The 426,640-nt window shown below is 39.6% G+C and overlaps 2 protein-coding genes and 3 long non-coding RNA genes across 12 annotated transcripts; 2 read left to right on the top strand and 3 right to left on the bottom strand.

The window, feature by feature from the left end:
- The first annotated feature begins 69,608 nt into the window (after positions 1–69,608).
- On the top strand, positions 69,609–325,601 carry CREB5 (cAMP responsive element binding protein 5). 7 transcript variants are annotated; one of them, XM_064674143.1, is made up of 13 exons: positions 69,614–69,698; positions 70,683–70,769; positions 73,770–73,828; positions 112,287–112,358; positions 114,606–114,699; positions 123,153–123,274; positions 151,144–151,316; positions 251,146–251,272; positions 253,400–253,510; positions 310,912–311,235; positions 316,424–316,651; positions 317,616–317,724; positions 318,875–325,601. In XM_064674143.1, exons 2-13 carry the CDS (start codon positions 70,757–70,759, stop codon positions 319,036–319,038), a joined length of 1,596 nt encoding a protein of 531 aa, XP_064530213.1. In that variant the 5' UTR covers positions 69,614–69,698; positions 70,683–70,756; the 3' UTR covers positions 319,039–325,601. The 7 variants fall into 7 exon arrangements, with proteins under 7 accessions (XP_064530237.1, XP_064530213.1, XP_064530254.1 ...); XM_064674149.1 differs by having other exon boundaries at positions 69,649–69,698; positions 70,665–70,769; XM_064674158.1 differs by lacking the exon at positions 70,683–70,769 and having other exon boundaries at positions 69,628–69,698.
- LOC135423695 (uncharacterized) lies at positions 156,294–162,691 on the bottom strand. Of its 2 annotated transcripts, none has more exons than XR_010434886.1 (3): positions 162,340–162,691; positions 159,198–159,363; positions 156,294–156,541 (listed from the first exon to the last, which is right to left on the bottom strand). It is a non-coding gene; the product is annotated as an uncharacterized LOC135423695 (long non-coding RNA). The 2 variants fall into 2 exon arrangements; XR_010434897.1 differs by having other exon boundaries at positions 156,294–156,538; positions 162,340–162,690.
- On the bottom strand, positions 295,752–299,918 carry LOC135423700 (uncharacterized). The gene is made up of 3 exons (XR_010434905.1): positions 299,855–299,918; positions 298,370–298,517; positions 295,752–295,966 (listed from the first exon to the last, which is right to left on the bottom strand). It is a non-coding gene; the product is annotated as an uncharacterized LOC135423700 (long non-coding RNA).
- A 49,165-nt stretch (positions 325,602–374,766) lies between the features above and the next one.
- On the bottom strand, positions 374,767–379,494 carry TRIL (TLR4 interactor with leucine rich repeats). Its single transcript, XM_064674133.1, has one exon. It carries the CDS (start codon positions 379,132–379,134, stop codon positions 376,945–376,947), a length of 2,190 nt encoding a protein of 729 aa, XP_064530203.1. The 5' UTR covers positions 379,135–379,494; the 3' UTR covers positions 374,767–376,944.
- Positions 379,495–393,965: 14,471 nt separating this feature from the next.
- Positions 393,966–403,527, top strand: LOC135423650 (uncharacterized). Its single transcript, XR_010434869.1, has 3 exons — positions 393,966–400,362; positions 400,870–400,973; positions 403,328–403,527. It is a non-coding gene; the product is annotated as an uncharacterized LOC135423650 (long non-coding RNA).
- Positions 403,528–426,640: the final 23,113 nt, after the last annotated feature.

Below are 426,640 nucleotides of genomic sequence, written 5' to 3'. Positions count from 1 at the left end.
TCAAACATAGCTGCTTTGCAGGTTACTATTCCTCCAATTTCTCCACGGCGTTTCTGATGTTATCAAAGGAACTTGCTCACTGTGGGTTGACTCAGCAAAGAAGGAGTTGTTCCTACTTAAGACCGTAATTCTGGAAACTCATGCCACACAAGCTGCTGTCGTGAATAGTACCACAAAATCAGGTATGTGCAAGTGCCCATGTTATCAAGACATAAAGCAACAAATAGTAAGTGTGGAAGAGGAGTAAAATGGTAAGACAGGCATCTTCCCTAATAAATTGTAATTTTAAGACTAATTTGTGGAGTCAAATATGTAGGCCGCCTTAAACCTATAGAGGTTTTAGTAAGCATGAATCTTCAACATCGTTAACAAAATAGGGATTGTAGATTTTACTTTTTTGTTTGATTACGAGTAGGAATCATCATAATTCAAGTAGAAAAGTTCTAAGGCAGGAAATCAAGCTTAATCAGAATGAATAATAAAGATAAGAATTTCATGTGGCTAATTTATGAAGGTCAATAGATTTGTCAAGATCTTTGTCAAGATGTCTGTTAGGAAACAAAACTGTGATGGACATTGGGTTGTTATCAATAACTTTTAATAGCTGTTAACAAAGAGCACTGCTCACTTACAAAGAAATGAAAGTAGGTTTGTAGCTGGCAAGTAATAAACAGTCATTGTTAACCACCTGCTAGTAATAGACAATGTAATGATTGCTTTTTGATGTGTGAACTTGTCCAGTTAGCTGCAGGTCTCTTTTCATTAGCTGTTTGCTAAATTCTCAGGATTTTTGAGAGCCTTTGAGCTAGGGAGAGCACTTAACTCTTGCAGCAGTCAAGAAGAGCTGAAAAGCCAGGACTTATTGGTATTACATAGAGTAAGGATTCAGGTCAGTATCTTTTGATGCAGTTACACCTCCTACTCTGTAGGGCCTGTTTTTGTATGTATTCAACTTTGATGGCTTTAGTTAGGATAGTTTTAGCACTTCTACTTTTTTTCCTATGATTTAAGCACTTGGAACACTCTCACTGTTCTTCCATAGAGTCAGGAGGGTTTTCTTCCCAACATAGTTAAGAGATTTCTGCCCCTGGTTTTGGTGTCCAGGCTCATGACAGATGGGCAGGTCCAGTAAAGAATGCCCCAAAATTAACTCTTCTCATGCCTGGCTCACTGTTGTTGTCGTGTTACTCTCTGTGTTACAGACAAAATACATTATGTTCTGATAATAAGTGGTGTTTGTAGAAAGATCACACACTCTTCCTCATGTACTTGTTCTTTTCTCTAGCATCTGGGAAATGGAGTAATTTTATCAAACTTCTTGTCAGTATTTTAACCAATCCGATATATTTTGAAGTTCTTTATTATGAATGATCACAATGTGACAAGTGTTGTTCCTCGGGGGTCAGTGTTTAACCAGCACTGTTTAACATCTTTGTTGGCAACATGGACAGTGGGATTGGAGCCCCTTCAGCAAGTTTGTCAATGACACGCTGGGGAAAAGGGACACCATCCAGAGGGACCCTGACAGGCTTGAGAGGTGGCCCTGTGCAAACCCCATGAAGCTCAACAAGGCTAAGTGCAAAGTTCTTCATGTGGGTCAGTGAAATCCCAAGCACAAGCACAGGCCGGGGAGAGATTGGATTGTGAACAGCCCTGCAGAGGAGGACTTGAGCGTTTTGATGGATGAGAAACCTGACATGATTTGGCAACGTGTGCTTGTGGCCCAGAAGGCCACCTGTATCTTGCGCTGCATCCTGGGTGGGCAGCAGGTCAAGGGAGGTGATTCTGCCCCTCTACTATGCTCTTCTGAGACCTCACCAGAATACTGCATCCACCTCTGGAGTCCCCAACATAAGAAGAATGTTGACCTGTTGGACCGAGTGCAGAAAAGGTCCACAAAGTTGATCAGAGGACTGGAACTCCTTTCCTATAAAGATGGGCTAAGAGAGTGGGGCTGTTCAGCCTGGACAAGAGAAGGCTCTGGGAACACCCTATAGCACCTTCCAGTGGCTAAAGTGGGGCCTATAAAAAGGCTGGAGAAGGAATTTTGGCCAGGGCATGTAGTGATAGGAGAAGGAGTGATGGCTTTAAACTGAAGAGGGTAGGTTTAGATTAGACATTGGAAGAAATTCTTTACTGTAAGGGTGGTGAGACACTGGCACAGGTCTCACAGAAAAGCTGTGGATGCCCCATCCCTGGAAGTGTTGAAGGCCAGGTTAGATGGGGCTTTGAGCAACCTGGTCTCAGGGAAGGTGTCCCTGCCTGTGACAGGAGGGTTGGAATTAGGTGATCTTTAAGGTTCCTTCCAACCCAAACCATTCTATTATTCTATGAGCATTTTGTTATTCAAGCTTTACTAGGACAGAGAACTAGAGTATCCATGTGACAAACTACCAAAGTGCTCAGAAGTTGCCCTGTCATTTTGTTCTGTGGGAGAAATAAATGGAAGTTAGGCCCAAGTGATTTGTCAAGCCACAGCTAATTGCTGAGTAGATCTATTTCAGAGGTGATAATAGCTACTGTAAAGGATACTTCATATAAATAGAACTGAGAAAAGGCTCAAATGACTGGTGGGCCCTGTTTTATTTGTTTTTGAAGAAGTTATTTTGAAGGCCCCTAATACTCTTAGCTCAACAATCATTTCATCTTAGGCAGACTGTCAGGCACAACTGAGGGCAGGACTGTAGGTGAGAAGGATGTGCTGCTGATGGCTGGTTACCTGTGTAGATTTCTAATTCATCTGATTACCTGCTTAAAAATGCATATGTTAGGACTACATCTTTTCTTCACTAACTTAATGTATTTCTGCCTCATTTTGAGTCCATTTTGATAAAGTAAGAAACATGTTTAGAGTACTTTTAATTCAGTTCTTCCTTAAACTGATGTTTTGTGGTCTAGGATCCCTTATATTCTTGGATAGTCTGGTTCTTAGACCCTTTTCAATGCCTTTTGACTGCTGGTCTTCCTAATAACTAATTTTTACTAATAACTCAGTAGTTGGACTGTGATAATTAACTGCTATAACTGCAGGGCCTTATCTGTGGATAGGTTGCTACCAGCCACTCATACTGTTCTGGATTCCCAAAAGCCAATTTTCCTGTCTGGAAGGCTAGAGGTCTAATTTGAAAAATTTGGTAGTCGCTACCGTTGACAGCTTTGAGGGTGATAAGACTTTTATTGAAGACAACACCCCTCTGTCAAATACTGAGGAAAAGCCAGTGCTTTCTTCAGTCTTATTTAAAACCCAGTTTAAGTACTTGTTTTCAGCTGCATTTATAATAGTGGAGCATTACTGGGAAGACTGTTATGACTCTTGCACAAGGACAACACAAATCTGTGAAACTTGTAAAAATGATAGTCTTTTAATATTACATGTTCTGGTTTTTACACTAATGAAGTCATACTTGAAAATATCTACTTAAAGAAAAATAAGTCAAGGGTAATCAGATATTACAAAGCAATGTTTGGCCTCATGTTCCCCTAAAAATCTTACTGATTCATTCTTCAATAACAATTTTAATAATTTAATTTCTGCTTGCCTCTGCATACTGGCCATATCAGAAATGTCCCACAATTTGGGAGGATTTTATAACAGAGACATATCACTGCCACAGAGTAATTGTACAAGTAAAACATATTTATGCAATTTGTGTCACGAGAATCCTATTTTTAATTTATACTACTGAATTAGTTTTCTCTTGGCAGTGCATTGTATAGCTTCAGGGTGCAATGGAAAAACAAAATGTTAAGCTGGGAAAATACTGTATTCCCCACTAGTTCCAGATGCCCCAAAACAATAGAGAAAAATTCTGTTTAGCTGAACTTTCTGAAAGACTTCAAATTTTCAGAGGACAAAGCTTCAGACAAACAGGAGCTCAAAGCTACCTCTGTATTTCCAGTTACCTGTAGTCCAGAAAAAAGAAAATTTTCTTGTTTTGTTTTGACTACTTTAGGAAATTTGGAGCTAATGTGATGTAGCATAAACCATTATTACGGTGTTAGTCTGCCTTGGAATTATAAAATGCAAACTATTTCAGTGGTCTCTTGTAAGAACCCACAATTACATAGGTGTTGAATAACCTACTCTATTCTTACTATGGATTTCAGTGGAAGACTTTGCTAAAAGCTTTTATGTTGTTTCACTCAGACAATCGGGGATAATTATCATGTACATTTTAAAATAACTGACTGGAAAAGTAACATGATTTTTTAAAGTTTGTCTCATTGAAAGGCAAACTTGTTCTTTAATGAAGGTTAATGGTATAGAGTGCAATTTTCATTTTAACAGGTTTTACAGCACCTCAAAAATACAGAAATCTGTAATTCTGAAATTTTTGCCTTTTCCACTTTTATTTCCTAAATTGACTTCCCAGCTTGTAACCAGATTTCATGGCATCTGCTGACATAGCAATTTGTGAAGTCAATTAAAAAAGGCAAATTCATTCCAAAGTATATTGAAATTATAGTATCATTTTCACAAAAAAAAAAAAAAAGAAAAAGGTCCTAAATTAGAATGAACACTTCCTAGCATTCTTTGTTTGGAGTAGAAGTGCATGACAAAATATAGATGTCAAACTGTCTTATCCTCTCACCCTGAAGATCATTTGGGATTCTGTAGTTACAGGGTGACTTAAAGCGAATATAAGGCAACTCTAACTTACATCAGTGATCAGGATTGCATAGACATGGGACCCAAATCCCACATGGTTTTGTGTCGTCTCATGTCTTCCTTCCTATTCACCTATTCCTCTGCCCTAAATCAAAATTTACTTAGGAAAATCCGGGTCCTTCATTTCTGGATGTCCCAGTCATAGGGAGCTGTGTATCTTAGAGCCTGCAAATTCAGAACAGACTCTCTTCTGTTTAGCCTGAGAATTCCCCATTTAAAAAGTTCTTCGCTGAGCCAAGAATACCGGTGACAGGGAGAATTCTGCATTGAGGCATAGATGCCAGCAAAAATCCACTTGCTAGATCATATGTAGGGTCGGAGAACCCCCAATTTCAAACAGGCAGTTACTTGGGGAATGTTCCCTGTTCTTACAAGAAGTGCTTTTTTTCTCATTCTTAAGTTAGGTGAGGGAAAAGAAGGCTTTGACATAAAGTTAACTTGCAGCTCTGGGGATGCATTGCAGTCTCAAAGAAAAGAAAATCAGGTAACTTTAACGGGAGGCTTAGCAATCATTAACTGTGGAGCATCATATAATTGGAAAGGAGATTCAGACTTCAGAATAATCCTCATTTGCAAACGAAAGAAACCTCCACCCTAGTAAACTTCTCAAATGATCTTCTTTGGGGAATTGTCAGAAGCTGAGATGCAAGAATATTGCAAATCAGTTGCTATCACCACTGAGGGTGGTATGTCTCATAAACATATGCTTATTGTGACAGCTTAAATCAGAGAGACAAATAATGTGCCTGTCATCATCACATGGATCATGAGGAGTGAATATGGCCACTGCAGTTCTGAAAAAAACCCAGGAGGACATCAGCTACTGAAAATTTAGGTAGTTCTCTAGTAAGAGCTGAGGACCTATGAGTATTCTCTGCCCTTCGCTGAGCAGATTGCTACATGTAGTTTACATGGAATCACCTGTTCAAATCCACAAATACATTCTACCATTGGAAGTAGCTATTAAATAGGAATAAAAGAAGCAAAATCTATGGAATATTAACATGGAATATTAAAATTGTGCTGTGCAAAAAATCTGAAACTTGCTGGTGAATAGTATGGTAATTAGAAAAATAAAAAGGAAGTGGGAGAAAATATGTGAACAGTCCTCTAAAAAAACATGGGAAAGATGGTCAAGGATGAGGGTTTAACACTTTCACAAAGACAGTATTTGCTGTCTGCTGTCCTATGCAAGGGATGCAATTCCATATCATATAAAATATGAATATTCACTGGAGAAAAGTGCCAAGCAGACCCAAAGCCTCCATTGTTTCCTGCAGAAGAATGCATAATTGGGAAGGCTTCAAGGACTCTTCTGATACCTTTCAATGTATATTACATCATAAATCTTACATTAAAAAAAAAAATCAAAAGAAAAAAAAGTCAGTCTGTTTTTACAACATTTATCCTTTCCCTCATCTGGATAACAGTGTATAAGTGTTGGAATCTGTGAGATACATAACTACTTGAAACACACACTCATTTGTGTATACTCTGACTTGCGTACACACACTGACTTCAGTGCGATTGTAGGTATTTAGCACTTTGGAGAATTTTGTCTGTAAACAGCTGCAGAAGCTCCTGCTTTACATAAACAAAAAACTAGTCATCATAGTGCAGCAAGTCACGGGTCTCTTTCTAAATAAACAAACAAAAGCGCCTGTGCATAATGCAGTATTTGGAAACAAACTTGGATGTTACTGACTCTTCAGAACATTTTCTGATTTAGATATTTCATATGAAACAAAAGAAGCTAACATGCTTCTACGTTAGATGCCAGGAACATCTTGTGAGGAAAGATGTGAAATAAAAGAGGATAGATTTGAGGTATTTTGATAAAGTATTATAAAGCACTGGTAGAATGTTGAAGTGTCTTACTTCTTATTTCAAGCTTTTATATCTGCATCCTGAAAATTCACCATATTTCAACCTAAACAAATTACTGACTGTCCAGAACCAATTTTTTCAAACTACACTCTATAAAAGTAAAAAAAACATGTTCCATGCAGATAGAGGTACTTAATCTTGCAGAAGAAGGAAGAAAATAAGCAAAACCATATCCTAAACCCTACTCATTTTTGGGTTCTTTACTACAAACTTTTAATGGAAATGTATCTTTGTAATAGTGTCCATGTACCTACAGATAACAATCCTGATGTTTTCAGTTATTTTCCTACTTCTGTGTTTATACTGTAACTAGACCATGGCCAGCCCTCCCAAAAGTATCAAAGGACATAGTGAAACAAGAATCCTTATCCCTGCTTTTCTCCTGTCCGTGAACAAAACAGAACAGATTATTTCTAACAGCTCACTCACTTCTTTGTGCTCTTGTTTGGAGTTCAGATTACTTATGCTTAATTCATTGTGTCTGTGAATCCATCGTCCACTATATAATTTGAACGCCCAAAATTGTACCAGAAAAAAAAGATTTGGGGAGTTTAATAAGCGGAAAACTTGCTTAGCTTTTTTTCTGAAAGAAGATCAGAAATGCATGCATGTGATGATTTTTTCTGTTCTACATCTATTTTTAATACTTCATTTTATATAGTTTTGGGGTATACACATGTGTGACTAAAGAGTAGAATTAGAGGCTTCTTATGTGTTTAACAGACATGCCTCCTTGTGATGACAGTAAAAATATATTCAAGCACTGGCAGATTCACACTTTGTCTTCAGTTGGTTTGAGTAGCACATTTCCAGCTTAGCTGTATCTTGAGAAGTTACATTTTCACCTTGTGTTGTCTTGGAAGTACACAGAAATATAATCTCTTGAATTGTAAACCTGAAATGATTCTTTGATATACAAACATAGAAAAAATATGATTTAATTTAGAACTCTTAGTAGGTAACAATAGTTTCTTTCCATCTCCTCATTGGATTAGTAGTCAGATGTTCCTGGTTAGTCTTTGTTTTGGTAATTCCTTTGTCCTTTGAGCTTCATCACAATAATTTTTATATGCATAAAGTTAGATTTTTAAACTTGGTGTATTAGGCAGATTAGAAGGTCTCTTTCTGCTGAAGTAAACTCTTACAGAGGCACAAAAGTTTTTGGAGCTTTCATTTGGGTTAGGATTTCAGAGAAAAGACTATATCAGACTATGCATTGTGGAACTCTGGCCATACCCTAACTTCCACACCACAGGTGTTCCACTATGATTTAGGCCCTGATCATAGAAAGGCGATGAATTCCTTCCCTTTGTCCCTTAACAAACCGCAGCTGAAGTCAGAGGGGTTCCACACCTATGTGCATTTACATGAAGTTCACAGCTAGTTTGCAGTGCCAACATTTTCTGAGTACAGTTCTGCTGTCAGATCTGCAGTGTCAAACTTAACAAGATTGGCAGTGGGGAATTTATGATTCACTTTGTTTTGGTTTTGTTCTGATTTTCTTTTGTTTCTGCTGTCTGGGAAAGCAGGAGCCAAATCCTTTTTCCTCCCTCCTCTTGGATGTTGGTTTGTTTGATAAACAGATTCAAAGGACTATTAGTACTCAGGCAATACCCTCGATTCTTCAGTGTGTGTCTTGTGCACCTTTGATGCTAAACAACAGCAATGATGATGGCTTGACTTGACTCTTGAGAGCCTGATTTCCTTGGTGAAGAGCCCTGAGAAGGGTCTGCATGCTATATTCCCCCACCTCCCAGCAACATACCTGGGAGAGAAAAGAATGATCTCTGGAGGACCTCAGGAGGCTAGTGTAGGTGATAGTGTTTCTCTAGCTGCTGTAAATGAGTTGTCTTAATAGGCCAAGTCAAACCCAGAAAATAGCACAGGTCTACAAGAAATGAAGACAGTTTGGTCAAGTGGAAGAAATTGGCTTTTATTCAACATTGTTAAACTTCCAGGGGGGAGGATTTGACATGATACTGAGTTTCAAGGACCTTGGTGAATCTACAAACTATTTATCACTGAAAATGACTGCTATTATTGATTTAAGCATGTTTCCAGATCCCCTCTTTGTTTTGAAAAGTAGACTTGTGCTTGTGCAGGCTATTTTCAGGTGAGAGGTCTATTTCATAGAAAGTTCCAGGCTAAATCTATTTCTGGAGTCATCAGGCCAGACTTGTCATGCTTAACTTTATGCTTTCATCACAGTATCTGCATAATCATAATCAGCAGATTTAACTTCGCTGGACAGGTTAAGTAAGTCCAGACCATCATTGCTCATCCAAATTGTTTGAATATCCTTCACTGCAAGGAAGCTGCCTCTTACATCTGTGGGTGATGCTGCTCAGTTCTGTCACAACTGTTCCCTTTTTGAGGAGGAGTAAACTTGCAAAGAGGTCACATCCTCATTGCCAGCATTATTCACTGGAATATTAGAAGTTTGGAAAAATTCCCTCTTATGTTTGAATCTTGTCTCCTTTTTACTTCTGGCAGTGTTTGGGAAGTGTTGGGTCCCACAGTGATGGTAGTTGTCAGTGCTTCTTTAAGGACCATAAACTGTCAGCTTGATTTGAAGAAACACGCAATTTTCTTATCGCTTAGTGATAATCTATTGTTAATTAATACTCAATACTCTTCTTATTACCAGATGTTACCTAGTGTTTTTTCATTTCAGTTTTGAGTCTGTATGGGAAAAGTTAACATATTGTCTTTTGGCCACAGCACTGCCTGAATCATCCAATTTTGTTTGTTGAGTCGTGGACAGAAGAGAAACACTCTGGCATCTCCTCCTGGAGGTGGATTAAGATCTCTGCTAATGGTATTAAGCCTTTCACTGCCTTTGATCACAAAATGATTTTGTCTCATTTGCTACTAAAAATGGAGAAGGTACCCTCTGGACGATAGCATTCTCACCTGGCTGAGCACTTCCAATGGCTAAAGATTGTCACTTCATTGAGTTCCAAACATACCATTGTTTTACCTCATTTAATACATATAAGTGTTCATTTGAGAGTTCATTAGCAGTGTCATTTTTACCCCTTTTCCACACTCAGTGACCAAGCTGGCTCTATTAGTAGCAGGAGAAAGTGGTTGTGATGGATGAGGACCAGCAGTTGTGACTTAGTCAAGGCAAGAGCAAGCTGGTACAACAACCAGAAGAGATAATGATGGTTTCTGTCTTACTGATTTCAGGAGATCTTGGACACCTCTTAGACACCTAGCTGCTCATTCTTTCCTCTCTTGTCAGCAGGGATAGAAGTTGCCTGTTCAAGGATGGTAAGGCTGTACTTTTCTTTGGGTGATCAATCTCATTCCAAGACATAAGCCCACATGACAGAGAGTACAGTACAAAGGGGAGAAGACAACTAGTACAGAGAAGATTGTGAAGGTGCCGTAAATCAGAAGGACAGTGCAATTCTACAATCTGTTATACAAGCCGGTCATTTTATGTAGACTACTCTGCTGGAAAACTTAATCTCTAACAAATTGGAACCACTGCAGAAAAAATCAGTTGTTTTCCTTATTAAGCAGCATCTCTTTCCCAGATACACTGTTACTCTTCTTTATGGTCGGCATTGTCTGCCTCCTGGTTTCTGATGTAATTTTAACTGTTGGTTGTGATCTGTATAACCACCAATGACCAGAGTTCTACTTAGCTGAGATATTTACTCCAGCTCCATGATATACTAGTGCACCTGAGTCCACCTGAAGTGCCTGGCTTGAAAGCCATCATTTTTTTAGTATTTGCAAATCTGTTAAAGCTTTTTTAACACAGGCACAGACAAAGGCCTTGTTTTTCCTTTGAACTCATTGGAAGTAGCACAAGGATTCACTGGCATGCCTAAATTTAAAGTAGGTTGAGAGTGAATGGTCTAAGGAATGTGTTGTGACAAGCCAGTCTTCTGAGGGCCCTGGGCCATTGGATCTTCTTTCTTTGGCATGTAGAAGATATTATAGTCGCTTATTGTATTTCAGGACTACCTTTTTTCCCTTGCTTGTAGAAACTGAGTGTTGCTTGAGCGAGGATTTGAGGTTTGGAATTCTGGAAATTGTTCATTTAGTCAGGTTTCTTGTATTGCTTTTATATACGCACATTCATATATATGCAAATACATATATGAGTATTCATATAGATGTATAAAACATGCACAGATACACATGCACACACATCCATGTTTACATTATTTATGATAGAGTTCTGATAGTTCTGCTTATTTGTTAAGTGGAGTGCCTGGGTTTTCTGGCAGCATAGTGTTCTATGTAACCTGCCATTTAACCTAACAGGGAGAGGGGATCATAGTTCATCATTCTGGACTGCAGAACAGTGCCTTTTTCCATTTCATACTGCTAACTGGAGAGTCAAGAAATAATCCTACTAGAAGGCTTCAATAATGCCAGAGACTAGGAGAACTTTAAAAAAAAAAGAAGCAATATTTCTGTACAGCAAAAATTTGAGGGGTAGAGTAGAACTTAAAAAATGCCCAATTATTAACGAATGTGTACAAAATATTACAAGTGTATTTCGTTGTGTTATGTTTATCTGTTGCCTAATAGAGATGAAACAGTTTAGTCACTGTCTCTCTGAGAACCTATTTTTTTCTTTTTTAATTAAAAAATTCCTTCAGCAAGACCTCAAACCCTTAAACAAGGAGCAAAAATAACTAAATCTCTGTAAATAGGAATTTAGTTCACCTACAGCTGAGGCTGTTCCTTTTCAATGCCATCTCAAACAAAAGAAAAACAATCAGGTTGCATGCTCATGAAGCAATTTGTTACAGCTCCACGATTTTAGTAGTGGGAAGAAGTGCTTCCTTGCAGATATTATTCTTCCTTCTCTGAAAATAAAATGGAGGATAAGGGGGAATTTACCAGGCCTGATTTACTCAGAAATGCAACTGAGTTTCTTAAAATCAACTTTCTTGGGTTTGGCACCAGTTTTTTTGTTGATACTGCTTTTTTTTCAGTAAACTACTTAAAGTTTATATAGTTAAAGATTTAAGATTATCTAAAAGTTTCCAACCAGGAATTTGTACTGACCTAAATACATTGTGGGTTGTTTTTTTTTTTTTTTTTAAATCCATTTAACTCAAGCCAGTGCAACTTCTTTGTACAAACAATCTTTGTATAATCACTGAACAAGAACAGGCATTAATAAGTACCCAGGCAAGGTGGAATATCCTTTAGAAGTCTCTTTCTTCTAAAATGAATGGAGGCTAGATTACTAGTGCAATCAGAGAGAGAAAAAGGCATTAGAGAAGTAAAATAATGAACACATGTAAAAGCCAGAATTCTACCTGTATAAAATATTTATAGTACTATCTAAATCACCTCTGCAAATACCTGCAATATTATTCTGGCACCATTTAAATTGCTGGGAGTGATGCATAGATGATAATCAAAAGAACAAAGAGGTCTCTTCAAATAAAATCTTGAAGCTACATCAGGGGAGGTTTAGGTTGGATATTAGAAAAATGTTCTTCACCCAGAGAGTGATTGGGCACTGGAACAGGCTCCCTGGGGAAGTGATCACTCCGCCAAGCCTGTCTGAGTTCAAGAAGCATGTGGACAATGCTCAGGCATCGGGTGTGATTCTTGGGGCTGTCCTGTGCAAGGCCAGGAGTTGGACTCAATGATCCTTGTGGGTCTCTTCCATCTCATTATATTCTGTGATTCTATGATTCTATGAAAATCTCCTGAATCTTCTAGACTTTTTCAAAAAGGCAGTATTAAGAGGGTCCCGATACATTGCCAAGCTGAAGGATAATAAATAAGTAAATAAAAAAAAAATAAAATAGTGACTTCTCCTCAAAATGCAACACCACTACCACCAACAAAAATAATTTCTGGTTTTATTCTACTATGTAAAGTTTTGCAAAAGTGTAGCCTACTGTATTATATCCACCACAAGTTTTCTGCAGTTGCAAAACTCTACAAGGACACTTCATTAGGTTTAGAAATTATTTGGTCTTTCTTCGATTAAAGCAGTTGATGTAACACAAACTGAAATAAGCCCAACCTGGAACAGAATAAGACTGTCCTCACCACCTTTTGCACAAGGTAATTTATATCACTTAAGGAAAGTGTTCCACCTCACAGTTTGGATAATAATTCTTGGAATTATGTTAGCCACAAAGTTGAAAGCAAGCTCTTTGGACAGACCTTGTCTGTAGGGACAAGGAGCCATCCTATCTTAGAAGGAAGCAAACTTCAGAAAGGGCCTCCTCTCTGCAGGAGCATGCTCTGCTTTGTCACTGCCAGCCCACATTACTGAACATTGGTGGTTTTCTTGGTTTCGTTTGTTATGTGTGGTGACTGTATGAACATTCACTCTGTGTGTTCTGGAGTAATGGTGTGGTTAATGCTAATTTCTCAAACACTTTATGGTTTTTTAAATAATTTGAGTGTTTTCAAAGTTTGGCACCTAGTTTCTGCCTTTGACAGGGAAAAGCCACTACAGTGTGTATGATTTTTCCCCCAGAATTAAATGTGCCAGTTTAAGAGCCACAAATATATACTTCTCTTTTTTCCCCCCCCTTATATACAACCAATTATTTAAATGAATATTAAATGTAATTAAATGCAATTTTGCAGTGAAAATAATTGAAGTAATGAGAGTCTAAAAATGAAAGTCTAATCAAGACAATACTACTTTAGAATGCAAAGTATTTTTGTCTTTCCTCTCTCTCTCTTTGCTTATATACGTATGCATATGTAGTACGTGTATGGTATAGAATATGTAATAGCTTTAACTTTTTACTTCTGAGTTTTGGTCTCTCTGCTATAAGGATGCTGACATGCTGTAGTGGGTCCAGTGGAGGGCAACAAAGATGATCAGTGACTGCTGCACATGATGTATAGGGAGAGACTTGCTTTAATCTGAAGAAGAAAAAGTTATGGGAGTATCTTACTCTCCCAACCCACTTAATGTGAAGGTGCAGAGAAGACAGAGCCAGACCCTTCTCAGTGGTATGCAGTGACAGGAAAAGTGAAACAGACACAAATCAGGTCACAGGAAATGTCGATTAGATATTAGGAAAATCTTTTTCACCACAAGGGTGTTCAAAATTTGGAATGGGTGCCCAGAGAGGGTGAACAATCTCCTTTTGTCTGAGAGAGCCCGAACTTGGCTGGACAAGGCTTCAAGAAACCTGCTCTTGGGTGCGTAGTGGGCTACGCAGAGACCCCTTCCAATGTCAATTATTCTGTGATTTTGTGGTTTTAATTACATGACATATTGCGTGACATATGCATGACATATTGCTGTAAGCAAATTCTCAACCTGAATAATTAGACAGTTCTAACCACCTCTCTTCCTGAAAAGTTTTTTATAATCCCCAAAACTGAAAAAAAGATTGTGATTCTTCACTATACATTAAAGTTGACACAGCAAAAATTGTGAGCAATATTTGACAACATACAGCATGGGGTTATTATTTTGAGAAGTCGGTTATTATTTTTAAAACTCCTGTTATGAGTCATATCTATTAAAGTAACTTTTATCAGTCTGTTACTGAGACAAGTGATGGCATCATTTAAGTTATCTAGGCAAGTGTACTTTCATGAAGGACCATGTTCCTTCAGAAAAATCTTTTTTTTCTTTCCAATGGAAAGGCTGGCCTATGGAATTTTGAGATGTCTGTTGAAATAGTACGTTTAGTATACTTCACATTCCTTAAGTGTTGTTCATGCTTGTAGTCCCTGGAAACCATGGAAGTTTGGGTTGCACTATGGCCTAAGAATATCAGTCTGGACATTTTGTAACCATAGATTCTTGCTTTTTATATTTTCATTGCAAGTACCAGTTTAAACTAGAATCCTGTTAGGTTTTCTATAGAAGATAAGACTATTTCTTGTGGCATATGTATGTTTGAATGGTCTTCTGTAGTATGGAAACTGAACTACGAATGTATTGAGTAAGACCTTATTGATCTTCAATATTTGCCAAATGGGTGGGTTTCATAGACCAGTACCTTTTACCTCCCTCATGTCTTCATCTAAGAATGGCAATATAATTGAAGCAAAACCTGTAAATTACTATATGTAAGTTATATAATTTTTTTCAGAGCGTTCAAGGCCCATGGGAGCTTTCAGCCTCTATTCTAGAATACATTCTAAATTCTTAGGGTCTTAAGTTTTTTACTTCACTTTGTTTTTTGCTGAGGCTTAAATGTGGTTCCGTGTCTGTGCCTGAGGTTTTGCAAATAACTGGTAATCCAGAAATTTTTCTGTGAACTGTTTTGTTGTTTTGTAGATTTACAAGTAAACTGTATGCAGCAAATTTAACCTTCACTTTAAAAGATTGCATCTTTACTCTTGAAGAATATATTCCATTTTTGCTGCAAGATAGGTAAAAAGAATAGATCAGAAAAATGGACTGGTGATATCTGTGCATGTGAGGCAACTTCAATATATTCAGTGTTGGAGGAGCAACAGCAGATAATACAGGAACAGCCTTATTCGGTGGATTTTTCAAGGACAGCAGGGGGTACTGCAAACTCAGGTTTGTCTGGGTGAAAAAAAGTATGTGACTCAGAGTAAAAAAAACCCTCCTCTGTTACAGAGGACTGCTTTTCTGTGAGTTTAAGTACATCTTGACAAGTGTAGGTGAAGCTATCAAATCCCTGGAAAATATTGGCCTCTATTTATTTACAGGACAGCGGTTGCACTAAACTCCCTATATTGGCTGCCTTGACAGCATGCCTGAACCTTCTATGGGAATAGTTTAATCTCTGCAGACCTTTGGCCTCTCTGCTGAATATGTCAGAGTTCAAAACTTTGTGTGTTACATCTCTTTTTTGGCTCCTTCAACTTTCATATCTCCTAGATGGAACAGAAAGCACCAAGTGAACAAAGTAGGCTTATTGTTCTGACTTGACTCAGATTAGTAAATTATACCTCACTTGCTGTACTTAACACATAACACTCACATGTATATGCTAACTTTATTCTTTATGCATTGCTTTCTTGAAATATGGGTTTATTAGCTTGAGCTTTTTATTTATGTTTACAAATCTACCTCCTGGATACATAACCAAGCACTTGTAAAATGCATTTGTTTTCTGTAAATGATTTGTACAATCAGATGTCCCATCTTATTCTGAAAGGGATAGATTGCAAATAAGTGTCATGAAATTACTTATAAAATAATAAAATTATATGTTCAACTAGATACTATATTCACTATTCACTATATATACTGCTTTTTTTCAGTATATGCCTCACTGTAACTTCAAAACAGAATGTTACATAAAAATAGAAGTCTAAACAGAAAATCTCCTTGGAAAACTTGCTAACCTAAGTACATTCAAACAGTATAATTACAGAATTAAATTTAATTTGTTTCTGTCTCTAGCTCTGCTGGAATCTCCTTTATAATCATAGGGAAGCATAGCATCATCTTATTTTTCCCTTTATTCATACCTCAAGAATATAAGCTGTCTGACATGAGAGATCATGCACTTCAATTCTAATTTTCACTGTAATTCAAAACTCAATGTAAGTAATAATTCACGAACTTTTAAAAAAAATGCTGTGTTTCGTAGTTTGTCTTTTTTTAAATTCCTGAAGATGTTCTTTTGTAAATTATGTGATAGAAAAAGATAATTTTTAACATTCAGTAAGGTTGTTATAAATTGTTAGAAGTTATACTTTCAGCCTGAGATAAATTAGTCTTCTGATAATCACACAGTAATTTGCCATAGCTTTGTATATTAAATATAAGATTGGATTCCTACAGGCAAAATACTTGACTTAACTCACAAGGGAATGAGAATTAAAATTCATGGATGATGAGGCAGAAGGTGGTGTGATCCATGACCATTACCTGAGGGCTTCTGTGTGTACATAGTAAATTGTGTGGAGCTCAAGAGATGTAGGTGGATAAGTGGTTGTACTGTAAATTGCCTGACAATGATTTTCTCAGCAGAGTCTTGCATGGAGGCTTCCTCCATACTAAGAAAACTTTCTGAGGTGGAAGGATTTTCTGTGATCAGTGGGTTGAGGGATGTAATCAACACCCTAGAGCAAGATTTCTTCACCTCATGAATGAGTGACATCAAGAAGTCTTGAAGTCAGAGATAATGCAGAATCACAGTGATTCGTTCTTATCTCACCTCTCCTTGGGAAAAAAGAAATCTCTAGATGTATCAGATATGAAAAAAGAAAGCAAATTATAGGAATTATAGAAATGATCAGAAATCAGCAATACTTCTTTTTTTTTCTTTGAAGATACTCTACAAATAGCTACCAGACTGCACAAAGTTAGACTAATTCTGTCTATACCTGGAAGTATATTTTATATATATTATTATGTAAGTATATATAATTCTATTACCATCCCTAAAAGTGTTCAAGAAACAACTTGATGTGGCACTTAGTGCTGTGGTTTAGTTGTTATGGTGGTGTTCTGTCAAAGGTTGGACTCAATGATCTTGGAACTTTTCCAACCGTAATGGTTCTATACACAAGAATTCGGAGGAAATAGCTGCCCTGATTGCTTCAGAAGTGAGACAGTATCATGGAGTTAAGCCCAGCCATCTACTTTGTAGGCAAACCCCCTGACAACATTACAAAGAAACTTATAAGTGTTAAGCTTTCAAAATGAAGCTTGACTCATTCAGTGAATGTCAAAATTAAGGCTACAAGCATAAGTCAACCCTTTGAAGTACCACCATTTTTAACCTGTGGTCTGTAAAACTACTGATGGACTACAATGCTTATTCCTATACATACTGCAAAGCAACCAAAATAATCAAAACCAAACTTTGTGTTTAGTTATTTACTTAGATAAAGCAATCATGGAAGCAAAAGTTGGTCCCAGGATTTTTTCAAGAAGCTTAGGTGGATCTTTGACTAAAACATAGAAAAGCACCTTTATGATAATATTTCGTGTAATATCTTTGTGGCACAAATAGGGAAAGAAATAGATCTCCTGAAACCAATCCAATGCCTTAGAAAGAGTAGCTTACCGTTTATCCGATGCAATAAATGCATTACAGAAAAAATATTATGCGATATCCTGTTTTCTGCTATACATTGAGGGTCAAAGTTAATTCTGACATTTTTAGTATTTATTACATCGGCAACTAAACTTAATTAACGTTGTTTTGACTGCAGGAAAATTACGAACAACTTAGAGCAGAAATTTGAAACAGAGTATTAGAGTTGTGTATAAACTTGTTTGTCACAGCTCTGTAGGAAAGAAAAGAAAACAAAAGGTACCTGATGTAGCTGTTTAGTTAGTAAACTACATTTATGACCCAACTGATAACTGGGAACGAACCTAAATTTTAATTCATTTCTTGAACTAGATCATATACGATTGTGGTGGTTTGACCTTGGCTAGATGCCAGGTGCTCACTAAAGCCACTCAATCACTTCCCTCCTCAACTGGACAGGGGAGAGAAAATAAAAAGAAAGGTTCACGGGTTGAGACAAGGTCAGGGGGAAATCACCACCGATTAACATCACGGGCAAAACAAACTTGACTTGGGGAAATTAATTGCATTTATTACCAATCAGAGTCAGAGTAGGATAATACAAGGAAAACAGATCTTAAAAACACCTTTCCTTCACCTCTTCCTGCTTCCCAGGCTTAACTTAACTTCTTATTTTCTACCTCTTTGCCAGCAGCACAGGGAGACAGGGAATGGTGGTTACAGTCAGTTCATCGCGGTTTTTCTGCTGCTGCTTCCTCATCCTAAGAGCAACGAGTCCTTCCCCCTGCTCCAGTGTGGGGTCCCTCTCATGGGAGACAGTTCTTCATGAACTTCTCCGACACGAGTCCTTCCCACAGGCTACCTGCCTCTGTGTGGGCCCCTTCCACGGCATGCTGTCCTTCAGGAACAGACTGCTCCAGCACGGGGTCCTCCCAGGGGATGCAGTCCTTCAGGAACAGACTGCTGCAGTGTTGGCCCTGGTGAGGTTACAAGTTCAGCCCAGAAAATCTGCTGCAATGTGGGGTCCTCTCTCCACAGGGCCACAGGTCCTGTCAAGAGCTTGCTCCAGCACAGAATTCCCATGGGGCCTTCTTTCGGACATCCATTCGCTCCAGCATGGGTGTCCTACATGGGCTGCAGGTGGATCTTTGCTCCACCATGGGCTTCTGTGGGTGGCAGAGGGACAGCCTGACTCACCATGGTCTTCACTACGGGCTGAGGGGAATTTCCACTGTGCACTGAGCACCTCTTTCCCCTCCTTCTTCATTGACCTTGGTGTCTGCGGAGTGTTTCTCTCACATATTCTCGTTCCTCTCTTCTTTGGCTGCAACTACTTCTGCATAACATCTTTTTCCCCCTTCTTAAATATGTATCAGCAAGGTATAAGGAAAAGCATCCCCAGGAACTTTTGGTTTTGTTCTGCTAGCATTTAGACAAGCTCAACTATCTCAGATTTCTTAGCACCTCCATTACCATAGAATATATATATTTATTTATCCTACCTTTTTTCATCAGTTCCATCATGGATTGTATTAATGTGGAAATCAGCAGTCTTTGCTTTTCTATGTTGCCCCACGCACGTATCTCATATCTTATCTGAGGAAGCTATCTCTGACATTATCCATTTAGTACTCTTGTCAGATACGTACTCGCAGCTAGGCTAACAAGCAGCTCTTTTTACAGAGATCGTAAGATAGTTGTGGGCTAGTGAGTGGTGTGATCATACTTACCTGGGCCAGATTGGAACAAGCAGCTGAGAGCTGAAGTGTCTTCAGTCCCATCACCCATAACGTACAGACTTCATTCCATCAGTTGCTGTGTTTTTCCATGTGACACTAGGAATACATTTTATAAGCGTCTTTTTATAAAGGACTAAGCTGCATTACATTCTGAAATTTTATGTGTCAAACTCAACTCTTGATTAAGTAAGTAAATACCTAACGAACTGAAAGCTCCTGATTTAAAACCTTACAAACCAGGCAAGAATCCAGCCTTCTTCTACAGTGTTTGCAATCTCATTGCCAGATCTGTACCTGTAACAGACGCTGCACATTTCTGAGAGGATACTTCCCAGTTTTATACTTGTTACAACCCTCCCAAATAATTCATCTGCAGATCTTGATATTAACACAGTTGCTTCTATAAACAGTACCATGATGAGGATATTTGTATATTTCAGAGCACACCGTATTCACATTACCTCTGTGATATTGTGAACTGATGTCAAAGAAATGTGGGCTTTAATCTGACTAAACAAGTTTTTTTCTTAAATTGTTTTGTCTTTTGAAATCAGATCACTCTTAAGTCAGCAGAAAACTCTTGTGAATTAAAGCAGAACTTGAACTGAAGCTTTAGAATAGACATGCGTTTCTTTTTTATTGTATGCCTTTTAGATTAAAAAGGGAATAAGTATAAAAATAAAAAACACAGTAGAGTGAATATTAAAAATAGGAACCTTTGATGTCAGGTGTTCTACAGATTACTCAAATGCATTTACAATTACCTACATAGCAGATAGGAAATGGGGTTGGGACGTTTTTGTAATGTGCAGAGAACATAGCCATGTTTAATGACAGATGAACAGTCTGCATTTGCTAGAAGTGGCAGCTGATGGTTTTAGGCTTTTCTATTCAAGGAACCTGGAAATAGCTAAACAGGCATCTAACCTGCATCTCAGGTTATAACCTGAGCCTACACTTCATTCTCCATATCATAGTACCACCCAATTTGGCAACGTTGTTTGTATCCTTTTTAAGAAAGCTTCAGAATTGCCAGATTGCCTTAGCAGGAAAGCTGCAGGTACAGACCATTTCCACAAGCAATGCACTGGTGGGAACTGGTGAGATCTCAGCTGCTGCACCCTAAAACTGAGTGTCCCCTAGAAAATTCAAAATCTGAAAAGGACGGATTCAGAGCTCAAGCGCATTAAAGAAAGAGAAAAGATGCTACCGATCTCCTGTGCAGCAGTTGACTAGCTCTCCAGGTAGTAAAGTAAATACAGGTGAATACCTCCCCACAGAAGAAAGGGAGCACTTTAACATGGACTTCAAGAAGACCACGGTGCTGTCTGTAAGTGAACAAAGTCTCTGTAAGCACATGGTCCCAGCCATGTATATCTTATTCCTGCATGTAATCCCTTTCCTAACTAGTCTCCTTCCAAATGGTTAAGTTCTTGTGATTTTCTCTGTGAATGAAGACTTGACCTCTGATTTTGTTGCTAGTGAGTATTTAAAAGTCTCTGTCATAATACCAAAAATTTGTCACTTTGCTTGCCAGTCCCTTCAGAGAGGCTAAAGCATGTGGGAGCAAAGGCGTATATGTCAGTCGTTCCCATGGATAACTGGAGAAACTCCAAATCTTCATATCCATTGATATAACACTGCTCAGCTACTAAAAATGACCCAGTCTTTAAGTGGAAAAAGTAGATTCCCTTCATGCTCCTAACTTGTCATCTTCTGCATAAAAACTTGCTTCCCCAGATGAGGTTTCTCTTAAGAGATAGGACATCTTTCCTTTTTTTCCTTCTATATTTAATCATCTCATCATCCATTATGTAGTCCATCTGCCCTCTTGTGGTTTCCTTTTTGATCTTTCCACTTTTACTTTGCATTTTTCAGAGACTTCTCGATGATTTTGTATTTCCTGTTCTCTAAATGTGGGATGAGCTCACGAGTCAAGTTTCACCTCTCATTGTATTTTTCTAGTCTGAGTAATGCTGAAATCCATTTTTAGTCTTAGATAAGGCTGGGAATTAGTTGCAGCCCTGGGAAGACATCCAGTGTCATGAACAATATGGTCAGTTCTTTTAGGACTTTTCTCAGTTGCTCTGACACTCTGAGGGGAAAGTTCTTTCACATAATTCTCTGTTTTAAGTGTATTTTTAAGGTGTTTCTCAGCTGACTCATCTCTTTTGGGGGGTGGCAAATGAATTTTGAGAGTGCAGTTCTGACAGCGGTGAAAATGTGAAATTAGAGAAAGATGCACAACAGATGCACAGCTGTGCTAACACTTTTTCTTGGAAATAGATCCTTTAACTAAGAAGTAGCGTGCACTACCCTTGGCTTGATGAGCGCTCTGCCCTATGGATTAACGTTAATGATGTCTGTAGGACTATTTGTTAAAAAAGGTTTTTTCAGAGTGGCTTTGCATTCACCTTGGCAAATCAAGCTCTATAGGGCAATAGGAGGAAGACTTTTTGTGGTGTGGTTGTATCACAATGAGCAATGAGCAAGGATGCTCATTGGTGATGAGAGGGAAGAAAACACCTCCTTCCTCATTATCCTTTATTCTTCAAATGGAGTAATTACTAAATCTCAAATCCTGCCATCATTACAAAAGAATGTATTTAAGGAGAAAAGTGTATCTTCCCAGTGTATCACCACCTGGTGCTGAACAGCCCAGGTAGAAGAAAAAGAAATCAAGGATTTGATTCTTGGTTGTTTGCAGTTTTAAAATGCTTTTCAGATCTGTCCCCCCATATAGGCAGCTGAGATGTGAGTGGGAGGTGGCTGGCAGGAGAGAGCCAGGGGCTATTCTGCAGCTTTTCAGAAGTGACAAGGTCTCTCACTGGCTCTCTTCCAAATACTGCATAGTACAAGCTTTTTGACAGAACTTCAACAGCTGGCTGATGTGTGTGCTAGAATTTGCTGAATGGCGTACTAAGACTCACCTAATTTGACATTTATTTTCCTCTTATTTTGGTTTCCAGGAATTTTTTACTGTTATCTACCTCTGAACCCCCTGTTTGCCAAAAAAACCATGCACAATGCTATGAACCCCTCCCATTCTTTATGGCTCCTTTGAGACTCACGAAATGACCTTGTACCTCGCTTAATGAGACCTGAGAAGTGTATGTGTGTGGGAAGTTCAGTACTGAAAACGCTAAGTGTTTGTCAAAAATTCCCAGGACAGAGTGTGGAAAGAGAGAAATAAGAATGGACCATTGCTATATTTTTATATTCCTTAGCTTGGAAAGAACAACTTAATATTATTGCTAAAAGTACCCTGTAGGCATTTCTAAGCCTATATTAGCCTTGAAAATTAAGGAAGCTGGAAGCTGCTTCCAGGAAGCCTAAGGGTATATCTTTATAGAGAGTTGCAAGCAGATGAAGGGTGCTCATCCCACACTAAGTTTACTGGCTGCAAGCCAGCTGTGAACAAGGGCCAGGTACAGCTATTTTAGCACAGTCCTCAGCTTCAGCTAAAGTGTCATCTGCCTCTGGGACAACAGCCTCTTGCTCTTGTGTGGAGAAAGAATTTTTTCCTTTCAGAAGTTCCTCTTTTTGAGTTGCTTAAACTTAGTTTAACTTTAGTAAATCATAGGTGTCTGGTATCTGTGATTGCTTATTGTTCAGGATGAGGACTTGTACACTGAGACTCAGAAGGAGAGGACAGTTATTACACTTGTTTTTCCACAAAGTGAAAATAAACTTACGGCATCAGGGTGATGCACCCTTCTAAATTGAGCTCCTCTAGTGTGAGCTATAAAGTGCAGCCAGTTGTATCTACAGACAGATGCTCGAATTGTGCAGGTGCAGGGAAAGAAATGTGCTGTCTGTGGAACAAGCTGTCTGTGGAATAAGCAAACCAAACCAAAGTAAAACCCTATCCTGCAGGCTCTCGGAAGTTAATTGTAAAGCTTGGTTGTTTCTATCAGAAGTTAGGGGCTGGAGGGGACTGAAATAAAGTAAGTTGTTTTTTTCAATTTGTTCTGAAAGCCTGTGTAACTTCACTTTTTGAAGAAGTAGAAGATTTTTCTGTTCATTTTAGGACAAAACTCCAATTTCATATCCAAGATCTTGCCTCCAAAATATGACTTCTGTTGATACTCTAATCTTTTTCTGATCTATACTTGACTAGAATATTAGAAGCCTGCAGAGGTTTCAGTATTCATGAGAATAAATTTGGTCAGCAAGAGTTACTTAATGCTACCCAAAAGTTACTGTAATAATTAGAAATCTGGGCTAAACTCTGTGACAAAGTAACTGGCACAGTTCAGTAACTTCAGTAACTTCTGTGAAAACTCACCAGGGGTTACTGCCATGAAAACCTATCTTGACTTTTTTGTTTAAAAAAACAACAGTCTTCATGTGGCTTCTGTGAAATGTAACACTTTTTTTCCTAAATAAAAGTGGATTGTAGTAAAATTTAATTTGTCCTATGATTTAACACTTAAATTTAGTGACTAAAATGTTAGCTTTCCTAAGTCATTGCAAAAGAGTAACCTGTGATTCCAGGTGTTGGCTGCCTTTTTTCAAGAAATGCCTGAGGAAAAAAAAAGAAGTAGGATAAGGCAGAGTAATTTATTGTTCTATGTTGTTCTTGGGACTCTGTATGAAAAATTAAAGGCTTTTGAACTGCTTATACTCCGGTTTTGTTTTTCAACTGAAATATTTCTGAGTTGAAGTAGAAGTAATATTTACTCAGAAAATGCAAGCAGCAAATGGTTCTGTTGTGTTGCTTATTATATTCATATGATGCCACAAATATTATGGCATCATAATATCATAGTTCAAGACAGATTGAGTTATACTTCTGCTGCTTCTCTGAGTGCTGATAAAAAGAGTTGATGATGGTGATGTTCAGAAATAGCCATGTTCAGTTAATGAACACCAGTATCATTACTCTAGTGTCTAGTAATGAACTCTGTAAAAACTGACAGACAGAGCACAGTCATAATATTATTACGGAATTAATATGATCTGTTAATAGCAAAAGTCTTGCTCTCATAAGGCATATGTATAGTATCAAGAAGTCCACTTCCTGAAGTCAGGCTGCACCATTATACCTGGAATTCAGTTGATCTTGAGCTAAGAAAACCACTAACAGCCTAATAGCAGCTGTATCAATTAATTGGCACCACAACAAATGACAGAGTGTGATACTGTCAGAACCCATCTCATTTTTATTATGCATATCAAAGTGAAGTTAGAGTGATTTTAGATTTGCAGTATTAAAACCACGTAACTATAGGCCAGTTTTCACGGGCTTGCACAATTAAGAGTATTAAAGGCTCTATCATCTGATAGTCTAAACTGGTATCGCTGACTTTGGCAGGACTGCAACAGTATACATCAGAAGACCTTTAAATTTAGCTGGAATCTAATCTATGTCAAGTACTCTTCTTTAAACCTGATCATGTGAAGTTGTAAGCTAACCAAATATTGAAAACTCCTGTTGTTTTTAGGAGGAACTGGACTGTATCTGTGCTCATGTTCAGTAATGAGTACATATTTTTGTCATAAGAGACGGAGATTAAAAAATGGCTGATAGTAACAGGAGAGAGTATGAGCTATGTTCTGTGGGCTTTTTTTCTTATTGAGATTCAAAAGCACCTTGAAGAAAATTATCAAAAGACTTTTTGAGAGTTTTTTGTCATTTCTAATAGTATAAAAAATAGCTCTGATAGCTTAGAGGAGCCAAGTTGTATACCTAGTGTAACAACTGGTTGAGCCTTCTGCTTTGAATTCTCATTTGAATTCATCTTGTGCTGAGACGGATACAAATGTTACCAAATATACCTGTCGTAAAAACAAAAGCATTCCCATATATCAACCTGTTCTCTTTCATTTCTTTGAGACATTTCCTAACTCCCAGCACTTCATGGAAGTTCATTCTTTCATCCCACCTCCTTGTAACCTTTCGGTTCTCCTAAATGACTCATTCCTTTCTCACTCCAAGAGTGAGGACAAAGCAAGACCTCCTAAACCCATACTGGATGGGCCAATCAAGTTATTAGGATGTTTAATATTTTCAGCTCAGCTCTGTGTACGTATTCAGAGGATCCTGGAACAATTCCAAAAGATCGGCAATGGAATGGTTAAATTATACTTAATCTGCTTTCAATAAGCTTTAGAACAAGTGATGTATTGAAACCAATTGTTTTCATCAAGGTAATTTTTAAATTTCACTATTTGAAGATGCCCAGGTATGTAACAGCAAACTTAGTGGAACTGCATTTCTGCAGCTGCTTTCTTCACTACTGCTGTAACGTTCTGGTTTCCCCCTTCTGTTCAGAGTTTTAAAAGGTTGGCAATATTGTTGTGAATACATTAAAAGTGTAGGTAACCATTAAAATGTTATTATCAAATGTTCTAGTCCAGTAAGAGAGATAAAACATCATCAGTGCTCAGTAAGTCATAGCTTACTGATGGTGTTGTTTGTTTGTTCTTTTCAAGTGGTCAAAATATGAAAGTATAAAAAAACATCCCCTTACACACTAACTCATAGGTTAGGCTGGGTGCAGCCCCTTTGGCTGTAACACTTATCATCCTAGTGACTTAACCCAGCAAAGCAGATCTTGTTTCTATAACGTTATCGAAATACATGGCCAGTGCTGTTGAAAGATCTGTGTCTCATCTACATAGGCAATATAACCTCTCCCACATTCCTTTTGCTTTTGAGGTCACCTATGTTACAGGTTAATACAGCATTTGGTATATCAGGTTAACCTGACTAAGTTGATAGGACACTGAGATAATTCTAAAACCACCAAAGGCGGTGTAAGAGCAAACTAAAGGACAGCAGAGAACACTAGCCTTGTAAATCCTAGAGTGTAGAGGTGTCCTTGAAAAAGCCATCCTTGAGGGGAGCAGCAGCTAGCTAGCAGCTTCAACAGAGAAATTATACATGCAATGAGACTCATAAAACCACAGTTCTTTCATCAGTTTGAGGTCACATTGTGGCTAAAATAGATTGAAAAAGAAGGGAGAGTTTCCCCTGTGTCATCCCAAGAGGAACAACTGGAAAGAAAGCCTTGCCTGCAGAGGGGAGAGGAGGAGCACACATCTGTCTCATGCAAAGGAGCAAGAATGGCATTTTTTTTTCTCTAAATAGTTTTAAGTCCTGTAGTAAAACATAGTTGTATTGGCAGTGCAGCAAAACAAACCTCTTTATGTGACTTACGCTTTTCTCTTCTGGCAACTGTAGTCTCAAGAACACCAGTCAAGGATTTTCTCCAGCTGCTACATTCACACAAAGAAGCAGTATAAATGAAAGTGTTATTGCTGCCAATCATCAGACCCTCTGAAGGAGCTTCTGTCCTCTCTGACTACTATGGTGCACAAACATTGGTCACTATTGAGTATTGTATTTTTAATGTTCACCCTTTAAATGACACAACTTTGAGTAGAAAAAGACAAGTAGCATAATAACAACTGGACTAGCTACATCAAAAATTACCTTATTTTTATAAACATGCACATCTTCTGTATTTCACATTGTGCCACCATCTCCAGTGGGGAAGGCTGATGCAACTCTTTCACTTAGGTTGACTCCAAATTATTTTTCAGATTCCCTAAGAAGATCTGACAGAGTTCCCACTCCTATGGATCTCCCTTGGCTAGTCTTTGCCCAGTAGTAAAGTCAGTCAGCAAAAGGCCATCTCAGGACCAAAATCAGTGCTAAATAAGAAGAAAGAGCAACCTGAATGAAGGAGCCCAAGCTAACACAGCCGTTCACACTACGTATGTCTGTCGTACAGCCATTAGCTTCCTCCCTTGTATTCTCCCAGGAATCCTGTGATCTCTGAGGAGCCTAATCACTTCAGATAGGTTGCGCTGGGGGTGGATATGATTGTGTAGACAAACCTCAGTTTCCATAAGGAACATGTCAGAAATTCAGTGCTAGTTAACTAAATCTGCACACTGATTTCTGAAACTTGCTGACATACTCTTTGGTGTGGCCAAACAGTAAACATGTCAGAATGGTGTTGCATACCTCTTTGAACAGCTTTTTCTCCATTGCAAGAGGTATGGCTGAACTTCCAAGATCACTCACAGATGCTGCATCAACAGACAGAATTGTTTCATTATAGAAAGGGTCAGATTTTGAGGAATCCGCAAAACATCTGAATGAAGATCTTGCTTCAGTGTGAGTCATTCAAACAGTAGGAGAGGAGACACTGTACTGACTCTCAGGTGAAGCAGCATAAGCTTCAAATCACTGCAACTGCATATCTAAACATTGAAGTGCAGGTTGATATTCCAGACACAAGAGCATCATTGACCACCATTTGGAAAGCACTGAAGGAAACTCTACCTGAAAAATCTTTGGGTTTATTGTATTTATCTTTTGTCCTACATCAGAGGTAGTTGAATATCTACTCTCCCCTTTGACATGGGAATTTACAAGAAGTTAAAAAGGTGTGTGTGGCTCCTGGATGAATGCAAGTGTGATCTAAGACACTCAGCAGCACAATTATTTAAAGTTACTGCTTATTAAATCACTTTACCTTAACAATGTATTTCTAGAAAAAGCAGACTGTAATGCTTTTTCACAGCTTTGCAAAATCAATACAGAGGTTTTGATTGTATGTATTTACCACCACTCATTTGAGTCAGATTGTGCAATATGCCCAAAAGATAATAACCTTCAAAACTAATCATGCAAATCTTCAGTGGCCTGGTCACAGTTTGTCATACATCCAGCTGGAATTGGTGCTGCTTCAATAAAGTCAATCCATGGACTGGTCTTGAATTTCAAATATAGCTGTAATTTTAAATGACCTAAGTCCTCAACCTGAATTAATCTCAGTCCAGCTATACCCTGAAAAATGTCTGAAAGAAGATTTCTGCAACAATTGGCAAAATCCTCTACAGTACAAACCATTGCTCTGATTCATGTGCCTGTGGATGAAGAGAAGGCACAATACAGCCCCTCTGCCTCCAGGTCCACTTGCTGCTCTCCCTGCTGTCCATGTGTAGTTCCATCCAGAGACATGGACAACATTTTTCCTGGCCTTCACAGGTGGGCCCTAAATTGAATATGCCCCAGTGTCCCTGAAAGGACAAGTAAATACTCATCCTTGGTGAATTTTGCCATTCCTGATGAACAGGAGAGCCTATGTGAGGTGTATGGCCAAATCTGCTGGATCTACTTGCTCTCTATGGTGGAAAAGCATCCCATCACTTTGGCATTGTGATAAGCAATGAGAGCAAAGAGATGGAAGGTGTGAGGCATGCTTAGAGAATAATATTCACGAGGCACCATTTGCAGGCAAACTGAGCAGATTGTATGCAGCTCATTTAGATGGCAGATCAGAAGTAGCTCTAGAGAGAAGTTCAGATGCAGGGGCTTAATGCCCATCCTTGGAAAGTGATTTTGTAAAGGTGGTTGTAGACCTCTCTGCCAGAGTTCCCCAGACAAGAAGAGAAAGAATGAGATGGCTCTTGCCTCTGAGAGAATTTTTTGTATATGTGACTGAAGATATCCATGTTGAATTCATTGAACTATGTGTTGAGTAGATGGTGTGACTCCTGGTGAGTTAATGTAGAACTTTGACTAAAGTGTGACTGAAAAAGTAAAGCTTTGTTAGCAACTTACCTCAGTGGGATGGATATTATACAGAAATGTTGATATCATAAAGAAATTAACTGAAATTAAAGAACAGTAGATATCTTTAAAGAACTCATCTTAAATGTTTTAAGAAATATAATGATTTAAGAAGAAATCTTATAGAAGTGATTTAAAAATGAATTTTTTACTTTAGTAAAAGTAAAGAAAGGAAAACAAAGAAAGAATTTGAATGTGCTAAAACCCAAAGATGGAAAGAATTGAAAGAAGTATTTTCATTCTTTATCAAAATTTAATCTATCTTTTAATCCTTTGACCACCAGTGTGAAGCGCTGTGCGGTCTACTTATTGTAAAATGTAAAATTTCTCCCCTTCATGTAGTTCTGCAGAATTGTAATGTGTTGTCCAACTATATTCATGTCTTACAAGCTGTCAGAATACTGATGGGATATACTGGCCCCCCACCCTGGCTAGGAATAAAAGTGTTGCAACTAAATGGCTGTGCTTTAAATAGTTAAAGCTGGTAATATTTCTTCAAGACACCTCTTGCTGGCTATTGCTGAACTACCGTAGAACGACACTTCAGACAATGTATGTTTCCTGATCCAGCCCTGGTAAGGAATAGGCTGAGGGTCCACGAAAAGAGGATTGTCACTGAGTGGTGCAGAAAAATGCCTTCTTGCCATCCTGGAGAGACATGACTTATCAGCTGATGTGGTTCAGCAGCTCTTCTGAAGAAAGTTGGCTATATTGGTGTCAGAAACTTGCAGCTGTTGTTTACTCAGGTGTTTCACAAAGCTAAAGGGTTAATCAGCAAGCTGACATGAGATTTAGTTTCTTTTAAAGGAATCTTATTTCTAAAAGCCATGCCTTTTTACGGAGTGTATTAGCTTAACAAAGTATATCTAGAAGCAACAATAAAGACAACAAGTGCCCAAGCCCAGAACAATCACTGACAACTTGAGTTAATTTGTATTGTCCTTCTCCTCCTCCCATTTCAATGCCATATAAATCCAGAGCGGAGTCTAACGTAGGACAAGGCACAAAAACTATATAGGCATTCAGATCTGTATTATATGCCTTTCTTGGCAGTAAAGCTGTTTATGTCTTGAGCGTTGAGGTGTTGAGGGAAGGGAAAGGGTTTGTCCTGCTGCTGAGTTCACGCACTTCCTACATCCTGTAAACCACAGTCAGAGATAGTAGTGCAGTCTGAATATTACAGATATATGAATATTACGGATATATGAATGAACTTTTGCACCTGCAAAGATTCTAGATAGTAAGAGTAGACCTGCGAGACACTGAATTGGGACTCAAACATCTTTTGCTTGATGACCTTAGATTTACTGCAATCTTTTTATTTCCTATACTGGGCAAGCCACTGAGAATAGGTACACTTCTGTCTGGAGAGGTAACTTCAGCTTGGGTTTACTTATATGGGCTAACTTTAAACTAGCTCTGTCAGTCCTAACTGTTTGAGAATGGCATGTCAAGCTTCAGTGCATGGCCATAATCCCTTTGGGTCTGTGAGTAGAAATTCAGTAGGTAACATTTGTGATTTAAATGTAATGAACCACAATACTTAAACCTAAGCATAAAACTCAAGCAAGTGACTTTAAAGGTTTGACCTGGTGTACGTTGCAATGTGAATAGTAATTTAGGGCTACAATGGATTTGATCAGTTTTTGCTGCAGTACCCAACTGTGTTAGGGAAACACAAATATTACTCTTGCCCAGGCTTTTGTCTGTCTTGTCTACTTCAGTGGTGACTTCTTTGGGTAGAAAATGTTTTTTATGCTTATACAGCAAATAAGGCTTGGATCTTCATTGTGATTTGGAACAGCTATTGATGTTATGGAGCCACCTTTTGTCTACATCTGATAGTATGTTGTTTCATGAGTCTCTTGCATGAAGCTTTCTATGGGATTTGTTGTTGAACTCCCTCCTGCACCGAGGGAATCCAGACAAACAAAAGCCATCTTCAGGTTTCTCAGGTTGTATGCTTTTCTTCATTCTCTTCTCTTTTGTATAGTTCTGAAGCAATGCTTTGGACTGTAGGGAGAAGCACTCAAATATCTATTTAATATGGCAAAGAATATTGCTCTATTTATATTTGTTTTTCCAGGAAAAATTAATAATTTGCATTGCCTTGAAACCACATTCTGTGAGTAATGACCACTGCCTCCTCTTCTTTATCTTTTGTAACAAAGCCCTTGTTTAATTATTAAGAGATATTTGTATATAATCAAACAGGACCTACTGTTAACTGTCTGCTTTCTGTTTTGATCAGAAGTCTGAACCAAAAATGCATGCTGTTCCAATAAGTCCTACTTATTTACCAGTTCAAATATTCTTCATGTATATTAGTGTTGTCAACGGTGGTAGAAAAGAAAAACAATGTAGAAAATTTCCATTTCCAGTATTTATGAGAAGAGGGATTCAAAAGTATTAGTGTAATAAATCACCTGAGACAAGTGAAATGTGTTATTCAGTATATTATAATGTTGTAACTTTGCCACTGGAAACAGTAGCCTAGCTAGGAACAGAAATCTGGGTGGGACACAGGTTATGGTAGATGGGCAATGACAAAAGGTCTGACTTTGTGGCAGATCATTTGTGTTGCAAATGATTTAGAACAGACCCGAAGTTGGACAGGCTTGGGTCAAACTGAATGAGCTGCTGTCCACCCATGGCTGCACCTTTTGTTGGAAGGATGGGTGAGCACAGACATTTAATAAAATGTTTCAAATGGAACTACTGTCCAAAGCAGTGGCAGTGGCAAATTCTCCAGGTATTCTACATTTTCAGCTTCATGAAAAAGCTCACGTCTAAGAATAGAATTAGGATGTGTGCAAGGATGTGGATATCTGAAGTCAGCACAGCTCTTTGTATCAGTGTCAGCCTACACTTGCTCATGGTAGTTTCTCCACGCATGTAATATGCTGGACATTCATTTTGCACAGAGATAGTGTTTGGTACTTACAGGATTTCCTTTTCCCAAGGATTTGTAAGGGATCTGTGAACCAGTGCTTGGGCTGCAGAATAGTCCAGGATAATGTATTGCAGGAAAGACAAAACAACATATTTTTTTTTGTTTCTGAGGATTTAGAAGAGCAAAATTAAGTTCAAGACTGGCCATCTCTAGAGTTGTATAATTTTTTTTTTTGTTTGCTTTGTGCTATTACTTTCAGCTATTATTAGCTCTGTAACATGATGTGCACTGACAAATTCAGTAACACCATCCTTGTAGCAATCCTTGGGCATAATGAAATAACGAATGTTTGTTACTAATCTCTATCCTGTTATGCACATACCTTGCTATTTATTCTCCATTTGAGAAATTCTCCAATTTATGAAATGTATGATCAAGGTAACCTGTTGCCAAGCCCCAGTTGAGTTCGTTTGACTGTCCTCATATGCACTACAAGACTACAGCAGATGCAAGGTAATGCCTATTGAGAACTAAGCTAAATTGCATTATGCTACACTGGCTGTCGACTAGGAGTGAGCATGAATTATTTCTTTTCTCATGCATTCAGGAAGATAAATGCTGCACTTCTCAACTACGTATGCCTAACTATATAACATATCAATATTAATCTATGTTTGAAGAATAAATGTATAGTCCACATACAGAAAGGTGGCATCAGGGTCACCTACTGATTCTGTAATATTTTTTCTGTGACGCATTGTGCAAGCTTAATGTTATTTTTTTAATACAGAATATGCGTTTCTAATATCTAAACAGCACTGGTCAGCCATCTGCTGGAAAGAGGATGCAGCAAAAATCCAAACCTCCTTCTTCTCTTAACCCATCCTGAGCCTTTCACAGAAAGCAATGCGGGTACAGCCTTTGAAAGGCGCTCATGTCCTGTGGAGAGACAATATTGCTTCTCTGCGTAGTTGGTCTGCTAAGGCATCTAACTACGCAGCCCACCAAAAAATGCTCTGTACTTTTAGGATGAGTTTAGCCAAAGTCTGCATCCTTTTTAGTCATTAACTCAGTCACCTTTCAATATATGTATGAAGTATTTAGTTTTTGCATAACCAAACATTTTCAGGCTAAGCAAAACCCATACTCCTCTGTAATATCTATGGATTGTCCAGGTATAACATTTCAAAGGTTTGCAAGATCCTCTGCTTATGTCTGAGAGGATATAAATAGTATTCAGTTTGATTAACACCACCAAAGGCATGTTGCAAACAGATTTGCTCTGTTACTGGCTTTCTCCATTTCTTAATTTCAAGATGTTAGGCTTTCCAAAATAAATGTATCTATTTTTTTTAAGGAGGAGAAACTTCTTCCTGCTTCTTGATAGAGAGAAATTGTTTTAATTCAAATATTCATTTTAGTGGTGAGAAAGTATTGAGTAAGTGAAGCTGTAGCTATGTTGGACTAAGGATATAAGGCAGGTGAGACCATGTAGAGCAGCTCATATAATACAAATAACACATTTCCCTGCTTTTTTTCCTTCTGTAGCATAATTAAAACCATTTTGGAAGCTGTTTCCAATTATGGCAGCTGCCATTGGACCATATTCTTCTCCCTACCCACACCCCTTCCTGATTGCAGAGGAGATGGGTTGTCACTGAAGCAGGTCCACAACCCCCCCCCCCAAAACACTTCTGCTGCATCCACCTTCATGCAGCATGGGAGGAAACTTTCTCCAGTGGGTGAAGAACGGAACCTGTAGTTGTTACTGGGACTTGGAATCAAAAGGTTACTTAGGAGACAAGTGCTCTGGTTTCCCAAATGCAGGCTTAAAAGGCTGTAGGGTATATTTTCAAAGCAAGGTTTTAGCCATGTGAATCATTAATGTCAGTGGGAATCATGTTGTTAAAACTTTGTGCAGTGCTTTGAAAATATATCCCTATATGTTATTTTTCTTTTCTAGGCAAAATTATCAAAAACAGACCTTGTGGGCCTTTATTTTAAAGCTTTTTGGTATTATATGCTAATAAATCAATGGTTTAGCAGGCTTGATCTGCTCTCATTCTGTCCTCCTCCATCTCTACTTTCCATTTTATCATTGACTTTGATTTTATGCAGAGTTTTGGTAACATATAGTTTTTACAGACATCACCTGGAGGAAGACAACTGCAACATTTCAGGCACTGGATTGCAAATTGTGTGGAAAGCAATAATTGTGGTAGAGAGGTATAAAATATTTGTTGCATCATTTCAAATATAAAGCAGAATCAGTAAGGAAAAAACCATGTATTTAGATTTTTTTAAATTACTGTTTCAATTAGCAAATTGCAACACATTAACTCTTACTTATTAAAAAAAAATAATTTGTAGGATTCAGAATTACCTTTTCAGAATAACTCTGGGATCTGCTAATGACAAAATATCAGATGACAGGACTGTGTGCTTAGCAAAAAACCAAACTAATATAATCAGATCTCTGGTTTCCCAGAAAGAATTACACTTCCTTTGACTCCACTGAATACAGATAGAATTACCCTGAAATGCTTGTAAATTCTGAACTACAACAGAGGGATGATTTGTGTAGTACTATTAACTGCTATGCTTTTGGTCCTTCCTCCAGAAATCAGAGCCATCTCCAATGTACAGTTTATTACTTGTGCAGCAAAAAGGTGCATCATTTCTATAAGCTCCAAAACTTTTCACCTGTAGATCAGCAGTCCATGTCTGTCTTGGGAACCACTTCTAAATTTGAATTAATCTCTGGAATAAGATGATTGCTGTCTGTACGGTGTATCATATGCTTCTGTAGTTTTGCGTCTCAGTCGACAGCTGTTCCATTCAGTAATTGCTCTTTTACAAGTCTCAGCAAAGACAGAAGACTAGAATCACACTCTTTTTCTCTTGGAAGTCACTGCTATGGAACAGGTTTGGGTTAGTGTTAAGAAACCTTGCATGCTGCTGCTTTGTGACGGTGACTGGCAGTCAGTCAGCAGGAATGTCTCTTAGATAATGTGAGTTGAAAATAACAGAGATCTGGCTTCATGATTGCAAAATAAGAGAATAAGAAACTGCCAGAATTCTCTAACTACCTAGACAAAGGTAGATGAAGGAATTCCTAGAGAGCATAAAGAAAGTTCACCCATCCTCTTACCTGCTTAGTTTTATCTTCATTTTTCCTTTCTGTAAAGAAATCACATTTTTGTCCAATCTGCTATGTTCTTTAGCTTTCTGACAATATTGATTGTTAGCTTATGTTATATCTTAACTTAAAAGAGTAGGATTATTTTATTCAATGATAATCCTCTGTAATGATGGTCTCCTATGTTCCAAGAGCTTAAACATGTTCCTTCTTATGACTTCACGGAATGTGGCATAGTGCCACTGAAAAGTGCATATTTGGGATATAACACCAAATGTAAGGCTGCCACAAGGGTTAGTTTGAGAGAGACAAGTTCCAGCACATTTTCCAGTAGTCATATTTCCTCCTTTTTTATTTATAACACTTTTTTTCTCCCCTGGCCTGCAAAAGCTTTTTAATATGCTTCCTTCAAAGTGTTTGGGAGAGTCTACCTTCTGGACTCTCTTGCATTGTCATATTGATTTGGGGGAAGACAGAACTCTGTTCTACACCCAATAGTCTGTAGTCATCTGAAGTATAATGCTTAGGAAAAAACCCGAGACAGAAAAGGTGGTTTGATTTGTTGTTTTGTCTGATGGCCAGCAGCAGTTATTTCAATGTAAACAGTAAAAATGAGAAATTGAGATCAGATACCTTGAGATTCATTGTAGACAGCAATAGGAAAACTTGAAACTCAACTTCAGTTCAACAAAGAAGGGCTCTTATGCCTTTCTCCCATCACTGTCTTATTATTGGTAGGGAAATAGTTTCTCCGTTTCCACAATAATTCTTCTCTAAAGCTCAAAGCACTCTAGTAACATCTTTGTGCTCTATAAATTCTTTATGCAGGTGGAAAAACTGGCACACGGAGAGGTATATGTTCTCTAATGCTTCCCTGAAATCCCACCTTTCCCTGGTGCCATCGTTAGCATGGTGGTTATTGCCCTTTCTCTACTTGCAAGCTGTCCATTTTTTTCTCTGTAGAACACTGAAAGCTCCTACCGAGAGATTTTAAGAGTATTTTGGTTTGGATACCATGGTGATAAATGTAATCCAAAACTTCAGTGAGAGAAGGAGGGCTAAATTTCTAAAAGTTAGGATCTGGGGGTTTTTTTTGTACGGTACCAACAAAAGAAATTTTAATAGATTTCTTTACACAAGGGTATAAAGTCTTTTCTAGACTAAGTTGATGTACTGTGAATCTCATTACAATCATTACTGTTATAATTAAGCAATACTAATAAAACTCTTCCCACATTGAGAATGGGATAATACTATTTCTATGATGATAAGGCTAGATAGTTTCAATATATGTTTTTTGTAGAAACATGAAGAGGAAGCTCTATAAATGATAACAAGGTGTTTATTTTGTGACCACAGATGTAATTTTAAATCCTGAACCTTGTTTTCCAGTAGATTTTCATTCTTTCACCAGGTGGACATGCTGACTCATTGCCTCGTTTTCCAAAGATGCATCAGTTTAGCCTCTAACACTCGAGGTAAAGCAAAATCTGTGAATCTGTAGTGAAATCCTAGACAAGCCATGTTTTGTCTAATTAAACCTAATTAATAAAATCAACGAAATCCGTAGTTTCCCTCATCTTTCCATGGGTAATGGCCTGCTGCTTCTCATATACTCTTCCTGTGACATAACAGAGAAGTACGTAACTTTCGATGTATTTATTACTTATGTAACTTCAGATTATATTTAAGTTTGTCCTCCACTTTTCTGTCTGTTAAGGGTAGGAAAACATCTTTTTTGTTTATCCTCTGAGTTTAAAGACTTCTTTCTTACTAATGTCTGAAAGCATGCTGACAACTCATTCTCTGATAATCGTATTGTTTTCCCTTAAATCTCAGTATGTTATAAAAAAGTGACTCCAATTAACGTATGACTGGGCTGATACAGAAATAGAATAAAAGCATTGAGGACCACCACAGCTTGGTAAACCAAGTACTTACTGTATCATACCTGCACAGGTACTTAACCTGCCCCAGGCTCCTCTTTTCAGCAAGTAGTTGGAGAGTGAACACTGGGCCTGTGATCACTGTGTTGAACAGGAGGTCTGTGCACTGGATCCATTACGTGGATTGCTTTGGAGGTTTCAGGATTACCTTAGAAGACTTGAATTGCTTATGTGGCTGCAGCAGTTTGAACTGGAGATGCCTGCTAGATTACAAGTTTGATCAAAAGCATGATTGAACCAGAGCAGCAGGTGGAAAGACTGACACAAAACTTTTCAGTGATAATCCATTAATTCTGTATTCTAACCTGTTACGGAAAGAATTGTAATAGGTGCTGAGTTAAGTCAACTTGTTTATAGAGAAAATAACCAAAAGGGAAAAGCAGCTCAAGATCAGTCACTCCCTTGGCAAATTCAGTTTAACCTCAATTAGTGGAAAACGTGGAAAAGCATGATGTGCTCCCACACCTTGAGGCTTTGCACCCCACAGACCCATGGGTCTGCCAAGGTCTGGCACTTTGCCTGGACTAATAAACTCTCTGACAAACGTGAGCACTGGGGATCTGTGTGCCGAGATACCCTTGTGGCTCATGTCTGGCAGAGTTTAATGAGTCAGGTTCAGCATCGTGTGAGAGCAGCTGCACTGCTGCTGGACGTGGTCCCAGAGCTGGCTCAAAGTTTCTCAGCAGCATAATGACTCAGTCTTGCAGTGGTGGGTGAGAAATTTTGGAGCAGGTAAAGGAGAATGGGGAAGGGAAGAGGCATTGGGAACAGTTATTAGGGCTTTCATAGTTCTGTTCATGGAGGTGCTACAAAATTTTGCATTATGATTTTGCTGAGGGAATGGACTGGGTGGAGTTAGCCATCTTTTGAGTGGATGAGTCCATTAGAAATGGATTTGGGGGTTTACAAGAAGGTCTTTCTTTCCACCTCTACTTCTGGAACCCCCCTGTAGTTTTGTCTTATGAGCGTGGAGCCTCCTCCTCTTAGATCCATCTTCTGCGAAGATTGTGGACCTTTTCTTCTCCCTTCAGTGCAGTCACCTGCTCTGAACCCTACAAAGGCAACCACTTCTCCTCTGATGTGGGAGGAAGTCCAGGAAAGACACTAAGATGAAGTAAATTTTGATTCTGAAGCCATTGCTAGGGTCTTGGAGAAGCCCTGGGAGGCCTGCTGGGCCATGGACTCTGCTGATCCTGGGTGGACATCCTGATCCAGACTCAGCCCATCACTATGTCCTGCGGGGTGTCCCATGCTGGGGCTGGGGCTGCCCTCACTGTCTCACAGCTGCCCTGCTCCTGGCTGGGTTGGTGAGATAGGAGTCAACAAGCTGCAGTAACTTACCACTTTTGCTGCTTATTCTTATCCCTCTGTATCCACAAGGTAAATCAAGATTGTGTGTCTTGCATTGGTTGAAAATATTTTTTAAATGACAACAAATCCATTTTAAAACGTTCTTAAATGAAGGTAGAAAATTTATGGAGCCAAATTCAGGATTATCTCAGATTTTGGTAGCTACAAAATTTACAATATTTATAGACACTCATGAAATCAGCCATGATTGTCTTATATTTTTTATTGAGTTATATTTTGTTTTTCTTTTTCATTGCATAGAACTTTGTGTCTTTCCCCCCATATTTTGGTTCCTATGCAAGACTTCTTTCCTTCCCATAATCTTAAATTATTTCTGTTCACCTAGATTTCATTGGCCGTTTGTATGTGTATTCGTTCTTCTGCAAATATTTTTGATTTGTATTTTTTAACAGTTTAGTCTGGTTATATCTTATTTTTTCCTCTAAATAGTAAGTTAGGAAAATAAGTAAAGGTGGGGAACAACCATGGTAGCAAAAATGGTTTCAGTACTTGCTGAAAAAAGTTGCAAAGTAATCAGCGTTGTTGCAACAATTTGTTGAGCAGGCTTCAGAGTCCTTGTAGCTGTAGAGAGCATGGTAAATGAAACCGAGCCCTTTGGGAAAGGTGAGCACAAGGTCAATGGGCCATGGAAATCCCAGTGTGACTTCACAAAGAATGGAGTTTAAGATGAAATGTCACTTCACCTGTAGATATTATATTAGTTTATGTTTTAAATTTTTTTTTTTTTTTTACTTTTGTTGCTGTCTCCTTTGTTTCTTCTCCCTTTCTTCTATTTCCTATTTCTTGTACTGTTTGCTCCTTTGCTCTACCCACTGTCTTTCTCCACCTTGGTCTCCTGGCTGATCAGTGCTAGAGATAATGGCCCAAATGATGCTTGCTACAAATACAAAGGAGCATTGATTTTGTTATTAGTCACTAAGGTACAAATAGATTCCAGTTCTCATGAAGACAGTTTTCACACATCTGACTCACTGGGGCACAATGCTGGAAGTATTCGAAATAATGAAGGTTTTGGTCCACTTACTGTGTGAATTGAGCTCTATAATTGCATTTATTTTATTTTCAACTCCAGTTTTGATTTGTGTGCATGTGTGTGTGTGTTAATTTTACCAATCTGTTTTTGTTTCAGGTGCCTCTGAGTACTGTTTTCACTAATGGCGTTATTGCATTTAAGTTCTTTCCCCATATTTCATGAAAACTACCAGCCAAAAGATCAAAAGCTTTTCTGTGCAAAACAGATTGTTTAAACAGCTGAAATACTTCTTACATGTGTCTGCTTCTACTGTAGATTTCTGTGAAGTACTAATATCACACATTTAGGCATCTGCCATCTTCGAAGTGATTTCTGAGTAATGAATGTGAACAAGTCAGCTCTTCAGATGGCAACTTTCCATAACTGTATTCAATTTTGGGAGTGCTGTTATTAGATACTGCTTCTTTTTCTGGTAAATTTTATTTCCAAATTTCATTTTCACTATGTTTCTTTTTATGCCATCTTCCTTATTTATCCCAGGGGAGAAACCAAGACAAGTACTTTTGAAATAAGAATAACACAGAAACTACATTTGTATTCTTTTAAAGCTGGAATTTATATCCTCTCTCACAAATCATGGAAATTCATAACAATAGGCTCATCTGAGTTCAAGATGAATGGAAAAACATTCCATCGACTTCAGAAAGTTTTGAATTGGGACTTGTACTGTGTTCTTTGGAGTATCAGTGAAGCATTTGTGCTTTAAAATATTTCTGTACATTTTCTCTTCTCACACTTTTTTTTCTATTTCCTTTCTGAATTTTTGGCTTCAAAAGGTTTCTGCAGGTGAATTGTATATGGAGAAAGTCCATTTATGCAGTTTTACATTTACTACCCTCTGTTTTTTTCACTGATTCTTAGAATATGTATAATGTGAATTAACGTCTATATTATTTTTTTTCCCTAGATGTCTGGTATTTTCTTATGACAACTTTTAGTTAGTTTTTGCTTTGAAACAGAGAACTCCAATGTTTTCAATTTCTCTTTCTATAAGATTTTTCCATGTCCTTTTTCGCTTCCTATTCTGAATTCCATCTAATTTTGCAATACCTTTATTGAGATAGCATTCATAGTACTGACTCATTTGCAAAAGAGCATGAACTCCATGAACTCTTGATATAAATAATGGCATCATTCATACAGCAACATTTCTCTCACCCTTTTTTTATGCCCTCTCACCTTTTGTTTCCTTTCTTGACCTTATCTGGGCATTGAAATGACTTAGCTGTCCAGGGCAATGTCTGGGTCCCTCTCTTTAAATAAAGCTGTCAATTTAGGACTCAGTAGTCTTTAGGGAATTATTTTTAAATCTATCTACCCACGGGTGGTGGGCTGTCTTCCAAAATTCCTTGATTGTTCTTTTATTTACTGCTTAAGAGGCTTCATAAGAGTTTTAAAGTTTCTCACAATAATTAGTCAATAAACCTCCCGAGCTGGTGGGAAGAACTGACTCCTGAGCGAGGAAGAATGTTTTATTCTCTGTAGGCTAAGAAGTTTTCTAATGGTGTTATGTACGAGGCTGGTAGTGCTGTACTTAGCTCTAATTCAGTGTACTCTTATCTCGGATGTTAAAATAAAGGTTGTGTTAGGTCAGCAATAGCTCATTTTTTAAAGTTTGGTTGCAGTGGGGGAGAGGAAAAAGAAAAGACACCTGGATTTGCAGGTCTTCATATGTGTGCACATATCTCTAATTAAAATAGAACAGAAAGAAGTATTTTTAAATTTTTCTTTTCCAAGAGTATTAGGGAAATAAGTGCTGTCCAACTGAAATCACATTCCTGGAAGGAATTCCCTCTCATAAGGCAGGAATTTTGTTGTTAACACTTTTCTGAGGGGAAAAGAACAAGCTTCTTTGTCATATATGTATTTGCTTACTCACGTCCTCTGAGGATTAACAACCTTCTTCAGTACTAATGGCAAGACTTTGCTTGATACCACTAGCATTTGGTGATTCCCTTCAAATTTTTCAACATTATTGTACATTTCTTGAAGGCAAAGCAATAGCAAATTGCCCAACATTTTCAACAGCATAGGATCAAGCTGGGCTGATAAAAAGTTCTGCTTATTTTAGGGACCAAATTCTCAGTGAAATCAGTTTAAATTTTCCCTGAAAGCAGGTCAGTTATTTCAGAGTTACACCAATATAACAGAGCAGGTTTTTGCTGCAGGTCTTAATTGTTGAACTGCAAGCTGATGTGTTATAATGTAATTATTTAAATTCCAAAAAATAATAACAAATGATTTACCACTTCTTTAACCAATAGATTTTGAGACATAGGTTTTTTTTAAGAACAAAATAATTTCAAACTTCTTAGAAACTCACTTGTCTTATCTGGCAGAACAAAAATCTGTAGCATTTTAGCTTGGATCTGCTGTTAGTGACTGATGTGTCAGCTTCATTTAAAGAGCAGGCTTGCCTGGCTTCTTATAACTTGGCCATAGGTTTTGGAGGACATCTGCAAATCATTGAATGAATCAGAAAACACAAATCCACAACAGTTCTACTCTCTTGAGTTGTGTTTGATACTTCCTGTTTTTATGGTTTCCTTGGTATCTAACACATAGACTACTAAACACCAGCTGCTCCCAGTGACTCAGATCTGCAGACTTAGATCAATTTATCTTGTCATGATTAACCAATTTCTATACTGGAAGGAGAATGTTACCATTTTTTGTAAGTAAAAACATTGAGCAAAAATCCTCTGTGTTTCTGTACAGTACAAACCCCAGTCTTTGGTGTGTCCCGTATTGCAACTGCAGGTCCCTTTCTCCCCATTAACTCAAATCCTCTGAAGGACATGAGTTTTATTTGGAACCCTAGGTATTGTCAATAATGGATTGCAGTTGGAACACTGTGACTAAACTGGGCTACTTTTTTCTTCTTTTTTGGAGTACTCATTTTGTTTCAATTAATTTTATATAAGTATTTTATTTTATCGTCTGAAAAGAACAACAAAGGGGTAAAGATAAAAATGAAACAGTTTCACCATGGTGAAACCTCTTTCTGTTTACAAAGTAAGACAATTTACTTCTTCCTTAGTCTCTAAGTGGAGGGATTTCAACTTTGTAGACCTGCAAATGTTGATAATGAACATGGAGGCCCTTGTACAATTCCATTACTGATTTCCTTCAGAAACTTTTGAAACTTCAGGGCTCTGTAGGTCATAAACAAGGAACACTTCTATGAAGCATCATATGTATAGGAGAAAGGCTGATTGTTACATATGGATATATTAAATATAATTCCATATGTATATATGCACATTTAGTTTATGTTAATAATTTTCTGCTGTAGCAGGTAAATTCCAAGTGCATCTTGAAATTTGAAAAAATTGGAAGTAGCAGCATGCATGTTAAACCTGATCCTCCTTGATGCTTACACACACATTCATTTCAGTTGTCGAAATCCTTGATTCAGTTGGAATCATTCCATTTCTGTGGCATAGTTCTAGTTAGCCGCATTCACACTTATCTGAGAGAAAGGTGGCCAATTTACCCTGTTATGTTTTAAAGTCCCCTAATAGCAATACAGACCAGTGCATGCTTTCCTATCTGTGTGTATTTGTCCAATGTCTCTTTCTTTCTAAGTGTTCCTATGGACTCTTTTATTTTATTATTTTTGTCGAGTATGCTTGGTATGTAATAATTCAATAATCAGATTAGATGAAAAAAAATCTAATCTTTCCTCAAACCAGCAATGTATTAGTGCCCACATCACTTCAAATACCAAATTTAAAACATGACTTTTCTATACAGCCCTATGTTGAAACTTTTTTTCTCATGTTGAAAGTTTTCACAGCCATTCTGCCTTTTTTTAATAATTATTATTATTTTAACATTACTACTACCCAGGATGGGCATTTGCCCAAAAAGCAAAGGATTCAAAAAGTTGCAAAAACACTAGATTATTCTGGAAATCCAGTCTATAGAAGATCCTACTGAATGACTGTAATGTGTTAGCAGCACCAAAGCTTTCAAAGCCCACAGGTCATATCTGGGACACTTGCTTAATCCAAAATGCATGCCACAATTATAGACTAGGCCTTTATTCCACTGGGTGTTCAGCTCCCAGGTAACAGGCTTGGCTCCCAGTGTGATGGAGGAACCTAGGTTCCTTCCTCTTCTCTATCCAAGGATAGAGATAGATAGAGACTGGGTCACTGAGCAGCGATTTCCCTGCTTCCCAGTCATTATGACCATCCCACATGGGTATGACACAAGAAATCCTCTTTGCTTAGCAGCCTGTGATCTAGGCTGTTAAGGCGTTATCTGATCAAAACAAACTATGATTTAACCATCTATAGATCTTCAGAAAAAGTAGCCAAAATCAGCTGATTCTTAATACATCTTATTTTTTATTGTAAAGGCTGAGGAAGTTTTCTTAGCTCATATGAGGTCCCTCCTGTCTAGCAAACATTATCTCAGTAGTTGTTAGCTTTTGCTCCACATCCTTCTTTTTCTTCTTTAGCCTTTTTTATTTATTTAATTTTTTATTTTGTTGTAGGACTGCATTAGGACTGAAACATACAGGTGGTATAAGGAGAGTGTGTTTTCCAAAAATATTTTTTCTTGCTGTTCTTAGGTATCATTGCATTTCTTCCTGAACAGATGATCTCTCAGCCATCCATGGCTTTGTATCCTGTTTTATTCTCAGAGTGACACTTTCTAATACCCCTCTCTGTAGGCAAGTAGGTGAGTAATAAGTGAGAGTTAAAATATTCATAATAAAGTAGTTAAAAGATTTCCTTTATTCCTCAGTTCTCCCCTTTTTCTTCTTTCCTTTATCTCGTGTAGAGGAAAGAAGAAAGCAGGGTTGGTTTTTAGGGAATTCCTGGTTCTTCATCCCTAGTTATGGTATCTGGTGCTGTCTTCAAGTGACTTTTTAATGGGAAAATGTTTCCGCAGGTTTAACAGGAGCTTTTTCAGGGTTTCTGTCAGGTCTTACAAAAGCTTTACCACTTAGTGAGGTCCCCTTACTACATTTAAGTTTATTTTTCTTGCATGTTTTGTGACAGGGCACATGCAGTCAGAGAGACAACATATTAGCACAATTTTTTTGATAATACCTGGACACATTGAAAGGACTTCTAAAAATTTTTATTTCTAGTATACTGTTCCATTATTGGAATAATATACTTCTGTTGTTTTATTGTTCTTTATCCATTAAATCAGCACTGCATTTGGACACTTTTAGGGTTTTTGTTTTCCTGTGATTGGTTAAAATGATCAATTGTATGAACATATGCCAAGCCGAATCTCCCCACACCTTTCAAAAGGCTGACAGTACAGATGTCGAAAAGTATCTGAAGCAACCTTGTGTTCAAAGTATAAAATCAGGAAACTGGGAAGACATGTTCTGAATGCTGATAGCAGACTGGCTAGAGTGCCCAACAACCTTTTGGACTGTCCTTTCTAGTCTCTGCCCAACAGCAGCATGTGTTGCACATCAGCACTCCGTTCATGCTAATCCACTCAGAGGCTGATAATCCCAGCCACATGGGCATCCGCAGTTTTGGTGATGTGCAGTGACTCTTTTATTGTGAATTGATCTGCAAATCCACCATCGCTCTAATTCTCGTCTAATTAGCAGTAATCTGTCAATTCTTATTTGGCACATGGGATCCTGTTTCCAGCCCATGAGAACTGACTCAGCAGGGCTGCTGTGCAGCTCTGGTGTTTTTGCCTGCTTTTCCCTCCTCTTTTTTTAAAAAAGAAAAAAAATTTTTAGTCGCTTGCATCCCTATATTCTGAGAAAGGATATGCTGGGTCAACTACATGAGTCTGAAGAGATGTCAAACAGCTTTACCTGACCCCTTCTGCTTGAAAAAATATTTTTTCAAAAGATGCCCATGTTTTGTGAAGTCCTCTTCCCCCTTCAGGAAATTTCCCTGACTTCTCATAGTGAAAGATCTGTTAGTTGTTTCTTCCGTCTTATGAGGAAAGGACCAGAGCCAGCTCTTTCAGTTATTACAAAATATATATGTCCTTCCACAATAAAACAATTTCCAATGAAACACCATCTGCTTACTTTGGAAGCAATATAGAGGTGGTATTGGACTTCATTATGTTATTTGTTTTGTAATATCTGTACCACAATTAGGAACTTGAAAAGAAAGGAAGGGGAATATCTGAAAATTGCTTATGATTGTCTTGCTTTTTTTCTGTCAATTGTCTTCTGATACTGTCAAATCATCATCCTTCTGTATTTATAATCATGTTGTTAGATCTGAATCAGATAACTTCCAGTAAAAATTCCCAATGAAACAATACTTTTTGATGTTTCACTCTTGTGAGTGCTACACTAAATTGCATCCTTCATAGAGGAAAAAAAAGCAGCACAACACAAATGTCTTATGGTTGGTAGTTATTAAACATATTACTTTGTATGATATCAAACATACTACTTGGTTTACATCTGTGGTTTCTTAAGGGTCTTGCCACTAAAAATATTAATCAGACTTGCCCTGGTACTAAGATTTTTCAATAGCCAGAGACCAAAAGGCCATAAAACAGACTCTCATGAGAGCAGCACTTTCACAGAAACATAAGGCAGCCGTGTATGAGTACTTCATCCATATGTATTAGGCATCTATTTACTTTTTTCACACATTATCTTATTGAAAAAAACAAGCCATCAACTTCTACTTTGTGATTATTTTTCTTACTCTCATTTTTAAAGCATTGCAAAAGCTCATGGGGAAGCAAGACCTCTAAGAACTGAATATCAAGGTTTTTGAATATCAATACAGGCTTTTTGTACTTCACTTTGCTGGATCATATTAATTCACTTCAGATTTTGTTACATTATAATAGTCTTCAGGAATTTTTCTAAAATTAGTCCTGCAAGAAATATTTGATGTGAAATTGCTTAGATTTGAATAAGAAAAGTGGCTGCAAATCAGCACATTTTGGACAATATTCTGCAAAGTCTGTGAAAAAAAACTGTCAAAGCTGGGTATGAGTATCATTTTGCATTGTCTGGAAGTCTGGAAGCATTTATAAGTAGATTATATGGATGCATTTGACTTTGAGTGTTTGGGCAGGGAGTGGACACGTGAAAAAAATTGCCTCAAACTATATGTTATCCATTTCATATCTAGCCTGCTCTCAGAAATGGTGGCTGAAGATTATTTGGTTTCTTTTCTCCATGGAAATACTGTCTTGGATTTTTGTGATCTAACTGACAAACATAAGCAAAGAAGTGCTTTTTTTCTAGGTGGGGTGTAAGGACTTCAATATTTCTAAGAGTCAGTCAAATAAGTGTGTAGGATCTATCTATCATGTAGCTGTAAGTCATTCTGCACTGGAAAATTCAAGACAGTATTTTTTTGCTTTCTACTGTAATGTAGAAGCTCAAAAACAGGGAGGGAGGGAGGGAAGGAAGCAGAGATGAGTTAGAACGGATAAACTTCCCTCATTCGTGGACCTTCAGCATGAGGCATCTCTGTTGGGGATGCATGAGAGCAAGGAAACTTTCAGATAAGGCACAGTATTGCAGTCTGAGACTTTGGAGATACATATAAATTTTAGATTTTTTTTCCTAAAATAATCTTTCAGCCCTTTGGACTTGTATCTTATTCATACACATAGATGAGCATAAGCGAAGCTATTCTGCAAAAAACTCATTGTGTCTTTAAGGCCAAATACTTCTTGCACTGTGAAGAAGTGGGACACGGAAGCAACACATCTTGGGATTCAGGGCAGAGGAGACTGTAGACAGCATTTAAAAAAACTGACTTACGTAAAATCTGCCTTCCCTCCTGCTTCTGCTCCCTGGGTCTTCTCAAAGGAGCATATGACTTCTGTGAATGGACAGGTCACGCTCTGAGTAATGTTTTGGCTCAGTATTTACAATAGAGGTAATGGATGCTGGTGGGGGAGCACACTGGGCGATCTGTGCCATCTGTTAAGATCTGCTATGGACTCCGTTGGAGATAGCTTGGTGTATTATCTTTCTATGAATCATCATTGCTCCTCTAACAGTGTGCAGAATTCAGCTCAGCATAGCTGATAATGCTTTGGGTACACGTTAGGTAAGAAACCTATTTTCTACAGCTCCTGCTCTGTGCTTCTGCCTTATGAGTCTTATTTTTTAAATTCACTTCTACGTTATTCTTCGCATCTGAGAGCTGCTGCTGTGTTAACCTTCTAGAAGAGGCTCAGGGCAGCACAGCACATTTGTAGCAGTTGAAGGAAAGGACCTGCAATGTAATGTTTTCTTGCTTTTTGTTCTAGTTTTACTTGTTTCTGAGCAAATAGAATAATTTTGACTGACTTTTTCCCAAGTTTGAACATACCAGGGGGGAATTTGGCCTGAAGACAGAATGTAATATAACAGACAGAATGTGAATTATTAACTTGGAGGTTAATGAAATCTGAATGACCAGTGGAGTTTCTCCAAACACACTTTTTAAATATAAAAAGTGAGTTCTTGCTCTCTTTAATCAGATTATTGGCTAAGATTCAGGAATCATTTGGCAAAATTATGTAGCTTATTCAAGCTAGGTTTACATAATAGTTCATAATGGAGGAAAACCTTGTATCATGCTCAACTTCAAAATCACCACCAGCCTTCAGAATTCCAAACTAAAGATCCACAGAAACAGATATTGCAATGCCCAGAGAAATACCTTTATTCCCAAATAGCTCAGCTGTAATAAGCAGAGTTCACTGCTTTAAATAACACATTTTACCTCAGAAATACAATACCCTCAGAAGACTAGGATTTTCATAAACAACATTCATCCGGTTTTATCTTTGTATGATTTAATTATTTTTTAAAGAAAGTTAGGGTTTAGATAGGTAAATAGTAATATATATTGATTTACAATTAAAGATTATTTTTATACAGCATATATTTTTTTTTACTAACCAGCAAAGTGCTTCTTTTCATATATCAGTGAAAAGAGGATTTACCTTGTAAAATATATGGAAAATTCCTAAATGTTATTATATTGTAAAATAGTAAATATCTCTTATTTATTGGAATACTTCTTATTATTCACTTTTGGGTAGAAATACCTTCAGATAGAAAGAGAAAATCAAATAACAGAGCATAAAACCAGTTTTCTTGAAAAAAAATTCCCATCTGCCAAAGAAAGAACAAGTACATAGGATGTGCTGGATAAATAGAAAAAAAAAATGATACATTTAAAACCAATTTCTTTTAAAGACATTTTACCAATGAAAAATTGACTTAATATTTCTGGTCATTCAGGCTTTCAGAATTTTAGAACTAACATTTCCAAGCCCCTCAGAGGTTTTATTCATAGCTTGGAAAAGAAAAACAAATTTCCCTACTATTAAAATCCAAATAAATTTCTTGATTTGAATGAACTCATTACTGACTTGGCAAAACTGAATAAATAGAAATGAGGAAGATGTTCTCTCTGGAACTGTAAGAGAGCCTATACTGGTCATGAGTTTATCCTTTAACATATTGTGTGTCCATATTGTGTGGGTAAGAAAAAGACTCCTCCAACTCAGTACTGTCCAATAAACTCCTTCAGCAGTGAAAATGTATTTCTTTATTATGATTATTTTAAAAATTATTTTAAGAGTCTGAATTTAAAAGAGATAAGTACATGACATTTACATATTGAGCAGTTACATTTTTAAAATAGGAGTACTAAATAAAAATATGGTTTATATGACAGAAGTGCCTTTGCTTTTTTCTTCCAAAAATTTTGTTGACTTTGATAGTAAGCAGATGTTCAGAAATTGTGACGGTGGACACAATTCCTACTAAAATTTTTAAACTGTGCATGAGGGTACACCCTGATTCTAGCAATGGGCAGGCAGGGCAGCCTTCAGTACCTTTGTATTAAAAGGAATTACCAGCTTGTGCATTAGGTGTCACTGCTGCCTAATCGCTTGGGATGAAACCTTCTGCATAATGAGCTAAGGCAACACGTGGTGAGATATTCAGAGAGATGCTGTGGGTGAGCTGTGAATAGATCTAGTCTCTTTCCTCCTTTTCTCAAAGCTCCTCTGTGCAGGTCTCCCTCAACTGGGATTTATTTATGTTAAACTAGTAATTTCCTTCAATTAACAGATCTGGACTAAGAGTAGCTAAAGTGTGATGTTTGATAAAGCTTTTAGAGAGACAGAGAGCCTCATCACCATGGCCTGTGAGATCTGGGCAGAGCTGCACGACTCATCTGCAGTTTTATGCAAGAGGAAAAACCTCCTGACAAGTCACTGTAGAGGAGGCTTACACTTTGCAAGCAAATGAACCACAAATAACTGATTAGAAGAACATTTGGTTTCAAAGGAAAAAGGACGTTTAAGGCCATTGGGTCAGACTGCAGAAAGAAACAGTTACATATAGGATAATATAGTACTAGAGGGGAAATATTTGTGTGTGGAACAGAGCAAGAAGGTTTTCTAGGTTTATCCATGATGTACTAAAGTGCTCTTAGGTGTTTTCTTTGCCTGTCGTAGTCTCATAACCCATGGTTTTGAAGCTGTTTGAGGTCATACTCTCTTACTTGTTTGAGAGTAAAAGTCAGAATCCAGGTTGAAGTTGGGGCTATAACTCCGTTGCCTGATAATACAAATAAAAGCTACCTTAGTGCCAAAAGCGTGTAACTACCTCCCCACAGTTCCTCCACAAATGTAATTTCTCGACCTTGTTCTGTTTCTTTTATTACATGTATATCCATCAGGTGATCAAGTCTGCAATATTTTGCATTTCCATGCAGCTCTTTAGCAGAGAAGACTTTGGGAAATCTTCTTCCCAGCATGTGCTGATTAAGCAGTGGCTCTCACCTGGGTTCAGGTTGACAAATATAGAACACCAGCCTAAAATATCTGCTTGGATATCTTTATGAAGTTAGTGGTGGAAGTGGCTTCTATAGGTATCAGTTCAGTGCAGGGAAAATAAAAAACAACCTGTGGCATGTGTATGTGTGCGTTTGTGTGTGTGCGTGTGTGTGTGTGTTTAAAAACAAAAGAGTTTTAAAAATTTATTTCTTCATTCTGGCTAAGTCAAAAGATATGAAACTTTTTTTTTTTTGCATGAAAGTATGGTTAAACCACACAAAATGACAAGAATAATACTCTTGTCATTACTCTTTCAGTGCTAAAAATACAAAATACTAAAGGAAAAAGAGATTTGTCCACGTTTTAGATAAGATCTGAACACCTATCCACAAAATGAGTTGGGCAAATATCTCTCAGAAAGGTTAAAGTCGCCAATTAGCTGTGAAAGTTTTATCCCATGGCTGAAGCATGTTTTAAATCTGTATAAACATGGCCCATGGATGTGGGGTCCTAGAGTAATGGTGCAGCTTGATTTCAGTTGGACAAGTCGATGTGACAGCAATAGCAGCAATGTGCTATTTTGACATTTTGGAAGAGTTGTTGTCTGGCTGTGCTTGGGTTATGGATCCAGATGTCTGCATCTGAAAACAATTAACCTGAGGGCAGCCAAGAAAAATCTGATAGGAACACGCTGAGGAGGGCAACAAAGCTGGTGACAGGGCTGGAAGGTATGTCCTGTGAAGGGTGACCTCATTGCTCTCTACGGCTTCCTGAGGAGGGCAAGTGGGGAGCAAGATGCTGATCCCTTTTCACTGGGATCCAGTGATAGAACGCATGGGAATGGCTTAAAGCTGCACCAGGCGAAGTTCAGACTGGACATTAGGAAACATTTCTTCATCAAGAGGGTGGTCAAACACTGGAACAGGATTCCTAGAGAGGTGGTCTATGCCCCAAGCCTGTCAGTGTTTAACAGGCGTTTGGACAATGCCCTTAATAACCTGCTTTATATTTTGGTCAGCCCTGAAGTGGTCAGGCAGGCGGATGATCATTGTAGGTCCCTTCTAACTGAACTGCTCTATTCTGTATCTAATTCTTAATGTTTCATGTAATTTAAGATGTCGACTTTCAGATGAGAGGAATTGTGCCCTAAAAGTACCTCTTTATTCCCGGTGAAAGTTAAGGCCCTTCAAACGCAGATGTAGATACATATCAGAGTTGATGAGAGGAATCCCATACTTGGTAATTTAAATCACTAGTTTTACCAATTATATAAACAGTAAGTTTTTATTTTTAAAATAATGATACTTAAACTTGTCCTGCTTTTTATTTTTTGTTTCTGTTTTTCCTATAAGGACTATTTTCACTGGTTAAAAAAGCAGTTTAAATGAGTAAACACTTCAAGCTCAGTTTGATACTTGGTTGTAGGTTTGGGGGGTTTTTTTCCAAAAAGAACATAATACATCAAGATATACTTATTTAAAGAATTAAATGGTTTCATCTTTATCCAGATTCTCAATATTTATTTATATTTCCTCATATTAAGAAATGGCAAATTAAGCATTTCTTATTTACTGAATTTTAATTTTTACTAGGTATTTTATCAAGCTGCATTTAGATGAAAACTGTTAATGGTCAAAAGCCAACACTGTTAATTTTAGTAATTTACTTGTCAGAAAGTATGGAGTAAAGAAGAAAGCTTATGAAATTATTGTTTCGAATGTAAAATTAATAAAGCTAATGACTCTATGAAAGAAATCATAATGATAACACAGACTAAGTCTGTGCACCACAGGCATGGTATCTAAGAGTTCTATAAAGTAAACTTTGTCCTCAGAAGGTTTTCTGAAAGTGCTCAGCCAGCTCAATACTCAGCTGCTTCTGTAGTAATCAATGAGGGATGAAGTCAATGTGAATTGCACCTTCTGAAACCTTCCTGTGTTCTCATGCCTTTGAAAAGTGGGTGCCTTTTCTCCAAGGTCCTGATTCTCTGATCCTGGTGAAGGACAAACTCTGTTTAATGATTTAAATGGGGAAATAAATTTTCTTGGTTTTTTTTTTCCAACTGTCTAACACATTTCTAATGAAGAAAAGATTCTTCCTGCTCCTGTGAGCTAACTTAAACACTCAGGCAAATCCAGGCAAACTTTTTTTTTAATGTACAACAGTGTCTGAAAGTGCTTTCAGTCAGGAGAAATGTAAATATCAAAACTTGCTTAATTGCAAAGACTGAAAATAATGTAAATATTTAATGTAGTGCATGACTTTGCAACATATTTATAAGGTGAGCTGACCTCAAGAGTTTCCTTAACTACATATAAGAATAGCACCTTTTATCTCATTGGAGTTAAAGGAGAGCTCATTGATTCAGAATATTTCTAAAGTGTACATAAACAGTTTTCAGGTATTAAATCTTGGCCTTAATGTAGGGTGTTATAAAATCAAATGTAACTTTAAGCAGGCCTATTTTTTATAATAAAATTATGTTTAAATAAGAAAAAATATTAGCTGCTATAAAATAGCAAATTTTATCCATCCTGTTAGAATTGTTTAAAAATGCATCAGTTTTTGGCTTAAGTAAATTAAAATTTATCAGACTGGATGAGGCAGGTGCTGCCAATGGCCTGTGTCTTTCCATCTGAGGGACTAAAGGTGTTAGGCAGTGAGTTTGGAGTGGGCTTTTCAAGCTTGGATTCTGACAGGCCTTAGACAGAGAGACCATTTATTGCCTTGGCCAGGAAAACAAGTAAGCATTGTGGAAGCTGACAGACTGTCCATGAAAAGCAGAGACTATTTTCTTGACTCCAGGGTGGGCTCAGAAACCCATCTTCTCAGGAGGGAGGGGTTGACCAGGTTGGAAACAAAGCCACATCTTCATCTGAAGAGTGAAGAAATGCCCTGTGAGAGTCCTGGTGGCTTGTGGAAGCAGATGGGTGCAGAGCCTACATTGTGTGTGTTATTACTGTGACTGTGGCTCATCTCTTCTGCCTGTTCCCTCTGCCATCCAAACTCATCCTCATCACCTTCTCCTTCATCTGCAAGGAGCATTTGGGGCAGTGGGTGATGCAGCAGCAGCAGCAACAGCCAGGGGCTTGCCAAGGTCCATGTGAAGTAGGGAGAAGAGGCATGTAGAGTGGAGAAGAGGATGTGTGGGTCATGGAGAAATCCACCACCAGCTCGTATGTCCCTTACATAGCAAAACTAGCATTGGTAACACCTACCACAGCTCAGTCATACTTGTCCTTGTGAAGCTTTATTCACCTTTTACGCTGCTAATGCAACAGCAGGTGAGTAAATGACCAAAAGGAAGTGACTCAAAATGAATAGCTCAACAACCTCCCTGATCTCGTCTGAGCTGTAGTATCAGTCGGGCCTTTTCCCTGGGGGACATATTCCCTTGGGAAAAGCCAAGAAGATTGCTATGTCTGGAGAAAATACCATTTTTCTTTGCTGACATTCCTCTTTAAGAAAAAGGTGTTTTGAAGAAAAGTTAAACTCAGCATATTAAGCCTTCCTCAAATGGATGTGTCACTTTTATTGGAATTCTAATTAAACATGGACTCATAAAAGAGTATACCTTCCCAATTTAAATATAGCTAACTCTCATGTCTGTATGATTCCAAAACTTATGACGACAGATTAATGACTAGACTGAAAGTCTGTCATAACCTGGTAGGATAAAGCTAATCCAAATTGACTATATGCCATGATTTTGTGACACACACTTATTGAAAAGTACAAGAATAATTAAGTGGAAATATAACGGAGGGAGCGTTTTTCTGAGGTCTAGCACTGTGGGCAGAGCCTGCCACCTGATATGGTTGGTTAGAATAGCAGGTCTAGAGTAGTAACACATTTTTATGCTACTTTTTAAAGAAACCATGGCTCAAGTAGTCCATCACTAAAATTCCTTCTGAAAAAAATCATGACAGCTTTGGCAGTTTTAAAACAGAGGTGCTTTGTTTAACTGGGTGACACTAATTGTAGGTAAGAGCTCTATAAACACACTTCTTTGTTCTCTGGAAGCTGGACAACATACAATAAAACTCTGGCATGACAAAAATGTCACCTAGAAATAAACAGAAAATAACTGCACTTTAATTGAACATGGGTAAGAAAATAAGTTAGGAGCACTTAAGCTTAACTTTGAGGCTTTGTTTTTTCTTTCAGCAATGCTATTGAAAAGGTCTTTGGAGTACCTCCATCTGGGTCTTTCAGTGGTGTTACTTATATACAGGCTGAGCTGCATACTGAGCCAAGCTAGTCAACTTCCTAAACTCAAGGTCACTGTTTTGGTGCAAATCTCTGTGTCTGCTTAAGACTGGCTACAGGTACAGTGCAGGTGTTTGGTCTAATGATGACTGATATCAGAGACAGCGGAGTAATGTCAGCATTATGTTCAGCCTGAGACAATCCATCCTAGTAAGAGACTGAACTTAGCTTACAATTGGTTTCAAGACAGAACTAGGATCCTCACACAGGTCCTGTACCCCTTCATGCAGGCATACCAGCTTAGTTAATTATACCTGGATTTGCCTGCCTTATGCCTTTCCATTGCACAGAGGTGATGTATGCTAAGAGGTGTTGCTTTCTTAGGTTGAAGAGAGAGGGGTATCTATATTTGGTATCTCTATTCCAATAGGTATCTATTGGTATAGAGCGATCAGACTAATAGGAACAGATTAGTTAATTGCAAGTATTATATAAACTACAGGTGAGGTGCAGCTCCACCATCTCAGCTCATCATGTATGTCTGAAGCCTACATGAAGCTCATCTATGGTGTGTATACAGACTTCTCAGTAGTTGGTGGAGAGAGTGGTGCTATTCCAGAGGATGAATTACCACAAGTAGTAGATGCCTATGCTGTGTTATGTTGCTATTACAGAATAGTTTTTTAGTTACTTGAAAATGCCTCAAGTATTGTACGTACAACATGCTTTGTCTTTACTTTACACACTGTTTATGATATCTGGCCTTGATATGTTTCAGATGCTTTAGTACAAACAATATTTTAAGTATTGCCATACTGAGTATGAATGTAGAACCAAAGAAACAATCTAAAATGTAGAAGTGTTCTGGTTTGTGATTAGAAATACATGTTCTGTACAGGTGAACTATGTTTGGAGTGGGTGAAAGAAATGCATGCAGTAGCGGTCAGCATGGTAGATGCAGCTATCTCAGCAGGTGCTGAGGCACTACAGCACAAGCACCTGTAGAGCAGGCTGCACTTTGCCTTCAAGGCCAATGTTTCTCACCCAAATATAGAGTGAGGGAACAGGTACGCTGTTCCTGTTCATCCTTGAAAGACTGAACTTAAACCATTTCTTACCGCTTCCACATAAGGGCTAACTCCAAGTCACCGTGAAACAACTCCCTCCCTCAGTCCACCTTTCATTTCACTGTGTTTTGGAAATCCACCTGCTGATAACCGTGGTGGTGGTGAAGAAGCAGGCAGTGGTCTCCTTGGATGTGATGGGTTTTAGGAGTGTGAAGAAAGGTGGCTGTGTTTACGACTATGTTTATGGGATATTTGCAGTCTACCTCAGAGGCCAGTTTATCGAGGTTGGTTTTCGTGTGCCCTTTTATTCTAAAACCCATCCTATAGGCCAAACTGTATTTTAATAACTTGGGACAACTTATTATAGCTGTTCTTTTGTAAACAGCATGAACTCCAATGATCTGGATGTTTTCACAGGTTGTATTGGCCATCAGTCACAAATTCAGTAACAGCATCGTCGTGTGGCTGACACCTCTGTGAACAACTGTAGGAATTTGCTTTCCTTCAGCTTCTCTTTTCTACCTGCACAACAAACCTGCTACCCCTTCTTGCCCTCCGCGTTGCCCCGAGCCCGGCAGAAGAGGATCGGGGCAGCTGTCGGGCTCCAGATCTGCGGGGAGCGGCAGTGCGGGAGCGGCTGACTGCCGGCAGCAGAGGGAGCTCTCCGATGGGGAATGGCCCGGGAGACATGGCAGAGCCGAATGTGCTTCAGCTCAGCTTTTCTCCCGGCCTTTTAGAAACTAAATGAGCCCGAGCTCTGTGGCCAGCGCACCCCTACTGAGCTGACATATACAGCGCTAGGATCCTTTCTTTACCGAGAAGTAATATGGCCAATGATCCCAACCATCCCCAAACTGGGATTATCAACGTGACTTTAGCTCTTTGTCGGAGGTTGACACTGAAGCATGTGCCACAAAAAGGCTGCCCGGAGATGGCATTTGTGTGGAAATATTAACTGTGGGATTTCAGTGTAAGAGCAGATGGGCCATAGGTAGTGTTAGCAACGGGGTGTGCACTGCAGCTTGTACATCTCGCACATTCTGAGCATGAGACGTAAGGTGAAAGGCCAAGTGGCTGTAATTACAGTTGCAGGAACACAATTGGAAGCCTGAGTGCTTTCCCGGGATCAGAAATTATGCTTGTATTATTGGGGGTGAGGGAAGAATATAAAAAAAGGTATTAAATAAATTAATTAAAAAACCCAAGTGTATTCTGAGCGGATTTTCATGCTTTTGTAATTGCAGTACTTACATCTCTCTTTTCAGCAGACAATTTACTAAGTTTTCAAATAATATTGAACTGATATTTAGTTTCTTCTAAACTACATACTGCAGAGCAATAACAAAATTTTAGGATAACTTCTTTATAAAACAGAATCAAACAAGGTAGCTTACTCTTAGAAAAGCTGAAGTAACTGAAATACTGGGAGCTAAGTAGCTTGCAAAAAGTGTGGTAGTAAGAGTTTTGCAACATGGACATAAACATGAAGTTTATTTGCCTTTCTTATATTACTGAGTAGTATATTTTAAAACTCTAGTTTTCCCTGGACTTGTGAAGAACATTGAATATGTTGCCAACTGGAAATATGACTGTTTACTTTAAGTGTCACCTGTAAATTACAAATTAAATAAAAAAATCAAACTTAAAAGAGAAATTCACTAAATTGATATAAGCCCAAGTGCATAAGTGTAATATCTCACTCAAATGAAAAAGCATAGGGCAAGAGCTTTTTTGCTGGAGACTTTTTGGCCTCCCTATATAGTTTTTGTTCAGCATTTCTAAATGGTATAATATAAATACTTACAAGTTCTGGGCATTTTCAATTACTATTGTTAGACAGAAAACCAGCTCCAGTTTCTTCAAACCTTATTTCATTGAATGTGTCTGAGTCATAGGAAAAGTCATTCCATCATGTCTAGAAACTGTTTTTACTCAGAGCACTTGTCAGGAAAGAAAATAAACAAGTATTAGTTCCTGCCACCATTCATTTCAGAACAGTTACAACCAATATAATTAGGGCTCAGACTTTTTTTTTTTTTAAAAAAAATAGGTCTGAATGAAAAGATATAAGATTATATATGTCAGTTGCTGAGCATTTGGCATGAACAGCTTTTCCAACACTTGCTCTGGTTATTATAAGGTTTGAGTTCTAAATGACTGCATTCAGCAGCAAACCTGTCAGGTTTGAGAGCTTTTCATTAAATGTTTGATCTAGAAATTTTTAATCAGTTCACAAATAAAACAAATTATTAAAGCACTACATCAGCTGCAGTATATGTAATTGGGATGAACAGGTGATGTAACTGCTGGAGAACAGCACAAGCATTCTTGACAGAAGGCCTGGAGCTACAGAACTTGTTACCACTGGAGATGAAACAGAGCCTGAGCCTTAACCTATATCTTGAAAATGGTAAGATGCACCTATTAAAGGCATTGCCAGATAACCTGGTGATAAATCATATACCTTGCAGAGAAGCATACACCTTGGAGAAGCTGGGGAGAGATCACCTTTTAAAATACCCTGTGTTTGTGAAACAACACTGGGATGAAGTGTGTGCTGAAAGCACAGCAGATTTTATTTATAAAAGGAAAAAATAAGAATTTTATATTCTTAAGATTTTGCCACAGTTCTCTGTCTTAGGTGAAGGCAAGTCTGTAAGATCTGCTTTAGGAAGTTATCTACTGAAAACTATTTTGTGATTTCAATACATTAATCAGGAGTAGTAATTGTAACTGTGCTGAGATCAATGGACCTATTATTACTTCTATAGGAGGCTCTGATACAAGTAAAATTAACATTTCAGTTTGAAAGCAGCAGTTCTTTTAGCTACTCTGGTTAGTGAAATTTCTGAAAATGGGAGCAATAAGGTGTTGCAACTAGGTTAAAAATTAAAAGGAGTGCTAATTTATACATAGAGATTAAAACCCAAGACCACGTAACAAAGCAGAATGTTCAGAGTGGTTTTCTTTAACATTTATATCTAGACTAGAGATACAAAATTTGTAATTTTTAAGTTTTGTTTCCTTTCTTTGAAGAGTTTAATTCAGGAAAGATAATACAAAAGTGGAGAGTTACATTTTCTTTAGAACCCTGCAATAAAACTAATGTTTCATGGCTGACAACTCTGTCACTCTGTCAGCAGAGTGTTGCTGCAGGTTTGTGTGCTTGAAGTCAGTGGCTGAGGTGGGTCAGTGAGTATTCCCATCATCAAACTCAGGGGTGAAATCTTACCCCCATTCAAATCCCCAGAAATTTTGCTACACTTTTCAGGGGAGACAGAACTTTGCTTTAAAACATTGGATTTGGCAGCAGCAAGGGATCCCAGCAATCTGTGTATCATAGGGGTTACAAGCCAACCAAACACCTGTTGGCTTTATGTTGGGATGTCCATACAAACTTTTGGGTGTTTTCATCTTCAATCACACATAGAGAAACTCGAGGTAGAGAAACTCGAGGTAAAGAAACTCAAGCCCTGTTTCTGATTCAGAGCCTCACAAGTCTGAAACAGCAGGAAGAGAACTATGTCTTAAAATTGCAGGATCTGTCAAGGTTAAACACAACCCTTGTGACAAAAACTCAATGCAACAACCAGCCCTGGCTCTTGATCTCTAGACACACATGCTAATGCTCGTCACATGGAAAGGCACCAAAGAGAAATGAATGTAATTTTTGGTAAAAAATCTTTCAACTCCCAAATTTGAATTCTGTTACAGGTACCAGGCTTTGGTGGTGCCTCCCTGCAGGGTGTGGGACCTGGAGGTGTTGGAGCACCAGCCTCCAAGGAGGAATGGTGCTGAGGGGCTATTTTTAGGTGTCTTTGGCAAATATGTCTTTAGCACTCTGTAGGATAAGGGGATTAAGAGGTTTTATTAATTGATTTAAGATGAAAGCTGTTTTGGCCATGGTTCCCTAGGCCACAGGCAGTTCCACATGTAGCTGTGCAGCCTCAGCTGGCTCTGTGGCTCCCAGCCCTGACAGAGATGCTGTGTCTCCCTCCCACTGTGTCCTTCTGGACCACTGTGGGGACAGATAATGGGACTAATATAATTTACCCTCATCTTCAGTCTTTATTGCTGCTGTACCTTTAAAACAAAATGTATCTTTCTTTTTTTTATTGTAATTTTATTTTTTTTTTTAATTTTATCCCTTATATTTTGAACAGCAATTTATATCCTGTGTGCCTTATCTCAGGTAAGATAAAAATAGTGGCTTCACTCCATCAGTGTAATCAGTTGTATTCATATCTCTGATTGTAGACTTGGCTCAGAGTTTGCATTACTCCATATGGGCTGTGTCTGTGCAGGCACACTCTACAGATACTTTTAAAAACTACCAAATCTTTGAAAAAAAACAAAGAACTACATGATGAGTAGAGTAGTTTTTAAGAGATGTTTTAGAACAAAAAATTTAAATATATTTTCCTTAAGGTTACAAGTCTTTAAAACTTATCTCAAATTGAATGACTTAGAGTACTTCATCTCATTGCCACATTACTTTCTAAACACAGTCTGGCAAAGTACAAACCGGTGCTTATATACACCGAAAAAAGCTCCCATTAACAGAGTGAAAAATTGTCATGTGTCTCTATATACGATAAAAAAAATATAGGTGCTAGAATTTGCTGCCTTTGAAGGTGGATGAATTCTGTACGGCCAAGTATCTAATAATATCCCCATTAGCTCTGACTGGTTTGTTTCTTCCCTGATACCCTGAAGACCTCCCCACATACTACATCTCACGGTTTGCCCGGCTATTTTCTGCTCCACTTGCAATGCCAATGCGTCCAAAAGAAATTAAACTCCTCAGGAAATACTCAGCTCCCTGTTCCAAAATTACTCTTTCTCTTCTAGAGACACTTAACAGCAGCAGCCTTCTAGACAAACTTTCTCTCTGTGGTTTCATTCCTGAGGCATCGAGAGCCTCGGCATTTATCTGTGCATATATTTTAATAACTCACAACACTTCTTCATTATCTGTGATCATCTTACCTTGTGTGTCCTATATGTCCTCCCCAGCTGGCCAAAACTGGGATGCAAACACTGACTCAGCAATTCATAATAAAACTTGTATGAGAATCACTGAGTCTAGGATTTCAGAATGTCACTTTTTTTCCCCCTTGCATTTCCAGCAGGCTTTTTACCATCTCTTAGGCTTTCCACAAACAAATTGACGCCTCAATCAGTCACAATTACATTCTTTTGTTCTACATTCCTACGTACAAATAAGCTGTTACTTTTCTGTATTTTCCTAGGTATTTTTGCTAAGGAAAACCAGCTCCGTTTCTGTCTGGCCATTTAATTTCCATTCTAACCCTGAGATCTTTATAGTGCTGTTTATTTCATGCTACCTTGTGCTGAGTGTCATCGGATCTTCTGGTGAGAGTTGTGTCGTTTTTCTTTCCTGACACTAGCTATTTATCTTCGCTATTAAAACGATACTTGAAACCATTTAGAAGTACACCTTCAGAAAAACAAGTTCTCCCTTCTTCCACGATGCACCTTTATTTCCTAAAGGCGTTTCTAGTCAACCTTGCTATAGTCGAATGATTTTTAGTGGTGCCATTTGCTTAAAGGAGCTAGGTAATCCATCCTGTATATTTAATAACATTCATCTTTTCTAGCAGCAGAGACTATGAAAAGTTGTTTTATTCTCCATTCTGATTATTCTTTAAGTTCGGATATGTCCACTCCAGCTATACAAGTGGGGACAATGGGTACTCTGTGCCTGGTTCATATGGCGGTTATTAAGGAAAAATTCCCTTGAATTTAAGGTGGGATTTTATTGAGCCAGAAGGATGAGATTTAATTTCTATACTTCTCTGTTATTTGCTTATATAGACCCCTCCATATACCTATGCTTCCTCATAATTTATTGATAGGGCTTTGTGAGACTTTTATGCTGAAAAATATTCTGGAAATTTACTTTTATTGTCGCTCTTACAAATGAAACACATAATTTTCAAAAGAAGTAGTAAATTTATTGTTCCATTCTGCATCAGGAAAGTGTGAATTGCAACTTGTTTGTTTACATAATATGGTATTTTGGTAGCTAGTGCTGCTATTAGTAAAGTTCAGCTATGTCTGAATAAGTGTCTTAGTTGTGACTTTGTGCACACGTAAGAAAAGCCTCTCCTTGGAGATTTCACTGCATTTTACGTACCTTGTATTTTAGAAACTTTTTTTAATTTGCTTGTCTTGAATATTACATTGCAAATCTAACTGTTGCATAGAGTGTGTTGCTTGATCCGTGAGGGGAGGGGAAGGAGAAGAGGAAATCAGGTTCATAATATGTGCTGTGTCTTTGGTCTTACTTCTCAATTTTCTGTCACTTTCATATGTCGTTTCTTCTTTTTCATACTACTATGGTGAAGTTTGGAGACAAACTTAATGCACTGTAAAATAAATTACCTGCAAATATTTATCTTGCATTATCATCCAAGATTAATGAATGTCTCCATTTTTAAAGTGAAGATATTTGAATGTTTCTCCTTTTCAACCACAGAACAAAATGTGCAAAAGAAACTTGCATAATTAACAAGCAAATAATTGAGAAAGAGATGAAGTTAAAACTGACGTATTTTTTAATACCAAGTACTGAATATGCTTCAAAAATCCAATCTGGAATTCACCTACATACAAGTTTTGTAAATGTTTTTCTAGGAGTAACTAGGAGAGGCATTAATGCCCGAGTCTCCAAAATATTTGCAAGCTACTCCAAGTATTTTGATGTAATTTTTTTCCAATGTAGTCACTTGTTGGACCCTGCTACATTTTAATAATTGATTACAGACACGGGATGAAATGTTGGCCCCACTGAATCCATGGGAGTTTTCCTGTTGACTTCAGTGAAGCCAGGATTTTACCCATGGGTTTACAGCAGCAAAACACAACCAACCTGGTTTTGTACTTCAGCTAAAATAAACCCCTGGACATATTCTCTGTTACAAGAGTGACAGCAAAGCTGTAGCCTTTCTAGAAATGGTTTTGTGCGTCTATATGCTTTTGATTAAACAAATGTTTTTGCACCTGTTGGGGTAAAAGCAATAAAAAGTCAAACCGCTGTTGTTGTTTTGGTATGTGTATCTAATTTTATAGTACATACTGCAGTAGTTCATCCTAAATTAAAAAATTGGAAGTTTACTTTTTTTTCCATACACTAGTAATATAATCTCTAAGTCACATGTGAAAGTACCATGTAATTTATATAGTCATGATGTCAGCAGTATATTATGTAAGTTTGTAGTGGCACATGAAGTTTAGTAGTGCCGACTGATTTTTGTTTTACTGAATGTGATTTTTAGTAATTTTCTTCTTGAAAAAAATATTTTTTAGCCCTTGAGTCGCTATGGGTTTATTTTTTCCTGATAGGGCTGCTCTTTACGTGTGTCTAAACCAAATCACACTAACAAGGCATTAGTAACTTTCTTTACTGATGTCTGTGTGAAATGCTGGCAGTGCTGCATGGCAGCAAACACTTTACTTCTCCCGCTGTAATATCACAATTACAAACTTTGCAATTACGTGGGAACGGCTGAAGTTATTCCTCGTCATCTCCTTCTCAGCTTTTCGGCTGGAAAATAAGGCAGAAATTTGACTCTCCCTGCACAAAGCCTATCTAAGCAGACTCTGCAGAGAACTCTAAGAGGGGTTATGAATCCACAAACTATGGGGAGGCTCCATTACAACCCCTCTGCAGCCCTCACCTGTGGGATAAAAAATGAGACCCTGGCAGTTCACACTATAGAGTACCCGCAGATTCTCATGCAAAATACTTTCTTGCCTCTGTTTTGAGCAGCAAAACCCATGAAGTGAGTCAAAAGAAAGTGTGAATGAGCTATCTTTATAGCACAGAAGAACAACCTTTGTATCTCTGACACTCATGACATCCTCAAGAAGAGAAACAGTAAGAGAGTATGTTAAAAAAAATAAAATTAATTACATTTAAAATATCTGTAAGATCTTTTTGCCACATGACCCCATGAATTTTATCCGTAAATATAGCTGTAATGTTATTCCAGTCAATTCATAATCAGACATGTGACCAAATGAGATGAATGAGAATTTATAGAAGAATTTGTATTTTTTCTTTCTGCTTAAATATGGTTTCTAAATTAGATTCTCAGAAACATAAAAAGATGTCATATCTTTCACCTCTTTTTTCTTACTTCATTCTGTTCCTAAGAGTAAAAAAACAACCCATCAACTAAAAACAGAGCACAAAGGATAGTCAGAGACCAAAAATATCTATAAACCTCCATATGTGTCTAACTGGAGTTATACTACTCAATTATTGTTTATTAAGTCAGTTTTCCATCTTATGCACTAAACAATGATATTATAACTAGGAGAATTCCAAAAAACATAACAGTGAAAATGGTAAAATGAATACAAAAGAAGACTTACAGAATCTCTATGGAGGAAAAATAATATGAATAATTTTGTTACGTCATCCCAAAAACTCATGAAATAATGGTGTCTGCGTATGGTGGACTCAAACCATTCTTTGAAGTGTTGTGAATGTAGAAGGAAATATAAAATCTCTCTTTGTGGTCTCCTGGAACAGAACACATGGCACTCAGATATGAGGAAGAGATCATTCAGGTATCAGGAATCAGAACCTGCTTGGAAAACCATTGGGTAACTGCTTGTTCACAAGAGTGAAGAGTTAAATGGTGTTGTGTGGCAGAGCTGAGAGAACATGTGTGCTTCACACAGGCATCAAGAACAAACTTACACTGAGATTGGAGGGAGAGGAAGTTGGTCAAGCACAGTGTGCTTCCTAAGCAGGGATCACTCATGAATAGAGCAAGAGAAATGATGAAAAAAGAGGAGAGACAACCCTCTTCTTGTAGTTCTGGGCCTTGAGTGCATTCTGGCTGTTCTCACCAGGTTAAGGAGGCCAGCACACATGTTTCTGCATGAATTAGCTTCCATCTGGGTCTTATCTGTGGGAAGGGCTGTGCTTCTCCATTTTCCTGACTATTTTTTTCATATGGCTCAAGCACAACCCATGGCCTCTCTTAAGTTTACTAAGAGTAAGGGGAAATATGGAATAAAACTGATTTTGGGTAACTTAAGAGTGAAAAGTCATCATTTTAAGAATTACTTAAAGCTCAGATGCACCAAATCAACACATGTCAAATATTGGTTAAAAGCCTGCAGCTCTAGAGTGAGCCTCCTTCCACCAGCTAGCTCTGTTGCTTCTCAGTAGTACACTTTGGTTTTGTCCTACAGACATTCAGCAATTTAGTTCAGACAGGGGAGTTTGGTGTTAAGTGATTTGATACTTCACAGGCGGCCTTCCAGGAAATGGAAAAAATGGCAACGTTTCTGGGCTGTGGCTTCTGCAGCACAGATGAGGCGAAACACAGAGAGCTCCTGCTCATCCAACTTCAAGTCACTTTGCCTTTGCAGATAAACTCAGTCAAAGAGAACATGAATCCCCTATTAGATCCATTTTCAGTGCACAAATAATCTGTAGGAGTGCCACAGTTTAGGACATCATTCAGAAATTGGAGAGAACTAAGATTTCAGTTTGCTGTTGTAAAAACTAGGAGGTAAAGCTAGACATCTCTATTTCCAGAAAGTATAGAACTGTGGCAATTAGTACTGTTGTTGGACTAAATATGCTCCCATGTAAATCCATGATAGATGGATACTACAGATGGATGTAAAAGCCTTCTCTTGTAAAACATTTTTTTACTTTGCAAAAAAGCTCTTACTGAGACCTGTATCCCTTTATTTTATGTCCTGCTTAAGACGCGAATGTCATTAAGAAAAGGTGAGACTGTCAGATGACTGGGTGAGGAGATGTACATAGAGCAAAGAAATGCAGATATGACTTGCTTGGTATCCCACAGGACTGTTTCATATCCCTATGATGACTTCCTTTCCTCTCCAGCCCATTTGAGAAATGATACAGTTGAACAGGAACATGGCTTACCACTTATATTTCAGCTTATAGATGTGGTTTTTTAATGTTTAATACTATTTAACTTCTGGTTAACTCTGCTTACTCTCCAGTTTCTGTCTCAGCTTTAAGACTAATCTGGTACTTCCTAGTGAGCTCCTGAAACCATGGAGAATACTTGGTTCCCTTTGCTCATATCTCGTTCAGTGTGTTACTAAAATAAGGAGAGATCTGAACAAAGATGTAATAATTAAGAAATGGAGCGTTTCGTAAAAACACTAAAATTACATTGGTTCAGGATATCACTGGGATTATTTTACATTAAATAGCAAAATTTTTATCCCCTTTTAAAATGCATTTTACTATCACCATGGATTAAAGTGTATGTTAAGATCTAGAAATCAATTTTCCCCCTTACCATTTTATTTCTAAGTCTTCACTTCTGTGTGACTAGTATAGATCTTTGCTGAAGAGAAAAGAGCGCTGAATTACTTTTTTTAAAACTTTTTTTGTGGGTAGTTTCACATGATAAATGGGGAGATCTGAAGTTTTAGTAGCATGTAAGAAGGTGAATAAATTACCGTTCGATTAGACTAAAAGATATTGCTGAAAAGTACTTGTAACGAGATAATTGCAAGTGCCAAAGCTGAGAGTAACACTCAACATTGGCAGCAGCTTAGTTAAACATGTGGTAATGATGTTACAGGAAGAATGGGTATGTAAAATATTCAACTGTACCAGCAGTAATTATTAATTTTATGTGACAGCAATAGTGGCTTGCTGAGACTGATATTTGACATACAAAACTCCTGTAATTATTTTAATATCTTTACTTCCCAATGATTTTAATGATATGACAAAGATTTTCGGTGTTTGCTGAAACAGCACTACTGTCGTTTACTATCAGTCAAACAAAATGTCATTCTAACTCATTTCACTTCAAATGTCGGAGTAGTTTTCATACTGATTAAACTACTGCTGTCAGGAGTATGATCTTCTTTTGAGGTTTTATACTTACAGAATAAAAACTGACAAAGAAATACCTGGAAAACATTTTTTAGAATATATAATACAGAAAAGTATTTAAGTAGGGATTTTGCCATCAGAAGAAAGCAGCTGTATAAAAGTTTAAGTATAAAAATAGAAAAGCAGCATATGACTTTCTACCTTTCAATTAGTTTATGAAAAAACAGGTAGTGCCTTGTAGTTGATTGCTCAGTACTTTTCATTATAACTTTCTTCAATCGCCTAAAAACATTGCCAAGTTTTGAACCATTCAGGATGGAGTTTTCCATGCCAGGTGCCTGCCCTAGGCAGGATTATTTTGAAAAGCTGCTTCCAAAATTCAATCATTCCAGAAGCAATATTCCAGAAAAAGGAAGTTTCTTTGCCTGACATTAACCCATAACTCACAAGTTAGTATTTGTTTGGTTTTTCTGTTGGAAACATATAGAGCTTTTGCAGCAGGAACCTGAAGTTCTGCAGAATGATCATTTTGCTGTTCGAGGAGGTGCCTTTGATTAGCCTCTAAGATTTGTTCAAATTTGTCCCCCAGATAGAGCATGTTCTCAAGTTACGACTTGTCAGCTGAGCTGTGGTAACTGACTCTGCATACATTCCACATTTGCCAAGTAGAATATGCTAATTCAAACCACCTTTATAGGAGTTCATATTAAAGAGTTGTTCTTCACAGTGACAACACACAAGCAGACATCAGCTTAACCTGAAAGCAGCAACTTTGCAGACAGAGGAGCTTCTCTTGTCCTATCATCATCCCACAGTTTAAATCAAGAAAAAACTTGGAAATTATGTTTTCTCAATGTCTCTTCTCTGCTCAGTGTCCTCAGGCCAGAGGCATGGACATATTTTCTTCTCTGTGAACTGCTCAACCATCAGGCACTGAAATGAGTGTAGAACAAAACAAAGCTGCATCTCATCGCTCCTTCTCACATCCCCATTCAGAGATCAGAGTGGTTGCCTTAGGACAGAAAGAAGGTTGGTAAAAGGCAAGAGAAAAATGGAAATAGAGAAGTAAAGAGCTGGAAGAGGGAGGAAAGCAACAGACTCTGAGGGTGGCAAGAGAAGCAGAAGCTGGGCATAGGGGAAAGCAATGATATGTTACACGTGTTGCAGCAGATTTCAACCTCAGAGGAACCACTGACACTATTCGATACTCATTCTACCCCCAGGACTACAGCTCATTTCAAGAGTCAATAGTCTCTCCTTGGGACCTGAGACTCATTTCAGAAATCCAGAATCTCTTTGGTCTTCTGTCAATGAAAACCAAGGTAACCACCTATCAAGCATTTGTCACCACCCTCCCAGGGGCAGACACACACAAACTGCTGCCTCAAGCAGCCTCTTTAAGTGGTAGAGACTTGTCCAGACATGTACGTGGCAAGTAAAGTTACTGATCTGAATAAAGTGGCAGTTTTTTTTTTTTTTTTTTTTTTTTTTTTTTGCACAACACCCTGGACAGGGCAGAAGGATGTGCAGAATGTTCAATTCAGGAGCTGTAAACAAAATTTATTAACCTACAATGAACACCCAAAGTGAGGCCACTTGTTTTCTCACTATAGTCTGTGTACAAGTCACGCAGGGTCTACAATATCATTCATACGAAAGCATCACCACTAAGCAGAAAAACTGTAGCAAATACTTCACTTAGCATTTTATTTCCTTCTGTCAAATTTGACATAACTGAGTCTTACTACACAGGTAGCTGGGGCATTTGGGCGCTGTTATCCTCGACTAGCATCTGAATTCTCCATTGCCTCTTATATTTTGGTCTCATTGAGAAACCTGGAGAAAAAACCCTGCTGTGATCCTAGAAAACCCATCAATCAGCCACAGTCCCAGCTGCATCTCTGTGAGAAGTGTGAGAATATAAATTGTATGAGAAAATCTCAATGAGAGATGCAGAGCTGCTTCCCACATTTAAATCTTTTTTCATGGCCTTAAAAACTGCTGTGTTTGTGTACGCTAAAACCTTTCCTATGAGACAGAAGTAACTGCAATTATTAATTTAGTCATCTGTGTAGTTTATAATTTCAGGACATTTAGAGGTAAGGCAGTTTGCACTCAGTATGCAGTTTCCAAGGAAAATACCTGACAAAATGAAGGTTTATGGTGACAGCAGCATTGAGCTTTATCCTAAGTAGTTAAATGAGTTCAAAACCTATCATCAGTCACTGATAGGATCCGCTTCTCTATGCTTAAATCCTGCATAAAGTGCCAGTGAATTGTTAAAAGCTGAGGATGATTATTAGACAACCTAATATAAGCCTGCAAAAGAATGGTATTATTGAGAGTAAAGTGCTGTATTATTGCCATTTGTAAAGTAGTTCCTGATTTTGGCAGTACATGTTCAATTACTCTCTCCTCTGTTAATGGAGGATATCAGACAAAAACCAAACCAAGCAACATGTTGCGGATTCTAAGACCCTTGGAACACTGAGGTTTCCTCGTGAGATATCCCAGGCTTAGGTGCTAAAACACCGCATCAGAATTAAGTCATACCTCCTGGCATGAATCGACTGCTAAATACAGTCAGTTATCACGTGTATCTTTGATATGAACACCTCCTGCATAATTGCAGTGTGGACAGCCAGGTGCCAAAGGAGCCTCCAGACCCAGGTGCTAGAGGCACTGCTGAGGAGCATTAGGCTGAGAGTAAGGGAGTATTCTTAAAACAAGAAAATCCAGAAAAGGAGGCACTGAAGAAGTTACAGAGTGGAATAATAACTTTGTCACCGGCAATCGTCCCAGACAACGGCACAGGCACACTGCCAACTCGATGCAGAATGTTTAAGAGCTGAAGCAGTGAGACCCTTAATTCTATACTTTAAGATTCTTTATGACTGCGCAGCCCCAGAGCCCCTGCGTCCGCCCCGGCACCGAGACCCGCCAGGCGGACACGCGTGGACCGGGCACACCTGAGCAGGTGGACAGCGGCGCACATCCGCAGGGCTGAAGCTTTGGAAAGAGCTTTCCCTCCTTCTCGGACACTGCGCTACTTATTAGACATTTCCTAGATAAAAAACCCAACCAAGCAAAAAAGCCGAAAGAGTTCGGGGCTGCACGAGTCGAGTCCCGGCTAAGCGCGGGCCTCTCCCGCCGCTGCCGCTCGGCGGAGGCTCCGCGCCTGTGGGAGCTCGGCATGGCCGGGGATCGGGATCCGGCTCCCCCTGGCTGCCCGCTGCCCGGCCCGGCTGCGCCCCTTCCTTCCCGGGCGTCGGTGCCAGACCCCGCGACCGCGGCTGCCCGGGGGGCGGGACGCGGTTTCCAGGCTGACTCACGCCCGCCCCGCCCCGCGCCCGGCGGGGCGGGACCGCCCGAGGCCGCGCCCCCGCCCCGCGCTCCTGGTCGCCCCTCTCCCCCCCCGCCCGGCACGGACCGCAATGATTTAGAAGTTCAGGAATCCCACGTGACGTCACGGAGGGTGATGTAATGCTTCTCTAAATAGAACGTATTGTAACCGTCCCTCAGTCCAACGTGGTTCCTCCGGCCGCGCTGCCGGTCCCGTCCCCGCCGCGCCGGGCGGTAAGTTCCTAAAAATACAGGGCTACCCCGGGAAGGCGCCCGGCGCGGCGCGCGGCGCACCCCGCAGTGCACTCCGCATGGAGCGGAGCGGAGCAGCAGTGCCGGGGTGCGCGGCTGGGGAAGGGGCAGCCTGCGGCTGCAGGGGCTCTTCCCTCCGCCACCGCATCTGCTTCGGAGGCAGCAGCGCCAGTCCCCGCCGCGCCGCTGCCGGCAGCGGGGATCCCGCCGCCCCCCCGTCCCCGCCGTGCTCGGGGAGAGGGGACGTGAGCGACTCTCGAGTCCCGCGGAGGGTCGGGCAGAGCAAGGCAGGGCGGCGGGGGACGGGAGCGCAGGGTCGCCGAGCCGCGGGTTAGCCGGACTCCCCTCCCACACTTCGGGGAGTTTGGGAAGTCTGCGTGTTGCTTCCCGGGATGGGCTGGGGTGGGATGCGGCGGCTGCCGCGGGGCGCAGGCAACACCCCGCTGCGTGCTGCCCCGAGCGGAGCGGGCGGGTGGCAGCTCCCGTTGGAGGGGCCGCGGAGCCCCCGCGCCCGCTCCGGACGGACGGCTCCGGACGGCTCCAGCCCCCGCGTGTCCCGGTGGCACCCGGCGGTGACAGCTCGGCGCGCGCTGCCCCGCCGTCCCCTTTCCCCGCAGTCCCCAAACTTCTGGACAAGTTTCGCGGTGGCGCCCGGGATCCCCAGAGGGCCGGGACCCGCCGTCGGTGGCCGCGGAGCGGTGCGCGGGGCGGTGCGCGGCCGCCTTCCCCGTGAGACATCCCGGGTGCCGGGCTGCTGCCGGCCCTTACGTCATGCTGCGGGCCGGTGCGGGGCTGATGCTCCTTTTCTGATGCCGTCGGGTGCGGGGCAAGGAGGAGTGCTGACAAGGTCCCCTCTCTGCAGTCTCGGTCACCCTTCTCAGCCCCTCTGCTCCACTCATCATCCCCCTCCCCAGCTCCGCGTCCCTGCGCCACTGTCCTCTCTTACAGGGGTCTCTCTTCCCCCAGCGAAGTTTTCAGGACGATAAGAGCTGCAGGAGTGTAAAGGGAATACTTGCTAAACTCTGCCTCCTCTATTATTTATGTCCAAGCATGGTGAGTGATCCTTCATCTCCAGGGCTCAATATTAGCTCTGCAATAGAGAGAGGTTGTTTCAGAGATGGGGGTAGGAATAAAGGAAAATGAAATGTCCATATGTTGTTTGGTTTTTGTTCTTTTTTTTTTTTTTAAATCCAGAATGATGTGGGAAGTGACTTAAGCAGCAAGATTAGAAGATTTCCATATATTATCAGTAAGAAACAGTGCTTAGCTAGAAGAAATTGAAGCTAGAATAGAAGCATAATAGTTACTGCGAAGCATCTTTTTTGGGCTTTCCTTGAGAATGTGCAGTTTTCGGAGGGATACTCACCCACTGGCGTGCACTAGACTTCCCCTGTCTGGCCGTTTGGACAAGCAGCAATGTGTCAAGTAACAGTGGTGTCGGAAAACTTTCTTGTAAGACACTGTCATGCAGACATAATCTAGAAACTGGACTAAAAGAAAATTGAGAGGTGGAAGGTGAGAGCTGAATGAAAAACATAGCATAATTTGTGGGGATTTTGCTGAAGGAGTTATGCTTCCATAAATGTATGGTTTATTTTCAGTATAAAAGTGTACAGTGGTGAAAATCCTTGCTTGGTAGTTTGTAACTTTCATGTAGTGAATGAGATTGTTGCTATCAAAAGCTCAAAATTCTTTATAAAAAATGGCTAAAATCCTTATTTGTGACTCCTTAATCCTAAAGGGAGCTGTACAGGTCGCAAAGCACTAGGGAAAAGCGTGATTAATGATCAGTGATTAGTGATAAGTGATTAGTGGTTTTATTCAAACTGTTACCTCTGACCAGAAGCACACATCAGAGGATTAACAGGCTCTTTAGATAAATGCTCATTAGTGGAAGGGGGAAAGCAAAGATAATAGGCATGCACACAGGGACAACTTTCTAGGAAAATCATTCCTGTCTCTGGCATAATAAGCTCTATTAGCAGAAAGGCTCTTTAATTTAAAAGTTGCTTTTATCTTGTAAATCAAAGATGGATGTAGAAGTTTGCTGCGCTATTATAGCCTAAATTTTCCCATATCCACTAGATGTGGATTATCTCGGTAGCGATATTTTATTAAAAAAAACCCGCCACAATTGAATCTGTAAGAAACTGAACATTCCCAAGTGCTAAAGCCCTGCATCCCTGAGGCATCTGCTCCTAACAGGCAGAGCAGCTAACTAGATGGCGCAGTCCTGATCTCTGTGAATATATACTCCTGGGTTATGAACTTAGCAAGTAGCAGCTTGCTAGGTGTCCTTCAACACTTACAACAAAGTTGATTCTGGGTTGGAGGCTAGAAAGTGCTATGAGTTTGTAGTCACATTTTCCATGTCAGTTAATCTAGGGAGTTAAAGGCTATTGGAAAAATTAGTCTCATTTACTGAAAGAAATGGTGAGAGAAAGAAGAGAATGAGAGAAGGGCAAATAGCTACATCTTGGGACATAACTCTTGACTGAACTGTTTTTTACTGCTTAGATGAAGTACAGCTCTGATAGCCTTAATTAATGAAGCCTAAAAGCTCTCGGGAGTTTTTCCCCCATCTATCTCTGGCAAAATGAGAGGTTTTTTTTTTTAAAAAAGTCACTAGAAAGAAAAAAACAGTTGGTGTGGTGGTTGAACGAAACAACTTGGACTTGACTGTACCCTACAGATTTTGGTAAGGAGCCTGTTTTTATGATAACTAAGCAGGGATTTCTCATTACGCTTTATCATGCATGTATTGTGAAGAACTGGTATCTACTGCTGTCGATAGACTTGGGGATGTTTCCTCTGTCACGTTAGTTTACATGGCATTTGTTTTTGGTTTCATCTGTGGAGATCATCAAAGTTTCAAAACTTTAAATGAAACACTTGAGTGTAACAGGAAATAGAAATAATGAACTTACGGCATAAAAAGAAACTACTGTAATCTTCTATTGTTACATCTTTAATTGGAGACTCTTAGGAATAGTCAGGCTAGTACTTAAAATCAAAAAGTTTTGTAATAGCATATAAAAAAGGCAATAAGCGCTGTTGCCAGTCTGGAATATTGGATGGCACTTTTCCAGGATTTAAAATTGCAATATTTTTAAACGTTTACACATTTAGAACAAGCAGAAACCTTTTCCCCTCACCAAAACACCCATTTATAGTTCAGCTTCAATTTATCAAACTCTAACTCTGCTAATTTAACCCGGTGAATGTCTTATTTAAAGAAAAGGTAGAAGTGAGATTGTATATGTCATTTCATTTATATCACCATTTAGCAAAATGACTTACACAGATAAAGAGTAATAGGTACTTTTTTAATTTGATGTTCACATCTTCACTTTGAGAATCTAAAATGTGCTGCAATCATTTACACGTATCCTGTGCACTGCCGAGGAATCTTCTGTAAAAGATTGTTACAGTGAGAGCTAGAGTTCACTCTGGAGCTGATAAGAGAGAGGCAATCTCCCACTGCCTTCAGAAGGTAGCTTTTACATACTAAATCTTTCAGCTCTGTGTGGGCAGAATCTCTGAGCTCAGTAAGTCTTGCAGGATGATTTGAAACTGGGTTATTAAGTTGTCTGCTCGTGGCTCCCTTTAAAAACCTGTCTCTGTACCCTTAATCAAGGCACGAAGATCTTAAATACTGGAAGAGCTCTTGCAAGGTTGTTGTTGCTTTTAAAACAATTTATTTAATCAAGGACTTTACTCTTTTGTTATCCTGTGTCTCTAATTTCTGCTCTTAATTAACTTTCTGGATTTCCTATAAACCTGTTGCTTTGAGGACTTATACCTATGTTAATGTATGATTAGCCGTCTTTCGAGCTTAATTATAATTTCAGTGACTGTCTTTCTTATAAACTCTTTATTATGAGAAAATGATTTCTGAACAAGGTTTTGCAATAAAAAGAATAACAGCAAAACTGCTTCTGCTTAAAACATTTTTAAAAATTATTCTTAAGGACCATATGATTTATTATTGGAACAAACCGGTATTTTTTCTCAAGGCCCATAAACACTGATTTTTCTTGTAACTCATTACAGGAATACTCTACTCATCAGACGCAGTTGCTGGAAACACAGATAGATGTATAAACCAACAGGTATTTCAATTCTTCTTCATAGGTCCAGGTGATTCTTTTGCTTTGATGTGGTTTTGGTGATCCCATACCAACCAAGTTAACGGTAGGCACATATAATTAAGCTAGCCTATTTGACTTGATCTTAATTCATGTATTAATTCTCACTGATGTGAATACATAGGAGTCCTGGTGGAAATATTTAAAATGCTTTGAGATTCTGTCAGTCATAAATACTGACTCCAGGGCTGATCAGACAGCTTGGCAGGTCACTCTGCAATATTTCAAAATGATTTCTGTTGATTTGCCTTCTCTCTCTGCTGCATGCTATTTAACCTCTGAAAAAAACCCCCTTATTTCTAGGTATATGATATATTCTGCTCTGCAATATATAATGCTCCAGATCTTTTAGGCCTCTAGCCCTAAAAAGGATTTTTAAGGCTTCTGCATTTCTCTGCCTTGAGAAATGATCAAAGTTGATCATAAATTTAAGGCAACAGTTTAGAATAAGAACTATGAAAACATTTTTTCCTCTTACCAAAACTCATATTACTATGCTAATTTAAAATTCTTAAGGTGTAGTATTCTCTGACACAGACAAAACAGTTATCTCAGACAACATCTTATCATGCTGTATTTTAACAGTAGCGACGTTATAGCAGTAAGTAGAGAAAATAGCTTGACATGTAAAACCAAAATCCTGTTATGGAAAAACGTTTTTTTTTTTGGTTACACATATAATCAAATAAATAATTTAAATTGTCTCAGGTGTACATAACAAGCACAATATGACATACATAAAATAATTATTTTGCTGATGCGATAAAAGGACTTGTTGAAGCAGATAAGCTGTTGTGTCTTTTTACGTCCGAGGAACTGTTGTGTTGGTTTGTGTACTGATTGTTTTGCTCTTATTATGGCTCGTGTTGAAGGGGCAATCCTGAAACTTTAAAATAATAGTTCCTCTACTATTTTTCACTAAGATGTTATTTTACTCTGTAATTAAAATTACCGAGAGTCAGCATTTTTTTTATTAGCCATTGCATGGGAAATGCAGCTGTTAGTTGCCCTTAGAGAGTTTGGAAAGGGTTGGTTGCACTGGTTTGTAAGTTTCTAGATTGTGATATCGAATGCTATTTTATAAACAGAAAGAGATTTTCCAAGGATTTCGCTGAAGGCTGTAGGATTTTTGAAGGAAAACGTTGAAAGCTTACAACAATTTCCTTAGCTTAAAAGATGTTTTGCTTTTGGTTCTTGTTTCCATCTTATATTTTTCTGAGAGCTTGTTCAAGAAGTCAGTCCTACATACAACTTGAAACACTGTCATCAGCAGTGTTTGTCTAGGTGTGCCATTTTAATAATCTCATCCTTTGAGCCAGCTCATGTCCCTGTCATGCCACCCTGCCACATAAGGTGATTTGAAGGTGTTGGATGCAGCCCCACTTGGCCTCAGAGCTCCACTTAACGGGTGATAAAACCGGCAATGTCTTTAGAAGAAGCCAGAAGGAATGAGATTTGAAATTAATTGGGAAAAAGTACTACAAAGCCTCTATTACCTTTGCTAGCTGATTCTGCTTTTCTTTGGCTCTGAATGTTTTCATTGCTCTTACTAGGGTACTGAGACCTCTGTTAGTTCAGGAGCTAGACATGGTTTGATCTCACCTGCAGCTTTCTACCCCACATAAACTCTACAAATAACTTCTATTGCCTTTTTAACTTCTGCGGTGTTTTCTCAAACAGCTTGCTTTGGGCTCATCTCGATTTCTTTCCTTGTCCTTGGGTGCCACCACTCAGTGAACATTTCGATGCAGTTGAAATGCCAATCTCAGTATGTTTGTGTGTTTTAAAGTTTTTTGTCTAGGGATGTACTGAGTTTAAACTAGTCATCCTTAAATACACTGCCTAATTTAATACAGAGAAATGTATTTAATTAGGCTGATTTTTCTCATTTAGAGGAAGCTGCCTTTTTGCCTATTTACTTTGTGGGCTTGTGCTTTCAGTTACTCTTTTATTGCATATAAAAAAGTGTTGTTCATCACCACCCTTTTCTGATCTGTTTGCAAGTACTCAGAAGTTAATTTGGGGGCTCTGTAGCACAGTAAATGTAATCTGAGATTGAGTTTAGGATGCATTTTATGAAGTGGCTACAACAGTAAGCACTAAATTGAGATTTTACCATATTGTACTCTCTCTCTTTTTTATTTTAATTGTCCTTTTAATCTTTCAGTTCTGGAGTGCTGAAAATACTACCTGCAGAGTAGTATTCTGCCTAAGTAAACACTCAAAGATATGGATGACAGTATTAGTAGGTCACTTGGTCATGTATTGATGCTGCAAACCAACTGCCAGTAATTCCGTCATGGGTGAACTAGTTTACCGTCGTTCACAGTCCAAATATACCTCTCACTTAACTTTTAAAAAAACTTTTATTCAACAGCAATAGTCTGTTGCTAGGTAAGGAGCTACAAATTGTGAATGGCTTCAAGTTGTGCCAGGAGGGGTTTAGATTGGATATTAGGAAAAATTTCTTCATCGAAAGGGTTGTCAAGCATTGGAACAGGCTGCCCAGGAAAATGGTTGAGTCACCATCCCTGGAGGTAATTACAAGATGTGTAGATGTGGCAGCTGGGGACATGGTCTCGTAGCGGATTTGGCAGTGCTGGGTTAACGGCTGAACTTGATGATCTTAAGGGACTTTTCTAACCTAAACGATTCTATGATTCTCTAATAGTAAATCATACCTCCATGGGTGCTACTCTGAATTAATTTTAGCCAGTTGGTTAAATCTGGGCTTGTTTTTTGTTCTGGTTAGGTCAGTGAATGAGTTTGTCACTAAATATTTTTAGGCACCCAGCAGGAACTCCAAAGGTGACCTGATGGCAAAGAGCCTGGAATTGTGCTTGTCCAGAAATGGCACTGTCCGTATTAGAAATCTGGGCTTGCCAGGACCTCACGTATAGGAAACTTCTCTTGGGATGATTGTAAAATGCAACCTGAAGAAACTAAAAGTGGAGCAATGGAGTACGAAAAAGATCACCAATTGTTCTGGTCAGAAATATCTTTTATTACCTGTTGTTTAACTTAATTATTGAATGAATGCTTTAGCTAGAAGAAATCTTTATTAAGAGTTTGTGGCAATTTCAGCCACCACATCAACTTCCTTTTTTGTAACATAAAAAAAAGGCTCCTTTTGCTGGCCATGGTTGGGGGGAGAGGTGGCATTTGCATATTTTTTTCAAATGTTGAAGAGGTCAAGATCAACATCTGTAGAGACTTTGATCATTTTCTAGAGAGTGCACAAAATGATGGAAAAGAAGGGATTCTGTAGTTAAAAACAAGTTGAGGAATTTTCCTTCTTTCCTTACTTTTACGTCTGTAAGCGTATCTGTGTAATACTTAAAGATTTTTTTATACCTGTTATTAAATACAGTCAGTGTAAGTTTCTTTTACTGGATGTGCAACAGAAGAGTATTTAAAAGAGATAATGGGAGAAAAAAATGAATGACGTAAAACTTAAATCACTTTCTGCAATTCCCATACTGTTCTTTCATTCTTCAGTGCTAATAAACCAGCTCATAGACTCAAGCTTGAAAATAGGTTAAATTCAAGTAATTGATGGTTTATCACAAAAAGTGAGAGAAAGCAGTAATTTCACTATTTTGATGAGAATCTTTTAAAGAAAAACTTCTCTAAATAATTTTCCATGAAACTAGAAGGCATCAAAAGAGCCATGGGTTTTATGACTGGGTAAGGAGAATTACATTCTTGTGGATTTAAAAAATATCGCAGTAGAGCCTAGTTCTCCACTCACCCCAATACAAATCTGGAGCAACTCTATTGAAATGTGGAGTTACCAACTGCAGTAACACTCATTGAGAAGAAAATTAGATTCACGGGCTCTATTCTGAACGTAGCCTATCAGTTGTGCGCTGTGCAAATCCCATTATTAAAGTAATAGCCTTACATGTCACGTTAAGGACGGCTGTTTCCCCAAGATGAACATGTTTGTAGCTCTCCTCATCTTGTGGCTACTTTTTAAGGGGGCAGGGGGATATTGAGAATACTTATTTTCAGCTCAATTAATATTCCTTCCGTGCACTCTCCTTCCTCTCACGCGCTTTATGTGTGGGTGCGCAGTCTGCACTCTCCATCATCTATCTGTCTGTGTCTCTTTGGCTGTGACAGTCTCCACTCTGGCCTCAGGCTTGCATAACACAGATGAAAAGCCCACCAAGATTTTCAGTTAAACATGGCAGGATATAATTCTGTTCCTAAATATGATGTGCATTTTCACTCTTAACGATGCAGCTGTGAATTGGAAGTAACACCTTAGACTTCAGTTATGATTTATTATTATGGAGTTTTTGGGGGTTTTTTTCAGTTTTGGAAAAAAAAATAGATAGAGGGGGAAAGAAGTGGGGAGGCAGCGTAGCTCAGAAGTGTTAATAAATTGGAGTATTTGTTTGCAGCACTGGAAAGCAAGACCCAGGCCATTCCAGCATCTTGCGCAGTTCCCAAGCTGACCTGACAGCGAGAACAAAGTCTTTGAGAAATGGGGAAGAATATCTTCACTGCCTGAGCTACGCTGATTTTTTTTTTAAATAGCAATCAACAGGGAATTTTGGATGAAGAAAAACACTGTAAAGAGTGATAAATAGACAGTGTCCAGTGTACAACCCCCACTTTCCTCAGCCCTAATCACGTATACTTGCTTCCAGTTTTCTTCATTTGGCCCAGGATATGTGGGGTCAGTTCTGTTACTTTTGAAAGTGGTATAAATCCATTGACTTCTCTGAAACTGTGTGGAGTGAGGGTATGGCCCACTGTTGTTTACTAGTGGCACACAATGGGCAACTTCTCTGTATAATCTTTTCTGAGAGGATAGAACAAATATTTTTAGGCCTTATAAGAACTCTGGTGTGCAAAGGTTCTCTGGACCCTTAACAATCCAGAGGTTAATTTAAAAAAAAAATGAAACAAACCCACAGCTATTATTTCATTGCCAAACATTTTTAAAAAGCACTATTTATGTAGGCCCTATATAAGCACACATTGTTTTATGTTCCTTCTGCTGGCTTTGCGTTTGACTAAACCATTATTCTCAGAGTGCTGCTGTGCTGAGATCATCAGTGATGATGGTGTGAAAACAAACAAGTTTTAGCATGAGGAGTCACTATATAATTTGACAAGGAGGTTGTCAGCACCAAAACATCCACATTAATTTCATCTCTGGTCAAAGCAAAATAAAAATCAGATGGCTAGTGGGAAACAATACATTCTTAGGAGGAAGGGAAGGGGACTGGATCTAATTCTGCAAGGTACTGTGTCAACCAAAAGGAGGACCCATCTCAATTGCCATTGAAGTCAATGGGTGTTGAGGGCACTCAGGACTACTGGCATTGTGTCCTTTTTCTCCAAATTTTAGTAAAACTGCTGACATGAAACTAAATTCCTTATTAATTCAAACTGCTAGCAAGTTCTTGGGAGAAAAGCTCTTTTTGTTAAAGGTTGAGATATGCTCCATCTCTTCAACAGAGAGCTAAAAAAGTACATATTCTAATTCTGTAGCCTTCAAGGAGTCCTTCAACATGAAGAGTTCTGCATATACCTTAATGGTACAAAAGTCCTACTTCAGAGAAAAACATTTCTGGCCTCTGTTACATTACACAAAATAGGGAGACAGCTTCCTATTTTGTTCTATTGAAAGTGATCTTTAATATTATCAAGAATGATTTTGTATTCCCTAGTGTTAAATTAAAAAGCTTTGGTACTAATGAATGCAGCTACATGTAGTCAAATAGGTGCTGTGAAAAATAATCAGATATGTGAATGCCCCCCAACTTTTTTTTTTTTGTTCCTCAGTGGAAAATTATGGTGAGCTGTTTTTAACAGAAACAGTTAAAGTCAATGAATCCCAGATGAGTCAACTAACTTAATAATACCCTAAAATTTAGGAGTTCCAGATAATTTATTTTACTGCTATACTGTGGCCTTACCTTTGAACCTCTTACTGCATTATCTAAGTTGACTGCAACTTGCAGGATACACAAGGAAACACTATGGAAAACATTGCTCCCTCTGTAGCAATCAGAATGTTACATGTTTTTTTTTCTCTCTCATGCTGTCTGATTCTATACAATTTTTCTTGCCAAAAAGTTCTTATTCCGAAATATTAAGACAGCCTATTTCTAGGCTGTCAGTCTTCCAGTTTTCATTTCAGAGTTTTGAGTCAGTGCAGTGTCAGCCAAAAACTTTTCAACTGACTGAAAATTTTTAGGGACAGAATGAGCTTAGAAGAAATATTTTCAGCATTGTAATTAATTCTAAATTAATTTATAATGAGGACAATAAGAGATAGGATGATGGCTGTTTCATTAAGCTAGTCATGAAAATATATCGGATTTTCTTTTTAAATTTGTATTTGCTATGTTGATTTCAAAGGTACTGAGGATGCCTTGCAAGGTAAGGGTCAGTTCGAGATACTGTGTATGCAGAGCTCCTTGTTATATATCTTCTTTTGAGGAAATAGCCTTCTTTGAACAGGGGAAGATGTGACATTGGGAGTGCTGCTGAGCCCTGTGGCCACGTTGCGTGGTATGGCAGCCTGTGATGCACGGCGGGTGTGACTGTGGCAGTGAGATCCACCTCACGCCTCTCCCCACTAGCAAAATTGCAGCCATCGGGGTTCAGGTGCTTTCAGAAAGCCCAAGCAAGATTTCAAACAAGTCTCTCACTTGGCTCCACTGCTAGAAAATACTGGATAGTGAATTGCCCTTGTTTACATTTATAGAGGTGTTAGTGCTGTGTAGCACCTGAAATGGGCAGGTATTGCATGGAGAACACATTTTGTAAAATATCAGTTGTTTGTAGGCTCACATCACAGAATTTTAAGAGCAAAACCAACTCTGCAATCTGGCAACTGGTCCTACATACTGTAGGACTTTTTTTAGCCTTTTGTAATTCTGTGGATAGCACTTTCCTCACATACCCAGTGCCTTCCTACTAATCATCCTCAAAATATATGCTAAAAAAGCATCATCCTTTTGGTGCCTACATTAAAATGCCAGTTATTTCTCCATTTAATGACCAACTCTGCTTGGAGCCACCTGTGCTCTCAAGTATGGTGTATGAGATGGCCTCAAAACTGGCAAGGTCCTGACAGAACCCCCTGTCTCTTTCTAAGTCCCATATTTAGCATAGAGGGGATTTCCTTACTGTTGCATAGAGAAGACAGTTGGGCCACAGAGTTCTTCTCTTCACCTTTTCAATCCTGAGTTAAATCAATTAGCAGTTGCCAGGGGTAAGGTAGGTGCCCTGTGAGCAGCAGTTTTGGAGAGGAGTACGCCTGGCCTGTGCAGCCACGCTGGTGACATTTTCTGAGGCAAAAATTATTCCCCAAAGACTTTGACACAAAGTACTTCACTGAAAACCATGGAAGCCTGAAAGTGTTCACAGTTACAGATCAAATTTTGTGAGTAGCTTCAGCCAAAATAAAAGGGGAGGAAAATATGTGAAAAAGTCAAAATACTCTCTTTCAACATTTTTTCAAAATGAGATACATCTCCTTTGAAGATTGACTTATATTAAGGAAGACATAAGGCACTACATCTTTCAGATTTTTTTTTTTTATTGAATAAAGTCTTTTAGGTTGATGCAAACACTTTTATGTTATCTGTTTTTATTTGTCTGCTCTTGGTTTAGGGGGCTTGGGTCTCTTTATCTTTCTTGTCTGAACAATATAATTCTGTTCATGTAAGACAGGGACAAGCTCCTGGAAAGCTGTATTGGTAGAAAACTTTTAAATGGCTGGGTAGAGGCCTTTTTTTGGCCATACCTCCCAAGTATTTCCTAAGACTTGGTCTCATCTGTTTTGATCTGACTGGAACAGAGAAGATTATTGCCTTCCCTGGAGGGCAGTGCAAAATTGACTCAATCATCTGATGGGATCAGAAAAAAATTGGCTGAAAGAAACCGTCTTTGTACAGGAACTTTGCTGAGAGTAAATTCAGTAGAGGCTGTCTTCTACTAAGAATCCCATCAGAAATACTTAGGACTTTTTTTCCATTAAATAATTGCATAATCGTTAAATTCATAATTTGGAGAAAATGAAGAAATAGTCTCTTTTGGTTATGCTACTGGCTTAGGTTTATAGGTTTTTTTAAAATTTATTTCTTCTTTACAGGAAATGTGGATATCTTAAATGGAAACATGTTATTGGGAATTATCTGGCGGAAGTTCTGATAAAGTCCTAGATTAATTTAAATATTCAAGGATGGATTAGAGATGAGCTGAAGGAATAATTAATGTTTTCTAGGTATAGCTTTTTTTTTTTTTTGGCTTTGAGCATATTAGTTTCTCATTTTTTATCATGAGACATAGTGGGTTTTGATGAGGAAGAAATTCTTGTTTATTCTAGTTGTGTGGAATTGCTTTTCTTAAATCATGTGTAGTATTTAATCTTCATGTGATGGCTCTTTAACTTGTCTTTTCAAGTGTGTGTTTTGGTGGCTTGATGGTATGTAGAACATTTCCTTCCTGTACTTCAGCATTTCTAACCAAAAATCTGAGTATGTTTGAAACCTTAGCTTATTCACACTTCCTAATCATAATCCCCTTGGTTTCCTTGTCAGCACCTTTGTGGTATTTCTCTGGACACCTCTATCTAATATCTCCAGAGGTTATTCTACAGAGTAACCTTTGACAAGATCTATTACTTACTACTTACCGCTTTTAACAAGGTGAAAAGAGGTCAGTCTCTGTAAAAAGCAGGCATTATTAGAAGACTGCTGTAGAGTCTCTTGGTGGCTTGTACATCTCTTCTGGCAACACTGAAAATCAGTTAAGCCACCTCCTCCACAGCGCAAAGTAAATTACATTTATGACTGGATATGACTCTATGTAGGTAACATACGTCCTTGGGAAAGTGGTTACTTCGTGCATTACAAAGCTCCAGGTTCTTTGTCAAGGTTGTAGCATACTGATGCACCCACTGGAATCTCTTTTTGCTGTCAGCTTCAAGGGTAACAGGACTTCAGGCTGTTAGTTTCTGTATGATCCATTTAACTGAATTTCATGGCCAATGCTAATGATGTTTGCTGTTGCAAGGGTTGAATTGGTAATTTGGTTACACCTCCTGTCAGAGTTCAGGATCTTCTAAATGAGAGCTGGTGTTGTCTGTTTCTTTAACCAAATTAAGATGCAAAATCTACCTCTTTCTGATTTGAAAGAACGGATTGCAAAATCTCACTTAGTCAAAAGTGTAACTACATGATCCTTTTGGCTGATGTACAAAATCTTAGAAATGAGACAAAACATATTTTCTCCCAGATTAATTAAAAAGATGAGAAATTGTTCAGGAGAGTTTAGACAGATCCCAGAAGTATTGAAAATACAATTTAAAATGAATGTCTAGTCAATTTATCTGCATGCATCCTCTAAAACATGAATGAAAAATCTTTCCAGGGAGCTTTGAAATATCTTAGTCTGGGATTTTGCCAATGAAGGATGATGATATTTTTAGTCTGGTTCTATCAGTTACTTACCACATTGTGTTCCTTCATGGTTTCTGTACATGTAACTCTTACAAAAACTACTGGTATACCTTTCATATGCAAATAGCTATAGTACAGGGAAAACCCCACACTATCCAAGTTTAACAATAAAGATTTTTTCCTCTCAACCCCAGACATTGAAAACCAGCTAACTTTTTGATAACATGGCTTTCCCTTTCTGTCCAGAATCTATCAATGAAGCACATGCAGCCAGTGCCTGAAATGCTTTGTCTTGGAGTAGAGTTTAAATTTGATTTACCTATTGGGAGCCCATTGTCACATGACTACTGTACATGTATGGCCTGGGCAGCTGGGGTGGAGCTCTTTGCAAAAATTAGGCATAATAACTGTCTTGAGAATATTAAAAGGTATATAGGAAGAGCAAGTTATAAATGTGAAATGTATATTACTTATTTTTGCTTCAAATAAGAAAATGAAAAATGAAGAGAAATAATGCTTTTTTTTTTGGTATGATCATATAGAGGTTAAAATATAAACTGCTAAGGCAAAACCACTTTCTGCAAGATGAAAAAGAGATTTCCTTGGAGTGTTGTGGTTCCTGATGTTCTGCTTGTTTCCTGTGTCAGCAACCTCTCAAAAATTAATTCACTAAGAATTTACCTTTAGGAGTGTTTGGCATATTTCTTTTTTCCAAACCCACTCTTTATTTTTCAGCACACAGACAAGTCCATTTTTTTTTTTTGGTGGGGTGGTGGTGATGATGGTGTAATTTTAATTTTATTTTTAATTGCATCTTCCCCTTTGGTTCAAACTCTTTGTAGTCGGAGGTTTAGTAATTTACCAAACAAATTGGCCTTCATCTTAAGTGTTAACTTTAACCATGGGATACAGCTTTTAATTTTAAGGTCTCTGGTCTTGCTGAGATGAGCAAGTGTTTGCAAAATTTTTCTTTGAGACTGAACTCTAGAGAATGAGACCAAGAGGTTGTGAGGCATCTGGATACATCAACATGGCAGACCAGGAGAGGAATATACAAATCCTTACTAACAGAGAGATGGAAGAGCTGCCAGACAGTTTTCTGGTCTGTTTTTGGAGTGAGAAATGTAAAGACTACCTAGTGGAGACTTTGGAGGCAGGAGGTGGTGTAGCACCAGAATCAGACCAGCCAACAGTGGGTGAAATCTGCTTCTTTCCCAAAGCCTTCTGGTTTTGTGGAGGCTCTGAAAAAAGCCATAAAGTCATCATCCACAGGTGGAATCCATCCCTGCTAGCAGCTGTTGAACTTTTACAGTAAACCTAAGTCTTAACACAAATTTAGTGCTTTGTGCATTTTAAGTTCCTGCCACCAAAGTAAGGTGCTGCCAGAATAGAAAGAAATTACTGTCCTATTTTGTCTATGATATGTTAACTCACAGTTGATGAATGACATCCGATTTATATTCTGTCTGAAAAGCTTGTATATGTGCTTCTTTGTTTGTTTATTTTACTTTTCCCCCAGACTAGCCACAAAAAACTTACTGCTCATCAGTGTAAAATCTTGCACTGACTGAAGGTGGAATTCCATGTACAATTGCCAAAAGGGAAAAAAAAAGCAGAGGCTGTAGTGAGAGAGAAAAGGAAAAAAAAGGTGATATCTCTTTATTCCCTTTTATGCTTTTATGCTTCCTTTTACTCACGATTTTCAAATATTATCAATGTTAGAAATGGTACGTGTCCCATTTTTGTTGCATTAATGCTATAAGGTGGATTTATATGGATTTTAGTTTTCTTCAGGCAAGACAAAAGCCTCTGCATGATGGACAAGCTATCACTTAGAACCAAACTCCTGCTCATCAGTTCCCTGAACCAAGTGGTAGGTGGCACACAGCTTTGCTCCAGTCCCCAAATTTGGTGGCTGGGCAGTCTCTCTGCTGAACTACCAAACTCCTTATTAAGTGTAAAAGACTGTGAAGCTGTAAATACAGAGACAGTAAGTAGTTGCAGTGGAAGGTAAAGGCCAAAGAAGTTTAAAGGAGTTCAAAGAAAAGAAGGAAAAGACTCAATAAATCCTTGTGAGTGTGATGACTGAGAAGATGAATTCCCTTGGCTGTTAGCTTTTGTTTGTGCATAACTTGGTTGGGAAGATTTAGACCAATTTAAGTGCGTCTTAGATTTTCTGTAAGGTACCTGTGTGACAGTTAACTTTAAGCAGATCAAATCACAGCTACAGATCTGTTAACAGTGGAGAAATTCACAGCTCGCTCGCTCTCCTCCACATGTACCTATGATGAGTCCAAAAAAAAAGGCTTTCTTTCCAAAATGTTCGCTTTAATTTTAAGTTTTGCAAACTTGGAAATGGGAGGTCTGCTTGGCCTAGGTGGCTGCTTGCTTGTCTCCATGGGTATGGCTTTTTAAAGCAATTTTTGATGATGTGCTTGGTTTGAATTAGCTGGAGCAGAAACCCAGAACGTGAGGCTGAGGCTCTTCATCAAGAGTTTGGGCTGTGTTAGCTTTTGTCACTCATGCATCTCCTGATGAGGAGGATGTATCTCTCCTCCCTTCACTGGTACGTGCTGGATAAGGGAAAGGCACATCCCTTGCCCTGCCTTTTCCTGTAACTTTCTTGGTAAGCAGTCTACCTGGGCTCCCTACATGAGCACAAGCTGTGGCACATGTATCAGGGAATGCCCCCAACTCTAAGGTCATCAAAATTTTGTCTAAACATGATGTGCTACAGTGTTTCTAACAGGAAAGATTAGCTTAACGGTGCAGAAGAGGTGTTTGCAGATTTCTGAAGGTATTCAGTGGTGGTAGGACTTGTGGTAGGTGGGTGAATATTCCTTCTTCATAAGCTGGAGGATAGGATTTTCCTTTCTGGTAGACCATGCTCAAGTGACGAGCAGCTCTGTGCTCCTAGAGCAGCATCTTCTGGTGGCCTTTTGTGCTCTGTTTCTCAAGGCTGCTGAAAAAAATTTGGAGGAAACAGCCCCAGGTGAATTGGAAGAAGGGTAAAAGTGTGGGAATGTGATATTTCCCAATCATGATGTTCTTAGCCCCTCCCGTGTCTCCAGGATAAAGTTAATTTGCCATATGATAAGTAGATTTTCTTATCATGAAAGAATACTCCAGAACAACTTTGGCTTTAATTTCAAAGCAAAGGGAAAATGTGAGTTCAGATCAATCAGGAAGTTGGTGAAGGTATTTTGTGTCAAAAGACAAGTTCTTTTTTGGCTGTAAATATTGTTACACTATTTACAATATAGTACTGTTGTTTATATTTCTAACTTTTTGCCCATTAGAACAAATTTACTTTCAAGATGATTAAATGCTTTTAATTTTTTAACATCCTCTTTACCTGGTTGTGTAGTGATTGTGATTTCTTATGGAATACGTCATTCAGGTTAGGTGATTCTGCTGTGCCAGCTGGATGAAAGACCTTGCAGTAAATTGGTATGGTATTAAACCAGATTGCTGCTGTTTCTACTGTTGAGCTGGGACTCTGCTCTAAGACACTTGTAATTTCTGCATTTCCAAAGGCTTGGAAAAATACTCTCATGAAAAACTAAACATAGTGAGTAATGAAGGCTAAAATTGTTTATACTAATCACATCAATTGGAAAATGATCTTCACTCAGCAACTCTTCTACCAGCAAATTAAGACAGTAAGTGACTATGTTGGTGTTAGGGACTGGCTTTACTTTCTAGCAACTTCTAGCAGGCTCTTGTCCTGTATTGTGCCTCAAAACAATGAGTGCATCTCGTCTTCCTCTGTGTGAGGGCTTTTCTTCTCAGTTATATGGTTTGTGTAAAAAAACATTACTGTGTACATGCTGTAATTTGTTGCAGTCTACCCAGCAGAAGTCCGAGCTTGTGGTCTGTGTTATCTGGGCTTTTGACTGCAGGCTATGCACACCTGCTTGTACTTCAGTGGTGCCTCTTCACATCACTAAACATAGTTTTTAGTTACCTTTTACAGGCTTCTTTAGATGAAAGTTTGAAAACCTGGAGGAACTTTTTGCATAGTTTTCTAAATAGTTGGAGGGAAGAAAATCAGAGCACTTCCAAGGAAAATACTAGAGGGTTTCGCTAAAATTGCGAGCGGGCATTTTCCAGCGCTTAATGCTGTTGTAAGCCTCCCTCTCAGACGAATTGATGCTCAGCTGCGGTTGGCGTAGCGCGGCTCGGCATTAAACGGGAGTTGGATTCGCGGTGCCGGATTCCCAGGCCCTCTCCCTGCTCTCGCTCGCCAGCAGAGGCTGCTGCCAGCCCGCGCCTGGCGGCGGGAAGGGGCGGGGATCCACCGGCCCCGCCACGGCCCCGCCCGGGCAGCGGCTCTGGCGGCGCCGTGCCCGCTCCCGGGCACCGGCAGTTCGTGGGGATGCGTGGATAGATGAGTGGATGGGTGGGCTCACCCAGGGTGCCACGGGGTACACACGCAGTAACAGGCGCAAGAACTGACCCACGCCGCTTCAGAGGCGAATGTTTCCTGCTCACTGAACAAAACCCTGGTGAAAAGGGGGCTTATAAAGAGAACTGTTGAGTTCGCGTGAAGAACTCGGGGCATTTTTCTGCTATGTACATTTTCAATCCATTCTGTCTATTCTTTCTGCAGCGATGTTTGGTCTAAAGCAAGCTCTCATCTATCAGTTTGTTTCATGTGTTCGAGCATGCAGTAACCCAGGGGACTCGACGTCAGACGGACATAAATCTCTCTGAAGAGCAGGGGAGCTACTCAGAGAACCGACTGTTTGCAAGATCAAGATTAAAAGCCAATGAATTAATGTGTTTCTGCTATGGGGCATTAAAAACAGTTTGCATTAACAGGGATCCCAGTATTTTTGTGCTAATATGCTACTCTTTTTAAAAAACTGAGCATTGTAGGTGTCAGTGATTGTTTTGTATAGAGCCGTTTTCTTTTTTTCCCCAGGAGTGCATGGAGTTTAGTCAGCAAGATTTAGATCTTGGGCTTGTTCTCTCAGCATAGTTGTAAATCATTCCTAAATCTTAAGGAGAGGTTCCACAAATTCCACTGACTTTCAATGTAAGACTTCACATCCAACAACATTGATTTATTTAAGTATAGTCTCATGCCTTTTGAGAACATATCATCTGCTTAAATTGTGTTTACTGTGTGGAAGAAGTCAGCATTTTCCTGGTGAATTATAGAAAAATGATAGCCTGACTTACACTGTAAGTGACACCTGTTTAGGAATAATTTGTTAATTGCAACTTTGAGGTTGATTCTTGTGTTCTTCAACTGAATAGGTTTAGTTAACATCACATACTAATTTACTGAGTAGCTACTCAGTCTAATGCAAACCTAATAACATATAATTACCTGCTGCAGTTACTCCGCTCTATTTGCAGGGTTCAGCTCTGGAGAAGAGGGAGGTAGAAATACATGGGATAGAGAGGAGGTCATATTCTCCACTGGTGTAAAGTTAGGTTATTCATTCATGTCAAGAGATTGCAGCTTGTAAATCTGCCACCCACTTGCTCAGTGTTGGAAGCCTTTCTCTGAAGTAGCTCTGGTGAGGTACAGTCTGGGCTTCCTGCAAAGAGGGCTTGCTGGAATTAGCCTACAACTGCAGTGCTGGCGTTTGCATAACTGCTCTTCTGAAGCATGTAACATCTTCATTTAAGTCTAATTACATTCCTAACAGCTGGCCCATGAAGTTGCTTGAAAATTTTTCCTAGTGAGACAAAGGGAATTTAATATTTTTTGTGAAGTAATTCTTCGTATCTTCTTTCTATGTCCTGTTTGAACATGGAATATGTGTCTGACATTATAGCAGGCTATGTATATGTACGAATGTACTTTTGGTAATGTTATTTACTTGGTATACATGTAAACTTGTTAACTGTGAATGTGAGACTTCAAAGTGAAGCTGGGCACATGACTGAAAATTGAAGGTACTGTGTTGTATGCACAGTGCTCTCACTGTTGTCAGCTGGAGCTGTAGGTGCTCAGTCAGTGAGAAGAAATTTGCTTAAGACCCATGTACTGCTGTTGCAGGCCAGATTTCAGTCTATGAAAAGCTTTATGCAATTGTAGTGAGCCCTTTTATTGGTAATATTTATTTTCTTTGCACAGTATTTTTTCACGGCATGTGCTGCCATACACACCAGTAACACAGGCACTGCATAGTGATACCCCCGGTTTAGTGCGACACCTTTAAGTTATATTCTAGCAATGCACAAGAAAAGGTATAATTGGTCATTTTATTGTAGGAAATAGATTTATTTACATACAAAAGTGTGTAAGTAAATGTATGCCAAGGGGTACAGTATGTACAGTACATACAGGAGAGTAATGATTCCAGCGTTTGTAATAGATTTCCCAGTTGCTAGAAGGTCTATGATGGTAATGTATTTGGCTACAACAAGGACAACTGTGAGAGAAAACCTTTTGTTATAGCTCTTCCCTATGGTACAAAACATACTACTGGGAAACTGGAGAGGGACTCCTGCTGAGAAGGGGCAGTGGCCACTACTTAGTATGTGGGTATTTCATGTATGATATTCTGTGTATTACATGAGTGGACAGCATGTTGCTAAGAGAAGCTACTTTTAGTGAGATAACTAATTAAAGGGGTACTGCAGCTTTCACTGTCACTAAGTCCAAGTACATATAAAGCATATGCATGAGCTGTAGTCCCTTGGATGATCTCAGAAGTGAGTTTGGGTTGTTTTGTTTATCTGGGGGAGGCAGGGTTGTTGCTCACTTATGACTGGGCTTGAGAGTGAAGTACTGAGATTTCTCTAGTCTGTCTTAGCCACTAGATCCTTCTCAATTTGCCATACTCTTTTATTTTTATTTTATTTTTTTTTTTTAGTCTGCCTTTGCCTGTTTTCACTATCTGGACTTCGACTTACAGGCTTCCCACCACTCCCACTCCCTGTGCAAGGCTGGATTTTGACTGAGTACAAGCATTACATTGCTGATGCATATCAAATCTGGAACGACGGTCAAATACTCTACCCACTTGTGTCTGGCTGTTTCTTGGGGGTCTTGGATTTCTTAGGATTTAGCACTGAGTCCCCGTGTCCAAAGCAGGAAGTTGTATTGCTTTTCTATTTCAGCTTACCAGTTTTCAGTCACTTACTCTGCTGCGTTTAGGAATAGCTGAAATTGATTCTTATAGTCCTGAAATGGCTCTTCTTTAATGTTTTTCTACAGTGGCGGCAACACTAATACATGAGTCTCTCCTCGTGTCTGGGCCAGTTTACAGTAGGCAAGACTGGTGCCCTTTGTGCTTATATTTGGTAGCCAATAGATGTGGTTGTGTGCCAGACCTACTTTTTCCCCATAAACTAAGATGCCTCAGCTGGTGCTGATGGGTTTTGACCTCTTTGCTGTGCTTTTTTTCTCAGCAGTTTTGAATTGGTGTACATGCCCTGATTTATTTTTTTTTCTCTTTTTTGCTAAGGTGGCTGATCTAGTCTTTGCTAGTTTCTACTGATACAGTGCTTTTTTGCAGCATTACTGGATTCAGTAGCTCTCTGCATTTTAGCATGGGTTATTTTGCTTGGCTGTACCTTGTCTTCTAGGTGTTCTTGTCTTTGCAACTTAACCTATGTGTTCAGCCAGAGCAGTACATGACCCACAGTGACTATTCATTCTCAACGTATTAGATGAAGGAGTTGTGGTGTTGTATTGCATTCAAATCAGTGTCTTGCTCTGCCCCGTTGCCCAGTGGGGGGTGGTACTCCTATGAGTCATCTACTATAAATGCCAAATGATAGCATCTTTTGCTTCATGATGTTCTTATTGGCAGGATTGTGCATCACCAGCACTCGGTCACATTTCTTGTGTCTAATATTGCTGCTCGTCACAATTGCAGTGATCATGTTGCAGCTGGCTCCACAACCCAGCTGCAATCTAGCTAGTTGTTTGATCCAAGTGGCACAGTTGCAGATACAGCTGGTAGTTTTGTATAGTGTTTGTGCACAGAAGTCTTTGCTAAAGTTACATGTCATGTATTCTCTTATAGCAAATTTTTCTGTCCTCAGTCAATGCACCTACAACTACATGAACTACTCACTCCCTTCCCCAGGATTACTGTGGCATTATTATATAAAGCAGTTCTGTTTCCCACAGTTGTCCATAGTCTGTATATTTTTTTTTCTTTCAGCCTTTCCTGATGCTTTCCAGATCCTATGCACAGGAGCAGGGTGCCAGCAATCTACGTCTTTGTTCTGCCCTTTAAATTCTTCAAACGTGTCTCTATGTACTTAATCTTCACTAGGACTTATCATTGTTTTGATCCTTTCCCTGTGTAATTCAGCTGCCTGTGTTGTTTGCAAATACTTACCCAGGGTTAAATTTGTTTTCTTCTATTGATAGTTCTACAAATGCTCTTGGCCTAAATAATGATTTTTGTCTGTCTGAATTTGAAGTGGGTGGCTGCATTGTTAGTTCTCTAATGCAAGCATCTCTTTCTTCTTAATGTCTCATAGTATCAGGCTGAATTCTTTTTCTAAGTATCATTTTATTTGAGGTCACAGAACTCACTGTACCTGATTTATTTTTTCCCCCAATGTTTCCAGCATTTTAAACATAATTTTCTTATTAGCTTTTTGTCTATTTTTTCCCTATACTCTTCACTGTTAGACTGAGGGAATGATGGAATTATGGAATAAAGCTTTTAAATATTGGTACAAATTCAGGTCCTTCTCCCAAGACTGTGCAATATGTTTTGTTTGAAAATTAACTTTTTTGATAAGTCTGAACTTCTTTGAAGGTCTGAATCCCTACATCCCTTGCAGCTATCCCACTAGGTTGGTTGCTGCCATGTTTTTGGGTACTGATTATCGATGCTAGAGGATTCTGTTCCTGAGGTGAAACTTTTAAAAACTAAAAGTTAGCCTGCTACTTTTGTCAATGCAAAATTCTACAGAATGCCTCTTTAACTTTCTGAACTTGTGGGCAATTTTAGTAAAGTCAGTGGGATTTAACTGTTCTTCATCCCCTGGCATGCAGCTGGTACCTGACCTACTGGTACACCCTGGATGGCCTGGTGCAGGGATGCGGCAGTGATTTATCACAGGACAGTCTGCGTCTGCATGACCCGTGGTGAACCATGGTGATGCAGACCTGTGTGTGACAGAGCTACTCAAGTGTCATTGGACTGTATTTCCTGGTGCTCTGAGTCCTCTGGGGGTAAATTTGATACAGCACAAACTAGCCTGCATTGGTTTCATGATAATAGCTCAAGGAGGATAGCGGCGTTTGAACTACCAGCCTGACCTCAGAGCCATGCCAGAGCCTCACAGGCTCCGTGTAACACCAGGTAATGTGTTTCTCTGTCGGGAGCATAGTTAATCCACTGAATCTGGTTAAGCCACCCATAGATAATTGAGAGCTGAGAGTGCTGGTGTATGCTGAAACTTAAGCACGCAATCAAGTGCTTTGATGAATCAGGGCTCTAATGATTACCCAAGGGGCAAAGCAGGGGGGAACTGGAACCAGGATTCCTGGCACTTCAGTGGGAACATGGAGAAAACAAAGCAAGTAACCAGCTTAAGGACTGATTTACAGAAGCAAGTGTGCTAATCCTGCAAGTGCCTTGCTCAAGTAGCTAGCTTGGGAACACCAAAAATACTAATACTACCCCTGAAAACTCCTCTTTTCTGCAAACTTGCACTTCCTTAAATTTTTAACTTTGAAGCCTGTCTCATTTTTAATCTGTTCTTAACACAAATACTTCATGGCCCATCATCTCTTGTTTTAATTTGTTCTGATACTGATGTTTTCTCTCTTCTGAAGTCCCTTTGCTTGTATACCCTGTGAATAGAACAGAGGAAATACCACATCTGTACTTTCTACTGTTAAAAGTTACTGTGGTTTAACCCCAGCTGGCAACTGGCCCCTTGCAGCCTGTCGATGGGAAGGGTAAAAGTAAGAAAACTTGTGAATTGAAATAATGACAGTTTATGCACACACAAACAAAGCAAACCAAGTAATTAATTCACCACATCCCGTGGGGAGGCAGGTGTTCAGCCATCCCCAGGAAAGAAGGGCTCCATCATGTGTAATGACTTGGGAAGACAAGCGCCATCACTCTGAATGTCCCCCCCCCCTTCCTTCCATCTCCTTCCCCCAGCTTTATATGCTGAGCAGGACGCCATATGGAATGGAATATTCCTTGGGTCAGTTGGAGTCAGCTGTCCTGGCTGTGTCCCCTCTCAACCCCTTGTGCACCCCCAGCCCACTCACTGGTGGGGTGGTGTGAGAAGCAGAAAAGGCCTTGACTCTGTGTCAGCACTGCTCAGCAGTAACAAAGATATCCCTGTATTATCAGCAGTTTTTCAGAGCAAATCCAAAGCATAGCCCTATAACAGCTACTATGAAGAAAATTAACTCTATCCCAGCCAAAGCCAGCACAAAGTTTATTTATGCTAAACTGTTTGCAACTGAAAAGTGATTATTATTATTACAGCATATTTTACTGTGGATCTCCTCATTTTTGTTTAACTTTTCCAGATTACTTAAAAACCTTCATTTCTTCTAGATTTGCCAAATCTTGAGGCTTGTTCCAGATTCAGAGACAATAACATTATCACTGTTAGTCAGAACTTGCTTGGAAAGGGGATTTCTTACATATTGGCCTACACTTCATCATGGCATTGAACTTGGAAGGTGTTTGCTGCTTTTCTGAGCATAGTTTCAAACACATTCATGCCAAAGGAGAGAAAGTAATTGGCTAAAAACAAGTGATCATAGTATCTTTTAAAAAAGTTATTATGTTGATTTTCCTTGAGGGACTTCCCTTTGGATTGTTCTGTAACTTAATTAAAAAAAAAAAAAAGTCATCTTGGTTCAAAAGCCCTCTCACTAGTTATGGAGGAGTTGGTATTGCACTTATAATGAATTTAGGTTTGGGTGTTTTTGGGTTTTTTTATGCACCAGAAGACAGTCAGTATTTTTTTTAATTAAAGACAAATGAGGAAAATGCAAATATTCCCTTGTGCTGGAGAGATATATTTCCGGGGAGAAAGCAGGCCAGGAATGGCTTTCAAACTTCTAAAACCTTTTTATGTGGTGTATAAGAGATTGCTGTCATCACCCAGATTCAGGAAATACCAGTGCTGGGCTTAAGGGGGACAAAGTAAACTCGACAATGGACTGAAAAGAAAAATAAACAATTGACCAACCGTTTTTATAGCTTGTTTTTTCTCTTGCTTTAACAGTAACATTCACCTTCATTTACCAGAGTTCTGTGAAACATCTGTATCAAGCCTTAAACTTGCTTGACCTTAGTTTAGGTTCAAGGTTCAATATATTCCATGTGCATGGATGATTGTACAAATCCACAAGAGCTCTGCCTCTATGCAAACCTTTTTCCCTGTCCCAGATTTGGCCTCTTTCTCGCTAAATAAATCCGAGGACAACTTTCTCTCCCTGTCTTTCTTTCTCCAAAGATTGCTGCAGGGGTGCCCTTGAGGCTTGCAGGGTGTTACAGGGCTTAGGAATAGAGAGGAAAAGTTGCCTTAGAGGATGAGGTCAACCTGCCGTAACAACTGCCCTGGATGGAGTATTTTATAACTCGAAGAGTTGAATTTAAAGGCTTAATTTTGCTAAATCTTCTAAAATAAATGGTTCAGCATTTGTACAGTTTTAAAATCTGTATTCTTCTCTCATTTGTAAAATCAGAACAGATTTCTAAATGGCTCCGAGCAAGTCTCCCAGCTGAACAATTTCTCTCCTCCAGTTGCCTGGCTATATTTCTTCCCAGGGCTTCTGTGGGTTACTTTAAAACAGCATAACAAGTGGCTGTCTGAATAGGATATAAAATTTGTGTCTTAACTAGGAACCCGGTGGCAGCCAAACCATGAGGCTGGAAACAAATTAAGTTTTGAATCTTTTAGATTAAAAGATTCAAAACTTAAGTTATATTCATAAAGTTATCATTTCAATCTATTTAAAAGTAACTTCTGTGAGCAATAGCATACAAGCTCAATCAATATCTAAAGGTGATATCTTTTACACCTGTTATCTGAACACAGATGTAGTTTGGGGAAAGAAGTTTGAGAAAACATGACTTGTTTTCAGTGGCTTAGGCACTCTTCGTGCTGGATTGGTCCCATAGCACAAGGTGCCACACCTTGGTTGGGGTCCTGCATCATAGTGGTTTTCCACCTAAGAAAGGTCTGCACGTACTCAGCTGGAGGTTTGTTCTGGTGTGATCAGGCAGGTCTCCATGCACAGGGTGTGCAGGGTGAAACACCCCTGGGATGGTGTGGGATATTTTCTTTTGCTTATTCCAGCCAGGCCTGTGGCCAGGCAGTGCTACTTGAATGGAATTGAGGAGAATGGAGCCAACCTTCTGCTTTGCTGGCAGCAAAACTCAATCTGGTTTCAAAAAACGTGACCTATCTTGAACAGTTTCTGAACCTATCATTTTCTCTAATCAGTGCTTTAAGAATGTGAATAGCATCCTTTAGACAGGCAACCAGCATTATCCTAGCTCAGACATCTGTGGCAACTTTTGTTGTGGAGGAATTGGTTTTTCTGACCACATGCAGGCATCTACATGGTCTCAAGCTAATCATCCAACCTTCCTTCATGGCCAAAAATTGGCAGTTCTAGCTCATCATTCCTCTCTTCCCAGTAAAGGTGTCTATATCAAGTGAACAGTGTTCATGTGCCTATTTCTCTCCATTGTTTGTGGAGGAAGTCTGGAATGATTGACTGAGATGGAGATGCTGGGGATGCTTAAAGTCAAATTGATTATGTGCGTGTCATAGAATACAGAAATCTCTCGGATGAGTGTAGATGGGCAGATTTCTATCTGGAAGAGACCTTTCCCCATCAGCAGAGTTTTGTGTGTTTTGTGTGTGGATTAGTTAGCTCCACTGAAAGACATGGCTGATTAGCTCAAGGGATGCGCTGTGCTGGTATTACCTCCGTGATTTGAACTAGTTATCTCTGCCCAGCTCTGCACTGTGCTGTGTGAACAGACACATTCCCTCAGAATGAACTTGAGTATTTTGTGTGGCACAGCATTAGCCCAGAGAGCTAATGAGACCAGAGTTAGAAGTTAGTTTGTGATTTTACATACCTGTAGGCATGTTATTAAATCGAAGGCTTTGCTCTCCAGAGGGCAGGAGTTTTGTTGAAGCAGCACATAAGGCACCAGTATTTGTTTTTATCCCCAGGTGGAAAATGCCTCATTGCAGGCTGGCAGGAGACAGTTCTACTCCTCTGATGACTTTGATGTCATGAGATGCAGACCTTATTTATCAACACACCTCTGGGAAACTATAGATCCCTCCTGCCCTTTCATCCCCACACAATCAGTTCAATTTTTGCCTTGAAGTAAACGAACTTTTAAAACAACTAGGGTTTATGGAAGAGGGTTCATGGAGCTGTGATAAAGCACTTCAGGCTGTAACTTACACTTGTTTCTGAGGCTTCAATTTTATTGCTTTAAAAAATTCTCATATGATCTCATTTTAGAATTGGGTACTTCAAAGGTTGTTCAATCCATGTTCCTTCGAGGCTGCCTATGCAGCCCTATAATTTTTTCCCATGTTCTGTTCTCTTTTTTTTTTCCTTTCTCCTTTCATCCTTATTAACTGCAAAACACCAAAGGGATTTTCACACACCAAAATGAGTAGTCTTGCAATATTCTAGCCATGCTGCTTTAAAAGTTACTGTAAAATCACAGTCCATGGTGGATATGCATTTTCACGTTCATGCTTTATCAGCGAGTGCCTGAACTAGCCTTTGCTACGCAGGCTCACTTATGGTAGATCTGCAGGCAGAACTGTTCCAGTAAAGCCTTCCAAAAGGGATTTGATTTAAATCAGAAATAATTTTTTTACCAAATACAATTTATCACATAATTAAAGCCTTCCATCAAAAAGCACAAGCTATACAGACTTTGTGAAAAGGGATGAAGGCAAGAAAGCATCTTTCTCAGCGTGTATGTAGTCTGATTTTCTTTGCTTCCTCCTCTCTGCTTCCCAAATACGGAATCATATTCAGTAGTGAAAAGGACTTGACCCCTCTTGAAATAGGAATCTTCACCACTATGAGGTTTGACTGTTTGAGTCCTGTGTATTCTACCTGGAAGTTGTGATGGCCTCACTAATGTTGCTTCATCAACTCCTGTGAAACAGATTTTGTCATCAGTTATGTCATGTGCATGAACAGAAGAGATGATCTGGAACTGTAAAATTCCCTAAAAACTGCATTGAGCACAAAACATAAAAAGTTCCATAATTCTTTTTCCCCCAATATTCCCTGAATTCTGTGACACAAACACCCTCCCCAAAATATTTTTTCACTGTGGTTTCAGTTTCTTTTCCCTTTTCTTTTTTCAGTAGGAAAATATGAAAATGGGAATGAGATTGCCAGAGAAAGCCATTAAGAAAAGAAGATAGCAAGAACTTTCTTGAAAAAATGAAGTACATTCCTTTAATTTCTTGTTAGTGTGAAGGACCAAAATGACTGATTTTTTTTTTCTTTTCTTTTGCTCTGATACTTACTTGCTAAAGTGATTAATTTGCTTCCTTGAACCTAAGATTGGACTCTATAAAGAAAAACGTAGAGTCTTCTTAAAGAGCTGAACACTGGTGCTGAAAACAAGACAGTCTGTAAATAGTTCTAACAAATTATTGAAATGGAATAAGCTTTCAATGTATTGATCTTTGCTCTTTTATGTTTGTTACAGCCTAGGTAACAGTGAATTTTTTTCAGGTTAACTTCAAGTAGAAGGTGCAGTTTGTATCTCCACATGTGTTTTTTGTTATTTGTGATGTGACACCAGAAGAGATCCTTGTATTTTAGATTGGTTAGTTAGCCCAGATGTTCTTACATGAGTAGGGATATTTGGCTGCTTCTTTTCTTACCATTGCTTACATAAAGGAGATAACATCTTAGGCCTACAGCCCAGACAAGACAACACTAAAGGTGTTGGTGTAGTATCAGAGTGCCTCAGAGAAGGACCTAATTCTTTTAAAACACCGTAACAACAAAAAGTTCATAACACATTGTGTACGACAGGCAAATGCATTCTATGAAGTAATAGAAAAATGCATAAAATAAACTGTTACGTAGGTAAATGCAAAACGAATGGTCCAAGATCAGAGGCTTCTTCATTTCAGACCAAGGCAGTACTTGAGACAGGAGAATACTAGGGAGAAGGAGGGAAGTGTAGCATAGGGGTTTGCTAGAGGAGATAAATTGTAGTCCTTGGAAGGAGATTCATGACAGTCACGTTTGTTCTTGATGCTCTCCAAACATTTTTTGTTCTTCAGAATTATGCAAAGAATCATATTATTTTGATTATCCAACCAAAACTCATGTTAAACATTTTCTTTGCCTGTTTTGACGTGAGAAGATAATAGAACCTGTTTATAATTGCCTCTGACTTTCTTGAAAGAAAATCTAGCAGTATTAATATTCAAAAAGCTATTTGTGGCATTGACAAATGCAAAAGCATTAGTCAGTATCTGTAGCTGTCCAGAAAAATAGCTCCCTCTGTGAAGAAAACCGAGCCTTACCTATAAAAATATTGGATACTATGTCACATGAAATTATGACAGCTAGAGTATACAGACCTAATGGCCTTCATACTGTTAGCATATACTTGGAAGGGAGTATCCTGCAGTAATACAGCTTTCTGAGAATAACCCCTGACCCTCCTCAGGAGCATGATCGAAGGCAGACAGTACACGGGGAGGATCCATCATGTGCTTAGGATCAAAGTGTCTTTCGAAAAGTGCACTGCCGTTCCAGACACTGAGGCCTGGATTTGTAATCCCTTTATTGGAGGCAGTCACTGATACTACTAACCTGTGAAATCTGCCTTTGCTGGAATTCTGCCACCTTAATTATGCCTTTATTTTCTGATTATGTTACCTCTACAGCATAGGCACTGTGAAGTATAGATGGATCTGGCCAGTTGATTGAAGCCATTCATAACATGTGTGCTGTACAGACACACAGATTAAGGATAGTGATTCTGAATGCTCTTTGGGTTTTTTGTGTAATGGATTATAGTATCTATATTATCAGGGAATGTGAATGCTTACATTCAGATTACTTTCATAATAAGGCTATTTTGTTCACTGTTCTGGTACAAATCTGAGTGGTCTTCTGTTCCTGCAAGGGAAGGAAAAGGAATTATGTATTCATATGCTTGCTAGACCTTCAAAGTAGCTTATATATTAAATTCTCTTTTTAGAAACTGAGGCAATTATATGTTAAGATAGTTTTAATTTTTTTTTAATTCTATTTTAAGTTCTCATACAAAGTATTCATTAGTAATAACTCTGCACCCTAGTTCAAAATGAGATAAATTATGTTAATTAAAAATGCAAAAAGGCAGATCAGTCTATGCAGTCCATTCCCAAAATAATGATCTTGTAGTTAATCAGTATATTGTAACTATAAATACATATGTATTTATTTCCTGGATTTACCACCAACTTTGCATGACTTGGAATAGATCATGTAAGCTAGAATTTTTTAGATGAAACTACAGATAGAATATACTTCAAGCTCATTGCAGTTAATTATGATTGTGAGCATTTTTCAGCTCTGTTAGAAAGAACTAAAATCAGTCTTTAAACGTGTGTTCTTTAGCCTCTTGTCTATAATTTTGGCATAGAATTACATCTTCGTGTTACAGAGACTACTGAGAGAAGAATGAACAGAATAATGTGTATGTGTTTGACTTTTCCATATTTGCTTACTTTTTAAGATAAATATTCCCTAAAGGGATATGATTGGAAGAGGGTGTGTGCAGCAGGAGTTGAAAATGAAGCCTTTTAAAGTATTTCTGATTGGACACATAAAAACTGGAGGCGCTCAGTATCACCACTTGCTCTTGAAAATCTTAGCCAAGATTTTTTCATTTTTCCCAGAAGAGCTATGGCCAGGATGGCTGAGGCTTGAAAGCTGTGTATTTACATAAGCGCAAGTTACAAATCTGTGGTTTTTAGAGACGTTTGAATTTCACCGCTTTACACTCGCAGTATGTTATAAGTTGCTGTGAGTTGTTCGCAGATTGTGAACGCACAGTCTACAGAGGATTACCCCTCACTTTGCCTCCTTCTTTTTAGGAAAAGTAGGTTTTTTTCGTATGTGTCAGTTTTTAATATTCTTGTTTGTAGTTATGGGTTGATCACTGCCAGAAATTTGTGGCTATTCACTGGCTAGGAATTGCTTCATTTTTATGTACTGCCTCCTTAACGGAGGCAATAACCCATGAGCCAGAAAGGCTGATTTTTTTTAATGTGATATAGAAGTCTTCTGATAAGAGTTCTGGTGACTTTTATTGCTGAGGGGTACTTGCATCCCTTTAGGAGGGAAAAAAATGTCCATTTGCACACTCCCACCTACCCTACATTCCTGTGCACACAGACATGTGCAGTCATTCCTGGAGTGCAGAACTCTCTGCTCCTGGAAGAGTTTCCCATAGTTTGCAGTGGCATTTGCCTAATGATAGATGCTGTTTCAATTGATTCTGGAAAGCAGACTCATTCCCCTGCCCAACCACTGGTAACTGTTTGCTTTGTGGTTGCTGTATTAGTCGAGAGCAGAGTGGCAGCCCATGTCAGATGTCCCCTGCTTGTCAAGTGGCAGTTGAGCGATGGCTGCATTTATGTCCCTTCTGCATCCCAAATCACTCATTCCTTGAGGCAGAGATTGAGGTCTGACTAGACAGAAGTATACGGGCTGGACCTGTCCAGGTTTGTTAGCGAGCCCTGAATCCAACCATGGTCTGTGTTGGTTTGGGAGTGCTCCCAAGGCAGTAGCAGCTGAGCAAGCTTGGGTGTGTGCCTTGGGCTGTGCCTCCACTCACACAGCTCCCTCCAATAGAGACCGTATGTCAGGCACCATGGAGTCTGGGGGACTCTGTGGGGGTTAGAACTAGAGGGGACTCATGGGGTGTCAGGGTAGGACTCATTCCACCTCCCCAACCAGGGAACAGGGCATTGGCACATCCCTGCCTACCCTGGAGCTCCTCTGAGATGCTGAGCTGCTCTTTTGGGTATAGAGAGGGAGGCAGACTTGTTTATCTCACATGCAGCAAATGTATTTGCAGGGGACTAAATGTATTAGTGCTGGGGACTGGAGAAGCACCTCTGACCCTCAGGAATACCTCTGAGGCACTCTTGTTTTTGCCCAAGGAGAGGATAGGGATCACTGCTTTTGTGGTCAGAGCAAGCATATATTTGCAAAAAAGCCTTTGAAGACCTGTGTTGGATTCTCATCAAAGTTAGCCCCTCTCTTGGGTCCAGTCCTTCAAAGGTTGAGAAGCTTGACCCAAGGGTTATGGACACATCCAGGGCAGACTGGGAAGCCAGAGCCAAGCTGGGGTGTAGGAGGGCAGGGAGAGCAGCACAAAATGCTTTGGATTTTTTGTTTTGTTTTGGATATCTGCCAAGCAGTTCGTGGGATGTTCTGTTCTCCTTCCAAGTCAGGTACCTGAATTGCTGAGGCAGATGGTCCTCAGCCTTTTGGTTTGGTGCTAGCTGGAAGGAAGTGCTGCAGAATACTCTGTGTTGTTGGCCTCTGTCATGGCAGGGAAGAAGGAGGCTACTTGCCCTGGGCATTGCTTGCCTCTCCTGGTGTTTTTGGTGCTAGGACTTGGTAGTGACTGATTTCAAAGCCCTGGGAATGGCTGTGCCTGCAGCAGGGCATTGTTTGTTAATAATACGTGCATGGGACATGTCCTGTGATTACTGATGTTGCTTCAGATAATCCAGGAGACTGAGTCTAAAATACCTGCCCTGCCTCCCAAAAAGACTTTCATTAACTACTGTGAATTCTTCTTCTACTCTGTAGTTTTAACTGTTTTGATAAACTGGAAGCCTCTTGTCTCACAAAAAATCTCCATAAGGAGCTGGTTGTAATATGTAAGTGGGCCACCACTTATGGGGACAACCTTTTTAGCAGGGCCTGTTGTGATAGGACAAGGCTTAATGGTTTTAATCTGAAGAAGGATTGATCTACAGTAGGTATAAGGAAGAAGTTTTTTACCATGAGGGTGATAAAACACTGGAAAAAGTCACCCAGAGAGGTGGTGGATGCCCCATCCCTGGAAACATTCGGTACAGGGCTCTGAGCAACCTGAGCTGGTTGAAGATGTCCCTGCTCACTCCAGGGGTTTGGACTAGATGACCTTTAGAGATCCCTTCTGACTCAAACTGTTCCGTGATTCTATAAAAATATAAAGTCTTGTTTTAATATCTGCAGCTTCTTTGAGCGTGTTTTTTTTTTTTTTGAGTTATTAGTTCAAGTGAATCCCGTCTTACTTAATTTGCTTACTGCCCTTTTAAAGTCTAGTTGGGCTGTGCTGTATTTATTCAATGCAATGGATGATTTGGAAACAGCTTTTAAACCAAGTTTCAGAATTCAAAATCTCTTATTTTATGAAGGTATTTTAACGGTAAGATGGTTCCATCTTTGTATTCCTAAAAACATATAGATAAACCTGAATCCAAATGAAACTTACCCAAAATAGGTTGTTACACAGCTGTTAGTAAAACTAGTTATATGATGGTGAGAAACGTGATAAGGTGTATGTATTGGAGGTTGCTGGTAGCTTCACACGCACAAAGTTTTAAGTGTTGCAAATCAGCCTGCTCTTGATTTGTCAGGGCTGAAAAGAATAGTATTTAGTTTTTAATGTCTAAGACTCTCTGGTGCTGAGTACTGCCTGAGGGGACGTGTGGATTGCCAGTGTTCTCAGCAGAGATTTGTCACTCCAGAGGATTTTTATCTTAGAAGAGTGAACATTGAAGGTTTGATTCAGGACTTTTTTTTTTTGTCATTTTGCAGAGAGAAGTTCCCAACAAAAAAAAATCTTTAAAAATGGTAACTAAAAATTAGTGAAAGTTAATAATTAATGGCTTGTAGCTGATTTATTAATGCCCTCATTTTTCTGTCTAATGAAAATTTTAAACTGTCTTGTATGTTAACTATAAAGAAAAAAAAGCAAAAAGTGAGATTGGTCTTAATTTAAAATTACTTTAAACATACAGAATTACAGAGTTTTATCCATAAGATACTAAAGTTTGTTTGCAGAGTTCTGGTTTAGGGATTATTTTATATAATAACGAGAAGGAAAATTTGGGCTGGCAAAATTTTCAAAGCTTTTGTTAAAGCCCCTAACTGCTTCTGGTATGAAAGTCAGCTAAGCAGTCTTGTGTTGTTGTTTCCCCCAGGATATCTTTTATGCTTTCTTTTTTTTTTTCTTCCTTCCCTTTGGAAATCCAAGTGTTTATTTGCATGCAAGGTAGGTGAATTCTTTTATCTATTTGTGTATCGTAAACCAAAGCAATTAGCATACTGCAGTTACAGTACACTTAAAAACCAAAACAATCCTTCAAAACCTTCAGTCAATATTATTCCTGGAGGGAACACTCTTAATTAAATTGTATGCAAACGACAACAATAGGCAAAGTTGTTTGTTGTTTAATAATAACTGTTGGGGGTGGGGGGAAGAGTGAAAAAGTAAGTGTAGCAGAGAGCTTCGCATGCCATTAACCCAAGGATAGAAATGAGGTCAGCCTTTGAAGGGACGGACAACACACTTATCTGCCAACATTGGAAAGTCCCAAAAGATTAGCTTATTTGCCAGATGTTACTGGGAGTTCATCATTGACACCCTCTGCTTCATGGGCTTCATCTCTCGCCACAGTTGCAGTTGCCTTTTCTGCCCTTTGCATGCTTCCTGGAGGTCTTCTCCAGTGCATAACGCTTGAATTTTTTCCTTGAAGTAGGTTTTTTTTTTGTTTCACAGCAATAGGCATGATGAACCATCTTAACTTGTAAAGTTGATCTGAAGATTCTTTGTTTTTCTTTCATACGCCCACAATAATGCTCTTGGCATAGGAACCACTGACATGAAGCACAGTGAGTGCTCCAGCTCTGGGAACGGGGCTGTGATTGTGAAGGGGTTTGTAGAATACAGGCGACTCACCTCACTTAATACAGTTACCCTTTTTGAGATGAGTGAATATTGGGGCAGACTTTGTGACAGGCTAAGCATTTTCTGTTCTTTTTTATCCGTTTCCCTGGAAAATAATTAGATACAATTTTAAGCAGACCATTCTTATATTATTAGCAACTTTGTAGGTAATCAAATATCATACTGAAGTGTTGTGAAGTGTGTAACCCAAAATAATTAGTAGTGAGGGAGAGTGGGTGCTATCAGGTCCATGTTAATAACGACTGTAAGAGACTGGAATGGTGTTCTCTGCATGTATCTTCTCCTTTAAATCTTTCAAGAATTTGGTAGTAAATATTGATTTCAGCTAATGGTGGTTTTAACTTTGTGCGCATGCTGTGCCCCAAGGGACTCTGTCCTATAGAGGGAGAAGCCAAGACTTGCTCATAAAGAACAGAGCAAATATGTTTTTCCTTTAAAATGATAGATGTTAGTGGTTGTCTCTTGAAGCAAGATTTCTGCCACTTGTGTTATTGCAGTTGTTTTGCAGTTCCCCCACCTCCCTTTGAGCAGAACAATTTGTGAGATGGACAGTGACCTAAATAAGGACAGATATTATCACCATGTACATGCATCTGATCAAGGAAGTCTGAGTGTTGAAGCTTTTAAAATAATGGAGGGTCCTTTTGTGGCAGACAATTTAAAGAATTTGATCCTTTGAATCTTGCTTTAACATAGTCCATTCTTTTCTTCCCTTCCTCCTTTTCTTTCCTTTCCTCCTTTTCCTCTCTTTCCTCCCTTTCCTCTCTTTCTTCCCTTTCCTCCTTTTCTTCCCATTTCCTCCCTTCCCTTTCCTCCCTTCCCTCACTTCTTCCCATTCCTTCCTTTCCTTCTTCCCCTTTTCTCCACTTCCTCCCCCTTTTTCCTTCTCTTCTCCCTCCTCTATTTCTCTCCATTCTTCCTTCCTCCCCTCCCTTCCAAGACCCTCAAGTCTAACTTAGTCTCCTAACATGAGCACTTAAATTAAACATCTGATGATAAAGGACAACGACAGTATTTGTTCATGTTGAGATAAACACAGCATTAGATGCTGTTTGACTACCCATAGACACAGGACATTCTTCCTAACATTTGTCATTGTAGGTCCATAGACCCAGATACTGGGTTTACTTCAGTAGGTCTGGATTAGCTGTTGAATTTCCAGCACTGGAAATCAGAAAAACTGCACATAGGGAAAATGGAGAAGTGCTACAGGAATGGTTTCTGTCTGCTGGTGTGCAAAATGTTGTTTTTGAATAATGCCTTTCCTTTCCCTTACATTACCACAGCTTGTGCTGCTGCATGTTCTGTTAAGCAAACCTCAGTGCTGTCAGTGAGGTTGCAGTCTGGTCTCTCATGTCATTTTAGACTTGTAACTAGGGAGAGCAGGTATTAGAGCTATTCTGCAAATGCCATCAGTGGGGGACAGTTCCAGAGCTACAAACCTGGGCCGCATCCAGGTTAGGCTGGCCCTGTTTGGCCAATCACAGAGTGCAAAATAACCATATTATTCTCAAAGTGTTTTTCCAGAGTTGAAGTAATAGCCATCTTGCCCTATAAAGATCTGAGTTCTCCTATAGAATATTTCTGTGCTGAGATAACTTACATGAACTGTTTTCAAAAGTGCTAGGTGTTGGTTTTTTGTATTTTCTGTGTGTGTTTTTGTTTTACTCTCACTCTTCACCTCTATTCTCCTATGTTAATTTTTTTCTTCTGTGGCCTGTGCTTAATAACCCCATGGCTATTTCTGTAAAACACCAAATCCTTTTGCACTATAGCAAGTAAATCCATGATGGGTTTCCTATAGTGAAATGGGGAGTCCAAGAAATGTAATCATTTAGACTCATGCATTTCTTCTAGACTTGAAATACAGCTCTATGCAGTGCAGAGGACAAATCGTGCCCTCTACCAAATACTTGCATGGGTGATATACGGTGTTGAGCTCTCACACTGCTGCTATGTGGAAAGGCAGTAGGTCATCCACTTTCTATTTTGAGTTTCTTTTGCAGAGGTATCCTTTTACTCCCTTCCTCTTCCTCAACCCGGTCCTCAGTGTTTGCAGTCTTTACTTCTACTGTCTTTCTCTTTTCTATTTCCACTGGCGGCTCCTTGCCCCTAGTCCCTTTGTGGTTCTTCCTCTCCTTACTTCCTCCACTCCTTAATTCTGGAGTTTTACAAACTTCATTCTTGTTCCATTTTGAAATTTCCTGTCTTTGCCCCTTACTTTTTTAGTTATGCCCAGGCAGCTATGCTCTTTCTTTGGAAGAAAACAGCTCTGCATAAGCAGAAGAAAGCCAGAAGGCAGCTATTTGGCTTTCTTTGATAACAGAAACAGTGAGGTTTAGCAGCCAAATACTGAGTTGGGGGATCAAAAACTCTTCTCCCTCAGCTTATTTGAAGGTAAATGGATATATTTGTAAGAGAGATGTGGAACAAAACCTTAGGACTGCTGGGGAGCCTTCTCGGCACTGGATTCTGTTTAGGCAGGCAATAAGCAAAACAAGTGGCCATTTAAAAAGGAACTGGGGTGTTTGGCAGCACAAAGCAAGAATCCTTTTCTTACTGTTCTCAAACGATCCTGAAGCATGCCAGTGGCCAGCGACTTCACAGATGCCAGCCACAGGGAAAAGACTGAAGGAAGGCTGCTTGCTGTTGAGGCAATTCACACATCAACTACTTTTTGAGAGCCCTCAGCTCTGCCTAAAAATTTATGGGGCTCTCTTCTTTTAAAACAATTGAGTAAAGGCCCAAGCTAAGTGTTTTTCCACATATAAATGTCATAAATGCAATCACAAAAACTTCACTGGAGTACCAGTGAGGGCTCAAGCCCCAGCTCAAATGTGCATCGTATTAAAGTCCTTCTTAGGGACTCCAGACATAAATTGCTTTCCAGCATCCAGAACCATTTGGAAATGCTTTAATCCTGAAACCAGGGGGTTTCTAATGGAAATGCTGACAGACCCGTCATTGTAGCAGCTGAAGCAGGCAGGGCTGTGATAATGAGCCCTGTATGTGTGCATGTGGAAAGCATGATGCAAGTTCAGAAAACAAGCGCTTCCACTGAAAAGCCCATGCTGACGAAAAACACCACGCACCGTTTCAGCACAACGGTACTTAAAATTGACTTTGCTCATGCAAGTATGTATTGCTCAACCATAGGCATTAACCCTGTGTGTATTACACTTCCAAAACCAACAAGTCGTAATAGCATTTCTAATAATACTCTAATTATCTATAAATAACACTGTACTGAATAGCCTCGACTAGCAGTTTAAAATGCTGCATAAACTGATGGGAGTCTTTACTATTCACAAGTGGAGTTTAACCACGTCTCCTCTCACTTTTTAAACATTGTGCCCATGACCCTAAAAAACAGGTGATGCTTCATTTATTGCTCATGTCTCTGCATACTGCTGCTAACGCCAGCAACTGTATATTTTGTACTTGTATTTGGAAATCTCAGTGACCTTGGTTACACCAGGCTGAAGAAACCTGTCTTGCAAGCATGTGCCCAGGTGATTAATTTCAACGAACAGGTTACTTGTAAGAGTGTAATTACTCACTTGTGCGAATGGCAGGATGGGTGCATTGACCTGTATTAGACACATTGTAGTATACACCTCCCCATCAGTTCTTTTCCCCTGTTAATCAGAGGCCTGAAAACCCTGCAACATTTAGACAGCTTGAGGTTGAAGGCTGAAATGTCACTTTTAAAAGAGGGTTAAAAAGGTCGCACAGCTGCAAATAATAATAGCCCAATGAAAATCAGATTCTTACTGCAGCCCACTTCAAGAATAACATTGAAACAGGAAACAAGCCTGCTTGATGTTTTTACCAGTATGGCAGTAAGATTACTGCTGAGTTTAAAAAGGAGGAGAGAGAGACAGAAAGGAGCATGCTTTCTTGGTATTAGACGTTAGAACTGTTTTTCTGGTTCAGAAAGGATGATCCCGGGGCTCTACAAAATCTCCTCGAGGAGCCGGAGGACATGGGGTACTTTCCTCTGAATGCTGCTGAGAGGAGATGTACTTTGTTGCTGTGTTCTGAGGGTGGTTTCGTTTCTTTTGTTTGCTTTTTATTTCTTTGTTATGTTCTTGCATTCCTTGCTGTGGGCTTCAGTTTTATTAATTATAGTAAGAACTCTTTAGAAGAATCTTATTGAAAAATCAAGGAATAGAAGAAAATCTTGGCTTTCTGCAGAACTTACTTGTTTCTCTTCCGTGTGACATGGCTTGGAGAAGTCTTTCTTTTGTGTTTTTATTTACTTCTTTTTCTAATCAGAATACCTTCACTTTTCCTGAGCAGAGTGATATTTGAGGATAATGGCAGGCTACAACAGCGTAGCAGATTTCCTCACTTACACGTTCTGCCAATAAGGCTCTTTACATGGTCACAATAGGGCAATAAATGCTGACAGATGTTGTTAACATGTCTATTAAAATTCAGCCCCCTTTTCTGCTGCATAATGCCTATTGTTAATAATATCAGAACTAATGCTGACATATCAATATTAGTGTTTGCTTGTATTTATAATCCTTTGTTTCTTCAAAGAGGTCACAAAGTTGCAATAAATTAAGCTATTGATAACAGACCGAAAAAATGCAGACCTGAGCAATTTTTTAACTTTACAGTTATGAATTTGTCTGATATTCTTCATGTGCATTAATTGCAGCAGTTATAGGTAGTACTACAAGAGTTCCATGAGTGTAACTTAAATTTTTAAGATCCCAAAGGTTAATAAGCACCCTAATTTAGATGGAAAAGCTGCTGTGATTTATTTTTATTAGGTGAAGCCAAAATGTTGCCATTGGTTGCGTTATTTCCTTCCTTCACCTGCACACAGTGTGGAAAAAGAAGATGTGGAATGTGTGGCCCAGCAACACACGTGAGACATGTGAAGAGAAGTGTGTGCCAGAGGCTGTGTGCAGCTGTCTATACCCCGGGCTGAAGGATGGGAGATGCATGCCTGCATCTTGAAAAGGATGCCGTGCAAGATGTGCTGTGCACAACCAGAACACCTCTGTTGCTGAAAGCCCCCACCCTGCTGCAAACCCGGGGTGAGACCCTGTGTTGCTTGTGCATCTGTAGCTCTTGCAGGGCTCAGCAGGATTGAGGCATGCAGAAGGTTCACACTCACAGCCCAGACTTTCAGCTGCTTGTTTCTAGTCAACATTCGAGCATAAAGCTGGAATTGCTGCCACACAATAACCAAGCACCAGACAACCTTTCAAAAATTGTAGGCAGCAGACAGCTTCTTTCATTCATGTACTGTTGTAAGACAGTCAATAGTACCGCAGTCTCAACTGCGGTGATAGCATCACATGTGAACACAAATTCTGCATGGGGCAATTTGTCTTGAGGGCACTGTTCTGCCTGGTAACATGTAATATGGGTTAAGTTTTGCTAGACAGTAGTGCAGGTGATACAGCTATTCTGGATTATTACTTTTTTTAAGTTTAGTGTCTGCAAAGAATGATTCTCATGGGAACAAGCATTTGCTTGTACTTTTGTGGAAACAGTTAGATGTTGAATCTGATACCTTTTCCTAGTACTGAGAATAAACACCAAGTTCATGTTTTCCTGGAGCTGATGCTCACGCTCAGGATTCTACTTCTAATCTAGTATATTACTTAGGTGCTTAGCCTGTGCTTATCTATCTAGATAACCTTGAGAATCATTTAATTTTTATCAGAGCATACACTGACAGATTCAGGTATTAAAGCTCAAGCTCAGGGTGAGGAGTCTTAGGCTTGCAATATTCAATAAGAAAACAAACTCCAAATAATTCCTGGTAATGTTTTGAAATCCACTTGGACGCTTGGGACCAGAATTGTTACTATCTTGTTTTCTTTAACTGCGTCTCATCTGTTGTTCTGCTATTGAAAATACCGTTGTCACTGTCCCCTGAGGAGGGGAGAAAGGGGTAACAGAAACCTTTGGCAGTGCTTCAGTTGCAGGAGTAATTGAGATATTAGATAAAGCCTTTCATTATTCACACGTAGCTTTTCATTTTTTTCTTCTTTCTGTGAAAAGGTCTTTAGGAAAGACAACATCCCGGGGTTACATCCCATAAATAAAGGTATATTTAAAAATCAAACTTAGTTGGAGGTTTTGGTTTTGTTTTGGAGGGGGTTTGTTTGTCTAGTTTGTCTGCTGCTTGTTTCTTTCAGACAGGATAGCATAATTTAGAGTATTTTTATGGCTTCATCTCTGAAGTGCTTGTCTCTGCACAGTCTGGAACTGAAATAACTGAAATTAGAAGTAATTTGACACCTTTAGTTATTTTAGTATATGAACATACTCTTTCATTTCTGATTATGAGTATCCTATTTCAGTTTAACATAGCTGTAAGTTAAATCAAAACAGGATATGAATAATCTTAAAGGAGTAAATTAGGTACAATTTTAGTTATTTCAGTTCTAGCCTTCTGTGCATACATGGTTAGTCCTGAGTTAGGGTCTTTCTTGACATCTGATTGTATGTGGTGCAATAAATCACTTGGCTCAGGCCTGATGTTGGTGGAGATGCCCACATCGTGAAGATCAGTTGACGCTTATTATCACCTTTAGGGAGTAGTGTCCTTGTGAAAGTTAAAGGGCAAATAAAAGTAGAAATTCTTCACTTCTGGATGCTTCTTCTATGAGTCTGTGGAGTCAGATAAAAAGTGGGGTTTATTTATGTTACAAGTAGGAAAATATCCTGTCAGGCTAATGTTGTCCACCGGAATGAATTTTAATGAAAAAGAAAATGTTATCATCCAAAAGCTTTGTTTGGTTTTTGTTTGTTTGTTTTTTTCTTTGAGAACTTAGGGCAGTGAAAACAATTGCTGCAAGTACAGGTCTGGCTGATGTTCAGGTTAATGATGTATTTATTGTTTGCAAGGGATGGGAGCAACTCTTCTGAAAAAAGAGCTTTCTGTCAAGTGTAAGTGTCCTGATAATAGGAAGCAATGAATTGTGTTTTTAAAAATTACAGTGGAGTTGTGTAACTTTAGCAGCTGTCCTTCTGCAGATTTTTGTAGTTTTGAAATCACAATCTGCTTCTCCATAAAGATATTTCTCTTTAGTTCATGAAAAAATTTATACAAACACCACCTGGGTATTTTTCTAAGTGGGGCTGTGGGGAGGTTGAATTTTAAGGGATTTCAGGTAATCTGAAAGCAGAAGTCACATGTAGTGCTTTAAGGTGTGTCAGCCACTACATTCTAGCTGGTAATAACAGTTGCACCAAAGGGCTCAAAACATTTCCGAAACAAATGACTTATTTATTTTACATCCTAGAATGTTACTAAAAAAAATTATTAGTGTTTTTTTTCTGGTCAGGGACACTGCTCTAATACTGACCCAAATTCAGCTGTGTGTTCTGAGGGTGAATGTTTCATCCTTTGGTTTTATTCAAGACTCAGGAACTTTCTCCCAGGGTTTAGTTGAGGGTTACAGGACTGGAACTGCTATGGGGAAGTTCAGTTTTAGACAAAATTTCACTTCTCAAGCTCCTGAGGATCTAGTTGACCTTTTAAAGGATGGGGATGCACAATTACCTTGTGTGTATAGAGAGATATATGTAATGTATTTAAGTTATTAATATCAGACAGTATGGATTCAGAACTTCAATAAGTGGGTTTTTTTCTCAGAAGTAATGTAGACGTCTGGTTTTAATGTAGTTCAGCAGGAACTGAAGGAGGAAAGGTAAAAACCTTTAATTCAAGATATTTCTGAGCAGACACGGTCTTATCTAATAACAACACTGAACATATGCTATTTTCTGAGGCAGATTTCTGCTGTGAAAGCTGAACATTTTTTTTTCTTTCCTCAAAGTAAATATGTGCTCAGGAAGGTTAATAAGAACTTAGACTACAGGGAGACTGCTGAATATTAGCAAAATTAGTACTCTGAGGATGAAAACTTTGTTCTGGTCTGTTTTTGGAGTTTGAAATAAAAGCATAAACCATGACGACTGTATGTTGCATGCCTGTGTGAAGTTTAGAACTTATATATTCATAGGTTCCCTTTCTTTCCCCCTCCCCCTTTTAACATGTAGATTTATGAGGAATCAAAGATGAACTTGGAGCAGGAGAGGCCTTTTGTCTGCAGTGCCCCAGGCTGCTCACAGGTGAGTGGAGTCAGCGGTGATATTAATTGAGTCCTCAGCACTAGCTCTGGCTTGTATAATGCCTCCTGATATTTTAACACATGTCTAATAATAATATGTGTGTCAGGGTTTTGTTTGGTGGTTTGTTTTTTTTTTTTTAAGTCCTTCTCCCCCTCAATTCCTTCCTTTCCCACAAGACATTATTACAAAATATTTCAAGCAAATACAACAGCCAGTCAAAACTGAGTCAGTACAAGTGCTTCTAAATCTGCTTCTGTGCCTTCTTTCATCCCCAAGCCTAACGTTTCAAGCCAGGTATTGCAAATTCCTTTAATGACTAGCAAGAGAGAACACACTAGGCAGGGCACATTTGTCTGTCTTCTGCTTAGAGGTATGATGGAATATATTATTCTTGTTATTGGATGTAGTAACCCTCCTGATTTTTTCTGTTTTAAATACTTAAATACACTGATATCTTATTAGCTGCTGCTTATTTATTTATTTATTTAGGATCTTTAAGACATCTTCCTACTAAATATTTTCTACAGAAAACGCAGCCAGTAGATAAATTTTGCCCCAGGATGGACATTTGGGATTCCTGTCCTGTTGACTGGTGGTCTGCCCTGTGTCTCTGGGGGTATAATCTGACCTGTAACATTAGATGTCTAATAAGCTTAAAAAACCTGAAGTGACAAGGATTTCACCTGCCGAGATTTGAATTGGGGTTTATGTGGTTTTTTGGTGATTTTGCAGTGGTGAGGGAAGTTCCCCCGAGCACATCAATGAGGGAAGTTCCATGTGTGGCACTTTTGACCCTAATTTGGTTTAGTGACAAGAGTTTGTGATTAAAATCTTCAGGCAAGGGCATCTTTTGGGCTTGTGCCACAGGGTTCCTGTATGCATCTATTTTAAGCGATTTTGTTTGGCACTGTGGGGAGGCTGAATTTTAAGGGATTTCAGGTAATCTGTAAGCAGAAGTCACATGCAGTGCTTTAAGGTGGGTCAGCCACTACATTCTTGCTGGGATTTCTTTCTTCTTCTATTTTGTTCCTCCAGAGAATTCATTGCCATTATTTATGTTGCTTTGTCTATGGGCTTAGAGAGATTCTCAGAAGGTGTAACGTAAGGCAACTGTCTAAACTATAGTCACAAGCACAGTCACTTAGCCAAGAGTATATTGTGTTGAAAACTTTAGGTCCCTTTAACTCCGTTGCCTTTTTTTTTCTTTATTTTTTGTTGTTGTTGTTGTTATGATCTCCTATGTACTTGTTGATTTAAAAACCTGCTTTAAATTTTTTCCCCCCCTCAAGCCTCAGTGATACAACTTTTGGCCTTTGCTGGTCCTGAAATAATCCTGTTAAAACTATTACAGTAGCAAAGATCTGTGTATGATCATTCTGATGAAGGAAACTTCACAGAACCAGTCTGCTCTTTGAGCCCAAGTGTACAAGTGCTTGAGCATTTATTCAAGCTTATCTCTTTTTCATCTTGTTAAAAAAAAAGCTATTTGTTGTAGATGTCTGTTATTGGACTAAAAACAAACTTAGCACACTGATTAGCTTCTTACAAAGAACATCCCTCCACCTTCTCTCCTTGACTAAGGAAAAGAATTTAATTTAGTGTCATAAAGGGTCATAATGAGTTGCTATAAAACTTAGCACCATTGCTTTGCCACTTTGAATCAAGTTAAAGTATCAGACATTTCCAAAATTAAAACCACATTCTGCCTGAATACTTTTGGGTAGGGAAAAGCTGGCTTATTTGATTATTTTTATTGCTGTTCATCAGATATAGGTTGCAGAAAGACACAAAAGCAGAAAAATCCAGTAGTGATTTAAGATTTGCCTTATTACTTAGCATTTGCCGTGGGCTAAGAGCACACACAGCAGCAGCTATCACAGATCCTCAGACACGTGGTGACTTGTGAGACTGTGGTAGCTGGAGACCCTTAGAATCCAAAACTTGATCTGCAGTTTTTTCAAGCAAATGCATGACACCTTATGGTTTTCCTTTCCAGAGAGCACGGCAGCAAATACGTTTCTAAATCAAATACCATTATTTGTTACTCATACTCACTTGCATTTTCAAATATTCTGTTTCCTGTGCCATGTGGACACATTTCTAGCTGGATAAATTTCTTTCTCTCTCATTTTTGAAATTCTGTCCAATGCCAAAAGTTTGTTAGAGAATTAAATTCTTCTTTTTTTTTTTTTCTCTTTTTTTCTCTCTCTCTTTCTCTCTCTCTCTCTCTCTGTGTTTGCCTGACAGCGTTTTCCAACAGAGGATCATCTGATGATTCACAGGCACAAACATGAAATGACTTTGAAGTTTCCTTCAATAAAAACAGATAATATGTTATCAGGTAAGAAGACATGAATTCAAGAGTCAAGATAACTATTCAGATGATGTTGAAAGCATGACTCCTACCAGAAAGCTACTGGCAAATTGCCTCCAAGATTGGTTTTAAAAAGCCCCAGCTCCAGTTAAATAATAAGTAAAGATGGAATAAGCTAGAATGCATATCTTTGAACAAAAGGACATTTACCATTCTTATGCCTCCATACACATTTGGCATGAGAGGGAAAGAAATTGTTGAACCTCAGCCATGCTGGCAGCTCTATCATTGATTCTCGTGTCAACATGCCAATGAAATATAGGCACTTAAGTGCGTGTCATCTGGGAGCCCAGCAGTCAGTGTGTAAATGAAGTGAATTTTGCTGTTCCTGTAAGACTGGCCATTTAAGCTGGACAGGTTCACTTCAGCAACTGGAACAGGCCACACTGTACAAGCCACCTTTATGGTGACTCAAAAACTGCCCACTGTAAATAGCCACAACCAGAAAGGTAAACCACTGGGTAATATCCAGTACCTTTTCCCCTGAAGTGCATCTCTCTCTGCACTACCCCCATCATACACAGGGGTTTTTTGGTATTAGGTGCAATTACACCCTTTAGTTTCTTATGTAGTATTTTTCTTACACTATCTTTTCACACTCTTGTCTGTGTAACTACACATCGATGACTTGCTGGCCTTCACTGAGTGCTGGGTAATGTCAAGCTAGCCTTGACCTCTTCTCTCCTCTCCTATTCCCTTTCCTACTGTTTATTCTATGGGCAATAGTAATGGATTATTTAGAATAATATCACTAGGATTTTTCAGGTTTCAAAGTAATTGCAGAAAAAAACCTCTATGATGCAAATGTGTGTGTGGATGTTCACCAGCATTTGATATTTATCTTTTGCAATGGGGTTCTTCAAGATAAATTGTACCATTTTAGGTGCAAATATGTAATGATTAAAGGGTCTCCAGCAGAGTAACTCTTTTATGCTAATCATAGTTAGGTAACAATGGTTTGCAAATATTTGATTTAGGATTTTTTTGTTGTTGTTGGGACTCTAGGCACCAGTGATAATGAGACAGACTTTATCCCAAATAGAGTTTATTTTGCTTTTACATTTGAAAATGCCATAGCGGACTAAGTTTAGAAAGAAACAGTACACAGCATGTTGAAGAGTAGGACTTGTAAAGTACCTGCATGCCAGCTATGCCTGCAGAATCCTATGTTTGCAAGCACAAGTGAGAAAATGCTGCTTTTCCATTTCACTGTGTCCTTTGGCAGTGAAACTATTCAAAGATGTCTGTGCTGTGGGCACATTCACCCTGTGCAAGTGCTGGCTTTTGATAAAACTTTCTGTTAGGCAAGACTTTTGTTCGAGTGCAGTTTCTAAGAAGTCTATTCTGTCATGAGGAGTCCCCTGAGTAGAGTAGCTCCTTTTGAGTTTGGTAACTTCTATGATTTAACTGTCCTGCTCCTTCCAATGGCTTGTTTTCCCAGCCATTGTATGACTGTCTTCCAGCACTACCACCAGTACTGGGCCCTCTAAACCTGCAGTTAGCCAACAGTATATACTAATGCAGAATTTTCTGGCCAGAAAGACTTCAAGATTACCTCTAAGGGATGTATTCTTTGAGCTTCGTGTATGACAGTGCTCTGTGGTAGTGAAAGAGTATACATGTTCTCAAAGACTGTGGCAAATGTGCCTGACTGTAATGGCCTGACAACTTTGTGCTGCTGCGTATTGAATTCTCTTTTTGTATTTGTTTGCTGGATTTGTTTGGCATTTTGCAATCCTTACTCTGGAAGCATCATAGATCATCTACTCTCTTCAGGGAGACATTGAAAAATAGTTGTTTCATTACCCACCGAAACCCTGGGGAAATCTAAATACCTTAAAGTTTAAGATGTTTTATTCTTAGATTTCATAATGAAAAATTAATGATATATGGGAAGAAGAAACAGACTTTTCTCTTAAACATTTGTCTTCATGTCTTCCTTGTTTTTTGCATTTTTGCTTATTTGACTTTTTTTAAAATTTTTTCTGTCGTCAGTAGCTTCAAAGAACTGCAGCGCCAATTGCCCTTTAATAAGCCAGGTGCAGTGTTATGTTAGTTGTTTTTTCTTTCCCCCCCTTTTTCCCAAGCTGCCTGGAAGTCAGACTTTTTTGGTTTTTTTTTCCAGTACATTGTATACTATCTTTTAATTTGTTGTATTTAATTTATTCATTATTAGCAACTAATCATGAGAAATAATGGCCCGTACGCTTTCAGTTAGACATTAGAATTATCTACCTTGTTTCAAGAGATAGCTTAATCCCCAGTCTGGGATTGGTATAATATCAGTAATATTTAATGCACACTGAACATGTTTTCTATAAAGTGTTACTGGAAGTAGAGACTTAAATTGAGGAGCTGTTGGTCTTGTACCAACATGACATTTTAGAAACTGAGAAAATATGGCTTGGGAAGAAGGAACTAGTTTTTTGTGCGAAATCTATGTTGAGGTCCGAAGTATGAATTTCCAAGGGAGAGATAAAATTGTGTTACATGTAAAGTTATATGTTGTTATGTAGGTGGGGTCAGTGTTTAATAAACAGTGTTTCATGACCTGATCAAAAGTATTGGTTCTATCAGGTATGTCTGTCCAAGAGCTTCCTTGTTATCAACTAGCTCCACTATATTTTCTACTATTTTTCTTCATGCTGGCTTAAGAAGAACAAGCTATATTAAATCTAGTGACTCTTGAGCCAGTTCAGAAACTCCAGATACGTGCTTACACTAAACAGCTGTTCTGTTCTGTGGCTGTGTAAATGGAAGGGATGTCTGCTAGAGGCATTTCATTAAAATGCAAGTGATCTTTGTTGGATAACTTGACATTACAATTCTTTTTAAAGAATCTTTTAAAATGAATGTTATTTGTTCCTTTTTGTGGATGCATTTTATTTTTTTTGTTAGAAAGTCTTGTTGTAAGTATGGATAGAGAATCGTTGATATTTTCCATTTCCATCTTTCCAGCCAAAAAAGGCTGTTTGAGATAACACGGAATATCTCGTGTAAGTTTTTCATGCTAGTCATCATTGCAGGCAACTTTGTAGTTAGATTGACTGAAATAGATGCCATCTCTTCATTTTTGTGCTAACTGAACATTCATTGCATTGCCTTGAAACTCTGTGGTTTCTTGTATGTCAAAACTTTTGCGTTTAAACACCTAAATATTAATGTCTATGGAATAGATTGTTCCCTCCAGGTAAGTACTAAAAGCCTTGTGGAACTGAACTTTGGGAGCTGGGGATTATCTGCATAGAAACCCTTTTTCTTCTTCATTCTATTTACTGAAGTCCAATCCTCTAGAGTTTTGGTGTTGAAGCCTACTTTGGAGACAGAAGTAGTCTTCTCTAGATGAAAAAAAGTGCATGTGCTAAAGGTAGTACAAATGTATTCCTTTTCCCAGGTAATGCCTGTGTCAGTGAGGTAGCTTCTGTCCTCCTTGGTTGGCTTAATTTTTTTCTCCTTGTAGTTTACACAGACAGGGTTATCTAGGCATGAATTTTGTGGAGTGCAAAATTATTGGGTATAAGGACCAATACGGTTGTTTGATTTCTTGTTTGATTTCTTGTTTGCTTTCTTGTTTGCTTTCTTGTTTGCTTCTGTGTCTCTTGCTTTACCAAAATGAAATGATAAGTCTTCTAACATTCTACTGGTCAGGTTCGGAGTGACCAGAAGACTGTAAAAATTTATTGTACCCAGTATGTGCACCCCCTTGGAAAGTCCAACCAGTGCTTTAAACAATACATTATAAAGCAGTAAAATTCTTCGTAGCCTTGATCTGAGTGGAGGCAGTTTCACCATTTATGCCTAGGTGCACCTCTTCTTTCTCTCTGGTTTTGATCACCTGTTTGAGGTGTTATGATCTTGAGCTTCTCAGCATACTTGGGTAGGAACCTGCTAAATCAATGAAGAAACTTTTTTTAATTTCTCAGAACATTCCCCTGTCCTTGTGGCTGCTTGAAGGGCAGCACTTCGATTTTCCATGTTAGCCCTATTACTCTGACTTTGTTATTGTTGTATGAAAGTACAACACAGGCAAGTGTATAACTTAAACAGACCCCACAGCTGAACAAGCCGAATGGCTGTTATTACTGCACATCAGACTAAACATTTTTTTTTTTTTGAAAGAAAGATGAAGAATCAAGTTACACACTTGGGAGCTGTGCTGTTAGGTATCTTTTACTGAAACAGAATTTTTTTTTTTAAAGAAATCTTTTTTCACATAACTGTTCTTTGGTTCTCCAGGGTTTTTAAAACTGGTATCATGCTTTAAAGTTTTCTTCTATGTTTTGAGGGATGACACTCAAGAATTCAAGGTAGTTTTATAAAACACATTCTGGGTGAGTCAAGTAAACTTTCTATAGAGCAAGCTAATGTTGTGTTTCCTGAGCTGTTGTTTTGAAAACAATATATTGAGACTGAGTGTCCTTTCTGAGGTTATTTCAACTCCCACACCCTCAAAGAAACAACAACAAAGAAACCCCCATGCATTGCCAAACATTATGAGTACATAATGGAACCTTTTGAATTTACTGAAGACTTCAAATTCCTCATTACCATATAGCATAAAATTTTTAATGAGTCTGGAAAATCAGGTATCACTTCAGACATTGAGGGCAGATTTTCAAAATGGTCAGCAACCAAAACACACGGTATGTCAGGTTCTGGTCAGATTCTGATTGCTGAGTGCTTCTGAAATCCTCTCCTGTAAGATACAGTAGATTAACTTGAGATCTGCACAGATGAGACCTTTTGGACTTGCTCTGGGGCTTATATATTGTCCATTTACATTTTTGAGGTTTATTTATACTTAATGTTTCTTGCAGCCTTCCTGGTCATGACTTTGTCATCAGAGAGGCTGATTATTCGCCTGAGTAATAGGCTGAACAAAATATTTATTGCCTAGTCTGAAGCTTGACAATTTCTATGTTCAAGCTGGTGGTAAAGGTGAGATAGAAATAACTTCCTAAGTAATTATCAGATGAGAGGTTCACCTACAAAGTGAGAGTTGGCTACAGGTAGATACCTCAAAGCATAGTAAACTCGTTCTGGAGGATGGAACTAATTGAGGATGGAAAGATGTTTACACGTCTACCAAAGGGACTGGGTTGAGATGGCTGATCAGGTTTATCAGGTTAACCCAGATAAACCTGTATCCCAAGCAGCCCAATTCAAAATACATCTTGGGACATTAAATTCCTGGGCTGTATGGGTACTAGTGTGCCTGCAGGACAGCTTCCTACATTATGCACATCCTCAGCAGGAATGCTGAGTGGTGCTGGCTCTGTCTGAGTTTGGGTCCAGATGGGTCTGGCTTATCCAGTTGCTGAAGTACAACAAATTAAAGCCCCATTCTCAGTGAGACTGCAATCGTTGTGCGCACTGGTGACAGCAACAAAAACTTTATTTGTATCAACAGGGAACAGTGAGGTCAGGCACAAGATGTTGGAACTATTAATACATTTTTAAGTGCTGAGAATGACAAATATTTTATTAATTCTGGGAGACCTGAATATGTAGCTTATGCTAGGGTCTTCTTTGTGATACTATTCCCAGTTAAAACACAAAAGCTTGCCTAATTTAAGTAAAAGAATTACTGTGGTGTTGAGAGTAATTTCTTCTGCTAGTTTGCCCACCTCCTAAAGGAAAACTGGTGTTTTGTAGAGGCAAAATAGTTGGTTGCTCTAGAGCAACACAAGCTCACTGGATTTGGTAGCCCTGAAGTCCTGAAACCAGTGAGTTCAATGTTAGTGCAGTTTAACTATGTAAAGTCTCAACATTTTAAAGTCTGGATCTGTATCAGTTCTGCTCCACACAAACATAGGTTTTGTGGACTCCTGGTTTCTGTGAATGTTGAAGGATGAAGTATTTTAAGGTAAAAAGGCAGCTCTTATTTTATGTCTGACTGAGCTGGCTTCCAGAAGCTCTGTGGATGGAGTTTAGGACGGGTGGTTAGTAGTGCTTCCGCCCCATTTGGGAGGAGAGAGGAGCTGTCTGTTTTAACAAAATCTTGATGTGAATTCCTATCAGTCTGATTTGTGGATCACAGAACTACAGTAACCGTATGGGGAGACTAAGGTAGTAAATTAAGATCACCATGTCAAGATGTTGGTGGTGTAAATAGTGTCATTAATCTATCAGTTTTGATACTTCGAGATAATAAAGTAATTAACTGGAAAGTTCAATGGTAGGCAAAATTTGTTAATTTTGTGCTGCAGCAGATACACTTTCAGCACATGCAAAGAAAAGCCATTGAGGCCTTTGTGCATTTGAAGTCACATTGTTGCTCTGGGTTGCTTGTTTTTACTGTTAAAATGGATCTACTTCACTGAGATAACTTTTTTTGTCAGTCTACCATTCATTGAATAGATGCTGAATAGGTTGGGAACTTCAGCTGCATATACCTCCTCACCACCTTTTTATCCATTAAGTTGCCTTTGACCTCGTGTAGCCTGTTGTACTGATGCTTGATTTTTGGAGTAGTTGCATACTTTGATGGAAAATGACAAAGACTATGTTAGCATATTCTCTTCTGCCCTGCCCCCCAAATTCTGGGCTCAAGCAACTCTAAAAAAACCCAGGATTTTTAATTCTAGCAAAAGTGGTGCCATCAACTTCTTTATGAAATGGTAGTTTCTAATCTTGGCCATGAAATTAATACCTTCCTTATTTGGTATGGACATACCACTTCTTACAATAAAAAATTTCTTTTATTTACCTCACATTCAGATACCAACATGCCTTTTGTGTCCAAGCTTGTTTTTCTTCAAAGCAGTTGGATTGTTCACTAAAGTAACATTTAATCCTTTTTGGAAATTAAATCTATTTCTCCTGCATTTTAGTGCACTTCATTTCCAATACACACTCCAATCAAGGGTCAAAGACAACCCTGGTGTAAATCTACTGAATTCAGTGTGGTTACCCTAGAGACTTATTTGGCACTGCTTATTTGGGATATGGACCTATAAAGTGCTGAGTGTCCTCAGCTCTCATCACTGTCAGCACCTTGTCCACTCATTTCCTTATGCTGAGTTCTTGCAAGATTTTTGAATAGTCTTACAGTAGTTAGCTGTGAAAACTAATAGATAAATATATGTGCATTCCTAAACACTTGAGTTTTGTTTCCTTTAAGCTCACAAGTAGGACGCTCAAGCCAAAAGAAATAAAGCAGAATTTTAACATTAAGTACTTGCTTTTTGAGTTACATCAAGATCTTCCATCAGAAATGCCACTGAGTGTCTTCACCCTTGGATTACCTGCGAGGGTCAAATCTGGATGACCACACCTCATATAGGTGTAAATTGGTTTCGAGTGTCTTTATAATGGAGGAAGGTGATCCTCCCCCTTTGTTTCCCAGTGAAAACTGCATTTCCTTTTGTATGCCTTTCTTTTGTGCTGCCTTTTGTTTAAGGGTTGTTTAAGGTATTCTATGCTGATCATGTAAGGTACATTGTGTCAGGTAACTGCTATACGGGGGTAATATTAGAACTTGACCCAGCTTATCTAGGTGCAAGAAACCATTTTTTTTTCTTTCAGAACTCACTGAAGTGGGAAGCTCTTTTCTGAGGTCAGTATTGACCTAATATGGGAACAGGGTTTAGTATGACAGAGTTTTCATTCTTTAAGAAATGAATTACAAACCATAAGGTAATTGTCAATGACTATGCAGAAGGTGTCTGAAAACCTTGTTCCTTCTTCGGTCCCTCCTGCCAGTGGCATTAAAGAGAATCCTGTCCTTCATATTAGTTCTGAGAGGGCAAAAAATTCCTATAGATGAAGGCATTAAGGATCGTTTGACTGCAAATTTCATGGTTTGTATGTATTATCAACACTTGTAGATATAAAACACAAAAGGACACTTCTTTGTGGCCAAAGGTTATGATTTCATAGCTTTTATAAGTGTCGTTTCACTCCTCCTTCAAAAACTGTGGTAGAAGCAGAACTTCTCACTGTGGTTACCTTCATGTGTTTTGCTAAGTATGTGTGTTTTTGAGGTGGTTTTCAAACACTTGAAGGCATTAACTAGTGCACATCAGCAGCAGTTACCTGCCTACTGTGGCGCAAATGCGCATTATGGCATGCACTGTGCTTTGTTTTGCATGCAGCTATTTTTGGAGGTTTGTAGACAGTTCTAATAATTATTTACACATGTTAAGGATATGCACTTGTGTTATGTGCCCTGTGAAAAGCTATCCTGTTGTCTTTCTGGTTGAATGATGCTGCGTGGTTTCGGACACTGATGGCAAGCACTGGCTGTCTGCAATGTATAGTGTTGAAATTCAGCACTATGTGGGTTTTTTAATGATGGTGTGGTAGGGGTGGGAAGGCAAGAAGTTTAGTTATAATTTCTCTTTTCTTGGAAAACTATATAGTTGTCTTCCTCTCCTTTTAATATTAAATACCAACAATAATTTCTTGTCATATCTCAGATCAGACTCCTACACCAACACGCTTTCTGAAGAATTGTGAGGAAGTGGGCCTCTTCAACGACATCGACTGCTCCCTAGAGCACGAGTTTAGGAAGGCACAAGAAGAAGAAAACAACAAAAGGGTGAGTGTGAGCACACTGAGCCCTTCCTGCCCTTCTGATTCCTTGAAATGTCCTTTAATCTGTGTGAATGCAGATTGAGCTCTACTACCTGGTAGTAACCTTTTGGTTAGAAACTAGGTGGCACTATACATTGTGACATGCTTTTTAAACTGTTGAAGCAGTTGACAGAAATGAAACCCCCAAACCAAAAAAAAAACCCCAGCATTAAATCTCCAAAAGTGTGTACCTGTGTTTGCCAGGGTTTGATTCCAAGTTTCTGCTTTTAAGTAAACTCTAACACAAACCACACACCTCTTGAGGGAGAGGCTTGGGAAAATTATATCATCTTTGAAGTGAGGATTTCAAACTTACTCAAATATATTACAGGGAATTGTGGATTATGAAGGAGCATTTAGTTAAGAGCAAAATTTTTTTCTTGTTTTTTTTTTTTTTTTTATTCTATTCCTCCACTATTTGATGGGCCTCTGGATTTATTTGTCATCGGTACCAGCTTTACTATGTTTCTGCATTTCTCATAGTCATGTTGAGTGGGGAAATTTTGACTTCAAATACCTAGTAGATAATGTCTCCCATTTCCAATTAATGTTCTTCTGGTCCCAGTATTGCTAAATTTTTGTTGAATTATATAGGCCACTTTGTATGGGATTAAGGGTACTTCTGTACCCAAAGGTTGTTCGAGTATTTTGAGGGATCCTAAAGCACTGTTAAAATTTTCAAGTAATTGTAAAAGAGCTTAATGCACTACAGAAGCCAGCAATAAGTAATGCATGAAATTGTAACTTTTCTAATAATATCTAAAGTTCTGGTTGCTTGTGAGAACGAAAACATGAGCAGTGCAGGGCTTCCTACTGGAGCATATTGCACCCTGCAACGTTCCAACAATCAGCCTAATGCCTCCCCTTCACAATGTTCCCTTTTGTGGCTCTGTTTTCCCTTCTCCCATCTCAGCAGCTCTTGGAAATTCTTGTGTAATGTGTCCCCTGTCATAGGAATTCCCCGGTTATTGGACACTGTGTTAGTTCTCACGGTAATCTGAATTTGTCCAAATTGAACCTTAACTGGGACTAAAAGCAGGAAAAGGTTGCCACGAAGCAGCTACAGTGCTTTAGCCAGAGGACACTTCTCCTTTGCTTGCCTCAGCATTAATTTACCTTTCAGATTGCCTGTGCCTCCAATGACAAAGGGTTCCTCTACAGGTACACCCTCTTACAGCTGCTGTGTTATCTCATTTGCTTTGACTGTTGGTGATTGCTCTCCAACTCAAAATTCATCCCTGCAAGGTGTGTATGTGCTGCTGGGGCTCATTAAATTTGGAAGTAGCAGCATTTAGGGATCTTGAGGTCAGCAAAGTAAAGGCCTAAGAGGGGCTTTTGCAGAAGAAAAGCAGTGTAAAGCTGCTTGCTGAGGTGCAGAACTGGAAAAGAGGCTTGTAGAAAGAAGATGTGAAGGGAGTCTAGGATTGTTTTGGTTTTGGCTTATAGGGAAAGAAGTGTAGGGATGGTTTATTTGTGGCTCATAAGGAAAGAGATTGGGACAGATAGAGGAGGAGAGAGGCTGTGTCTTGGTATGCTGAGCAAGGCAGAAGAGTGTCCAAATATGAGAGAGTTCAAGTTTTGGTCAAGTATTGGGAAAATAGCCCAGACTAACCCTTACAGCTTTGTGTGTGGGACAAATATTAGGAAACAGCCTGTATTGAGATAAATAGGTCTAATTTTAGATTTAACTTACAAACTTAGTGGTAAAAGTGCTGCAGGCAGGAGTCGTAGCTAGAATAAAGGAGAACATTTCTGTACATTCCTACTTCTTTGTGCACTAGAGGATTCCTAAGCAGCTCTTTCTGCATGGTATTTATTTTGCAGGAGTGGGAGATGAAATCTACAGAAGTGGACCTCTGTGCAGTTAGCCACAGATTGCAACGCTTGATGTTTCATTTTAGCTTACAAGGGGTAGTTGCACAATCTGATTAAAACCTAGACAAGGGCATCAAGTTACCTGATAATTCCAGCTGTTTAGTGGTCTCTGGGACTCTTATTCTGCCTTCCTTCTACCAACCCCTGCAGCTGCCATTGCTGATGGTGAGGGAGCAAAAAATTGATGGTGGGGGTGGGAAAAAAAAACAACAAAAAAAAAAGAAAAAAGGAAGGGGTGAAAAAAGAAAAAAAAAAAAGAAAGGAAAAAAAGAAAAAGGGGGCACAAGTCTCACTAGCTGGCTAACCTGTAACATTTGCTCTGTGTTTCCAATTAGTCTGCTGTATGTTCATTCTTACATTACCAACTGACTGTCAGATAGGAATCTGAAGCGGGTCCCAGTAGGGCTTTACACAAATGCAAGAGACAAAGGCCAAGACAGAAGGGAACTCCTCAGGCTGCAGCTATCCCTAAGGAAATGCTTCTCACAGCCTGTCCCTGGAATATGAGTGTGATGTAGCATTGGCCTAATGGACTTGCTAACACATGGAGACTAAGGTTAACTACATGGAAATCTTACAACTCAGAAAAGTCTTCTGAAAATATTTTGGTTATATTAATTTCTCCGGATTCTGAAAGAAACAGCCTTGTTTATTTTAGTATATCACTGTGGCTTAGCACACAGCTTGACTCTGAAATCTTGTAAGAGAAAAACACTTTCGGTTTTGCTTGGGCTTTTTTTCTCCTTGAGAGTCATAATTTGAAAACTCAGAGAATAAAGTTCATTAGCTGCATTTTTTTTTTTTTTAATCTTCTGAGTGAGAACCCATGGATAATCCATGAGAATTTGTTGTGATGAAGCTAGTTTTGAAGACTGGTGACATTCCAAATCAGCTGTGAAGCGCTGAGTGCATGGTTTTAGGAACACCATGTGTAAGAGTTTTTGTAAAGATAGTATTGAAGAGAAAGCACTTCCATTAATATCCCAGCTGCTTGTCCAGGAAGAAATCACTTGACATCTTTATGCTATAGTTGCTCATGTGTAAAATGGTAGTAGTGCCAGTTTCTGCCTCCAATACTTGATATGTCCTGTGATTGCAAGCTGATCTGTCAAGGACTATCTCTGAAAATATATCTGGATTAGTCTTTGCTTGGGGACTGAGTGGACTCAAGTAATAATAATGATGATTTCTCGGACCTGAACTGAACTAAGGAAAGTAAAGCTACAAATAGAAGTGAGATTGTCAGTTTTGTTTGGCTCCTCTGGCTCCTATACCACCCAATATTAGCTGTAAGTCTCTGCTTGAAAAAGGCCTGCTCCCTAAATGTAAGAGATGCATTATTTAGCAATAAGCATATTCATAAACATATGAGAAAGAGGCTTTTTGCATACTCTTGATGGCTCTCTTCCTGACATAAGCGTCCTACCTGCCAAATTCACCACCAAAATTAGCACAAGTAAAAGCATACCTATAGTATATTTCTACTTGCAGAAGTGTAAATATTAGAGCTCTTAGGAGCTTGAGGTGGACATCAATTGGCATATTGGCCCCAGACAAAATTTGCAACCCAACTCAACAAGACAGGTAGTGCTGGCAGATTAGATGACTGTCTTAGCCTGCTAGCTGCTAAGGTTTATACTTATTGGAACATTTAAGTATCTAAAGCATTTGTAATGGGTTATACTTGCAAGCACATGACCTTTGCTGCTACTGGACAAGCCCTGCTGTCACATCTTGTTTTGAGCACTGAATTGGAGCAGAGAGGATAATGTAAAAGATGGGAAGAGTTAGGATCTGTTTCTGAATAACTAATTGGATCTGCTTAATTAAAATGCATCTAGCCTGACCTCCCTGCATGAAATAAGAAAGAGTGGAAATATACTGAGAGTAGCAAGTAGTATTTACAAATATTGAATATTTTCAACATGAAGGCGTTTTTACAATCATTCTGCTTATGCTAGAATTTGGATGCATCACTTCCTGAGGCTTATCCTGCAACTTTGAAATCTTCTAACCAGTGTTCAGTTCTATAAGTTAATATGTAAATTTTGCAAATAAGACAGGGAAACAGCTATTCTCAAGGGAATAGCTCATGGCTAGCAAGTCCTCTCTGTGGCTTACAGTCCTCTCTGCCACTGCAGGCACCTCACTGCTAGAAAAGCATCAGCAAATTGAAGTAGTCCAGTAAAGAAAAAGAATAAAATCAAATACAGAGTTTTGGTGGTTAAATAAGTTCAGTCTACAGAAGGATTAAAGAACCTGAATATCCAGTTTAGTTGTGTTAAGCAAGGAGGACCTGTAACTGTAGTGGCCTGTTGAATACCACAGTCCAATGTGTGTTTGAAAGACATAAACTTGGGTTGTACCTTCTAGGTTCTCATTCTACCAGCATAAAAAAGTAGATAAAATACATTTGCCTAACTTATACCATCTCATGATTTCATGCTGAACTCAGTGACTCTATGACCTACAGAAAAGAATTCTTGCAAGTTTGTTTTTTTTTTAAAGGAAACCTCTACAATGCAACAAGGAGATAAAAAGTAAATACCAAATCAGTGCCTTTAAATTCAGTGGAATAGAAATGCCCAGTAAGCATTTCTTGTGTTGCCCAAACTTGGTGGGTTTCACATATGAAGATGTAAGCATCCTCAGGCCATAGCATTTTTCCTGGGTGATGCATTGAAGTACTAGAAAGATACACTATAACTCTGTATCAGAGTTTTTCTGAGGGTTATTTTGAGTTTTCATATGCATTCATTGCATTAGGTTATTGATCTGGTTTTTTGGGTTCATTTTTGTTTTGTAACACCCCCTTTTTCTTAATTAAAATAGCTTTTGCAGCATTCCTATGGAGAAGGTAAATGCTTTGTCTCTTATTTTCTAAGGAAAAACAGATTCCAGAGGATGTTGCTTTCCAAAGCTCCTTTGGAGTGTGACACCAAGCTCTTGAAGGAATCACAGGCTCAGAGTGAGAATTGCAGGGGATCTGAGTCCTCTCCACTGTTCAACCAAGAAAGCAGCTTTCTGTCTCTTTTGATTCCTAAATATCTTTAGTAGCATGGCTCCAAAAGATTGATAGACACCCTCAAATGCATTTTGGTGCCTTGCTCTCACTGAAACAAAGCAGGAGTCAATCAGAGAGCTACCATAAAGGATCTGGGCTGAAGTGACATGCTGAAAATTGCACAGGAAGTCTGTGGCAGAGCCTCGGATTGATTCCATATCTCCTTGGTCTCAGCATAGGGCATCCCACAAACCATGTGTGTTAAAGATTTATCAGCTGTTGTTCAGTGTTGCCAAAGACAGGAAGAATGCTCTCCTCCTCTCTCCAGATGAGTAGGCTTGCTGAATTTTAACTGCTTTTCTTAACATGCGGAGATTTCGTGGTAGACATGTGGTGGTACATTGTATTTTATATGGCAGCTCTGCAGTTGGCCCTTCAGTCCCCTGGCTTTATGAGTCCTGTTTTGAGCATGCATCCATCTCCAGGCACTTAGTTGCCACACTGAACTCTGTCACAAAAGAGACAGTTTCCGCATAATGGTGCAGGAAAGCCGGCAAGACAAAACAGTCTTCCAGAAATATTCATATGAATAGGCTTTAACTTAGGTTTGTTGCTGCTGGTACAGCATCTTATCTTCTGACAGGCAGGTCTATCTTATCTTCTGTAGAAATGAACTGTTTGAATGGATTTATGGAGTTAGATCCTCATACTCCAAGGGAAAAACATTCAGGTCTCTGAATGTTTTTCCAGGACTAAATGCCTATATCGTGCAGAAAGGCAGTTCTTGAGGGGGTACGTTTTTGATTGAGTTAAAGTTCCATAACCATAATCCTTCCATGTTCTTCTGAATTCCAGCTGATGACTCATCCTGCAGAGCTCAGTCAGGACAGTCCACTTTCCTTCTGCTTCTTATTGTCTCTGTCTGAAAGAAGTTGAGTCACCCTCTTGTAATGTTTGGGAGTTTGTTGTGCTTTGTACATTTTGGTTACCCCAAAACCTAATTTCATTCTGACATTTCTTTCACAACAATGTGGTGTAGTTGTGCCTTTTGCCTTGGTCCTCCTAGGAATGTTTTTAATGGCACAGCTCTCTTGTTACTAGTTCAGATTTCAGCAGGATGGACTGGATGGCACATGAAGAAGGAATAAACCTTCCCTGTAGCGACATTTTTATAAGTCTATCTTTTAGGTAAAGCCCCTAAATCTCAGCAGTTTCTTTAGAGTGTTCACTGTGCTATTAAACACAAGCTCTTTGCTCCCCAGAGTGGACTGCAGCCTATATGGTTGGGTGGGTAATAAGATACTGCAGATATATTTCAGAGCAAGGTGCACTTTTACTTTATTTATGAAGATAGACATGCTGGTCGAGGGCTTAATCACAGCTGATAAATCATTTTAAGAAAGCCTATTAGAACCATATGCTGATTCTTTGTATTAACATGGTGTGTCTGTTTCTAGTCTAATAAGGCAAGGTCTCTTCCCCCCCCTTCCCCCTGCCTCATGTGCGAATTATTTATCTGTTTAAGTGATATTGCTTGCTTGGGGGCATTTCCCTCTGTAAGAGGTATCATTAATAAGGCAAGGTGAACAGAGGAAAGAGGGTTTTTTACTCTTCAGAGTCAATGAAGCTGCGTGTTCTCAGTCACCTTCATTGAGAGGGAATTGCAGAGCAAAGGTCCAAAAGCTGAGACAAGGGAATGAATTGGCTAAAGACTGGAACATCATGGCATGGCCTTCCCGGCAGCATAAGGTTGTCATTTTGGCCCAGGTGGTTACAATCCTGGAGCCCCAAGAACTGTGAGGGACTGGGTGTGCTGACATTTCAGTTACCTCACCTTTCCCTCAGTCAGAGAGGCCTGCTGCAGGAACAGGTTCCATGGCCATCTAATGAGATCCATATTGGTGAAGTTATTCTGTGCCAAGTCGTATTTATCATTAATTGGTGGGTTCGCTTGCAGATCTTTCCTATTATTTGCTGATTATACCCCTACACATTTTATTATCTTGCTAAAGTTCAAATGCTAATAATTTCTTGATTTAATGTTTGTTTATAACTCTGTCTACTGCCTAAATGGATGTAGTTAGAAAATTTCGGAACAGCAACAGCTCTTTTGCTGACTGGGTTTCTTTCACATTTTGCACATGGCAGTCAACTATTTATAAACCTCCATAGGGACTCCTAAACCTTTACAGTTGGGTTCCTCCCACAGCCTCAGCCCCTTTTCTCCCTTGCTTCCCCAGGGCAAGTCTTGTTTTTTGGCATACAGACAATGATGGTGATTGTTAGGCAGAGAAAATGTCCACAAGCTATGAACCATGGGTAAGGATTTTTAATTTGAACCTCAACCAGGATAAACTGAAAGTCAGAGACATCCAGGAGAGTAAGGGTATTTTCACCATAAGGTAGAAGGAGATCCACATCTGAGTTGCTGGTGTTCTTTAGGCTTACAAAACGTGAAACCGAAAACCTGCAAACTCACTTTACACCAGTTGTGTGTGCACTGTAGCATGTCCCATTTTCAGTACTGTACAAAATTACTGTCTTTCTAAAAGCCCCCAAACTTAACTTTTAAATCTGACATACTTCAGAGTAACAAAAGGAGTAGTGGAGAGAAGAAAGAAGCCAGAACAACTGATCACATGTGATGGCAGTTAACAAAGCTACAGTTGGATGTATAGCCTCATACATCTCTGGGGCAGTTTCATTGACTTTAATGGCATTTCAATTTTTAACCTATTACAACTAGGCAGAGCTCTGAAGGAATAAAAACCTTTGCTCAGAGACTAGAAAAAAACAACTGTGGTCATAAAGTGATGTGAAGTATCTGGGTAGTTGATGTTCTGTTAATATGTAAAAATAGGGCATTTTAAAAGGCATACTAGGGAGGTAAAAAAACATACATCTTAACTGTTTCCTTATTCTGGTTTCTCTCTCGCATGATTCTTTATGGAAGTTGCCAAGTCCACTTTTATCAAATAAATATCAGCTTTTTTTCTTCCCTGATATGTGAGTAAACTGTGTGTGGCTCAGTCTGATCCCTGGGAAGGGAACAGACATCAGTTCGCCATGTGAATGTGCATGTCAAAGTGCAGCTCTACCAGCCAGTCTGGGACTGGGTGGGGAGAGACATGGGGAGAATGAACTCAGTGTTACAAACCGTTTCTTTTGAATTTCTACAACCTATTAGTCACAGCAAGCTGCCCTTATTGATTTTGGTAAGAGAGGTCACTTTTAATCCTCTAAAGTGGAGAGAGCTACATGCACTCTCCATAGCATGACATTAAAATTGACACAGCTCTGCATCAGTTCTATGAAAAAGCCCTGAACCTAGATGGATTATTGCCTCGCCTTTCAGTGGATACAAGCTGCTAACCAGAGCATGCTAACCTAGATTAGGTGTAAAAGCTTTAAAAGGCTTGATAAGGAAAGTAGAGCCAAAAGAAGCTAGAAAATATGTGACCATGCTAAAAGAGCTGCCCCTGCATAAATAGGCCATTAGTTTTCAAAAACTATTTTCTCCATTTTTAAAAATTTAAACACAGAGGCGTTGAGATTACCATATAAAAGAACAAACAAAAGCTGACCTTACTCCATGATTATGAAGAAAGCTTTATTCTGGCTGTTAGCCCTTGCTAGTTTTGTTTATGTTCTTTAGAGAACTAAATCTTTGAATACAGTTAGAATCGTCCGACTCAAATCTTAAGTGTGCCTCAAAATAAACAGCAGAGGTGAATTCTCAGCAGTTTTCTTTTCATCTTTGTTATCCTTGCCCTGGCCCGCTTTTCCTGCCTAATGATCCTTTGTGGCATACTTTTATTAAGAGAAATCTTCTTGATGGAAAAATAGGCTTGATGGGGATAGGAAAGTCATTGTGAGACTGGAGAAGAATTTTTTTTTCTTTCTTTGGAATTCCAGAAGATGACTAGTGCCCCTTTTAATTTTATGCTGGTTTTTATTTGGAAATTTGTTTTCTGAAGGTTTTAATGACTTTTTTTTTCTGTGAGTCTCAGTAAATATTTACAATGTAGTGTTTAGGGAAATTTGTTGGCTTGTCATGTAAGCCTGATGTTCTCCCTTTTCGTTAGTTGTAGTTTGGTCCGATATTTCTTTTTAAAGGCTAGAGTTTCCCTTTCTAAATAAAAGACACCTGCAAAAGAAACTGTTGTAAAAACCATTAAAGTACAATGTTAATCTATGTAGCCTGTAAGTGTAATGCATGTGACGAGGGAGGTGCCACAGCACCTTTCAGTAAATGCTAAAAGTCTTCCACAGCGGTTAGTTGAGTAGGTCTCTGAGCTCCTTCTCAAGAGATTATTAAAGTATGTGTGTGTGTGTGTGGGCAACATGGTTTCACTCCTATATTAAGAGATATTTACTCTTCCTCCCCATTCTCCTCACCTGAGGCATCTGTGTGCGTGGTAGTGGTATTTTCCCTGTTTGTGGATTTAGCAAGGCCTAGGGAAATTCAAGGTGGGCACAGAAAGGGAGCCGTGGCTTCATCACTGACACTGCGACATGATACCTAGAAGAAAAGGTGAAAGCTGCCTGATCTGCAGATTATCTGGGATTCTATCTGGCAGCTTATTTTTGTGCCAACCCTACCTTCTCCTATCAAGGAAGAAGAAAAAATAAGGTATGTTGCCAATCTCTCCTGCTTTGTGTTGGAAGAGTCCTCCCTGATGTCCTAGAGGGGAGAGAAAGTAGGAAGACAGGAAAGTATGGGTTGAGGAAGGGGAGCAAGAAATGAAAGGAAGAAAAGTATCTTTGTTTTTTACTTACTTAAAGGACTTATTCCTATCCCAAGTCAGACTTGGTAGGAAAAACGGAAAGGGAAATTCACACAGAAGAAGGGGAAAAGTAATATTACTTACACATGAAGAAAGCTGAGGGAGGCTACCAGGCTTTTCAAGTGAGAGAAAGAGTGAAAAAACAGCACTCACATTAGGCAGACATTAAAAGGAGAGTTTTTTTTTTTTCTGAGAAGTGGAGTATTAAAATATTTCTGTGATGTACTTGTCAGCAGAATTGGAGGAGCAGAGACAGAGGAGTGTGAAAAATATAAGTTCCTTTTCTCCCCACCACACCAACCCACCCCCAACCCAAGGAAATGGAATCAGTTTCTCTGCTTAATGTCAAATTGAGATGTCAAAGGATGTGGCTGTACAAGAGAAGAGGAGAAATGAAGATGCTTGGTTGATGTTGGGTATTAGAACAGTTTTTCCCTGAAAAAGTGAAAAGGAGAATCAGTCTGGACACTGTTTTTTCTGCTTTCTTTTTAGTCTTTTAAAATATTCTTTCTCTCATCACACTGCTGTCTTACCTCTGAGATCTCTGTGCATGTCCCTTGGGATGTATGCATCAGTGCAAGGCCAGTTTGTATAATGACAAAGTTACCATAGTTCTCCTATGTATGCTATTTTTTTTCCAATACAGTAAACTCATACAAGTGTAAATGCCAACATATATGTTTCAGGAAAAACAGGAAAAGTATTACACGCATTACACCTCTGCACATAAGTTCTTATTTTGTGGCTTATTGTTTGGCTGCAATCTTTTTCAGGTGCACCTCCTGCATCCCAATTTCTTTTCTTTGCTTCATCCATCTCAGCCAGTTAAATGTGTATATAACTGATTTTTTGAAATGGGGCCAAAATCCGTGTACTTCAATAGGTTTTAAACATATGGTTAACTTCAAGCATGTGTACAAGGGTTTGCTGAAGAGAGATAGTTTGCTGAATCAGGACTTCCCAATATCAAGATTTTAAATCAATGCAAAATGTATTTTAACTACTGCCTCCCATAGACTATAGGTGATTATTGTTACTCAAGCCCTGCAGGTGAAGAAAGTTGTAGTTGGATAAACAGAAACTTCAGGGGAAACCCAGTCTTTCTGATAACCTTCTGTGCCAACTGTTTTTTCACTTCCTCCTAATAAATAGTTATGTTACATGAAAGGGAATAAAGATTAGAATTTAATGTTATGATTAAAAACTTATTTTTCTGGGGGAATAGAAAAGGTCTGCTACTAAAAAAAAAAGGAATTTGTTATAGCTTTTTGTTTTGTTTTGTTATGAGATTTCTGTACAAAATGTGGCACTGAGATGATAGTATATGTATGCCATTATTGACCTAATGAACATGAGTCAGCTCTCTAGTCTTTTGGATACATGAATCTGTGTGATTTTTTGAGAAAATACTTTGAAGAACAATAAAAGTGTGTATATATGTAAAAAAACCCTAAAAAGATCCAAATCAAACCAACCAAACAAAACCCTAAACCAACCGTGAAACAAACAAACCAACTCACCCAAACCCAACAACAACAACAACAAAAAAGGAAAAAAACCCCTCACAACAAAAAGTCCAGTTGCCTTTCTCGTTCACTTGCATTCTTCTGTGTGCAGGGATAAATGGGATAGGGCTGCCTGCCCTGTATTGTTTTAATTTTCTCCATTCTGAATCGCAGGTAGGTTGAGGTGGAAAGTAGATTCCACAGAACAAATGCATCTGTTGGAAGGTGCAGGGAAGGGGAAAGAGTCAGTGAGGGAAATGTTCCTTTCAAAATACTTCTTAATATGCTGTTAGTGATGGAGCGCTCAAATTGCCCTCTTGATGACAGTCAGGGAAGAAAAAAACCATATTTTACTTTTGCAGTTGATCCTCTTAATACAGTGTTTTAAAACAAAGTGCTCTTTCCTTGTTTTTATGCAAGGTGGTAAGATTAAAAATATAATTGGGCTTTCTCCTTCTTTTCTTACTACTTTTCAATATTCGTTTCCTCACATTCCATCTTCAAACCAGCTAATCTGTGTCCCCTTCTTCTTGAATAGCATTATCCTGACAACGGAGCAGTGAAAAGAAATGAGACTGCAGGACTTCTAACAATGCCAGAGGGCCCCAGGAATAGGAATGCCCTGAAAAAATGTGCTTCCATCCAGCTGCCCTTCATATTGTTGTCTCTCTATCCAATTTACTAGAGAATTTCCCACTGGCTCCTGGCTCATTCCCAAATGAGAATGTAATCTTTTAAAGATTACACTGCATAATGGAGGGACAAGGAGCTCTTTATTAACTGGGATGGGGAGTCACTTGCTATTAGGCAAGGGAGAGGGATGGGATGTAGTAGTGTTTTGTGAGCTCTGCTTTCTGCCCCTTCTTGTCTCATCAGTGACAGGATGGCAGGTTGGGAGTGGGAAACCACTGCAGCTGCACTATAGAAAAAGAAATAATTGAATGTAGCTTATGATTATGGCAATTACTTTTATAACATGAGGGATTATACCATAACTATTATATTGCCAACAAGATTAAATTACTAACCTAATACCACAAGATGTTTTCCAGGAGAATAAAAGAACCTCTGCTTGTTCCAGAGTTGATGTATTCAAAGTGTGAAAGAGCCGAGAAACTAAGGAACCTGGAGTGCTGGCAGTACAGACATTGTCTGGATCAGATCCCTGTCACTTCCATGAGCTCTGATAGCTAGACAGGCTCACTCTTTTTGGGATGTAAAGCAATGTTGTACTCCGGTAATTGTAAATGCTCCTTCTCTCTCCTGTCAAGCAGATAAGCTTCTGCCAACAATAGTTAAAGAGATAATCAGAAGCTAAAATTGCAATGGAGAAATTATTAGAACTTCACCAAGGGACCAATTTTGCTCATGTAAACCCAATGAACTGATTGGAAAGCTTAAGCTTCAACATGTTTTCATATTGGGTTTTTCTTTTACTACATCTTTTGAAAATATTACTTAATAGAGTGGATATCTGTATGCATAATGAGGTAATCTTAGGTCACCTCTAGTGTGAGGTCAGTTTTGCTGAAGTTTCTGGAGTCTGCAGTGTGATTTTTGATGGATTTTTTGTATTTTTTCTCCTACATGCCAAGCAAGGTCAGAGATGAGACTTTGTCATATTGCTGCTATAGATATAGCCTTGTATAGACAGTTCATGGTAGGAGTACAAGCTAAGTTAATTATGCAGGAAGAGCAGCTTCCTTTTGTTCATCAGCTGAAAAATGAGCAGAAAATTAAATTTTGGAGACTTCAGAAATATATAATGTGTTGATCATTGTGAGCAAATTAACTGGCTTCATGGGAAAGCTAGTTCTGATTCTGAAGAGAAATGTAAATAAAAAATATAATTCTATAAATATTTTAATATTTTTTATATGCTACGTGCTGAATATGAGCAGTTGATTTAATTTTTGTTGTATGTACATTACAGTCCACTCACACCATCGTGCTTTATGAAAATACCTGTTATCACAGGTTCCTGGATGCATTTGCAAAGGCTGGACATGCATTTGTAAATCACCCTTTTCTTTTTCTAGTGAAGAACTGGAGTTATGGATATCAAATTGAAGTCAAACAGGAGCACATTATTGTTGTTTTTGTCAGGATTAGAAACCTCTGAATGGCAGTTTATACCTGATTTTATTCTCCCCCCCCTTCTGAGTCTGTGAACAGAAAAAGAAGCAAATCTGATTTCGCGGTGGATCTTTCTGTCCTGTAGGTTGCAGATCTGACCGTTGCCACATACGAACTGTTTGTCTCAATGTCACAGTCTCTTGCCTTTTGACCTTCCTATTCATTTGAGCTTGAAAGAGTCACCTTTGGCAAAAGGTACTCTCAGTTACCTTCTGGGATTGAGAGCGCTGGGCATTATTAAGAAAGTATTCTTGAAAGTTGTGATCATAATTTCTTTGTGTTGTCTAACCAGACTAACAAGGTTATATCTCTATTTGAGCATCTTTTTGTCAGGTAAGAAAATATTTCCACTCCCTCTCTTGGCTTATATCACTTCAGACACAGACCCTATGTTCCCAGTGAAACATCATGTATTAATCTCCTCTGAGGACTTTTTAGTTTTGTTCCTGGTACATCAATTCCTTTCTGGTAGAAACAGTTGCACAAGCAATCAACCTCTTTTCTTACATCTTCTGTGCCCAGGGCATCCTATTAAGCCTTTGGTTGCTGCTTGCTTTTAGAAAGAAGGTCAGTATGGGTTTATTGCACATCTGCCGGTAGTTTGCAAAATGCAAGATCCTCATAGTGACCTATGTGCCCACCAGGCAAGTGTTACCTTTCACAGACTGCATGGAGGGAATCATAACCCGTGGAAAGGGGCCCATCAGATGCCTGAGGGCCATACCTCAAGCTGTCAGAGGAGTTTCACGAGTTCTTGCTGTTCACTGGCTTCCCTGACCTCTTTGCATCATATGCTTAAGCACCTTCTTAAAAGTCAGACTGTGGCTCAGGGCATTAACTCCAAGTGCAGTGCAACGTGATCAGTTGGAAATTGTAAAGTCAGTGATACAGATTTGTGTGGACTTCTGTTTGTGCCCTCTCACTGTTAATAGGTAATAAAACACTAACATTTCAGTGTGATGGAGGATTTTTTTGGTGTGACCAAGACATAGGTGTAAAATTTTTCAAGTTAAATGAGAAATACTGGAATAATAGCTAGAGATACTAATATGTTCAGAAAGTCTTGGAGTCATGTTTGTGTGATTTTGTTGATTATGCTGATGCTAGAGCATAAATTAGTTTGAATATAGTTTTTTTCTTTCCTTTCTACAAGCATTCCAGTGGAATTATTTTTACAGCCAATGGGAAACTTCTGTAAGACCTCGTCATAAGCCGTGTTTTTGCATTTTTCTTTTTTCTGTTGATCTGTAACTTCCCTTACTGCCATTAAAACACTTAGAAAGCTTTTTGCCATTTTATGTCAGTTTCTATGTCAGTTGATGTTGAAATCAGTGTCAAAGCCACAGCCAGAACTTTATTTACCAAAATATTTAGCTTCCGGTTTAACCTGACCTTAGACTGAGCACACCTGAATTAAAGCAGCCCAACAAATCAGCTACCTTTTATCTCCTCTGACATGCAACTGGCTGTGTGAATACTCTTAGCTTGCCCTAAATATTATGAAGGGAGAGAGAGAAGCATGTGAAGGTCAGTACTGTGGTTTACTTGATAGGCAGTAGTTTATTATAAACTGCTGTAACTCAATTGTTTTTTGATACTCTGTTTATCATATCTCAACTGAAAGATGCTACGGAAGCTTCTGATCTTTCTAGCAGTTAGAAGAGCCACATCTCATGAGCTTTTATTTTCATGAAGCAATATGGACTACAAACTGCTTGGATGAAGCATGCTCTTTGCTGTATGTCCATAGAAGACCAATGTTTTGATCTCACCTTCAAATAATATTGTAGTGCACACAACTCCTAAATTATGAGCCTTATTTTTACATTAAATATTTTCAGCTGGATGATTTTTTTTTTTGCTTTAAAACAATAGGTATTTTTTGCAATACATAACATAGAAAGCTATTGCAGATCCTTTTGATGATTTTGTTGCTTGATGTAGCGACACAGCACTAGTATCTAGCAAGCGAATACATTCCTGTGGTGTTTTCAAAAGCATATGAGAAACCATATGTTTTCATAGGAAAACAGCTGTTACCAAGCATATGCTTTTTGAGACAGAGTGACAGTTATTAGAAGGGCAAAGTAGGACCACAGCCTGTCTTTTAAGTCAAATAAAGCTGGCAATAACTGTCACTTTGAATACGCAGTGGCACTGCATGCAGATATTGCCATGTAGAGTGTAACTGGAAGGAGGGAGAGAAATTAACATCCTTAGTCTGCAGCTTGGGAGAGACAATATAAATCTCTGTCCTGCTTTGAGCTGTGAATGCCTCTGTAGGAGTTATAGTAACAGACAAATTAGCATAATGTAATTGGCTGGCAAGGTCAGCTCTTCTCCAGGAGCATTAGCAATGTTTACTATAAGAAGAGACAGACCAAGTATTGTAGGGTCTGTCCTTTTTGTAGGAAGAATAATCATGTTGGACTACCCGCATCACAGACTTTACCATATCTTATTAAAATTCAGTCTATCATATTTCTGCCTTAAAGCAAATTATCTGAAAGAACAACAAAGAATATTCTCTACTATCACGCAAATCTTTATTCATTTTTTTTGCTTTGAACCTCATTGAGTTTGCTTTTTTTTTCTTTCTCTCTTGAATAGCTTTTCTCTCGGTGCTAAACGTAAACATGCATCCCTGCCAACACTTAATAAATCTTGTTGGGAGAGTTAAAATTTCTGGTCTTATTATATATCTACTATGAGTAGTAAATCCAGACAAAGTTATCAGCTCTCTTGTTTGGATCTTTTGGAAGTGAAACTCTGGGCAAAATTCTGGGCCAGCTCTAGCAATCCAGACTCACTGGATTCAGCTTTGCAAACCCTTTCACAGCTGTAGGCCAGAAATGTGAGATGATGCCCTGTATTTTGAAGAAGACCTGGCTTTGAGTCACAAAAAGCACTTTGGTCTCAAATATGAAAATTTGCACCAAGTATTTGAAATGAGTTCAAGCTCTTAGTTATGAAATATTTGGGAAATGGCTTTCAGAGTGTCATACAGGAATTGTATTACCTTTTCCTATATACTAATCATCATGAGTGCTGAAGGTTATGCTGTTTAGCAGCTATCTTCAGCTTAAATCTTTAAAATGCTCTTTGTGTCCAGGAGGTGCCACTGTAATTTTCCTAGAGAACTGGCAGAAAGGCTAACACAGGCACAGAATCACCTTCAGATCACTATTTTACTGGAAAACCTATTACCTTTTGCTCAGATACTGTGATCCAATAGATTTCCAAAGCAGTGTCCATTCCGTGGTCTTCTGATGATGAAGAAAAATCAGATGGCAGTACCTGGACTCCACAGCAGCTGTATTTTGAGTCTTGTGTAGTAAAAACTTCCAATCAAACTGTAAATTAGGTGAGTTTAAAATGGCAGTGTTGTTATTGTGTTTAAGGGTAATATACTCTTCTTTAATGCTGATACCCCAGACCTAGCTGGTCTTGATAACAGGATCATGGTGCTGCTTGTGTCAGGCTGGTATTACCGACCCTCTCCTCTGTCTTTCAACTTGCTTTAGTTGTAAATATCCCTCTGACACCCACTTTGTAGGCAAAAGCTTCTGTGTAGAGGAGGGCACACAGAATTAGCAGCTCTCCATGTGCAGCTGGCTTGTTCCTCAAGAGTGCCTGCTTGCCCTGTTTTGTTCATGGCTTAGCTGAAACTCCTACTTTCCATTGCCTGAATTATGTTTTTCCTCCTTGAATGAAGTTATCTATCTGGCTGAGTCACACCATTAGAGGAGGACCAATTGTTTATTACTTAGGAGAAGGAGCATTGTGGCTCCTCAGATGGAGTGAGATTTCACCAAGACATTTCAGAAGCGTATAGTATTCTAAAGGCACGATATGTAATTTCCCCAGGATGGCTCCACACCACATTTAATTAGTGTGACTGGAAGCGTGTACATCTGGATGATCGTCTGATAGCATTATCAAATATAGTGCAGCTTGTTTGTTTTCTCTCCATTTATTCCAGTTAGAAAAGCAGATGCCTTCTCAGTTGCCTTTACAACTGAGAATTCACCCCTTCCACCATCACCATATAACTTCTGTAAGATTTTTAGTCTGACTCTTCTGAAATGGCCCACAATTTTTAGTGCCCATATTTGGATGTACAGCCAGTAATGCATTAATTGGATCCAATTTTCTGCAGACAAGGAGCTCCCCTTCTCTGAAGAATAGATCCTACAATGTTATCTGGACCTTCTGGGTTTGAGTATGCAGGTTTTTTACTGATTTATATGTCCTTTTCTGCTCTCCTGTTTCTAGTCATTAAAGAACTGTTCTTTTGCCTTGCAATTCTACTAATTGTATTCATCATGTAACTATTTTGTGTATTGGTTAAAGTATCTTGGTTATGATTTCTTGTCGTTTCTGTGAGGTTGAAATGCATGCTACTCTAAAGTCCTGTGGAGTTCTCTTACCAAAAAAACCCCTTCGGCTCTGTCACTGTCAGCTGTGTTGTATTGCTTTCTTAGGTATACTGTGTTGTCTCTAAAAGCTATTCCCTTCATGTCACTTCCAAGCACTCTGTATTTGTTGAAGATATTTGTCCTGCTTTACATGTAAGACAGAAGAATGTGAAGTTATTTGCTCAAAGTCATGCGGTAAATCTGTAGCAGAGTGAGGAAAAGGGTGGCTGTGCAGTTCCCAGTGTACCTGATCTGCAGAACACTGTTGGAGTCTAAGGAGTTACATTTCTGATCTCTTCTGCTGTCTCAGTCCGGGGAAGTTGTATGTCTTAGCTCTACACCAGGTTGCTTACTTGTTATTTAACCCATTAACAGTAGCTCTTCTTCCATAGATCTCCAGCAAGCTGTGCTTTAAGACCAAAGGTGCATGCCTTTATCAATGGATGGTCAATTCTGTTTCTTGCAGAAGGATCACTATTGGTTTATCTTTCTTCCAAGAGTGTTTATTCTCATTATTCTCCTAGTCTTGTTAGTGTTTTTTCCTGCCTGTCTGCCAACTGATGAAAGCAAGACAGATATGGACAAGGGCAGCATGTTTCTGCTTAACTAGACTCCTTAACGAGCTTCAGTATTTCAGAGAACACTTTCTGGTAATACCTGTTTGTCTGTAGCCTTTGCTGTACTCACTCGAAGTGAACTTTCCTCAGCTAGAAGTGTATTTAACTTTTTTGCTTTCTATGTAGACAGTCTGTTTGCCTTTCTAAACCCTAACTTTTAAACTCTTATGGCTACAAAAGTTATTAATTTTTGTCTGAATGCTTCAAAATGATGTACCTTATTCTATTTAAATTCTTTCAGTTCAAGATGAAACTAAACTAGCTCTGCTCTCCCAAAACATCAACCTAAAATCCATCAAAACTATTGTGGATGCTGCAAAACTGCATGCTTGCCTTTGTGATTACTTCCCAGGATGCCTGGTGAATTAACTTGATCCCGACTTGATGTTTCAGTGTTCCTTGTATTTTCCTTCCAGCTCACTTGACAACCCACTCCACTGGTTAGACCTATGATCTCTTGTATGTAGCAAATGGTCTGTCTGGGTGCTTTTTGAGACCACCCTTGGCCTTGACTGCTGGACCTTTCCCAGCCTTTTGTTTTAGTCCCCATGTAGTACCAGCCAGCCTGGCCCAACACAGCTGCCACAGTGGGTTGGGGTTAAAAGAATATTTAGGAGATGCATTTTATTACCAGAGTAGCAGCATTTCCACTTGACTTCTTAGCAGAAAAGTTAAGCCTGCTGGTTTTCTGCTTGAAACTGCCTGAATGGAAAATCACTGGCTGTTTTGTTACTACGATCCTTGCTCTCCTTTACCAACTGCTCTGTCTAAAAAATATTCTGGTCATTGAATGCAGTCAACAGCCACTGCTGTAACTCATGCATGATGCCAATAACTTATGCCAGGCAAATCAATGATGAGAATTTCAAAGAAGCTTTAAATAAAATATAACAAATTTAAATGCCAAAGTGCTGTCTCTGTGAATTTGCTATTAACAGATTATAAATGATTTGCATAGTGTTGAAAATGCTAGTGCCTTCAGTTAGCAGTATCAAAGGCTTGTTTAAAGCAATTCCTGGAGGATTGCTGCCCTCTCTCCCCCCCAGCTTTCTGTTTCACGATGGATAAAAACAAAACTCCTTACAATAAAGAAAGGAAAAGCAGGTTTTCAGCTACCCTCTGACTGGCCTCCAGATCTGGCAGCTGCTTTTGGATGTCTAATTGCTTGTCCTGCAAAAGTTGACATGTACCTACTTTGAGAAGGTTCTTTGAGTACCCACTTTATGTTCACTCTGTCTGATTTACAGAAATGGAATGATAATGTTGGAAAAAACTCAAGTAGAGCTTCAAATTCTGTTTCTTAGAGCTTTCATTTATGCATGTATGTATTTATTTATTTATTTAAAGTTTCCCAGTTTTCTGAATTTGGTCCCCAAGATAGCATTACAGATATAAGTCAGTTTTGCCTTAGACAAAGTTCTATGGAGAATGTATTTTCTTATAAACATGCTTTTTATAAAAGAGCTTGTTGTTTTGTGTTTATTGGTGTTCCATCTGCTCTAGAGAATACACTTGAGAAAAACTAGCTCCAGCATGGCATATAATGTTTCATTAGCAGGCATAACCTCGTTTATTTGCTTTTTAAAATTGTATTTAGAAAAGGAAATCAGTTTGCACCATTGACATACTGCCAGGTTCCTGTTTATAAATGTCACAATAGGCAACTTGAAAGAAACAAAACAGTCAGTTTATGGCTTTTGCATAAAGAATGATAGAACTGAGTAGATCCATGCAGCCAGTTGTGCTCCCCCTATTTTTCAGCCTCCCAATTAGCAAGATATAGTGTGGTGTTAGCAGTGCAAAACACCCCAAGTGACCCAAACTGGGCTTTGCACACTTGGTGTTACTGATGGTTACTTGAACAGAAGAAGCTCTTTGTGCTGTGTTGCTTTAATGGCTATCTTGGGCAAGTAATTGTGTATGAAACAAGCAACCCTGAAGAAAAATGGGACATATCTTTAGGAAACTTCAAGACATAAGCATGCAATCTGATGTCATCTTTTCCCATAGAGAAGCTATTTCCTTTCAAACTCCGGTGAAACCAGTTTCTTCTGGAAAATTTCCTTCTCCTTTAAAATATATTCCTTTATATAACTTTTTTCATTTTCTCTAGTAAATGGTTTATCATGGGTACATCTGGTATACACCATATATTACTTACTGTGTATGTAAAGAAGGCTTCATATGTCAAAAACATCGTCTGGACAGACATGCTGAAAAGGGCATGAGGAGGGTAGTGGGGGAAGAAGGGAGGGAATCCTGAAAGACAAGGGTCATCTTTCAGTATTCACTTCTACTGGTAATTAGAGGGCACCACTGAATGACTGCAATTAGATCATGTCACAAAAATTAAGATAAAAGACCAAAAATTCTAAATATCCTGCATTTTGTTCATAATATCAGAGAAGTCAGAGTATTTGCTTAAACCAGTAGCCAATGTAGAGGATAGGCAGGGAGGATTAACTTGCCCATTGAAGAAATTTATGTGCATTTTCCTGCAGAGGTGCAAGGAAGGGACCAGAGGAGGAGACTGTGCTCCCCGTGTGTCCGGGGTGGATGTGTGGGGGTGGTGGGAGGGTGGGGGGCAGAGGCCAAGAGGAGGCATACCAGAGATTGGCCTGCAGCACAAGCAGTGTCATGGAAATTTTGTGTAGGGCTGTCACCCTTCAGGCAGCAGCCTTAAGAGGATTAGTAGTGCTTAAATGGGCCCTCTGGACTTTGAGTTATGGTGGTGACTGCTAGAGCCTTGAGATGGCTTACACCTGGCTTAGCACTTCATATGTCTGTCCTGTGTCTTGTGCCATGCTTCTTAGCAACATCACATAGTTCGCTGGAGATAAGCAGATGAGCTTTGCATCACTTGGTGTATCTCAGAGACTTTCTGATAACATAGTAACAGCTATTGAAAGAAAACAGGATAAAGAGATTATTTATGAGGTTCTTTTTGTTTGGTTTTTTGTGTCTCTTCAGGAGCATCCTGCATGTCTGTGTTTGAGAATAATTCATCCTAACATAAAACAACAAGGAAGTCTCCTTGTATGTTCCAGCATAGATATTTCAGATAAAATTTTGCAAAGCTCCAGCCAGCCCCAGTACGCAAGTCTGATCTATTAATTAGTGGTAATTGTTCACTAAGGCTCCAAATGACTGAAGACATTTTTAAAAAGGGACAGGGGCTACTGAAGTTCATAGATACGTTTGGAAATGTTACCTTTTTTTGTCAAGAAATTCTAGTCATGGTGCTCCAAATGAGCCTTTGAGTGGCAGTTAAACTCTGGTCTGTGAACTGCTGGTGGTCGCAAAGCTGTGGTAAAGTCATCTGCATCTGGTCTGTGGAACCATCTTGCCTTAATTACACAATTTATGATAAGAGTACAGAGTGCTCTGTGTGAAATTCAGAGGGTTGACAGAGGTCTGTGATCCAAAAAATTGAAAACCAGTGGCCGAGACTGATAAGTACAGATTCAAAGCTTTATGATTTCAGTGAGAGCAATGTTTCCCCTCTTTCCCCATCTGCCTATCATTACTTGTTGTTTTCGAATAAGGAGTTTAATTTTTCTTTACATTTTTACCCCTAAGGAGATCAGGTTGATAACATTTGACTGAGCAGTGGTGCCTGGGGTTCAAGAAGTCAGATATACCCATACTATTCCTGGCCTTTCAGTCTCCAGCATGGTGTGGATAGCTGGCTGGGTCCAGTTAAGGGGTAAACATTGGATGGTGCTTGGGGGCAGAGAAGAGTCCTTTCCCATTCTGGGATATATCATGCCTGCTGTTTTTTGTAATGTGCCACTTTTATCAGGTAGCCATTAAGTGAGCATTTGCCTTTCTTTGAAATGTTTTGAAGAATAGATCCTTTGGCATCGGTTCTGTATTTTTATGTGTCAGCCTCATTCAGTGACTTCATACCTCTTGCTAAGTAGGGGAATTAAATGGATTTTAGCAGTCTTCAATAAGATCTTCCTAGTACTTTGTCCTTATGTTTAATGTTACTACACAGCATTTTCCAGCAGTTCTTTTCTGTGTCTTTTTTTTTCTACTCTAGTGCTTTTCCTCCTTCAAGCTCTACAGATGTTACAGTTTAAAAAAAAAAGAGGCAAAGATATTGCATTTCAGTTTCCACCAAGCTTACACTCTCCCATCTCTTGCATAATGGAACTTTTTTCTTTTTTTTTAAAGCGTAAATCTTGATAATAGATTTTCTTTTTCCTGTAAACCTTCAATTGCATTAGTAATGTGATTCATTTTTTATCTCTGTTTTCTTCCCTAGTTCCTCTGCTCTGTTTGATAGCCTTGAGTGGACAGCAGGCTTACTTGAGTGCTTATGGCAGTTTAGATTTTGCATGCTAGTTACAGATGAAACAGTTGTGGTGGGCTGATGTTAGGGTGTTTTCCTTCCACATTGACCTGAATAATGAGAAAATAAATGACTTGGTGCTGTTTCTGTGGAGACTTGCTAACTTTTGTTTTGAGATTATCTTTTTCTTCTGTCAGGAGAGAATTCATAGAGACTTAATAATTTTCATGGAGATTGAATATGATTAAAATAATTTTGAAGCCTGCCATTATTTGCCACATTTAGTCTATAATTTTCCTTACAACAGTGTCTTCCAAGTTTTTAAGCCAGCAGGTTCTTTGGTTGGGTAAGCAGCATGTGCAACGGGTGAAATACACTCATGTGTATTACATGTATTGTGAAGTTATGATCTCAATAATCAGATAAGATAGTACTGTGCACTTCTTAAAAGTCCATATGTAATTGCCATTTAAATGTGTATCATCTTAGAATATTTGTCCTTGTTAAAATATATTCACTGAGAGAACAGGCTATAAGAATTCTAAAATAGTGTTGTATATTTGATTTCTCTCTATAATTTTTAAAGTTTATGCCTTTTCTCTTGAACTATGTGAAAAATATTTTAAGTTGTTGTGCAGGAAAATATAGTTAAATGACTCTTTGTAGAAAACAGAAAAAAGTGCAAAAAGTGCTTTTGTTTTTGTTAAAATTAATTACATTTTTATTTCTTTTTTTCATGACAAATGCCTTCTGACTTGAGAATTTATGTAATAGTCTGTAAAATACCTCTATGTACAACTGCTTATAGGTGACAGATCTATTGATCTGAAAGTTTACACAAACCAATCTTGAATAGTCTGCAGTTTGTATAAAATTGTTGTTTGCAATTTTTACTAAACTTCACTGTTAAAAAAGGATAGTAGGAAAATAAAAACTGACTTTGGTTCAGAAACTAGCTCTTATAGTTTAAAATCACAAACAAACTCTGTTTGAAGCTCATATTACAAGAGGTCCTAAAGGATGTATCAGTTGTTTTCATCCTTTGACTTCAGTACGTGGTGATGGGTCACACAGGTGGTGCTGTGTGACATGGATGGGTGTTTCTCTGGAAGAAACAGAGTTTAGGGCAAATGGTGACTGTCTGGAGTCATGGGATGTATTTTCCCTGTGTCTGCGAATCCGTATTTTCTCTGCTGTGCTTGCCAAGAGGGTGTGTGTTCTTGTGGAGTGATGTGTAATCCTCTCCACCAGAACATGGAAGCATGACTTCAAGAAGTTTCTAGCCTTTAGAAAAAAAAAGTGTGTTGCCTATCCAAAGTTAAATGGTTGCACGTGGGAGAAAAATGCTCAAATGTTTTCTTCAAAGTCTGAAGCTAAAATGGGAAATAAAGTGTAACTGGGGAGAAGTTAAGATGATGATGATCTGTTAGCTTTCCACTTGCAGCTGGAAAGGTTGAGAATAAGCACATTGATTTAAAAGTGGTTTGTGGATATGGCTTGTTGCTTTTTGGTTTATTTATTTGAATGTTAAATGCTGATGGAGAGTACTGCATGAGCACATGGGCGAGGGGAGCATTTCTATAAAAGCTCTTCAGTGTTATAATCCTAGTTTCTGCTTCAGTGGGAGTGACTGGGTGCTTTAGTGAGGATGAAACTTAGTCCTAAAGGACATAAATTCTCTTAATATAGAGGATCATGATTAAGATTCACTCAATTAATCTCTAGGAGCAGGGGATGACTTTTGTGTCTCTACAGCTCCTGATATAAGGGTGGCCTATTCCCTATGTGAACACTTACGTTCAGTTTAATAAAATAGATAATAATAATAAGCTCATGTGCTGTCTTCCAGTGCTGAAGCAGAGTTGTGAAGATATTAGAGAAAACTCTGAGCATGTGTGTGTCTCAGAGTATAGATGGGTCTTGGGAATGTTAAAAGTAGAGGGAGAGCTCAGTCTGTGTTATTGCTCCTGTGGATGTTGAGCTGGAATGCTGGGAGCTCCCTACCTAGTATCAAACAATCTTAACCTTTGGCTTAAGAGCTGGAGGATAACGAAAAGGGGAATCAATGAGATGTCATTTCTGGATCCCTGGTGGAAGAGCATGCAGAGCTCCTTAAAAGTAGAGCTGGAAGCAGCCTAACCAAGCAACAATTCAACTATAAAGTGGAGGTCTTTGTTTAAGCCAACGTTGCTGAATTTTTCCTGTTTCTGTAAGGGCCAAAAGCTGAGCCTTCAAGGAGCTCATTAATATCCTATCCAGACCCATTCAGAACCAGATGCAGAGCTCCACACAGCAAGGCCATTTTGGGAGTTCTGAAGACTGCCTGCATCACACACAGAACGAGCCTAGTCTTGCTGTGCTGGTGATACAGAGTCGTTCTGCATGTCATGATGCGTACAAGGAGATCAGATAGGCTTAGTGTCAGATCTATTGTGCATTACCTTACTGCCATTTTTCAAAGCATAGGTATTGTCATTAAAGTATGAACTTGCTTGAACTTCTCTTTAAATTCACAGGCATCTCACCAATGTAAATTATTCTGAGATGGCCAAATCCTTTTCTTATGAATGTCAAGTCATGCTGAGTTTGATGTTTTGTTGGGAAATCTCAGGTTTTTACTTGGAAGCATAAAGGTATAATTTCTGCCCAACAACAGTTGCATTACTGAGAAGAATAGATCTCTGCATTGACAGATTTTCGTTCTGCCTTTGCTTTCCATGCATCACTTATTTAGCCTACTTTCTGAAAACAGGCAGTTTATTGGGAATTGTTAACACTTTGAAACTGTATTTCAAGTTTATGCATGTAAGCTAACAATTACAATGTCTTATGGGCAAGCAAAATTTTCCATGCCCATCATAATTTATTGTACCTTAGAGAGCTCTGGAATTATAAGAGAAAATGGGAACAGAAGGAAAAGAAAATACCAAATCTAGGAGCACAGTCATCAGATATTAAATCTTCAAGTTCTGCCCTGCCATGGTACAAAAAAGTCCAGTAAAAATTTGGGCAAATTCCAGAGAAAGGCTTTCTGAATCCTGGGCAGTTTCATGCCGATGCTCTGGTCTCATGCAGACAGCCCTCTTTGGAAACAAGGCAGGCGTGTGTGCTGGCAATGGCAAAGGCACTGCAGAACAAACTCATTGTGGTGACTGATGCTTTTCGTCTTTGCTGCTCCCATAGATATACAGAGGTACAAGTACTGTATGCCTCTCCTCAATTTAATATTTGCTCTGTTAAACATACTACTGAAAGCAAACAGGCAATACAGAAATAATTGGGAGCATTCAGAAACTGTGGAGGCAGTGTAAAGGAGAAATTAAATGAGGATGAACTTTGAAACAAGTAAATATCACACATGGATAGGTTTTAATTGAAGCACCGGTACCTGATATAAAAGGAGAAGCTTCAGGAAGTGATAGCATTAAAATATTTACTTGCACATGGATAGATATAAGACCTGCTTTTGCAAAATCTTGTAATGATCAAAAAAGTCAGTGCAAGTTTGAATTCTGAGATTTTATATATATATATATATATATTTTAAACTGAGCAGGTTTTTCATCAGAAAACAGTAATCTGTTGAAGAAGTGACATTTAAATAGGAATGTGGTGGAAGAGGGAGAATTTCTTTTGGAAAAGTTTCCATATATCTAAGGTTACTGCCTGATGGTCATGACATACTACTGTGCTATGATAAATTAGGGTTAAGGTCCTTGGTCTGGCTTCCTCTTGCAATTCATGCTCCTTAAGTGAATACTTAAGAGAATAAGGAGCTCCTAGACCTGATTTGTAATGTGTAAATTATTTACTGGAAGAGGAATTCATAGCTTGGGTCTTCTTAATTCTGTGTGAGTGGTCTAACCATGCGACTGTAGGCAGCACCTCTGCCTCTTTATGTGTTAATGAAGAGTGGAACAACTCCTGTAAAAGAAGCAGAGATTCCTGTGTCCACGCTATCCTGGAAATCACATGAAATATATGAAAACTGGGAGATAGGGGAATGACAGATAATGCTTTTAATTTGGGTCCTCTAATTATTAGCTCTCCTTTCCCATGAGAAATATCAGAATACAATCTTTCTTTTAGGTCTAGGATTCAACATATTGTCTGCCTTTTCTGTCTTCCACGTTTGATCGGAGCTCTGAATTTCCTTTCTCACCAACTTTATCTATTGGTTTTTTTGTGGGGGGTTTTGAATGAAATATAACTTTGGGTTTTTTAATCCTGAGTATTGCAGTGGTCAGGGAGATGCTTTGTCTGAGTCTTGGTGGCAGTGTGCATATAAAGGTGTTTTTTTTCCCCTTCTCCTCAGCCATAGCATGAAGTGACAATGGAAAGTTTTTTTCCTCTTGCTGTTAACAATCCACATGTTGATGCCTGATAGGAAAAATAATGCTCTCAAGGATACCATACTTTTCATATGTATACACTGTGGGTTATCTCTGGCTCGAGACTTTTATTTGTTTTTAAATGCAGGCCAAGTCAAACCCTGCAGTTTAGCAGCAGTGTGTATTGAATGTACAGCCATAACAGGAGAGAAGTCTTATTCCATGATTCCTTCCTTAATAGTATCCTGGTCTCTTGTGGCTTGTTTGCTCAGTGGATATGAGATATCTGTGAAATTTTTTTTGTAAGAACCTTTTAAGAGCTCTGAACTACCTGAAGCAAAGGTTATATATGTGAAAATACAGTGTTATTATTCTAACCCTCTGGGATATTATTGCTCTACAAAATATACGGAGGCTAATAGAAATGGCTGTTTCATGATGTATGGGATACTGTTTGTTACTCTATAACTGTAAAACTTGATTTGCTTGTCAGTCTAAGCAGACCTAGTACACACTAAACAACTCATGCAGTAAATCAAGGTATCCTGCACTCATATGGTGTTCAGTTAGGAGAATATGTGCTGAATATCCCCATTATAAATCACAAGACAGAATCACAGAAGAGTGATTAGTCAACTTGAGGGTATTTTTCTGTTTATGTTGCCCTTGAAAGTATAAATAGTTATTTTTCGTTTCTTTATCATTGTAGGTTATAACGAGATCTATGGACTTGGGATTTACCAGGATCCATGTTGTTGATACTTTCAGATTTCTAATTGTACTCCTGTAGAACAGAAAACCAAGATAAGACATTTATTTCTTTTCATTTTCTTCTACCATCTCCCATTTCCCTTCTTTTCACAGAATATCTCCATGCATAACACAGTTGGAGGAGCAATGGCAGGACCTGGATCTCACCAGCTGACAAACACAAGAATGCCAAACCATGACACCAGCGTTGTGATTCAACAAGCCATGCCATCTCCACAGTCCAGTTCTGTCATTACACAAGCACCTTCCACAAATCGACAGATTGGGTGAGTCCATTTCCGTTTTCTCATTTCTCCCATTCTCTGGCTCCAGCAGCTGCATGTAGGTCCAGATGTTGTCCTCGTGGTTCTTAAAGTTCAGCTGCATGCAGGACCAGATGTTGTTCTTGTGGTTTTTGAGGTTACAGTGTTTGCACTTGACCCTGCCAGCATGCAGCAAGGACCCCTGCAACCTGTGTTGCAGACTGTGAGGGAATGGCCAGGTTATTCCAGACCTGACACTCTGGTTCAAAAAGGGCAGAATGCTATACTTGTTGGGAAGTCTGCATTCTCCATCCAGTTTTTTGTTTTTATCTTCTTATATTCAAAGTTCATGTTTCTCTAACTGCTCTGGAAAGAAAAAGTGTTTGTGAAGCTGATCCTTTCACTTCCTTCCATGGGAGTTCAGGGTTCTCTGTGGGATTGGGCTATTTTCTATGTACTCTGTTTAATTAAGGAATGCTAGAAGACAAAAACACCATAAAAATAAATGGAGTTTGGCACAGTGATCTCTGTGAACAGTTGCTCAATCTGTGATTATGGATCCATATTTATTACCATAAATTGACAGTATGGATGCTTATTGTATTGCTTTGAATGCCAACTGTGTGCTCATGTTTAGAGAACTGTGTGAACAAAACCATCCATGTTTTGTACACTTGGTTACTTCCAGCAAGCGTGAGGTTCTTGAAGTCACAATAACTTGTTTTTAATTCTACAGAAACTGCCCAGATGGCTTGAGGGTATAGTTTTTCATCACATGGCTCTGAGAATCTGGGAGGTTTTATGCATGAAAATGTATGGATAAAAAGATATATTAGTGGACTAAGAAAGAAGCAGCAGTCTAGATTCATTATCTATCATTTGTAATTTGGTCACATCCATTATATGGTAGGTGCCCCAGTCATCATCTAAATAATTGATGATCAACTTGCAGTCCCTTCAGAGTAAAACTGAAAACTCAAAATCCAGTTATTCTTGTGTTTCTTTCAAGATTCATGGTGGTTGGGGGAGGATGTAGGCCACAGGCTCTATGTAGTCCATGGTAGCAGGGATGGCCCAGGGCACTGACCTCTCCGGAAGGGTTACCCAGTCATGCACAGAACATGGATTCCATCTGCTGCTCCAGTTTTTTGCTCCTGGCCAAGCTCCTCTATTTTCATTTTTACTACTGTTTCAGGATTTGGTTCTTAATGCATAAGTCTGATAGGATAGGTCAGGTAAACATATTTGATAGATGTGCCTTTGTATGTGTTACATATTAACAAAACACAGTATTCACTGAGATTTCGTGTGCAATACAATTTGCCTATGAATCCAAGAAAGTGTTTGTCTTATATATATGTCTCATTCTGTTCATGGACAGGGGGTTGGGAGAGAGGGAGGGAGGAAGAAACACTTTCTTTTACAGTTTTAGAAAGAAAAACATTAACTAATGCCATTATTTGCGTTAAAGATGATTAAGCTCCTGTTCGAATTGTGACTTAATAGGTCTAGTGGTAATTATAATCCTAATTAAAAACATTAAAAAAACCCAAACAACTTTTAATACGCAGTGGTGAGGTGTTTTATGTGGGACTGTACTTGGCTTCCAAACAATTGTTTCCATATAATGAGAAAAAAACTGCGTGTGGTTTTGCAAGACCCTGTCAGTCAGGTTTTAAGTTTGTGTTGGTTTGGGGCCATGGTGATTAGAATCTCCAAAGTTAGAGGGGTTGTGGATAAAAGGGCCTTTTCCTAGTCAGTGGTGTGTGTCATTTGGGAAATTTTGTCATGACATATCTTAATTCTTCCCTGTGACTGAAACACACAAACGTTTCCTAAGTCTGAGTCTAAAGCTGCTTTATTGGGAAGCAACTGTCAAGCATTTTAGTCTCTGTGTGAGTTGGTGTGTGAATGAGACTTATGGTGTGACTCCCAACATACTCTGTTCCCCATTCTTCCCTCTTCCTAGGAGGTTTTGTTTTTTGTTCATGGTGTGTCCTAGGAGATAATTGCTACATTTTCAACTTCATTTACTTGCCAAAGTGTTGAGCATCCTTGTTTGTCCTCTTTTCCCTCAGTCTTTTCTCTGTGGTGTGTTTTATTTATTCAAAGAGAATATCTTGTCATTTCCATTTATCTTCATCTTATCCTTCCAAATGTGCTAAGAATTATATCCAAGACTCTTTCATGAGGAATACAGACTGGACAATGGTTTTGGTATAGACAACTGAAGAAAAATCCAGATAGATTCAGAAAATATTTGAGTTCTTCAAAGTTTGGTTGTTTTGATTTGGCCTTACAAAGTTGAGATGGTTCAGCTGTTTAACAAGCCCAAATTCTGAAGTGCTCAAATCAGTGAGTTTTGATTGGGTTCTCCTTTTTTAAAATCATCCGAAGCTACCCCAAAGGGCAGATGAGTCCTTACCATGAAGAATTGTTCCAGGGAATATGCTTTTTAATGAGCAATAAAACCCTCAGAGAGCAATTGGGTAAAACTCTCATTGAGTTCTGTAAGAACAGGATCAAGCCCTAAAGGTTATATAGAACCATCTTGTAGCAATATTCTGATTTTTATCACAACCACAAATATTTTAGTGTCAGACTATGGCCAAGCCACCTGCAAATGTTTATGATGGCCTTACTCCAATGAAAACAGGGAACAGCAATGAAAGTCTTCATTTAGCCCCTGTTCATAGGCTGGGCTCTAGTAATAGAGAATGGGACCCACCTGTGCCCGCACACAGCTCGTTTCATGGTGAGGAGTGGGTGAGTTTATAGCAGCTGACATTCCCAAGGGTTGTAAGTTTTCCCTACTTTCATCTCTCCTCTTTCTCCCTCCGTCCCTTTCCCTCCTTCCCTCCATGCCTCTCTTTTTTCCTATCCCCTACTCTGGGGTCTTGCATATAAAATGCGATATTGACACAATGCATGGGAAAACAGGACAGAATGAGCATTGCTGGGCAAGCCTTACTGGCACAGCATATATACACACATTGTTTCAGGTAGTAAGCCTCAGATACTACTGAACAGGCATCCAGGCAGATTAGTCAAAAAAAGAGAAGAGCATGAAGTTTATTAACTTTAAAAATAAGACTGAGTGCAGTCTCACTTCCCTCTTATCGTGTGTATTTTGTTGAGAACAAAGAGCAACATTACCATTACAGCAAAATGGCAGCTCAGATAGTATTTGTTTGCTAAGGCAGTCTCTAACCTCCTTGCCATCCCTCCTCTCTGTCTGCCAAGGCTTCAGCATGTGGGAGGAATGCTGTAACTAGTAACTACTTGTGCCGATGAAAAATCAGTTGAGGAACACTTAGCAGTGAAGGGTGTCTTTGGCTGATTAATAGCACATCATTTTGAGATAAGATACATGGAGGGAAAGCAGTAAGGCATATGGAGGAAGGGAAGAAAAAAATGATATAAGACATACATTTGTCATAGGTATAGAAAAGCAGATAAGCTGAATCAGCTTGAGATATGGGACTCTGAACTAAGCTGTACAACAGCAGTGCTTGTCTTCTTTTTTAAAATAACTCCATTTTCTGTGACTGAGTATATAGCAATGTGTGAAAATTCTGGTCAGACAAATTGGTCACAACACAGTATGCTGGTTGCTTTATCTGCACATCTTTTGCTAGGAAAGATGTGTTTTTCAGACTATCAAATACTGCAGGTAGCTGCAACCTAACAGCTCAGCATTCCTGGAGAAGGTAACCTCCTTTCAAACTAGTTTTTCAAGCTAGTATTGGACATAACTAGTAATTGTTCCATCTTGAAACTCACTGGTACAGCTCTGCAGCTCATAGAGAATATGGGAGGATTGAGGGTTGCCACAGATGCAGCAAGTTGTTAACATTGTACTAAATGGAGAGAGAGAGTTTCAGTGAACTCAGGCTCCAAAGTGAACATAAAGCACTAACAATGTGATGTAGATTATCTGTTTTTAGTGTTCTAGAGCATTTTTAATGAGATAAGGTGATCTTCTGGCACAGCATCAGAAGGGGAAAATTTCAACCACATTTGGTGAAATGCAAGCAGGTAGGAGAAGGCAACAAAAGGGGTTTGGAAGATGCCTCTGGTGCCTTGATGTACTGAAGAAGCATGGTACTAGCGGAAGAACAGCCTTTCAGTCCCCACACGCAGCATTCATTTTAATATCTATGCACTGTCTTCCTGTCCCTCTCTCTTCTCTCTCATGATGCCATATATCTCTCTGTGGTTCCAGTTTATCGTCTTTTCATGGGGTTTAATGCTTTTCAAACAGAGGGATGTGGGAAATGGAGTAGTCAGGAAAACTGCCTGTAATGGGACTAACAGAGGTTTGGTGACACAGTGAAGAGCAGACTCATTGTGACTGGTCTTGGCGATTTGGAAAATGAAAAAAAGCTTCTCAGTCCTAAACTCCTCAGTATGGGGCAAAAGGATAGATCATCTCTGTGGCAAGCACAGGATTTTTATGGTAGTGCAAGATATCTGAGACTGCAACTGCTGATTAAGTTCTCAGAGAATACTGCTATCATCCTTTATAGCTTGATGAAACAGAAAAGACTCCTATAAGAGACAATCATGGGCAGAAACCCTTCCATAATGAAGCTAGTTTTGGAAGGCACTTGAAATAGGTCGGTGACTGAGAAGGATCTTTGTATCAAATGACCACTCAGTCACTTTATCAAGTCCATTCCACAGTTTTGGTTGCGCAGGATGTAAGAACATCAGTTAGATCACTGGACGGGGAGGAAAAGGGATTGGTGGGAAGAGAGAGAGCATCTGAGAGTGTCATTCTGTCAAAATTTTATTTTTTTCTGTCTTTGTACTCAACGTTGGGCTTTAATTGCTGTTTAATCTTCCTGCTTCTTTTTCTTCTGTTTATGCTAAGATACGTTTTCTGTAGTCCTTTCTACTACCTTGGCCAACCTTAACACGGAATTCCATCAAGCCACTTGTGCACAGCCACGAGCCTCTGGGAAGCTCAGAATTACATAGGAAATGATTACAAGAGTGTCTTTCTCAGAAACAAGTTGTCTCATAGCTTACATTTAATAGAGAGGGTGATGAGGGAGAAAATGAAATGGATCCGTTCAAGCTGTTCATCCGTTTTAGCAAGCTGCTGCCCAGGTCCACACATTGATCTGCAGATCAAACTGTGCTGCTCTCTCTGTGATGTTTAGAAGCTCTGTCTGCTCCCCAGCCTCCTCTCTTGTTTGCATTGGCGTGCTCAGGACCAGCTGACTCAATCTCTCCTGACACTGCTGAGTCAGGAAGAAAAAGAGCAAACGGCACTAGTCTGTGTGTCAGGCACAGGGGTGATTGCTCACAACTTCTCTCTTCTATCCCCAGCCACACACTCCCATGCCTTCCAAAAACTCTTTCTTACTGTAAGGTCTAGTTTGGGGCTGGAAAGTACCAACCTATGTCAAGGTGACTTTTGGGGGTCTGAAAGTAGGATCATTAGCTAGGTAATAAATAACCTGTCAACCTGGAATAGAGAGAGCTTAGTGTGTTTCTTATCTGACTTAAGTCAACTGTTCCTTGAAATTTATGTGCTTGTTATACATGTTGATTAAATTTATTAATGAACACAGTATTTTGTGCTTCATATTTTCTACTTGACAAAATTCCTAAGCTTGTTAGAAATGTTGCTTTCTCATAGCAAGAACACACACACAAAAACGTATCAGGGATATTGTGTGATCTACTGGCCACTGACTCTCATTAGGATTGTTGTCTTTCATTATGGAGACCAGCCCTCTCCTGATGGTTGTTTGAGATAGGCAGCAAAACCACACTCAAGCCAATTCTCATGCAAGTTGTTCCTAAGAAATGGATCATGATCTTTCTGTCCTGAAAAGCTTGTCCCACCCAAGAACTATAGGAAAGAAATGTCAGAATAGTGTACTGCACCCATAACTGTATCTGAACAGAAATACTGAACTTTCATAGGCATTGGTTGGCTCTCACATCAGAGAAAGTCATAAATAGGACTTAAATGTGATATACAGAACTTGAAGAATCTAGCATTTATTCCTTAATTTTAGTGGTTGATATCTCTTACATACCTCCCATATATATATCTATCTATCTAATACACACTGTATAAATCTTTAAAGGTGTAATCAAAATTTATAGGCAGAGCTTCTGATTTATATGACTTTTTGAACTAAAACAGATGTAAAATCATTTTTGGATGGAAGAGGATCTCAGAGTTGCTGTGGGTTTGATATGACAGATCAAGCTTTCCTAGACCAGAAAAAGCTCATTAGAGCTCTCTCTGCTTAGCTAAATCACATAGCTCTGTTCTTCATCAAGGCTTTGCACTTAACATGCCCTGATGCATGATTCCAGTATGTGTTTTATCCAAGTGTCAGCCTGTTTGACAGGTAACTAAGCCACAGTAAAACTCTAACTCGAACAATACAGATTTAGGTTGTTGTAAGGCTTTCTTTTTTTTTTTTTAATTTCTTTTCATTTAAGAGCATAATTCACAGGTTCCAGAGAAATAGCAAGCTTTGGGATGCTCTCTTACACCATATCAGTTCAGAGATGGGCTTAAAGGTTTGCTGGGCATGGCACAATTGCTATAATGAGTGAGTAAAAAGGGAAGACAAACAACTCTAATAAAACTTTAGTTGCTCACTGAGAAGTTATGTTTGTACCTATTCCAAGAAGGGAATTGGCACTGATGTACTGAACAGATAACACATTGATTTTACATGGTTTGTCTCACTGGTGTTTTTTGGGTTTTTTTTAAATGGTTGGAAATTTTGTTTGTTGTTTTGTTTTGGTGTTTGTTTGTTGGTATTTTTGTGTTTTTGTTTGTTTGTTTGTTTTAATCGGGTGCCTGGATGAAAACCAATTACTATAGTTCAGAGAAAAATGCCTGGGGGAAATTATAGACTATGTGTAAAGTATATGGATCCTATTTTACCACCTGTAAAAGTAGGCCTCCTTATTAACTGATGAGTTGAGTTTTCAAAATCAATGGTACAGTATAGTCCCATTTAGGGACTATATAGTTCTGTTTATACTTATGGACGGGCCAAATACACATTTAAAAAAAAAGCAGTCTAAAAAAACCCCAAAATACCAACAATTTAAATCAAGGGGATAGATAAATCTAAGACGACAACATCATGAAAATTAGTTCTTTTTAAAAAATGAAATTAATCTTGATTTAGACGGAAAAAATAATTTAAATAAATTTGTCATTTTAGAGACCTTCTAACAAAGTTTCACATGGTAAATCATAAGTTTAAATTCTTTCAGCACTTTTCAGCAAAAAATTGCTGAGTTGAACAAGGCACTGATGGCTAGACAGAACCTGCAGGTAGATTGAGAGTGCAGGAAGAGTGTTCCTTGGAAGAAAGAACAAATTAGAGGGTGTATTTTAGAAACATTTGCTGCTATGACCATCTGTATTCTGCCAACAGAGACGTTTATTCTGAGCTCACATAAATGAAGTGGAATTTTGCCAGTAAAAAAAGGGGTTGTGTTACTCCAGTCATAGGATCCAGGTCCTAATTGGTTTATGAAATGAAAGGAGCAATCTTTGAGCTATTACCAGTTTCCTCTGCTGCAAGTGAAGTGAATCGCAGCTGTTCTGATAGGGTCCATAAAACTTGTTGAGGTAATAAAATGTTTGCAGTGAACACTTCTCAAAATGAGTGAAATCTAAATCCCTAGCTTATTTGACAGTATTAAGAGAATTGAATACACTTCCTGGGGAATTCTGAATATTATGTTACTTTTATCTAGTTCTCTAACTATATGAGCCAGGCTCACTATTGCTGTAAATGTGAGGGCTCAAAGCAATTTTCTTCTTTTTTAACCCTACAGATTGAAATGCAATGTGTACACATATACATATGTGATACAAGAAAAAGTTGTGTTTATTGTTCATTTTCTAACCTGTGTTGCTTGTGTCTTTATACTTTTCTGTTCCCTCATCTCTTGCTTTTTTTGGTGAGATTTAAAAAAAAAAAAAGGCATGGTTAGCATCAAATGATCCTACACAGAAATACTTCTGGTGCTCCCTTTGATCTTCGTAAGTCTTCTTCAAGCAACTGAGAATTTTCTAGAACTGGTTGGAAGTCAGATATGTTAATTCTAACTTCTTAGCAGAGCAGTTGTTCTGAACTATTTGTTCAGTTCGTGGTGGTTTTGAGAGTGATTACATACATCCAATAGTCCCTAAAGATCTCTGACGTGGGTTCAAATCCAACCTGACATCTTTGGGATCACTGTATACATTGAGGAATCCACAATTTTCCTTGAAAACCATTCAGTGTTTGTTTAGAGATATGTTGTTCTTCTCAGCATTCCCAGCATTAAGCATGTTTATTTAGGGTTGCTTTTTCCTTCTTCCCCCCTCGTCAGCCCCCCCTCCCCCCGGTATAGAAATATCTGTGATTGCCCAAACAAAGACAGGGTGATCACACCTTTGATAGTAAGATGACCTAAAAAGAATACAAATAGATATACATACTGAGAAGTTTCTTGGAGTAATGAATTGGGTTTCCTGGTTGGTTAACCTGGGCTTGCAGCTCACACTGCTGTGAGCGTTCCCTTTCACACCTGCAGCTGGACATTTAGACAACATATTAGTCCTTGTATGGTGGATGTTGCTTGTCATATCTTAGATAAGTTGTTGTCTGAGGTGTCTAGAGAGTGATCAGCCACTACAATTCAGCTGCAAGGTGCTGCCCTCTGACCCTTTAAGCACTTTGGAAGCAAGTGCTAGCTACAGTTGAATATCTGGCTTCCTTTTCTGACACGTGGTTTCTCATGCTGTCCCTGGCTTGGAACATGCAGTAGGGTTGTCCCAGGTATTGCATAGAAAAATGTGTAAGAGATATAAAAATCTGAATAGTGATGCTCTCCTGGAGCATCTGGACAGAGCTGCGTGCAGAAAGCTTTCCTGACGTACTCATGGCTGAAGCTTGTGTTCTCAGCAAGTGTTTTTGAGCTGTTATTGGAAACTGTCCCTGGTGAGATGAACTGCTGACTTAATGTGTGTGAAGGAATCTCTCTTTGGATATGCTGGACTCCATTAATTCATTATTGATGTGAGTAGTTGATGTAGCTTTTTTGTGCAGCAGATGTAAATGAACATAAAGAAAGTGGGCAAAAGGCAGCAGTAGTTTTTAAATATTCAAACAAGAAAGTCTTAAACTCAACAGGCTGGTATGGATGACTGATTCTGGTTGATATACAGCTACAACATTTGAAGACATGAACTGTCGCTGATAATCAAAGGAGATCAAATTTGAACAGATTTCATATTATTTCTCTCAATTTGTGCTTGTTTCGAGTGGTTTTGTTTGTCTGAGATTACATGGCACAGGTAGTAAACTAAGTCCAGACTGAAGATATGTAGCCAGTAGATTATCTAATCAGAGCCTATTAATACAGACATCAAGTGGAAGAGTTCTGTGAAAATGTTGCCTCTTTACAATTAATTGCCTTTTTAGTCTGCTTTAATTTCTTCTTTCTCTGCAGTCTGCTCCAGGACCACAGAGGAAAGAGACCTAGAGTGTTGTTGAATTGTTTCTGATCTATAGGGAAGTAAAAGAGGAAGCAGAATAATATTTCTACTGTGAAGTAGCAAAGGAAGTTGGGAGAAAGGAGTCAGTGAGTTCCTTTTGTGCCATACTAAATGGATGTGGAGAAAGATATGGATTCTGGGCTCCATGACAGGGAATAAAATCCATACTTGCTTCCAAATTTTCCCCTGGCCTCTATATAGTTCTATTGTTCCAATAAGAAATTTGTGGCTCAGAGGATTTATTCAAAATCTATATAAAACATAATAGGCAAAGTTCATTCCAGAATCCATCAAGTTAAACTATATTTCTCTGTGGGGAAAGCTGGGGTCCCTTCCAGTCTGGTCTTTTTCTGTACACAGTTTAGTAGCATGGAGCTTTTTGTTGCACGTTAATGCAAATCAAGGGTTGTGGGGCCCTAAGTCCTATAAAGCAAATGCTAGAAACAATATTGGACTCAAGCAGAACCCATAAATGCAGAGGGAAGCAAAACCCCATATATAAAGGAAAACAGGGATTGAGAACAAAAGCACAAAACCACATTTCAAGCCTCAAGGGGAAAAAAAATCAATTTTTGTTTTGGAAGAAGCATCCTTGGAAATGTTCAATTTTCCTTATGACCAAGTTGGGAAGCTGTAAGCTGTGTCCTTGAAGAGGGTGTAAATGACTCTAAGACAAAAAAACTGTTCTGTGTTACAATAAAACCCCGCCACTGAGGTATAAATTTTCTTCTTACTCCTCCCCCTTGCCCAGAACAGGAAAATAGAGACACCCCTGCCATGTTTACAGGCCCTGCCTTGTTATTTGCATGATGGCAACACAGCTCTTAGCTCTCTGTCCAACACTGCTTATTGGAAAAACCTGGAAATAATTAAGGGACCTCATTTGTTATTGCTCATATATTCACCGGTGGAAATTACTTGGGAGGACAGTTCTACTGGTACAGAACAATGCTCAGTAATAGAACTGTAGAAAAAATGACAAAAACAACAGCTTTGAGGAATGGGATTTAAAATATTAGCCTAAAAATTTTGCTACATTGGCTTTGAAAGGGTTTATGTGTGTGTGTGTGTGTGTGTGTGTGTGTTTTCCAGTAGGGAAAACAGAATGTAATTTGCCAGAACTAGATGACTTGCAATGTTTTGACTTATTACTGATTTACTTACTTGAATGAAACTTATGAATTACAGTGGAAGTTTCAGTTGAGTAATGTTCAATATTGGGTTGTTTTATTACTGGGTCTGCTGAGTGTTTCTTTCTATGGTATCTTCTTCCAAGACCTATGGGCACTGTGAATCTTTTTCATGTTACTTTTTCAAAATCAAGGCAGTGCATTGCAAAACCAAGAAAACCATCTAACCAGGCAAAGGGACTTTTAGTATTTCAGCACACTGCTCCTTTTCTACCTACATTTCTCCTGAGCTGTCTGCTTAATTCCAGATCTGCTCCCACAAGCTGATACAGGTCTATGTTTACAAGTTGGGTCACAGGATATGAGGTGAATGTACCTGTTGTACAGTGCCTTCCATGTTGATGCTGAGATATTGATGTGCTTTTCTGGGTGGGAAGCAGCAGTTCTGCTGTTTCACTCGAGCAAGGCATATGGCACAACATAGTGCAACAGAGAGGAGGGTTGATGAGTGAATGATGACTCATCAAGGGAACACAGCATAGGAAAAAAGGAAAAAATCAACAATCTGAAATCAGCTTAAGATCAGTATCTGAAGATTTCAGACTTTGTTGGAATTTCTGTTCACAGTTCCTTCTCTGTTACATAGTGTGTTGGATGCATTCTCTGTTGTGACATTTGCTGTGGCATTGTGAGGCAAACATCTGCATGCATGCTCATGCAGGTTTTCTAGGAGACACGATCACTTATTGTTGCACTTAGGTGCTCTTGTTCCCTCCCGTTCTCTCATCTTACAGAGTTGCAAGGGCAAAAATCTTTTAATATGAGTTGTGACTTTTCTACTCCCAGTTCAGTGGTGGCTCCAGGGTTCAAACTTGCAGCCTCAGAATGAACCAGGCTAAAGGGCCGTTACTGTCAAGAATAAAGCCATGTACTGTAACTGAGGGTAATCAGTTTGGATCACATTCGCAGATTCTTTGTATTAGCTTTATCAGGTCAGGCCATCAGAGAGCAGATAGACAGGTAAGACCAAAAGACCTCTGAACCCAATTAAAGTTGTACCACAAAGAAATCAAATTCATGTGGTTTACATTTCAGAAAGTTACATTTGGTGAGCTGTACTTACTTTTATTCTGTAATGTAATGCAGACCATGTGAACATTTGAAACGCTTTTAACAGTTAAACCAGCTCAAATAACACAGAACCAGAGCAGCAATAAAGAATGAATTAAGACTGATTGCAACTACAGCCAATTTTTTTTCCTCATAAAGAAATATAAATGACTGATACATTTAAAAACTACCATATATATAGTAATTTTTTCTTCAACTTTTAGCTTGAAAATAGCCATTCTCTTATCTTTTAAAATAAACGTTTGGTTTAAAAAGCAATCCTAAACCCACAGTCTTTTATTTGCAGTGTTTCAGGGTGAGTTTGGATGTGCTGTGGAACCACTCGTATTCCCAGTGATGCACATAGTTTGGGAATTGGTCATACAGCTCTGAGATAATCCTGAGGAGCTGACATTTGAAATACTTGCCACAATAAGAGCATGAGCATGAGAGGATAAGAAAATTTTGCAGTCCCCTTTCTTAAAACCAACAGATGTGTCTGCAGCTTTTCATTCACAAACACTCCTTGCTTGCTGACATTAGATAGGCTTTATGTGTGAAGCAAATAAAGGTTCAACTGGTGCACACTGCTATGCGTTCAGTTTTCCTATTTGCCAAACAAAAGAGTCTGAATCAAAGTCCTGAAGACTCCAGAGGACTCAGCTGGCGGTGGACAGTGCCAAATGCACCTATGTCCTCCATCTAACTTCAGGAAAGTGATGTGGTTTACATACAGAGGGAACAAAGTGACTGGATTGCTTAGCAACAGCATCATTCAGTTGGATCAGTAATTTTTGGTCTGTAACAATGATGTTTTAGGACTCTGGGAGATCTTCCCAGCACTGGAAAAAGAGCTTAGGCCCACAGCTCTTGGCTATGTGTTACGTTCTCTCCTGAGGAAAGAACTTACTAGGACCCCAACACTTTCCTGGTTTCTCCAAAACACTGAAATGCAAAGCTCTTGCAATTCTGCTTTCTGGCACAGAGCCACCTGGCTATCAGCAGCCAAGCCCATCTTCCTGGCTCTGGAGGACGACTGCTATCCTGAGTGGATATAGCTGCTTTCCCTCAACAGCTGTCCTGATGTGCCCGTGTACAACAGTTTTCCTTACTGTTCCTTGTGTAGAGCAGGCTGTTCTCCTGTCTTTGTCCCTCCTTTTCCCATAAGCTTTTTGGGCTGATATGGCAGAAAGGGCATTCAGGCATGGGGCTCTCAATTTGGCTTGATTGAAAGTTAAGGTGGTATATCACCCACACTCTTTTGTGCTGCTGTCCTTTCCATGGGCCACAGACAGAAATTCAGAAACTGTCCTCCTCTCCCCGGGGTGAGCACCTTGAACATCTGCTCTGATGCTTACTCCTCAGAAGCAGACAAATAGAGAGGAAAGACCTATATGGATTTTTTCCCCTTATTTTTTTCCTTCTTTTAAATCTTAGTTAAAAATGTAGCAGATTGCTTGCTTTCTGTGACGGATTCTTCCTTGTATCACCATTCCCAAGCAGTGGGTGATGTACTGCTCATGAAATGCAAGCTGTTTCAAAGTGTTAGTGCAGGAAACTGGGGCTACCATTGCCAGTTCACAGAAGGGGTGGGACTGGAAGAAAATCTGCACCACCACCAACGCACAGAGATTGTTCTACTATGTGTGGACCAAAACTGGTGGAGTAGAAAGGAACACACTCCCTGCTTTCTCTCACTTTTGCTATATATGGGGTTTGGCAGAGTAGTTTGAGATGCTTGCACGGAACTAGGAAAAGAGGGATATATCCTGGGAAGGTTAAATGGTTGCTACTTCTAACACTGCCCTCTCACTCAAAGATGAAGAAAACCAGAAGACTTTGACAAGTTCTTTAGAGAACAAACACTGTAAATGGGGAAAACATTTTAAGTTCTGACTATAAGAACAACAGAACGTTCATGAAAGAATAGATAAAATCAAGCGGATGTTGGACAGAGAGCAATGCCAGACATTGTTAAAGTGCTAGTCTTGTCCTAGGAGAGTTCACTTTGGTTTCTTGTTCACCACTGATTTCTTTATGAACTTTGGCAAATTTCTTGGCCCATCTGAGAATCAGTTCACCAACTGTAAAATATGAAAAGAAATACTCCCTCACCTTGCAGAAATATTAAAAAGGATGTAGCTATTGCAGGAGCAGAAGGTAAATAGGTTCCTCTCATATAACGTCTTGAACATTTGATGTAATTAAACATCAGAATTTTTCTCAATGTATAGTTCTTTGCCCCAGAAATAGAGAAGAATTATAGTGTTATGCAATCATCTAAGAGAACTTGCTATTAATTTCCTGGAAGCTAAAATAAACTGCTGAAGATTCTTTAAACAGAGTGAGAAAAATGAGAATGCTTATACTAGACTTTCTCCAGGCATCATGTTAATATAGTCCCTTCCTATGGCAGAAGGGTTGGACTAGATGGTCTTTAAAGATCCCTTCCAGCCCAAAATTATTCTATGGTTCTATGATTTGCTAAAAATAAATTGAAATAGAATTTAATTATCAGACATATTTAGTAAAAACAACAGAATACTAATTCACACAAAAAATATAAAAGAAATTTTCTTTAACTTTTCAAAATCAAGGTAAAGCAAGAACTAATAAACATTAAGATCTGCTTCAAAGGTGTTCAACATATTCAAGTGTAGGAAGGTTTTTGATTTCTTTCTCTTTTTTCTTTTTCAATTCCATGAGGTGAGTTGGACATATAACAGATAAAAGTGACAACAAAGCTTGGAGGCATATCCATGCAGACTGTTTAAATGAGACAAAGCATTTTAGAAAGTAAGAGAATTATGTTTCCCTGTACATCCAAAGGAACTCTTTTTGCTTCCTCCAAATGGGAAGAACCTGCTGAATTCCAGGAGTACCTCCATTGCCTCTAATGGACAGGACAACTGGAAAGGTGATTAGGGACTATAGAAAAGCGCTGCATGTGCTCTCATGCCAACAAATGCGAGCTTCTTGTTAGGGTATGAGAATAGCAAGCTAGAAGTCTAGGAGAGAAGTCCATTATGCCATACCCTGAAAATATCCAGCTTTTATGAGCAGGGACACACCAAACACAAACACTGGACTGTTCAGCAGCCCTTCAAAGCAAAAACCTTTCTAAAATAACTTCCACCTGGTGTAGTCCTAGGCTTTTAGAACAGATTGTTCCAAGAACACTTCATGTCTTGTTTTTTTTCTAGCAAGCTATTAACAGCAGATGAAGAATTACACCCTCCAAACAATTAATGCAGCCTGGGGCCTAACCAGAAAAATCTTTATTTCCAAAAAGTCCTATTGACAGAACTGCTACAGCAACCTTTCAAAGCTGCACCCACATCCGATGACAACAACAATAAAATGCTGTGCTATTTTTCTTACCTCATAAAGTTGTCATCTCAGCACAGCTAAATATCTGAGTTGCCACCCAGCCTGTAAACATCCTTATGTGTGGAGGGTTATCAAATAGGTCATGGAGAAGCAGCTCTCACATTATCTAGAGTATTATCTAGAGCCCTCAGATTTCCTGGAGCCCTTTCAATCTGGTTTAAGACATGGTTAACTTACAAAGACACAGCTCTTTCTTGGCCATTGCTACTCTCTGATTTACTAGCTTCTGCTAATGGATAAAGACTAAGTGCTCAATCTAATCTGACCTTTCAGATGTACTGGCTGTCAGAGTGTGTTTGCAGCCACCCCTTCTATTTTAATGGTGTCCCTCTAGGAAAGCGTAGCAATCTAAGAAGGAGAACACATTCCCTTTGGGTTACCAGCTTTAATTCTGTGCCCTTCACAACTTCTAGTGTTGAATGTGGTGTACTTGGCTGCTGCTTCTGGGAACAGGATCAAGCACTCCACTGTCCTAATCCCCTTGTAGCAAGCACCCTTTCAAATATGTCCTGAGTTGGACAGGTAACGTTCTGTGCAGCATTTACACCAGTTTGATAACCTTCTTTAGTACCTATTTGACATGCCAGGCTCTAACCTGCTGGCTGCCAAGTCCTCCCTCCCCTGCTTTTGTCAGTGCTACTAAAAAAAGGAAACTGCACTGTCCTCTTCTGCAAATTCACTTTTAGAGGTTCTGTAATCAAGTTTTGCTGACATTAAAATTGAGATTACATAAAATACGGATGCCTTGAAGTATTAACAATGAAGTGGGCAGGAACACTATCTCTAAAGATCAGCTTTAGCCATTTAAAAGCAGTGTATTCCCAGATTCTGGGTCCCCTTAAAACCTTCTCTCTCTGCACAGCCAAGTGCTTGCACATCATAGCAAACAATGGAAAAGAATCACAGTAGCAGGATCCTGCCCAGTTCACATTTATTTAACCCTTTGTCACTACTATATTCTTTTCACCTGGCATCCTCCTTATGTCTAAAATGCTGAGATTGCTGGAGCCAGAGAGTTATCTTATTAATAGTTTCTGTGTTTATTGTCAGAGTGACTTGGTTACACTCTCCTCTCTGGGCCAGTAGGTCAAGGGATTCAAGTTCCCCACTGAGGCTTGGAGTGGATCTCAGTGCTGACTGTGCACATTAGACTGGGAGAGGGGGAATATGCTGCAATGGTGCAGATCTTGAATTTCCAGTAAGACATTGAAGTGAGGTCTCTGCTGTCTTTTTCTAATACATTCCAGGTAGAAACTACTGAACCACTTCTGCAGTAAGGAATTTGGATTTGAATGTCACTCCTTTCACATGACGGGAAGATGTGAGTTTGTGTACCCCACACCACAAACCAGATGGGGCTAACTCACTACGTTGTCATCCAGCAGGGAAGTGTCCCCTTCCCTCACATCCCTTAGGAGGGATGGTGGGGAGGCAGAGAGTTAAGTGCCTGGAAGCAGGGCCTGTGCACTTGAGGTACAGGGGACTGACACACTCACTTCAGACTAGAAGTAAGTAACAGATTTATGTTGGAAGGAGGAAAAAAACATGAGTTCAAACTCCTTTGCATAATATGGCATGATGACTGAGTTCAAAAAGGTGAAAGGAAAAGGAGAGAAGAAAAGCTGAGGAAGATGTTTTCTTTGGGCTTTCCTTGGAAATGTCCCTTTTTGTTCACTAAGTGGAAACTTCAGGAGTTCATCTCAGCCTTTCACCCACCAGTTGTCTGCACTAGGAGAAAGCAGCAGAGGGGGTAAGAATGGAAAAGTGCTTGTGCTCAAGTGTTTCCAAATGTTTCACAGTCATAGGCATTTACTGGTTCTCACCCTCCACCCTATCACTACTCCCTCCATATAAAATCAGACTGAGTTCCGGCATCCAGGCAAGAAGGAAGCTTTCTTCTTTTGTAGAAACCTGCATGTCCCAGTGCAATGCTTATAATTCACTAGGACTCAGCTAGGACAACTTGCCAAAAGGCAATGTCAGGTAGCTGCTGAAAGAAATGCTGTTCAAAGATATCCCAGAGAGTCAGGTCATTTGGTGTGAAAAACAGGCAATAGCTCTTTCTGGGCTCATGGATATAGGGAACTTCAGCTAGACTGAAATGAAGGATTAGCAAAATTATTCTCCCACCATACCCCCTGCCTTCAATACAAACCCAGCAGTTACTTTCCACTCCACTCTGTGTGTAAAACAAGGCTGAAATACGATATTTAAATTATTCCCAAGGATGCATTTGCTGAAAAGGAAGGCATGAGCCAGACCCTCCCTTGTGCTTATTCTTTGTCAGAGTCTTGAATTTTGGATCATTATAAGGAGGGAGCGAACACACTAATTCCTAACACCACTAGTATTTCAACGAGTGCTGCTATCAATCATTTAGGTTCTCACTCTTCCTTATTATATTTGGATAAGTAAAATTGCCAATAGTGCAACAAAATCAGCCAAAGTCAACCCACAGAAAAAAAAAACCAACAATAGGATTGAATGAAGTCCATTGTCTATTTCTGTATAGAACAGAAATAGTAAACCAGAATGAGCATATGAGAAGAGCTCATGCCTAGATGGGATACAGAGGTTATAAATACAGGCTGCCACATGGCAGTACCATTTTGCTCTTAGCTACTTGAATGACTGGTTGGGTTGCCTGGTCATTTAAATGCTCTGGGTCTGAATCTGGCTTCACTGCTGATATTCTGTCTGCTTTATACGGACACTGCGAAGAGCTGTTTGTTGATATAGCAGTGCAAGCGTGGGACAGACTTTAGAAACTTTCACTCGTCATTATTTTCAGAAAGAAAATAACTGCTGTAAATTGCATTACAAAACATGCATTTCTTTTCTTTCAAATTAAGTCTGTTGCTGTTCCTAGTATTACCAATAATGGGAACAATATTAGAATAGCTAGTACATTTCCATATGCAAGATTTCAAACAAAAAAGAATTTTTTTTTGAGAATGCAGGGGTTCTAGAAAGACACCAGAGCTGGGTGTCCAAACTAGGGTACTTCTTGTCACGGCATTGCCCGCAAGTGATTTCCTCATACATCTTGCAATTTGGCATTAATTTAGTGAAGCACCAGCTTCCACATTTCTGCAAATGTAGATGTTTATCTCCCATTTTCAAGACATTTCAAATCCTTACAATTGGAGATAAATCTCAAAAACATGAGTCAACAAGTCTAAGAAGAGCAAAACAATGTTTATTTCTTTTTTAATCTTTCTGTCTCTAATCAAGAGTAAAGCACAGACATTAATAAAATTGATAATAAAGTAGGTGTTCCTTCCATTTGACATCTGGTTTTTCATCCTGTGGGGGCATGTTGAGACATGCTTTCAAGTGATGCTTTCAAAGTTTTCTCTGTGTCCATGAGGGCTAGTAATGTAAGTTTTCTTTTTAAATGGAGCATTAAAGTCTTCCAGAGCCCATATTTGAAGAAAAGAAGGACACAGTGATATTCACGGCAATAATGCTGACACTTGAACTGAAGTGTTAATAATGGAAGGCCAGAGAGGGTCTCTTATTTTCTTGGCAGTACTCAATTACCTCTTTTCTCAGGACCTGTCTTGATACTGTCCAGTATCAAGGCTACTTTCCAGTTCTACTTGTGTAGCTTTTCATATTTTTCTTAAGTGGTAGAACCAAGTGAACTATTATAGATGAATGATAGAGAAAAATATATTGAATGGTTTGACCTAACTCTGAGATTTCATGATGCCATTCTACAGTTTCGTTGTGGACCTTCCTGTGAAGTTTCTGGGTCACTTTCCTGGTGGTGGCAGCCATCTCCACTAAGCGAGCTGTGCCCAGCAAAGGGCTGGTCCCTGGACTTCTATTTTCACCAGAAATTACTTACACATGGAGAAAATAATGGGGATTTTTTTCGTGTTACAAATGTGTGTATGTATTTTCTTTGTATTCAGTAGTGGTAAGTTGCAGTTGCAGGGAGAGTGAAGAGTAAATGATATGAACTACTGTCAAAGTCTTTGTCATATTCCTGGAATCTTGTCCAACGCCTGTGTTGGCATAAAAGTTAGATCATATTGGAATGGTGTGCTTGCTTTTTGTTGTTGCTGTTGCCTACCTCAGCTAAGGAGCTTTTCACCCACAGGAGATGACAGAATAGAAAAGATGGTGACCTGCTTTAATATCTGCTCTTTCAAATAAAAAGGAAAAAAAAATCCAGTAAATAATCGTTGCACTGGTGCAGAGATTGCTGGAGCGCTGCAGCTGAGCACAGCCTGGCCCTTTGGGCAGGGAGGGATGAGTCTGACTGACATGCTGGCACTGGCAGACTGCTGAGGGACCTGTGTCCAACCTCTCTTGTCTGGGAGAGTCATCAGGCCTTTGGGGATGGGTGGGAGGGAGGAAGGAACAACCTGCTTCCACCTCTCAGCTTTGCAAGTCTTGAAAAGCGAAGTCCTGTATGTGTGGCATAAAGTAAAAAAAAATTAGCTGGAACAGAAATTAATACTTCTTTTTTTAATGAATGTATGTGTCAGTGTGAACGTATGTGGAGAGTTTGGAGAATAACTAATATAGATCTAATAAATATCTCACTGTTTTGAAATGATTTAGAAATCAGCTTCTTCAACTGATACTTAGTCCCAGTGAAGCTATTGGAAAAACTTCTATTGGTTTCAGTGTCACTAAAACTACAGTTACACACTACTCCACTTTTTGGGGAGCAATCCGCCATAATCAAATCTACCAAGACTCTCCATTTTTTGTGAGAACTGAGTACTGGCATCTGCATTTGAAAGACAGTGCACCTAGAAAGATCATTTTGTGCTGAATAAATTCATTTTTTTTGGTCAGGTTGGTTTAGTAGAATTGCCATAATATTATTTTTTAAACCAATCTCTTTCTGGTCTTTTCTACAGAATGCGCTCTGTGAAACACAAAATAACACAGGACATAGGATTTTCTGGGCTCTGTCACTATTTGAGAGAACTGTTTATCAGTTCTGACACAGGGGGATAGATATTTTCTTATATTTCTTCATCTTGTCCTAGACAGATTTCCCTGTACCTCCTCTGTTTTTCTTCTTCATTCATTTTTGCCCCTCCTCTCTATATGGAATCAGGATTTGGATTTCTTCCGAGCGTATTTAATGTCCTTTTTTTCCTTTGCTTTGTTTTTGTTGCTTCTTAAAAGGTTGATAAGTTTGAAAGTTAGGAGAGATGAAAATATGTGAATTAAACAATGTTACCCCAAGCAGAATGAAACTAAACTGTTGATTTAAACTTTGGAAAATGGAAGACGAATTCTAGAAAATTTATTAAGTGGTGGTTTTGATAAATGCTGACAGATTTGGGAACAAATTATAAATGCATTTTAAAGAACTAAAGTTCCTCTAAAGAATTGCTTTTTAACTGTGGCTGAGTTTGCCACAGCAGACTTCTTCCTCTCAAATCACACTTCAGACGTACTCTTTCCCTTTCCCAAAGCCTGAGTCAAGGACTGACGTGTGTGGTGCCCATTATATCATCAGGACCTATGTCTGAAGATTGAGACAAAACCAGTACAACACTTAATTTCCCACTGTTCACCATCACTGCCCATTTAACACCGTTTCACTAACCATAACCATGACTACTATTTTGCCTTGAAATCTTTAAATGGACACATTGGTTTTGTTTTGTGTCTGGCCTGTCAAAGTCTTGGTGAAGATTTCAAAAGAATTTTATCATGGGATGAAACTTGTCAGGAAAGAGAAGCAAGACTGAATATGGTGTAAGACTTCAATCAGAACTATTTTTGAGGCTGTTGCAAATTTGGGTTTCATGGGGGCTTTTTCTCTTCAGACTTTCCCATGTCCAGGTCTGATGCAGCTGAAAATGGCTTTTTTAAGTTTCAGGACATCCACCAGTACACTGTAAATACTCAGGGATGTGCAAACTTTGCATGTTCTACTGGTTTTGCAGCACTACTTACCTGCTTGCAGTGAAGCCAAGCTGAAATAACTTACTGCCTCAAAGCTGTATTGCACAGTTTTGCAAGAACTTACGCTGTACAAATGTATGTGTCAGTAGTCTCACTGTCTGAGGTCATTGAGAAAACTGAGTTGAAGGATATTCTTGAGAAGTTTGATAATGTTTTAAAGAAGTTTTTAATTTCACTGAAAAATGTTTATATTCCTAAATAATTTCTGAAAATGAATTTACTTATGTTTACTGAGCCATAACACTAATCCTGCATTCACCTAATTTGATGTTCATGTAGTCACATCTACTTCCATATGAACAAACTTAATGCAGTTGAAATCACTGTGACTATAGAACTGAATTTAAGTCAGTCAGCTGCTTAACTGCTGTCCTTAAGCAAAGTATCTGCATTAAAGATGAAGAAAGAAAAACCTTCCACCTCCTGTTGCAAGGGACCTCCCCTGACATGGGACTGGTACCTAAGTGTCCATGATGACAGCCAGCTGCTGCAGAGCACACTGCCTTGTGCTGGCAGTGCTTTTCTCCCTCTCTACTGCCCTTACTTTTGTGATAGCTCAGGCAGGCTATCACTGTGCAGCAAACCTTATCTTGCTCTATCAGTGCCAGCTCCACAGCGCTCTCTGACCTTTTCCAGTCCTGATGTTTCTGAGCTGACAGCAGCTTAAGGCTGGCTTGTGCCAAGCTTTTTTTTATTGTCCTGTGATGATGGACAAAACATGATGTAGCTCGGCCTCACTCTGTGCTCCTCTGATTTGCACAGTGAATGACACTGAGCTTGTCAGAGGTCTAAGAGTGTTGAACTGATTTGTAAATAATGGGAACAGTTATTAATAGCCATTAAATACTTACTTTCCTGCAGTTCTGTCATCATTGTTTTTTTCCTTTTTTCTCTTGAAAAAGAGAAAAAGCCAGAAACTGGTAAACAAACAGTAAAACTGCAGGTTTCTGCAACATCACGTTGGTCAAATTAAAACCCAGTACTTGAATTTAACTGTCTTTAAGGGCTTGGATACCAGATGCGAAATTTTAGGTTTATGACAACTACTGAATTTCTTTTAAACAGAACCTGCCCCTTGTCAGGAGCCCAAGTGGGGAGCATCAGCGGTGGTTTAGTCTCCTAAAGCCACCTATTTCTGTTGTGCCATGCCCCACTGTACACATCAGCCCCAAGACACAGTCACTGTGTGGCCCAGCCTTCTGCTGAGGTGTTAAAACTCATGGGGTGGAACAGGGGTGCGGGGTTGGGTGCCATTTGTTGGTGGTCATGGGCAGAGTGGGGCAGACGGTCAGGAGGATGCTGTTGCCAGTTGCAGAGGAGCTCCGTCATACAGCAGGAATCTCTGCCCTGGGTGACGGACAGTGCTGATTAGAAAAAGGCTAAATGTCAACATTGTTCTGAACTGGTAATTGGCAATTTTCCAAGAGCATTTTAGACTTTGGAGATTTTCTCCTCCCAGGCTGCTCTTTCTCCTCCTCCTCCTTCCTCCACTAACCGCTGTAACTCATTCTGTCAAGTACTGAGTGCTGTCCCTTCAGACCTTCAGATAAATCCTTTACAGCAACAATTTTAAAAGCTGCCGTAGTGTCTCTTTCTATCTGTCTGTCTTTCCTTCTTGCCTTCCTCCTTACTAATTTATACTGTGGCAAGGGTACGGTAGCCCTGTGTGGAAGGTGGGGGTGGCACGAAGTGGAGGGGTGAAAGCCATGTTTTGACACGTGTGGCTTTCCATTTTTGCAGAGGTTGTTAGCACGCTGCTTAGTGACCAAAAGTTGATTACAGATGCCATGTAGCAGTGATGCTTTGCCAAAACACTTGGAGAGGAGACCTGTGTTTATGCTCCCCTCGTCTGATTAATTTTAAAATACATTATTACCAAAAAGATTTAAAGAAAAATTTATTGCTTGCAAAGAGGGACCCAAATCTCCAGGGCAGAATAAATAAAATAAAAACATGAGAAGTGCATTTATAGTCCTACTGAAAGGAAGTCTGTCTTAAAAAGGTTTTCTTAAAATGAAAAATGAATGACTAAGTCGCCAACTGCTACTAATCTAAAAATTAGTACTTTTGATACTGATGGCTGTGCTGCTAACTCTTCATTAGCAAGGGTATTTAGTTGTAGAATTAGAGTGCTTTATAGAACACTTGCTCCCCCATGGTTTAGAAATCAGCCTGTATACGGAATAAGTGAGCAAAGATAGAGAGTATTTTCCATTGCCCTAGTTATTCCTACGCATGTGTGTGTGGTGTTGTGCTTTTGCATGTGTGTGTGCATGCACTAATAGCGTTGTGGTGATGATGGAGATGATCAAGATGATACAGAATGGAAATACTGTGTGATTTTCTGGAGTAAGCTTTTTAAGACTCCCTTTAGATGGGAAAGGCAATGATTTCTGGAAAGCGGGATTGCCAACAAGCTGCACTTAACATCCTCAGATGGTATTTACTGCAGAAATGTACATTACTGTGATGTGTTTGAATCCGGAAATAATTTTTCCCACAAGGGAGAAAACACCTTGTCATAAAATATAGTGTATTTTACTTGTTTATTCAGTGTTATGTTTTTCTAATAAATTGTGGACTTAACCTTGTTTTAATTTGTGTTAGTGGAAGATTTGCACTTGAATTCAATCTAGTAAGATCAACTGTATCTTGATTCTCAGTGTGAGATTTGCCTTACAAAGCTTATATTGACATTTCTGAGTGTCAGAAGCTGCAGCTGTTCCTCAAGCCATCAACAGCAATTTGAGTCCCAGCAGAAAACCTGTACAACCTTTTTCTCCTACGTTAGTTCGTGTTTTTTCAGCCTGTATCATACTTTGTATGAGGACTCTGTCTCCCACCCTCCAGTGGTCTCTGGGCAGGAGAAGCAGAGATGTTAAGATAGGAATATACTGGAGTTTTCCTCCAGGTCTGGCAGAGAAGCAACCTGCACTTGTGGGGGCAAGAGCCAGAGAACTACATGGGCAGAACTTTCAGTTCAGCTGTCAGATCTGTTTTTTAAGAGTGGCCAGCAATGGGGAAATGAGGCGTTCAAACTGATTGGAGTCTTGGTTGTACTCCGGAAAATGGATCTATTTTCTTCTTACTGTGGTCTACTGAAGGGAGTATTGTTTTCTGCTCTTTCCTGGAGAAAGACCTAGGAGAAATCCCATTTTTCTATATTGTTTTTTGAGCTGCCCTCTCAGCAGGTGAAGTCCTTCCCTGTACCACTGCATACTTAACCTCATCACCTTTTTTTCAGTTGGTAACAGTGTTGAACCAATAAGTGGTTTGTGCCCTGGGGCAATGTCTTAATGCTCTTGATAACAATCCTTTAAGCAAAATTTATATTTTTTAAATTGAAAATCCTGATGGGAAGTAAGAAAACCTCTCCTTAGGAACCACAGTGGCAAAAAGCCTTGGAAACAACAGAAGGAGGTCTCTTGGAGAGACTACGTACAGTATCATGTCGACACCACTTGCTGATTTCAGTTATTCCACCTCAGCGTAATGCTGGACGTCCTTGGCAGAGTGGCAGCACAAGCTTTATTCATTGAAACCCTTCCCGGCACTGTGGCCACGAGAACACCCTGAGTATTTTAAGTTAGCTACTTGGGTCCTATTCTTAACTTTTCATCTCATCAGATACTTTTCCTATTAGAACTCGAGATCCTTCCCTCTAAGGTAATGATGATGTACATTAAGCATCCGTGATCAAGTCCTAGCTTGTGTGTTTCTAATGTGTTATGACTGTTTTCTGTGCAATAGCTGTGCTCCAGCCTTGCTGGGCCATGTGACATAATGGCGTTTTTAATTTCCTCCTTCCAGTACGATTGTCTGTTCACATGTAGGAAATTAACTTGTTTTTCATGTTAATTGATGGCATGACCTGTTTCAGCAATTCACCATCTCAAAGGTATGTCTGAGATCTCCAAATGACTCACTGACATAAATGCAGATGAGCTAAAGCCGCTTGTGTTACAGAAGGGCTGAAAGCCAAAGCAGAGTAGCTTGATATCCGAGATAGCCTTTTAGCCTGTAGGACCGTGAGCCCATGGCCTGCTTTGTTAATGACCACCTTGAAGTCTAGTGGCAAATGGTAGGTTGTAAGAGGCAGCCTGCAGAAGCAATCATGTTAAATTCATGGCCTCTAGCTCACTTGATCAATTGCAAGCTGGTAGACGTTTATTTAAAATTTATACCACATGAATGTCTGAGGTAATAGGTGAATACTGTAAAGGGTTTATTTAAAAGAATATTTGACCAGTAGGGTCTTTAGAGATCAAATATTTCATTTTCAAGGGTGTTCTGTGTATTTGAAGAGGAGGAGGGTGAAGTAAAGAGGGATTTGGATAATGCAAAATACCACAGAAAGCAAGATTTTCCAAGGAAAACACCAGGAAGCTTGGTATGAGCATTTAATGTATGCTGAAGTTTTTAAAAGGAAACATTAATGGTGAAACATGCCCTCAAAGGACAAGCCAGCAATAAATTTTGTGTCACAAAATTACCTGTCAGTGAGATTATGTTTAAATAACGTAGAATTGTTCCTGCTTCTTGAGGGGTTGGAAGAAACTTCATGGGAGAGTGTTCAAAGTATTCAGAATTATGTGCACAAATCCCATTAACAATAATGGGATTTGTGTGTTCAACCCTGCTCAAATGGCATTGAAAAATGTGACTGTTGGTTGTTCTTCCCCAAAGCACAGACATAGCAAGGGAGCAATGAAATCCAAAATATTTTCTCTCAAGATTTCTTTTACTACCTACCAGACACAGAGTATCTGAGTAGCAGCCTGTGTGTACTGCATCATGATTAAAGCTTACAGGCAGTTCTCCTTTTCCTGGAGTGGGGTGGGAAATAACAGCAACAGCAAAAAGTCCCACCAAACAGATTTGATATGTCAGCGTTCCCATTATCTGTGTCAATTGGGAACGTTATTACATAAAAATTCAGCAGAACCATGAGCATTTTGAATGAGTGGACTCCAGTAAAAGGGGTTCAGTGTGTTTTGTTTTTTTCCCCTAACATCCTTACTTAAAAAATCAGGGTCTGTGTTTTGATGTATTGTAGATGAGACTGAGTTCTTATAAACTAGAGAATAGTAGAAGGCAGAGAATACTCCAAAGGCGGAAGGCAGAGGAAGAAAGGGGAAAAATACACAATTAAGTCTTAAATATGACTGAACATGTTGCCATGGGATTTGATCTTATCCTATTTACAAGAGAAAACTTATGACTCATGGGTTCTAAATGATCGAGTCATTACTCATTTATGGAGTAAAAAAAATGGATACCTTTTATGGGATTTTTATAAATACTGATTACTTCCCCATATTTGTGAATACTGAGCAAAGACATGCTGCAGTCATAAAGCTCTCTATGCATGGCTTCTGTGCAGACTTTTTGAGAAGTAGTTAGTGTTAACTGATTGTTTCTCTTTTCAAGCTCTATTCTCCATGGTGTTCTGCTCATTGCCCGTGCTGAGTTGTAACCCTTATTTCACAAAATCAACAAGGGAAAACAAGATAGGTTTTACCAAAATCCAGATAGATGATACCTAAAGATCCTGTAGTGCAGTTCAGGAAATATATGTAAAAGATATCTTTTTTAAACTATTTCCTTTCCACCTAAGCCTGGAAGGGCTCTGCAGGATTCCAGCAGTGCTGGTTGCCAGTGGTCTGTTGTGATGATTATGATGCTGCTTACCCTGTACTTTTGCCTAGTCAAGACTTTTCAGCTGTGCCTGAGGAGCAAAAAAGACACTAACCTGGCCCTGCACCCTTTTTTGGATACTCTCGACTTGTGGGTTATCACCCTGTGGCTCTCTGGTCCAGCTTTAGTGCTGTTTTCTTCTGCTGGTCATTGTTAGGTACAGTTAATGCTTTCTCTACCGCTGCTCTCACTCACAGAGTTATTAAAGGGTAAAGAGTATAATTCCTTTTTAAACTCTGTGTTTTTTCCCCAGGAGGGATCCATGCTCTTATCATGGTGCATCTGAAGTGTTAACCTTTTGTGCTGCTAACCTTCCTATACGGGTTTAAAGAAATGCATGTAACCATTAATAGGAAAGAGATATCTGCATATCAGATTAGAATCTGAATTGGTGAGAGAGAAATCTGTTTAAGAGGTTGTACAATGTAGACTCTCACAGAAAAACTAATCTTTTATGAAATTTTGATGTATGACAGCTGGGTAGACATGTTAGGAGGACGGATTTTTCAAGGGGAGAAATTGTGTTTTTTAATTTCATTGTTTGATGCACAGCCTGTGCAGTAATGTTTCTCCTTGGGTGGGCAGTAATTTTATAATGACCCACAACTGGCTTCTGACCGAGTTCAAATCAAGAGTGTTCTGGATCCTAGAGATCAAGCCCAACTGTAAACGTTGCATTTGAAGTTATGCATGTTTTCCTGAGAGAGATTATGTAAAGAGGAGAGGATGTGGGAGCAGTGAATGCTACATTCAAATCTTGGGTTACAATCTACCTATAATATCTTTCCAGTTGTGTTTGTGTATCCTTTTTCTTCATATCCATGAAAGTATCTCTCTCTAAAAATGAGACAGACATTCTACAGAGAATTCATACATGTGAATTCTTGAAGCAGCTGGCCCTAGTATTGAGATATGTTTCCAGGACTTTACTTTATTCTCTGGAGAAATGAAACAATTGGAAGATATGCATAAAATCAGTATGTTTATACAACAAAGACATCCCATATTGTAGACATCGGAAACCCCTTGTTCACATTCATTCCTGCTACCATCTTGTTGTATAGAGATGCACAGGGTTTACTTTTAGGTGGATTGACACTGGATACCAGAAGAAAGTGTAATCTCATTTTCGTTAATTCTGTTTCTGTGCCAAACTATCTAAGCACAGAGATTATGTGGGAGATTATGGCTTTTATTATATCAGGCAATAAAATCTAGTATTTGACTTGGTGTGATTCTAGCTGGCCTATGACATCCTAAGTGTTGCAATACCTTCACACATTTTAGTGATTGCTCCAAGTCCTACCACCAGTCAAGGAGAGCTACATGCTGCCCTTGACACAGTGAAACTGTCCCAGCTAAAAATGAAAATTAGATATTTATATCTTCTCTTCTTTTCTATATATATGCCTGTACTATTGAATTGCAATCTGTAGAGAATCCTTTGAAGAAAACAGAAATTACTACTTGTGGGGAATGATGTACAAAAGACAATACATTCGTAGAGAAAGAGAGGATACTTGCATCCTGTCTTGAATAGAAGACATAGAAAACATTCACATGGACTTTGCTAGGATTTTCCACTCAGGCACCTGTCAACATTACATTCTCTTCTATGGGAATATTTATTACCAGCTCTGTGGTTTCTGTTGCACTTGGTCAGAAAATGGCCACTACTCAGCTGGAGCTTGTCGTGCTTAACTCTTCTAGCACTTACATGGTGTACTGTCATTCCTGCTAATAGTTGCTTGTTGAAGGTGTAATCCTGTTCTGTTACTGTGACAGGTCTGACCCATTTATCTTATGTCACCAGAGTGGTGGCACATCACTGTCCTGAACACAGGAGTCTTGGAGAGCTGCACAATCTGAGTTAACAGTTAGGTGACAGGAGCCTGTGGGCTGGCTTTTGGAGACAATGTGGAAATCTGTTGCAATGTAGGAGCTCAAGGGGCCCACTCTGTGCATGGAGAAGGTGTGAGATGTCGATTATCTCCATTAGTGCGACTTGGAGATGACATCCAAAATCCATTTGAAATCTAGGGGTTTTATCAGGACAGAAAATATTGAGGGAGCCCCTTGTTTGCTGTTGGCAGAACATCAGTTTATCTGTGTCACCTGTAGAGAAGAGATGCTGAGAAGTTGGTCCTTAGAAAATGCTTTTTAGTTCTAGTATGCTTTTATTTGCACTACCCAGTGCTGAAAGACCATTTTTCGTAAGTTAAGCATTAAAACTTCACACATGCTTTAACTTGAGGATGTTGAGAGAATTCTGGATGTATCATTCCTGTGAGCAGAGCTGATAAACTATTATCCAAATCCTTCTTCTGCTTTGGTGTCAGACAAGGAGATCAGCCAAACTGCTGGACTTATCTGGCATGTATTGGATGTCAGATGTGAACAAAATCTTAGTGCCAGCTACCAGAATCATATATCATATTTGCTCTCAACAAGTTAGATCAGGAAAGCTGTTGGTTTTTTTTTTTTAATCATTCTGCTCTCTGCAAGAGAATTAATATCAATTGCATTCTGGATGGTTGTTGGATGCCACAGCTGTAACAACAAAAAGCAAAATTTTCTTTTTAACATCATACTTCAAAAGTTAAATTAAAAATTCTCTTGCAAAAATAGCTCTCTAATAAATAGAGTTTGCATCAATAAATGTACCAGGGAAGGGCAATCTGCACCTGATATAATAAAAATATTTCTCACAAAACTTCTGTTCAAAGAAGTGGAACATTTAGTTGTGATTGGTGACTTCTGTACAGAATTTTAGGAGTCATCTGTGGGATGGAATTTCTGTTATAATGATGTCCCATGTACAGCATTTTGGCTTCATAAAAGGTACTTAAATATATAGGAAAATCTGGTCTATAGAATATTTTGTGCTCTGAGAAGAATTATTTATTAAATTCTACAGGTTGCCACACTTTTCAGGTCTCTTTCTGTAGAAGTTAAAAGTTTTAATAATTGTTAGTGTAAATATGGTAGGCATCTGTGGCTTTAATTTTCAACAAAGCATGCAACACTTCCTGTTTTATAATTGCACTTAAACTCGGGCTAAATTTATGCTTACAACAGCACAAAAAGATGTTGAATTATCCTGAACACACTTGGCAGCATTCAAACTATATAAAACCAAAATCCTGCTGGCCTGTTGGACAGAGGTGATTCTTCTGGCAAATTTCTTTTGGATTGTAAATACCATGTAGTGAAATCACTGCCTGATTGAAAACTGCATTGCAGAGGAAGGTACCTGACCTTGCACCAAATTCATGTTTTAAGCTGGTTTTTGTTTTCTCTCTCTCTTTTGGTCCCCCATTGTGGCTTCCTAAATACATGTATGTAGCTCTTCAACTACAGACAGCAATATTATAATAATATTCCAGTTTTTTAAAAACACCCTGAACTTAAATCTGCAGGTCATATATATGAACAACTGGTGATGTTGCATGAAGTTGTCAATACTCTTATTCATTGAGAAATTAGATTTTTTTCTTATAAGTGAACACACCATTACATCATTTTTAAGATACTAACATATTAACTACTGTGACACAGTCTGCTCTGAACAACCTGCAGATGTTCATGTTGCACAATCTGAAAAATATCTGTGTGGAGCTGGATTTTGAAAGCACACATGATTCCACAAACTGAACCTGACAATCTAGCACATTTTAATCAAGAGCCATTCCAATGATCACTCTTTTCTGGTGTACCATGGTGTCTCCTGTTACAGTAATAAATACCATATCATGATAAACAAAGATACATTTTTCATTTTTGTAGAAACAAGACATGCTTTGATCACGAAAATGACTTACCAAGTGTCACAAGATTTCATTTCCATCTATTAACCTGAAAACACTGAAGAACTGTTGCCTCTTGATAATGGTGTAAGTGGTAAAATGGAAGTGCCTGATTTCTGCTCCTTATACCAGAATAATGCCACAAGAAAGGTGTAAAAAGGCGTGAGCTTCTGCAAGCATGAACCAGGTTATACATATTCTGCTAATGTTTTCATGTGCTTGAAATCCTGCTTGCACACATTACTGCCCACTTTGAACAGGAATTATTTAAGAAGAGGGAAATCTTTCACAGTCTAACAGCCAGGAAACAAAGGATGATGAGGAGCTGTAGGCTGGTTTCAGAATTGAAGAGATTACCCCCACTGTGTTTCCCATGACTCCTGCCTCATATGTGCACCTCTGTGCTTGTTATGTCACAATTCCTGCCACTGCATCACTTCTGTTTATCCCTTTATCTTTAGCTCTAACTAAATTTAAAGAACTTTCGATTTATTAGTTATTATTCTTATTTTTTGTTATTGTTTTAGTTTTCTACTCTTGCTGCATTTTCATCACAGAAGGGCAAGACTTTTCTCAGAGGTGCTGATTTTCCTACCCTCGCTGAAGGATTTCTCTGTCCTTCTTCCCTCTCCTTTAGGTCCCCAGATTATTACACTGAGAAAACTTGTCTGTTTTATCTACCAGCTATAGCCTTTAGATCAGGGTATGGTTTACTTCATAGCCTAAAATTGGCTCTTACTCCTTGATCCGACTCACTGTTTTACACTACAGTCAGTACAGTATAGATCAGTTTATTTTTAGACTCTCAAAGAAACAGATTCTATGGGGATCATTTGTTTCTGATCAAGAGATGGTTCCAAACTGAAATATGTTGCTGGAGGGAATATCCTTTCAACTTGACCCTTAATATAAGGACTCTCTGATAGTTGTTTCATGCCATTTGTGTCTGTTTCACCCTTCTGCAAACTTTTTTGTGACGAGTTTAAGGAAAAAATGGGCAAATGCAGACACTCCATGTCCTGTGAGGCATTTGAGTTACTGTTTGCTGCTTTTCTTCCTAAATACAAGGTAATTTCTTTGGGCATGAAAAGTTTTGCTCCTATCTGTTCTATGAATTTTCTTTTTCTAGGAGTGGAAGTGGGTGTGGGGGGAAAGAATTTAAATCAAACTCCGCATTGCCATACAGTTGTCACTTAGTGTTTAGAAGTTTTGAAGATGGTTTTCTTTGTTTTTTAACTCAAAAATGGATGAGTTGGGAGCACTGTGGTGCACTCTGTGCTCAGTCCTAGCTGGTAGAAGTGGTTAATTAAATTTTTTATATAAATCACCAGACATTTCTTGTTTTATTGGAAGAAGAGTAAAAACTGTAGAGAGTTTGTATTGATGTATCATCACTGCCACCTGGCATATTCCTCTTAATATTCTTTTTTTTTTCATTTTTGAAGAACTTAATACTGAAAATATATTAGCATGCATGACAAAGTAACAATATACTGTTAGTGTAAGAAAGGAGGGAGTCCCTGGACATACCTACTGCAGATCTCTAACATTCAGCCAAGCCCCATCCAGATGCTGATACGTGATTGAATGTTTTTGTCTGCTGGATCCCAGACAAGCAATGAAAATATCATGCTGTGCAGTAGATCCACTGGGGAGAAAACACATGTACACATCTAATTAAAAAAACCCATCCCTAACTGTGAGTACAACCCTGTGATGCTCTCTCTATTTTAGCTGAGGGTGTCATGCTGTTGAAGGGTGTGAGGAATGCTATAACAGTATTTAGTAGGATTGTTCTTCTGGAAGGCACCTGCTTTCTTCTAACAAAGTTGTTGTTATCCTAGGCTGTGTTACTAACAACGAGAGTTACTACAAAAGTAAAATATAAAGATAAGTTCTTGTATCCCTGCAGTGTATCTAATTATTATTCTCACAAGTTAATGTTAGATTTAAAATGTTATTCTCAATATGCTAAGAGGATAATAGCAAGACAATCTAATTTTACCTCCTCTTGTAGAAACTGTTGCTTCAGCCTTAACCCATGAACACTTTTTTAATACCAGGGAGACACTCAAGGCTAAACAGCCTGAGCTTGCTGTAACTGGTAAACAATTTGTAATTTTTTATAGGAATGACAAAAGGCAACAATTTGTTGTTTCTTTTTTTGAAGGAAGAAATAGAAAGGGAAGGGAAATAAGGAAACAAAACCAGCAATGCCTTTTTCTCATGAACAGAAGTGGAGAGACAGTCTGATAAAGATGACTTTTGAAAGTGATTGTTTTCCTTAGAAGAGAAAGGGAACAAAACACCTACAATAAGTTTGCTTACAGATTTTTCTTTAGTTATGTGAAGGAGAGCGCACATGGATTTACATTCTTGTATCCTAGCCTTTTGCAATCCCTCTGACTCTTGCAGAGACTATTCCCTTCTATTTGTCTTGGTATTAAGCACCCAAATGACCAGATTGAGGACCTGCTGGGATCTGCCACGTGATGACAAGCAGTCAGGAGGTGAGAATGAAGCACTCGGGCATCACACAACACGTGCTCCACAGATAACCCAGAAGGAATTTTGGCTAAATTAGGGTTGTCCTTAGGCTATCCCTATAGCTTACTCCCTATGCTCTTTTCAGCTAATTGTAAGAGATAATGCTCTCTGCAGGCTTTTAGTCTTTTTGTGTATCCCCACAAGAGAATCTAATTAATGCCTATTATAGCATTGCCTCTGTGAGAAGTCATTTAAATGAGGCTATCAATCTGCTGTCCAGCTGTTACTGATCCAAGTGGAATTTGAATTGACAGCAGAGCCTGAGAGGAGCTGTTTTATCTCTTTATCAGATTCTGATGCATCACTTTAGAAGCGTGCGTGGCAAGACATAGGGTTCCCAAATCTGTATTTAGGGACCTGACTTCCAAAGGAGGTGAACACCTGCATCTGTCATGGAGTTGTACTGAAATTGCAGATGATGCCTCTGCAGACCAGGCTTGCTAAAATTCTGGAAACAGAATTTCCGATGTGTGCTCTGTGGGCAACTACATCCAGGGATCCTTCTTGATCACCACTGCTTCTCATACACACCAGCAGTGCTACCACAACCACCTGCTTCCCTCCGCACAAATAAAAATGGGAACTGAGATCCTTCAACAAGCAATTCAGCTTCCCCTTCAGATGACTAAAGCTTCCTTGATGCAATGCCACTCATACAGTAGTAACCACCTTCCTTCCTGCCCACACTTCATCATGTCCTCCTGTCACATACTATACTAATTTTTGAGTTATAGGGAAAATCACAGAGGTTTAAAGGAGGTCAAGGCTATAAGCCAACAACATTAGTAAATTTAACCCTAAACAGGGGCAATTAAAGGAGATGCACTAGGATGTGAGAAGTAACCAAATAAGCTCTTTGAAGTTTGAAACAAGGTAATGCATTTACAAGGTTGCCTGTATTTTTGGCTGTAGGCAGTGGGAGATGGGAGTGGAGGAGAGGGAAGAGTAGGAAGGCCATGAATTCTTTAAAGGTTTTGTTCTTTCCTAAACTGGTACTTTTCAAAGGCCAAAATTCAGTTACCAACCATGTGCTAGCACTTCAAGCATATGACATTTATCCTTGTGCTTTACAGTGATCCATTTGATAAAATTTATGATCCTTTTCTGTCTGTGATGTACTTTTAGAGTACCGCTAATAAGCTTCGGGACTTGTTAGGAAAAAAGTCCTTTAACATCTTCAAACTGTGGACAGCTTTTGAGGTGGGGTTGGTGGTTGAGTCTTGTTACTCTGGCTGTGATCTAAAGCCTGTTGAAGTGAATGGGAGTCTTTCCACTTACTTTGACAGGCTTTATATCTGTATCCCTCCCTGTAAGCAAAGCTAAGTCTAAACCATTTAATACTTGGAAGAAGACAGCAACAGAGCTTACACTTCCTGGCTTTGGAGTTTCCTTTATGTTGTCCTCAGGTCAAAACTTGTCTTCAAATTCTGTCTCTCCAATGTTTATTCTCACAAAAGGAGTTGAAGGTCTTTGTTCCTCTAGAAGTCCCTAGATGACTAGATTTAACAAACAGAGCAGTAGTGTTCTCACTGTTTTCCATCACCTACTAAAGAGCAGGACCTTCTCCCTTCCCCAGTGTTTCCATTTCCTCTACCTCCTGTCTTTGCAGATTGGGTAACAAATGCTGAATATTTCCTGAAGTTGACTAATGACAGGACATTGGTGTCTGCAGCTGAGCAGTCTGGTTAGTGCTGAGTTGAATTCTTGACTGAAAGGAGGTGCTACAGCTGTGTTTATGGAGTCATACTGTCATATGTCAGCCCCAGTATGCTACTGCCTTTTTCATACCTTTAAGGTATTGTATCAGCCTAGTCTAAGCTGTGGCAAATATACTTCAAATTACTTTTGATTTTATTGCAGTATTATTATTGCCTCGACAAAATGAAGACTATTATAGGCCAAACTGAGGCACAGTGTTTATATGTCTTTTTTTTTTTCTTTAACATGCTTTACACAATAAAGGCCATTAATGATTGGGGAAATACATTATTTGAAATGAATGGCTATGTTGGGTTTGTGCAGGTTTGGACAGCAGGGGCAGTGAAAGGGGTGAGAAGCTACTAGAAGCTTCACTTGTGTCAGAGCCAATGCTAACTGGGTCCAAGATGGTCCCACCTCTGGCCAAGTCTGAGCCCATCAGTGATAGTGGTAGCACCTCTGGGATAACAGATTTAAGATAGAAAAAAATGTCATTGCTCAGAAACAATTGTGTCCAGAGATGATAGGAGTGAGAATACGTGAGAGAAACAACTCTGCAGGCACCAAGGTCAGTGAAGAAGGAGATGGAGAAGGTGCTCTAGCTTCCAGAGCAGAGATTCCCCTGCAGCCTGTGGTAAAGACCCTGGTGAGGCTTGCAGCCCATGGAGGTCCATGGTGGGAGCAGATATCCACCTGCAGCCCAAGGAGGACCCCATGCCAGAGCAGGTGGATGCCTGAAGAAGGCTCTGACCCTGTGGGAAGGCCATGTTGGAACAGGCTTCTGGCAGAAACTGCGGACTCATGGAGGGAGAAGCCCACACTGGAGGAGGTTTGCTGGTAGGACTTGTGACCCTGTGGAGAGTCCACAGTGGACAGTCTGTTCCTGAGGATGGCACCCCATGGAAGGGACCTACACTGGAGCAGTTTGTGAAGAACTGCAGCCTATGGGAAGGACTCACACAGAGAAGTTCATGGAGGACTGTCTCCTATGGGGGAACTGACCACAATCCTCATTCCCCATTCTCCTGTGCTGTTGGAGGAGGGGAGGTAGAGAAACTGGGACTAAAGCTGAGCCCAGGAGGAAGGGAGTTGTTTTAAGATTTGGTTTTATTTCTCATTATCCTACTCGGACTTGATTGGCAATAAATCAGATTATTTTTTCCACAAGTTGAGTCTGTTTTGCCTGTGATGGTAGCTGGTGAGTGATCTCTCCCTGTCCTTATCTTGACTCATGAGCCTGTTGTTATATCTCCTCTCCCCTGTACTCTCCTGAGGAGACGAGTGACAGAGCAGCTTTGGTGGGCACTTGGCATTCGGCCAAGGTCAACGCAGCACAATGGCCTTTAAAATTAAGAGGAAGAGAAGATCTTCCACAGGTGGAAATTAGTTTGGGTTTGGTTTACACAAAGTTAGGTTATGCATCCCCAAAACTGTGAGTTTAGAACTGGGTTTCTTAGGTCTCCCAGCTATCTTTTATACTGAGAATGTAACTGCTAAGAAGGAAAGGAATTTAATGAATTTTATTTTATAGCTTAGGCTTTTCCTCTGAAATGGCTAGACTGTTCTCTCCTCTTGTCTGGGGGATTTCTTTCTCATTATGTCATTAAAACTTCAATTGCTCCATTTCTTTATGCTGACTGAGATTCATAGATCTGTCTTTCTGTAGGTATCATATTACATGATCTTCTATGAGAAAAAAGTAAAATATCCATGTGTCCCTTTGTCTGATTAGTAATGGCATTGATGTGAGCAGAGTCCAGTGGCAAAGAAAAACGGACTTACAGATTATTTTCTTAGCTGATATGAGATGGCTGTTGATTCCAGTGTCCTAAAGTACTACCATATATGCTTGCTTTGGAACTAGAAGAGTCTCTTCAGAGCTAGACAAAGATCAGCAACCAAAAGCACTGGGCAACAGAAAAATGTAAGCACCTAAACAAGGAGGGTGGGAAGACGGGATAGAAATGGGTTGTGTAGTGATATGAAGGTTAAGAGAAATAAGAAGTCACTCCTATGTTGCAGCAAAGTTCGTGGATCTTTGATTTAGAATCAGATTGTTCCCTTGTGTGTGAATCTACACCTAAATACCTGCTAAGAAATATACCTGTGAAAAAAATCTTAAAATGAGTGGGCTCAACTCCTGGCACACTACAAAAAGCTATTTCTTTAACACATATGCTTATTTTGGCAACATTGGCTTATTCTTGATGTAAATAGAATTTTAGCCTTGTTTCATAAACAAAATTTTACATAAGTTGAGAAAGATTAAAGTTTTCTAAATTTGGGATACACATAAAAAACCCTTGTAACTACTTCTGGAGCATGTTTTTACTTGCTATAACCATTTGTTCTTTTTGAAATTGAATAATATCTTTGCTTTTATAGAAATATTTATATGTTGACTATAACAAAACTAGGAAAAATGGGCAGTTCAGCAAAAAAACCACACACCATAATGCCCAAAATCCTTTTCTTCCTTTTCTCCATCTTTTCCACTACTGTTACTAATTTTTTCCTTTGCCATGTTTTGATTGTCCAGTGTAGAGACTTTCAAATGAAAATTAACAGATGCTCTTCCACACAACCTGGCTGCTGCTGGGGGGAGCTTGTTCCCACCAGACATTTTACAACATCTGTTTGAAGCTAACTTCACGTTCCTTCTGTTCCATCTCAAATTGGAAGCCCTGATGGGAAGAGATGAGAAGGTACATGTACTGAGGCAGGGCTTTGATCCGCGATGCCACACACTGACTGACATTTCCCCTCTACACTGAAACATGCTGCTCTCAGATATGTGGTAATAAACAGGACTGTTCAGCTGGCTAACAGAAATGATGTAGAGACAGCAGGAAAAAAAAAATCACCTTTGTTAGCAGAAAATTTTTTTTAAATCTAAAACTCGGAAATATATTACCTTTTTTATACAGTCTGTTTATTTTTTGTGTGTGTTTTATTCACCTACAACATGAAATTTTGCGAATCTATTGATATGCTAGCACACTTACACGGGTTTACTGGAGTTTGTAGGCAGAGCTTCAGGATTTTTCCCTATACCCAATTTTATCACTTCTAACTTATGCTTCTATAGTGTGCAAATATATTTTCTTTTCTTCATTGGAGCAATGCAAACCTTTCTGTTCATATTAAATGTTGTCATCCCAACAATTGTGTCTTTCTGTTCTCAATTAAAACTAGCTGTCTTTGAAATGACACCGTTCAATACTGTCTCTTTAAAAAAATAGGGAAACAAACATACACATTTTTCAAAGCGGGAAGGATATTGCAAAATTGTTTTCACAATTGTTCAATACATCTAAAAATATAACACCGCAGAAACAAAGAAATTATTTCATTTCAGGACAATAATACTAGCAGATCTGAAGTTAACTGAAAACTTTTCCACTAGTACTGATGAACAGAGTGTTCTAGAGCTCTGTTTCTTTTCTTATGTTACCTTTTGAATGCTGAGCTGTGAGCATAAAGAAATTTTCTACAACATTTAAAAAACTTTGATAAGATGTAACTTATTTTCCTTTTTCGAAAACTGCATGTTTTGTTATTTAATCTATAGCCTGAATGGCACAGAAAAATAGTGAAAACCTTAGTTTGTTCTGGGCATTTTAACTAAAGGTGTTGAAGGTACAGAAAAGCTTATATACTTTGAAAATTAATAGTAATTTTACCAAAAATTCTCTATGCTCAGTAATCACGTCATCTTTCATTCTGTTCTGGCTCCTCAAGCTTTCACAAGTTGTTCAACTCCTAGTCCTCTGAGACAGGAATTTAGGAATAAATTGGGTCATCTTTCAAAGTAGTAGTGTTGTCCAAGTAATAATCTTAGTAATATTTCAGTGATCCTTCATGAGATTCTCTAGATCTGTACCAAGAATATGTCTCCCGTTTGGATTTGGCTTGTAATGCTTGAGATGTGATGGCCACACTCCGCAGGACAAGGAAAAGAAATTGGGTGGAGGAAAGGACAAGAGTGTTGTTCTGTCAGAGTTCAAGAGCAAGCTCTTGGGAGACTATTAACTGCCAAAACCAGCTCAGACCTCTTGTCTTTTTAAAATGCTTCGGAAGGGAAATGACCAGAGATTTTTCCTTTCTTGCTGAACTTTGAACTAGTTCCCTGGGGTATAATGAGGGGTTTTCAGTAAACATGGAGAAAATATTCAGATATTGCTATGGTCTGTTCTAGTCCTTCTTCTAACAAGTAATTTTACTGACTTATTATCTACTTCACTGTGTTGTGTTAGTGTCTGCTGGAAACAGGACTTGGTCAATGACATAGCATGCCTGTGAGAATACCTTCCAAACTCAGTATTTGAACTATTTTTAGTTGAAAAATCTCTTTTAAATTGTGTCTGAAAAGGTCTGAACATATCTTCAAGGGTTCCCAGTTGCTTATATACTATATTACATATACTTACCTACTATATTGCATGCATCATGTAACCGTGATTGACTGAGTATCTACTTGAAGGTCATCACATGGTCTCACTATGATGGACATTGAGAGACACAGGAAATTCTGTGAACTCTCTTACTTTGTTCTTCCACAAACTAAATAGATTGGCCCACTGATCACAAGATCAGTTGTGCAAAATAAGTAAACCAGGCAGGGGAAGTTGCTCCCAGATGTGAGAACCTGGTACGAGAGTTTCTAATATTTTAGGTTTTTCGGATTTGCTTGAAGCTGGTTTTTGAAAGTACCAAGAACCTTAGCTGAAGTATCTGACAGGATGAGGCTCAAGTGAGTTTCCTCATCTTCTTCCAGATCTTTTTTGAATTACTGTGTCATAGCAGAGAGAAAGTGTTTTATCTTGAGATTCAGACTCCAAATCCACAACTCTTTCCCTTCCTAGATGGTTGACTTCAAGAAAGGTTGGAGTTTTAGGCAGTCTGGTCATGTCACTTCAGATTCATAGTGGTAGGTCTAGCAGCAGTGACATGGATGAATGACTTCAATAAAGAAGTACAGTGGAATAGCATCTTCCACAAACCTATTTGTACCATATGTTATGCCCCCAAATGCTGCTTTAGTAGTACCCCCAACCTTGGGGCCTTCTGTTTGTTATTAGTAACATTTGCTTTCAGTTCCTCACCATTTTTTGGGAGGGGAGGGAGGGTGGTGGTGATTGTGGTGTGGTGTGGTGTGTGTGTGGGGAGAACATGGAATATCTGAAAACAATAACTCTTACTCTTGTTCATTGACATAAACCGGCTGTCAGTTCCTTGTGGGACCCAGGCTGATAAAAAACAGGGAAAAACTATTTTATTTGCAATGTAAGGAATTTTAGCCTGTGGAGATTTTTAGTTCAACAGCAGTAAAGGTAGGGACGGCAACCAGTGAGGCTGTTAAAGGTTACATTCTCTCCCGCCCTCTCTTTTTTCCCAGTCCCCTGAGTCATAATTAAAACTCCAGAAAGTGAGAAGCTGTTACTAATGCTAACATACAGTTTGGCACAGCAGAATCGTGCATTTACTGACTTGTGTTTTTTATTTAATTTCATTTTTTATAGGTCAAGCTGAAATTTTACTTTACTGTTTGGTTTACAAAGGGCTTTTTCAGAATCTGAAACAAATAATTTGATTTGACAGTTTCCCAGGTATAACAATTATGGAAACAACCACCTTGTTCAGCAACCTGACAATAATGATATCCTAATGGAACAATTAGGTACTTTAATCAGATGTCTTTAGTGCTCTTAAGCTGAAAACGCTGGAGATGGCCTCTTGTGCTTTCTACTGCTTAGGATTTCTCCCAAGAGATTAGCTGGACACAGAGGCAAACTAACTGCCCTTCGTATCTTTTTGAGAGCTGTTCAGATTTGAAGGAGCAGTTTCATAATAATGATATTTACATACCATCTTTCCCAGGACTGAAACACTATACAAGGTTACTTAGAAGACCCCTACTCAGACAAGACTTAGTGAATTTGGTGGGTAAAGTCTGAGAAAGAGTTTAGAATTTTGTAATGCTGCTTTCAGCCATTTCCTTGATACTCAGAAATGTTTTGTCACTCATTTTTAAGAAAGACTCTCTGTCAACACAGGATTCCTTTGAGTACCTGTTGGAGAGGTTTATTTACATGTCTTTATATCCAGTCATGTCTTAAGTTAGCTTAGGAAGGCTTAGGAGGCCATTCCTCAGCAGAAGGTGATTATATTTCTAAGACAAACTGAGGTGAAAGTGTGTTGCTTAGCCCTGAGACTTGTGTATGAGGTTATACTTCCTATGTACAAATATCACTGAGGCAATTTAAACTGATCAGTGAGATCCTTGGAAAATCTCAGAGTGAAGGAGAAAACATTACTGGCACCTGTTGGATCGCCATTGCCATTTCTTAAAAAATATATAGCACCTTTTAAGGTCATCTATTAAAATACTGGTCACTCCGACCTTGAAATCTGCTGTGAATTCACCCCAAGGTAATATGAACTAGTAGATTAAAAAAAAAGCATCCTTCCTTCTGCAGATAAATTTCAGTGCTTAATAGCCACTTTTGTTGTCTTTTTTGCCTTTCTTGTCTACGGCATAAGTGCCTTCAGGCATACTGTTCATAATAGGCCCCAATTTTTCTTGCATACTGAGACCACAAAGTTTAGATCAGCCATTCCCTGTTTTCTGGTTTGGCATTGCTGCACAAGACATGGATAATTGCAGGGCAAGAGTTTTCCATGGGCTTACTTACTTACAACAAGACCCCTTTGACTGTGCAAGAACCCAAGTATGTAGGTGAAAAAAACAACAGCATGTAGCTATAATCCTTGGAGAGTACTTCAGCTGCCATCCTCATCCTCACATTGATTCTTAACGCTGCCATCCCTCCAGTATGACACCAGAAATGTGAATTGAGGAGAAAGCTTGCCTTGTTTTTATTCAAAGAATACTACCAGAGGGTTAAGTCTTCTCCACAGATTGTAAGAAATCAAAGACTACTAGATCAAGCCGCTTTCAGAGAACAAGATGTTGCAAATTGTGAAATCAAAGAGTACTTCCCTTCTAGTTGTCCAGATAGCATACCAAAGTATGTCTGTTGCCATATTTAATAAGGTAAAACTGAAATTTTGCATGAAATTATAAGACAGAAGCCTAAATATGAGTGGTTTTTATTAGCTTACCTACTAAGAAGTGAAAAGAGAGTAGAATTACTTGATAAACTTACCTGTGCTGCTGCTCCTTGGAGTACTATTTTGTAGTGCTTATTTTCTACATATACCCATTCATCCAATTTTAATAAGAGTGAAACTCAGACCAGGATACCAATTTCCAGATGCATTTTTGCTATCCTGGGGAATGTTTATTTTCATTTTGAATCAAAGTGAACTTTGCTATCACAGAATATTTTAAATTAAAACAGAAAATCTCAAATGATGTATTGACACAGAACACTTGTTTCTAAAACCTCAGAAGAAGCCAAATAAATATTCATATTGAGTAAACAAATTATTTGCTTTTTAAGTATTTTTAACTTCTGGTACTGCTCCTAGATCTCTGGCTTCTTGATTATTGGATCCTGAGGGTAGGGTCAGAGAGCCAGATGTTCTCTCTCTTGTTTTAGGTCAGGAGTTGGGAATGCTTCTTTCATGTCTTCATGGTTTGTGACCTGTAGACACCACCATAGTATAAGTAATAATAAACACATTGATGTGCACCTGGTGGAACTCCTCTGAAGCCAGTGGGATTATGTTAGTATAAGGTAAAAATTAGGCTTATTATTTGCCTTAGAGGCATCCTACACTTCTGCGTATCTGTGAAAACTATGAACAATTACTCTCTGGGTATCAAATACAGCTATGGTGCGACTGTATGATGTTTTCCTTCTTTTTCTGTGTCAGCAGTATTTAAATGTGTGCTGTCATGGAGGGTTATTAGTGCATCCCTAATATTGCTGAACATCTTCTTGTTCTGTAATGCAGCAGCATTATAAATGGCAGTCTGTAGTGCCCTGCCAAGCTCCTAGGACTGTTCGACTACATGCCATGATGGGAGATGGCAGTTGGATTGACATTTCAGCACCTTTCTTGCCCATACAGCAGAGCTCCAGCATTGCCAGCTGACACTTTCTTTTCGCGCTGGAATTCAGTAGTTATAACTCAGTCTGTTTGCATGTCTCAACTTCTATATTTAAGCACTGCTAATCCTCAGTTAAGGGCCAACCTTTCATCTGGCCTTACAAGGGTGCGTGGTGGTGAGGGATGTGTAAGGAGCTTTCCTGGACCTCGTGCAGTCGTCCTTGAGAAGCCAGGCACAATTGCTACCTTAAAAGTGGGGACAAACAAGATGCTCTTGCCTTATCTCCCCCTTGAATGCAGAGATGGCAGCAACTGGAGGAGCTGTGCCCCATCATGTACCATATGTGCCAGACGAAGAATGTTCCCTCTCTTAAAGGTGCTCCACAAATGGCAATGTAAATCCAGACATCTCTTCTGTTGGAAGTGTTGTCTGAAGAGTGTAGCTGGTCTTTGAGGTGGTCAGATATGTTTTTTTTCTTAAACTGTGAAGGTCCTCACTTTGTGTGCTTTCCCTCAGGTTCACAGAATCATAGAACGGTTTGGGTTGGAAGGGACCTTAATGATCACCTAGTTCCAACCCCCCTGCCAAGAGCCAGGGACACCTTTCACTAGACCAGGTTGCTCAAAGCCCCATCCAATCTGGCCTTGAACACTTCTGGAGATGGGACACCCACAACTTCTCTGGGCAACAAGTTCCAGTGCCTTGCCACCCTTACCGTAAAGAATTTCTTCCTAATACCAAATCTACTCTCCTCCAGTCTAAAGCCATCACCTCTTGTCTTATCAGGGTTAACAGCTGTCGGTTCACTCAAGGAAATTAGTGCTGTAGTCTGTGCAGACCTATCCTTGCATTTGTTGCATGTTTTCCTAAACAACAGGAAAGTAGAGATAATTGCATGGAAGTCATGGTGCAGGCTGAGTAAGCAGCCTGTGTGCTGCTGAAAGGAGTAAGGAAACTGTCTGCTGCCTGTCAGAGTGATATTTTTTCTGCTGGAAAACTCTGTTGGGAAGGAGTCAGGGCACCAAAATGGGGACACAACAAATAATTGTTTGCTTGGGAGGACCCTACTCTCGTTTTTCTTCTGTGTAGTTTTGCAATCCATCTCCTCCAGCAGCTCAATGAGGATGTGGAAGATGACTTTCCTGCCACAGATTCCTCTGACTGCCCAGCTGCTGTTGCATCCAAACAGACAATGGAGACTGGAGAGTTTGTTTTATTGTCTTTTGAAATAGCTGGCTTACTGAAGCAAGGAAGAATCAAGCCTGCTCTCTTGTTTCTTCTGGGAATGTTGAAGACTCTATAGATAGGAAATTATGTTGTGCTTTCCAAAGAAAAGAGGATTAGTACATGCTACTTTTTCCTGGTGAAGGCTCCTGTTTGTTAAGTGGCCAGCAGAAATCTGACTGCTAATACTTGAAGAAGGCATGATTTCAGTGTGCTTTTACAATCAAAGCTGAGAATGATACGTGCTCTTGGAGTTTTTATTCACCTTCTGTTTACTTGATATCCTTTTTAGTCAGATGTTGAAATCTGTTTCCTGTGATGTCTTAAATAGCCCATCCAGGTCTGGAGCAGTGTTTTTTTTTTAGCAGGGCTAATTAGCCTTTGGCTAATAGCAGTTGGAAGAAGGATAGTGGTTTGGAGGACATGCATAAAGAAGATCTAATCAGTAGTCATATCAAAGAATGTGAGCCAAGCTGGTCTCTGCAGGAGGTATAGTGGCTATAAGACATCACACTTACCTTCCTGAAGACGCCCAGAGAACCTCCAAGCCTATAGGTTTAAAAGCATTAATCCATTAACATTAACCTTTGGGGACAAAGTAAAACACATTCAATTAACTTTTTCTTTCAAGTTAGAATTTGCAATTAAAGATTTTTTCATCCAGGCACAAGATGGACCCACTTTCCGTCTTGCGTCTGGATCCCTGATATCTTTTAAGACCAGCTGTGAAAGTCTATCACAATAAAAACTCATCTGCCATGTGTTAAATACAAAGCCTAAGAAAGAGGGGCCATACATCCTGTGCAAGTTAAATAAGTTTATTTTCCAATAGATATCTTCTACCAATGCCAAGAAAATATCTTGAGACACACCAATTTTTCCATTACTCACTTGCACTGATATTTAGCTGGACGGTAAAGGTTGTGGTACTTGTTGTGCTCTTCTATTGATATTTTTTTCTTTATTTACTAACTTCAGTTATGATATTCCCTTGAGTATAAACTGGTATGAAATTGTCCAAGTTTGGACCTGAATGAAATGTGCTCCTTAGTATCTGCCTCAAGTCTGATTCAGTACTGAGAAGCACGCAGTGTTCTGAAAGCACCGAGTATTGAAACTTCATCTTTTAATTTTTAACAGTAGAAATGAGAAAAGGAAATAATTGGCACTCTGTGTATGAAGACGCTATTAACAATTTTTTGTCATTTATTATTTTACCTTATTATTAGGGAAACAAAAGATACTAGACATTTTGTTTTTCATGAAATTATATAGGCAGTAAAAGTTTATGAATGAAGAAACACATTTTGCACTAATACCACAGCACTTCTATTTCATTTTATGATTTTTTTTTTATTTCACTTTTGAGGGTACTTCTACTAAATCCAGGAACAGTAGGAAACCCACCCAGCGGCTAATTTAACCTGTAAAAATTGTCTTTCTTCAAGTGAAAAAAAAAGTAGCCTGCTGACTATTTTATATATCTCATTTCTTTTTCCAAGATTGTTCATTCTTCTCTTGTGAAACTTCGATTTTGGTTTGGGGGTTTGTTTTTCTTCATTTGCTTTATAATGTATTTCTACTGCTAATCTAAGTTGGAAAAAAAGATAAAAATTATGTATGTGCTTAGTAAATCAGTGGACAAATATGCAAAAAAGATGAACTATATCTACAGATGCAGAATCTGTAGAAAAAGGAAGGGAAAAGGCCAGCTTTTTAGTGTTAAAATGAAGTAAGACAAAACCAGATTGGGATGGGATTTATGAAGCAAAGCATTCTAAAATGAAGGCATGCAAATATTTAACTCTATTTTTATATGGTTGGTCTCAATGTTTATATAGTGAACCTACATTGATATGCCTGCTTATCTAGGTAAGACATCTGTATATGGCTCATTTCCCCTATTACCAGTTGTCTTTTAAACTCCCACGTGACGTATTTTTGATCATCTGTTATAATCCTGTTTGATGCTTATCTGAAAGCATTTCTTCTTCTCATTTAAAAAGTCTAAGTGGAATGTGACTACAATCTTTTATTTTACTTCACAGTGATTTTACTGAAATGTTTGGGTTACTTTTTCAGAGCAGACTTTTCTTTTAGCTACTTTCTTCATTCAGTTACTGTAGATTCTGCTAATCAGATCATCACAGCTATAGAGTTACAGAGCGAAGTTTGAAGAGAATAAGGATTTGAGTTTTGCATCTAGTTGACATCTTTGCACATCCCTTTTTTATTACTGTGCTTTAGTCTGTGATTCCAACTCATTTAATTTATCATAAGAAAAAAAAACTTTCCTTGTTCTGCTCCTCTTGCAGACACATGCATTTGAAAGGCTTTGAGCCATCATGTCCCTTCCCATTATTTATGATCTGCAGAAAACATGCTTATTTAGAAAGTTATGTGACTTAGCCAGCAAATGCTGTTCGGTATCCAAAAAATAAGCTGTGGAGACAAAAGAATTTTTCTTTTAAAGAGAACTTATTTGATGGGATGTTTTACTGAATTCCTGGAAAACTCTCATTTTTGGCTTGAATTAAAATCAAAAAAAGTTTGTGACTGCATACAGAATAAACGTATGTGCAAATGCACAAGTAATTTATGTATGCAGTTACCTCAACCCTGCCTATTGGGCTCCATCTGTGTTTGCAATGAAATGAGGAATTAGTGAGCCTGTGTGTGCCAGTGCATGTGCAACAGGTGGGAGTTTGACCCAACCAACTACATGTGATGTTAATACAGGTTGGGTTGTGCATTGAACTCCTTACAGGAGGAGGAGGTTTTTGCTCCTGACAAAGATATATTTTAGGGTGAATTATGGCATGGTTCCTACCCAGGTTTTACTCTTTGTTTTTATTGTCAGTGTCAGACTTTTTCCTTTTGCATTCCAGGACAGCTTTGTGTAGTTGGCACTGCTACCTTTTCCAACCATACGGGTAAAAGCTGATGTTTTGTTGTTGGTTGAAGATCTGATCTGAGTCATGAGGCTGAAAAGAATGGTATATTTCCTTTTTCCCAGCACTCTGCCCTCATTTGCATCAAGGTAACCTTAGCTTAATATCAAAGAAGCCCTGCAGGAAAGCAGTTTGACACTCTGTTATTCAAACATCATCGAGCAGTGGGTGGTTTCATGTGTAAGTTTTGGCTGTCCACTCCATCTGATGTGTAGAATGTCTTTCGGTCCCCACTCTTCATTTTCAGTCCTTTCAATTATTTAGTATTTTATCAAGCAAGCCTTGTGTGACTACTCCATGGTGCAGCAGATGGTAGGCCAGTCAACATGAACAAGTTAAAAATCTGGGATGAAGGGGAATACTGAATTTACCTACAGAGGGATTCTTTGAAGAGAAAAAAATTATCTTAACTGGTACTTAACATTTAGAATAAAGGGCTAATCATAAGTCTTCTGAAAAATGGTGGTGGATAATTGCCACTCTAAGTGGGGTGGACTTCAAACATAATCTTGCATAGCCGTGCCAAAAAATTCCTAATGCCAATACAAGGATTTGACTTGTAGTCAATTGACATTCAGCTAGTTTTGACTCAGAGGGTAGAGTACTACTGACTGAATTGTTAACACTGAGCAGTTCCTAGGAGGCCACTAAGGCAGAAATGTGATCTTGCACAGCAATGAAACATGACGAAATCACAATTTCATATGATGTGATCTCCTTGAGGCTGATAACTGTTAGGACTTAGTTGGCCATCAGATCTGGGCTAATGAACTAGACTTTCTAGGATATTAATTGTGATGACTACAAGATTTGCTTTTCTACTATTTGCAGCTGTTGTCCAGCTGTGACTGTTAGCTGTGAGCTGGGAACATCCTTTCTGTGGTTCATGTAACTTTAAAAAGGCTAGCTGAGCTCCTGTCACCTCTATAGGCTGTGCCACATGGAGGTTGAGCGAGTTGTCCATGCTAACCTCTTTACTGTCAGGTCTGTGTTGCTTACAAAGCCTGACCTGCATAGCATCAAACTGACTCAGCATACTCTGTGAGTTACGTTCAGCACAGAACAGATTCAATCCAAGACTACGGTGAGAACTACTTAGATCAACCCCAATCCCAAAGAAATATAAGTCTGGCATCAGTGTAGCTTTTTACCTTGAAATATTTAGTTTTAAACACAAGTTGTTTGTGACATCTAAGATATTCCTTTACTGTCATTTTATGACATGGCTTTTCAGCTATCAGCGAAGGTAGTTCATGTTTGTGTTTTGTGTACTGACACTTAACTTCTTCTTTATAAGGATTCCCTGTCGTTGCCGTGAAACCTGTTTGGCAGCCTAGGCTTTTTTCCATACCCTGCAGAGTAAATGACTCGTATGATCAGTGGAACACTAATCTTCAAATACAGTTTGCCAGATTTATATGTAAATGATCTAAAATAGAGCCTTAATGCATGCCTCCTACTATTTGACCCTTTGCATTTGGAGGTGTGCTTCAGACTGTGTGTCTGTCTCATGTTATGCTGATGATGGGATAGTTTGTTGTTATTTGAGGCTCTGAGTTTTGCCTTGAATAATTAATTTTGCAAAATTTTAGCTGATCAGTCTCTTGTGTAATATAGTGGAACCAAACAACCATCTTAAACTGGCTGTTTAGATATGTGCTGGCATAGCTGTTAGTGCAGTCACAGGCTCATTCACTGAAAAATTCTGAGAGATGTTTTTATTGCTTTATTATGTTTGTAAATCTCTTTGTTTGTGCACACTGAACAGTGATTGAGCAGAATGATCAACTACTAGCTATAATTTCCGGGCCATTTACTGAACAGGTATAATAGCCCAGCTTACGACTCTCTCATGCTTTTAAATCAGCTGCTACTGACATTGTTCACCCTGCACTGATCACCTCTTTAATGAATAGGCACAAAATAACATATGTGGACAAGATCATGTCATGTGCTGCTTGAGCAGCGCTGGTAGTTACTGGTAGTGAAATAATAGAATGTGATGCCAATCTTCCGACTTGCCTCCCTCTCTGCAGGCGGTTGTCCAACTGCATTCCTCCCTGTACTGAGCTATATTGATTATCTCATGTTCTATGAGTCCAAAAGTAAGCCCCATTTCAAAAACTGCACCGGAATATTTTGCAACCATGAATATCAGCAGCTGCTAATTTCTATACTTTTGGAAATACTTCTCAGATGTGCCCCCTTGAAATGCCTGGCACTGATCACTTTTTGCTCCACACCTAGTGCGTGTGTATCTTTAATGTATCTTTTAGGTTTTGTCCTTCTATATCTTCTTTCTGAAAGATCATTCAGATCTCACAGCTGTGCTGGAGGGCTCTGGCATGCACCAAAAAGATCACGTCTGCACTGATTCACACAGAAATGTAGAAGACGGTATCAGATAGACAGCTAGATGAGGTCTAGCACACTGGCCCACAAGCAGCTCATAGTGCTCCCAGGAGGACTTAGGCTGGGTTTCTCAGGCTCCAAGCTGATTAAAACAAGAGGTAATGTAAAGGCCATATCGAGTCTCAGTTCTGGGGTTGGAAGAAGCTGACAGCTGTCTTGCAACTGGAGGTAAAAGGGGCACGGTTAGCGGCCACAAGTATGGGAAAATCAACTGTAGGGACTGATAGTCAAGCGCAAATTAAATTCTGGTATGCCCGTGTTTTTCTTCAGGGTATGCATATATTCACAAAATAGTCATTACTTTTCTGTGTAGACTTAGAATGTCAGAAATAGGCACCAAGTGCTGTGCTCACTGTCTCTTAAAGCAGGGCAGTTCTGGTTAGCAAATTTTAAATATAAATAATACTAATGTACTAAAATACCATGAGTGCATAGTGAAGTAGAAAACACATGATGTAGACAGCCCCTATCCTAAAGAGACTGTAAGGTAAGCAGCGTCTGACACAAAACTAACAGAACTCACTGGAAATAATTAACATACATTCTTAATGTGTGGTGGTGTTTACGTATATTATAGTTCTGATGAGGATTGTCACAGGAGATACTTTTGGAAGAAGGTAACCTGCATGGTTTGTCCTTGGGCATCATGTGAAAGTATTGCTTCTTTCTGAGGTGTATGGGTAAATAGAGGCAATGTGTTAAGGAGGTGAATGCAGGTACTGGTTTGGGGAACTACAGAGATGCTTGTGGGGAAAGTAGGTTTGGATATTGGTGTTGTTGGCTTATCATAAAACTGGAGATAACTGTCAATATAGAAACACAGGTACATCATTAAAATAAATTTTTTGAGGTCTTTTTGCCTTAAAAACATATAATTTTAAAAAACTCAAATCTGAAAATTTACTGAGTATGGCATGGAGGGTTTGTAATTGCATTTCTTCCCTACAGTTTTTCTCCTAAAATGTCCTTGCTACTTTGCAAAGTGCCTGAGAACAGTTACCAAAGTTCTGGGCAGAATTTTTAAAACAGGTATTGAGGCTTGTTGAAAATGTATGAATGAGATTTTATGTTCAGTCTAGCTCATGTTACGTCCTGTAAGGTGAGAATCTTTTAGAGAATTTGTAATGCTGAATCTGAGGAATGTATGAAGTTCAGAGGACTTTCAGAAAGGATTTAGATTCTATAATGCCTAGAGTGTGAAGCTACCAAATCTTATTATGAAACTTCACAATTCTGTCTCAAAGTCTCACCAGTGACTTCAGTTAGTACAATTTACACAGAAAGTTGAGCATCTCTGAATTTGATCTCTTGAATTTTTTGGTTTCTGAAAAAGCTGGTGCCTAATTTGCTTTCTTATGACTCCTCCAAAAAAGACAGTTAACTAACTGTGGTGATAAATAGCCAAAGATTCATTTTCTCAAAGTATTCTTTCCCAACAGATTTGCCACTGTCTTTCAAATTTTCTGCTGTGAAGATTGTTTTTATAGGTAAATTCAGGATCATGTGGCTTCAGTGAGATTATTGTACAGTTTGCAGTTAAGGATAGGCTGAAATCACTTGGGCAATATTCTGGGCTTAACTCATCATTCATATAGTCCAGGTTTAATTGCCAGAATATTAAGCAATGCACTGCATACTGTATCATCTCCTTAATTATTTTACCTGGTCTTTTAGCTGACTACATAATGGAAAAAAGGAAGAATACTGACTGACACCTCTTTCCACTAACCTCTTGCTCCTTGGCTACTTATTCTTTAGAAAATTAAGTGTCTTGGGCTACTGAAAGTGACCACCTCAGCTTGAATCTCTTTTGTAGCAGGCAGATAAGTAGTTGCTCTGTCAGGTTACAGGGACTTAAAAAGGTCCATAAAACACTTTTTTCTCCATTTTGTAGTTCACTAAAGTCATAGTTAACTCTAGAATCATTCTACCAGTAATGAAGCAAGCTTCATGTCAGCTTTTAAAATAAATATATCTTAGAAAATTCCCACTATAATCAAACCACCAGATCTAAAGATTACTTGCTAGTGTAATGAAGTGATGATATTAAAAGAAAAAAATTATTTTGGCTGATCTGAGTGCAAATTTCCATGTACTTCTATTATATACTTCAGGTTTCTAAACACTTTTCAAACTGCAGCTGAGCTTCGCATGCTTAATGTAAGATCCCCCTGACATTGAAATATGAGCAATTTGGTGCTGCAAACCCTGTAGTAGGATCACTATTAGCATCACAAATGCTCCAAAGTAGCATACATGACAGGTAATAGCTACTCAAGTAAGAGCTAACAAATTTTAGGAGAACTTATGCCAGAGAGTATTGTTTCCTGAGCTGGATCTGAGCTGTGGTATTAACCAGGCTGTCTCAGCAGAGTGGTGTAACCACGGGATCTATTTCTGTTTAAAAAATATATTTTGCTCAGGAAAAAAATCAAGCCAAAACTTTCAGTGGAGAATATCTGACTTCTCATTCAACATCCTACAGTCTTGCAGTGTCAATTTACTGTTGGGCTGGGGAAATAAATCAGGATGTTCTTGAGGAAGGCAAACTTTGTATTTGAAAATTAGAAAGTACAAAAATTCTAGTTTTTTGAGGTCCCTCCCTCTCCCCAGGTTTAGTAAAATGTTATTAACCATCCCTTACCCACACTGTTATTAATATTGGCATGGGTTCTGAAGAGATCAGAGCCAGACTCTATGGTGTCTAGTGGACAGTGTGGACGAAATGCTTTTTTTTCTAGCTTAATATCTTTTTCTGATGACTTAGTATATTTCCTGATACTATGCTAGGAAAGCACAACAAATGATTTTGCCTACTCTTTGCATGTATGAGTCTGATTGATTTGGCTGGGATTTCTTTCAGAAGCACATGAGAGGAATGGGAAACACTGCTGATGAGAACTGCTGCCCAAAGGGATGGGATGTACACATTATGAGAATAAAGGAGTGGCTAAGCTTCTTCCTTAAAAGGGAAATTTACCATAAAGTGATTTTTACAAGATGTCATCCTGAAAGGAATCATGCCTCATTTAGGAAGTAGAACTTTAAGAGCAAGGACCATGTAAGTCCTTGGATACACCTTGGATCTTACAGAGTATTAAAGAAGCTGAAACAGAGTTGAGAGACTGAATGTCGCTTCGAAGAGCCTGGGAGTTGTTGCTGGTGTAACTTTTGTAGAGGCTGTAATAAATCTTTCTTCTGTGAAAATGTGGTGCTACAAATGTGGTATTAGTTAGTTAGCCAATCTTTGAGAATAAGGAAGACCTTTCTCTTTTCCAAGCTGTGCATTGACATGGTGTATGTTTGGGAGTAAGTAACTGCAGTCACGTCATGCTCTGGGTGTAACTTCACTGCAGAGTGCAGTGGGAAAGGGTGGTACCTATTTCTTGAAAACCCAGCAAGCACAAGAACATTGGAGCTGAGAAAAAAAATGTTGGTTTATTTTCTTTTTCTTTAACTGAGACATTATATATTGAAGTGTGGAAAAATAGTCATTGATTTGTCACTATATAGTTGATTTTGTACATCTGTGTTAGCCATTTAATACATGTGCAAGCAATTTAGGCAAGGTTCCCCTCTCACATTTACAGAAGGAGCAGGCAGTGGCATTCCCATACGTGTGCTCCATCAGTGCTTGCACAAGTGACTGTCCTCAAAACCACAGGAGCACCAGGGGCATGCATGCTTGCCTGACTGCTTTGGTGTCTTTAAAAATATCTCTTCAGAAGATTTAGTCTGACATTCTACAAGACAGTTACAAAAGTGCATGTTCTGGTGTTCTTCTGCTTATTTTGAGGATTTTTTTCCCCCACCACTAGAAGGGTAAAGTTATTCTGCAGGACAAATTACATGTTGTGAGATAAGAAATTAGTTCAAGGGTACATAAACAACAGAATATTACTGAAGTGAGTTTGGGTTTATAAAAAAAAGCAAGAGTTTGCCTTGCACCTTTCTGATTATTTTGTTATATAAACCCCAACTAATTGATTTATATTTCTGGTCACATTTTGTGCTGAGTGGACTCTATTCTTCTCTCTGGCATGGCAACACAGGTCATATTTTTCTGTTGTAATTTTCAAATTGCTGCCCATTTTATGTTATGAGCTTTTCAAAACACATTGTAAGATAAGCCATTTATGTTAAAACCAAAGCAAGAATCCCACATATAAAATACATATTATACATACATATAAAATACACTGAAAAAAAAGAAAGTTATGAGCAAATGATAGTTGTCCCTGAAACAACAAGCAAACCAGCCAGCTGTGAAGGAAACTAACATGATGTACTAAAGCAGAAACACAATATAATGGGGAAATGCGGTTCTTTGTTCAGATCCGTTTCCTATTAACACTTATAATGTTATGCTTGTGCATGCCATCCCCTGAGGACCACTTGGTCAGCCTTAAATGAATAACAGTGGAATATGTAAAAACTGCTAGATGCATAAAACTTCTGTGCACCCCTAGTCCGTTGTGTGTATGTGTTCCTTTTAAAGGAAATCTGAGCTATTTATTGCATGGAAGTTTGAGTTAAAATGCTGTTGTGTTGCCAGGGGCCAACCACTAGCAGTGATTTTAAAGGGTGAGAGCAGAGTGATATTAGGGCAATTTGAGCATGATACTTAAGGTCTCTCTGGCTATTAGTGAAGGAGAAAACATTTTAGTATTGAAGGGGGGGAAACAGACTTTGTAAAGCCATTCTGCTGGGCTGATAGCAGTGAGAGAGGCTTCTGTGAGGGGCTGCAAATTGGATGTCCTTTTGAAGTCATCAGTTTCTTTGTAGGGTACTGAAGCAGATGCTAGTCAGGTGCATGAAGGCAGTTCATGGGGAAGGCTGCTGTGAAGCACTTTTTCCTACTGATTCGAAGCTGAAGTGGAAGATTTAAAATAACAGTCCATATGTCTGATCTTACATCTGTTGCCTAATTTGGAGATAGTTGTTGAAGCCAAAGGAGCAAACATTTCTCAACTACCAAAACATATTTGTTGGAGGGAGTGTGGGCATGCATATACAATAAGATGATGTGGATAAATGTAGGAAGACCTGGTTTATTGACTGCATTAGTCGCAGAACTTCACCCTGGTATAAAGAGATCACGATTTCAGGTATTTAAGCATCTAGCATCATAAGAAATGTAAGTATACAGTTCTACTGAAAATAATTCTGAAAGAAGCTGAATGCAACAACCTGAACTATCATCGAGACAGGAGCTGACATTTACATTCTGAAAAATGAGTTTTTTGACTGATACATGAGTTGCTGCACTGAGAGCATGTTCCTTTCCTGAGAGGATGTGGACTACCTCCTAAGCCTGTTTGGTGTTTAAGGACTGTCCTGCTCAGGGCATCACCAATGCAGCTTAATCCAAAGCTGTGGTCCTCCCTAAAGGGCTCTTTGATTAGCACAAGAGGATATTAAAAGGAGAGTATTTTTCTGTGTTAGCTGTCTGGCTTACTTAAAAGAATAATTGCTGGCCTTCCTTCTAAGGAAAAAAAAAGAATTTATAATATATTTAAATAATAAAATAACATTTTGATGTTTAGTCCTACCCTAATGAGGGAGGAAGCTGGGGGAGAAATCTAGGTGTTAAAAATAAAACAAGCCCTTTTAAGTGTAACAAAATTGGGATCTCAGAGTCTACAAGGGCAAAAGACATGCATTTGGTGTCCCAGCTTCTTAACTACCTTATTTATATCCCTCCCAAAAGCACAGCTTCAATATGGCTGTAATTAAGCAGAACTACTCCCTAAAACTCTCTTACCACAAGACATTCTCTCAGTGTCTCTCTGTGCAATATTTCTGAACACTCATCATGTCCATTTCTCCACCCTGAGGTCTGACGAGTTGAGGCTGATGAAGTCTGAACACAGACTTTGAGAGATTTCTAACGGGATAATCAGGAGGTGGCTGTTGAGTTTCAGAGCATGCCATTTTCAGACTTCAGTGTTTTAGATTCTAAAGGGCACCTTAGGATTCCTTAAAGATTAGTGAATAGGGCCTGCCTCTCAAATCTGTGCTATGCTCTTGTTGTTGGTTTTGGGGTTTTTTTTGGAGTTTTTTGTTTTGTTTTGTTTTGGTTTTTTTTAGTTGGGTTTGTTTGTTTGTTTGTTTGGAGGGGTTGGGGCTTTTTTTGTTTGTTTTTTGGTTTCTTGGTTGGTTTTGGTTTTTTGACAAAATTGACAGCATAGTAGAGAACCTGCCAGGTAAGGGAGATAAATACAATGGAAGAGCAAACAGCAGGAGAAGAAAGGACTTGTGTGATAACATATTCTTCCTAGATGTCATAGACCATGTGCAAATAATGAGCACACCAAAAGAAAGACAGAACCTGGTTAAGTATTGTGTCAGGAGAGCTTGTGATCTCAGGCTATTAAATACTACAGTGCTCTTTCAGAGCATTATAATTCAAAAGGGAGGTGACAGTGTGGTACCCATGAGCTGCTGCCTAGCATCGGGCTGGAAGGGAAGGGGGAGAAAAATCAGAGCAGGCTTTGGGATGAAAGAAGGTTACCTCATTTTCATAAGGAAGATCACTCAAATACCTGCTTTGACCTCTTATGTTAGAGCATGAATTTCAATGAAGGGATAAATGGTGACATCTCACCCGTTAGCCAGTTTTTGAGGATTGAGCTGTGTTATATTAAATCATGCTTGGAAATCTCTGGTTAATACATTTAGAGAAACAGCTCTCAGGAACATCTACCTCCCTTCCTTCCTCCTTAAAACAGTAATGAATCCAAATTGCTAATAAAATATGAGAGCTCAAAGATGTTGTACACAGACCATGTTTCTGGGCTGAGTATTTTTTTAATGTCAGTTTTCCCACAGCAGTTAAAATGTTACAGTCATTAAGGTATCAAAACTGTCTAGCCAAGAAGAGAGACTTTCCTTTCTTTAGACTTTTGAATTGTTTGAATATTTTGTTTAGAAGGGCTCCATTCTTTGTTTCAATCTGTGGAGAAAGTAAAGCTTGTAATCTGTCTAAACTGTAAATCTCAGTTAAGAGCCATTCACTGAAAAATAAACTATGCCTCCTCTTGTGAGGCTGTTTTTCTAACAGAACGGATTATGTGCCGCAAACTAACAAAGGGAATTAGCACATACATGTTGTCCTATCTGCATTATCTGTTTTCCTAAATCGTAGGAAAAACTCATTTTAAGGTTTAATAAAAAATTAATTTACTGACATTCAGTGCTTTTTTTCTGCTTTAACGTGAGTTGCCAAGCAAAACCAGAGGGGCTGTATTGTAGTTCTGAACTAGAAAAGGACTTGAAGGATCAGGAATATTTTGAAGTGTATGTATTTATTGAAGGACATTAGGTCCTTTTCTCATGAGCATGGGGAGCAATCAAAGAGCCAAGGATGTCTTCCCCTCTGCAGCCCCAGGCCACTGCACTCTGAATCCTGATCCATGTTTTTTCTCAGGGCCACATGGCCATACTGCTCAGGCCATGTTAAACCTTTCTTCTTATTATATTTATATGCTGCCTCTTTGTCTCCTTCTTACGGCCTCACATGGCCTTCCCTACAAAGTAACTTGGCAAAAACATTTTCCCCCAAATCATCCAAGTTACTAAGTAACTTTTTACTTTCTTGTCTTTGTTCAAAAGAGAACAAAAACCATCAACAGAGAAAGAAATGGTAGTTTCAAGATACTTTAAGCTGGACTTTAGCAGCTTTTTGTATCTTCAGAGTGGAGATCCAAACTGCCCTGAACTCAGCATCTTAACATGTACCCAAGTGATGAGGAAACCTCCAGGAAAAGTTGGTGTGTTTCTTGAGATCATACTTAAGTTTCAAGGAATGTCTTCCCTCTTCTCATTTTCCCTACCTTCCCCCTTTTCTTCTTTAAATAAAAAATGATCTGACACTTCCCCAAACATTAGTACATTCTTCATTGTTTATTGACTTAGATGTGAAACTCAGCTCTTCTCTGTGACTTTTTGAGGAAAGAAAATGAGAAACTCAGGTTATGTCTATGTAAAAAAATGCAAAAAACCCCAAAAGAGCAAGATCACATGACCCATTTTGCTAAAAAATCTTAAGAATGGGTAATTTTTGCTGTCATCCCCCTGAAATCATGATGTGTTTTAGGCTTTTCTTTTTGATGGTGTGGAATTATTATTTTAAAGTAATATAAATAGGAAGAAATCTGTAATGCCAAAGCTATAAATCTTTTGCTTTCATAAAAATTATGGAATCATTGAGCTATATGGCTGGAGGGGACTTCAAGTGTTCATCCAATGCTCTGCCCAAAGTAGGATTAAGTAACATCTACATCATTTCTGACAGAAATATCTCTAATGTGTTTTTGACAACCTCCAGAAATGCAGAGCACACATCCTATTGCTGTGTTTAACTGTACTCACTTTGAGACAAGGTTTTCTTTCAGGCTAACCCAAACCCTCTCTGATGCAAAAGTAAAAGTTTCTTTTATTCTTGGTTCTACTTAATACAGATACAGAGAAAGATATTGTTTCTTTTTTTCTATCATTAGCAGCCTCTTGTGTATTTGAAAATTCATTACGTCCATCCTCTGTCTTGTCTTCCATAGACTAACCAGCTTGCTCAGTCTGTCCTTAGTCCTCTTCTAGACTTCCTCTAGCTGTCCAAAGACTTCTCCTTTGCCTGACCCCCCTTTAACTAGGAACAATCCCTAAAAGTGGATGTGGTACTTCAGATGTGACATACTGAAGCAAAGGAAAGGATTCTTACTCCTATGTTTAAAAATGTGGGTAGGAAATAAAAAATTCACTTGCTATTGGTGAGGACCAAGAAGCCCAGCAGCACTTACAGATGGTTCTCATTTGAAACAATGTTTGCAACTGAAAAAGCTAGAAATAAATTCTTTCAGCTTCTCCAAACTAAAGGAACTCTGCAGAGAGGATTTCTCAGCAGCAACGATGCCTTTGTTTTTAATTGCAGAATCCATAGCATCACTAATAAATCATGACAGTGTGACAAATGACCGGTCTCAGCTGAGGGATCCAGCCTGAAATCCCATTTGGTTAATTGTGTTGCACCTACCAAGGTTTCCCTTGGAGTAGTTGGTTCAGAGCTGACTCCAGGGGAAGTGTGCCACCTACTGAATCACCAGCTCTGCTTCCTGAAGCACCCTGGGATTTCCTTGGAGGGCTCCCAAATGCATTTGGCCAGGACCAACCCTGTTTAGCTTATGAGAGCAAAGCAGATCACAGCCTGAGGCTGTTATGGCTGCTAGCCATATTACTCATTGGGGATATTTAGTCATGTATCTCTATGAAGGGAGACCATATTGCATTATATGTCTCGAGTTAGTTCTGCATATATTGTTTGTAAATTGCTTTGTGAGCCTTTTTGAGTGGAAAGAGCTGCATATGTATAAAATATTAAGACTTAATGGAGTGTATATAACATGTATGTATACTTTCAGGTAATTTTTATAATAGCCATTCATGTATAGCTGTATCATTGAAAATGTAATAAATCAGACTAGGAAGGCAGCCTTTCTTAAGAGGCTTAACTGTTTCAGTTCTGAACTGTTCTGTTTTCACTGTTGAAAGTCTGGATTTGATACTTAAATACCGGTAAATCTTCAGCAAGATGGTTGTTTAAATCTAGTAGAAGTGAGTACTAGGATAAACACTGTGCTGCTAACATTAATTGGAATACAATTCCACTTGACTGCAGTAAGTCCTTATTGATATTTTATTACTAATAAATTTACAAATGGTAGGCTGCTTTGCATTAACACACCTAATTTTCTCATTCTAGGTAAGACACTTCCCTCTTCCAGTAGGTAGCTTACAGCAGTACTGTACAAGTCTGCCAATATTAGGAGGAGTTATAATCTGAAGAGAGTGGATGCTGCTGTATTGTATGAGGTATTTACTCCCTCTCTCTGACTTTTGAAGGGGATAAGAGCTAGGCAAAATAGTCATTGGTAGCTGAGTATCCTCACTATAGACTCGACTATTACAGTTGGTCTGGTTTTAAAAGTACAGATAAACCCCAAACAACGACAAACTAGCATTCTTTGTACCTCTGTACAGATTACTAAACCTGGCCTTCATATTTTTTTTTTCTTTTAAAGATACTAGGATATGTACTAGTACTAGTATATGTCTTGTTTTCTATGAATGGTCTCTGATCCTGGCATTAATACCCCTAATGACTTCCCTGTCTGAAGTCTTTGCCTCATTGTACCCCTGCTTTGACTGTGTATAGCAGGAATTGAAAATAAAAAAGCATTAAAGAACTGCTGGCACCTTGTGGTAAATGTTTGAAAAACATTTTTAGCAACAGTTTAGACTGTAAAACGTATGAATCTTCTCAGTCATTAAAACTATTCTGGTGAAAAAAGGATGCATATTATTTTATTCAATTTACATCCATTCTATGACACTTCAGTCCATTTTCTGCCTGCTGCCTACAATGTTACCATAATGAAAATAAGAGGTTTTTTTTAAAGCAGTTTCTAAAGGTACAGTGGGCCTAACTGTTTCCAAATGAGATAATTTGGTTTGCAAGACTACTGAGTGAGAGGTAAGACTACTGAGCCAGAGTAGATTCGTGTGCAGGAAAGAAAGCTTAGCTCAATGGAAATATGTTTAGGCAGAGAAGTTAACTCAGATGCTTCCTTGTGCTGTTTTTGCTGCCTATTAGCTCAATGCAGATAGGCAATAATGAAGGACATGAGTTGGGTGGGATTTGAAAAAAGCAGAGCAGTGGCTTGGTGAACTGAGTTGGGAGATTTTGCTGAGGAAAAAGAAGAATGAGACTTCAAGGGGCCTTACTGCAAGGGAAGTGATGTGGTGGAAGGGAGTAGAAGGACTAGGGAGGTCACAAATGTAGCCCTAGAGTAGGCTAAGTGAGAACAGGAAGAATAAAATTGGTATTGTAGACCAGGAGAGCCAACAGATTAGATCAAATATATGTGTGAAGAAGACAAAACAGAAAGTTCTTATATAAAACATTTCTTGTGAAGGAGCTGAGCTGTTTTCCACACAGTATATCAGTCTGTCTCTCATCTGTAGTTGTTTCTAAATTCACTAGCACTCTGCATTTTACAGACCACTTTCTTTCTATAAATTTTTTATAGAAGTCAGGTTAGCTGAAATGAAAAATAGAGTTGTTTTTCTTAGGTACATAATTTAAAGCTTAGCAAAAAAACTTGGGGAAAACTAACTGGCCTAAACAAAACAAAACTTTCAAGGGCTTTACCAAATAAAATCTAATTTTTATCAATGCCCTCTAAAGAATTTTTTTAGTGCACTGTTTTCTTGACGAAGTTCAACTTAGTTCCCAGGGTTTCTGACTGTACAACTTTTTACACTTTTTGCTGTCCTTATAAATGACAGACAAAATACTTTAAGGAAATATTTTTAAAAATATTCACTATCTGGCAAAGACCAGGCTTGCAGTATTTCAGCCTAAAAAGGGAAAGTTTTGGAAGTTTTTAAAAGTATCTGAAAAAGGGAGCTAGAATGAAAATGATGATACAACTGTCAACATAAATTTTCATGTCATTCATCCTGCAATATTCTTTTAAGTCACCTTTATCTTTTTACACAGTCAAATTTATTATATATGCATAATACTTTCTGTATGATAATACCTGTTATCTAGGTGTGCATTTGTGATATAAATGTGTATTATGAGCACAGCAGTGAGGCAGGTGAAATCCCACCAGTCACAACCTAGAATTAATTCTGGTTTTGCTTTTTGTTTGCCTAATTGACTCCCAATTGACTAAATCCCAGAAGCTGCTTTTGGGTACCTGCAGCTTCAATTTCTTTTAACAGCATTTGCAAGTATTTAACATCATTTTGTTTGAACACTGTGGAAATGCTGACCAACTAAGGAATGAGGTGCAACTGAAAAGAGATTTTATGACTTGACCGCCAAAATCTTATGAGCTGTCCTGGGTACAAGTTAGGTGGTTATTGTGAGGGCTGCCTATCTTTATGTTCAGCCCATCTTTAGGCTGAAGACACAAAATAGCCAACATGGAAAATCAAAGTGAAATAAAAACACAGGAATGTGAAAACATATTAACTGACCAATAAAAATAATAACATTCATGATAATCAAGCAAACAGACTGTAGCTTGTGCTCTGAACCTTGCCAAATTTGGGTCTGTTGGCAAGCCACCAAGAATAGCACATCCAACAGACAAGGGCCCCTCATCTGAGAAAGCCTTGCTGCAGTCTCCAGAGAGCTTTGCCCCACGAACTTACGGCAAGAGCATCCCAGCTAGTCTGAACAAATGGCATGAGATTGCTGTGAAGAGAGAGATTCAGCTAAACTTGCTTTCTGTGTGAATTGAGATTAAGTGAAGGGACTCGGTTGTTATTTAGTAAAAACAGTTTCCTAGGTTACCTTGGAGTAATTTTTACTGTGTTGGTATGATGTAATCAGCTGGTTTAACATTTAAAGCTAGTAAAATACTTGCATATAATTTTTTTTTTTTAAAGATGTGCCTAATCACTTTCATTTTGCACTCACTTAACTCAATATTAATTGTTTGCATTGGCTGAGGATTTATAAACAGGCTTGAGAGTGTAATGGTCTAGATTTCTACATCTGATGGCCTGAAAGTTAGAGGGAGTGAAGACTCTTGTCAGGCTCCTAGATCTTTCCTCCCACACATGCTGGCCACCAGATAAATCATGTGTATGAGTTTATAGTGGAGTCAGTACTGGATGTTAAGCAACACCCAGAAGTGAAGTTCTTGAAATAATTTCCTGTGAAAGCAACAGTAGACAGATTTGTAATCACAGATCACGGCATTAATCAAGTAAACAAACCATCCATTTTTTCCTGTGACATTCTTGAAATCTCTTTTAGGAACACTGAAAATTGTACATAATGATACTGCCTAATAACAAGCGTAACTGGAGCAAAATGGCACGCAGTGACACAGGGGGCTTCTTAGGTCTGTGGAGCACAGAAGTAAAGTTCCTCTCATAAAGCTGCTGAGAGTCAGAAGAGATCTGAAACGTTGCTCAAATACTCTAGTAGTATTAATACTACTTATCTCCATTGTAGTTAAAACACTTGTCCTCTTTAAAACTTTCCAAAAAGTTGCTTATTCCACTCTGTCAGCCAAGAGAAGTTTCAGGCAGGGCTGAGAGTGAATCAGTAAATAAGGGCAAACTTTGTCATGCACTGTTATTCACTCTGACAAATTCCCACTCAGTAAAAGCTGCTGACAGCTGCAGACTGCTCAACAACTACAGCTAATGTGGAGGAGTCTGTCCTAGGGAATAGGACAGCTATGTTTCATTCAACATGCTTAAAAATGAAGTTTGCTGGAGGAGAGAGAACTGGGTGGTGTTGAAAGGGAGAGTGCCAAATTGAAGGAGGCTGCTTGTGGGGCTACACAATGTTCAGCATAGTCCTGATTTTGATTAGTGTTTTCATTAATGATGGCAATGCACGTATAACAAGTACTGCTGGTGATGCACGGTTTGGAGACACTGGCAGTTTGGAGAAGGACCTGGATATCATGCAAAAGAAAACAAAAAAAGAAAAACCAACCAAAAAGCCTCAGTGAGCTTTTAGTACCGAAGTAATGGCAATGGAATGAAATTCAGTATTAAAAAATGCAAGGCTGTGCCTGGAGGGACTAATAAAAATTTCTAGAAGCAGAAGAAGCTAGGAGCTCATCATCTGGAAATGGCTATGTAGGAGGAGGGCTCATTGAGGTAAGTAGTCATGGAGTGGCAGCAAGCGTCTGTGGTGATCTGCTAATTTCCTAGGAACCAGTACTCTTAAATAACACTGCATCAGGAAGATGGCTTTGCAGAGGCATTGGGAGGTATTAGACTGGCATGTTGAATTGATCTGGAGCTAACTTTTAATACTGATGAAAACATGCTGGGGAAGATGGGGCGAGGTTGGTTACCAAGGGTCTTGAAACAAAGTAAGTTCAGGAGGAAAACTTTGCTGATTAAGGGATACACAGAGGGAGTTGCCATGTTCAACGCAAAGCGTTGGGAAAAAGGTCCTTGCAGCAGGAGTCTGGACAGATATGAAAGAGGTACAATTGCATTGGTAAAAGCCAGAGAAAACGATGTTGCAACTATTGACGTGCAGGGTGGTGAGACATATGTTCCGGTTATGAAGCAATTAAAAGAATATATAAGCCCTGAAGTGTTTTCAAGCTAAATTCAGATTGGCATCTCCATGCAGAATAATTAACACACAAAAGCTTGAACATAAGGGACAAAGACAGTAGAAAATTTCTAAATCCTAAGAAATTAAATTCATGCTACTTGAAAGGAGGAAAGGATGGGAAAGTTTTGGGCAGATGGGAAGAACAGTAAAAGCTCAGGGTTTGGATGGTTAAAAACTCATGGGAAAGATCCCAGCTAAGAGGGGAAACTGATCAAAGCCCTGCTTCTCTTGTATCAAAACTATTAAGGTATAATCACAGAAGTGTCTACTTGTGTTATGTCTTGGGCTGTGAGTGAATTGTGCAGGTTCTCAGATGAGTTAGTCATCATTGTTTTAATTGGTTTACCCTGTTTCCATAATAAATATTTTTTTTTCAATTTAAACAACTTAAAAGTCTAGTTTGTTTGTTGTTTGTTTTTATTTAAACTGAGTTGTGAATTATTTTTCAACAGGGTGCACTTTTTCCAATACAGAATTTACAAAAGTGCCTCGTTGACATGGGCTGCAATCACTAAGGAAAAGCACAACCATTTGAGTTTGTACAGCAGCAGGAACAAGACAGTGTTAGAGGGTGTCCAAATAGAAGACTGTGTAAATCTAGTAAGAACAGTTTATGTGGAATGTGTACTTACTCTCTGTGTATTTCAGTACACATGCATGTTTTGTAGAGATATTTTTATTATTCTGGAGTTTATTTGTGGGTTTTTATGCAAGAATGGAAATGCTGTATGTTTTGATTCATAGAAACTGGCACTGAAAGTAAAGCATCATCCTGCACCACAGAATGTGAAAGTGAAGTTAGAAGCTATTTCTCTTTCATTTATCATTACAGTAAAACTAGTGGTTTGATTCTGATGCTAATGTCAATAAAATACAGATGCTTTCCTTCCAGAGTCCTGAAAGGATTTGTCTGAGTGTCTGTGAGAGATCTGTTTGATTTTAGTATGTTTAGAGTTAATAAATAGCCATACTTTTCCTGAAGAAAAGCATTGGAAGACTAAACAGTATGTAAATCCTAAAAACATAAGTGAGTACAGATGGACCTCACTTGATTTCAGAAAAGATCTATCAGATAATGAATCTGTGGCTGGAGAAGTCACTATAAAGGAAACTGAAAGGGGATTTCCTGTTTAACTCACATTACAAAAGAAAAAAAAAGAAAAATACAATAGTTATTCCCTTTTTAAAATGTTTAAAATATCTACTCATGTAATATCTTTATGTTACCAATAACAGAGTTTTAATTCTTATGGCTGACTTGTTATACTGGAAACTTTACACTACATTATGTTTCAATTGGAGTCACTGCAAATAGGGAATTGCAGACTGGCCCTTAGTTGTGGCTGCATCTCAGTCTCTGTGTTGCAGACTTCTTTGGTTTTTAAGAAACATTAAAAAATTCTAATTTGTACTGAGAGGGACTGGGGTTTAGGTGTCAAGATGCTGGATGTAAATTAAATTTAGATTTTTGGATAAAGCCAAGTTAAAAATGGTACCACTCAGATCATGAATTCTCATCATCCTGATAGTGATTGAATGGTGTAAACCCTGTGTCTGAGGATAAGCTAGGATCGAGAGAATTACTTGGCTCCTTGTATTTTATGGAACTCCAAAATTTAAGTCAGTTTGTCCAGCAAGAGTCTAGAAAACATTTCCTAATGGCCAGTTATAGCTGTTCATTTTCATAGAGGAAATATTGTACTATCAGCTGGTTTACTAACGAAAGAGGGTGTATCTTTAAAAACAAGCTATCTTGTGTATGTGTTTATCAGATAGCACTGTAAATCTGTCCTGTAATGATGGTGATCTGAGTCCCAGCACCTTCATTTCCCAGTTGGAACTGAATTCCAGATATTTGCTTATTTAAAAAAAAAAAAGTTTCATTAGAATATTAATTATTGTTATCATGCTGAAAAATAAAGAGCTAACAAATAAAGGGCTAACAAAAAGGCATGGATGTGACAGTTTAGAGGAAGGATAAAATTTGATTTAGAGCTAAAATTTATTTTAGAGCTGTACTCAGTGCTAACCATACTGTACTTCACAGCATTTATTTAATTACAGCATATGAGATTTGTATTTTAATCCAGATTTTGCAATTTTAGCCCACTTTTCTGTCTGTTAGAAGCACAATGGGGAAAGAGCATCAAAACCAGATCCTTTTTGCTGTTATAAGATTTGAGACCAGCTATACGTAATAAAGTTTTCACTGCGTCCAAGTTAAAGCCTGTAGGGTTTTGCACTAAAGATTAAGATATCTGAGATCTGGGGTCAAAATACTTAGTGTAGACGGATGGCAAAGCTTCTTCAAGCAATTCTAAAAATAGCAGTGTCTTCACATTTTAACCAGCACATTCTAATTATACATTAGAGTAATTAGAATCCCAGTGGGGGAAGGGAACCTCCTGTTCATTATGCATGAACGTTAAAGATTACATGATGGTTTTTACCTAATTGCAGCTGTTTACTTCTGTCCTTAGTCAACATCTCCCCTTTGCACTTCTGTGCTGTTTGCTGGCTGGTTGTGACCTCTCATGTCAGGGATGACTGCACCACGTGACTTTTTATGGCTGGTCTGCAAGATGCTTTGGAATCTTTCGGAGTTAAAGGTTATACCAAATTATAAAGGATTATTTATTATTTTGCATAAATTGATACATTATTTGTCTTAGGTATTTGTGGCTTATATCTGTAATAAAATAGGTGGCTAGTCTGACTGGATGATTCAGTGACATATAATTGGATTCAAAGCTCTTCACTTCCAGGTCATCTGCTCGCCACTGGCCCACAGTTATTTGGTGAGTACATAGTAAATAGGCAATTCTATTTCCTAGTAGTTGAGTGTCCCCAGCACAAAAAACCATGATCCCAAGTGGCTTTAACACACTTAGAACTGTTATTGGGGCAGTGTTTCTTATCTTGAGATCATTCTTGAAGATTTGGGTTAAGATTTATTGCCAAAATGTTTGGGGGAAGTCTACTGGCCATCATGCCCATTGCACATTTCTGTGTCCAGAAATGTTGGACTCAAATTTTGGCAGTTCTTCTTCCTTAAATATTTTCAGTAGGGTGTTTCTAATGTAACAGCATGTTTGAGCACGTACGTGAGAGCAGGAGATCTTTGTTCCAGGATTCATTTAGACTTCATCCAATCCAGTGTCTTATGTTCAAGAAATCTGGGGCAGTTCTCATAAAGGATATTTCCAGATACTTTATTTCATTACAGTTTGGAGAGCTCATAGGAAAACCAGCTATACCTCTGATACAACTCGATGCTGATCACTTTGATCTGAGTCTCCTTTAACAAAGAATGTCTTTTGCCAAAGCACTGAAGTGAGTTGGGAACATATGCCCCAGTATCTTATGAGCGACTTGAAGAATCCACTCTTAACCCTGCCTTCCTTTAGGTCAGCTGAAATTTTGGACCTTTACATTCTTATGTCCTTGCTAGTGACACCTACCCTTCTCAGACAGTCTCCCTGTGCACGAACTTGTGCAGACAGTCCCTCTGACCACTACGAAAACACAGGACACCCAAGTTGAACTGAATGCTGAATACCACCACATGGGTTTGCAGTGGTCTGTAACTGAAAAGGTTCACTGGAAGCAATTTGCAAAGAAATCCTTAGGAAACCACCTGGATGGTTATTTTAAATTAAAAAAGGAAGAGATGCCACTTAAAAAAAATAATTTTTAATACTAGGTTTAAGGTTCCATACATGTGATAGTCATTAAAGCTTATTTAATCCTGAAATTATCTGGCCTCTTTAATTCCACAGGGACTGTAACGCTCTTGGGTTAGAAATGAAAAATAATGTCAGAATGAAAATGAGACTTTCCTGAGTGCAGGACCATTATTGCAGAATAGTTTCTTAATCAAGCCTCTTTAAGAGTCAAGTAGTGGAGAAAAAAATAATCAGGCTGTACTGCTTTCATCCACAGGTCTTTGCTGATGCTTTGGCCACTGATTGAAATAGGCAAGAGTCAGTCCCAAAGGCTGTATATGACAAACTCATCTAAAATGCTTGTAGCACCGGTGATTTGTCCATCCACAATCTCAACTGTAGTGTTACAATACACATTTGAGATAATTCCAGTGCACTCTGACGTTTGGGCTCTCAAAATTCAGAGCTTTCTGATCGTTGAGACTGGAAACTTTCAGCAGACGCTGTGATTTTTGTCAAGTTTCTGTTACACCAAACATCTGTGGTGTGCCCCACCACCCTTTCCCTAAGGATGAAACATTCTGCAGGGAGGGTGTTGCAAGAATTCCTGAACTAGACAGCTAAGCTGGAGTCATAACTGTGCTGGCCAGGGCCCTAGTTTGAAGAAGGCTCCCATTAGAATTAAAACATCCCATAACTCTCATCACAACAGCTCTATTCTTGAGCGTGGCTGAACACAGAAATTTAAGGCTGGGGTTGGAGTGGGGGGAGAATGAAAAGACAGACAAGTAAACAGATAAAGAGGGAGCTCTTGCATGCAAGTGGAATTTGCTTTGAGCACAGGACATTCTTTATCATTAACTGGTCTGTCACAGGAAGGAAAATGGGAAAACTGTGTTTCCTGTTAGGGGGAAGAAAAAAATCAATCAATAGGCCTTGGAAATACCTGCCTGGAAAGAACTTTTTGTTTTCCCACCAGCAAGCACAAATAAGTTTTTAACTCCTTTGGTTCATGAGCTCTGTTTTAAAGCAGTTTCCTTCTTGAAACAGGACTTCAGTCTAAACATGTAATTTGGAAATGATCAGCAGTTCAGACTGCTTCGACCTTTCTTGTTCACTTCAGAAAATGCTCTTACTCCTGGAAATATCTTCTGTAAGATGAACACTATTGAAAGCAGCTTAATTCTTCTGAGTTTGTGTCTATGAAGATAATAATAATAAAAAGGGTCATTTACCGTACACATGCAGTCTCTCCTGTGCTATTTTGGTTAAGACACTTGCAGATGGGCAATGGATCTATTATTGCTTCTGGCGAACAAAATTTTCTTTTGGAAAGAGCACAGTTACCAGGCAAATGGTTGAAGCCTCAGGAGGACAAGGAACTACATTGCAGCTCCTGTGTCATCTCTTTGTTTGCATTTTGCTCTGAATACCTGCAGTGGTGGAAGTTAGGGTTTTCAGAAGAGTGAGAAAACTGCAGGAATGGCTGCAGGAATGGATGTATTTACATAAACGACCCCACAATAACTTGGGTTCCTCAGGGCAATCCTTTTTCCTTTTGGTGGCAGCTTCCTTCCTTCCAAAGCTGGGCCTGAGAATTTAAAGTTGTGCCTCAGTTGTAGCCACATTTCCCTGTTCTGAGCCCGGGATCTGTCCTGGGCCCATGACAACATTTACAGCAATGTCAGTGGCATAACTGGATGAGCAGAAGCAATGTAATCCAGCAGTGTAAATGTAAGAAGACAAAATAAAAAGAAGGAAGGAGGGAGGATGACTTCTTAGACATGGACAGAAAAAGGGCTAGAAGTCTCATTTTTTTAAATGGAGAGGGAGAAGTGGGCTGATCTTAAAATGAAACTATCAGCAAGGCTGGAATTAAAAGAGGGCTTTAGGAATGATCTAACTTTTATTTTATTACATGACAGAAGACAAAAAATCAATAGCTGGTAATTCAGACATAAATGAGTTATACAGGCCATTGACACAATGGACCAAACTTTATAACAACCACATCTGATGCTGTCAAGCCACAGGCTTCAGTGGCGCCAGTAATAATTATGGCTGATCACCTCTAATTCAGAGCTGCCTTGCTTGATAAAGGTGTCACTCTGAGTGGCTGCAGCATCAATATCAATTGAGGATGTCATCCAGCAGGTCAGGCTGCTGCAGAGAACTGTGGGTTTTTTTAATTGAATAGGATAAACTCTTGGTTTACTCCTCCTTTTATTCTGTCTGTAAAAATAAATATAACTTAAATAAAATATCACTTGAATTCATGACTACTTGAATACAAGACTAAACCATGACTGAAGCTAATGGTGTCAATCCATAGAAATATAAAGATAATTTATAACCATAAGAGTATGCTCAGAGGAGACTTTGATACTTTACAATAGTCTCTGTTGCATTGCTGCTGTGATCAATTAATGAACCCACCCCCAAAAACCCCAGTGTGGTAAAATGGTGCTAGGCAATAGAAATTGCTTTTCCATAAACTCACATCATCATAAAGAAGAAAACATATTGACTTTGCTGTTTTCCTACTGTTTTCTGAATTTTAGTGGCATAAGCGCATCCACTGAGTGTTGGAAAACTGAGTTTCACTCTGAGGCACGGGGTGAAGTATTCTTTGTGAAATAGTTCTTGATCTATAAAGAAAGGATTAATTTTTAAACACCTGTCTGCTGTTACAGGTGCCAAAAATACTTACATCTGCAGTTTGATGTTGAAACTATTAGTCTTGGAATTGCTCGGGGATGCTATGTGTACTTAGACATTTTCGTTTATTATTATTACTACTGCTACTACTTAGGCTTTGCATTCTTTTGTGGACCAGCTGCTTGGTACTGTGTTGACTACAATTAATTGTGAGTGATGAACAGGAAAAAAGCCCTCTGTGGGGGAGGACACGAGAGCTTTTTCAGCCATGGTCACTAGCATTTAACATCAGGAGGACTCAGAACCACGCTACGATGCAGCAGAGCGCTTCGCACCACAGTAGCTTTTGCTTGCACATGTGAAAGGTTATAGTAAGTTCCATTTAGAGACATTCTCTATCCTTAAAAAAAAAAAATCACTAATATCAGACTTGGCAGAGAAACACCAGAAAGGCAATAGCAGCAGCACAACAGTGAGTTAGTTATAACCTTGTAGTGCTGTGCAGTTTGGGGCTTTTCTGATACTTTTTAAGTTGTGGAGAAAGAAGGTGCTTTGCACCTGTGTGGTGGCAAACAGAAAAATACAAAGCAAGAAACAGCCCTGTCGTTTTCCTTCAAAAACATGGGGCTCAATTCCAGCCACGCACTGCTGAGGCAGAGAAATCCCAATCTACGGCACAACCTGCAAAGCACTTCCTTCTCCCCAGACCCACGCACACGCGCTGCGTCCGCTTCACAGCTTCTCCGTTGCCCTCCTCATCTCCTGCTCCATCTCCTCCTTTTCCAATGGCCAGACCTTCCTGAAGCACAGACCACGCGGGTGTCCGGGAGCGACTCAGTATCTTCTGATGCTCCCCAGTCAATCATGTCATCCCCGTTCCTGGTCCCTGGGTTTTCCTGCGCTCCGATAGGCAGCTGCGCAGGCCCTTCAGAGGCAGCACTGTTTCTTTCTCTGTTTACCCGTTTCCAATGGCAATTGCACCACCGAGTCTCAGTACGTCTGGAACTTGGCCTGGGGCTGTTTTGGTTACATTGAAGTTTTTGCTTCAGCGCTGCCAGATTTAAATGGTGACTTCACCAGCACTGAGCTAAAAAGGAGAAAAGGGGAGGAGGGAGGTAGTGCAGCGAGCGGGAGCGAGGGAGAGGGCCAGGGCATTACATCATCGCTTGGACGGGAATCAAATGGGAAGGATATGACTCACTCGGGCTAGTTAAGCTTTGGCTCAAGTTCTACATACACTCATTCCAGGGCTCTCATGTTCTGCACCTCAGCAGGGAATTCAGGCTCAGTGATGTCCATGAGGTTTGTTTTTAATTTTCTTTTCCTTTCTGATTTCTATATAGTTTCCCCCCCTCCTTGCCTTCCTCCTCCTCTCCTCCTCCCCTCCCAAGTCCCCCTTTCCCACTCTTTTCCACTTCTACAGAGTTTGTTTTCTGATGCGTGCTACCTCAGCTCTTAGGAGCAGAAGCTGTTTTTGTTGACCAAACCAAACCCAAACAAGGAGTACAGCAAACTTGAGAGAAGTTTTGGTAGTTTGTTGTGGTTTGGTTCCCTACCGCCTCCCCCCATCACTGTGTTGCTCCTAATCGGAGGAGACAGGGAGAGAGTTAAAATGCAGGAACCAATCGCTTGGATGGTGATGTAATGCTGGAACTGCAGGGTTGTTAAGTAATGTGAGAGGAAGGGGGTCAGGGTTGCAAAGCATTTACCTGCTGTCAAGGGGCTTTAAGTTTATTATCAATTGCAGTGACTGTAACTGGCTTCAGACTGCACTCTCTAATTATTCACAGACTCCCCTTTTTTTATCTTTTATTATTAAAAGTAAAACTATATTATGGTATTTTAAAAAAATGATATTATCACAGCTGCAAATTATTTTCCACCAGGGTTTTTTTGATATTTTTTAAATGGCTTGAAACTGGATGTTTCTTTCACAAAATGCCTGGAGAGAGCAAAAAGAAAAGAGAAAGGCAAAAAGGGGTGGTTCTTCGAGCGTGGCTGGCGAATTTGAAACTGTATGAAGAAAGCAGTTCAGCCTCTGCCTAGCAGAGCGAGTAAAAGCTCCTACTGTTGGAAATCTGCTGGAGAAAATAAAGCATTTAAGGGAGGCACTTAGCAGAGCTCATCCTAATGAGCTTCGGCTTCCTTTGGTTAACCCTGTGCTTGTGGCTGGTTTGGTGGGTGGCTGTCCTGCCGTTGCTGAGACCGTGGAGGTCCTGACTTTGCACAGCAGGTTCCTTCCTGTCATGGTTCTGCTCTCTAGAACGACCTGGGAATTGGGGGACCTACCTGCATGGGTTTCCTTTGCAGGACAGAGCACTGTCTGTAAGTCTGTCTATCTCCCTACAGACCTTTCCATCTTTCTTCCACATAACAGTCTCTAGGTCTGGCAGGATGAGAGAAAAGGTACCTCTTTCCTGAGTTCACTGTGAGTACATTACCCTTGGGATGGGCCACAGAGTTTAACACTGACTAAGCCCCTGCTTGGGCATTGCTTGTGTTTAGATGTGGGATGAATGAGAGATATCAGGTGTGTGTTGGTGTCCTGAGGATACCCATTCTGCTTGGAGGAGCCCTGCATCAGATTTCTGTGTCAAGAGCTGCCTGCTCTTAAGATATGGCTCTTGGAAGTACCCCTTTGTAAGGGAATTTCTGTCTCAGATGGAAGCACTGTATTAGTGTCCACTGGATCAGCAGCAGACCACAGATTTGCTTGGCTAACTAAAGATAGCCCTAAATATGCTCTTAAGGGTTTGGTGAATTTTTTTTTTTTTTAATAACCTGTACTGGGGACTGACTGAGCAAAATAATAAACAGCACTGTTCTGTGGTGGTGGCAAAACCTCTGCATCTCTTTCTGAACAAGACAAGAGCCCCAGCCAGCTCCTGCCTTCCCTTCGCTCCAGTAGCCCCCTGCAAAGCCGTCTTACGTCGAGCTGTTATGTCCCTCCACTTTATTCACAGCTTTTCCCTAAGTGCTCTGATTTCCAAGCTCCTCAGTCAACTGCTAAAGCACAAGTAATTGCTCACGTGCCAAACTTTTATCATATGAGAGCCTAATGTAAGGCCGCACCCGACTCTGGCCCACGTTGCGGTGCAGATACACCATATGGATTGGATTGCGCAGTGCTCTGTTGAGGATGTGTGGGTTGTGGAGGGAGCTGGGCTGCTGCAGGAGTTCCCGTAGGATTTCTGACTCATACTTTCTCCTAGAAATGTTGGGAAGTGCAGCTCCATGGACCATCAGAATAAAGCATAGTAGATTCTTCCCTGCTTTCCTGCCCGCTTCAGGTGCTGGGGTGGACTTGTCTTCACTCTTTCCCTTCCTGCCTTTTCTGGCTGGAGACTGTGCAGGAAAAGTCCATCAGTGCTGTCATTGGATAGTGTCTAGCCACACTGGCAAGGTTCTGGGCAGAGGATAACAGACTGTCACACTGCAACTTGGCCTATGCAGAAATGCATCCTTGTTATTTCTTTTATAAAAACACTTGTAAAAGATGCTTTTTGGTACGGCCTGAAAGTCTTTGGGTACTGGATTGCATTCCAGGGGGGATCAGAGTATCACTTGTCTGGTACTTGCTTTTAACATTTCACCTGTCTGGAAGGGCAGCAAGGGAAAATGTCATGGTGCTCTAGTCAGTGTGGACTGACTGATGACCCTGCCTTGTACTCATGGCTTTCACAGATTATGCACCCTGTTGGTTCACGCTCAGTGAAGTTAGGTAGAGGGTGTAAAGATGTAAATCCTTCTTGCCTTTCTGAAGTGCACTGCAACTCTAAGTTACAATTTACTGCCGCTACTTCACGGATTTCAACACAGCACCACAGGAAACACAGAAAACAGGCTTCTTTCAAAAAGTTGCAGTTGTGAATTCCATATGCATACACAAAGATGTGTGTATGTATGTATGTATGTATGTATGTATGTATGTATTTATGTATGTATGTTGGTTGTTGAAGCAATGAAACATATAATTTAGGAAGTATAACTATCCAGATGAGAGCCAAACAGCTCTAGTTATGCTTGACAGGTGTTTTTGAAATGCACATTCATCTCGGACAACAAAAAAAAAGAAAGTAGCTACCCATTTTGGATTCTTCTTCTGCTAGCTGCTCAGCTTACCTGGGAGTCAGTGTGCAGGTCTGCCAGTAGACTTGAAGCTCATGGTAGAGGTCAGCAGCTCTGACAGTCAAGTTCTACATGCTTAGAGCCGAGTCTTCTGGCAAGAGGATTTTCTTATTGAAGGATGATATCTTTAGGGACCTAATTTTTAAACAGCAGCCAAGAGAAATGTTAACAGCACTATGAAAATGAGCATCAGAAGACATATTCAGAAGCACATGTAACCTGTCAAACAAACCAGAGGCCAAACACAGCAGAGCTAGGGAGTGATATTTGCACTGGAGTGCCAACTGTGCATGATCAGCCTGTGAAGAAAGGCAATCTGCTCCGAGCAGAGCCTGACTGGACGAGTCCCAGTAAATTTTCCCCACCAAGATCCTAAGTAAGATTTCCGCCTGCATCACTGAATGTGTGCATTGGCACAATATCCGCTCTATAAGCTGTGTGATTTTAAGCCGTAATTTGGTGCTCCTTAGCTGGTCTCTGCATGCACAAAAGAACTGGCTCTGTACTTGCGGTATGAAACAAGAGGTAAAAATCAGACAGCTTGTTTTTACGTCACTGAATGTGATCCCTCTGCCTCTGTATTCCTCAGTTTTCCTAGCTCTACAGTGAGACTATTTCCCTTAAACATTTCTGGAAGACTTGGTTGATATTTGTGAAGCCCCGTGAAGTTTTCAGGCTGGTGTCATGAGTGCTGGGGTCAGAGCAGGTCAGGTGTTGGACAGAAGTGGTGGCATGTCACGTTTTGGACACATGAGGCAGGAAGACCAAGTTGTTTGCTACACTTGGGTGAGGGTACTGGGGCAAAAGCAGGCCTCCTGTGCCCTTCCCCATCTCTCTCTACTCTCACCTTCCACCCTCTTTTGTTCATCCTGCACATGCCTGGGCCATGTTCAGCCCAAACTGTTGAGATCAGCTTTGCTGAAAATTACACTTCAGATCAAAATATGAGTTAGATTACTCCAGTGTAAAGTGAATGCTGGGTCTTTCTCTGCAGCTACAGATAAACCAGATAGGAAGGTAATTACATCTCATTCCTATCTGACTCTCTTATTTGCCATAATCTCTTTTAATCCCTTTGATAATCATCATAATAATGTTAATCTTAATGAACTCATTTGGTATTAATGCGGATATGATTTGTAAGTTCAGAGCAGGCTTGCCATTCTTGTTTAGTGTTCATTAATATCCACTTAACTGTGTTTATGCTCTCTTTCTCCTGCAAATGGACTTCCGTATCTTTGTCTTCCACCTAGATGATGTCACAATTCCCATAGTGGAACCCTCTTTCCACACTCAGGTTTGTATTTCCTTTCTCTTCTTCTTCCTACTTACTAGATATCAGAGCAACGAGCAGTTGGAAACACTGCATCCATCTGCTAGTGGCTTTCTGTACTCCATCACTTAGTCATTTCTTCCTCTTTCAACATCAAAATTGAAGGAACCCTTATCCTCTTATTTCTCATTTGTGTGGCATTCCTTCTTAGATTGCTTCAGAGATATTACCTTACTGTAGTTCTCTTTTTATTCTCTCAGAGGGTGAACAAGTAAGACACACAACCCCTAATCTTGGCAAAGAGACAAGTTATTCGTTGTTTACTACCATACTCTCCCCGAGCACACTGTTTATGGGTGGGGTACCTTGCCCAAACATTTTCCAATGTGACCAGCCAATTTTCATGAGTGAGGACTACTTTTGGATGTTAAGGATGACCCAAAGCTTGTTGCAGTGAATGGGAGTGCTGCCTTGATGGGCTCTGGATAAAATCCGTGGAACTATGCTCTTTTCAATCCTTTGAGCACCCACATATTTTTCAACATCTCTAGCTTTGGAATGTGCCCTCTTGAAAAACTACTTGTTCAGCCACAGTGATCCCAGAGACTGATGAACCTTGGATCTCTATTAATGTGTGATTTCCTCCCTACGTGGGTGCTTGTGTTTGTTTTTAAACGTGGCATGGAATTTCTGTGTTGTAGTGCTTGCCATCCTCCCTCTCCACTTCCTCCAAACACATTTTTAAAGCCTTGATTGTCAAATAGCATGAATTATTTTTCAGTTCTCGTGACACACATTTTGCTTTTTAGGTCTTTTGAATCCTGACAGAGCCAGGAAAGTATCATTTACTTAACAGAACACTGTTTATTCCATCCTCACTTCCATTCTTTATTTTATGTCCTGATGTTTCCTTGTAGCATCAGCTTCCAGTGTTAAAATGAATAACTCTATTGAAAACATATAAGTTTTAATTTACTGAAAGATTTCTGCACATTATAATAAAACTAGCTATTGTCTTGGTAAAAACTACTAGCTGGGAGTGAGAATTATAGTCTCTCAGATCAGCACAAGCTGTATTTCTGTGGTACTCTTTATTTTAACATATCTTTCATTCAAGAGCACTGCAGGATATTTTGCAAATTGCAGCCATTAGTCAAACATATTAAAGCTCTTTATTAGTATGAATACAAGAGGCATTCATGTAAATAACTAGATGGAGAGTTTTACTGCAGATATCTACAACTCTTGTGCTGCTCCATGACCGTAAAAAATACAGACAATGTGCTTCAGTTGGGCACTATTTTCTGCAGATCAATAAATCTGTGCCCATTAGCAGCAACAAAACAATAATTGTAATGATAAAAGTTCATTACATTTTTTAAAAATGTCAACTAGTTGTCATAAGCCCTGTCAAAAATAATATCAGTAGAATGTTTTACCACACTGGAAAAGCCCATCAGCACCAATAATCTTATGTCAGATTTAACATGAGCTAGTTTTTCCCAAACAGAGTCTTACAAACTAGAATAGAAAAAATGTACTGGACCAAATTCTCCCTTGACCTCAGTTTAAGGCCACGCAGTATCATGAAAAGTCAGAAAAGTTCCAGTATTGTGTTCTTTGTTATCATTTGGTTTCCAGGTCAAAATGAACTTTTCTTTCACTTCAGCTAAGGATGTGAGCCGTATTTCTCTTGTACCATTAGAGGACTGCAGGAATTCTTATTGCTCTGAATACTTTTTAGTTTTCTGGTATACTTAGGATAACTGAATTTCTTTTGCAAATTCATGTAGGAATAAGATTGGCTGAAAAATTAAGGTTCAGTTTACAGATTGCCTGAACCACTAGATTCCTTGCTATTGGAATCCAGTGTTGATAAGTATCTTCTGTGGCCATTCATGTGAAAGAAGAATGTGTTGCACAAAGTGCAGATTATCACAGAAATCTCTGTATGTGTGGATCTGTATCTGCATGTGGGGGGGGGGGTGTCTGTTGCCATATTTGAGACTGCAAGCAAAATCAACTTCTCTTATTCCTAAACAATCATATTAGAAAGAATTTATCACATGAATAAGATTTCAAGTTGATGACTTAAGGCGGTGATATCAGTATATAAATTTGAATGACAATTTCTTTCTTTTTGAAATTAACACTCTATTAGCACCCCTCAGCTCTACCTCACATTTCAAGTTTTTCCTTCAGAATGAGAAAAGTGAATTTGGGGCAAAAATTCAAATAACAGCTGAAGGGGGACATTGCTGTGCATCACTAAATGTTTAGTTTGGCTTTTTACTTGCCGATCTTGTGCAGTATGGAACTTTTTCCATTCAGAGCAAAACCCGATGCAGCTATTGCAATTCAGTAGATATTCTAATATGTTGAATGAACAAACAATATATAGCAGATTCCCCTTTAGTAATGAATTTAGCCAGGTTTTTTTTTTCATTTAGTTTTAAACTATTTTGACAAGACTTTGTAGTGCTCTATGAAAGAACTGCAGTACATACTTCAGGAAAAATATAAAACCTTACCAGCAACATTTATAAAAAAATGCAAAAATAAATAAATACTATAGGAAAAAAAAGTTAGTTGGAAAAGCATGGATTTATAAAGGTCTACTTAAAAATGTGAAATGTGGCTGATTGGAAAGTTTCCAACAAGGTTGAATAATTGTTAAAATTTGGGGTTTTGATAACAATTTTTTCAAGGGAAATTAGGAATTGTTTTAAGAGAAAATGCTTCTCTTTCAAATCGGTAATTGTTTTTGCTGAGAAATACTTTTTCTGTTATTCAAAAAAGGTCTTGAAAAAGAATAAGTTTCTCACTTGCTGTACACTGAAAGATGATTAACCTTTGTACATTTTATTTTCTGTTTGATGTCCAGTGTCTCTTCTAAATTGTTCTGTTACTTCTGATTTTTTTCTCTGGGAAAATGCCCACAAAGTGTGAAGAGTAGCAAATGATAAAACAGACAACAATACTCTGGCAACTGCATATGTTACATTCCAGAGTTTTAAAATTTGGTCTCACCTGGTCTCATCTGGGGCAAGTTCTTGACTGATAGCACAGCCAGCTGCAACTTTAACACCTCCTTTCCTGTCCTCCCCTCCCCCCCAATATATAGTTCTTTATCTTGGGGGACTTATTTTAAAGATGCAATGCTCCAATAAGAGGACTTAAAGGAGCACAGATCTTATGGAGCTGGATATAGGAAGGGTATGAGTCTGTTGCTTCCCCGTGAAACGCTGAGCGCTGAATTTCGGCAACACATCTGCATTGGCATGTGTCTCTTGTGCAGAGTAATTATCAAATAGGACAAACATTAGATATAATAAGTGACTGGTTGGTTCAGGGTCAGATATTTGGGATTGCCCAAATAATCCCCAGAGGACTTAGAAAGATCTGTGTTATGAAAATACAAAATTTCTGCACCCAACCAAAATCTTGGGCAGTTTTGGGTGAAATCTATTTGGACTGTTGAATATCTCCAAGCAAACGAGCACCCCAAAACTGCACTCTGTTCCGCACTGAGCCTGTAATGACTTATGACACTGCAGCAGAGGAAGATGGGTTAGTTGTGCAGAGGACAGATGCCATTAGGGACATCTTCCCTAGGCTGAAGGGAGAGAGTATCCTGAGAAGCAGAGAGCAGGAGAACTTGGTTTATTTAGCCTGGGCAGAGACAGCTAACTGGATCTAATTGCAGCCTTTAGCTACTTACAGGGCAGTTACAGAGGAGGCAGAGTCTGCCCTGCTTTGTAGTATGAAGATGGAGGGCAACAGTTGCAAGTTTCAATGAGAGAAATTTCCATGAGACCTAAAAAAAGAAAGGCTACCGCAGGAGGACCATGGCAGGGCATAGCAACTGGCTGGAGTCAGTCTCTGCTGCTGTAGATTTTCACACTTTGCCTAAACGAGACTCCCAGCACCCTCCTTGATACTGCATTTAGTCCTGGTTGGAGCAGGAGGTTAAACAAGGTGATCTTCTGAGGTGACTTCTGACTGAAACTATGCTTTGTACTTGCACTGGGCATTGATTGCAGCACTGTCTGTCTGTACAGGGGTTGGAAGCAGGAAGAATTTTGATGAGAAAAAAACAGTAAGAAAAGCAAATGGTGAGATAAGAACATAATGTCATCTAAGGCATAACCTGTGTCTGCTCGTGTCCACCTTGTTTCGAGAAATAAAGAGTGTATGCGCCTCATGTAACAGCTGTAACTTTGGACTCTGAATTGCTCCTGCTGGGGAGAACTTGAATTATGCTTCAAGGTGCTTAACTTCCTAGGTTTCCCACCATGCTGGTCACCTAAGTTTTAGTAGATGCCTTATAAACATGCAAAGATAAAACAGGAATCATGGAAACCAGCCATTTTTGGCTGAAATGTAAGTCAAAATGAAGCCAAATATCTTTTCAGTTTATAAACAGCTGAACAGGTCTTGTTCCCTCCCGAACTAATCATCTGTAGTGTTTGTTTATAGTCAAGAATAACAGAATTCTAAAACGCTAGGAGAAAATCTGTCTCTGAGCTACTTCCAAACCAATCAGCCATTTAAAGTACTGCCCCCTCACACCCCTTTCTATTTTTTAAAAAATAAGGGAATTAAATCATAACAAACAAAACTTCTGAGCCTTCATGGTAATTTTCAGCATGTTTTACAAAAGTTGGAGACAAGCTTTGTCCATAACCATGTGAGAAACCCATTTGCTAATATCCCTGTAAACTCAAAGGTATGTTTTACAGGAACTTAGCTAGCAAAAACTGTCCCCACTATAAAAGTAATGGAACATTAATGCCTTTTTGCAGTGAACTCCCTGTATACCTTATCCTGCATTCATATTTGTCCATTAACTAATGACTATCCAATATGCTGTCGCTACTATCACACGTAAAATCATGCATGCTCAGTTATTTTATTATTGCAAAATAAATAATTTATTACGGATTGTAACATAAAGACTGAGGAACAGTGCCTGTATATGAGTTTTTACCAACAAAAGCCTGTGTAGTGATGCTGACTCAGTCTTATATTCATCTTGAGCTAAACGGCTCAGAGAACGATGTTGTTCCTATTTCTGAAGTTTCCAAAAGTGCAGTCCCAGGGTGTACGGCCTTGCTCTCACTACACCCCTGGTACATTCCTTACTGTCATGCATTCACCTTGCTTGCATACTCTTTTCTTGCAATCAAGATAAGGTCTGTCCTTTTAAAGTGCTGCATCTGACGCTTCGGTAAACGTCAAAGATGATTTTGTGCTGCTGTCAGATGCAGAGCAAATCACGGAATATGGATGTGTGGTAAAAACTTCCTGGCTGGAAGAGCTAATCCCATTGGAAAACAAAACAAAAAGTCCCATGCTTTCCTGTAGAATATTGTAGTTTCTCTTAAAAACAGCATTCCTACCCAGTTAATTTATTACTGAATCTAATCAGTCTTTAAGATAGCTTTGAAATACCAGTGTTAGTTCTGTTTTTCATTAATATGTTGATACTGATGTCCAGGTCTCTAACTAGCTGTTAGAATCAGTTAGAAAAAATCTAGGAAAGAAGACATAAAAGAAAGGAATGAGTTGTAATACTGGTTGTTTTTAATAGAACAGGAAATGAAGAAAAACTGACAGATTTAAGATTTCTTTTGTGTCATTGGTGTGCTTGAGGCAGGTGAGCTGTAACAGTTACTAGTTTTATGTGAATAACAAACTTATTGACTTAGGGACTGAAATTAAAAATAGTAATGTAGGTTAAGTCAATATGATTTAATTTCTTAATTATTCTGTGCAAATAAAGAGCAAAGACATTCTCAGGTTTTCAAGAAAATTAACTTTTTTGAATGAACTAGGTAACTTTCCAGAAAAATACAGCATTTCAAACTTGAACATTTAGACATGCTAAAAAATTCTACTTTTCCAAATATTCTATTCTTCTCCACTTCTAAGATTTATTAAATATACCTTATTAGTGAATTTAATGATTTTGGTCAACCTGAAAGTGCTGCTCTATCTTTCGAGCTTGGCTGCAATTTTCTGCATAAATCACATCAGTTACAGGGCAAGTGAATTAACCACCATAGAGTATATTTAATTTGCACATACACTATAGATAATTGAAATCTCTATCCTCATATAACTTCAGGGTTTAAGTTGATATCAGGAGCGTCTAGAAAAAGCTTTTTGTCATTTCTAACACAAGCATGGTATTGCTCCTGCTATGAAAAGTAAGGGGATTGGTGCAGAAAAGCTTTTTCAACTTAATTTTTCCAGTGTTTGTCGTTGCCCAGCGTGGGTTTCAGGGCCAGCAATGCATTGTGCTATACTTTCATCATCTCTGCCCTCACTAGAACTAGCTGCAAGTTACTGTGGCTGAAGAAATCTTGCAAGATTTGTAAAACTGAAGAATATTAAAGTAGGCTCTGTAAATTCATGTAGCTAGATGCTTTCAGGATTGGAGACTAGATGTCCATAGCGGATGATTGAGAAAACGTGTTTTTCACCAGTGACAGGTTAAAAATAACTCTTCACTTTTAACACCATTTCCAGTTTTTCAAGACCTCTGGGAAAGAGCTGCTTTTTGCGGAAACCTTGTGCACAGTGACCTGTAGAGTTAAATCTTCTCTTTGGTGCCTGCATTCCCTGGAGTTTCAGCGGCTTATCATTTTGTGCGTCTGGGATTTTAATGATTTGAAATACCAAAGAGAGCTGGAACCGTTTTCACTGTCACATAGCCCTGGGGACTGGTGGTCAGTAGGGTAGGTGTGATTGGATGCCCAAAATGATCATTGCATTTCAAAACCATGTTTTTGTTCGCATGGGATATTTCTCAATTATTTTTTCCTCTTCAGGTAAGAGCCGAAAGTTAATGAAGAAGCCCATAAAATTCCATTTTAAGTTTGCATTCTCTAAGTCAAAAATGAAGGTCCTTTGGGTGAGACAAAATGTACTAAATATTGAACACATTACTCAGGATGACTTTTTTTTCAATGGCCTTTTTCCTCAGAAAAGAATACAAATGAAACATATGTAATCCTAAATCTAAGAGGAAATCTATCAAAATCTGCCAAGTTTCAGGGGTTTTTGGTTTTGGTGTATAGCAAGGTTTTGGCTGTGATATACTTTCAGTTGCTGTACTCTTTATCCCGTAACATGGAGTTCTCATTTGGTTATTTCTCTTTGCACTGATCCTGTTGCTTAAAAAAAAAAGTCTGAGCAGTTAGACCATATGTTTATATCATAGCCCCTAATGTCAAAATTTTAATTGATTTTCCCACATTCAGGGTTAGGAGGGGGCTGTATCATGTTCCACTACGTCATAAAAACAAAAATATTTAAAATATGTTTCAAATAAAATGAAGGGGGAGAAGAAAAAAATGCTTAACTTAGAAAAGATGTGGGATTCATTAACAAAAGAAAATACTGGCCATGGACCAACGGCAAGCCAAATGTTTTGCCAGCAGTTTGCAGTTCACAGTCATCATTGCATGTCACTCTGCCTCCTGCACCAGCCCCTCCAACCATACAGGCCTTTATTTTAAAGAGAAACCTGTCTGGTTTGAGTTGAATAAATTAATTTGGGTTTACTTAGTTTAAAAACAAAATATAGAGGGCCCAATTTTATTTCATTATGCCCATGGGTAAAGCAGTCCAAGGTAATTACAACCACAGTGCTGGTTGCTCTATCTTAATTAAAGAGGGTTTTTTTGCACAGAGGTTTTTGCACAACATAATAAAATAGTTTGTGGTCTGGCTAGCCTCAGTGTCACAAGAGTGTACTCATTTCAGAAATTGTCCAGCTTTTCCAAAAACTGAGGCCCTTCCATTGAAGAGGAAGCATGGAGCTGCTCAGCAGAGCACAGGTAGTTTACAGTAAGGGCACTGTCATAAATCATGTAGCAAACAACCTTTCATACAATCTTGTACACTAAGTGGCATGCTTGTCAGCAGCAATGAATTTGGACTTCAGTAAGTCTTTAAGCAATAAGGTACTCTAAAATGTGCAACACTGTTATACATCTGTGACCAAAACTCTTGTTTTTCCAAACCTTCCTGGTAATGTTTTGGGCTGTTTGGGATTTTTTTTTTTTGGAGAGGGGTCTCCTTTGCAAATAAATATGATTTATTGCCTAGCAAATAATTTTAAAGAAAAGGCATCAAAGACATTTAAATAATGTACTTGGGATGCTAATTAAAAAACCCCAAACTCAAATCCCAACAAGCATGACTAAGATAGCCTGTTATTAGAAAAGTCAAAGGAGGCATGTTTGCTAGCTGAATAAATCAAGTAGTGTTTTAAAAACACTGTCTCAGGGATGATTAAGGGTAAGTGATTTTCATTACTACATTAAGTTCTCCTTTCTGTTGTGGTGCTTTTATATCACATCAAGCTTAGCTATTCACTTATGCTGCTTTAAAAAGCCCCAGCACCTCACTTACTTAAATCATGACCTGGTGCATCGATTCAGAAAGACAGCAACCCAGGCTTGACTTACTGCTCAGGAACCTGACACGGGTCCTTCCTTTGCGTGCTCTCTCTCATACAGTTGGTAAAACTGACTAAATTCAGTTTGGCAAATACCACTGGACCAGATCGTGGGGTAACTCCAGTCAGTAAAATTTCACTGCTTCCAACAAGTTCCCCTCCCCACATGGTGGTTTCCTTCAAGTTGCACAACTTTCCCTTTCCTTAGTTTATAATACTGTGATATTTAGGGTCACCAGTTGTCCCCGAGCCAGATTGTGGTTGCACTACTTTGCACATTTGCAAGGGCACGGTTCACAAATATTTGTGAACCTTGCAGGGAGAATCTCAAGGTTGGAATAAGGAATATAAAAAGGGCACTAGATGCTTTACTCAGTGACCAGCAGTGGATTTTGTTTCTTTTTGCTGGGGACATAGATTTTCCTATGAAGTTTAGCTATGAAGTTTACTATGGGTTTAGCTTCAGCTGCTTGAACTAACACAGTTTCACCTGAGCTTGCATTTGCGGAGAAGGAAATGCCAAGGGGATGTGCATTGTATCCCAAGCCAGGACTCCAGCCAAGGGGAGGGCAGCCCTCAGCTGCATTTGTGCTGCTCTGAAGTACTATTAGCAGTGGCTGCCTGCAGGACAAGGGGAGCTGGAACATGTGGTATTTGACAAAACTGGAGTGTCTTCCAGCTTCCCTAGGCATGACCCAGGTCCTTGGCTACATAGTCCTGGGAGTGTGATTATAGACATCTGGTCTTCCTAGAGTCTCCAAGCATAGAATTAGGCATGTGTAAATGGGGAGAATTAGCCTAGAGGTGGATCAGAGAGACTTCCACCCCCCACATTAAAGTTCAGAACATGAAAATACTGATTTACTTCCCACTTAGTGTGGCAAGACTGAAGCAACAACATCCAAATATGCTTCTAGGATGCAGCTGCCAAAGAAACCTTTCACAATGAACACAGAGGGGCATCCCTGTGGCAGCCTCAGCTGAGGTGCTAATGATTTCATAACCTGTTCTTTTATTATGCAAGCTATAATACTTGCTGAGACTATTCAGCCTGGGAGTGCCTGCCAGGGCAGGAGCCAGGGCACAATGGTGGATTGATAATGGCTTTGCATGTGGAACAGATCTGTACTGTGTTTTACATATATGGCTTTGAAACTATAAGAAAGCAGACATTTTCTATTTCCATTTGCATTAAAGACTTCTCATGAATATGGACATTTATTGTGATCATAACCCTACTACAAATTAAAATCAGATCCCAAGTCCCCTGTGAAAAAGAAGCTCATTATAATGTATGGAGATGTCAAAATGATACTAAATGACACTTAACTTTAAACCCCAAGCACTACGTTTATCCATAGCTTAGGGTTAAATCTACAGTGGAAATAAGACCAGGAGCTAAGCAAGGTTTACGGGGGTGGGGGATGTCCCAGTAGATGTGTAGTCACAAGCTGACGAATAAACAGCTGGTTGTATGTGTCTGACAAATATGAAGTGTCTTGCATATATACTGCTGCATTTTCCTCTCTCAAGTCACAGATTACCTGTGTTACATATCCTACCGGGACCAGGTCAGATTTATACGAGGCGTAATTTGTTGATTCAGATGGTTTGTTGCTATAGAGAAAGAGATAAAGGCAGATTTCCATGTTGGTCTAAAGGTACACATATGAACCAGTATTCCTAAATACTCAGTTTCTCATCAAATTTTATGTACTAGCCATTTTAAGGTCTTGTTATTTGGTAGGCTAATAAAAGGGCTAAATCCGTGCTTCACAAAATAGAGAGACCAGGGGAAAATAAAACAAAAATATGCTGACCTGCAATCTGACTTTGCCACTATTCTTTACATTAATTTGCCTTTCCTCTTAAAAAAAGTGAAATAGAACGACAACAGAAAATGTGGAGCGGAGTGAGTAAGCCATGGCTTCCGACCCCTGGAAATCGGCCATACTCACTGCTGTGCAAATTCCTGCTGCTCTCTGAGCTGAGATCATACTGTTGGAGATGGCAAGTGTATAGAGCACAGATCTCTATCTTTCTTCCATTGCTAAATATTAACAGTAAAAAATAAATGCAGGTGATGCAACGGGCTTTGACTGGGTCTATTTATGTGATTGTTGAGATATTTTAACCAGATCAGTCAAATGTCTGGCTCCATGTGGCCAAATCAAACAGATCTGATGTTATTGTAAACTGAGTGGAGCTGCCACTTTACTGTTTAGGTAAAGTTAACGTTTTTTAACATGTTCACCTGTCATGTGTCTCAGGGCACATGTGTGATATTTTATAGGAGACATCTAGAAAAGGACATGTCTTCTCCTTTCCATTCTTCACCTTCTGCCTCTTCCCCTCCCTGAGCTGACAGTCTTTTTCCTCTGCCCTCCCAACAGCTCCAAGCAGTTAAAAAAACAAAACCAAAAAAACCCCAAACCAACCAAACAAAAAAACCTCACAAAAAACCCCCACCACAAAACCAACTAATGTTTCTTGAATGTCGGCATGCACTGACTGTCAGGCCAGCAGGAGAAACAAATTGCATTGTCAGAGGCCTTCCACTGACAACTTCAGCCTACTCGTTCCCACAGTTTAAATCTGGAAACTCTTAATTCAAATGCTGCAGTTGATTCTGATGGCTATAGTGGCACTTCACTGAAAAGCAGTACTTTAGAGTTGGGTTTTGCAGCATCAGGCAGTCAGTGGGAGTTGAAATGATACTTATGCTCCTGGGAGGGCTGTTTTCAGACCTGCGTATCTACAGGAGACCTGGGCCATGTCTAGGTGAGTGGCATTACTTCAGCTGTGCAAATGCAGCAAGAGAGGCCCTTCTAGCCTGGTCAGCCAGGTCTTTTAAATTCTTTTATACAAAGATTGTTTCCTCCTTGCTGAATTGTAATATTGAAAACTGCAAGGTGCAAAATCTTAAAGTTATCCAGTACCCTCAGAGTTTCAAAATTCATCTGATTCAATTTTTGTCTCAGCTGATCATAAAGCTGCTCTTTTACTTTCCCTGGTATGGCAGCTTTCTAGTTAAAGCACTGTTTCAGTAGCAGTTCTCAAAGGAGAAAAAGTGGAGGAAAAAAGAAACAGTGCAAGCCATAACCATTCATGGAGTATGCATCAACACTTAGGGTTCACGTTAAAGACATTAAACAAATAATTAGCAGTGGGTTAGTTCATAGTGCAGACTCCTGGAAGTTGACAGGATGACCTGAGCTTTTTTACATGGCTGCCTACTGACCATTAAGCTTTTTACTCTAAACTGGTGCAGAGGATGTTATTTTAATCTTCAACACAAAGTTCTAGTTTAGGAGAATGTTTACTCTTTAGGACACATATCTTTCAAGATAAAGATAAAATTAAAAAAAACCACAAACAACAAACAAACAAACAAAATACCCCTCAGCTGTGAAACACTAAATCAGAAATATCAGTACAAATTGGAAGGAAAAGATGAAAAATAAGCTTTTTGTCCTTAGTATGATGTAGCATATCATTAACACACATAAGTCAGTATTCTGGGTATAATTTAGGAAAGTATCTTCTTAGGGGTCATACATTTTTATGGATCTAATTCTGTTCTAAATGACTGTATTAGCAGCATTCCTGTGAACTTTAATGGCAAGAGCATCATGCCCAAAAGAACATCTGCTATCTCTCCTTGTCTTTCTCAGCTCAACTGTACCTGCTGCACAAGGCAAATAGGATGATCGCAAAGAATAGTGGAAAGCTGGTTTGCAGATCAGCATATTGGGTCCAGTGACAGTATCAAGAAGAGCAGTGAGGGTAGAATTTGGACAGTGCTTTCAGGAGAAATTCTGTGAATATTATGGTGATCCCTCTGCTTCACTTCATAAGCTAATCACCACCAGAGGTCAGGAGAATTTACTTGGTAGTAGTCCACAGATATCAAGGTGTAAGATGGGGATTTTTGTTTTCTTTTGAAGCATAAGACATAGATCACTGTCAAAGCTTCTTTTACAACCAGATGTAATGCATGTAATATGCTGTCTGTTTATGGAGTGTGTGTGCATGTGTGCATATGAGTGAGATTCCCAGTTGGTTTAAATCCATTGTCTTTGGCAAAGCTGTGTGCTGTACACCATTGAGAATTGGCTCTATTGCTGTTGATGTATTCATGCTTTTCTTATTGTTTTCTCAAATTATTGTGTTAACTGGGTTACAGCTCATGAGGTCTCTTTATTTTTCAGCTTTATATTTCCACATCAATAATTTGGTCATAAATGAGCATATTTTGAAGATCACCAGGTAGACTAATGTGGAAAGCTTTTTAGGAGAAAAATTTTGAATATACTTCTGATTGTTTCATTTCAAAGAACGGTTCAAAAGAGAACATCAAAATCCTGGTAAAAAACCAACCCCTAGAGATACTTGTCTTTTCATATTTTATCCCACTTCCACTCGCTACTATTTAGAATATTTCATAATAGTAAGTAACATTTCTGCTTTAAGCTAGAGAGTCTAAAAAAAAGTGTGCTTTGGTATTCGACATTACTGACCACTTAGACTTGCTGCTTTTTATTATAAGCATTGGCTGGTTTGTATGCATATTTTTAAAACTAAGATTTGAGATTTACATGTTATCTGGAATTTGATCTCTAACTTGAAAGGCTACTGTAGCCACAATAAGAATGAAAATAACCCTGAACTGTTGAAAATTCAACTCTGAGCACCCAAAGTGGTAATGACTGCAATAGTAGTTTTGTCGATATTTATAAATCAATGCAAACCAGAAACTGGATGTTTTAATTTACTACAGTTTCAATGTAACTGATACCCTCGAGTTGAGAGCTTTAAGCTTTCTGAAGTGCAATGTTATTGCAGGGCATACATCCAATTTTTAAAACATTATATAGATTGGAGACAGATGAGCTTTTCAAAATTATTTTAGGCCTATTTTGATTGAATGCCTGAGATGCGTTTTCCAGTGGAAATTAATTGGATTGATGTGAAAACAAATGAACTCCAACCTCAAAATTAGCTGCAGGTTCATGCTTAAACCAGTACTTAAAAGGGAGGGAGTGGGCACTGATAGTGACTGGAAATCACAATGACAATATGCACTTTGTTGGAAGAATAAAATAATGTTTTTTTCAGTGCTTGCTCTTTTTTGCTGTCTCTTAACATGCATGCATGTGTAGGGAAAGAAATTTTCCCATGTATCTGTGGTTGCGCATGAATAGACAATGGCTTTTACCAGCTCTCACTGCTTCCCCTTGCATGCTGCTGGAAACCTCTGCTGGCCTGTGTCGGCAGCTGAGCAGCGGTAAAATCTCCGGCAGCCACTACCTGTTGTCACAGGGAATTTCTGGGGCACACCATTCATGCGGATTGTTCTGGGCAAATTTATTAACAAATAGCAGCTAACGTGATTTCCACTGTTCAGTGAAGTTTGCCTTAGCTTTGTAAAAACTGCTATAGGTGAGGTTGGGATTCCTGTTTCTTCAACTGATGCTCTCAATCAGTGGATATCTCCCACTGAGATGTAGTGGAGAAGGAAATGTGAATTCTTTAAATAACGAGACCAGACAGCACTGGCTCAGAGCTGATCTCTCTGGAAGTACAACTGCAGCAGTTCTCCATGACTTTGTTCTATCTGCCTTGAAATTCACCTCTTCCTCGTGCTTTTCATCGTTTGTACTAATACAGCTGTCAGCTGGGATTTTTAGCATGTTTAAGAGATGAAGCGCGTGCAAAGGTTCCTCCCAGGAAATGGCATATATTCATTTTGATCAGTTTGAAGGGAATCAGTGGAGTGAGTTGGGAGTGGGAAGAAGGTCACTGAAGATATAGAGCTATTTGGCAGCACTAAGATATTTTTACACCTGGAAATGACTTGCTGAACACATAATGGAGAGTACATCCTGATGTATGTGCTCCTTTCCCTTCTCCCCCACTGCCACCCACTGAAACAACCAGCAGCTTTGAGATGCTGAGCACATTTGGGGCTGTGACCTTAGTGGGCCATGCACAAGTGCTAACTTTCCTCTGGGCCACAGAGAGATATTGGCACCACAGGAGCAATGTGCTGATGGCAGAAGTGCTCGGGAAGCAATGAGCATTAAAAAACACAGAGTTTCTCTATGGTATTCTTGTTAAAGAATAGGATTAAGAGCTGGATTTTGGTCTGATGATGATGTCATATGTCATCTCAGAGTTTTTCGAGCTTCCAATTCTCAGTTTTACTTATCTGCTATTTTGTTTAAGAAACTATGTATTATTTTCTTATCTAATACCTTTCTTAAAGATCTCAACAGTAAATCTCAGTAAATAAATAGTCTCACACATTGTCCTGATTAGTGACTGTGCTCTGCTAACTGTAGCAAACTCTGCTTTCCACAGTGCATACAGCACACTTGTGTCTCGTCAGCATTAAACAGACTGAGTCTGCCAGTGGCAGATATTGGAGTGGGTTTTTTCTCCTTTAGGCAGTTTTCTGTAGTCAATCTTTTTCTACCAAAGTTCTGGTCAAATTGTTGCTTCCTGTCCAACCACAGCTTTATGGCTACATGTGCTATGAGTTGTATTGCCACATGGTCTTGAGACTCAGCAACAGTTGGAGCCACTGTCTATGTCTTTGTTTAAGCTCTAGACTGATGAAAATGAATGAGAAACTGATGGGTACAGTTTTATTAATTTATTAATATGGAGATGAAGAAATGCAAAGATTCAGATTAATTTCTTATTTATTAGTATTACTTTATATTTAAATTGCTGGAAGCTTCTTTAGATCTGTACTATGTCTGTTGACTACCCACAGCAGCTGTGTTTCTGTGGGGACCTAAGTTAGGTGCCTGAAGTGAATTAGCCATGATCAGAAACTAGTCTGCAATTTAAGGCCTTCACTTAAGTAGCAATCTTAATTTAATTAATTAATTCAGGACCCTTTTCCCAACCTCTTTGGGCACATCAACCTTCCTGCTCTAATTTTAGAATGTTGGATGTGGGGACTCATGGAGGGGATGTTGAGGAGGAAAAAGTCAGGAGATATTAAGCCACCCAAATTATAAGTATAGCAGTCCTGTCTGCCTGCAGGCATATGAAGAGATCAGCAAGTACATCTTGCTTAGACACCCAAGCAGGCAACATCTCTGAAACATGGGGGCATGAAACTGCTGCTGCAGCATCCATCATCCTGTGAAGAACAGTGAAAACATGTACTGTCATCTTTGACATTTTAATTGAAAAGAAAGCTTACACAGATTTCGACCTTAAGCAGTGTGTTTATACAAGTGTATACAGAGAAATAATCTGTCAGTTCAGTGCAGGCTCATTGCTATAGGAGTTGGTTTAGTAACTGAACAATCCAACATTAGCTCACACACCTTGCCTTGTTCCATGCCTCAATAATTTTTAGTAGAAATACTTTGCCTAGAGGCATGCAGTTATTAAAAAAGAGACTCAGCTTGCTTAAAGTCTGGAATTATTAGCTCATGGTAACAAGCCTGCACTGGAGAAACTGTTGGTTCTTTGTTTTCATAACTTTGCTGTAATTCACCATCTTATTTTCAGAGACAAACTTCTGCTTTGTTTGGGAAGTTTAAAAAAAGAACAAAAAAAAGAAAAATAAAACACTTCAAAAAGATTATATTTTTTTTCATTTTTATTATAAATAGAGTTTACAAAGCTCTTTTATCTTAGTATTTCTATTAAATTGCACTGGTCCAAATAATAAAGGTAAATAGAAAGACTTTTGAGAAATTTGTTTTACCTCATTTCCAGTATAGGGATCTATTGGTAATGAGTATTCAGTGAGAGCTCTCCAAAGGTGCTCTCAGCCCTTTAGGAGTAAAAGGTGCTTTTTCTGTATCCTTTTTGCAATCTACTATTCTTTTCAGATTAAAGGTTATGAAGGTCAAATAAAATCCATTTACACTACTATAACATGTTTGTGGAAAAAGTCACTTGAGCAAATGAAGGTTCAGCACCTTTCAGTAGCACAAACCTGGCAGAAGAATTACTTGCTGTTGAGTTGCCTTTATCTGAATGGTAGGGCTAGATTTCTTTCCAGCTGTTTAACCTGTTGATATTTTTCCTCAATGAGCCTCAAATTTTAAAATTTTCTTAAATTTGCATGCCAGGTTGGAGTTTTAAGGCCAGACTTTAAAAAGAATAGGCATGTTAAAAAGTGTTTGTGTAATCTTTATTGCTGTTATTATTCCTGGTTTTAAATAAGTTGCCATTTGGTGCATTTGGTATTATTGTTACCTTTTTTCTTCATTGAAAACTGATACACCTTTATTCGCAGTGCTGCAAAATCACTTGTTTTCCTGGAGAATTAAGCTTGGTCTTCTCTGAGCTAAGAGACTGTGGTGGAAGTGGAATCGGTTTGGCATTGTTGCTTGCTTTTATGATCAAATCATGTTTATGCTGCAGTTTTTTTGGTTTTATCCCACTTTTTTTTTAAAATTTTATTACAAGACCAAATTTTATATGGGCTAGTTCTTTATAATCCCTTGAACCTGACTTTTGCAGTGTTTCCCTGCTTTGCTTTAACTATGCCATTATCCTCCACATATCATTTGTGAGTTCCAGCTGTGTGCATAACACTGTGCAGAACATAAACTTCTCCAAGGAAGTTATAGTCTAAGAAACCATTCTAGCTTTTCTTATTTTTCTTGTAATGGGTCAGGCAATAAGACCCAGTGAAATAGAGGGAAGGGAATATTGAAACCAGCAGTTTCTAAGACCTGTAAGAGCCAAAAGGCAAATGTTAATGGGTTCTGTGAGGCTACCAAGGACCTGCTGGTCCTTGTACTTGTGCTGAATTTGCAGAGGTTCCTTAAACATGTGTTCAGGAAATATAGGTGGCATTAGCAAAATTGGAGTTTCTAAAGGTAAGATTTATCCTTGACTAAACCTTTAAATAGACTTTGGCCCACTAAATACATGATGGGGTCACTGATTTGTAGGGCTTTTCTCCTACAAGCTCGGGTGAAAAGTACAGAATTCTTAACAAATTTTGGAGGCATTTTTCCCCAGGTTTATAATATTTTACTCTATATATATCCATTCACTGGTTGTTTTTTTTTTTTTACTTTCCCTTCATTTAAGTGTTCTTGTCCCTGTGTTTTAGAGCAAGTGATCAAGAATGCATTTCTGATGGAGTTGCTTTGTTCCCAGTGAACAGCTTCTCCTTAAGTGACATCAAGGGATACATGAATTGAGAAGTAACTCTCTTTGGTTGCTTTTGACTTTGTCCATATAGTTTCATATCTGTACGCTGCATCTTGCTCTTTTTGTGATGCTTGTTGCTGAATTCCTTCTTCCTGTGTGCTGATGTATATCTTGTTATCTTAATTGTGCCAGCTCTTCTCAAATACTTACATTGGCTTTTCCTTCACTTCTGAATCAAACTTCTTGCCTATAAGACTTTTCGCAGCTTAGCCTTATCTAATCTCAGTCCTCCAGTTTCTCATTACAGTGTCAAGAATCACTTTCACTTTGCCAATGTCTTTACCAGCAGCTAGTTTCTTTTTCACAGACTGAAATCTCTTCTTGTGCAACACTGGGAAAATACCTAAGCGTAACATACATGAAGATATATGAACACTCCATTTAAAAATCTCTACAGAAAGCATATCTTTGTCTAGATGCTTCCCAAATCCTTTAAGTTACGAGACATAATTTTCCCTCTCCTAGAGTGTTGCCCTTCCTGTGTCTCAATCTCAGTTACTCCCTTCCTCTAGCAAACTTCCTCAGTCCTGTCATTTCTGAGCATACCAGTTAAATAAAAAACATACAAAGAGACAAAAAAGCAACCAGAGGAGTGCCTCTAAATTGTCTCCAATTCTTTAGCATATTTATTTGCTTGTGTGTTCTATCTCTGTCTTCTACTTTTCATCTGGTTTTTGTCTCTAGATTGTAAACATATTCTGTAAGAATTGTCTCTTATCTGTGTTTGTACAGTGCCAGGCTCAATGTGGTCCTGCTCCCGACTGAGACCTTTGGGCACCACCACAGTATAAATGTCTGCTACTGATAATAATAATCTACCCACATCATGCAGATGTCTGAATTATCTGAGAAGTACAAAAAAGCATCTTTACTAGGTTGGCATGGAGCCATGAATTCTAGGTGCCAGTTTTCTTTTCCCCTGAATATGGTTTGGCTCTCTGAAAAATCTGGTGACACAAACCTCCCACTTTTTGGAAAGCTTGGCTCTCTGGTGATGCTGTGATTAAAACACTGTTAAACATGGGATACAGCAGGTCAGGTGAGGTCCCTTGCAACTATGCGAGGTATTCCAAGTACTTGTCTGATGCTTTGTTGTTGCTTTCCTTTGTGTTTATTTTTTTCTTTCCTCCTCTGAATGACAAATGGATAAATTGAAATTAGACAGAATTGCCCTGCTTTAAGGCTGGGAGGGGGAGGAAATAAAGGACCACAAATGAGGAAAGCTCTAGTTGGATTGATAGGCTTAAATAATGGCGCTGTGGATCAAACACAGCAGACCAGCAGTAAGTGAGGCAACTCCACCATTCAGAACACATCTCTCAGATTAAAACGTCCCCTTCATGTCTTTGCCCTCTGACTGAATTATTTGAATAGTAAAGGCCCAGGACAGCACTTGGGCCAGGTACTCTGTCTGCAGTAGCTGCTGTAAAAGCAGCTTACAGCTAGTCTGTAGAATCACATGCTCCAGTGAACTTACTTTTTAGCAAAGGAAAGTTTAATTGTGACAATACCTGGTTGTCAATGGGACATTCAGAGGGTAGACTGTAGCCTATTCATTCTCACTATGCTAGGCTACTTGGATCCTTCAGCCTGAAAGCCACCCAAACCACATGCACATACTGACATCCCTTGAAAGGATGAAGGCTGCTGGTATGCAACGATTGTTCCTCATTGTATTGATCATAATGATATCATTGCTACCTTATTCACCTGTGTCTCCCTATTCCTTCCACTCACTCTCCCTCATTTTTAAATTATCTACAAACTTTTTTGGGGAGGACCTCACCCACAATTTTCAAACCATTGCTTCTAGGTACTGTTGTAATAAATATATATATATATATGTGCATACATACATATTTACATATGTATATATATACATAAAATGGTGAAAGTCTGATCAAGTCTGTGTTGTGTAACTGGAGAGTGGTGCAGAAAGCCTTCAGCCAGAGCTGACCCGAATTGGCAAATTGCCATAGCACAAACAGCCACTTGTGGGCTGCTCCACTGTGAGATGGCTGGGTCTGGAGGCCACAGACAGTCAAGAGATGAGCTCCTTTGCTCCAGTGCAACTCCATATACTTTGGCTTAACTTTCTTCACACCAGAGCTAACTGAAGTGGAGCAAACATGAATGTGATGTAGGTATTCTTGATGACCTTGCATGAATGCTATGTGCAGGGGAGTAAGGAGCAGGAGAGAGGTCATCGTAAGACCCGCTCACCTGGAATGCTTTACCATAATAGAAAACATATTGCAGTGATACTTTAAATAGCATGTAGCCCCAAATGTAGCATGTAGCGTTTTGCCTGTAGCCCCAAATGGTCTAGTAGGTTCATTCAGCATGAATCTACTCTCATGAACCCTCAGCAGCAAATTGTCATACGCACGAATTGTCCTTGAAGACTTCCAGTTAAGGGAAGCCTAGTCTTTTTATAGACGAATGTAGTGGTTAGTCATCAGACAGTCCAGAAAACTGGGTCAAATAGGTGTTGCATCATATCAGACAGAGGATTTGGTATTAATCAAGGAGTCGCATAGTGAAGTATATATCATAGATATTTGATTACATTAGTGGAGTTATCTTTAATCATTGGGTAGAGTCATATGATGGAACATGATCGAGTCACCACGACTTAGCGGGGTACCACCCATCTGTTTAAATGTTAGTAAGGATGACTCATGGTGTTAGCACGACCACGTAGAGGAAGAGCCAATGTGGTCAGTTACAGCAACTTGGCTAATGTGGTATTTTACTAAGCCAGCACAACACTATCTATCCAGCCCTTGTATGCCAGAAGGGACGGTGTACGAACACTGACCAAGACCCCATCATATCCAACAGCAGGCTTCTGCTGGAATACAATGAAAATTCCGAAATTTTGGGAAAACACCATGGGTGGCCATATTTGCAGTGAGGTTGAGCACCTGCCAGTTCTCTATCTTATCTGTCCTTTATTTGTGGGCTGTTTGCCCAACAACCCTATTTATTTAGCAGCACAGGTGCCAAGGAATGAAAATCCCACAGTCAGCAATATTGACTGACAGGCTGCAGGCAGCACCTCCTCAGCATTTACAAAGAGAGGAGCGGAGTTGATATGTTCAACATCAAAAATAACCATTATAAAGTTTCACTGACTTTCTTTGCTGCTGGTTAGAAAGCAACGGCAAAGGAGATTGTGTTGTCCTTGGAAGAGGAAGAAATGTCTTAGACAAACTGAGTATCTCAGCCTGTGCCATACGCATGCCCTGAGCTCTGTGAGAGTGAATATGCACAACCACGTGCTAATCAATGACCTGCATTCAATGTAGGAGCAATTCAAGTATCCATGAGTACTGGCTAAAGTCGGTTTCCCCAGTGGGGGGGGATCCCATGAGGATTATGTAGCATTTTTATTGGTGGCAGAAGTGCTGCAGGTTTTTTGAAAAGGAGGATCAGCCTTGAAGCGCAAGGTTTCTCTGACTGCTCTGCACCTCTTTGCAAAAATACACCTGGGAACAGACTAGCAGGAGTGCAGCAAGAAAAAAATACCTCAAGTACTAAGGATTTTTTTCGCTCTAGCTGAGTGTAAAGCATATGGCCTCCCCCAAAACAAAGCAGCGTTAAAGGTAAAACTGGGGACAGCAAGGAAGCTTCTTTGCCATTTTAATAAATACCAGTAATTCCCTTTTGCCCAAGCTGCATATTCCCAAACTCATTAAAGTAATTTTGGAATTTTTTTTGGCTCTGGAACATATAAGCAAAACTCAAACTGTGCAGTCTCTTGAGAATCACTTGCACAAATTGTATAGGTCAGGCCAAAATAAGTTTCTGTCAAACAACCTAACACCTAAGCTTATTATGAAACTGGTGACTTGTACAAAGGGTCTGTATGTGGGACATCTCAGAATGAATAAAGGTGTGCAGGGGGAGCTGTTGTCATGGTACTTGTTTTACTTTACCACTGAAAACTCAAGTGGTATTTTTTGTTGAATGCATTGCTCTGGTTAGCCAGTGCAGTTCCTGTAGACTGTGTCTAAACCAGTGGACCCAGAGGGCTCTAGAGCTCCAGTGGGCAGGTAGGTGCACACCTCAGTCTTGTTCCAGTACAGGTGTGAGAGCGCACTGGTGCTTTCTCCTTCCATACCTACTCCTCCTTGCCTGCTCTTTGGGAGGAAAACCTGTGTGCATCCCCAGCAGGGGCTGCAGCACACTCTGTTCATCCCCAGATGCCCCAGTATGGGGGTCCCAGCCCTTCTGTCTGGCACACGGACTTTAAAGCACAGGATAGAGAAGACCTGTTTGAACTAGCCTGCTGCTCTGCAGGACAGTAGTGTTGGTGGGGATGGGCCAGTGGGAAGTGGACACTGCCTGTGGGGGTCACCACAGCCGCTGGAAACCAAACGGAGACCGTTCACATTCAAACTGGTATCTCCTCACTTTTTTCTTTTCAAAGGAGCATGTTTTTCATGCTATTTTGACCTTATCCTAATGATTTGTCAGTTGTCTCATGTGAATGAGTGCTGGTGCATGGCTGTGTTTAAGTGGACAGTAGAATGGGTCAGGGTCTGTGTACCTTGAGTATATTTTCTGAGCTCATTTTTTCTGCACTGTATCCTTTCCACTTACACCACCTCCACAGCTCCCAAGACTTAGCCTTATGCTGAGCTGACCATAGAGCCTCCTATCCTCATTCATGCTTCCTCACAGTACTTATTGCACTTTCTCACAGGATTACACCATATATCTGGGAGACGTTGTCTTGAGGTTTTTTGGGGTGATATGAAGATGTAAGTACATTCTATTCCTCCATCAACAGATAACCAGGGAGGCATAGGAAGAACTCATTGTTCGTATCTGAGATATGTTTGTTGCTGCTTTGGGATTTCTTTTTTCCCCATCTGAATAAGTACTGTGTGTGTCTGGGAGGATTTTTAAAACACCCTTCAAAACACAGGCTTTTTCTCTCCATGGAGAACCAAGACAAAAGGATGGGTTCAGTCGTGTGCAGCTGCTAAAGAGAGGGCAGCTGAGGGCAGAGGGGTGGGAGGAGTAGGGTGTCTGAGTATGAAGGAATTGGCAGGGCAAGGATTTTTAGATGGCATTTGTTGGGACAGAAATGTTTCTGGGGCAATGGGTTGAAGAGAAGAGGGTTGAAGGACTGCAAGTCCACGGATGGGAAATATTGGGGAGTTTTAGGGACAAGTCAATTAGATTGTTTGAACTCTTGGTAAAGAGTGTGAGACGTAGGTCAGAAGAAAAGGGCTTTGCCATGAGACAGGTGCCTCCACTTTTCGAGCCTGGATGTGGTGTCCTGCATACTGGATGTCTGTGAATCCCATTGCTCACAGCCTTTGGAGTCTTTGCTTGTTGTTAGATTACTGGAAGTGACCCCTAAAGTTAGAGAAGGGGTGTACATATTCATGATTGCCAGTACAACTTAAAACTGGAGGGCCAAGATGTAAAGCCCTATCATGTGGTGTGACACAGTTCAGATCAGGTGGGATAAACAACTGTCTTCTCCTTTGCAGCTCTAGGGTTATGACTGTTTCCCTGACCATGTCAGCCCAGTTTTGAGGCTTTCATGGCTAGCCGTGGATTCATCACTGAAGCAAAGGATGCTTCTGCCAAGGCTGAAAATCAACTGTGATGGTTAGAGGCTCTAAACATCTTGGACTCTTTCCATTCTCCCCCAGTAGAGGCTCTTCAAGCTCCCAGACTATGCTCCCTTCTCTCCAGTCCTTCTTGTACCTTTCAGGGTAGCTCTCCTTCCCAATAAACAGTGTAAACCATGTTATACTGCAGAGCAGTTCTCTGTTCTCTGAGAATTTAACATAACGTACTCATACTAGCAATGTTTGTTGAGGCACTGTATGTGAAAACTTTCTTATTTTCAAGCTTTTTGAAAAGGTAACAAGTTATACTCACCCCAAACTTCAAGCAACTCATACCTTCTTCAAAACTAAAAAAAAACCCAAAACCAGAAATAACTGATTAAGTAACTCCCAAGACCACATTCTTAAAGGCTATATTTAAAGTGTAGTTTTGTTTAACCCGTTAATTTTATGTTTCTTCTTTGTGAGTGGGCCTGCTTTCTCACATGCACTCTTTTCCCTCTGCTGTACTTAAAAAAATTCTTCTAAATCTTTTGAACCCCCTTTGCCAAAATAACTCACTCTGCTTTTTTATAGTCCGTACGTTTTGCTTTTATAAGCTGCTTAATCAGAATGTAATTTTCCTAATTTTCTTTCTATTTTTTTTTTCCATTTTCTGTGTCCTGGTAATGTGCTAAGGGGTAAAATTAGTAGCCTTGCTTTAGAACAATAGCTTGGTAGAGTTTCACAGGAGAGAATATCAAGACATGAAATACTCATTTTAGAGTAGTTTATTTACAGGTGATAAAATTCAAAAATTGATTTAAGAGTGGATAATTTTCTGTCATAGCCTGCAAAACTATAATCCAGATATTTTTGTTCCTGAGGGCTGAATTTACAGCAGTGCACTGATGTGGTATGCCAGGAAATTTTCCTGCCTTGTTTGTAGAAATCTTTTGCTGGCCACTGTAAGGTGCAGAGGTGCATAGACTGAGACCAGATGATACATTTACACTCATGTTATATCAGATGAACTATACTGGTGCTTTAACTGATAAACAGCAGAAGGAAGGTGATTCATCTGCTTCTTCAAAACTTTATGTTCCACTGATTTATGCAGGAAAGGACAAATCCTGGATTGGTTTATCTGTGCCTGCTTGTCTAGAGTTGCCTGTGCCTAGCAATGGCTGGCATGGTAAGGCTTGTTTAGGTCTCCATAGCCCATGACAGCTTTTTTACTTTTCTTCTCTTCTAGGCCTGTCCCAGGTTCTCTGTCTTCACTACTGCACCTACACAACCGACAAAGACAGCCTATGCCTGCCTCTATGCCTGGCACCCTGCCCAATCCTACCATGCCAGGATCTTCTGCTGTACTCATGCCTGTAAGTTTTTTGGTTTGGATTCTTTTAGCGGGGGAGGAAGGTTGTTTTGTGCTTGATTCAATCTATGCAGAGGTGAAAGTCTGCATTTTGTAAAAAATCAAAGTGAAATCTGTTAAGGAAGCTGGGCCTTTTTCAGTGCTTCATCTTACACAAGAGTATTTCTGATGCAGTTAACAGCATGCTAATTAGTGTGAGAGTGATTAGAAGCAGTTTACATGAGACTACAATTTCTGATTCTCACACTTGGTTACATAGGCGAGGTCAGCATATTTGTTCTGGAATGAAAAGATTTTTCTGAATTCAGACAAGAATGGAAAAGCCATTTACATAAGTTATATTAGTGAAGTCTAAGTAATCTTTTTGTTTGTGAGAGATTACCACTTAACAAGAAAGAAATGTGATTTACTTTTCTGACCTGTTAACTTGCACTTATTTAGATTTAGGTCATGATCACTGCTCATCTTTCACTCATTTCTGCAGGGATGGGAATATTTCCCATCTTATTATGGGAGCTAAAAGAGTGCTTTCCAGTTGTAGGTTCAAATTCTTAAATGACTTTAACAACCTTTTCTTTATAAGAGACTTGGGCATGTTAGGAGTGGAGATGAGTAAGGATGACATGGGGAAGGAGAAGTTTTTGTTTCATTTCATGATATTAGGTTTGGAAGACAACCTGGGACCAATTGACCAAAGGAGGGAGGAAAGTACTGCTTGTTCTGGATTTGCTGGAGCAAGGGGGGCACTCCACACGAATACAAAGATTCAGATTTGGCTGCTATTTGATCAATCATTAATAAGTTATTACTTAGTAACTTGTCAATAAGGGTCTCCTGGAGTACTGACCAGGAGAACAACAACAAAAAAATAAGACTTTTTAAAAATAAGATACTGTGGGAAGCTTTTTTCCTGGCATACTTCCCAAGGAACATGAAATGGAGCAAACATCCAGCAATGGTGTAAGTTCAGTGGCTTCAGGCTGCTGCTGGGGAACCCTTTGGGCAACTTTACTTGCAGATGAGCAGGTGTGCTCTGGCTGAGAGCCACAGATACGTGAGCTCGGAAGTGAGACAGACGCAGTCAATCCTGGCTGCCCCGGCTGCAGCTCCTGCCCCTCCTGAAAGGGCTGCAGGGGAGATGGTAGTGGGAGGTGCTCCTACCCCATGGAGAGGGAGTAGGAGCTTTGGCAGTGGCAGCTACGCCCCGCCAGAGAAGCAGTGGGATATTGACATCTCCCCAAGGCCCAGCACCCATTCTTGCAGGCATCATGGAAGGTGGGAAACAACCTCACCACAGGGCACAAAAAGTACCCCCCCTGCCTGGAGACCTCAGAAGGATTCAAAAGCTTCTTTGCAAGAGCCAAAGATTTAGGGGACTGGCCCAAAGCACAGCAGGATGCTCAGCTCTGGCTGAAAGCAGCACCATAACACTGCTTATGAGCTCTGCCAACACCTAGCAGTGTATGGGGCTTGCCTCTTTTTGGGGAACAAACTCCAGGAAATTATTTTAATACAGGACTTAATGCCATTAGATTTTGTTTGAAAAGTGTATCCCTCCCTCTCCACCTAGTGAGATTAGCTTGCAGAAAGGGCTCCGAATAGCCAGGAGGAGTTCTGCTTTGTTTTTTGCTATCTCAGCAGTGCATGAAAGTTTCCCGTACAAGACATATGGAAAACTCTTCTCATCTGAGTAGTCTGAGTGAAGGAAAAAGATCCAACTTGTTTTCCATATGCTTGAGATTGTAGATTTTTATTTATGCTTTTAACAAGCTAATTTGGGCTGCGCTGGTAGGGGAAGCTACAATTTTATACAGTGATGCTTTTAAAACCACTTAACTCTGAGTGTTGTTACACTGAGAGGGAGAAAATCATTACAAAAAAGCGCAAACCTGGGTGGCTGCTACATTTGTTTATTAAAGAACCCCTTTCTTTATAATTGGCTGTGAGTTTTCAGGGCCGATTCTGATGAAACACACGCCTGCGTGCATACACACATTCAATTCATGACACAGGTTGTTATTTTTTCAGTCATGACTTGAAGAAATAAAGCTGAGTCCATTTAAAAAGAAACCGAGAGTAAATTTTTGCAAATGTCTCCAGATGTTTTCAAATATTTTTTTTCTTTTAAAAGATGGAGCGACAAATGTCAATGAACTCCAACATCATGGGGATGCAGGGGCCAAACCTCAGCAATCCGTGTGCTTCACCTCAAGTTCCCCCAATGCATTCAGAAGCCAAAATGGTAAAAAGACAATTTTTTAAAAATTACTGTATTTTCTCATATTGCTCTTGCATACCAGTTACCCAGACAGTGGGGGATGTAGCCAGACACTGCTTACTTCATTCTTAGTCATACGTTATACTCTCTTTTAATATGCTGCAGTAAATTGCCTTTGTTTGTATGAACTTTCAAGATATTCCTAGTCCTAACTGAACTCTCAGTGAGAGGCAACTGAAGGGCTGTCTGATCTATGCTGTGTTAAATAGGACTTTTGGTACAGATTAGTAGAACTTAGGCAAGTGGTCTGTCTATTTCTCTAATGGTGTCTGTGCTCCACAACTTGACTTAAAGAAAATTGTCAGTCAATAAAGAGTGCAGTAAAAAGTGTGTGCTGTGGAGGGAGTGTATATAGTCCTCATTTTTTCCAGATAGGAGCGTGGCGTGTCAGGGTAGTGGCAGTACTGGAGAAGCACACCAAACAATATGTATAAAACTGGGATCTTTTCTTCTTCTAGATTGCAACAAGGTAGTTGCCATCAAAAAGAAGTGCCAGAATTTGGACAAATGTAGTTAATTTATACAAAAATGGTTTTTAAAGTTGTTCTACATCTTACAAGTCTTCTCATGCATATGTACTGGAATAGGATTAGTGTAGGTAAACTAAACTACAGGTGGGCAGTTTTCCCAGTTTTATATGCACTTTTGTGGAGGTGTTCAGCACTGATATCCTTGAAATCAAGTTCATCAATGTAGAAACATTCAAGGGTTTTCAGTTTCAGAACTGCCATTTGCTGCCTAGTGGAAATATGAGGACAGAAGTTTTTAGTTTTAACTCTGCAGGGTTTTTATCCTCTCAGGATATCCCATAGTAGTGGAAAACAAGAGTAACAGAACTTCTTTCAGTGATATTTTGCCCAGTTAACATTGTCATTAGTGAGACAATGAAATCAAACTGACAAAGATTGGGCAACCACAGGTTTTTATATATTTCTACTTTCATGACTGGTACAGCTTTTAAACTTGTTGTCATTTATCCTGAGACAAAGAAAAATATCTTCTTGTCTATAAGTATAAATGCATGCAAGAGAGTCTGGGTTAAGAGTAACAACATATACGAGCTTATTCTGCCTCTGTTTTCTTAGATTGGATAGGTCATGCCTTCGTCTCAGTGTTGGTCTGGGTTAGGCTGTTAACCCAGCCTCTGTTAACACTCCATCTAAAACCACACTGCGTAAACATGCAGCCAGTTGGCCAGAAGAAGAACGATAGCCAAAAACACTGGCTCCCCCAGCCAAGGAAAACCTGTGGTCAAGAGTTCTCTCTGCTGTACCACACAGTGACGGTGACATGCCAAATGGCAACAGCATCTGCAGCAGAGCTTGTTAAAAACTTTTTGGAATAGGCAAGTGTTTTTTCAATGCAAGTGTAGCTGAGCCAAGCTAAATACTCCTTGGCTGAATAAATCCAAAACTGGCATCTGTTTTGGGGACTAAAGGTTCTGTAGTTTACTCTCTCCCAGCACCCCCTGCCTCTTTTTTACTGGAAGTGTGAGGCTACTTAAGAACAAGATTAAATTATTGGTGCATATGGTGAGAATTCTGTGCTTTAATAACTGAAACTGTACATTAATATAAATTACTTTTTAGTCTGGGTAGGTAGGTTTTGTCCCTAAATCTAATGTATGAAGGCATGGTTCTTTCAGATAGAAAGTGCTATCCAAAACATGGTATAGTGAACAAGCGGTGCCTTTGCTTCTCAGAGGCTTTCTGCCACTCTTCCAAGGGTGGAAAAAATCTGCACACATTAACTCTTAAGAGTAAGAGGTAAAATTCAGAGCTCTGAGACCCTTCTTATTTTCAAATGCAGGTGGTTTGTTTTTTTTTTTAATATTCCATATTTCTATATTCTAGTTTTACAGTTTGTTTCAGTCTGAGCACACATGTAATGTAAGAGGCCTCTTCGTTTAGCCACTGCTTTGAGCACTATGAAGCTATTAACAAAACCTAGTGTAAACACAAAGTTGAAAAAAATGTGGGAAAGATTTAGAGAAAAATTATTTCTTACATGTAAGTTCATGGATGTTAAATCAGAATCATCTGTATTACAGGCATGTTTGTTCTTATTATTAACTGTTTCACTTTTCTTCATGCTTAAAGCATGAAACTTCACATACTCTGGCAACTTTTATTAAAAAGTCAAAAGTGAGGGTGCTTAGTACCTTACTGGACTGTGTCCTACATTAGGAAGGAATTTTAGATTTCCCTAGATTCTGCTAATGCTATTTCTGCTGATGCATTCAGCACTTGTTATGTTCTCTTTGGCTGGCCCTGCTCTGAGAAGAATGTGTATGTCAAACACTAGATAGAGTCATCTAAGATGCTTTCAGCTAGTGACTGAAGTAAATGAAGTCTGGGGAACCTTGAGCCTGATTCATCAGCTGTCCAAATCCATGGGAAATGGATCAGCACCTTTTTAGGGCCTACATGAGAGAATGCAGGATGGGCTCCTTTAAACGTGAGACCCAGATGTGAGACTAAATCCTTCTGGCCTCATGAAAGTATGTACCTGAGTAATGCAAGCATGATTTGGTATGCAGCAGTCATAACACTATTTGGTGACTTAATTTGCTTCCATAAAATGCATATGAATAAATAATACCAGTATGGATGCTGTGTGATGCCAGTTTTTTAAAAGAAAGCAGATAGGCGGCAAAAAATTCCCACCCTTGATTGGTTCATAATTTTTTTGGAGTAGGAAATGCAAGCAAATCTGATAAATGTGTGCATTGTCTCATATACAAACACATATACACACACATATACAACATGTGCTGCATTATTCCTGTGATGTTTCTATAATAAGCAATTTATTTATCTGTATGTATTTTAATCAGCTTGTATTAGCTGGCATTTATGGAAAGCCACACTCTGCCACCCAAGACGCTCATTTTCTGGTTTATTTTTTTCTGGAGAATGTTCCATCAAGTATCGCAGATGACATCCCAGAACTGATTTAATTTATCACAACAATCTCAGTTTCCCTTGCAGTATGCCTCTCAATTAGGTTATCACCTAATGCTTTAAAACTGTCCTAGTAAATGAATGAGTGAACATCTAAATCAATACCACTTTCTTCTTAGATTCAGAGCTGAATGGATCAAACCCTTATGTTGCCTACCAAAAACATACATTGATTTTGTGTTAAAATATATTGCATTGGAAAGAGGATGAAACATATAACTCTTAAGTGTATGTGGCAAAAGTACACAGGGTAGCATGTGTAGTGTATTAACATGTGGTTCAGTAGCCTGAGAGTATTATGAAATTGGAATTGTTGGTGGTGCTTTTGCCTTAATATACTGCTTACATACAGTTCGGTTTTGCAGTTTCAGAGTATTGGAGGTTTTAGAACTCGGAAGTGCAATATTGTGTGGATTACTGGAGTGAAAGATAAATAGTGTGCACTCAACTGCTGGAAACCTGTGTGACAGCAGGTCTTTTCGATGGAGCTGATGCCTTTCTATCTGAATGCTGCAAGGCATTGATCTTTACCTGCAGAAATTTATGACCTCTGAAAGGAGGTGTAAAAAGCAGGCTGGCAATGAACATAATTGAACTTAAAAATACAGTTTTAAATTTGACCTGGTAATTTTTTCTTTTACCCTTTCTGTCTGCCACTTGCTGGATATGTAGTTTTATAAAATTTAAATAAAATATAATATGTATAGCTTGGCTGTGCTTATATTCCTGACAGAATATGTATGGTTCTTTAAAAAAAGAAAATATTTCTGCATCAGAAGTGTGTAGGACTCTGGGCTATTTTTTTGCCTTATATGCATTACTAAGTTGAACAGTAATAATAAAAAAATCAATTTGAAAGTGTCTATCAGATGAAAGAGTGAAAACATAACCAGAAAAGAAAAGTAATAAATCGGTAGTGTGCGTGTTCCCAATTATAACAGTAAAATAACTGAACCTCCTAATTCACCTAAGAATGCCGAACAGCTTTGGCAGAGGAGGAGGAGAGAAGTGAAAGAAATTGCATTGAGCCAGTTGTCATCAGCACTGGTTTTTATTCAACTTAATGAGAGCTAAGGGTCCAAATCCTACTAGTGGCTGTGAAAATCCTGGTCCAAGCATCACTCAGCTCTCCATCTCAGAGGAAAGGCAGGACTGGCTGCAGAGACCTGGGTGCATTTCGTATGGCTTTAAGACAGGCACAGCTTGCTTTCTCCAGGAACACAGTATGTCAGCCAAATGGGAAAGGCTTGGCTTTAAAGGTGGAGGACTTTCATCGGATGCGGATTGGGGTCTGAGTTTGGACGGAGCCTTCTGCTGCTTGTTTTACAAATAGCCTCTGTTTCCATGCTGGTTTACCGTGACTGTGCAACTGGTGCAAAGTGAGAAACAGCTGGAGTAAGCTCTTACCTTGGCCCCGCTTTGATATTCAGCTCAGCCATTGCAGCAGCCGTTGGATGTGGAAATGAAGAAAGAGGGCTGCCCTAACAAGCAATGGTGTGCTGGGACAGCTGGTAGCCTTGGGAAGCCCATGCCTCTGGATTCCAGCTCTGGGCCCAGGTCTGCAAGGTTTCCATACTGATTTGAGGCAAGAGGCTAACACAGGCAGTCCAGGCAGGATCAAAGCCGCTGAAACTCTAGGTTTAGCTACTTAACACTTCATGACTGAAGATGCTTGGTTAAACAAAATAAACAGTTTGAGGTCTACGTTTTCCTATCAATCTAGCTGGGAAAGGAGTCACTTTAATAGAGCAGCGTGCACAAAGAACAGAAAGAAAAATATTGCATCTCTGCAGAGTTTCAAAAGCAATTGCTTATCTCATCCTTCACAATAAAGCAATGAAAGCAGCGTAAGAGAAGAAAGAATGTGTAAAGCAAAGTCTTCCAAATAAAAAGTGTGATGAAATTTCCTGTATTAGTAACTGAGAAATGTTTTCACAGAATGGACAGTTAAATAGTTAAAAACCACGATGCTTCTGCAACTGTTGACAAAACTCCCTAATCTGAAATTGTATCTCCTGTTATATTTGTTCTTATGTTTTAAAGTCTCCAAAGCCAAACTTTTAGTGTGCTCCTGATCTGTGCTTTAAAATCTTGCCCAGGAGTAGCTTTGCCTGCAGACAGTGTGCCTTGCTGTGGATTAAGGTATTATCATGATGGGTGAAGCTAACTGTATTCTGGTTTGTTTATTGAAACAGGACCTTGTACCCGTCATGCCTAAATTCTGGATTATGAACTAGACAGGGTAGGAACTAATTCTTCTCAAGCTGTCAGTGGCTCAGTAAGTTCACTAGGGAAGCAAGGCAGCTCAGTTACTCATAGCTGCTGCAAATATGTGGCGAATATCTGGTCTTGCTTCTCCTGAGTGCATATGAATTGCGTTGCTTGTTGTAGGCACAAGTTGTAACAATTCCTTGCATTTTTCTTTCTTTGTGTCACTTTATCCTGCTATGATCTTATCAGCACTATTTCCCCAGAAGAACTTGGATTTTTATTATTTTGTTTTCCTTGTTTCAGCTGGGTGTTAAAGTGACCTCGCTTTCTCCCCCACCCACCAGCCCTCACCCTTTCTCTTTTTCTCTGTTTCTCCACCACCCTCACTTTCCTCAGAGGATTTATCGTCTTTGTAGATTTGTTTCTCTTTCGCCTTTTCCCTCTAGTGTCCACCCTGATTTTGTAACCATAGCAATAACTGAAATACAATTGTAATATTTGCTTGCTGTAGCTATCAGCTAGCCCAACACATGAACTGCTGACTTTTGTATGTCATAAGATTTTGAAACTTAAGTCTGATGCATCCATATACGTGAGGATAAGTTGTTTGGTGCCTAACTGTACCCTAAAGAAAAGATTTTCTTTGTGTAAAGTTGTGTGTCAGTGGGCACTGGTGCAAGTAGAAGCAAGTCCTTATGGTAGTGAAGCCGGGGAAAAAGGAAATTGTAAAAATAAAGTTAAGGTTGCATTACAGGGAAGTTCTGCTTCACATAGATATATGTGATATTTTCAGTCTTTTGCTTGGAATATGTACAGCTTTCATTTTCCAAGATTTTTACAAGAGCCATGAATAATGTAAATTGTTTTGCACTTCAGGCCGTTGCACATTAAGCCCAGTGTTTGATTGGGATGTGCTAGTGCATCTCATAACAAGCAAGGGGCTTTGGGTTAGAGGAGATGGTGTTGCACACTTTACCAGCCTCATATTTTAACCACTGAGGACATGAGAGCTGGAAGCAGAATTCTTGTGGCAATAAATCTCTTCTCTATGAACAGGCTTAAAAAGCATTTTCTAAAATCTATATAGTAGCTAATGAAGCAGTTTATTAATTATGATAGCTTTCCTGTGAGATAAATAATTTCAGACTTGAACTGAGAGAGAAAAGTGAAGTGACTCACTAGAGGCCACACAATTTGTCAGTGGAAGAGCTGAAACAAGCACAGAAGAATTTCTGGCTGCCAGTTCAAGGAAACACAATTTTTTGTCTGAGTAGAATTTATGTGGTTTTTTTTTTTCAAGTTAATATTAATGTTGGTAATATCAATATAGTTGTTGAAATATAGTATTTTTTCAGGACTAGGAAAAGAATGGGGAGACTGAACTCAAGCTTACAGGGGGCGCAGGCTCAAATTTAGGATTCACATCCAGTTGAAGGTGGCGGTTTGTGTTTGGATTTAATACCCTTGAAATTTCCTGAACTTTACTGATGAGATTTTGGCTCAGAATGACAAAAATTAACTGATCTTCTGAGACTTCTGTCATCTGAGATGATGGAAGCCTTGTGAGATCAGCTTCCCTGGCATCATGGCTTTCACTGAAATCTCAGGAGAGCACTTACTTTCACATAATGTCAACCATATCCAAACCGGGACTAACGAATACCCCTGTAGATCTTCTCCTAAGATCATAGGCATATTTGAAACACTTCTACAAGCTGTGTGCAGTCTGAGGAAACGTTCACAGCATTTGTTGTGTCCTCTGTCAGATATGGCCAGTGACACTTTTCAGTGGTGGGAGGGCTATATATACTGTCTTCCAGATGTTCGTTAGTACAATTTTTCTTATTTATGTTCAGAGAAGTATTAACGAGGTAATTTAAAAACTGGGACAGGCTGAGTCTCCCACCCTGGAAATACTTATGCAGGAAACTTTGCTCTGCTCTGGTTTTTACTGGCAAATTGCTGGCCAGTAAAGTTTATCTGAGATTTTGGTGTATAAAATGCAATGAAAAATCTTCTCAAATGTGCTCTGGAGTCAGACTGCATGGGATGTGGCGTAGTTAGTTGTGTCCTCTGCACTCTGTATCCTCTTTATTCTACAGTTACTCCATAGCCCACTTTATGGGACACCCCCATTATGCCCCTGCTTTACCCCAGGGAACCTGAGCTCTCTTTACTCACAGTTTGTTGCTTGTGTGCTGAGGACTAAATGCAACTTCTCTGGCAATGTTACTCTGCTTTAGATAGTTTCCCCCGTTTAAGTAACTTACGTTATGAAGAAGACAGTGAAATAACTGACATAGCTGGAATATTGCAGAGGCAGGGGGAACATGGACTTTGACCAGCCAAAAATGACCTAGCATGAAGAGATGAAGATTTGAGTAAAAGATTGTTAGGGTTTTTAGGTAGAGGATTAGATTTATGCAAAATCTTCCTCTTCTGTTCATGGATATGCGTTTTTTTCCTGCCATTTAATATATTAAGGTCGCACTGAAACCAACTCATTTTCATATTGGAAAATATTCTCCAAATCTTATTTAAGATAGTATCAGATTCTTCATTTAGTGACAGTATCAGTGTGGAAGTACTTTAATTTAGGATTATTATCTTTGTTATATTACATTTTCATTCATGAAAGCTTGGCCTTAAAATTATGTTGTAAAAAAAGAAAGCTTTTGTAAAATATTAAAACAGTGGCCAGGATTCCTGTAGTTTTGTTGCTCATTCTACTGAAATTATTTAAAGCAAAATATCCACCTTTTCACTACAACTCCTCTCCTCTCCTCATTTTAATTTTTTGAAATGAGTGTACAGAAAGGAGAGACAAGCCCCACAAACAGCTTAGAATAGAATTTCCTAATCTTCTATCTTTAAAAAATCAGAGGCAAGATTTTTGGTGTAGTCAAAAATTACTTTTGAAATTTAGCCCTGATTCTCAGCTGGTGTGAACCTGTGAAAGTTGAATTCAAAGGAATCGCATGGTTTTTGCATCAGCTGAGGACATAGTTTATACTTCTAAATCTCAAAATTTCCTTTAGCCGGGCTGTGGCCCTTCCACAGTTTGATACTGCCAGGTAAGCATTTTGTTTATTTTGGCTTTAATGTTATTTTATTTAGAATCCATATTTTATATTCAACAGAATGTTCTACAGACTACATACAGTGTGACTACAGAGCACATTTGGGAAGATTATTCATGGCATTTTATACACTAAATATTTAGTACTTATTTGCCTCTTTTTTTTGCACACTGGTGTTTTAACCAGAATCTTATATGAACTTTTTCTTCCTTAATTTTTCTTAACTCTGCTTCCTAGAGGTGTTCATTACATAACTTTAAAGGTAAATTATTTACCCTAAGCCCCAAAATAATATCAGGAGTTTTTATGATGGATTCATCATACCAAGCAATCACCTGGAGTTTTGTGACAGGTATTGGTACCTGTCCCTAATGATTCATAATGAAAAATTGCCAGATATTTCTTTGAAAATGATGGATGATTCATGTTGTTATATTTAGGCCACATTATTCTGGAATGTTTAAATTAGACTAAAAGCCATCTCTGAATATACATGTGCAAACATAGAGTACATTTTTAGTTTCCCATCTGGAAATACATATAAAGTCCAGGACTGTTTTCAAGTCTCAAGAAATATTGTTATATTTTTATTATGGTATTTCAGTTCACACTCATACTAATATGAAAAGTTTAGTAATGGCATATCCTCAATAGTGCCCTCAAATGCCAAGGTTACATATGAAGTCCAATGGGATCTAGCAAATGTTTAAACTTTTATTAAAGCCCAAAGCCCAAAATAGACTTTACTAGACCTGTACAAATTATTTTAAATTATGTAAATATTTTTAATATGTCTGGCTTCTGACAGAACACTACTATACACTGAAGTATGACATTTGCCATACTGTGCCAACTTTTTGCTTTTTTTTTCTTTTTTTTCCCCAAAATACCTAGCATCATTACTGGATTTGACTAGAGCCTGCTTTATGTGCTGCTTGTAGTTCAGGAGAAATGTGTGTAATGAGGATGGACTGTGTTCTCCGACTGTTAACAGAGGCTCTTTAGCATGAGGTTAAGCGTGAACTTTGTTTTGGCTGCCAACATAGCAGCCAGGAGATACCCAGGATAAGGGTGGGGGAAGTCCTGATCTGCTTTCCATCTAATGGACGTGTGCAGCTGCTCTGCAGGCTGGTGTCAGTGTGCAGTGTGTGAGTGTGTCAGAGAGAAAACTATGTATTCAGGGGTTTGTAACAGATACTGCTCTAACTTCATCTTCTAGGAATTTTCTTAAATTAAAAAATCCTGCCAAAACATTAATATCTGGATGTGTACAAAATCTGAACTTCTGAGTACTTCATTTAAACAAGAGGCAGTGTAGGCAATAGTGACAACTAACAATCTGAAGAGCTCCAGGTTTATTGGTCAGATGTTTGCAGGTATGTGTGTTTGTGCACACGTCCATTTATTTTTTTTTGTGGTTTTGGTAGGTTTTTTTTCTTCCTCTGTTACATGCAGTTTTACTGAGCAAACATAATCTTATCTATGCCTATTCACCTAACTTTGCCCATCTCTTTATTTGTGTATTACCTTATCTTGTGTTAAGAAACTACTTTTCCTGAAATACTTTAGAATGCTGCAAAACAATAAATGTCTGAAAATTCCGTGTGTGTTATCCAAAACCCACTTACTGACATTTAAGGTGACTAGCATTTGCACAAAGGAAATTTGTTCGGCTACATCAACTTGCAGAGGCTTGTCAGTCTGCTAAATCATGTTAGTGGTGGATTAGTTTGATTGGAAACTTGATCCAAGCAATGTTTGAATTAGTTGCATACAGAGTTCCCAGAGGTAATCTAGAGTTTATGTGAAAAATGGTGTATAACTGCATCAGTATTGAGATTAAAATATGAATGAATTGCCCTTGGTGAAATTTGTGGTTTCTGGATTTGTTTAAGAGTACCCAAATCCTTCATTTAAATAAGAAAATAAGGTAGCTTGATCTAATTTTAAAGATTTTAGAAAGTAAAACTTCCCTTTCTACTACACTTAAAATTCAAGATGTTTTTATGCTAGTCTTAGTATAACAACTGGTATATGTGACTCATGACATTAGTTTAATGCTGCCCACAAAAATCCAAATAACGTAGCTATGACTTGTAGTACCCATCCAGCATGTGCTTTCCTCCTATAGGATGAAAGTATCTGTAGGGCTCCTGATCACTGCAACATGGGCAATGACCAGCTGGATGAAGCAGCTCTAAACTTCCTCACTTTACTAGCTCTGATCTTTGGTTTGTTCCCACCAAGGTGAAAACAAGGGATTATGAACATGTATTTTTCTGGAGCATGTAAGATCTTTCTGCAGACTGCTAATGTCTGAAGCAAAAGAAACTCTCTTGAGTTGTTTGTGTGAAGGGGATGATAAGCAACCCAGATTAAGTTCTGGATGCCTTTAAACAAATCCTGTTTAAAGAATCTAAATTCTGTTTAAAAAAATAATCTACTGTAGATTCTGTCCTACCAGTTACAGAAGAGATCATGATGTGCATGTAGTTGGGAAATGGCATTTGCCTGAAGTCATGATCTGCTTGCCTGTCAATCTCTATCCTTTGTTTCTCAGTGGGATGTTAGCATCACAAGTGATGGACCTATATCCACATTAATGAGACAGCATTGTATGCCAGGAGCTCCCTACAGGAGCCTAGGCAAAAGGGAAGGACAGAAGTACAGCAGGCTCTGTCCAGGCTCCAGGCACTTCCAGTGTTGAAACTGGGCTGCCATACCCAGTGAGGAGAGAGGGTCTGCAGTCCTGGTGCTCCAGAGGTGTAGGAGCATATGTGCTGTGGGGAGTAAAGCAGGACCCCTTCCCCCATGGTGTTTTTAAAACACTGTGAGAGCCCAGTTCTCACTGGCAGACATCTCCTGACCCTTCCTGAGCCTTGGTGTAGGGTAGGCAGGCACTGGGGTGGGCTTTTCTTTCTGTGGAAGCACATGCAGAACAGCCAGCAGTGCATCCATGTCTGTTTGGCTGCTTGTCTGCTCTGACAGAGAAAGCCACCCATGACACACCCCCAAGCACCTCTCCTCTTCTTTTACACACCCAGTAGGTAATGTTAGCATGGTATCAGTGAACAGTCTACCTGTCCACTTGAATCTCCATGTAGCATTTGATGTATCTCCCTTAATAAATTATGTACTTGGAGGAGCAATAACAATAGCTGAGATTCTTGAGACAAGAAGAGTCACGTTACCAGAAGTACCAAAAAGGCTGATTAAAATTAAATCGTAGCAGACAACAGTTGTGTTACAAAGGAAGGCTCGATTACAGCCAAATCACTTTCTTTGCTAACCTCTGACTTATTTATTTCTCCTGCATGCTGCAGTCTGCATACTCTTTCTGGTTCTAATGAGCATTAATTGATTAGCTGGATCTATGAAGAGCTTGAGCACTCGTAAGTACTATCCCAGTGGGTACACAACTAAATAGTTTATGAGATAATTAGTATTTTAATGCCTTTTCTAATGAGCCTTTTCAGTAATGAAATCTCATGAGAACATTATTGGTTCATATATATTTCTTCAGACAAAGCAGAAGGTAAGCTAATGCTATTAAGAGATTTTAAAGCTGGTTTATAAAATGGTTTTTAGTAACTTATTTTTGAATACTTGCCTTGCTTCATTTTGCTTTATTAAAAAAAGAGCCATCCTAATTTCTCCCGCTGCTCTGCCTCTTGCGCTCCTCTCTCCTGACAGAATTTTACACTATACTGCAATTTCAAATAATTGGGATAATTTTTGAGGCTGCTACACGATCTCCTAAGCTCAGCTGTAAGTAAATAATACCATACTGTCTGAGCGTGTTGTTTCAGATGTGTTCTCATCCTGGAAAAAAAAACAACTCTGTACCTGGCTGCACAGTGCCTTGGATTTATGACTGTGTCAAGTTTGAGAGAATGACCAACCTCTACAAAGCTTTTCAATGTCAAGCTGAGTGCTATTTGTAGGCTTGAAAGCAGCACAGAACTTGCAGCCATACAGGCAGTTTTTACTTCACCTCCTCCTTTGGCATTGTTGGATATATTCCATTTTACCTAGTTTTAACCCATAGTGGGAAGGACAAGTCCTGTGCCTTGAATTTTATTTTTCTGGTACCTAAAGAATACAGCTGAAGGTGGCTTTTCTGGGAAGAGTTTTTCAGTGTGTGAGTGGCTCATTTTATCATTGGTCACAGGGATTGTCCTTGCTTTTTGTTCTCTGGAGATCACAAGATAGCAGCAGCTTCTATGTTCTCATCTCTTAGGGATCACTTCTATCTGGGAAGTGCAGTCTTGTCCTGAGTGGCACTTGAGCTGCAGTTTAGCAGCATATAAAAATGAAGGAAAACAGCCTGGACCAAACAATGAAGCACCTGTGCTTTGGAAGCCTGTTTAATAAATTGATTTTACATCATCTAGGTGATATATACCTTGAAATGCTTTAGAAACTTCATTTTAAGTCAGGGATGTACAAATCCTATTTAACACTAGAAGCAGCAGGACTAAAACTGCAAGAAATTCCCCTATACAGATCTCATTATGTAATGTAAGATGCAATGAGTCTAATTCATCCTTGGGGCGTCTTTAATAGTGTCAGCACAGTTTCGCAAAGGATGGATTTGGCCTAAGGACATTTCCACCATAAAACCTCACTGTCTTCTTCTGGTATTTCTCTCTTTGTCTCCAAAGCTTTACTGAGACTTGTCACTGTGTTATATTAATAGCTTAGTCCTTGTTAGTGAGTCTAAGTTATTAGTAGTATGGATGTTGTTTTCTTCAAATGAATATGGAAAGCTACATTTTCAGTTCGGGTAATCCTAAAAGCTCCCTCCAGAACAGAGAAATGGTGTCCTTAGACTTTGTGTGACCTTGCTTGCAATACATGCGTTAGCAATGCGTAGGAGATGAAGAACGCCCAATGCTGACCACTGCTTTCCACATTGCCTGCCATCTCCACACCCTCTTGCAACACAAGACCCAACTGCACAGGGAGGCTAATGCCTCCTGTGTCAGCTCCTAACTGCATCTGCAGTGTCTTGGGTTCTCAGTGCTCACCTGTGCAGCAGTGGAGCCCTCTTGTCAAGGCACAGTCCAACACTGTTTTAGAATGGAAGCTAAACAGCCTAATCTGTTCCCTTGGCTAAGATATGGTAGCTTCTTATGTTTATTGTTTGTTCAAAATGCAAAATAAATCAGATTTGCCTGCCTTGTCTTCAGAGGTGAGCCAGCCCCCCAAGCTCCTCTGAGACCCTCTGCATGGTCAGGAACCTGACAGGCTGCGCCCACGCCAGTGCCCAGAGAGGAAAGTTCAAGTGAGAAGGTGCACATCAGGTTACTAGCCCAAGAGTAGAGGAAAAATATCCTCAGATAAATATTTTGGTTTCCATTCTGGAAACTTCGTAGAGGGTGTTGCTGCTCTGTAGTATTCAGAAGCTTCCTTAGAGGAGAAATGGTCCCTCATCTGTCTGAGGGTAGGAGCACCTAACTGACTGTCTTTCATGGCCTTTGGACTTTGCTAAACACTAATGGAGGACAGTAAGAATTAAATTGGGGTGGTGGGCACAACAGGTACCAGATGTTGGATTTGATTTGGTAATATTTCTTTTAAACTTGGAACAGGCTGGAGTTGTTTTCCTTACTTTTTCTGAGACTCTCTCTATTTGTTTGTGCCTTCTGAGTCATCACCTGTCTTTGCCAAGACTTTATTATATCTAACAAAAGGTATATTATTGATGTACTGTGGCATGCACAAAGCCTTTCTATGAACTTTGTTGGACATATGGTCCTTCCAGAATCATTTTGCTTCCTGTTTCTGCTCCTGAACAAGGAGGAGAACAATGCTCCAGGCTCTGCTCTGACAGTGTGTAAATGCTCAGCAAGCTTTGACACCTCATCTGCTTAAAAGCACAGCTTTTTCAGCTTCTTATGTATTTAGATCAGCCCTCTTACCTTTCATTCTGTAGTAACACATATGTATATACATACATATATATATATATGCAGTCTCTTTTGTGATTGCTAAAAGAACAGCAGAGAGGTAGGCACTGAAGAAATGTCTTGTCTCTATTAGAAATACCTGGAAAGAGCAAAAGGCATTTAAAAGTTTTGACACTTTCTATTTCTTTCTCCTCCTTGTGCATACCATGAGATCATGATTAATGGCTTTGTTGATGTTTGGAGGGCAGAAATCACTTATATGTTCAATTCAGGAAGACCTCTGAATCAGCAGGGCCCAGGGGAACAAGCAGTTCTGGGTCTGGAAGGACCCATGATGTCATCTCATGTAGGCACAGGGGATGAAGCTATTACTTCTTTAGGCATTATTCTTGGATAGGACTAAGGCATGTGGGTTTTTTTGGCCTTGCAAACACATTAATTCTGCCCTGAGCAATGGGAAGATTCCCCACCCTCAGGGGAGGCTGTTCAGGATGGGGAGAGTCTTAATGTGCAGGATAGGGGGCTGTTGGGGGTGTACAGGCAGAAGGACAACCAGAGAGGGTTCTAGACTTTGCAGTTACTCTTCTAATGATGCAAACTGAGTTCAAAGGAATGGGAACCTCTAAATGAAGTGTACTTGAAATAAAGCTACTATGAGATAGAGAAATATACACAGTAGAGAAATAGGATATCTTGACACATTCATGGCTTTCCTAGGGTGTCTTGGACTGTATAAACTCACTGCTATTGTGTTAGTGAAACCCTAGATTCCCTGAGGCCATAACTGTTACTGAAATTTAACTTTCGCTTTGAAGAAAGAATAGAAAAAGTAAATTTATTACAGTAGTGTAACTCCTGTCAATCCCATACATAAAGGAGCATGAAAAACACATAATTTAAGAAATTATGGACAATCTTGTAATTTCATAATGATTTCTTTCCAAATAATGTGCATTTTAAGAATACATGCTTTCTGTATAGAAGGAGGAGTGGAGTTGAATGCCTTCTTTTTCTTCAGCCTTTCGTTTCAGTAAAAGAAGATACTATTGAAGACACTATTGGGTAGTCTGTCTGGTGTCCTTGATGAGCTCTGCAAGAGATACGCTTTCTCTGTTTTACTTTTAAGCTAAATGAATACATTCAGAAGTCATGGAGACTGTAAGCATCATATTCTCAGGATATCTTATTTCCTTACAACCTACTAAACTTTAATTGAGAGTCATTGCGCATTGTATTTATGGTTCAATTTAGGTAATGTTTACTTATGTTTACATATTGTGCCTGGCTAATAGATGGCAGATACAGAGTGAAATTAAAATATAGAGAACCCAGACAATAAACATCCCCGTTCACAGTTAGACTATGAGTCTTTGTGCTTCTTCACAGTGTCATTTCAAAATCTAATTAAGCAGATGCTTAAGGAGTTTGAGGATCCAAGCCTTAAATTGCTCAATTAAATTACTTTTTCCTATCAGCATGAGCTTAAGTGTCAAAGATAAATTTACAATAAGGAACAAATATTTAGGATGAAAAGTATGACATAAATTAAACTACCTCAAGCCAGAAATAAACTGTTAGCTAACAACACAGTATGCAAACTAGAAATCTAGGGAAGTGCAGTACATCTTACCACAGGGTTGCCTATTTTGAAGAAGATAGAGCAAACGTAATACCTAAATGTCTGAGCTGTTTTCTGGCAATATGCTACTATTTTGCATGTAGGTGTTATTTTCATTACTAAGTAGGAACATTTCCTTTCCCACTTGTCAGTCACATTTGAATCAAAAAATTATCCCAGTGCATTTGGGGGGATAGGGAACAGCATGTAGTTTAAACTAAGTAGGAGGAATATCCTACTTTATGTGTAAATAATGTAAAAAGCAGGGATGTCTTACATGGTTAAGAAGTTAAATTTCCTTATGAATATCACTGCTCTATTTCAATAACAGTGTTATTCCTGAGCAAAATAAAAAAGATTTCTGGATTTGTAAATGAAGCTGAAACCATGGGGTTCACAGTATGAGGGCCACCCTGAGTACAATGTCTGCATTAATCTTTGCTCCTTGCACAGAAGGCTGGAGCTGCCTGCCAGAGCTAATGAATGGATTCTGACTCTGCCACGTTAGGCTATTACCAAATACAAAGGCTGGTCACAAATTATAGTTTGTCTGATGGCTTCAGATATAAGCATTAGAAAAACATTTCCTCAACAATAATAATTAGTCAGCGATAGAGGCAAGTTTTACAGATTGCTTTAGAGCACTGAGGCAAATGTGCCTTTCTGTGGGAAAAAGCCTGTTGCCTGTCTAGTGATTCATAAAAAGCAAAAAAAGGCACTTTAGTTACATCTTTTTTAAAGGTGAGACCAAACCACAGCGTTTCTACAAAACCCAAGTAACCTCAGTCTTTACTGCAAGCACTGTAGTGTTTCAGAGCACTACTTTTCCTCCATTAAACAACAACAACAACAAAAATCTTATTGGAGAGTTGTTCCTGGCTTGTATTAGGGTCATGCTTGCACAGATACAGCGCTTCACTGAGTGGATTCTATTTAGCTTAAACCTTAATAGTTAAATTGAACAGAAAACTCACAACTGGCTCAGAGGAGCTCAGCAAATCACCAGGCACCCTGGGCTGCTGAGATGCTTTCGTTCTTTAGCAATGAACTCATACCTTGGGCTTTTGTATTCTCGGAGAGAAGAATCCATAGTTCAGAGAACTGCTAGAAACAGGATGGTTAAATGAAGCCCAACAGTAAGCAATTCGTGTTACTGAAGCATGTCATTGAAACTTGGCACTAGTGCTGGGTCAGAGCTTATGCTGTGGAATGGCTTTAAGTGCTTGTCATCCCATAGATACCGCTGCAAATGTTCTGTACTGTCTCTCCTTTCCTGCGCTGTCTGGGAGAGTGAGTACAAGAATAAGTCTATGCATTTTCATTTGTTTGAGTTTGAGTTTTCTGTGCTTTGGTTTCAGTAGCATGGCTATTAGATGAATGAGGTTGAATCCATGCCAGGAGAGATGCAAAACAGCCCATTACTTCATTGTGTGGTTGATTTGCGTGTTTGTTTTAAAAGTTTGCATGTACTAGTGAATGCAAGGGGATGATAGCATCTAATAATTGTAGTGCTGGCAGGAGCAATGCAAGCTTACCCACACAGCCTGCCAAGGTACCTCTAGTCTGGCTTGCAGCACCTTTTTTTTTCCAATGGTTGTCCTGCTGCCGTAGCACAGACCCAGAGAGCAGCTCTAAAGTACTTACAACTGGCGTATGCAGGGAGACCACCAAATCAATTTTCCTTTTTGATGTGATTAGTTTTTGACTGCTATGTCAAAAACCTTGCCATATCTTGTGCCAAGGTACTTAACAGGGGGTTCCTGCTGTGAAAGTCCTTGTTTTCCCTTTTGCGCTGATGCAACTAAAGGGAAATTATTCCCTTCCCAAGCTGATAATTCTGTGAAAGATTTTGAGAGGGATCTGCCAAGAACAGAAAGTATGAATAGATTAACAAATGCTGGTAATCCCTGCATTGCAGAAAGATGGAGTTGATCTCTGTATATTTGCAGGCTTGCGTCAATAGTGCAGAGAATATAAGACTGTGCTACAGAGCTGGTAATAGTGTCAGTGCATACAGTTTGCTTCAGTTATTGTCGTTCTACAGTACCAAGTGTTAGTTAAAGGTATCATGATGAGGGCTTCCTCTGGTGCCCATATCGTCTTGACACGGACTCAGACGTAGTAAGGACTTCAGTGGGACAATCTGTAACAGGGACTTCTGTTATCTAGAACAACAGAGCATGGTTGGTAATAAAATAATCAATTTTTTTAAGAATGTCTTTACCAATGCTAATTAAAATACCTGTAATTACTAAATTATCTCATTAATAAAGATAAATCTCCGGATTATTTTCTGTTTACTAGGTTGCTAGGTGTACCTAATGCATCAATATGTGTAGAAGTATTCAATGAGATTGCCAGGTTTTTTGAAAGATAAATAGTTTAACGTGCTTCAGAAGTAGACTCCAATTGGCTAAGGAATTGGCCAAATGCTAAAAAAGTGACATCATTCTTGGCAAGTGATAAAGATGTATTTTTGTTAACAGACATTATATAAAAAGTGCACTATACTACTTCTAAGCAAAAATCCGTGTGTAAGAATAATGCGATGTCTTTTAGACCAGAATCGTTTTTAAAAGAAATTACATTTACTGACCAGTCCTGTGTACTAGTCTGTTAATGCAGTGTATTTGTTCTTCTATATAATTTTTTCTTTAAATACAATTAATACGTATGACATGAATGCTTTTAAATCAATACCATTATTTAGCAGATAAATGTAATTATTCCCTATTAATTCTTCCATCAAATCCATGTTTGTGAAATAGACATACTGTAATTGTCTTCTTGAGTCCAATCATATAATTCAACTTTCAGCAATTATGTTTTAACTTAATTCCAATGACTGATTAAAACCATGTGTATTCAGGTTTAGATAGATGTGCTTACTACGGGATTGTTAAACCTGCAGAAAATATGTTTTTAATAATCCATTAGTATTTAATTAGCATGCAATAACTGTCTTATTAAATCTAAATTAAAACCTTATTTGAGGCATGTAATTGAAAGTGCCACTGGGTAAAATCTAATCTGTCAGGGATGAATTTACATGGAATAACAATGCTAGACTTTTCTTTTCCGCAGTTTTCAAGGTCTTCCCAACATTTGCTTAGTCATCACAGTGGAATCTTGCAACAATCAGTTTTCTGCAAGTGCAGCATTTAAAATGTGTTTTGGGTCAGAGTTGTCATCTTTTGAGAGTTCATCTTGATTTGAAAGATGATTCTTTGGGGAGAAGATGAGGAATTCTTAAACTTTTACCAGATGCCAAAATGTGTGTGAATGTTTCCCACTAGCCAGTGAAGAAGGAGAGATGGTTTGCAACATACATCACACGGTTAGGTGTCCCTCAGTGCCCCAGCATACCCTGACAAACATGAAAGGAAGAGGTGGTTTTGTGATTATATCTCTTTATAACGGAAAAGTTATTACTACATGTTGATATGTGCAAGGGGTCATGCAACATAACTAGTGAGAGCAAATTACAGTAAATTTAGACTATTTACAGAAATTGTGACACTTTTCACTGTTCCAGGATAAGAGGGATCCATAATCCATCCAGAGATGTGAATTCATAAATGCTACCGGTGAATTTGCTTCAACAGTACAGCTGAAAGAGTCTGTGTAAATTATCAAACCAAATTGCTTATAAAATTCTAAACATCATTGGTTTGAGATTAATAGCTACTTGAGTCCCTGTAAAGATGTGTTTAATTAACTGCCTAACAAATTTCTAGCAAAAATCTCTCTGATCTGATCTGCAGAGCCCAAGTTTGCTGTTCCCTTTTCTCATCATAACCCCATGGTTCCTTGACAGTAAGTGGGAAAACTGCAAACACAGGAAACACAAGACGGAAGAGCTGTAATTTAGCAGGTGAATCCCAGGAGATAATTTTCCTAGGATAGTCTGCATTGAGTGCTAGTCTCCATGGACATCAAAGTCTCATTTGGGAGCTAATGATTATCTTGCTTGTATCCTTATTATTACCTTGATCTGGGCAATGTCCTCATGAACCTGAGACAGTTCATCAGATTGGGATTTGGCAGTAAAGGATGGGGTAAGTCCAGATGTTGATGGGGCTGTCTAAGGATCCAAGACTGTGGTTAGGGAGGGAATAAATGATTACTAAGGATGGAGAGCAGGGAGAAGCAGCAAAATATTTTGCTGATTCCGTAGACAGTGTTGGCCAGCAACGCCTAGAGTGTTGACAGACCTCAGTTCCTGAGTTGTGGTGGACAGTTCTGTCCATTCTCAAGCTGCTCACAGGACAGAAATTCAACTCCTCTCTTTTTATTAACAATCTGGGGAGGATGAAGATAAAAAAAAACATCAAAGAAGGATGTAAACCAAGGAAACTTTCAAAGGGGAAGGAAGACACTTGAGAGCAACCTCATCTACGGCAGAAATGTGGCCTTTGAGGGAAGACAGGAACCTGCACAGTGCAACAAGCAAGGTGAACAGAGAAAGGCATCAGGGCTCATTTGAAGAGGGGGAAAGAAAATTATGTGTCCAGTAATGGGGACAACCTCTAGAACTACCCAAGTCAAATTTAATGGTTCTTTTTACTTGTAATACATTTATGATTAGGCCACACGTGAATAGCTGTCATGGTGAATGCACTATTTGTGTAAACTGTGATCTGTTTATTTGAACTTAGACTCTAAGTGTTACTGGACACCCATGCAAAACTGGAATGCTTTTACTCCGCAGCAGTGAAAAGTGTAAATATTTCTGTAAACAGCTCTATTTTGCAATTTACTCCCACCAGCTGTGTTCTGTGATTGCTTATACAGAGCAACATGTGATAAAAACTCTTTTATTATAAAGAGATACGGCCCATGAAAAGCCCATGAAAACCCATGGGCAGCAGAGTTCAGTCAGATTAGTAACCATCCAAGTACATGAAATACAGTCAAAACAAATTACTATACCCCATGGAGGAGTTCAAAATCAACACTGAGATGCTGACATGGTGGGGAGGTAGCTAAGGCTGAGAATTGCTGAGCAGAGAAAATAGGGTGCAAAATTATTTAATTGCTCATCTTCATTTGAAATTGGTGAAGTGTCAGGTCTAGCTATGGAAAATATGTAGGGTTTATTTACATAGCCTGATTTGAGGCACCTGTCTAAATCAGGAGCCAAAGCTCCTAACAGGGTTAATAGAGCACTTTGGTTAAGAGCTAATTACAGCCTAATGTGAGGTTCTCTGAATGGCTCTCTAGTGGCACCACTGGACTGGGGGCAGCCGAGGCTCCCCAGCCAGGAGACTGATTCAGGTATTGTAAGTAAGCACTCATACCCTGAGCTTCAGAAAGTTCAACAGTGGAGTATTCTATAGTGTTCATCAGTATCGTTAGTGCATGGTTAAAAACTGTGCAAATCATAGAGAGAAAGGCATTGTAACCACTTAGTGAAATATCAGATATTTTATTAGCAGTGTGGGGTTAGGGTTTCAGCAAGGAATAAATCTAGTCTCTATAGAGCTATGTTGACTTCAGCAACACCAGTTTACACCTGCTGAGAATCAGATTCAGGGTTGCTTTTTAAAAATCAGTCTTCTATCTACTCTTGGTGCATGCTTGCATGTGCTATCTTTCCCTCTCTTGCTAATATTTTCAAGCAAAAGAAGCTGCTGTGGCATCACTGAGGACAAGGATATTAACATGGTTATCAGAGAAATTATTACATGTGGTTCATTGTCTTGTTTTTCAATGCTGGCCTGTAAAATAAGGATTACTATAAAAGTCTGCTGCGGTTTGCAAAAAGTAGAAGTATTTTACTTTCATTTCTAATCAAACAGGCTAAATATTCATGTTTATGTGCCTAAATGAAACTTTTGTATGCAGTCTTCCATCCCATCTGCATGAATAGTGGCATTGTAACAGGATGAGGTCACTGCAGAAGGGAAAGTGAGGTAAGAACCCAGCTGAATCTACAGCCTATGCTACATGGTGCACCAGCTAGGCTTAAAGGAATACAGCGCTTTCGCCTGAGCCAGAGTTGTTGCGGGCACTGCCTGCAGAGCTGAATGCCTCTCACAGGGCTCTAGATGCATTCCTGGCTCTACTGTATGGTCTGATGCACAGTATACAGTTTCCTCTGCTTTTACAAACTGCTCTTTAGAGACCTCTTTACACATCTAAGATAAGTGAAAATCCATATGGTTTATTTTAAAGCCTTCATTAAAAAAAAAAAAGTTATCAGGCCTCATTCTGCTTTGACTCATGTGGCATAAATCCTGAGCAGTCCTTTTGTAATATTCACTGATGCTCAGGGTTTATGCCAGCATCAGGGGGAGCAGTGTTTGGGTCATCAAAGGGATTTTTCCCTCTCATTCTTTTCAAAAGAAATGATTCAACTTTATAAAGACTGATGGCTTCCTATTGGCATCACCTTTGTACCTGGTGGGAATTCTCATGTATATAGAGCATGGCATAACCCAGTGTGCGCATCTGAGGGCTGGGCAGTGGAAGGGTGACATAGCAAAGGAACATTTGAAGGAGCGTAAAATTTGCTAAATCTGTATGTCAGTTCATATTTTACCTATTCCTTGTGTTAACTTAAAAGGCCATATAAACATGTTGCCAAGGGTACACTGGCAAATCGCCATTCCTCACCCACCATCATAATTAGAACTCTGAGAACTTGGAAAAACCTCCCTAGTGAGCAAGCCCCTCTTGCCCTTTTTCCACAAGGTTCTCCAAGCTCACAAACCTGGGTAGACTTGGAGCAGCTGCCATTTCAAATAAGACTATCCATCCCAGCACCACCACCCAGCATAGGAGCCAAAGGGGCTCTGTTTTCATCCCATGCCACCTCTTGCTGCTTCAGCTACTCAATGTGGCTTCATGAGTTCTCAACAAATTTTCTGAAATAGAAATACCTTCTTGCTCCCGATTGTCTTTGCCATGCTGTGCAGCAATGAACCCATAACTCTTCTCGACCCAGCCTTACTGGAGTAGCCTGTTTCTATCTTACTTAATAACCTCTTCCCCTCAGTCAGCAGCTGATAACCTTGAGGTCAAACTGATATGACATCTGATGTTTCAGAAGCAGGACACTCAGTACTGTTGTTCCTGCTGCAGAAGACTGCCGATCAAGACAACATCAGGGTTTATTAACAAATGGTGCCTTTTTCTTTTACTTGTTTTTTGGATTTGGGTTTTTTTTCCTCACTTCACAGGCAGTGGGTTGAGCCACAAGTGTTATCAAGGTTTTTCAGCTCGTTTGGTACCCTCATCTTTGCCCAGGACAGGAAAACCAGGTAGGAGCTGGTGAAGCAAACAGAGAAGTTTGTAGAGCCCTTTCTCTGGGAAAACTAGCCATTTTTTAGTTATGTGAGCCAAGACCTTATTGACCCTAGGTTGCCAGGTTTGTGTGTGTCCTCTCTGCAGAAAACTAGCCCAGAGGCTCTTTTATCTTTGTTCCACGCATCCCCCAAACACTAAAATAATCTCTGGGTTTCCTGTCCCGCAATACCCAACTTATTCATGAGCATTGGAGCTGCAAATGGCAGGCTGAGAGCTGTCCCTGCTCTGTTCTGGTCTAACATCTGCTCTTCCCCTCAGCCTCTCTGATGCATTGGGTAGTTTAGGATTATGGCAGCATGAGGAGAGAGGGAGAGAGAGAGAGATACGAGCCCGGATGATAGGGACAGCGATGGTGGGATGTAAAATGACATAAAAATAAGGTAATAAATGAAGCAGAAACTTAAAAAAACATCATTGTATAAAGACCCTGCAAAAGGAAAAGGTTGTCCAGAGAGCTGAGGGCAAAAAACAAGTATCCGGGTAGCATTTCAAATAGCCACATTCAGTCTGTGGAAGCTAGACATGCACCACAGGCTGCTTTTATTAGGAGAGCACAGTAGGAGACACAAAAGAGTAAATGTTTCTGCTTCTTTCCAGTTCTGTCCTTTAGTGTAACTTGCATCTGACTCTGTTATAGAAAAGGAAACATTATGGGGCGGAAGCAAGAGAAACTTGCAGGGCTGCCGGAAGGAGCAGACTGTCTGCTTCCCTTCCCTCTCTTTCCTCCTCCTCCTGCCTCTGGCCACCTGTCAGCATCCCTTCGCCTCCCCCATCGTCCTCACTCCTGCCAAAACCTCCCTTTGTCTTAATGTGAATTTTAAAGCCTGATCTTTAATTATATTTTCTGGTGGCCACTGCTTCTTTCCCAAATGTCTATGTCCTGTTTTTGTCAGGACAGGAAAGGCTGAGAGTCAGACAGTGGTGGGGGAGAAATTCAGGCTTGTGCAGCCCAAGCATAAATGAGCCTTTTGCTTCCCGGTCAGTAGTTCAAGTCCAGCCCACAGAAGTCAAGCTGGAAAGTGATAGCTGCTTTGGAGTGTGCATGTACAGCATTAGTTGGTGGTCTCATTTGGGTTCAGAGCAGACAGGTGTCCGGTTCACTGCTGGCTCTAATTGACATCTTTGCTGGCAGCTTCAGAAGCAGGGCCAAAGACTGCATGGGCACCCAGCCTGCAGTACCCTTCCCTGGGTGGTCTTCCTGAATCAGCATCAGAGCGATTTGGCAAGGTAGCCAGGGGAGGCTCAGACTGCTGTTGTCTGTGTTGTATCCATTCTGTAAATAAACAGGGATATTCAGCTCGGAGTGCTGTTCCCGAAGCTTTGATTTCACTTTTAAGAAGGTGCTTTTTTTTCCTCTTTGCACTATTTTTTTTTAACCTTTGAAATAATTAAACTTTGAAGAAAGTAATGGATTAGAAATTAGAACTGAATTTACAAAGAGGCAGTTCAGGCAGGGGCCTCATTTCAGAGGGGGGGCTGATAGAGATGCATAAACTGGTGTTACTGAAACAGCTTCAGTCCAGGACATTTTAAATGATTTTTGTCTACCAAACTCTCCCAGCCAAGACACCTGCCTGTCCTCAGGGTAACCACTCTTGTGCGAGTACAGGATCAGTGAATGTAATTTGGAGCAGGATTATGTCTTGGTCCATGATACTTCTGCACCATCTATCTGTTTCTACCTACGAATAGTAGCTTCCAACAAATAAATCTCTGTAGGGTTTTTCCATGCATTTCTGAAAGCCTCAAGGAATCTTATTTTAAATATGTGTACTTGCATCCTTCAGCTTCCCCCTTTTTATTTGCTTTTGCATTTATGCAGACCTCTCGAGTCCCTGGAAATCAGGTGCGTGAGGCTGTGTGATGCTGGTCTGTGATAAGAGCAGGCATGCTGGTGCAGATTTGTGTGCTGGCATCCTCCAAACACACTGATGCTGGGGTGGTAGAGGGTATTAGGCTGTTTGTGAGAATTATGATGTCCTTTAGTGGTGCCTGACTGCTATGTAACCTTCCTGTCCCTCTCCTGCTCCAACACCCTAGTAGCTGCAGGTAGCTGCGGCAGGTAAAATTTTAGACCACAAGGGATGCCTCAGTGTCCAAATGAAATTCCCTGAGACCCTGGTGCTCCCAAGCAGTGGAGCAGGAGATGAGGCCAAAAGATTTGAGTTACATGGGAACTAGTAAGTTTCCATGCTCACTGAGCAAAGCAGGGTCAGTTCCCCTGTCCCAATTCACAGGTCTCCTAGCCCACATCTAGGCATTCAGGAGTTCAGGATAAGCTGTAATTGAATCTCAGTGGTCTCTGGGTCCTCAGCTCATCTCAGAGGTGCTTGGAGAACTCTTATCTTGTTCTGCCCATGTGCTCTACAGTTTTGTTTGCCACAGCTCAGAGCCCCACTAGGGACAGGGTTGAGCAGCCTGTGCACTGGAAAGAGCCATGTAGGAGCCTTACAGAAATAGGGAGCACAAGGAAACATCATGGGTGATACACTAAACAACTTTGTCTACTGTTGGAAATTGTACGTGAGTTTATATTGACTTCAGCACTCTTTCATCCACTCACTCCAGGTGTGGTTCTGCCCAATAATCTTTAAAACAGTAAAAACAAGTTCAAAAAATGTTCTCCACCTTTGCTCTGCTTTAGTGAAGCTCCAAATTCTGCCTGGGCCTCACTGGGTACAGCTACTGCTCTTGGATTGTTTAATTCTTGCAGTGGTGCTCTCATTGCAGGATACTGTAAAATTTACTTTTTGTCTTAGTCCAGGTTATCGTTGCTAATTGTACATTTTCATCTACAAGTGCCAAGTTCCTGCTTTAAAAAAATAAAGACATAACCACCAATCATATGCTAAATTCCTAACTGCATAGTAAAGATTGATTACATGTGTTTATGTGTAACATAAAAAGGGTTCATTCAGGAAGTGTATGGTCATTTAAAGGCAAGTCTAAAATTTTCAATTTTACCCAAGTTTATTTATATTAGGGAAAAGGGCCTGGAGTACTAAGCAAACCCCCATGATATATAGGGTTCAGGCTGAGAATTCTCTGAACTATTTTATATATATTTTTATTCTATCAATATGCTCTTTCATGGCTACTAATTAGTTTTGTTAGTCGACTTACAGAAAAGCATATATAAAATAAGGAGTAAGTAATTCCATAGCACTAATAGTATCAGCGAAAGGCACGAAGTCTGAAGGCAGTTGTGAAAGAACTAGTTCAACCAAAAAATAATTCTCATTTGAATTAGCATGATTAATTTCATAGCTTTTCCTTGTCACAGTACACTAAAATAAAAACAGTGAGGATGTTTTAAAGCTTTCAGTGTATAGTTCTAGTATATGTTAGAAAAAAGGTATATACACATTATGTGTATATGCCTAAAGTAAAGCTATAAATAAACAAGAAAGACTAAACTTCAGTTTTAGCTAATTTTTTTTCCACTTTAAACAGTATCTAATTTAATTGGAGAGGAAAGTTAATGTGACTGTAAGTTGTGTTTGGTTGCTCCTATGTCAGGCAGAGGACCCCACAGCTTTTGCACTATGTGCCTAATTGGTTTACACGCTGGATGCATTCATGCAGGCTGGAGCTATTTTGCCTGAAGGGATGAAAGAGGAATCACCCTGCTTGTTTCTTTTGCATACTAACTATAGTATTTGCTTACTAAATATGTTGACTCTATAGATGTCATGCTGTTTGCTGTTTCTGAATGTGGGGCTGATGGAGTGCTTGCTGGTGCACACAGAAAATGGTAGCGGGTGTCATCGCTCCCTGTGGGTGCATGTGCAGCACCAGAGTGTGAATTGTTCTTCTCTCCAGTACCACACATCCACGCAGTGTTCCTGACATGCCCAGGTTCCCATTGGCCTATGGTGTGTCCTGGGTGTTTATTATGTGGAAAAAAAGGAAATCCTGCCAATCCACATCACTAACGCAAGTTTGCAAATGACATCAGCAGCAGAGGAGAATTTAGTTTCTAACCACATGCAAATAGGTCCCAGACTGCTGGTTATGCCATGATGTCAGCTCTGATTTCTCATCCATTATTTGATGGGCTTCAGTGAGTAAACGCAAGATATGTTCCCCCTCCTTTTCCTCCCTCCCACGCAGAACTTCTTGGTTTGTTTTGACTTTATTTGTGGAAAATGTGTTTTGAACAACAAACATACCTCCTCAGGAGAAGTTTATTTCAAGGGTGATTTCCTATACCAGCTTTCCTTGTCTTTGTTATCGTTTTGCATTATGGAGAGCTGTTAATTACTAGAACAGTTCAGATATTTCCCCAAGGGATTCAACTAAGCGTCGGTAATAGTTCCAATGCTCTTTGTCATGAATTGGCATTAACTTTGTTAATAAAAGCTACTGTATTATTTTGGCTGTGTGAAGCATTAAAGCATGTCAGCCTGCCTGCAGGTATGCCAAGACACAGCAGCAAATCAGGTCATGTCATGCAGGTTAACATCAGGTTAGATTTTACGGCACGTATGTCTACTTAAAATGGCACAGGCCTCCAGACTGTGTAATTTGGGGTACTAGGACATGGAACTTGTCACTGCCAGGTCTAAGGGTTGAAGCCAGCTGAGCTATAAAGACTGTGTCTCTTGTCACCAGGTGTTAGCTGTCTTGTTCAGCCTGGTCTGAACTCCTTCTGTAAAGCTGTAATCACTTCCAGGGGATAATTCAGCCCAGAGGCATGGGATGGTTTGTCCTGTGCGGAAATAATCTAAATATGTATTCTAGACTACTGAGCCTTATTTTAGACTAATTCTGATCTCGATGAGCTCTCTCTAACTGCTGTTCACTGCCATTTAAAATCCATTTTGTTCCAGTATACTTTTTTTTTTTTTTGGTATCTTTCCCAGAAATATGAGGAGGGCATTGTCACCTTCTGAGCACGGACTACATCCCTCTGCCTGCCTATCCATAGACCTCTGCCCTAAGAGGAAACTGCATTAGTTGCTCTTTTAGTGAAGAAACATGAAAGACTTGAGATTTCTTAATGACTTTTGGATTTAGCCTGGGTCAGTTATTTTCAGAGGAGAGCTTAGAAAAGGTGGGAAACAGAAACTTATGCAGGTGTCACCAGCAGTTTAATTTGGTTTTCAACCAGAGTTGTCTGGGTCAATTAACTTCACACAGTTCTGCATACACCAGTTCTAACTGTTCCCTTATAAAGCATTCTGTAAATAGTATTTCCAACACAATAGAGCTTAAGTATATTTGCAAAGCCACTGAATAAATACACAATACCAAATAGAAATCAAATTACAGGGGCTGATGTCTTTCTAAAATGCTTAGTAATGGAGGTATTACAGGCAAGTGAGATACACCCCCTCCAAATCACAGAGATATAATTAATTAATGTCTACATTGCAAAACAAAGGAAAGTATTTTGACAACAGTTACTTGGAACAATTAGAAATTGTTCTTTCTTTTAGCCCCAAAAGGCAAAAACAAGAATGTAACTAGAATACATTGCCCTTTTTTCCCCTATTGTTTCTTTCTGATCAAGTCTTAGTGCTCACATATTGAGTAACTGGGAGAGAAGCCAAAAACATTCCCTTTACAAGTGATTTTAAACTATGCATGAGGTGTGTTTTTTCCTTCTGTTTCATGGAAACATCTCTGTTGTTGGCAAAAGGTTTAAGTTAGGAAAGTTGGTCTATAACTCTGCGTTGCCAAGGTTTCAAGACCAGGCCTAGATGGTCCATAAAACTATTTCCTCTTAAACAAGAGTTTCGCCTTATTGAAAACAGAGACCATGGTCATCCCATGCCTTTCCCTGATTGCTAACTCTCCCTTCTGGGGATGCACAGATGGTGGGAGGTTCAGCAGTCCTGCATCTGCCCCTTCCTCTTGCTGGAGCTCCGGGACCTCTGTGAGGTTAGTGCTGGGCTCTGGTTTGAGGGCAGTGGTGGGGTGATGCAGAGGTGGAGAGGGGCGTTCCTGCACTTGGGATCCCGCTGGTGTTATTTGGGATACTTAGGGAGGCCTTGAAGCAGTGGGCGTCTCCTGTATCTGCTGTCGTGCAGTCATGATGGGGACTGTGCCAAGGGCAGTGTGCTTTTGGGGAGGGAGCTGCTAGAAGAGCTGATGGAGGACAAATCTGTCATGGCCCTTCCCTTCAGATCTGCTCAGGCAGGAGCATTCATACCTCAGGCCTCCCCTGGGGGAGGAGATTCAAGGGAGAATCAAACAAGGGAGGTGAAAGTCTGCAAGTAATGGGGCGTCAACCAAGTAGGATTTGGCCTCTGGCTCCAGTTGGCAGGTCCCTGAAATCATATTCTGAGAACTGACTGCAAGCCCTGGCTGGAGCATTGCTCGCTCCTCACTGCCGGACAGACAGACAGTAGTGCCCTGACTCACAGCCAGCTCACAGGCAGCCAGCACCCGCCTTGCTCCTCTCTACCCCCACGCATCTCAATAGAGGTGCAGGTTTATGAGATGATAAAGCTGCTTGGTTTGAGCCATCTCTCATCAGAGCAGTCAGTGCTGTACGACCTAGGTCTCTGCTGGGGGCTGGACCTCTGCTTTTCTTCTCAATCCCAAATTACTTTATTTTCCCAAAATGTTTTTGCAAAGCTGTAATTGCCAGAGCTGAATAAACCTCTACAGATTATTGCTTTGACTAATTCAACCCAAATAATATGCATGCTTAAATGAAGAGGGCTTAGTTTATAGAGGAGCCAGAATGGTAAATAGGGCATTTGGATGTTTATTTCACAAACTATCTATAATAGAAGTACAGATACTCAGAGACTAATCCAGGAGAATGCAGTTAACCTAGGAACAGAATTCGATTTAAGATTACTCTTGTGTCTGTTTCAAAACTACCTGGGAGAGTTCGTTGGGCACTTAATTGAAAGCAACCTTCTCATGGGTATTTGTCCTGATGCTGACAGATTGACTTAGCAACACATGGGATATAGGTCAAGGTTGCTGAGTACATTTGGGTCTTGTATTTGAACTTCTCAGGTATACAGGAGTCAATTACACCCACACTAGCATATGTGAAAACAAAATTTGGTCTCCCCCTGGTTTTGTATGCTTGCAGCCTTGCTGCAATTCCTCTGGATTTGTTCTACCATACATAAAATTCAGATCATATTTGTGATATGAACTGAGGTGAAAATATCACTGCTTGGTTTATTTTGAGGGGGAGGAGGAGAGAGGCTGATGCATATCAGGCTTGCTTGATACAGACTGAAATCCAGTGATTTTTTTCCTCTCTAATTTATATGAAAGAAATACAAAAAATAAGTCTGTTACCATCTTTTTTTTGTAACTGACCAAAGTAGTTGCCATGTCCTCCTCCTTAGTCATCTCACTGCTGTAGAGCTGGACACGCCTTCTGACTTGATGCATTTCAGGTGCAGATGTCCCAGGCATGATGGGATGAAAGAGCTGTCAGAAACTTGGTGGGATTAGTCACTGCCTGGATGTGCTTGTTTGTGCCTTGCATAGGCTACAAAGGATGCTTAGGTGACAGTGTTGAACAAATTTTCTTCTTGTGGAAGTAAAGTAAGAAAAATACTTTTTTTTAAATGGGATTACTGCTGAATAAAATAGGCCAAACAGGTACATTTTACATATGTGCAATCTGATTGTTAATACTGAAGATGTCTGTGGAGGTGATGATTCCTGTTGGAGTCTAGTTCATCAGTACAGTGTGCTTGCACAGTCATTTTCATTGGAGTTCCAGGAATTTCATAAGTCTCTGAGTTTAGAGAGAGTGAATGGTGTACATTCATATAAAAACCTTTACATTTTGCTTGTTGGTTTATATATGCATGTGAATGCAGGCAAATATGCATCCTTAAGAGTCATTGTCTCTGTTGAAAGTCTTAGCAGTAATTCTGCTATTACCTCTCAGCATCTCAGAAAGGCCATGTAAAAAAAATAGTACATACATATTTAAAATAATATGTTTCACATGTTTTTTCACTTTGTCCATTCCCATGAAGGTTGGAAGCAAAATTAGAGTTGATTTCAGTGGGAACAAAGTCAAGTTTATAGTGTGGAGTTCAGACCCAAATTTCACTTCCTGTTAATATGAAGAGCAGTTCAAAGTGGTAGATTATAAAGTCTTTACCTACCATATTACTCCCTATTTTCTTTGATACTTTTGTCATTTAATAAAAAGGTCTTTCATGCTTTACCTTAGAGTAATTGGAGACTGGAGATCTATAATGCTCCTGCTATTTCCACATTTTAGTTGTCACCTAGGAATTTATATCTATACTTATGATAATGAGATTTAGTGGGGTCATTTACACTCTGTGAGCATTACATAAATCACCATTACCCATTTGTATCATGTGGCTTTTACCTTTTCTATTGTAGATAAATATTTTATACATTTTTTTACTATTCATATTCTCTTTATAAAATTCAGCATATACTATTCATTTAGACAATGACAACAACTGGAGATAATGTCAGGTCCAGTATTAGTCATTGGAGTGTGGTTTGGGGTTGCTAAATCAACAAAAAGCTAAAAGTGTAGATTGTCTTTCAGTGTTCCATTTATTGTTTTCAGATGTTAAAAAGGCTCTTGCCATACTACAAGCAATGGTTATAATCACTTGCTATCACTAGAGACAGTTAAAGCAATTGTGTTGTCAAAATTACATTTTAAAAATCAAAACAATATAGTAAGTTGCAGTGTGATCATTCCCTGAAAGTCTTTCATAAATATCCATTTCAATACTCTTAATTATGTTCCTCCTTTTAAATTTTTCTTTTTTTCCTTCAAATGTAAGTGATGAAAAGCTCTCTTTTCCTACCTAAATGAATTCAGAAAGTCCCTTTTAAGCTCATAACCATATCTTCTATAATTCTGATTTTAGTAAAGCAAGTGGGTAAAGAGTTTGAATCTTACACCAATTTCATTTTATGCCTTTGTCTTTCTTGGCCTGGGATCTACTTTCTAGTTGAGCTGTACTTTATTACCATTTGCCCAGACACTGTGGCACACAGGAGCACTAATTTTTATTGGTGTGGTGTAGATTCACACAGGCAAACATGTATGCTAACAGAGATGAGAAACCACTGCCTCTCTAGTCCTGTTCTGCATTCTTCCCTGATTTGAGCAAACTTAATCATTGCCTTCGTGTTCCCAACTCCAGACAAAGGGGTTGACTTAGGAAAACCAGACTGCACCAGGGGCAGTGGGGGCAGCACATGTGCAGAGAATTGACCAGAGAATCAGAAGGAAAGGCATGCACTGACAGACATTCAAGGGATCTGAAACTCCTGATTGCATTGTATTTTGACAATAGTCCTATTAAAAGCGAATCATTTTGTGTATTATTCTTCTTACTCATTCACCTCATATTACAGGCTTGGTCCAAGCACTGCTGAAGTCTTTCCACTGACTTTACTGGAAGTGGGATCAGGTCCTTAATGCCATATTAGCTGGGTGCTTTCATGGCCAGTTGTAAAGCTGTTGTTCCATTCCACACAGCCTAGAACAAAAATACTGAAAACTCAGCCTTCAGTAGCTGGGTTCTTTCTGCCTTCTTTAGCTTGGCTCTTTTGACCAACAGAGGTACAGTAATATTACTGATAACAAAGAAATGTGTCCTTATAATGATCCAATTGTTTGAGTTGTGCCAGGGGAGGTTTAGATTAGATATATTGGAAAATTTTTATCATTGAAAGGGTTGTAAAGCACTGGAACAGACTGCCCAGGGAAGTGGTGGAGTTAGCATCCCTGGAAGTGTTCAAAAGACGTGTGAATATGGCTCTTGAGGACATGATTTAATGGTGAGCATGGTGGTGCTCCTACACTGATGGTTGGACTTGATCTTAAAGGTCTTTTCCAACCTTGAGGATTCTATGATTCTATTATAAAGTATGAAAATACTCTAATGGCATTCAGAAAGGAAATGGGTACTTTCTTATTATGTCCTGCTTTGAGCTCTGTAGCCAAAAATCAAAAAAGGCTTCGGATGAACTCTCTCAGACACATTGAAATAAGTCTACTTATCTATCTATATATATATATCTGAAATTATCTATTTGGAAATATTCAAAAATAGTTGTTAAGTTGAAATGGTGCAAATGTCTACAAAATAAAGGTATCACATCCAAGGATTAAACCCTATAAATGAAAATTGATGTACACTTTAGTAGTATCTCTCTGAGACATCTCCACATGTAATATCTTTCCCTGAATATATCTCTTTCCCTTTACAAAATTTTGCCCATTAAATGCTAAATTTACTAGCTGGTGTTTGCTGAATCTGGCCCTTATTAAATGTCCAGACAAGCTTGTTGTAGTTTATTTTGTAGGACGCCTGGTTAGAACATTAAATACAACAAGGAAAAATAAACTTAAAAGAAAAATGGTTCAACCCTTGCCCTACTGGGAATTTTTTTTTTCCTTGATTGAGTGGAAGCAGAAACAGATCACTGTTTCCAAGTGAATTATCCCAAATTAGATCAAATAATTTTTGGAAGGATAAATCTTACCAAGAAATGCTAACTTGTTTGTTTGTTTGTTTTTGTGATTCTGGTTCACGTGGAGTGATTAGATTAGTTTCTACAAAAGGGAAGATTTTGAACCAACAACATTTGCGACTAAAAGATACCTTGTACTATCACTCAGTAAAAGTTCTGTGTCTTTTAATTTTTGCACATTATGATCAATATTTTCCCTCTGAGATTCTAACTGTAATTATTTTTAAGAGATAAAATTGCAACCTCTAAAAGATAATATTGCATGTGAGACTGTGCCAGCCCATGACAGGCTTTGCCTCTGCCACTGAAAAAAAAAGCTGTGTCTTCATTATTTTTTTTCTCTTTTTCTCATGGTCTGATGTCCTCAGCAAATTTTAAACTTATCATCAGAGTCAGCAGTGAGCTTCTTTATTTCTTAAGCAGTCTAGCAGAAATTTCCACATTAATTTTAATTACTCACAGGTTTTTAACAATCTGAGATCAGTGAAAGTCAGTATTTCCCCCAATTACTACACAGTAACAGTGATAATATCATTATAATTCCCAAGCTTAGCATTTCTCTGCATTAGACTGAAGGGAAATGGATTGTCTAAGGTGCCGTGGCATATTAAATAGGAATTTTAGTGGTGATAGGTCTGTAATACCAGCCCTGTAGTCAAATTTTTTGAGAATTGCTCAGGAATGTGTAGTTATTATAAACTTTATATGCAGTAGTACACTCAGCAGGCTGTGATGTGCTCAGTACTGAGACTTTGGTACATTGTGTACAAAGATTTGCAATACCCCAAAGCAAAAGCTGTCAGAGCGGTTGCGGAGAAGGATTGCCTGCTCTGTCACCCCCTCCCATTCCCGGTTTGGATTATGATCCTTGGGACATGTTTGGTTTAAGCTGTTTTGAAGTGGCAAGTTTTGTTAACTTGCTGCTCCATCCAGCCCTAATCAACATCATCTGTCAGCCACCATCCTGCCAGGCTGTTCATGTCTTCCCTTTCCTAATCTTTCTGATATTTTTAAAGCTTTGCTTACAGTTGCAGACACTTTCCCATGATGTTGAGCAAATTGGGTGAAATGTTCCATGGTTTTGATTGGGGAAAATCCCCAAAACTAAAGACTCCTTTCTATCAAGAAGTGGGTTTCTGAGAGACATTCTGCTGAAAACAAAATGTTTCCCACTTGATGTGAAATGAAAATGGGTGCATTGATAACAATGCTGGGCTTTTCTGTGCATGCATCCCTTCTGCATCACCAGGACCAAAGTAGAATCCTCAGCTGGTCACCCTTGTGACTCTCTTGGTAAAGCTCAAATCTGTTGGTGCCTCAGCTCAGGAGTTGCTGGAGAAGGCAGGGTGGGTATGCAAATGTTTAGTAATGTAATTATTACGTATCAGTATTGTCATAGTGCCTGAAGAGCCCAATATATTGTTCAGAGAATCTGTGGGCGGATGCTGAAGTAATAGGAAATTACAATGACTGTGGGTGGTAGAACTGAAACCCAGAGGTAAAAATACCATAAAATGGGAGATATTCATACTGGCAGTATGAACCAGGAACACAAACCTTTACTAAAGTATCCCCTGAGTGTTTCTGTAGAGCAGTGTTTCTGCATATTTTTAGAACTGGAGAGGCCTCTCACTTCTATGAACAAACTCTGTACGTAATGTTGCATCCCACTGTTGTTTAGATGTTGGGTAGGGAAGGCAGTGGTGTGATAGATGAGATATGCAGCACTTATTGTAAACTGAATATTATTTTGTGAAATCATAATTTTGCTGCTTTAATTACAAACATGTTAATTAGACTATTAACAAAAATAGGGCACTGACTCCCAGCTACAGCCTGCCTACAGACACTTACCTCCCAGCTGCACAGGAACAAGTGTATGTGTTTCCACACATTTCAAGGACTAACTTCTGATGTCTTGTAGACCACTAGTTGCATAACACTGATACTGGGTCTTATCCTAGAGGCATCTGGCGTTTACTTTTTACACATGGGTAAATTGCAGTCTTCATTGCTCAGGTGGTGGGATGTTGCATTTTACATGGGTCCAAATGACTACATGAGATGCAGAGAGTTAGATGTGTTGTATCTCAATGTCAAAGCGTTTAGTGCGTTTTATACTAAAACCCTTTGAGGTACAAAGTTGTAGCTTCTTAGAGAGAAAATCGAATCCTTTCAGTAACTTCAAACTTCAAAAAAGGGAGATATTTGCAGGCGTAATTTTAAGGATGTGCAATATGAATCAGGTTGGATTTTCATCTGGATATCTCTTTTCACATGACTGTTGTAGGTAAATTCTTATGGTACTTCAGTGGTTGTAAGTGACCCAGGCTTCTGTTTGAAAGAAGAAAGGAAAAAGTGCTTTCCACCAGTGCATTTCTGCCACCCCTCACCTACCGCGCAATGCTGGGTGACTGGTTTTTGCTAAAATAGAAAGCAGCATGCCAGCTGGATATCTTCCTGCAGTAGCTAGGTTTTCCTTGGAGGTTTCCCATCTCTATACTAACTAGGCTTGACTATGCTTGGCTTATGAGCTTTTGCAAGCATCCTTGCCAAGGTGGGATGACTGTAGGCAAAATAAGTGCAGCAGGGAGACAGAGGCAAATAAGTAGGAGTGATCAAAGTCTAGAGATTTGCTGGCAGACATGCTTCCTTCCTACGCTCTACAGCCAGTGGGTCCAGTGCTTTCCCCTTCTCCTACGTATGAATCAACACATCCAAGCAAGCCGTGCCAAAGCAGGGGGTGGGTAGGAGACAGCCTTAGCACTGTATGACAACTGTTGTTTTGCCAATATACTCAGTAGGAAATTCAGAACAAAATTTGCCTTTTGGACCATGAGTCTCATTAAAGTTCACCAATGACACTGGAAAAGAGCGGAATTAAAAGGTTTGCTGGTTTGTTTTTTTTTTTTTGTTTTGTCTTTTTTTTGGCTTTTTTTTTTGTTTGTTTAGTGCTGTTACAATAAAAGACACCATGTAGAGATTATAAAAGGCTGTCGTTAAGGTTTGGTGAAGTTGTCTGCTACCAGTCCTAGGGAGATGCTAGAGGTGGTAAAAAAGTGAGTTTGACAGCAAGAAACATTTATTACTGCATGGCAGAAAGTGCTTCCTGTTGAACTGACAGATTGGCAGAGATGCTGAACCCAATTTTCTTTAGTTTCTTCACTGGGGTTTTACAAGAGATAACTGATGTGAGCCAATAGATATAGAGTGGTGTTGCTATTCTCTTAGAGCTTCCTTATTCTTGGTCTTCTCTTCTAAATTCAGTAAAAATATGTAGATGTATTTTTACATAAAAATATGCAGTATGTATTTTACAGGCATGTAAAAATGCATGTAAAATGTAAAAATGTATGTAAAAAGGCTGTGTATTTTTAAGGCTTTTCTTTTGTGGCAAAGATCTTAAAAAACAAAGTGAACCCAAAACATAGAAGAAAAGCTTTTAGCTGGCACTGCATGAAATGTTGTAGTACCAACTGCAGATTTACTGGGCCATTAGAGTTTGATTTATACTTTCACATATGGGTTTGAGTGGGTTGGTCACAGCTTTTTGGTGGCTTATTTTCCATATTTTGTAACTTTGGTTAATCACTTCACTCGCTGAAGTCCCTGTGCCCAGCAGCAGAGTCCTACCCTTGATGGGTGGCACATTCGTATTTCTTCAAGCACGGAGCTCCTCCACAGTGTTAGATCCCCGCCTTCTCCCTCCAGTTCCAGTAATGTCTTTTCCTTGCTAGGCTGGAGGAGGAGGAGATCCTGTGCCAACTCTTTGAGCTCTCACTCAGCTGCTGCCTTCACAACCATAAATGTTACCAAGCGCCCCCGTTGTTTTCATTCTCCATCCGTATACTCTATACTCGCTTGGAAGTGAACCTTATGGAAATTTTGGTTTTGTGAAGAACCTCGCAGATATTTCCACTTGAAATGCCATGGTAGCAATAACACACTGTGCTTGCAGTTTGTTGTCCACCTAGTGACCTTGAACTGCTTTGCATTGGCTGCAGAGTGAGACGCTGAGGTGGTGGGAGCTGTGCCCAAGGACCTGAGAGGGGCTGAATAAGGGCACACAGGAGGATTTTACAGGTGGGAAAATGAGAGGGAGTGCAATGAAAAAGGCACACACACATGGGTGTACAGTCTTTAGTCCAGTCAGTAAAAGCATGAAGGGTAAGATTCACGTCAACTACTGTCAGACACATATGCGGCAATTAGCCTCTGTAATCTCTGTGCACAATCACTGACAATGCAAATTTAACAAAACATTCTCCTCCACTGTCCTAAATACTGCAATCATTATTTGCAATCTCATCTCTCATTGTCCTCCTGCTAATGCAAAACCATGTCAGAGCAATGTGCAAGGTGACCTGCAAAATGCATATAAACTCTGTGTCACACCACTAGAGTGAACAGCGGAATTTCTGGGATGCTTGCTGGCACTTTGTACTGGACTTGGGCTTGCATGGGTCACCTGTACTGGAGAACCATAACCTAGATGAAAAAGTGGGCTTTGGTGGCATACAGGGGCATACATAATTCTGTTCAGTTTACCACACCTCGTGTATACAGTCTGTAGAATTCAGAGTAATGCACACAGGCATAGCTTTTTGAAATAAGCACAATTATGCTCAAACTCTGTGGAGTACATAAAACCTCTTACACAGATTACTTGTGTTATCTAGTTCATTTCTGGGGGTTTTTTTGTTCAGCATACTGCTTTAGCATAGTATTTTGAGGAAGAAGTTGAATTAGGGGAAGATAAAAGGCATTCTGTGGTTTCTTTTTAATTGGAGACTGGAGGCAAAGTGCCTCCAGATAATTTCTCAAAGAAAAGTCATTGTCTTCTCCCACTCTTGTCATTAATCTCTAAAATTATTGCACAATTTTTGTTTAATGTGTTAAGATTTCTTAATACGTTAAGACAATGTGGAAAGACAAATTTGAACAGGAGGGAGCATGTTTCTTTGGATGCATGATTTTTAAGTCTTTGTCTGAAGCTTCATCCATCTTGCCAGGTGTTTTGCAGTTAAAAACTTCATGAAACTCAGTACGATTAAAAAATACATATTTTTATAATGGCAATTCATCAGAAGAATTGGTAATTGATACACATATTGAGAGTGATGGTCATTCAGATTTTGCTGAGGTGTAGATTGCTTGTGCTGAAGCTGTGTTAACATAATTGAAAACAGAGATTCCCAGCATATGGCTCATGTTATATTTGCTGTTCCACAGTTTTTTATGTGATACAAAGGACTTGATACATTCACAGTAGTGAATGTCAATGTATTCTAGTGCAAGGTGTGCTTAAATGTAATAACATGCCTAAATGTATTGTAGTACATGTATATTTTGCACAATGTATTGCACAATAGCCATTATATTGTTTCCACAAACAAAAATTTGGGTTCCCTCAGTCTAAATTTCTGATTCTGTAATTTAGTGTGATGTTGCATTAGTGAAGCCTTTTTTCATCAAGCAGAATCAACAGACCTAAGTTTGAAGTATGCTGTGAATCTATGGAGTCCTCACACAAGCTTTTTTGCGTGGTTTGACCCTCATTTTAGTGTGGAATAACTCACTCGGATAGTCTCAGTGAAGGACTCTCCGATTTCCAGTAAGAGGGTCACCAGCGAACTGTTATTTTCCATTTTAGTTCTGGTGTCACGGCCCAAGCAGTCTTATGGTTCTTGTCAGTACATCACTTTGAAATTTAGTAAGTCAGTGCAGGTGTATTTGTTGACAACCTGATGTTGAGCACTACATGAGAAACAGCAGCTAATTGAATGTCACAATGGCATTATTTGCAAAAACAGTTACTCTGGATTTCTCCCCCTCTCGCAGATCACTCTCACTCCCTGGATTGTTCTTTATCCAGCTCAGAAGGACATGTTTATAAGACTTGTTATTCTGACTCACTGATTTTAACAATATTACACAACTATTTTTCTGTCAGTCATGGGATAATATTGCCCAAACCATCTTTTCCTATGCATTTGCTGGGTTTGGTGGATGTTCTACTAATCAGCAAGGTGTGAAGTATTGAACGGGTATCAAAACACAGCCCCTGGTGCTGCAGAGGGTTACTTAAGCAACACTCTATAATTTAGATGCTCAGTAATCAACTTGGGGCATTGCGACAGTTTGAGTTGTTTTTGTTAAGAGATGAAATTATGGGTGTAACTAGCTGGCAGTCTTCAAACAGACTTTTGCAAGCTGTTTACTCAGCTGTCCCACGGCAACAACTGCATACGTGAAGTGAATTCTTCCAATATCTCGGCTGTGGTATATTTAATTTATCCTATTTTGCCACAGCGTGAGAGAAACAAATCTTGAAGAAAGTAGGACTCATGTCAGACACTGCACTGCAGAGGCTGTGACACTGGCTGTGAAGTTTGACATTGTGGGTGAAGATTTTTTTAATTCAAAGGATATTCTTACTTATTTTCCACTAATTTAAACCTCCAGAATCAAAAGGAGGAAGAGACCAAAGAAAAACAAATCACAGGATGTCTAGTGTATAGACAAAGATGAGTTTTATTCCTAAATCAACATGGCTTGTAATAATAATAAAGCCTTCTGGAAGCAGCTACTGAGATTTGTCTAATTCTAGTTTAAACTAGTATACGTCTAATTTAAGTGGACAGTATTTGGTCCACCCAAGCATGTACTAGTTTATGAAACACTTCTAAGATAAATCATTATTTCCTTTTGTGGGAAAATCTTGTCAGATGCAAGTTGCTCTCAGTAAAATCACTTCTTACTCAAAATATAGTGATCTTAAGGTCAGAAAGACACATTCATCTGTGCCTCCATGGTTGTCAGTCAGAAGAAGATAATGGAAAAAATATCCTTCTCTAAGTATGGACTTTGAAGACTGGTGAAATTATATAGGACGCTCCTTTGAAAAAAATGAAAATATTAAATGAGTGAGGTTGTCTCTTAATCTTACTAAAATATTTCAGAATGCTATTGTAACAGGAAAAAGAGGCTCATAAAATTGATGGGAAAGAATTAGGAAAAATTTAAAACAACTTCCAAGCAGTTTTAACTGCCACTGTATTCCATTACATTTTCCCTTCCACCTCAAATGCACTATGAAATAAAATAGCATTGCAGTTCTTCAAGCAATTGCAACAGGAAAGGGCTTGTGATAAGAAATATTATGGTCTGATTCAGAACTGTGCAGGGCAAAACTGACTGTAATACGTAAATACAGAGCAAACATGAAGCCCTGTTTGCTCTCCTGTGAAGCTCTTCACTAAAACAGTGTATGTGATTTGATGGATGTTGTGGTCTGAGCCATTTCTGAAGCAGAGAGGCAGGAGAGGAGAGGAGAGGGAGAAGGGAGAAGGGAGAAGGCGAGGCATTTGTAAGGAGTGAGCCCAATCGATCACTCCTGTCAGCTGCTCAGAAAATTAACTACTTTACAATTCACTGGTGTATACAATATATCATATTCCTCAGCTCCAGATTAAAAAGGTGTAGCACCGCTGCAGTTACGGATGAGACTAGCTCACTGTCTTGGGCTTGTGATCAAGTTTATTTGAGCGTGTGGAGCTGGTTAAGAATTTTTTTTAAAAATAACTCAGAAAAATTTTAGAGGGCTGCTTTCAACATTGTTTTTTAAAAGCTGGTAATGTCTAGACTGATTTCTTACACTGCAGAAGACACTGAGTGTCCTTTTCGCTACAAAATGTTCCTTGTGATTCATAGGTCCTGGACACCTGGGTCCCTTAAGACCTGGAGTACTCGAGCTACAGATTTTCATTGTCATAAAGGTGATAAAATGTATAAACCTCAAAAAAAAAAGTCTCTGGCTGGCTTCTGACAACTCAAACACAACCAGATGCGATGTTAACTGGCAGTGCTGGCATGGACTCAAATGGAGGGACATGTCCAGGTTCTCAGACGACATGCACCAGCAGCCCCTGGGCCAACCACCATCCAGCCGGGAGGGAAGGGCAGGGGAGGGGGGATGCCTGCCTGCCTGCCTGCCCACCTGCCCTGCCCACCTGTCTGCCACACTTTGTCTGCCAGCACTGGCTCTACAGAAAAAAACAAATAAGCAGCAAAAGATAGGGACTCCTTAGCTTTACTTTTCTTTGTGAACAATTTATGAACTGCTTTTTGATGGCTGAACAGTCATTTATAAACCAAGGAGAGATGAGACACAAACAAAATGAGAAGAAAAAAAAATCAAATAGCCAGCCACTCAGATTCAGAATAACTGTCCTGCCAGGTGATGATGGAGTTGCTTCAGACTTCCTCTTTGAAGGTGCATAGCTTGCTGTACTGGCCAGTGAAGAACTGAATTTATTAGCTGCTGAGGGACCAGGGGTACCTCATTTAGAAGAGATAAAGTGGCATTCCCAGGGAAAAGTTGTGAGAGAGAACTTTTCTGTCCCAAGAAAAGGAACTCCTTTATTGAGTCCATCTTGGTCAGAGCTTTGAGGTAGCACAACTGCTGAGCTAAGAAGGAAAGGATATCAGAGAAAAGAATTATTTCTTAAACTGTAGAGCAAAGTACATCGCTACATACATGCCCATGGTTCTACCTACAACCCTATGTACGTGATCTATTTATCTGAATAATTAGGTCTTTGAGAAGAATTATACATTCACTGATTTGTTAGATGAGTTTTATCATTAGATTTTTGTTTGCATGACATTAACTCCCCAAAGCAACCACATAGTTAAAGCTTTTATATATATATATATGTATAGGTTTTTTATTGTCTGTTCCTAGATGTAAGTAGAGTTATTGCCTCTAATAAAGCATAAGAAGGTAGACCTTTATTGCATCCTGGGGACTCACAATGCCATCAGCGGGAAAGAGTGAAAAGGAGCAGTACTGTTCCCTGTTTGTAAGCAAGTCAGCTCTTAGACTGTGGTTCTGGCTCTGCCACTAATGGTTTCTCTGACACTGGGGCAATCTAAGAGTTTTAGTTCACTGATTTGTAAAGTGGGTCTTCCACCACATTTAGTAACATTGCTTTCATCTTTAAAGCAGTGTGAGGTGCAGCAACATGGATCTATGCAGAGAGGCCTGGCAAGTTTGGTCTGATGTTTACAAAATGCTTTGGGATTCCTGGAAAGCAAGAAGGCTTGTTGTTCAATCACAGTAGATTGTGTCACTGATTCCCAGGCCAGTTGCCTCATAGACCTGAATGAACCAACCAACAGCTCAGAATCTAAAATATTTTAAGTAGCATGAAATTGTGCCTGCTACTGGGGAGCACTGATAAAGCTTCCAGCAAAGCCAGACTCTGTGATTGCTGGCTCCCTTCTGCCTGCTCCTGTATGAAGTGGTGGTAACCCTCTCCTAGGTTAGGTCTTTGCTAGATGGGTCTTTATTTTCCTTTGGTGTCTTCCTGATGTTTGAGTGAGCAATATGACTACATGTGAGTTTATTGAAAACCCAGCCTGCTGCTGTACTAAATAAAACAAATGCAAGCCCAGAATTGTATAGGATAGCTTTGCATTTAAATGTAATCATTTAATTTCACATTATGCTGCTATACATAGCAGATTTTCAGCAATGTGACAATAAATACTTGTTTCTCTTCTTTTTCTGCTGTTGGCAATGTAATACCTGTAAACTTATGGTTTATTTTCTTTGGAGCAGTTGCTTATATCTGTGATGGCAAGGAGTAAAACATATTGAAACAGTCATGGTTACAATATTTATAGATTCTGAATGCATACTAAATTGGAAGCAAAGGATAAGCAGAATTACATTTGTTTTGTAACACGGTACAGTTAAAGGCCAGAACCATTCCTGCCAACGCATCTGCAAATGTTTTAGCTCATAGCTGAGAGTCAGAGCAACGTTGCTAAACATGGGTGGATGGTATAGTACAGCCTGAGTGTCACCCGCTGAACGAGTAACCCCACAGAGAATCTGGCGGGAGTAATTAATGAATCCATTTGGAAAAGTCAGTGCCCTTCAATTAGCCTGAATGTAGCAAAGCAGATGGGATCCCATCCTCCAGGGAGAAAATTGAGAAAGATCCTAAGAAATACTGCACTGGACTGATTTATCTGGATAATTATAAGCCTCATTTGCACAAAACTGTTCAATATGGTTGCAGTGAGAAAATTAAGAATTTATAAAATGTTGATAGGTGGTCTAAACTATCAGTGGTAGTGGAATCATCTGTCCAGCTTTGATTAAAGGCTGCTTTGAGCTTATTTGCAGTAGAAACATTCGCTGCCATCCTAATTAGATATGGTGTCCTGCCTTGAACCATCCTGCCAGAATTCAGAAGGCAGAAGAATAAGTCTAAAGAAACTTAAAGAAGAAGAATTAAAATATGCAAATTTTCCTTAAACATTCAGTGGTGGAGGAGCAAAATGAGAAGAGTAAGAAAAGAGCATTTGAGAGCATTTGTGTCTTAACCTTATCACAAGGAGTCTCATTTTTAAGTTAAAGCACTGCAGGACTTGCCTGTATGAGCAGGAAGCCACACGTGTCTTTTATGAACTAAACTGGAAGCCAGTACAACTATATTGGAACTGTGTTTATGTATGATAGAAAAGGAAGCTGGCTGGCTTATAGAAGCAGCAAGAGAAAAATAAACACTGTTTATGACAGCACTGGAATTGCATAGAAATGATGGTCCTTGGGTTCTAGGGCTGAGGGATTTTTTTGGCTATAGGGAAATCGCACTCCAGCATGATGGACTTTCCACGTATTTTATGTTTTCAGAAACACTTCAAGTCAGATAGCTCCATGAAGCATTTTGCACAACATTTTCTGAATTTGGAGCTTCAGCCGTCAGAAGTCTGAGACTTTTTAACAAGTGACAAAGAAAACCCGGAGTCCCACATAGGCAGAACAAAAAAGTGCCCTCATCACTCTTCTAGCCCTCCTAACTCAGGGCATCTCTCTGCCATTGGAAGGCCAGTCTTTTTGCCCCCTATTTTCTTCCCCCCCACAAATATCACTTTTTCAAAATGACAAATGTTGGTGGGCACCACCCTTTTTGCCTTCTTCTATCCCATCCAGCAGCCCTGTGATATATTAATGTGCTGGTTTGACCACTATTGCCATTGAACTAAAAATTCAAAGTGCATTCAACTGTTTTAATCAATTAAAAAATTCAGCTCTGGGCAGAATGTCAGACATAACTAATACTTTTAGGGCATGGAACTGGTGGCAGCAAAGCAGTGTGGCTCTGGTTGTAAGCCTGCCTTGAACATTCACTAGTGTGCATAATGTGTGCTGTTAGATTTTTTATTTTAGTTTTTTCTTTTCTTACCTCAGAAGGCCTGAGATAATGCAGTGACGAGTGCACTGGCCGGAACGGTGGAGGTGGGATGTTCTACTCCTAGTCATCCTCTCATCCCGACAGCAGGCGGTCTGAGACTGGCACAGTTTGGCCTGTGACTGCACCTTCTTGCCCTCTGCTGATAAATAAGCAGGCTAATTGAATTAATAAACAGAAAGCTCTTTTCCCTGCCAACTGGAGCACCATCAAAATGTGTGATAAATTATCTGTCAATGCTTTAACTGCAGGGAAAAAATGAAAAAATTAGCTGCCTCAACATTTCCTCTCCAGCTCTTCCCTTTCCCCTTCCCCCATCCACCCAAGCACCCAATTTGGTTTGCCTCCACCCTCCTTGCCCCTTGTCTTTTCTCCTTTGGCAGATCTCCAAAGTAACAGTGAGAGAGTCATTAATTTAGCCAGGCCACTAATGGGTTATTAAGGCTGTAGGCAGAGGTTGGATGCAGACGTTCCTATAGCTCACTGGGAAAGAGGGACAGAGGCAAGTTTGGGGCAAGACCGCCTGTGTCTCAGCTGCCAGTGCACAGCAATCTCTTACTGTGACCTCCTGTGGCTGAGACAGAAGGCACACGAGGGGCAGTGAGGGGTGCGATCAGACTGGAAGGGATCCTGTTTAATATTTGCAGCTGTGACACAGACAATGTGATCAAGTGCACTCGCAAGTTTGCAGATGGCACCAAGCTGAGTGGTGCAGCTGACACACCTGAGGGACAGAATGCCATCTAGGGGAACCAGGACAAGCTTGACAAGTGGGCCCATGGGAACATTATGAGGCTCAACAAGGCCAAGTGCAAGGTCCTGTAACTGGGTTGGGTCAACCCTCAGTATAAGTGCAGGCTGGAGGGTGAAGGGATTGAGAACAGCTCTGCCAAGAAGGACTTGGGGGTACTGGTGAATGAAAAACTGAACATGACTTGGCAATGTGCTCTTGCCACAGCTGTATCCTGGGCTGCATCAAAAGCAGCGTGGCCACAGATCAAGGGAGGTGATTCTGCCCCTCTGCTCTGCTCTCATGAGACGCCACCTGGAGTACTGTGTCCAGCTCTGGGGTTCTCAGCACAGGAAAGACATGAACCTATTGGAGTGGGTCCAGAAAAAGGCCACAAAGATGATGAGAGGCTGGAACACCTCTCCTGTGAAAACAGGCTAAGAGAGATGGGGCTGTTCAGCCTGGAGAAGAGAAGGCTCTGGGCAGACCTTATTGCAGCCTTCCTGTAATTAAAGGGGCCTACAAGAAAGACGAGGACAAACCTTTTAGCAGGGCCTGTTGTGACAGGACAAGGAGTAATGGTTTAAAACTGAAAAAGGGTAGATTTAGACTAGGTAGAAGGAAGAAAATTTAAAGAAGATTTTTTACAATGAGAGGAGTGAAACACTAAAAGAGGTTGCCCAGAGAGGAGGTAGATGCACCATCCCTGGAGATATTCAAGGTGAAGTTGGACTGGGGGTTTGAGCAACCTGATCTGATTTAAGATGTTCTTGCTTGTTGCAGGGAGGTTGGACTAGACAACCTTTGAAGGTCCCTTCCAACTGACATTGTTCTATGGTTCTATGATGTCTCATAAGACAAGGCATCAGGAAGCCTTACATTGACTTGTTGGCATGCCAGACAAAAGAGGGAACTTCATCATAACCACTAATGTCACAGAGGTGGATAGTACCTGAGGCTTTTTTGTTACAAAAGAGTGGAAAATTATGAGACAGAACAGGCTAGTGACTTTCATAATACAGTCAGAATGTCCCTGCCATCATATCTTAAAGTGATGTTCCCTTTTGGAAATAACATATATCTATGTAGAGTCCCTCAATAGCCCTAAGTAACAGGAGACAAGAAAGATTTTGCTGCTTCAGACTCTAAGTAGGAGATAGATAATTGAACTTTCTATGGTATTACTTTGATTTCCAGTGTGCTTGTGTAAGTGCTTATGTGCCTTTGCTGACCTGGTTTCTCATCACCACATCTCCTCTGTAAGTTTCCCAGTAAGCAAGATGGAAAAGCTTCCCAGTCCTTCTCTTTCCAAAGCAGCAAGAAATGGGAGGTGCTGTGGAGTCTGAGATGGGAATGAGATCACAGTGTTATGTTCTTGTTCAGAACATGACATTTTTTCTGGTGCATATGTCAAATGAATCAGGCAATGGTGGTGTCAGGAAGATGGATAATGCTGTCTGCAAGGCAGGGAAAGGAGACAGGAAGAGATGTTAAACAAGATGGTATTTATGCCTTTCTCCCTCACTCAGTAGAAATACAAAAGAAATATTAAAAAAAAGGAAGATAAGGTAATAGCAGGAGCAGCCAGATCCCCGTTGTGCTTTTAGGAAGACTCATTCATGCTGTGAAGGACGGTGAGCACAGACCAATAACTGGTGTGCAGGAATTGCCTGTTCCTGGGATGCTGGCAGCTGCATGTGGGGAGGCATCTGGTTCTAACATCACCCCAGTCCCATGGGGGATGCTCACCCAACACATGACTTTCTACCTCCCTCAGGGTGCAGGGTGCTTTGTGGACCCACTGTCCACAAAGCAGGTCCCCAGGCAGGTCACCTCTGTCAGGAATTCTCCCTTAGGCATTTATTTCTGCCCTCTTTCCACTGGGCAGGAGGGACAGGCAAGAGTCCACAACCAAGCAAGGCAGGATATGCTGTACCTGTCACTTGGTGCTGGAAAGGAAATCCTGCTTGTGTGACAGATCCAACTGTGGGTCTAGTCAGGCCCCTGACCTGTGCAAATTTGTTCTGTATCCTGTGGTACATGCTGTAGGAAAGCCAAATCCAGCTGTCCAGAAATGGCAGGATGAGTCCATGTCTTACCAAGCAGGCAGCATCATTTCCTTCCCTGGGGAAAGTTGTTTTTTTGGTTTGCTCTAACGTGTTGCTCTGAAAAGCAGCATTGCTGAAGAGTAAGCATGCCATGTGCAAGAGAGTAAGCTGCCGATATATTGCATTTCATATATTGCTGAGCCACTGGGAGTGTGTGGGGATGCATTCCTAGCCCTTTCAAACACGATGTAAAGCCCATTAGTGTAAATCACTAATTCCAATAAAAAAGAATAGTTGGGGGCCTCATTTCTCATATCTCGTTTCACACTGTAGGTATACTAAAGTGTTTTAAAAGACCTTGTGGCACTGATGGAGTGGCTAGCTGGTATCTGGTAGAAGGTTGAGATGTTGCTCTTCTTGGAGCCTCAAGTGGCTTTGAAATTCAATGCGTCTGACCCAAGATACGGCTGTTTGAAAGCAGATGATATATGCGAAGTGGTGAAAAACAAGGCAGCAACTTGAGCTGCCTACGAATGAAGAGATGGTGTTGCAGGTGAAGAACAAAGGAGGCACAGTGGAAAGCAGCAGCCTGAGGGATGGAGTTGGGGACAATATGGGGAAAGGTGGGAGGGCATAAGACACCTTACATGGGGGTGTAAAAGGACAGTATATATCAACACTGATATGTTCAATGCTGAATATTCATGATATCCATTCAGATAAGTCTCAGCATAGATTATATTTATTTTATAACAGTGAAACTTGACACTAAGTGAACCTCTTCACAGTCTTTACAGTTTGTATCTGTGTACTACATGCCATATCTGAGTGTATGTTTTTAAAAAGCTACTAGTCACTATGTTTTCATAGCTAGATAATTGAAAGCTGTCAGCTGAATTAAAATACTATTTTCATTCTTTTGGATTAGATGATGAAATAAAGCTTTAAAAAAATATGAAATAACCCATAAGAACACTCTCATTTTTTATGTTCCTGTACTGTACTTTATATTCTAGTAATTTCTTCAGAAAAAAAAAAGAATCCATGAATGCTTTAAAAATGTTTCAGGAATCACTTAACTTAAGAAACAAAGTAGAAAAATAACTTCACCTGAAACTACGTGGTAATGAGACAACGTCTAATTACCTGCATTGAATTCTTCAGTCAGGCCAATAGGCTAATGAACATCAATACTCTTTCACAAAGAGCCCTGGGATCTCTAATGGCTGTAAGTGGTCAGGGCTTCAGTTTTACGTTTCACAGTCTGCTTGAAACACATAATCTTGAAACAAAATCTACAGACCAGATCATGTCCTCTGTGCTCTGTGTGTGTGTGCGTGTGTGTGTGTGCACGCATGTGTATGCGTATACGCCCTTGAGCACTGCACATCTGGGATGAAATCAAAGGACTTTTGAGTGCACATGTATCCGATTTCTGACTTGCTGGTAGCCCTTTAAATGTGCTGGGTTTAATCCAGGAAAAACGAGTATTCAAAAGTCACACCAGCGAAGGAAAAAATAAACCCCCAAGTTTTATGTACTTGGATGGCAATTTTCTTTGAATATGAATGACTTAATCATAATCAGCCTTAGTGAGGGGTGGCTGATGAAAGTTCAGAAATCTTCTGACAGGAAAGACTTTGAACCTGCCTTTCTCATGTCCTTGGTGTGTGTATTATGCTTCTGAGAAGGAGAAGGAAAACAAGCAATTTGCATTGTTGTCAAAAAAATGATGTACTCATTAAGGGGTCTCAAGTCTTCAGAGCAGTATTCTGTAGAGAGAGATTTTTGTGGTGCTAATCCCATCTGATCTCTGAATTCAGATTAAAATACCCAAACTCATGGTGTTCCTTGTAGTGTTAGAGTGCTCTGATTTGAGGATTTGCTTCATATCTGGCTTGTATAGGAAATTCCCCAACTTCCTCTGAAATCAATTCCCGCTTTTCTCATTTAATATATTAATAAACGTCATTGTGTTCTCAGGCAAGATACATATATATAGCAATGCAAGCATGGTACAAGCATTTCTCGCTTCCATTGTAGTAGAAGATGGGAACATGATTTTGGAAACCTAGTTAGAGTGTCTGCTTGCAGGAGTGAGGAAGACATGAGTTCCAGCTCCTCTGCCAGAGGCTTTGCCAAAGTGCTTTATATTCAATCTGAAGAAAGAATCTGTGATCTCTTGGCTTGGGAATGAGCTGTAATATGGACATTAGAAAATAGATCTAGAAGATGGGCTGTACAGACTTAGGTCCCCTCAAGCCCAAGTTTTTCCACTGTCTGTCAGGGTGCGATTAACACTGAGTGATTTTATTGCCACCTCCTGTGTCTGTGTTTTCCACAGGTGACAATCTAGCATGCCTGGGAATAGCCCATACATTAATCTAGCAGAGACAGTGAGCAAAAGACTGTGTATTTGGAGAATTAGAATGGTGATTTGGTTTGTCCTTGCCTACTGATAACAGGCTGTCATGGTTTAACCCCAGGTGGCAACTCAGTCCCACACAACTTCTAGCTCACTCTCCCACAGTGGGATAGGGGATTGATTTGGAAGGGTAAAAGTGAGAAAACTCATGAATTGAGATTAAGACGGTTTAATAAAGACAAAAGTAAAGCAAAAGCTGTGCATGAGCAAAGCAAAACAAGGAATTCATTTACCACTTCCCATGGGCAGGAAGGTGTTCGGCCACCTTCAGGAGAGCAGGGCCCCTCAAGCATAATGGTTACTTGGCAAGACAAATGTCACCACTCCAAATGTCCCCCTACTTTATATACAGAGGGGGACATCTTCTTCCCCCTACTTTATATACAGAGCATGACATCATATGGTATGAAATATCCCTTTTGTCAGATGGGGTCATCTGTCCTGGTCAGCTATTCCCTCCCAACTTCTTGTGCATCTACCCCCATCCTGCTCCCTGGTGGGGCAGTGTAAGAAGCAGCAAAAGCCTTGGCTCTGTGCAAGCACTGCTCAGCAATAATATTGCAGTGTATAATCAACACTCTGTTCAACACAAATCCAAAACACAGCCCTATACCAGTTACTATGAAGAAAATTAACTCTATCCCAGACAAAACCAGCAAACAGGCACAGGCAATTAATCCCCAAAGTGTCAGGCGTTTTGCTGTCAGAAACTTGCCTCTCCAGGGGTAGGTAGCAGGAAAGTAGCAGCTTTTCTTTTAGACTCTGGCACACAGTGGGGAAATCAGTCAGAGAAGTTGGTTGTATTTTTTGGATCCTTCCATTGGTATTGTATGTTGAAATTATACGACACCATTTGCCTGTAATAAATCACTTTGCTGTCTGTTGTGTGATTACATAATTAAATATCCCTTGTCATGGATACACATGCAGGGATTGACTTAGACTTGGCGGGAATTAGGGGTTTGATTTTTTGAACTTCACATTTCCTGACTCCTGTGAAAATCAAATCCAGTTGTTCAATATTGCATTGAGAAATGATTCATGCAAGAAATAGTATATAGTGAGAAGTACAAACCATTCTTTGAGAGTATTTTCTGTTTTGATTATAATTTACTTGTTCAATAAAGTAAGAGAATTTAGTATTTTTCTATTTCTAATCCTTAAAAAGATGGTGCATTGCACAAGGATAATGATACTTATCTCCTTTGCAAGGTGCTTTGAGATGAGCAGAACGAAATTTCTGGGTGAAGATGAGATGTAAACTCATGTATGTTTTCTGCTGTCCCTGGAGCCCTGGCTGTTCTCAATAAAATGCCATCACCAGAGATGGCAGTTCTGTCAGAGTACCCTTGGGCCACCCTGGCTTCGACCTGCACTGGATTACTTAAAACTGGCAGTCGTCCTGAGAGGTGTCACTGGGACTGATGTCAGCAAGCAACGTGGCTGCTCAGAGTTCCTCTGTGCCCTGAGTTCAGGGACACTGAAGCAGCTCTTGCAGCTGACCCGTCCTTGAGCAGCATGGTGTCTATTAGCTTTATTGCTGGTTTGATTGTTTGCAGTTGATTCTTGCTGCTTTCTGCTGAAGTTTAATTCAGTTTGCATTTGGAAGTACAAGAGAACAAATTTGTTGTTTTTATTAGAGGCTGAGCTACACTGAAGGCTGGATGATGATCCATTGTTCATATTGTTACAAAATCTGACTAAGTAGGGAAAAAAGCATAAAGGGAGGGAAAAGTATAATTCAGATTTGCCAAACAACCTGAGAATAGTTAGAAGATTAGCAATTTGGCACTGTTTACTGGAATTAAATGTATCCCTCTTTTGTCTTTATATTAGTGTAATGTGTCACTTCAGTTCCGGATTTTACGTCCTTTGCACACCTCTCACTCCTCCTTCTGTCAATAGGCAGGACTGTATTCTACTGCACAAGAAATGTAGGAGAAAGCATTTAATGTGGTATCAGAGACTTTCTAATCGCCAGTCTCTGAAATGTGCTCATAAGTATCTGCAGTTCACTTATTGAGTGAAGATGAATCGCTTCCAATTTGCTTTTATAAATGTGAGTGGAACATTTGCAAAGAGTGGTTTCTGTTATTTACACTTTGAAATGCTTGTCAGCAGCCAACTGTAAAAGACCTGAGTGACATTTATGCTAAGTTCTCTCCTTGCAGTCACAGTTGGAGGGAAGGATAAAATTCATTGTGATGCTCTGAAATGCGCTGGGTGAAGTTCTGTTCACAGCTTTAGCTGTCGCTGGCTTAACTCTGTGTATTCATCTTGGGTATGATGCTTAAAGTAAAAAGGAAAACTTGACTATTGCAGATGAGAAAACAATACTAGTGCCACTAACATCAATGGTATACTTGCCATGAAGTTTGGCTAATCAAGATCATTACCCTGAGGTTTCTCCCTAATTGCAGATGTGTGGGTATGCTTGATGTCTGTAATTTTTTCTATTTCCCACTGCTCTCTAAAGTCTTCTGTCCCCTGTGGGGAACTTATTGCATCCCTGTATAATAGGGACTAGAATCACAGTCACTAGTGCAAGAAAATATCTTTGAGATCATATTTCATGTGCCTACAGGGGTTTGATATAATCTTCCGATAAGAATGTACCAGACATTAAGCAAATACTACAGCTGGTCTTGTCTCTTCCTAATTTAGTGGGATTTGGGCATGCAAACCAGAAGGGAAGAGAGCTTTTTTTTCTGAGTGCAGCAATGCATACTTATTTGGAACAATTCAATTCTATTCAAAACCAGCATTCCATGTCTGTCTCAACCTAAAATTCAGCCGGATGTTATAATAGCTTATTGTTTGATGCAAGCACAGACCACCTGCAAAATCAAAGGAGATTTTTGTAATTTCTCCACTGAGAGATAAATGGGAGAAAGTTGTAGTTTATAGTTACATACAGATTATGGCATATAATATAAAGATATAACTCTATGTTTACTATAAATAGTATAAAGATGTATTAAACATTATAAATATTAATATACAAATGAAACTCATAAAATTATTTGCACTTTTAATTGTGGGAAAAGCAATCTCCAAATTTACAGTTTTCTTTATCCTTCTTTGCTTCTTTTAACAAACTGAAAAAAATTGCTGCCTGCTTTTCACTAATAATTTTTGAGAAAGAAAGGTGGGGCAAAACCCAGGGCAACTTTGAAATACATGTCACAATAAAGAAAAATTAGAAAGCAGTAAGATTCTGAATTGCAGAAGTGTTAGGGAAGCTGATACTGTTTTTCGTTCATGATCTCAAGTGCTTGTAGCCCATTTTTGGCAGACTTGGGGTTTGCCCAGAGATGTTCAATGTATAAATTATGATCTATGTTGATAAAAGGAAGCATCAAGCAATTCATTGCACCACGATGTCAGGCTTTAGACAGAGGAAGCACTTTGAAAATTCTTGGTTTCCAAAAAAAACGGTATTCCAGGTACAGTGATAACTTCTTTGAGGTGTTAACTTCATATGGCATTCAGTGGGGTGGCTTCAGAGTAAATGTGTCAATCAGGGGCATTGCCATGAGTAACAGTACAGGGAACACAACACTCAGGCCTGTGAAGCACTAATATCCACTGCTGCTATTTCCTCTTAAGCATCAAAGATGACAGTTTATGTGCATCTGGTTTTCTGTAGGATCAAAGAGGAATTTTATTTATTTACTTGATCAGAGGCAAAGCAGGCTGTTCTCTGTGAAAGATTTCTCTTTTCTGTGTTGCTTTCAGCCATTTATTGAAATGTCATGACTGAGTGGAAATCAGCTGTAACTGATTCTGGTCACTATGTTACTTTCATAAAATAATAATTAAAATAATCAGTGAGGGCCAGAAGCCAAGTAAGATGAGCACCTGCATTTCCTCTGGGCTTGAGAATGGTGGGGATTTTTTTAAAAATTGTCCTATAAAAAGGAAGAAAAAAGGGATTGTGCCCTAAAAATCACTGCTATGAGGTTAGCAGAAATTTCAGGTTTCGGTGAAAACAGATCTGAGTAGCAAATCTTCTGTTTTCAGTTCCAGTTTGTGAACTGTCAGGTACTGCAGGCTCTGGTGAAGTTGGTCACACAGTTCCTGAAAACGCTGAACGGCTGCAGGATTGGGTCCTGGGTTACTATTTCATTCTAGAGGGGATTTGGTAATGTCGTCAGTCCAGTAAGCTGAATTTTTATGCCATCTTATTTTATTTGACACTAAACCAAAACAGATGTTTGCAATTAACACACATAAAAGGAACAATAATAAAACTGCAGCCTGCCCTTCAAGCACTACACATACTCAGTGCAAAGAGTTTACCAAGTTCTGGTGATTTTCCCTCCCTCTGCTCTAACTAAAACATCCATATTGATCTCACTGAAGACCAAACAAACAGAAAAAAAAAATGTTTATCATTCCCTGAATGTTTCTGATGGGCAGCAGTGACTGGTTAATGGAAGATTAACACTGCTCCAGATGCATCCACGGACAGGACTCTCGCTGCTGAGGAGCTGACCTAAGCATGAAGCTAAAGGGAGGCGATGGCTGTTGCTGCCCTGGGACAGGATGATGTAGAGAGCTTGTTTCTTACCACGACTGGGATCCAGGGCAGCTGGTCCACCCTCCCATTGGGAACAGTGAACAAGGAGCTTGTAAAATACACAGACCAAATGGAAATGACCCCTATTGACTGAAACCAGCTGCATGTCAGACCTCTCACTGTCTCTCTTGATTTGCTATCTCAAATAAATGGATGTGGTAGATGGGGCTATGAAAAGAAAACAAAATAATTTATTCTCCTTGAAGTTGTGCCACACTAATAAGTCTCAGTTTTTACAGCTGAAAAAAACCCGTTTATTTGCAGATTAGGTTTTCCCTCCTTTTTTTTTTTTTCCCTTTGAAAGTCTGCAGTTTAGAATAAGCCATATTTGGTTTCAGAGGTCTTTGACAAATATAGAGTTGGTAGATTTTGTTAGATATTCATCACATAAAACTGCTGGCTAATGAGAGCTTGTTTATTTTGCACTTAGATTCAGAAAACAAACTTACAACAGCTTTTGTTGGTGCTTTGGCTTAGATGTGCATGGTGGCTCAGCTCCATGAAAAAGATTTTAGTGCGTTTTGAAGAAGCATGACATGGAGAAAGACTTGGCTTATTAATGTGTTTTTTCCCATATTTTTCCCAATACACTTCTGGGTAACACCAGTTATTCTGAGCATTGTGAAGAGCTGCTTGCAGTAACCAGGGTAGCACTTGAATCTGGAAATGTCAAGGACAACAGCTGCTCAAATCCTCCCTTTGATACCCAGGATGTGTTACTGATATGGATATTAGATTGACCTCTGTTCTGACTTTGGAGGTAGGATAGGAGGTACTTAACCTCACTGCCACAGTCACCTTGATCTCTGTTTGAGAAGATTGTCAGGTTGTGACACATGCCATAGTGTAGTTATGGTCTGATAGACTTTCTTAAGGAAACTTCTTAAAAGTCATCAGTCTATATTTCCTTCATGCAAACTGAGGCACTGATGTGTTTTGCAAATATATCTTTTTTTAAAGTCTTATTCAATTGGTCATCAGTGAAATAAGTCACCAAATTTGGATTAATGGATCTATTAGAATGTCTCAATGAAATTACCTTCATGACATCTACAAAAACATGTGGGATACAAAAATTTGAGGATGACACTTTAATTTCATCATGTTACTTCTTTTTGCCTTCCACAACCTTCTTTTTTTTTCTTTATTTCTCTTTTTTCTTTCTCCTTAAGAATTTGTTTCTTCCTCACTCACTCAGAGTTGTACAAACACAGTAGGGTTATGGTTTTGAACACAGAAGCCTTTACCTGTGTCCTTGTAGTGTTGTAACAGACGGGTGTTATTTCAATATAAAGCAGACTGAAATTCCCATCTATAGGTTCTGAGTGTCCCAGTAGTCACTCTTTTTGCTTTGAAGACAGAACCAAAATACAATTCAGTTTGGTCAGTTTTCCTCTATTGGCAGATTTTAGTCACATTGGCTTGCAGGATCTTTTGACCATCAGCTGTGACCCACAGATAGTGCTACAGGGAAAGGCACATCTCTGTGCCTCCTGCCACTGCTGTTTCTTACTGACTGTTGTATGGTGGCATTTCTTACTGATGAAGTCTCTGCTATGAATTACAAGGTAGTTGATGGGTTATTCAAATCTGGCATCAAGTGAAACCATGGGCCTCCTTCCTTCCATTTTTATCTTACCATTTTCTGATAATTACTTGCAATACTAAGAGTAAATCACTTGATTTCTTTGAAAATATAAAGAGTTGAAGTCTTGGGTGGCTGCCTGTAAATAATTTTCTATGTTGAGCCAGATGAAGAATCATGGATGCAAAGGAGATTTCCATGGCTTTAGAAGAAGCTTTTCTCCTAGCCAGCATCCGTCAAGCTCTACCTTCAGCACACCCTTCCAGGATGCCAGTGATTTCAGTAGTCCAAGGGTAGGATGACACCAACAGGGTGTTTGTTTGCCAATACAGCTCATGGCTTTGGGATGACCCTTTAATTGAGCTGAAAGGGAATATTTTTTTACTCTGTGTTTCAGCTATATCCTTAGTACACAAAGGCCCTATCTTGCAGTTGAAAATATGGCAGCCAATCCCACTGGTCTTTGGTGGTGCTCAGGTAAAAGTGAAAAAATCCCACTGATATAAAGGAGAGTTTTGCCCTAGTCAGATTCCAGGGCCCAACCCAGTGACATGTGGACTACAAAGCAGAGAGAGGGATTAGCGTTCAGTAACAGCATAGCAGACGCTTGAACTTTCCATCAAAGAAAGAGGATCAGGTTGAGGCCACCCTCAATATTTTCCTGTCTTTCTGATGAAAGAACAGGTTGGGTGTTAGTATGCCTGAGTTTGAAAAACAATATATTTTTCAGTGAGTCTTTTAAATAATATCTGTAGTAAAAACAAGATGGGCACTTTGTTGCACCTTTATTTTAATCAGACGTTCATTTTTAAAAGTTACCAGAATACAAGCTTGATGAAGCTAACCCTACTGAGCTAGCCAAAGAGGGAAGGATGAGAGCCAGTTATTTTTCCTCAGACGCACAGTAGGAAATGTGTAACTGATAAATTTCAATTCAGATGTTTATATCTTTAAATATTTACAGTGTAAAACTAGACTAGAGCCCAAGAATATGTTCTTTCTCAAACTGAAATAAGATGCCTTTTATCGAGGGAACAGCAAGAAAAATACCTAAATAAATCTCAAAACACAAGACAAGGCACCATTTCTACAACAGCAGAAATCTTACTCTGATTGCTCAGATCACAATGTGTAAGTGTTGAATTTTTTGCCTTGTTCTGTTCCAGAGACTGAAGGCAGCACTGACTCATCATCCTGCCGCCATGTCGAACGGGAATATGAACACCATGGGCCACATGATGGAAATGATGAGCTCGCGGCAGGACCAGACGCCACACCACCATATGCACTCACATCCTCATCAGCACCAGACACTGCCACCTCATCACTCATACCCGCATCAGCACCAGCATCCGGCGCACCATCCTCATCCTCAGCCTCATCACCAGCAGAACCATCCCCACCACCACTCTCACTCGCACCTTCACGCACACCCAGCACATCACCAGACCTCACCGCACCCCCCGCTGCACTCAGGCGGACAAGCACAGGTAGACACCTTCATGTCATGCTGCGTTGCTGAGTTTTGCTGTTGTGTGGAGTTAAAGCCTGATCGCTGTACTGTTTCTTCTTGCATGCATGTCTTGTTAGATACAAGCCCCTCAGGCTGTTCGTAAATGTCTGCTAATGGTGATGGGGAAGCTCAAACTTTATTCAGAAAATGGAGTGAAGCAACAACTTGTTTTGCTGGTTAATTTATTAGACATTTGTAATATCTTACTTTATAAGGAGCTCCAAAGGCTTTTCGGTGCTCTGAGCTCTGCAGATTGCCACATATCCTTTTATGGATGAGTTTTATTACAGAAATTGGCAAATTATATATGTTGCTTAATGTGCTTGAACCTGAACTTCTTAGGCCAAGATTTAAAAATCTGTATGAGTTCTACCTGCAGAAATACGTAATGAAGTCTTTAGTGAAATGAAATGGCACTGGTGTGTTTGGGGGGGGCGGGGTGTTCAAGACTGGAGATAGTTGAGGGAGTTCTAAGGTAAGATACACTGGCTTAGAGGAAAAGATTAAAGGATCCAGGTCCTGTGAAGGGGACAGACATCTGCCAAGATTAGCTGAGGGTATGGGCAGTAGTTGGTGCTTGCTGTGACAGGAGAAAAAAGCTGGTGAAGCCAGTCCCAGGAGAGAGATTTAAGTAAGAGAACCTAGACTTGTATTCAGATGACAAGTCAGTGAAGGTCTCCACTGAATAAGATGGAGGACTCAATTTTTGGACCAGGTATATTTGCTTCAGCAATTTGTATAATTCGATATCTGAACTGAATGTTTTTTGAACGAATAAACTAGCGAGCATGAACTTTAGCAGAGTAATTTTTAAGAGGAATTCTATTAATTTCTTAAGATGGTAGGCTTCTGCATCAGGATTTCACAAGAAAAATAAAGCTCTAGGGGCAGTGACTGTAATATGTCAGGTCTGGGGAGCAAAGTTAAGGAAGAAAAATGGGCAGTGCATAGAATGTGAGGACAAAGAGGAGTGCCAGCCATAAGAAGTTCAATCTGTGAAGTATTGTGTTGCTTGCAAGTACCTTTCAGACAAGCTCTTTGAAAACATTAAAGAAAATGAGAAGAGTTGGCTGACATCCCAGTGTCCCACAACATTAACTATTTACTGACATCTAGCTTTATTACTGCAGAGTCTGCAAGCACGTGGGATTTCCCTAAAGCATTTGCTAATGTAAAATGAATTGTCAGCTTTAGAGAAACAGTCTAAGATAGCAGCAGACTCCCCTGTGAGAAGATATCCAGAGCTTTCCTAAGTTTAGTTCAGTTTTTACTTTGTGAATTCAATTATTTTCCCATCTGTTAATGAATTATTTTCCTTGGAGTTGTTTAAAAACTGCAATAAAAAGACATTATCTCATAACAGAGAAACCAAAAGTAACCTGATTGCTGTCTTGGAGATCCCTGAGAGAACAAGGATAAAGTTGTTCTTAGCAGACTGAAGACTCCATGGAGGAGATGGGGGAAATAACCTTTCTGAAGCTTTTAAAACTGACACTTCATCGAGTTGAGAGAATAAACATGTTAATACAGTTGAGGGCATCAGACCCTACAGTATGGAGCACTGCTGCAAAACATCCACAGCACCACTTTTAAAAGGGGAGGAGAAAACAGCTACCAGAGAAAAAAAATGTCACGGTTTTAAGGATAAGATCAGTGAGCCAGTGGTCCTCATCTGGACCCACTTGAGGAGGTCCATGACTTTTTTACGCAGTTAGGACAGCCTTGATTTCTTGTGCTTTGTATTCCCTGCTAGCTAGGCACTATGAAAGACTTACAGGCAGGCAAGAAGAGATACAGGCACCAGGGTAGATGGACTGACTGGCAGTCACAAAGTCTCATCCTGTGTCCCAGCACTACACAGTCCCTGGTGCTGGGTCTGTGCAGTTAGATAAGCTTTGCCATGCACAGCATGTTACTGGAGGCAACAGACCCCAAGAGGGATCAAGGAGGTCTTCACCTTGTCCATGGGTGGTAAGTGTCACCAAAGGGATGGAGACGGAGGGTGATGGAGTAGGAATCCTAGGGTCAGAGGCTTCCCTGGGCAGCAGAGCTCTTGCTGTGCATCTGTTCGCATAGTGGGAAGGCAATAGTGATTTCTGAACAGATGCATTAGAGGGGAGAAAAGAAGGGCTTGCTGAGTAATAACCACATGGTTATTACTTTCAAAGCTCACCCACAGTCCCCATGGTAATGGCTTCTTTGGGGATCTGATTGCTCCAGCAGACGTTAATTTTATGGTGCGATTTACTAATTATTAATCTCCTTATTCTTCTGAGACAGATTCTTCCATTCCAAACCACCTGCCAAATGACAGCATGGTCCACGCTGCTGTAAACCATGTACTCCCATGCCTGGACTGTTGTTATTCTATACTGCACCCTTCTGTAATGTCAGAATTCATTTCATGCTTTTCGGCTACCATTTTGATACACAGGAGCCCAATGAACTATGCTTTCATAAATGAGTGAATGGGTATTAGTTTTGTGCTAAGTTGCAAAGAAAAGAAAGAAATACAGTCTCAAGCATAAAAGTAGAAATCACCTTCTGACAGGTATCTTTCTGAGAAAGTGAGATATTTTATCAATATAGCTATGTTGCCTCAACTACTACAAAACTTATACTATCATTCTTGTGTTGATCCTGTAAAGATTTCTTCATATTAAACTTGCCAGAGTGATAGCTTAAGCAGAGTAGGGGTTTAGATGCCATTTCATTCTCTTAGCTGTCCTACCTTTGTCTTCATTATGGATGTGTGATTTGCACCCTCTAGAAAACCAAAATCAACCTAAATTTTGATATTTAGTTAATGTTCTTTCTTATGTTCCTAGGCAGGGCAGTGAAATCCTCCTAGAGAATGATGCTTAGACAGTTACTAAGACATAGCCTAACAGATTTCAGGGTTAAGAGCTATCAAGTAAGAGTCAGTTAATTATCCCATGAGACATTATTGGTGGAGTAATGGCAACCTTTATAATTAATATCTGCCAGAGATGGAGAGGAGATTCTGTTGTTCTGAAAATGCGCTGTGACTACCCAGAGACTGCCTGGTGCATTCTGAAAACATAATGACTCACTAGTTATTCAGGAAAAAATGACCATATGAAGAGTATTAAGAAAAATAAAGAATTGTATAGTTACTCTTTTCTGCCTTTGTACCAAACAGAGTTAAGAAATAAGAATTTTTAAAGCTGAATGAAAGAGGAGAAAAAAAGGATAAGGAAAGATAAATTACAGATCTCTGAAGTCTAGAAAGGTGTTGTGTGTGAGAAAATGAAAGGCCTTTGATGAGATGTTGACATTAAAAGGCATTTCTGAGACCTCTGCGCTCAGACATACTGCTAAAGAGGTGGCATGCCTGGCCCTGGTGGACAGGGAGCAGCTGGAATCCCTTGGAAACGATCTCCCAGCGGAAGCCTGTGGATGCTGGTGGGAATGGGGGCTGTAACCAATGCTCCTGTGCAGTGCTGGCCAGCAGTCCTGTGCGGTACTGGTAGCTGTGCCTACTGCAGCTGCCATAAACCTGGGACTCCAACCTCCAATGTGGACAGTGTTGGAGATTTTACCAGCTAACATATGGAGCTGATGCAAGCTGAAATTGTAAAAGTCAGTCAGAAAATGCAGGGTGGCTTATTTAGTTTTAGAAGTCATTTTTTAAAAGTTTTTTTTCTGCTCCTGTGAGAGAGATTCCCTTACTGTGCAACACAGAGCTGGGAATAAATTCAGCTTTATGCAAAACGCATTATCAGATGCACAGAATAATTACACATAAAATTGCCACTGTAATTGCCACAAGTCAGCTGAGGGAGGGAACAAACTAGATTCTAGACAGAAAAGCGACCTCAACTTCGCAAGACTCAAGACGATAGTATCATTTTAATTGAGACAGACAGAGGTGTTAGGAAAACACATGTTAATTGGTGCAATTGAAATTCAGGGCTCAGTCTGACAAAGCACTGAGTACATCCACTCTCCGGAGCCAAAAGGAAGCACCTTGGAGGTTTGGGTCCCTGCCAGAACAAGGGGGTTAATTTTGAGTCAACAATTCAAGTTTCCAGACTGTTCCAGACTGTGCAGGAGTGGCAGCAGCAACGTGAGCAGCAGCAGGGGCGTAAGCAATGGGTGTAAGCAATGGGACCCATGGATCAGGTTCCCAAACTCCAAGCAGAGGGAGAGAGAGAGTCTCTCCAGAGCCCCATAGCCCGGGCACCACAGAGAGGCAGGGAAGTAGTCCAAAAGCTGGCTGTTCCCAGGCAGCTGAACATTAAATCTGATGCTGATTCCTGACAGGGACATGGAGCACAGTCTACATGGGGCTGCCCCTACCATGCACCTTTTCTGTAATATCATGGACCAGTTAGTCTCAGGAGCAGGATCAATACTCTCCTGCACTTGAAAAGGCATAAATACGTATTTTTTCATAGTTTTGTAGCAGTGGGCTGGATGCAGTATGTGTCTACTGTCAAAGTCAGGCTATTGAATAAAAATGGGTATAGTGTCCACAGGGGTCTAATGGAAATGTCTAATAAGAGGAATATCCCTTCTCCACATACTTCAGGGATATCAAAACACAGGTTCAAGTTCAGGTACATAAATCCTTTCTTTGTCCCTAACTGAGGGGCAGTGAGGTCTGCTGGCCTTTGGAGATCCCAGCCCACAGCTTCCCAGCTCCACTCAGGTGCAAAGAGCTCTGCAGCTTCTGTCTCCAGAGATTGTAAAGCATGAGGCGGAGATGGTAAAGCCTGGGAAATAGAAATGGTCCAAAATTTTGGAGGCAGCTGGGGAAAAAAAGAGAGAGACAGAAATAAGGCCACTACAGTGCTCTGCTTTGATTAAAATAGGTCCGGAGAGAAACTTGGCATTTCAGGTTTGAAATAGGTGATGACAGAGAATGCACCTAAGTGAATATTTTTAATAACTAACTGTAAGGGGAAAAAAATGTTCCCTACTAATATTCAGAGAATTGTTTCAAAAAAATCTGCCCTTTGACCACAGTAAGGATTTGCCAGCAGATAATTTCAGAGGCATCTGGTACAGCTTTCAACTCACGTCTGTTGCAGACCTTGTTGGGGAGCAGGCTGTGTGAGATTTCCCTTCCCATTTCAGGATCCCCCTCTGTAACTTCCCCCCATTGCCACCCCCTGAAAAAACCTCTTCTTCCCCTCCAGGTTTCGCCAGCAGCACAGCAGATGCAGCCCACACAGACGATACAGCCGCCACAGCCAGCTGGAGGTCGCCGGAGGAGAGTAGTGGATGAAGACCCGGATGAGAGGAGGCGGAAATTTCTGGAAAGGAACCGAGCCGCTGCCACGCGCTGCAGACAGAAGAGGAAGGTCTGGGTGATGTCACTGGAAAAGAAAGCAGAAGAGCTCACCCAGACAAACATGCAGCTTCAGGTGCGAGCCACTGTCTGCACCCCTGAGGACACAGAGGGGCTCTTTGTGCTCAGAAGGGCTGGCAGTGCCTTTGGGGCTGCCCCCGCACAGTCAGCTCCTAGCGGGAGCTCAGGCATAATCAGTTGGTTAATCAAGATGTGTGTGCTTCAATTAAAGAAATAATTACATTTTAGCAGGATAAGCCAGGAAAAAGCTGTCTTGGGACTTAGAAACCTTCACTAGATGAAGTTGTATTTATTTTCTTTTCTTGTCACCGCTTTTTGTGGGGATTTATTTTTTTTTGAAGTGCCATTAACTCAACTGTAAAAGATTTCTTCAGAGCAGGACATGTAGCTAAACCCTCATTCAAAGCCAGCAAGATAGAAGCATAAATAGATCAGTCTACTAGTAAGAAAAATGAACTGGATGGATGAAAATACTCTGAATATGATAATAAAAGCCTTTCTTACAGTGCTGCCCTTCTTATGGTGGGCACAGTACTTTTGCCTCATGCAAAGGTGTGCCAAAAACTATTTGTATAATGGCACTCCTCAAAAAAATTCTCCCACAAAACACAGGGGTGTGAGCAGCACCCAGGCACCAAATGCAGTGGAGCAGTCCTGCCACCATGCCCCTGAGCATGGCAATGTGCCCTTTGCCCCACAGGTCTTCCCCCCTGGCCTGGTGCAGAGAGCCAGAGTATTTCCCAAGGGGATTATAATATTGCCTTGAGTATCTCTGGTGCTGTGAAGTTAGTTCATTTATCAGTTTATGTCACCAAATCTGGAAACCAGACTGCCTTCAGAAGTTATAAAATAATGTCACCAGCTAATATTAACTTAAACCCAGCACATAAGCACTGAGTGCCTTTTTTGCTCAGTTCTTCCAAAGTTGTGGAGCAGTTTTTGTGTTCTTGGGTTAAAGCTTTGCAGAAGAGCCTGGTTTAAGCTTAGTTGCAAACCAAACTCTCTCTTTTTTTTTCTAGAACGAGGTTTCCATGCTGAAAAATGAGGTAGCACAGCTGAAACAGTTATTGTTAACACATAAAGACTGTCCGATAACAGCTATGCAGAAAGAATCACAAGGATATTTAAGTAAGTAGCTGATATGTTTGCGCTGTCTCCACACTCCTCACAGGAAAGCAAAGCTTCCAATTCTTCCCTCCAGAACCCCTTGTTGGCCATATTATCACTTGAACCTGTCTTCTCAAACATCATCCGAGCCATCCAATCTCCTGCCCTTATTTATCCAGCCCTGCTCAAAAACAAAAAAGCCCCGGTTTTCATCCCACACAGCAGAGCTAGTCTTCCCCACCCCTCCCTCCGGCAAGGAGATGCACATGGATGGACGCTCACTCCCCTGTGGAGGATCCCGCTTGAACTCACAGCTCCAAACCTGCAAGAGTCCTCCTGGGCGCAGCGCTACCAGAACCTTAAAATAACTCTCAAAAGGAAAGTTAAAAAGGAAAACATTACAGTCCCCTCCAGTGAAAATGGTACTGTGCTCTGACAGTGGCACAGACCAGGCCTGGCGCAGGTTTTCAAGGTTTGTTAACTCTTTTTTAACTCTTATCTTTCTTTTTTTTTTTTCCCCCTAAAGAATTCTCAGTTAATGGAGACACTGAATCAGTTCTGTCTAGTTGATGCATTTTATGAGTGTGGCAATTTAAGGACAAATTCTTTGGCTCTAGAACAGTTCAGAAGAGCCTCGGGGTTAATACTTGCTAGATTGCGACATTCTCTTAAAATAGAGTCCATTTCTGTCTCCTTTGCATCCCTATGCATCTATCTCTTTAACAGTACTCAAAGAAAAAAATACATAATTGCATTACATGCCTATCAACTGTTGTTCAAATTAGATTTTCTGTGCTGCAGTGCACTGCACTCTAATTTTGATTCCTGCTAGAACAAATAAAGCATTTAAGCATCCCAACTGATTTTAAAGGCCTTAAGATAACGGAGTTTTTAACCCAATGTTAGTTTTCATAGTCATTAAGGTTTTGGACTTCTTTCAAGGTCTCAGTCCCTGAAGTCAGGTTGATATCAGAGGAGCTGGCTTGAAAAAAATAACAAAAACTAAAAAGATCAGAAGACAGAGAGTGTTGGATAACTGTGTATTTTGAAATCTTCGGACTTGTGCATGTCTCAGGTCTTTAGTATTTCCAGGAGTGTCACCCAGCCTGGGCTTTTTACTCAGATGGAAAAATGAATTTGTGTTGTCTCTGTGCCCTCACCCCCTTCCCAGGTCCTGAGAGCAGCCCTCCTGCGAGCCCGGTCCCAGCTTGCTCCCAGCAGCAAGTCATCCAGCACAACACCATAACGACCTCCTCCTCTGTCAGCGACGTCGTGGGAAGCTCCACTCTCACCCAGCTCGCCAGCCACAGAACAGACATGAACCCCATCCTTTAAAAGTGGTTGATCAGAAACTGCTAGGGGAGTGTGGTAGCGTATCAAAGCGTCCTCTCTGCTAAGGACATTTGCAACTGTAACTCAAGCCTGGAAGATTCCTCAGTTCTTGAAAGACTCTGGCTATTCATTTTTATAGTTATTAAAATGTCTTTTATACTTAGTTACAGAAAAGGGAGTTATGCAATTAATATGCTATCAGCTTGAGAAATGCTTTGGTGCTTTCTCCATTTTTTGGGTACCATTTACTTGTTTATAAACCTAACTGTTTCTGTACATAGTCATGTTTTCTTCTCACAAATCTATCCTGAAGCCTCAGAAATAAGAAGCTGTGTTAAACCACAGCTTGTTAGTCAATGTGAGGCATGAAAAGTATTAAACAGAGTCATACATAGGTAACTAGGAGTAATTAGGCTATAAATACAGAGAGAGGGCATCTGCTGACAGCATAATAAAAAAGAGTTAGCCTTGTGCTATCAGCAGACCACGTCTTGCATTCAGAACCTCTTTTAAAGTGGTTATATAGGATGTGGCTATCAGGACAAAATCAAGCCCAAATAACGTTCTCTTTTGTCTAGCCCTCCCCCTTTTCTCTCCCCAACCCTGGCCTTTTTCTCCTGCAGCTGTTGTCACACCTTCCTCTTCCCTTCCCAAACTCCATTAATTCCCCAGCTTCTTTTTTTCCTGCTTTTTTTTTTTTTCATTCCAAGGCTTTCTTGCTTCCCTCTTTTCCTCAAAGAATCATAATGAACAAGGAAAAACTTCAAACCCACCTAAAAACTGTTGGCACGGCTGCTGCTTTCACTAGCTCTTCACCCGCAGTTGTGCTGTGCCGAGCATTTGGCTTTTAAAAAACAGAAGTGCTCCTGATTTAGTGTTTTTAATAAACAGAGAAAGGGAAAAGCAGTGCAGCCACAGGTGAAGCAGGATGGAATGCCAGCTGTGTTGATGCTAGCAGCCCTGTAAGCTTCTGTGGTACAGTACAGCATAGTGAGCAACACCTGAGAATCACAGCAATTCTTTTGCACTGCCAGTCATTAATGTAGAAAAATTCATGTTGTATATAATAATTTGGAAAAGTTCTGTTCCCTACCCTGGTTGAATTGTTCTAGCAACGAAAGCTAACAGCCTCAGGCTTCATGGGCTATAAATGAGAAATAAATCAGCATAATGGTTTTGACCAGTTGGAAAATGCCATTTTTAATTCCCAGGCAAAGAACCTACTCTCTGCAGGCATTCCTTTAAACGTTCACCGAGCTGGCAGACAGAAGTGTAGCTTCACTGACTTTAATGGCACTTAAAGCCTGTTTGCTGTGGGTAAGGAATTGTTCTTTAGGACGCTAAATAATTTTTAGAAGGCATGCAGTGGCTAAAAAGTGCTGCAAGAATGCCAAGTCCCACTGCACTTGGGATAAAATACAGTCCTGCAAAGAGGGTCTGGAAGAGAGCCTTATGCCACAATTGGGTTTTTTGTTTGGACTCTGAGCCTGCCCCTCAGCGCAATTGATTTGCATCCCTGAGTGTTCCCAGTGATTGGTGGGAAAATTAGACAGACATGATGCCAGTTAATTATGCTGCCTTGCTGTATATTGGGACCTGATTTTGCTCTCAAATCTGTCAGGAGAAAAATCTCCCACTGCTCACCCAGGGAGCGGGCTCCAAGTTGGCGAAAAATATTCAAAACATTGCATCTTTAATAGCAAAATTCACGTTATTCCCAGCAAATCCTCTAGCCCTGAACACACTTTGTTCTGAAGTGGAGTTCTCTTTCTCAAAGACTCTGTCTTTGGTTTTTAGAGGAGTTGTGGGTTTTAAGAAGGTGGGTCTTCTCCATGAGGGAAGGAGAGTGAAATAACTGAGGTATGAGGAGGCACTGTAAGGAGCAGGGTCTGTCTGGAAGGGAAAGCAAAATTCTGAGCATCATTCATTTCCAAATTAATTCTTATCCTGGTAACTTTTTATCAGTATTCTTTTCTTTAACAGCTCACTTTCTGTTTATGCAAATACATTCAAAAGAAGAAGGTTTTTAATGTACAGTGTAAATCTTGACTTGATTATATAGTCTAAGAACCAAAAAAAAATTACGAAAAAATACAAATGTAAAGGATTTTCTATTATATTTTAGACAAACATATACTTTTAAAGTGTTTTAAATACCGAATCTATAATTTTTTTTAATGTCCAGTTGTAATAGCTAAATGGTTTTGCTTCATCGCAGCTCCCAAGGGAATTTTTTTCAAATATGCAGTTGAGCAAAACGTTCCAGCTGAGTATCCACTATGTAAAAACACCAAATAAGCATTTCCCATGCATCTGAATGTCATCATTCACCATCAAAAACGAAATTTGCATTGCAGGTTTAATTTAAAAACTTTCCCTCTGTATGGGCAGCACTTAAATACGTTAAAAAATAAACATCAAAATTGTTGGTAATATTAGAATACCCAGCTACACTGCACTAGAATTATGGTTTAGCTTCATTTTATTCAGTGTCCTCAATTAAAATATTTAGCTGTTAAACTGAAAGCCTCTACATTAAAAAGAAAAAAAAAAGGAAAAAATACAAAAACCTTGCCTAAGTTTTGTTAAATTCAGCAGCTTGACAGTTTGACTGATGTGTATTATATATAGCTCAATTATTTCTTTTTTTAATGCTAACTAGGCAAGCCAACCACACATGTTGGCCTAAATGTGTAATTACAATGAAATGTCTCCTCTCTATACTATTGGCCTTTAGGTATAATCCTTGCTAGTGATGTGGAAATAAGTAAAGGATGAAAAGCTATTTGCTATTGCTTCTTGTAACTCTGTCGCAGGTTCACAGGCCAAGACAACATGCAGCATATTTATATCGGCTCTATCATCGGGAAAAGGACCAACAGTACCAGGCACCTTATATTAGCCGTCAGATTTGCTTCCACATTAAAATGCTCTTGTTTTCCAGGGGGATGATCCTGCAGCCTTTCCTCAAGCTGCTGGTCTGGCTGGGCACTGGAGACTGTCTGAGCAAGGGCTGTGGCAGAAGCCCCAGCCTCTCTATCCCCGGGATGTCCCTCTCATGTGGTCAAGTGGCAGCAGCCTCTTCCTAAGCACGTCACTCTAAATGCATTTGCTAGGCTCTTTCCATCAAGGAGGAATCCTGCTTTTCCACGAGCTACTTCTGGAGACTGCTCCGCTTTCCTCTTGCCCTGCCAATCCAGCTTGTTGCTGGGCTCATTGGGCTCTGTGCCCTATCCCACTGCCAGCGAAGGACAACTAAGACAACTTCCATCATCTGCTCTCCTGGGCACTCACAGGGTGGTGAGCCTTGGCCAGTGCCTTGCTTAGGAGGAGCTATTTCTGTAGACAGCATCTCTCGTCATGTGATACTGGAGGCACGTTGGAAATCTCAGCCACGGACAACTGCAATACTTTGATTGGAAAGAAATGATGCTGTGATCCAGCTCCTTCATCCCCAGTCCCCTTTCCCCAAAACAATTTATGCAAGCCATATTCATAATGCTGCCTGTGGGAGACAAGTAGTTTGTGTGCTATCATGGTGTGTTTTATAAGGACAACGATGATGATGATGATGATGATTTATGGAGAATTTCACACTGTTGGAAGTTAATTCCTGCTATGAAGCTAAATGTCTGCTGCCCATCTTCTGAATAGTGGAAAGTCAATGGTTCAGTGCCTCAGTGCGTGTGGATTTAGTGTTAATGACTCAGTCCTGTTAACTAACAAGCCAGCTATAACTGTTGTTAAATGCCCAACTTTTGAGGATTCATATTTTTTTAAGCAACAATATTTAGTGTTGAAAACTAGCCTTTTAGTTTAGGCAAAATGTGCTTTTTAGCAGCTAATACCTTTTTTAAAAAAAAAACGTATAGAGTGAATTTATGAAAATTCATGAGGACCAAAGCAATTTTAAAACAGGAATTTATTAATTTAGTATTCACATAGAATTTTATGAAGTATTTATTAATAAATGTTATTTTAACACATTCCATTTGAACAGTATTCTTGTACAGAAACTGTTGGGGTTTTTTTAAAGTTACAATATTAGTTTTGCAATAACCTACTCTAGGTGTGTGTGCATCTTAATCTTTCAGGGTCTCAAGCAGAAGTCATCCATCTAAGATGGAAATGCTTGCTGAGGTCAGTTGTACAGAAATTCCTAGAATTAAATGTTTTCCTTAAAGCAGCATCTGCTTTTTTTTTTCTTATCTTTTTTTTTGGGGACAATGAAACAAATTATAAGCCTTCAGTTTTTTGCCTTTTTATTGGAACATGTGCTCTCTCATTCTAGAAAGCATGAGTCAACATATAACTGGAAAGCCTGTCTTTTTTTTTTTTCTGCCTTTTTTTTAAGGATGATTTTCTACGTCACCACAGAAGATCTAACCCCATCCTTGTTTCTTTTCTAATATCACATAGTAAGTTGCACTATTCTGCCTTAGCATTGCCTCTTCTGTCCTCTTACTAAGCAGTGTTCCTTAGATTTAGACCATTGAAACTCCATTATACATCAGAGAAAATTACTGGAGGGGGAAGAAGAGAAAAAAATTGATCTGTAGACATAAAACCTAAACTGTGCCTATAAAACAAAACCAGTTACAATTAATTAGTATCTTATTTCTACATTTCAATTATTTATATTATTTTAAAATTGCACTTTAGCTCTTGCTCTCTTTCTTGCTCTCCCTTGTTGAATCATTTATGAATACTCTAGTAAAACTTTTGCACCAGGTACATTTATATGCTTTCACTGGTGGCATATCTACAACTTGTCTCTCACACCTGCCCAAATGGAGAAGCTGAGACCAGCCAGTCTGCAGTGTGACTTAGACTTTACACCCTCTTCATGACAGCATATAAATGTTTTATTATGCAAAGTGTGCGATGTGAGGCAGCATCTTAGCTACATTTATAATCTCTCATCCTAAGAACCAAAGTGTCCTGTATATTGTAAGGTCAGGAGACTGGCTCTGTTGTGCATTCTCATGCACTTTGACTGTTGTCCAACTCACAGTAGCTGCAAAGCTGCAGTGATAACAGTGGCCATACTATGTATTAGAGTTCTGAATCAATAAAATATATTGCCTTATAACTTCACTAGGGACAGCACCTTTAAAAAAAAAAAAGAGACAAAAAACTTCTAAGGACAAACAAAAGCAATAAGATCTCAAGTGATTTGAACACACACACACACAAAAATCATTTTTTTAACATCTCACTGCAAAGAAAAAAGAGACTGCTTATATTTGTAATGTCTTTTTGGTTTTTTTTCCAGAGCTTACAGTTATCTCAGTTTTATCAGTGGCTTTACACTTAAGAGCTAAATTCCTCACCATTATTGGTTTTCCATAGCTTTCAAAATGACTTTATAGCAAATCCTAAACTGCACGAGGCCAAAAATGTCAGTGTTCACACACACTCAGAGACAAGATTGATTCTCTAAGTGGAAATCTGATCCTTTCCCAGGCCCTTCTTGGACTGGAATCAATAACTGCAATTCGCTATATTTAGACCAATGTGTAATACCTGGGATCAGGATCTCCAGTTCTATATTTATGCAAATTAAATGTTAGTATTGTTGAGTTTCACCTGGTGGAACTGCTCACAAAGCCCATAGTCATAGCCTGCCATCTGATGCCATGAATGTCTTAGACCCAAATATCTTTCTTGACTAAAAATATGTGTGACAGCCTTCTGAACAAAGACTGAAAGCTCCTTCTGGCTTTGCAGGAACTGCAGCAGTGTCAAGGAGCAAGGGAGGTAGGAGAGTTGATAGGGCATTTCAAGGGAAATATTTTTCTTACTGGAATTTAGGAAATTCCAGAGAAACTTTTTCCTCACCCCTCGGAGCTGAGATTACAAGGAATTCCTTGTCAGAGATTACCTTTAGCACGCTTCCACAAGACAAACTATTTTGCACGAAAGGTGTATTCACTCCTCTGAATAAGAACAATTGCCACTGAGAGTTTTGCCAAGGACTTTATCATTGGGACCCAAATGTTTCCCAGCCCATGGCCGTGAGCTCTGTACCCCTCTCTCTGTAACAGCTCTGTTCAAACACTGGGTAGCACTCATTGGTAAATGTTGCTTCTTTGGACTATTGCCATTGTCCTGGTTTAAGGAACTTTTAGCACTGCTTGGAGTAAGCCTAAACTATCGAAGTTTATATATAAATATATATATATATTATATTAAAAAAAGGTGCTGTCACAGTAAGTTTTGGGCTTGAGGTTGTTTGTATTGTATGCAAAGGTTTTGTGTTTGTTTGTCTGTTTTATTCTGTAAAGAAACCACCTTCCTTACAGGAGGGAGATACTTTTTTTTTTTTTGGTACATAAATGTAAATACTTGCTGCAGCATTTATTATGTTTAATTTTATGTTAAGCTTTTTGTTGCATTGTGAACCCATTATTGTTACAAATGGACAATGAGTTCATTGAGACTGTTCAACTAGGTCAGATTTTTACATCTCTTTCTAGCTAGAAGAGACAGGAATTTTGTGCATTTGTACAAATGTTAATAATATCACTGCAATTCCAATATAATAAAGCACTCAAATACAAATAGTTCCAGTAGTTTGTCTATGTCTATACTCCAGACATTTTACTGTACAGATAACTTCTGCAATTAAACCAAACTACTCTTCAGTGATTATGAGCTACAATCCCTCATCTCCCTCCAAATTGGAGGAAGACCATGGTGCAGGGCATACTCCTGTCTGGCAGCAGGAATGAGGAGCTGTGCAGATCTTACAGCTCACCGTTGTCCTCCAGCAGCTGAGGTGACTTTGTAAGAACAAGTTCTCTGAACCTTTTCCAAGCAGGGAGGCTGCAAAGCCTCAAACAAAAACTTATGTGGTGGAGCCTGACGTGAGGTCTCCACAAATGGATGAGACAAGCTGTTATTTTACTTTTCCTTGCAGCTGGAGTGTGCTTGTATCAAAATACACTCTATGCTTGTTATCCCGCCAACCTCGACTCTTGCCAAAAGCTGCCTGGAAATGGATTTCCTGCTGGGCTAATTAGCTCTAATTGTGATGCCCCTGTTATCTTGCCAACCTCATTTCTCACTATAAATTGCTCCAATACAGACCTTGGCACAATAATGCGTAAACTGTAATCTAAAGTTAGTCGGGATGAACCCATCTCTCCAGTGGGAATTAGATTAGCTTTAGATTAATGCAACTTGATGTCTTGCTGGCAGTCCCAGAGTGATGGCCTGACCCAAGTGGTGCAGCCTCAGTGACAAGGACCAGCCTGCCTGCAAGCACTCAGTGACTGTGTCACGCTGCGGGATACCAGCCCCATGCGGCATGACCATGCTGCTCCCTTGGGGGCCCTGGCACAGGCACAGCTTCTGCTGCTCTCCCCCCTGGCTTTTAAAAGGCTAAATCTGGCCAAGAGCATTCACCCTCCTAAAATGGGTAGGAAAAGGCAGAGCCATGCCCTTGTTCCTATTCTCCCTTTGTAAAAGCTGGAAGATGGGGCAGTGCGGGCTCCCTCTTTAAGGGAGTACAGCAGAGGTTTTCCCTAAACATCAGGGCATGGCATTAGTTGGATCCATTTCTGAGGACATGTATTCCAGCATCCCGTTTAAAGCAGGGATGTCATGCCACTGCTTAACATGTATTTATACAGCAGGGCTCTTGCTTCAGGGCCAAATTCTGAAAGAGGATCCTCATATCAGTAAAAATAGGTGCCTCTTATGAAGATGTATCACAGGATAACTTTATTGTCCACAGAGTTATATTTACACCTGACAGCATGAGCTAAGCAAGATGTATTCAGGCTGAGGTAACACTGCCCTTTACAGCTGATTCATGATTTCCCAAACCTGATCACAGTATTTGTTCCTCTTCCAAGCAGTCCACCGTTACTATTGCTCTCTCTGGGCTGCTCTGGACATTGTAACAAAGTTATTACTAATGAGAAAATGTGAGTGCACACTCTTTCCCCTCTCCTTTGCAGGGAGGCAGCCAGAACTAGACTAAGATGAGGCCATGCTGCATCAGCAAGAACGTTGCCCCAGTTTATGCTAGTCAGAGCAATGGTAGAGAGACACTCCTTCCCTCTGTGGCACCAGCCCCTCATACTTTGGTTGAACCCACTTTGCCTCTCAACCTGTCCCCAGCTTTCTCCTGAACCCAGTCTGAGCCTCAGCTACTTGCTGTAAGTGCACTCAAAACTAATGGCAATGTAACATAGAGTTTCAGTAGGGATGATAAGCTAGCACAGAGGGCACTGTAGGTACCCAAAGGCATTGGCATGAATCATGCAGCATAACAGCAACAACAGTAATTTGAAGAAAGCAATCAGCTCCCCAAAGAAGGGGTGCAGGGCTAGGGGGAGGGGGTGAACCTAAATGAGCCCAGATGAAAGCTCGTGCAAGAGCTGAGAAACTGGAATTGGACAGGTACTAAAGAAACCTTTCAACAGGGGAATGGAGAAGCAGGCAGACATGAGTACTTTTCTGTTAATTTTGGGGTGATTTTTAAAAAATAGTAGGGTAGAGGGAACACTAGACATGCAAGGATGCAAAGCCCTTCACTATCACTCACCCTCAGCATTAAAGAGACAAAGCACATCTGACCCCCTCTTGGGGAATCTTGCCACATGTAGCCCTTGGGGACAGGCTCAGAAATGGTGCAGTTGGTTATGGTCCACCCATTAACAACACTTTCTACCTAGTGCTCTAGCAAAGTCTTGCAGTACAGACCTACCTCTCAGCTTTCCCTGCCCACCTGGAGTCAGCACCGCCTGGCTGAAGCCAGGCAATGGGATGGTTTAGAGGGAAAACCAATTTTCTTCTCCCCAATAGCTACTTGTCGCTGAGGCTGGGAGACTCCAGCTCTGGGACTACCCCCAGAATGAACCCACTTTTTTTACAAAAAGATTTTACTTACAGTCATTTCTGAGCTTGTCCCACAGGGAATAAGCACAACATTAATCACAAAAATTTTCTGAGAACTTGTCTCAAGGGATTAAAAAAATTAATCAAGCATCAGAAAGGAGGGATCAAAGTTAAACCAGGACCACCACCAGCCTTCAAATCACAGCCAATGGGACCATTTGGTCAGCTCTTTGGTCTGCTTTGTTATTGCAATTGCCCTAACTTTTTTTTTTTTTGCCTCTAATTTGCTGTGCTGCCACAGGGACTTTTGTTTTAGTGGCTCTAAGAAGGGCATTAGTGCTGCCATTTGCTTAAAACTCTCTTTCTGCGGCACTCTTGAGCACCATTTTTTCTCCAGCGTACTCTATTCTCCAGCAACACAATGTCACAGTATGAGAATGACCCAGCAAACCTGATAAAATATTTAAGGTGCGTGTTCTGATTGTGTTAGGTAAGCAAATACCATGAAAGCCTAACCATTAGTGAACCTGATCAGTCCATTCCCCCAGGACGTGCCTGCAGAGCAAGCCAGAGCAGCCTGAACTAGAAGCAATGAGGCAGCTGCCTCTTCCCAAAAGAGAGAGGCTCTTGAAAGTGTATTTTGCAGAGACTTGAGGAATTTGCAACCTGTAAGCCCCACTCTAAAAGCAAGTAATATAGACATATAGACATATAGATAGGTAGACACAGGTTCTATAGACACATGTAGTTGATAGAGATATATAGAGGCAGATGGTAGAGATGTGTGTATATGTGTGTGTGTATACAGCAGGTCAGCAGGTGTTTTCACAGGGCATTGCATTCAGCTGACAGCAAGTCAACTTAAAAGAAAGAAAAATATTTGACATAACTGGCCAGTTCATGTAGGAAATTGAGTCGAGAAAAAATAAATAAAGGCAGAAACCGATTAGTTGAAATCTGGGGCCCTCTGGATTGTAATGGATCCCATAGGAAGACAGGAGGTTATGTATGGAAAGACTCTAATATCCTCCTTGAACTTTCTCTTTTGTTTCACTAATCATTTTCTTTCTGTGTTCTAAGGTGGCTGAGCCAATTCTAGCTTAGTAAAAGTTTTTCTTAGCTTCAAGAAGCTGTGCTATAAAGACAACACGTAGCCATGGATAAGAAAAAGGAACTGTCTGCAGTGGGACACATCTGTGGACTCCAGTTACACAGGGTTGTGTTGGGTATACCAACACCAGTCATTGTTTTGGCTTGGGTTTTTTGTTGTCAGTGTTTTGCTGTAGCTATTCCCTGTATTTTGATCTATATGTTAAATTGACAGAATTAAAGCCAGGCAGTTTTCAGAAGCCGAATGGAGAGGAGGAGGGAGTAGAAGCTTTGCTACCACTGTCTTGCTGCAATGGTGGCTGGTTTTAGAGGCGTAGTTTTTATCATTCAGAGGGAGTAAGTGCAACCCGAACTGACTGACATCCCCTTGGTGCCCAATTCCTGCAATCCTAAACTCATCCCCTAAAATAGCCCTCTGTGAAGATGTTTCTGCTACCTCTTTGTGCTTGTACCATGTGGGATGAGGTGGAGGACCTGCAGGGACACTCCCAGCCCCACATTTCTGCAGGAATACAATGGCATAGCATCCTGGCTGCACTGGCAGCAAGATTCGCAGGGTTCCTATTGTACTGACCCTCTTGGCACTGGCACTGCAGGTGACTCCTGCCACCACTCTGCAAAAGCTGAGCTAAACCAAGGTTCTGCCATTAGGCTGCCTGTGTCTCAAGCCAATCTGACTGAGTAAAACAGGGAAAAAATGCAGTGAAAAGGTATTTATCATGTTGCCAGTGTAGCACTGGTGTGGTAAACCATGCAGCTGTCTGTGTGCAGAGCCTGGAGAGGGCAGGCAGGACAGTGTGCAGGTGGGTGGGCAGGGAGTGAGCCGAGAACAGGGAAGGTGGTGAGATGGAGATGGCCAAAATGTTTGTGAGTTGCTGCATGGGGAGGCTGTACCCCTGTGCTGTGCCCAGGGCACCAGACAGAAACTGAAATGAGATGGTGTCTGCAGCCTGTGACCTCAGTGGCGGTGGTACTGCCCCATTGTCCCTGTGTGGTTTGCCCAACTGAGTGCACTTCTGGTGCTGTGACCCACCAGTAAGACTTCACCTAGAGCTGTCCTTCCCCTCCAAAGCCCACAAAGCCAAAAGTAGCTTTAAAACATGACCTACTCTTTGCCTTCAAAGAGTCAGCAATCCTTACTCTGCAGGGAGAGGGAAACCCCAGCTACTGATTACAATGTGGTCTTTTTAAAATTCTTTTTACAGTGGCTTTCCAAAGCAGAACTCACATTTTTAAGACCTTCAGGCATATCTCCATGAGGGCAATTTCCTCTGCCATGTTATGCCACATGTCACTCAAGGAGAATTGTAAAAAGTCCTTTTTGCAGCAGCAAAAACAGGTACCATTTTGATGCCTCTCAAAAAAACATTTCTCCTTTCCTTGCAAGCCCACGCCAAGCAAGGGGAGTGCACATGGCTGAGCCCTGTCAAGGGATGGTGCCACAGAGGAAGCACAACACCCACACCCCTGGCACTCACAGCTTGTTTCTGGGACAGGATGAGAAAGGCCCGTTTTTCCCAATTGGAAATTAAACTGCCTTGGCTTGCTGAAGTCAGGAGCAAGGCAGTCCCTTTTCCAGGAAAGCTCTACTTCTAATGTTGTATGAGAGCAGTAGGAACCCATCAGAGCAACAAAGCAGAGCTCCATCAGCCACTGCTCCATCGAGCCAGCAGCTGGGAGGGGAAGCCAAGGACAGCTTTTAAATGCATGAGGTGGAGAGAGGAACGAAAAATATTAATTTTAAATGGATTGACACTAGCCTTGAAACTAGGAAGGCAAACATCCAAACCTGTCAGGAGGGAGTAATGAGGGCTTATAAATTAGATGTGATCACCTATCTGCAGCTATACAGAGTGTTTGCTGTGTATCCCCCACACCTTAGGGAGAACTCCAAACGTGAGGTTACAAGCAGGCTGTCCATCTATGGGCTCTTTCATCTGAAAGTTTCAAGTGCTTCTCAGGCTTTAATTTAGTGCCTTAATCATGTGGGGATTTAGGTAAATATAATTGTCTTCATTTTCCCAGCAGTACACAGAGAGCAATAGACTGACAGAGAAACCAGAACACGTGAGCACACCCCCCACTCTCCTACTCCCCCTTCCTGTGCTTACCAACAGCCCGTACATCAGGGCCCTGCCAGGAGACTGCAGGCAGGCAAAGCTTTACCTGATGAAGGCATATCCGTGCAGTCCTCCCTAGAAATCATAATGCTTGCCCTCAAGGAGAAATGAGCTGTTTTACTTTCCATTTGTCTTCTTCAAAGATCTGGCCAAGCTTGTCCTCATTAGGAGGCCATTAAAACACCGATGTTCTTCACATTATGATTTCCTCTTGGATTAGATGGGAAGATTTTTATACACTGTAAAAAGATTCTCTGGTTCTGACATCTCCTTTTTTATTTGCCCAGACCAAAAGCTTGCAAGGAACAGGAATGGGAAACCATATCGGCATTCAAATAAAATGCCACAATCATCCACAGAGGCGAGGGGAAAGCCCTACAGTCTCATTAGCCAAACTTGCACATGGTTCTAATCAAATGGGTGGGAGGGAGACATTCCCTTGGCCACGGATACCACTGATTTTCTCCTTAGGTTCCAATTCTGTAACTCTTATTCATCCGAAGATAAACGGGCTTTTCAGACGGGGAAAGAGGGCTTTGGGACCAGCTCTAAGGCTTTTCATGTATTCATGAAGTTGTCACTTGCCTTTTACATTCAAATTCTGATGGGTCAGACTTCCTAGACGGTGTCTTTCAACACCTAATAACTCACCCAGCAAGCTCCAGTGCTAATACAGACGTCTTCTTATCAAGCTTGAGACAGAGGAGTTTGAGGATTATTTTAAAGACACTTTTTGGATTTATACTGAATCCTTCACGAGGATTATTTATGTGGCATTTCTTTCCCATTACACAGTTGAAAACATCACCTGTTTTAGCAGGAGATTTCTGGGGTGAGTGCAGAAATATTTTGAGGAATTTGGTCATCCCCATTTGCTAATGGAAAATCTAGTAACAGAAGCAGTTTTTTTAAAACCACAATAAATTTTATATTCGTTACTGCTGGATTCCCATTAAATGCATTAATTACAGGAATGTTTAATGAAGCAAATAAAAAAACCCCACTCTCCATTATGCATACAGCACTGTGAAAAACAAGTTATTCAACAGCGTGTGCGCTTATATACTTTTAATAAAAGACCTTACCTTAAGGTAAAAACCCAATAAAATATGCCATAATGTGCTATGGGACCCACCATTGATTTACAATACATTTACTCCTTTAGCACTAAGCAACTTTTGGACAATACAAAGCCAGCTTTTATATATTTATATATAAGACCTTTTTTCTTCTCACAAAGATTTATTGAATTTCCCCAGAGCATATTCATTTTCTAAAAAGTTCTTTTGCTCTACTATATTCATTGTAATAAAGGCAACAACCTCCTTCCTGATTGACACTTGTGATATTAAAGTTACCAAAAAAATGAGAGTTGATATCATAATATTTTATATGGAAATATTACTCTGTAGGGTCTGTGAGACTAAGCGCAAACTGAGTTTTGCTAATATCTGGCATCTTGCAAAACTGTGGCATGTTGGGCGAGGTCTAGAAATACATGACAAAATTATTGTAAAGTCCCAGTTTCTAATTCCTCCAAGGAACTATAAATGAGTAACTTTAAAAATAAGCTTACACACCTTCTGTTCCCCCAAATTTAAATGATGAACATGTAAAACCCAAAGGAGCAAGTTCAGTATAACCGCTGAGAAAGTTAAATTATGCATAACATAATGAACATGAGTTGAAATCCTTGAAGAAATGAAGGAGGATTCTCTGAAATGCACTTGCCAATCCTTTGCATGTCATCAAAGACTATTTTTTCAAGCACGATGTAATGTCTCATGATATAATGGAACAGTTCTCGGTGTTCTCTATTAGTCACACTGATTATTATGGTTGGCACAGAGTCCTCTGACGTTCACTCCTTAGAGGTACGTTTGCTCTCTGATGCCCATTCAGTCCACTATAAAATTCAGTCCCCTGGTTTTAAAAGGGCTCCCTTCTGCCCCAGCTTCACCTGTAATAATGGAAGACCCTTGTCCTGCAGATGTGTGCAAAATGCACAGAGGGACCGTCCTGCTGAGCTCTGCAGTGGTTTGCTCTCGTGTGCACGTACACACGCAGGGAACTGTGGCCTACAAGTAGAGCAAGAGCAAGAGATTTTGAGGGGGAAATGCCTCTTCTGCTCGCCTTGCCCAACTGAGGAAGGGCAGCTTTGCAGAGAGCAAGTGTCCCTCTGTTCACACACACCTTTGGGGCAGTGGAGTGAGGTGGAGACGCTTCTCTGCCTTCCACGAATCGTTCAGCTCTCCCATGGACACTACCAAGCCCATCGTTTCCCGCTACCAAACCCCGAGGCCGGCAGTGAGTGGGAGCATCGCAGAGCCCACTCCCTCACCTGCCGCCATCCAGCCCGGCGGACACCAGCCCCGCTCCCGCCCGGGCCAAACGAGCCGGTGGCCGAGGACGAACACGGAGAGGCCCCAAGTTCTACAACATCTCCGGCAGGTGCATTTGCCCGGCCAGGCGGCCCCGGCCCCGCCGGCCGGCCCAGCCGCGGGCGGAGGTCTGGCTGCGGCCAGCACAGACGGGGCATCTCTCCGGGACCGAACCCGCGCTAACCGGGACCGGCCGCGGGCGCTGCGGCACGGCGGGGCGAGACGGGCTGGGTGCACCAGGACACGGTGCTGGTGCGGCTCGGCCCGGCTTGGCTCGGCACAATACGACATGGCACGGCAGGGCTCGACTCGGCCCGTTTCGCTCGGCTCGTGGCGGCGCGTTCCCGGTGCGGCCGTGCCCCCCTGTGGCACGGCCGGGAAGCTCAGGAGGCCGGAGCCGCCTGTGCCCGGCCAGCACGGCTGCGGCGCCGGCTCCGGGCGGGGTCCGGCCTGCTCGGCCCCGGGGGGCGACGGCCGTGCCGGTGTCAGCTCGCGGGGCGGGTCGCTGTCAACGCCGGTGGTGATGCTTTTCCTTCCTGTCTTAACATCGGTGGCTACAGGGCAAACTGTACCCGTGAACTGATTCGACTGAAAATTAACTGATCAAACCCCAGCAAAGGCAAAAGTTACTACCCAAAGCTTCTGGAATTGTTTCCTCCCCACGTCGGCCAGCGCCGTGGCTGCGTGGTCACTGGGTTTCATATAAAAAAGAGACAGCGCAATACATTTCTTGCCAGAACAGGGAACCGTGTTCATCACTTTGGTGGCAGCCCCACCAGGGTAGCAGCAATGGGGAAATGCTGCCCTGACTCACGTAATGGCTCTAGTTTCTCACAGCTGCTCTTTTATCTGGGGCAGGGAGCTGAAAAACTTGATGAGTTCAAAGGGCTGACTTCTCACTCCTCCTGCAATGGTCCCTAAGAAGAAATGAAGGGGATTTCACTGGTGATTTCTTCTCTTTCCTATTTTAGAGCTGATTATTTTCAGCAAGAAACCAAGTATGAGGCTGTAACTGTAGGAATGTGAATGAAGACTTCCAGTCAAAGAATGAAAGCAAGGGAATTGAGTTCTCATTATAAGTGGCATCCTTACTCTTTATGTATAAGTAGATGATATTCAAGGTCCCTTCCAACCCAAACCATTCTATGATTCTAGGAAATATATATCTCAGCAGCTTTCTCCATGGACTATGCAGACTATTTCTATTATCAACTTCAACCATTGTTGAAATGACAAATTGAAAATTTGACAAGAAAATGTTCAGCAAGAGTAAAACTCTGGAGTTTATTAAGGAGCATACACAACCATGTGCTGTGAATAACGTATCCCTCTCCTTGGCACAGCAAGAACAGTCTTCAGCTCTCTGAAGCTTTTCCTGTTAAAATGCTAATCCTGAAAGAACATAAGACGAGCAACGCTGAGGTCTCTATAGAGGGGATGGCACAGTGTGCAGAGGGCCCCTGTGCATTGAACATGAATAGTAGTTGTTTGGTAGCAAGGGATGACCAGTGTGGAAGTGTGACCAGTATGGCATGAATCATAGAATCATTAAGGTTGTTAAAGACCTCCAAGATCATCAAGTCCAACCATTAATTCAGCACTGCTATGTAACCACTAAACCATGCCCCAGAGTGTTACATCTACCATCTTTTAAATACCTCCAGGTATCTAAATGATGATTCCCTGGGCAGCCTACTCTAGTGCTTGACCACCCTTTCCATTAAGAAATTTTTCCTAATATCCAATCTAAACCTTCCCTGGTGCAACTATCACTTGTTACTTAGGAGAAGAGACTAACCCCCACATTGCTACAATCTCCTTTCAGGTAGTTGTGGAGAGTGATAAGGTCTCCCCTGAGGCTCCTTTTCTCCAGCATAAGCAACCTTGGCCTCTCCTCATAAGGCTTGTGCTCCAAACCATTCACCAGCTCCATTGTCCTTCTCTGGACACATTCCAGCACCTCAGTGTCTTTCTTGTAGTGAGAGGCCCCAAACTGAACACAGGATTTGAGGTGTGGCCTCAGCAGTGCCGAGTACAGGAGGACAATCACTGCCCTGGTCCTGCTGGACACACTGTTTCTGATACAGGCCAGGATGCCATTGGCCTTCTTGGCCAGCTGGGCACACTGCTGGCTCATGTTCAAATGGCTGCTGACCAATACCCCCAGCTCCCTTGCTGCCGGGCAATTTTTCAGCCACTCTGCTCCAAGCCTGTAGTGCTGCCTGGGGTTGTTGTGACCCAAGTGCAGGACCTGTCACTTTGCCTTGTTGCACCTCATACAACTGGCCTTGTCCTATCAATGCAGTCTGTCCAGATCCCCCTGTAGTGCCTTCCTACCCTCCAGCAGATCAATGTTCCCACCCAACTTTTTTCAGTACCTTAATTAGTAATCAGAGATTTATGTTAATTTGCAATAAATAATAAAGTTAAAATTCCACAAATTGAGCCTTTTCTGCTCATGACACCCGGAGCACATTAAGCTGGCTGATGTGAATAAGGAGGCCATAACCCCTTGTTATTTGCACTGTAAATCTACCATAGTACAATATACCCTGCACTCACTGTCTTGGAAACTACATTATTCATCACAAAAGTTACTCATGCATTTCCAGTGATATAATTCATCTTTGGACCTATATCTTATGGGAATCTCATAAATTATCATTTGGGTGAGTAAGGCTTGAGGTGTCAATGGGAAGAGCAGGAACTGAGAAGAAACCCAAGTCTTTTGGCCACATAGGATTTCTCAAAGAGGCTGGACAGGTTTTGCATAAAAGCAATTTGAAGGTTTTCAGGCCATGTGCAAAGATTTCAATCCAAAGAAGTGCTCATGCATTTTAGGTGAAAGCACTAAAACAAGAGTTTTAGGACCTAAGACAAATCTCAAATATCTGAATAAAATTCTGCATTGCACACATCTTACAGTTAAATCTCTGTAAAGTAAACAGGAGAGAAAAATGTTGTTACTATTCACCAGAAAGTTGTTTTGGTTTTTTTTTCCAATTTTGCTGTGGTCTAGCAACTCCCTTTTATTGGAGGGATCCTTAACAACACAGCACAGCTTCTTCCTTCTAAATGCTGTTGTTTAGAATGAATATCTGAAGCAAGCAATCCAAACAAATAAAGCAGCCCTTTGAAGCATGCTACTGAAAGTGGGTTTTGCTGGAAACTACTTCTAAAAAACAGTCAGTAGGTTAAAACCAAAACTGAAACTCTCCTCCTTCATACTGATCCTCTAAAACAGTACAGAAGCTACCTGTGCAAGTGCTGATTTTTATGCCTGTGCTTAACTTTTAGTACCGTGGGACTATTTGTGGAAGGGCAGATAAGCACACGTTTGAGTGTTTGCAGAAACTGAGCTTATCTCCAGCTTGTATTAGCTGGATTCAGGGTGCTCAAGCAGACACACATTGCTTTCTCTCAGAAGCCATAGGGCGAATAGCCTCCAAGTTTCAGATCTCCTTTTCCACTCTAAAGTTAAAACTTCAAAAGTCTGCAGTAAGAACCTTCGGGGATTAATGTAATTCATTCTTTCCTGTCCAAGTTTTACATAGTGGGGTTATTACACTGCTCACCACAACTGCAAGCTCTGGGCTAGAGACAACTGTTTCAGTTTATTTTAACAGGGTGTTTACCTTATTAAAGTAATAACAAAGAGGGATGATTGCATTAATTACTACATCAAACTAGCTGCCATGGCACTCCCCTGCCAACTCTCAAATCAATTAGTTGCATCTGTAAGTCAAGTGATTGAAAGTTTTTTGATTATTTTTCCTTCCCCCTCCTTTTTTTTAAATCCATTTTGCCGTCTAATACTGTCTCTTCAAGTGAAAGCTATTGTTCTTCACTAAGAGGATGAGAAGATTTAGATGGACTCCTAACATGTGGTAAGAGGTTCAAAGCTTGATTCATGGTTACTCAGAACCTTCTGAAGTGATACACACCCCACAAAGTGATTTTAAAATGCTACTATTCTACTGATAGCAATTTAGACTTGCCTTGCCCTGATGTAATTGGTTACAGGGGTGCAAAAAAGCAGTAAACCTTTGGGGTTGTCATATTGCTAAGAACAAGTGGCATTACTGGTGTAATTAATTTAATGTAAATCCAGCACTAAGAACATGACCAAAATTAGCTACATTTCTTGTTTCTATTTTAGATCTAGTTTCCTAATGAAACAATGCATATGTACTGCATGCAGGGCAGTGAATATACATCTTTATCTCCCTCCTAATAACTTTTGAATCGGTCAGACAATTTCAAAAAGTCAGATGGGTAGCAGTCACAAAGCTCCAACTGGTTTCATAAAAGGAAAGGGCTGGTAAAGAAGAGAGAGAAGACTTGCCCCATCATTGAGGGAAAAGTGAGCAGGGACCTCCCTGTCCACACATGAGGCACAAAGCCATGGTTCCACTTCTTCTGGACAGCGTGGGCTGAGCATGTGGTCTGGTGGGTTTGGAGACACCGACTTCACTTCCCCACACAGCAGCCATTGCAGATAAGCACACAAGGGGTTTCTTTGCCCCCAAGACTCTGAAGGGACGTGTGTAACCAGGATTTTTTAAGAGCAGAGTAAATTTTTACATCAGGGAGAAAGGGGGTGCCTCTTTATAGGAAGCTGCCTGCCTGGATGGCAGCAGGTACAGCACAGCCTCCTGTGTATCTGATGGGGATAAGCAGCAAGTCCCTCAGTATTTTTAGCAGTACCCCACAGCTGCCAGTTGCATCTATAAGGTAGAAGGATGACAATGGAGCTGGCTGCTGCTTCCCAGTTCTAAATTTATCTAAACCAGATCATGAGAAGTTAAAAAAAAAAGGCTTGGGGCTGCTCTAAGCTAAACCAGCTGTTTATCAAGAGCTTGCAAGGGCAGGGAACAGCAATACTAGTCCTATCATCTCCTGTCTTCAGCGTTCTGCCTGCCACCAGCTGCAGAAGCCACTTGGGCTACAGATTTCCCAACAATGGAATAAACTGCACTGTGGGAAGATCCATCCCCTTTTGGTCCCATTGTTCTAACAACACAAAATGTCTCAGTGCAGCTGAGAATCTGGCTCTTCACATCTCTCCCAGCTTCTAATAAATAGGTTTCACCAAGAAAATGCATCGTTTGTCCCATTTTATTGAGAGTACATAATCACTGTCAGAGACATTCAAACACATTTTTTTTGGTGAAAAATTGTTGCACATTGGACATGTTGACTTAGATTGCTTGAGATGAGAATAGAGGGAAATATAGGAGAGGCTTCTGCCTGCATCATAGGGGAGATCACAGCAAAATTACTGTAATGGGGGACATCACTTTTTAATGTAGTTAACAACCTCAGTGTCACCACTGCAGTCAATTATCAAGACTAGGTATTCCCCTGGTATCTCTGGGTCAAATTCTGCTAGTGGATGCTCCATTTGGCTTCCATTTCCCTCAGCTGGACTTCATGTATGCATCTAAGAGTAGCATTTGGCCTAAAAAGAGGAATCAGCACTTCTGTTACAAGCAGAAGCATTTGGTATGCCTTATGTGCGTTTTCATTCCTGGGTGGAAAAGTCTGGGGAGATCAACAGGGTTCCTTTGTTCCCAGTGATTTAAGGTGTGTTGATTTGCATGACTTCATCTTCCACCTTCCAACACTTGTGAGACTTTACGGAATTAACTGAAAGAGAGGCAGCAGAGGAGTGGGAGAATGGGACCATCCCACATGGATCATTCATGTGTGCTGGTACTTACAACATTAGAGAATTCCTGTGTTTATGAAGAAAAAGAAAAAAGCCCACCCACCATCGCTGCACCCTGGTGCTTACGGTATTACACCATGCAAGTAATAGAGGGTATGTTTGTATTTAAAAGAGTGTTTCAAAGCCAAGTGTGGTAAAGAAAATACCTGGTGTGATAATAAATCACTTAAAATGTTCATAATCTTACAAAACAGGGATTATTGAGAATTTTTGTGTTTCACTCCACATTTTCTTTCAAAGGAACGGGAGGAGAGAAAGTTTTCAATTTGTCTTGTAGACATGCAGTTTTCATGTTTGCATTATGCCTTTATGTCTTTGAGAAGCATAAGACATTTGCTTCCATTGCAATACCTTCCACAATGAAAAATTAAATTCCATGCTACTTGTAATGGCAGGGGAATTTCCATCTTCAAAAGAAAAAAAATGTGTTCAGGCCAAGGCATTTAACTAGGACTCAGGGCATATAAAGACCAATCCAAGTGCCAAAGCACAGGCACTTAAAGCAATAGACGCAAAGTAAAATTGATGCCCTGTGGCTCCGAGATACCTGCTTGAGTCTGGCAAATGTGACATAGGACTCTATAGCACATCTGCAGCCTCAGGAAAGGAAGGTGAAAGGCAGGTAGGGTGTCTAAAATGACACCACTTACTATTGCTTAGGCAGTGGAATTGCTATGCACTATTGTAATTTATTCCTGCATAGGTTTGACATTCTTCTGATTCTGTGTTTGATGGGAAACACAAGAGAGCATGGGTTTCCATCTTCATTATTATCATATCTTACTCCGTCTCTCACCATAAAATAAGTTCTGGAGCAGACTAGTGGTTTCTTCTGCAATACCATACTAAAAAAAAATAATTATTATAGCAATGTTATTCCCAGTGATTCATTCACAAATACAAGGATTATATCTTTTAATGTAGGTAGATATACAGCATCAGATAATATTCACCTACTTTGATGATTTTTTCCCGGTCATGCATGGTACATAACACTGATTTTTAAGTGACCAATGGGTGCTTATTTTAAAGGCTCCAAGACCTTTGAAAGCATGGATGAACATCAGATTGACCAAAGCAAAGGGTGAAATTGAGCCTGGATTTATTTATAACATTAACACGCACTCTGAGAAGATGATTGCACTAAAGAGCTTACAATGGAAATACTGACACATGGAAAGAGAGAGGCAACAGGAGCTGCTACATTAAAGGGATGGTGGATGGAGAGAATACAAGTCAATTTAAACAAGGAAAGAAAATAACGTCTCTATGAAGAAGGAGACTGGACAAAGTAAACATTTTTATGTTGTAGTGACTCTACAGTAGACATACATGAGCAAAAATGCACAGAAATGATGCCATAGTGTTTATCGGACTTCTCTTTCTACGTTACTGACATGATGAATTCATCAGGAGCTAACTGCAAGTGGGAAATCCAGAGAAAAGCCAGGGATGTAAAGTATGCTCGAAGGCATAAAGATAAATTCAAGAGCATTGTCTTCACCTAGGTTACCTTATGAAACCAGTATGTTCCAACTGACAAGTCATTCACCTTCACTGTGGTCTGAGGAAAAAAAGTCTCTGGACTTCTTTACAGTCGAGCATTTAGTGACATAGTTACTCCACAATAAGTGTCCTTAGCAGCAGTTTCCCAAAGTGAACAGAGTTGAAATCAGAATTGTATATAATAATCCTGTCTGTGCATGGGCTTATAACAAAATAACCTGGAGATGATTATCAAGATTAATTAAAGCTATGGCCTTTCAAGGAAAATAAAAATAACTTTAAAGAAAATCTATTGGGGTAGTGCTTCAAAGGTTTCCCTCAGCTTCTTTGGTTTCAATCTAGGAACTACATTTTGACTAGAGCTTTACTGCTTTTGGGAAGTTGCAAATACGAGTCCTCAGTTATACAAAATCATGGAAATTAGAACTCCTTTGGCAGCCCAGTGTGGTACTGTTCCCCATGGGCTCATTTGAAGAACTGCCCAAAGGCCAAACTGTACCCGTGACTTGGAGCACACACAGCTCGCACTCGTGCCGATAGAAATTCCATGCACACACCTAAGTAGTAAATTGTGCTGCATACTTACTGTAAAAATTGGAGATAAGGAGAAACATAGGAGATTTTTAAGGAGCTTGTGCTTTGTAAGAATGATTGATATCATCATGCATAAAGTATTAAATATTAAAATGGGCTGGGGAATCTCCTCTGCTGATTACTTGATGCTAAAATATGTCATTTCAGAACTCAGAATACCCTTTCAAAAATTTTGTAACTTTCTCACTCTCTCTGGAGTCATTAATTATACAGTTTTGAATCAGTCAAGGGACATACTCAGTTTTTTTTCTCCACTAGGCAGAGAAATACAGTTCAAAGTACCCTACCTAGTCTCTCAGAAAATTAATAGACTGGCATATGTGCTTCCTTGGCTAACACTTTTCACCTGTGACAACTGCAGGTAATTATTTTGCCCAAGTGAAACTGATTCTGGGCATTCTCAATGAGAAAGCCTTTCTTTCCAGGTTCAATAAAATTTGGTATGCATTTCACCCTTGGAACTTAGATCTTTCATTATAAAGTTGTATGGCAGAAAGAACTGACTCTTTGCATTTGAATATTGGTCTCTAAAGAGACAGCGATAGTGGGAGCAAGAGTGCCAATGTTATTCTTTAAAGATGAGGTAAGTTACATCCTGTCCAACCTTAGGAGAGAAATGAGCTTGTGACAGTTATATTTGTTATGACAGGGCTGCCTGCAATGGTTAGAAACAAGCTGCTGCACCAAGATTTCTTTTTTTAGGATAAAGGTAGGTAAAAGGTGAGTAATTCTCCTATTTCAGGTAAAACTGGCTACAAATTGATCCTAAAATCTAAAGGCCAACAGAGCTCTGGCAAACTCCACTATTTTAAAACTACTGATCGTTGCCTGAATATTTACCAAAATCCCATCAGAGCAACACTAGATGAAATATTATATTCTTCATGTAGACCTTTGTAAAAGTGTGTTCTCCTTTGAAAAAATCAAAAAAAGAACAACAACAATAAAACAAAACAAACTAAAGCAGAACAACTATTAAAAAATAAAAACAGAAACAAAAAACCGAAAAAACCCCAAACGAACAAAACCAAAAAACCGAAGAGAAAGCACAGGTTCAAAACCGGAACCAGTGCAAGGGCTCTCTGGCCACTGTGGTCATAACCTGCCCATGGTAGTAACACCTGCCTTCCAGTGTCACCACTCTTTTCAGAGTGACACCACTCTCACACCTGATGCTGATGCAGCACCCCACGTCCCAGTGAGTTTCCCTGTTTGGGTTCTGTTCTACTTTCTGAACTGTATGGCCATTTCAACATCCTGCTGACAGTAGTTCATGTACACTCACAGAAATGTTAGTGTTGGCAAGGAAGGAAACAAACTGACTCTACTCAACTTCTGTTATGTCTTACCCCATTAACATTGCCTATTTATTTGAATGATCTGAGAAGAAATAAACAGTATACTAAGGAGACAGTGTAGAAAAATCATGGTCTTCTGAGACTTGTTTGTAAAGCATTTTCAAATATTCAAATGAAATACGGCGGATGTTGGGTTATAGCTCATAAAATCCAAGTAACTTATTGAAGTATTCATGAGGTGAATGCAAAACTTACATCATTAGTCTTCTTAAAACTTTTCACAATTGAATTCTACAAATCAGCAAACAATGAAATTACTCCATTGGTTATTGGGTGTGGTAATATCTACTTCACCACTATAAGTTGCTTTTATTGGGCATTGTTACATCAGCTAATCATTAGCAGGTCTGCCCTCAGGAAATTTTGTTTAGCAAACCAAACTTATATCTCTTTTTAATGTGAAACAGTTGTCATGAAGGATTATGGATATTAGATGAGGGTTTGTATTTCGAAAGGGGGAGCTGGAATGTGAGAGGCCCTAAAGCATGTATATTCCCGAGCCATCTGTTGTGCCAGCTACACAAAAGCAAAAGAGGGCCAGGAACTGCTTGAGTTTGGGAGTGCTGCCGTGAATAGCAAAGGAAGAAGGACCCACAGACAGGACCCTAACAGCCACAGACTTTAGGGCAGGGAGGAAAGAGGAGCATCTCAAGCAAACTGAGGATCCAAATTGCATCCACTTTGCTTTCTGGAGTCCAGTACTCCCACAACCCACATGCTAGAAACAATTGCAATCTTTAGAGCAATGAGTAATTCAGAAACCTTTTGGGGAAGTGTTGGAATTTGGGTGCTGGGAAGTGCTCAATAAATTTAGTGCTCAGTAAATTTATTTACCCTATCTCATGTTGAGAGTCTCTGCTATTTTTTTTTTCAATGACCAGGCCCTCTCTCTCCCCTGAAAAAAAGTCTACTACTAATGAAGACTTGGAAGCATTTAAAAAAACCCTAAGAAATAGAAAAAAGCTTTAGCCCTTCATCCCAGATAAAGAGGAAACCAACCCACTTTCCTATAACTGTCAGAAACACCAGAATGGTTTGGGGTTTTTTTGCAATAACCACTGGAAATTTTGCTCAGTTATTTTACAATTCTTTAAAGCTGGATTCTGTCATAAACTCTTGGAAAGCAAGATTATCACTTTGAAAGGTCAAGAAGTACTATAGGATCCACAGAGCATCGAAAAGTATCAAAATAAATGTGCAAAGTAAGTTTAAAAGCATAGATGCACTTGGCAAAAATTACTGCCACAGCAGAAATATACAGTGCTCACACCCCAATAATTGGAAACATATAGGAAGTGGTTTCTTCAAACCCCACATTTTCCCTCACAACTCAAACACTTCTGAATGCCAGTGCAATTGCTTACAGGAGTAAGTAGAAATTCACATACAGTTTTCAGGATGGGACTCCCTCAGTCAGAAGCTTCTCAGACATGGACTCAGCCGTTCACCAAATGCAGAGAGATTGAACATGTCACTACATAAAAAATGGTACAAACTCAGAAAAAAATGAGAAAGTTAAGAAGTTGGGATGACTGCCCTGTGATCTGAAGTTTGTTATCCCTATGAAAGTTTCTGTGTGGAAAATAATAGGAATAGGCTGTCCCACTGAGGTGCTTTAAGCAATGGTGAGAGCTCTGCCCACTTCTGCTCTGAGCCATTCCTACAAGCACCAGGTGAGAGTTCACATTCTAATAGGCTGCCAGCAAAAGTAGGAGTGCAACACATCTTTATTCATTTCCCATGGATGTAGAAGACTAAATGCAATGCAGAGTAAATGTAAATCTGTTGGTTCATGAAGCAAAAAGACTTGCTTAGTCTTCCTGACCACCACACGATGGCTCTCTCCAAATCCATGGAAAGATATCTGTTGAGGTGCTGGTCTTCTGTGACATAAACATCACATCATTCTTAACAGAATAAAGATCACTGAGATGTTTAAACCATTTGAAAGAGATAACCATTTTCAATCAGTGCTTAATTGAGATTTAGTCCTGAATCCTATTGGGGGGAAAACATATACCTTTCTCAGCCATTCTGTGACTGACTTGTATCCTGCCGATTTCCAGACTGGCAGTTATAGCTTTGTTGAGGAGCTTTTCACCGTTTTTCTCATTTTTTACTGACCCAAAAGCCAATAAAACTAAATGCAGAATGTTGGGGAGCCTTGGGTTAGCAACCTTAAACACTCTCCCCTTATCCACATACTCTCCTTGGGGTAAAGACAGGGTTCTTGAATTTCAGAGTTGGGTGATAAGGAGTTTATTTCTTACTTGAGTGGAGAGTCATAATTTCTTTACCAAAAAAACCCACTTGTTTATTTTGGTGTATATTTACCACGATGTAAATAGCGCATCGCTTCCTTTAACAGACATGCTACTGTTGCTCCCCTTTATTCCCAGCACCATATCCTCACTTTACTCCCCAAGAAAAGCATGTGGGTGCAGCTTAGCTGGGCACCCAGACTTTCTGGAGTTGATACCATGATACAAATGGCTTACAGCACCCAACACTTGCAGATGAACAAGGTAGATTCAAAAGGTAGTATTTTTCTCTTCTTTGTACAGTTAAGGAGACAGCAGTTCAAATGGGTTATAGTTCATCTGCTCACACGCAAATCAGTAGATAAAATCATAAAAGAGAGACAGCTTGGCTCTCACGGTGTCCACTGCAGCACTGTCATTGACTTCAGAGGGGCTCTAAGGTCACCTTACACCTTTTATGTGAGCTAAATACATTGCAGATACCTCCGCTCCTTATTGTAAATTTGTTGTGTATGTTTCAAATTGCTGAAAAAGGTCTTGATTTTTTTTTAATTTGGCAAGCAAAAAAGGTGGGATTTTCAAAAGAATTATCCCATCATGCCTAAATAATAAAAGTCAGAAAAGGAAAGAATAAACTACAACAGAATTCTATTAGGGGAGTAAGAAGAGTAAAATCTAATGGGTTTCCACAATTTTATTTATAGCTAACTTAGTGTTTAGAGAAGCTAGATAAGGTGTCTAGATAGATAATGTTCTATATGGCAGCAGAGAAATTGCACTATAGATATCTTCAGCATTACTGAACCACACTTTATTTAACCTCATTTGTATAAATAACTCAAAAAATTTACTTGTTTTTCACCAAGAAAAAGTTAGATAAATATTACTGAAACACAACCTGACTTTTTGATCTTGTATTTACACTCCTTTTACACTTTTACACTCCTTTTACAGCAATGCACTCTTATAAACCAATGTTCATCAGCACAGAGGCTTGATGTCTGAAGAAGGATTTGATCATGAAGCTTCGAAGGCAAGACAGGGAATAGAAATTCAGAAACATCTTTTACATTTAAAGAAACCAATGAATATGCTCTAATAATTCAGATCATACCAAAGTGTCGGTGCAGAGTCATGATGGTCGATAAAGATACAAGGAGTCAGTTATGTGCAGAAAAGATGTCTGAAGTCTGACTTTATTTTCTCATCTGCCTTTTTATACCCCTTCCTAGCAGCAAGCAGTAACCTTATTTTAGGTAAGCAAGCAACAGCGTTTTCATTGGCTAGGATCTATTGGTGATACATTTGGCAAAGCTCAAGGCCTTATTGCAGTTCCCACATCCTAGGCCTACCAACTTTACAGTCTGCCTTTGTTTCCTCATTAGGGCTGTGTACTGATTTCCTTATCATCAAGGATACACCCGAAAGCTTGCCCAGTCAATATCTTCATCCTGGGAGTTAATAGACCTGCTATTAACCCCTTCACCAAAGCTTGACCAGTTGCTGACCAGATTTCACCTCTGGTTAAGGATTAAAAGACTGACTGCAATTTCTCTGTAAGAAGTGCCCAAGAAATCTCAAGACATCTATTATCCCAGAGGTACAACAACATAGTAACATTGTAACAATTTAGTTCTGTAAGAGTACAGTGTATCTGAAGAGAATTTTGAATATATCAAATGTATACAGGATGTGTGGATATGAAGCATTCCATTGAGCTGTCTGAAAGCATACAGACCATGTCAATCCTAATGTTCATCCAAATTCTAATTGTAGCTATTTATCTGAAGAGGAACAATGGGAATCAACCAAAAATAATAGCAAATGATAACACACACCCTCCAGGGTCCATCCAAACTGTCTCACAGTTTCTACCTATGACTGCTATCATAGAATTCATGAAGTTTTCTACATGTCAAACAAATCCCTCAGTTTTAGAATTACTTAAATCCTGGTGAATTCCATTCATGGAATTCACGTGTTGTAAAATCAGATTTCCAAAGCTGAAACAACACTTGTAGAAAGTGAAAACCAAAACCTTCATTTGGTGGCCCAAGCACCGGTGTGGTTCATGTGAAAAGAAGCAATACCTTCCCAAGCACATACAAGTCATGTCCAACTGACATTTTAGAGACTCTGCATAAGAATGTAAATTCATTTATCAGAAAGAGCAAAATTACATTTTTATGGTGCTTTAGGAGATACCTATACTATTCCTTATCTCACTCTCCCTCAGTAGGGCTTCAACTCCTAAGAATCTTCTATTGGTCTCATTGAGTTTTAAGGAAAGCCCACGGATAAATTTATGGAGAGACAGTGATTAAAACAAAAGCTTTGTTTAGTAAATAAAAACAGGCATTTCAAAGAGGCTTCTGACTCTGGGTGCACCATGCTGACCTACTTTCCAAAAATGCTCAGCACCTGCAGTTCCCCCTGCAAAGGAGGCCGGAGAATGAGACATTCCACACCTCAATTAGTGTACTGAAGGCACAAAAGCTTTAATTAACATAAGATCCAATGCAGTGATTTATGCAGATTAACCTTATTTACAAAGTTGAGCCCTAACAGGTGTTTTGCTGTCCTCCCTCCAAATTTAACAGTTTTTTAATTTTTCACTTAAGCAATCAAGCTCAAACAGAAACTAAGTTAAATACATGGATCTGCTTCTGCCATTCTCACTTCACAAAGATCATTAAATCTTAGAAGAGTGGACATCATCATAACAGGAAAAAATGCTGTATAATAAAGGAGAAAAGAATTATGAACAATCCTGCAAGTATAAGAATGCCTTTCAAGAGAGACTGAATACTGAATGAATCCTTGCAATCCTTGCAGTAAAGCTTCATGTATAGTACCTCCGCTCTTGGATCGTCAGCATTATGCCTTGCCAATTCTTAATTAACATCTGCTGTAGCTAAAGAACCCAATGTCACATGAGAACTGCTAAGGTCCATTTAAACTGTGGCACCACAAATGCAGAAAATGAATTTCTTCTGAGGGGGAGAAAGGTTCAGAGAATGTGATTTACAGAATGATTCACTTAGAAGTCATGCATGGCACAATTTAGGTAGTTTTTTTCTTTAGTTATCAGAAAAGTAGGAGTATGGAGTCAGCTGGTTAGAAGATGCCAGATTATCAGGCTGTGTCACCATCACCTGCCTGCCTTTGAGTCTTCATCTTCACATGACACCTTAAATCAGAGAAGTTGTTTTGCCTATGTCTTACCCAGAGAAAAGACTTCAACTCCATTTGGCCTGTTTGGCTGTTCATGAAGGATTTTGTTAGGATCACCTGCCAACCTTTTTAGATGGTGACGCATAAACGCAATAAACAGATGTAACAAAACAACCTGGGGATCTCTGGTCAAAAACACCCTCATATCCCGTAAGTGGGGAGGTGAGTTTGAGGGTGACAAAAAGCAGAACCTCCTCCAAAATTAAAATTCACTGTGGTATCAGCAAGCAAAGCTGTGTGTGTGCATACAAAATTAACACTGTCTGTGAAAATAAATAGCCTTGGCAGCAACACTCCAGAGCTAGAGCATAATTGGCCTGCATTTTACTCCCTTTTTTTCCCTTGTAATTTCTTTGTGCTGTGTTTCTTTGTGTAAAGAAACCCTTGTTCAAGGGATTTATAGCCTTTCAAGGAGGAAATTAAAGATTCAGTGTCCCTCCATCACTGACAAAGAGTGAGATTTGATTTTTAAAATAAATTATTGTTATTTGTGACTGCAGCTTATCTGCATATCTTCAGACGACATTGGCTGTTTTCGCATGAGAGTTTGAAATACAGCAACTAGTGAGTGTGACGGGATAGAGTTAAAATAGGAAGCCTTTTCTTTTCCCTCCAAGACATATTCAGAGCATGGGGTTCAGCTGAACAAGGAGACAGCCCATATTTGTACCTTCCCCCTCACACTTGTGTGGATCAGTCTGATGAAGGGTCCAGATTTAGGTTCATAGCATTCCTTACCCTACTTCTCCTAACACTTGATAAAAATAAAACTCAGGCATCCGATTATGGATATTCCAAATTTTCCTCCCCAGCCCCCAACATTACATTGAAACTTCAAAAAAGAGTGTTCTAAAGGGGCCTTAAAGAGCAGGATGAGAGGTTATTCATTACCTCCTGCAAACTGGACTGTGTTAAGTGCCTGGTCCTCAAATAGATCTGATCCCGCAAGAGGGGGAAGGCCTGAGTCCCACAATGGGCTCAGTGTGACAGCCCCCCTTGCCCACACAGAATCCCATTGACAGCACTCAAATAATCTTGCTGGCTGATGGGTGTTTAAAGGTCTACACTGGCTGTGACACAAGGTTTTTTCCAAGAATAGCTACGGTTATTCATCCTAAATGGCCCAGAAAGCCTGAAGACAGCTCACATATTTTTGTTGAACATTATGCGCACAAACATGAAATCACAAGGGTTAGCTTTAGACTTGAGGAGAGAAAGACCTTAAGTGTAGGTTTGTTCTACATGTTTAGATCCACTTTCTTGGAAAAGTGTGAGAATTAGTCTGGTGATACATAACCATAGTCCCTCCTCTGAAGATTGCGGCAAATGGAAACAATGAAAAGTGGTAAAGCTAAATCTGACCCCTGGGTAAATGACATAATCCTCCCCAGTGCCAAAACGTTGCCTGAGGAATTCCTCAGTTTTATACTAACCTGCTATAATTCTTTTAGGTGTCCCTTAGCTCTCGTACCACTCTCCCAGGCACATGAAACCTGGCTATTTTACTGGACTCAAGTGTTAGGACTGCACAGAGAGCAAAAAAGAATTTCCTAGGGAAAAGGATGTTATGAAACCAAACCAGGACAATTTTTTCAATATAAATAACTTAAAGTTTCTCACTGTCTGTGTTGTACAAGCTTCATGCAGAAAAAAAATAGGTGGTCTCCTAACCTTATTGACCATGGCCAAATTTCACTCCTAGTTCATTTTGCCTCATAATTCTGGGACAGCCATCCAATATTTCACCAGTAGGCCTTTCACTTTTCCTTTGGAAAATCTAATTAGCAGAAAAATCTCACTTTGTTTGAAATTCAGCTATAAACTAATCTTCATAGTACAGACTTACACTTTCAAAATAATATGCCTTTTTGGGCATATATATCTGCTTCATACAGTAACATCCCAAAATGCTGCAGTAATCAGGAATTCTAATAATAGTACTCTTATGAGTTGAATCCAAAGACAGTTTTCTGGAGAAGCTCTGAAGAAGACTTAAGAAAGACTCTAAAGTACAGAATAACACCCTGGACAAGGGAGAAAGGGAACTACTCTTTTCTTCTAAAGGTGCCATACAGATTGTTCACAAAATATTCCATAAAGTGGAAATTTTGAGGCTTGAAGAAGTATGCATAAGGCTTCAATAGTAAATGAAATAAAGTTACGTGTAAGGAATACTATGATCACCTGTATAATTCCATGTGGAATAGGGAAGAAAATTCTCTGAAACCTCATGAATATATTCGAGTTCATTAAACAAACCAGTTGTCCCATGGGAAACTACAGTTGATTGTTGAATTTCTGAAAGACATTAGATAAGATCTCTCACCAAAGTATGCAGAAGAAGCTAAACTGACGCAGAGCAAGAAGAAAGGTCTTTCCAGTGAGTAGGAACAAATACTCATGTTTCTCTGTAGAAGGAGAACATCAAATACTCTGATAGAGTGCAGTGCTGGGAGCCACACTGTTCAACAAATTCTTAAAACTGTAGAAAGAGAGGTGGGTAGTGAGGCAACAAAATTGTTGAGAATTGTAGGAATAAAGGACAAATGGGAAAAACTGCACAAACACCAGAAAAGAGTAACTGGGTGAAGAAAATGTCAAGATGAAATCTGCAAGGAATACAGACAGGAAAACCAGCTATCAGTTGTGTATTATGTACATAATGGAGGCTTCTGAACAATTTACAAGTACTCAGGAAGGAGACTGTGAAGTTAAAAAGGTGTATGAATATGTATCATTTAAGAAAGGCATACACATAAAATAGAAGGAAAGGGGGAAAGAGGGGAAAAGAATAAAATGGAGAACTGCTACAGCTACAAAATGTATATTACTGTGCAATTCTTATTCTACCCCACTTGAGAAATTATAGAAGACCTAGAAAAGGTGTGGGAAAGGCAACAAAGGTGACCAATGCTAAGGTACACCTTTCCTATCAGGGATGACTGGGGAGGCAGAGTCTCCAGACCTGACTGCAGGGTGGTATGCTACAGGCTAATGAAATTATTAGTGACAAAAAAAATAAATAGGCAAAGATTATTTATTGCCTTCTAATCCAAGAACTAAAAACTATCTAAAGATAAAAGCAAGCAGCAGGTTCAGATAATGAAGGGGAAATACTTTTCCATTCATCGTATTCTTAAGTCATAGGACTGTGCTATGTCCAAAATAACCTATGTAATTTTGGAGTTGAAATTTATGGAGATAAGTCTACAGACACCATCTTGGGTCCAGGCAATCCCTAAGCATAAACAGCTGCAGGCTGGAAGAGTCTGTCAGGGAAGTATCATGTTTTCCTACATGTTTTCCTCTCCTAAAACTCTCCCCTGGACCTCTACTGTTGTCCAGTAACAGACACTAATAGATTTGGCTTCTTTATGTGAATTAAAACAAAAAAACACCTCCTGTACTAGAGTTACAGAAGAGACGTGAGGCATTATCTAAGAAGACAAGTAAAGAACCCAGACATTTGAACAGTAAATAAAACAATGCATTAGTCATGGAACAGAGGCCAAAGATAAGTTCGTAATCTCTTTCATAACATGAAATGGAGGAGGCATTCAGTCAAAGTTAAGTGTTGACAAAACTCCGAGTTGGCTGAAGAAAACACCCTTCCACATGATGTGCAAACAGGCTTCAGCATTCCAAGCAATGGGAAGCTGTCAAGGCCATGAACTTAGCAAGAATCAAAAATGAACCATATATTCATGTGGATAAATCACTGTTAATGATGATAACTTTGGATGAGAGATGAAAATTCACACTTTTGAGGTTAAGCCTGTCCTTAGAGGCTAACTCTAATTAGGGAGGCAAGTCATCCAGTGCCTGCTGATGCAGTATTCTCACACCTTCCCTTCTCATCAGGCAGGACACAGACATACATAGCTCCTTGGATCAAATCACAAGCTCTACAATGGTAAGAGTTTAGTAGCTTTTTAAAAATTTTTGTACCAGTTGTGGTTTCAAAACGGATTTATTATGTGCTTCTTCCTGGTTTTAATAAGAATTATTAGCAATATTTGTGATGTCTTTATGTCTTTTCTGTTCTTTGGGGAAACTAAGAGTGGGAGAGGTGTGAAGGCTCCAAATGTATTGTTTACAGCCATTTGCCTTGGCCAGGAACTTAGTTTATTGGCTACATCCCCACATCCTTGATAATAATCATAATAACCAACCTGTGAGAAAGAGATAGAAATGCCTGGCCATATCAAAACATAGAAAAAAGAGGTAAAAGTGCTAAAGCATGGAGCTGTTACCCAGAGCCTACGTAGCAAATACAGTTATGGTACTCATATCAGGGACTGTAATGGTAGCGGAAAACAGCACCAAATGAATCCATCCAATTAACAAAGATCACACTAAAATGATACCTAAAAAAGACTAAATAGCTTATTGAGTCTGTCACATATAAGCACTAGCCTGGGTTATGGTTCCTGGGTAGTCAATAAACCCCCAAACAAAATTTTGCTGGGCTAAGAATGATGCAAATTATTTTAAAGCAAAGCTAAGAGGTTAATTTACTCACAAACCATGTGGTTTGATAAAGCTGAAGTCAGTCTAAACCCAGAAATGTTTTCAGGTTAGAAATTAAAACAAAATCAATCTCTCCAGAAAGCAGGGTATGAAAAGTCTTTTATGTGACAGGAACAATGTACCATTCTGTGACATGAACTGAAAAAGAGGTCAAATAAATTAATATATTTGCATATGCAAACAATGGAAAAACTGAATACAGTAAACTTAAGCAATGAAAAATGTTTTCATATTTTAAGGTGTTTCAACAACCACCATTACTGGTAAGAACAGAACATAATTCACACATTTTTTTACCACACACGTGAAACACAGCTACTAGTTTAGTTAATGGTGTGACCTGTTGACACAAAGCTATCATATTTCATTATCCTCAAGTTGGAGACAGTGGCACAGTCTCTGTGGCAGGAGACACCTGCATCAGCCACACCACCATCATCCCGTCACCATCAAGGGCCAGGCTGAGAGCATGAGGAGGCAGATACAGGAGATGAAAGGAGGACATTGGTAACTCAGGCAGGACACAGTAAAAGCAGGGAGGTGGTGGCTTCCTAGGAAGGACTACGAAAAGGCAGTTATGGAGGAATAAACTTCAGTTCTGGCCCTTGTTCCCCACCCTCTCCCAAGATACCACACCCGTTATCTTCATAAATGTGGTAGGAGACTTCACTAACATCTGTGAAGTGCTTTAAAATTATGTCATTAAGTAAATCCTGCAGCTCCAGCTTGCCCAAATGGTTCCGCTAAAGCCAATGGGAATAATAATATGTGGGTGAGCAGGAAAAAAATTCTCTTAAGGAATAAGCTGGAGCAAACCCCAGAGCATTTATTTTGAGAAGAAGGGAAAATGAATATTTTATTCAGTTTATGACAACTATTGCACAAAGCTGCCCTCACTTGCTTACCCTCAAGGGGTTATACCCTTTCCAGGAATAGTGGGCTCTGCCATTTACATCAGCCATTTTAGTCTCAAGCTCTGTTCTTGTCAAAGTTAAAAGAAATTTCACAGGGGCCTCCCAGGGCAGCCTTCCTAGCTTGGTTGTCGTTGTTGACATTTAGTGCAATCAATCTTATTTCCATCACTGAAGTGAGGAACCGGGTAATCTTCTGTGCACATAGTTACCAAAATAAGCATTTATATATGAATATACAAAGGACTTATTTAAAAGCAACACAAAGAGGACTTGAGAGGATAATGGACTTTATGACCCGAGTACACAGTTAAAGGGGGTGGACACAGGAGTGGGGGGAGACATGAAACAGTTAAAGAGTTGTAAGGATGGAGTTTTAAGATGTTATTTGGCATGGATGTTAACATGAAAAGGAGACCCAAAAGATTCCTTTTTTTGGATGAAAACCTATCCTGGTATGTTTAAGAAAGGCCTGTGATTCAATATTTGCCTTAGACCATCCTGCTACAGACCAAGATGTTTCTCTCACGCTTCTTCGTGCCACTGGCCCTCACCTCCTCTTTCATGCCAAAGTGTCTCTGTGGAACTGATCCAGCTGAAAGCCCCCATTTTTTCTCATTTACCTATCAACCAGCTCATTTTCAGACCTGTCTTCCTCCACAGATACTGGTGGCACAAGGTGGTGCAGGCAAGGAAGGACCTAAATCACAAACAAGGAAGGGACAGAAAGGGGGAAGGACTGACCTACAGTATCAAGTGAACTTATTTACTAGGAATTGCAAGAGATATCCATTCCCACTCAAAAAACCCCCCAACAAACCAACAGTAAAATTATGAAATTTCACAACCTTTCTAACATGCTGGCCTTGATAACAATTCGTTACACATCTTGCAAAGGTACATAATGCTCCCAAAAGGGCAGCATACAAAATATGTAGATTTCTATGTTCCAACATTCCTAGCTCCCACCTTTTTAGAGACTGAATAGGATAACTCCACCTGGATTTATACTACAGTAGTAGGACCAAAAAATCTACAAGAGTAACTAGAAAGTAGGTTTCAAGCAAGTCTTTTACTAAGTATCTGTTTAACCTAGTTCTGGTGGGAGTATGCTGCATGAAGCCTTTGTGAAGACTCTGTTCAACACTAGTGAGAGTCATCTGTAAATCTTCAAGCTCCCCTGTGGTCAGCTGCTGAAATGTCAGTGTAAGCTCTCAAATGACCATCTCTTTTACTATAGCACAAAAGCAGAAGTGCATCAGCCAAACCAAAGGAGATTATTGCCAATCTTAGCAGACTCAACAGATTTTGGTACATTGAAAGGAACAGGCTAACGTTAATTGCATACTTAATATAAACATAAAATATTATCTCCAACATATGGTAACTTTAGTTATTATGTTCTATATAAAAAAAAGTGGTTTATGAGTATCTTCTGTTCTGGTCTAGTAAATGAATCTCTCCTTCTCCTTAGTTTTCTTTTTTTGTTACTGTTTTGATTTGTTTGATTTTAATTTGCCAAACTAGAAAGTTGAAGTGTAGCACCGGGGATCATGTTAAAATATTTCAAAATATTACAGGACCAGACCTGCTACTGAAATTTCGACTAAAGCCTAATGAAAAGCACAGTGTCTTCCAGATCCCTACATGTCTGCAAAGATCCCTAGTGACAGGTTGGAGGCATGAATAAGTTCTGATATTAAAAAAAAGGGAAAAAATCATAAAGTTGATGAAAATTATAGATGGGAAAACCTTATTATATCACCCGCTCCCACACAAAGATCTCAAATACTTTCTCCATCACCCTCCAAGCTCTACAACTTTAGTCCAAGTCTGAAATGGTTTGGATTGCAATGAAGGCCTTGCTGAAATAAAATAATTTTAATTGACCGTTTTTGTATGTGACTAGGAAGACTTTAGACTCTTCACCATGAAGATACAAAATGGGAAAAAAGTCATTATGTTAAGTATTTTTCACAGTCAATGGTACATTTCCTTTTTACTTTAACTTTGTTTCTGATTTCATTTTCACAGTTCACACACAGTAACCAATCATACCCTGAATACACTAGGTTGAAGGTGGGGGGTTTTTTGTACTTTTTGCTGCCAGGTTTTTATTTTCATGAAAACCACCTGTGGCATTCAAGAAGACTTATTTTGACAGTCTATATAGGAACCAAATAACTATATATTAAAATCTTCTTTTTACTCTGACAAGGGTGAAACAGATTCAGACTTGAAGGCTTTCTCTAAACATAATACAGAACTGAGCTCTGTAAATGTAAAATAAATTGCATAACACAATGATAATATTGCAACTACAACATATGATCAGTTACATTCTTTTTCATCCTTGCACAATTTAGCAATCATTTTTTCCCTTCCTTATAACTCAATGGAAAAAATATTAAGAGGGTTTTACAGCATTTGAACAATCTCTGAAACCTTGTTATAGCTTCCATACATTAAACAATATTTTCACTTCCCATTTACAAAGAAGCCATGATTACTGACAGCATTACAATTTTTTTTGAAGCTGTATAAAATTTGTGGGTAACCAAAAACCTGTAGTTTTGCAGAAGTATTGACAGAAGAGAGTCAGACAGTTTGGAACACCTCAAACACAAGCAATTCATTTGCATCGGAAGGAGGTCACTTTTGTGACCCTCTACCACTTTTTTGCTTCCAGCCATGGGAAGAACATGGGAATCTCAAGAGGTTCAACAAGGCCAAGTGCAAGGTCCTGCACTCTGGTCAGGGCAAACCCCATATCAATACAAGCTGGAGGATGAAGGAATTGAGACAAGCCCCACTGAGAAGGACTCAGAGGTACTGGTGGATGAAAAACTTCCCATGAGCCAGAAATGTGGCCTTGCTGCAACCATATCCTGGCCTACATCAAAAACAGCGTGGCCAGCAGGCCGAAAGAGATGGTTCTGCCCCTCAACTACACTTTGGTGAGACCCCACCTGGAGTACTGCCTCTAGCTCTGAGGTCCTCAGCATGGGAAAGGCATGGACCTGTTGGAATGGGCCCAGAGGAAGGCGATTAGAGAGTGATTAGAGGGACGTCTCAGCTCTCCTACGAAGACAGTCTGAGAGAGTTGGGGTTGTTCAGCCTGAAGAGGGAACCTGACTGCAGCCCTTCAGTGCTTAAAGGAGGCTTGTAAGAAAGACGGGAACAAACCTGCTGCAGTAGGACAAGGAGTAATGGTTTTAAACAAAAAGAGTGTCAATTTAGGTCAGATATAAGAAATAAGATTTTTTCAATGAGGGTGGTAAAACACTGGAACAGTGCCCAGAGAGGTGGTAGATGCTCCATCCCTGGAAACATTCAAAGTCAGGCTGGATGAGGCTCTGAGCTACCACATCTAATTGATGTCACTTCTCATTGCAGGGGGGTTGGATTAGATGGCATTTAAAGGTCCCTTCCAACGAAATCACATGGAAGCATGCAATAACCGCCAGGGCCGCTGGGTGGTGGTATCCGTCTGCGGGTGAGCCGCGGGACTGCGCCGGGCGGGGAACCGCCCGCAGCCCTTTGCATCCCATACAAACCACTCGAGTTTTACGGAATCCACAATTCACTGCAGCCTCAGTTCGTTTAAAGGGCTGTGAATATCCTGCAAACCCACTCTTCCCGTTCGTGTAAGCTATAGTTCCTCTCGAGAGGCTTGCATGAGCGCTTGGTTGTTCCAGCACGGCTGAGACAACCCTCTTCCAGATTAAAAAAGAAAGTTTTCCTAGACACAAATACTATCTGGAATACTATGAACAAAGATGTTCTTGTATGATAATCACTGTGAAAGATATCACAGTGTAGACACGTGCTTTTATCATATTTTTTTTGCAACCTCGATTTCTTCACATATATAATTTGCATCGCTCTTTAATCCCAAAGAAACTCTTTTTTTTTATGACGTACTTTCTTAACAAGCCAAATAGGAATACCTTCAATGATTTTATCCACTCCTGAGTCTAGACAGACAACTCACTAGCACTTATAAGCAGACAATGTCAATGTTACATTCACAAGCAGAAACAATGAGTAAGCTATGCTGAGCCTCAGTGAGGTCAATAGGGCTCCACAGGTATTTTCAGCTTGCAGAAATCTCATTACTAGTAATAGATGAGCTGGAAAAACACAGCTTCTATCTCAAACACAGCTGAAGTCTGGGACCAGAAGTTACCAAAGGCATCTTTCTACTTCTAAACTGAAGAAATACCTCATAAAATGACTGGAAGAAAGCTATATGTAAAAGTAATGTACTTCCTTTCAAGTCCTCTAAAACAGGCCAATGAGTCTTATTACAGCCTATAACAATGCACTGAGCGTTGTTCAGTTTTACCAAAATGACTTTAAACTCTTACAGACTGAGGACATTTTTCTCAAAATCACATATAATATTCTTTCACACTGCTGGAGTGATAAGCAACCACACTGTGGTTCAAGTGAGGGGTGTTTTTTTTTTCTTCCAGGAGCAACACACTGAAGAAAAAATGTTGATGGGAGATGCTGGATTAGCAGCCAGTGAACTGCTGGAATGACCCATTGCTGCAGCTCTGTGGCCTCACTATCTTGATCCATTAACCACCAAAGTTTCAGCATCCTTTCTAGCACAAGTCAGTTAGCTGATGCTTAAAGCACCATCTTATCATGCTGCACAGGTTTATGCTTCAGGGTTGAAATTCTCGATTACAGTTGAAGATAATCCATTTGGTCTTTGGAAGTCTCGTGGTTTTTTTTTCTACTGCAGAATGCATTTGTTTGACTGTAAATCAGACTGGAAGAAGCATAGAAAGCCCTGTGACCATCTCACTGATTTTGGCTTCCTCTTCATTTCTGGACATAGAGACTGTGAGCTGCACTTCAGTGAAGCTATCTGAAAGCCAAATTGTCTGCAAGTTGAAAGCCCCTGTCTACAATTCAAGCATGATCCAAAGATTTATTTTCAGTTCTCCACTCCAAAGCACCCAGAGTCAGCAGCAGAACTTTCCCTCTTGAGACGCTATTAGAGCTGGAGTTGGTGGAGTTCCAGTACATGTACTTAAAATACATTTATGTGATTTAGTTTCTGTGCAATTCCCCCCTACCATGCACTCTCTGCAAAAAGGGCTGTAATTAGGGCTACTCAGTGCACTGTGGATATCTTTATTTAATTAGTGTTGTTAAATTACATGGCAAAAAAGCAATTCTTCCTCTCTTTTCATGTACATGAAGAGTCCCACAGACAGCAGAATCACTATCTTCCTGAGAAGCAAACTTTTATTACATCAGACAGGAATTGCATATTCCCTAACATGCCACAAACGGTCTCTACAGACCCTCTGTGTCATTGGAGACAGAAGCAAGAGCCTGAAGAGAGCAAATTGCAGTTCTTAGAGTAAGGTCTCACACACTGTTGATTTCTTTCAGCCCTGTTGCTGGATCACTACTGTCTTGAGCAGTAGGATTACTTTTTACAGGATTATTTTTTCCCCTATTTTTTTTCTCACTGTATTTATTTCCAAATAGTAAGTTTCTACAATGTACAGAGGAGTCTTTGATGAGTGTTCAATTTGCACAACAGGAGACTTAGCATTCAAAACGATGAGTAGGAAATAACTTTCAGGCACATTTTAAGATTACATGATCTTAAAACATGATCTCACTAAAGCATCCCACTTTCAAAAAAAAAAAGCAGATTTCAGTACTGCATCAATGTTACAGGCTTGCTTGGTATCTGAATAAAATAACTTTCTTGCAAGCATTTCACTACTGAAGCTGGATTTTTTATTACTGTTGTTTCCTTTACATCAAACTGATCTTCTCTAAGAGCTATATATCTTTCCCTGTTTAGAAGTACTGGTTCCACTCCAGCACATAAGAGTCATTTTATTCTGCAACAAAATTGTACAGCGCAAGAAAATGAGAGGGGGGTCTTCTGCATCTGGTGGATGATCCTTAGAAGTGGAAAAGAAGATGTGCAGGCTTATGCTATTAAACTTTTTGAGTTCAAATGGGATCCAGCTGTTTGGGATCCACAGCATTCTTGCAATTTAACTGTTCACAGTATGTATACTTTCAATCCCTTTATTTTTGTTTTCTTTAATTGTTGGGGCCTGAGATCATAAACGCCTCAAATGTGAAGGGCAGCTCTTGGTAATTTGTTCTAATCAACTGCAGTAAGAAATGTCTACACCATAACCTTGAATGCTTTTTCTCTCCCTTGACAACAGAATAGACTTCTTACAAAAAAATAAACATCTGGTTTGCATTGAACATCAACTTGCCGTTGCTTTAAGTGCCAACTATTAAATTACCTCAAATGTTTTATGTTTGAACATGATTTTTCAAGACAGCTAAATTTTTTAACTGTAGCACAAATGCACATTTAAAATTACTTTAGAAAGTTAAATCCCTTGAACATAGGGTTGGTGGGTTGTTTTTTTTTTTTAATCATGTGTAGCTTGGTCACTCTTTTTGCTTTCCATTTACAGAGATTATTACTGACACAGGTTTTCATACAAACAAATATGCCTCTTCAGGTGGTAAAAGGAAGAAAAGCTCTATCTAGAACTCAGTGACTCAATTCTGAGCTCTACAATATATGGAGGGATTGTCGAGCCTGTCCAGAACTTATTAAGTAAAACCAAAAAATCCTGTGGACCAAAATTACAGCCTGCATTTTCATCAGGAAGCTAAACATTAAAATTCATATCTAAGACTCCCCTCATCTGAAAAACCAACGTGCTTTCCTTATCTAGCATTATTTTCTGGGGGTGAGTCTTACAGTCTGATTTGCATGACAGCATTTCAAATTTACAGCTTTACATAAATGTTGCTATTTTCCTGAAACTGTCCAGCTCTTGATCCACCACATTTTTGCAAGAAAGGTTTTTATTTAATTTTTTTCTTTTTTCTTTAAGTACGTTTCCAGCCCTCTCAGTCAGGGGGCACTTTTTAAGATAAAAACCAGTACAATTTGAACAAATTTGAGCAAATTAAAATGAACACCAAATATGCTGATTTGCTAATGCTTGCAAAATGCTAGCAACTGGAATTGACACCATTGGAGAGGCTTCTTTATGATGTTTCAGTGAGAGAAAAAAAAAAAGTGAATGTTTTATTCATTGTGAGAGGGCTCTAAAAAGGCACCAGGGAAGCATAAATGAAAACCATTTTGATATTCCCTTCAGTATTTCTGCAAAACCCTTCCCCAAACCAAAACAGAGTAACTACAAGTGCTGACCAATAGTATCATTGTTTGCTTCTTCTTCCCAGACACTGATCAAAGTGAAACTACACAGAGAATCAACAGAAAAAAAAATTAAAAGCACAGATGACTGCAGCTGGGCAAATTGCTGCCAATTACTCTGGTGACTCCTAAATTGGATGTGACCCAGTGTCAGTGGTTGTCTACGCTTGTGTTTTCACCAAAGGTGATTGTAATTGTTGTGATAATGTTACCCCAGGAATAAATTAGAAATTACAAAGGTGGGGCCAACTGATCAAAGTTTCCATATTATTGAGGTAGTTATTCATAATACTGACTGTGGTTTTACCAATTTGAATTCTATAACACAGATCAACCCTCAAATTCACTGAGGAAAAAGATGAAAGATTGATCATAATAAAAATCTGCTGATTGTTTCAGGTAGTGCACGGGAACAACAGTGACTGTGTAGGAACTGTAGATAAATAGGAAGAATTACTTTATGTTTTTTGCTAAAAGTGATTTGAATGGGTTCAAGAGACATAAAGCCGAAATTCATCAAAGACTACGAAGAGATCATTTTCATTCTGGAAAAAACCTAAGCCAAATCTGACTAACCAATCCCACCATTGCTAGACATTCAGAGTGTCTGGACAGTGGATGTATTTGATTTTCACTTAATGAACTTCATCAGCACATATACTATGGTGTTTGTGACTAGGGGGAAAAATGCCTACATGTCTTCAACCAGCAGTTCTTCTTGTAGCTTGATGAAAATGGTGTCAGTTACCATTTAAATAACACAAATGGGTAAGGCTGAAATTTGTCACAGAATCACAGGAGGTGAAGATGTGAAATTGGAAGAGACCTCTGAGGATATGAAGTCCAATCCCCTTCTCAAGCAGGCACACGTAGTGCCAGCTGCCCAGATTGTGTCTATCTGTGTCTAGATGGCTTTAAAGTAAACTTCTCAATAATTCTGCTCCTTAACTTCTAGTCTGACAAAGTAATTTCAGTCGATATTACTTATTGGCAAAACTTTGCTGATAGAAAACGTGATGGAAACTATTTGGTTTCATGCGTACTTTGAAAGAGGTGATGCTGTTATTTAGGTTGTAAAGGAAAACCGGATCAGGAAGTAATGTGAAAATTACTACCACAAACCCAACAAGAAAAATATTAAATGAGAAGATAAGTCCTTTCTCATCTGAAGGGCTTTTAGCCTGAGCTGAGAGCAGAAGTGCTCTGGGATCAGATATGACGACTAGCATGTGATTACTCAAACAGATATGCAGTCAATACTGTTTGCACCTAAATATTCTAAAAAGTAGATATAGTTCCAAATACCTATTCAACTACCTAAGACAGTTTTTTAAAAAGAACTATTTATTATTTTCCTTCCACTTTTTCCCCAGAATTCACTTGCCTGGTTAATATTAACAGAAAAAAAAAAAAAACAGAAGAACTAACAAGCTTGAGCTAGTTTTCAACTGAGATGTGTTACTATTTTTTGAAAACTCTGCTGAAGCCCAGCTTCCTCAAGTGGCTTCCTTTCAACATAACCCATAAGGGTAGAGAGGCCCTAAGGATCTGAGGCATGTTAACCTATTAAAAAGTTCTCCTGTTGAAATAATTTGTGGAAATTTATTCCAGTTGAAGTTATGACATAATTATGGAATAGCATTCAATATCAGAGCAGAATTATTTTATCACTTTACCACCCAGGACTCTACAGTCAGTCTTTAAACCAAATATCATCTACCAAACTGCATAGGCCTCCAGCAACATGGAGTTTGAAAGCTAATGAAGCCACTTTTTTCTATGTCTGTGAAGGTGGTTGGAGATTGAAAATCAATAATTTCAGAATAAATATACTTCCAAATTTTATGAAGGAGACATGTAAACACATGCACCAAGTCAAATAAGGATGTTCGAACAAGGAAGAAAAAGAAATAAGTATGCTTTTGTATTGGGAATGCAAATCAAAGTAAAACAGGAAGAAAAGGGTCAAAGAAAACTAGCTGCCCTAAAAATGCTCCACTGTTTTCAGGATAAACCATGTACAGTAATAAAAGGCCTGAGGGCATGGATGTTGCAGGCTACTAGGGCAACTCAAGCAGAGAATACATGCCAAGGTTTTTTGTGTCATCCAGTTTTGTATATACATTATCAAATCAATTACTACCTTGTTTATAATCTTAATATATCAACTCCGTAATTATGTGTGACAACATCAAAATTCTGAGGAGGTAAACTGTGCATCCCCAAGGATGAACTTGTGAGGAAACATGCTTGAACTAAGACTTTCAAAGGGGCTTAAATGAGTTGATTTGTAAGCTTCACATCTTTTTTTGAAGGAAGAAGAAGAGAAGCTGTGCTCAGGAAACGGGTCAAAGTTACCATGAGAAAATCTGTCAAGAGAGGCTGGGAATCCTCAGAACATAATTAATCTGGGGGTTTTTTTGCAATACAACATAAAAGGTTAATGAACACTCAGCTAGAAAGAACACTGTGAGGGCTCTAATAGATGTGTGGGAACAATGTCAGTAGCAAGAAGTTGAGGAAAAGTAGAAGGAAAATACAGGAAAAAGGGTGAATATAAAAAGAGAAGGAAAGAGAGAGAAGCAAAAATAGCAAAAATTATACTAAGCCAAAATAGCATAAGAGTTGCATTTTAAGAAATGTATGTGTGCTCCTAGTTCCAAAAATTCAGCTACTATTCTGGACATTCAATACAGCATTCTCTTTCAGTCAGCTTCTATGGCCTTACAGAGTCTATAGGGGTTTTGGCTTTTACTGATCTCTGACTCTGAGTAGAAAAGACGGGAGGTTCAAGGAGGATGGGTACATGCATAAAATCTGCACAGTGCCTGCAGTGAGTAGCCTGACTGTTTAAATGGATGATTAAATAACTGTGTGCCTTGAGCTCTTCTCAGGCCTCAGCATACCACATTCTCCAGGGCTGTGCAATGCCAGCCAAACTCTCAGTCTGGAAAACTCCTTTTCCAGATGCCAAATCTTCCCCCAAGGGCTTTTCTACCAATCTGAGCAAGTCAGTTGCAGCAGGGAATTTCTCCACACCTCTGCACGCTCCAGCGAGATCTCCTGCGAGAGCAGAGGAAGAAGATCCCATTCTTTCTAGAAGAGCATCTATGGGACTCAATTATCTCCCTTGTTTGTGGCTGAAATAAGAACTGGGTTGAACTCTATGAACTTGCCCACATATTACCATTTCTCTTATGAGTAGAAGAGAACTCCATGCAAAGTCCACTTACATTTGCTAAAAATTATGTGCAGCATCCAGCCAACACCACCATTACCCTGATGGGAGCTTACACATACACCTCATGCATGAGTGAAAGTTTCCCATGACTTTTAGCAACTTTTTAAGCAATTACTTTAATTTCCAAGAAATGTGATATTTATCATTACTTGTAATTTGACAGCATCAACCCACAGCTGTAAACTTCATGCCAGCAGCCTGGCAGAGCAAATGCGATGAACAGCAACACATGCAGGGAGAAAGAGAGAAGCAGCAATGCTGTATGGCAAAGGTGGAACTTGGCTCTGGTGCCTCCCTTTACAGCTGCTCCGGACCCAGGAAGAGTCTGTGATTCTATTTAAACTGTCTTTAGACCTGCTTACTGCTAAACAATGATACTTTGCTGCTGGAAGCAGCCGCCTACAGTGTGGATGGGCCCTATTTTTTCAAGAAAATTCTGTCCTCAGTGATCTCTGACTGACTATTCAGTGCACAGATAGGCAAGCGTGGGGTTGTGGGGTGGTGAGAGTGTTGAAACACTCATATTCCTTTATTTTTAAAAAGCACAAGCAAGCAGGGAGGTTTGTCTCCTGGCTGTTAGACAGAGAAGGAAGAGTGAAACAATTCAGCAGGCCAAAACAACCCTATGAGTACTTCTGGCCTTGAATTTTCATAACCCGGTCAAAGGTTACGCATGCTGCAACCCTTTTGCCTCACCAAGTCCTTGATTGGCCATCATCCTTGGCGTCACTGCAGTTTTGTCTCCAGGCAAAGTCTCCCTCTCTTTTTTTCCCATCCCTGACTACTGCTACACAACTGGTCTTGAAGCCATAGTTTGTCCTCTGGGATTCTTTCCCACACATTACTGTAGTGGAAATCTCAATGTCTTCATGCCTTCCCACTCTCCTTAACAGCTGCTCCCCTCTGGAAGGCAGAGGAAGGGTGTCCTTGGCATCCCACCCAGTTAGGAGAAGCCTGCAGGGGTTGAGCACTTGCACACAGGGAAGGACTCTGAGGTCTGAGCACACTTGGACAGAAAGTAGCAACATAGAGTGAGCCACCATGGAGGCAGGCTGCAACAGGTAGAGAATAACTGGTGGTATTGAAAAACCAGTTTGAGCAAACCAAAACAAGCTCTCCTTAGTGCACTGAAGATCTAAAATTTAACCTCCTTAGGTCTATGCCAGAGGTGTATAGACCTGCTGCTTAGTAATCCATATAATCATAACAGGTAAACATTTGCATTTATCCTCCCATCCCTGATGACTGCTTTATCTGTTCATCCTTTAGAGTGGGATGTCCTTTGATCACAGATCTATAATTTGCTTAGTAGAGCTGACTATTCCTATTATTTGTGCATTGTCAAATGCAAATAAACAATCCAGTTAACCTTACCAACAAGCAGCAAGGAGCTGCAACAGATCAGTAGTGCTATTACCCAGCATGTGCTGATGGACAGATGGAGCATCCACCAGCAAATATGACTATTATTTGTGGTTTGTGCTAGCTTAACCTCATTGGGAAACTACAGTTTCTTTTCCTTCCCCAACTTTTCTTAGCATGCCAACAAACAAGGGAGCCACAGAATAACAGAGGCACAGTGAACCTTGAGGTCCACACAGTGTTTTAAAGAAATATGTGAAAAAAAAATACTCAAACCAGTATGGGTTAACATACAACAAGGACACTGATACCAAAGCTGCAGTCCACTGGGGATATTCTCCCCCTAAGAAATAGCTTTTGAAAGAAAACCATTTCCTACCTAATGTTTTCTAGTCCTTTGTTTTTCTCCATCCTTTCCTGTATTATTTGCTACTTGAGATAGCCCTTGTCAGGAGAATCTAGACAGACTTCAAGAGGTGCCAAATTACAGAGACCTCAGGTTTTTCACAGTTAGTTGTTCTTTTCACTGTTGGACTCTTCTAAAGCAAGTGAGATTGAATTAATATGTTTTTACTGTATCTGTTCCTCTGCTCTGCTGTTTCCCATGGCCTAGAAGAGGAAGTCTGATTGCCAAGTGTTTTCTCATTTTGTTTAATCTGATACAAAAGGTCACATCAAGTATCCTTTTGGTATTTGCTCTAGAGCTGAGTATAATAGGTGGCAGACCCAAGAAGAATGCATGTTGCTAAACCTCAGAAATATTTGGGTTTTTAGATATAAACAGATGTTTCCTTTTGGTAGCTTCATTTTCCATGTGATATTTCAAGAAGTATAACGGGTGTAGCTGGATCACAGACGAACATTTTCCGGAAATCAATTAGTTTCACGCATTGCTTCACAAATTATGAGAATATAACTTCACACTTATGTGAAAGAAACATATAACTGACTTGTTTAATCAGACTGCTGTTTAAATAGACCATCAATTCTTCTTAATACCCACAGATAAATTTTGCAGCAGAAGCAGGAAAATAGAATTGGTTCAGGTCTGATGTAGATCCATCGAAATTAGCAAAAACTGGGCTGCCTTGGGATCCATTGTGCTACACCAGTTTGGTATAACGTATTTGCACTGATAAAACAAATAATTCTAGGAATAACAATTTAATCTGGAGGATTCATAAAAAACTGTGGTTTTATGTTGTAATCCCGTAGTTTAAATTTGTTAATAATATATAATAAACATAGTTTTAGTTATATTCAATGCTGTTCTCAAAAAAAATCCCATTTGCAAAGTGATATATAACTTCATTTAATTTTAAATGGATGGTTAATAAAGTCTTCCTGGATATACTGAGAGGGCTTCTGTCCTCTCAGGAAAATACATGCCATTCTGAACTTTTCAGAAACGAAGTATGTGCTCTTTGAAGTTTATATTTATGGGTCAGACATAATGACTTTACATGGAAAAGATGAGTCAGGAAAACTCCACTTACTTTTTCTGAAGAGTAAATTGAGCATTTGAGGACATGGAAAGGTCAGAGGAATTGTGAAACAAAGGTTGTTTAAAATATTTCAGCATTACAGTTAAGCACATAAAGAATCAACTCTAACCCCAGACTTCAAAACAGAGGTCATAATACCAATTTGACACCAGCTTTGGCAGCTCTGCTGTAATGATACAGTTGCTGTAATCCTGACGTTTAAAAGCCTAAAAAGGCGAAGAAGGAGGGGACATGGACAGGGCCTATTAAACAGCAGAAAAAAAACAAAACTCAAACAACGAAACAAATCAAGAAGCAAATCAACCTTTTAAGGCTTCTGAAAAATGCAGGCTCATGCCAGCAGTGCACAGAGGGGTGGCATGGGAGAGAGGGACAGCTCTGCAGGGAAGACCAGCAAGAGAAGGCTGGCTAAAACAAAATTAGTGCTTTAGAGAAGAATGATGCCAGATTCAGAATTCCTCTTTACAATGTATGAATAACTCTTGGTTCGAATATTCAGATTCCTGGACAAAAATTAGTTTCTGGCTGTTCCTGCCTGATTCTGATCGCTTTTGGTCCAAGGAACACTGTCTGAAAAACAGGCAGCTACACAAGCTCTTTGAAGTGAAAACATACACAGGTGATAAAAGCTCTACCACTGGCCTGTATGACAGGATTTTACCTCCTTTTGTAAAGAAACTGAAGAAACTAGTTTCAACCAAAACGGAAAGATCACAAACACAGAACAGAAGAAGTCCGATAGCTTTTCCTCTCAGGAGAGAGGCAGCAGTCTTTCTGAAGAATCACAGCAAATAGATCATACAGACCACTGGGGCTGTCTGCTTGGACTATTGTCAGCTGAATGATAAAGCTTTGGGCAAGAAACCCATTTTCTAAATCCTTCTTGTCTTGTATTCATTCATACTACATAAAAACAATACCCAATACATGTACTGGCCGCTCTGGAGAAAAATGGAACCTTACTGGCTACAGTACTCAGGATGAGGTCAAAACACAGTGTAAGAGGTACAAAACATGACACCTCATTACAGATCAAAAGAGAAACAAAAGGCAGCTAACAATGATGAGGGGATATACAGGGAGGATATCAGATGAATTTGGACAGCTATTTATGTAATGACCAAAAGTTGAACTTGGATGCCTCTTGAAGTCTGTATTTTGCACATTTTGTTAGGCATCATATTTTCTAAGCACCTGCAGCTTCTCATACACATTGGATGCTCAGCATCCAAAAAACCACATATTTCGGTCACTCTTGCTGTATAAATCCAAAAGCCACTAGCCAAGTGAAAAGAGAAAATAAAACAGAGAAGAAGACAAAGAATATTTTTGGGCAAAAAACCACAATATAACAACTGGTAAATCCCAAAGGTATAAAATCAGATCTAGTGATGTTTTTCACATGCCCAAATTTTGTAGAGTTCCAAATCTGAACAGCCAAATGATTATTCCAGTGCATATACCTTTGGGTTCTGCCACTACTCTCACTACTGGTAGACTTTGGCAAAAGTAATCTATGGCAAACCTCTAATCCATCATGTTTATTACCACAGTGGAGGGGGAGGGAGGAAAAAAAAACAAATCTGCTCTGGTTGTTAGAGTTTGTCTGTGCTTGTAAGGCTGGAAAAACTGACATATGGCATAAGCAATTCTATGGCATAAGCAATTGCATATCTCAAGGCCTAGCAGCTTGTAGACTATGATGGTTTTCTACTGTGGTATAAGTGAAAAGGCTAAAAGTAAAAAGCTGTAAGTGACAATAGCAGAGTTTTTCAGGTACTGCTGTGCTAATTGGAATGGTACATGATTTTAGCAGGTTGGATAAAAATGTGATCAGACTGGAGTTCAGGTATGCCTCAGGTGCACTTGCAAGTGCAAATAAAAAACAACAGAGGAATTCAGAACCTAAGTCAGTCAGTATCATTACAAGCTAATGGTTTGGAATTCATTAGTATTTTCTGCCTGGGACATATTCTAAATACATCTAAATAAAATACAAGAGAGACTGTTTGAAAGTGCACCCAATTGCATATTACAGACACCTCAAAGAGCTGTTAACACTTTCAGCAAACTGCCACTTACTTCAGTCTGTGCTGACTTCAGTTTTACAGAGGAAAATTAAGGAGGCTTTGTCTCCAAAAATGTCAGGTTTTCGATGCTGCCTTAAGTATGAATCCTATTTATAACTCTCCAGTTACAAAATCAGCTTAGGTCAATACATGTTATGGAATAAATAAAGTTCTTAGCCATTCTAGTGAAAAAGATGCTCAGCCTGAGCCACAGAAATGGAAGTAAGGGATGTCTTTATTTTCTGTTGGACCTCTGCAGTCTCAGGTTCTCAGGGATACATCCTGGCAGGAAAACCAGAAGACTCTGTACTTTGCTTTGTGCAGCAGAATAGTATCACTGGGATCCCAGTGAATCATTCTAATCACAAGTCATTCCTGAAAAAAATAACTTCTGTTTAAGCAGTATTTATTTAAAATTCATGTATTCCTTCCTTCTCTTTCTAGGAGCAGACTGTATTTTAAACTTTAATCAAATCAAAACAAACTCCCATTATACAGAATTTAAAAAATGAGATAAGAAGAAAACAAAAAACTGCTGAGCTGAACACCCCAAATCTCTTGGAAAAAACCCTGTGCCAATAAGTAAGATGCTAGAAGAAGGTAGGGCTACACCAGTAAGAGCACTCAAGTGGAAGGCACAAGCAGCTAGGCAAAACTGTAGAGCACCTCGGCACCTTCACCAGGATTACAGGAACTGCAATCTGTGAAGTTCCAGATTTTTGGTATATTTTCTACTTTATTCATTTTCACATTAAACTCAGTGAGTACAGATAGCTCTGAGATATTTCTGCCACTCTTACATTATAAAGTTGCAACAGGTTGTAGAGTTTTATACTGCCAATACCTAATACAGGAGCAGTGCTGGAACAAAGAAAAACAAGGTTTTGACAAAATGTTTTAAATAATATGTATAACTTTTTAGGCAACAAGAGGAAGTGGAGAAGTTTGGTTCAGGGGAAAATGAGTTAATTGGGTCCTTATGGTAATGTCACCAACAATGAAACGGTGTTCAGTTTGGCATCTTTAAGTTTCAGAGTTAACAAGTTACTATGAACAATGTCATGAAAGATTCCCCCTCTTCAGTAATTATCAGCTGAGAAAGTCATTTCCATGTCAGTTACCATAAGGTTTATCTCTCCAAGTTGATCAGATCTGAGAAGTAAATATTTTATTTTTTTAAAGATGAACACTGAATATTAGAGCACAGTCCTTCAAAATAATTAATTCCATCACCACAGACCTATTATTGATGGGTACCTACATTAAGAGTCTTGAAATCTTTTCACTCTTATGAAGTGAAAACAGAAGAAGGATCAAGCTGTTGCTGAAAAAAATGGCATGCTAAAACATCTGCTGTATGTACTGAGCAACACTCCAAACTGTCTCATAAGTCTAACATATGCTCCTTGTCTTGCATATACTCGTTCAAGATTTAGATCATGGCACAGTAATGGCAAATAAACCATGTTATCCTTCAGTTATAAACAATTAATTTTTTTCTGAAAGCATGCTTTTCCTGAGCATGTTCATCTAAAGTAAAATGATTCCTGACCTTTCATCTGATTGGTATTTCTACTGAGTATCCTCCTCTACTTCAAATTGTTTTATGGTAGTCAGATAGAGGTTGCTACAGTGCTGAGTAACTTCAAAATTTTAACTTCAAGATTTGAATAGTTAGCAAGATGAGGAAAATAAATTGTACCATCATAGATATGTCAATGGTACAATGACAGACGAGGCTAAAAATTGGACTAAAACATGGATTTGGGCATATCAAAAGAGTTCTTCTGACTGTCAGGATAAAGTCCAGTAGCGTAACAATGAACCCCTTAGTTTAAAAGTGACAGCCCAGATATGGTTTCAGTGAACTTTTCTTAATCCAGACAGGATACACGTGTTATCTCTACGTAACATAATTTGTTAACATAATGCCAATCTTTGCTCTTGCTGGCAAGGAATTAAATAGGAGAATATGTAATTATTTGCAACCTTCCTACCTTCTTCATGTTCCAATGAAAGAATATTCCTTTCTTGCCTTAAAACTGGCATTCAGGTTTATTTTCAAGACAACATCCCTGAAGTATTTGTCCCTTAGAAGATAAATCAATCTCTCAATGAGAAAATTTGTCTCATTATCTTTCTGTATATGATTTTTATCTATTATATGTATCCAGGCCTTCTTCAGCTATTCAAATGACTTCTAAATATTTACTACAACTAAACAAACATACACTAATGACAATGAAACAAATTGCACATGTGAGAACTTAAGTGAATCAGGAACATCCTGGCTGACAGGATTTTTGCCAAGAACTTCACAAAAAGCTTATCCACTCTATTTCCTTGAATTAGAATCAAGTATTTTTTTCTAGTCTCACATGGCAAAACAAAATTAACTAGACCAGACCAAACTGATGCATAGGGTGCTATATTACATTAATATATTTGCCATCGCTAGAAAGCACAGCTGGGACTCTGCATGAATGTTCTGTTGGGCATTCATTCTCACAAGATTCTAAACTACAAGCCCCTCACTTCACAACCTCTGAGCACTTGCTGCATTACAGAGTGCTACACATATGTTGACTGACAGATTGCTCTAATGTTTGTTCAGATTCTTTTATGGTACATGGATGGTTCTCTGAAGAGCAGTAAAGTATTTCAAAATCCTGAATATACAAAAATTTGAACTATTTGGGGGAAAAACAGTGATTTGAGATTATGTTTGTCTGGAGATTTAAAAAAAAACAAACCTTGATAAAGTAAAGAACAGGACTATACTCATTTATCTGAAGTCAAGAGACACCGTTTAATGTATTAGCTCAGGACTGCTTTACTTGGCAACAACTTCAAATGCACTTTGCATGAAAAAAACAGGTAATATTTTAATGAGAATAAATATTTTTAACAGTACCCCAATTTATTTATAGCACTCAATAGCTTTTAAATTATATATATGTGGGCACTTCCCCATCCCCAGACAAACAGTTCATCTCTGTGACATAAGATTATTATTCATAGATTATCAAACTATAAATAAATGTACCTTTAAAAATCCATCAACAGATCACAGCATAAAAACTCATAAATTCTCTTTAAATTGTCAGATTCTTCTTTGTTAGTAAATATCTCGATTATTTTGAAGCAGTTTTCTTCCAACTATCTATTCATACTGTATTATTCGTTCTAATTCTTATGGCTTTGTTTGTAAAAACAAATGAGATAATTTATTTAAAAGGACTTATCAAGAAGCATCTCTATAAATACAATCATGTACCATGATATTAAGATGTTAGTGTTTAGGGACAATTGACTATTTTGCTATGGGAATTTAATTTCTCTGGGAATTAAAGTATGCACTTGAGAAAACTCAACTTTTTATGGGGAAAAACACAACAGCAGTATTTGGACAGGCTGCCAAAACTATGCTATATTTAGCATGGAGCAAAAAGAACAAATCCAGCATCCAGCACATGCAGTTTCCTAATATTTGTTCCCCATTTCTACTTAGCAAATATCAGATTATAGATTCAACATTTATAAAAAAACTTGTCTCAAAAGAGTTGCCCAGATGAAAAATCGAGTACATTGCTGCGAAAACATCATTTGGTTGATTTGATTTTAAAAATAATTTTTTAAACCAAAGCTTCACTTGTGGACCTCACACAGCACATGTACACTCTTGGTGGCCAGAGAAACATCAATTAGTGGGAATCACCAGATTTTTGAAAATATGTAGTATATCTCTTGCTCACCGGAGGAGTTTTTTGCAAATACATATACTGTCATGGAAACAAATGACTTTTTGTGGACTTATCCACTACAATCTAAATGTAAGTTTACTGGTTATATAAATATCCTGATGAAACTGGAGTAGTCTCTTTTTTTCTCTGAAATTCCTCATTTTTCAAATCTCTCAGGAAAGAGCAGAAAGGAAAAGACACAAGAAACATACATAATTTACCAGGCCCCTTCTAAGGGTTCAAATGTTGACGATATTTTAAAATGTGGCATTTGAAGTGCATTGTGAAAAGTAAAGGTAGCACTGCATGAAGAAATCAATAATTTTATAATTTCAACTCTGTTAACTCAGGCTCTGATAGTCAAGCAGTTCTTTTTAACAAGAGTTTTTCATCCACATGTAGGTCTTCACTGACACCATTATACCTCTGTTCTCTTCAGATTACTTCTCTCCAGCCCCATGCTGTAATGTCAGTGTTTCTAGGATCTTACAGAGAAGTTCTAAGCATTTTCGATTTTGCAGATCATTAACGATTTCCAGTAAAGGTATATCATCTACATAGGATTTTTATCTAATATGAATAGCTTAGATTTTCTTAAGACTGTGGACAAACTGAATGTCAAGAACACTTGAGATTGTTTAAGCAGCTTTCCATCTTTGACTCTTTTTTCCTTCCTTTGAACTCCACGTCCACATTTTGCTACTTCCAATGCTTGTGTGAGTTGAGCAGAATCCAGCAAATTGAGCTGTCTGAAAAACAGGGAAGAGGAAGGTACTAGGAAGGGCTATTTTTCAGGAGATCAGTTTTGCAGTTCACCTTCCAGCTGCACAACCAACCATGCCAGCTGACTGCAGTGAGGGTCAATGTATCGAAGCGGGGGAGCAGGAGGTGGCAGAGGCTGCTGAACCAAGCAGTGGTGCCACTAGAGAAGCCACAGTACCTTTTGCAGACTCCCAGCAAATTAGTCTACTTAATTTGATGGGGTAATATTTTGGTGATTTACAATCTTTGTTACATAATGTGCTCAGTAATTAGTCAGCAGGACAATGCACTCAGTCTACTCTTCCCCAAGCTGCATGGATTCCAGGAGACGACAAGGCAGTAAAAACTCTTATTTCTGGTAGAAGGACAAATATTTTGAGCAAAAATTTATGGCAGATTCATCCATTTAGAAAGGGCTGTTTTTACAGTCATTCTTTAGAAAGAAGTTTACTTTTAAAAAGACCCTAATATTCATAAATACTACTGGTAAAAATAAAGCCATGTTATATTTACATCAGACATTCAATATGTCATTGACACTTCTTTCCTCAAACACCTGCTAGTACAGTTCCCTCCCAGCAAAAATGCTGTAAGTAACATCTGCAGGCAAAGCCTAACTATTCCTAGAGATACAAACTTGTGACTTTTTAAAAGTCAACAACTTCATTCCGTTAACCATCCTCTTGTTGTTTCTGTTGTGCAGATCTGTGTATCTACTTCTCCTGGGATGGAACAAAGAGCCATTGCCATTTCATTCTATCAATTCTCCAGACGTTTGTATAAATTTAAAAAGAAGCAGTGAATTCTTAATTATAACACACTACATATGCTCAACATGACATGTTGATATCATTAGCTTGAAAATGCTGAAAAACACTCAGAACCCTAACTTCCAATGAGCATAAACTATTGATACGATCCCAATCATTAATTAGCTTATAAGGAATCGTAAGTTCACTGATGTAACGGCGCCTTGTTAGTCTGTACTGGGACAGTGATCTACCTGTTTCAGAACCATCCATTTTAATTAATTTGCTGTTTGCACTATCCAAACATATTACAAATAAAATAGAAAACATAATGTATGATGAAAAGATATGACAGACTGATGAGACACTGTTCGCAGTCCTCATGCTTATCCAACAGCAGTGCTCATAATATGAAGAAGCTACAGCCAGTAGCTGATTGAAGAGGGATGAATTATGAGATACAATCTAAGACACCAGTTTTCTTTCAGCAAATGGATTTATTGACATAATTGATTATAACCATGTACAGCATCTATGCATCTCCCATTGGAAGAATATCCAGTGATAGAGCTAACGTTAGTGTGATACACAGCTTTACTCAACAATCCACTGCATTTCTAACAACAAACAGTGGTGTACTCCACAGTCATAAATGGCTAAAAACATCCAGACGTACAAAAGAATGGAAATTTAATATTCTTAACAAAAGAAAATGAAACCTGATCCCACATTCCTTCAGTTTTAATGCCATTCAACATTGTGTCTATAGCAGTGATGAATTTTAATCTATACACTGACAACAGTTTGGTCCCTGATATTCCTGAAAATTACAGCCTGTCAAAATGAAGTCTCGAAGGACTTCTTGCTACTGACCCAAGAAACAAGACTTTGATTTTTTTTTTTTCTCTATTTAAAGGACAAAGATTAAGGCAAAAGATCTCTCTCCCTCAGAATATAAAGTGTTTTCTCTCCATTCTGTCACTGAACTCCAATTGAAGGTACCAGTTACTATGGTATCTTTTGTAAACACTTGTTCAGCTGAAAAAAAAAAAAGGGGGAGGGGAAAAAAAAGAAAAAAACCCAAATTGCTTACTTGCAATTATGGTAATAAACAACTTGTAGTCACGAACACCTCGGGTCAGCAATGAATGCATCATATTGAGACAAAATGCCTCCATAGTACACTAACACTTCCTTCAAGCCATTCAGTTCCACAAGAGTTCATCTGAGGTTGCACATTAAATTCAAAGGAGCAGAAGCAGTATCAATGGTCTCAACAATTTACCAAATTCCATCTAAAACATTTGCATTTAAATCGCAACTCTGGTTTGGACTTCTTTAACTAGCTCATTTCTAGACCACACAGAGAGAATTATTAATGTAAACTAAACCACCATATTTCCTAGTAACAGAACCACATTCTGTAAATATTTAGGAAAGTCTGAGAAGTAGAGAGCAACTGACCATAAAATGATTAGCACTGTTCTGAAACCAAAAGCAAAATTCTAATTTAAAAAAACCCACAACAACCAACAAACCAAAACAACTCAAACATAATATACTACTGCATAAGAGTTTAACTTCAGTATTTCTCACTCAGCTACACAAAATACAGAATCTAGATTAATATACAAAAACGTTTATTTCACAGTGAGGTACATAAAGCTTCTAACTTTAGTAGGCTAAGAGAGAACAGCCTGTTATGATGAAGATCGTCTCATGTTCCTGAAATATTCTCACCTATTACTGTTTCTGAAGAAAGGCACCAATTATTATTTATCCATCAACAGTTCACCTCTGCATCTGCCCATTTAGAAATGAAGATGGATTATGTGAGAGTCAGTGGTCTACTGACCATCATGGACCCAGACAACTACAGCACAAGTACCAAGCAGTATTTATTCAAAAACAATTTAAAAATAGCTCATTTGTAAACACATTACAAAAATATGTTAGTTTTTCTTAGTGGTGTCAGCAATATATTCCTGTAGAACTAACTAGCTGCATTATTGTTTCTCGTTTACAAAAAAAAAAAAAAAAGAAAACCCACTTGTGCACATTAAATAGCCTCACATTCGGTTTGAGTTGAAACGGCACAGCCTTCAAACTGTCCAGTGAAAAAATAATTTCCAGCCCTCCAGTGACTCTCTGGTTGCACACAGTTCAATTAAAAGACTGGTCCAAATTTTTGTTAGGAAGAGCTGGTGCCTTGGAAAGACCTGGTCAAAGCTTTCTCACACAGGGCCAGGCTGTTCACTGTAACGTGTTCCCAACTGCAGCTGGAGAAAACCACCTGTAAAACAGCACACAAATTAACGGCTCTGAATTTGCTTAAGGGAGGCACTGGTTGCTGTTGGCAGTAGCTCCCGCCGCTTTGCTCCCTGTGGCAAGGCACAGTTACCGCCTGTCAGGGCTTTTCCTTGGGTTAGTGATGATTCCTGAAAAAACAGTGACATTCCAGCAGAGGCAACCCCATCTCACAGGCCACCTCAGCCCCGGTCTGCAGCAAGGGCAGCTGAACACAGCCACTGCGCCGCAGCTCTGCCCCTCGGAGGCCACGACCCCGGGGCCCGCACCATCCCCTCAGAGACCGACGTCCACCTTCCCTCGCAGCGCCGACCGCAGCTCCCGGCCGGCCTCGGGGCCTCGGCGGGCTCAGTCGGTGAAGCGCTGCAGCAAGTGTTCATCACCATGCCGGCTGCCCCCGCTGTCCATGAAGCGCTCGCAGGGGAATTCGATGAGGTCGGCCTCGCTGAGGGCACAGGCGGCAGCGCCACGGGGCGGCCGGTGGGACTGGAAGCCCGAGAAGTCGGCGGAGACGCCGGTGCCCATGGAGCGGAGCGGGCGGCGTGTGGAGTAAAGCTGCCTCACGTGGACAGGGGCTGCCTTCCGACGCCGACGCCCCAGCACCTTCTTGCGCAGCAGGCGGGCGGCCCAGGCGGCCAAAGCCGTCAGCAGCAGCAGCGCGTTCACCGCCAGCAGCACCAGCGTGAGCAGCTGCTGGTCAGGGCCGCGGGGCCCACCTGCCGCCGCCGTGGAGCCGCCCTCGGGCAGGGTGACCAGCCCGGCGCAGTGGTCCCGGGGTGCCACCGGGCACACGCGGCCACCCAGGATGCCCTCGACACAGACAAGGTAGGGGGTGTCCGGGTGGAGCTCCTGCAGCGTGGCCGCCGGCTCCCCCTGCTCTGGCAGGTACACAAAGCGCTGGAACTTGACAGCGGCGCCGAAGCGGTCAAAGAGGAGGCGGAATCGTGCCGGCCCAAGCAGGCGGGGGCTGCGGTGTGGCCGCACGGCCCAGCGCACTGTCACCCAGCTGGAGCCAATGGCCTCCACCGACAGGTTGTGGAGGAACAGCTTGTTGAAGTCGCATGGGTCGGACACCAGCGGCGGGACCCCAGCGGCACTGGCCCGACGGGGCCATGCCGCGCTGGGCAGTGGTGGCGGCGTGGGGCTGGCAGCAATGGGTGCGCCCATTAGGCGGGCAGTGGAGGCGGCTGGCAGCGGCCCTGGGGGCAGTCCCACAGCGCTGCTGTTGCCGCCGAGCCCCTCAGGAGATGGCAGGGAGGGAGAGTCGCCATCGGGGCAGGAGCCACCATCCTGCGGTGGCAGCAGCTGGGCATCCTGCAGGTAGTCAAGGTACTTGCCAGCCAGGGTGGATGGCAGGCGGCACTGCACGAAGACGGTGAGCAGGCGGCCCTGGGAGTGCCAGGCCGCCAGCCAGTGCTTGAGGCTGCGAAGGCGGCAGTCACAGCTCCAGGCATTCCCCTCCAGCTCCAGGCGGTAGAGGGCCAGGCTGGAGGCAAAGAGCTCTCCAGGGATCGTCGCCAGCGCATTGTCCCGAAGGCTGAGCTCCCGCAAGCGGCCAAGGTGGCTGAAGGCAGCTGGATGAAGGGTGGTCAGTGCATTGCGGCTCAGATCCAGCGCCTCTAGGTTGCCCAGCGGCTCCAGCAGGGAAACAGGCAGGTGGCTTAGCAGGTTCCCCTCCAGGCGCAGCTCCTTCAGTGAGCCCAGCCCTGTGAAGGCATCCGGGGCCAGGTGAGATAGTCGGTTACCACTGAGTGAGAGCTTCGCCAAGCCAGGCAGGTACTGGAAGAGCCCTCCTGTCAGCTGCCGCAGGCTGTTGCTGGCCAGCAGCAGGGTGTGGAGGGAGCGCAGCGGTCCAAAGATGTCTGGGTGGCGAAGGGAGCTCTGCTGGTTCCCCGAGAGGTCGAGAAAGCGCAACTTGGCCAGTCCAGTGAAGGCACCACGGCTCAGCCAGCGGATGCGGTTGGACTCCAGGTGCAGGTAGAGTAAGTTTGGCAGCCCTGAGAAAGTAGAGTCGCCTAGCGAGCCCAGCTCATTGCCATCCAGTCGCAGCTTGACAAGACTGCTGAGGCCGGAGAAGGAGGCAGCGCTGAGGCGGCCGATCTCGTTGGCATTCACGTAGAGGATGCGCAGCTTGGCCAAGGCGCTGAGTGTGCCAGGGGCCAGCGCAGGCAGCAGGTTGTTGCCCAGATAAAGCTCCTCCAGCCGGTCCAGGCGCTCAAAGGCCTTGGGGTGCAGCGAGCGGATCCGGTTGTACTGCAGGTCCAGGCGCTGGAGCCCTGCCAGGCGGTGGAAGTCGAAGGCAGAGATGTTGACAATGAAGTTGCCCCCGAGGCTGTAGGTGAGGATATCCTTCGGCTCGGCAGCCTTGGGCACGGAGCGCAGGCCCCGGTTGGTGCAAAGGAGGTGCTGGTGCTGCTGGCAATCGCATGGCTCGGGACAGATGGGCTCGGCCGCGGGCAGCAGCAGGAGGATGAGGGTGACGGAGCCCCAGAGTACCCGCGGCAGCACCATCAGGCGGACCCGGCGCGGCACCCCCATCCCGGGACGAGACGTGGGCTGCTTCCCCCGCCGGCTTTGTGTCTATCCGGCATCCCCTCCGCCTCCTCCGCGACTGCTAATGGGCCCCTCCTCTGCTCCGCGCCGGGCTGAGCTCCGCGCCGGGCAGGCAGGCGCGGCGGCGGCTGCAGGTCGCGGTGTCCGGCACCATGGGCTGGCCCGCGGCGGCCGGGAGCGCTGCCCCGCCCGGGCTCTGCCGCCCCTGGCGGCCCGCGGGTGCGGGTCGGCGGTGGCGGGGCCGGCGCTGCCGCGGGGGGCGGGCGGGATGCGGAGCGGAGTGGCTGCTCCGCCGGCACTCCCAGGGTGGAGGGGGCGGGCGGGGAGGAGACGGAGGGGGGCGGCGGGCGGAGCGGGGAGAGGGAGAAAGACGAGCTCCGAAAGTTGCCGAGAAAACTCAGCGGAAATTCGTACTTCCCACACTGTGCCCTGGGGGACCGGAGGATCGGATGGAGCGGCGGAGAGGGAGGACGGCGCGGCGGGGGGGCGGGGGGAGGAAGCCCGCGGCCAGTCCTGGCTCGGTTCAGCCCCGGCAGCGAGCAGGGGCGCAAAGTGGGAAAGAAGGAATTGGAACCGGCTGTGGCTGCCTCCCAGCCACATGGGTTACAGAGAAAGTTGCGCATCGGGGAGGGGGAAGGGAACAGAAGTAAACTAATCGTCGTCGTCCCCTTTTTTTCCTCGTCTGTTTAGAAACCTACCAAAAGCAACAGTTACGGTTTACCAGGGATTTAGGATTTTCTATTGTGTTGAGCAAACAGCAATCAGAGGACTAAGCTAGTTATAGTACATCAGAATGAATTTTCATTCTTTCTCCTCACCGTCCTGCTCAGTAGGTTCCCGACAAAGCTGCCAATGAGGATGCAGTTGAATATGGCTGCAGCTCCATGAGGGGCTCGTCAGAGTGATCCCGATGCTCTTCAGAAATAATTCCCATTTTTAAAGAGTCGTCTTTCTCAACAGCACAAAAATTTAGAGGGAAAAGAAGGTATTGGAAAGCATATTGAAAACGAAGCAGACTAGGTACCCATCCGTTCAATGACTTTCCTTTCCTGTTGGCATTTTTTGTTTTCCTAAGATGTTGCCAACTGAATAAATGTCTAAGGGCAGGAGAAAATGCCTAGATAGGTAGGTATATAAGACAGTCAAGGATGATGAGGAAAAGAAGGTAATGACCAAAATACCGTGTTGAAAATTTAATAAATATGTTGGAAGTTGTTATCACTCGAAGTTGCATGCAACTGCATACTCTTCGCATACAGTTCTGGACTAAAGCTGTGTACAAGCCATGCTTCTTTCTCTCAGCAGAAGGCAAAATTTAGATAGCCTTCAGAGAAATTTTGTTCAAGTGGCGATGCCAACGTGAACAGGTAGCGTGGTGTGTTAGTTTGTGCTGAGTCCCTGTTGTCTGCTTTCATGGTACTTTGATCTAACTGATTTGGTCCTGAAGGAACCTTGAAGAGAAGGGATATGGCTTGATTTGGTCAACATAACATCACTATGAACATCTCAATTCCTATCTCTTGTAGTTATCTGAGGATGAACCTTATGAAGAATAATCTTTTTGTAGTGCTAACTGCATTGTGCTGGTGTGAGAAGTAATGTTTGGGGCAGCAGAGTGATATTTTAGATAATCTGGATGAAATTTGCAAATATCTTCAAAAATCAAGTGAACAGCTCATTGGGAAAATCCAGTGTGAACAATAATATGCTGTAATATGGTTATGACAAGGAAAGCTAGGAGGGTCTTTGGGTTTGGGTGGTTTTTGTTTTTGTGAGATCTTTTTTGGTGAAAAATGGCTTTTGCATAGGCGGTCTTTATAAATTAAAATTAAAATTAGAAATTTTGAAGCAAAAATAGTGGAAATCAGGGTTGTCAGAGTCCAGAACTTGATGACTTCTGCAGACATGCACTATCTTGTCATCAAACAAGAATATTTTTAGATTACCTTGTTTTAAATTTGTGTCCTAAATTGTTGCTGCCTTGTTTTCTGAGTGTGGACAGAAGCTTATTTGCTGCTTTAGTGAAGTGGGAAGTTTCTGGTTTAACTATTTGTAACTGCTGTATTTTGAACAGTACATGCTTGATTAGTAAATTTTGTTTTCCCCTGAAATAAGTTTGAGTAAGTTTCACAGAAGGAACTTTTTTGCTAGTCTTTTTTATTCATTTTCCAGGTTCCTGAAGAAAACCATCCAGCGTTTGTTCATGATTCAAGTATCCATGGGTTAAGAATCTAGACCTTTTAGCTTAGTCTTTTCCTTACTGCCTATTTTTTCACATACCAGCTTTCCAGTATCTATCGCATCATATCTAATATTCAGGACGAAGTATAGATATTTTTTCTGCTGCAAAGATTGCATGTTTCTTTCCTCATTTTCAAAGCCACTATGGTTCAAGGAAAGACATCCTGACTGAAAGTTTTCTTTTAATTCTAAGCAAAGCCTGAGTGACTAGTGACAAATTTACTTCACTGTATTGTACTTTAAATAGTGGAATTTTAGAAAACCATGCTGTATAATGGTATGCTTATTTTCTATTCCTTTGGGTTTTTCTTCGAAACATGGTTAAGCCTATAAGGGCAATTTATGAACTGTCCTTCCTGTAGAAGCACCATAGATCTTTTTCTAGCCATATGTCATTGCAAATACTAAAAGTTTAAGTCAAGTTTTGTCTTGTGTATTGCTTTTGATTTATGCTTTCTGAAACTTAGCCAGTATGATTATTTTCACTGGGTTTGGGGAATTATAAGTGGCAAGAATTTAATAAAAAAATTTAACTAGTGATTCTTAAGAAGAGAATTCATCAGATATTTGTTCTCACACTGGAAATATTTTATACCAGAAACAAAATAAACAGATACAATGGGAGTTTTGCTGATACTTTTTTTTTTTTAATTCAAGTAGGAAGTTATTATTCAAAACAATTAGAAACACAACTGTTGAGATGAAGGGTGCCACATTTGTTTTCCTACTTTGGAAGAAGAACTTTCCCACTACTGTAGTTCTTGTTTCCTTATTCAAGCACACAATAAAATTTTTAATGCATGATTGAGAAATAGTAATCTTTTTACCCGAACCTGAAAAAGCATAAATCCATCTATGAAATACTGGACAGAGGGGGAATTAAAAAGTAACCTATTCTTATAAGCTTTAAAGGTTATCTTAAAACATACCTTTATGGTTAAGATTTAAAGATTGAGGACTTTGAAGGGCCAAGAAAAAAGCAAGATCAGAAATACCGTCTTTCCACTGATATATATCTATTCCTATGACAATTATGAGGGAACTGACCTTAAATAAGGTATTATTTCATGGCTAAATGGTATTCATATGTTTGTTATACCTAATACCAAATACCTCTGATTTTCTGGTTTTAGGCGTTTTTTTTCAAGAGATGTTATCTAGGTACTGGTCAGGGACTGGTGGTTGAAAGTGAACACATATTTGTAGGTAGAATGCAAAATGGAGTGAAAGGAGTTGCATGTTCAATGTAGCCCATCCCAGCATATACTGTGTCTGTGGCAATGTCCACATGAGAAACTTCCATTAAATAAAATTAATCTTTCTTGATTCCAGATTAAGAGAAATGGAGCTGATCTGGTAAGTTTGAGTGCTGATGTCTCATAGCTTTATGTAGTTGCCAGGAATGGTAACTAGTTATGTGGAACTGGAGCTTAATTTCTAAAGAGGAGTCTTTGATTGGTCTATACAATTTTTTCTGCCCACTGCACATCACAAATGTTTTAATCTGAACTTGTAAAAATGTTTCTAGAAGTGTTAGCTTTGAACTTTCTCACTGAGCCAACTGGCTTCATAGAAACTTTATTCAACCTTAGTGCCAGAATTCCCATTTAAAACAATAAAAACTTTCTGTAAGTTGATATATCAATGTCTGTAGTTGATTACAATATAAAAACCTAATTTGAAGTTATTTGACTCACGTCATAGGAAGTTGTCATATACAACCTTATGAGTCATATAAAGCACAAAGAGAAACAGAAAGATACTGCATAATTCGTGTTTTCTACCTGATAAAGTGTTACTGTATGATTTTTTTTTTCTTTGAAATCGCAGAAAGAGTTCACCAGTATTGTGGAATTTATGTTGGTTGCACTTACTGTAGTAATTAAAATTTTAAATAAACTTTTTCCTGATACCATGGTTTGTGCATAATGAAATGTCACTTGCCACATCCTGTTCTTCAGGAATAAAGCATGACTCTCAGGCCAGCAGTTAATATTACATGCCTTTTAAGCTCCACAGGACAAAATTTATCAGATGTTTAATAGATATCTAGTCCTATCATCCATAGAGGTCTACGGCCTACAACACTCTGCTACAAATATCTCTCAGTCTTTTCAGAATTAAACATCTGAGTAAAGTGTTTGTGGTTTTTTGACATATGATGCTAGTCTAGACATGCTTTTACCATTGTGTGCTGCTTTGTCAGCAATCAAACCCCACTGAATTTCATATAGTGTACAATACGCCTCTTAGACTTCCTCTGGGCAGGCAGTTGCAGGACTTCATGTTGATTACAGCAATTGTTTCCTTTGTGCATATTAGTTTACTGCCCAAGCAATTTCTGATCTATTTTTTGGAGTTTCCCTGCCTAGACTGCGTAAAACCAATTGTAGCTATATTCACAGGTAACACTGTGTTCCCGTGTTCTCTCTGCAGGTGAAAATCAGCTAGCTCACTCTCTACAATTAAATGCAAATAACACAATAGATCTTGTTGCTATAGTATCAGTATTTCATAAAAATAAATGGAGAGTTAGGTGTCTGAGTCCTTTTGTGTAATGATCTCTACCAGTATGTATCACTTACAAACTAGTTTTTATATGTTAGAGTGGCTGAATCCTACTTGCAGAAGTCTATTTAGCTGGCATATTTGTCTTTATCCAACATTTATTTCCTGAGGAAGAAACTAATTAATGGAAGTACGCACTTTTTGTGTGGTTCAGCATCCATGACAGTAAGAAAGGAGAGAACCCAACTTGTGTCGCGGTAAGAGTGGTGTAATATATGTAAAACAAAAGCATATGTAGCTTATGGAGGGCCAATTAGCTTTTGCAGTGTCTGCAATTCTTTCTCATGGTTATCTGTTTATATACCCAATCTTTGCAGTTTTGTTAGACCAGTTTTTCCATAATGGGATAACAAATCAGGCAAGTATTCTTGCAGACATTTTCTTCTTCTCTTTCTCCATAAAAGGATATGTGTGCTTATGGCAGTCTCTTTCATAATGTGTAATACTCTTTTGTCATGTTTTTAGAGTGATAGTCTTATCATCCAATAATTTGGAGAGTCTGTAACAGAACAAACCTAAACAAAATACCGCTTGGACCAGGACTTCTCTTACTAATTGGTAAAACATGTTCTGGTAGGTATGCAGAAAAATAGAAAACACTCACTATTTGATGCTGTTTTCCCATATCAGGTTAGAAGGGATTGTTCAGTGCCACGTAGTCCAGCCTTCCAACTAAACCTGGTTGCTCAGGGCTCTGACAACTCTCCAAGGATGGAAGATCATGGTGTCCCCCATTAGCTAGCTGAAGACAGTAAAGCTCTCTTATGGTTAAACAAATACTTTTCTTTCAGTCACTCCTCGTTCATTGAGGAGTTTCAGTCTCGTGATTATCTGTGGTCTTCCACTGTACTCTTTTCTGTAGATCAGTGCTGTCTCTCTTGTATTGGGGCAGCCAAAAACCCCAGGGCCACTAAGATGATGAAGGGACTGGAGCATCTGTCGTATAAGGAAAGGCTGAGAGAGCTGGAACAGTTTAGCCTAGAGAAAAGAAGGCTCAAGGGGATCTCATCAATGTGTAGTAATACTTGAGGGGAGGGTACAGAGAGAACAGAGCCAGGTACTTTTCAGTGGTGCCTAGTGACAGGACCAGAGGCAGTGGACATAAACTGAACCACAGGATGTTCTGTCTGAACATCAAGAACCGCTTTTTCACTGTGAGTATTATGGAGCACTGGCAGAGGTTGCCCAAGGAAGCCGTGGAGTCTTCATCCTTATAGATATTCAAAAGCCAGATACACTGTTCAATGGGCAGGACTTTACTTTTGCCTGTCGGAGGACAGAAACTGTGTGAACAGTTTCCATTGCATTTCTGCGACCTTCACCTTGGCATGGCTGGGTGCAGACAGTAAAAAAAATACTGCGCCACTAATATGACTGCAGGTCCTGTGCCAGGGTGAAGGAGGAGTTATGCTGGCAGGAAAACAAGTTTTATGGACACCTGGTGTGGTCCAATTAGTAATGTACAGCTCAGTGTGTTTACCTTATGTATCCAATGTAACCTGAAAAAGAATCACATGTCTCTGCATCACAAGCAGCATATAAGCTGCTTTTCCTCTAATAAAGCGGACATTTTTGCCAATCATATTGATTTGTGTGCATTTCTGTCTGAACCCCTCCGCCGTTATCTGGCGCCCGTTTAGCAGGGAGTTCTACTTCGTCGAGTTCTGCAGGGACGCAAGGCGAACGGAAGGAGCTGAGGGAAGCGGTCGTGGGAGGTGATGCTGTCCCCGGCATCACGGAACAAAGCCATGCGCATGGTACAGAGGAATCTCACCCTGGCCCGGTGAGTCGACCGAGGGAGAGAGCATGGGGCCCGCGGCATCCGAAGGGGATGAGGCCGCGGAAACGCTCCTCCGATATATATTCTCTCTAGGAGAGCCTGTTTCTGATGGAACCGCCCCTAAGGGGTTGATGGCATGGGTGAGAGCGAGGACTCTACTTCCCGCTGCTCGAACCGCCTTTCAGGTGTCCACAAGGGACGCTATAAAGGAATTCTTTTGGGACGAGATCTCTACGGGGTCAGGAGCCCCTAGAACGTGTACTCTGCTTTGGCGTCTGGCAGTTCAGTCGCTACGAGAGTTAAGTTCTGAGCGACGGGAACTCATGAAGGTTCGGACGGCTGTGTAGGGAGATGGCGGGACTACGGTGGGTCCCCGCCCCGTTCGGTCTGCTGTAGGGGGGATCTCCGTGCCTGCGGCTGCGATGTTGCGAATGCTAGGACCCTTAGAAGCAGCGAGATCACCTCCGTTTAGCACCGTGCATGTAGCAGCAGGACGTGTAGGGGCTGCAGGAACATCACTAGCGGCGGCGAACGAAGCTGGAGCCGTGCCAGCAGCACCGCTCTCTCTTGCGGCTGCGCAGTCGGCAGTGTCGCTCCTCACTGTGCCTGCTACTGCGCATGTGCCAACTGGACCGACACTGCTGGGAGCCTCCGCGTCCCTAGATGGCGCTGCACCGCTGGCGCCTGAAGCCACCACGAAACCCGGAAGAAAGCCACTGAATCGCTGCCATGGCAACAGACGCTGTTTTCGGAAAAAAAAAAAAAAAAAAAAAAAAAAAAAAAAAAAAAAAAAAAAAAAAAAAAAAAAAAAAAAAAAAAAAAAAAAAAAAAAAAAAAAAAAAAAAAAAAAAAAGACAAACCATGCCGTTTCCAGGTGTGGTACATATGAAAGAAAGTAGCAGCTATTGGGCCTTGCATTGGAAGATGCTATATTAGCACAACGAGCAACACCGAAAAAGTGCCACTTCTCGTTGACAGGAGAGGCAGGCTAGAGAACTGCCTTTCCGTATTTTTTGTTAACTCTCGTGTTAATTGTGTTGTGTGTCCAACGTTGTTGTGAGCTCACTGTATTGTTAACGGTACCGTGCCTGTGTGTGTGTGGAGAAGCGGCCATACGTTTGTTAGTAACTGTTAAAAGCCAGAGGTGAGAGTCCGGGAGAATTTCCTCCCGTTAGAGTGTCTCGGGTACACATAACAGCATAAAAATTCCCTTTAGGATTACTCAAACAGCTGCCAGAGTCCGGCGTGCGGGCGCTGGGGCCGCGCGCCAGGGCTGGGAGCTGCGCGCTGGCGCTGCCGCTGCGCCGGCTCGGCCGTGGGGGAGGCGGCGCTGGCAGCCACGGCAAAAGGCGGCAGGGGCACCTCGGCGGCAGAGGCACCTCAGCGACAGAGGCAACGCCGACAGCTACTTCTGCAGAGCCAGCCAGACTTCTGCGGGGATCCCCGGGAGCTGCACGGCGCACGGAGCAGCCCGGGGAACAGCAGCTCGGCGGTGACTGGCTTGCGGGGGAGTTGCCCCGCAGAATCCAGGCATGTCAGTAATTGAGAACAGAAAGCAGAATCTCTCTCTTTAGTCCTTCTACTCACTTGTAGATAACTTAAAACTAAAAGATTGTGTTTTACTAAAAGTTAGCATGCAAGAAATTTTAAGAGTTTCCCAGAGAATGAATCTTTATATAAAAGCTTTAGTGAATTGCCTTGTTTTTAGTTACATTTTACCCCTGTAAAGACCTTCTGCCCAAATTTCGTGTTCAGTCTTAGCAGGAGACATAAGGTTCACACAATAGAGATCATTTGTTGCTTAGCAACTGGGTGGGACTCAAACCACCTCCAGCAGTTTCTCAGGACTAGGGAGAGAGTAGAACTTATACACCAAAAACTACAAATCTGCAAATAAGATAAATGGAAAGCTAGCAGGCTGAGGATTTCCTTAATTCTTAGGTAAAACATCTCTCTATCTTCCTGTTATAAACTGAGAAGTTATTGTGACAGTGGAAATCACATCTTTAGAATTGTATTTAAAAAGGTTTACTCAGCTGATTTTAACATTTGGATGTTTAGTTTACATTCCTGTCTGATATTATTTCTTTTCCTTGGTCAAGCTTAGTGAATTCATTATTTTTTCCTTTCTTTTTTTCTTCTGTGTTTATGACAGAGTTGCAACTTTGAGTTGCATTTCATGTGCTGTTTAAGCAATTGTTAATATTCTATTTATAACATAGCAGCAAGTACATTTTTTTTTTTTTTCAGATTTTAATATATATCTTCTGTCGTGGATTCGTACAGTATGTACAGAGCAGTTTGGTCAAACGAAACGTATTATATGTTTTTAAATGTTTTATAACTGCTGATATAGCATACAGCCTAATTGCTTTTCTAAAAACACTACTCAGGCACACACTATGCTGTGAAGTTTGACTTATCTCTCTTGGCACTGATGTTATGTCAACAGTTATACTACATGAATTTCAGATTATTTTTAAAATAACCTAACAAGATGCAAAATGCGTGTGTTTATACCGATAAAAGAGCAGATTGCTAAATTACACTTTTCCAAAACTATTGATGCGTGAATTAGAACTTTTTATGCCCATTTGATTTATAAAGCAGAAATGTCTGGAGACCACATGATAATCTGTCAGGAAATCAGTAGAGATTGCAATAAAGCTGAGTTACTAGAGTCAGGTTGAATTTAGTAAAATTTTTCTAGTTTGCCTCCCAATATAACGATCTCAAAGCTAGATTTAGTTAGCTTTACATTCGGGAAATTAATTAAAACCTGTGAGTGATTTAGGATTTTAATATAACAGGTGTAGTTTTTACCTGTTCTGTGCTGTTGTTCCACGATTATGGAGTTACATGTTCTTATAACTAGTTATTTGTTTTCCTTTGTGCTGCTTATGTTGTGAATTTTGTTCCCTTACCGAAATTTCATAGATAAAAGAACTAAAAATACGAGCAGATGATGTAGATCACATCTAAGGAACCGGCTGCAAGCTGGAATCTGGCCTTCTATATCCTTCTGAACTGCACATGTAGCTTAAGGCTGAGTATTAAACAGAATGATCAAACAGTATTTTTTCACTGTCATAGACTTAAATGCGAACTTTTGAAAAAGATGAGCTTGACAATGACTATAATAACTTGATGGCACAATTAAGTGTGACAGATTCAGGCAGGGGAAGTGCATCTGTCAGTGCATCTACTGCTGAATCTTCTATGGGACTTGCTCTTAATATGACCTCAACACAGATATCTGCAGTAAAACACATCCAATTTGGAAACCATGGGCAGCTTTTGCCAATACAAAAAATACCAACACATTGTGATGAAGGTTTCTTTCTCAGTGACTTAGCAAATAAGAACTGCTCTCTAGTAAGCAGCTATGAGTTTCAGACACTGGCTGGACATGGAGCAGAATCAACTGTTACAGACTGTCTCCTCAGGTCTGGGGAGAGTAATTTGAAAACTATGCAAGAAACGGATTATGGACAAATATCTGCAGAAGACATAAAAACAGAGACAGATTTTTTCCTCACAGGAGACACCATATTGATGTCACCCTTCAGCTGTTGCTGCCAGTGCAAGTTACAGCCAATCTGCAGCACCAGTAGAGATGTCTGAAAAAGAGATAATCTGTATGGAAACAAACACAGATAGTTTGGCAGAGGTTATGCCAGAGGTGCTTTCATTCATATCTCACAAAGAATATGAATCCAAGGATGAAGACTTGTCTTCACTGAATCATTATGAATTCAAACATACAGTGATGCAGAAATAATTAACCAATTAACCAGTAGTGCAATCAACTTAGGAAAAAAAAAAAAAAAAAAAAAAAAAAAAAAAAAAAAAAAAAAAAAAAAAAAAAAAAAAATATATATATTGGAAATTACACCCGGACAGATTGAAAGTTTACCTGACAATCCAGAAGCCAAAGTCCAAAGTGTAACTGAAGACAGCAGTGGAAAGGATTTTAAAGACATTAGTGTATCTCAGAATCCAAAGAAACCTACTAATATTGTAGCTTGTGAAGTTCAATGTGAGTTTAATACAAATCTGTGCCTGATGCATGAAGAAGTGGACAAAGATGAACTGCAGGAAGCCAGCACTGAGGTAGAACATACTCAGGAATCAAAAGCACTCCTGCATTCTGGCAGCCAACTTGAACCAAACAGCCTTTGCCAAAGAGGAAAAAGTGAGAAAACAGAAATAGGTCTACCACTGAATGGACACAAACATTCAGCTGTTTGGAAAGCAGCTCCACTGCAGACTGCTTGTCACTGGTATCTAGGACAGAGGAGGATTCTCTCCCCACAACTCATCCAGAGCTGCCAAAAGATCACACTCTGCGAAAAACACCTTTTGTCTCCGTGTTGCCTGTGCAAACTGTGGAGCAGAGGAATGTCTGTTTAGATGCGGATTTAGAAGATGATTTCTTGACTGAGATAGGGCAGACGTGTCACTAAGGGGAAAGGAAGACAATGGAAAACTATAGAACTTTTAACATCCTGAGGCCTAAGGGTTGTCGCTGTATACAACGATCTGTTTCTGTGCTGCTCATGTCACATCAGTGATGTTTGTGAAGATCAGGCAGACTGGTGTGGTTTGGGAACTCTACATCAGACATTAACTATTTTGCAGTGCTTGTATTTGTGTTTCATCTCAGTAGTGTTACAGTGGGTAGCAAGATTTATTTGGAATCAGCATATGACAGAAACCTTTTGGCTTACGAGTCTTCCCAAGATTATATGTGATTGTGCAATAACAATTTTTGGGGTAAAATTCTATATCATATCCAAACTAGAAAAACTTTAAAAGGGTGGATTGCTTGTCCAGTTTGAAAACTACTACCAAGTTGCCAGACAATGCTATGTATTTGGTATAGGGGTCAGTGATTTAAGAATTTGTAAAACACTTTTGCAAGACAGAAACGGGGAGAGAACAGGTGGCAACCCCCTCAGTTCATTTGCAAAAGTTGTTTCATATGTTAAGTTTTTTTTTGTACACAGGTGTTGGTAGCTGCCTGCATGATGAATGAAACCTTGGAAAGAAAGAACAAGGTTGATGCTGTTTTCTGCAGGTAACAATGGTAACATCAGGAGCTGTTGTGGCTAACAGTTTCCTCAATATTGTTAGAACACAGTTTTTGGAGCACAATTCTTTTTGGTATTATAAGCATAGTTTTTCTTAGTCATATACACCTTTTTAGTATATTTTTGTATATTTTTTTTAAGCACATGAAATTAAGGATTTAAGAGAGTGTACGAACTTTAAAGTAAGTATTACAGGAGCACAATTTGTCAGCATTATGAGCACATTTTAGTGTTGTTAAGGCACAGTATTTTTAGTTTTGTTGGAGCACAATTTTTTAGTATGTTTAAGCATATAATTATAGAAGGTTAAGATCTTAGATTATTCACTGGGTATTGGTGGAGGAAAGTTCACCTGTTTGGTGGAGAAGCTTTAACACCATAAGGTACTAGAGAATTAGTATGGTTTCGTAACTCATGAGACAGTAAAATGAGATTCAAAAGTATGTGTGTGTGAAGTGTGTTTGAATGATGGTGGCCACCGTGTGAAAGGGAATGAATGAAAATGTATGCATGTATATGTGTGAATATTCACTTACACAAACACTTTTGGATAAACAAATACACCGATACCTTTCCATAAAATGGCAAGGAATCCTGAACAAACTCTCCGGGCTGCAATAGAATGGTATGCAAAGAGTGCAATAGAAACGGAAGATCCAGTGTTAATATACGATCATGTCATTGTGTTATTCAAGGGCCAAGGGGTGAAAAAGAATAACAGAAGACATATGGCCCAGAGTTTAATGGAGTTCCATTTCCAAGGATGTTCTGAACAGAGTGGAAGTTTTAAGAATAAACCCTACATTTAAAGAAGTACTTTTAGGCACACTTTGAGAGCACACATCTTAGGGTCAATAGGTTGTTGAGTTTATTGGTGATGGTGGTGGTGTTGTATGTTTGCGCTTATTGAGATGTTATGGATACAATAAGGAATGTTACAGAAATGCAATTTAAACTGTTCAAACTTCAACGGGGGATTTGTCGGAGGACAGAAACTGTGTGAACAGTTTCCATTGCATTTCTGCGACCTTCACCTTGGCATGGCTGGGTGCAGACAGTAAAAAAAATACTGCGCCACTAATATGACTGCAGGTCCTGTGCCAGGGTGAAGGAGGAGTTATGCTGGCAGGAAAACAAGTTTTATGGACACCTGGTGTGGTCCAATTAGTAATGTACAGCTCAGTGTGTTTACCTTATGTATCCAATGTAACCTGAAAAAGAATCACATGTCTCTGCATCACAAGCAGCATATAAGCTGCTTTTCCTCTAATAAAGCGGACATTTTTGCCAATCATATTGATTTGTGTGCATTTCTGTCTGAACCCCTCCGCCGTTATTTGCCTATGTTCAATTTCAAGAGGATTCAATTGTCTCTTTTCTCCAGTCAGGTGAGGACGCTCTGAAGATGCCCTCCAGCATATTGGGTGCCTCACCATGTGTTATCATCCATGGTGCTGCAGTGTGCACTCTATGCCATTGTGCTCCTTGTTAAAGATGTGAAAGAGTATTAAACAATGTTAAAGAGTGCATAAAGAACCACCTTTAGTACTTGGGGCATGACCATAGTAAGTGGCTGCCAGGTGGACTTAGTATTACTGATCTGAACACAATGTGTCTGAGAATCTAACTGATTTTCCATCCACTTTATCCACTTATTTAGCCTGTGTCCCACTAATGTTGCTATAGTGATATTACAGGACACTGTTAAAGGCTTTGCTAAAATCAAAATAAATATATTTCTCTCATCCTTTGTCCACTGAGCCAGTCACATTATTACCAAACGCGTTTTCAGTCACCTCTTGGTCCTTTATATGCTCAGAAATTACATCCCAGAGGACTTACTCCATAACCCTCCTCGGAACAGAGGCAAGGCTGAGTGGCAGGTGGTGGTCTGGTTCCTCATTGCTCTCCTTGCAGATGCCCTTTTTCCAGTCATTGAGACCTCCCATATATGCCATAATCTTTTTAAGACAGTAAAGAGCAGCCTTGCAATGAAATCAGCCAACCAAGATGCAGCCTCCCTGGGCCCATGGACTTGTATATACACAATCAGCTTTAGTGGTTCCTGATTTGATCATCATTTGTTGGGTGTAATGCTTTGCTCTCACAGACTCTGCTACTAAGATGAAGGAGCTGAGATGCTTAAGAAAAGAACCTTGCCAATAAAAACAGAGGCACAACGGCATTTAATACCTCAGATTTTTCCATTTCATTTATGATGTTCCACTGCCCTGCTAAGCAATGGTGTCACCTCTTCTTTAGTCTTTTTTTTTTGCTGCTGGTACTGAAACCTTTGTCTTTTCATATCTCTAGCTACTTTTGGCTTCCACTGATCTTTGGCTCTCATATCTGCATCTCTGCCCTCTCAGACAATGCCTCTCTTTTTGCAAGTAGTCTGTTGCATTGTCCATCTTCGGCAGTCCTCTGCCATACTTGCTTGTTTTCCTGAGTGTCAGGGAGGACCATTCTTATGCTTTGATAGGTTTGTCCTTGAAAATCAGCCAGCTCTTCTGGGCCTTATTGTCCTTCATGGCAGTATCCCTTGGGTCCTTTCTTGGCAGGTCCCTGAACAACGCAAGATCTGCTTTCTTGAAGGTCAGGATTGTAGTTTTAAACATTTATCTTGCTCATATGACTCGGGATTTTAAACTCTGCAGTGTTATGGTCATTGCAGCTAAAGTGTCCCTCAACTTTCACAACCCCAACTGGTTCTTGCTTGTTCACTGAAGCAGGTCCAACAGAGCACCTACTTAGCTTGTCAGTTGTCTGTATAAAAAAAATTGTCATCAACACACTTCGTCAGTATATGCTTCCAACTGAAATGGTTTTAAATAATTGAAAATTGTGTACTAGACCCTGACATGGAGTGACTCAATATACCTTTGACATTAATAGAGCTATGTGCCTGTTGTCATCATCATCATGGCTAGGCTTCATGAACGAAGATTTGGGAAGGGCTCTACCCACATTTGTTACAAACACGGTGGTGGCTAATAAGGCCAATACAAGATAGACACGTCCGATTGCAAAAGGCACAGTAGCAGGACTCCTTAGGTGGTATATTCTGCAAGACACGATTCTTTCTGCATTGTCTTTTCTCCTTGAGAGTGATCCTGTGTGTGTTCTCCAAGGAAGCAGCAGCGTTATAGATGATGTGTCTGCAGACCTCCCGATTGGAGGCCAGAGTAGACCAGTATGTGCTTGTATGTTTTCACCAAAAGATCTGGCCTCAGGTCCTAGATGGTTTTTAAGAAACCATTTAAGCACGTGACTCAGTTTTGATTAGAAATACTGACTGGATCATTGGTTTAAGTCATCTGCTACCAAAGTGTGTCGTATGAGTTGATTCACATCCCTTTGAGAAATTATTTCGGGTTTTTTTGCTCCTTTTGCTGCTTCTGGAAGCACCTTTGAGAACATTCTGGTTCTAGTAGGCAAGCTTCCACTTTCTGACATAACTTCTTCCTGTTTAGTATTCATTTCTTCTTGGGTGTCTAAATTATCCTTTAATGGAAAAAACTCTACTTTTGGCATTTAGTGTTCTGATATTTATGGAGAGCCCAGTCCTCTTCAGGCTGTTTTGCTGTGATAAACAGTCCAAGCTGGTTTAAACTGTCGTAGAGAGATAGACTCTTCATTCCCCTGTAGATGCCAATCTGTCTCATCTCTACTTTAATTAGTCTTTATTGGATATGAGTGATAGAAATCTACACCCAGCTCCAGATAAAATCTCTTTAGTGCCTGAAGAGAGTTTCATATGCTTAAAATTATTCTCGCTTTGAAATCACTTAAGGCCATTTCATTCAACCCCCTTCACTAACTTGTACGTTTCTGTCGTACATCAACAGTGACACCTCTAGATTTAATTGAAAAATCTCTAAGATTTTTTTACTTCTTCTTAATACCACATTTTTGCTCTATACGGTGGTATGTGATACCAAGAGTCATAGTTTTTAATGAAAATGGGCAGTAAAGCAGCGCTATATACTTCAGTCTTAAGCACTGAGCATTTCTATGTAAACTCACCTGCATATATTTGCGTATTTAGTGGGACAAACATAAACATTCTGTCTTAACACTGCAGACAGTGAGCCTTTGAAGCAGAGAAATACATATTTTTAATCTTGTATTGGGAATTGCTCTGTGCAGCCACCTAATTTGTTTAAGAACCTTGATACAGTGTTTGTAGAGTTTTTCAAAACATTTGCCAATTCAAATGAGAGAACCTAGAAAAATGAAGCATCGTAGCCCTTGAATTCTTTTATTTTTATAAATATTTGCATTTTGATTACACTAGACTTAATACCACATGAGGAAATGTGATATTGGATCAAAGCTGTTGCTCATGCTGTAGCTGAGACTTGTTTAAAATGGCTGATTTATTTGTAGTATTCCCTTCTACTCCATACTGTTGAGTTACAAGTTACTTTAGCTGAATATGTTCCAGTTAGCTCTAAAGAAGAGTAAATTATATTGTCCAGCATTGTGGACAAAAGAAAGTCTTGCTATAACATGTAACAATGTATAGAGCTGGTGATGAAAGAGATATAAGAACATCTATCATAAATAAGAAACTACTCTGATATTCTCAGGATTTGAGAACATGTAGGCTAGATCATAACAGTCCAAAGTGGAGCTAAAAGGGGCAGAAAAACTTATACCTGATCTGTGTTGGTAATTCCTCTAAAATTTACCAGGTTTGTCAGCTTTAGTTCTGCAAGGAGTTATGCTCTGCATAATCTGTCATTACAAATCTAGATGATGGAATAGAAAATGCTTATTTGGTTTACTGGCAATGCTGCACAGAGAAGGAGATGGAGATATTGGAGGGTAGGCTCAGGGTTCATAATTAATTTAATAATTAAATAATCTGAGGAAAAAAAATTATAATCCCAAAAAGGATATGGTGAAGGGGAGAATGTAGGCAGAGAGGGCAATAAGAATGATGAGTTTGGGTAGTAGGATATATAAGCTGGTGTAATGTGCGTCTGTAATTTTCACCACTGTAAGTAAGAAATCTTATCTTAAAAACATGCTGGTGATACAAGAATTACTTTTATTTTTGAGGTGGTTACCTAAGGAACAGAGCTCAGTAATTTTTGAGTGTTTAAATTGAGAGGCCTCATCACCTATTTTATAGTCACTTTTTATGTGGTATTTAAATATTTAGTATATAACTTCTGCTAACTGAACTTCCACTTTTAATTTAGAGGTCATTTCTTTTTAAAATCAGACTTTCCAGATGTTTCAAATTACACAGCCATGAAATAAAGGACTCCAAAGTTGTGGGGGTTGTGCGTTGATCTGTGATAGAGACAAAGATAGAATCCACTACTCTGTGGAAGCATTTAAGTATTTGGACTAAAGAAATGCTTTTTCTACTTAACCCTTCCAGTTCTTGTCTTCTGTACAATTTCACTTGAATATCCGACTGATAGCAACCTCTTTAAGTCTTTGAATTTCCATGTCACTAAATCAAGATCCATGCTTATTCATGAAGAACTATGCAATACTTAATGTCAGAATGTAGGTTAATAGATATGTACATAAATGCTGAAAAGGTTTGATAACAACCTAAATTCTGAAATTTCTTAATAGCTAAATGTTTATCTTTTAGAATCATAGTATGTTTTAATGTGATTTTTATGTATTTTTAACTGAAGTTTATAACATATGAAGTTCTTAATAGTTCCTGTGGCGCAATAATTTTCTTTGTACATTATAAAAGAAAAAATCTAAATATTAACTATTTTTCTTTTCCATATCAGATTGTGAAAACAATCCTCTCCTTCGTCCAGGTATCACCATGATAACCGATGACCCGGTTTGAAAGTTGCAATCTTCTGGGAAGTCTGAAGTTACTTGGACAGTGGACCCTGAGTTTTATTCTAGACTCTTTTCTTTGATTAAGAACTCTTACATATTACTCATGTACCACACTGGATTTAGAATATTAATTTCTACAGTCATATACAATATAATTTTTATTTCTGTAGCCTTATATAATATGAATAGAATAACATGTCGTAGTGTCTTGAGAGGGCTTGTGCCTAGTCTTGTTCAATTTGTCATTGTAAAAAACCCTATTTCAGATTAGTGCTGGATATTTAGGTATGTACATTAGCGTTGTTCTAGCAGTGTTGTTTTAGCTCACTCTTATTTTTTTTTTCACCTCCCCGCCTCTGTTTTATGTGATGGGTAGTGTTTTTGCACAAAATTAGGAAAATAAGCCTGTACCAAAATTGACATCCTCAAAGTAATAAAACTTAATAGAAGCCACATTTGTGATGGACTTCTTGTTAACAAGAATCTATAGGATCGCTGCCGACATATAATGTTACAGATATCTCATTCTTAATCAGTGTAGGTTCAGAAACTTGGTTTCAGAGGTAGAGGAAGTGAATAGGGGCAGAAGGAAGAACTACAACTTAAGGGTAGAATCTTGTTGATTTATATTTTTGTGGTATTTTCAGGTTATTTATTGAGTTTTGTTACTGTAAATGGCTTATTTGATTGTCCTTGTTATTTCATAAATAATTTTACATTTCAGTGACTAGTTATAGCTGACCTAATCTTGATTGTACAGGCCATGTGAGAAAAGAGAGTAAACGCTATTGCCACCAGGGAACTTGCTTAACAAAAACCAGTGCTGTCCAGTCTAAAAGTATGGACTGGTCTTTAAAAAAATCCTGATTCAGCTGGAATCTCAAATGAAACAATATACTTGTGCCTGTGGTATAACATACATGTACTTAGAGAAAAGTGCAGCAAACACAGAATATTTGACTTTTAATTATTTCTTTACCTCAGTGACTTCTCTGTTAAGATGAATATTCAACTGTATTTTTGGCCAGATCTTCAGTTGGCATTATTTGTTATACCATTACTGGCTTTTCTTGACACCAGTTAAAGTGATGGTCCTTTAGCAGGCTACGTTTTCACTCGATCCCTCCTGTAAACATTTTTAAATCTTCTATAACCTAGAGAGATTGAGTTGTGTATGAGGCCAAATTACCATAAAAATGAAATGTATTCAACAAAATAAGTACTTTTTTCCCGGTGGTAATATCTCCATGTTCAAAGGTTGAAATGTAATAAGAAAAGTGCAGAAAGGATAGTTGCAACTTTTCAGTTATAGAATCAGTTTTGTTCATGCTGTAGAATAAAAGTGTTTCTGAAGCAAGTCATTCATTAAGAATTACTGGGGACTTCAGTCTGTATAATAACCATGATAAAAGGGGCTTAGCATTCAGCATGAATTATAGTGAAAGCATATATTGCGTATATGTACACACAGTATATCATGATAAAATTGTTTAAGCACATTATTAAAGTTTCTAATAATATATTCAAACTTTGTGAGGTAAAAAACCTTTTCTGTTTACTTGCATAACTTTAAAATCATAAGGAGAGAGAACTTCCTTCTCTCTTTTTCAGTGTTATCTATGTTAAGAATGGCTTTGTGTTTTGGTGTTCTCCTTTCCACCTTTTCTACTTGAGACAACTTTGCTTGAAAAATCTATGTTTAGATTAGATATTAGGAAAAAATTCTTTACTGTGAGGGTGGTGAGACACTGGAACAAGTTGTCCAGAAAGGTTGTGAACTCCCCATCCCTGGAAATCTTCATGACCAGGCTGGATTGGGCTCTAAATAACATGATCTAGTGAAAAGTGTTGCTGCCCACGGTAGAGGGGTTGGATCTAGATGATCCTTAAGGTTCCTTCCAACCCCTACAATTCTATAATTCTATAAAATAAGTAAAACCTTCCTCCATGGAAGGCTGATTGTTATTTTAATACTTGAAATATCATGTGAAGTATAATTCATGTATTGAAGAAGTGTTATACCTTTGGGAGATGATTCTTCTCTTTCTCTGCTAATAACAAACAATGCAATTTTATATTATGACATATTGTGACTACAATAGGTTTAGAAATTGAAAGTTAAAACTAGCAAACAAATATAATTTCTCAAAGGAATAATTGTTTTTTATGGCTCAGGGAATAAATATCTGAAGCGGAAGGAATGTTAAGAACTCCCATCATTTGCCACTTGACGATTAAGGCTGTAACCTTTCATGTTTTATGAGAGAAGTTTTCGAACTTCTCCATCTCAATGAAATATTTCAGAGTTGTCAAGTCCACTAGTAGAATAAACATGAAGTGGGATGCTTGGACTACAGTACAGTGGTCCTTCAGCTTTAGGCATCTCAAGTAGAAAAAGTCAGTGGCAGTGGGGTCAGTTTGTCTTCTCTGACTTAGTAAAAGTGAGAGTCTCTGGCCTTGCTTCTATTTTAAAGGCATGCTTCTGGCATCAGAAAAATGCCCTGGTAGGCTAGAGAATAAAATATATGTTATCCCACTGTTATGTTTGTATTTAAAATACCTGTATTTTAAAAAGTGGAATAAAAATAAGCAGATTTTAGTTAATTGACAAACATGGCAATAATGACCAAGTTTCTGGGAAAAAAAAGGCAAGAATTAAGATTGTAAATGTATGCAAACAACTTTAGGTCATAATTTTGATTGAAATACATTATAAAAAACTTTCCTTGGATGAGGAAATATGGGAAATATGTGACTGAAAACTTCTGCTCTTGGATAATCTGACTTAAGGGCTCCTCACACATGACAGTGATGCCATTATATAGGAAGAGAACAGTTTCTGAGGCCCATCCAAGGCAAAGTGTACAGTGTTGTGAAGTAAGGTTGGTGCTCTACTCTCAACTGTCTGTCATATGGAGACAGAATTTATTTTGTCAAAATACTGAGATAACAATAACAAACTAAAAACATTTACAGAAGAAGATGTAGAATAGTCTATCCTACCATATCCATGAAGGTATACTTTTGTTTACTAACCTTTATCTTTTTTTTTTCTTCCTTTTTTTTCTTTTTCTTATTTTTCTTCTTTTTTTTTTAACATGATTTTGAGTTATCCATAAAAAAGTCACATAGTCTTATTTGTTACACCCTTCTTAATTATTTCCTTTAATTTAGATAAAATATATATTTTGTGGAAATTAAACTTGTTTCCATGGTAAAGGAAGATTAATAAGCTCTTTTTGTATCACCACTTACAGTTCACTATGAAACTGCCCTTGTGCAGCCTCATCAGCTATTTCTGTTGGCACACAACAGAGCTGGAGTTTTGCCTAGAGTAGCACAATCTTTTTATTTGCTGGAGAAACAGCTAGTCACCACCTCAGCTATATGATACTCTGCCTACTGCTATGCAGGGACTTAGTTGCTCACTGTTTGTGCTAGTGCCCACATCTCTAAAGCTCTGTGATGTCCACACCTTATCATTTTTTTCCTAACAGTTCTCTGTATTCCTGTTTTTTATATATTTCTGTTGGTTTCTTTCAGCCTCTTACTCTCAGTCAGTGCCTGACTTGACTACTTGCTTACAGTTGTCATGCCAACTACCAATCCTGGAAACTCAAGTAGAGAGAGGATTTATCCTTTTTTCTCCCCTTTTTTTGTGAGAAGTACTCACTTCACAGTTACCAAGCTGCGTGAACTGAATGTGTAAGTATGGCAAACAGCTCTGTGACGTTGGGCTGACACTTAAAATTCTAAATATCTGTTTCTGCTTCATAAAGACTGAATATCCCTTCCTTAATCCTTGCTGCTTGTCTGCATGCTGAAAATCAGGAAAATTTAAAAGATCGGTGACGTGGGGAAGGGATTTTATAGACAAGTCATTGCACTTTTCTTATTTGAACTGAACTGCAAACATATTTCAAATACCCTACATAGAAGTAATATTTAAAAAATCCATGAGTCTGTTCAGTCTTTCTGAAAGTTAGATATTACTCAATTTGATTCACTTTTCATGCCAAGTCATTCAATATTTGTGTATATCACATTTCCAAATAACCAAGTGAAAAATATAAGAGAGGTACAGGAAATTAAAAATAGTAACTCTTAACTCCTTATACCGAAGTCATATGTAATAGTTCTGTGAAAAAAACTGCTTTCCAAAATAAACAGTAGTTTTAATAGGTTTGCTGTAATTGACAACTACATTCACAGATGAATTGCATTGGAAAACAATATGTTAAAAGGGAATTGCTTTAGAAAGGAAGAAACATGGAAATTTCATCTCAGGTAATATTGCTCTGCGGAGATTCCTATAGGTAAGTTTGTTCTAGGTTTCACAGGAACCATCTGTATGACTTGTGAACTATTGCATCTAACACGTATCTTGCTTTCATTAAGTTAAAAAATGTGTGCTTTATAGTTGAAGATCTTTCATGTATAAATACTTGCTGTACTTCATTACAGTTTTTATTTGAAATTGAGCTTTCCGGGCTGCAAACTTTTATTGAGAACATGCATTTATTTTTTGTGAAGGACTTTAGAGAATCAAATAAACTGGCTCAACCTTTTCACAATTGTTTAATAGTAAAGTATGTTTGCTTTAACTGAGCCCATTCTAAAGTGGAAGGCTTTTATATCTCATTGAAAAAGGCAAGAAACCTCAGATATCTAAAGAAGCTTTAATTTAGTATGCAGCTGTTGTGGATCAGGGTTCCAGAGCTGTATTAAGCATTATCCTACACTTGGGCAACCTTATAATAATCTCAGATAATTTAAATCCAAATACTGGAGACTAAGCAGTTTTTCTAAAGCATTGACTTTTTTTCCAGCTGCAGACCTCTAAAACAAGAGTCTATGACTTGCATTGGGCCTTTATAAGGACAGAGGAGTAGAGATACTTTCATTGGTCAAGAACTTCAGGTCTTAGTGATTGTAGATAACTGCAATAGATGTTAAATCTAAAAGGATATAGAGACCATTTGTACCTCTACAGAAGCCTGTAAAGAAAGGCCAAGAGTTACAAACTGGCATAAGAAGAAATATGAAACATTGAAAATGACTTGTGGTCCTGTGGTAAAACAATCTTTGATCAATAGTTTCTGGATGATCTTTAGAAGTGTATACATACATGCTACAGGAAAAAAAATCCCTGACAGGACTTATCTTTCTGACCCCAATTCAGATGTCTTCTTTAAGTGGGCATGTGAGCAAGGTGAAACAGGCTGTCCTTGAGAGGTTTAAATGCTTTGAGGAGCACCAACACAGCCCAACTTGTTTATTTCATCAAGCCTTACTCTTGATGGGACGGGATTTAAACGACATAAAAACAGACAACCGGGCAGAAAAATGACCAAGAGATATTGTTTATATTCTATGTCTGCCAAGAGGAAATAAACTCTTGGTCTTCTATGCTAGGAATGCAGCTTGAAAAGCAATGTTACTTTCACATCATCTCCCTGATATTTCCTTTATGCTGAATTTTATGCATCTTTTTCTAACTAAATTTATTGTGAGAAGATCCTGGGATGGGAGGAGACAGAGCCAATTAGAAGAGCTAATCAGCTGGAATGCTGAGAACCATTGCTTTGGAGGCCTTTCATCCACACAGCACCATCAAATGCACTTTGCTGAGAATAGGACAACTTGTTTGTTTTGGCCCTGGCTCATGTGAGCAGAGATAGTGAAAAGCCAGGGAATCCAACTGGATAAAGAACATCTGCAAATGATGTTCTCTTAAGGTGTATTCTATCCAAAGAAGCCTCGATGCTTGGTCCCAGCTCTGGTCTTAGCCACACGTTGCTTTGTCAGGTTCATTCAGAATCAGCTTTGGTTTTCTGTAAATAAAGGGAGTGCAGAGTCTGTTTCATGCTATTCCACAATAACAGTGTAAAGTATTAAGCAAAAAAAAAAAAAAAGAAAAAAATCCATTATTGAACTACTTGAAAAAACTGCAGATTTAAAAGTTTAGTCAAGTGTTTTGTTGTTTGAATCTTGCCTGTATTTCTATGTTTTCTTTTACTTTAGTAACTAAAGAAGATGGACTAATTTGGCAATCTATCAATAGAATATGAGAAATAAATTGCCTTCTGCTCCATGTCATATAGAGGCTAAAAAGTTAAATATAAAATTTTGAAGAATACCCTAGGTGAGTTTAGAGAGGAAAGGGGGTCATACTGCTGCAGGAGGAGCTATTTTTTAGCAGTTCTGTGAACTAAGTTACAGTTCTAGGACAAAGTAATTGGTCTTTCAGTCTATTAATCTTTTTCTCAAGCTGAGACATCTCTTCAGTTATTTACTGCCATGATCCTAATGTATTAATAGTCATGAATAACTGGTTATTACAGTTGTATGATTTCTTCATTCAGCATGAGTGTTCGTTCTGTTCAGTCTAGTAAGGTAGGATGAGCACAATCTTGAATTTTTTTCCAAACAGAAAATATATATTATTTTGAGAACATAGAGTTGGGACAAAATTTGCAATTGGGACAAATTCACATTTAGTTTAATTGCTGGAAACCACAGGCTGAATTTCATGTCCTGCACAGATGCTTTGCATTGACTCACTGGAGTTGATAGCTGATATCATGTCCCACGAAATACTGTTGCAATACTTGTCATGAATCTTCTGTCTCGAGGATTCAACCCTTGATGTAAATTATCTTCTCCGCAGCCATTTGTTAGTGAAGAGAAGAAAAGATTCATTATGGAATGACCTATGGCATTTTATATTTGCAGTACAGTCTTCAACACGATAAGCAATAAGTTAATAGCCAGTATTTCACAGTCTAGCAACTGCAAACATCTGTATCTACAGTGTCCCCTTATATGAATTTGGATTGTTTGGTAAATTAAGATAATAACCTTTATATATTTGGCTACAAACTAATTTACTCTTAAAGCTACTTAACAATTATACAGTTGTTGCAAATTTAATTTTACAAATCAAAGAGTTTTAGTATGAATTGTTACTTGCAAAAGAAACCATAATAAAACAACCAATTAAGCTTTCTTAATTGACTTTCTGAACTGACTGTTGTTGGGTTAATGCATACATTTTTTCTCTCTTTTTTGTTGCTTATATTTTCTATAGAATGGATTTGTGTGACTTGGCTGACAGTTTTTGGGTTCTTTTTTTTGGTTCTGAAATTCTTTGATCTTCTACTTCTATTTAACAGATTCTGTTAAACTAATAAGGAAAGAACACACATGCTCTGTCTTGGCAGTAACTGGTGTTAGTGAGACCATGGTGCCATGTTTCTAAATTATGAAGAACATATAAGAAGACAGTGAGATTTCAAGTATCTTTTCATCTTTATGTGTAATATATCCTCTCCCCTCTGTTTTTTTAATATCAATATTATATTTAAATAATAGAAGATCTTTTCGTGATTATAGTATATCAGACTAACTTGTCAGCAGCTCGGACACTGGGAGTAAGAAAGCTTAAAATTGAAGAGATTTAGCTTTTTATACATATATCACTAATCTATGAAAATTTCATTTTGCAACAAAAAAATTCTAAATTAGCCTGTCAAAATTGTCAAATACCCCAAGGAGTAGTTGAATGGGAACCAACTGCACTGGTTGTCTGTCAGCTGGGAGCTCCAATCAACCTAAGAAACATTTTAGTTGAATATACCAGCTGCCTTCCACTTGAGAAATATAAAGAATCTGGAATGCAGTGCAGAATGGACCTCATTCCACACTGACAGATCAAATATACCTTGTGGAAAGAGCAAATAATATACCTCCTGGAGAGATATGCTATCTCTCGCCTCATCACATGAATTACTTCAGCCTATGAGGATCTTGGGGAGTTTGTGAATTCATTCAGGAGCATTGCCAGTCTCTCTAACTCAAGATACACAAACTTGAGTGCAGATAAATAGCCTGAAAATTTGACGCTGTGTGGACAGTGTTGCTGCCCAGATCTAGGTGTTATCAACATGTCTTTTATGTCATCACCAGCTGTGCTTAGTTCAGGGTTGGACAGGTTTTGCTGATCTAGGTGTAGCTTTAATTTCAGGATTAGTGTTAATGGTAGGGTTCAGGCTGGCATGAGCAGGAAAGACAGATTCTTGGTCTAATTAGGTCAGTGAGGTTAGATTTGTGTTTTTGATGGCAGGATGCAAACACTGTCCCTAAGTGCAACAAAAAGCCCTTTCCTTACACTTAACCCTGTAACAAACCCGAGAGCTCTGGTCATCCCAGCTGTGACCTCATGCTCTCTAGCCCATTTCATCTAAGGGTAGCTCATGGCAGGGAGACCCCGCCATGTGAAGATGTAAATAGAAAGAAATGTTCCTGGTTAGAAATGGTCCTCAGCAGCTTTTTGAAGACTCAGCAAGAACTTAAATTAATTGAGCAACCTTGATCCTTTCATTAACCGTAAGGTCTTCTTGAGTACTGCATCCAGCTCTGGGGCCTCCAACATAGGAAAAATGTGGACTTGTTAGAGTGGGTCCACAGGAAGGTCACAAAAATAATCAGAGGGATGGAACACCTCTCCTGTGAAGAGAGACTGTGAAAGCTGGGGTTGTTAAGTCTGGAGGAGACAAGGCTCCAGGGAGACCTTACAGCAGCTTTACAGGACCTAAAGGGGGCCTACCAGAAAGCTGGAGAGGGACTTTGACAAGGGCGTGTAGTTGCAGGACAAAGGCTGATGGCTGTAAACTGAAGAGAGTAGGTTTAGATATTAGGAAGAAATTCTAATGAAGAAAACTTTCTATGAGGGTGGTGAGCCAATGCAAGAGGTTGCCCTGAGAAGCTGTGGATGCTCCATCCCTGGAAGCATTCAAGGCTAGGTGAATAGGGCTTTGAGCAACCTGGTCTAGTGGGAGGTATCCCTATCCACATCAAGGGAGTTGGAACTAGATGACCTTTAAGGTCCCTTCCAACCCCAAGCATTCTAGGCTTCTATTCTTAAAACTGCTGTATGCAGAGGACAGTGGAATAGTGTCACTGTTAATCACTGCTCCAAGCAGAGCTCAAAAACTTTTCCAGGACCTGCAGCAACTTGGATTTGCAAGCCAATATTCCCTGCCCACTTTGGACTACAGAAATAGAATCTGAAAACAACTGTCCACTCACCCTGGATTATGTTGCCTCTCTCCAGTTGCAGGAATTGCAGCTCACCAGTTTTTATCAGCCCAAATTCTAGTCCTACACCCTCTCTGAAATTTATTTTTCAGCCTAAAATCTCTTATGAATGCTGCAGTTAAGGGCAGTCAGTTGGCTATAGCAACTCTAAACACATCTTGATGGACCCATCTTTAGTAGTTCAAATTCTCCCATCCATCCAATCCTCTCTTTCAACCTCTTCTCTCAGGAGAATAGTTAAATCTTTTACTGCATTTGAAGGGTGTTAGTAAGTAATTCAGTGCTTCTTCACCTTACACAGAAACACTCCTTCAGTGTTAATCAGGGGCAGAATCCTTCTGATTCAATAGGTAATTCTTCCTGCTGAGCTGCTTTATAATGCATAGTGGTGAATATATCTTTTACAGCCTACTGAAGTTCAGACCAAATTTTTCTTACCTCCAAAGCACCATATAATACAAAAAAGGATATGAGTTGAAGTTTATTAATTTCTTTTATTAGCTAGTAGAGGATTTTGAAGTGGCAATTAGGAGAATGGTTTCAAATGCTTTTGAACAATATAAAGATTAACATTCTTTTTTTTTTATGAGTGATTTATGCTATGCACCCATTTTGCTTTCGAGAATAGGATATTAGTGGCTTTTGAAAATTTCTCATATTGTTAAGATACATTTAAAAAACCCCTGCACTTCACCAACCATGCATTTGCAAGTTAATTACTCCTATACCATTTGCTCTGTTAAAAAAATTCAAATGGATTAATCGTGTCAAAAAATGAGTATAGTTAACTCAATACATATTAGATTGAATACAGCTTCAGCACAGCTAGATACAGTATCAAATGATGTCTGAATTATTCTTCCAACTGTATATAAACATGAGCAAGGAGGTCTGTTAGCTAATCTTTATTGTTTAAAGAAAAGCAAAGCCTGCTGAAGTAAAATTAGACAAAATCTGATTTGCATTACAGAATGACAGATTTTTTTAACATCTCTACTATGTTTTTGTCCATGAACATATATGTGAAACCCTGTATGATTTATGTTTTGTTGTATTTTGGAACAAAAGATTCTAATCCAGAGTATTACTTTCAACTCGTTAAGTTCACCTTTAAAAACCAAATTACTTCTATCTAACTCATTTTATCTGTTTAATTACATTAAGAAAATTTCTGTGTCTGATTTTCTAAGGTATGAGTTCTTTTTTTCTGAAGATGTTTAAAATATATAACTATTCCCATGGGAAGATTAGTAGATTTTAAAAAAAAAAATCTCAGTTTCATGATTTCTGACATTTACACAAAACAAAAAGAAAATGCAGGAAGAGCAGCATTGCTGCATTACTCTGTCCCTTCATGTTGACGCTGAGTATGAAAACTTGGACTTCAAAGGGTGAGAGAAAGTTCAGGCTTAATGCTAAATCAGTTTTGGGCCTCGCTCCCAGGATTTGCCAGCTATGCCAATTTCTCTAGGACATAAACTGTAAGATAATGTTAACGGAAAGCAAACCACAGCTACCACACTCATTTTCCTTTGGCTGGGGATCAGTTTAAATCCCCAGAGCAGCCAGTGCTGTATCCTTCCAGACAGCACTCTTTCCCCTAATCCAATCACCACCATGACCAGAAGCTGCTAACTGTGCTGTGGATTTCCAGATTTCTGCCCTAATTGCCAATCTGCAGGAACTTGAGGCAGAAGACAATAGCTGGCGCAGTCAGGTGGGTAAACATCTGCAGCTCCCCTGCTCCAGGCTCTGCTTCAAAGGACCACTGGGAGAGGGTCTCCCAGCATAGTCCACATGCTTCAACTGCAGTTGACATGGTCCTGAGAAACAAGGGTAGCGCTGGTGTCCCTGCTTACATTACTTGTGACCCAAATTTCCTCTTTGACCTCTGTGTTGTGTGTAGGAAGGGCACTGGCTTTAGGATGTAACTACCCTGTGTGATTGTATTCGAAATAGTGTGGCCAGCACGATCAGGGCAGTGGTCATCCCCTCCCACTGGTGAGGCTGTACATCGAATCCTGTGTTCAGTTTTGGGCCCCTCACTACAAGAAAGACATTGAGGTGCTTGAACAAGCAATTCCCAAAGGTCGGAAGTCAAGCAGGTGAAGCAGAAGGCCTGCTTGGCTTAGCAGGGACCTTCTCTTGGAAATAAGGCAAAAAAGGAAGGTGTATGCCCAGTGGCAGCAAGGTCAAGTGACGTGGGAAGAATTCATAGATGCTGCTTGTCGCTGTAGGGAGAAAATTCGTGTGGCCAAAGCTCTGCTGGAGTTGAAGCTGCCAGAAATGTAGGGGACAATAAAAAGAATTTTTTCAAATATATTAATGGCAATAGGTGTATAGAAATATCAGCAGCCTGTTACAGGATGAGGATGGTCACCTCACAAACAGGGATAGAGATAAGGCAGAGGTGTTTAATGCTTTCTTTGCCTCTGTCTTCAGTGCAGATGCTGGACCAAGGGGGTCTCAGTGCCCTGAGCTGGAGGACCATGGCTGCGAGAATTATCAACTCCCAGCCAACCCTGAAATTGTGCAGGATTGGCTGCTTCAGCTGGACCCCTACAAATCTATGGGGCCTGATGGAATTCATCCCAGAATCCTCAAAAAGCTAACTGATGTCATTGCAAAACCTTTCTCGATGATTTTGAGTGGTCTTGGTAATCTGGAGAGATCCCAGCTGACTGGAAGCTGATGAATGTTGTCCCAGTTTTCGAGAAGGGCAAGAAGGAGGACCCTGGAAACTCTAGACCTGTCAGTCTCACTTCAGTGCCTGGTAAAGTTATGGTGAAAATTATTCTGAAAGGTATTGAAAAACACCTGAAAGACAACGCAGTCATCGGTCACAGGCAGCACAGCTTCATGAGAGGAAAGTCCTGCTTATGAAACCTGATTTCCTTTTATGACAAGGTAGCCCACCTAGTGGATCAAGGCAAGCCAGTTGATGTAATTTATTTTTTTTTCAGTAAAACTTTCATTAATGTCTCTCACAGTATCCTTCTGGACAAACTGTCCAGCACACCATAGCCAGCACACAGCTGGATAAACACATCATGTGGTGGGTGAGCAATTGGCTTACAAGTAGAGCACAGAGGGTAGTGAATGGGGTAACATCAGACTGGCGACCTGTCTCTAATGGGGTTCCACAGGGCTCTGTCTTAGGCCCTGTGCTCTTCAACTTCTTCATAAATAAAGGGTGAAGAGTCTGGACCATAAGTCCTATGAGGAGAGGCTGAGGAAACAGGGGTTGTTTAAACTGGAGAAAATGAGGCTTAACAGGGACTTATTGCTCTCTACAACTACCTAAAAGGAGGTTGTAGCAAGGCGAGGTCAGCCTCTTCTCCCAAGTAACAAGCAACAGGACAAGAGGAAATGGCCTCACGTTGTGCCAGGGGAGGTTTAAATTGGATATTAGGAAAATTTCCTCATGGAAAAGGTGGTCAAGCACTGGAACAGGCCGCCCAGGGAAGTGGTGAAGTCATCACTTAAATACCTGGAGGTATTTAAAAGATGTGTAGATGTGACACTTAGGGACACAGTTTAATGGTGGACTTGGCAGTGCTAGGCTATCAGTTTGACTCCATGATCTTAAAGGTCTTTTCCAACCTAAATGAATCTATAATTGGATTAGCCAGGAATTATAACAGCAAAAAACATCAAGCTGGTTGAATGATATCGTGGTGTGTCTCAGTGGATGTACTCCTGTTATGTACAGTCCCAATTAAAGTAATCGTGACTAAAAGAGTCTGGTCTCTGTTTTAAGTTGTATTAAAGCTTGCAGGAGAGATTGGATGATCCCTTGCATGTGGCAAACCTTATGTGTCAGGCAGAGGTAACTGCAGATAGAAATTGTTGCTTTCATCACATGTCAGATATACCACATGGACGGACAGACAACACATTTTTTTATTGTTGGCCTCTCTATGAAGGAACCTACAGCAGCTGACTGACCTGGTGCCATGGTGGATCTCACAGGTCACTGACATGCTGTGCAGGGTAATGTTTCTTTCTAGATTATATTTACCTTCTGTTCACTTTAAGCCGCATTTTGCTCTTTCGTAAATAGCACACTTTAAAAGGAAACTGAGGCTTTTTTTTCTATAACATACCCTTTCCAGTAGCTAAAATAAGTGCCTCCAGTTATCTTTTTCATATCCATTTCTCTACACTGTCCTTTCCCCCAGTACTTCTGACAACTATTATCTCCTGGATGAACCTTTCCAATAGCTGTGATCAACACTGCTCTAGTGAAAAGTGGTCAGGTCTCTACGACATACCTCCTACAGAGAAACCAAGGTCGTGATGGACATAAATACTATTGTTATTTACTGTGCTCAGCTATAGACTGAATCCAAACAAATGTCTGTGGCGGCTTGCTGTCAGGAAGGCTTTGGAAAGTCTTTGAGGCACTGCTGCAGTACTGCACATGAAAAGAGCAGAGATTTCTCTGCACTGGACTTTTCTAACATAGAGCAGCATTGTCCCACATTTTAGATGAACAACAAGCAATGTCTGACAAGTGATGAATTCTGAAGTTTAAACTAATTTGTTAAATGGGTGAGCCTATTGTTTAAAATAAGTACTAAAACAATCAGTGGAAGTAGCCAGTCTCCCTAAAGGATATTATTAGAGAATAAATGAATTATTAAAGGGAATATGTTTGTTCTGGTTTCCACCAAAACCAAGCTCTCACTGACATCCTTCCTTTTATCCAAAAAAAGTCATTGCTAAGGATAAGTCAAAGATTTAGAGTGAAGATTGCAGATCTTTTAAGTAAAAAAAAAAAATTAAACCTCTGTGTGTAATTAGCAACATCTGCAAAGAGAAAATTTATTTCCTTGATGAAGAAATAAAGATTTTACTTTTTTTTTTTAAATGCTACTATTTCTTTTTCTTTCTTTTCTCCTTTCTTTGTTAGCCAGCTTTATGCAAGCGGTTCCTTGTGGTTTGTCTCGGATATCAGTAAGCATGTACAATTAAGCCAGCAAGAGGAGTGCTGCAAAACAGATGTGGACAGATCCCAGCCTAACTGGGCAGATGAACTGCTGGAAGCACAGAGAGGAGAAGGCCAAGTGTGTTCTTGTTTTCTGATCTCTAGCATGGGAATGGAGTTGGCTGATAGTGGGTGTTTTGAACAGCCCTGTGGCTTTTTGGTAATACAGTGCAGTATCATTTGGGAGAGCAGCTGGATTCCTGATGTGGAATTATTGTTCCCTGGCTGGGATGTGCTGTGGAAGCAGCGAGCTCTGCTCCAAAACTCAAAGGGCAACCTGCCTTACATGGGGAAAACTGGAGAGTAAACTGATAAGAGACAGCTTCACTCCTAACACAGATGGTTGGCAACTGCAAGGAAGGAGACTCAATGTTTAGCAAAATGTGACCAAGAGCTGCGGGATGGGTGGAGATCCAGGAGTCTCAGTTTGATTTTGGAATAGCTCTGAATGAGTAGAACGGGTGTCTTGGCTTATAGTCTCATGTGCAGTTCCCAGTGGCTATAGAAAACCAGACTGGAGTATCAAATTAATAAATATTGGCATCACATAATTCATGTGTTAAGGGGTTTGCAACCAGATTTTGTGCAGTTCTTAAACATTATCTACATACTGAAACTAGGAAAACTTTTTATTTTTAGATAAAGCTATGTGAAACATTCCAAAGACATTCAAATATTCTTCAATTCAAAATTTATTTTAAATATGACCACAGCAACTGCTTTTCTCTAAAGAATATACCCTCAACTTTCTACAGTGGCTTTAGAGTAAAAAAGACAATGAGGATTTAATATGAACCAGTTTAAATACCCAACAGGACAAGACAAAAGAGCATCCTGACCAGTCAAACATCATTGTAAAATCTAAATCAATGATACTGTTCAAAATAGAAGGCCAATTTTTAATGAACCAAACGATTGTGTTTCCTTTGTTGGCACCCCCTCACCAGCACTGGAAAAGTATCCTTTATGGTCCTTTGCTCCTTTACATTTTGCAAGAGTTAATGCAATGGAAGAGGATCCTGCTTTCCCTAAGGAAGAGTATACAAGACAGATTCACTCCTCTCTCCACAGCACACCCCAGAGAAGTCACCACTGACTCGTAATCAATGCATGCAAAGGCAATATCTATTTTGTGTCAGCTGTGAACACCAGGCGATAAAGACCCTTTTTATTTACTGCTACATACTTCTATAAAAAAGAAATTTGTGCTATTAAAAGCCCCTTTTTTTATGCCACCAGCACAAATGAGTGTCTTCTCAGCTCTTTTCCATACACCATGGGCTTGTGCCTGCCCGGTTTCACCCTCACGAGCCAAAATGAATGTAGCAGTTCTTCATTCTGCTCATACTAATGGCAGTGCATTCCATGTTTGGAACAGGCTGCATAAGCTGTTCATTGTGGCTGCCCTTGAGCTGGACATAGTGGTGGTGTCAGCTGCATCACTTGCAGTCTTGTTCCAAGGCAGAGAAGTCCCTGGTGATTCAGTAACTAGCTGGGGGAATTTGGAACTTCAAAATAAAACTGAGGTCATCAAGAATTTGTTTGAAATTAGTTAAAACCACTGTCTTTATATAAATAGAATAAAAACCTTGGGGGAGAATAGTTGCTTGCTTACTCTACTGAGAAGCCCTCATCAGTGAACTACACTGGTGTTGATCCTACTTTATCACAGCACTGGATAATATATTAATAAAATATTATTCTACAGTAATGCCTGTGAAGTGCCTAGTGAAGACAACAGTTTTCTTGTAGTAAAGATCTACAGGTATAGGTGTTTATTTGGAGTGCAAGGCAGGTCTTGGGACTTAATTTGCAGTCTGATCTAAATGACTCATCACTTCCATTTGGTATGACAGTATGAGGGAAGAATAAATAGTCCTGTCTCTTTCCAGGATATTTTCAACATTTGCTACATATTTTGCTTGCATGTTTGCCTCAACCAGAAACTACGGAAGAAGGATTGTGGTATTTTTCTTGGTACATGTGAGTAACCAAATTGATTAAGTTAAATTTGTACGAGTAGGTGCAATGAGATATTCACATCTACTGAAAGGGATGAAAGAAGGACCAAGAAATGGACAGCAAAAAATTGGTAATTTTTATATTTTCATTCAGTAAAGGTAAAAGTTAAGCTACTAAGTTGTATTACAAAGTGTTAGCCATGCAACCATTCCTGTTACTCAGGCTACTCTTGGAAGCCTCAACTACTGCTAAAGTCCTGGAAGCACAGTAGGCAATCTAAGAAAAGGCTCATTTACCACATGTGCAGTGCAGGCATATAATCCCAATTTCATGAGCAACAGTTCAGGTGGAAAGCTACAAATCACTTGGCATGTTAGCTTTTTCAGTGGCTGGACAAGAAGTGTTTATTTAACACAGTAGGATGACAAAGGCTGTGAAAATAAGCAGGGTCTCCATAAAAAATTTAAACACTTATTTTGACAGAATGACAACCATGACAACCATGAAAGATGTTTTCAAATCTAAATCTAAAAAGTTACATGCTTAGCAACAATAAGATATTATTAGCCACTTCCTAATTTGTGGAATTGTTTCCTATTTTAAATCACTGCTTTCTTGAAAATGTAGAAGATGCATTCATTTCTATTGTATTTGACTACCCAAAAAAAATCCTACTGTAGTTAAGCTCTGCATTCAGTCTGTGGTACACATGATTGAGGTTTTTTTTTTGGTATTGGAATTGCAAAATGAACATACAGTGAGGATTATCTTTGGGGAAAAAAAGGGAGAATCTGAGGATTACAAAATGTGTACCGATCCATCTATCAGGTTTGCACACGTACGTATTTAGCTATAACTAGCATTAAATACTATGCTGCCTATGGCTATACTCAAACTGTCCATCTAGTTTTCTTTTCAAAGAGCTGTGCCTAAGTAGCAAATGAGAATCCAGTTTCATGCTTTGCAGAGCAGGCATCTGCATTTTTAATTTAACAAAGATTGCAATAAAATCAAGGTTTTCTTCCTGAGAAAGAACTGAACCAGGAATAATTATCCCAAATCTATTTAGCAGTTTGCAGACTGTCTAATATAATGTAATGCAATGGGGTAAAACAGAACTATCTGATTAGGATTTGTCAGCTTGCTACCTGTATTTTCTCTTTAAAAGATCTTGCTTAGAAGGTTGCCAAGCATTTGATTTTATTTATTCAATTGTTTTGCTTAAAATTCTGCATTACCTCCTCTGAGTTCATTACATACAGTATCATTTTGGCTTTTTAAATTATGTTGCAAATATTAAGGTTTGATTAATATCACAATTGCTTCATTGAAATTAATCTATACTTTCCAGGAAAAGAGTTTTGTTTAGGGAATTTTTGGTTTTAGTTTGCTGCTAGGCCAATATATCTAGACCTGTTCTAATTTGGTTTAATAAACTAGCACTTGGAAAATTAATGAAAACCCATTTCCAAAGTACAAGTGTATCAGCCTATTCCTCAAATATGCTTTAACATGACTACCATGACAAAATACTTTGATGTTCCAGTGTGTCTATCTTTGCAATTTTTGATTGTTCTATGCAAGTTTTTTCTTATTTTACTAAGGCAGTGACATGTAACAACTCTGCAACTATTTTCCTGCTCTGTCGTCTATTCCCACAAAGGTTGAATATTGCATGAGTTTATCTTTCTGCTCTCCGCTCTCTCTTTCACCTGAAAGGTTAACGTGCAGAGAAGGGCAGGAAGAGAAACAAGAGGCACAGAGCAATGTCCACATAGTGGCTGAGCAAACCAGGTTTTCTCAGTCTGCAGGGGGCCAGTTGAAGTAAAATGATCATCTAGTAAATAATGAGAAGCACAAAGAGGATGGATAGTGATTGGTTTTTCATGTTTTCAGTGCAAGCACTAAAGAGTACCTAATAAAGCTCATATGAGTCAAAACTTAAAAAAAAAGGAGGAGGTTCTTCATCTAACTTACAGACAGGCTATGAATCTTTTTGTCTTGCAGTACTGTGAATACTAGACATCGATAGGGAGTCAAAGGGAGAGTGCAGGGATCGCTAGACATCACTTTTGATTCACACAATCCTTGAACAATTAGTGGCAGCATATTGGGACTGCTCTTGCTTAGCTCCCATATCTTCCCTGGAAATCTGCTTTTGGCCAGTGTCAGAGACAGAACTTTGGGCTAGCCTGTCCTTCAGTTTTATCCAGTTCCTATAGTGACTGTTGATGCATGAACTCGTCAAGTGTACTAAGATTCATATTATTGCCAGTACTAGCAATTTAAGACGTTGTTGTAGCATGTCCTTAGATCTTCATGTTCTCCTTAACTTGGCCTCATCTATACTAGAAGACTGTAGCAGGTAAAATATATCGTAAAATAAATCAACCAAACTCCAAAAGCATACCTACGCTTAGCTCTGTTGAACTTGACTCTTCTCAATCCAATTTAAGTTGGTAATATGGTAGTTTTGGTTCATTCAAAGAACAAGCTTGTGCTGCATTGGAGATCAAAACTTAACTGTACCCAGTTACATGGAGTCATGTTTCTTTGCTCTTAATTTTATGGCTTTTTTCTTGAAGATAACATTTTCTCCCTTTTCTTTAACACACTGAGCACAGACAGTAAGCATCTATCATACTGTAATTTATTTTAAATTTAAGAGCCAAAGAGTTTGGCAGAAAAAATTTTCATTTTTGTCAACACAAGCATACACTTCTGTTTTATGTAACTAATGCCAAAATGAAAGTCCACAGCAATTACAGCCCATTTTTCCATTTCCAGACACTTACAATTTGAAGGGTCTCTGAAGATTCAAGTTTCATGGAGAATGTTTTTTTTGTTACTGCTCAACAATCATATTTGATTTTTGAGCAGTGAGAAGACCAGATCTCTGCCAACATTTTTCAAATTACCAACATAAAAATGCAAAGGCCTGGATACAGAGTTAAACACCACTTACTTATCGCAAACACATGTAAGTCTCTTTTTTTCCTCTTTCTGCATGTTGTGAAATGTTAGAATCTCCTCTCAACATATGCGAGAAGCAGTATGGTCTATTGGACAAATCACTAGGCTTAGACTTCTAAGACCCAGATATTCTACCCTGGACTTTGTTACAGACACCAGGGAAAATCCTATCCCATTTTTCTGGACAAACTTTATCCAGAAAAATCTAAGGACAATAGAGCCAGATAAAGCATATTCATTTATGATTATTTGCTTAATTTTATGGAAAGAATTAATTACATCCTATATTTTTCCCATAGTTTCTGTCAAGGCTTTCAGTAAAGTAAGTTTGCTTGTCTTTTCACACACCTGCAATTTGCTTGTACTGGTTTAAACTGGATCCACCTTCCAGACAGCTAAGTACTTCAAGAGCATCACTTGTCACAAAAACAGTCATAAATGTAGGAGGATGCATACACAGAAATAAAACGCAGGAGAAAACCTGAGGGCTTCTTAAGACCTTGTTTTCAAAAGGGAAGCTGCTTGAATCTAGCATTTTTGTTCTACTTACTGTATATCTCCAGACACAAAACAGGAAAAAAACCCGACACACAAAATTTATGTAGTTTACGCTCTCCACAGTAGATTAAACTCCAGAAAGGCTTAGCTGTGTTTCACTATACACAGCAGTAGGGGATACTCAGGCAGACTAAATAGTTCAACTAATCCTCCAGCTGCTGACCCACAGTAAATCCACAGCCCTTTGTGAATCGGAAGGGTCACTGTTGTTATGGTGGAGACCCTTGGAGAGAACTGTTACAGAGATCCAGAGCGACCTTGCAGGCTGCCTGGGGGCAATCCAACCCTGTGAGAGTGGGGGTGCTTGGAGCACAGAAGCATGTGCCTGTTTCTGTCTGCTGTGTGCAATGCTCTTCTAGGGCACGAGCAGGGGCAGGAGCACTCCCTGCCATGAAGAGACAAGTGTGTGGCAGAGCAGGTGCTCAGTACACTCTGTGCAAAGAACTTCTTAACAAACCTTTCCTGTTGGAAAGGGTTTCTCGTCCATGAAATATTCAGAAGGCATTTCTGTGACTTCCCAGAGGCAAGGAACTGAACGGCCAAGAGTTTCACTTTCTCTAGGTGGCAAATTGAACAGGAGAAGACTCTGTGTGTTGAGGACAGAGAGGGCAAAAGTGGGAGCAGAGATACATGGGAAGCCTGCAGGAGCTTATGAGAATGAGCTTATTCTCAAAAAGAGATTGTTTCAGTTTCCACAATAAAAAATGTAGGCACAGATTAAATTCAACCTGAAACACTTACAAATCCATAGGATGTCTGTGCTTTCCAGGGGTACCATTTTTATGCCTCTCTGAATTGGATCCTGAAGGTCACAGACAAAATTATTCTTGGCTTTAGCCATGCAAACAGTGTGTGCTCTGGCTCTTTTCTTCTTAACCATTTCTGTGTAAGTGGAATGGATTCTAATCAAGGGTTTTTTTAATAGGTTTTAATTTTCTTGTTACAACCAAGAAAAATTACAGACAATTTAAAGCATATTTAGCAAGACAAAATACTGAAACAATATTCAGAAAAAAAAGAACCTCTTTGAGATGCTATTTAAGAAAATAGATGTGTTTTCTTCCACTCTGAAAAACTTGAACTCATCCCTATCACACCTCTGTATATAGTTTGGAGTTTTTAGAGGAGTTCACTAAAGAGCTCGAAGAAGTTATCAGTTGTGATAGAAATCTCCATCTGTTGCCAGCCCCCTTTGAAAGCTTGTCTTTCATATTTAAAGACATTTAGTGAAGCATTTTGCCAGCTTTTTAGAATGACCGTAAGAGGCCTCAGACTCTCAGCTTTCATAGCTATTTTCCAAAATTAGTGTGTTCTCACAGATTGGTGAGTTTCCAATTTCTGAAGCAAAGTATGGCAAAATCCAGCACTGTGAGCTATTAGCACTTTTCCCCAGCATCCAATGTCTAAGCACCTCTGCTGGTGCTCTCCAGCTACCCACAAAAGTTACCTGTACTGCATAAAGAAATTACTTACAGTTGAAACTGTAGCTCAGTTAACAGGAAATTTAACAAGGGCAACAAAAAGGTCATACTGAAGAAGAAAACCACCACAGGAACCTTATGAATGTGCTTCAAACTAGTAAAGAACGCAGATTATCTTGATACTTGTCTTTCCATTGTTAATTCTGTAATAATTTTTCTGGAGATGCAGTGAAGAATTTAAAGAAATTAGTGTGGATCTCCTATTAAATATTTTTTCAACTGGGGCCCAAGCTCTCGTTTTAATTTTTAAGGAGAGGATAGCCCTAGTGAGGAAATGTCTTGAGCCTTCAAGTTTCTTGCTGAATGCAGGGATAGGACAGGGCTGTGTTGGTTACAAACTCTCAGCAATGACTTCTCTGACTGCATACCACCTGCATACGACTGCATACCCAAACAAAGAAGATGCTGCTCATGGCAAACACAGGCCCCAACATAACCATCCTAATTTGCCTTCATTTTCAAGCAGAGGGCTTGTAAGGCCAGGTGGCTTCACTGAATGCATTTTGTTTCCCAAGGAAGTTCTCTGTCTTTTCCAGAGTTGCTGAGAAGCCACTTTTCAGAAAACCACCTTAAAGTAGACCACAGAGAAGAAGTACAGAGTACGTACACTTCATATTTCAACGACAAAAGAAGAATTCACAAAGGTTCACTTCAGTGAGGAGGTGTGCCAATGATAGGCAGGTTTGGGGGAAGATTTAGATCAGGAGCTTAACTTCAGGCACTCTAAATTGTACCTCTGAAGGAACCCCTTTCTTTCTAGTACCTGCAGAGGAAGTGCAGAGAGATTAGCCTCAATCAACACTCTTCTAAATGTCAATGCAAAAGATTGCACATGACAGCAGTTAGGAAATCAGATAGTTTAATGCAACCAGTAATTAAACAAAAACATTTTCTTAATGGAATTGAACTAGAATTTCAGTGTTGGAAAAGATCTTTGTAATTAATTGCATCTGTAGAAGCAACAAAATACTAAGTGTCTGAAAAATTACGCCTACATGCCCTTAGCATTGCATTTAAGTGAGTAAAAAAAGGTACCCTGTCTTTTCATAAGCGCACTTACAGTACTAAAAGAAATGGTTTGAAGAGCTATCATTCAAAATATAGTATATAACTGTTGAAGCATATAAATAAAGCATAACAAATACTTCGTTGAAAGTATTTGTGCACTCTATAAGATTTAATGTTTCTTTAAAAATACCATTTACAAATGTGGTTGATATACTAAAAAATGCACTTAACCTTTGGACTGTGTGTCTGAGCATTTCCTGATATAGGTTCATGGTGGCAGCATCAGGAACCATAAATCCATGGAAAACACCACAGTAAATGTGGGAACAGATGTTCTTGGATTCCATCATAGGTGAATTCATCAAGTTAGGGGAAAACAGGCAAATGGTTTTTGCTCTCTATTGGGCAGGGAGGAGAAGTAAAGAAAAAACTGTACTTCTGTGTTGAAAATACATATTGCTTTACAGGAAACATATTATCAACAGTCAAAAAAAGCAATACCTTGGGCAACATTAATTTCTAAATTTCAGGCTGAAGTAGCATTTACATTTTGTATCAATCAGGAGCCAGCAGCAATTTTGTAGGATTACAAAAATAAAGATCTTTTTATGTGCAAAATATAAAGGTCTTTCCTCTATGAGTTACTAAAAATCCCAAGATAGGCACAAAGGTTTTTTGAAAAGTCTTGTCCCAACCAGATGAATGAATACTTGCAATGTTTATATATATGAGTGATGCTGAGAGATCTGCATTCCTCATAGTTCAAGAGAATTTTCTTCAGTTGGAATATTTACCAGCATAGACACCAGCATATCTGTCTTTTACACCACATTATGGATGTGAACAGAGAGAATTATTATATACATAGGATTATGCATTTTACCTGTGATATTCTTCTGTAACATATGCTTTCTGAAATTTTAACAAGCACTCAGATTACACTCATTGTTAGCATTAATTTCTTCTCTTGTTTGCTGCTGCTAACTGTTTTTATTAAAGTGTGTACAGCTTTGTCTACCTAGAAAATGCAATAACATGTATTCCAATGTAATGCAAATACGGGACTACAATACAATTCAGGGAGAAATCATAGACTTTGTCCATCATTTTCTCCATCAGTAATTGTTGCAATAGCAGCTTATTTGACACAGAAGAATGAAATGCTACTTCAATGATTTTTACTGAAAAAACCCAGTATCTCTGACATGTAAGAAAAGTCAGCAGGTCCTTACGTGTTAAGCAGATTATTAGAAAGATGAGAGACCATTCCAGTGCATATAAAACATTTTCTCATTAACACTATTTTATTAAGAAGTTTTCAAAAACTTATTAAGTGCGTTATCAGTTTACCAGAATTTCCTTTATTATCAGTTGATATAATGTCTCTCTCTTTTCTCCTCCTAAGGCTCTAGGATCACTTAGTGGTAATTACTAATATGTTATCAGTATTTTGGCCCCTAGTATATAAACGTGTGTTAGATATGCAGGTACTGAGCCATGCAAACACCATTAATTTTCAGAGGAGGAATTTTGGAGGACGTATTCATGGCAGCTGAGTTATGGTAGATTTGGTGCTATGTCTGGGCTCTCAGCCAGCCTTACGATCCTTGCCATACTACCAGCCATCGAGGGCACACAGTCACTGATGAGGGTGTCAGCTTGAGGCTGTATAAGAAAGCTGAGACCCAAGGAAAGCTAAATATATGACAGGCCGGTCTGAGGCAACCTGGCAGTAAGTCAGCTTCTAAGTAGCAATGCTTATATTAAAGATATTCTGCCTTCCATGCTTAATAGTAATAAAGTTTGATTGAAGTTATGTTCAAATTGCACTTTGTCTGATGCCAGGTATTTAATATTAAGCAGTTTGGGGAGTTTTGCTATCTGAAGCAAAGGGGATTTAGATTTATTCCAGACTTTCACAGTAGAAACTTGCTTTATGGCCTGGTGCCACTCAGCCAGGAAAAAAAAAAAAAAAGAAAAAGGCTACTGAAGGTCTGATCATTTTCCTTTTGGCAGAAAAACTCCTGGTTCTTTTGCATGCTTTTCAAAATTGTTTTACCGTAAGAGGAATTGCCCTTCGCTGCAGCACCAGGAAATCCCCATTTTGCCTTGAAACTACTGCAGGGTCCAGTATGATGATATTATTTTTTTCTAAAAGTTTGGAGCTCAGAAGTCTTGTGATGTCGGACTCCCATCTCTCTCTTTCTGCCTCTCTCCCTCCCTCTTTTACACAGACACTTCTTTGCCCTTGTGTTTGCAAAGTTAAGTTCGCTGTAATCAAGAAGCTCAAAACCAGAGAAACAAAAGAAAAGAACCACGAGTTACATATTGGCTTTTTCTTTGTTATTTAGAAAGCCTCCTGATCCTATGGCAATTTAATTATATTTGAAGCCTGGCTCATGACTTTTGAATACTCGCTGGCACAGCAGATATCCTTGGGGACCCACAGCAGGCTATGATATTCCATAAAACCTGTATTAGGTTAATACATAATTCACCATTTAGAAGATGGGAACAAGGGACAGCCTTGCTGGTACAAATTCTTCATTTACTTTTAGGTGATAGGCAATACAGTGCCTGTATTTGAAACTCTGATTAAAGAATTTATTAGCTCAATATTTCATATCACTAGCTAACAGCACACATGCAAATACGTGTTGTATTCATTTGGATTTGCATTTGCTTGGGTGGTTTTACCTATAATGCAGTCATAGACGCTGAAAAGGATAAGAATTGTCAATAAAGTAATCTCTATACTGAGGGAGATAAAGCCCTACCTGGAGCATAAACAAAGAATTTAAAATTCAGAACCATTAGCATTAAGGGTTTGGAAATGTGTCTACAGGGTAACTGTCCTCTTTCCAGCCAAAGCATGCAAACATGTCACATCTTTCTGAGCACGCTTAGTTACACCCCTAAGTAACAGCTGAAGGTTGTTTCAGGCTCTCTACTTGATGTCAAGAAAGTTTTATTCTTCTGTCTCAACACCTTTTGTGCTTTTAAACTAATTTTATTGCTACATCTTGGTCACTTTCTAGGAGAGGATAATATTTTGCAGACAAACCTGTAGGCTTTTCTTAATGACCCAGTGATCTCAATCTCCAAGTTTTTGTGGTTTCCTGCATGGGGAAACACCAAAGCAACAACCTCGGCTCTTTCTGCTGATTGATCCCAGCTGACTGCAATGCATCTGCATTTTGACTGCTTTTATATTCACTGACCAAAACAAGCCAAGAGTCAGGATGGCAGTGAAACATCTGCAAAGAAGAGAGCATATTTCTTCCTTCTATTGCTGGAGATTCCTGGCTAATTCGGGAATGCTTTTGGCTACAGCAACACAGTAGTTTCAGATTTGTACTCTTTTGTGTCTCTTGTGTTTTTATCTTGCTGCAGGGGAAGTGGGAGGAGAGAAGCATTTTCTCTGGTGCAACTCTTTGTGTCAGGTAAACTCTCCATAAATCTCTTCTTGAGGAATTCAGCTCATTAAAGCCCAATTAGACACCAATGGCTTGATTTACCTCATTAAGGCTAATTTAAATTAGCAGAAACAGCAAATTGCTATTAGGGATTTATAGCTAGAGTTTTAGTGAACTGTGGACAGAAAATACCAAGGCAAAGACTTGGTTCCTTTTACTATACTTTTCACTCACTCATAATTTTGAGCATAAATACATATTAATAGAACATTTACTAAACCTGGAGCCAAACTGAACTTGTAACAAGAAAGACATTACCAAATACAGTAATTTAACTGCAATTCTTTTTGGTGTTTTGGTTGGGATTTTTTTGGAAAGGGGTCTTTGATTGGTGTTTTTCTTTGGTGTTTTTTGTTGTTGTTGTTTTGTTGTTTTTGTTTGTTTAAAGTATAACCACATTTTTCTTTGAGCTATATTAGGTTAAAAAAACCTAAGAAAAAAAGAAAATAGTCTGGATAAGTTTTTCCTTTCTCATAGAACCTTTAATAAAAGAAAATAAAGTTCCTCCAGAATTAGCATTTGCAAACATTGCACCTGCCAGCATTGCAAGAGCAGGTTTATTCAGTTTTGGAAACAATTATATATGCAAGAGTCTGTGCATGCTTGATGGAGAAGAGTATGGACAGTATTATATACTCACAATGTCGAGAATGTTCAGAGCAAGTATTCTGGGTAAAAAATCCCCCAGGTATGATATCCAGCTCTTTAAGAGACCTGGGTCATTGTAGACAGGAACTTTGGTTCTTTTCTTTACCAAGCTGAAAACGTTGTCTGATGCTCCATTATCCCAGAAATGGCTGCATGAGTACAGCAGGAAATCACCTACACACATTTATGTGGATCATTTTTGGATTCATATAGTCAACTTGTGTTTCCAGAGGCCTATAAGCAATCAAAAAGTTTGATACCTAATCTATACTGCTTGTCCAGGCTCCCCTTAAGGTTAACAGAGATGCAAGAAGACTTTTTTAGGTCCTCTACAAGAGCTATGTGATCATGTTGTCTTTATTGCCAGCCTGCATGCTACACAACTGTGTATGATAAGCAACATTGTTTTGAGAAGGCAGAAGTTAGGTAAGGTCACAAGTTGTCCCTTTTTTTCAGCTTACAATTAGCTGTCATATATTTCAGAGGGTTTACTAGAGGTAAATTTTCAGGATTTTGAGTAGCCATGTCATGCACTGAATGCCAAAAGCCTCACTAAACTACAGCATAAATATAAATGTGTGTGTGTGTGTGTGTGTATACACGTACCATTTGACAAACAAAGGATATAATAGTACATTCTTTGATTTATCCAAAAGTTCTTCCCCAAGAAATGCCAATCTCAGGAATGATTTCCACCCCAGATTTATGTTCACATAAATTAGGTTACATGTGCTTTAGATAAAAGTACTCAGGTACATCACTGCCATCAGTTTGTGCTTTTTTGTCCTAAGATGCTTAAAGGAGGAGGGACAGGTTGCATAAATCAAGTATTTGAACGTCTGAACTTCGTTTATAACTGAAGTTGATAATAAACTTGTACAGCAGAAAAATGACAAGTTTGAATCACAGTTTTCTCTTGTACTAGAGACATTGCAAAAATGTGCTGTATCGAGAATAGTTTCAGCTTAAAATACCAGTTCTTTACAGTTAAACACTCAGACAGGTTACAGACTGAAAGCTCGTCAAAGCCATTGAACCACGTCAGACAAATCAAAAAAGGTAGGTGTGCATTCAGCAGTCATGAACAAATGCAAACATTATAACAAAAATATTTATCCATCTCAAATGGGAAGTTATTTCTGATATTCTGAAAAGAAGCTAAAGCATTAATAGCAGGAGAAAATAAAACATAACTGTGACCTCAAGGTCACTAAAAGTTATGCTGAAGCTTTGTAATCATGTGTCTTAGCAACGAAGAGATAAATCATAACTTTCTGCCTTTGGAAATTCATCTTCAAAATATCCACAGTTGCCATAGCTCTCTGTTCCCACTGCTGTCTCTGACCCATCTCAGAGTATTTGACTAGAAATGGGACAAAAGACCATGTCCCAGATCTGGAAATCTCTTTGTACTTCTTAAATCTTCCTTCTCTGATTTTCCTAACAGTCATTTCTAAAAAATACCTATCTCTCTGTCCTAAAGCTGACTATCCTTTCGAAAGCAATGTTAAAATCTAGTTGTTAGTATGCACTTCATCTGGTAAAGTTGTCTCTGGTGAAGTTCATGGGAGAAATTTGGAGATCATTTTACACAGAAAACCAGGAAATCAGAAACTGACATTGCAATTTAGGTCACATGAAGCCAGTTCTTTCAATTAAATTGAATTTTCACTTCCTCCCCCAAGAAAATTCATTATTGGAAAATTTGCACATGTCAGCTAAAGAGAATTTTTTTCAGAAATTGTGCAAAGCAGCCTTCCTCCATCTCTGCCTGGACTGGGAGCAAGCCTACATTTACCCCAAAGTTAAAATCAACAATTAAACTCTTAAACACTTTTAACATTATGGTCTGGTGAGCAGCTGAGCTGGTCTAAGTGTCTGCTGTTGCCAGAAGGCAACACCTTGGCCCAGCTGTTCCTCCTCCCACATTTCACCCAGGGGATTACCCTTTCTGCAGAACATCAGGCCCCCCGCAAAGCAGAGCCACAATTTGAGCAGAAAGGGAAAGTAGAAACAAAATGATTGCCTCAAGATTACACAGTAAGGCAGAAGAAAAGAGCAGACCAAAATTCTGATCTTTCAAATGCCAGCCTCTGACACAAGTTCTGCACTATGCCTTATCTAAACAGTCCCAGATAGGCCAGCACAGGAAAACAGGAAGAAGTAAAATAAGCAGAGGACTTCTTTCTCCCTCCTTTCAGGAAACAAAGTGATCAAATCAAAGGAACTGGTTTTCTGCTTATATTTAGAGAAAGGTGTTGATATATAGAGATCATGTTTCGTTTTGACAAGTAATATCAAATAATACCCAGTTTGTACAAGTCACAGAGCAGTGAAGCAGCCTGGTTTTTAGCCTGATTTCAGAAGGGAGTCCTGCAGCTGTGGTGTCCATCTGACTCTTCCCACAGTACCCCACCAGTTTTGAACCTGTTGGCCAACTTCAACCCAAAGTTCATACAAACCCATTACTAAAGAGCAGAGGCAGAAACCTGGATTAATACTCTAGGAAAAGCAAGACTGCAATCCGTGGTCATTGGAGGCAGAGGAGAGAGATCACTGTGGGAGGATTTAGGAGACACAGAGGTAATTTAATGATATGGCATCAAGGAGTAAATTGAGACAAGCAGAGGTTGTCTGTAAAGGGTCGCAGGAAACACCACCATAGGAATACAGGTTTGCTAATTGTGTTGTTTTTTCATAGACGAAAAAATATCTTTGAAACAGCATCAGGTGTTTGAAACTTTCCATTCAAAATTTTTTCTTCTGAGTCATCATTTGCTTTCAAAGAGACAGGAAGAGATTATATGCTTAAACCTTTTGTGGAGAAGATCCTACACAGAAAATAAGTGATTAATGTCTTTGTATAATTTTGAGTTATACATGTGCAGTTTTCCAAAACAAAAATAAACTCACACACCCACAACAACATCTGTATTTATTTTGGCTTTTTCAAAGTGAAGTTCTACAGCTTTTTACTAGTGTGTTCCTAATTGCTAAAGTAAATGCAAAATTAGGTCCAAAATTTGAAATGAGACACCATAGTGCCCGTCCTAATTAGGAAGAGACACTTCCACCGTTTTTTCCAGTGAGTCAAAGACAATGCAATAACACTCCTGAGCAGTAGCAAAAGTTTAGAATAAAGTGTACAGTCACAGGCAGCTGCACATCCTAGATTTTGTCCTTTGGAAGTTAATGAGCAAGTTATCCATAAAATAGCCTTAACATCTTCAAGTTCATTCAGAAATAATGCTGGCAAATACTCCTTCATTATTCAAGTCCAGAAAAATTCAAGTAAAGAAAGTCAATTAAGTAAATGTTATACATTTTATTAAGTAAATAAAAAGTCTGATGCCTGAAAGAGCAGAGGAACTCCAGCATAACCTCAGTCTGCCACTCTGGCACGTGGGACTTCAGGGGTTAAACAAACCTGCCCACAGGAGGGCCAACACCTTCAAATTCTCTGTTGCCTAACAGCTGCATCTCAGTAACAAACTGAGGCATTTCAGCAAAATGAGCAGTATCAGTTTTGGAAAGAGTAACAGCATGGGCACACTGCAATATATAAAACAGGCTACATGAAGAATATCCTGCCCTGAGTGTTCAGCTGTCCCGTACCATGCATACTAGCCAACAATGTAAAAAAAAGAGGTCTGAGGGAAGATGTTTGGCCTCCAGTACTTGATAAATTAGTGCAAATTAATAACTGATATGTGATGAACTGTAGAATCAGAGCTGAACATTTGTATTTCTGTGCAGAGATATGCAGAGACAGAGCAACTCAGCATCAA

The sequence above is a fragment of the Pseudopipra pipra genome, chromosome 1 (assembly GCF_036250125.1).
Source record: "Pseudopipra pipra isolate bDixPip1 chromosome 1, bDixPip1.hap1, whole genome shotgun sequence".
In the NCBI taxonomy this organism is placed as follows: Eukaryota; Metazoa; Chordata; class Aves; order Passeriformes; family Pipridae; genus Pseudopipra; species Pseudopipra pipra.
Note: the sequence above shows the minus strand (reverse complement) of the source record. Positions and strands in the feature narration are given on the sequence as shown.

Excerpts from the sequence above, each read along its gene's own strand:
- TRIL (XM_064674133.1), bottom strand. The coding sequence starts at position 379,134 with ATGGGGGTGCCGCGCCGGGTCCGCCTGATGGTGCTGCCGCGGGTACTC.
- CREB5 (XM_064674143.1), top strand. Across the intron at positions 253,511-310,911 it reads TGCATTCAGAAGCCAAAATG|AGACTGAAGGCAGCACTGAC; the intron begins GTAAAAAGACAA and ends GTTCTGTTCCAG. Across the intron at positions 317,725-318,874 it reads AGAATCACAAGGATATTTAA|GTCCTGAGAGCAGCCCTCCT; the intron begins GTAAGTAGCTGA and ends CCCCCTTCCCAG.